Genomic DNA, 525,937 nt, shown 5'->3' on the forward strand with positions numbered 1-525,937 from the left:
GAGGAAGGTTTAATATCAAAAGAGTAGTAAAAAAAAACTTCTATACTTAGTTTACGAATACTGTTACGTACGTGAACTTTAACTGTTATTTTGGGTCACTAGATTTTATAAATCTGCAAAGGAAGCAGAATCTGAACTTCCGTCTTAGTCTCTAACGCACTTTTCTCTCGAAGACATATTTATAAAGCCGAAAAACGAAGAAAAGGTCACAGTATGGGAGAACACATATATATCGATTGTGGTGTAATGAATTAACCTAATAACTCTGATGCCTACAGCCACGCAGGTTCTCGTTTGGGTTTATGGATAACGATTTAATGTGTTTACTTGAATAATTAATTCCGCTTACATTACTTCAAATTCGGCCAGAATTAAATCAGGGTTAGGTCTAATTACCGCGCTTTCGGGCTGTGAGCTGTTTGCGCGTCACACAGACGGATGATTTATTGGAAATGTAAGCAAGCTTGCAAATACAGGATAAATGGCATCTGTATATACGGCGCACAACTTCTCGATGTTCAATTGTTTCATGCATAAAAGCGCTGTATATTCCACAGTTTCGCAACTAAAGGCTCTGTAGACTTTACACTGTGTATTTAGAGATGGCAAACACCTTAAAATGAATCTGAAATCAAATATTACGGCTCCCATTTTTAAAAAAATTAAAAAAAAACCTTTAACCTTCAAATCACCTAGAACATTACGTGCAAGGTCACGACAATTAGCAGCAATGCGTGACCCTCTTTGCCACCTACTACTTTTATCTAAAACATTCTCCTGTATCTCATCTCCGTCCCGCTTTATTCCCCATTACGGATTAAAAAGGCCCATCCTGTATGTAACGAAGAGTGTCCGTTTGTTTGTTTATGATTCACACAAATCTACAGTTTTATTCCACTGTTGATGATATTTTGCACAGTTTACCTTCAGTACAAGAGGAAGATTTCGTAATCTGAGTTGAGGTATATACGTACATAATCTTTGTGAAAGGCAGTTACCAGAAGTCTCTGAAAATTCTTGGCCAATTTACTTCAAATTTCTACACGATTCTCTAACGAATATTTTGGCAGACATAGGCTATATATTTTTAATATACACAGAATATAAATATATAAGTAAAATACATAATGGAGAAAGGTCGTCACCAAATATCTAGAAAAGTACTTGATCGATTTACTTCAAAGTTGGCCAGTTTACTTCAAATTTCTACATTCGGATGAAACAATGAAGAAAATTAATGGAAAATTAAAAGCCTAATAAACGAAATATATCGTGACAAGCTGACTGTAATTCCTATCTCAAGAATAAATTACAACGGCAATATCCGTCTTGGAGATACTACCGTCAGACTTCACTAGATCGTGGGACGAGCGAAAACTCGAGAATTTGACAGTAACATGATTGAAAACTCTCATTTATTGATTAGTTGTCGTTGTTACATATGACATATATCCTAAAAGGTATTTTAGTCAGTGTTTCACAGTTACTTTTATTATTAAAATCCAAAGTGTCATACAAACCTTAAGGCAGGTCGTGGATAATACCAACAGAAGTCACTAAATCGCGGGTCGATCCAGAGTCGAACAGAATCTGAGATTCCTCGATCTGTGAGGTAACTTGTTCGAACAGTTCGAGTCGTGCTCAAACACAGCACTACTTAAAATACTGAAAACTGAGCTGAACAATAGTAGACGAATTCTAAAAAAACAGAATGAGATACTTAATCGCAAAATGTGACAACATAGGACTCATTATTTTTTCATACAGCATATTTTTAAAGTCAAAGTATTTCTTGCAGAAAATAAAGTGTATTGAAGTGAAAAATGTATGTATTTTATATTAGATTTTAGATACATTACGCATTACGGATATACTACTTTAATTTGTAATTTAAAAATAAATCAGAGCATAATCATTATTTAATTTTTATTACTAACCTTTTGGTCTGAAATTTGCGTATATCTGTAAAAGTCAGAACCCGAAGGATAGAACCTGATTTTTATGAATGCTGCAGATGAAGATGTATTCATTCGTCGCATTCTCTTGACACCCAGTGATTCAACATTCAAATATGTCCTTCGACTTAAAGCGATTGCAGTTTCCCATGCAGCTTGCATTCGCTATGAGTAATAACAAGGCACAGGGTCAATCACTTTATGCGGAAGACGTCAAAGGCTGGGCAACGACGGGGACTGCAGCTACTTGTGATCAGACTACCAACGACCTATTGAAATATTCTCTCCTCAACTCCGAAGTAAACACGCTCATTTGTGCATCATATCATATCAGTGTGTATTAACATATTTCTAACTTCGTATGCCACTATAAAGATTTTTTAATAAATGTGTAGTGGACTGCAAACAACTTGTGCAAATATTCTCTTCGCTCCTAAATACTAGCTACGATGGAAACCCACTTGCTTGTAAAAATTAATTCTTGTCAGTGAGTATTAACATGTTGGAAAGAAGCTAATTCATTCTTGAGTTCTGATAAGATGAAATCAGTTTTACTTCGTCTTTCATTAGCTTTCAACTAAGACCTGAGATTAATGTGTTTCAACATTTGCTATATGAACTCTCTACCGGCTTAGCTAACCGGCGGTAATAACGTGCCACGCTATCAATTCCTCTCTGTGTAATCGAATTCTCAGCGAGATTCAGCTAACTTCGCAATCGCGCAGTCCGATCTCTCCACGCTAATTGTGCAATGACTGTAGCAGAGATTGCATGTTCGCTGCTCGCCACATTTGATGCACTCGTGGTAATGTGTGGCGCACCAGTGTAACATGGGAGCGTGACACTCGTAAACCGCAGCTATAAATAATTTTATGCGTCCATGTAACGGAGGGCGTTAACTCTTGCCACTCCAAGGCTTAACGAACTCATATCGCCTCCAGTAACAGCTGCACACAAGCAGTACATGTCAACTGTGTCTCTGAACTACTTTCTCTTCAGCTGTAGCTGTTGTTATTGCGATCTTGAAAAGGTCGTCTTGATGCTGCTTCATAGTAGACTATCCTTTGCCTCCTCATCTCTGTATAATTATTACAACTCATATCCATTCGGAGTAGTCAAGCCTCGACATTCTTCTAGAAGTTTTACCCACCATAGGTTCATCCTAAGACTAAGAACGAAGTGCACGGATTAAAAAAGGCGTAAGATAGGGATGTAAGCTTTCGCTCCTGCTGTTGAATCTATATGTGGAAGAAGCAACGACGGAAATAAAAGAAAAGTTCAAGAGTGAAATTAAAATCGAAGGTGAAAGATTGACTGATGACGTTGCTGTCCTCAGTGATAGCGAAGGATAATTACAGAACCTGTTCAATGGAATGAACAGATAATGAGTGAGGAAAATGCATTAAGAGTAAATCGAAGAAAGACGAAAGTAATTAGAAGTAGTGGAAATAAGAACAACGAGAAACTCAACATTGTAATTGGTGATCACGAAATAGCAGAAGTTAAGAAATTCTGCTATAAAGCCAGCAAAATAACCCATGACGGACGAAGCAAGGAGGACATAAAAAGCAGACTAGCACTGGTAGCGCCGCACGGGATTAGCCGAGCGGTCTAGGGCGCTGCAGTCATGGATTGTGCGGCTGCCCCCGGCGGAGGTTCGAGTCCTCCCTCGGGCATGGGTGTGTGTGTTTGTCCTTAGGATACTTTAAGTTAAGTAGTGTGTAAGCTTAGGGACTGGCGACCTTAGCAGCTAAGTCCCATACGATTTCACACACATTTGAACATTTAGCACTGGTAGGAATGGCATTCCTGGCCAAGAGAAGTCTACTAGTATCAAACATAGGCCTTCATTTAAGAAAGAAATTTGTGAGAATGCACGTTTGGAGCACAGCATTGAATGGTAGCGAAACATGGACTGTGGGAAAACCGGAATAGGAGAGAGTAGAAGATTTAAGATGTGGTGTTACAGAAGAAAGTTGCAAATTAGGTCGAATTAGGTGGTTCTTCACAGAACATACGGAAAAAACTTACGAGAAGGGTCAGGATGATATAATATCTGTTAAGACATTAGGGAATGACTTCCATGATACTAGAGGTAAAGACCTTAGAGGAAGACGGAAGCTGAAATACAGCTAGCAAATAATAATTGAGGACTTAGGTTGCAAGTGCTACTCCGATACGAGAAGATTGGCGCAGGAGGGAAATTCTTGGTGGGCCGTATCAAACCAGTCAGAAGACTGATAACTCAAAGAAACAAAAAGAGGTTCCCTCCATAACCAGACTGACAATTCGTTGACGCCTAAGGATCTGTCCTATTAATTCATACCTTCTTTTAACAAGTTGTGCGATAACTTTCCTTTCTCTCCAGTTCTGCCCATTACTTGCTCATTATTCATTGGATATATCCGTTTAACCTTCAGCATTCTTTTGTAACAGCGAATTTCTAAAGCAACCATTCTCTCCCACCTCTACTACTTGTTGCACATGTTTCACTTCCATACACTTCAGGAAATACCTAACACTTTTATAGATGGTAGGCTGAGTAGATGTCATAGCACATTTCTGGGACTGGAGGAGGGATCCTGAAGTTGCCTTCAGACAGGGTATGGAGGACATGGACATTGACAAAAGAAAATGTAGTAGAGCCCTGGTAGCAGCCCAAAATTTTTACATGCTAGCTGTCGGTGGAGAAGTTGCATTGGTGGCAGAGACAGTGGAAATTTTCGGTATAGCGGATGTGCCACAAGAGCCGGTAACTGTAAGACGTGGTCGGCGGCCACCCAAGTCTGTCACCTGAGAAAGTAAGAAATATAGCCGACCACAGGACTCCGTTCCCATATACGCAGGCGAATTCAGCGTCCGTCCCTGCTGTACTGCAGCGGGACTTGGTTAGTAGTGGTTTGCTAAAGGTGATAGACCAAGACCAACATTCCTTTGTGCGTCTGTGTCACTCCAGCCAATTGCCTCTAATGAAACTTCTTCCCATTGCTGCCTAATGTCACTGATTCAATCCTATGATAAATGTTGAACTTCTGGAACGTGAAGCGTCAGCTCCTTCAGCTTCGTTTATTTTCTTGTGGACAATCGGATATAAGGATCTGGCGTATTAAGTTTTTTTAATGTTTGATAAATGAGCCAGTAAAAACACGGATTTGGGAAGTAGAGCTTGCAGGTTTTTCTGCTTCTACCTTCTACATTACATTATTTAAGGAATAGTTACAGAGGATTCTGTATAGATATTTATCATTTACAATGTCTATATTCCCGTGCCCAATACCTTTAAATAAAAAATGACATCATATCTGTAAGTAACCCAGAACAACTTAACTATTTCCCTTTCAATAGATTTAATAAATCTTATTTAACAATTTCTATTCTTAAAACAACATTTTAAAACGAAACATACATACCGTTAACTCCTGCAAGTGTAAAATAGGTAGTAAAATTTAACAGTCCCTGACTGAAATTTAAAAATAAACAGAAAAAATCCATTAGAAGCGCAACCGCAAAATAAGCACCTGAAGCTGTACGTAGGTTTCTTGATCAACCAGAGGATTTCCTTAAACATTGTACACGTAAATACCATCAATATGGCATTAATACGTTTGATTAAATTAGTTGTAAGACATCATGTAATATTTTAGGAGCCAAATGTGCAAACAAAATTTCAACCCAAACTAGTGACCGTAAATAAATTTTTTAAATAGTTTGGACCACTATTGTTAAGAGAGCGCTTAAAAGGAACGGCTTTAAGACTGCGTATCTAATAATGTCGTTAAGAACAAAAGCTAAGTTCAACATACCAAAAGAACGCCAGTGATGAACCAACGGTGCCCTGCTGTTGTACACTGCCTTCAAACAACTTATGAATAACATTTGTTGGCAACACGATAGCTGAAGCCCACTGATGTGTGCGATGTATTGCGGCTATCTGAGCATTTGAAGAAACAGCCGTTAGTATTGCAACGCAGCGTACAACCCGCCAGTTCTGCTTTTGAGTGCGCTTCGGCGGCGCGTTTCGTCACAGGGTTATTTGGTAACCGTGATAGCGTTACGGAGATGTTTAGCAAACTCAAGTGGCAGACTCTGCATGAGAGGCGCTCTGCATCGCGGTGTAGCTTGCTCGCCAGGTTTCGAAAGGGTGCGTTTCTGGATGAGGTATCGAACGGAGGCTTTCAGACAGTCGTTCTTCCCGTGAACCATACGCGACTAGAACAGAAAAGGGAGGTAATGACAGTGGCACGTAAAGTGCCCTCCGCCACACACCGTTGGGTGGCTTGCGGAGTATAAATGTAGATGTAGATGTAGCTTCCATTGCACCGTACCAGAAACCGAGGTTCTGATGAACATTAAAGACTTGATGCTGCGTGCGTCCACAGTCATCGATTAGTGCTATAGTTGATGCTACGCCACACACCGTTGGGTGGCTTGCGGAGTATAAATGTAGATGTAGATGTAGCTTCCATTGCACCGTACCAGAAACGGAGGTTCTGATGAACATTAAAGACTTGATGCTGCGTGCGTCCACAGTCATTGATTAGTGCTATAGTTGATGCTACGAGCCTGGTGCTAGTCGAGCAGGGAGGTTATTTACACGTCAACAGAACCACTGAAATGAGTCATTCGCATCTCAACAATACTGGAACAACATCTCCTCACAGCGAACCTAAGAGTTGGCTTGGCTCTGAGCACTATGGGACTCAACTTCTGGGTCATCAGTCCCCTAGGACTTAGAACTACTTAAACCTAACTAACCTAGGGACATCACACACATCCATTCCCGAGGCAGGATTCGAACCTGTGACCGTAGCGATCGCGCGGTTCCTGACTGTAGCGGTTTGAACCGCTCGGCCACCCCGGCCGGCCCTAAGAATTACAGCTTACTTGAAGTTCTAACCAAAAGTAACCAGGAGGTTATTTTGAACCTTTCATGTTAGAAAACGTTTCACGTAATGTTATAACGTTCTGTTTCTGTGTGTTTGCCATGATTAACATGATTATGAAATTCAGAAAATGAGCCCTAACATGGAAATAAAGCGTTTTCGAACGCATGTCCGTATAGCACATTTTGTTACCCTATGTTTGTTACACCCTGTAAAGGACTTCTGAGACTTTTGAGGAGTTTAAGGACAGAAGGTAATTTTACCAAGGTAGTGGATACGTGTAGACCACGAAAGACGTACACGGCAGGTGAGTCTAAGTTCATGACACACAAGCAGGGCAGCGCTCTATCAAAACTACTTTTTGGTAGCTTTGGTACGGTACATAAACGTAGTAAATGGTAAGCTTACCGGACAAACTCAGATATGTTAGATTCCCGGTCGAACTCTGGTGGCGAAAGAAACCTAAATGGATGTGTAAGAGAGGAACGGGCACCGACAACTTCTCTTTGTTTTTTGTTTGTTTAGTTGTTTGTTTCGCACAGAATTAGAACCACGAATCGTTCAGAGATAATCCAATGTGTATTTTATATCCTTAAAGAACATAAATTGTATATTATGTTTAAGAAAAAGTAGTTGATCACGTAAACCTCGGCAATTTTATATATCTAAAGCAATTATTCCTGATGCAAGAACAGTTTACATGCACAAATATAAAAAATCTGCATAATTATTGTTATTATTCTGTGCTCAGTAGTACGATCTTTGTTACAACCAAAAGCAAGAGTTTCTTGTTATTCTTGATAAATACGAAAGTTGTTTATGGGTAATAGAAACATGTTTTATATAAGGTCGACGAAATATTGAAGCGATAGTTGATATATTATTGTTTTGCAGTTTCTTTCATATTAGTTCATCTTTTCTTTGAAAAAAAATTGCGTTTTCTAGCGCTGCAGGATAAATCTGTATTTTATATTATTATTTTTACTACAACGTCCCTCTGATTCATGTTGCAAATCAACATTTTTTTGAGTAAAACATGAATCAAACATTCATTTTTGCTGCAAGTACTGTTTATTTTTTAAGTAACATACAGTAGGATAATTACGTACTGTATAACAAAAATGTTCCATAGGTTGCGAGGCCCTTTACACATCCACACTGAGTTTTAAGACGGTTCACCGCTTCCAGTTTCTGTGCGACTCTAGAAAAGACACTAAACTCAAGCCCCCCGATAGGTATGCAACACACACAACGTACAGGTAATGCGGGTGCGAGTTTTATGACCAGTCCTACAAGAAAAGCTCCCTTAAGTCGTCAGCACATGGGACGAGTTAGCTAATACTTACGTGGCGCTCTAAGAGTTTTGTGACGGCACTTTCTGGTATTTCACGTTGAGTATCCATTTCGTCACGTCAAACACATAATAAGTTCTGTGATATTTTGGCAATGCTCTACTTAAAGTAGAATCAATAGCAATCAAGAACTCCCTCTTCGTCACAAGCAGAAAGCGAGATGCCATACTGCATTTGTCTCGGTCAAAGAAGACCATTTGTGTTAAGTTGAGGAAAATCATTTTGTTATTAAATCAATAGAGAACTTTATTGGTACGTTTTCTTGTGGGGTGTTCCGAGCCCAGAACACCCATGTTCGGTGGATTTTCTGCTATATGTTACACTCTATGAGTAGATGCTGTTTATAATCATCAACACATTGAATGTCTCGAGAATGAATCGCTATTGGTACGTTTTATTGTAAAAAAATGGCGTAAAACGTCGTATTGCTGCTTAGAGAATTTTCGTATTCTGTTATTTTCGCGTTATAACTCACGTGTAATGAGGGTAAGTCGTTTTAAGGCAACGACTCATTGAAGATCCACGAAAACGTGTCATTCTTGTAAATGTCAGTTAATATCATTTAGGAGATTAAAGCGTTTAAAACACTGTAGCATAAAATACGAGCCGGCCGGAGTGGCCGAGCGGTTAAAGGCGCTACAGTCTGGAACCGCACGACCGCTACGGTCGCAGGTTCGAATCCTGCCTCGGGCATGGATGTCTGTGATGTCCTTAGTTAGGTTTAAGTAGTTCTAAGTTCTAGGGGACTTATGACCACAGCAGTTGAGTCCCATAGCGCTCAGAGCCATTTGAACCATAAAATACAATGCCGCAATATGCAAAGTTCCGACTTAGCGTAGTTACTTCAGGACGTGTATATATTCAGCTTGACAACAGGTTTAGCTTCATCTTTAGATTACGAATCGATTGCTATGAGTCACCTCCTGATCGGACCAGTAATTTACAAGTAGAATTCATTAACTGACGATTAAAACACATCAAATGAATTTTTCCCAGCAATTAGAAACATCCATAGGCTTGCCTATAACATGACTACCGGCCTATAGTGGATCCCTAGAGGTTGCGCATCCTATTCTATACTAAATTTTTTTCACTTTCTCGTTTTCTAGACGGTTGTGGGACTTTCGTATGAAATTAATAAAATAATTTCTGTAATATTTTATGTTATGTAAACAGAAGTGCGCTCCCTGTTTGGGGGGGGGGGGGGCGGGGAGGATGAGTTTCTTCAACGTGGTGAAATTCTATAAGCTGATATCCTTACTGAGTGGACGTGTATCTTGCATTTCCCTTGCAACATATGTTCACGGATACTGATGTTTTCATTTATGAATGCCACTGGCAGAACAACATCACTAGCGTATAGTCAAGAAAGGAAATGTGCGTTTCAATAGAGGATTCCCGGCCGACTCGGGGATTTTCTACGCCCGGGGACTGGGTGTTTGTGTTGTCTTCATTCTTTGATTATCATTCAAGAATGTGGCAAGGATGGATCGTGAAAAGGTTGGGAATATTTACGGGCGATGATAACATCGCCCTTAAGCGTCCCAGAAACTGAAATCATCATCATAATCACATTTTAATAGAGCCAACGTAGGAATTCTACGCGCATCTATTTTCGTGAACGAACTGCCGCTGCAAAACACTGAGAGCGCAAAATAACATTAACGAACTAGTGCTAAAGGCCGATGGCGCTGTGTCTTGTGACGTTGGACAGCCGTCTGCTTGCTGGTCGACATCTGCGCTTGTTTATGAGAGTCTATAGTAGCCTACGAGTGTTTATAACTATGCGTACAAGCACATTTCTGTATGTGGTCTGAAGTTTTCCCGGCGTATTTCCAATTTGAACAGTTCTCGGATATCCGACCGGGAAGCGTCGTAATTTCTCCACAATATTTCGGAAGACGTACACGCTGCCATCTTCAGGTGGTTCCTGACGAATGCTGTGCTGCTCCTCTCGGCGCCCTATATGTTATTGTTGTGGTCTTCAGTCCTGAGACTGGTTTGATGCAGCTCTCCATGCTACTCTATCCTGTGTAAGCTTCTTCATCTCCCAGTACGTACTGCAGCCTACATCCTTCTGAATCTGCTTAGTGTATTCATCTCTTGGTCTCCCTCTACGATTTTTACCCTCCACGCTGCCCTCCAGTACTAAATTGGTGATCCCTTGATGCCTCAGAACATGTCCTACCAACCGATCCCTTCTTCTAGTCAAGTTGTGCCACAAACTCCTCTTCTCCCCAACTCTATTCAATACCTCCTCATTAGTTATGTGATCCACCCATCCAATCTTCAGCATACTTCTGTAGCACCACATTTCTAAAGCTTCTATTCTCTTCTTGTCTAAACTATCGTCCATGTTTCACTTCCATACATGGCTAAACTCCATACAAATACTTTCAGAAACGACTTTCTGACACTTAAATCAATACTCGATGCTAACAAATTTGTCTTCTTCAGAAACGCTTTACTTGCCATTGCCAGGCTACATTTTATATCCTCTCTACTTCGACCGTCAGCAGTTATTATGCTCCCCAAATAGCAAATCTCATTTACTACTTTAAGTGTCTCATTTCCTAATATAATTCCCTCAGCATCAGCCGACTTAATTTGACTACATTCCATTATCCTCGTTTTGTTTTTGTTGATGTTCATCTTATACCCTCCTTTCTTTCATGGCGCCCTATATACACTAACCATTACCCCCTCCACCGTTCCTCTCCCGGTGTCTTTGGTGCGGCCGGCAAGGAGACTGCAGACCCCAGTTCAGACCCAGGCGCCGCTTCCCCCACCACCTCCAGTAGCCGCCGCGCCGGCCGCACCGAAGACACCAGAAGAGGAACGGTGGAGGGGTAATGGCTAGCGTAAATAGGGCGCCAAGAGGAGCAGCACAGCATTCGTCAGGAACCACCTGAAGATGACAGCGTGTACGTCTGCCGAAATATTGTGGAGAAATTACAACGCTTCCCGGTCGGATACCCGAGAACTGTCCAAACATTTCCCCCATCGCAGCCCCCCCCCCCCCCCCTCAGATTTAGTTACAAGTTGTCACAGTGGATAGGACTTGAAAAACTGAACAGAGATCAATCTAGAAAACAGGAAAAAGTTGTGTGGAACTATGAAAAAAATAAACAAAATATACAAACTGAGTAGTCCATGCGCAAGATAGGCAACATCAAGGAGAGTGTGAGCTCAGGAGCGCCGTGATCCCGCGGGTAGCGTGAGCAGTTGCGGAACGAGAGGTCCTTGATTCAAGTCTTTCCTCGAGTGAAAAGTTTACTTCTTTTTTTCGCAAAGTTATGATCTGTCCGTTCGTTAATTGACGTCTCTGTTCACTGTAATAAGTTTAGTCTCTGTGTTTTGCGGCCGCACCGCAAACCCGTGCGATTAGTAGACGAAAGGACGTGCCTCTCCAATGGGAACCGAAAACATTTGATCGCAAGGTCATATGTCAACCGATTCCTCCACAGGAAAACACGTCTGATATATTCTATACGACACTGGTGACGGCTTGTGCGTCACATGACAGGAATATGTTGTCGACCTACCTAATCTGTACACTTGGCGAATGGGTAAAAAGATTCTCTTACCTTTCCCGATTTAGGTTTTCTTGGGGATGTGTTAATCACTCCCAAAAGACGAACAGATAATAATTGTCTGAAAATAAAAAATTAATCTTTTCACTCGAGCGAACACTTGAACCAAGGACCTCTCGGTCCGCAGCTGCTCACGCTAACCACGGCACCACGGCGCTCCTGACCTCACCTTCTACTTTATGTTGCATATCTTGCGCATGGACTACTCAGTTTGTATTTTTTGCTTATTTTTTCATAGTTCCACACAACTGCTTCCTGTTTTTTTGATTGATCTGTGTTCAGTTTTTCAAGGCCTATCTACTGTGCCAACTTATAACTAAATCTGAGGGGGGGTGCGATGAGGAGGTTCCCTTATCAGCACACTCATTTTGCCTCTGTAATGTGAGATAGGAAGCGAGCAAAGACTGGTGTCGGTTCACCTCGCTTGCGCTGCTGCTCAGCCGAGGGTTAAGAAAACAAGAGGGCCGGTCGGGGCTCGGCGGCTGAGTGGGTCACGGGCAGCGGCAGGTGGCTGCGGCTCCACAGGTCGATCCGCGGCCAAAGGAAAGGCGGCCAGAGTGCAGCCGGGCCGCCCTCAAGTGGCGCCGCCATTCACCTGCTGACGTCACGCCGACTCCTTTGCCAGCCGACATATTGCGCCCCGGGCGGCCGCTGGCGGCTTTGAACTGCAGAACGACTTGCTTGCGGAGGAGCTCCGCACAGCCACTGATCCCGCGACGCAGACGTCTATATGAAGACCCGCCGGCTCAGATCCGCGGACCGAGTTTCTTCCTGCTTCCTGCCGACACTCAAGACGTCAACTCGGCACTCTCAGTCACAACTCCGAGTGTCAGTAACCGTTAGTCCACCACATATCACTTGGCAGAAAGATTAAGGTGATGAAAAAATAAAATCGCCGCACGAAACGATAAGGTAGAGACACGAGTTTGTGGAGCGAACTGTTTGTGGCTGTTCACGAAGCTGAATGAATAATTATTGAATAATTAATTCGGCTGTAAGTTTCCCTCATTGGCCTACGAACCGGCGATATTACACTACTGGCCATTAAAATTGCTACACCAGGATGGTGCTACAAACGTGAAATTTAACCAACAGGAAGAAGATGCTGTGATATACAAATGATTATCTTTTCAGAGCATTCACACAAGGGTTGCGACGGTGGCGACACCTACAACGTGCTGACATGAGGCAAGTTTCCAACCGATTTCTCATATACGAACAGCAGTTGACCGGCGTTGCCTGGTGAAAGGTTGTTGTGATGCCTCGTGTAAGGAGGAGAAATGGGTACCATCACGTTTCCGACTTTGATAAAGGTCGCATTGTAGCCTATCGCAATCGCGGTATATCGTATCGCGACATTGCTGCTCGCGTTGGTCGAGATCGAATAGCAGAATATGGAATCGGTGGGTTCAGGAGGGTAATACGGAACCCTTGCTGAATCCCACCGGGCCCCTTATCACTAGCAGTAGAGATGAGAGGCATCTTATCCGCACGGCTGTAACGGATCGTGCAGCCACGTCTCGATCCCTGAGTCAACAGATGGGGACGTTTGCAAGACAACAACCATCTGCACGAACAGTTCGACGACGTTTGCAGCAGCATGGACTATCAGCTCGGAGACCGTGGCTGCGGTTACCCTTGACGCTGCATCACAGAAAGGAGCGCCTGCGATGGTGTACTCAACGACGAACCTGGGTGCACGAATGGCAAAACGTCATTTTTTCGGATGAATTTAGTTTCTGTTTACAGCATCATGATGGTCGCATCCGTGTTTGGCGACAACGCGGTGAACGCACATTGCAAGCATGTATTCGTCACCCGGCGTGATGGTATGGGGTGCCATTGGTCACACGTCTCGGTCACCTCTTGTTCGCAATGACGGCACTTTGAACAGTGGACGTTACATTTCAGATGTGTTACGACACGTGGCTCTACCCTTCATTCGATCCCTGCGACAGCCTACATTTCAACAGGATAATGCACGACCGCATGTTGCAAGTCCTGTACGGGCCTTTCTGTATACAGAAAATGTTCGACTGCTGCCCTGGCCAGCTCATTCTCCAGATCTCTCACCAATTGAAAACGTTTGGTCAATGGTGGCCGAGCAACTGACTCGTCACAGTACGCCAGTCACTACTCTTGATGAACTGTGGTATCGTGTTGAAGCTGTATGGGCAGCTGTACCTGTACACGCCATCCAAGCTCTGTTTGACTCAATGCCCAGCCGTATCAAGGCACTTATTACGGCCAGGGGTGGTTGTTCTGGGTACTGATTTCTCAGGGTCTATGCACGCAAATTGCGTGAAAAAGTAATCACATGTCAGTTCTAGTATAATATATTTGTCCAATGAATACCCGTTTATGATCTGCATTTCTTCTTGGTGTAGCAATTTTAATGGCCAGTAGTGTAAATCACACCTGAGGTTCTTCTGCTGTTCCGACCGCGACTGGCATCTGGCTTCATGATGTCTTGCTGGGTTTCAGTGATTAACTGATAAAGAAATAGACAGCAGGGATAAACCACAGACCAAGAAAATAGATACATTAGGTATGATGCTGTATGTATTGTATCAACAGAACACGTCAAATGAGAGGTAGCCTGTTACACACGAATGACAGTCATTGCTCACCAACAAAGTTAAGAAAATAGCGAGTACTTGTGTTACTGTAGGTCAAGACAATAATAATCAGACAGTATAAATTACGGATAAAGTATTGAATGTTCCAAATCCTGAATTAAGACAGAGCACGCCGAGAGATAGTTGAAATACTAATAGCTATGAGAATTGATGAGGCCAACCCCGGCAGGGGCGGCTGAGATGGCTTTTGCGGAGACATGATACGATTCCCCCACCCACCGTTATCGCGTCGCGTCGGAATTATTATCGATTAGCACGCAGAAACAAATTACTGGCCATGCTGTACTGTGTCGTGCGATCAGTGGTCGCTACCGATGTAGCCAGCTTGCACATTTGCTCATAACGATGGCAGTTCATTACCGCGCGATGGTCACGAACTTGCACCTACTAAGAAGTCCGCCCCGATAGCTGAGTGGTAGCCGTCACGGTAGCTCAGCGTGCTCAGTTACCCTCTGTAATAAAAAAACTGAGCGAACGGATCAACAAAGAACCTGAACGGGTGTCATCGGACGTCCGCCTTGAACAAATTCAACGAACAATATGGAACAAAATGAGATCTACAAACAAAAAAGTGGTCAGCGTGACGTATTGCCGTCCTACGGGCCCGGGTTCGATTCCCGTCTGGGTCAGGGATTTTCTCCGCTCGGGGACTGGGTGTTGTGCTCTCTTCATCGTCATTTCATCCCCATCCGGAGCGCAGGTCGCCCAATATGGCGTCGAATGTAATAAAACCTGCACCAAGGTGGCCGGACCTGCCCCGCAAGGGGCCTCCCGGCCAATGTCGCCAAACGCTCATTTCCATTTACCTACTAAGAACTGGCGTCGACTGCGGTGCCGAGGGCGCCTCCCGTCATTTTTGTGTCCCAAAGTCGCAGTTTACGTTTGTCCACAGGAAGAGTACCTCCGTGACCAACTCAACAGGTATGCTACTCGTGCATTTGTTCCGATCCGTGAAGGCATATCTGGGACACCTGGTATAGCAGGTCTTCCGCAAAGACGGCGAGCAGAGCGTGTGCCCCTCCTCTCCTCTCGAAGAAAAACTAAGATTCGAACTACCGGCAGCTTTATCCTTCTAGCAACACGTCACACTGTGCTAACTCTGCATTAATTAAACCGGGCGTCAGAAAATTATAATCCCTTCACGGGCCGGTAGTCGTGTTATAGGCAAGCCTATGGATGTTTCTAATTGCTGGGAAAAATTCATTTGATGTGTTTTAATCGTCAGTTAATGAATTCTACTTGTAAATTACTGGTCCGATCAGCAGGTGACTCATAGCAATCGACTCGTAATCTAAAGATGAAGCTAAACCTGTTGTCAAGCTGAATATGTTATTCCTTTGTCAAAAAGTTGGACTGCTTGCTACCTTGCTTTAATGTGTTCCGTGGCTCCGTAGGACAATACCTCAGTGCTGCATAGTGTTATACTAAAATCCAGAAAGAAAACTTAACATTTTATTGACACTCAGCAGCCCAACAAAAAAATAGCATTGGCTGCACAGTCACACCGTGCTCTACTGACGCAATTAATAATCAGAGCTAAAAAAGATAGTTCATAGATATGATTTTAGAGAACTTCTCTAAATTAATTAAGAATCATTGTGTAAGCAGTTTTACTTATAATGTTAATATGGTGTCAGCAGTTGAATTATATATCCAATAATTTGCTTCTTTTTCCATCAAACATTACTTTATGCTCAAGACCTTCGAACTTTTCAACACATACAAAAGTGAAACCATTCCCTATCAATTAAAAGGTATTAATACAAAAAAGTCTTACTTATAATGTCCGTTACCACCTTAGTTGTACTAGCCTTTTAAAATTACAAAAATTTTAAACCTACACATCATGAATAGAGGAAAATTAATCAAATACGATAGGCTTTGTTTAAAACGTACAACCTCTTTGGGCGCAGTTACGCCTTTCTTCCTACATACAAGAGCACCTTGACTATTTCTGTGACTACTGCAAATCTTTCCAAGAATGATCAGTAGATTAATTTCACAAAACTATGCTGTGGTAAGACTTATCCACAGTGAACAGATTTACAGCCACATACACACTTTTTTACATTGTTCTTTTGCATGTCCCACAGCTTTTGTCACATTCCGTCCAAGACCAGCCAATTACATCACATTTAGCTTTGAGTGGTCAGCTTCCCACGTTACTCAAGCCACATCCGTCTCGCCTCAACGTCAACAAGATACTTGGTTTAGCAATACATCGCAAGGTACAAGTTAGTTCGCCGCACCTCAATGTGCCATTAGATTGAAAGTTATGTAAGTGGGCGCACTAGTTCCTTTTTCTGAATGTCTTTCGGTCGACGGTGTTCTCAGTACACCGTCAATCTGCTATACAGAAACACGTTCGTAACACAGTTACACAGTGCTTTTCAACAGGACCACTTCCTTTGGCGGGACGTGAACCCGAAAACCCCGATTTAAACAATCACAAGGCCATCTGCCCATCGTAGTCGCCAGCAAATTCTTGTATTCTTCATCCGTGATGTCGACACTCAATCCATGCGGCTTTCATGGCACACCACGGACCCGCTACCGATGTCGTTTTATGCAGCTCGTAATGTTATATCTGGCCTTCATAAACCACGTGCGAGATTTTCATATTCTCTCTCACCTCCTCCGCCACTCTCCTCCCACTCTAGTCAAGATTTCTATTATGTTGTTCGTGGCATTCCTTCTTACCACTGTAAAAAAGTTCCGATTAAACAAACCATTCCCGTTATTCGACCTTTTTTGGTCTTCATTGATTAGGCTATTACGCCAACAGCATAGTTTGCAATTTTGTTAACGTTATTAATTTAAACGTTCCCGTGAGGGTAATGAAAGAAAAACTACTTTTGTAAACGATACGCCAAAATTAATTACTTTGACTAATCCTTACAAGCACAGTAGTTTCATGGTCAAAAAAGCATGTCGAGTACAATAATGTAATTGTTTATATGCTGTAAAATTCACAAAATAGGTAAAATTTGCGCGAACGCCAATTTTACAATTTACAAGTGCTCGACTAAGCACGTAGCGTAATAGGGCCAGCCAATGCAGACCAAAAAAGGTCGAACGTGGGAAATAATTCGTGCAATCACAAATTTTTGACCGTTGGGGGCTGGGAATGAAGACCACTTTTGCACGCTTTTCTTGAAGAAGTCGAAAACTTTGGCTCTTAGCGAAAAAGTATTGCAGTACAAAAATTAACTCCATAAAATTCCTACAAAAACGTCCTGTTCATTTTTTCCACAGGACTAGTAGTTTGCACCTAGCGAGCGAGAAAATATGAAAATCTTGTGCGTGATTTATGAACACCAGATATAACATTGGACTGGACCTTGTATCACATGGTTCACAAAATGTCAGAGTGTAACAAGAGTACCCTAGTAGCATCTGAGCGTTTAAATCTACATCTACATGACTACTCTGCAATTCACATTTAAGTGCTTGGCAGAGGGTTCGTCGAACCACAATCATACTATCTCTCTACCATTCCACTCCCGAACAGCGCGCGGGAAAAACGAACACCTAAACCTTTCTGTTCGAGCTCTGATTTCTCTTATTCTATTTTGATGATCATTCCTACCTATGTAGGTTGGGCTCAACAAAATATTTTCGCATTCGGAAGAGAAAGTTGGTGACTGAAATTTCGTAAATAGATCTCGCCGCGACGAAAAACGTCTTTGCTGTAATGACTTCCATCCCAATTCGCGTATCATATCTGTAAGTCAAGTATTAAAGTTATGCAACTTATGACAATGTAATTCAGAACGCGCAAAATTACTCGGACTATATTCATCGAGTTTTTGAGAATGAGAGCTCTTAACGACTTCCAACAAATTTTACATTCAATTTCAAGCTTTTTTCGAAACATTTCTCGCTGACGCCCTCACAAAATAATGAAAGGGAAAAAGTTTATCGCTTACTACATCTCTGTTCATGCTATAAAACTTCAGCATTAAGCATAAATCTTTAATTTATTATTTCTTCGTTACTAACTCTATTCACTACCCGTTTTGCGGAAAATATACCACTCAAGATACCTACAAAATATTACTATGATCGGGCCTAAAACAAACTGCTTGACACTGTGGACTATTTGACAATAATGTCCTACATGAACATACAAAGGAGGTACCAGTTTTTGGTTTTGACTTTTTCGGCGGTCTTTGGATAAATAATTATTAACTAATGAAACCAACATACTTAATCTACTGCGTTTTCTACCATAAAGGTATTAAAAGCCATACGTCAAATACAGGGCGTATATAAATGACTATCGGGGTTTTAACGCCCTATGATATTTATTACATTAAACTTACTGTTACAAATGATATTTCAAATGAAAGAGCAACTCAAACAGTGTTACCAAGAACCTTATAAATGTTCAACGTGAGCACCATTTGTCACACGGCATAAACCAAGTCTATAGCCGAATTTTTCCCAAACGTTGATAAGTGTGTCTTCAGTGATTTTAGCAGCAGCTGCTTGAATGCGGTTTCTTAATTCAGGGAAGTCTGCTGGTAGCGGAGACACGTACACACGATCCTTTATGAAGCCTCAAAGGAAAAAAATCGCATGGCGTTAGGTTGGGTGAACGTGGAAGCCATGTAAAGCAAGCCCTGCCATTGGGCCCCTTGCGGCCTATCCAGCGCTCGGCTATAAACTTGATGTGTGCCGTGTGACAAATGGTGCTCACATTGAATATTTATAAGGTTCTTGGTAAAACTGTTTGAGTTGCTCTTTCATTTGACATATCATTTATAACTGTAAGTTTAATATAATAAGTATTATAAAGAGTTAAAACCCCGATATTCATTTATAAACACCCTGTATTTAAGAAAATAACTCAGTTGTCTAGTGATAAGACGTTTGAAGCAGTTTTATTCATGGAAGTACCATCTTTAAACAATCGGGGTGGAGAGGGGGCGGGGGTTGGAAGTTACAAATAGAACCCTAATCAACAACAACACCAGACAGGTGTCACGCCAAGGACAATCGGTGTCGAACCCAAGGAACTTCTGCTGTCAGTGAATTCAGGTCCATGTCAGCCAGTTCCCGAATAAACTTGCGAAGTCTTCATTGAGGCAAACAACGCAAACTGGACAATAGTTGGCAGAATGTGTAAGATAGTCCGACGAGGAGTGATCTTACCTCTTCCAATGTTGCAAGGTTTCGAGTGCATCAACAAGTAGTATAGACTGCCGATATACTCTCGGGATTCCGAAAAATATCATCCACATATCTTCGAAGAAACCAAAACAGAAAGATGCAAGAACCATCGTACAATCAACGCAACAACTCATACAACAAACTTGGTACGAAGACGGAAGAGAAAGTTTAACTTCTGTTAGATTACTATCAGAATGGCTTTCGAAAAGATAAAGACACCAGCAGAAGTTCTTAGTTTGCACTTGACAGTGGATTTACGGAAAATAGAGAAACCTTCATAGGCTACACTGAGGTGAAAAAAGTCATGAGATACCTGCTAATATCGTGTTGGACCTCGTTTTGCCCGTAATAGTACAGCAACTGAATTTGACGTGGACTCAAAAAGTCGATGGAGCTTCCCTGATGAAGTATTGACCCATGCTTCCCCTACAACCGTCCACATCTGCGAAAGTGTATCCCGTGCAGGATTTTGTACTCGAACTGATCTCTCGATTATGTCCCATAAATATTCGATGGGGTACATTATGGGTGATCTGAGTGGCCAAACCATTCCCACGAATTGCCCAGAACTTTCTTCAAACCATTCGCGAACAATTCTGGCCCGGAGACATGGCGCTTAGTCACTCATAAAAACTCCAAAGCTGGCAGCTTTCCCTAAACGTAGATAAATGTAATATAATGCGCATACATAGGGGCAGAAATCCATTCCAGTACGATTATGTCATAGGTGGTAAATCATTGGAAGCGGTAACGACCGTAAAATACTTAGGAGTTACTATCCGGAGCGATCTGAAGTGGAATGATCACATAAAACAAATAGTGGGAAAAGCAGGCGCCAGGTTGAGATTCATAGGAAGAATTCTAAGAAAATGTGACTCATCGACGAAAGAAGTAGCTTACAAAACGCTTGTTCGTCCGATTCTTGAGTATTGCTCATCAGTATGGGACCCTTACCAGGTTGGATTAATAGAAGAGATAGACATGATCCAGCGAAAAGCAGCGCGATTCGTCATGGGGACATTTAGTCAGCGCGAGAGCGTTACGGAGATGCTGAACAAGCTCCAGTGGCGGACACTTCAAGAAAGGCGTTACGCAATACGGAGAGGTTTATTATCGAAATTACGAGAGAGCATATTCCGGGAAGAGATGGGCAACATATTACTACCGCCCACATATATCTCGCGTAATGATCACAACGAAAAGATCCGAGAAATTAGAGCAAATACAGAGACTTACAAGCAGTCGTTCTTCCCACGCACAATTCGTGAATGGAACAGGGAAGGGGGGATCAGATAGTGGTACAATAAGTACCCTCCGCCACACACCGTAAGGTGGCTCGCGGAGTATAGATGTAGATGTAGATGTAGATGGTTTCTAAGTAGCCGAACATTGCCAGTTCCAACTGGGCCAGAGGATCCAGTCCATTCCACGCAAACACAGCCCACAACATTACGAAACCACTACCAGTTTGCAAATTGCCATGTTCAGAATTTGGGCCGATGGGCTTACCATGAGCTCTCACCAACCGAAATCGGGACTCATCAGACCAGCCGATGGTTTTCCAGTCGTCTAGGATCCCAGGAGATGAGCTGCAGGCGATGTGCTGTTTGCAAAGGCACTCGCATCGGTCGCCTGCTGTCATAGCACATTAACGCGAAATACCGCCGTTCTTTGTATATCCCACATTGATTTCGCGTTAATTTGAAGCAATGTTCTTTGGCTGTTAACGCTGACAACTCTACGAAAACGTCCCTGCTCTCGATCGTTAACTGCAGGTCGTCAGTGAGACGAAATGCCTGAAATTTTTCTGTTCTCGAAACACTCTTGACTCTGTGGATCTCGGAATACTGAATTCCCTGACGATTTCCGAAATAGAAAGTCCCATGCGTCTAGTTCCAACTATCACTCCGAGTTCAAAGTCTGTTAATTTCCGCCTTGCGGCTACAATCACGTGGGAAACCTTTTTGCATGAATCACTTGAGTACAATTGACAGTTCCGCCAGTGCACCGCCCTTTTATACTTTGTGTAAGCGATACTACATGCATATGTATGTGTGCATGTCGCTATGTAATGACAGTAGTGGAACAAAGTTTGTACTACCCCACATTGCGTTGTTGCTAAATGTGTTCAAGATGGCGGATTCCATGCCTTTATTTCACATGATATATTGAGAACTATGAACGAAGGGTAACAAGTAGATTCCATGTTTCTAGATTAGAAATATGATTCTCTTCAAAAAATGGTTCAAATGGCTCTGAGCACTATGGGACTTAACATCTATGATCATCAGCCCCCTAGAACTTAGAACTACTTAAACCTAACTAACCTAAGGACATCACACAACACCCAGTCATCACGAGGCAGAGAAAATCCCCGACCCCGCCGGGAATCGAACCCGGGCGTGGGAAGCGAGAACGCTACCGCACGACCACGAGCTGCGGACCATGATTCTCTAGTGACAGTAATCATTAAAGGACTTCTCCATAGTATCCAATGCAGATATGTGGTTGATTGGAAAGACTTGATTCCAGCATATCTACCGGATAGTGTAACACTAGAGATCTGAAAAGCCTGTGTACACTTCTTACGACCTCAATCAGCACACCAACTACGGTTTGTGATCCTTCTCAATCAACCTTCGCCTATAACCCAGTGGATATATCACAGAACTTCTGGCATGACATCGAGACAGATGCTACAGAGAACTACCTAATTCCTTATCTTATCAGACTGCTCAATTTTCCCTATTTTGTAACACAACATCGAAATCGCTTCGATTTTCTTCCTTTGCGCCTTCAGCACAGTTACTTCCTTGCAACGCTGTACTCCTGACGCAAATTCTGAGAGCTTTCTTCCGTAAGTTGTGATTTATGTCTAATACTAGTAGACTTGTTTTAGCGAAAAATGCCCTCTTTGTTGTGCCAGACTAATTCTTATAGTCACTTCACTTTGTCTGTCATCGGTTATTTTGCTTCGAAGAATTCTCTCTAAAACACTAGATGTATGGTGTAAACACCAGATTTATGGACAGGATGATAGGATATATACTAAGACGATATGGAATAACATCAATAGTAACAGAGCGAACTATAAAGGGCAAATATTGTTGGGGAAGACAGGAATTGCAGTATATCCAACAAGTAATTGAGGATGTAAGATGCTAATGCTAGTCTGACACGAAGAGGTTGACACAGAAGAAAAAATCATAGCGGATCGCGCTAACACGATGAAGACATGCTTACCTCACCCCCTCCCTCCGCCCTACCACCCACACACAAAGAAACATAAATGACCCTATATTTGCACAGGAGAAAATAGTTTCTTTGAATGCACCATCTATGATCATCACTGCATCAGTCACAATCATTTAATATCCATGCATATCCATCCATCAGGGAAATAAAGTAGACAATTTATGAAGAAAAACAAAATGGACTCATATTTTTCTTGAGTCTCACGTTGGTATTGAGCTTTCTTAGATAAACAATTTCATAATCTTCCCGAAATTTCCATTACCATGACACTGCAGAAACTGTATCTGCTCCCCTTCAAAACTACTTGATATTAGGCGAATCACTGACGACACATCCAGCCGGGATATTTCGAGATACTCAACGCAACCTACCAAGCGATGTGACTCAGCAATCAGCACACTAGACTCGTATTCGGGGGACGACGATTTAAATCCAACACCACGCCATCCAAATTTAGTGTTCCATAATTTCCCTAAATCAATCCAGGCAGATGCCGGGATGGTTCCTTTGAAACGTCACGGCCGATTTCCTTCTTCATCCTTGAAACATTGCGAGCTTGTGCTCCGTCGCCAATGACCCCGATATCGGCGGTACGTTAAAACATACTGTTCATTCCTTTTCTTTCCATGCTAACTCACGAGAAAATGTCCAAAGAATGCAAATAGGGGGGTCTCAGCTGCCAAGAATATTGTGTTGGATTATGTTGGACGAGAAGTACAAAATCTTCATTAGAGGACGTTATGTGACATCAGATGAGCATTTCATGTAAGCACTCAATGTACGTTACCCACCACAGGAGGAAACTGTCTGATAAACTTCAATATTACCAACAGAGTTAAAGTATAAATCGATATTATTTGCCTTTTAACGCGGAAACTGGCTGTTTCCAAAAGTATGATCCCGCAACACCTATATATGCGTGTAGCACCCTGTATATGTCTAGTGTCGGGTAAATTGTCGAAAACGGGATATGATTATTCTATACGCATTGATCACACCGAGTGAGGTGGCGCAGTGGTTAGCACACTGGACTCGCATTCGGGAGGACGATGGTTCAAAACCGCGTCTGGACATCCTGATTTAGGTTTTCCGTGATTTCCCTAAATCGCTTCAGGCAAATTCCGGGATGGTTCCTTTGAAAGAGGACGGCCGACTTCTCCAAATCAACCAACCAACCGCTTATTGCACCAAGCAGCCAGCACAACATTTCGCCTTCGCGGCCACACTCAGTACATAGATGCAATCACAGGCTCAGCACCCAACAGCGTTATCGAAATCCATGACTCTAGTGCTGTTTAATTATTATAAAGCTTCATTTATATTCGATTTTATTTTTCGCTGTCTTGTTATTACGTCCCCACACGCAATCAGAAACCGTCATCATTTATAACGCTGGATAAACTGTAGAATTAGAAAAACGAATGAAACAGATATGAGAGTCAAGTGTGACCGACCTCACAGTTGCGCAGTGAGAATCTGTTTAAGAGGAATTTGAGTGGAACACGCCGTCTCTTAACGCCAAGCACACCTACAACCCTATGTAGGTGCTCCGAAAGCCGGCTCGGGAGGTGGGTGTTTGCTGCGTGTTTACCTGAGTCAACACGCAGCTCCTGGAACTGCCGTGGCTCACAACAAATGTGGGGTTTCGGATCGGCCGGGGGGTGGGGGGGAAGGGGGGGGGGCGATCGACCCCATGATCCTTGGAGGCTGAGCCCTTTTATCCCGGCTACATTTGTTAACAGTGTGGCGTGTTTGCTAGCCAGACACCCGTCGAGGCAATCCAGCCTCGCGGCACAAAAGCGACAGAGTGGTGTTGTTGGTCCACCCGCAGATGGGTTCCCAGGGAGTCGGTATCATTCCGGGAATGGCCTTCGATTCTGGCTGGCAACGCTTGGCGGCAGGGAAACCTAAGCGGTTCTATGGCTGTAAGGGTCGGAGTTCGACACTCGGCGCATCGTAGTTGATGCTGGATCGTGCAGCAGGACATCCCGTAGGCTGCCGGAAGTTGACTTCTGCATTAGTGTATGGCGGCAGTATGACGATGCTTCCCGGGCTAGAGAGCCCCACAGAGTAGCCAGTACTCATATTTCCCAGGGCCAGGCGTATTGACATACAGGTGTTTAAGCGTCAAATGCATCCTGGATTTCGATAACGCTGTTGGGTGCAGACCGCGCGAGCTCACTTGTGTACTGAGTGAGGCCACGAAGGTGGAATGTTGCGTCAGCTGCTGCTGCATTCTTCGCGGTTATGATGGAGGCAGCTTGTGCCGTCCAGAACCGCTATAGCAATCTGCAGTCTGTGCAAGTTACAGATAACCTTTCTCTCCCTGTATTCTATTCCACTACCTGCAGAATTCCAAAACGTCTATTCTAATCAACACTGCCAAATGCTTTTTTCTATATCTACAAATTCTATAGGCTTATGTTTGTCTTTCTTCGGTCTACCTTCCTTAACGGTGACGCGATGGGTGAGGGGAAGGGGGGGGGGCGGGACGACATCCGATAAAGGTAGCTTCTAATAAGAATTACGAGGGGCGTTCGATAAGTATTTTTAACACATTCTTTTCTGAAAGCAGGTTGGTTTCATTCAGGATTCAAATACAACATGTTATTCCCCACCCTATTTTTCAACATAATGTCCGTTGAATGTTATGACCATACGCCACCTTACTGGGAGGTCGTGTGTGCTCGTATAGTACCACTCTACTGGTCGCCGTGGGAATGGTTCAAATGGCTCTGAGCACTTAACATGTGAGGTCATCAGTCCTCTAGAACTTAGAACTACTTAAACCTAACCAACCTAAGGACATCACACGCATCCATGCCCGAGGCAGGATTCGAACCTGCGACCGTAGCGGTCGCACGGTTCCAGACTGAAGTGCCTAGAACCGCTCGGCCACACCGGCCGGCTCGCCGTTGGAGCCAACGTCTTGATGCATCAGTAACCTCCCTAGCATTCATGTACTGCTTCCCGCAGAGTGCATCCTTCATTGGATCAAACAGTTGGAAGTCGGAAGATGCAAGATCCGGACTGTAGGGTGGATGAGAAAGAACAATCCAATGAAGTTGTGTAAGCTGCTCTCGCCTGCGCAGAATTTTGTGAGGCCATCTCATGGAGAAAGAAAAGTGCGTTTGCATTTTTGTGGCGACGCACAAGTCGTTTCTTCAGTTTCCTTCCGAGTCGATGGAGGACATCAAACAGAATAACATCTTCAGTGTCCAATAAGACCGTTACCATGATTTTATTGGCTGAGGGTGCGGCTTCGAACATTTTCTTCAGAGGACAGGTGGTGTGGCGCCGCTCCACGTGGTTCGAACTGATGAAACCACATTTCATTGCTCGTGACGATGTTCGACAAAAATTGTCACGATCAGAATCGCAATGCAACTCCGCAGTGACGGCCCATAGTTGCTCTTCATAGTCTTCCGTCAGGCAGCGATGAAACCAGTGGGTACACACCTTTGAATACCCCAACTGGTGGACGAATGTGTCAGCACTACCAATAGAGAGGTCCAACAAACCAGCGAGGTATTTAATTGTGATTCGTCGATCACCTCGAATGAGAGTGTCCACACGTTCCAACACTGCAGGAGATCGGACAGGTTCGCCCGCCCTGTTGCGATGATGACAGACGTCTCGCCCAAAGACCTACCGTACTTTTGTTCACTGCCAGGTTTCCGTAGACATTCTACCAGCTTCTATGAATGTACGCGATGCTGTAGTTTACCGCCAAAGGAAACTCAATGACAGCTCTCTGCTTGGAAAACACCTCCGTTACATACGCCGTTTTCAAGACTAAGTATAGCACCGCCACCTACCGGAAATTCATGAAAATATGGGGTCTGAAGCGGGAATATTCCACGATTGGCCGAGAAAAAAATATGCTGCGTTACTTATTTGACGTACCTCGTAATTATTACGTACGTATTATAAACGTACATTTCCGTACCAGGGATACAATGGTCCCGGTTGGGTAAGGTGAACATGCCACCAGCGGCTTTTTTAGGAGCCGTAATGGGTGAACTGCTGTGGAAGGAGGTGGACAGAAGTACGTGCCGTCGGGTAGGCGGTTTGGTAGAGAGAGTGAGCCAAGTCTGGAATCGAGGCTCTGCCAGCAACCTCTGGAACTACACATTACGCTTTTTCCGCATTTCCTGTCGGTTGCTTCCAGGTGTCACGCTGAAAGCGGGCCCTGTCAGCAGTCCCTAGCCGCTATAAACCACTCCTGGCCTGAAACATAGGCCGGTTCCGGTACGCAGTTCGTGGGAACGGCATCATGAAAAGGCGACGGTTTCGAGCTTGAAAGAAAGAAAATTCAATGTTTCAAATACAATGATAAATCACTTCAGAAATATGATGCAAACATGTGACTCCCTGCACACCTCTGAGTTGCAGCATCAGCATTGCCTAGAGTGTTCCTATAGGTCTAGGACAGCCCAGACTGACAGACTTTAGAGGATCCTAAATTTAGTAATTTGAGATATGGAGACATAAGTTAGAATTCAGTGCGCTATCTCCTGTTTAACATTAAAGCTAAATGTATGCGACACGGAACCGGGCGCGCTGACCGAGCGGTTCTAGGCGCTTCAGTCCAGAACCGCGCAACTGCTACGGTCGCAGGTTCGAATCCTGCCTCGGGCATGGATGTGTGTGATGTCCTTAGGTTAGTTAGGTTTAAGTAGTTCTGAGTTCGAGGGGACTGATGACCTCATATGTTGCGTCCCATAGTGCTCAGAGTCATTTGAACCATTTTTTATGCGACGCGCAGTTAATGTTTTTCGCACAGTAATTCAATAAATAGTTGATGTTACAACAGTCACTGCATTACGATGCGTCTCTAAGAGATCAGTTTTACTTTAAAACAGCAGACTTTATGTTGATTTTGACGCCACATCCGTTGCTCTCGAATGCACAGACGTACTATGTCTGGTAAACCTGAAGTGATTCCAGCCGAAAAGTTCCACCGATTTGTAGTTTCTTTCGAGGTACATGGAGTATTGCTACTAAAGCTCTTCTAAATCTACATCTATATACATAAGCTACCGTCCGGTGCATAGCGGAGGGTAAACCGGTACAGCTACTAGTCCTTTTCTTTCGTGTTCCGTTCTTAAATACTGCGAGGGAAAAACAACTATCTATTCGTTTCCGTTACAACTCCAATCTCTCGTATCTTACTTTTGTGGTCCTTAAGCGAAATTTTTGTTGGCAGCAATAGAATCGTTCCGCTGTCAGCTTCAAATGCCGGTTCTCTAAACTTTCTCAGTAGTAGTCCTCTCAAAGAACGTCGCCTTCGCTTCAAGGATTCCCCTTTCAGTTTCTGATGCATCTTCGTCATACTGCGTGTTGCTCAAACCTACCGGTAATAAGTCCAGCAGCCCGCCTCTGAGTTGCTTCGATGTCTTCCTTCAATCGGACCTAGTCCGAATCACAAACACTCGATCAGTACTCAAGAATAGGTCGCATTAGCATCCCACAAGCGGTCTCCTTCACCCTTACCCAAAATTCTCTCAATAAACCGAAGTCGACTATTCGAGTTTCCTACCACAGTCCTTTCATCCTCGTTCCATTTCATATCTCTCTGCTACGTTATGCCCAGATACTTAAAAAACGTGACTGTGTCAAATAGGATACTACTAATGCTGTAGCCGAACGTTATGGGTTTGTTTTCCCTACTCACCCGCATTATCTTACAGTTTTCTACATTAAGAGCTAGCTGCCATTCATCACACTAATTAGAAGTCATCTTGTATGCTCCTACAGTCACTCAACTTCGACACCTTGCCGTACACCACAGCATCTTGGACAAACAAATGCAAATTGCTGCCCACCCCGTCCCCCATATAATTTATGCATACAGAAAATAATGGCGGTCCTATCACAGTTTTCCTGGGGCATTCCAGACGATATCCTTGTCGCTGATGAAAGTTCTCCGTCGAGGACAAAGCACTGGATTCTATTACGTAGGAAACCTTCCGACCAGTCACTTATCTCAGAATCTGTTCCAAATGCTCGACCTTCGTTAACGGACTGCAGTGGGGCACGGTGTTGAATGCTATTTCCAGACCATTTCCTATATAATATCTATATAATATCGGTACTCATTTACATCGCTACATTTTTTCCAAACTGAAACACATAGAGCAATAGCAGTATGAAATAAAGTAAAGCAATAATGTACCATGTGAGGTAGTTCACCACAGACCTAATAAACATACGTTTTAACATGGTTTATAGGATTGTTGTTTATCAAAATTTTTGAGAATGAAAAGATTGACAGAAAATCAGGAGTAAAACATTAATACGATAGTATTATAGTGTTTTAATTGACGTATTGCATTTACGAGTTCTCATGGGTATGTAGATGACGTTATATAATACGCGGGAGCCGCATCTATTCGTGTAACCGAATGTCACAATGCATGGAGAAATCTAAAGAAGGCCATTATCCTGCAGTGCTTGTCAAACGAATGCTGCTGCTGATGATCACGGACGAAATTTGAGGAATGTTTGTGCAATACTTAGATGTCATAAACAAAATGAAGGCAAAAATAATCACGACGACTCGGTTGGCGAAAGATTTTCTTGGAGTCACAGAAAGAATATAGCTGTCTGTAATTCAAAACTGCACAAGATGCGTTCTCAATGGAAGCCGAAGTTCGACAGGAAGACCACAAAAAATGAAGAATTAAGGAAATATGTGGTGAAGTAGAGCAGGCTTGTTGATACGTGTGAAGACTTCAGTTTAAAATGGTAGGAAGGCGCTGATAGAAAATCCTGTAAGCAGTATAAGAGTGTTTAAGATGGAACTATAGCTGGTGATATGAAGGGCTTATTTCAGTAGTGGTACAAGTCCGTTTTTGTTCATTTTGAGGTACAGAGTCTTAAAGTTAAATGAGCGCTGAAAAATCTGCAGTTGAGACACCAGAAATATTCAAGCATATGGCTTCTTGCTAGAGATAAACCTTTCTTTCTGTTTGTTTGGATCATTAATTTCTGAATCATTATAGGCAGAAGAGTGGAGGTTATGGACCTGTACCACTATTGAAATCACATATACAAAAGTTTGTACGTAGAAGACAAAACTATAATGTTACAGATTACTGAGTAGAATAAAATATACAGGATCTCGACATTTATGACACTTAATGGGCTTATAGGCGGAACTACGTTAAAATCCGAGTTAATGTTGCTGGCGGAGCGCTTCGCAGAAATATCATGAAAATGTGATAAACGTGAGGATAAAAGCTGACGGGAGTGCAAGGCCGACAATTCCTCCAATTACTCTTTGCCTAGTAATTATCGAGGTTATATGGAGACGCATTGCCGTAAACAGGATGCAAAAACACGTTCCCATCTGAAAAATAAGGTATATCCTTGGATAATCACAATGCTATTCGGAATAATTGCTACTTCGTTACTGCCTGCCAAACAATGCACGCAGCGCTCCGTGGTATCAGGAGTATTAAAGCCATAATAGCTTCATTAAATTGCAAAGGGGTGCTTTTTCATTTTGCTTTACCTCTCCCTCCACACAATTATTCCTGTTGCAGCTAAACGAAAAAAATCCAGTCGATCCCCTTAAGTGTTAACTGATTGCTTGTAAAGTGAGTTGGCGATTTTCTGCCGTTATTGCAGAATCACTGACGCTATTACTTAACTATTTTAAATTTTTTTAAATAAATCCTTCCATCGGAAATGTCTGCTCAGGTAGGGAGTTTCGTGATATTGACGCCTTTACAAAAGATTGCTAAGAATCATATTTAATAAGCATAGAGCAAAAATTTGTGCTGATAGATGATACAAGGTTAGAAGGAGAGAAAATTATAGTAAATCACGAAGGAAGTTCAGAAGGGTTTCGTTTTAGGCCAACTCCTATTCCTGTGTATACGATCTTCCACTTAACTTTCATAAAGCAGAATTGGCATTTTTGAAGAAGATACTAGTCTTATAATAAGCAGTGTTAGAGGGAAAGAAGCAGAAGGAACTGTTAATGACCTTATGCAAAGAATTATTAAATGGATGTCTGAGAAAACACGCTACAAGTATATTCAGTTCTGTACAACAGGTGGTCATTCCAACAACAGATGTAGTGCGTGTCAGATTCAGTAAGCAAAGTGGAATGCTTCAAATTTTTGTGTGTATATTCTGGTGAAAACTTGAACTGGGAGAAACACATTGTTTATATGTTGGTAGACTTGGACACAAACGAACCAACCGTTTGAAAAATTTCCACTCAGTTACGCCTTATGGAACAACTTTTTGTATTACGTCAGAAACATAGCACTAACTGAACAAAAGTTAACAGTAAGAATATATGGTGTTGACCCGCACGTATCTTGTAGTTACTTCCTCAAGGGGTTAGACATTTTAAATGCACCTTCACAACATACGTGTATTCGCTAATAGAGTTAGTCATAAATCATCCATCGGAATTTGTAAATCGTAGTGATGAGCATACGTACAACAGTAGATAAAATAATGATCATTATTATTGGTTCAAATGGCTCTGAGCACTATGGGACTTAACATCTTTGGTCATCAGTCCCCTAGAACTTAGAACTACTTAAACCTAACTAACCTAAGGACATCACACACATCCATGCCCGAGGCAGGACTCGAATCTGCGACCGCAGCGGTCACGCGGTTCCAGACTGAAGCGCCTAGAACCGCACGGCCACACCGGCCGCGATTATTATTATTACTAGAGCTGTCAGTGGCTCAGAAAGTGCAATTTGCATCAGCAAAATCTTTTTTATCATTTAGCCAAAAACATAAAATGTCTAGAAGTCAGTAAAACAAGTTTTGAATCAAACCTCCAATTATTTCTTCTGGACACCTACTTTTATTCCGTACACTAATTTTTTAAACTAATAGCTTGAAAAAAAAGTAAAGCCAAACTTTACGTGTAGCTGCATGAGTAGGACTGAAAAATATGTGCATTAATAAAAATGTGTAGGCCAATCTGAGATTACGAATCTGCTAATGGATAGCCTGTAGCCGTCCATTAAGACTAATAGTGTATACATATCCTGTAGTCTGATTCAGCCCACAACATTTCGATGTAAAAGCCTAGGGTACATGTGACTAACTAAAACGCAAGTTTTATTCTTTCTCTCTTTACACCAGTTAGTTGTGTAAGTAAAAAGTGCGTACATGTCCCAAAAATTACCCTCAACATGTTTCAGCACGCCAGTAATTAGTCTTATTAAGTAAGAAGCCATTCAGTAATTAGGCTTAGTGAGTAAGAATAATGAGGTTCCTTCAGGATGACTAGTAGCCGCGAGATAAAAGTACAGGATGTTACATACGAATTTAAGCAAGAAAGTCTGATAGTACTATTCTCATCATAATTAGACCACGACGTCTTCGAGCAAAGTTTTCCCGTTCCCCGTAATGATGCTACTAAGTATGTTCAAGAGGTGATCAACAGACTAGGCACTATTCCCTCGGAGGAACTTCAGTTGGTCAACATGAAGAAGACACAGAAAATGCCTCGGCCTATTCTCAATCGCAGAAGTAATTCAGTGAAGAAACGTTCAGACCCAACACATCTTTAAACCATTAGACAAGTAACCCCCGCATAGGTTACAATACTACCAATATGATAGCCGGCCGATCCATCAAATTATTCAGAAGAGCTGTGAAATATCAACGTTATATATATGAAGACTGTCCGGAAGAACAGATACCATCGGTGACCATGCAGCTCATTAGAATGAAATTACAATGAAATGAATACCCTTAGCTGCTTACACGCGTTACGGTTGAAAATGTGTGGCCCAACCTGGACTGGAACCTGGGATCTCCTGCTTACATGTCAGACGCTCTGTCCATCTGAGCCACCGAAGAGCACGCCTCCCGTAAGACCCACATTCGCAACTTATTGTCCCGCACTATATTCATAGTGCCCCTGCCCATTATATTCATTACTCGTATTACTCGCGGCCTTACTGCCCATTCCCGTAAGAGCTCAGGGACTGTTTGTGCATCCGCACAGAAGAAAATGGTCAAATGGTCAAATGTCCGAAAGAACGGATACAGTCTTCATATATATATATATATATATATATATATATATATATATATATATATATATATATATATATACACTCTTGGAAATGGAAAAAAGAACACATTGACACCGGTGTGTCAGACCCACCATACTTGCTCCGAACACTGCGAGAGGGCTGTACAAGCAATGATCACACGCACGGCACAGCGGACACACCAGGAACCGCGGTGTTGGCCGTCGAATGGCGCTAGCTGCGCAGCATTTGTGCACCGCCGCCGTCAGTGTCAGCCAGTTTGCCGTGGCATACGGAGCTCCATCGCAGTCTTTAACACTGGTAGCATGCCGCGACAGCGTGGACGTGAACCGTATGTGCAGTTCACGGACTTTGAGCGAGGGCGTATAGTGGGCATGCGGGAGGCCGGGTGGACGTACCGCCGAATTGCTCAACACGTGGGGCGTGAGGTCTCCACAGTACATCGATGTTGTCGCCAGTGGTCGGCGGAAGGTGCACGTGCCCGTCGACCTGGGACCGGACCGCAGCGACGCACGGATGCACGCCAAGACCGTAGGATCCTACGCAGTGCCGTAGGAGACCGCACCGCCACTTCCCAGCAAATTAGGGACACTGTTGCTCCTGGGGTATCGGCGAGGACCATTCGCAACCGTCTCCATGAAGCTGGGCTACGGTCCCGCACACCGTTAGGCCGTCTTCCGCTCATGCCCCAACATCGTGCAGCCCGCCTCCAGTGGTGTCGCGACAGGCGTGAATGGAGGGACGAGTGGAGACGTGTCGTCTTCAGCGATGAGAGTCGCTTCTGCCTTGGTGCCAATGATGGTCGTATGCGTGTTTGGCCCCGTGCAGGTGAGCGCCACAATCAGGACTGCATACGACCGAGGCACACAGGGCCAACACCCGGCATCATGGTGTGGGGAGCGATCTCCTACACTGGCCGTACACCACTGGTGATCGTCGAGGGGACACTGAATAGTGCACGGTACATCCAAACCGTCACCGAACCCATCGTTCTACCATTCCTAGACCGGCGAGGGAACTTGCTGTTCCAACAGGACAATGCACGTCCGCATGTATCCCGTGCCACCCAACGTGCTCTAGAAGGTGTACGTCAACTACCCTGGCCAGCAAGATCTCCGGATCTGTCCCCCATTGAGCATGTTTGGGACTGGATGAAGCGTCGTCTCACGCGGTCTGCACGTCCAGCACGAACGCTGGTCCAACTGAGGCGCCAGGTGGAAATGGCATGGCAAGCCGTTCCACAGGACTACATCCAGCATCTCTACGATCGTCTCTATGGGAGAATAGCAGCCTGCATTGCTGCGAAAGGTGGATACACACTGTACTAGTGCCGACATTGTGCATGCTCTGTTGCCTGTGTCTATGTGCCTGTGGTTCTGTCAGTGTGATCATGTGATGTATCTGACCCCAGGAATGTGTCAATAAAGTTTCCTCTTCCTGGGACAATGAATTCACGGTGTTCTTATTTCTATTTCCAGGAGTGTATATATATATATATATATATATATATATATATATATATAGGTAAGGCTCACCGGCCATTTGACCATATTCCTCTGTGTGGATGCACAAACGGTGCCCGAACTCTTACGGGAATCGGCAGTAAGGCCGCGAGAAATGAGTATAATGGGCAGGGGCACTACAAATATAGTGCGGGACAATAAGCTGCGAATGTGGGTCTTACGGGAGGCGTGCCAGAGATAAGTCCCTGCAGTCGCTCCATTCCTCTGTGTCCTCGGTGGCTCAGATGGATTGCCGGCACGGTTGCTCAGCGTGTTCGGTCAGAGGGCTACTCGCCCTCTGTAATAAAAAAACTGAGTAAAGGAATCAACGATCAACTTGAACGGATGTTTCGCGACGTCCGCACAGACCAAACGGAAAGAATAATACCGAACAAAATGAAAGAAAAAAGAAAAAGATAGATAGAGCGTCTGCCATGTAAGCAGGAGATCCCAGGTTCCAGTCCCGGTCGGGGCATACATTTTTAATTGTGCCCGTTGACCTATATCAACACCTGTAACCAGCTAGGGGTATCCATTTCACTGTAAAATATCAACACCTCAATGGCCGGTTGTGGTACTAGCTGACAGGTGGGAACTTGGAGATATCACCAGAAATTTGTTATTATTATTTCTGATAACAGGGGAGCTGCATACCTCCTTGTTAAATCTCAAAAGAATCAACACAAAAATTCAGTTTACGACGGAGAAAGAGAACAGTGGGCAACTTTCCTGGTTGTATCAGTAACCAAACGGGTGGTCGGGACTTTGAGCCATAAGCTATGCGGTAAAGCTCTACGCACTGATCGATACCTATATGAGGAATTCAACCATCACCCAAGACAGAAAAGTTTCATTAAAACCTTAATGGACAGAGCTACTAAAATCTGCATGCCTGTTTATTTACAAGGTGACCAGAATCACATACGGTCGTCCTTCAAGAGAAATGGTTACTCCAGTAAGGAAGTAGATCGGGCACTGCGTCCAGGATGTGAGAAAGGGACTTATGAAGAAGAACGGCCGCCAACTGGAAACGTTGTTTCTTTTTATTAGTAAGATTACGGTTAGCAACAGGAAAGTTTCTGCCCGATAAAGCGTTGAAACGATATTTAGACCCATCATTAAAATAAATGCTTTCTTAAGAACGGCAGCTAACAATATTTTGGGTATGTAAAATTCCGTGCAGCAGTAAATATACAGTGGAACCACAAAAAGTAGCGTTGACACTCGTTTAGCCGAACACAAGGAGGAACTATTGCCAGGGCTAACTCACAAATCGGCCGTAGCGGAGAACGCTTTCCGAGGTGAAAATGACCGGTCAGTGTACCATGTTCAAATATTTGGAGGTCAGTACGCCCATGCAACATTATACCTCCCCACACCATACAACTTAGATCACCAAAACAATTATGTTCGACACTGTTACTTGGTGCATTACGTGTTCCCAAGTCTCACCACGCCTCCAGGAACATTGTCGAACATGATCGTTTTCGTGGTGCAGGTGTCACGGTGTGGGAGGCATAATGCACCGGCGTACTGACCTCCAAATCTTTGAACACGATACACTCTTCGGTAAACGTTAGTGTCACACAGTATTCCTTCCCCATGTGCGTCATCTCAGGAATGCTTTCGGCCTTGTCTCCATTTTTGTTCATCTACACTCATCCTCATGAATTAAGAACAATGCCGATACTTGAAGAAACAACGCTCTGGTTGGCGGTTTGCGGGTTTAAATCACCTCGGGGTATGACCATGCGGTGCATTTGACCTGCGGTCGTCGCACGGTGGCGCTGGCAGCAGTCCACATACGCAGAGGTGTGTTGGTGCATGTCGGAGTACGGTGCAGTGAGTAAGTGCGCAGACGTTTTCAGATGTGCTAATGGTGACTGCGTGTTGGCTCAAAGAACAAATATTGATGACGTTACGAATGTCAGAATACTAGGGCGAATGGAGGCTGGTCAAACACAGCAGGTCGTATTTCGGGCCCTCCGTGTGCCACAAAATGTGATCTCAAGATTATGGCAACGAGTCCAGCAGACAGGAAACGTGTCCAGGCGCTACAGTACGGGACGTCCACAGTGTACAACACCACAAGGAGACCGACATCTCACCATCAGTGCCCGCAAACGGCCGCTCAGAACTGCAGGTAGCCCTGGAACAGTTGTATCCAGGCACACAGTCTACATACGACTGAACAGACATGGTTTATTAACCCGGAGACCTGCAGGGTACATTCCACTGACCCCTGCTCACAGGAGAGCCCGTAAAGCCTGGTGTCAAGACCACAGTAGATGGTACCTGGAACAGTGGTCCCAGAATATGTTCAAGGACGAGTCCATGTACAGTCTGAACTGTGATTTTCGCCGGGTTTTCGTCTAGCGTGAACCAGGAACTATATACCAACCCCTTAATGTCCTTGAAAGGCACCTGTATGGAGGTCGTGGTTTGATGGTGGGGTGGGATATGACTGATGCACGTACACTCCTGCATGTCATTGACAGAGGAACTGTAACAGGTCATTTTGCACCAGTATGTGAATAATCAAAACGCCTTCGGTCCCGGGTTCCATCCCCGCCACTGCCTAAATTTTGATAAATAATCAGCATTGGCGGGCGAAGACTTCCGGCATAAGAAGTCAGCCACATTCTGCCAACGGTCTTGTCAAAGAGGGCGGAGGAGCGGATAGAGGTTCAGGGCACTCTCTTGTCCTAGGGGTGGGAAATTGCCCCTAGAGGCGGAAGAATCAGCAATGATCAACGACATGAGGATGCAGAAGGCAATGGAAACCACTGCATTAAAGACACGTAACGTGTATCCACAGGACATGTGGCCTGTAATTGAAGAAGTGTCATGATGATCTCTTCATTGGCAAAAGATTCCGGAATAGTCCCCCATTCGGATCTCCGGGAGGGGACTGCCAAGGGGGAGGTTACCATGAGAAAAAGATTGAATAATCTACGAAAGGATAACGTTCTACGAGTCGGGGCGTGGAATGTCAGAAGCTTGAACGTGGTAGGGAAACTAGAAAATCTGAGAAGGGAAATGCAAAGGCTCAATCTAGATATAGTAGGGGTCAGTGAAGTGAAGTGGAAGGAAGACAAGGATTTCTGGGCAGATGAATATCGGGTGATATCAACAGCAGCAGAAAATGGTATAACAGGTGTAGGATTCGTTATGAATAGGAAGGTAGGGCAGAGGGTGTGTTACTGTGAACAGTTCAGTGACCGGGTTGTTTTAATCAGAATCGACAGCAGACAACACCGACAACGATGGTTCAGATATACATGCCGACGTCGCAAGCTGAAGATGAACAGATAGAGAAAGTGTTTGAGGATATTGAAAGGGTAATGCAGTATGTAAAGGGGGACGAAAATCTAATAGTCATGGGCGACTGGAATGCAGGTGTAGGGGAAGGAGTAGAAGAAAATGTTACAGGAGAATACGGGCTTGGGACAAGGAATGAAAGAGGAGAAAGACTAATTGAGTTCTGTAACAAGTTTCAGCTAGTAATAGCGAATACCCTGTTCAAGACTCACAAGAGGAGGAGGTATACTTGGAAAAGGCCGGGAGATACGGGAAGATTTCAATTAGATTACATCATGGTCAGACTGAGATTCCGAAATCAGATACTGGATTGTAAGGCGTAGCCAGGAGCATATATAGACTCAGATCACAATATAATAATGATGAAGAGTAGGCTGAAGTTCAAGACATTAGTCAGGAAGAATCAATACGCAGAGAAGAGGGATACGGAAGTACTAAGGAATGACGAGATACGTTTCAAGTTCTCTAACGGTATAGATACAGCAATAAGGAATAGCGCAGTAGGCAGTACAGTTGAAGAGGAATGGACATCTCTAAAAAGGGCCTTCAAAGAAGTTGGGAAGGAAAACATAGGTACAAAGAAGGTAGCTGCGAAGAAACCATGGGTAACAGAAGAAATACTTCAGTTGATTGATGAAAGGAGGAAGTACAAACATGTTCCGGAAAAATCAGGAATACAGAAATACAAGTCGCTGAGGAATGAAATAAATAGGAAGTGCAGGGAAGCTAAGACGAAATGGCTGCAGGAAAAATGTGAAGACATCGAAAAAGATATGATTGTCGGAAGGACAGACTCAGCATACAGGAAAGTGAAAACAACCTTTGGTGACATTAAAAGCAACGGTGGTAACATTAAGAGTGCAACGGGAATTCCACTGTTAAATGCAGAGGAGAGAGCAGATAGGTGGAAAGAATACATTGAAAGCCTCTATGAGGGTGAAGATTTGTCTGATGTGATAGAAGAAGAAACAGGAGTCGATTTAGAAGAGATAGGGGATCCAGTATTAGAATCGGAATTTAAAAGAGCTTTGGAGGACTTACGGTCAAATAAAGCAGAAGGGTTAGATAACATTCCATCAGAATTTGTAAAATCATTGGGGGAAGTGGGAACAAAACGACTATTCACGTTGGTGTGTAGAATATATGAGTCTGGCGATATACCATCTGACTTTCGGAAAAGCATCACCCACACAATTCCGAAGACGGCGAGGGCTGACAAGTGAGAGAATTATCGCACAATCAGTTTAGCAGCTCATGCATCGAAGCTGCTTACAAGAATAATATACAGAAGAATGGAAAAGGAAATTGAGAGTGCGCTAGGTGACGATCAGTTTAGCTTTAGGAAAAGTAAAGGGACGAGAGAGGCAATTCTGACGTTACGGCTAATAATGGAAGCAACGCTAAAGAAAAATCAAGACACTTTCATGGGATTTGTCGACCTGGAAAAAGTGTTCGACAATATAAAATGGTGCAAGCTATTCGAGATTCTGAAAAAAATAGAGGTAAGCTATAGGGAGAGACGGGTCATATACAATACGTACAACAACCAAGAGGGAATAATAAGAGTGGACGATCAAGAACGAAGTGCTCGTATTAAGAAGGGTGTAAGACAAGGCGGTAGCCTTTCGCCCCTACTCTTCAATCTGTACATCGAGGAAGCAATGATGGAAATAAGAGAAAGGTTCAGGAGTGGAATTAAAATACAAGGTGAAAGGATATCAATGATACGATTCGCTGATGACATTGCTATCCTGAGTGAAAGTGAAGAAGAATTAAATGATCTGCTGAACGGAATGAACAGTCTAATGAGTACACAGTATGGTTTGAGAGTAAATCGGAGAAAGACGAAGGTAATGAGAAGTAGTAGAAATGAGAACAGCGAGAAACTTAATATCAGGATTGATGGTCACGAAGTCAATGAAGCTAAGGAATTCTGCTTTCTAGGCAGTAAAATAACCAATGACGGACGGAGCAAGGAGGACATCAAAAGCAGACTCGCTATGGCAAAAAAGGCATTTCTGGCCAAGAGAAGTCTACTAATATCAAATAGCGGCCTTAATTTGAGGAAGAAATTTCTGAGGATGTACGTCTGGAGTACAGCATTGTATGGTAGTGAAACATGGACTGTGGGAAAACCGGAACAGAAGAGAATCGAAGCATTTGAGATGTGGTGCTATAGACGAATGTTGAAAATTAGGTGAACTGATACGGTAAGGAATGAGGAGGTTCTACGCAGAATCGAAGAGGAAAGGAATATGTGGAAAACACTGATAAGGAGAGGAGACAGGATGATAGGACATCTGCTAAGACGTGAGGGAATGACTTCCATGGTACTAGAGGGAGCTGTAGAGGGCAAAAACTGTAGAGGAAGACAGAGATTGGAATACGTCAAGCAAATAATTGAGGACGTAGGTTGCAAGTGCTACTCTGAGATGAAGAGGTTAGCACAGGAAAGGAATTCGTGGCGGGCCGCATCAAACCAGTCAGTAGACTGATGACAAAAAAAAAAATGTCCACCCTTTCAGGGGTGCAGTGGGTTCCACCTTCGTCCTGATGGATGATAGCTCATGGCCCCACCGACCTGCCATCGTGGAGGAGTACCTTGAAACAGAAGATATCAGGCACCTGCCTGTTCTCCAGCCCTAAACCCCATCGAGCCCGTCTGGGATGCTCTCGGTAGACGTATCGCTGCACGTCTTCAAACCCCTACGACACTTCAGGAGCTCCGACAGGCACTGGTGCAAGAATGGGAGGCTATACCCCAGCAGCTGCTCGACCACTTGATCCAGAGTATGTCAACCCGTTGTGCGGCCTGTGTATTTCTGCATGGTAATCATATTCCATATTGATGTCGGGGTACATGCGCAGGAAACAGTGGCGTTTTGTAGCACATGTGTTTCGTGACCGTTTTCTCAACTTATCACCAATACCGTAGACTTACAGATCTGTGTCGTGTGTGTTCTTTATGTGCCTATGCTATTAGCGCCAGTTTTGTGTAGTGCCAATTGTGTGGCACAACATTCTGCAATTATCCTTAATTTATGAGCATGAGTGTAGCTATATTACTTGGCACTGATATAGAGCGCGAAAGCTACTTTCAACCTTACGTTTTGCACTCCAGTGTGTGATGTGCAAGCGTTTAAACGTTTCGACACTTCAGCGTCTTGCTGCTGTTCGGACTCTCACTCTTTCACTTTCCACTGCAAACAATACTTCTAATCAAATAATTCTGTGTCGGAAAAATCACCGCGCAATGATGAGACTACGGCAGTGGCGCTTAACGCTTACTCCACATCGGCTAACGACCATTGATGGCCGAGTAAGAGTTCGTCCAGCGATTGCTGCTCGCGAGGAGGCGAGGCGGCTTGTGTTCCGCAGAGGTCGGCCGCGCGCTAACCCGCTAATCTGCATTGCAAATGCGCGGCAATTAAATGAGCGGGAGCCGCACTAACGCTCGATGAGCCTGCTAGTCCGAGTTCAAGTTGCACTACGTGTCCACTAATCCGCTTTGCCAGCATATGGCTACCATTAACTGCTTCATAGCTACCCTCCAGGGCTGACATGTCTCAGAATTTGCACCGAAGCTGTATCCCCGTATACTGCAAAGAACGGACGCGATACCTCAGTTGCCGTATTAATTCTTAGACAAGATTCCCAAAACTGAAAAAAAGAGCCATCATAGCTTCCAGTGTACAGAGTGTTTCAGAACGAAGAGCAGTTCTCAATTGCGCCTAGTATTCTGACCTACACAGGGTCTCTGTAACACGTATGACCGCAGCGCATGCGCCTATATATATATATATATATATATATATATATATATATATATATATATATATATATATATATGTGTGTGTGTGTGTGTGTGTGTGTGTGTGTGTGTGTGTGTGTGTGGTTGTGTCTGTGTGTGTGTGTGTGTGTGTGTGTGTGTGTGTGTGTGTGAGATAGAGAGAGAGAGAGAGAGAGAGAGAGAGAGAGAGAGAGAGAGATAGAGAGAGACAGCTTTAACGATGACCTGGTCTTGTGTAGTATGTGGAGGAATAGATTTATGTCGTCCGCATGAAATAAAGGAAATACTTCGATATTCTATACTATCATATATATAAAGACAAGTCGTAGTTTGACTTTGTTACCGAATACTTCGAAAAGTTCTTGACCGATTTGCTTCAGATTTTTACACGATATTTTAATAAACGTTTGGACAGAGATAGCCTACACGTTTTTTTTCTTATATTTACATATTTGTATGGTATGTAAGTGTAAATACGCTGTATAAATGGGAAAGGCCGTTACCAAAAACCTCAGAAAGTTCGTCAGTGATTTGTTTCATATTTTTAGACGATACTCAAATAAATGTTTGGACAGACAGAGACTAAATATTTTAATGCATATATGATATAGATATATACATAATACGTAAAGGGACACGTCGTTGGCAAAAATTTCGAAAATTTCTGTGCTGGGTTATTTCAAACTTTTACACAATGCTCTACTAAATGTTCTAACAGACATAGGCTGCATATTTCTTTAATATGTATGGATATGAATATATGTAAACTGTAAAAAGGAGAGCTTGGAAATTTCTAAACCTATTTACTTCAAATTTTGCACGAGATTCTAATAAACATTCAGACAGACATAGAGTACATATTTTAAAATATATGTCATACAGGGTGTTACAAAAAGGTACGGCCAAACTTTCAGGAAAGTTAAATATGTTATGTGGACATGTGTCCGGAAACGCTTACTTTCCATGTTACAGCTCATTTTATTATTTTTCCTCAAATCACATTAATCATGGAATGGAAACACACAGCAACAGAACGTACCAGCGTGACTTCAAACACTTTGTTACAGGAAATGTTCAAAATGTCCTCCGTTAGCGAGGATACATGCATCCACCCTCCATCGCATGGAGTCCCTGATGCGCTGCTGCAGCCCTGGAGAATGGCGTATTGTATCACAGCCGTCCACAATACGAGCACGAAGAGTCTCTACATTTGGTACCGGGGTTGCGTAGACAAGAGCTTTCCAATGCCCCCATAAATGAAAGTCAAGAGGGTTGAGGTCAGGAGAGCGTGGAGGCCATGGAATTGGTCCGCCTCTACCAATCCATCGGTCACCGAATCTGTTGTTGAGAAGCGTACGAACACTTCGACTGAAATGTGCAGGAGTCCCATCGTGCATGAACCACATGTTGTGTCGTACTTGTAAAGGCACATGTTCTAGCAGCACAGGTAGAGTATCCTGTATGTAATCATGATAACGTGCTCCATTGAGCGTAAGTGGGCGAAACTAAAATGAGCTCTAACATGGAAATTAAGCGTTTCCGGACACATGTCCACATAACATCTTGTCTTTATTTGTGTGTGAGGAATGTTTCCTGAAAGTTTGGCCGTACCTTTTTGTAACACCCTGCATAAGTATATACATAATACATAGAAAAGGAACATTATTGGCAAAAATCTTGTCATGTATATGTATATGTAAAGAAGCGAAGTATTGCTATCAAAAATTTCAAAAATTGTTGTCACATTTTGATTCAGATTTTTCCACAATACTCTAATAAAAGTTCGTACAGACAATGGATATATATTTTTAACTATATAACGGAGAGTGGGAGGAGGAGAAAGAGAGGAAACGGACAAGGAGGAAGAGGAGGAAGAGATGGAGAGACGGAGAGAGAAAGAGAGAGAGAGAGAGAGAGAGAGAGAGAGAGAGAAGGGAAACGGAGATTAGGACTCACATCTAATATCCATTCGTATTTAGTGAATGTGAAGCACTGCCAGGTTATCTAGTGTTATCTAAAATAATGTGATTATAACTCTTAGAAATAGAGGATAAACAGCAGAGGTAACGGTATGATGGAATTAGTTGAAGAGTGTTGTATGTGGAAGGCTTGCGCTGAAAGAGGTAAATTTTAAGCCTTGCACTTTAGTACCATTGTTGTTCAGTATGTTATGTCTATAAAACAATGGAGATACTAGGACAAGATCTAAAATCCAAGGGTAGCACTGCAACAGTAGGGTTTTGCAGTCGTTATGTTCCTACTATCCTAAATTAAGGAAGACAAAGAAACTGATGAAACGACGGGAAAGAGGACTGAATTTAACCCAACGAAAGTGGCAGGGAGACGAACTGGGGAACAAATTAGCAAATTCCGCAATCTAGAGAGCGAAGATCAGCTTTACACTTGAAATATGCAGGAAAACCCGATATTTTCAACAGATGGGTCTATTGGTATTAAATACTAACAAGAAACTGGGGAAGATATTCGTTAAAATGGAGCACAACCCATCTAGGGTGAAACGTTATTCACAGGAAAAGTGGACATGCTGAAATCGTAAGCATTTGAAGTGTGGAAAAACAAACTGAGAAATAACAGAATTGCGATATCTCCTTTGTCTAACGTAGAGCTTGACATGTTTTGTGAAATACGAACGTCTTATAAATTAGAATCACGGCGTAGCTGAAATTGTACTGAGCTGGATAAAATACTCGAGAAAATAATTGTTTTATTAGATGCACATTCAGTGTGCTATACATCTTAAGCAAATAAGTCTGTACCTCATAACAATGACCATATACCAGCACCGGATCTGAAAAATGCAAGCCATATTACAAGCGTCAAATGTTTACGGAAGCGAAATGCTAGTTCTACAACTCGTGTAGTGAGTATAAATTGTTCCAAGGATCTGCATTTCCACTTCTTGTTGAAATCCTTCAACTTGTCATAAAACCTTAAAAAGTGCCCAATGAGGATGTTCTCGCAATATCTGACAAGAACGCTGTAAAATATCACTGGAACAATGGTCAATTGTAAATGAGATCGATGAACTATGTGCTCAGTTACACGTAGATTTGGTTCAATATTACTGACCGTTCATTGATGACACGTGGTCTACCTGTTGCATCACCCAACCTCATGAAGCAACTACTTGTAGATCAATGCAACAGCTTTGTAAAATTTACGTTCTTTTGCTGATTAGATGAGGTATAATCTGGATTACTGTTTATTTGCGAATCATAGTTGTACAATATTATTCAGATTATTCCTTTTGCTCCGCTCTGTAAAGCTGATGAAAGGTGAGAGTCACAGACCTATCTCTTAAGGTAGCAGGAATATCTTTTATAGGTTCCGTACGTTTCATTTTCCTCTTCTGAAATACGTGTGCTTTGCATTCCGACAGCACTTCAGAACTCACAGAGGTCTGGTTTAGCTACTTCTGACACCAACAGTGGCTGCTTTTCAAGGACGTCTCATTTGTTGTAGGCCTTCAAAATTAGATGGTAGGGACATATTGTTATTGTGGTTCTCAGCCCTAAGGCTATGTTGTGCTGTGTAGGCCAGTTTATATTTCCATAACTGTTGAAACCTGTATCAATTTGAACCTCCTTACTGTACTCAAGACTCCGTCTCACTCTATAATTTTATCACCACCCTCCCCCCTCCCCGCCGAACCACTTCCCTCCGTTACCAATTTAATTGTTCCTCAGAATCGCATCAACCGATTCCTTCTCTTAGCGCAGTTTTGCCATGCATTCATTTTGTCCCCATTTAGAATCAGTGCATCTCGAGTTGTGCGATGTATTAAGACGAGGACGGGCAATGAATCCTTCAATGTAGATGCACACCAAGCTCGAAATCTTATGGGAGTCCGAAAAGTGCCCCGAGTAATGAGGATAATGAGCAAGGAGCACATCAGTTGTGTGTGGGTAGCTTGGGATTTTGAGACTGACAGGAGGCGTGCTATGATAGTCTGCGATCACCACTGTGTCCGGAAGGCGTCACTGCCAAGTGGTCAACGCATATGCTTAACAGACAAGAGACCTGGGTTTGAAGCCCAGTCCAACACAAATTTTCAACTTTCCCCATTGATTTAAATCAATGCCACAAGGCAGCTGAGGTCTTACATTTACCTTTTTCAGGAACCCTATTTTTGTTATTATCAGTCTTAATATTATAAAGCTCTCTCCTTGGTTCATACTCTGTTTTTCTGCTGCCCATGTTGCAAAAGTCGTCTAGTACTTTCCCTGTCATTTCCTATTCTCGCTGCCCCAGCATTTCCTGATTTCATTCGACTACATTCCATCACCCTTCGTTTAATTTTGTTGATATTCATCTTGTTACCCTATTTTCAAGTCGTTATCCATTAGTTTCAACTTCTAATTCTTTGTCATCTCTGTCAAAATAACAAATCGCTCGTAGCACTATGCGACTTAACTTCTGAGGTCATCAGTCGCCTAGAACTTAGAACTAATTAAACCTAACTAACCTAAGGACATCACACACATCCATGCCCGAGGCAGGATACGAACCTGCGACCGTAGCGGTCGCTCGGTTCCAGACTGCAGCGCCTAGAACCGCACGGCCACTCTGGCCGGCCGTCAAAATAACAACGTCATTCATCTTGTTACCCTATTTTCAAGACGTTATCAATTAGTTCCAACTTATCTTCCAATCCTTTGTCATCTCTGTCAAAATAACGTCATCGGTTAAACTTCTGGTCCGATTAAATGAAGCCCGTTCTCTCTATTTCTTGTTAGGTAGTCCTGATAATTATGCTGCTCTGTCTTCGGTATGCGAGTTCAGTATGGATGAGCTCTGAAGCTGGTTTATTGATAGAAATTACAAGGTTTCCCCATATATCCGCTTAACAGAGACCTTGCTTCTAGTAGTGTCACTAAATTCCGTCCATCCCCTTCGTGTTTTATCCCTGATTCATCTTTGTGCTTTCGTTTCGTAGCTTACCTTCCAGTTCTATTCAGTTCGCTTTTACAAAAAAAAAAAAAAGGTTCCTGTGAATTGTGTTTTATAGAGTAGCATTTGATCAGCTTCAGAGTGCTTTGAACATTCCTCTGTGATTTCTGGCCACCAGATTCATTCTTTTATTTTCCTATAGTGTCTGTCGTGTTGTTTTACAACATTCCAAACAGTCGTAGAGGATCACAGGAGAGATTGCCGGCTCTCGGCACAACCACACTACGAATTAAAAAATATGCGTTTCCTCTTTGTACACAAATTCGGTTTCCGCTCGAGCGGGCTTCCTTTTCTGTTCTCTCTCTCTCTTCATTACGAAAGGCATTTTGAGAGGCGGCCACCGTCAGGCAACGCTATTGTGTCGCGGATTCATCTGGCCGAGCTGTTAGCTGCTGTAATGTGAGCCAGACGTGGGCCACGTGGCCACCGGCACAGTAGAAGGATAGGGTGGGGGGGGGGGGGGGGGGGGAGGAGGTAGTAGGAGGGGAGTGGCAGCTCAGCCCCTGAAACCACGGACCGCAGCGCTCCCGCCTGATGAAGAGTGGCGTATCGTGTTAGGCCGGAAAAAGCTGCCACCACTGCGTAATTCCGCGAGAAACAAGAAAAAGGGCCAAAAATAAAAATAAAAACGCGGTACAGCCACTGCTTGTCGCCGTCTGCCAACACTGGCTCCGATCTCGTGCCCATTGACAACGCAGTCTGCAGTACTCCCCTATCGGTTGGTTTCGCCACTGCCCAATTTCCCGTCATTCAGTCCCGCAGTTTTCTTTACCTGTGAACATCTACCGTTCCCATTATGTAAACTGAAGTAGGAGAGGGGAGAAAGGAAAGGAAAGGGAAGGCATTGTTGATGTCAACTGCATCGTAATTTTATGCGGTTTCAGTGACGACGAGTGAAAATGTATGCCAGACCAAGTTTCAAACCCGAGATCTCTTATTTACTAAGGAGTTGCGTTAGCCACTGCGCCACCGAGACACGGTGTTCATTACATTTGCTCAGGATATCTCGACCCACATCCCACCCAGCGCCACCGATCCATAGTCCCTAGTAACGTCCTCTACGCTTGATACTTTGAGATTCCCGGAGGAGGTAAACGTAATTGTGCAGGAGACCCCATGTTCGAATCCCTTTTTGGCACGAATTTTCACTTGTCACCGCTGATTACACGTAATGTGCCGATGCAGCTGACATCAACGGTCTTTCCTTACTCTCCCCTCCAACTTCACTTTACATAATACGAGGGGCGTTTGAAAAGTCCGCGCAAAAATAAAAACTACTTACGTGTGTGGGGTAAACCTTTTCTATTTTTCGACATTGTCTTCTTTTGGACTAATACACTTCGTTCAACTATGTTCTAATTTGTTGATCCTTCCGAATAATAGGAATTGTCCAAGTCTGCAAAACAGCTTCAATCACCACCTTGTTCGAATAAAATCTTTGTCCTGCCAGCCATTTCTTAAAATTGGTAAAGTAGTCCGAGGGAGCCAAGTCTGGAGAAGAGGGGGGATGTGAAACGAGTTGGAATCATATTTCCATTAATTTTGGGACCACAACTGCTGAGGTGTGTGCCGGTGCATTATCGTGATGGAAAAAGACTTTTTTGCGGTCCAATCGCCGGCGTTTACGCGCCTGTAATAGCTTTACCCTTTTCCAGATAGTCGATGAGGATTATCCCTTACGAATCCCAAAAGACAGTCGCCATAATCTTTTCGGCTGAAGAAATGATCTTCGCCTTTTTTGGTGCAGATTCTCCCTTGGTAACCCATTGTTTAGATTGTTGTTTGGTCTCAGGAGTTATAGTAATGTATCCATGTTTCATCCACAGTAACGAAACAACGCTTCAAGTCCTGCGGATTCTTCCTGAACAGCTGCAAACCATCCTTGCAACACTTCACACGATTCCGTTTTTGGTAAAGCGTGAGCAATCGCGGAACCCATCTCGAGGATAGCTTTCTCATGTCCAAATGTTTATGCAAAATATTATGTACCAGTTCATTTTAGATTCCCACAGCACTAGCAATCTCACGCACCTTAACTCTTCTGTCATCCATCACCATATCGTGGATTTATCAATGATTTCTGGAGTCGTAACCTCCACAGGGCGTCCAGAAAGTTCAGCATCACTTGTGCCCATATGGCCACTCCGAAAATTTTGAAACCACTTATAAACTGTTCTAACCGAAGATGCAGAGCCACCGTAATGTTTGCCAAGCTTCTCTTTAGTCTCCTGAGGCGTTTTTCCTTTCATAAAGTAATGTTTAATCAGCACACGAAATTCTTTTTCGTCCAGTTTTTGACAATCACTCGACTTCCTTGATTCATACGAATGCCGAACACAGAGAACTAGACCAATATGACTGAAACTTGGTGTGCGTTCTTTCCAAAGATGCTACTAACTAAACATGACCTCGATACGCGCCGGTGGTGCCATCTCTCGGACTTTGCACGGACTTTTCAAACGCCCCTCGTATGTACCACAGCTGCGTATTCCGCGTGGTGTCAGGCACGTCCAAAAGAACAGACTCCATGCATTCATGTAATTGATTCATCTCGATAAGCAATCAACCCACCACGTTTAGTGCAGACACACAGTGGTAATTTTAAAGCAGCGAGCATTGAGGACAAAGATTGCGGATAGGTGGCGATGTGGGTCGGCCAAAAGGAGTTCAAAATGGCTCTGAGCACTATGGTACTTAACTTCTGAGGTCGTCAGTCAACTACAACTGAGAACTATTTAAACCTAACTAACCTAAGGACATCACACACATCCATGCCCGAGGCAGGATTCGAACCGGCGACCGTAGCGGTCGTGCGGCTCCAGACTGTAGTGCCTAGAACCCGCTCGTCCACCCCGGCCGGCGCCAAAAGGAGTGCTGAGATAGTCTGCGACATTGCAGCGAAACTGTGTCCGGGTGGTGCAGTGGTTAACGTAACTGCCTAGTAAGCGGGAGAGCCAGGATTATAATACCAGTTTAGCAAACATTTTCAATCGTCGCAATTGATACGGCATAAAGTTCCGATGCAGCTGACGTTAGTATTACATTTCCCTTCCTTGCCCCCCCCCCCCCCTCCCCCCCCCCCCCTGTCTCTTCCTCCCGGTCACATAATTTGTTTCTCAGCTGCGTATTCCGCGTTTGTTCACATATCCGAAAGAACAGGTTCCAACTCCCTTTCTGCCTCATTTCATGTCATGCAACTTATCTTCCGTACCAAGGTTGAAAAGGGCTTGTCTATTTCTAAACACGTTTTCTTGCGATTCAAAACTTTGTTCGCACAATAGCAAAGGCACTTACTTCAGAAATGACCTAGTCCTTCCTTGCTTCTCACACGTTCACAGCGACGCACCTACGCTAATGAGCGAGAACGTTGTGACCTCTTGCGTATTACCGCGTTGCTCCACCTTTGGAATGTGAGACAGCAGCGACTCTGCGTGTCGTGGATTCAACAAGTCCTTTATTTAAACGATAATTAATTGAAACCTCAGCTGCCGACAGGTGTTGTTGACATACCTCGATGGGGACAGCTGAAAATGTGTGCCCCGACCGGGACTCGAACCCAGGATCTCCTGCTTACATGGCAGACGCTCTATCCATCTGAGCCACCGAGGACACAGATGAATAGCGCGACTGCAGGAGCTTATCCTTTGCACGCTTCCCGTGAGACCCACATTCCCAACTGTCCACAATCTATACACGTAATGTTCCTAATAGATATATGCCCATCCACTCATTACTAGCGCCAACTAAAGTGGCGATTCCCGGAAGAGTTCGGCCAACCTGCGCGCATTCGCACAGACGAAGGTCAATGGCAGGATAGCCTTTAACTATATATGAAGATAGTAAGTGTTCTGGAAAGAACAGATACCAATGATGACCGTGCAGCTTCTCTCGAATAAATGATAATTAATTGAAACCCTCAGCTGCCGACAGGTGTTGTTGACATACCTCGATGGCTACCCGGCCATTGACCTTCGTCTGTGCGAATTCTCGCACGTTGCCCAAACTCTTACGGGAATCGTCACCTTAGTTGGCGCTAGTAATGAGTGAATGGGCATATATCTATTAGGAACATTACGTATATAGATTGTGGACAGTTGGGAATGCGGGTCCCACGGGAAGCGATAAGTCCCTGCAGTCGCGCTATTCATCTGTGTCCTCGGTGGCTCGGGTGGATAGAGCTTCTGCCATCTAAGCAGGAGATGCCGGGTTCGAGTCCCGGTCGGGGCACACATTTTCAGCTGTCCCCATCGAGGTATGTCAACACCTGTCGGCACCTGAGGGTTTCATTTAATTATAATTTCCTCTAGAGAAGCTGCACGGTTATCATTGGTATCTGTTCTTTCCAGAACAGTTACTATCTTCATATAAAGCCCTTTATTTGTTTCTGGAGGCATGTGGTACCAGACGTCTACGTACAAGTCACAAAATTCCCGGAATTTACGGGCCGTTGCTTAGTGTGAGCGGATCTGAGACTCGAAAGCATCCAGATTTGTTCCGTCAGATTCAGATCAGGAGAATTTAGTGGCCAACACATCAATGTGAGTTCAATAACGTGCTTGCCAAACTACTGTAGCACGATTGTGAGATGGACAGTTATCTTGCGGGAAGAGTCTGTCGCAGTTGGCGAGGACATTAAGCACGAAGAGATGCATTAGGTCCAGAATAACGTTCACGCACAGTCGTCAGGGTGCCTTTGATTACTACCACAGGACCCATGCAAGTCCAAGTGAACGCCCCCTATAGCATATTATGAAAACAGCTCTACTTCCCAGTTCCCGGTAATTCTCGGAGACTGAACGCGCTGGGTAGCAGGTGGCCCGATAGCAAGCTGGAGGTGATGTTTAACTGAAGCCAATAAATACTGTTTGTTTCCGTAGTGTTGTTGCGTGCTTTTTTTCTCTGTCACTGTCATCCCGTTTGACCTTTGTAGATATTATCGGCGGAGACAGTTGGAGGACCCGGCCGAAGTGGCCGCGCGGTTCTGGCGCTGCAGTCTGGAACCGCGAGACCGCTACGGTCGCAGGTTCGAATCCTGCCTCGGGCATGGATGTGTGTGATGTCCTTAGGTTAGTTAGGTTTAACTCGTTCTAAGTTCTAGGGGACTAATGACCTCAGCAGTTGAGTCCCATAGTGCTCAGAGCCATTTGAACCATTTGACAGTTGGAGGTGGTCTATGAACAGTTACTTGTGTGCGTATTCCAGCCCATCATTCTCAATTTCTGAATTTTCTAGAAAGTAGTTAGGTAGCTAGATGGCCTTAGTTACTGACGTTGGTGCAGTGAGAAATTTAACCTGTCTTACTGGTCAAAGCGAGTCTGGTGTCCTATATTTAGAGTGATAGTATATGTATAGTAAAGAAAATTAATCCGGGTTCGCCATAACCGTTTCCGCTCAAATGAATCGAGCAATACGTCGCAACATTGCACATACCTAAGATGTATTCTGGCAACGGCCGCGATTGGGAATTCTGCCGACCCCGTAGCAGTTCTGCGAACAGACAACTCGTGGGAAACGTTAAAATTCAAAATCGGAAATGCCCCGAGGAGAGGGAAACTGTTACAGCTGTCCTTCTGAATCAGATATTGAGGCACTCTGAAATTCACAGTTTCATTTTATTACTAGTCATAAGAGCACTGAAAGTTACTAGTCCCAGTGGCAACTAATTCAAAAACACGTGATCCAGTTCACTATCAGGGACTGGCGTCAGAGAGGCTAATAGTCACAATACGGAGGGATGGCTTGCGGTGACTAATGACGTGGGGTATAACCGATTCAGAAATATTCTTCAGTCTGCACGAAAGAGTTCAGGCGCGTAGCACACAATCACATGCAAACAACAAACACTAGTCTTTCGGTCAGACACATTGCTCTCACGTGTATCTCAAGAAAAATTAAGAAGAACAAAGTAAATCGCGTAACCTCCAAGAAATATGAGTTCATCCAAAAGTAACTCAAGATGTGACTCATGATCACATGGTTTGTGGAAACACGTTACGTTTTTGCCACCATATATATTTACATTTACACAACTGGAAACTAAGTTCCAGCATTTCACCATTTAACGTTGTAGACTACGCTTTAACTTCCCGCTGTGCTCGAAAATGGCAAAATATCGACAGTGCAATCGTTATAATTATTTTAAAAACCATAACGGGGATGATTGCATTCAATATTTACGCATCTGCTTGCTCCAGCGTCCCCGAAAGACCCTCACTAACTGAGAACGTGATCACTCTGCGACGTCGCATCACATGACGACATGGCGAATCGTAGCTTAATGTGCACGTTAGATGCGTCAGTCAGAGGCATATGTATCGATACTGTCAAAGTTTAGTTGACTCACGGAGATCTATTGTTTTTTAACACTTTTTCGTAGCATAACGGGGCCGCGGTTTCAAGGCCGCTATGCATAGCAAATGGCCGAAAATTTGAAGACATATTCCTAATATCCCGCTCTCTAACAGCCTAGAAAATTTTCATGATATCTCTATCCGTTTCCGAGATACAGAGGCCAAATTTACCCTACATCTACAAATAAGATACGCTCGTAAAACCCGCTGTGAGGCGAAATCTAAAGAATCAATAACGGAAGCAGATTTCTCATATTTTAACGGTATATTCTCTAGACCCGTGGTCTAGGGGTAGCGTCTCTGATTCATAATCAAAACGTCTTCGGTCCCGGGTTCGATTCCCGCCACTGCCTAAATTTTGATAAATAATCAGCATTGGCGGCCGAAGCTTTCCGACATAAGAAGTCAGCCTCATTCTGCCAACGGCCTTGTCAAAGAGGGCGGAGGAGCGGATAGAGGCTCAGGACACTCTCTTGTCCTAGGGGTGGGAAATTGCCCCTAAAGGCGGAAGAATCAGCAATGATCAAAGACATGAGGATACAGAAGGGAATGGAAACCACTGCATTAAAGACACGTAACGTGTATCCACAGGACATGTGGCCTGTATTTGAAGAAGTGTCATGATGATCTCTCCATTGGCAAAAGATTCCGGAATAGTCCCCCATTCGGATCTCCGGGAGGGGACTGCCAAGGGGGAGGTTACCATGAGAAAAAGATTGAATAATCAACGAAAGGGTAACGTTCTACGAGTCGGGGCGTGGAATGTCAGAAGCTTGAACGTGGTAGGGAAACTAGAAAATCTGAAAAGGGAAATGCAAAGGCTCAATCTAGATATAGTAGGGGTCAGTGAAGTGAAGTGGGAGGAAGACAAGGATTTCTGGTCAGATGAATATCGGGTAATATCAACAGAAAATGGTATAACTGTTGTGACGTAACAAGACTGTTACGCCACACTGAAGTAGCCGAAAGAAAGGCACGCGTACACTCACGCCGACTGGCGTCAAGTCTGGAACAAGATACGTTATGACTGCTATCAAGAAAATACGTAGCTTTGGAATATACTTAACTTTATTTATTCCTTGTGATACATCTCTCTTGGCTATACAAATGAGACTCGTAAGATACATGCACTGTTACAATTGGCGCCTTGCTAGGTCGTAGCCATGGACTTAGCAGAAGGCTATTCTAACTGTCTCTCGGCAAATGAGAGGAAGGCTTCGTCCATATGGTCGCTAGCAATGTCGTCCGCACAACTGGGGCGAGTGCTCTATCGTATATCGAGACCTGCCTTGTGGTGGCGCTAGGTCTGCGATCACACAGTGGCGACACGCGGGTCCGACATGTACTAAATGGACCGCGGCCGATTTAAGCTACCACCTAGCAAGTGTGGTGCCTGGGGGTGACACCACATTCCTCCCCCGCAAATCGGCGAACGGTCGTGTGATAAGGCTTCCGCCCGCGTGGGGAGGACCCCATGTTGAAGTATGCGATGAGGTGGGGAGCCTAACAACAGGCGAGGCTGTGCCACCCGCACCCGGCCATTCGGTCCGAGGGGATCTAGGAAACGCCTGAAAACCTAGTCCAGGGTGCACGTCAACATGCGGGGTATGCGCCCGTAGTGAGACAGGAGGGGCCGAAGGGTCGACCTCCATTGCGTCGGGGTACCCGACGCGCGATGATGTCATGTGGTCCGGAGCGGGCAAGAGGTCCATGGCGGAGGACGGCTGGTCACGGGAAGCGATCGGCGGCGTGTGACCCAGGGAGGCGCTAGGCGGCTGCAGCGAAGCGTCGAATGCGGGCGGCGCCGGCGGGAGAACAGGCGGCGGCGGCGGCGGCGGCGGCGGCTGCTGCGGCGGCGCGTCGCCATGGGGCAAAATGGAAGGCATCGTCGGTAACACCTGGGGATGAGGCGAGCCAGTAGATGGGTCCCCAGGGCGCTGACCGGACGGCACCGTCGCTGAAAGCAGACGGGGAGCGGCAGAACCCGTGCGACGACAGAGACGCAGCTGATTGAGAGGCCGACGCACCTCACCAGAGGCCCCCAAAACCAAATACATCGCGCGGCCGAGGCAGCGAAGAATGCGCCCTGCGAGCCAACGCCGTGAACCGCGGTAGTTGCGATAGAATACAACGTCGCCTGGAGCAAAAGCAGGAGTCTGCCGCTGCACAGGAACCTGATGCGGCGGATGCAGCAAAGACATCAGGACGACCGTGGAGCAACTCAGCCGGCGAGCGACCATCTCGGGGCTGAGAGCGATATGACGACAAAAAGAGCAACAACGCGTCCTCCCGAGAATGCGACTCTTTCAATTTCAACATCTGTGACTTGAAAGTCCCGACCAATCGTTCAGCGGCACCGTTTGACTGGGGCGAAAACGGCGCGGATGTCAGATGTTGAATACCATTGGCCTGGCAGAATGACTGAAATTCTGCGGACATGAATTGTGGGCCATTGTCGGAAACAATAGTCTGCGGAAGACCTTCAATGCAAAAGATAGCAGACAACGCTTGGATGGTGGCGGAGGACGTCGTGGAATACATCCGGACAACAAAAGGAAAATTACTGAAGGCATCGACCAGAACCAACCATCGAGCATTCCAGAATGGACCAGCAAAATCAATGTGCAAGCGTTGCCAAGGGGAAGTGGCTTTTGGCCATGCAAAGACTTTCCGCGGCGGTTGCGGATTGTTGTTCGGCACACGCCATGCAAGAAGAACACATATTCGTAATCGCAGCATCGATTCCGAACCAAGTACAGTGCTGACGAGCAAGTTGTTTCGTTCGCACTATACCCCAATGTCCTTGGTGAAGAAACCGTAAAACAGAGGACTGTAACGAACGTGGGACCACGACTCTGGACTGATCATTATCAGAACGCAACAACAAAACACCACGTCGAACAAAAAGTCTCTCCCTGTGAGCAAAAAATCTGCGAACCAACGGATCCTCGATCCGAGACTTTGACAAAGGCCATTGCGTAGCAACAAAACGCAAAACAGTAGCAAGGACAGGGTCAGCAGCTGTGGCTGTAGCTACACGACGAAAATCAATCGGAAACGATTCGACCACTTCATCGGTTTCCGAATCAATGAACATGCAAGCAAGTTCGGAAGAATCGAATGCTCCATCCTCAGCAACAGGCAAACGGGACAACGCATCGGCGTTTCCGTGCTTAGCAGTGGACCGATACAAGATATCGTAGCGGTACTGCGAGAGGAAAATAGACCAGCGAATGAATTTCTGCGCTGTACGTGGAGGTACAGGCTTGGTCGGATGAAAAAGCGATGTCAAAGGTTTGTGGTCTGTGATGATGGTAAAGTGACGACCATACAAGAAATCATGGAACTTAGTAACACCAAACACGAGAGCTAAAGCTTCTTTCTCTATCTGTGAATAATTTCTTTGCGCAGACGAGAGCAATTTGGACGCAAAGGCAATAGGGGGATCATGGGAGCCAACTTTGTGCGCAAGCACAGCACCGATCCCGAAATCCGATGCATCTACGATCAACAAAAGGGGTTTCCGGGGATCGAAAGGCGTGAGGCAAGTATTAGAAAGCAACGCCGATTTCAACTGGCGAAAGGCGCGTTCGCATTCCGTCGTCCAGAGAAACGGAACACCTGTACGGCGTAAGCGATGAAGCGGAGCTGAAAGGGAAGAGGCATTGCGCACATCCACTCACACCCTGTGATTCTAGATCGTGTAATGTTCCGGCGACCTCATCACGCAATGCGTGGGGAACATCGCGCGCCCTGAAAAATTTCGGTTGCGCGTTTACTTTCAGTTCCAATTGTGCTTCATAGTTTTTAGCGCAACCTAGGCCCGGTGCAAAAATGTCTGCAAATTCTTCACATAACCGAGCAACACTGTCTGAAGGCACAGTCTGATTCACTGATAGGACCTGATTTACTATAGACATGTTAAACAATTGAAATAAATCTAAACCAAACAAGTTCACTGCAGTAGAAGAACGAAGAACGTAAAATGACACAAGTTTCGTTCGTCCCTTGTATGTTGCAAGAAGGGTGCACTGTCCTAACACAGGAATTTTCTGTCCTGAATAACTTTTTAACTGAACATTTGCGGCACGTAACGGAGGTTGGCCCAGTTGTTTGTACGTGTCGTGATTGAGCAATGAAACTGCAGCTCCGGTATCGAGCTGGAATGGTATGACCTTGCCATTAAAGTCCAAATCTACAAAAAGTTTATTGTCCTGCTGACGACAAGAGCGACTGTTTTGTGCAATTTGAACAGACACTTGTACAGAATCACTTGCTAATTGACGTGATTTCCGGCGACGTCGACGCACAGTTTTTGTGGGACGAACACAGTCACTATTAGATAAAGTGGCACTGGACGAAGCGGAATTAACTACATGAATGTCCATGGGCGAAGGTCCACGATCCTGAGTGTCCTTGGTTCGATTCCGGCGCGAAGCAAAGGGCCTGGAATGATTGTGATAGTCTGATCCGAGCTTTTTCTGGCAAACACTTTGAACATGTCCCTTCCTATTGCAGAAAAAGAAAATAGCTTGGCGTGACGGACAACGTTCACGCGAATGTCTAGTAGCACACCGCGGGCATGATTTCACTGCATTTGTGTGCTGGCGCGGCACACGTGGCTTAGAGCGCGGCGGTAGCTGTGTCGAAGTGCGCGAGGCCCGGTTACCGGGCCGCGCAGCGCGTCCAGCGGGCCGGTTAATGTTACACACGGCTGGCGAAGTTTCAAAAGATTCCTGAGCACAGTCAAGTGTGTCTTGTCTATCTAATATGTCTATCACTTGTTGAAGGGAGGGATTAACTAGTTTCAAAACTTGCTCCCGTATGCGAACATCAGAAACGTTCTGTGCAATTGCATCACGCACCATTGTATCTGAATAAGAAAGACCACAGTCACAGTCAAAAGAACACTCCCTAGTAAGTCCTTGCAATGTTGCTACGTCGCGTCGGGGAAACAATTTCACTATCACACGGTAGGTGGACACACCAACACAAGAAAGCAAAAACGGCTGCCGCTCATTACCTTGAATTCTGTAGGCGGCTAGGTGAAAGCCGAACTGTCGGGACCATTCTGGCCACGACTCGTGCGCCGCGTTAAAACTGCGAAACGGCGGTGCAACGGCATGGTGTGGCTGCGGGAGCGGTGAAGCCACAATAACAGGTGTAGGATTCGTTATGAATAGGAAGGTAGGACAGAGGGTGTGTTACTGTCAAAAGTTCAGTGACCGAGTTGTTCTAATCAGAATCGACAGCAGACCAACACCGACAACGATAGTTCAGTTATACATGCCGACGTGGCAACTGAAAATGAACAGATAGAGAAAGTGTATGAGGATATTGAAAGGGTAATGCAGTATGTAAAGGGGGACGAAAATCTAATAGCCATGGGCGACTGGAATGCAGTTGTAGGGGAAGGAGTAGAAGAAAAGGTTACAGGAGAATATGGGCTTGGGACAAGGAATGAAAGAGGAGAAAGACAAATTGAGTTCTGTAACAAGTTTCAGCTACTAATAGCGAATACCCTATTCAAGAATCACAAGAGGAGGAGGTATACTCGGAAAAAGGCCGGGAGATACGGGAAGATTTCAATTAGATTACATCATGGTCAGACAGAGATTCCGAAATCAGATACTGGATTGTAAGGCGTACCCAGGAGCAGATATAGACTCAAATCATAATATAGTAGTGATGAAGAGTAGGCTTAAGTTCAAGATTTTAGTCAGGAAGAATCAATATGCAAAGAAGTGGGATACGGAAGTACTAAGGAATGACGAGATACGTTTGAAGTTCTCTGTTGTGTCTAGACAAGACAGCCTAGACACAATGAGAGGAAGCCGGAAGGCACGCGCTAAGCTAAAGCAGGATGGCGTGAGGTCTGAAACAGGATACTTAATGAATGCTATAAAGAAAAGTACGTAGCTTCTGGAATACTTAACTTTAATCCATCCTTTTGGTACATCTGGACATTGTGGCGATACAAGTGAGACTCTTTAGATACATGCAATGTTACTAATGGCGCCTTGCTAGGTCGTAGCCATTGACTTAGCTGAAGGCTATTCTAACTATCGGCTCGGCAAAGGAGCGAGGCTTCGTCAGTATAGTCGCTAGCTACGTCGTCCGTACAACTGGGGCGAGTGCTCTATCGTATATCGAGACCTGCCTTGTGGTGGCGCTCGGTCTGCGATCACACAGTGGCGACACGCGGGTCCGACATGTACTAATGTACCGCGGCCGATTTAAAGCTACCACCTAGCAAGTGTGGTGTTGGCGGTGACACCACATTCTCTAAGGCTATAGATACAGCAATAAGGAATAACACAGTAGGTAGTACAGTTGAAGAGGAATGGACCTCTCTAAAAAGGACCATCACATAAGTTGGGAAGGAAAACATAGGTACAGAGAAGGTAGCTGCGAAGAAACCATGGGTAACAGAAGAAATACTTCTGTTTATTGATGAAAGGTGGAAGTACAAACATGTTCCGGGAAAATCAGGAAACAGAAATACAAGTCGCTGAGGAATGAAATAAATAGGAAGTGCAGGGAAGCTAAGACGAAATGGCTGCAGGAAAAATGTGAAGGCATCGAAAAAGATATGATTGTCGGAAGGACTGACTCAGCATACAGGAAAGTCAAAGCAACCTTTGGTGACATTAAAAGCAACGGTGGTAACATTAAGAGTGCAACGGGAATTCCACTGTAAAATGCAGAGGAGAGAGCAGATAGGTGGAAAGAATACATTGAAAGCCTCTATGAGGGTGAAGATTTGTCTGATGTGATAGAAGAAGAAACAGGAGTCGATTTAGAAGAGATAGAGGATCCAGTATTAGAATCGGAATTTAAAAGAGCCTTGGAGGACTTACGGTCAAATAAGGCAGAAGGGATAGAAAACATTCCATCAGAATTTCTAAAATTAATGGGGGATGTGGCAACAAAACGACTATTCACGTTGGTGTGTAGAATATATGAGTCCGGCGATATACCATCTGACTTTCGGAAAAGCATCATCCACACAATTCCGAAGACGGCAAGAGCTGACAAGTGCGAGAATTATCGCTTAACAGCTCATGCATCGAAGCTGCTTATAAGACTAATATACAGAAGAATGGAAAAGGAAATTGAGAGTGCGCTAGGTGACGATCATTTCGGCCTTAGGAAAAGTAAAGGGACGAGAGAGGCAATTCTGACGTTACGGCTAATAATGGAAGCAACGCTAAAGAAAAATCAAGACACTTTCATAGGATTTGTCGACCTGGAAAAAGCGTTCGACAATATAAAATGGTGCAAGCTGTTCGAGATTCTGAAAAAAGTAGAGGTAAGCTATAGGGAGAGACGGGTCATATACAATATGTACAACAACCAAGAGGGAATAATAAGAGTGGACGATCAAGAACGAAGTGCTCGTACTAAGAAGGGTGTAAGACAAGGCTGTAGCCTTTCGCCCCTACTCTTCAATCTGTGCATCGAGGAAACAATGATGGAAATAAAAGAAAGGTTCAGGAGTAGAGTTAAAATACAAGGTGAAAGGATATCAATGATACGATTCGCTGATGACATTGCTATCCTCAGTGAAAGTGAAGAAGAATTAAATGATCTGCTGATCGGAATGAACAGTCTAATGAGTACACAGTATGGTTTGAGAGGAAATCGGAGAAAGACGAAGGTAACGAGAAGTAGTAGAAATGAGAACAGCGAGAAACTTAACATCAGGATTGATGGTCACGAAGTCAATGAAGTTAAGGAATTCTGCTACCTAGGCAGTAAAATAACCAATGACGGACGGAGCAAGGAGGACATCAAAAGCAGACTCGCTATGGCAAAAAAGGCATTTCTGGCCTAGAGAAGTCTACTAATATCAAATACCGGCCTTAATTTGAGGAAGAAATTTCTGAGGATGTACGTCTGGAGTACAGCATTGTATGGTAGTGAAACATGGACTGTGGGAAAACCGGAACAGAAGAGAATCGAAGCATTTGAGATGTGGTGCTATAGACGAATGTTGAAAATTAGGTGGACAGATATGGAATGACGAGGTTCTACGCAGAATTGGAGACGAAAGGAATATGTGGAAAACACTAATAAGGAGAAGGGACAGGATGATAGGACATCTGCTAAGACATGAGGGAATGACTTCCATAGTACTAGAGGGAGCTGTAGAGGGAAAAAACTGTAGAGGAAGACAGAGATTGGAATACGTCAAGCAAATAATTGAGGACGTAGGTTGCAAGTGCTATTCTGAGATGAAGAGGTTAGCACAGGAAAGGATTTCGTGGCGGGCCGCATGACCAAAAAAAAATTCCCCATACATTTATCTAGAAATGTCACCTTACCATTTTCAAAAATATTGTAAAGTTCATGGTTGGATCCTTACGAAAGCCGAAAAACAAACTTTGAACACTTTTTTGCAGCTTGACAGAGCCGTGGATCTCAAGACGGCCACGTACAGAAAATGGCTGAAATTTTTACGATATTGTCCTTAGAGCCCTATCTTGAAATACGTTGAAAAATTTCTTGATGTCTTTAACAGTTTCCGAGATACAGTGATTCAAAGTTATTTTAGATGTGCACATAAAGTACTTCGTACAATCCGATGTGAGGCCAAACCTAAAAAATAAATAACCTCAGCTGCTCAAATTTTTATCTTCTATTAGGCATCTATCTAGACGTTCTATCTTCCTGTCTTAAAAATCATTCGTTATTGAGAACCACCCCACAAACATTGTTTCTGTGTACCGAAACCGATCCGCAGATTTCAAAATGGCTATACACGGCAGTTAGGTGTAATTTTTATGGTATATTCCTGAGATCCCGTTTCGAAAAGCTTTAACAATTTTCTTGATATCCATTTCCGAGATACGCTAATTGTAAAAACGCACCTAAAATCCGGTGTGAGGCGAAAATGTAGTTTATAAAGTAAAATAGCACAAAGAAATATGCTGTAAAGTGCTTCTGTTATCATCAGAAGGGTTCTGGGATCCCTATGAAGTGGTACTGAAGCACATACAAAAGTTTTATGCAAGTGAGGTGTAAAAGTAGTTATGCAGTTTTTCGATTTCACATAAACAGATTATTAACATCTTACTGAATCATAAAGTTCTTTTCATATGAATGACATGGCCTGCTGTGGCAGGTAAAAGAAGGGAACCAGCGGGAAAATAATCGCATCGGAGTACGAAAGGGCGAATATGGGGAACCAGCTGCTTCATTTTACCTCCCCCAGCACCTTTAAATATTCTTCCAAACATTACGTCATGTGAACATATTCGTGCCTTTTTTATGCTGATACAGAAGGAAGAGATGTAAATGTAATAAATACTGTCAGGTGGTAGACAGTGGTTGTGGTATAAAAAAAGAAACAGACAACGGCAATGTGAGGCATACAGGGGTGGACACAGTAGCAGTGAAAAGTAGTTGACAGTGACGGAGCAGTGCCAGGAAAACAGTGAAGGAGGCAGTGCCAGTGGCAACGGAACAGAGAGAAGAAGAACGTGGAAGTGGGTATGAGCGATTGATGAGAGTGATAATGAGACACAGTCTTTGACAATGAAAATGAAGAAGAGAGAGATAGTCACAGAGAGAAGAGACAGCAGCAGTAGGTTGGAAGGAAAGAGATAGTAGCAGTAAGAGAGAGCAAAATGAAGTCAGTGACAGTGAGAGGATATTGAATAGCAGGAGAGAACGAAGAAGGCTGTGGCCGTGAAACTGGAGACAGTAGCAGTTACACACAAAGAGATAATGACAATTTGAGATGAATGAGTGGGTGAGAATGGGCAAGTGGGCGTGGATGGATGTGAGCGAGTTACAGCGATGGGCCAGTTGGTGTGAGCGAGTTAGAGTTAGGGGAGCTTGAGGGAGTGAGAGGTGAGTTGCATGTTAAAAAGATCGAGTATATGTTCACACTCCAAAATGTTTGAGACAGTTTTCAAAGGTGCTGAGGAAGGTAGACTGAGGCAGCTGATACCCCACTTTTCAGCCAGTCTTTTAGACAGAAGCATATTCGTCTTTTTTGTGTTCCGATAGAAACATTTTTCTATTCTACTGGTACTATAACACTCAGAAAAATATCCCTGAACAGTTTCCATAAATGTGTCCACAGATTTCGAGTTTACCTCTCACCGTGTTTTCCTTGCTCCTTCCTTCGAAAGGCAAAAAAATAAAAATAAAAAAAATACCAGAGGAACTACGAGTTATACATATGGAATAGTATACTTTCAACGAAGAACAAATCAGTTAAATCAGTTCACAATAACGAAATTTTTCGTTCTTTGGCAAACCTTAAAAACGAACGGGAAAATTCCTGTGTGGTAACTGTCAGAAACTAATGGCCGTAACTGGGGGCCAGGAGCCCAGAAAAACACTGTGACAAATTGGAGACGTAACGGTCGTGCGTCAACAGCGCCGAGTCAACAGCTCCTGACGCCATCGTAGGATCCTCCAAGAGCCTCGTCGCCTCACGGGCACCTTTACTATGTATAACAAGACTGACACAGTCACGTTAGTGAATTACGTCCAGCCAGAAAGATAAGCTACACTCGGAAGATAGGTAACAATGAAGAGCAAGTAGTGGTTTAGGTTATATACGCTACTCAAGTAGAACGTAAAAATCATTGTGAAATACAAAGTTGTATTTCCTACTGGTTACACTATGTAGGTCTTGTTGCCCGCTATTTGAAGGTGTCCGAGTGAGGGGCAAGGGGTTTTAATCTTTGTGGTGAAAGACATTTGCACTCATTAGCTGGATGATGAATTGAGGCGTGCACTGTCTCATGAGAAGTGAGCGGCAACGTACTAAAGTCTTTCTTCCTCATTTACATAGTCATTCATAATACAAGTTTCATCGTTGTCACCCATATAGCACCGATGCACAGTTAACTATCGAGAGCCTATTAATTCTGCATGACGAATACCTTCAAACGTTGGCAAATACCATTTCGGAGAGGGCATCCTGGACGTAACACTCGTTGTGCACCACAGTTGTATAGTTAAATTCATATGCAATGTAGTCATTTCATACTTTTACTTTCTGGCACCATGTAGCGCTGGTTCCTTGTAACGGTGTAAATGTAAAAAGTGACAAAGCCAGCGAAACACGTTGTGGCATCGAAGATGTGGGGAGAGCTTACACCAACACAAATAGCCTTGTTCCGTTGAGAGCAATGGACACCCCATCCATATACCAGGTAAAATATTTGGAAACTGTTCTACTGGAAACTCCCTTCAGGCTTTTAGTTATAACAGCGAAAGAGCACAAACATGTCTCCATGGATGATCCTCAAATTGATTGTGCCCAAGCTCCTCGTCATCCAGTGTAGCTAACGGCACAGTTCGTCGAGTTGATTTACATTTAATTAATATATCAGTGATATTTTTTATGTTCTTGACGTAAATTCCGTCCATTTTGAATGCAACATTTTTAAAAAGATTTATGTTAACCAACACACTCAGTTATAAGTGCGAAACAAAAACCGAATAACTCATTTGATTGGATACACCAAAAATTTGGAGCAAAAGCAACCAACTTTCCCACACTGCTCGAGCAGCACCACGGCGTTCCATACTTTGATATATTTACAGAAAGGGTAAAACTTTTATGCTCAATTGCACTCTGGAGACGGCCGTGGTGGCACAGTATCCTCTGCCCTGTCATCAGTAGCATGGAGTAGGCTGCAGTCCAACACCTGCAGAAACTGCCTAACTCCCTGGGGATGTTCGTCTCTCTAATGAGACTCACTGACTGCCTTCTGCCAGCAAACAGGAACTCAGATCACATTGAGAGCGCACCTTCATTGCGAGAAAACGCAAGGCTTTTCTCCCAGGCAGTACACCCAATAAAGTAACCACGAAATATTGGGAGAAAATTAGTCAGTATCGCATAGCGATAAGTGACAGTCATGTCACATAATAAAGATTCAGATAGTAGTTCGAAACTCGAGGAAGCTCAGGAAGTCGAACTGTTTATTCCCGTCCACACAACAGCTTCGTGAAGTCATTAAACCGCGGCCTCCGATAGCAGAGTCTAGCCAACGTGTGTTGTGGAGCTTGAAGTCGGGAAGAGTTGGCACTATTTGATTTATATATTACTAAGGTCTTCAGCTTCTCTATTCTTAATCCTTCTTATTTCAGATTAAAGTTGTTTTTGTGTTTCTTAAATTTCTACGGGTCCTCTGTGCATCACAGTATAGTAATGATTCGATCTTGATAACATCATGGTGTCAGAGAAATGAATTTGTTGGTCCCCTGGCCTCAGTGCATTATCGGCTACTCCCAGTTCATCCGTGTTGGACAAAAGATGCTCTTGTATTTCTTAAGTCAAGTTATAACGTTTCTTTCTATACTTCTTAGGTACACTAGATTGCCTATGGAAGGGATTTTACATACTCCTGCTGTGGTAAGCAGTGGGCCAAGGTCGCTTGCAGTGTTCAAATAAGCATGCACCCTTCTTGTTGGTTTCAACACTGTGTCAATATCGTGCCTTCTTATTACTCTGCTGATGCGATGACAGGTTTTGCGAATTGGAGGAAAACTTTCGATTTAGTTGGTTCCTTTTCACTACAAGTTCCAAATTATGATATAGTGCCCTACTTATTTCTTTGTGAGAGAAGCCGTTTCTGGAGAAAGTACTTTTCAAATGCACGAGCTCTTCCTCCAAGTAAAATTGGTCAAAGATTCCCTTAGCTCGGCCCACCAGTGTTTAGATCTCCCCTCTTTTCCGCTCATTCTGAGTCTTTGTAGGCACTGATAGCGGCTCCAGCATTACGAACATTAGTCGCACAAATATGCCACGAACTATAACTATACAATCAAATTCGCCACGGATATATTTCCTTTGTTGTAGCCCACAAAATTCCGTGTCACCTGTTGATACGCACTTGCCACGCTCACTACACAGTAACCCCAGATTTACGTCTGACACGTATTACTGCGGCCAACACTTGTGCAGAAACATGTCGGTTAGCGGAAACGGAAGGCGGGGGAAAGGCGGCAGGCATTACACGGCGCGAGTCGCGGCCTCTGGGATTACAGAGCTGCGAGCGTAGGGAGCCGGGCTAAGCACCACCCGCCGCCTCTTATAAATTTCAATTAGCCACGCAGTCGTGCTAACTAGGCGCCCGCTATATAATTTAATAATCGAGCTCACGACCAGCATTAACTCGCTCTCGCCGCAACAGCTTGTCGCACGCCAGATTCACCACCTCATTTTGCCGTTGCCCATTTCTTCAAGTCTGCGTAAAGCATCACAAGTTAGGTTTGTATGATATTTTTCTAAAATAATTCTATGCAAGCACTGTTTTCGTAAAGCATAAAGCGAATAAATCCATTCAGATCACTTAATATACAAGGGTAAACATTAATCAAACCGACAAGCTGCCGGTGGCGGCCGGTGTGGCCGAGCGCTTCTAGGCGCTTCAGTCTGGAACCGCGCGACCGCTACGGTCGCAGGTTCGAATCCTGCCACGGGCATGGATGTGTGTGATGTCCTTAGGTTAGTTAGGTTTAAGTAGTTCTAAGTTCTAGGGGACTGATGACCTCAGCTGTTAAGTCCCATAGTGGTCAGAGCCATTTTTTGGTTGATGAGGTCAGTACGACGGTGAGCAGATAAATAGAATGCCCGTCCCTGGCCACTGAGGGCACGTTCTAAAACTTCACACTTTTTCGTGGACTCACAATCCAGCATTGCAGTCAATAAAAACTCCAAATCCCCAATGCGGAAAAGATTTCAGGACTTTAGTTGTTTGTACAGTTACACAGATATCAGTAGTGTGATATGTCAGTCGTTAGGAATTAATGCCTCTGCCATAAATAAACATTATCATCATCAATCAGGAATTAATGGTGAAAGGTCTCTGTTGGATTCCTTTCATGTTAATTTCTTAAATCTGTTGTCAATTACGGCATAAATTCCTCTTCTAAATTTACTGTGGTGTTTCTGACTATCTGGGAGGAGACTGAGCAGTGAAACGTGTTACTTTTACACATAAGCAAGAACGATCTGTCACACTACTGCACTTTAAAACACAGTTTACATGTAATTCATGTCACACAGTCTCATACGGAACCTACATCCGCTTTCTTTTATATACTGTATATGATAAGATACTGTCATCCCCCTTCCCTTCTGTGTGAGAGGATGAGTGAGCAAATGTATTTCTAGTTGCATGCTTGATGGTAGCAGACAAGCCTGTCTGCTAGAGAACAGTAGGACCAACGTTGGAACAGGTAGCTACGCTTTCTAAAAGCAGAGAGGTTTCTATTCTTAGTATGGTCCTGTCCGTCCCTTGTCATGTTGGTATAGGAAGCTGCCTCTCTGGTCACTTCCGTTTGTATCTGTTAAGCACACTCGATAGGGGCCCAGGCCAGTCTGTCCTCGGCGAGCATCTGAAGTGGTAAGATCTCCGGCTAAGCGCGTGTCTGCTAAGTCCGTAGGACAATGGATTTCTTAAGTTCAGCCTAACTGAAATTTGAATCACCTTTATTTCAGGTTTAGCTCTAAAATATCTAATGTTATCTTAAATTGCAACGCAGTGTAATTCTAGTGTGAAGTTCAGAATATCTTCCGGTAGTTGCTTTGTCACTACTTTGTGAGTAAAGTGGAACCACATGTTGATCAGTAACTCTAACTAAGATCATCAATCTTAAATGCGAATGTGCATAAGATTATAACGTCTCGTCTTGATAATATTTTTCAATATAGCAACTTTTCTTTATGTTCAGCCCACATGGGGTGTACTTTGTGAGACCAGTACCACGTGCTTATACAATTGTTTGACCCATCAGGTTAATAGTACGACGCTAGTAACCAGTTCGACGTTTTTCTTTTGTAAATTGCGTTTCGATGTAATTTATTTTAATTATCAAAATTATTGTGGAGTTACACTCTTTGTGTAAACCAAGTTGACCACGTGAAGCATGTGGTGTAAGCTTCAAAGTAGCCCTCAGCTGTTCTTTTCAGGAAGATTTCACAGTTAGTATGAATTTAGTATACCAGTGTGTGGTAATTTCATGACGGATAGGATTGCGCTACGAACGTAACGTCTTTGGGTGAAAATTGAATCGGTTGGTTGTGGTTAATTTCCTCTTGGATATGTTTCAACGTTCTTCGGGTGTTATTTTATGAATGCAGTGTTGTATGTAGTCCCCCAATCTTGGCTCCCTATTTGATGTGTTCCGTAAGATTACAAACTCACATTTTCACAATCCTAAATAAGGAATCAGTTTAGTTATGAATCAAGTTTGATATGCTGAAATTTTAACGGAACAATGATCAATGTTAAAATAAATGTCAAAATATAAACTGATTTATTTCTTTTTATTTAAATTGTCTTTATATATATATATCACCGGTTATCGTAAGATGAGTACTAAAAGATTATAATTAATGTTAGTCTGGTTGGGAATTTGGTAAGCTAGACTGGATACCTGGTGAAACAGTTGCGCAGTAGTGCAAGGTTAACTTCCCCAGATAGCTCACAGCTTTCAACCCACTTTTATGGTCTTGAATATCAGCACCGATTTCAGAACAAATTAATGCAACAACATTACAATGGTGTTTGTAGTTTCTGTTTTTAACATCGGTGTAGCACAACATTTCGGCTTAACGGTAACTCACAAGAAAGTAGAAGTTTCTTATCTATGATATTCTGGTTGCGTATAGACACTGTCTTCTGCCAGACTTACGTTATCGGAAAACTGCCTTTCTTTGAGCTCGTGACTATTTTTCGTGTTTGTGCTGTTACATGTATGCACTCGCTACACTGACACACAGTCATTCTGGCAGACTTTCATATCTAGATAAGGTAGCCGAATCGGGCGCCTACCATTTTCAGGGACTATCTAGGAAATGAGCTACCCGAGTGCGGCTCGCGAACAGGTGCGGAGTCTGCTGCTGACACCCGCTCAGTAACACGATCAGTCACATCTCTTGATAGTTTACTAACGATCAGAATGTATAAAATGTAATTACATCTCGTGCTCCGTAGAAAAATTATTGAAGACAAACATTACTTTCACGGTACATATGGTGTTGCGAAACTACCGAATTTCGGGCCGCTTGCGAGGCTAGTTTTTTTTTAATTTTATTCAGAAACCAATGTAATACATTGTTACTACCATTAAGGGCAAATGTAAGAAAAAATAATCAAATAACAAAATCTCGCAACTTCAATAGCTCTCGGAATCGAGCGCAGAAGATCTGTGCAAGATGAGGGCACGGTTGACAATTTAGTAGGTTCTCGATTGTCTGTGGTTCTCCCCATCCCAAGTTACTGGAACTCACAGGCAACTACCACTTCTGGAGGTTACTCCTGCTTCTTCCACAGCAGAATGAAGCAGGCTGAGTTATCCCCACACGATCCAATTCTGTTCATGAACAGGTGGGAGGTTCTCCGAAAGAAGAGTCCTAGTAGAATTATTCTCAAATCGAGAAACCCTCAATTGTTTCCTTTTTGTAGTTGCTGTTCTTCACTAGACTGAAGTGGCCCTGAGGAAAAATCATCTGCACACCGAACTTGGGGCTGTCGGAATGTGCTCATGTGATGAATGGGTCTTCTGATGAACCTGATTTGTTCTCTCTGTGTTGTCAGCCACTTCGACGAATATCTTGTGAGGCTGTGGTTGTAAGATAGTAGTGTTTTACAAGTGGATTTTTACGAGACTGGGCACCATACACTGCATCATTGTAACATCTTGCTATGCCGTCGTTCCCAGGATTTGACGTGGAGATCTCCACATGTTACGAGCGATCATTCGAAGGATATAACTAGTATTTCTGATTCCCACCTTCATTAACGTATTCCTGAAATGCTCCGATCCAGATCGACTCCCAGATGGTTTGGATGGGGCGTATTCGCATTGCAATGTTAAGCTTGCGCCGTGTTGATTGTGTAGGTACTCTCTACCTTATAATTTTTAGAACACAAACGAATCTCAGTTGATGCGTTAGTTCCTCAGTCGTTGTAATTGAAGTCGTGCGTAAAAAGTTCAGTGACGTCAGACGGCGTAGGCTGTGTGAGGCTGTACTGTGCAACAACTGAATTACATTTCCTTAACTCTATATGAGTCGAATACTTCACTCGGTGTTCATTAATACTGTGAATACAATTCACAGAGTGTTATTGTTGGCAGGGGCTCAGGCGACTAGTTGTGGAACATTTTTTACGGTTCTTGGAGATATGCAGAAATCCAGCTTGATTGCCTGTTCTCTTAATAATCGCCTGATTCTCCTGGACTGCGCTCCAGCACCCATCCAGAGACTCGCGATAACGAGTAATCAATAGTCTTTGTGTTTCATGCTCTCTCTACGTCTAGGTCATTAGATATGGAGCAAAAGATCCGTTGGAGAACTATTTCTGTGATCTAATTGGAGTTATAGTCAAATAAATGGTTCAAATGGCTCTGAGCACTATGGGACTTAACATCTGAGGTCATCAGTCCCCTAGAACTTAGAACTACTTAAACCTAACTAACCTAAGGACATCACACACATCCATGCCCCAGGCAGGATTCGAACCTGCGACCGTAGCGGTCGCACGATTCCAGACTGTAGCGCCTAGAACCACTCGGCCACAACGGCATACACCTCGGAAAACCTGAATCGGGATGTACCAACGGAAGTTAAAAGCCTGCTGTTTTCCAGTCGGGGTTTACTGCCTTCATCACTGTGAGAGAGCACTGGCTAGATTTCTCACATATCTACGGTCTTGCTAGCAATCGATCTACAGGTACTGAGGAGCTCTATGATGCTGTTGAATCACCACGCGGTTGCTTCGTATAACAGAATGCCTTTATTCACCTCCCAATGGAAGAAATGCATTGCCCCAGAAGATGAAATTGAGAAGCATTGCAATTCAAGGAAAAAAGTCGCAGCACCAAAAAATTATTAATGTAGAGAAATGAAACTTCGGGAATTCATTTGTCTAGGTAACGTATTTAAGTGAGTAAGACTGCAAGATCACGAGTTAATGCAAGCGAGAGAAAAGCCATGAAAATGTCAAATGCTGGTACATAAATAATAGGTGCAACCGTCAGAGTGTTGAGTGCAAGGATGCAAACGTGCTTGCATTGTGTTGTACAGGTGCCCGATGTCAGTTTGCGGGATGGATGGTTCAAATGGCTCTGAGCACTATGGGACTTAACTTCTGTGGTCATCAGTCCCCTAGAACTTAGAACTACTTAAACCTAACTAACCTAAAGACATCACACACATCCATGCCCGAGGCAGGATTCGAACCTGCGACCGTAGCGGTCACGCGGTTCCAGACTGAAGCGCCTAGAACCGCACAGCGACACCAGCCGGCTGGTCCCCGAGAACTAAGAACTACTTAAACCTAACTAACCTAAGGACATCACACACATCCATGCCCGATGCAGGATTCGAACCTGCGACCGTAGTAGCAGCGCGGTTCCAGACTGAAGCGTGTAAAACCGCTCGGTCACAATGGCCGGCTGTGTGATGTAGTTCCATGTCTGTTGCACTTGGTCGGTCAACATAGGGACGGTAAATGCTGGTTGAGGATAACGTTGGATTTATCGTCGGATGGTGTCCCATATGGGCAGGTTCTCTTAGCCCTATTACACGAACTCGTTCAAATTTAATGAGGTGTTGATAGTGGCCTTTTTGAAATCTTCGTTGACTAACATCAACTAACTACGTCCAATCTCAAATGTAACTGACGCTCATGACCGTTACAGCGTGTATCTAAAACAAATCTGATTTCAGTCTTCATACTTGTAACCGTGACCGGAACGGTCGCAAGGTGGCCGAGAAAGCGCGGCGGGACCAAACGGAGAGCGGCCCGTGAACAAACAAACGAACGGAAAGGACGGACACGAAGCAAGGATGGATGATAGAGAGAAACTTACGACGACAACACGCAAGAAGCAATGGAGCGACAGAGACAACCAAACGAATCCAAGACGTCATTGAAAACAAAGAACGGTAAACACGCTTTCTGTTGTCGAGGCGATATGACAAGACGTACGCAACGATTAGACTCACTTGCTGAGCGAGAGGCAGGCGCTTAAATACACGATCGGGGCGCCGCTATTGGCCACTGAGGCCACGTGTTCCACTGTCGCGCCCTCACGTTAAACGTGGGCCAGGAGGCGCGCGCCGCCACGCCCTACGGCACGATGGTGCAGAGACCTCTATGGGTCTTCGCGGTCCATGCCGTCTGGCGCGTATTCCAAACCCGCGGCGTCTGGTACAAGAACAGTGGGGCTAATAACGTCACTCTTATGTGACTGGAGCGAAATTTGAATCGACATATTCTTTCAGCTGTAGAAACACACTACCAAGTATCGTTCATACCGCACGGCTCCTTCTCGGTGTTGGGATTTTTGTTATAGTGTATTTTCTGTAATTAAATGATATTTTTTTCCAAAATTTTCTTACGCGACTGATTCACAAAAGATACGACTTTCTAACATGAACATTAAATTCCATCAATAAATGTTACAGTAAATGTTTTCTTTTGATAAGAATTTATGCAGATTGTTCAAACCAGCAACAATAAAGCGTAGAAACTAAGAAGAAAGGAGCTATATCTACATCGAAATTTGAGACAACAAAATTATAGGATGGTGTTTTATCACTACACACAGCGCATTCTATTAACCTGTGACATACTGATATTGATACGCCAAAAGCACAACTTCTCTCACCTCAGTAGCAATCAGTGGGTGAAAGAACTGTTGATGGCGTATTAATTGCGAGATACAACGTTACAGAGACTTGAGGTCCTTAAAGCGCTCTCGCAACCAGCCGCAAATGTGTTTGTTGACCTCCTGTACAGTATAATGTAAACGTTACAGAGACTTGAGGTCCTTAAAGCGCTCTCGCAACCAGCCGCAAATGTGTTTGTTGACCTCCTGTACAGTATAATGTAAAGGATACAATTCGGAGCGAAAGGATAATGAGGGGCGTCCAGAAGGCAGAGGACTGTGCAGTATAACCCGTTCTCGTGAAAAAATTACATTTAAGTGCAATCGATCCCAATAAACATCCTAAAAATTGATTGAGTATAAGTAGTACAACTAAATTTCCCGTTATGTTGATTTTCTCGACTTTTGCGGTAGTTCATTGCGGCCAGTTGTTTAACAGATTCTTCAGATATCCTGGATTCTATGACTAATATACAATGCGTGTTATCTTAGTATTTCATATTTACGTAATAAACACAGTTACGCGTTCCGTTTTGGACGTTTAGTTTTGTTCTCCACAATTCCATCTTCCGACTGGCTCCTATGAAATCTGTTTCATAAGTGATACGTATTTTCAAATATGGATGGAAAGATACAGACATACATTACCGAGACATAAAAGGAAAATTTTAATTGTTTCTTTTTAACGCCAGTGATTTACAAAATATGATTTTGAATGCTTGTATAATTATTGCAAGTGCTGCAATTAAATATTTTACATCACAATGTGAAATATTTCTTATATTATCAATTTTGATCCCATGGGGAAGCAGTGGTGGGCAGCGACTGTATTTATTTCAAGAAGAAAAGGGTGCAGCTATCAGCCGCAAATAATGTTTATTGAATATGCTAGTTTCGGTTGTCGTGTGGCGATCTTCAATGCAGTAAATGTAATTAAAACATTACAATCACTTATACAAGCTCATAGTCACTGACATGAATAGTCCAATAGAGACCGTGTACATATATAATTGGTTTGTTTTAACTTAAGTTTACTGCACTGAAGATGACCACAAAGTGATCGCCATCTGGATATTCAGTAACCATTATTTGCGACTGACTACTGTACCCTTCTCCTCTTGAATTCCTGTATTTACAGTGTGAATATTTACTCTGCAGTGGAGTGTGCGCTGATATGAAACTCCATGAGAGATTAAAGCTGTTTGCTGTACCGGGACCCGAAACCAGGGCCTTTGTCTTGCCCAAGTTTCAGTCAACGTCCGACACTAAATTTTTATCTGTCAGAAATTTTAAGTTCTAATTTCACTGAAAATCTACACTGTGAAAAAATATAAAGATTTGTCATTTTTTCCGTCATTCCTTTTCGTTCTGTACTATTACTGGCAAACCTGGCAATATTTTGTAATTGCTAAAGATGTATGGGAATTTAAGATACATCCTAAACTTCTTCCCCACTCTCTCCACCGGTCTTCTCGTCCCCCTCTTTTTGCCTATCTCCTCTTCCTCCAACCCTGTCTGCTCTGTGTATGAGCTACTCCCTCCTCTACCATATCCTCGTGACCCCTATCTATGGCCCTTTCCTCGACCCTTCTCTCCGTCCTCTAACCCCTCTCTCTGACCTTGAGCCTTGTTTATTGTTATTGCAAACGAAACCTTCTTTGGGAAATGAAGTCGCTTAAAATGAATGGGGAAATCTGTTGGACTCACTGGTGAACGAGATATGTCAGAGATCTGTTCAGTTGCTGGATCTGCGACGATTACAGCTTCCATGAAAGTATTTCGTATAATTTTAATCTGTGAATGGGTCGGATTATAAAGTTTCGGACGATTCGGATTTCGAAGGGTATTCTAAACATAAACCCGTTTGACATAATTACATTTTTCTTGACTTCTGTAAACCCAACGGCAAGGAAGAAATCAAAACAGCACGACTGTTGTCTGAAAACAGGGACAAGGAGAAAGAACATGTATATGTGAGAAACAATTTGTCTAATGGTTAACATGCCTTGCTATCGTAGTTGAAACTGACTGCAAGGATGAAAATAAAAACGCATATTTTCACAGCACAGCATAGCATTTTCTTCCTCACAGTCAGTTTAAAAAAATGTATACATAGACCCTGCCTGTCTGAATGTTTATTAGTGGCGTATGTAAAAATGGTTCAAATGGCTCTGAGCACTATGGGACTCAACTTCTGAGGTCATCAGTCCCCTAGAACTTAGAACTACTTAAACCTAACTAACCTAAGGACATCACACACATCCATGCCCGAGGCAGGATTCGAACCTGCGACCGTAGCGGTCGCGCGGTTCCAGACTGTAGTGCCTAGAACCGCTCGGCCACCCCGGCCGGCTCGTATGTAAAAATCTCAAGGAAATCAGTCAAGAACTTTTCGAGATTTCCACTAATAACATCTCTCCTTTCTATATTAAATACACATTTATATATTAAATACGTTAAAAAATATGTCAGCTGTGTCCCCAAAACTCATGTAAAACCTCGAAATAAATAGGTCAAGAACTTTTCGAAACCTTTCGTAACACCCTTTCCCGTTTACATATTACATATATGTTTATATATCACATATATTAAAAGTATACAGCCTATGTCCACCCGAATGTTCATTAGAGTATGGTGTAAAAATCTGATATAAATCGCTCAAAAACTTTTCAAGATTATGGTAACAACTTTTCCCCTATATATATTATATACATCTTTATGAATCGCATATATTAAAAAATTGCTGCCCATGTCCATCCGAATGTTTATTAATCTTGTAAAAGTCTGGAGTAAATCGGTAATGTACTTTTTGGGATTTTTGGTAACAATGTTAAACAACGACTTGTCTTCATATATTAGAATAGATAAGCACACGTTGAGAAGGAATATGGGATCGCTAGCATTAGGACCATTGGCAAACATATTCACCAATAACAAACTAAAGAAAAACTAAAATAAGATGAGGACACAAGCACCACAAAACTCTACAACAAATACAGCCACTACAGCACACAGAAAGAACGGAAACACTTGTGACATTACTAAAAAAAATAAATGATATACATTAACATACAAATACCATCAACTCAGAAGACAGTAAATACACTGAAGAAACAAGGATTACATAAGCGTACAGAATAAGAAAAATACAGTCACGTTTATAAACAAAAATAAAACTATCAGACAAATTTCAAGTGATATATCAGTCAGAATGTCAAGGAAAATCAAATGAATATCAAGGAATGAACTAGTTAGAGTGCCAAGACTCCAAATCAGCGTGTCTGGGGATGACAGACAGAAATTTTTTAAAAAGTTACAAAGAACATTTAATAAGCCGAACGTACGAAAATAGCCGTTCTACCTTCGCTGGGCACCTAATAAAGTGTGTGCATGACCTGTGTAACATGGAACAAGCAATGAAAATTATTTAATGAACAATCACAACGGAAAACTCTTAACATTATCGGAAACTTTTTTCACACAAACAGACGTCGAAATGATCAAGATTGTGAGAAATGAGGAAATGAATGCAAGAGACAACTCACTGATAATGTTAGCCACCAAAACAATAACAAGATGAGGTGTCCATTAGAACAAAATCAGACCAAATAGGAATTTACTTAGTCCCCCCACCACTGTCACTTCTATCTACATTGCATCTACACACACACACACACACACACACACACACACACACACACACACACACGCACGCACACACATACACACATTCACACACACACGCACACACACAGACACTTGCGATTCCTTCTACTCAGATTCCTCTTTCCCCAGAGTATTACTCTCCAAACACAATAACACAGAGACACTCTCACAATACACAAGTATTGTGCTGCATAAATCCACCTCAACACAAATCAGAGACGACCATGACACCCAAAACGACAGTTGGCGATACTATAACTCCAAGGCAACACATATGTGATAGTATCAGTTCAAAAAATCGTAAATCTAACAAATTTGTAATCTGTAAATTGTTTCTTGCGCAACAATAAGATAACAACGAAAAACTGTAATATAGCAACATATCTTGAGAGTTTACATTAAACTTTTTATATACATTTACTGAACAAATATGCAGAACAGGCTACTAAGGGTGGTTTGAAAATAAAAAGAAGCGAATCATGTATGGCAAAAATTTTTATTCCTTAGGACCGCAGTCCAAATGTCTGGTAGTGACGTGATTATTATAATGGTATACCAGTTACACAGCTCTTTATATGTATGTTAATGCGTAAATCACAATGAGCTTATTTTCACATATCACCATGTGACAAACCGGCAAAAACTTCAACATTAGATGCAAACAATACACCAAAGACAATGAAAACAACCAAGCTACATTGTTTCAACATCTGAAAATAGAACAACACGACGTAAAATCCGTAAACCAAGCGCTGGACATCCTCCATATTACGCAAAAGAGAGCAATCATGACTACCCTTGAAGAAATAGACATATCGTTCACGAGTAGACAATAACCCTCCAAGTTTACTGACCAAACAAACCAATCTCAAGCACAAAACTGTATTGCAAAATTTTATTGATATTATATAAGTAGGAAAACGGATAAAATAAACAAACCAAAGATACTAACTAACATTGCTCGTAGTAAGAGCACAAACACCGAACTACAGAGGTAGAACACTAAGAAAAAATTACAAATCATAAACCACAAGAAAATTGTTACGTAAAAATAAAAAATAAAAATAGAACGTTATAATGTCAATGCAAATCAGAAGAAATTTCAGGTAAAAATCATAATCAGAACCAATTCTAAGAAAATGATAATAACGTAACGGAATTTCCACACATCATCTACTTCCAATGATAACTATGTAAACATGTAATCTCACTCATCCACAGTCAGTCAAGCTGTCACGAGGGAAAATAACGCACAAAAACTGAGTAAACTATACCTGAAAATCAGATACAACAGTACGCCTACAACGAAGGTCCAAGTAAGGTCTGAACACAAAGGCCAGCAAAGACAACTTATGGCAGCATCGATATTACATGTAACATATAAACACCAGTCGAATGTATAATACCTTTATGATCATAGTTACAGTTTACAATATCAAGAATATCATCTCTTATTGTATTTACGGAACACCTGACGATGGCAATACGCCGAGGTGAGCTCACTGTAATTTATACAAACCGATCTGAAGCACAAAACTGTATTGCAAAATTTTATTGATATTATAAAGTAGGAAAACGGATAAAATAAACAAACCAAAGATACTAACTAACATAGCTCGTAGTAAGAGCATAAAAACCGAACTACAGAGGTAGAACACTAAGAAAAAATCCAAATCATAAACCACAAGAAAATTGTTACGTAAAAATAAAAAATAAAAATAGAACGTTATAATGTCAATGCAAATCAGAAGAAATTTCAGGTAAAAATCATAATCAGAACCAATTCTAAGAAAATGATAATAACGTAACAGAATTTCCACACATCATCTACTTCCAACGATAACTATGGAAACATGTAATCTCACTCAACCACAGTCAGTCAAGCTGTCACGAGGGAAAATAACGCACAAAAACTGAGTAAACTATACCTGAAAATCAGATATAACAGCCGACCGGGGTGGCCGAGCGGCTCTAGGCGCTACAGTCTGGAACCGCGCGACCACTACGGTCGCAGGTTCGAATCCTGCCTCGGGCATGGATGTGTGTGATGTCCTTAGGTTAACTAGGTTTTAGTAGTTCTAAGTTCTAGGGGATTGATGACCTCAGAAGTTAAGTCCCATAGTGCTCAGCGCCATTTGAACCATTTTTTTTTTTTTTTCAGATATAACAGTACGCATACAACGAAGGTCCAAGTAAGGTCTGAACACAAAGGTCAGCAAAGACAGCTTATGGCAGCATCGATATTACATGTAACATATAAACATCAGTCGAATGTATAATACCTTTATGATCATAGTTACAGTTTACAATATCAAGAATATCATCTCTTAATGTATTTACGGAACACCTGACGATGGCAATACGCCGAGGTGAGCTCACTGTAATTTATACAAACCGATCTGAAGCACAAAACTGAATTGCAAAATTTTATTGATATTATAAAGTAGGAAAATGGATAAAATAAACAAACCAAAGATACTAACTAACATAGCTCGTAGTAAGAGCATAAAAACCGAACTACAGAGGTAGAACACTAAGAAAAAATCCAAATCATAAACCACAAGACAATTGTTACGTAAAAATAAAAAATAAAAATAGAACGTTATAATGTCAATGCAAATCAGAAGAAATTTCAGGTAAAAATCATAATCAGAACCAATTCTAAGAAAATGATAATAACGTAACAGAATTTCCACACATCATCTACTTCCAACGATAACTATGGAAACATGTAATCTCACTCAACCACAGTCAGTCAAGCTGTCACGAGGGAAAATAACGCACAAAAACTGAGTAAACTATACCTGAAAATCAGATATAACAGCCGACCGGGGTGGCCGAGCGGCTCTAGGCGCTACAGTCTGGAACCGCGCGACCACTACGGTCGCAGGTTCGAATCCTGCCTCGGGCATGGATGTGTGTGATGTCCTTAGGTTAACTAGGTTTTAGTAGTTCTAAGTTCTAGGGGATTGATGACCTCAGAAGTTAAGTCCCATAGTGCTCAGAGCCATTTGAACCATTTTTTTTTTTTTTTTCAGATATAACAGTACGCATACAACGAAGGTCCAAGTAAGGTCTGAACACAAAGGTCAGCAAAGACAGCTTATGGCAGCATCGATATTACATGTAACATATAAACACCAGTCGAATGTATAATACCTTTATGATCATAGTTACAGTTTACAATATCAAGAATATCATCTCTTAATGTATTTACGGAACACCTGACGATGGCAATACGCCGAGGTGAGCTCACTGTAATTTATACAAACCGATCTGAAGCACAAAACTGTATTGCAAAATTTTATTGATATTATAAAGTAGGAAAATGGATAAAATAAACAAACCAAAGATACTAACTAACATAGCTCGTAGTAAGAGCATAAAAACCGAACTACAGAGGTAGAACACTAAGAAAAAATCCAAATCATAAACCACAAGAAAATTGTTACGTAAAAATAAAAAATAAAAATAGAACGTTATAATGTCAATGCAAATCAGAAGAAATTTCAGGTAAAAATCATAATCAGAACCAATTCTAAGAAAATGATAATAACGTAACAGAATTTCCACACATCATCTACTTCCAACGATAACTATGGAAACATGTAATCTCACTCAACCACAGTCAGTCAAGCTGTCACGAGTGAAAATAACGCACAAAAACTGAGTAAACTATACCTGAAAATCAGATATAACAGCCGACCGGGGGATGGCCGAGCGGCTCTAGGCGCTACAGTCTGGAACCGCGCGACCACTACGGTCGCAGGTTCGAATCCTGCCTCGGGCATGGATGTGTGTGATGTCCTTAGGTTAACTAGGTTTTAGTAGTTCTAAGTTCTAGGGGATTGATGACCTCAGAAGTTAAGTCCCATAGTGCTCAGAGCCATTTGAACCATTTTTTTTTTCAGATATAACAGTACGCATACAACGAAGGTCCAAGTAAGGTCTGAACACAAAGGTCAGCAAAGACAGCTTATGGCAGCATCGATATTACATGTAACATATAAACACCAGTCGAATGTATAATACCTTTATGATCATAGTTACAGTTTACAATATCAAGAATATCATCTCTTAATGTATTTACGGAACACCTGACGATGGCAATACGCCGAGGTGAGCTCACTGTAATTTATACAAACCGATCTGAAGCACAAAACTGTATTGCAAAATTTTATTGATATTATAAAGTAGGAAAACGGATAAAATAAACAAACCAAAGATACTAACTAACATAGCTCGTAGTAAGAGCATAAAAACCGAACTACAGAGGTAGAACACTAAGAAAAAATCCAAATCATAAACCACAAGAAAATTGTTACGTAAAAATAAAAAATAAAAATAGAACATTATAATGTCAATGCAAATCAGAAGAAATTTCAGGCAAAAATCATAATCAGAACCAATTCTAAGAAAATGATAATAACGTAACGGAATTTCCACACATCATCTACTTCCAATGATAACTATGTAAACATGTAATCTCACTCATCCACAGTCAGTCAAGCTGTCACGAGGGAAAATAACGCACAAAAACTGAGTAAACTATACCTGAAAATCAGATACAACAGTACGCCTACAACGAAGGTCCAAGTAAGGTCTGAACACAAAGGCCAGCAAAGACAACTTATGGCAGCATCGATATTACATGTAACATACAAACACCAGTCGAATGTATAATACCTTTATGATCATAGTTACAGTTTACAATATCAAGAATATCATCTCTTAATGTATTTACGGAACACCTGACGATGGCAATACGCCGAGGTGAGCTCACTGTAATTTATACAAACCGATCTGAAGCACAAAACTGTATTGCAAAATTTTATTGATATTATAAAGTAGGAAAACGGATAAAATAAACAAACCAAAGATACTAACTAACATAGCTCGTAGTAAGAGCATAAAAACCGAACTACAGAGGTAGAACACTAAGAAAAAATCCAAATCATAAACCACAAGAAAATTGTTACGTAAAAATAAAAAATAAAAATAGAACGTTATAATGTCAATGCAAATCAGAAGAAATTTCAGGTAAAAATCATAATCAGAACCAATTCTAAGAAAATGATAATAACGTAACAGAATTTCCACACATCATCTACTTCCAATGATAACTATGGAAACATGTAATCTCACTCAACCACAGTCAGTCAAGCTGTCACGAGGGAAAATAACGCACAAAAACTGAGTAAACTATACCTGAAAATCAGATACAACAGTACGCCTACAACGAAGGTCCAAGTAAGGTCTGAACACAAAGGTCAGCAAAGACAGCTTATGGCAGCATCGATATTACATGTAACATATAAACACCAGTCGAATGTATAATACCTTTATGATCATAGTTACAGTTTACAATATCAAGAATATCATCTCTTAATGTATTTACGGAACACCTGACGATGGCAATACGCCGAGGTGAGCTCACTGTAATTTATACAAACCGATCTGAAGCACAAAACTGTATTGCAAAATTTTACTGATATTATAAAGTAGGAAAACGGATAAAATAAACAAACCAAAGATACTAACTAACATAGCTCGTAGTAAGAGCATAAAAACCGAACTACAGAGGTAGAACACTAAGAAAAAGTCCAAATCATAAACCACAAGAAAATTGTTACGTAAAAATAAAAAATAAAAATAGAACGTTATAATGTCAATGCAAATCAGAAGAAATTTCAGGTAAAAATCATAATCAGAACCAATTCTAAGAAAATGATAATAACGTAACAGAATTTCCACACATCATCTACTTCCAATGATAACTATGGAAACATGTAATCTCACTCAACCACAGTCAGTCAAGCTGTCACGAGGGAAAATAACGCACAAAAACTGAGTAAACTATACCTGAAAATCAGATATAACAGCCGACCGGGGTGGCCGAGCGGCTCTAGGCGCTACAGTCTGGAACCGCGCGACCACTACGGTCGCAGGTTCGAATCCTGCCTCGGGCATGGATGTGTGTGATGTCCTTAGGTTAACTAGGTTTTAGTAGTTCTAAGTTCTAGGGGATTGATGACCTCAGAAGTTAAGTCCCATAGTGCTCAGAGCCATTTGAACCATTTTTTTTTTTTCAGATATAACAGTACGCATACAACGAAGGTCCAAGTAAGGTCTGAACACAAAGGTCAGCAAAGACAGCTTATGGCAGCATCGATATTACATGTAACATATAAACACCAGTCGAATGTATAATACCTTTATGATCATAGTTACAGTTTACAATATCAAGAATATCATCTCTTAATGTATTTACGGAACACCTGACGATGGCAATACGCCGAGGTGAGCTCACTGTAATTTATACAATAAAACTCATGTAAAGAGCAGTGTAACTAGTATAACGTTATCATATAGCACAAAAGCAAACAGCCTTTCTTTTATCTTCATGCCGGCCGCTGGTGGCCGAGCGGTTCTGGCGCTACGGTCTGGAACCGCGCGACCGCTACGGTCGCAGGTTCGAATCCTGCCTCGGGCATGGATGTGTGTGTTGTCCTTAGGTTAGTTAGGTTTAAGTAGTTCTAAGTTCTAGGGGACTTATGACCTCAGCAGTTGAGTCCCATAGTGCTCAGAGCCATTTGAACCATTTTTTTATCTTCATAGACTGACTATCTCTCCAACTAGATAATAGTAATAATAGTGTGTAAATTACCACGTGGCTCATTCGGATGTGAGAGAAACACAGGCATTTGTTGGTCTTATAAAACTTGCGTCTAGAAAATTTAAGAAATCGGATTGGAACTTACATCCTGAAAATAGCAAAATCAACTAAGCAATACTGCATCGCTATAATGAAAGAAAATACCACTACCCAGTGAAATAAAATCGTATGCCCCTCAAAACATTTCAATTGGATTCGACCGTATAGAGAGGCGTGACACACAGTACGAAAAGTACAAAAAATCTTGATAACATTCGTCGTATATTTGACGTGCTTTCTGGAAAAGCTCGATGCAACATAACGAAATTGTAGAAATCTTGCATTTCGTGAACCAGCAGGATAGTGGGTTTGACAGAATTACGTCGGAGGGTCGGTACGGGAAAATCCTGGAAATGAATTAGAGGACAGGCGAGTGTTTCGGCGGTCTGTTTGCCAACAGGGGAAAAGAGCCGGCTGCAGCGGCGCACTCGCAGACAAATTTAATTATAAGAGATGACTTCCGTAGCTTCCGCCGCTGCGTAAAGTTTTACGCGCGGCAGTGGAGTGGTGCGCCCGGATCTGGCCGCTTTCTCCACGTCGCTGCGCAAACTAGCAGGACCCGTCTTCTCGGCACGCAGTGGATTCAGCCACGCTACGGCAATCCGCGACACAGGATTCCCCCCCACCGGAACACGGGGAAAGCTACTCAGAATCAGCCTCAACGGCTCCCTCGGAACACAGTAGCTGTTTAGAGCAGTAATGGTAAACACTCTAGTTCATTTGACGTGATCTCTGATGACTCTGTAGCATGACTGATTAAAGATGTGTTTTACGGCTATACAGTAGTGAGGGAGTAGGTTTTGATATATATTTGAGTCAGCAGTAGAGTTGCGCTCTACCTAAACTATGGTGGGTTCAAATGGCTCTGAGCACTATGGGACAAACTATGGTGGGGTAGCTAGTATTGCTAGCACTGCTAGAAACTAGGAGAGACGACGAGTTCTCTTCGTCTTTGTATTTGTTTGTTGTTCGTCCTGTACATATTAGAACCGCAGGTCATTCACCGTCAGCCCACAGAGTATTATATATCCTTACTGAATAGAAATTGCGTTTTATAAGCAATAAAAATTAGTTAAGCGCATAACTTCTGCACTGTAACCAAAGCAAATTACTTTGGATGCAAATTCATTTTACATGCACAAACTTACGTAATATATATAATTATTATTGCTTTTTTATGCTCAGTAATCAAAGGCAAGGGTTCCCTGTTATTATTTAAAAATTCGAAAGTTGTTTGTTAATAACCGAAACATGCTTTATGTAAGTTCGACGAAGCACTGAAGCGACTGTTTTTTTTTTATTTTTTATTTTTTTTAATTTAATTTTATTTTATTTTACTTTTTTTGACGAAATGCTATGTATTATAAAGCTGTATTTTATCTTTTTTTCCTTTTTCATTACTACATCCCTCTGTTTGACGTTACAAATTCGAATAAAATCTGCATTGAACGTTGAAAATTTCAATTTTGCTATAAATACTGTTAGTTTTAAGTAACAGATAGGAGGATATCTACGTAGAACATAAATGTTCCGCAGCTTACATAACCCTTTCTATATTCTCTGTTTCTAGACTACTCACTGCTTCCGGTGTTTAGGAGAATCCAGAAAGATACTGATCGCATACGTAAACAAAGCTGTCGATATGAAGTAAATGCCGATAGGCAACACACCAAACATACATATAAAACAGGTATGATCTTAACTGAAGGAAGCTACCTGAGAAGCTACCGTAGCCTACGCTTACTTCTGACAGTCAGTGGTAGCCTACAGGTAGCTTCACAACTCTAATCACCAGTCTTCTGACTGGTTCGATGTGGCACGCTACGAATTCTTGTCCTTTGCCAAACTTTTCACCTCATATTAGCAGGTGCAGCCATTTCCTCAATTATTTGTTGGATGTAATCCAGTCTCTATCTTTCCCCATAGTCTTACCCTCTACAGCTCATCCTCAGCCCCATCAACATTTCCCTTCTTCTTGTCAGCATTTTTTGCAACGGTTCTCTGGAGAAGCTCCTCGTCCCTTATCTTAAGTCCTTTTTCAGCATCTTTCTACAGTTCCACAGCTCGAGAACTTCGATTCTCTTCTTTTCCGGTTTTTCCACCGACCATGATTCACTATCGCACGATGCTGTGCTCCAAACGTACTTTCTCAGAATTTTTTCCCTAAGATTTAAGGCGATGCTTGATACTTAAGTTTTTCACATCAGTGTGCAATTGAATGCTGTATGGTTTTAAACACGAAAGTCACCTTATAACTTGCCACATAGAAACATTAAGAATATTTTACACACACAGGTGGTATGCCTTTTGGACTTCTTTTTAGTATGTGCAAAATTCTGCTGAATTCGCTCTACGTCTTAAACAAGTACATAGGAGTTTCGGGGATGTCCTATTAGACAGCAAGTGCCTTGAAGCTGCTGGCTCCTTCGTCGAATGCTTTGTGCTGCAGGAGGTGCCGTACTGTACTTTCGACGAAAATCACGCCCCACAGTTGTAGTTGAATTGTACCTCTTGAAACGGAGAACGAAAGCGCCTTTTGTTATTGTTATGGTCACCCCACCTAGACGCACCTAGGGTAGTGAATGAACAGATTAGCTTTCTGCACCAGGGAAAGCACTACCAGGAATCACACGAGCCACGCAACTTATGGCTGGTGGCAAGCTGAACTTCTAGTTTCGATATTGTCGTGTTAGTTTACATGTTATCATAGATCGATACCATCCTCACTGGCGTCTCACAGCTGGCAACAAGAAAACACATTTCTGACAGACGCCGATAGTGCTCGAGTGGGGACCCAGCGGATCCAATGATGCGTGCGCGCTGCTCCACGCCTTCAGCTGCTCCAACTACGAGCGCTCTCTAATGCTCCTGGTAGCTGCAAGCCACAGTCTCAGTCGCGGTGTTCGGCACTCTTCAGTCTCAGCCTTTGACAGTTTGATCGTGCCTTAGTAACGGGAACCTCACTCTGCACGTCTCCCTGTTGCTTCTTGTACTAACTGGACTTCATTTCTGTTAGTTCTTTTCGTAGATTTTCTTTGAAACTCTTGAAGAAAGTTTAAAGTTAAGTAAAACTTCTTTGTAGTGTGTTAACATGTTCGCCAATCGTTTCTGGTAGTGTCCATCTCCTGCGATGACAGATGCTGCACCACTCTGTAGCTCACCTCTCCTTACAGTTTGTGCACAAAGCAGTACAGCACGTGGAAGATATACACTCCTGGAAATTGAAATAAGAACACCGTGAATTCATTGTCCCAGGAAGGGGAAACTTTATTGACACATTCCTGGGGTCAGATACATCACATGATCACACTGACAGAACCACAGGCACATAGACACAGGCAACTGAGCATGCACAATGTCGGCACTAGTACAGTGTACATCCACCTTTCGCAGCAATGCAGGCTGCTATTCTCCCATGGAGACGATCGTAGAGATGCTGGATGTAGTCCTGTGGAACGGCTTGCCATGCCATTTCCACCTGGCGCCTCAGTCGGACCAGCGTTCGTGCTGGACGTGCAGACCGCGTGAGACGACGCTTCATCCAGTCCCAAACATGCTCAATGGGGGACAGATCCGGAGATCTTGCTGGCCAGGGTAGTTGACTTACACCTTCTAGAGCACGTTGGGTGGCACGGGATACATGCGGACGTGCATTGTCCTGTTGGAACAGCAAGCTCCCTTGCCGGTCTAGGAATGGTAGAACGATGGGTTCGATGACGGTTTGGATGTACCGTGCACTATTCAGCGTCCCCTCGACGATCACCAGTGGTGTACGGCCAGTGTAGGAGATCGCTCCCCACACCATGATGCCGGGTGTTGGCCCTGTGTGCCTCGGTCGTATGCAGTCTTGATTGTGGCGCTCACCTGCACGGCGCCAAACACGCATACGACCATCATTGGCACCAAGGCAGAAGCGACTCTCATCGCTGAAGACGACAGGTCTCCATTCGTCCCTCCATTCACGCCTGTCGCGACACCACTGGAGGCGGGCTGCACGATGTTGGGGCGTGAGCGGAAGACGGCCTAACGGTGTGCGGGACCGTAGCCCAGCTTCATGGAGACGGTTACGAATGGTCCTCGCCGATACCCCAGGAGCAACACTGTCCCTAATTTGCTGGGAAGTGGCGGTGCGGTCCCCTACGGCACTGCGTAGGATCCTACGGTCTTGGCGTGCATCCGTGCGTCGCTGCGGTCCGGTCCCAGGTCGACGGGCACGTGCACCTTCCGCCGACCACTGGCGACAACATCGATGTACTGTGGAGACCTCACGCCCCACGTGTTGAGCAATTCGGCGGTACGTCCACCCGGCCTCCCGCATGCCCACTATACGCCCTCGCTCAAAGTCCGTCAACTGCACATACGGTTCACGTCCACGCTGTCGCGGCATGCTACCAGTGTTAAAGACTGCGATGGAGCTCCGTATGCCACGGCAAACTGGCTGACACTGACGGCGGCGGTGCACAAATGCTGCGGAGCTAGCGCCATTCGACGGCCAACACCGCGGTTCCTGGTGTGTCCGCTGTGCCGTGCGTGTGATCATTGCTTGTACAGCCCTCTCGCAGTGTCCGGAGCAAGTATGGTGGGTCTGACACACCGGTGTCAATGTGTTCTTTTTTCCATTTCCATGAGTGTACTTTTGTGAAACCGGATGCATTTTCTTTAACGTATTGTGCTATGCAGTAGCCTAAATAAAACTGAAACCATCAAAGAGAGTGAAATGGAGAAATCGGCTAGGCCCTATCGCAGACGACAGCAAACGATGTCGAGCTGGTCTCGACGGGTTGAGTCCACGGATGGAGAGGGAGTGTGGTTTCGGAACGGCGACGACGTTTATGGCGGGGGAGGCACCTCGGGGTGGGTCAGGGGGTGAGGCGGGCGTGGCGGACGCGGCTATTCAGCCCCTAACGCGCTGCCATTCAGCCCTCACCTCACAAAGGTGGCGCCGCTCAATGGGGTGCTAATACGTGCCGCGGGGCGGCCGACGCTCAAATATTAACGCCCGCACAAAGCCCGGTCTCGCAGAGGGGAGACTTCTTCTGGGACTCACCTGCGGCTAATGTGTCCTCCATCTGCCTCTCGGCGCTCGAGGAGGGCAGTGGAGTGTAATTAATTTGAGCTCATCAGCTGCCGTTTGCGTGTTGCACCTGGATAAATGTTGTGCTGCACAGTAGCTGGTTGGAGGCTCGGGATGGTCTGATGGAGGTAGAACGAAAACACATGGACAAACAGACAACACTAATTTTAAAAGATGTCATCGAAAATATGCCAGACGGAAGATGTGCCTTGACGAAGATTCCTCGGTTCCAAGCTATGTGTATTATTGATTCAAATATCCTGAAACAGTAGATAGTACTGTATCACTTTCTCTTACTGGATATCCAAAGAAATATCATGCTTGTCAAATACCCGGAAGCTAAATGGAATCGAATTTAGAACAACATAATGTTGTGACCAGACGAAGCTTCAGTCGTCCGGCCACAACTGTAGGTTAAACTACACTCATGCTCATAAATTAAGGATACTTGCTGAATGTTGTGCTACACAATTTGCACTACACAAAACTAGCGCTAATAGCATTGGCACATAGGGATCACACACGACACAGATCTGTAAGTCCACGGCATTGGTGATAAGTTGAGAAAACTGTCCCGAAACACGTTCGCTACAAAACGCCACTCTTTCCTGCTCATGTACCCCGACATCAATATGGGATATGATCACCATGCACACGTATACAGGCCGCACAACGGGTTGGCATACTCTGGATCAGGTGGTCGAGCAGCTGCTGGGGCATAGCCTCCGATTCTTGCACCAGTGCCTGTCGGAGCTCCTGAAGTGTCCTACGGGTTTGAAGACGTGCAGCGATACGTCGACCGAGAGCATCCCACACGTGCTCGATGGGGTTTAGGTCTGGAGAACAGGCAGGCCACTCCATTCGCCTGATATCTTCTGTTTCAAGGTACTCCTCCACAATGGCAACTCGGTGGGGCCGTATGTCATCATCCATCACGAAGAAGGTGGGACCCACTAAACCCCACAAAAGGCCGACAGATTGGTGCAAAAAGACGTCCCGATACAGCTGACCTGTTACAGTTCCTCTGTTAAAGACATGCAGGGGTGTACGTGCACCAATCATAATCCCACCCCACACTATCAAACCACAACCTCCATACAGGTCCCTTTCAAGGACATTAAAGGGTTGGTATCTAGTTCCTGGATCACGCCAGATGAAAACCCGGTGAGAATCGCTGTTCGGACTATACCTTGACTCGTCCGTGAACGTAACCTGGGACCACTATCCAGTGACCATGTACTGTGCTCTTGACGCCATGCTTTACGGACTCTCCTGGGACCAGGGGTCAGTGGAATGCACCTTGCAGGTCTCCAGGTGAATAAACCATGTTCAGTCGTCTGGAGACTGTGTGTCTGGAGACAACTGTACCAGTGGCTGCGGTAAGGTCCCGAGCAAGGCTAGCTGTAGTACTCCGTGGCCGTCTGCGGGCACTGATAGTGATATATCGGTCTTCTTGTGGTGTTTTACACTGTGGACGTCCCGTACTGTAGCGGCTGTACACGTTTCCTGTCTGCTGGAATCGTTGCCATAATCTTGAGATCACACTTTGTGGCACATAGAGGGCCCGTGCTACGACCTACCGTGTTTAACCAGCCTCCAGTCGCCCTAGTTTTCTACCCCTCATAACGTCATCAATATGTGTTCTTTGAGCCATTTTCAACACACAGTCACCATTAGCACGTCTGGAAACGTCTGCACACTTATTCGCTGCACCGTACTCTGACATGCACCAACACACCTCTGCGTATGTGGACTACTGCCAGCGCCACCGCCCGACGACCGCAGATCATATGCACCGCATGGTCATACCCCGAGGTAATTTAAACCCGCAAACCGCCCACCAGATCGTTGTTTCACCATGTATCAGCATTGTCTTTAATTTATGAGCATGAGTGTAGTACACATGAAATATAACTTCACTTTATTACATAAATGAATGAAAAGTTTACTTAACTTTGACACACTTCTTTGTCACAGGAGTAATGGACCATTTACAACTGCCGTGAACCAGAAAAGCATCACGTGATGCACTACGTAACAAATTGTTCTCCTGAGATACAATATTCAACATGAACAAAAGCATATGACCATCTGAAACTTTAACTGTCACTGTCATACACGATGATGTTGACCGCTGTAGCTTACGTCTCTAACTGTGGCGGAGCTGTTGCAAGCTCGACATTCTGTTCACGTCAGCGTGAGGGAGCTGCTAACTTGAGACTGAAACCGTGGTCTTCAATAGCAGCTCCCATACGTCGTCGCGGATTGCAGTGAGCTCTCGTTAATCTCTGTGGTATCGATACGTGCAGCCAACTTTGCTGCAAGACGTCTCAGTTGTTCACAGTAAATGTCAGCAGTTATAGTTACGCATCAGGAAAGCAATCCGTAATACACCACAGTGTTGCTGTTCCATCACATGCTTAACATTAACTTTTGTGGTTACGTGGAGGTCTTTGTACGGTGAGTTGCTGTTGCGTTTGGGCTGAGTCATTCCTTTCTTTTCTTTGTGTTAGCATAAAGAAACCGTTTCTCTTCACCGGTGACGATACAGGATAGAAATGGTGTTTTTCATGAGCCAATTGACGATGAGCAAGTAGAGATGCACATATGGCCACCCTCTAATTTTTGCTATTTTGGCTTAGAGCATACGGTACCAATACACCCGATATTTGAACCTTCCCGATTCCATGCAACTATCACACATGTAGATTGATCACAATTCGTCACCTCTGCCCGCTCTCGAGTCACTAACGTTGATCAATGTGATTTCATGTGTTCAAATGATATTCATCAAACCGTTAATGTCTTCCTGAATGTGAAGAGTCACTAATGTGAAAACGATCCTTCTTAAAATGAGAAAATCATTTTCTTGCCATGCTCCGTCCAGTGGCGTAACCCCCCTACACAGCGCAAATATTTTTGGGTACATCCACTGTTGTCACATCTCTAGTAAATCCAGAAGCATTTCTCGAAAATATTCCTATTTCTCCAACTGGCACTCCGTTTTCTACCGTCCACAACTCCAGCTGCTGGTAAACCATTCGGGATGTGAGGTCCTGGTCCATGAAATTCTTCTGTTCCTGACGTTTCGTCCAGGACTGCGCTGGACGTCCTCAGTCTTGCCGACTCAGTGGAGGAGCGCCTTTGAGGATGTACAGCGCAGTCCAGGACCAAACGTCAGGAACAGAAGAGTTTTTGGGCCACGACTTCACATCCCTAAAGGTTTACCAGCACCTATGTCATCCGGTCGTGAATGCCTTCATTCCTCAAAATGACAAAACGACAATATGTCAGCTCAAGCAGCAACAGTGAACATGGAAGTGCAAACTCAAGCCGCCGGAAGACCAACATGCAAAAGAAAAACGGTACGAACTTATGTACCAAGTGTTGTGACTTGACAAGACAGCCAAGTCACAATGAGAGGAAGCCGAAAGGCACGCGCTTAAGCTCACGCAGGCTGGCGCGAGGTCTGGAACAGTTAAGGGAATTAATAGTAGCAAATAAAGTACGTAGTTGATATAATACTTAACTTTAATCCATAATTGTAGAACATCTCTCTTGACGGTACATGGTGGTGGTGGTTAGTGTTTAACGTCCCGTCGACAACGAGGTCATTAGAGACGGAGCGCAAGCTCGGGTTAGGGAAGGATTGGGAAGGTAATCGGCCGTGCCCTTTCAAAGGAACCATCCCGGCATTTGCCTGAAACGATTTAGGGAAATCACGGAAAACGTAAATCAGGATGGCCGGAGACGGGATTGAACCGTCGTCCTCCCGAATGCGAGTCCAGCGTGCTAACCACTGCGCCACCTCGCTCGGTGGACGGTACATGTTATAACCACAATATAAAATAATATCAAATGCTATGGCGCCTTGCTAGGTCGTAGCAAACAACGTAGCTGAAGGCTATGCTAACTATCGTCTCGGCAAATGAGAGCGTAGTTGTCAGTGATCCATCTCTGGCTAAGTCGGTTGTACAACTGGGGCGAGTGCTAGGAAGTCTTTTTAGACCTGCCGTGTGGCGGCGCTCGGTCTGCAATCACTGACAGTGGCGACACGCGGGTCCGGCGTATACTAATGGACCGCGGCCGATTTAAAGGCTACCACCTAGCAAGTGTGGTGTCTGGCGGTGACACCACACCAAGATAATACATAAGTGGGATCTGTCGACGGTACAGGACGCAAAAATCCATTGACATAAGAGACTTCGACAAAAGGACAGGCTGTTATAGTCAGGCGCTCGGGAACGATCATGTCCGAATCAGCGATGCTTGTTGGCTGTTTGCGTATTATTAATGTGAGCATATATGCTAGAATGACGATGAAACCACGAGCAGGCGACAAGGTGCTGGACGTCCTCGCCTCAGCATGGAACGTAGAGGTCTAAGGCATTCTCACACTGTAAAGCAGGACTGATTATAATTTTTGGCAGATCTGACAACGGAGTTCAGTGCTGTTGCAGGCACATGTGTTTCGGAACACATTGCTTAGCATACATTGTTGGACGTGGCGTTTCTCAGCGGTTGACACCTACGTGTTCCCATCGCCAATAAGGATTGCAATGAGCACCGGATTATCAAGATTTGACTGTACATTTACGGAACGTGTCGCCTAGGCGAATGAACTGTGTTGATGTTGTGTCCGTATACGCTGTTAACAAGGCGAACAGAGGCTCGAAACGTACAATACGCCACATAGGCAGGTCGGTGGGTGTGGCGTTATGCTATGGGGAACATTCACCTGGACGTTTATGAGACATGTGCCCGTAACTGAAGGTACCAGGCCAACTGTGAAGTACGTTGACAGTATTACAGACCAAGTGCCCCTCTTCGTGCTTGATATCTTCCTCGGCGGCATCTTCCAGCAGGGTAACTGTCCGTTTCATAAGGCCAGAAATATGCTACCGTGTTTCAGGAAGCATAATAGTGAATTCACCACGTTGATGTCTTGGCCACCATATTCGCCTTACCTGAACACAATGTAATGCATGTGGACACTATCGGCAGCGAGCTCTGTGACTCAAATGACTGGCCCGTAATTTACGAGGACTTCGTCACCGATGCATGGACAAACGGTGCAGCATGTCTCCGGAAACCTACCTAGGTTTATTTCGGATCAGTGTTCGTTGCTGTATTGCATTCCAATGACGGACCAACGGTAATGAATCAGGTGGTCATAATGAATCGGCTCGCCACCGTATTCTTATGCAAACACCCCATCACTGTTTGGAACTGGGCCACCAAGAAATTTCACCCGGACGCAATTTGTCCATGTACCACCTGCTGCGGGCACTAGGCTGTAAGTGGTTCCGCGGAGACATTGCCCACTTTTTTAGGGGGAAAATTTGTCGTCCGCAGATATAAACTGAAACTACGAACAGCATGACAATTCACTATTGGAAATAATAGCAAGTTGTATGGTGCAGCGCAAGTTTTGAAAAGCTTGGAGAAAGAAGTCATCAAACGTTTACTTTCTTAAACCACCTTATACGACGGCTGGTCAACAAAGACTGGACTGATTTTTTCTTCAAATTGTGTGTTAACTGATCCATTTCAGAAGAATGTTGAAAATTTGGTGGATTGATAAGGAAAGGAATAAGGACGTTCTCTGGAGGATCGGCGAAGTTAGGAATATATTGGAAACATTGACAAGAAGAAGAGACAGGATGATAGGACATCTGTTAAGACGTCATGGAAAAATTTCCATGGAACTAGAGGCAGCTGTAGAGAGGAAATCAGAGATAGGAATATATCCAGCAAATAATTGATGACGTAGGTTGCGAATACTACTCTGAGATGAAGAAGTTGACACAAAAGAGTAATTCGTGGTGGACCGCATCAAACCAGTCATAAGACTGATGACTCAAAAAAATGTTCTTTTTCAAAGTACTTCCTTCCTATTTAAATGCACTTCTTGTCAGTCCAGGCCATTCTTTGTCAGACCCTTGAGAATCGTCTCATTTTTCTTGAGCACTGCTTCAGAATTCTCAAATCGAATGTCCCGAAGTTTTTCTTTGGTGAAAGGGATAAAAAGAATCATAGGGTGCAAGATTATAGCCATGATTCGGATGCGGTGCACAGATAAAACTGAATGACCCGGAAATTGCGTGACTGAATTTGCGATGTAAGGCTGTGCGATGTCATGAAGAAGTCGCCACCATATCAGAGAAAATTCTGGTCGTTTCCATGCAATCTGCTTCCTGAGTTCAGCCTATACCAACGTGTAGTCTGCTTCTGTAACAGTGGTGTGAAGGGGAACTGCATGGTGTTAAATCATTCCATGACAGTCAAAAAATGTGGTCGCCGTTACTTTCCCTACAGATGGAAGAACTTTCGCCCTTTTTTGCTGTTGGAGAACGTAGCGATTTTCGCACTATGCAGGCTCGTTTTCCTTCATGATCATAATGATGTAGCCATGACTCATCACCGGTGATAATCGATCACGGAAAAGCATCTCCCACATCAGCAAAGAGACGTAGCACAGCTATGTGATCGGGAGTCAACAGATGTGGCACCCAACCGGCATAAGCACGGGTCATATGGAGATCGTGAAGATACTGTCATATGAAATTCTCAACACTGAGGTTATGCAATGTTATCCACCAGTACTCACGGACAATCACAGCAGCTGTGTTGATGTTCACTTCAGTCACAGCAGAAGTCGAGACACCAGGTCCACCTTGCTTGACACGCAAAAGTCGGCCTTGTTTTGAGTCCTAAACACTGTTACACGAGGTATAAATTGATACACCAGTTTCATTTACGTATTATAATCCAATCTACCATAATTTAGGTTACTACGGACTTACACGGAAATGTAGTTCAAATTCGAAAAATACAGACACGCAAAAAATTGGATAAGGTTACGTTTGCTCTCTCCCACTCTTTCTTACGTTTCGAAACGGAAAACTGTTAAAAGAGTGAAGGGCTTGCGATTTGGTGCCGAAATACGACTATAAGATCAGAAAATACACACAACAGCGAGGACGGAAATGGTGGTTGGATGCTCACTTCTTCAATAACAGCAGGAGCCAATTATCCGCTACACGCTTTAAAATTTTCTGCCCATAAGTTCTGACAGGTCAGATGTAAGTAACACAATATCTTTTAAAACGTGTCCCATTTATCTTATCGTCATTTATAATTGAGCGCAGATATGCCAATACACTAGTCTCTTGCAGTATAGAAAATGTATTCATATAAAATGAGGCGAAATATAGTCATTACGGGTTGGCTTGCTGACAATATGCTGCTGAAACCCTCGGTAGACAGATGGTGAAACAGTAACTCGTCCACAGCTGGTAGCCTAGAGCATGACAGTGGCACAAAGTTTGGGGCACTGTTACTGAACAGTACGACTACATTTTGGACTGCATTCGAAGAATGGCAATCGAAAAAGCTAGAGCATTTACAGTATCAAAATGTCTTCTTATATGAAATACTGTAAAAGAAAAGAAGAATGGTGCACCGCGAATTAGAGGTCCTTTACGGGGCATTCTAATTTGTACCGTTGTTCGTAAAAACCCTTCGAATTTTTAAGAGAAATTGTGCCTTTGTTCTACGCTCGAATAAATGTTTACTCCCAGAACAATTACTTTCCACAACAAAAGCTTTATGAAGTTTCCGACCGTCCAAGATCCGAGTTTCTTAATTATCTCTCTTCGTTAGTGTTTATTAGGATTTTTTTCCTCCACTTAAGCGACGCCGCGCCCTGAAACCGTTGTTAAGATAAATGGATGTGAACATAAATGATTCCCTTAATATTCGATTTTATTAAGAAATATGTGCTTTGTCTATTACGTTTTTAATTTGGCTGCAAGAGTCAGAGCAAAAATTATAAAACTGACCCTATTACACCCTATTTCCATTCATTAAAACCTTTCAGACTGAAGTAACAAAATATGCCTCAAGAATAATAGAAATACATTACCGCTTATTACATGAATTCAGTTCTTACGTGGTCTATAAAATTATATTATCGAAAGAAATCACAAATTTTTTATCTGTTTCTTGTGTACTTCAACCATACATAATACTCTCGTGTAAGTTTAGTATTTCCTTACTTTTTACTGAAGTACACTATAAGATGTATTCTATAATGTAAGTTATAACGAGCGGAATTTTCTACATGATGGCTCACTTATTTTGAATTTAAGCCGTGGTCACAGGTAGAAAAAAGGGTGTTGTACCTCGGGAGACTATTCGTCTCTACACACATCTGTATTAAAATTTCAATCTATGTTCTTATTCCATTTTTAAATTATGGCATTCGCATTTTATGTGCTGAGGTTTTTTTCTCAAATAAAAAAAATTACTCCGGATAATTAAAGTTTTTTCCTAACACATGTTCCAGGGTACAACATGGTCATGTATCTATGGACTTTCTATTGAAATGTAATAGGGTTTAAATAGAGATAAATTTTCTCAGTACTGTCTTTAGTTGTCTACTTGTTAGAATACTATTGTACCACACACCAATAATCAGTAAGTGAAATCAAACTGAGCTGAAGTATTATCAAAAACCAGCGAAAATTTCAATACATTCTGAAACTAAAGCTATTGGAAACTAACAGAACTTTCCGTTTTCAAGACATAAAACGTTAACGAAAATCAGCTAATTTGCAAATATCCCACGTTCCATGTACAAGACCTTCTTCTGTTTCAACACGTACAAGGAGGTGCACGGCCGATGAAGTATGGCTGTACCATGCATCTTATATATGTACATCTTATATGATTAAGATGTATAATTTTACTTGCCACAAAATTCTGTGACTGAAGAAGTAAGAATACATTTCAAATAACTTTGCGATATTATAGAGGACTTAAATATCTAAAACTTGAATATTTACAAATGCTGCACAAAATACAACCTCACGTCCAGCAGCAAAAAGAACTATAGAAATGGCGGAAACTGCATATGGCGGATTCTGTTGCGCAGTCCTTCAAGTGATTCTAAACTCAGCCACTAGACCGAAGTACCGAGCAAAAAACAACATGAATCCCTAGACACAGTACCCTCTAGGTACAACACTTTCCCCGACCGGATGCCTCGGTTACTGCTGATGAAAATCTGCAAACCCTGCTGATGAGAATATACAAAGACTATCGACCTTTAACTGTTCCATACTTCACACTGATTATGAAACTAGGTTAATCAATTAAAGAAACAGCAAAAAAAAAGGTAAAGCATTCAAATAACAGAGATTTTAGAACTCATTTCGTGTAAGTAGCTTGAAAGATAAGGACTAACAATACACGTGAGTGGTACTGTCATTAATTTATACTATAGCTAGTTGCCATTACTTCGTGCTCTGTCAAAGAAACTAAGTATGCAATTAATTCTTTCAACCTTGAAACTTGATACTATCTCAAATACGATACTAATATCCTCAGTTTCACTTACATGTTAGTCAGATATTAAATATTTTACTGTCATTGGCTTATCTAAAAAATAGGTTAAGGAAAGTCAAACCTACGTTTATAACATTTGTAGACTCAGAGAAAGCATTTGACAATTTTTACTGGAACACTCTCTTTCAAATTCTGAAAGTGAGAGGGACAAAATACAGGGAGCGAAAGACTATTTACATTTTCTACAGAGACCAGATGGTAGTTATGAGAGTCGAGGGGCGCGAAAGGTAAGCAATGGTTGAGAAAGGATTGAGACAGGGTTATAGCCTATACCCGAGGTTATTCCAACTCTATGCTGAGCCACCAGCAAGGGACACAAAAGAAAAAATTGGAGTAGGAATTAAAACCCAGGAAGAAGAAATTAAAAAAATTTGAGGTTAGCTGACGACATTGTAATTCTGTCTGGGACAACAAAGGACTTAGAAGAGCAGTTGGACAGTATCTTGAAAGGAGGATATAAAATGATCGCCAACAAAAGCAAAACGAGGATAATGGAATGTAGTCGAATTAAATCAGGTGATGCTGAGTGAATTGGATTTGGAAATGGGACAGTTAAAGTAGTAGATGAGTCTTGTTATTTAGGAAGCAGACTAACTGATGATGGTCGAAGTAGAGAGGATATAAAATGTAGACTGGGTATGGCAAGGAACACGTTTCTGTAAAAGAGAAGCTTGTTAACATCGAGTATAGATTTAAGTGTAAGGCAATTTTTTCTGAAAGTACCTGTATGGGGTGTAACCGTGTATGGAAGTGAAACATGAACGTAAGTAGTTTAGACAAGAAGAGAATAGAAGCTTTTGAAATTTGGTGCTACAGAAGAATGCTGGAGTGTAGATGGGTAGATCACGTAAGTAATGAGGAGGTACTGAAGAGGTTTGGGGAGAAAAGAAATTTTTTGGCACAACCTGACTAGGAGAAAGGATCGGTTGGTAGTACACTTTCTGAGACATCAAGGGATCACCACATTAATACTGAAGGAAGGGTGGTGTGTAAAAATCGTAGAGGGAAACCAAAGGATGAATACATTAAGCAGATTCAGAACGATGTAGGTTGCAGTAGTTGCTCAGAGATGAAGAAGCTTTCACAGGAAAGAGTAGCGTGGAGAGCTGAATCAAACAAGTCTTCGGACTGAAGACCAAAACAGTAACTGTCTATGGCTATCGGTACCCATCCAGAGGGGCATAACTTGCTATAGCCAGATACCTGTATATGAAAAATAGGTAGGTATTGATAGTTACTGACTAGTTTCATGCTTTCCTCTTTCTCGAAGACACTGGAAAAGATATGTACCCATAGACAATAACTTCTCCCCAAGGTGGATTTCAAAGGATTATTCTGTTTCAAATGCCATTTTTCGGGTCACGAATCAGATTACATAAAATTTAATTAACAAACTTTTACCATTTGGAGTCATTTGTGACTTGTCAAGAGTATTTGGCTAAGCATTTCACAGCATGCTCTTAATGTGCATATCTTGGTGGAAACTGATTTCCATTATGTAGAATTTAAACCTGTTAAAATTAAAACGTTCTCGGGAAGTCTTGGAATTCCCGAGACCGATATTTTGACAGTATCGTGATTGACAATAGTCATAAATTGTCGAGATTCTCGATTCACTTACACCTACACTCTAACAGCTGTACAGCTCTAACCAGTAAATATTGGACGTGTGTGCAATGTTTTAACTCCTCTGTACGATCAGGCTTCGGAAGACCCAAAGGTACCGACCGACCGCCGTGTCATCCTTAGACGAAAGGCGTCACCGGATGCGGATACGGAGGTACATGTTGTCAGTACAGCGCTCTCCCGCCCGTTGTCAGTTTTCGTGACCAAAGCCGCTACTCCTCAATCAAGTAGCTCCTCAACTGGCTTCAGAAGGGCTGACAGCACCCCGCTTGCGAACACCACTCGGCAGTCCCGGACGGTCATCCATCCAGGTGCTACCCAAACCCGACAACGCTTAAAGTCGATGATCTGACAGGAACCAATGTCACCACTGTGACAAGGCCGTTGGCCTAATGTTTCAACGAATATTTTATTCGAATCAATCTACATTACCACCTCCTAAAATATTTACTGTGCCTCCCCAAACACCCAGAATGACAAAGGAATGTTGACCTTGGTCTTGGGGTCTCAATAACTCCTCACGGGATATGGACCAACGATCAGACCGATGACTGAAATCCTCTGGTGCTGCCGGAGTCGATAGCTCTCGAGGCGCGCAGGCGCCACGCAGAAAGTCATGCATTAGCAATGAGCCTTTCTGATGGGTTCCGAAATTAATGGCAGGCCTTTCGGAAACAAGAGGCCTGCTGAAGGGAGAAATCGTGCCGAGCAAGTTGGCGCGCGTGTTTGCAAGGCGGCGGCGGCGGCCGCGCTATCGATTGCACATTTGTCTCGCGGCGTCCGCCTACGGTGCGCGCGGCGCCAGCGCGGCGCCACCAACAGATGTTTGCCTTTCAATAAAGCGGCCGGCGGGCCGCGGCCGCGCGCGCTCCACCCATCACACAGGGGCCCGCGCCCCAGACCGTGCCGGGTGATTCAGCACCTGCTCCGAGCACGCACTGAATAGCTGTGCCAGCTGAAATTCACAAGGAACGGTGCCAGGAATGAAGCAAGAAGGACGTAGTGCGTGTTTAGTGGACATTTGGAGTGTCCCTTTCACCGATCTACCGTACGAGTATATTACTAAACGAGTATCCGGAAACTGGAACGGCGGGCCGTAGTGGCCGAGCGGTTCTCGGCGCTACAGTCAGGAACCGCGCGGCCGCTGCGGTCGCAGGTTCGAATCCTGCCTCGGGCATGGATGTGTGTGATGACCTTAGGTTAGTTAGGTTTGAGTAGTTCTAAACTCTAGGGGACTGATGACCTCAGAGGTTAAGTCGCATAGTGCTCAGAGCCATTTGAACCATTTTTTTGAACATGGAACCCTGTAGTAGTTACAGGTTGCAGATATAACAGCTTACTTTGAATATTTCACCTAATTACGGACCACAGTTAAAAATTTGAAATGCTATAATAATCTACTCATTAAGAGGTACAATCTTATGCTAAAAGTTTTACGTAATAAGACATTTATTACTGTTAGAAACACTGTATTTGTCGTAAGGCAGCGTAATTGACGGTGCGCAAATACCTGTGACTTCTTCATCCAGTATTTGACAATGAAAGTAATTAGCGACTATAAACAAACTGTACGCTTAATGTCAAGCCCTTAAGAAACTTTTTCTCCCTGACGCCCCCAAAAAAATGATGGAAGGAAAAAAGTGTGGTGTCACCACCAGACACCACACTTGCTAGGTGGTAGCCTTCAAATCGGCCGCGGTTCGTTAGTATACGTCAGACCCGCGTGTCGCCACTGTCAGTGATTGCAGACAGAGCGCCGCCACACGGCAGGTCTAGTCTAGAGAGACTCCCTAGCACTCCCCCCAGTTGTACAGCCGACTTTGCTAGCGATGGTTCACTGTATACATACGCTCTCATTTTCAGAGACGACAGTTTAGCTTAGCCTTCAGCTACGTCATTTGCTACGACGTAGCAAGGCGCCCTATTCAGTTACTATAAAAACTATCTTCAAGAATGTATTCTGCACAGATATTATTGTGAATCATGTACCATCAAGAGCGACGTTCGTCATTAATGGATTAAAGTTAAGTATCAAACTAATTACGTCCGCTCTCTGAATTCTCATTTCTTGTCATGTTCCAGACCTCACGTCAGTATAGTTCTTCCCTCCTCATGCGAGCCTGCGTGAGCTAAAACACGTGCATTTCGGCCTCCACTCGTGACACGGTGTTGGCTCTTCAGCTAGCACAAAAAAGTTAAAAAGTTTATCGCTTATTACATTTTCGCTGTTGCAGTACAACTTCAGCATCAGACATCACGTTTTAATTTACTACTTCTGTACCATAAACTTTATTCACGGTATGGTTTGCAGGCAGTATGCAGTATCCACATATACTACTGAATGTACCTCAAAAATTATGTCATTGTGTAACACATAGTTCAGTAGGTACGATGCCATAGATATTTAGATGCCTGTACAACTAGCTTCAGCTTAAAATTTCGAACAGACTACCCAGACCACATTCATCCGCTGTATCAAAATGCTTACATCCAAATACTTGACACATTAACTCATTTGTAAAGTAGTCTCAAGTTTGAAGCTATTTTGTACGTGAAATATCTTTTCTTCAAATTACGGGGTATTACTGGTCTCTGAATTACAACGTGTTTCAATAAAAGTGTCTTCTACGCCAATAAAGGTAGATCTACTAAGTTTTGTTTCTTAAAAGAACCATCCGTCCGGTTACACAAGTATGTATCTTTTACAAACATGCACATACAACCTTGCGGCACTTTTCTCATTTACGTTTAGGATCAAAGTTATTCATTCTCCTTTGACAAGCATCCAATAATGTGCGCTGCAACGGTCGCTCGAGGAACAACTTGGCCGTTTTCATAATCGTCCCATTATTTTTCAGGCATAGCTGTGTGCGTAGCATCTCACCCACAGCTGTAGGAAGGGAACACGCGCATACCAAGCCTAGCGAAAATTTCCTTTGAAAGTAATCACACAACGTGAGAGATGCGTACCTAGCGACTGGAAAAATCTCAGTTCATTTACCTTTCCAAGAATGATCGCAGGACAGATATACGAGGGCGTGTTGAAAAGTAATGGCTCCGAATTTTTAAGCGAAATCCGCTCTAAGCGTTTAAAAAAATAATGTTGTCAACTCTTCGAATGCAGCACTCTAATAACGAATTCACACAGTGTATGGCTAAGGTATACCAATACTGATACTTATGAATGTCTATGAAATGCGTATGGGACCTGAAGTTGGCATACTCAGATGCCTAAAGTGTTAATAATAAAATAATTTGACCTCTCAAATACGTACGGTTCTTTGGCGATGTTCCTTGATAAAAAGCTCCAACGTACCAACGTACTTGGCAATTAATCTGTAGACTGTTCTATACTTGGCTCGGCAAGTCGGTTCGAATGCTGGACGAAGGAAACAGCATACCACCGCGAGTAGGGACATGTCTTTTCTCCTATCACTTCACTTACGACAGTTTTACCGATATCATCCTCCCGGCCAGCTGTAGACACTTGGGTGCGCTGGGTTTTCTGTGCTGGCCTGGGCGGGTGTCACGAGCGCCGCCTAACGGTGCCGCTTACAGATCAAAGACACCGGAAATTCTTGAAAATTACCACCCAGGAGGCCCGAGGCTGGTTGATTTCCGCAAGCAGTGACGGTACCTGACAGCCGTCTCAGGGCGTGGATAGCAAAGGCTCCGCACGCAATAGTCTCTCTGCAAATCACGTAACAGAGGTAATTAGAGTCATACGACAGCAATTAAACTCAAGATTTAGACGAGATAATTATTAGGTTAAGGCAGAGATGTGATAGACATGTAGACCAGAATTTAATACACTACCGGCTATTCGAACTGCTACACCACGAAGACGACGTGCTACAGACGCGGAATTTAACCGACAGGAAGAAGATGCTGTGATATGCAAATGATTAGCTTTTCAGACCATTCACACAAGGCTGGCGCCGGTGGCGACACCTACAACGTGTTGACATAAGGAAAGTTTCCAACCGATTTCTCATATACGAACAGCAGTTGACCGGCGTTACCTAGTGAAACGCTGTTGTGTTGCCTCGTGTAAGGAGGAGAAATGCGTACCACCACGTTTCCGACTTTGATAAAGGTCGAGTTGTAGCCTATCGCGATTGCGGTTTATCGTATCGTGACACTGCTGAACGCGTTGGTCGAGATCCAATGACTGTTAGCAGAATATGGAATCGGTGGGTTCAGGAGGGTAATACGGAACGCCGTGCTGGATCCCAACGGCCTCTTATCACTAGCAGTCGAGATGACAGGCATCTTATCCGTATGGCTGTAACGGATCGTGCAGCCACGTCTCGATCCCTGAGCCAATAGATGGGGACGTTTGCAAGACAACAACCATTTGCACGAACAGTTCGACGACGTTTGCAGCAGCATGGATTATCAGATCGGCGACCGTGGTTGCATTTACCCTTACCGCTGCATCACAGACAGGAGCGCCTGCGATGGTGTATTCAACGACGAACCTGGGTGCACGAATGGCAAAACGTTATTTTTTCGGATGAATCCAGGTTCTGTTGACAGCATCATGATGGTCGCATCCGTGTTTGGCGACATCGCGGTGAACGCACATTGGAAGCGTCTATTCGTCATCGCCATACTGGCATATCACCCGGCGTGATTGTATGGAGTGCCACTGGTTACACGTCTCGGTCACCTCTTGTTCGCACTGACAGCACATTGAACAGTGGACGTTACATTTCAGATGTGTTACGACCCGTGGCTCTACCCTTCATTCGATCCCTGCGAAACCCAATATTTCAGCAGGATAATGCACGACCGTATGTTGCACGTCCTGCACGGCCCTTTCTGGATGCAGAAAATGTTCGTCTGCTGCCCTTACCAGCACATTCTCCAGATCTCTCACCAATTGAAAACGTCTGGTCAATGGTGGCCGACCAGCTGGCTCGTCACAATACGCCAGTCACCACTCTTGATGAACTGTGGTATTGTGTTAAAGCTGCATGGGCAGCTGTACCTGTGCACGCCATCCAAGCTCTGTTTGACTCAATGCCCAGGCATATCAAGGCCGTTATTACGGCAAGAGGTGGTTGTTCTGGGTACTGATTTCTCAGGGACGTTGCACCCAAATGGCGTGAAAATTTAATCGCATGTCAGTTCTAGTTTAATATATTTGTCCAATGACTACCCATTTATCATCTGCATTTCTTCTTGGTGTAGCAATTTTAATGGCCAGTAGTGTATATGCAAATATTAAAGAGTAATAAAACATGTAGAAGAGAGGGATGAGGAGGTTGGAGCGGGGGGATTGCCGCCCTGTCATTGGCTGGCGTTGCTTAAGAGGTGCTGTCGTAGCAGAAAGCAGCGTCTCCCAAGAACCTCAGTCATTTCCCTGCGAGACATGGTAAAGTTCACAGCTAGCGCTGGCTTGCTGGCTTTCATTTTTTATCTAGACTTGGTGGAATGAAGAAGGCGGAGTGATTTGTGGCCTTAGTAGTTGCTATCGGCGCTGAAACTTGTTTTTGTTCGAAAAACTTATTTTCTATTTCACTTGTAAGATTTTTGTGAATATAATTACTGTGAGTCATATGTTAATGTGGTGTCATCTCCAGACACCACACTTGCTAGGTGGTAGCCTTTAAATCGGCCACGGTCAGTATACGTCGGACCCGCGTGTCGCCACTATCAGTGATTGCAGACCGAGCGCCGCCACACGGCAGGTCAAGAGAGACTTCCTAGCACGCGCCCCAGTTGTACAGCCGATTTTGCTAGCGATGGTTCACTGACAAAATACGCTCTCATTTGCCGAGACGAAAGTTAGCATAGCCTTCAGCTACGTCATTTGCTACGACCTAACAAGGCGCCATTATCAGTTGCTATTGATATTGTGAAGAATGTACAGACAAGAGCTATGTTCAACATTGATGGGTTAAAGTTAAGTATTCCATCAAGTACCACCTTTTTTCTGAAGTATGAATTCCTTGTCCTGTTCCAGACCTCACGCCAGCCTGCGTGAGCTTAAACGCGTGCCTTTCGGCTTCCTCCAAACCCCGTGGGTTGGCTCCTGCCAATCCACAACAGTTAAAACCAGCAGCGTGCTACATGCTAAGCTGATGCTTTTCTGTGGTGTCAGTAACGTCCATTTACAAACTTTGATGTAATGTTTTGTTGGTGTGTTTGCACCTTCGTGACGAGGTCATAATAATAATTTTAATACTGTGTGGGAAAAATGAAACACGCAAAATTTTTCACTTATCTTAAGAGAGGCAGCCCAATATTCCCTCGGTGTGGATGATGCAAGCTGAGTTCCCAGCTTAAGCCACATCTAATACTCTGCCTTACAACAACGCTGAAACAATCTCAAGACATGGCTGCATTTTACTGTAACTTCGTACATGTACATATCATCAGTGGCTATGTAGATGATTAAAGCTACGAGGGTGAGTCAAATGAAAACCTTAAATTTGTAATAACCAACCGAAATTTCGCGCCGTTATATTGTAATTTGGTAAGCGTGCTACAATCAGCGTGCAGAATGGCCTGTAGGTGACAGCATAGTGCAGATGCACACATACCGTCGCAGTATCAGTAGAAAGATGGCCGCCCCACTTGCGACTTGCACCAGGGAAGAACAGCGTTCTTCGGTTTTTGCGTAGTGAAGGTATGAATCCTATTGAAATTCATCGAAGAATGAAGATTCAGTACGGTAATGCATGTTTGTCACAGCAGCAAGCCTACGAATGGAGTAGGAAGTTCGCAAATGGTGCGACTTCAGTGGAAGATGCTCCTCGTCCAGGTCTGGCACAACGAGTTGTGACTCCACAGAACATTGCAGCAGTTGAAGCCATAGTGAAGGAAAACCGCCGAGTGACACTTAATGACATTGCAGCATGTTTACAGATTAATCATGGGTCAGCACACCACATTGTGCATGATGTGTTCCAGTTTCACAAAGTGTCTGCAAGATGGGTGCCACGGCAGCTGACTCCTGAAATGAGAGAACGACGTGTTGATGCTTGTGAAGAACTTCTTCGGCGCTTTGAACGAGAAGGTGATGGCTTCCTTGCAAGAATCGCTACTGGGGACGAAACCTGGGTTTACTTCCACCAACGGGAAACGAAGAGAGCGAGCAAGGAATGGCGCCATTCCTCACCAAAAAAGTTTCGAACAGAACCATCAGCAGGGAAGGTTATGCTGACTCTCTTTTGGGACGAAAGAGGCGTCATTTTGGAGCATTACATGCACTGTCACCAGTGCATCATACACAGATCTCCTAAAAAATCATCTGTTGCTTGCAATCAAATCAAAGCGACGTGGATTGCTGCCAAAAGGAGTCCTTTCGCAACATGATAATGCAAGGCCCCACACTGCCCGTACAATAGTTGAAACAATCACAGACCTGCATTTTGAGTGTCTTCCTCATCCACCGTACTCACCAGACCTTGCCCCAAGCGATTTCCATATGTTTGGACCACTCAAAGACGCAATGCGAGGAAAGAAGTTCCGTTCTGATGAAGAGGAACGCCACGTGGTGCGTGAGTGGTTTGGCGGACTACCAAAAGAAATTTTTTCTAAGGGAATTTATGCACTTTGTAGGCGCTGGAGGACTTGCATTGAGCGTGGGGGAGATTATGTTGAAAAGTGATACAGCTTTGTACCACTTCTCCACAGTAAATAATATTTTTAAAAATATTTAAGGTTTTCATTTGACTCACCCTCGTACAAATAACTGTCATAATAGAATGGTCACCCAAGGGCACTAGTGTTGTTGTGTTTAGTGTCGTTACTACGCCTGGTAAGGTACGTAAGGGGATAAACAGCGCACATGTTTATTAATCACTGTGAAGAGAATGTAGATGTTTGAGACAGCTTTATCAGCTTCTGACAGAGTCTGAAAGAGGCGTAATCGTGGGCCTCCATCCGGCCGGCTGATCGAATCATGAAATAACCAAATTTGTGGGGAATTCAGACGTGACAGTGGCCCGATATTGGACTGCATGGAGACGTAGGAGCAGGGAAACTCATCGTAATGGTTCCGGTCCATCAAGTCTGGCCACCACAAGGTAGGATCGGAATATTGTCCACCAGACACACTGTAAGGTCTTCACATCGTCTCCCGCCATCCGAGAACAAGTAATGGACTCCCTTCAATATCCTGTGTCGCCCAGCACCATTGTTTAGCGAAGTACCATCCTGTGCGTAGGTTGCCGTTACCGCCACAATACAAACACCTGGATTTAGAGTGGAGCTGCGACCGAGGAGCAGGTACTGCTGATGAATGGCATCGCATGGTGTTCAGTCATGAATAGCAGTTCTGCACTGCCACGAATGACCCCGTCTTAGAGTATGACGGTGACGCGAGCAGAAGTTGGATAATTCCAATGTTGTTGATAAGCATAGCGGAGCTACTCTGCAAGACTCCTCTACCTTTGTGGTATGATTGGGAAGGCTAAAGGCGACTAAGAGTTTACGTCCTGACAGCAATCATTCTAACTTGTACGCCTTCCACTTGTCTACCTAGCCCAAACCTCTGCTAAATTGATTTTGCCCTTTGATAGTGGTTGTTATTAGCATGCATTGGAGATTTCACTTTTATAATAATCTAAATAAAACTTGAATGCTACAATAATTTAATGAAATGGTGACCCCGTCATAATTGTAGTCACTTATTGGTGGGTGACAGCAAATCAACACAGGATTAATGTTTGATAAAAAATGTAGGCAAGAGTTTATTGATCATAAAATTAGGACAAGCAACACAAGTTAAGCAAGATGACAAATAAGTCATGAACTGTTGGCAACACAAATAGAGGCAACACGTAGTTAACGCTCCACTGTGTGGCAATTGGTTGGCAAAGAATAACGTTTCTCTGATTAATCTACATTGAAGAACCAAAGAAACTGGTACACCTGCCTAATATCATGTAGGGCCCTCGCGAGCACGCAGAAGTGTGCAAACACGACGTGGCATGGACTCAACTAATGTCTGAAGTAGTGCTGGAGGGAACTGAGACCGTGAATCCTGCACAGTTGTCCATAAATCCCTAGCAGTACGAGAGGGTGGAGATCTCTTCTGAACAGCACGTTGCAAGTCATCGTAGAAGCCCTCAATAAAGTTCATTGCTGAGGATTCTGGTGGCCGGCGGAAGTATTTAAACTCAGGAGAGTGTTCCTGGAGCCACTCTGTAGCAATTCTGGACGTATGGGTCGTCTCGTTGTTCTGATGGACTGCACAATGGACATGAAGGGATGCAGGTGATCATACACGATGCTTACGTGCGTTTCACCTGTCAGAGTCGTATCTAGACGTATCAGGGATCCCTTATCGCTGCAGCTGCACACGCCCCACATCATTACAGAGCCTTCACCAGCTTGAACAGTCCCCTGCTGTCATGCAGGGTCCATGGATTCATGGGGTTATCTCCATACCCTTCCCCTTCATCCGATCGATACAATTTCAAGCGAGACTCGTCCGACCAAAGAACTTGTTTCCAGTCATCAACAGCCCAATGTCGGTGTTGAGAGGCCCAGCGGGGTGTAAAGCTTTGTGTCGGGCAGTCATGAAGGGTACACGAGTGGACCTTCGGCTCCGAAAGCCCATATCGATGATGTTTCGTTGAAAGATTCACACGCTGACACTTGTTGATGGCCCCGCATTCAAATCTGCAGCAGTTTGCGGAAGGATTGCATTTCTGTCACGCTGAACGATTCTCTTCAGTCGCTAGTTGGTCCCATTCTTGTACGATCGTTTTTCCGGCAGCAGCGATATCGCACATTTGATGTTTTACCGGGGTCCTGACATTCACGGTACACTCGTGAAATGGTCGTACGGAAAAATCCCCACTTCATCGCTGCCTCGGAGATTTTGTCCTATTGCTCGTGTGCCGACTATAACACCACGTTCAGACTCACTTAAATCTTAATAACCTGCCATTGAAGCAGCAGCATCAGATCTAACAACTGCGCCAGCCACTTGTTGTCTTATATAGGCGTTGCCAACCGCAGCACCGTATTCTGCCTGTTTACATATTTCTGTATTCTTATATGCACGCTGGTACCAGTTTCTTTGGCGCTTCAGTGTATTTACTCCGGCTCAGAACGTGGATAACACAATCTGAAATTATCTAATGCTGAATGGACGTTGATGGATTTGTTCTACATAGAAGTTATACTACGTTGGTGCAACTGAGAACAGTTGGCGAGATTGTGGTTCTGCCGGAGCAACAATACTATACCCCTTTCTTGATGTGTTGTGCTGTGTCAGATAACGGTCGTGACGCATGCGTCTGCAGAGTAACGATGTGCGGCGCGTTTATTTCGCTATCGTGGGCAGGAAATATGCAAAGCTGCAGGCTGGCGATCTTTCAGACGGATCGCAATTACTTTTTAATGCAGCCCTGAGATCTCGGCAGATTCCAGTGTGTGACGCTCCCGTTCGCCGGCCATACCAATCTGATTCATTTATACGGCAGTGCGCGAAAGGAGAACAAGCGTCAAGGCGGCAGACCTGATACCAATTAAGACTGCCCTCGGCCCAGCGAGTTGTTCGAGATGACTGAGGTCTATACTGTCGGTTGACAATTTCCTGCCCTTTCACAAAAATCATGTCTGTGGTATAGTAACAACATTAAACAGTAGCCTTGAATAAGAACAATAGTCAGAGAGTGACTTGTCCTCTCTCAACAGCTGGCGTTATTGTGTGGGGAGCAATCGGGTGTGACCTCAGGTCGCGGGGCTGGTGGTTTTTGAGGGACCTCTGACGTCCCAACGCTACGTCACGGACGTCCTGCACCCTCATGCGTTACTTCACACGTGCCAACGACCCTGCCGTGTTGGACACACCAGTTCTCGTCAGATCACTGAATCAACGCCGGGCGTGGACGGTACATGGGAGGGCGACCGCCCTAATACATCACGCGCTGTTGGCAATCTTCCCTGTGCTGGAAAGGCATAAGGTGGTGGCATAAGGTTCCTGATCGCCAGACTTTGTGCCAGTATCGTGGATTACATTCCAAACCTGTCAACAGAGTCTCGGAGCTTGGACATGTGACACTGTTGATGGTGATATGTCCATCAGATGTGGGCGTTAAGATCAGCGGCCCCATTCGAGGTTGGGGGGTTGTTTGGGAGAGGAGCCCAGACAGCGAGGTCATCGGTCTCATCGGATTAGGGAAGGACGGGGAAGGATGTTGGCCGTGCCCTTTCAAAGAAACCATCCTGGCATTTTTCTGGAGCGATTTAGGGAAATCACGGAAAACCCAAATCAGGATGGCCGGACGCGGGATTGAACCGTCGTCCTCCCGATTGCGTGTCCACTGTGCTAGCCAATGCGCCACCTCGCTCCGTCCATTCGAGGTATTCGAGAGCAGCAGGCTATGTACCTCTCTTCTCTCATGTTCCTGCGATACAAACATGACAAAAAACGAACACACGCAAACACATTACAGTCATCCACATGCATCAGATATCACCCTGGCCTACTCGAAGGAAAGGTGCCAGTGTCACGAAGGATAGGAAAAGCTTTTAAAATTATGCGGCTAAACCTACCCCTCAGGATCTTCCAGCCAATCATGCCAAAGGGCTTCACCTTTACTTCTCATACGACAGGATGCAGTTCATCCACACCGAGCACGTGACTCCATGAACACCCTGCACCATGTTGAGGTACTTTCGTGGCCACCAAGATCTCAGACCTGTCCTGATAGAACGTGTGTGGGACCAGCTCGGACCCCAGCTGCAAAGAGATCAAAGGGCTTCACCTTTACTTCTCATGCGACAGGACGCAGTTCATCCACACCGAGCACGTGATTCCATGAACACCCTGCACGATGTTGAGATACTTTCGTGGCCACCAAGATCTCAGAACTATCCCTGAAAGAACCTGTGTGGGACCAGCTCGGACCCCAGCTGCAAAGAGATCAAGGACTAGTTACAACAGCTGAAAACTAGGTTGCCTCGGGAGAGGATACAATGCCTTTACGAAACCCTTCCCGATCCAAGCAGTGCATCTACCTGGGCCGCAGGCAGTGCAACGTCATATTGCTAAGTAGACCCCAACTACTAAATTCTTGGTAAATTTGACTCTATTTTGAAATCACTTACCTTACCAGTCCGCAAAGTTTCATTTCGTTTCCTCCTCCAGCTCTGGATGCCTCACATTTTTGTCAGGCAGTGTACTTTCAAGGTCAGTTTTAGTTTGGCCACCTTGTTTGTGTCACATTTTTCTGGCAACTTCCTCTTGTTGCGCGTAGGCCCTCACGTCCAGAGGGCAAACCTAGATATAAACATATGTACTACGACCTTTCCCACAAAAGCCACGAGTTGCAGTCAAGTTTTCACAATATCCAGAGACAAATGACCCCAGTATGCCAACATCGATAATCTTTGACAGCTGCGTATGGGGCCTATAGATGGCATACTGAATTGTGTAAACTGGTAGTGAAAATAAAATAAAGTAACTTCTCAAATTGCATTGCTGTTTGGCGAATTACTTTGTTAAATAAAGGCGTTTCGTTTCCCTTTACAGAGCAATATGAGAACTCCGACAGTTCTTATCAGACATAACGTCAGCAAAGGCCAACGCAAAGTAGATCACACTACACTGCGCTATACAACACTGATCACTTAAACAAATAGCTGAGAACATCCATAGTGTCTCATTCTGTGCTGTTTACGTTTTCTGATCAGCATAAGAATTTATCAAGAACTATAAGAGATTGCTTTGATCAACCGGAACGAGTAATTCAATGCTCCTTTCCGCTTCAGTTAATTCTGTAAATATCGTGCCAGGAACGACAGTCACACCACAATCTGGGCTGCCCATCGGCTTGACAAATGTTTGTTACCGTGGAAAATTAATGAACCGCAAAGTGGCGACGTGGGTAGGCCGAGACAAAGCCCGCAATAGTTTGATTTAGCAACGCTTAATTTTATGACTGGCAGACTTAGGTAATTACTTGGAATCCCTCCGCCGACGTTACGGGTGAAATATTGCCAGCGGAGAACAATGGCGGATGGAAGCGGCAGATGAATGTGGCGTTCAGCGCGACGCGGAAAAATTGCCTCGGCCGGAGAAATGGCGAGAGGTACTTTCATTAGGCCAGCCGCGGCCGCAGCTGATGAATGTAGCGCAACAAGTCGCCAAACTCATTCTTCCCGAGCTCATCCTTTACCCTACCCCCTGTGTGCCTCGATAGCTCAATATCTGAACAGGCCTCCGTCTTCCATTCGCGTCATGACACGTGATATAACTCAAAAGTGTTTAGAGTTTTACAGAGATAATCCGACAATAGAAGATGGTTCATATTTTTGCCTCGAGGTAGTTCTCGGGGATAGGTTGAAGCATTAATTATGAACAATAAGTTAAAACGTTCCGGTTCCAGTCAGGTAACAGGTCCTAGAAAGCAGAAGACGAAAAATGTAGGAGGACTGCCTTTTGCAGTTCAACGGGTCTGCTTAATCACAAATACACGGACGCCTAAACATAACGAAAATTCTGCAATTGTGTAATCACATTAACGTGTGGTTGGTAATAAGTAGATCGTTGTAGTCGTCTTCAGCCCGAATACTGGTTTTATGTACTGCTCCTCATACTTACTGGACGTTTATCCGTTTGAACTAGCAAACCGTATTCAGTCCTCATCCTTCCTGTACCATTTTCACCTCTCCATTACTTGACTGACGATCCCTTCATTTCTTAGGTTGTATGTTATCACCTAATCATTTTTTTCAGTTAGGTAATACTATAAATTTCTTTCTTCCCGATTCAGTTCAGCAACTCAATAGTTATTCAAGCTACATGGCTAATTTTAGTATTCTTCTGTATCACTACATCACAGAATCTTCCCTGCTCTTCTTGTCTGAACTGTTCATTGTGCACGCTCCACTTCCGTACAAAGATACACTCCAGATAAATACTATCAGATACGACTACCTAACACATTTATATTCGGTGTTAATAAAATAATCTTTGCCCGTAAAAGTTTTTCTTGGAATTTCGAGGCTGCATTTTCTGTCCTCTCTACTTCGACCATGATCATTTAGTTTGTTGTCCAAATGTAAAATTTCACCTAGTACTCTAGCGTCTCATTTCTTAATCTAATTCTCTCGGCGTGGTACGATTCAGTTCGATTACATTCCATTACCCTTGATTTAGTTTTGTTACTGTCCATTTTGCAAGCCATATTCAAGATTATACCCATTCCTTTCAACTGTTCCACCAAGTCCTTTGCCATCTCTGACGTAAATACAGTTTATTCCTAAACCTGAAGTTTCTTGTTTCTTCTCTCTGAGCTCTGTATCCAATTTTTTCCTTATTTTCTTCCACAGGTTTCCCGAACTTCAGATTGAATAACATCTCAGGTAAAGAAATGATTATTAGAAAGATGCAGCGGAATAGCTGCTTATAGTAACTATTCTTTATTAACGACAGACTGTTTCGGGATTTATCGTCATTATCAAATACCTGCGAATAAAATTTTGGTAAGAAAATATATAAATCTGAATGTCATTTATATTAAAGTGACTATATTGTATCCACGTCTAGACTAATGTGAGGTCCATATTACGTCCTTATGGAACAGCCACTGCCACTGCCACTATTTTGATAAAGTGGTAAATGACGTAAATATATTGAAAATAATACGTGAATTATGGTTTGACAGTTCTACTCTTACGATGTGACATATTTACAAAGATTAAACAGGTGAACAACGGTATTATTTTAGTAACTAAATTTTGTGACGGTTATCTTTGATTGTTACTTGTGTTATTTCCGATTTATCCATTTTCTTTTTCTAAAAGTTAACGAAAGTATTTAAGGTAGTATTTGTGTCTAAATTCCGTATACTGGTTTAATATTTCTTGTGGGTGTTGTGTGTATATAGATCTCCAATTCTTCAAGAATGTCCATTGCAAAAGTTTTTGGCGTTCTGTGCCGAATTCGGAGTGTATTTTCGGTTACATCAGCAGCGTAGCTTTTATTTTTCGAAAGTAGAAAGAAGCTCGACAAATTTTTCTCGCTGTCTCTAATTTTTTCCTTATATCTGTCGTAGTTAACAAATCTACCGCATTCCGTTCTCAACTACGAGTTCCGTTTCATCATATTCGATTCTAAAAAAAGTAGATAACATTTCGCTCCCTGTTTTTTATCCCTGCTACCTTTAGTATCCATGAATGCTATAAACTTCTACAATCTTACTGTCGTACAACTGCAACGCTACAAGTACTGAATATGTGAATAAAATTGGGTTTTGTAGCTGATCTTTTGAGTCTCTTTAGAGCTAAGGTGGCACCAAAACGAAAGACTAACTATAAACACTGCAGAGCGAGTGGAAGCGATTTACGAGACACGAACGTACAGACCCTCATGCATGGCAGAAGAAGTGTCAGTGTTGACAGGAGGGGGTGAAGTGGGAGCGAACCGGCAGCCGCATCCCCAGTCTGTGGTTCCCTCTCTCCCTCAACCAACTCTCCGCGGCGCGGCTGTGGGCAGACACTCCTCCGTCTGTGTCACCGCCAGAGCCGGCACTGTCTCTTGTCGCGGAGCTCATCGCCAGCGTTAATTACTTAATTTAGCGCGCCCTTTGTGTTCCTCGGTAAGCCACGTTCTGCTAATTATAGGTGCAATTCTACCGCTATCACAAATACGGCGCAGTTTTGAATTATCATTTCACGCCGCGCGGAGAAATTACCTTTGACTTGGATGTTTGTCAGCAAATGAATTGACGTTAGCACCAGCCCTCCTCTTATCTGTATCCATATTAAAATTTCACAGAGACCTGGGTATTTCAGTGACACCGCAGTACAAAACCTTTTCCACAAAAGCGCTTGTGATACACGACAACAGACGTTTTTTTCCTCACTCCTTTCCGTTTGGGCCTACGTAGGATCGTTTTGACTTTTCACACGGATCTTCTGTTTCTTTCAGTTTCCGGTTGTGAGCAGGCTTCCCCTCCCCTGTCCACTTCGATCTGCTGGTTCATGTACACTTTTTCTTGTTGAAGGGACACTAAGAATGCCTGACCTAGAGTGGTCTGCCAAAATTTGGACCGGTCCTGTACGGTCTGTAGTGGAATTTTAAGTTGCTCCGGGTATGATTTTCCTGCGCTGATCCATCTGCTCTTGGAGGTTTTTCCTATACCACTTGTGCTAACCATTCTGAGTGCAGGGGTTCATGCTGCTCAAATTTCCTCAGCAGGCCATTCGGCTTTTCCTCATAGACGTGATTATCTCTTCTTGGACTTGGTACAACTCGTTGTTGTGCCTGATGCTGCAGTTGCAATCCTCTTGCTGGTTCAATCGTACTCCTCATGATTTTCCCTTCCATCAGTTATTTATCGCATTAGGAATTAAAATGGTATTACATTCAAAGCTACTGAAGCTGCTCGAAAATAATATTTATTATTATTATCATACCGCAATGCTCACCGTCGTACATTCTTTGGAATTCTGGAGGTTGTAGAGCTAAACTACAGACAGCGAAATGTTATCTACAACATTTACAGCAACCATGCTGCAGTTATAAAGTGTCCGAGGATACGAAAGGGAAACAATAGTTGAGAAGGGAGTAAGACAGGATGGTAACCTATCCCCGACGTTATTCATTCTGTACAATGAGCAAGCAGAAAAAGAAGACAGTGAGAAATTTCTAAAGGGAATTAAAGTTTAGCGGGAAAAAAATCAAAAAAAGTAAAACAAGGGTAATGGAATCAAATCTGGTGACGCTAAGGTAATTAGATTAGGAAATCAGGCACTAAAAGTAGTACAAGTGTTTTGCTATTGTACGGCGCTAACCGACGATTGCTGAAGTAGAGAAGATAAAAAATTCAGGCTATCAATAGAAACAAACAGTTTCTGGAAAATATTCATAACATTTATATAAATTAATATCATAGCTAGGTATTTGTCTGAAGTGCAGCGTTGTAAGAAAGAGAAACGCGCACAAGAAATAGTTCAGATAGGAAGAGAATAAAAGCTTTAGCAATGTGCTGCTACAGAAGAACACAGGGGGTGAGATGAGTAAATGGGATAAGTAATGATGAAGAGGTACTGAAAAGAAATAAAGGGAATTTTATGTCATTACTTTACTAAGAAAGAGGATCGTTTGACAGGACATATCCAGAGCCAACAACGGTGTAGCGTTGAATACAATGAGAAGGTTCAAATACGAATATGTAGGCTGTTGGAGTACTTACGCAAAAATGAAGAGGCTTGTAGAGGATAGACCAGCGCGAAGAACTGCATCAAACGAATGTTTGCACTTACGACCACAACAACAACCACTATAGCTTGTCTTTAAACGTGGACAGCCTGAATACACAATGATTGTCGAACTACGGGTGGAGTTGTTTGAGTTTGGCAGTTTACGACTTTAATTCGTGGAAATGCACGATGGGAAGGTTGCGAAGTGAAGCATCAGCCTCTGTGTCCTCGGCTCCATGCCGCGCCTTAAGTGGCATTTACTGTAGTTTCGTACATCGTTAGATGCATACTGAATTAAATTTCTTCGTTTATACGACAGAACCTTTGTGGATGTTTTAATGTGACTTCCTCACTGGATTAAGAAGTTTCTATTAACATCGATGAAACCCCTAATAACGCATCTTTCAAAACTGCGTTTTACAGGTTCTATAACTTTCCATTTTTTGGTCGAATTATTAACTGGAACTGTTGAACTTTCGAACCAATATAGAGCGTTTAAGAAAAAAATCATCCGATGTCAGAAGACGACATCTTCTACTTAAATGGAGATACAAACATGGCGCCAAATTTAACTTTCACACCAAATTTAGAAGTTTATTTTAATGCCAGTTGCAACACGTCAGTTCATGAGGTTACATGGATTCCACATCCCTCCGAATTTGTGCAAATCGTCCCTGAAAAGCATTTTCATAAACGAACATCGCACACGTTACTACCATTAGAAGCCATGTTTTTGGTAGATACCACAGTTTACATGCACATATCCTTACTAAGGTGCCTTTCGTGAGAATCTGAAAGTAGAGACTGAGCAGTCATTTCTTGGTTTATCTTGGAACCATCAACTATTGCAAATAAAGCGCATCACGTATCTCGCTTTGAATAAAATAGCTCTGCTTCTCATTGACTGTTCTTTAGTGTTGTTTACAGCTACATCTTCAAATCATTTGTGTATATTCGGAACAATAGAGGTGCTGTTACGCGTCCTTAGACACACATCCGATGTTATTTTCGTTCCTGTAGAGCATTCCGAATCCAGTATAACAAACTGGGTTTTAATAAAACATTCATCGAGCCAATCACATGTAGGGTGTAAACGGTATAAACTGCCAAAATTACACAGACGGTACATCTCGGTGTGCTTCACAAAATAGTCTACTGGAATACCATTATATCATGTCTTTATTTTTGTATTCTTAAAATACAGATATTTGTAGCAATTGTAGTAGACACATTTCTATTTACACTATCAACTGACGGTACACGACCTTGCTTATGTATTACCGACAACGACGCGGCGGTCAGAGAAAGGTAACGGACGAACCAGAGCGATGTAAACCTTGGACTTGCTACGTGCTACCGAAATGAGCCATATAAACAGTCATTGGGTTGTCACGAACGCGTAATTCGTTTTACGTAAAAAAGAATAAAGTTGAATCAGACTTTTTTCTTTTACAATATTACCGTTACGAAGGTCGTGGTAGTAAATAACCGTAACAAAAACGAAACTCATATTACTTTGTTTCCTCTTTTACCAATAATATACCGAGCGAGGTGGCGCAGTGGTTAGCACATTGGACTCGCATTCGGGAGGCCGACGGTTCAATCCAGCGTCTGGCCATTCTGATTTAGGTTTTCCGTGATTTCCCTAAGTTGCTCCTGGCAAATGCCGGGATGGTTCCATTGAAAGGGCACGGCCGACTTCCTTCCCGTTCGTTCCCTAATCCAATCAGACCGATGACCTCGCAGTTTGGTCTCTTCCCACAAACAACCCAACCAATACTATAACAAGTGTTCAGATGCACACCGTTCGATTCGACACATGCTTCATTACGGCAAACTCAGTTTTGTCGCACTGGTATTGGCAGCATCGAAAATCGTCAAGTAAGTCCGCCCACTTTATTTTCTTGCTGAGTATAAATAAGTTCCTTTATATGGTCCCAAAACCAAAAGTCCAGTGAATTTAAATGAGGACCACGCGCTGGCCATCGACATGGACCAAAACGTCCTATCCAGCGTCATCAAAATCATCCATTCAAAAATCTTCGTACTTTGTGACCATTGCTAGGTGGAGCACCATCGTGGAGGAACCACATATTATGGCGTATAGCTAACGGAATTTCATCTAATAAAGTTGGTGGCAATGTTTCCTCTAGAAAGGTTCGGTAATTGTTACCAGTTAATCGTGCGAATAAAATGTAAGACCCAATAATGTAGTCATCGATTATACCCGCCCACAGATTTGCGGAAAAGCGGCGCTGAAAATGTGTTACTACTACTTGGCACGGACTGTGTTAAAATGGCTCCGAGCACTATGGGACTTAACTTCTGAGGTCATCAGTCCCCTAGAACTTAGAATTACTTAAACCTTGCTAACCTAAGGACATCACACACATCCATGCCCTAGGCAGGTTTCGAACCTATGACAGTAGCGGTCGCGCGGTTCCAGACTGTAGCGCCTAGAACCACTCGGCCACCCTGACCGGCACGGACTGTGTACACACCACGTGTGCATATCATGGAAATTAGTTAATCGCGAGAGAAACACGCATCACCTGTGACGAATATTTTGTTTACAAAATCATGCTGAGCAATTTGTACAAAAAAAAAGGACTCTGAGAATTCTTATCGCGGAGGAAGACCTTGCTTCGACGCTTCAACGCGTTAAATATGGTTAGGCCGCAGACGCTCCTCTTTCAAAGTCCAATGAACAACAATGTGCAATACACCCAAATGGCGGGCAACGCTGCTGGTAATCTGAACAGGATCTTCGTGGTAGCGGACCAGAAGTTGTTCCTCAGCTTCCAATAAACATGCTTCGCGTTGTGGGCCTCTACCTTCTGCGCGGGCGGAAAGGAGCCAATATCTCTCAATCTATACGAATTTAAATACGTACTCGTAAGTTGTATTCTCTCATGACTTATTTACTAATAAAATGCAAGCATATCAAAATAGACACTAGGTTTCACATTCGGAATTATATGTAAAAAGGTATAGATAACTACTGTACTTCGTTACGAATGAATTGCCAAATAATCGAGTAAAAGTAGAGAATTATAATGGTAAAAGCCTTTGGTGAACAGTAACAGTTGGCCATCGAGCAGGAAGTCTTTGTTGTGGGAATGTTTCCGATAAATTCGTAAAGCTGTCCTCGCAACACCTTTTACCTTGCCATAAATTAAATGAATATCGCATAGTTCAGCCATAGTAAATCTCCCTTACATCCTAACGTTTAACTGAGGCCGCGCAGGATTAGCCGAGGATTCGAAGACGCTGCAGTCATAGACTGTGCGGCTGGTCCCGGCGGCGGTTCGAGTCCTCCCTCGGGCATGAGTGTGTGTGTGCTTGTCCTTAGGATAATTTAGGTTAAGTAGTGTGTAAGGTTAGGGACTGATGACCTTAGTAGTTATGTCCCATAAGATTTCACACACATTTGAACTTTCTTTTTTGTTTAACTGAGATGCAATAACGCCTGCACAGGTAACTCGAGGACTGTCGACGATCGGTGTATTACAATGACTCAACCAAGCAGGCAGTAGTTCCTAAGTGTTTGCCACTCACACTCGCGACGTCAGTACGCACAGCGGTAAACAACACGAACTGATTGCTTACATAAGTGGTGCACCTGTGTTGGGGGAGGAGTAGAGCTGGTACCATGCAGTGTTTTGATACTGTTTAATGAATTCCGCTAGTCTACTGTACATAATGTGTACACAGGTCACATCCAATCCGGGTGCACCGTCCAGTGTTTACTTGTCTGAAAACATGGTCACAAGATAAACTGTTTCTTTCTTAGACAACCGTAGGAAATGGACAAACATATTACCAGAAGTTTTAAAACAATTTCTTGCCTTCTACTAATAGGATCTTTTTGGCAGCTGATACCGTTTACACCCAGTATATTCGAAGATAGTGTGACGTGGTTTCCGTTCATTGGAATGTTTTATTGTTCTAACAAGTCATAACTATATTTGTTCATTCAGGTTTGTATTTCATTCTTTGTGTTATCTTTACAGCGTGAAATAAAACAGCAATTTAATTTTATAATCTTTTTTAGAAGTTGGTACGTTTTCCTAGTAAGCGAGGTGACTCAGGCAGAATTTTGGAAGATCCGCCAGAGGATCTGTTCTTTAGCCGGCTCTTTAGCGACATCGTGTTTACACACGTCCGTCGTTGACGCCCCGGAGAAGCGGTAGACGTCTAAAGCAAACTTCCGGGACTCGATTCCTCGCCGAAGCCTATAACAATCAAATTTACGACGAAAATTGTGTGTTTTTTTACCAAGAATTAATTTCCTTTACAAGCAGAAAGGTTTACCTAGCAGAACTGCCTTAGGAAAGCACCAAAGACGCTGTAAACATGAACACACACGACCTGTATTCCTCTAGTACATTTTTTTTGCATTGAGTTTATTTATTTCGTCACCAAACCTACAAGTGCGAGCCGGAAATAGACTGCCATTGTCTGCTGACGTAGGATCACTTTCGGCTCCTTCTCACAGCGACACCCGTGTTATGCGTTGTGACGTCAGTACAGTTGTATTACGATGTCAGTATGGAAACTATGCTGCAATAGTTGTCCTAATGTATGGCTTCTTTAAAAATACAACATTTTCTGGAAAACACGAACCCATTCCAACGTACTGCAAGCAAGATAAAATTGAATTATTATTATTATTATTAGTCGTAAAGCTCCCAACATGGAAGACGCTAAGTAAAGATGGTTCACTTCTGGGGCTTCTTATTCTTCTTGTTTGCCCACCAGGTCTTCATTCCTTGCGAGAATTCAGCTTTTCTTTCTTCGCTCCATTTTGTTCCAGTTCTCGGCGCTTTTGTCTCTGGTTTGACCTCCCATTTGTCAACTTTAAGTTTGAAATTGTTTCTTTTGTTCATGTCTTCAGTAGTAATGTTGGCTAATTCCAGATCTTTCTTTACATTTTTGATCCATTCTCCTCCATTAACAAGGGATGCTACGTATCTTACTATTTTTTTTGTAAGTCTGTGATCGGGAAGTCTCATTATGTGGCCATAGAATTTTAGACGCCTCTTCCTCATGTCTATCTCTATGTTAGAATATTCTTCAATTTTAGAATTTTTCTGTAATCTATACCCCTCTTTGGTCCATCTTGGTCCCAGAATTTTCCTAATGATTTTCCTTTCCTCTTTCTTCAGGTTTTCCATATCTGTTTTCCTTTTAAGTGTCAAGGTTTCGCTGGCATATAGCATTATTGGTTTAATTACCGACTTATAATGTTTAATTTTTGTATTTATAGATAGACATTTTTTATTGTAAATGTTTTGGACCAGCCCTAGACCCCTACGAGCTTTTAATATTCTTTCTTGTTGAGAGTATTTTTCAGAAATTATCTCTCCTAAATATTTAAAGTATGGTACCCTCTTAATTTCTCCATATTTGGTTTGTAACTTAGAAATTTCTAGATTTGTTGTTGTAAACACCGTTTTCTCAAAAGATATTTGTAGGCCAACTTTTCCTGCACACTCTTTTAAGGTTTCTATCTGTTTGACTGCCATTTCACTAGAATCTGCCATTATTGCAAGATCGTCTGCGTAGGCTAAGTAGGGGATTTGTAGGTCATCTTTTTTGGTTCCCAGTGATATTGGTTTCCAGTACTTTCCTTTTTTGAGTTCTTTTTCCCATTCTGCCATGACTCTATCCAGAACTAAGTTAAATAATTGAATTATTATTTCATTTACTAACATGTACACACAAATCAAAAAAAGTTTTGCATCACCCCGGTTCTCAGAACTCCTGAAGACAGGCGTTGACTGTAGATATTGTATCACAGACACAGTCCTTTTGACTGTTCAGAGATGTCACTAAACACGCCCAAAGATGTAAACAACCATGCATAGGCAGTGCCTATTAGACGGAGGGGGTCCGACAACCGAGCAGCTCCAGCCATTCCACGAGGAAGGAGGTACACAGCTCTTGTTGTCTGTAGTTCAACCACACCTAGACGGTCAATACTTCGGTTTGATCGCATCCCCATTGTTACTTTGTGCCGGTAAAGGCTCTCTACAAAGGAAGTGTCCAGGCTTCTGGGAGTGAACCAAAGCGATGTTGTTCGGACATGGAGGAAATACAGAGGGACAGGAACTGTCGATAACATGCCTCGCTCAGGCCGCCAAAGGGCTACTACTGCAGTGGATGACCGCTACCTACGGATTATGGCTCGGAGGAACACTGACACCAACGCCACCATGTTGAATATGCTTTCCGAGCAGCCACAGGACGTCGAGTTAACGACTCAAACTGTGCACAATAGGCTGCGTGACGCGCAACTTTACTCCCGACGTCCATGGCGAGGTCCATCTCTGCAACCACGACACCATGAAGCGCGGTACAGATGGGCCCAACAACATGTCAAATGGACCGCTCAGGTTTGGCACCGTTCTCTTCACCGATGAGCGTCGCATATGCCTTCAACCAGACTATCGTCGGAGACGTGTTTGGAGGCAACCCAGGTCAGGCTGAACGCCTTAGACACACTGTCCAGCGAGTGCAGCAAGGTGGAGATTCCCTGATCTTTTGGGGTGGCATTATGTGGGGCCGACGTACCTGGCTGGTGGTCATGGAAGGCGCCGTAACGGCTGTACGATACGCGAGTGTCGTCCTCCCACCAACAGTGCAATCATATCGGCAGCATGTTGGTGAGGCATTCGTATTCATGGACAACAATTCACGCCCCCATCGTGCATATCTTGTGAATGACTTCCTTCAGGATAACGACATCGCTCGACTAGAGTGGCCAGCATGTTCTACAGACATGAACCCTATCGAACATGCCTTGGATAGATTGAAAAGGGTTGTTTATGGACGAAGTGACCCACCAGTCGCTCAGAGGGATCCACGCCGTATCGCCATTGAGGAGTGCGACAATCTGGACCAACAGTGCCTTGATGAAATTGTGGATAGTATGCCACGACGAATACAGGCATGCATCAATGCAAGAGGACGTGTTACTGGGTATTAGAGGTACCGTTGCGTACAGCAATCTGGACCACCACCTCTGAAGGTCTCGCTGTATGGTGGTACACCACGCAATGTGTGGTTTTCAAGAGCAGTGAAAAGGGCGGAAATGATATTTGATCTCTATTCCAATTTTCTGTACAGGTTCCAGAACTCTCGGAACCGAGATGATGGAAAACATTTTTTGAAGTGTGTATATATAATAGATTTTTGTTTACTGAACAAATGTATTAGAGTACTTTACCTTAAGAGTATTAAGGTACTGAATATTTAATCGATAATACAAACAGTTATCTATTATATGTATGTGTCAGTATGTGAAATAATGTGCAATAATTACGCAGGTTTCCCTTATTTATAGAGGCTGGTAATGGGATCATCTCTTCCCGAAACATCAAGCGTTTTAAAAAATCCTCACATTTGAACAAATGGTGTGTGTCATTATTTTCGTATTCATATTGTATCTCTCTCTTTCACAGTGACGCTTAACTTTAGTGGAACAAAGCCTTCCGTGTTGACTCCTTGCATTTCAGCCCGATAGGTGCATGGTGACACACTGCGCCGCAAATTGTAAGCCGTCTAGATAATATGCAAATTACTAGGAAAGATCTTGTTCTTCCTCTAATATTTCTCCTTCCTGCTGCTGTGGGCATGTGTTCGTGTATTTGTGTGTATTCCAAAGGTCTGACCAACAGTTTTCCAGATATTTCTTGAATGTACGTGTATGATGTTGAGTGTATTCAAACTAAAACTCTGGTCTGGAAAAAGACACTGGACTCGCATTCGGAAGGAGGACAGTTCAAACCCGTGTCCACCCATCCAGATTTAGGTTTTCCGTGATTTCCCTAAATCGTACCAGGCAAATGCCGCTTTGGTTCCTTTGAAAGGGCACGGCCGATTTTCTTCGCCATCCTTGACAAAGTCCGATCTTGTGCTCCATCTCTAATGACACCGATGTCGAAGGGACGTCAAACCCAATTTTCATTCTTTTCTTCTAGAAGAAAGAGATTTTTAAAGGGGTATCGACAGCTGGATCTGATTCAAACTTATTCTTTTTACAGGAACCACCTATCAAAAGCCAAAATGAGTCGGGAAAGCCTAAAACTGGTCAGCCAAGTGGCGATTTGAGTCCTGTTCCGCCTAATACGAGTTTTGTCAACCACAGCACCGGCTCCAACAGTGGTACTTTTTACCAACAAAGCATTAGCTACGAATGTTTTATTTTCTAAACATTACGTAAGTCAAACAAAATTTTTGCAGCTGCACAAAATCTTAACTTCTTTCCATCCGCACTGGACTTACCTTGATGAGCGCTTCAAGGTAATCCCCTTGTGAACCTTTTGGTTACAACAGTTTCTGTAATGCCGTCTGCGTTTCTAAATGGTATGCCCATATTATTGTCGTTTCCCTTACGCAGATCAGACAACGGAGAGAAAATCGAAATATCTTGATGCAGGACTGTTAATCTGCGCGAGAAACGTCAGTTAAATATCACATAACGTATGTAACTCAGCTCTCTGTTCGCGAACGGCACAACTGCATGCATAGGTGAAGCACTAACCGAAAAATTGTAGAAGGAAGTCTTGTAAATACCATGAGCTGCATTTGTAATGTTTATTTGACAAACTTGTATTAGGGTGTGTAACCTATCGATAGTGGCATCTGATACAGAAGAACAAATGTATGTACCCCAATTTCTACAATATGAACATAGCAATGACGTCCGTGTCAGAAATATTTAGGATTTATAAGATCGTGTTTATATGCATCTATGACGTGCATTCAATTACGTATATAAAAATGAAGATGTAACAAAAGAACAACAAATATAGACTCTTTGACCTGTCAGTTCCGCGTTTACACTATACGACAGTTACGTATGCACTTTGACATAGGACGCATGTCACATCCTATCGTGTTAAAGCAGACATTGTTGTCTGCTTCTGTGATACACACAAAGCTGAACATCCTAGAGCATTTGCCAGCCGCGGTGGTCTCGCGGTTCTAGGCGCTCAGTCCGGAACCGCGCGACTGCTACGGTCGCAGGTTCGAATCCTGCCTCGGGCATGGATGTGTGTGATGTCCTTAGGTTTGTTAGGTTTAAGTAGTTCTAAGTTCTAGGGGATTGATGACCGCAGCTGTTAAGTCCCATAGTGCTCAGAGCCATTTGAACCTAGAGCATTTACAACTGACGCGCTTTTATATAGTATATACAGTTGTTCATGTTGTAGTAATTGATTACATACATTTTTTTTTCTTTGTATCACATGCCACTGAATATCTCTTTGTCGAAATGAACCTTTCAGGTGCTGCTTGTGTGTTCAGAAGTTGTTCTTTAACAAATATCTTAAAACTGTGAAGCACAAGGCATTCAAGATTTTCACAACTGAAAATCTCTGCGTTACTCATGAATGCCTGCAGATGATCGACACATCAAAAGTTTACCAAATGGTAAAATAATGAGCAAAACTAAGCGAAACGATCAAGTACGCAGCGTTTTACTTGGTAATCGCAGGGCATTTCAGTCGAATCAGTTTCAACCGCCAAATATGTTGTTATATCCCTGCGGAGGTGAGCGATTATAATAGTTGTCGGGTGCTAAGGAATAAACTTGGTAAAGTATAATGGGTCAACGAAGATTGACGTTTACAGATTTTCGTCCGACTGATACTTAAAAGTGAGTGTTCCAGTTGGGTCATAAGCAAGGTGAATTAAATAAAGAGGCGGAGGCAATTCCAATGTTAAATGTAATTTAAACCATAGTTTTCCTTAAACTGAATAATAGCTTTGTTACTGACGTTCCAGCGACTCAGTAACCTCATGAAACAATGCCGTGTGACACGGGCCTAATCTAGGTAATGACCACCGTTCTACAGTTACCAAATTGCTGGCATACTGATTACTAACTGCTGTTCCAAGCAGCCCCAGACATTTTCTATGGGATTAAGAAGGGCTGATTTAATGGGCCAGTCGAAGTGCGTTAAGGTGTATGAACCTTCGTAAAATAGGAAACATAAGCGTGCAGCCTTATGAACAAGGCAGTTTACATTTTCGAATCCGAGAGTATCCACATAATATTTGTTATTAAGTTGTAGAAGAAAGCGGAGCTCTGGACCACCCACAACGTTGAAACAACATGCTGGTTAACGGAATCCTGTCGCCTTACGTAGTCGTTGTCACATAAGGTAAAATCTTCTAGGTTTTAGGCAGCGTCATATTTCTTCTACACAATCAACGTTTTGACTCCTCTGCTGGGATCATCTCAGGATCTTGTGGCGTACGCGGTTAGCAGAACATTTAGCTATCCGTGAACACCAGGACTTTCCGAGGAAGATCCCAACAGAGGGGTCGGAACGTAAACCTTGTGGAAAAAATGTGGCGTCCAGGAGATTTTACTTTCAATCCTGGTTAATGTCCACGTGATAAAAACCACGCAGAACCACCCCCACACCGCGTGATAAATGCCTCATTGTAGCATTTATTTCAACATCTATCCTCTCCTACAGTTTTTACCGTCTACAGCACTCCATGAGTACCGTGGAAGTAATTCCTTAATGTCTTAATACATGTCCTACTACCAACTACACTGCTGGCCACCGCAAATGCAACACCAAGAAAGACAAGAGGTAGCACAACAAAATTTATTTTGTAGATAACATGTTGACCAAGTATCAAATGATTACGTTTACAGACGTCTGTGACATGTGGTTCCTGCCAGAATCAGTAGCCAGAGTAGCCGCCATTGTTGGAGATCACCGCTGCCACACGTCTCGGCATTGAGTCAAAGAGACGTTGGATGTGTTCCTGGGGTACAGTAGCCCAAGCAGCTTCCACACGTTGCCAAAGATCATCTGGTGTGGCAGCTGGGGATGTAACCTAGGTCACTGGTTGAGCAACCATGGACCACATGTTTTCTATCGGCGAAAGATCCGGAGAGCGAGCCGGGCAGGGAAGCAAGTCAATCTGGTTATTGACGAAGAACCTTTGTACAATGCGTGCCACGTGTGGTCACGCATTATCCTGTTGAAATATGGCTGTGGCCGAGCCCTGAAGGTAAGGAAGGACAACTGGCTCCAGCACCTCGGATATGTAGCGCCGGCTATTTAAAGTACCGGCAATGCGTACTAGAGGCGTGCGAGAGTAATATCCAATACCACCCCATACCATAATACCCGGTGCAAGACCAGTGTGGCGGTGCATAATGCAGCTGTCCAGCATCCTCCCTCCACGGTGTCTCCACACTCGAATCCGACCAGCGTGGTTCTGCAGACAGAAGCGTGCCTCGTCAGTAAAGACAACGTCATTCCATTCTGCCGTCCACATCCGTCTGTCATCACACCATTGGCGACGGAGACGTCTGTGGTTCTGCGTCAATGGTAGACGAAGCAATGGACGTCTTGCGGACAGACCACTCTGCTGTAAACGGCGTCGAATGGTACGCGCAGACACTGGATGATGCGTTACAGACGCAATGTGCTGTGCTATGGTTCGGGATGTCACTGAGCGATCCGTCACTGCCATGCGCACAATTTGCCTATCAGCACGTGCAGTGGTGCACCGATGTGAATGCGATCGACCACGGCGGTCCGTCGTACCCTCCTGCATCCAATGGTCACATATCCGCATTACAGTTGTTTGGTTTCGTCCAACACGACTAGCGATTTCTCTGTATGATAATCCACAATCTCGGTAAGCCACTATCCTTCCTCTGTCGAACTCGGATACTTGATCAAACGATGTTCGCTGTTGTCTACGAGGCATAACTGATCGTCTTGTGAAACAACCACAAGGTAAACACACGTGCCGAACGTACACTCGTCGAAATCGCCGAGCCTTAAATGGCGCTATGAGGTGGCGCCACAGGCGCGCGTGATGTGCGTCTGCGCTGAAATTCTAATCAGTCGCATATCTCATCGCTGCAAACCCATGGTGTAAATTTCACTTGATTCGGATGCTTCCTTCAGGGTGTTGCATTTACGGTGGCCAGCAGTGTACTTTCCATATGTTCCTCGTCTCATAGATTTTGTGGAGAAGCTCGTCATTCCTTTCCTTATAAGACAACATAATTTTCAACAATTTTCTGTAGCACCACATCTGAGACGCTTCGATCTTCTTCTGTTGCATCCACTCTCAGAAATGTCTTCGGCAAATTCAGGCCTATGGTCGAAAGTAGCGCACTTCTTTTGGTCAGGAATGACCTGTTTGCTTGTCCTATTCTTCTTCACATGTCCTTGCCCCGTCGATCATGTATTATTTTGCTTCCAAGATAGTAAAAGTTCTTCCCTCCGTCATATTTGTGTTCACAAGTTTGATAACTACATCGCTAATCTCATTTCTGCTATTCCTCATTACTTACTGTGATGATTTTATTTAACTGAAAGGCGCATCACTGCCGTGACGTACGTCAGTTCTGAAATGTCACAAAACTGTCTGGTACCAGGTCAACAACACCTTTTTTTTTAATTTTGAGAATGTATGTGTTTTGATTTAAAAATAAAATTTAGAAGTACACTCCTGGAAATGGAAAAAAGAACACATTGACACCGGTGTGTCAGACCCACCATACTTGCTCCGGACACTGCGAGAGGGCTGTACAAGCAATGATCACACGCACGCCACAGCGGACACACCAGGAACCGCGGTGTTGGCCGTCGAATGGCGCTAGCTGCGCAGCATTTGTGCACCGCCGCCGTCAGTGTCAGCCAGTTTGCCGTGGCATACGGAGCTCCATCGCAGTCTTTAACACTGGTAGCATGCCGCGACAGCGTGGACGTGAACCGTATGTGCAGTTGACGGACTTTGAGCGAGGGCGTATAGTGGGCATGCGGGAGGCCGGGTGGACGTACCGCCGAATTGCTCAACACGTGGGGCGTGAGGTCTCCACAGTACATCGATGTTGTCGCCAGTGGTCGGCGGAAGGTGCACGTGCCCGTCGACCTGGGACCGGACCGCAGCGACGCACGGATGCACGCCAAGACCGTAGGATCCTACGCAGTGCCGTAGGGGACCGCACCGCCACTTCCCAGCAAATTAGGGACACTGTTGCTCCTGGGGTATCGGCGAGGACCATTCGCAACCGTCTCCATGAAGCTGGGCTACGGTCCCTCACACCGTTAGGCCGTCTTCCGCTCACGCCCCAACATCGTGCAGCCCGCCTCCAGTGGTGTCGCGACAGGCGTGAATGGAGGGACGAATGGAGACGTGTCGTCTTCAGCGATGAGAGTCGCTTCTGCCTTGGTGCCAATGATGGTCGTATGCGTGTTTGGCGCCGTGCAGGTGAGCGCCACAATCAGGACTGCATACGACCGAGGCACACAGGGCCAACACCCGGCATCATGGTGTGGGGAGCGATCTCCTACACTGGCCGTACACCACTGGTGATCGTCGAGGGGACACTGAATAGTGCACGGTACATCCAAACCGTCATCGAACCCACCGTTCTACCATTCCTAGACCGGCAAGGGAACTTGCTGTTCCAACAGGACAATGCGCGTCCGCATGTATCCCGTGCCACCCAACGTGCTCTAGAAGGTGTAAGTCAACTACCCTGGCCAATAAGATCTCCGGATCTGTCCCCCATTGAGCATGTTTGGGACTGGATGAAGCGTCGTCTCACGCGGTCTGCACGTCCAGCACGAACGCTGGTCCAACTGAGGCGCCAGGTGGAAATGGCATGGCAAGCCGTTCCACAGGACTACATCCAGCATCTCTACGATCGTCTCCATGGGAGAATAGCAGCCTGCATTGCTGCGAAAGGTGGATATACACTGTACTAGTGCCGACATTGTGCATGCTCTGTTGCCTGTGTCTATGTGCCTGTGGTTCTGTCAGTGTGATCATGTGATGTATCTGACCCCAGGAATGTGTCAATAAAGTTTCCCCTTCCTAGGACAATGAATTCACGGTGTTCTTATTTCAATTTCCAGGAGTGTATTTTTAAAGTTAGTTTCAGTACTTTTTGAGACTTTTTTAAAAGAAGCTAGGAGACAGAAGAACATAGTAGGCTATATTTTTTGACTCCTCGGTCTTCTGACCGGTTTGATGCGGTTCGTCACGAGTTCCTCTTCTATGCCACCTTTTCTCGCCTCATAGTAGCGCTCGCAATATATGCACTCAATTATTTGATGGATGTATTCGAATCCCTATCTTCCTCCAGAGTCTTTACCCTCTACAGCTCCCTCTAGTACCAAGGAAGTTATTCCGTGAAGTCTTAAAAGATGTCCTACTATCCTGTCAGTTCTCCCCGTCAATGTTTTCAAACATTTCTTTCCTCGTCATTTCTTACGTATCAGTCCACCTAATTTTTAACTTCTGAAGCACCACATTTCAGATATTTCTATTGTCTTCTCTTCCGGTTTTCCCACAGTCCATGTTTCACTACTATACGATGCTGTGCTGGAAACTTACATGCTCAGAAATATCTTCCTCAACTTACAGCCTACGTTTGACACCAGTAGATTTCTCTTGGTCAGGAATGCCATTTTTGCGAGTTCTAGTCTGCTTTTGATGTCCTCCTTCCTCCGACCGTCTTGAGTTATTTTGCTGCCTCTGCAGTAGAACTCCTTAACATCTACTTCATGATCACCAATTCTGACGTTAAGTTTGTCGCTGTTCTCGTTTTACTGCTTCTCATCACTTTCGGCTTTCTGCGATTTACTCTCAGATTGTATTCTGTACTCATTAGAATGTTCATTCCATTCAACATCTGAGGTCATCAGTCCCCTAGAACTTAGAACTACTTAAACCTAACTAACATAAGGACATCACACACATCCATGCCCGAGGCAGGATTCGAACCTGCGACCGTAGCAGTCGCGCGATTCCAGACTGATACGCCTAGAACCGCTCGGTCACCGCGGTCGGCTTCTTCGCTTTCACTGAGGACAGCAATGCCATCAGCGTATTTTATCGTACATCACCTACTGCTCTCCAAATCGACCTGTGTGCTTTTTTTAGGGATAAATAATATTTTCTTTCCGGAGAGCGTAAGTAATCTTAATAGCCCATCAGAAATTAATAAGATCAGATTTCCGCGAACGGCTACCTCCTATTCTGCTCGACCGTACTCCAATACCATATCAGAAAACAGTGAAGAACTTGGGTGTAACTTTGGATGAGCATCTCAACTGGGCGGAGAATACAGTCGCAGTGTGCCGAAAGACGTCTGCTTGTCTCTATGCTCTCAAAAAGTTTCGGAACATATTTCCACAGGACTTGAAACGCCATCTCGTGCAAGCACTCGTTCTACCGAACCTCCACTATTGTGATGTGATTCAATAAGGCATGAGTAGTGAAAACAAAAGACGGCTAGAGCTAACCATGAATGCCTGTGTGCGTTACACCTGCAACATTCGCCGATATGATCATGTTAGTGCTTCATACTCCGAGCTAGGGTGGCTGCGGCCGGACAAATTGCCTGACTACCACACTCTATGTCTACTCCACCGACTCCTCGTCGCGCAAGCACCCCAGTACCTTGCTTCAGAGATTAAAAACCTGTCATGTCATCATAATCGAAACACGAGGTCACTCTTATTTGGTATCCTAACTGTGCCCACTCACAAAACAAAAACTTTTGCAAACTCCTTCTCAGTTGCCGCTGTCCGCCTCTGGAACAAACTGCCCCTTACCTTGCGCAAAATTCGATCTCCTGCTGCTTTTAAGAAGAAGTTGAAGCATTTCCTACTATCATCCTCACAAAGTTCTCCACAAAATTAATGTACAAGGACAATCCCCTCATCTGTCAAATAGCAAAGCTAGCGTCTCCTATCTTGCTCCTGAGATGCCTTCCTCTTCATCTATCTCTATTAGCCACGCAATCTTCTTTTCCTTTATATTTCCTTAATTATGTTTTATCATGTCTCTATTCTTCTCCTCCCTTCACCATGAGTCTCCCTCATACTCCCTGCTGCCAGCACTCCTATCTAAAATCTGTCTCTTCAATAATGTCTAATTATAACAGTACTTGTGACCTAAGAATATAAACTCTATATGTATGTATTTTTCCAGGTGTACCTTTCAAATTGTTTATTTCAGTTTTTGTACTAGATGTAGTTTAACATGCCTACTAAAACATATGAATGTAAAATAAGTAGAATGCCTGGTTAGATGTAAGAGAGGGCCTGATAGCCCTAATCTTGCCAGGTTAAATAAATCAATAAATAAATAAAAAAATAAGTGAAATGGCAATAACATCCTTAGCCAGACACAACTAAAAGACACTAATAAACTTGTTTCTTCCTTCTAGATGCATCACATGTATTTAACAAGACAAAAAAAAGTCTGTGCCCATGCAGCAATGTGGCGTGAGATGTTACTCGTATAACGCCATTTGAGAATAGCATGGGTGTTGAATTATGAGGCGGAGGGTTGTTACAGGTGGATGTATACATGGTACTCATGTAGCTATAGCCTATATTTAAATATTAGAGAGAAATATTTTAATGATTTATTCCGATGTGATATTCGTACAAATTAATTTTGTGCCAGTCAAAAAGTGTGTTACAAGTCTGTGCGTCTACCGTCCTAGGGAATAAAGACGCGCGCACTTCTGCGCACGCGCGCCTGTGTCGCCGCTATACTTTCAGTATTAGTTCGCCGCGCGGCAATCCCGACATTCTTAATCGACAAAAGCGTTCACGCCTCCACGCTCAGCCGAGTTCAAAGAAGCGGCAGCGTGAATAATCGCGTTTCGAAGCGTGTGACACCGTCAGCAGAACGCAGCCGCCGTTCGCGCCGCTGCGCTGGGCAGGCGCGCGGCTCCCAGCTCGCCGCGCGGGCTCCACTAATGCTAATCCGGCACTGCCCATTCGCCTCACGCGCCATACTCCCAACACGCCGCGTCTAATCGACTTAGAAATCGCGATGTACCGTTGTGTTGCTTTATTCATAGCGCTTGCTGCCAATACCACTGATCCTGGAGGTCAGTGTGCCATCAAAAAGAACAACTTCGGCTTTTTCTGCGATTACTCTCTAGTCTACGCTTTTAAGTTCAAATGAAATATTTTTTAATCTTGCAAAACAACTTTCAGTAACTTTTTATCATCATTCTCTGGCATTGTGGTTGCCCTTTGGTATTGTTAAAAACACAATGTAATAATAAAATGCTGCTTGTGGTGTCACCGCCAGACACCACACTTGCTAGGTGGTAGCCTTTAAATCGGCCGCGGTCCGTTAGTATACGTCGGACCCGCGTGTCGCCACTATCAGTGATTGCAAACCGAGCACCGCCACACGGCAGGTCTAGAGAGACTTCCTAGCACTCGCCCCAGTTGTACAGCCGACCTTGCTAGCGATGGTTCACTGACAAATTACGCTCTCATTTGGCGAGACTATAGTTAGCATAGCCTTCAGCTACGTCATTTGCTACGACCTAGCAAGCCGCCATTACCAGTTACTATTGATACTGTAATAATGTACCGTCAAGACCGACGTTCTTCATTAACGGATTAAAGTATTCCACCATCTACGTCCGTTTTTCTAAATTCTAATTTCCTTGTCCTGTTCCAGACCTTACGCCAGCCGGCGTGAGCTAAAACGCGTGCCTTTCGGTTTCCTCTAGTGAAACGGTGTTGGCTCTCCTGCCAACCACAACACTGCTATTTTAGTATTATCAGGTACTGTGACTATGTATCCCCTACTGTTACATTTTTCAGTAACGAAATGCAGTTAGTAAATGTGTACAAATGAAAATCTGTGCTCTGCACAAAAAATGCAAGAAGGGTGCATTGCATTACTTCTTAGGGTAGTTTGGACAAGAGAATAGAAGCTTTTGAAATGTGATGGTACAGAAGAATCCTGAAGATTAGGTGGGTAGGACATGGAACTAATGAGGAGGTATTGAATAGCATTGGGGGGAAGAGGAGTTTGTGGCACAACTTGACAAGATGAAGGGATTGGTTGTTAGGACACGTTCTGAGGCATCAAGGGATCACCAATTTAGTATTGGAGGGCAGCGTGGAGGGTAAAAATCGAAGAGCGAGACCAAGAGATGAATACACTAAGCAGATTCAGAAGGATGTGGGTTGCAGTAGGTACTGGGAGATGAAGAAGCTTGCACAGGATAGAGTAGCATGGAGAGCTGCATCAAACCAGTCTCTGGAGTGAAGACCACAACAACAACAACAACAACAACAACAGAAACAAGGTGGAGTACATCCGACCTAGTAATTTCTTGTGGCTGTAAAACGCTTATCCGAGGACGTATCTTAACGTTATGTACTTTAAATTATAGGTAATACAAAGGAGCAACTGTTTACAAAATATTTTTGTTATACCATCAATAGTTTTTGAGATATCTGTATTTTATGAAACGTCCACTTTTGCTGTTTGAAAAAATGGTGGGGTACATCCGACCCCCTATTGTTTGGCTGATTTTGCACAGAAATAGTTCTAAATGAACGGTTTCTTGGGAAATAATTATAAGCAATTATGTTTTTTACATAAAGGAACAAAATGTATTAAAAAATAACAATGTTTAGAGTATTAAATGTACTGAAAGTTAAATGAATGTAAATTTTAATTGACAATAGATGATTTCATTGCACGGCGGTGCAACAGCAATGTCGATCTCGGAATGTTAAAATCACGAGCGACAGCTCGTAAAGATATTCCCATTTACATTGCAGCAATTGCTCGGCGAATATCGTTTTGTTTGCTTTTTGTTGTTTTTCGTTTGTAAATTCGTACCATTTTCCTAAATATAAACAAAAATTAGCTTTGTTTACATAAATAAATAATTCCATACACATAAACGATAAAAAATATGCGGTCGGATTTACCCTACCATTTATCGGTCGGATTTACCCCACCATGTCATGTTTCATTTAACACACATAAAAACAGTTTACACGACATTTCCAACAAAAACGATATATACACTGAATAGGTCACTAAATGCACTACAAAAATCACTTACCGTTTGTTTTGTGATCGCTTTCTTTAATAAGGTAAATCTAGTGATGTAATTTGCACAAAAAATGGTTCAAATGGCTCTGAGCACTATGGGACTTAACAGCTATGGTCATCAGTCCCCTAGAACTTAGAACTACTTAAACCTAACGAACCTAAGGACACCACACAACACCCAGTCATCACGAGGCAGAGAAAATCCCTGACCCCGCCGGGAATCGAACCCGGGAACCCGGGCGCAGGATAATTTTCACAAAAATTAAATTGAAACAATCGAAAAAATACTTCTTGTCTTCTGAGTGTCTCAGTGTCAAATTCGGCAAAGCTGTCAAGGTGACATTTTCGTTATTTCGAATGCTCTGTATGGTAACACTAATGCGAAATCGCTCCGCTTTGCCGTTTCTCACAAATAGAAGGCGGTCGGGTTTACCCACCCGGTCGGATTTACCCCACCTTACTCTATATATATTTATTTATTTAACTATAATGAGTGTAACGATATGTGGGGATATGACCTGATCACATAGTATGAACTGCAGATGAAACGGGTGGCAATCTTCGATTGATATGTAGGATACTGAAGGAATTCAGAGTCTGCAGAGAACATTGTTTACAAAGGTTCGTGCGGCCCATTCCACAATACCGTTCAAGCCTGCTGGACCCATACCAAATAAGACTAGCAGAGGCTCCTCAACGTGTGCAAAGAAGGGCAATACGAATGGTCACAGGTTTGTTCGAACCGTGGGAGATCGCCACCAAAATGCTGAAGAACTTGTATGTGTATACATTCATACATGTATAGCGTTATTCATGTTAGCATTTTAAAAAGCCCGAAGCACCTTAGACGGTGCTCAGACAAGTAATTTGTTATAAGAGACATGGGGCCGCAAATGTCGGGAAATATCCCAAAACTGGATGAAAAATGTTGAACGTATGAAATCAGCAGATGACATACCTTGGCACATGAGCAACCTCCGGACTTGTCGACCCTACCCTCGCTGGCAGGAGGCATTGTTGCACTTCGCTCAGCCAGGCTACTCAGTTTTCGAACGCTTTTTGTAAAGTGATCTCATGTAAACGTACAAGCAAGCAAAAATTGTTCTCATTTTGTGTTTCTTTCCTTTTGTACCTTCTTTTGTTTGTGGACTTATTTAGTAAGGAAAACGTAGAACATTTACTGGTAGTGGCGCAATTCAGAAGCTTATACTCATTTACGTGTGACGCAATACGCTAGGTATCTGTTTGACTGGACTTTGCAGTAAACCAGTGGAGGTCACGAAACCGGTGAACAACAAAGTAAATCGTATCTCAATGTCAACACATAGCTGTCCAATGCAATGTAACAATGTACTGCCTGCCACACACAAAACTCAAACCCTTATTCCCAAGCGCTAAATTCGCTCACGTAGGTGCAGAACCACAGTGACGTGAATACTAGACTTGTATTGGGATGATCAGGTGCGACAAACCGATAGGCTCAATCGCTACACGTGTGGTGATGTACGTCATTTGGTGACGTCACATGTTCAGCACTTGTCATCCACTTCCGGGATATTTCCCGACATTTGTGGCCCATGTGTCTTATATTAAATTACTTGTCACATCGACGAGGAAATTGCTTCGGGGTTTTGTAAATATTAACAAGAATCTCCCTATATGCGTATATATGCACGCATATACATTTATATCTATACAGTTTGTAACCGGTACAACTTCAGATATTTACATATTTGGTACCTTAATACGTACAAACATCAATGTGTTGTCTGTTTTTTTCTCTGCGTCGAACAGTCATTCCACAAGTTCGTCACAAACTTTACGACCTGATACGTTCTGCATGGCTTTAATGCACCACTAAGTAGACTATTCCCGTCAGTATAGACTAACCGTTGTGCGTCAGTGCACCCACAGTTCAAGAGCCGACCTGTTGCCTAAGGGGAAATAAGCATTAAAGCACTACTGGCCATTAAAATTGCTACACCAAGAAGAAATGCAGGTGATGAACGGGTATTCGTTGGACAAATATATTATACTAGAACTGACATGTGATTATGTTATCACGCAATTTGGGTGCATAGATCCTGAGAAATCAGTACCCAGAACAACCACCTCTGGCCGTAATAACGGCCTTGATACGCCTGGTCATTGAGTCAAACAGAGCTTGGATGGCGTGTACAGGTACAGCTGCCCATGCAGCTTCAACACGATACCATAGTTCATCAAGAGTAGTGACTGGCGTATTGCGACGTGCCAATTGCGCGGCCACCATTGACCAGAAGTTTTCAATTGGTGAGAGATCTGGAGAATGCGCTGGCCAGGGCAGCAGTCGAACATTTTCTGTATCCAGAAAGGCCCAGACAGGACCTGCAACATGCGATCGTGCATTATCGTGCTGAAATGTAAGGTTTCGCAGGGATCGAATGAAGGGTAGAGCCACTGGTCGATCTGAAATGTAACGTCCACTGTTCAAAGTGCCGTCAATGCGAACAACAGGTGACAGAGACGTGTAACCAATGCCACCCCATACCATGACGCCGGGTGATAGGCCAGTATGGCGATGACGAATACCGCGATGTCGCCAAACACGGATGCGACCATCATGATGCTCTAAGCAGAACCCGGATTCATCCGAAGAAATGACGTTTTGCCATTCGTGCACCCAGGTTCGTCGTTGAGTACACCATCGCAGGCGCTCCTGTCTGTGATGCAGCGTCAAGGGTAACCGCAGCCATGGTCTCCGAGCTGATAGTCCATGCTGCTGCAGACGTCGTTGAGCTGTTCGTGCAGATGGTTATTGTCTTGCAAACGTCCCCATCTGTTGACTCGGGGATCGAGACGTGGCTGCACGATCCGTTACAGCCATGCGGATAAGATGCCTGTCATCTCGACTGCTAGTGATACGAGGCCATTGGGATCCAGAACGGCGTTCCGTATTACCCTGCCGAATCCACCGATTCCATATTCTGCTAACAGTCATCGGATCACGAACAACGCGAGCAGCAATGTCGCGATACGATAAAGCGCAATCGAGATACAGTACAATCCGACCTTTATCAAAGTCGGAAACGTGATGGTACGCATTTTTCCTCCTTGCACGAGATATCACAACAACGTTTCACCAGGCAACGCCGGTCAACTGCTGTTTGCGTGTAAGAAATCGGTTGGAAACTTTCCTCATGTCAGCACGTTGTAGGTGTCGCCACCGGCGCCAACGTTGTGTGAATGCTCTGAAAAGCTAATCATTTGCATATCACAGCATCTTATTCCTGTCGGCTAAATTTGGCGCCTTTAGCACGTCATCTTCGTGGTGTAGCAATTTTAATGTGCGTAGTGTATAATATACGTTGGTGAAACCGAAACAAATGTAAACGATGTGGCCGTACCTTAATAACTGAAATTTTTCTCCCTCTGGAATGGCCTGGCAGGTCATCGCCCCGCGAGAACGGTGGGCTGTCTATGGGATCACAGAAAATATTTATTTGCAAACTCGCAAGCAGCAGCCGATGCGACGGCAGCAGAAGCGCTCCGCGCCCAGGGGACCGTCCGCGGGCGACACGTTTGCTCAGAGCGGCCGCCGGCAGCGGGCTGGCGTCGAGTTGGACAACACAAACAGCCGCGCGACAGAATGGATGCCAGTGTCAATACGGGCCGCGCCGCAAACACGACAGTTCCTACAAACTTAAATTAACGCCGGTCCCGCGCCGCGGCCGACGCGCCCCGCCGCTCCGGCTCACACAGATCGAACGGCCGCAGCACATCCGCCGCCTAGCGCCGATCGCTCACCAGTCATAACACACAAACACTGGATCTAAAATATTTCTGCAACTGAAATAAATTTCTTTACTCTTGCTCACGTCGTGCTTCATCAGTTGATCAATAAGAGTGGTAAGAAAACCGTAAAATCTCTTATTTTAGCTGCATTTATTAGCACTACTGCACGATGTTTCCATCCGACAACAAACCGTAAATTTGCGTATAATGTTAAACAAACCACTTACATATGCATGATGTTGTCGTCTCGCGACACATAGAGTCTGGCTGCATCGAGGTAGACTCTGTGTAGTGTCATTATTTTGGTAGATACACTTACAAATCGATCATTTTAACTGAAGGTCGAATGTACATAAACACATCCGAAAACAGCAGACACAGGGAATTTCTTTCCCCCGTTCTTGCAAATCGTTCCCTAATGCTCTTTCCGAAACTCTCTAAAACCTCTGATTCTTTCAGTTTGTCCAGTTCTCATCTCCTTAAATCCTTACCTTTTTGCAGTTTCTTCAGTTTTAGTCTATAGTTAATGAACAATAAGTTGTGGTCAGATTTCACAACTGCACCTTGTTCCTAAATCTCTGTCTTACCATTATATAATCTATCTGAAATCTTCCAGTGTCTCCGGGCCTCTTCCACGTATACAACCTTCTTTCGTGATTCTTAAACCAAGTGTTAGCTATGATTAAGTTACGCCCTGCGCAAAATTTTACCAGGCGGCTTCCTCTTTCATTCTTTACCCCTAGTCCATATTCACCTACTACTTTTCTTTCTCTTCCTTTTCCTACTATCGAATTCCAGTCCCCGTGACTATTACATTTTCGTCTCCCTTAACCATTTGAATTTTTTTTATCGGCTCATACATTTCCACAATCTCTTTATCATCTGCGGAACTAGTTGACATATAAACTTGTACTACTGTGGTAGGCGTGGGCTTCGTATCTGTCTTGGCTACAATTATTCGTTCACTATGCTGTTGGTAATAGCTTACCCGCACTCAAATTTCTTTATTGATTATTAAACCTACTCCTGAATTATCCCTATATGATTTTGCATTCATAACCCTATATTCACCTGCCCAGAAGTCTTGTTCCTCCTGCCAACGAACTTCAATAATTCCCACTATATATAACTTTAACCTATCCTTTTCCCTTTTTAAATTTTCTAACATACCTGCCCGAATAAGGGACCTGACATTCCACGCTCCGATCCGTAGAACGCCAGTTTTCTTTCTTCTGATAACGACGTCCTCCTGCGTAATCCCCTCCCGGAGATACCAATGGGGGACTATTTTACCTCCGTAGTAGAGGACGCTCTCATCCTTTAACCATACTATAAAGCTCCATGCCCTCGAGAAAAATTACGGCTGCAGTTTCCCGTTGCTTTCAGCCGTTCGCAGAACCAGCACAGAAGGCCGTTTTAGGTAATGTTACAAGGCCAGATCAGTCAGTCCTCCAGACCGTTGCCCCTGTAACTACTGAAAAGGCTGTTGCCCCTCTTCAGGAACCACGAGTTTGCCTGGCCTCTTAACAGATACCCCTACATTGTGTCTGCACCTACGGTAGGGCTATCTGTTTCGCTGAGACACCCAAAACCTCCCCACCAACGGCAAGGCCCAAGGTTCATGGAGGGGGAGTTGCCTGTATAAAGAGGAATAGAACCCCTAACTGGTACGCCTTTTATGGTTCAAAATGGCTCTGAGCACTATGGGACTCAACTGCTGAGGTCATTAGTCCCCTAGAACTTAGAACTAGTTAAACCTAACTAACCTAAGGACATCACACACATCCATGCCCGAGGCAGGATTCGAACCTGCGACCGTAGCGGTCTCGCGGTTCCAGACTGCAGCGCCAGAACCGCGCGGCCACTTCGGCCGGCTACGCCTTTTATGCGGCAATAAAGATGGAACGTCGCTCTCATAGACCTCTAGGAATTTTAAAGTGTATTTTCCTCCTCCTTTTTGGTCTTTTCGCTCCTCCACATCGTTTTTGTTTCTCATTGAGGTATAAATTAACACAATAATGTGTTATTAAACCATAACCTTTGTTAAAATACCTATAAACAAAAATATAAAAATTCATTTCTTTTTACATTATTGCAGTTAAAATGTACTTAAATTGAATGCGCAGACGTAATAAATCAAGAAAATTTAAGGTCTATTTTTCAAAGTGTAAGTTTTGCACACTTTTCGTGAACACTTCTAGACCGCTGACTCTTCACGAGAAATACGCTTACAGGCAGTTTTTCTCTTTTTTTACATGGACAAAATGGATAAGTTTTTCGTTTTTCAAGCTTGTCCGTTGGACATGAAGTGTCATTCATCACCTCGAACTAAAAATTTATTGCGTTGCCTAACGCTTTGTTTTTCCTTTGACGTCTCTTCTCCTCCAGAAAAATTGATATTTTGTAGCTCTTGAGACAGATTAGAGGTTCCCAGTTAGTATTGCACGAAATCGAGGATCAAATGTAGAGAACACTTCTGTGGAAATCGAAACGTAATTTGGTTGTTTTTCTTAAAAATGTCCATAAAGAGTATTTGGATTTGATCTACCTGTTGCCACCATGTGGTAGAAAATAGCCAACGGCCACACTCTTGTTTTACGATTAGCAGAATAAAACTGCACTTCCTACTTAGTGTATCTATTCCACTTTTTGTGGCGCAGCTCAGTGTAACTGGAATGATGCACTGAAGAAACATCTAAGTTTCCCCTTTTTTTTGGGGGGGGGGGGGGAGACGTAAGAAAACAGGGTCATGTCTTTTATAAAGCCATAAAGGCGAGGTACAATTTCACGATCGCTTCTTGCTTGAAATTTCGCTGGTATCTGTTTTCTTTTTTTTTCCTTTTTAATGTCCCAACTGATGTCAAACCGTAAGCTAGTAGCTCCTGGACAAGTTGTAAAGAATAAAATAAACTGTCAACTCGCAACTAATATTTCTGTTTGTATCTTGAGATGACGAATTACAGACTGATTGATGGATGAATAGTTCACCTCTGCACTGTAACACTAATTACTAACCGATGCGCAAATACTTCACCTCCTTGCTATTCTCTGTTGTACGTACCGCACGTTTTTGGTTTTAAGTCTTACAAGTATTTACATAGCTAGTCCGCCTCGGAAGTTGAATGGTCAGCGCGCTAGAAAAGTATGCGCGGGGCCCGGGTTCGTTTTCCGGACGGGTCAGAGATTTTCTCCGCTCAAGGGCTGCATGTTGTGTTGTCTTCATCATTTCATCCTCACCGACATGCACCACATAAAAAGGCTTGCACCGGGCGACTGGTCTACTTGACAGGAGACAATAGCCACACCGACGTTTAACTCTTTTCATAGCTGCTAAAAATTCGTAATCACAAATTATCAAGACTATCCTTATGTAATTGGGCTAGGAGACATTATTTTATGCGTTTTAGTCCGACTTAAAAATGTACAGTCAAAACTCATTTTTATTCAACTAATTCTTTTTTGTCCTTTTTTGGTGAAAATAGAGTTACAGCGTGAAACACGAGTTCGACAGTCGTCAAAAATTGTTGAGACGTTAATCATATGACGGATAGTAATAGATAATATTTAATTTCACTAGCATCTTCTGCTCATCATTTCATTCGTTGGTGCAACGAACTGCGTCCGAATGTCATACTGACGATTTTTTTCGTCATGCCTGAAACAGATGCTGTGTCAGTTCACGAAAAGTGCTGGGTGGAGGTAGGTATGGATGTAGACACCTTCCCATCGCATTCCAGACATACTCTATGGGTAACTAACGAGTCACAGCAGTCAAGGAATTGCAGTCTTGTGCCTTGCGTCATCGTTCTGGAGTACGCCATTTGGTAACCTGGACAGGAGGAAAATGACAAACAGGTTTACCATTCTTGGCCTCTACTGGCGAGCATATAGCCGTCCTTTAAGAATTACTAACACAAGTTTTTGTATGTCCATCCTTGTGACTGGAGGTCTGAGGGACTTCGGCCGCTCACTTGGGTAATAAAGTGGAACACCTACAGCCGTCCTACTGATGTCATTTAATATACGGATATCAGTTTCGTTGCTTCAGGCCTTAGCTGACGCTGATACAAGTGTTGGGTGATGGTGTGGAATCTGCATACTAATTACGGGAGGCGTCGATGAACATATGCAAATTTACCCTCCAAAATTGTGAATGGGGAAACATTACTCTTAAATGAAGCAATGGTTACAATTACTTCGATTTATTTCAATAAAAGGATTATTAAACAAATGACAACCTGTGGCAGCATTAATATGATAAAATTATCGATAAATAAATGACAGCCCATGGAAACATTAAATCCGTAGCATAGAGAAAATAACTGGTAGCGACCGAATGAATAGTGAGGGTTGCAAAGTTTATGGAAAGTGAAAGTACTACGAGAGGGAATACGTCACATCTGTGGGTAAATTTGAAAGCAAACTGTTCATTACTGTAAAAATGCAAGTGTTCAGAATGAAGCTTAAAGTAATCGGAATAAAAAAGTGACTCTAATTTCCTTACACCTCATCTCGCAAATGCGGCATGACCTCATCATAGCCGGCCGGGGTGGCCGAACGGTTCTAGGCGCTACAGTCTGGAACCGCGTGACGGCTACGGTCGCAGGTTCGAATCTTGCCTCGGGAATGAATGTGTATGATGTCCTTAGGGTAGTTACGTTTAAGTAGTTCTACGTTCGGGGAGACTGATGACCACAGCTGTTAAGTCCCATATTGCTCAGAGCCATTTGAAGACGGCCGGAGTGGCCGAGCGGTTCTAGGCGCTACAGCCTGGAACCGCGGGACCGCTACGGTCGCAGGTTCGAATCCTGCCTCGGGCATGGATGTTTGTGATGTCCTTAGGTTAGTTAGGTTTAAGTAGTTCTAAGTTCTAGGGGACTGATGACCTGAGAAGTTAAGTCCCATAGTGCTCAGAGCCAGTTGAACCAGCCATGTGAACCATTTTGAACCTCATAATAACATAGCAGGTGGTGGGTGAAGGGGCTGTAAAACCGATCACTGGTGGGACCGATGATCCATCCCAATGACTGCCCAAATTAGACCGAAATGCTTCTAAGCCCCCAGTGTACCTGTTCAGGCACCTCTTCAGTGAGTCTCAGCTTCGAAGTCTAGAAGCAGACACTCTGGATCATGATCTTGATCCGACTTTTAATGAAATGTGAACACGTTTCACTGCCACATATGTTGTCGCTCACTGAATTCAGATTGGCTCGGCTCCAGATCTTTCGAGTGGCGACTGATCGAACTGCTCGTCTCTTTCCTCTGACAGATTGACCAGTGACTTGCATCCTACGATACTCTTCCGAAAAAAGTCACTTACCTCTCTCCATGTCTCTTTCTCTGGCCAATAAGATGCTCTGTCTGTTCACTGTTCAGTACCTCATTCTAACTTAAAATCTATTTAGGCCAGCCAGTAATGGTAGGTTTTACACCAAGTAAGCATTCAATTTTGCAACGTCGAAGCGTTCGGCAACCCTCGTGTTTACAGTGACCCAGGATCGATCGTCCCCTATACATCAGTTAGATGTTTATCTTTCGTTTTCTGTGCTGTTCTGGAAACAGCTAGCTTTCTATATGTTGAGTACAATGGTTCAAATGGATCTTAGCACTATGGGACTTAACTTCTGAGGTCATCAGGCTCCTAGAACTTAGAACTACTTAAACCTAACCAACCGAAGGACATCACACAGATCCATGCCCTAGGCAGGATTCGAACCTGCGACCGTAGCGGTCGCGCGGCTCAAGACTGTAGCGCCTAGAACCGCCCGGCCACTCGGCCGGCTGAGTACAATGGTTTCTCCCTGGTAAATTGGAGAGTCTCCTCACTCCATTTGTTGGTCATAAAATGTTTTTGCCAGGCGTTTTCTCCATGGGAGATGCATCTGTGATTCTATACAGTAGCCTGAAATCACACTGCGGTTGTCCACAGGAAAAGCTGCAGGCCGGTGGCCAGTTACTCTTGACCTCCAAGAATCTGGCGCTGATGGTGGCTCTCTTTTACACCTTATAGTGGGTTTCTATCCGTTCTAATCATCTGAGGTGTTTGTAACTGCTTTCAATTTGTACATGTCGGCCAAACATGCAGGAATTTCAGAACCAGGTATATAGAACATCTCAGAGCACTGAAAAGCAATAGCTCACACTCAACATTTGTAGACCACCTGGGCACTGGCCGTTGTGGCAGAGCGATTTTAGGCACTTCAGTCTGGAACCGTGCGACCGCAATGGTCGCAGGTTCCAAACCTGCCTCGGGCATGGATGTATGTGATGTCCTTAGGTTAGTTAGGATTAAGTAGTTCTAAGTTATAAGTGACTGATGACCTCAGATGTTAAGTCCCATAGTGCTCAGAGACATTTGAACCATTTTTAGAACACCTGGTAGCACATAATCACCATCCGACAAACACTGAAATTGACTTACGCATGCTGAAAACTAGAAGCAGCTTATACCAAAAATTAACTGTAGAAGAAAACTATCACATCCAACAATCAGTAACCCGAGGAAAGAAAGTACTAAATGAATACACAACACTGTGGAATAAAACCCTCTTTGCCACAATAGAAGAACTATACAAATAACACCCACACCAAAACTACTCATGAAAAAAAAAATTGTCTCTCTCTCTCTTTCTCTCTCTCTCTCCCTCCCTCTCTGTCTCTCTGCCCAGTCCTGAACATACATACACACATACACACACACACACACGCACGCACGCACGCACGCACGCACACTCACACAAACCAAACACCACAGACGTCAAATATACATCAAACTCGCGCACCTCACCAAGCCAAACAGGTCACGAAACAAATGAATTCTACAAAGCCGGAACAACACGTAATGGCGGCGAAAACTCCACCTATGTTTTGAAAAATCGGAGGAAGTTCAGTGTCAAGCGACCATAGGCCACGAAATCAGCCTGTCCACCTCGCCAACAACATATGAGAAAGCACTGCAACATCAAAGCCGTAAGTTACACACAAAAAAGTTAATATATACTCATTTCCGTCTGTAAATGCATAATAAATAGAAAAATTAAAATTATGGTCTGCTGTTTGCGGATGGAAAGTTGTAGATTGTATAGCAGACTAGCTACCAACATAAACTTTCAATAAAGGTATGTAAACTATTGCATACATCCACTCTTTTACCCAATTAAGCTATGTCTCGAACTTTAGACATAATGCTATAAACAACATACAGTGCATCAGGTCGTTAATACATATCTCAACTGTGAAGTATGACCAAATGATGTATAACATTTTACAACAATTATTGCCGCGAGGGATTAGCCGAGCGGTCTTAGGCGCTGCAGTCATGGACTGTGCGGCTGGTCCCGGCGGAGGTTCGAGTCCTCCCTCGGGCGTGGATGTGTGTGTTTGTCCTTAGGATAATTTACGTTAAGTAGTGTGTAAGCTTAGGGACTGATGACCTTAGCAGTTGAGTCCCATAAGATTTCACACACATTTTTTACGACAATTATTCATTCACAAATGTAAATATTATGTACCAAATTTCATTACATATTAATGTGTAACAACAACTTTACAGTAAGAAAATAAAAAATAACCCACTGAAGGTAGCACAAAAAGTGTAGAACCATGTCTGGGTAAAACTAAATTGAGAAAGGTGCCTTGCATAAGGCGGAATTCCTCGTCCTACTGCATTAGTTAATTACTATCAGTCACCAGTGCTGTGGCGTATGATTTTCATCGATGTGAGTATTCCGGCCAAATACACTACTGGCTATTAAAATTGCTACACCACGAAGATGACGTGCTACAGACGCGAAATTTAACCGACAGGAAGAAGATGCTGTGATTTGAAAATGATTAGCTTTTCAGAGCATTCACACAAGGTTGGCGCCGGTGGTGACACCTACAACGTGCTGACATGAGGAAAGTTTCATACACAAACAGCAGTTGGCGACGTTGCCTGGTGAAACGTTGTTGTGATGCCTCGTGTAAGGAGGAGAAATGCGTACCATCACGTTTCCGACTTTGATAAAGGTCGGATTGTAGCTTATCGCGATTGCGGTTTATCGAATCGCAATATTGCTGCTCGCGTTGGTCGAGATCCAATGACTGTTAGCAGAGTATGGAATCCGTGGGTTCAGGAGGGTAATACGGAACGCCGTGCTGGATCCCAACGGCCTCGTATCGCTAGCAGTCGAGATGACAGGCATCTTATCCCCATGGCTGTAACGGATCGTGCAGCCACGTCTCGATCCCTGAGTCAACATATGGGGACGTTTGCAAGACAACAACATCTGCACGAACAGTTCGACGACGTTTGCAGCAGCATGGACTATCAGCTCGGAGACCATGGTTGCGGTTACCCTTGACGCTGCATCACAGACAGAAGCGCCTGCAATGGCGTACTCAACTACAAACCTGGGTACACGAATGGCAAAACGTCATTCTTTCAGATGAATCCCGGTTCTGTTTACAGCATCATGATGGTCGCATCCGTGTTTGGCGACATCGCGGTTAACGCACATTGAAAGCGTGTATTCGTCATCGCCAAACAGACGTATCACCCGGCGTGATGGTATGGGGTGCCATTGGTTACACGTCTTGGTCACCTCTTTTTCGCATTGACGGCACTTTGAACAGTGGACGCTGCATTTCAGATGTGTTACGACCCGTGGCTCTACCCTTCATTCGATCCCTGTGAAACCCTGCATTTCAGCAGGATAATGCACGACCGCATGTTCCAGGTCCTGTACGGGCTGTTCTCTATACAGAAAATGTTCGACTGCTGCCCTGGCCAGCACATTCTCCAGATCTCTCACCAGTTGAAAACGTCTGGTCAATGGTGGCAGCACAACTGGCTCGTCACAATACGCCAGTCACTACTCTTGATGAACTGTGGTATCGTGTTGAAGCTGCATGGGCATCTGTACCTGTACACGCCATCCAAGCTCTGTTTGACTCAATGACCAGGCGTATCAAGGCCGTTATTACGGCCAGAGGTGGTTGTTCTGGGTACTGATTTCTCAGGATCTATGCACCCAAACTCTATGAAAATGTAATCACATGTCAGTTCTAGTATAATATATTTGTCCATTGAATACCCGTTTATCATTTGCAATTCTTCTTCTTGTAGCAATTTTAATGGCCATTGGTGTAGTTGTTTCATTACTGATTTGTATATGTTGCGAGATTGGTTCTGGAAAAACTGACCACTAACGCAAGATATAGGTGGAAGAGCTGCTCCAGTCTTCTCAGACTTGAATGGGAGTCAGTCACTGCGTGTACCGTGTCTCACCTCGTGCTGGCACGCAGCAGGTAGCCGAGCAGCGGCACCTGTGTCGGAAGCGGCAGAGCTTACGGCCGCGCCTGAGGACTGGCGGCCAGGTGGCTGCCTCGTGCTCCCCGCGGCGCCCTAATGAAGCGAACACAGCCGAGTGGCGTTCGTTACCGCTAACAGCCCCCCACTGCCAGCGTTCCGTGGCCGCGCTGCAGCCTCTGCCGCGGCTGCTACTCCACTCCCTACCCCCTGCTCCCAACCGCTACGTCACAATAAACAATAACCTCAAGATAATGAGCATACCCACAACTTCCAGTATCACCAGATATTTCCTTGGAACGCTCCATGCCACTAGATTCAACAGAGGTGTAATGAAACAAACAATTCCTCCAGTATTTTCAATTCTGAGCTCCTTGCTTAGTAAAAAAAATATCGATTATATTAAGGAAGTGAGGATGAGATGGGAGATACGGTACTGAGAGAAGAATTTGACAGAGGGTGGAAAGATCTATATCGAAAGAAGGCGCCTCAGGATTATTGAGATAATTGCGAAAGCAAGCCATGACGAAAATAATTCATCGGTGTGCAAGGTGAAATCTCAGAACAGCATCATAATTTCAAGGCCAGGAATTTGAAAATTTGTGCTAAGTTCTTATGGGACCAAACTGCTGAGGTCATCGGTCCCTAAGCTTACACACTACTTAATCTAACTCAAACTAACTTACGCTAAGGACGACACACACACCCATGCCCGAGGGAGGACTCGAACCTCCGACATGGGACGCTGCGCGGACCGTGACAAGACGCCTTAGAGTGCTCGGCTACCCCTCGAGGCTCAAGGCCAGGGCTGACAGGTGCATATATTATCAAAACTAGTTCAATGTTATGTTTTGTTATGTTAATCGGGAACCTAGAAACGACGGAGAGGCCCCTTCCCCGCCGCAGCCGCAGTGGTCCGCAACCCCACGACGACTACCGCAGTCCACTTCACCCCTCCGCCGCCCCACACCGATCCGAGGGAACGTCTCACACCAGACGAGTGTAACCCCTATGTTTGCGTGGCAGAGTAATGGTGGTGTACGCGTACGTGGAGAACTTGTTTGCGCAGAATTCGCCGACATAGTGTCGCTGAGGCGGAATACGGGGAACCAGCCAGCGTTTGCCGAGGCAGATGGAATACCGCCTAAAAACCATCCACAGGCTGGCCGGCTCACCGTACCTCGACACAAATCCGCCGGGCGGATTCGTGCCGGGGACCGGCGCTCCTTCTCGCCCGGAAAGCCGTGGATACATAGTCTGCCTCTTATACCATTCGAAAGATATAACACGTATCGCACACATTATTAGACAACAAATATTTTGCATCATGTAGTCATTTATACAATCAACGGGGCGCTTTGCTGGTACTCTGTAAATTACAATTAAATCAAATCGATTTTAAGATTAGAATAGTCAAATGCAGTACTGACTAGTGAACTTTAACACCAGGAAGAAGAGCAAATAAATTTTCACTTACTGTGAGTGTACTGTATGGGACTAATAATAAGTATACAAATATTAAGGTGATTTGTAAGTGTACCGGCTCTGAAATTTATTGTAATATACAAAGCTATCGACACCGGCAGCAACATCAGCATTATGCGTGGTGGGTATCGCGTCGAACTGAGCTTCGATAGCATATATCACAACTTCAGTCCATGCTGTACCAACTCTTTACCACAGTACAATCGTCTGTCTGATGACTGAAGCCGAACGAGTCTCTCGCCAAGCCATGATAAGATGATTCCAATAAATGACAGATCTGGAGAATCAGCTGGTTATTGAACAGTCGAAAACGCTCTCTGTCGAAGTAGTTCAGAACAGCATGTGGTCTTGCATTATCTTACTGAAAGATAAAGTCACGGAAACTTCAAAGATAGGGTACAGCGTCAGAAATGTGATGCCTACTGTCCAAATTGCCAGCATTGCGAACAAGAAGCTATCGTGTTTTGTGTCCATTGACAAATAAATGGATTTGGGAACAGATTAGAATCTAAAACATAATTATGATAGTGATGAAAACAGAGTGCATGTCAGTTGGATAGTACCCTCGTGGGCTACAGAAGTTCTTTTCTGGATTTTAAGAAATAAGAAAAAAAACTGAGAAGACAAATTTGCGGCAGCTAGGTAGACGACTGTATAAGATATGCAGGAGAATCAGTGATTCTTATCGCTGTAGATCGCAACACATGGAAGTATCTAAAGGGGGATCTTATCAAATGGCTGATGATGATGTGTTATGTATTAGTCTGCCGAAACTGTGATAACAGAGTTTATTTTTAACAAATTTTAGGTCGGTCATTGCATGTTCATCGAACCCATTCTGTTTTTACCCCACAGAAATATCATTTTACCACTCAGGTGATAATTATCCCTGGGCTGGTAATACCTGGCCTAGAGCTTCATGTCACTCAGGTGGTTCTATCTCAAAAAATGCAGTTAGGTATAGTATTCATTGAGGTAGAAAAATATTTCAATTAACTAATGTCCCAGAATCATAAATGTATCAAGAAGAATTAATTAAGTCATTAGTTAACCCTAACAGTACTAAGCGGGGAGGAGGACTTTATATCCACCTTGTAAAAATATTGTAACCTACTAACTTACTTTATATTTTAAAATATTTAAAAAATACTTATTGTTTTTCTGTTAAACATAACCAAAAAAATTAAGCCCAAATCGTAGATGTCGCTTCATCCATCGAATGTGTTATTGAATAATTCCATATTCAAAGCTTTATTTACATATCAATATCACTTTAAAAAGTATGTTGAGAGTAAAAGTCGACAACAATGAACGAAATTCGCATTTTTAAATTTTTTGTGGTAGTCGTAACGTCGGTAGTGCAAGCTATTGAAAGAGCATTGATATTGCTAGGTGTGTGTCAAAATATATCTTCAGGTTCTGTACCATACATACATATCAGTACCTATTTAAAAAGTATGTTGTTAATATAATTCAACAACATTTAAAGAATTTTTTTAAATTTTGAGAGTGAGCTTTAAGTACAACCCCCCCCCCCCCCCAAAAAAAAACCACCCTTCGTAACGCATGTTATGGAAATTGTATTGGTATTGCTAGGGTTAACACTTGTAAACACACCAGACCTCAAACCAATGTGAAATATTTTAAAAATAGTCTTGACCGCAATAAAATATTTGTTTGCAATGGTTATCGAATTTGGTCAGAATTTGACCATCTTCAGACTATTTACACTAGTTCCACGATGGTAGACGGTGGCGGTGAAGGGAGCAGGTGTTATGACTGCACGAGCGTCGACTTCTTAACAGCTTATGTAGCGGTCATCTCATTAAATAGCCGAAGATTAGGAACAAACAGTCGCACATGGAATTAGGTGGAGTACAAATCTTGTCCAAGAGAATATGCGTCAATGAGCGTAGCTTGAAATGAAGTTGTGATAACTCAGGCTAGTTCTACAAAAGAATGTGTAACACAAATTTAAGCAACAACACTCACGTGGATTGAACTAAACCAGCAGGAAGTAAAATTGAATTTAGACTAATTGTGAATGCAAGATAAATTATACAAAACGTGCACACATAATATTCACAAATTACCAACACATATCAAACACATTGGAGAAGAACTAGAAAAATCCACCAACAATAACTGTGGCATAAACCAATAATTCCTTTAGGTAAACCAGGAGTTAACTCAAATCTAAACACAGTAAAACACGCCGTTTAAAGAACCTACGGCACGGTGGACAGTCTGGAAGTTTGGAATAACTTTTCGAACAGTCTGCGCACTGAGATGCTTATCAAATAAGTCCGAGAACAGCTGATAACCACGGCTTTCCAATCCTACTTCCCCGTTGAACTCTGTAGACGTAAATAGCAGACACAGTTTCAACGTCATGTTCCACAAAATGGTAACGACGTGCTTCTCGGGCATGTAAGCTTGTAGAATAAAGAATCACTCTCCCACTGGGAGTTATATTCATATTTGACAAATGCTTGTAGCATCCACGTGCCACATGACTGACGGTATTTGTCCTTGAATGGCCATCCTGCAGTTACCAGTGGTAACAACGCACAAGTCCATTAAAGATAAGAGCAAACTGTAGCAGAGCGGCGTGGTAGGACGCGCCACTATTAAGTACAGCAGATCTGAACTGCAGTGGCGCCAAAAAACGTAGCAAATTTTGTATTTAAATGGTCCGGCAACCTCCGAGCAAAGTGACGTGGCTTGATAATAATTTCTTTCTTATGTGAGAAAGAAGACTATAAATTTATATACGTAAAGGTTGGTGACAGTGGGAAGAGTAGCGACGCGGAGATCTTTTGACGGTCAGGTTTAGCAACAAAATCGGAAATAATACTTTGCATATACAAGCCCAAAAGAATTACCAAGCACGATAGTTCACCTCACGTATTTGTTGGAGACGAAGCTTTTCCAACAATTGCCTATTTGATGGCACACAATCAGAAAATATACAGTTACAGACATAACACAGCCCGAAGAGTTTCAGACAACATTGCATTTCCTGGTGCAATTCATATAAAGTTGATTTTGAAGGTCATATAACTTTGGATATCCACTTAGACATACGATTAAATTTTCCTCGTCTGATGCCATTTTGGTAAACAAACTTTGGTTTCGCACGTCATTAGACCTACGATATGAATGATGTGCAGTGTTGCGACACTTGATGTACCCCACTAGCGACAACAGAACTACGCGATGCTGCGTGGTGCGTCGTAGTTGGCCAGTGAGTGAACTTTGGCTCATAGTGCTAGGCCGCTCCCTTCAACTGCCACGTACTGCGTTCTGTCTCACACGGTTTCATACAAACAATATTTGCAATATTGTAGTACCTGTATTATTCCGAACTACATGCATGCATAACCGAAGGGACTTTGCATTATAACTCTGAATAATACAGACATAGCAATGTAGTATTTATCCGCCGACACTTGCCAAGAGACTTTCAAGTAAAATGTTTCTCCTGACGGGAATATACATAATGTACGTACGACTCAGGTTGTAGACACATGGTTGACAGCATATGGAAGTTTGGATCTGTCCGTGTGTCGTGTTTGGATAGCCTAATGGTGAGGCGACTGCTCGAGATAAGCAGGACATCCAGGTTATTGTCCAAAGTTCGGATCTGACCATGAGTCGTGTTCGTATAGCCTAATAGTAAGGCGACCGCTCACCATAAGCGGGAAATCCAGGTTATTGTCTGAAGTTTGGATCTGACCGTGAGTCATGTTCAGATAGCCTAATAGTAAGGCGACCGCTCGAGATAAGCGGGAAATCCATGTTATTGTCCCAGTCCTGTGCAAATTCTCACTGTCGTCATTCTGTTACACACATGATGGTAGTCAGTATTCGCAACTACGAATGCACTTCATGGAAATTTGTATAGGGTCGCGTCGTGACGTGCCGCTCTGCTGCAGTGCAGTTGCGTTCAGTGTGGTCTTACGGCGCAGTGAAGAGTGCGTATAACCCCTGGTGGGATGCGAAGGAGACCGTTTCTTAGCTACACCGGTAAAGAGATTATACTACAGTTTCGAATTAATATCGAAGCACCAAACGGATCTGTAGATAGTAGCAGAATTAATATTGAGTATTTAGAGCACAGTTGTCAATCGTGTGATTATTGCCACAATATCTTTTGGGACAACATTACACCATTTTCAAGCGCTTGTAATTTTTTTATGCCTTTAGGCCTCGTCACAAATTAAAAACAAGTAGCACACGTGCACTGTCAACTCAAACCATAAAACAAAAATATATCACAAGAAGCGCATTCACTGTTCCCGAGGTATAATTTCGGTTTGCAATTGTACCTTGAGATGCACCGGCTTGTGATATTTTATGTTTTACAGTTGGAGTTGGAGCACGTGTGGTGCTTGTTTTTACATAGTGACGAGGCCTAACGGCACAAAATCATTTTTTGAGCGCTTGAAAATGGGATAACGTTGTCCCGGGACAAGTTGTGGCAATAATCACAAACAACTGTGCTGAACATCCTTAGTATTGCTTGAATAACAGTTATATGATGCCAGAATGAGATTTTCACTCTGCAGCGGAGTGTGCGCTGATATGAAACTTCCTGGAAGATTAAAACTGTGTGGCGCACCGAGTCGTGCTTGGGTAGCGCAGTTGGCAGAGCACTTTCCCGCGAAAGGCAAAGGTCCCGAGTTCGAGTCTCGGTCCGGCACACAGTTTTAATCTGCCCGGAAGTTTCAGTTGTATGATGGTGTCACATCATTAGCAGAATTAATTACATGATGCCGTCTTTGATAACGGCCAACGGCCTAGGCCCAGAGGTAATACGGGTTACGGTCAGATCACCGAAGTTAAACGCTGTCGGACTGGGTTTTCGCACGGATGGGTGACCATCCGGTCTGCCGAGCGCTGTTGGCAAGTGGGGTGCACTCAGCCCTTGTGAGACAAACTGAGGACCAACTTCACTGAGAAATGACAAAACAGCCGGGATAGCGGTTTGCTGACCATATGCCTCTCCAAATCCGCATCCGGCAATGCCTGTGGGTGGAGGATGACACCGCGGCCGGCCAGTACCATTGGGCCTATATTGCCTGTTCGTGCGGTGTTAAATTTTAGTCTTTGATAACGCGTTTTTATCGGGCGTTTTGTGTCCATAAAAAGTTTAAGGTAAGCCCTATGTTTGTTCATGCGTTGTCTAACAGTATTTAAGGTACACTAATGGCCATTAAAATTGCTACACCAAGAAGAATGCAGACGACAAACGGGTATTCATTGGACAAATATATTATACTAGAACTGACATGTGATTATATTTTCACGGAATTCGGGTGCATAGATCCTGAGAAATCAGTACCCATCTCTGACCGTAATAAGGGCCTTCATACGCCAGGGCATTGAATCAAACAGAGCTTGGATGGTACCCTGCTCATGCAGCTTCAACACGATACCACATTTCATAAAGAGTAGTGACTGGCGTATTGTGACGAGTAAGTTGCTCGGCCACCATTGATCAGACGTTTTCAATTGGTGAGAGATCTGCAGAATGTGCTGGCCAGGGCAGCATTCGGACATTTTCTGTATCCAGAAAGCCCCGTACAGGACCTGCAACATGCGGTCGTGCATTATCCTGCTGAAATGTAGGGTTTCGCAGGGATCGAATGAAGGGTAGAGCCACGGGTCGTAACACATCTGAAATGTAACGTCCACCGTTCAAAGTGCCGTCAATGCAAACAAGAGGTGACCGAGACGAGTAACCAGTGGCACCCCATACCATCACGCCGGGTGATACGCCAATATGACGATGACGAATACATGCTTCCAATGTGCGTTCACCGCGATGGTGCCAAACACGGATGCGACCATCATGATGCTGTAAGAAGAACCTGGATTTATCCGAAAGAATGACGTTTTGCCATTCGTGTACCCAGGTTCGTCGTTGAGTACACCAACGCATGCGCTCCTGACTGTAATGCAGCGTCAAGGGTAACCGCAGCCATGGTCTCCGAGCTGATAGTCCATACTGCTGCAAACGTCGTCGAACTGCTCGTGCAGGTGGTTGTTGTCTTGCAAACATCCCCATCTATTGACTCAGGTATCGAGACGTGGCTGCACGATCCGTTACAGCCATGCCGATAAGATGCTTGTCATCTCGACTGCTAGTAATACGAGGTCGCTGGGATCCAGCACGGCGTTCCGTATTACCCTCCTGAACCCACGGATTCCATATTCTGCTAACAGTCATTGGATATCGACCACCGCGAGCAGAAATGTCGCGATACGATAAACCTCAGTCGCGATAGGCTACAATCCGACCTTTATCAAAGTCGGAAACGCGATGGTACGCATTTCTCCCCCTTACACGAGGCACCACAACAACGTTTCACCAGGCAACGCCAGTCAACTGCTGTTTGTGTATGAGAAATCGATTGGAAACTTTCCTCATGTCAGCACGTTGTAGGTGTCGCCACCGGTGCCAAACTTGTGTGAATGTTCTGAAAAGCTAATCATTAATGTATAACAGCATCTTCTCCTTGTCGGTTAAATTTCTGGTCTGTAGCACGTCATCTTCGTGGTGTAGCAATTTTAATGGTTAGTAGTGTAGATATGAAAGGTTTACAGAGATTGCAATATCTCTATTACCAGTTACTCCCTAGTTCGCTTCAGCCAGGCAGGCGACTAGTACATGAGGGAAAAACCTGCAGCTGAGCGTTGGAGCTCTCGGAAGAGTCGCGCCCGCTTTTACTTCCTTTTTCTGAGCGCGGCAGCTGTGTGCTCCGCCCACGGCCGAGGTGTGTGACGCCGCTGGCCGTGATTCCGGCAGCGACCGGCCGGAAGCCGCTGTTTGGCGACACGGAGGCGGAGGCGTGCGGCAACAGGTGGCTGCGCCCGATACAGCCGCGGCTGCCGCTGTCTCTGCTCCCACGTCTGCTGCCGAGCCGCCGCTGTTTAAATCGCCGTCTGCCAGGTCTAGTCAAACGGCCCAAACATACCCCCATTTGTATGAAGATAGTAACTGTTCTCGAAAGAACAGATACCACTGATGACCGTGCAGCTTCTCTAGAATAAATGATAATTAATTGAACCCTCAGCTGCCGACAGGTGTTGTTGATATACCTCGGTGGGGACAGCTGAAAATGTGTGCCCCTACCAGGACTCGAACCCGGGATCTCCTGCTCACATGGCAGACGCTCTGTCCACCTGAACCACCGAGGACACAGATGAATAGCGCGACTGCAGGGATTTATCACTTGCACACTTCCCGTGAGATCCACACTCCCAACTCTCCACAACCTACATACGTGATGTACCTAGTAGATATTTGCCCATCCACTCAGGATATCCCGTGTTCGAGTCCCGGTCAGGGCACACATTTTCAGTTGTCCCCATCGAGGTATATTGTTGTATACATAGTTCCGCGTAGTCAGCGCGTACACAACATTCCCTCTAGAGCGCGCCCCGCTAAGAACAACAGCGCAGGCGCAGCGCTCGTCCGTCTCCGCACTACGAGATGGCACCGCCATAGAGACAGACCAAATTCTGCTTCCGCCGATCCGCGTATTAATATGTAACCCAGCCAATGAGATTGCTGCTAACGTAGAACCTTTTCTCCTCGCTGATCACACTCGCGCAGTGGTACATGAACGCGCGAGGTATTATAACGAGTGTACAGACCTCCGATTAGTCAGTCTGTATTTGTCTGCACAGTCTGTACGAGTTCTACATTTGTCTGTACCAGTCTATAGTCAAGTTTCAGTCTGCGCCTAATAAGATTACCATATTCCTGTACATAGCCATGAAGACAAATGTATAGACACTTTTGTCAAGTCTCAGAGATATGTGTGAGAATAATATTAACGTACCAATACCAAAGGAACTTCAGATTGTCAATTGTAAATAGCATCCAGAACCAAGTTAAGTAATTTTTATGCTTGTTATCATTTTAATAAATGTGTGTGAAAATTAATCAAGTTCTGTTTAAAGTTAGTCACCGTCAATCTGCTACTCTAAGCGTGCAAGTGACATTTCTATCGTCTGACCTAACGGCAGAAGAAAAACACGCCACGATAAGACCACGAGACATATTGCTGACACTCGCCTACTTCGTTAGAGCGACAAGTAAAATAATCTGATGGTGTGTGTACCGAAGGTCTTACAGTACACACACCACATATATCAACAACACCTGTCGTCAGATGAGGATTCAATCAATTATCATACCTCCACTTGCCTTTTGCAAAGGAAGAGCTTACTGTGCGCTACTGAGAAGAATGCTCTCGACAAAACTCGTCGCCATTAATATACGTCCTAAAAGCAAACGTATCGTTAATATAGCATACCAGATTATGTCTCAAGCTCTTATCTTTGATGTTAGAAGGAACAGTTTCATTCGAAGTGCTTTTCTTTCTTCATATTTACATTGGTCAGATTTACGTTACTGTTTAACGAACTTAATATTATTTCAAAGACTGTCTACTAACAACTATTGAATGTTTTACAGATTTTATTTGCACATCGCTTCGTCAGATTTAGTCTAGCTATTATTTCGTGCCACTCGTTCATGTGTCTTGCCCAAGACACGTTAGAGAAATATGTGTTGACTATATTCAATGGGATCACTACACTGAGGTGACAAAAGTCATGGGAAAACTCCTGACACCGTATCTGATCTTCTTTGGCATGCGCTAAACAAGCCGTTGGAGATTCCCTGCTTAAATATTGCACCGTGATGCGAAAGTCTTGCCGGTGCAGGATTTTGTGCACGAACTGGCATCTTTGTTATAAATGTGCGATGGTATTCATGGCGAAAGACTTCGGTGGCCAAATGAAATCGTTCAAAATGGTTCAAATGGCTCTGAGCACTATCGAACTTAACATCTGTGGTCATCAGTCCCCTAGAACTTAGAACTGCTTAAACCCAACTAGCCTAAGGACATTACACACATCCATGTCCGAAGCAGGATTCGAACCTGCGACCATACCGGTCGCACAGTTCCAGATTGAAGCACCTAGAACCGCTCGGACACACTGGCCGGCTTCTAACTACAATTCCATGTTCAATGTCTGTTAATTCCCGTCGTGTGGCCATAATCAAGAGGGAACCTTTTCATATGAATCATCTGAGTACCAACGAGAGGTCTAGCAATGTACTGCCCGTTTATACGTTGTGTAGCGATACCAACGTCATCTGTATATGTGCACATCGCTGTCCCATGGATTTTATCATTTTAGTGTATATCTATGAATTGTTTGGAGTTTTAAGTCTCTAACTGCTGGAGAGTAGTCGTGTGTCTATACAATTGCGCCAATATACGTCAAGCTATTTCTCGTAACGTTTCTTTCTCTCATCACTGTTTTTTTTTTTTTCAAACACATTCCTCGAGAATAAAATGTTACTACTTATTTTGACGCAGTGGATTGTCTGTTAGCACGAATCTTTTCGACACACATATGCAAGCATCTGAAATGAGTTGTTCACCACTCGAAACTAGCTAAGCATTTGCAAACAAAACAACAATAAAGCACAATGATTGTTTGTGGTAATAATGTTATTATATAAAACGGTTAATGCATATGTTCTCCTCAAGCAATTTCCAAGTTCAAAATAGCTTGCGAAACAAGTTTTCTGGTTTCGTAAGATTTTGAGGAGGAATAGGAAAAATTTAACGCCGATTTTTAACTTTAAACTGTGCTACACCATACCATGGCTGCTAGCGTACCTGACTGCCACAGTATTTCTAAGAATTTTTCCTGGATGGGAATAATGGAAACAAGGTGTACTCAACCTCGTGCGGCCGACTCAAAGGCTACTTGACGGAGATGTAGCGCCTCATGTGTAGAAAAACTAGCTTTAAGCACTGGAAGAGTGGTGTGCTATCCACATTGCTTTCCAAGAAAAAGTATTACTGAGTATAGAATGTCCATCGGAACGCAGAAACACGGCATTATGTGAAGTAGCGCATCGCGGGCTAGCCTACATCGTAGGCGATTCCAAGACTATTGCGTTTGATGCGGCTTTCGTGAATTCTACGCATCGTTTTCTCGGAAACTGTTGTCACCAGTTAAGATTCATGTACAGGTTGCGTATGATTCGTTTTATTTATAGTTATGCCCATTAGAAACTTTGCTCAGTATCATCGTTAAGACAAATTTTATTATATTTGATAGTAAACATCGAGAATTTTTGTGTTTCAGAACAAGCAAATAATGCTCCACAATTACTTAATGAGAGAAAGAAAGATTAATAGATAGACTTTTTTCTCACAGCAGGTCTATTGAAGGTTTATGACACTGTTTCTGTCATTAACATTATCTTTCCTGAAAAACTTCCCTTTATTGCATCAACACGATTGACCACGAGCAACCGAATATGCCACTTGCATCTGCTACAAAGTAAATGAATGAGAAAGAGTGTAAAAATGCTTTCAGAATTTCAGACAACATTGTGAGTATCGGACATGCAAGGAATTTGGATGCATTCAGACAGGGGTACAACGTTGACACACTTTAAAAAATGGTTCTAATGGCTCTGAGCACTATGGGATTTAACATCTGAGGTCATTAGTCCCCTAGAACTTAGAACTACTTAAACCTAACTAACCTAAGGACATCACACACATCCACGCCCGAGGCAGGACTCGAACCTGTGACCGTAGCGGTTGCGTGGTTTCAGACTGAAGCGCCTAGAACCGCTCGGCCACACCGGCAGGCCACATTTTTTTTTTAAAAAAAAGGCTTACTAGGTATGTAATAGAGAGACTAAATGGTGTGGCTGTAGTGCATTCATACAACAATGAGCAGCGTTTACACTAGCAGTAAGCTCAATTAGTAAATCTTCGCGTTTAGCCGCCCAAAATCAAAACTATCCCGGGGATCCAAATGGCGTCTTAGTGTTGACCTGCTTCAGCCCCGTCAAGTTGAACTCTCGTGGCAGTCTCCGCCGTGCAGCCAGAAGATATACCTAAGATCATAGGATAAAATGTATTTCCTCTTGATCCTATTTATACACCAGAGATAGAGGCTCAGATGCTATTCTTGTGAATGGAACTATTTGCCAACTTTAGCGAAACAGAAGACGCTTAGGAATACTATTTCAAATAAGTTGTGCATCCTCGTGTTAACTGAACAGTCTTTGTGGAAACAAATATACAATCGATAGGCTACATACATCGACGGCACGAGAGCCTCGTTTGGCACTGCATAAACAGAAGTAGCCGATTCCGGGTGCTTTGCCTTTCAGTTTTAGTACAAGTTCAACTTATATTTTGCGAGAAGTTTCACCGTTAACGTTAACAAACTTTATATAATCTCCTTGTCTTTTCGAAAGCTTTTGGAAGCTGTTAAAGAGTTTATCGTTCCATTTAAAAGAATAAAACATACTTGTTTCAGTATCTCGGTTGATTCAAGAGTATTAAACAGAACATGCGACAAAATTATGTGCCTCGCTGCCTACCGTTATTTGAGATAAACTTCGTAACGATATATTGAATCAAGGAAAAGGGGAGTCAAATCTTATGTGACTCACTCTGTATCTATGCAAGGGGCAGTCAAATGAAAGAGCTGAAGATGGATAAAAGTAAAAAAACTCTTTACTCTTTCAAAAGTAAAAGTAAAGTAAAAGGAAAAATATTTGCGGTTGTCTATGGAACCATGATTGCACCCAAGCGTTCACCTCTTCGTCCGAAGTAAATCAACAGCCACTCAAATCTTCATGGCTCGAAAAATACGGGAATCACATCAGCGGGCCCACATGTTATGAAGCTTGTTTCCACAACACTACATTGTTTCGCTGGGAAACCTTTAGACGTCCTCCATATAGTCCCGATCTCTCCCCTTGCGATTACTATATTTTGGAGCCCTAAAGAAAGACATTCGTGGCTGTCGATTTGCTTCGGACGAAGAGGCGTACGGCTGGGGACAGTCATGGTTCAGTCGGCAACTGCGAACATTTTTTCGTGAGGGCATTGACCGTCTTGTTTCATAGTGGGATAAATGTGCTAACAGTTATGGTGATTAATTTTGAATTAACAAACAATGTAATTACATTTTTCCATCTCTCTCATTTTCATGCTTTGTGTATTCTCTATAATTATAAGTGAAACTCCCACTATAATTGAGAGTGTGTTAATGTGTATTTCTTTGTTGAAGATTCATGTTTGCATAAGCTTCAGCATTCTCTTGATGTGTGTTTATTTTACTAGTGATTAATGTTGTACACCTGTCAGTTTCTGGATTTTCCTTAACGTTTTCTCACGTGGTTCGAACGCGTCAGCATGCTGGTGATCCTGCTGAACTGCGTCACGCTGGGCATGTACAGGCCGTGCATCGACGACCCCTGTACTACCAACCGCTGCAAGATACTGCAGGTATGTATAATTCCACTTTCATCTAGTACTCATAAAAATCAATTCGTGGCACCTCTGACTTTTTGCTCACAAACTAACAACACTAAAAACGTGAAACTTCTGTCACTTCTCGACGTAATACCCCTTCAGCCATACAAATTTTTCAAAACGTCGACGCCATCATCCCGCAGCCACTGCAAGAGCTTTAGGTGTCTGGGTTGACCAATGGAAAATCGCTAATGCAATAGCGGCTCGGCTAGTGGATGAGTGACCACGGAGAGTGCTTTTCATTGTCGGAAACAGCCAAAAGTGAGTAGCAGGCATCAGAAATCACTTCAGAAATGTTATCGCGAAGAAACTGCGGCATCACGTTAGCACGATGCACTGGAGGACACTTTTCGCATTACCAAGTCTTCATGCAGGATTGTGTGCACAGATCCCACGGAAAAGCCAACTTCGGTGGCGGCGTATTTCATACTCTTTCGGCGATCCTCTAAAACATCTTTCCGCTCTGGCTCGATCATGTCGTCATACCAGCCGCTGCGAAGCTGAGATTGTTGTCGTTTGATGTCACACTGCGTTCTACCTTCTTTGAACAGTCATACCCACGAACGCACATTAGACACATCGGTGAGACCATTCTCACATACCTCACTCAGCTGACGACAAAATTCAGTCAGTGTCACTTCACGCAAATGTAGAAAACGTCGCCATTTTAAGTGTCAAAAACAGCCGTCACTCGCCGCTGTCCCTAGAGTTCTGTGTGCCGTACAGTACTATCACGACTGCTACGCATTTACAATGATTGCACGCGTATTTTAAAACAAACCGCATTTTTCTATCTGCTTCGAGTCCTGAGACAAAAACTTTGGAGGTGTTATAACGTGAATGTACCTCGTATTTCCCGGCAACATAAGGAGATAGGGAGATGCTGAGCTCCGTTCAAAAATCAAGAATTCGGGAAATCAGGACTTGCTAAATACAACCTCACAAATAAACACAGATCAATGTTTAATGAAGCCAATATCTTGTCGTACGTTTCTTCATGCCGGCATTATGTTATTACAGGAACAGTAGAAATTCGAATGAGCAAAAGCAACTTCAACTGGAACAGTGCCTGTAATCTTAGTAGTGTGTGGAAGCGAGCTGTCAACGCCGCAATGGAACAGGGAAATGTACTGAATTGCTTACATTCTTACGAGACCTTTGAGAACACCAGTGCAAACATGGGTGAATATTCTGGCAGTATGACGTAATGGTGATATTCACCGACCTGTCACAAGCCCTCTATAAGCTAAGAATAGTCACCACAGCGGCAGTCAAATCAGACAGTTACTCCTGATGAAGACAATGGAAAGTAAACCGAAATTTTTTTACATAGGATATTGTGAGGTATGGCTGAGCTGTTTAGTATAACCCTAAGATGCTGTATGCCCGATCCCCGGTGACCTACAAGGAATGGGAGTTCCTCATAACAATCATACAAATTTGAGAAAAAACAATGTCACGCAATGGAAACATTTTCTCAATAGAAAACTACTAGGGGTGGCCTAGTTAAGCACGGAAGTACAGGTACCACACCATACATGATCAAAGCAATTCAAAGGCAGGCTGCCAGATTTGTTACCGTCAGGTTTGAACGACATGCATGTATTACGGAGATGATTACGGAACTCATATGGGAACCTTGGAGGGAAGGCGACTTTCTTTCCGAGAAACACTATCGAGAAACTTTATAGAACCGGCATATGAAGCAGAGTGCCTAACGACTCTACTGCTACCAACATTCATTGCGCCTAAGGACCACGAAGATAAGATACGAGAAGTTAGGGCTGATACGGAATCACATAGACAGTAGGTTTTCTCTCGCTCTATTTGCGAACGGAACAGGGAAGGAAATGACAAGTAGTTGAACAGAGTACTCTCCGCCAAGCACCGTACGGTGAGTTGCGGAGTTTCGATGTAGATGTAGACTTATATATTAAGAAGGGACTCATCTAATTGCAAAAGAAGTCAGTAGTCACTGTAACAGTTTGGTTTATTACAATAAGACATCAAATAAATGAATTAAGCATCTAAACATTTCATGAGTGGATAAAAATTTCGTGATCGCGAAATACAGCTTTGGGACAGGCAGGTGGACACATGAAAGCATAAAATGAAACTTTGCAACAGATATGGCTGCGAAAATTATTACTGTTTTAAACAAATAACTCAGAAAAATAAGTGCGAACACCATTAGAACCACCAAAGTGCATAATGGAAGCAAATAAATCGGATGTCGATCAACCAGCTTTCAGTCTCCCTCTGTTTACTGATTGCATTGATGGCTCATTTCTATCTCTCTAATACAATGTGAATGTGGAAGACGGCAGGAATAACGGCTGGATATTTTGAGTCTAACTCGACCTCCATACTCAGTTCTAATATGGGGACGTGCTTCTGTGCGACGCCTCAGCAGCAAGAGTCAACTTGGTTCAAATAGCTCTGAGCACTATGGGACTTAGCTTCTGAGGTCGTCAGTCCACTAGAACTTAGAACTACTTAAACCTAACTAACCTAAGGACGGCACACACATCCATGCCTGAGGCAGGATTCGAACCTGCGACCGTAGCGGTGGCGCGGTTCCAGACTCTAGCGCCTAGAACCGCTCGGCCACCCCGCCCGCCAGAGTCTACTCTTCAGCTCCCCAGCAGCATGTATGTACACACTGATGTCTTGGCAGCAAGCATATTCTCACCTAATTACTTGAAACATGACTGGATCTGCCAATATAGGAATCTCACCGCCAATTACAGCAGACCTTGCGAGTTCTAATCAATAATAATATCATAACTTAGCTTAACAATGTCCTACTCTTTCGGATTTTATCGTGGTTAACCAGTGATAGTCTGATGTGAAGAGGAAGGCAGAAAAGCTCTCCCACTCCATGACAAGTCTCAGCGTCATCCAACCAAAAGACTTACAGGAGGACGCCTGCAGTTACTGTGGACTAATTGTATTTTGTATTACTAGGATTTTAAACGGATGTACTTTCATGTTGTGGTCCACGCTCTCCTGTCCTGAAGACTACACTTGGCTTTTAAATTTTATCTTTCCTAAAAGGATTTCTCCTAGCATTTCAAACAAAATAATTTTACAGTTCACAGGCTGGTCCCCGAAGTGCCTGCTGTGCATAAATGGGAAACAGCGGATTCTTTGACATCTAATAGCTTGGGAGGGATGCTCTCAGCTCCAAACACTTTTGTGACTCTCTGATCAATGTCCAGAGCCAGATAGGAAGAGCTCCCAAGGCTGCAGAAATTGACAAAAAAATGGCTCTGAGCACTATGGGACTTAACATCTGTGGTCATCAGTCCCCTAGAACTTAGAACTACTTAAACCTAACTAACCTAAGGACATCACACACATCCATGCCCGAGGCACGATTCGAACCTGCGACCGTAGCAGTCGCGCGGTTCCAGACTGCGCGCCTAGAACCGCTAGACCACCGCGCCGGCTGCAGAAATTGACAAGTCCCCCTCACCATAATAAATGGAAAAGTGGAAGAACAAATAAGGAGCTGTGCAATCATTGGTAGTAGTGAATATTGTCTGCAGTTATGATGCGGCATTAAGGATCAAATATACTGATTATCTGGATATGCATATTACATTGTAAAATATGTTATGTGACAGTTTGGGAATAAATTGGTACGTAACACTGTCATCATTAGAAACTTCGATCTCATATAAGTTTGTAATAATACTTCTCTCACTTTCAGAAAGAAATCCATTATTAGTATACACATAAATCACAGATTCTTAATCTACTTAGTAGACTCAGTGAAAGAGATTACAACACTTACCGATATAATCAGATAACTGCTGACCTCACCTTTATCATTTTTGAGTAATATGGTATCCAGGATGACTCTCTGAGGACAGTGGGATGATACAAAAAGCCTTAAAACAAATTTGAACGCATTATATATCAGGTGCTGAACAATCATCATTAATCAGCACATTAGATGTTTCCGCCAGTGTGGATTTAACAAATGATGGTACATCCTCGAATGAACAGGTTTCCAACGAATGTTCTATGACTTACTTTACTGCACTAAAACATCACTGTAAATATTTCATATTGCCAGTATGTTAATGATCGTAGCACTGAGGTGTTGATCTAGCGCTGTATCGACCTTAAGACTTCCAATGAAGGGAAATTTCATGTACCATACATCTGTACTGGCTGCTTTAGCGAATGACGCTCGGGCTGTCGACCGCGGTTTACTTTTTATCCGTCATAGCAATACGGCGAAGGACATTTAATCTTTAGTCCAGGACCTCCGTTGGCTCTATGCCGTATTTTATGGACCTTTCCCTAAGTCTCTGTTTTTAGGTATCTTTCCTTCCGTCGATTGGGCCTAACGTGCAATCGCTTTTAATTCGTTTTTCGTGTTCTACGGTTCTGACATGGGCGCATATGGCCTTAGTATTTTTTGTGCCCTAAAATAAAGCAAAATAAAACAATTCCTTATCTTATAGCCGGCAGGTGTGGCCGAGCGGTTCTAGGCCCTTCAGTCTGGAACCGCGTGACCGCTACGGTAGCAGGTTCGAATCCTGCCTCGCGCATGGATGTGTGTAATGTCCTTAGGTTAGTTAGGTTTAAGTAGTTCTAAGGGACTGATGACCTCAGATGTTGAGTCCCATAGTGCTCAGAGCCATTTGGACAATTTTTGAACCTTATCTTATAAATCCACTTGAATTTCTACATCCTTCTGTAACACCACATCTCAAACGCTTTGTTTCTCTTTTATTCCAGTTTTCCTACTGTCCATGATTCACTACCATACAACGCTGTGCTCTAAATGTTCTCAGAAATTTCTTCCTCAAATTAAGGCTCACATTAGATAGCAGCAAATTTGCCTAGGCTAGGGATGCCCTCTTTGCTAGTCTGCTTTATAAATCCTCTTTGCTTGTCCGTCACGGGTTATTTTGCTGCCTATATAGCAGAATTCATTAACTTTATCTAATTCATGATCCCCAACTCCGATGTAAAGTATCTCGCTGTTCTCAGTTCTGCTACTTCTCAGTGGTTTCGTCTTTCTTCGATTTACTCTCAGTCCATATTCTGTACGCATTAGACCATTCCACTCAACAGATCCTGTAACTCCTCTTCGCATTCACCGAGAATAGCAATTTTCTTTCTGTTCTTTCTCTGCGCCTTGTCCCGCGCCTAAGCGGGGTCGGCGTTTTTATTACCGATTTGCCAGTGTTAGTTGCAGAGCATACCCGGATGCCCTACCCCGAACCCCACGTGGTGTACGCCAGCTGTCTGCGTCTAGTGTAAGCCATGAAATAGTTCAAATAGTTCAAATGTCTGTGAGCCGTGTAACCGAGGCGGAACGTGTAGACCAGCCCGGTATTCACCTATGGAGGTGTGGAAAACAGCCTGAAAACCACATCCAGGCTGGCCAGCATACCGGCCCTCGTCGTTAATCCGCTGGGCTGATTCGATTCGGGGTCGGCGCGCCTACCCGAATCCAGGAAGCAGCGCATTAGCGCTCTCCACCGAGAATAGAAATGTCATCAGCGAATCTTGTCATTGATGTCCTTTTCGGTTTGATTTGTAGTCAAACTCTTGAAGCTTTCCTTTATTTCTGTCATTGCCTCTTCGATGTATAGTTTGAGTAGTTGGGGTGAAACACCGCATCAGTTTCTTACACATTTTTAAATCCGAGGTCTTACTTCCTTGTCTTATTATTCCCTCTTGGATCTTGTACAAATTATATATTAATCGTATATCCCTGTAACTTATTCCTATTTTTCTCAGAATGTGGAACATCTCGCACCATTTTACACTGTATAACGCTTTTTCTAGCTCGACAAATGCTATGACCGTGTCTTGATTTATTTATTTCTTTTATTTCAACCTTGCTTCTAAGATTAAACGCAACGTACGAACAGTCTCTCTCGTGCTTTTACTTTTGCTAAAGCCGAGGTGATCGTCATCTAACTATTCCTCAAGTTTCCACTCCATTCTTTCGTATAATATTCTTGTCAACAGCTTAGATGCATGAGCTGTTCAACTGATTGTGCGATAGTTTTCACACTTATCTCCAGTGCCATTTTCGGTATTGCGTGGATCATATTTTCCGAAAGTATGGTGGTATGTCGCCCGTCTCTTGGATTCTGCACACCAACTTGCATAAACGTTTTGTTGCCACTTGCTACGGTCGCAGGTTCGAATCCTGCTTTGGGCATGGATGTTTGTGATGTCCTTAGGTTAGTTAGGTTTAAGTAGTTCTAAGTTCTAGGGGACTGATGACCACAGATGTTAAGTCCCATAGTGCTCAGAGCCATTTTTTTTGTTACCACTTACCCTAGTGATTTTAGAAATTCAGATGGACTGTTACCTACCCCTTATTTTCTCTCAAGTATTTCGGAGTTCTTTTAAATTATGACTCTGATACTGGAATCCCTATGTCATCCCTACAGACACCAATTTCTTCTTATAACACGACACCAGACAAGTCCTACTCCTCATCGAGGCCTTCAATGTACTCTTCCCACCGATGTACTCTATCTTCTTCGTTTAACAGTGGAATTCCCGTTGCATTCTTTATGTGACCACCCTTGCTTTTAATTTCACTGAAAGCTGTTTTGTCTTTCCTAGTAGCTGAATCAATCCTTTCCATTTGTTTTTCGATTTATTCACATCTGCCTTGCATTTGATATTTATTTCTTTCTTAATTTATTTACTCTGATATATTTCTGTCTTTCCGTGAACTTTTTTTTCTTTCTTCTTTCATCGATCAACTGATGTATTTCAGCTGTTACCCAAGCTTTCTTCGCAGTTATCTTCCCTGTACTTATGTTTGTCTGTCCAACATTTGAGATTGCACTTTTTAGAAATGTCCACTATTTTCTACTGAGCTGCCTACTCTGGTATTTCTTATCGCAGTATCCGCATCCTAAGCGAACTGCAAACGCGTCTCATCACTCTTCAGCACTTCAGTATTGCACTTCCTTGCACAATGATACTCTCGGACAATTCTTTTGAATTTCATTCTGCTCTTCGTCATTGCTAAATTGTTATCTGAGTCTATATCCGCACCTAGGTATGCTTTACAATCCAATATCTGATTTTGGAACTTCTGTCTCACCAAAATGTAATCCATGTGAAACTTTTCCGTGTCTCCCCGTCTTCAACAAGTATACCTTCTCCTCTTATGCTTACCATCTTTGTCCTCTCTCATTCATATTGCCAAGCTCATATTCTCCATCAACCCTTTCTTTTATTCTTTCCCATACAACAGCGACGCAATACCCTTGACTATCAGGTTTTCATCTCCCTTTACGTGTTGAATTAGCCGTTCACAATCATCATATATTATATATATTATCTGTATCTCTTGCTTGTGACGTTGGCATCTATACCTTGCTATTCATAACTCCTGTTATGCTATATTTTTTTCTGTTGATGTCACTCTACGTTTTTCTCATCAGAAATCCTCATTTTCTTTCCCTTTTTTACTTCGCTCACCCCCACCACATATAGATTGAGCTATTGCATTTCCCTTTTCAGATTTTTCTAACTTCCCTACCACGTTCGGGTTGTGACATTCCACGCTCCGACTCGTAGAACGTTATCCTTTCGTTGGTTATTCAGTCTTTTTCTCAAGGTCACCTACCCTTTGGCAGTCGCCTCCCGGATACCCGAATAGGGGTTCATCCGGGATCTTTTATCAACGGAGTGATCATCCTGACACTTTTTCAGTTACGTGCCACATGTCTTGTGAATACACATTATGTGCCTTTATGCAGTCGTTTCCGTTGCATTCTGCATTCTCATGCCGTTGATCACTGCTGATTCCTCCGTCTTTCAGGGGCTGGCTATCATCCAAAGGGTAAGAGAGCACCCTGAACCTCTGTCAGCACCTCGTCGTGCTTTTGTTCACTACCAGGTCTCCGTAGACATTCTGCAAGCGCCTATGAATATATGAGATGCTCTGGTTTTCTTCCAAAAGAAAGTCAATGACGGCTCTGTGCTTGGAATGCACTTCCGTTACAGACGCCATTTTGAAGGCTACTTATGTCGCCACCTATTGAAATTTCATAAAACTAAAGCGGGGATATTCCACACTGACCCACAACAAATTCCTCATTTTTTCACCTGGAACTGGACAAGAAAAAATGTGTTGCATTACTTACTGAGCACCCCTCGGACATACTGTGAATGTAGGTACGACGTTTCTCAGTCTATCTTCTGATATCTCACACGGGTAATACTTCCTTGCTTGATTCGAATTTTCTCTGGAAGCGAAACTTATCCTCCCCCACTTCGACTTACCAGTCGTTCGTTTCTTTAGAATTGGTGCTCGAGATTGCATTATAGAAAGGAAGAGCAACATTTTTCCAGGAGGTGTGGTATATTTGATAGTACAAAACTGTATGAGCCGGGGTTTTTCGAAGTTTAAAGCTAGCCTATTTCTTCAAACCAGTTAGTAAATCTCGAAAAAACGTCGCTTACTATTTCTTCTGTTGATGGGTCTTTGCTCGGCTTTGCAACAGTGCTTGTATCAACTGCACACACTTTGCCTCTTGATGCAAACAAATTGGTAGACCTTTGACATGAAAACGATGAACGGTCCAATTAGTTAGTTTTGTATTCCTTCCTACGTCATTGATTAACATTTTCTAACATTCTCGTTTCAAAATTATCTGTGGATGATTCACGCGGATAGTCAGCAGCTAGTACCGCTATTGGATCACAGCTACAATTAATAGGATTCGATGCAGACGCGCACTTAGCGAGGCTATATGCTCGAATATCCAGCCCATTACGTCGCCTCCCGCAGAATGGCGGCAGCTGTTGACACACAGACACCGTCGCTCTGTTGACACTACTTATCGCATTTGGAACGGCTTACTGTTCCCGTTGCTTTATCACATGTGGCTGTAATTAATGAACTTGCTGACTCGAATTCAGAGCTTCGGAGTGGATATGGCGAAATTTGGCCGCCGTTACTGGAAATCTCCAAACATTGTCGTCGATGTGTAACAAGCCCCACGAAAGTAATTCCTAGCCTAAAGATATCTGAGTTTGGAAAACGTAATAAGCTTTAGTCTAAAGACAACAAGTTCCAAATGTAAAGTTTTGTCTTAAAGATAACTACAGTGTTATTTAGACGCAGGACATCCGTAATGAAACTAACTAACCCTTTCTGTATGGAGCCAGCTAGCACAATATTGGCTATATTAAGACAAGTCCTGAACAGATTCATGCATTGCTTCTTCGGTGTATAGTCTGAATAGTACGGGCGAAAGATTGTATCCCTGTCTGACTCCTTTCCCAATGTTCAAATGTTCAAATGTATGCGAGTTCCTAAGGAGCCAAACTGCTGAGGTCATCGGTCCCTAGACTTACACACTACTTAAACTAACTTATGCTAAGAACAACACACACACACACACCCGTGCCCGACGGATGACTCGAACCTCCGGCGGAAGGGGCCGCGCAGTCCATGACTTGGCGCCTCAAACCACACGGCCACTACGCACGGCCTTTGCTAATCCTATCGCCTCGTTCTTGCTCTTCCATTCTTATCAATGCCTCTTGTTTCTTGTACATAACTACCTGTTCACGACAGTGCACGTTACCAGTATGGTCCAAAAAGCCGCGCAAAACTGTGATTTTTCAGGGGGTCATGCCTCAGGTTTTATTAATCAAATAGTTTGGATAGACCTAGGCCTATCGGAAGAACGGACGTACTGTAGCTATCCTACAACACAGGTTTAAAATTTAAACATTACACACTTCTTCCAGGCCAGTCAAACTGAGCAAATTAGTCGTCTAGGGTGGACCTTAGGCGGCCTTAAAAGCACGATTTGTTCATGGGAAGTTCTTAAGAACACCCCGGAAAACTGATTTTTGAGCGAGAAAAGTACTATTTGTGGTGATGGGCACTTCTATAATTGCAGTTTATGGAATACCTTCTAAATTTTTGCAATATCTTTCTAAGATGATGGTCTCGGGGAACCCTGAATTATCTTTCGATATCATTATCCATTACGGAGATATAGAGGTTCAAATTTACAGTACTTACGCTCGTGCAAGATGCATATAACACTCGGTATGAAGCATAGTTCTAACTGACGTAGTGAACGCATGATAAGAGTTCTAGGCTCATCGCAAGGATTTTGAGACCACTAATCTATGTTTTAATCAGCATTTTTTTCACCAATAATACATTATAACGCGCTGTCTCTGCGTAATGGTCGATTCACGCATATAAAAGAACCAGCCCACAATGGTACATCAGCGACAAAAAGTGGGCTAAAAAGTGTCTTAACATATCTGAAAAAGACTTAAAATGACCGCCAAAAATTATGTTAAACTGAAAACACTGCTAAGTAAAATGTTTCTAATGCCACTACTACTCTTTTAAGATACTAATCTTAAGCCGGGTGTTGTCGATGAATTGCGACCGATGAGCAAAGTATCCAGGAAAAATCTAAAGCAAACGATTTTTTGTTAACCTTATACTATGCTTACAGAGTTGTTGTTTATATGTGTCACAGCATAAAAATAGGTGAAGTATACGAATAAACTATCAAAACTTTTCTGACCTACAGAATTCGCTTTGTATAAACAGCACACCCTATTGTGGCACGGAAAAGAAGGGAGCGAGCTGAAAAATGTTCCGAAAGGCGAATACGTTCCTCTTTTAAAAACCTTGACAGAAAAGTGGGATAATACCAGCGTCAATTCTCATTCTGCCTACCTAACAAAAAATTTTGGCATGCGAAAACATTCGTGCTTTTTTGTGCTGACAGTAGCAGAGAGGCAGTGATGGTGGAAGAGAGAGAAAAAATGCCAGTGGGAGAGAAAGAGAGAGGGACAGTGATGATTGGAGAGAAAAAGTGGTAGTGAAAGAGAAAGAGCGACGGATGAAGACAATATCAGTGGGAACCAAAGAGAGAGAAGACATTGAAGGTCAGTGAGAGACAGTGGCAGTAAAAGAGAGAGATGGATGGAGAAACCATTACTTCCTTATGAAGGGGACATGACAACACTCAAGAAGGAGTAATAATTCAAATGTATCCAAATGATGTGATTCAGTTTGGCGGCCCGAGACAAATATAATCTGACTGTAACGATATTACAAGCAAGTTGTATGTTTATAGACATATAGTTTAACATACGAAAAATAGGAACTGTAACAGTATGTTAAAATCTGTTTAACTTTTTTTTTTTTTTTTGATGATTCGTTTTTGATAAAGTAAGAGAAAAAGTTACATTTATTTCCATCGTCTCTCAGAGCAAAGAGGAAAAGTGTAATCCAGTTTTCGATTAAATGTGGATGTTTCCCACAGGAAGTGTCAAAATGGGTGTTAATAGAGATATTCTACTATTAACAACCGATTTATACAAGTGAAACGCAGTTGCGAACCAAGAAATCAACACAGTCTGGCACTTTTTTAAAATTCCTTCTTGGTACGACCTCTACATTTTTGTGACATATTACGAAGCTTAATAACTTTAAACAGTGCTAAATGACTTTCTATACCTACATCTACATACGTACGCCTCAAGTCACCGTACCGTGCGTGGCGGAGGGAACCCTTTATCACGATGATTAGTCGTTTCTTTTCCTCTCTCACTCGCAGATAGAGAGAAGGAAAAACGACTGTCTGTATGCCTCCGTATGAGTCCTAATTTCTCGTATCTTGTCTTCGTGGTCCCTACGTGAAATGTAAGTTGGTGGCAGTAGGATCGTTCTGCAGTTCTTCAATTGCCGGTTCTCTTACTCAGAGGTGTTCTTCGAAATGAATGTCTTCTTCCCTTCAGGGATTTCCACTTGAGAGCCGCGAGTGATTAGCCGAGCGGTCTGAGGCACTGCTGGCATGGACTGTGCGGCTGATCCCGGCGGAGGTTCGAGTCCTCCCTCGGGCATGGGTGTGTGTGTGTGTGTGTGTGTGTGTGTGTGTGTGTGTGTTTGTCCTTAGGATAATTTAGGTTAAGTAGTGTGTAAGCTTAGGGACTGATGACCTTAGTAGTCAAGTCCCATATGATTTCACATTTCACACCCCACTTGAGCTCCCGAAGCATATCCGTAACACTTGCATGCTGATCGAACCTACCGGTAACAAATGTAGCCAGCTCGCCACTGATTTGCTTCGATCTCTTCTTTCAGTCCAACCTGATGCGGATCCCAAAACTCGAACATTATTAAAGTATGGGGTGCACTAGTGATCTATATGCGGTCTCCTTTACAGATGAACCACACTTTCCTGAAATTCTCCCAATAAACTGAAGTCTACCATTCCCCTTCCCGACCACAATCCTCACACGCCCGTTCCATTTCATAGCGCTTCGCATGGTTACGCCCAGATATTTAAATGACATGACTGTGTCAAGCGGGACACTACTAATGCTGTATCCACACATGACGGGTTTGTTTTATCCACATTAACTTACATTTTTCTGCATTAAGAACCAGCTGCCATTCATCACACCAACTAGAAATTTTGTCTACGCCATCTTGTATCAACCTAAAGTCACTTGTCTTCGATACCTTCCTGTAGAGAACAACATTATCAGCAAACAACCATGAACTGCTGCCCACCCAGTCTGCCAGCTCATTTGTGTACATAGGAAATAGCTACGGTCCTGTCACACTTCCCTTGGACACTGCTCCGATGAACAATCGTCGTAGAAGACAACGTACTGTGTTCTATTACTTGAGAAGTCTGGGAGTCTATTACCTATACACGTACCTTCTTTAACATTCTGCAATGGGATACCGTGTCGAATGCTCTTCGGAAATCTAGAAATATGGACTCAGCCGGTTGCCCTTCATCCATAGTTCGCAGTATACCATGTGAGAAAAGAGCAAGCTGGGTTTCACAAGAGCGATGCTTTCTAAAGCCGTGCTGATTCGTGGACATAAGCTTTTCAGTCTCTATTGAACTTATTTTCTTCGAACTCAGAATATGCTCTAGAACTGTGCAGCAAATCGATGTTAAAGATATTTAACTGTAATTTTTCGGGTTCATTGCTTTACCCTTGTATATACAGGAGTCACCTGCGCTTTTTTTCCAGTTGCTTGCCACTTTTCTTTGGTCGAGAGACTCACTATAAATGCAAACTAAGTAAGGGGCCAATGACGTAGAGTACTCCTTGTGAAACCGAACTGGGATTCCATCCGGGTATGGCGACTTACATGTTTTCAACTCTTTCAGTTGTTTCTCTACGACATGAATGCTTATTACTATGTTATTCATACGGGGGACTGTGTGATGCTCAAACGACGTTACGTTTGTTCGATTCTTCTGCGTCAACGACTTCTTAAATATGGAATTTAAAACTTGGGCCTTTCTTTTGCTCTCTTCTGCTGCCGAACCAGACGGCCAACGAGTAGCTGGATGGAAGCCTTAGACCCGCTTAGAGATTTTACATGGGTCCCGAATTTTTCGGGTTCTCCGCCAGATCTTTAGTTAAGGTATCTCTACTAACCTTTGCTTGTAGTCATTTGCGCGTCCTCTTTGGAACCGAGAGTGCAGCAGCCTTTGGTTCCTCAGCATTTTCCGAATTTCCTTATTAAATCATGGAGAGTCCTTTGGGTCTCTAATCCACTTACTACGCACGTATTTGTCCACACCACGATTTACAACCTGTTTAAACTTTGGCCATAATTCCTCTATTCCAATCATTCTGGAACTAAATGATTGCAGTTCACTATCTAAGTGAGTTGCTAACAACTGCTTATCTGCTTTTTCTAGCAGAAACACCTTCCTAGCCCTCTTGAATGATTTATAAACTTTCGTAACCATAATCGATGTGACAGCATGATCACTAATCTCCGACTCTATAATGACGCCATAAGGTCCCGCCTGTTTGTAGCTATAACGTCCAAGGTTACTTGCATTGCATATGGGCTGACAAACTAGCTGCTCACGACAGTTTTCTGAATACATGATCAAAAGTACGAGGGTGGTTTGAAAAGTTCTCAGCACGAAATGAAATAAAGCTACTTCCATCACTGAAACTTTTTTTTATTTTTCAATGTAGTCTCGTTGTAGATTATTGCACTTGGTCCAACGACGTTCCAGTGCCTTGATTCCATCTGCAAAATAGGTGTCAATTCCGGCTATCAATTCTTCGTTTGAAGTGAATCTTCGTCGAACAAGAAAAATTTTCAGTTTTGGGCACGGTGCCATATGAGGCGAATAAGGTGGGCGTGGAAACAATTCATACCTTAGTTCGTAGCCCCGGCACCCATCTTGCAGATAATTTTTTCATTTCTAATTCTTCAGTTAAAATGTGATATAGACTTTCAGATGACATCTGGCAAGTGTGAGCAATTTCATGCACTTTCAATTGGCGATCCTCCATGACCATCTAGTGCATTTTTGCAATGATTTCTGGAGTAGTGACACATCTTGGCCGACCACTGCGCGGATCGTCATCTGAGGTCTCCCAACCAAATTTAAATTGATTTTTCCAGTTGGCAACAGTTGAATATGAAGGAGTAGAGTCCCCCGGTGTATTCTGGAAATCGGCATGAATGTCCTTTGCTTTCATAGCTTTCTTTACGAAGTGCTTAATCACTGCTCGAATCTCGATATTTTTCTTCTTCGCAAATCACTACGTGGGTACAACAACAACAGAGCCACGTCACCGCCACAGATCTCTTCCGAGAGCACTGACGTGGCACATGTTTACAGGCAACAGTCCAATGAATATCACGTTGACAACTCGTTGCGCTAGCGTTGACCTCTCGTGGTGATTCCAAGAACTTTACAAACCATCCTCGTACTTGACAAGATTGTCTGTCTGTACATCCCGCAATGAATCCATACATGTCCCGGTCTATACTCGGTAGGTTAAAGTCACCTCCAACTAGTCTGATCTGGGTATTTATGCCCAACTAACCATAAACTTACTTTGAATGACATTAGAACTGTCACAGCGGAGTCACAGTGGTCGGTAAAAACATCTAACAATTACCTTGGTTTCACCTAGACCTGTAATGCGCGACCAGATAACTTCACTATCACACTTAATTTCAACCTCAATAGAGACAATATTTTTGTCGACTGCAATGAACACACACCCTCCTAAAGCGTCTAATCTGTCTTTTCGTCAAACATTCTAGTACTCGCTAAATATCTCAGAGCTTTTTACTTCGGCTTTTAGCCACCTCTCAGTCCCAAGAACGATTTGAGGTTGAGAACTTTCCAAGAGGACGGTAAATTCCGAAACTTTTTTGCGATTTTTAGAGTCGAATTGTCTTTATCTGAACGTGGTCTGATTTCCCTATATGTGTATCGACCGGCGAGTGTTCATGAGAGTGCCTCAAACTAGAGCCTAGCCTAAAAATCCCCCGAATGCACTCCACAAGTACTCTAGCATACAAGTAGCTGCTTCCTTTGTGCAGTGCATCCCTGATCTATCAAGGGAGGCCCACAAATGCCCACCCGATAACGCAGATCCAGTAATCTGCAGCCAAGACCGTCACAGAGACGTCGAAGCTATTGGCTGAGACCATCCACTCGGGTCCAAACCAGAGGACCCCGATCAACTCTGGAAACGATGCTGCAAATTGTGAGCTCCGCTTGCACCAAGTGTGCAAGGCCAGCAGTCTTCACCACCTGAAATTTTTCTTCCTAAGGGACTCAGCCTAACGCTGGAGCTCCCAATAACTAGCAAACCATAGCATGTATAGAGACACGTGGTAAAGCTGTATTCACAACATGGCAAACAAATTCGTACACTGGGAAGGGAGTTTTCCGAAGACAAAATAATTCACATTTTCAATCTCATAAATTATTATCACGGTATTTGTGTAGAATTTAGTACTCATTCATACATACCTTTCACATACAGCATAATTGTGAATGTCATCCTTGGCTGGTTATGCCTCAGAACATGATGACTCAGATAATTACGTCGTATGAGGAGGGATAGCTTGTGCACAATTACGAATTTGAGATCACAACCTCCTTAAACAGTTGATAACCAGAAGGCATCTGTGCGCGCCTTGTGGATCAGAACAATAATCGGTTAAAAAATCGTATTATTCCTTCTGACAGCAATATTATATCCTCAAATGTCAACAGTATATAACAAAGGAAGAACAACAACATAGTAAGGTTTCAAAATATATGAAACTAAAGGAGCAGACTTTCGTAGAACGATTTTATTGAAAAATCTTGAGATCTAACGTAAACTGACAAGGAAGGGAGAATCATAATGGTCAGTAACAGACCGCTGATCCAAATCACAGGTAGAATATGGCCATGGAAACCAGACACAATAATAAAATTAAAATTATACTAATAGCCCCACTTCATTAGTTCTCTCAACTCAACGGAATAAAATGGTAAGTGCTTAAGACGCAATCACAAAATAATTTACAGGACCATCATATTTAAGACGAATGACGGTTACAGAAGCGGTATAAAGAAATTGTTCTGAAAGTCGAACGAAGGTCATTAGCGAAAAATACATTGTTTCATTCAATTTTTAGTCTGCATTCTAATGAAAACAGAAAGTACACAAATACGAAACCGATCGCTTATTTCGAAAAATTAACATCATTCGTTTTGTTTTCCTTTTACGCCATTTTCAGATCTCAAATAACAACACATGGTTTCCTAAATCTGTTCATTCCTCATTACACATTAATTCTATTGGAGTGCGTTCCTAAACGATTGACGATGATTACAATGTTTCAGTTTTAGTATCGTTGCCCTCGATGCTCTAATCACAACAGCAATTATTTTATATACACCCTGAGGACATAATTCACAAGGGCACAAGCTGGCCACCGTTTTAAAATACGATTAATTTTCGCAGAAGTATGGAGCATCAATTATCGTTCCACATCACAAAAGCTTTCATTAAACCTACAGTTTGTGTTATTTCAGCTCCACTGTTCCGGAAGCCTGCTCACGCTTTCACATCGGGGAATATTTTTCATTCTCTGTGACAGGCGACAGCAAAACCAACATAAGTTAAAATACCAGGCGTGCCGTTAATATAAAAATACGCGGCATTTCTCTTGTACGTTTGGATAACATTTCAGTCCAGCTGTTCGCTGTATGTTCTGAATTCTTCACTCATATTTTTTTCTGTATCATCGAAAACTCCGAGCGATTACATATCAGTCAGGGAAGCAAAGTATAAATAACACTTCAGTCTACAAAGGAGAATTCAGGATGGAACTATATGATGCTGTGCAGGAAAGAATAGGCTAATCGTTAATTGAGCGAAAGAGGCTTTATTAATTAATTCTTTGCGCCAAGCGATTTCATTTGTCCAGACAAATTGGTCATCATTTATGAGTGACAATGTGAGCGGTTCGGAAGTGGCAATTCTGCAGGGATAAAAGATTAATCTTGCCGAGACAATTTTCCTTGAGCCGGAGTTAACTTCTTTTTCTACTATAATGCCGTGTGTTCTAAACGACCGACACTAAAAAACCACTGCCCCGTCTGGATGTTCCAACTGCTGTATCCTCCAAGGCTTAACGCAATCGAATTACATCCTCTCGTAAATCGTGAAGTACTGCAGTTCAAAAAGTTCCCTCAGTATTTTTCTGGTCAGTTTATCGTAATTCTAGGATGCTCACAGCAGAACCCACATTTGGCTGATTAAACGGACTGAGCAGTCTAAGCAAAAATGGTCTGTACATCTAATACTGAAGAAGTTTTATATCCAACGAACTGCCATGACGGAAAAGAAAGGATAAGCAGCGAGTTTAACATTCATGATGAAAGGATATCAGTAATTTCAGACGATATTGCTATCCAGTGAAAGTAAAAGAGAACTACAGGAGCTATTGAACGAAATGATGTGATGAATACATAAAGAAAGTCGAAAGTAATGAGGAGCAGCAGAAATAAAATTATCTACAAACTTAATATCAAATTTGAGGACACATGGTCGAAATAATGAAAGAATTCTACTACTTTGGAAGCAAAATAGCGGAGGACAGACTAAGCAAGGGATATGTAAGAAGCACACTAGTACAGACATGTCTCAACCCCCCTCTCCCCCCCCCCCCCCCTGCCACGCCCTCGCCGTCCTCCGGCAACTTTAATTTACGATATCGGGGTTGCAAAGTCGTACCTCCTGAAGAGGCCACTAACCACCCTGGAGCAATGTTGTCTGCCCATGAACAGTACGCCATGCGGCGCATTAAAGTCAAAAGTCCGGAGTGTTCCACATAAAGAAAGAAGCTGCATCAGCAGGAAGAGGGTCGATATCAGTACCTACAAAAATTTGTTGTAGGGAAATTGATCTATTATTTGCTGAATATTCTTTTCTGTCTTCTCTAAAGCCAATTGTATAGTCATGAAACTGTATTTCCACTCTTACGTCGTTCGAAACCCGATTCTGTTGACGAACTGTTGGTGTCTCGTCAATGTCATGCCGTATTATATATTCCGGAACACCATGTCTCTAGCCTATTGTGGTAGCAGCACCAAACGCCAATGACTCCTGTTATCAATGCCAGTACAACATCTCAATTTCCTAGATTGTGACTAATCCATGTCTCCGAAATATCCTTTCATTCCCACTGTAAAGTGAAAATTCGTTCTGGACTTACTGTTACATGATGTAACTAAGCCACTTCTCTACAATATCATCTCTCCACGGGGTGCTAGACTTGCAAGATGTACATAAGAACGCCTATGAAGTCTGGGTGGTAGAAGAGTTACCGGCGGAAATGGATTTACGAGGGTGGATCGTGGGTCGTGTTTAGATAACTCAGTCGGTAGAGCCCTTGCTTGGGAAATGAAAAGCTCCCAGTTTAGAATCCCGGCCTGGCACACACTTTTAATGTGACGTAAAATTTCACATCTGAGCACACTCCTCTGCAAAGTGAAAAATCGTTCTACGAAGTAATCCCATTGAGTGCAAGAGCCAAGGGCAGGTCAATAGGCAGAATAGTGACGGCTTCCTGTATTTGAATAATCTCAAAAGAGAATGAATGTTTTATTAATAATATAACTCAACGTAGGCAGGACGTCTGTGAGGCAAGCACGACATCTAAAATGAAAATTCAACTCCCATTCGTGTTATAATAATATGAATTACAATGTAAGGGATGTTTCAATAGCGGAGGAGTGACATTTCTGTCAGCCAATAGCAGCTTATGATCAGGCAGTTGCAAACATCCCATTACTGACGAAACAATTGTCTGAAACTTAATGAAATGTATGTGAAATTTCGCACGTGGATAAATGTGGATGCTCGCGCGCCTGTGGCTGATAAGGTTAACCGTGTATTTCTTGCAAACGTTTATTGCTGTATCAGCTGTAACCACTTGCCACCTGCCTGGACCTGCTGAGCTACTGCATTATGAACCCAGGCACTGGAGCGTGCCTCCACCAGAGGCCAGCGGGCATTTTCATCACAGCGGAGACCCTGCACGCGCCAGTAATTGGATCACGCCGTATCTTAATGAAATGTATTCCGGCCGTAGCATCGATCGGGCGGCATCTTATCTCCCAGGTCACCGTCCTTAGCAACGTCACACTACTTTGCGTGCGGCTCAGGTAATGGCCTATATCTGCAGCTATAAACAAAGTAGGCCAGGAATTTTTTAATTTACTAAGTATCCTCTCGCAAAGGAAACTATTATAACATTGTATGAGCAATAGCTACATATTCATATTAACTTTGAAGATTGTCGTGAACGACAATGATTAATTTTCAGGGAAAGATGTTTACAGGCCAATTTGATGTGCTTTACAGAATGGCGATGTGTAATTTCACAGCGGTAATTGCTAAACTACAACGTAAAGAATGGACAATCAAGTGCAGAAGAAAGAGGAGTGAGAAGGCAGGACGTCATCTAAGATCTATACAATGAAGAAGAGCGAGTGCAGGATGGGCTATTAGGAGGAAAAAGTGAAACAAATGAACAATGCAGCAGTGTGGCCAGAGTTTGACAAAGGACTGAATTACTGCAGTATAAACATTTCAGCAGTAGCCACTATATGTCAGAAGCTGCTTAAGTCAGTGACAGATTCGACGGCCAGTAGTTAGTTGGATGTCCTGCCAAAATGCTACGAAACTAACGACTTGCCCCTCACATTATCAGATGAAAGTTACCATAACATTAACTAAGAAGCTATCAATGGATAAACGCGACACTCTCAAAGCTAGGCAGAAAAATATGAAAAAACAACAGAGAAAAAATTGGATAAACGAAGGTTCTAGACTTGAGAGGAGATCAAGGTATCAGAGAAAAAATTTTAACATCGCGCTTAGAAATGAAAGGATGAAAACAAAAAATATGGATTTTTCAATGTCGTTTGGAGACCTAGAGAAAGCCTTCGCCGATGTAAAATATTCAAAATAAAATATAGTGACAGGTGAGTAATTACAGAATCTACAACAAGCGTTACTGTCACATTAACCAAGAGCTAAATGTTGATCTATGTGAAATGCATCGGTCGATCAAACTGACATGTCATCCTATTGACCACAATAATGTACAAGAAACGAGAAGATTATTTCATCCATAATAGTTGAAAGCACCTCCAATGTTTTCGCAAATATCTCTGAAGAAAAAATGCAACCAGTCGCACTTTTCGAATGAATGAATTTTTTCAGCGTGGTTATTTTAGGTCCTTGGCCCATCGTCGTATGCCAGCGAGGACTTCTCGTATAAATTTCATATTTTTGTCCCATAGTATAACAAAATTCATAATTTTCTGGTTTAAAACAGCTTTTACATTACGTGCAAGATGTTTACATTATACAAAATTTTGTGAAATATTTCTGCATACCACTGCTATACTGCAGATCGCCAGTTCAATGCTAAGCACTGGAAATTATTTATTATTTAAAATTTATCCTGTCTGGAAGGTTCTCGAAAGTTCTTATGTTTGTATGTTCCTATGTTCTAGAACATTCAAAATCGTGCAAATGGCTCTGAACATTATGGGACTTAACATCTGAGGTCATCAGTCCCCTAGAACTTAGACCTACTTAAACCTAACTAATCTAAGGACATCACACACATCCATGCCCGAGGCAGGATTCTAACCTGCGACCGTAGCTGTCGCACGGTTCGAGACTGAAGCGCCTAAAGGTTTAAAGAGCTCCCTTCTCCGTAAGGATGTTTAGTTCACTTCTGTTCTGGCTGTACATTGATGTTTGTTGCAAACACGCTTCTAGTTCTAAGTTATATACTTCAATTACGACCCTGATTTCGGATTTGGACTTGGTACCGGTTACGAGGTGACACTGCTTGGTAGAGACGCCGGTTACTCCAAAACACTAACATCTCCGAGATTCCAATCAGGCAAAGTAAAACCCGTCTCCTACACGCACAGGAGCCGGAGTACAAGCACTACATCATTCCCACGGTCCGCATATTCAGAAGACCAATGGATTCTAAAACTTAACAACTGGGATAAATTCCAGGCCTATCTGAACAGAACGTGTGACAACAATGAGTAGTAATTCCACTTAGTGGAATAAACAACGAACAGGATCCAATGTCATGTGGAAAAGATAGTGGGAAACGACATAGTCAGCAAAGTATTGACCCTATGTCACAGTGTGAATTCTAACATTACAGAAGCTGAGAAAACGCTTGATTAAAGGAGTTGTGGAAAACATGTAAAAAGCTCTTCTGGTAAGGATGTCACAAGAACCAAGGAATCCTTAAAGCGGTGCCCAACTCATTGCTGAAATGAATAGAAAAATTTCACCCGAACGAGGTGTGACGTACTCTCAAATGTGGTTCCTATGGCAATTGTGGAAGAGAACCATGATCTCAGCTGTCATACGCCGTCTTTTACGTGAAGAAATACAGCACATCCAGAAATATAGGAGCGAGTAATCAAGAAATAACAGCCATGAAAGTCGACACCAACGTTAGGAGGTAATATAAAATGTTGAAGAAGAGGTGTATCAATCTTTAGCACCAATCCACAGTCGAATGCACCAGGAACAATGGACTCTACCAACTCGGTCTTATGCCGTCAAACGACAAATCAGCACCCGTCTAAAGGTACAGCTAATTTCTGCACCAAGCGTATCGCCCGCAGAAGAAAAGATATTTGGATTGGTTGGTTGATGTGAGGGAGGGGACCAAACAGCGAGGTCATCTGTCCCACCGACATTTGAAGGAAAGAGGACAACACACCAGTACGTTTGCAATGCGGGCACCCTGGACAGTTATATTCTACTGCAGAAAAAGAAAATGGGTTTTGACGATAACTACTCTACCAGGCGTCAACCGTCACAACATTCATATTCACGCCAGGCATCTGCTGACGGTTACACACTGAGGTGACAAGATTCACGCCGTACCTCCTAATATGGCGTCGGACCTCCTTTTGGCCGGCATAGTGCAACTACTCGTCGTGGCATGAACTCAACAAGTCGTTGGAAGTACCCTGCGGAAATAATAATGCGGTATTTTGTGCACGAACCGACCTCTCGATTATGTCCCATAAATGTTCGATGAATTCACCCCTTCGGGCGATCTGGATGACCAAACCGCTCGAATTGTCCAGAATGTTCTTCCCACCAGTCATGAACAATTGTGACCCTGTGACAAGGTAAATAGTCATCCATTAAAATTTCATAGTTGGCTGGCTCTGAGCACTATGAGACTTAACAGCTGTGGTCATCAGTCCCCTAGAACTTAGAACTACTTAAACCTAACTAACCTAAGGAGATCACACACATCCATGCCCGAGGCAGGATTCGAACCTGCGACCGTAGCAGTCGCGCGGTTCCGGACTGCGCGCCTAGAACCGCGAGTCCACCGCGGTCGGATTTCATAGTTCTTTGTGAACAAGATGTCCGCTAACGGCTGCAAATTGTCTCCAAGTAGCCGAACATAACCATTTCCAGTGAGTGATGAACACAGCCCACTCCATTAAGGAGTCACCACCAGATTGCACAGTGGCTTGTTGACAACTTGGTTCCATGGCTTCATGCCACTCTCGCACCCTACCGTCAGGTCTTACCAACTGAAAACGGGACTCATCTGACCAGGCCGCAAATTTCCAGTTGTCTTGGCTCCTAACGATACGTCCAGCAGACGATGTCGTGCTGTCAGCAAAGGTACTCGCGTCGGTCGTCTACTGCCATAGCCCATTAACGACAAATTTCACCGAACCGTCCTAACAGATACATTCATCGCACCTTTCACATTACTTTTTAAGGATATTTCATGCAGCCTTTCTTGTCTGTGCCGCGCGGGGTAGCTGTGCGGTCAGGGGCGCCTTGCCACGGTTCGCGCGGCTCCCCCAGTCGGTGGTTTGAGTCCTCCCTTGGGCATGGGTGTGAGTGTTGTCCTTAGTGTGAGTCAGATTAAATTAGATCAACGCAGATGAAGTTAGATTAAGGTAAGAGACGAGGTACTGGCGGAATTAAAGCTGTGAAGACTAGACGTGAGTCGTGCTTTGGTAGCTCAGTTGGTGGAGCACTTGCCCACGAAAGGCAAAGGTCCCAAGTTCGAGTTGCGGTCAGGCACACAGTTTTAATCTACCAGGAAGTTTTAGATTAAGTAGTGTGTAAGCCTAGGGACCGATGACCTCATGAGTTTGGTCCTATAGAACTTACCACATACACTACTGGCCATTAAAATTGCTACATCACGAAGATGACGTGCTACAGACGTGAAATTTAACCAACAGGAAGAAGATGCTGTGATATGCAAATGATTAGCTTTTTAAAGCATTCACACAAGGTTGGCGCCGGTGGCGACACCTACAACGTGCTGACATGAGGAAAGTTTCCAACCGATTTCTCATACACAAACAGCAGTTGACCGGCGTTGCGTGGTGAAACGTTATTGTGATGCCTCGTGTAAGGAGGAGAAATGCGTACCTTCACGTTTCCGACTTTGATAAAGGTCGCATTGTAGCCTATCGCGATTGCGGTTTATCGTATCGCGACATTGCTGCTCGCGTTGGTCGAGATCCAATGGCTGTTAGCAGAATATGGAATCGGTGGTTTCAGGAGGGTAATACGGAACGCCGTGCTGGATCCCAACGGCCTCGTATCACTAGCAGTCGAGATGACAGGCATCTTATCCGCATGGCTGTAACGGATCGTGCAGCCACGTCTCGATCCCTGAGGCAATAGATGGGGACGTTTGCAAGACAACAACCATCTGCACGAACAGTTCGACGACGTTTGCAGCAGCATGAACTAACAGCTTGGAGACCATGGCTGCGGTTACCCTTGATGCTGCATCACAGACAGGAGCGCCTGCGATGGTGTACTCAACGACGAACCTGGGTGCACGAATGGAAAAACGTCATTTTTTCGGATGAATCCAGTTTCTGTTTACAGCATCATGATGGTCGCATCCGTGTTTGGCGACATCGCGGTGCCCGCACAGTTTAAGCGTGTATTCGTCATCGCCATACCGGCGTATCACCCGGCGTGATGGTATGGGGTGAAATTGGTTACACGTCTCGGTATCCTCTTGTTCGCACTGATGGAACTTTGAACAGTGGACGTTACGTTTCAGATATGTTAAGACCCATGGCTCTACCCTTCATTCGATCCCTGTGAAACCCTACATTCAGCAGGATAATGCACGACCGCATGTTGCAGCTCCTGTATGGGCCTTTCTGGATACAGAACATGTTCGACTGCTGCCCTGGCCAGCACATTCTCCAGATCTCTCACCAATTGAAAACGTCCGGTCAATACTGGCCGAGCAACTGGGTTGTCACAGTACGCCAGTCACTACGCCTGATGAACTGTGGTATCGTGTTGAAGCTGCATGGGCAGCTGTACCTGTACACGCGATCCAACCTCTGTTTGACTCAATGTCCAGGCGTATCAAGGCCGTTATTACGACCAGAGGTGGTTGTTCTGGGTCCTGATTTCTCAGGATCTATGCACCCAGTTTGCGTGAAAATGTAATCACATGTCAGTTCTAGTATAATATATTTGTCCAATGAATACCTCCAATGAATACCCGTTTATCATCTGAATTTCTTCTTGGTGCAGCAATTTTAATGGCCAGTAGTGTACTTCCAATTTTGCTTGTCTGTTAGCACTGACAATTCCGTTGCTCTCGGTCGTTAAGTGAAGGCTGTCACCCACTGCATTATCCGTGGTGAGAGGTAATGTCTGAAATTTTATATTCTTGGCAGAGTCTTGACACTGTGGATCTCGAAATACTGAATTCCTTCCTGCTCCTTGTGTCTAGCTTCAATTACAATCCCGCATTGAGTCTGTTAACTCCCGTCGTGCGGACATAATTACATCAGAAACCATTTTGCATGTATCATCTGAGTACAAATGACAGCTCTGCCAGTGCACTGCCCTTTTATAGCTTGTGTATACGTGCATATCGCTATCCCATGACTTCTACAACTTCGGCGTAGTCGACCTGTGGGACAAAGTTCATCGCCGTATCCTGGACGAGGCCGCTCCCCCAACACCCGTTAGCTGTTCCCCGTCGTCATATAGAGGTATCAGCCGTTCGTCGAACCGTCGAATTCGAGAAAACCAAACGAGTGACTGTTTATGAAAATGAGACCGTCACAGCTAAAAATCCTCCATGAACGACTATCAGCAATATGCATGGAAACCTCATTAGTGTCATCATCGAAGGCTAACCACTCCAGGCGCCAATCGACTCAGGGGGATTCATGTCGAATGCTTACCGTCACCAGTTAAAGAAGTATGTGTTCTGTGATACGAAAGTGATTGTGCCGAAAGTCGCAAATTAATATGTCCAGCCAACGGGAACTTTTATTGCAATCATAACTATCAATGACAGAACACAACCCTTTGCTGTTTTATGAGAATGTAGCCGAATGGAATTTCTTCCACTAACCACAATTATACATAACCTGTGGAATAACAGAGCTCCGGACTGAAAAATCTGTTTCAACAAGCAAGCATAATAAAGATTGCCCAAGTCGGTTGGTCGTCGTCCTGCTGTTATTTGCGAGACGAGTTCCACTCATCAATATAGATCCTCAGTTAAACTGTGAAGCTTTTCTCGATTGCAAAAGTTACTTTGGCTCAGAGAAGAAATGTACGTGCGGTGATTGCCATAAGCATTGTAGCTGGTCAATAACTTAAGATTACTAACTATCACGAGCAACCACAACTCATTCCTAAAGGTACGTGTGTCGAGACAGTTAAACTAGGCCAGGAGGCGCAGCTGAAAGCCATCGGCGAAGAATGACAGCTCGCTAATATTGCAGGCAAGGTAGAGGAGGAAGCTGCTATCGAACTGCCCATAGGATTGGGCCTGAGGAATAGCGTTGGTGAGTGTTATCCGTTCTACGGCAATTGTCGGATGCTTTACCTGGAGTGGACGAAAGACAGATCAAAAGGCTTATGGTAAAACACTGTATCAACAGTGGCAATCATTCACCAATCAGCCAGCGCTCGTATAAAGCGTTGCTGTTTGAACAACAGATAATCCAGAAGGAATCGCTGCAGGATGATATCATTTAACCTTGAGAGAGTCCTCAGTCCGCTCCTGTTATCCTTGTGAATAAGGATGGCACATGGCATCGACTACCAGTGACTGGCGAAGAGCGTGAAAAAACATGTCTACCGATTGTTTTGCATTGACAATACCCTACACTACTTGAGAGGTGCAAAGTATTTCTCAACTACAGACATGCAGACAGACTATTGGGAAATCGAGGTTGACAATTTAGTCTGGGAAAAAAATCTCATCATGACCCTGACAGACTACATAAGTTCTACGTTATGCCGTTTGGACTGTCTAATACTTCAAGTATGTGATAGACAACGTACTTCGACACCTTACGTGGACGATGTGCCTTTACTCTCTGAATGACTGTTATTTTTTCGAAGACATTTTAAGAAAATTTGTTGAAAAAATCATCAATCGTTGCACAAAAGAAATTTTATTTCTTGCCAGTTTCGGGCATCTAGTGCCCCTCTTCAGAAGATTCGAATTATCACAAATACGATAAACGGACACTAAGTAGCAAGTGCAGACACTATCATTGGTTCCAGTTTTTGCCATGTGTCTGCACTTGTCGCTTGGTGGCCTTATACCTTACTTCTACATATACAGTGTTCTGTATACCTGCCTAGTTTTGATACTCGTTAATAATGGGATAATTCTAATCTGCTGAAGAAGGGCACTAGGTACAAAATAAGATGTGCCTTTACTCTCTGAATGACTGTTATTTTTTCGAAGACATTTTAAGAAAATTTGTTGAAAAAATCATCAATCGTTGTACAAAAGAAATTTTATTTCTTGCCAGTTTTGGGCATCCAGTGCCCTTCTTCAGAAGATTCGAATTATCACAAATACGATAAAAGGACACTAAGTAGCAAGTGCAGACACTATCATTGGTTCCAGTTTTGGCCATGTGTCTGCACTTTGTCGCTTGGTGGCCTTATAACATACTTTTACATATACAGTGTTCTGTATACCTGCCTAGTTTTGATACTCGTTAATAATGGGATAATTCTAATCTGCTGAAGCAGGGCACTAGGTACAAAATAAGTAAAGAAATAATACTTCTTTGTAGATCTGTTAGCTGATTTCTTCAAAAACTACACTTTTACAGAAAATGGGTAAAGTAATAAATTTGAAACCTTGTTGAACTGTGTGCAGACTGCAGGCCTCCAGCTAAATCTGACAAAGTGCGTCTTCACTGCCCAAGAAATAAAAGTCTTGAGGCCCTAGCTAATGGTGATGGCGCCCATCCTGAATCAGAGAAAATAAGAGTACTCAGAATTTTTCCAACTCCGTGACACAGAAACGATGTGAGAAGTTACTGGCGATTCATTAACGACTTCTGTTCCATCACAAGTCCCTTGCAAGTACTACTGCAGAAAGACGCCAGATTTTCCTGGAACAAGGTGTGGCTTGTCGTTAGGAATGTACTAACGCCTTCTTCAGTCCTAGCTCTGTATGACGAGAACTCCGAGACAGAATTTCATACAGACGCTAGTAGTTTTGGGATGTATACAGTTATAGTACAAATTCACAAAGTTGCTAAAAAAGTGATATCTTGTGCTTACAGAGTACTTCCCACACCCCAGTGTAACTGATCTACAATCTACAAAGAGCGCCTTACAGTTGTTGCGGCCATCAACAAGTTCCAGTCACATTTATTAGATAAAAGATTCACCACTGTGACAGACAACAAGCCCCTATGCTTGCTGACCAGCCTATAGGAATCACTGGGTCGACTGACGAGATTTTAACTGAGGCGTCGGAAAGACGACGTCACAGAGGTGTCCCAAAATGGACGCAAATACGAAGTCGCTGTCTCTTTTCAAAGAGGTGTCCCGTGGCAGAACACCGTACCTTACACGAAATTTCAGTTATAGGTAGATTAAATTATATTGCTAGTGAATAGACGGAAGATCAAGCATTGCTGAGAACCATAGACGCCTTGAAGAATAAGTATCCGATCAAAGGAGAATTCTAATTAATAAATAGAGTGTTGTATAGTTGTATAAGAGGAAATACGATACGATACGGCACAAATGATTGTTCATCATCACAGCTCATCTATGGTCAGCTATTCTGAAGTTCTTCCGTGATCCTTCAACATGTCGTCAGTTGTAATTCTAGAAGATTCTAAACAGGTTCAGATGCAGGTATCACTGAACAGGTCTGTACCGATCCGTCAGACATTGCGTGAGCCACTGCAAAGAATTCCAGTGAAGCATGTGGCGAAATTACCTCTGTAGCATCAGTTCCTAGTTCCACATACAGCAGAACCATTCCACCGTATCGGAAGCGACCTCTTGCGGATGTTCACGCAATCGACAAACAGGATTTTACGGACAATAATCTGCATTGAGTATTTTACCTACTACGCCATTACCAACGCAGTACCGGCCTGAATCTCTGGAATTTGCGATGTTCGTTGTAGAAGATCGTTCTGATGCACGAAGCACCCCATGTGGTGATCTCTGTTCGTGCTAAAGTTTTTCACACGAGATTGATATCTGAGGTAGTTTCACTTTGCGACGTCACCCAACTGCCTATCGTGCACATTGAATGATCTCACAGAAAGCTTTAGTAAAACATTGTCAGATATGCTCTCCATGTTAGATTATGTCGAACGATACGACACTACCGGTTTTGACATTTGCATGCAACGCATCGAAGGAAGACACTACAGACTTGACACCTCTATTTCTACTCTACAATTGCGAGACCAACACAATAATGGATACAATGTTCCTGTTTCAATCATACAAAACTCACTCATCACCGAAGAAGCTAGACAAGTGGTTTGCATACTGACCCCGGACGTCCAGGAATAGACCGAGGCGCTATATCGACAACCATCAGCCAGTGAGATACATCTCGTGAGACTTCTTATGGATTTTTACACCCGTGCGGCAAGTGCCACTATCAGAAAAGTTATTAAAACGCTACTTTAGTCCTTATTTCCTTCGATATTTGTCATACGTCATATAAGGGAATCGAGGATTATGACGCTTCATCACCGAAGATAATAGCGAGAAGCCCTTGTACAGCATGAGGTGCATATCGATGATGGGAGCTGAAGACCTGTTCGTTGATCTCGAAAGTTCAATGACAGTGGATATATTCGACACTTCATAATAAACAGGATGTAACAACGTGACCAAGATGTGCGTATCTTCTATCGTTGCCACAGGACCATTGACAAGATCTACACTCAGGGTGCTGTAGTAGGCTCCAGTGAGTTCTGAAACAACAAGTGTCTGTTTCTCCAGGAGAGGGAGCAATGTTGTGAGCTGTGTGGCGTACAGTGTGGTGAAGCGGTTACCATCACTGGGTGGTGAGCTACAGGTCGCCATTTCAAACCCGAACGTCAGCAGTTATTGGCTATTTGCTGTTTATCATTTCTGGAAGCCTCTCAAAAGCTCCCCTGGTTGTACTATTAGTATAATCTGGAACGTTCGAGGGTTGTATAAATAGCATAGGAGCTTAATTCTCTCCTGGCTGTACGTCGGTGATCGTAATATAAGTACTTTCAGTGCTATGTGTGACGAGCCTGCTTTCAGATTTGGGTTTGATTCTGGTTAAGGTGTGACTATCTTGTAGGGCAAAAAAGTGAAATTGTGAGAAAGATCCTTGCTGTCCTCTGGCGTTGGGTGGAAGCCTGAAACTAGTTATGGTGTAATAAAGCATTTATTCAAAAAGTGTGGCTGACTGCAATTTTTTATTCAGCGATATTTAAAAATTAAAGCGGTTCTAGACGAAGATGGTTTTTGTCTCAAAGGAAGACAAGGCACCAGCGAAACAATTCTGACATCTCCTGCAGTAATACAAGCACGAACAAAAAAAAAAAGAATTTCTCAGTAATATACCGAGGCGAATAAAATATCAGAGACTGTGACATATTAGTAATTACAATATTTACGAAAAGAAGTGGGAATACGGTTTTAATTATAATGTAAGGCAGAGCTCGAATAATCGTTGTGTGAAAGTCCTCATCGTCGGAAAATGCGATTCCTATAAATCTGTTCCTTGATTGCCCGCATATCGTCGTCTGTGAGCGATACCGATGACCTCCACTCCCAATCAGTATTACCCACATATGTGCGGCCCAGGTCAAATTGTTGGCACCATTTCACTACAGGTGGACGCGACATGGCATGTGGTCCGCATATCGCCGGAGTTTCACGGTAATCTGCGTGAGATTTAGACATTTTTCCCACAAGAATCGTGCTCTCCTGCATACTTCAACTTTGGAGTACGTACCCAGTGCACTGTGATGCACCTGTTATCCGTACTGCAGCGGAACATGTATTCACTTCTGGCGCCAATCTTGTGCAATGGTCTTACTGTGGGACGACATGAGTAACTTAATGTTTGAAGTTCCCTCGATGAAAGAAATCAAGAGGAAAGGCATTGGCAGGGAGAACTAATGGTTGGGAGCTTTGGTTACTGGTGAAAATCATAGGATAGGAGATTAAACTTTTATCTGCATCTACATTCCGCAAGCCAGTTTTCGGTGTGAGGTCCAAGATCCTTCTGGAAGCACTAAGAATTTTCCGCCCCTCCCCCCTCCCTGTTCTAATCATGAATGATGTGCGGGAAGAATGAATTTCTTTGATTCTCCCACCGGCGGCCTGTGCGAGATTGCCAGAGCTGTTTAATATAAGTTGTTTATTGAGATATAAATATCAGCATAAGATGGGAAGAAACACGGTATAGTATCAGAACTGCCGAAAGGCTGATTATTTCTTTGGAAAATATTAATTTTAGCGTAGGCTCTGGATATAAATTCCACTCATTAAATATTTAATTTCAGATCATTTCCAGTATCGAAATACAAATTAACAACCAAAAGCAACCATCAGTTTTTCAATTGACGCTCTATGTGGGTAAAATACGCAACCAGTAGCTTTTTGAATTTGATACCGTTTGTTGTATCATTAGTTTTCATAGTCACTCTAGGCTGATCATTAGATAGAAGTGTTACAGGAAGATTATATTTTGGACCACGTGCAGCTAGACGATGGAGTCGTGATATCCTAAAGCATTACCTTATCGTGTCTTGTTTCGGTAACTTATGCTTAAATTTCCATTATCTCCACCAGCACCAACTGATGGTATAGAAAATAATACTTCTGTAACACCTCCATCTGTTGATAAGACTACAGTTACTCGAGAACTACTTAATGTATTAATTTATTACATTATTATTATAATTATAACTGTTTTAAACTGTGGCGTTGCAGTGTGTATTCTGAATGGTTGTAATATAGTAAATTTAAAGCTGGAAATATGTAGTCAGTTATAAAGGACATCTCTGAAATATTGAAATATTTTTGTATAGTTTGAGCTAGACTTGCTTACATGAAACAATTAAAATCCTTCGTACTATACTGTCCAGACAGAAATACTGTTCTTCACAGGCCATCGGTTTTTGGTGGAGGAGTTTTGAACTTTACGTTTACGTAGAATGATACTGCCCAACGTGGTTGTGGGTGGATAACCACAGCTATTGTACATTGTGGTGATGCTAATCTCATGAACAGCAAAACCTTGGAGTTTGATGATGTTACTCATTTTGTGGGCTTCAACTTTGATGATATGCTGGTCTTCGCACAATCAGTTGCCTTTTATCTTTTTCCATACTCACGTTACCTATCGCGACACAACTTGCTATATCTTATTATTTAGATTAGATTAGGAACCTGAAGCAGAAGGCACCCAACAAATCAGAGTACTCTAGAGACTTCACTGTAGATGATATCACTGTAGCAATCAAAGAAATGAAAAAAGGCAAAGCTCCAGGATTTGATGGGATACACCCAGAGTTCCTCATCAATTGAGGAAACAGGACTCGTAGATGACTTTGCAAGTTTCCTCACTAATATTATGCTATCAGGGTACATGCCATAAGCCTTCAAAAAAACAAAAATCATAGCAATACTGAAGGCAGATAAACCAGCGAACAAAACTGCTAGCTATCGCCCAATCGCTCTCCTGAGCTGCTCCTACAAGCTTTTGGAAAGAGTCATCCTCAACTGGGAATCGGTTCAAGGATCCATGGAGTTACTCCCATCGAACAGGTAGGATTCAGACCAAACAGATCAAGTGCTCAGCTGAACTACACACATAGAAGCTGGATTCCAACGTCGCCTTAAAACGTCAGTGGCTTTTATTGATCTTCCAGCTGCCTATGATACAGTATGGAGACAAGGACTCTTGTACAAACTCACCAGTGTAAATCAGGCTCATAAACAACATGCTATTTGAGAGATACTACCAAGTAGTCCTTGGCAACCAACTAAGCAGACAGAAGAAACTTAATAATGGTCTTCCTCAAGGCTCAGTTTTGGCGCCAATCCTTTTCAACTTGTATACATCTGATCGCCCTGAAACAGAGTCAAGGAAGTTCATGGTCTTGGCCACCCAGCAGAGAACTCCTGAAGCTGGTGAGGAGATCCTATCCGCAGATCTAAGCACAATAGATGAATACTTCAAAAAGTGGAGACTTATGTCAAATCCAATGAAGACTGAAGTCAGCTGCTTTCACCTTAACAACAGAATGGCTAATGCGAAGTTGAATGTCACCTTTGACGGTCAGGTCCTTCACCACCAAGACTCTCCAAAATATCTAGCAGTGAATCTTGATAGAACCCTCTCTTACAGCAAGCACATAGAAAACACCACAGCAAAGCTGAGATCACGCAATAACATCATACAGAAGCTGAGTGGTACTTCATGTGGCGCAAGAGCTACGACACTGCGATGCGCTGCCTAAGGACTGGTCTATTCTGTTGCTGTGCCCTAGTGTGGCTCAATAGCACACATGTGAGAAAACTTGACGTGGAGCTAAATGCAGCAATGAGGACAATAACAGGCTGCATCAAATCTACTTCTGTATACTGATTTCTACCTCTAAGCAACATTGCGCCACCAGGCCTCCGAAGACATCATGCTCTCCTCAAGGAATACCAAAAATTACTTAAAATCCCCTAGCTTCCAATGCATTCTGATGTTCCTGCACTCCGAATGAACCGATTAAAATCGAGGCAGCCATCTGTCCTACTGGCAGAATCGCTACAAGCAACTACTTTCAGTATCAACAAAAAGTGGACAGAAATGTGGAACACTATTGCCCATGCGTAACATCAGACCCCCCAAAGACCTGACACAAGACTAGCCGGTATGGAACTAACGCGACGTGCCTGGAAAACAACTAATCAGATCAGCACAGGCCACGGCATCTGTGCTGAAAACCCCTACCGACGGGGAAGGGCTTCAACGTCTCAGTGTGACTATGGAAATGAACACCAGACGACCCATCACATTGTAACAAGCTGTAGCAGAAGAGCCCACCATGGGAACTTGGAAGATTTCTTTGAAGTCACAGAGGCAGCCCTTGAATGGATCGACAAATTACAGTACCTAGGCCGTAAATATGCATATTATTGTACTTCATAGGTTACTGTGTGACATTTTACTTTAAATGAAGATAGTGCCTCATATATGCTAGGGGTTTCCTCATCTATAAGAGTTTTATAGGATTTTGTACACATATAAAGAAAGGAAAGGAAACAACGACAAGCTTTTGTTTCAACGGAGCTCCTAATTGTATGCTGTCTACTTCTGATCTTTTTAATATTTTCGCATGTTCTCTTTTAAATCTGTGGAATTAAAACGTTTTATGACTAACAGATATGTACGCATGTTTTAGTCTATTGTACTGGATGTACACAGAGATTTCGTTTAACGTCAGTACTTTCATTTTTTATCTTTAAGCGCTGTTATGATTACCTGTCACTTTCTGCAAGCTTGCTTTGTACACCCTGATGTACTGCATGTATACTCTTTAATTATGCAGGGTCCCGAAGATGGCATTGTCAAATGCTGAAACTGGTAGCCTTCAAAATAAAATAACATCTTAAGTTACACGGCTGTTGGTGAATTTAATTGACATTGACAATTACTTAACCAGCTGATGTCCGCTGTTCATGGCGGACCAACAGAGAAATAGACAACTTCTACAGAAAAATAAGCGTAATACATCAATGTTGGGATATCTCCTCCCGGACTTGTACTTTAGTGAAAGTTAGTTTAAATACTGCAATTACTAAGAGCAATAAAAGCAATAAGAAATATTGCAGTAAAGGGCGATGCAATTCAAGCAATAACAAGACACTGTCCAGTGTGAAAGTGACAATTATTACTCTTTCTACTGGCAGAATGTTTAATAATTTACCGTTTGCATTTCAGATATTCGACGATTTTATATTCGCCTTCTTCGCGCTGGAGATGTCCGTGAAGATGATTGCGATGGGGGCCTATGGGAAAGGGACGTACCTCGCCGATCCCTGGAACTGGCTGGACTTTTTCATCGTCATCGCTGGGTGAGTGAATTTGTGATTCAATTCCTTAACAAGACAATACCTCAATTAAAGATGTGTTATGTACTTTACGGTGTTATGTCTTCCACTGTTTTTAATGTATTCTGGTCCACTATGCATCTTGTTGGTGCTGAGAACTTCTAATCAATCTCTCCTCTGTTCTCATAACATATTCCTTCTTCAACTTTCAAGGTAAAATGTGTATGTTTCTTAGGGAACAACGTATGTGGTTCGTTGGCTTTTTTCTAGATAAACAAGTCTTTTATCTTTACAATAGTATAATGGATCATACAAACAAATAATATGTGTCTCTACATCCCTCATCCTTCACTGGGAAGTCATGCTTAACTGTCACATTAATTACTAGGACAACATCAGACACACACTTCACAAAAATGAATAGAAAGCGACAAATCTGTCGGCCTTATAGTTCCACAGCGGCGTCCATGTCTCGTAAGAGGAATATTTCTGGCTCAGGTTCGATCTCTGGCATGCTGAGTGTTTTAATTGTAGCGTTACAGTATGCATTCTGAATGGTTATAATATAGTAAATCTATAGAAGAAAATATGTACTCAGATGTAAAGAATCTTTCCGAAATACTTTTGTATAGTTTGAGCTAGCCTTGCTCGCACAAAAAAATTAAAATCCTTTGAACTATTGTCCATACAGAAGTGCCGTTCTTCACGGGCCATCTGTTTTTGGTGGAGGAGTTTTGAACCTTATGTTTGCTGGATTAATGATACTGCCCAACATGGTTGTGGGTGGATAACCGCAACTATTATACTTTGTGGTGATAGTAAAGATAAGCCTGGTCTTGAAACTTTCAACGCAAGAGACATTACTGCTTATCACGATTTTCAGATATCAGAAGCGTTTAACAAGGGCATCGTTAACATCATATTCAGGTCTAGTTATAAGGAATCGCAATGTTCGTAAGGCCAATGAAACTGGCGATATATTGCTACAGATACGTGTTTATATTTCATATTTGTAAGATTTGAGTTTATTCTGGTAAAAAAAATTCACACGCGGATTGGTGGTGAGCTACATGATAAACGTTTTCTATCCTCATTTCGGGAACAGGCAGGTTTAATTTTATGAGAAGCCATGGCAACGGTTTAAGACGAAAGGCCCTGCAGTTGCACCCGAACGCGGTTAATGACAAAGGTCAGCTGCTGACTTTTGCCGAATATCACAAACTTTTGCCGTATATCACAAACGGCTAATTATGGAAGTTTAAGACTCGCTAGTACGCCTGAGCGGGAAGAATATGTCCCGCTCGCTGCCCAAGAAGATTCTGACATCAGCACATAATTTTTCGCAGAATCAAATGATACATATCATAGCAGCACGTGAGAAGGCGATACTGCAGAGGCATTCATGTACAAATGCTACTCTGAATAGGAGACGGCGCCTAAACGTCATCACCTATTTCGTCGTGGTTAATGGTGTATGCAGGCAGCACTGGCCACAAACAAAGTTGACAAACGTGGGAGATACAGATGACCAAGCGTTTGGAAAAAATATCGTTTTGGCGAGCGCATTTTACAGGCAGCGTTAGGCGCAATGGAAAAAATACAGAACAGTAATCCAAGGATCGTGCGTCGAGACCATAGGTGAAATACTTTTTCTTTCCTTTACCTTCAATTTTTACGTTACTTCACTGCAAATAAACTGAAATATTATTCATTATATTGTATTTATTAATATTTTCGTGAAAGACATGGAAATCAAAGGCAAAGGAAAATTAGGTTTACGAGTACGTGGAAAAACATGGGAACGTCGTCATTACTGCAAAGAAACTTGGGTATTTACAACAACCTCATACAAAATTCGAAAAGTATTGCATGCAGGAAAACAAATTTCTTCTTTCAACTGAATCGTAAGCAGAAAAAGCAAGTCCACGATTATGTAACGAGAATTTTCAAGATGAAGAAGGCTTGCTATTATGTAGTATTGAAGTGATTTCCCCCCCCCCCCCCCCCCCAAATGCATCTGCTTGGGCAACGCTGAGATGTCTATTTTTATTATCACGTGAAGAATTTCATCAAAAAATCTTTAAAGCTGCTCTTATCTCATCGAGAGAAAAATAGAAATCCCATCCCGAGAAGACTGTATCGTAATAAATTCATTGCAATATTTTGTTAAATGATGCGTTACCCGTGGTTTGCTGCGACACTGTGGGACGAGAAAGAATCATTTCTGAAGGCAAGCAAACTTTGTTTCTCTATGGAAACTTTAATGTCACCATATCATTACAAAAATTTGTCGTTTATAATGTGCACAAGATCCCAGTAAAATTTTTACGATGAATATCCCCACAGGAACGTTTAAATATAAACTGTAAAAAAATAAAAGAATCTAATTTTAGATACGAAATTCTCTTTTATGCCTTACAATCGCTTCCTCATAATTTATTTGAAATTCCAAATTTTCATTGACTTTTTCTTTTCCTGCCTTTTATTAAAATAATTATAGACAGAATGTACTGGCTAATATTTTGGTTTACTTGCATTGTAAGTAACGTAAAAATTGAAAATGAAAAAAATGTTTCCACATAGAGGCTCGCTCCCACTACCTTTGGAATACCAGTCTATCCTCTTTCTGCTGGTCCAAACCCTCCCTGCCTGTAATGCTCACGCAAATGGCTCATTCGTCTCCCGTCCGACTCAAAATTGCTATTTTTTCTAAATTTTTGACTATCTGGAGCCCCTATTCAGTTGCTTTCATCTTTGGTCAAGCCCTGCGTATACCATTAATCTGGAAGAAATCGGAGATGATGATTAGGCCCAGTGTCATTGTCAGATGAAGAGATTTCTAAAAGAGAGGGATTTTTGGCGGGCAGCATTAAACCAATAAATAGACTGGTGAACTCACAATATCTTCAACTTGTGCGAGTTCTTTCACCTGTGGATATCCAACCGCAACACTGATTTTGCTGTTGGTTGACTATCGAATTGTTAATCCATCATTCGTATCTTCAGCCACATTTAGAGACCAGCCAACATTAACAGAAGATGAAATAGTAAATAGTCACAGTCAACATTTGTCAGTGGATGAAACTCGTCATGATGACATTGAAATGATACCAGCAGGAGTTTATAATTAATATGGGAGCTAGAATTGTAGATGACTGGTAGGGCCGTATTTTCACGCAGCACAGTAAACGTACTGTCTACTATTCTCCCAGACGTGCTACATGATGTATCGCTATACATAATATATTCCTAATATATTCCGAGCCACAGCACATAAAAACAGGTTTTTTTTCGACACTCATACCTCGGGTTCTATTGGTGACACAAGGTACGGTCAATAATTTTGCATAGTCCTTGTGGTATCCTGCAGCACAGCGTCAAAGTAAGAATATTACACACTTCCTCCAACTTACACAAATAGAGCAAATTGGTTGGTTCTTTTTGTATCTGATGTGGTCTAGGTGGGCCTCAAGGGGCTTATGGAGTCATTTCTAGTTCGTGGACGGTACTTCAGAAAACGCCCAAAAAAGTTTTTCTGCCGTTTTCTGCCGAGCCGCAGACCCCAAGACGGCTATCCACAGTAAGTGGTAAAAATTTTTGCTATATATTCCTACGATCTCGCTCTCTAACAACTTCGAAACTTTTTGCGGTATGTTAACCGTTCCGAGATACAGGGTATACACGAAAAATGCGCACGTAAAAATCCGATGTGGGGCGGAAACGTAGTATATAAAGTGACGGAGCACAGAGAAATATGCTATAAATTGTCTCCGTTTTCACCTGTGAACCCCTTGTTGCAGTACTGAAGCATATACAATTTTTTTGCACGTAAAATCCAGTCTAAGACTACAAATTAGCTATGCGTTATTTCAGTTTCACTTAAGTAAACTTTTAAGTTCCCCAGTATGTGTTTCTCTATGAAATTTAGCCCAAATTTACCTCCCACTGTACGAAAAGTCTACGTATTACCCAAACTATGTACCCACAAACTGTTATTCAACTTAAACTCGTATGCTAACCTTTGACAAAACAGAACCTAATTTGAAATGAACTGTAGTTGGTCTGAATACCACTTGCCTTTATATTAAATGCGCAACTGAAGTAAAACAATTATCTGGTCCTAATCAAAATTTGAAGTGCAAAATGGGTAAGCAGGGATGGCTAGAGGACAAATGTAAGAATGTAGAGGCTTATCTCAGTAGGGGTAAAATAGATACTGCTTACAGGAAAATTAAAGAGACCTTTGGAGAAAAGAGAACCACTTTCATGAATATCAAGAGCTCAGATGGAAACCCAGTTCTAACCAAAGAAGGGAAAGCAGAAAGGTGGAAGGAGTATATAGAGGGTCTATACAAGGGCGATGTACTTGAGGACAATATTATGGAAATTGAAGAGGATGTAGATGAAGATGAAATGGGAGATATGATACTGCGTAAAGAGTTTGACAGAGCACTGAAAGACCTGAGTCGAAACAAGGCCCCTGGATTAGACAACATTCCATTAGAACTACTGACAGCCTTGGGAGAGCCAGTCATGACAAAACTCTACCATCTGGTGAGCAAGATGTATGAGACAGGCGAAATACCCTCAGACTTCAAGAAGAATATAATGATTCCAATCCCAAAGAAAGCAGGTGTTGACAGATGTGAAAATTACCGAACAATCAGTTTAATAAGCCGCAGCTGCAAAATACTAACACGAATTCTTTACAGACGAATGGAAAAACTAGTAGAAGCCGACCTCGGGGAAGATCAGTTTGGATTCCGTAGAAATGTTGGGACACGTGAGGCAATACTGACCCTACGACGTATCTTAGAAGAAAGATTAAGGAAAGGCAAACCTACGTTTCTAGCATTTGTAGACTCAGAGAAAGCTTTTGACAATGTTGATTGGAATACTCTCTTTCAAATTCTGAAGGTGGCAGGGGTAAAATACAGGGAGCGAAAGGCTATTTACAATTTGTACAGAAAGCAGATGGCAGTTATAAGAGTCGAGGGGCATGAAAGGGAAGCAGTGGTTGGGAAGGGAGTGAGACAGGGTTGTAGCCTATCCCCGATGCTATTCAATCTGTATATTGAGCAAGTAATAAAGGAAACAAAAGAAAAGAAGAAATAAAACTTTGAGGTTCGCCGATGACATTGTAATTCTGTCAGAGACAGCAAAGGACTTGGAAGAGCAGTTGAACGGAATGGACAGTGTCTTGAAAGGAGGGTATAAGATGAACATCAACAAAAGCAAAACGAGGATAATGGAATGTAGTCGAATTAGGTCGGGTGATGCTGAGGGAATTAGATTAGGAAATGAGACACTTAAAGTAGTAAAGGAGTTTTGCTACTTGGGGAGCAAAATAACTGACGATGGTAGAAGTAGAGAGGATATAAAATGCAGACTGGCAATGGCAAGGAGAGCGTTTCTGAAGAAGAAAAATTTGTTAACATCGAGTATAGATTTAAATGTCAGGAAGTTGTATGGAGTGTGGCCATGTATGGAAGTGAAACGTGGACGATAAATAGTTTAGACAAGAAAATAGAAGCTTTTGAAATGTGGTGCTACAGAAGAAGGGATCGGTTGGTAGGACATGTTCTGAGACATCGAGGGATCACCAGTTTTGTATTGGAGGGCAACGTGGAGGGTAAAAATCGTAGAGGGAGACCAAGAGATGAATACACTAAGCAGATTCAGAAGGATGTAGCCTGGAGTAGGTACTGGGAGATGAAGAAGCTTGCACAGGACAGAGTAGCATGGAGAGCTGCATCAAACCAGTCTCAGGACTGAAGATCACAACAACAACAATCAAAATTTCCTCTTACCTCCCATTTTGACAATATTGTTGCAGATTTCTCGAAAGCACAACAGCAAGCAGGCAGCATATAAGCTAGATTTCTACTTTTAAGTAAAATTTCCAAACTATATTCAAAATGTTGCATACCACATAGTTCAATGTGGTAATATGGTAACATGTGATGATAAACATTCTTCCAAACGTGGGATGAGGAGAGTAACTATTCGTCTGAAATAATATTTCAAGACAACGATTTTAGAATGAAGTACGTGCTCAAAAAGACAGAGTAAAACTTTGCGTGATCTTCACACATAACATTGGTCTGAACAATACTTTGTTTACCGAAGTGAACAATGATTTTAAAAAGTGTACAATTTTAACAGAGAATTTCTATAAAAACCAAACAACTTAGATGGTTGACATGTAAATGTATGATTCAGGGAAGTGGGGTGGTCTTTGTCTCAGCTCTGAGCAAGTGAAAATTATGAATCAGTTGACATTAGTCATCCCGACAAACTAGCTGCGTAGTCTATCATCTACAACTGTTCACCTAAAAACGTATCAGATTGCGCAGAGGCAAAGACTGTGCCACAACAAGGCCAAGGATTGTTTAGTAGTAACGTGCATATCGATAACTTACAAAAAATTAATATGACATACTTGCCTTACAAACTATCTAAATTTTACTCACCAACACATTTCCTTTCATATAAGTTACATTCCCTGCTGCAGCAGAGAAAAGAGGGGATCCAGTAGAAAAAATCCGAATATGTTCCTGTTTATTTAAAAGACTCTGACTGAAAAATGCGGTCCCAGCTGCCTCATCCTACATTCCTCGGCACCTTTAAAATTTTCCCGAAAAATTTTGGCATGAGAATATATTCTCGCTTTTTTATGCTTAGAGTGGAGACAGTGGCAGTGGCAAATAGACGGAAAAGTAATAAATACTGGAAGGTAGTAGACAGTTGTCGTTTTATAGAAACAGCGAAAGAGACAATGGCAACGTGAGAGAAAGATAGGGACACAGTGATGGTGGATCATCATTGACAGTGACAGAAAAGTGTTCAGAAAAGAGTCAAGGAGACATTACCGGGTGATGGGGGGTTTGGGAAGGAGGGAGAGAGGAAGAAAGGCAAAGAGAAAGTGGAAGTGGGCAAGAGCCACTCATAATGAGACACAGAGTATATGACATTGATAATGGGAAAGAGAGAGATAGTCACAGTGAGAAGAGACAGCAGCAGTAGGAAAGAAGGAATGAGATACTAGCAGTAAGAGAGAGAGAAAGACAGTGACAGTGAAAGGAGATTGAATAGCAGGAGGCAGTAGCAGTTACACACAAAGAGATAATGACAATGAGTTGGGCTGAATGAGCGAGCGGGAAAGGGCGGCTGAGGTTGGATGGGTATGAGCGACTTACAGCGATGGACTAGTGTGTGTGTGATTGAGTTGCAGTTAAGAGAAGTTTGAGGTGAGTTAAGTGTTAAAAAAGTGCGAGTATGTTCGCATGCCAAAACATTAGGGAAAATTTTTGAAGGTGCAGAGGAATGTAGAATGAGGCAGCTGGTAACTCTCTTTCGGTCCGAGTCTTTTAAATAAACAGGAACACACTCGCATTTTTTTTTTTTTTTTTTGGGCTCTGACAGGAGCACTTTTCCGGTGGTTATTGAATGACCAGGAAGTTATTACACTTTTCTCACTATTAATTATGTTACTAGTAGACTGTATAAACCTTTTCCATTCAGGAATTGCTGGATTTGGACAGTGCACTGCACTGATTGGAGCCACTGTCTAAGGCCATACTGAGATTACTGGACGGTAGCTCAGCGTGTTCGGTCAGAGGGATGGCTGCCCTCTGTAATAAAAAAGCTAAGTGAAATAGTCAACGACGAATTTGAAGTGGTGGCATGTAATGTCCGCTCAGACCAAATGATGAGAACAATGACGAACAAAAATAAGATAGGTAGATACACAGGTTCCCGTTAGATCAATACCGTTAAGCACCATCGTGTGTGGCCAGTTCTTGAATGGGAGACTGTCCGGGTGCCGTTAACAAATTTTCCTTTACAGCAGAAAGAGTGGGAGGGGTGGTGGCGTAAAGTCCATGATCGCCAGTCTTCACGCCGGTGTCCTTGATTCAATTCCAAATCTCTCCGCAGAGTCTCACGAAGTGAGGGCATGCAACACTGTTGATTGCCATCCACCTGTCGGATGAGGCGTTATGCTCCGTGGGACCCTCTGTACCAGCAAGGGATTTCATCGTCTCCCTTCTCTCATCATCTCGAACACTACAGTCATCGAAACTTAACAGACACACTCACATACAGCTCTCATACTTCGCGAAGAAGTTGTGCCTGCGGCCGCGTAGGGTAGGAAAAACCTTTCCAGTTAAGACGGGTGAACCTACCCTTCGGGCTCTCCCAGCCATTCTTCATATAAAACTGAAGTGAAACAACTTTTCACACATCCACAGTATATCTTCCAAGGAGGGTTCCAATATGTCTCCTGGAGTAGGACTGATCGTTGTCAGGTCTAGACCAGTAATCTGCTGTAATGCATTGCTTGACTTATGTTGAAATAACTCCATAACTCCTAGATATCGGGAGAGCTGAGGCGGGGATAGCGCACATGATACCCTTCATGCTGTGAAAAGTAATCCAGCAGACAATGAAATCGCCGTTGTCGACAACATATTGACAGCATGTTACACATGGGATAGGCTCTTCAGTATAGTAAACATCTAACAGCTCCAGCTGTTGAATTATTTAACATAATAACTCACTTAAGAGCCAGCCGAAGTGGCCGTGCGGTTAAAGGCGCTGCAGTCTGGAATCGCAAGACCGCTACGGTCGCAGGTTCGAATCCTGCCTCGGGCATGGATGTTTGTGATGTCCTTAGGTTAGTTAGGTTAAACTAGTTCTAAGTTCTAGGGGACTAATGACCTCAGAAGTTGAGTCCCATAGTGCTCAGAGCCATTTTTGAACTCACTTAAGAACCGCAAATAAGTACTCATTTAACAAACTGTAAATAACTCCACCTTATAAACACAAGCTCAGTGAAATATTTTCGCGTCTCACTTATGACAACTGGACGAGAAATGCTGGTGAGGTATAGACTGTCTGTAACCTGAAAATCGAGCAGCGCTCGTTGTTAGACAAGGTGGCTTCTCCCCGAAGAACGCTACAGCTGCAGTACAGGCGGCACTAGCAGTTTAGAACAGTGTGCAGAGATTTATGTGGATTCTGTCCACATGCGTTTCTGGCGTTAGTGACTCATATCTATATTCAACATAGTGTTAATGCACTTTGAGGAAAATAAATTTGTATGCCTGCACGCTGTATCGCCAGTGATTCATAAGGCGCGAAGCGGAGGGTCGATATAGCTTTGTGAAACATCCTGTAGTTGTCCCTTGTGGTAGACAGGTTGGGGAATCACCTTTCGCAGGTCTATGATGGAGGGAGCTGCATGACAACATTCCGGCGACCCGTCTTCCCTCGCGCTTCTACCCTCCACTCCCGGCCTCTGCACCCTGCTACAGCCCCGAAACCCAATTTATCATTACGGCTCTACTGCCCTCACAAGTGGTGCACAAATTTAATATTTGTTCTTAACCAACTTCGTTTAGCAATAAGCATTAATTTTATCCTATGAAGACATTATTTTTAATAATCCGCGAGTTTTATATCCCCTATAACGCAGAAAGTATTAGCCCTAGAGAAAATAGAAATAGGAACTTTTCTGCAGGTAATTTAATTTAGTTCAATTTTGTACTCGGAAACATTTTCACTTGAAACCGCGGATTTCGATTTATTCGAGTGAAACGTAATGAAAGTAACCTTTAAACTCCGACATGCTTGCTCCCCGCCGGTGGGGATTTTTAGTACGTTGTTTACGACACTCCCTACAACTGTACAAAAATCTGCGACTTCACGATTTTTTTTCCTCTAATTTTCCTTTGTTGACTGGACTACTAGTCGAATCAGACAGGTTAGTTTGCTCTAGGTCATTCGTAATCTTCCTTCCTGCCAAAACCGCAGAGACAGGTACTTACGGCACTTTGCTTGTCTTGTTTGTTCCAGGGCACTGGAGTACTGCCTGAACGTGGAGAACATGAACCTGTCCGCCATCCGAACCATCCGCGTGCTGCGGCCTCTGCGCGCTATCAACAGGATACCAAGTGAGTTCTACTCCGTCACGCTACGCCGCACTCGACGACACTATTGTTTATTATAGGAAACTTTATAACCCAAAATCTTTTTATTTTGAAGCATGTATAATACCTAGAGAAAGCTCTAGTGTAAGGTAACGAAAATACAACTTTCGGTTACCCCCACTCCAAAAATGATTTCTTCTCTTAAATGGCGCATCCCAGCATAATGGTAGATTAATCGAAACTTTTAACTTTCTCTAACACTGTTTTCTATAACGCTGACAATTTTATTCCAGTTCTAGGTGCTACGACAATAACCGAATACTGCTTTTGTTATTCACGTTTAGTGCAAGCTTTTAGCCATTATGGAATTCCTTATAGGACGACGATGTAAAAAAATATAGTAAATGAATCCGAGAGCAAACTTCTGCACTCAACGCCCTTGAGACTGTAATATAGGTGTTTCTCACGATTATATACTCTGCTTTCTCAGCATCATCACCTATCTGTCTACCCTTCGTGGTGTTGTAAAAACTGCAATGTGAAAATATAAGTACTAAAGTAAAATGTAGGATAAAAGCAGGTGACGTTTGATATTAGATCATAGCCTGCTCCATCTTCATTTTTCTAACACCGCTTTATGATATGTCGACTGGAATACTCTCTTTCAAATTCCGATGGTGGCAGTGGTAAAATAAAGGGAGCGAAAGGCTATTTACAGTTTGTACAGGAAACAGATGGCACTTATAAAAGTCGAGGGGCATGAAAGGGAAGCAGTGGTTGGGTAGGGAGTGAGACAGGGTTGTAGCCTATCCCCGATGTTATTCAATCTGTATATTGAGCAAGCAGTAAAGGAAACAAAAGAAAAAATCGGAGTAGGTATTAAAATCCATGGAGAAGAAATAAAAACTTTGAGGTTCACTGATGACACTGTAATTCTGTCAGAGACAGCAAAGAACTTGGAAGAGCAGTTGAACGGAATGGACAGTGTCTTGAAAGGAGGATATAAGATGAACATCAACAAAAGCAAAACGAGGATGATGGAAAGTAGTCGAATTAAATCGGGTGATGCTGAGGGGATTAGATTAGGAAATGAGACGCTTAAAGTAGCAAATGAGTTTTGCTATTTGGGGAGCAAAATAACTGATGATGGTCGAAGTAGAGAGGATATAAAATGCAGACTGGCAATGGCAAGGAAAGCGTTACTGAAGAAGAGAAATTTGTTAACATCGAGTATAGATTTAAGTGTGAGGAAGTCATTTCTGAAAGTATTTGTGTGGAGTGTAGTCATGTATGGAAGTGAAACATGGACAATAAATAGTTTAAACAAGAAGAGAATAGAAGCTTTCGAAATGTGGTGCTACAGAAGAATGCTGAAGATTAGATGGGTAGACCACATAACTAATGAGGAGGTATTGAATAGAATTAGAGAGAAGAGAAATTTTTGGCACAACTTGACTAGAAGAAGGGATCGGTTGGTAGGGGATATTCTGAGGCATCAGAGGAATACCAATTTAGTGCTGAAGGGCACCATGGAGGGTAAATATCGTAGAGGGAGACCAAGAGATGAATACACAAAGCAGATTTAGAAGGTTGTAGGTTGCAGTAGGTACTGGGAGATGAAGAAGCTTGCACAGGATAGAGTAGCATGGAAAGCTGCATCAAACAAGTCTCTGGACTGAAGACCACAACAACAACATCGATTATTAAAGCAAAATTGACCGCGACAACCAGCAACAGAGTCTTGGATCCTAACCTAAATTGATATTACATAATTTCTATTTTAATGCATAATATTTGTTGATAACAACAGCACATCATTCCTAACTGCTTCCTGATTTCAAGATACCGGACAATGCTTCCGAAATTATGTGAGGAGTCTGTATTTCGAATATTGTAACCAGCTAAACCTTCGTCACGCGATATTTCGCTACCATGAACTGAAGATCAATAACAACTAAAATCATAATAAGACTATAAGTTTTATTTGGGACCCGTCCATTTGGCTACTTCTAAGTATTGTTTCACGTATCAACGAAAGAGTCATGATGCGATACTGAAATTCAAATACACAACTATTTTTAAAAGTAGCGGTCACTCAACTGATGTTAAGAACAAAAGGACACGTTTAATACATATCATTATAAACCGAGTGCATCAGCTGCACTGATAGTAACGCAATATCAGTAAAAAATATTAATTTCTCCAGAACTTCGGAAATATTACAGACTCGCAAAATCTAATACCAGTTGTGAAATCTGCCCAAAAATTCCTTCAAGATAAGACATTTTATGCGTCATTTCACAATCGCTTCAAATTTCGTAAAAATTATGTTTATTTTACTTTACTAAGAAGTCAGAACGTGCTGTGGAAGGAAAAATACACTTACATTGTTCCTAGCACATTAATATGCATTTTGGTTAATTTATGAGACAAAATACAAACTCATTTAAGTTAAAAATAGTTTAGATTAAAATAGTGCTAGCCATCAGGCAGCTTAATTTTAGTGGGAAGTATATATTTATATTTCGCTTTTGTTGCATCACCTCCCTCAAACGGGCAGGGGGAGGGGCGCTTGTATAAAGATTTTTAAGAGACTCCAAAGGCAGTTCTGAGTTAGATGAAATTGAGGTAGGTAGTTAGACTTCCAGTACACTATTTTTTACGATTGCCTACCAAAGTTAGGTTGACAACACTGGAAACACATGGTTGATGCTTGCAGTTATTGTGAAATCTGCTTGTGATCTGGGTTTACGTAATAAATGTGATGAAGAAATGTTTCGTCTTTGTTTGATTCATCGAACACAGTGACTAGCACAAGTGAACACTGGGACCAGACTCCTGGAATGGATTGCAGTCGGTTTCATTAATCAGCATGTTATGAAATCCTCAAGTTAAGTATGTGGCTCATAATTTAAGTGTTCATTGTCATCGAGTTTAGAAAACGCCATAATGTTTCAAACCAGCTATTATCGAGTTAAGTTCCAGCCTGCTAAGAGGGCTGAAACTGTGGCGTCGATTGAAAAGCTTCACAAACTTTCCTTTACCTCCATCAAAAAACTTGAAAATATTTTTAAGATTTATGAATGGTGGGCTCCATTTTGTTTCCAAGTCGTGCAGCGACCGTAAACCATAAAATTACCAAATATGCAGCATCCAGTCGCAAAACCATGTTTTATTTATTCACTTCTTCAATTTACAAAAGTGAGTAAATAAAACATGATTTTGCGACTGGTTGCTGAATATTAGGTAATTTTATGGTTTACGGTCGCTGCACGACTTGGGAACAAAATGGAGCCCACCATTCATAAATCTTAAAAATATTTTCAAGTTTTTTGATGGAGGTAAAGGAAAGTTTTAAGATTACCGTAATTCACTCAAAAGACTAGAAACAATGCACCACCAAATAGTTATCCGAACGGGACGGAAACTGGTGGGTTTGACGTACATATATATACAAGCAAATGATAACAATCTCAGAAGAATTGGATGACTTATTAAGAGAAAGAGCTTCACGAACGCGTTGGTCCACCTCTATCTCTTACGCGAGCAGTTATCTGGCTTGGCATTGATTGACAGAGTTCTTGTATGTCCTCTTGAGGGGTGTCATGTCCAATTCTGTCCAATTAGAGAGTTAGATAGTCAACCCAGAACTTGTTGGAGGGCTCAGCTCATAATACTCCAAATGTTCTGAATTTGGGAGAGATCAGGTGACCTTGCTGACCAAGGTACGGTTTGGCTAGCACGAAGACAAACAGTAGAAACTTCCGCCGTTTGTGGGTGTACATTATCTTCCTGAAATGCACCCACAGGCAGACGTGGCTTGCCATGGAGGGCAAATAAACGGGGCGTAGAAAATCGTCGAAGTATTGCTGTGCTGTAAGGGTGCCGCAGGTGAAAACCAAAGAGGTCGTGCAATGAAATGGCACCCCAGACCATCAACCCAGGGGGTTCATAAGTCTTCTGTGAGTACGTGGTTGGCTGCCATGGAGTCCCAGCCTTTGCACCATTACTGTCTTTCCGTACTGCATGCTTATATTTCCACTATCCCTTTCTCGTCTGCCTCTCCATCCCATCGGATGGCTTTCTTGGTGCTGACACTGCTTGGACCTAGTTCATGACTGAGACTCGAATTCCCACTTCCGACGTTTTCTACAGCTTTTCATTAAATAGATACATGGTCCCCATCGTTAGGTTTGACCTGGCACCAATTTTCAAAATTCTCCAGAAGTGCGGATCGTGCAGGGAATGTCGCCCAATGCCGTGTGCGCCTTTCCACCTTTGCATCCTTCCCTTTAATAAACCCAGAATGGTAGCCATCCCATTGTGGGCGGGTCATCGAGCACCTGCAAGGTGGTAGCACCATGACGAAGCCAGTATGGCACTGAAGTTAAAATCTTCTGAGTTATTAGGTCGCGTCATATTTCTTCTAAAATGATCGACGTTTCGACCCCTCTGCTGGGATCCTCGACAGGATCAATAGTAGTTCACACCGGAAGACCCTGAGGAAGATCCCAGCAGAGGGGTCGAAACGTAAATAATTTTAGAAGAAATACGAAGCGGCCTAATAACCCACAAGATTTTAACTTCAGTGACAACGGCCCCGAAAGCCTGCAGACTTACATAAGTATCGCACTGTTGGTGCCTGACTCGCCATGTATGCGAAGAGGTGCATGTCCATCGTCACTGGGGCTCGGGGATTCCAAGCAACAGACTACCGGCCAGGTAGCCATTGCTGAGACTGGGTGGCGCCCATGGGGAGAGCCCCCGTTCAGAGTTGGTGGCTCGATGGCGGATGAAGCTATTTCTTGCTGATGCCCATAATGGTCCAGCAGTGTCTTTGGTAGAAAAGTCCTCCATTTAATGCAGAGAGATGTGACTTCCATGGCGGCACCGTGGGGGAACGTAGGGGTAAGCGGCAAACAGACAAATACTCCCCCCAATAGTTAGTTTGCACAAGAACTGATGGGGATTTCTTCTTGGCCACAAAGCCCTCATTCTTTGTGAAGAACTTAGGTGACAAGTTTGGGGAAGTGACTACCATCTCTAAAATGAAAAATAGGTCAATTTTGATCAAAAAAGCATCCTCTGCCCAGTCACGGGCGCTGCTCGCTTGTAACAACCTTAGTGACATACCTGTGACCGTCAGTCCCCATAATCAGTATATATATTGTAAAAGTAAGTGTACAGTGTGCGTGCCACTAAACCTCAGAAACGATTCCCGATACGATAAACGGAACTGTATGTAGCCCTCTATCCTCTTCAATGAAGAAGGTTCCCGTTTTTACCTGAAGGGCATGTTTTTGAAGATATAAGAGCTGGAAAGTTTCCCCTCTAGAAATTCTAGACCATTTCAGAACATGCGAGAGTATCCGAGAACATTCCAGAACATTCGAGAGTATTCGAGACCAATCCACATCACTCCAGAATGTTCCAGAATTTTCCACAATGATCCAGGATGTTCTGGAATATTTGGGAATAGTCTGGAATATTCGGGAAGATTCCACAATGTCCGGGAACGTCTCTGAACTTCCCAGATCATTGTGGACCATTCCAGAACACTCTCGACTGTTGTGAAATGTTCTGGAACGTTGTGGACAATTCGAAGCCTTCTGGTATGTTCTGTAATTCCCATTTGGGCGGGGGGGTCTACATAGGTAGGAGTACATAAAGCAAGACCCATCGTGTGTTTGAAAGTCAGTTTATTATCAGTGACGAAGGGAGGAACCGACAAATAGACGAATGAGTGAATAAAAGCAAACAAGAGTGAGTGGTCAATGTGGTGCAGTGGACTGAATATAAACCGAAAATAAAGTGTGAAAAGCATGTTAAGTGCACTTAGTGTATTTGTTAATAGGAAGTCGATTTGCCTTATATTTTAGACAATGCTCAACCGCAAAAGAGGAGGAGATCTTGCCAGTTCTGAAGCAAAACAGCGAGGAAACGAAACAGACAAAATGCGCGAAGCATGTTTAAATTCCCGACGAACGACAATGAGCACCATGAGAAACAGAGAAACCGAAGAACAACGAAACTATCGGATTGAAGAATCAAGGTCCGCAGCTCGTGGTCGTGCGGTAGCGTTCTCGCTTCCCACGCCCGGGTTCCCGGGTTCGATTCCCGGCGGGGTCAGGGATTTTCTCTGCCTCGTGATGACTGGGTATTGTGTGATGTCCTTGGGTTAGTTAGGTTTAAGTAGTTCTAAGTTCTAGGGGACTGATGACCGTAGATGTTAAGTCCCATAGTGCTCAGAGCCATTTGAACAATTTTTTTTTTTTTTTTTTTTTTTGAAGAATCAAGAATTGCGACACAATCTCGTAATAAACGATTGTGAACTCAAACCAGCCATTAAAATATCACCATACGAGAGGGGCGGACGAGGACAGGTAAACAAAAATGGTTCAAATGGCTCTGAGCACTATGGGACTTAACTGCTGTGGTCATGAGTCCCCTAGAACTTAGAACTACTTAAACCTAACTAACCTAAGGACATCACACACATCCATGCCCGAGGCAGGATTCGAACCTGCGACCGTAGCGGTCGCGCGGTTCCAAACTGTAGCGGCTAGAACCGCCGGCACAGGTAAACAGTACAACCTAACAAATGAAGCATTCCACTATGACCCGATGAAGGAATATAACAGGGACAAACAAGTCATAATCATAAAAATGGAAAACATCTGTCAGTCTTGAAATGCGAAAAACCTGGATTATGTTGCATGAATGGAAAAATTCGATTACCACCACTATAAACACCTGCCCTAAAATTTTGACGTTGCATGACCACAGAAACTCCAAATCAAAACACCTTCAAAATATAAAAGCGTACATCACATGCTTCCAAATGACTTATTTCGATGTCACATCGATCAACACTAACAGAGATGAAATAGATTATGATTTTTTTTTCCATCCAAGGAAAAATCTATCACAACATGGGGTCATTACTACCACTACGCAACGAACACCATAAATTCCTGCAAGCATATTTCGTCCAAAATGAAGAAACAGAAATTGTTCAACGATGCACAAATATCTGTGGAATGAGAGGAGAAGTAGTCCCAGATGCTCAGAGAATCTTACACAAATACGATCAATTGATTCACATATTCAAAACTGCACTAGGCCGAATGATTTCTGATGGTTATAAAGTTATAATTCGAGCCGACAAAAGACCACTTGGAGAATACGAACGTCGCTTTAATGCACCTCAGACAGATGAAGTCGCCATCGTAATTATGGACAATGAAAATAGAAAGGCGTGACATAAATGTACAACGAAGAAGAGAAGGACTACAACCCACTGCAGAGATACACCGTTCATATGTTGCCCTCCGGGATCTGCTAATATTTCTGCACGGAAATGACCGATATCATTTTAATGTGAAACAGATTCAACCTGAACCAGGCGTAGAAACAAACGAAAAAGTCACTTCCACGGAGTTCTAGGTTTACCGCTTGATTATCAAAGACAATAAAACATACAACCACATTCTCAACGCTCGCCGTTTATTCTAACAACTCCTGGAAGATATATATGCAAAAACAGAAGCGGAACGGATGATTTACGTAAGACTGAATCAGAAGAAACTACGCACGGAAGAATACATCCATCTTCGAGACGCAGTCATAAATGACGGAGACACTGATGACATTGGAACAATGGTGATCTTACCCTCATCATACATAGGAAGTCTGAGATACAAGCACGAATACACTGAAGATGGTATGACCTACATAAGAAAATATGGACGACCTGAACTCTTCATAACGTTCACATGCAATTCGTCGTGGCCAGAAATCAAAGAACAACAGACTAAGACACGGACAAGCCCCCATGCATCGACAAGACATAATAGCCCGAGTTTTCCGACAAAAACAAATGATATTTATTGAAGTGTTCACAAAAGTACCATACCTTTCATTCGTTAGATGCTGGATGTACACAATCGAACGGCAAAATCGAGGACTACCTCTCACAATGTCGTATGGCCACACAACAGAATTCATCTCACGAATATCGGCAAAATCATCCAAGCTGAATTTTCCAATCCCTAAGAAGCTCTGGAACTGTGCGACACAGTAGTGAAAAGCATGAGCCACGGACCATGTGGGCCTTTAAACCCGATTCGCCACGAATGATGGAAAATGTACAAGAAAATGGCACAAACCATACTTGGAGACGCACAAACCGGTGTTGATGGCTATCCCAAGTACAGAAGTCGATCACCCAGAAAAGGTGGCTTCACAACAGAAATACGAATACGAGGCAGTGACGAACTGTAAATAGATAATCAATGGAAAATGCTATTGACACACTATCCAAAATGTTCCAAATACACATAAACGTAGACTACAGCAGTTCAAATATATCTGTTTGTATGTGAAGTCAGTGACACGGCAGTATTTCAAATAGCCAAAGGCAGCGAAAAAAAAAGGACAGAGTGTTTACTTCACAAAAGACACCGCCAGAAAGACTACAAGTGAACCGCCTAAGAACACAGCATTAACAGATTTTTACCAACAGTGCCAAATGGAGCATTAGCGAAAACATTACTAATGTCGACGTCCCTACCTACTATACGTGAAAAACAAGAAGAAAAGTATTTCAAAGACGAAAATAAGAAATTCCAGTAGAAGATCACTCAGGAATCATGAAAACTGGCGCACTAGGTCGAGTACACGCCGTACATCCAAACAACGCCGAATGTTGCAATATGAAATACGGGGACTAATAACTTTCATAGATCTCAAGGCTGTTGACGGTTACCTGTGCGAGGCGTACAGAGAAGCATGCCATGCTTAAGACTACTGGAAAACGACAACCAGCTGGTATTAACACCACAAGACGCTTCACTCACAGCCTCAGCTGAACAAATAAGAGGCTTACTCGCCTTAATTCTAACAAAATGTAAGGCATCGAATACAAAACAAATATGGGACGCCTTCGAAGAGAGTTCCATAGCCTGTTTTGGACTCGTTGGCTTACATTTTGTTATAATTCGAAGAGAGTAAGAGTGATGACATGCTGTATCATCCTGAACTGACTAAATAGAATTAAACGGAGACATCTTCAAGGAAACACTCGTTCACCTACAACAGTGGTTCCCAAATTGGGAGTAATTAGCACTGAGGGGTAAAACCAAATTTTCTGAGGAGTAAAAAGTAAAGGACACTATTCCGTTTCAGTCACAAAACTAAATTATTTTCAAGAGATCGTTGCTATTACCACAATTTTCTAGGACTCTAACATTGATTATATAAGTTATCAATAATTACTTTTTCTCGATTAGTGGCATTAATGCGGTGGAGTTTACAGGTTCCTCACACAGCTCACCCACTACTCACATATGTTGTGTTTTGCCCCTTAGATAAAAGTGAGATAAATACGTAAAACATGCTAAATATCTCAAGAAAATGTCTTCTTCAAGTTGTAAATAATACCTGCAGTAGTCCATAAATTGCTTCATCACTTGATTCGAAATAGATAAATGAATTAATTGATAGTACAGCACATCAGTCACTGCATAAGGAATACTATAGTGCTGTACAAGGTATTATTACTAGAGTGCTCAGACACAAAGGATTAACAGCCTGAAGTCTTCCAATTTCTGCAAGTTCATAAGCAAGGTGTGCTGCAATCAAGTGATTTACGGACAGTAATTATAGCGCACACACCTGAACTTGTTTAATTTTAAATGGGGTTGCAGTGTGCAGATCAAGCAAGTGCCAGAATGGAGAGGAGTAATGCATGGGAAGTATGTTTTGTAACAAGTGTCTACTCTCACTGCAAATAGTTTGCTTTCTTATCTCAGAAAGAGTTTTGGGTAGCATTTGCGATGCACCACAAATTCCTTCGTTATTCATTCTGACACCCCTCCCCCCCCCCCCCCCCCCACACACACACACAAACTAAACATCATTCAACATTTTAAAACTTTAAGTGTTCCAAGAAAAGTCTTTTTCGTTCTACAGTTTAATTAGGTGCCAATGTTGGTGATAATGTGTGGGAGGGAGGTTTGGGGGGGGGGGGGGGGAGCGCAACAGACGGCAGGAGGGAGGAGGGGGAGTTGTTAGCAAATGTCAGACTGTGCTCAGGTACAGTGGTCTAAGAAAGGTTGGGAACGACTGGCCTAGAAGGTAAATGTTTGCCAATAAACAACCAGACCTCAGTACAACTTTGGATGCAAGCACCACGAAAACATGCTATCAGTGTTCTAACTTTGAAATTACAAAGGAAAAAAAAATACAACATTAACGAACTACTTCAATACATTGCTCACAAGAAACTACTCTTTAATGACAATCAAAAGGAAATTTGCAATGTTATCATGCACCGGATCGACAACAACACTGGCGGAATTATTTACTTGGAAGCACCAGACGGCAGAGGGAAAATTTTTCTAATAAATCTATTGCTGGCAAAGAACGAATGCACAATGGAACATAAAAAAATTAGTCGAAGCCAAGAACAGAACATTACAAGACTTGCGAGGAAACCCTGAAGGGATGGGAGGAGCTCTACTCATTCCCTCAGCAAATTTTCGACAACACTTCCAGTTATCCCCAAACCAACACCAGTAGACGAGATCAATGCATGCTTAAAAAGTATCACATCTCTGGCCACACATATAAATACTGCGAGTAACAAGAAATATGAGAGTTGCACAATCCAAAGACGAAACAACAGCATATTTGATCAACAACTTTTACAAATAGCCCAAGGCAAATATTCTACTGACCAGCCGACCGGCCTTAGTAAACTCAATAGTGATTTCTACAACGTAGCCACTACTGAAAACGAACTCTTCGACCAAACTTATCCAAACATTGTTCACAACTACACTAGTCCGGACTGGCTGTTTGAAAGGGCAACTTTTGCAACTAAGAATAATATTATTGACAATATCCACTTCACTACTCAAAAGAAAATTCCCGGTGAAGAGAGAATATACAAATTGATCGACACGATGGTAAACGTTGAGGAATGAGTGAACTTCCTTACAGAATCTCTAAAGTATTTGCAGATACCAGGAATGCCACTACACTGCTTTAGACTTAAAAATAGATCTACGATCATATTACTCAGAAATCTCAACTCACCAAACTACGTAATGGAACAAGGATGAACAGCTTGCAAATAACATCGTCGAAGCCGAACTTATGACTGGAAAGTACAAAGGACACACACTATGTATCCCCAGAGTACCACTGATCCCTACTGAACTGCGATTCGAATTTAAAAGATTGCAATTTCCAGTAAAATTAGCGTACAGTTTTACAATCAACAAAATGCAAGGACAAACTTCAAAATATTGCGGCGTCAGCGTCAAAGACTCCTGCTTCTCTCACGGTCAACTATACGTAACTTGCTCTCGAGTAGGAAATTCGAAAAACTTGTACATATATAACCCGAATAACAAAACGAAAAATGTTGTTAATAGACAAGTATTGTCAATAGTTAGAACATGTTTTCAATATTTTTTTCATCTCTTATACTTTAGCAAGAACTGTAAATAGCTATAATATGTTTTCTATAATTTTTTTTACTTCTTATACTTTAAAGCTTATCCTTTTATCCTAACTACCATACAGTCTCATAACAGCTCCTTGAGCTACACGAGATACCCCAGCTACTAGTCTAAATATTGTTCAGTGCATTATTTCCATAGAGAGGTGCTCCTGCTATCCGATGATAAGCTACGTGCAAACTTAGAGCAACGGGAAGTACGCTTTGTTCATCGTGTACATTGGGGGCCAAAGGACAACAGGGGCGCTACCAGTGCCTTTTACGTGGCTGATCGAGATTCATTTCCTGAAATGGTTAAGGTGATGGTATACCGATGCAATGTGGAACCGTATATTCTCCACTCCTTCCCCCCCCCCCCCCCCCCTCCCAAAAGGTGCTTCCAGTGCTTGAAATTCTGGCACATGTCTTTGCGTCGCAACGCTAGCCCCATCTGTGGCAGTTATGGAAAGTATCATTCGCCCTGCTCACCTGTGTGCGCTATTTACCAGAGAGAGGAAAAAATACAAGAATACGCACCTGTCAAACAATGTCACATGCTACGGCTATGACGAAATCGCCTTCTTTGGCAACGATGTTCCCCACCCATTACACATCCTACAGTAGGGCCTCAGGGCTCCTCAACCGTACCTGTCCTCCTGATAGTTGGCAGTTTCGCTCTTGCTGCTTCCCCCACACCTACTTTGGAATCGATGTCTTCCCATCCACCAGGAACATTGGTCCCCACTCCCAGCCAGAGACAAATTACCTCTCGCTTCTCACGTCAGGAAGGGGTCCCTCAGGACACTTTTTTCCAAGGTTTCCGCCAGTCTGCAATCGGACACCAGCCAATGGCTGAAGGAGCCACATTCTGCTAGTCACAAAGCCTCGAGATCATCATCTTTACGTGAAACTGATTCAGAGAAGCCGTCGCATCATCGAAATCGTCTAAGAAGAGCAAAGAGAAAAAAAGTCCTCTAATAAGAAGGACATTCCGATGGCCCCCATGCTACCAGATCCCACCTGTTCCAGTCCTGTGGCCAAGGCGGAGATTCTGGAGACGCCTGAGACCCCAGTCAGCACCACACAACGGAACCCAGAACCTGTGTGTATTGATGCCATAACCCCTCAACAAGTAGCAGCAGGTGACCCCAGGGCATAATCTGCCTCCGTCCCTTCATGACCTGTATATCTTAAGAGCTATGAGCATTTGTTCACTAGAAGAGATGTGGTTCACTGTAGGGAAGGTAAGCCGGCCGCGGTGGTCTAGCGGTTCAGGCGCTCAGTCCGGAACTGCGGGACTGCTACGGTCGCAGGTTCGAATCCTGCCTCGGGCATGAATGTGTGTGATGTCCTTAGGTTAGTTAGGTTTAAGTAGTTCTAAGTTCTAGGGGACTGATGACCACAGATGTTAAGTCCCATAGTGCTCAGAGCCATTTGAACCATTTCGTAGGGAAGGTAAACAAGTGCTCATAGCTGTACTTTACAGCCCATATTTACTGGATACTTTTTCCTTGTTTTGAACCATACTACCACCTATCAAAATTCGGAAAACAAAGAACTTTAAGTATAAGGGCTTTGTTTCACAGTATTGAAGAAGAAGAAGAAGTACTCGCAGCTCTTAGGGTTCCATTCTAGAACCTATGTTTGCTAAACTTTTTTCCCATTCCTGTCGTGTCTCTGAATATTTACCATTCCTCCTGGTACACTTTGTATATTGCGGAACGGAGAATGTCTTCGTAAGTCTTCGATGTCTCCCCCGGAGACGACTCGCAGGTGTCAAAGTTGAAATATCGTGTAATGTATTGAAGGACGACCAGCTGCCGGCCCAACCTTCTTTGAACATTCAAATCTCTGGGAGAACTTAAAACTTTAGGGATGTAAGCATTACTTCCATTTATAAGCGAAACTAGCTGTGGGGCGTTTCCAGAGACCTTCCTGCAGGTAACTGGTAGCATGTGACATTCTTTCTACGGTCTGCCACTACGAATGCTACATTCTGCCATCAATAATGATAATATTCATCCGTGACTGAAATCGAAACACAGCCTATCAGGCCTGTGGACCCACATGTGCATGCCATACGTACTACACTACCCAAAGAAACTTCCTAGCAGATTAAAGCTGAACTGAAGCTGTGAGGACGGGTCGTGAATCGTGCTTGGATAGCTGAGGTGGTAGAGCACTTGCCCGCGGAAGGCAAATGTCCCGAGTTCGAGTCTCGGTCCGGCACATAGTTTTAATCTGCAAGGAATTTTCGTATCCGCGAACACTCTGCTGCAGAATGAAATTCTCATTCTGTACACTAAGCTAATGGATACTTACTGCGTGTAGCGGATGCCTGACCTACAGTGCTCTGCCCTATAGCCGAGGTCGAGAAATCCGCAACCAATATCAACACAGAAACGTCTCAGCCTCTGATTTAAGCCTTCCACTGGGTTCCGAACCAAGGATCACGGTCGGTTCTGGGAACAATGGAACAAAACCATGGCGCGACAGAGGCTAGCTGTCTTTGCCAAATCTGCCAACCGCTGCTGGAACCGAATATCGTCTCTGAACCTAGGCAATTGGCGTCATCTGCGCCGAAATTAGCTGCGATTTGTAGTCGGGCGCACCCAATGAGCTCAATCGCTGCCGGTAGAGTGTCCTCCACATTTCGGACGCAGCCCTCCCAGCAACCAAACAGATTGGTCACTGGCGTTCATTTCCGATCTGAGGCTCCATCACCCGCCTTACATTGGAGCTCCCAATGACAAGTAATTCCACGCTCTGCGCTTGTTCGGGCCTTACCGGAAGAGAGACACTAGTTTCAAGAGGCGAGATCTTCCGTGTTGGCCGATTTCGAGAGGCGAGATCTTCCGTGTTGGCCCAGATGTACTTTTACCGATGGGCAGTACCACAAACCTTATTTTAGGTGTACCGGGATCACTAAATAGATTAAAATATTTTTTATATGTTTCAGGTGCACTACGTCATGAAAATGACAGTGATAGCAAATTAATTAGATTTATTTTAATTGGATGATGGCACATGCCGTACAAAGCTTGCAAAACTTTAACACATAACCTAAACTACCAATGGAACTGTCCAAATCGTCATGTCGAAAGGAAGAATACACGTAAAGAAACACAATGTCAAAATTTTAGCTGGTAAGACTCACTGCAAGCATTTTCCTAAAACTATTGAAAATTGCCAAATATGTCGCTTGCTGAATGGCTGGAAGAGTTCACACACCTGCCGTGGCAGCGGCAAACACTTGATGAGCAACCCGGCGGGTGCCTAGCCTCGGTTGACGTCACAATAACACGGCCGAACACGATCGTAATTTGCAAAGTGAATTGCAGTTTCCGTTGACAGTTTCTTGTTGTTTGCAGTTACAATTCTTTTGAATTTGCAACTCATCTAGTAGTAATAATAACTAGCAGTTGGCCACGATTAGTGGCCGCGCGGTTTGAGGCACCTTGTCACGGACTGCGCGGCCCCTCAGGCCGGAGGTTCGAGTCCACCCTCGGGCATGGGTGTATGTGTTGTTCTTAGCATAAGTTAGTTTAAGTAGTGTGTAAGACTAGGGACCGATGACCTCTGCAGTTTGGTCCCTTAGGATTTCACACATATTTGAACATTTGATTTGAACTAGCAGTTGCCTTTGCACTATCGCTAGTTGTTAACATTGGAGACAAAACTGAATAACTTTCTTCGTGTTTTTTTTTTTTTTTTTTTTTTTTTTTTTTTTTTTTTTTTTTTACGATGTATCCTTTACTTTTCAGCGCCTGCAGACTCCACCGAGGATGTGCTTTCCTTTCGCAGTGTTGACGCATTGTATTTTGTATTCTAGAGGAATATACGTAGACTCTTTGGATTTTCTCCCTGGAGGTTTATAATCGCCCGAAGAATCGTCTATTGTAACCTCTTCGAATTCTACATCTTCACCACCTTCATTCTCGTGAAGTAGCTCTTCATCAACCACGATAGTGTTTTCACTCAAGAAATCTATCACAGTGTTGTACAACTTCTGTGCCATCAGCACAGCTTCGTGTGGAATTGACGGCGAGTCTTCTGACGCTAGTAAATCGTTTTCAACCAGCAGTGCACTGAAATGGGTAACTGCATCTTTAATCAGCAACTTCGATTTCTCGCTGTGTAGAGAATCGTCGGTAATATCCTCTACAAGTCCCTCAGAACTCGCGATGTGTTCACTTCGAAGCATTGTAACCACGAAACGTTAGCAACTGGAAAAACTTTCACACATGTGTACTCGTTCCAAGCGCGCAAAAGCAACTGCTAGGTTCTTCTGCCGGCCATTGTGGCCGAGCGGTTCTAGGCGCTTCAGTCCGGAACCGCGCTGCTGCTACGGTCGCAGGTTCGAATCCTGCCTTGGGCATGGCTGTGTGTGATGTCTTTAGGTTAGTTAGGTTTAAGTAGTTCTAAGTTCTAGGGGACTGATGACCTCAGAAGTTGAGTCCCATAGTGCTCAGAGCCATTTGAACCATTTCTTTAGGTTCTTCTTCCCTGTTTGTAGTGCAGGGAGCACGGATGCGTGGCTATCCCTTCGCTCTGCAAGTTTGTCAAATGCCCCTTTGTGGAGACCCTCATTTATAGCGGTCTCATGACATTGAAGTCGATCGTGTACCTGAACTAGTCAGATAGAAGCCGTACGCTCCTGTTCTACGGATGGTATGTATAATATACATGATAGAAATGAAATATTGTCCGTATACAAAACGAACGAATATTTGAAGGAAATAATTTGGTTGTAAAAGTTGAAAATGTTGAAAGAACAAAAGTTTTCAATTTGAACGTCATTGCATTTTTTTTTCAACAAGGAAAAGCAATAGATACTTTAAAATTACGAATCACGAATTGTTACCAATATTGCATCGGCCACCGCACCATTCGGTTCAGTGAGCGGACGCATGGGTATTATATACTGTAGGACTGAAAGTTTCGGAGCGTTTTTCTCGTGAATGGCTGGCCATCTGGCCGTATGGCTGAGGCATTGTAACACTTTGGGATAGTGCTGCAAACACGCGCCGTCCCACTCCGAACTTCATTTCCCAACCCTGGCACTCCCCTTGTAAGTTCCCTTGTCATGGCTACGTCTGTTAGTTCGCAGAGTCGCGCGCCATCCAGGAAGAGTTATGCAAACCGCTGTTATAAGCCGTTCTTGTTCAAAATGGCTCTGAGCACTATGGGACTTAACTTCTTTGGTCATCAGTTCCCTAGAACTTATAACTACTTAAACCTAACTAACCTAAGAACAACACACAGATCCATGCCTGAGGCAGGATTCGAACCTGCGACCGCAGCGGTCGCGCGGTTCTAGATTGTAGCGCCTAGAACCGCTCGTCCACTCCGGCTGGCGCCGTTCTTGTGCTACAAAAATGAGTCCGATTGTACAATTTCCTAGTACGTGCACAGTCTAAAAAAAAATGTCACTTTCAGCACCCTTATTCAGGCACTTAGTTCAGAGCTATATTCCAGTTTATTAATTTCAGCTTACTTTTTTCACCATTCTTCTGCAAACTTTATAGAATTGTACCAAAATTTAAAAAATAGTCTAGAAGAAAAGCAAATTGCATTCCTTCCTCAACGGGATATGACATGCCTAGATGATTTTCAGAATAACCGTTCCCGGGATTATGAAACAATACTGAAACAAAAATTCTTGCAAAAAGACGGTATTTGTCTACTTTTTTATTACTATTCAAGCACAGGAGAACAGAATTTGAAATTATATGTTGATGTGAATCGATACTGTATCAAGTACTCTGCCGCTGAACTTAGTACTTTAATCTCATACGTCTGTCACAAGGATTTCGAAAACTTTCATATCATTCATTTCCCGCTAGAAGAAACGAATAAGTTTCTTGTTATAGCCAGCTAAGCGAATTTTCCTCACAAGCCCTTCGTGCAGAAGCGTTCGGAAGAAATTCCTAGGTATGGCGTCTTAGACGCTTCAGCAATGGAGTAATTGGTGCGTTTGCAGGACAATCATGTCCTCGAGAGGAAGTCACTCTGTGACGCCTGCGAACGTAAATAAATAAATATAATGAAAGTTCGGTTCTGCAAGAGGTTCTGCACGCAGAAAAGATTAGGAAAAGAACAATCCCTACAGCTCTGTGCAGAAAACATAGCTACTACTGAAAGGAAAATTCTGACTTTTTAAATCCAGCGACCGAAGATGTCGTCCGGCTCACGAATTTTCTCGATATGGTTGGAATCGAGATTTTTGTCATGAAAAGGAAAATAATACATGAACTAGTAAATAATATTCGAGTACTTTAAAAGATAGCCACAAATAAATTAAGATGAAGAATAAAACGATATACGAATATACGCATTCACATATTGAGTAAAAAATGTTCCTTAATAAAAAGTGATATTGATAATTATAAACTCTATATTATTTGGTTGATTTCAACGATGTATAAAGAAACTTCAACCGTTCTCATTACAAGTACAGTTAGTCACAAATCCAGACAGGCTGCGAATATGTAGAATATCTCCCACAGAACTTTACCTATCATTTTTCGCAGCTGCTTTCTTGAACAATACGCGGAACGCCAAACAACATAAATAAATAAAAATTTAACAGAAAACACATTAACAATTAGGGAAGTTCGGTTTTCTAACTTGTTATTTTCTAGTTACCTTTTTTAATGAATCCTCCCTATTGCCACACTATGCGATAGCATTTTTACATAAATGCCTTTGGTCCTGACCTAGCAGAAGATTAAATACGCGTGTAATATTAAGCCGGGAAATGGTAGAGCCCGATAAATCTGAATGTCCCGAAAAACGTGTGAGGAGCGAAATCCAAGCAATGATAAATTAAAAACTGTCTTTTGCACCTCTGAAGATGAAAGATAAGTTCCTGTGCGCAAATAACATTGATTTTCTATAAAATTAATCAGTTTTCGCGTTCTGATGTTACAACTGCTCTTGGATCATAGAATTGATTTGTTAGAACCTCCACGCACACTTACCTTGCCAGTGAGATGAATTATTGAATCATCCGGAACTCGTACCAAAACCTTGTGGAAAACAAAATTCCTTACTTGGACAGTTGTAATAAAGCTAGAGCTGAACAACCGTCCAGCAAAGCCACTTAAGCTCCTTTCAGTTCTCAGAAGGGCTACAACTTCCGTGTGCTGCTGCGCACGGGAAAGAAGTATGTACAGCACTCTACGACATGCGGTAATGGAATAAAACAGTAACGCAGAGCGCGAACTCCACCAACAGCTCAAAGTGGGCCCTCGACGCACTGCACTGCCTTCTCAAGCGTAATGAGGGCATCCAGTGCGGCAATTAGCGGCTTATTAACTAGTCCACCAAGCGGCCCAACTTCACAACACTCCTTGTTCAAGGAAGTCTCTCTGCGTTGCTGTTACTTCTTTGTTTCTCTTCCGCAGTTTGCCTCCATTTCTATGCTGCCGTTCACAGTCCACGCTTTCCACTAAAGATACTAGGAAAGTTTTAGAATTGAGTCCAATTGTTCTCCAGCTTCCGTTGCATCTGGCAGCTGCGCTCATTCTCGCCCCACGCCTTCAGATGCTCTTCTGTTAAATCAGATAATCGTCTCCACGGATAAAAACCGAAATATAGGAAGCAGGTTAAGATTTGTTTGTTTATTGTTTTACTTAGCTTGGTGGATTAGGGCCCTGTGGTCCTCTCTTACATCGGACCAGGAACTGTACATCTAACAAGGTATTACAAAGCATTCTCAGTTTATTTGCAAATTTATGGTTCGAGTGTGTCCTTTTGCAATATTATCACGATGATAATTATAATTACTACCACAAATAATAATAGCGAATAATAGTGACTGACATTAGGATAGCAATAATATTAATTCATTTATTGTGGGATTCATAACGTCGGTCGTAACTTCTGGGCTGCAGCAGCGCATTCTCCAGATACTTACAATAACTTTGCATGATGGAAACAAATACAGAAGAAATTACTCCAGATGCTACACTTAAAGGTGAATCTGTCATTCCAACAAGCAGGTCCCAGACAAATATGCAGTGGTAAGAAAGACACGGAGGTTTATGGAAACTGGAAACTCTAAAATACAATTCAGACGTAAATATTTCTTTGGGACACATTTACGCGGGTAGAATAAATGAAACAGTTCACTAAAATCCTTGATGAAAAGGAAAGAATAATTTTAGCTCTATAGAAAACGAGAGTCATAGATGAACAAGTAATGGATTTAAGGCCAAACCCGGAAAAAGGATAAAATGATAACGTAAGGCATGCCGTTCTTGTGAACAGTTATTGTGACCTTTATGAAGGAATTTACGTATCCCACTGAAAGAAATACTCTTATAACAAGGAAATGTGCAAACAAAACATATATTTCAATTAATACTCATGCACCAGTCAATGGCGTTAACAGTAACGACCGAAAAATAGTTGAAAATTTCTGTAAATTTCTAGAATCGAAACTTTGAAAATACAAGATAATAATATTAAAATTCTACTTGGAGACTTTAACGCCCAAAGTAGGACAATGAAACGTTTTCATAAAAATTCTTGAGGACTCCAGCACATAAACAAACAGATACAAATGACAAAGACTTGTAGAACTGTATCAACCGTTTCACCTGAAATTGATGTCTACAAATTTCAAGAGACTGCCCCAAAAACATCATGAATATGAAGTTAGAGAATGGGCTAAATATCGAAAAGATAGCTATCTAACATTTATTAGGATGAACCTCATCCCTCAAAATTTGTTAAACTTTAAGAAGAAAAGTGTAAATAGATTTAATTTAGAGAACATAATAATAACTTCGAGATACTGGTAAACAAGCATAAGAAACGAAGGGCAAGACGATAAAAATGCTGAGAAAATAGCTTCAACAACTAAGGAACATAACTGGTGGAAGCAAGAGTGTGAAGAAACCCTGACCAAACGGAAACAGGCATGGAAAAAGCGGTACTCGGTTTTTTAAATTTAAAGAATATCACAACAAATAGCTGAAGTTATAAGAAACTTGATGATAAAATGAACTCCGGCCAGCTGAAAAACTCTCAAGGTCCAACAGACACCCCCCCCCCCCAATCAAACCTTTTTTATAGTGTAAAACTAGCATTATCCAATAAAGAAGATATGTGGATTATTAATTAAATATTTTGAGAAACTATTAAACTGCGATTAAAGAAAAGCGACTCGCCACCTTAACTAGTGAAGTGAACTTTCCAGAACCGAAGCCAACAGATAAGAAGGAACTTGCAAAAAATCATTCTCGATACGAAAAACAAAAAGCACCAGATGGAGCTGGAATAGTTGCTGCACTAAGGAAACTAGCTGAAGAAAACCTACTGCAGACCTTAAAACAAATAATGTACGAGGGGCGTTAACTAATACAACAAATTTTTTTCTCGGCCAATTTCGGATGAAAAAATGCAGAATGTGTTGTGGGACATCCTTGAGTGGTCCACTATAGTTTCATGAAGTTTCGAAGCCCCGATAGGTGGCGGCGCTGTACGAAGCCTTCGAAATGGCGTCTGTAACGAGGGACATTTCAGCAGAGAGCTGATCAAATAGTTCTGAGCACTATGGGACTTAACATCTGAGGTCATCAGTCCCCTAGACTTAGAACTACTTAAACCTAACTAACCTAAGGACATGACACACATCCAAACCAAAGGCAGGATTCGAACCTGCGACTGTAGCAGCAGCGCGGTTTCGGACTGAAGTGTCTAGAACAGCTCGGTCACAGCGGCCGGCCAGAGAACTGTCACTGAGTTTATTTTGGTGGAAAATCAGAGCATTGTAGGTATTTAGTAGCTAACAGAATGTCTGTTGAGGCCTGACAGCGAACAAAAGCACTGTGAGTCGTTGTGTGAGGCGTCTGTTGTGGGAACGTGCGGACATTCTCATTCGAGTTGATCGACAGATCACAATAAAACACGTACTCACTAGACGTCTCTGTTGGTAGTGCTGACACAACCGCTTGGTAACCCGCCGCTTAACACTAGTCAATAAAGAGCAACGAAGGGGGACTGCTTGCGCGTTACGAGGCTAACTGTAACAATTTTTCTGTCGAACATCGCTACAGGCGATGAAACATGAGTTCATCACCCTGTAGCCTGGATCTCGCACCTTCCGACTACCATCTGTTTGATCCAATGAAGAATGCACTCCGCAGGAAGCAATACGTGGGTGACGGTGAGGTTACTGTGTATGTGTGTGTGCGTGTGTGTGTGTCTGTGTGTGTGTGTGTGTGTGTGTGTGGTGTGTGTGAATTCCTAAGGGACCAAACTGCTGAGGTCATCGGTCCCTAGACTTACACACTACTTTAATTGACTTAAACTAACTTATGCTAATAACAACACGCACACACATGTCCGAGGGTGGACTCGAACCTCCGGCGGGGTGGGGGCCGCCCAATCCATGGCATGGCGCCTTAAACCGCGCGGTCGCTCCGCGTGGCGTGAGGTTACTGATGCAGCAAATTGTTGGCTCCGACGTCGACCAGTAGAGTGGTACCATTAGGGTATACCTGACTTCCCAGTAAGGTGGCGTAGGGCCGAGGTTATGTTGAGAAAAGGATTTTATAGCCAAAAGAATGGGGAATAATATGGTGTATTGGAATCCTGAATAAAAGCAACATGCTTACAGAAAAAAATGTGTTGCATTACTTGTTGAACGCCACTCGCAGAATATATGGCTAACACAAAAAATTCCAAAGGATTCGAAATGCGCATTAATTCACCCTTTACATTAAAGAGAAGATAAAACTGATGCCAAAAACTACAGAGGAATGTCACTGTTACCAGTTGCATACAAGCGGTACTTCGGAACTGAACGGAGCCTTAAGCTCACTCTCCAACACAAAGTAGCGAGATGCATTTACCACATCGCTGTGTTTGTAGACATCAAAATGGCATACGAGTCTAATGACAGAACATCTTTGTACCCGTTATTGAAAGAGCTTGGTGCGGATGACAAAACAAAAAACATAATTAGGCAAATAAGAATCAAAACAAAGAGATATCTAAGGCTTTTGGGGTGCAAACAAGTGTCAGACAACGAAATGGTCTATCCTTTAAAAGGTGATCGGGGAAAGACAAGAAGAAATCAAAGGGTGGAGTTATAGAACAAGTGCAGTTACGCTATAAAAACAAGAATCTTAGAATTCAGTGTTTATATTTTCCCAACGATATTACAATACTGCCTAGGGACATAGCAACCAAGTATCGTACCTAAAAATAGAATATATGAGAAATACAAAAAATGCTACAAATTTTATGAAAACAGGTTACAGAAAAATAAAAAGAGTTAATAAATTTAAATGTCTTCGTGGGGTAATATAGAAGAACGGTTGCGACGGTGTATCTAATAAATTCAGGGCAAGGAAGGTAGAAACGACCTTTCAGTTAACTAAAGATCTGTAGAATAAGAGAACTATCTCCTCTCAAGCAAAGTTGCAGCTATACGTTCATTTTCCTTTCAAGACACTGTCCATTCCGTTCAACTGCTCTTCCAAGTCCTTTGCTGTCTCTAACAGAAGTACAATGTCATCGGCAAACCTTACAGTTTTTATTTCTTCTCTGAGAATTTTCATTCCCACCCCAAAGTTTTCTTCGGTTTCTTTTACTGCTTGCTCAATGTACACATTGAATAGCCCGCCCGGTTGGCCGTGCGGCCTAAGGCCCGTTGCACACTTACGCGGATGGTCCGCGCTCCGCGTTCCGCGCGCGGTTGGTAGTCACGTATTCGAATAGAGCAACACACAGTTACGCGGACGGTCCGCACGCGGCGGAGCCGTCCGCGCAGCCCTTGCGCGCCGCGGACCGTCCGCGTCAGTTGAATACACAGAGACAAGTTGGTGCGTGCACAGTCCTGCGGATACCGCGCGCACAGTGTAAGCAGAGTACCTCTTTTCAGCCGTAGCATTCGACTAGTGTGGTAAATACGGGTGTGATTTAAGAAGCTTCCAGAATGTCTTGTGAAATCGATACAGACGTGTTAATCGCCGAAGTTGAAGGAAGGCCTCACGTATGGGATCCATCGCATGGGGGCTACAAGAACCGTGAAATGCGATTGAAGGCGTGGCTAGACGTCTGTGCAAATATAATACTCGGCTTTGAAGGTCTGAACGAGGCAGACCAGAAAAAGTGTGTTAAGTAGACGCATATTTTCCTTGTGTTTTTATTGTAGTTCTATACAAAATACAATGATTTACAATTATAGAATTATAGACATCCACAAGTTCAGTTTATGCACAATACAAACACTGATTATGTAGAAAAACTGTACACAAGCGCAAATGTCTGTCATTGAGATAAGTGGCCTGTGTTCAGTGAATTTTTGATTCCTGCAGGGCACAGCTCCTCTACCGACAAAATATTCCGCAAATTTATCTCGTACAGTATTACCCGATTTACTGACAGGTGTAGTTTCTGCCACATCTTCGAAGCCGGTAACATGCAGGGTATCTTCAAAGTTGTATCCGTCTCTTACTCGAAGAAAATTATGCAAAATGCAGAACGTTTTGACAATAGATACTGCTAGATCAAGATTGACATTCAGGGGCCGGTGAAAAACCCTCCACTTGTGGCTTCATATTCCGAAAGTACATTCAATAAACCTTCGGGCTCGGGTAAGTCGGTAATTGAAAATCTTCTTTTTGTGAGTCATGTTTTTTCGCGCATACGGCCTTAACACATGTTGTGTTAATGCGAAGCCTTCGTCTGCCACTAGAACATACGGCACTCCAGAGTCGTGTGTACCTGGCAGTGGCTTTGGTGGGGATAACGCTAATTTTCCTTTTTCCATTTTCCTCCAAAAGACGCTGTTTTTAAAAATATTTGAATCACAGTTCCTTCCGTATCCTCCTACATCAATGAACATGAAACAATAGTTAGTGTCACAGATAGCCATAAAAATAATGGAGAAATAATTCTTGTAATTGAAGAAAAGTGATCCACTTTTGATAGGTTTTACTAGACGAATATGTTTTCCATCCAGGGCTCCGATCCAATGAGGAAAATTAGCGACATATTGGAAACCATGGCTAAATTCGTTCCATTTGTCTGTTGAGGGCACAGGCATGCATTCTTCTCTTAACGTAGTCCAAATAGTGGCGCTCACCTGCCTTGCAATCTGTCGAATTGTTGATGCACCCATTAAATAAGAGTAGTGCAGATCTGTAAATGTGTTTCCGCTTCCAAGATACCTGTAACGTGTAAAGCATATATTTGATACTTACGTACATTCACAGAGGAAAGTAGAATTAATGCTAGGTATTACGTTGGCTACGCTAACATAAAACCTTAGATGTATTCCTTCTTAAAATAATATATGTACGCGTCCTCAGTAATAAAAGACTTATCGACCTTGTTATTTCAGTTGACAAGGTCCAGACGAGATGGAAAACTGCGCGGGATGCCTATTTTAAAAGCCTCACTAGAATAAAGCAAACGAGGTCCGGATCAGCAGCAACTAAGAGACCAAAATACATCTACCATGAGCAGTTACACTTTCTTGACCGTCTCCGAGTTGCACCAACAGAGAGTAACTTTGACTCAGTATCGGTCGTGCAAGATAATCTGTATAACAACAATGCACTCGCAGAAAACAGTCGAGACGAACCCTCTGAAGAACAAACCGATGATGTCCGACTGAATGTCAACACCGAAAAACAATCCTTCAAGAGGAAGAAGCCTATCAAGAACACAACATTTGAAGATACATTATTAAAAGATGGTAAGGAAAAAGAGGAAGACGACGACCGAGCATTCTTTGTTTCGCTGTTGCCATCTGTGAAGACATTAAATGTTGATCAGAAGCTATTATTTCGTACTCAGGTACTTCAACTGCTTATGTCGATTAAGCACACAAATCAGGCTAATTTAAATATACACCCCCCCCCCCCGGCTCCCATCAGCTCTTTCCACTATCCACCGACCTCTTTTACCTACGCCCCATCTTCAATATCCCAGCAGCATCCTAACCAATCAATGCAGCACCGCGAGGATCCGTCCGTACAGACACAACTTGCGACTCCCCATCCCTCTCCAGCCCAATCAACGCCATCATCATCTTGGGAGATATTATAAAAATTATTGGAATTCAATAGTAATACAATACAAATGTAAAATTGTCTATTGCCAAACGAATGTAATACACAGCTGTAGCAAAGCTTTGAATGATTAAATATATTATTAAAGTAATCGTCATATTCATATTCTTACCTTAAGGTTACTGCTACTCGTTCTGTCGGAGTAATAGGTATCCTTCTGAGACTTTCAAGTGTCAGGTTGTCTTGTATTTTGCCGACAAGCTCGTCAAAGCAACGAATAGACATACGAAAATATGTATTAAATTTGTCTTCGTCTTTGCGCAATTCGGAATACAATGTGACGAACGCTCCTTTCGTACATCTTTGTTCCACCATAGGATGCACCCAAAACCGTCTCTCGCGCGTGGAATTTCTCTTTTTGTATATCATATAGGCCGAAATGACTTTTACATGCAGCGAGCTCATCTCTATACATCCGATCAAACAGAACGATACGTTACACCACAGATGAGATCCAGTACAGTGCAGGGAAGACCGCGTTCACTCGGCTGCACAGAACCGCGCGCATCCACCCGACTGTGTGAACCATGACGCGGGTCCGCCATCCGCGTGCGGAACGCGGACCATCCGCGTAAGTGTGCAACGGGCCTAACGCACGGCTTTCCGGGTGGGAAGGAGCGCCTGGTCCCCGGCACGAATCCGCCAGGCGGATTTGTGTCGAGGTCCGGTGAACCGGCCAGTCTGTGGATGGTTTTTAGGCGGTTTTCCGTCTGCCTCGGCGAATGCGGGCTGGTTCCCCTTATTCCACCTCAGTTACACTACGTCGGCGATTGCTGCGCAAACACGTTCTCCACGTACGTGTACACCACCATTACTCTACCACGCAATCATAGGGGTTACACTCGTCTGGTGTGAGACGTTCCCTGGGGGGTCCACGGGGGCCGAACCGCACAATAACCCTGGGTTCGGCGTGGGGTGGCGGAGGAGTGAAGTGGACTGCGATAGTCGTCGCGGGGTTGTGGACCACTGCGGCTCCATCGTTTCTAGGTCCCCGGTTAACATACAATACAATACAATACACATTGAATAACATCGGGGACAGGCTAAAACCCTCTCTCACTCCTTTCTCAACCACTTCTTCCCTTTCATACCCCACGAGTCTTACAACTGTCGTCTGATTACTGTACGAGTTGTAAACGGCCTTTAGCCTCTTCTACATCACCCCTGCGACCTTCAGAATTAGAAAGAATACATTCCAGTCAACACTGTCAAATGCATTCTATAAGTCCTCAGATGCTATTAACGTAGGTTTGTCTTTGCTTAACCCATCTTGTAAGGTAAGTCGCAGGGTCAGTATTGCCTCGCGTATTCTCACACTTCTCCGGATTTCAAACTGATCTTCCCCGAGGTCGGCTTCCACTAATTTTTCCATTCGTCATAGTATTTTGTAACCATGACATATTAAATTGATACTTCGATGATTTTCACACCCGTCAGCAACTACTTTCTTTGAAATTACTACATTCTTCTTGAAGTTTGAGTGTATTTCATCTGTCTCATACGTCTTGCACACCAGGTTTCAATTTTTCAAGGCTTGCTCTCCCAGCGCTGTCACTAGTTTTGACGGAATACCAGCTACATGCGGAGCTTCGTTTCGAACTTAGATCTTTCAGAACTCTATGAGATCTTCTCGCGGTGTCATATCTTCCATCTACTCTTCCTCTACGTCCACTTCCCTTTCTATAATATTGCCTTCAAGTTCATCTCCCTTGTATAGACCCTCTACATACTCCTTCCACCTTTCAGCCTTGCCATTTTTGCTTCGGAGTGATTTTCCATCTGCGCCCTTGATATTCATGCTGCTGCCTCTATTTTCCTCCAAGGCTATTCTAATTTTCCTGTAGGCACGATCTATCTTTCCCCTAGTGAAATATGCTTCTAAACCCTTCTTAGTCATTTCGCATTCCCTGTCAATCTTATTTTTTAAACGTATTCCCTACCATGAGTTTCATTTGCTCCATTTTTAAATTTTCTCCCTTAAATCAGTTAAATTCAATTACTCTTGTGTTATCGAAGGATTTCTACTGGACGTAGCATTCACCTATTTAATCCTCTGCTGCCTTCACTATTTCACTTCGTAAGGCTAACCATTCGTCTTCTACTACATTCTTTTCCCCTCTTCTAGTTGGCTGTTGCCTAATGCTCCTTCTGAAACTCTCAACAACCTTTGGTTCTTTCAACATAACCAGGTCTCATCTCCTTAGTTGCCTACCTTTTCCGATTTCTTCAGTTTTAATCTACAGCTCATAACCAATGAATTGTGTTCAGAATTCACATCTGTCCCTGGAAGTTTACAATTTAAAACCTTGTTTGTAAATCTCTGTCTAACCAGTATATAACCAATCTGAAACCTTCCAGTGTCTCCAGCTCTCTTGCACGTATACAACCTTTTCTATGATTCTTAAACCGACTGTTAGCGATGATTAAATTATCCTCTGTCCAAAATACTACCAGGCGGCTTCCTCTTTCATTCCTTTCTCCCAGTCGATATTCATCTAATATTTTTTCCTTCCATTCCTTTTCCTGCTATCGAATTACAGTCCCCCTTCACTATTAAATTTTCGCCTCCTTTGGCTCTGAGCACTATGGGACTTAACTTCTGAGGTCATTAGTCCCCTAGAACTTAGAACTACTTAAACCTAACTAACCTAAGGACATCACACACATCCATGCCCGAGGAAGGATTCGAACCTGCGACCGTAGCGGTCGCGCGGTTCCAGACTGTAGTGCCTAGAACCACTCGGCCACTTCGGCCGGCTTCGTCTCCTTTAATTTCTTTCATCATACATTTCTTAAATCTCTTCATCATCTGCGGAGCTAGTTGTCATATAAACTTGTACTGCTGTTGTAGGCGTGGGCTACCTTCGCTACGATAATCATTTCATTATGCTCTTCGCAGTACCTTACCCATATTCCCATTTCCTTGTTCATTGCTAAACCTACTCCTGCATTACGCCTATATTACTTTGTAGTTATAACTTTATATTCAACCGACCAGTAGTCCTTTTCCTCCTGCCGTTGAACTTCACTAATTCCCAATATATCTAACTTCAATGTATCCATTTCCCTTTTCAAATTTTCTAACCTACCTGCCCGATTAAGGGATCTAGTATTCCACGCCCCGATACGTAGAGTGCCAGTTTTGTTTCTCCTGATTAAAACATATTCCTCTGCAGTCCCCGCACGGACATCCAAATGGGGGACTATTTTACCTCCGGATCGTTTTACACAAGAGGACGCCGTCATCATTTAACCATGTAGTAGAACCGCATGCCTTCGGACAGTCGTCTGCAGTGCCAGAACAGAAAATCCGTTTTGGTTGACGTTACAAGGCCAGATCAGTCAATCATCCAGACTGTTGCCCCTACTGCTACCGAAAAGGCTCCAGCCCCTGCCCTTCTTCAGGAACCACACGTTTGTTTGGCCTCTCAGTAGATACCCCTCCGTTGTGGTTGCACCACCAGTACGGCTGTCTGCATTGCCACCCTACCGACGGCAAGCTCCACGGTTCATTGGGAGTTTAATATCAGGAACGGAAGGGATGATAGCGAAGTAGCAAATTGAACTGACAGTTACACTTCACTAACTATTCAGAAAGGGTAGACTCTGTCAACAGCGGACTCCGTAGACAAGGGGGGGGGGAATTGGGGAGGGGTAAATTGGTGGGGGATAGGGTAACGTGTGTGAACTACAGTCAAGTATCAGAAAGAGACAGGTATTGTGATAGAAGATGGATAATAAGCTGGAAAGGAGTGAAATCCTCTGCGATTTTGAGGAAGATCGTTCTCGAGTTGGGTTCTTTATCACAGAAATTGATTTTTGACGATGACTGCGCTATGTAGTTGTATAGAGAGGATTTTGCGTCGTTGAGAGCGAGTATTTCTGATATTTTCCCGTTCCTATCCATGTTGTAAGTGGAGTGGCAGATGAGGTGGGAAATTGTCAGTGACCTTTGAGAAGGAACCATCCACACCTTGTTCAGGGTGATTTAGGAATCACGAGAACAGCCGGATGGGGATTCGAACCCCATTCCTCTCGAATCCGATTGCTTCCCCTCACTTATTTAGCCGAGGGTTAACATCCGTAAAACGACAGAAGTTGTAAACCAGTCAGGTGGAACACTATCATGATGAAAGAAGAAACTGTCGGTTATCAATCATCGACGAACCGTGTCAAGATCCTTGTGACAAATACTATTTCCCATATACCACTTGCCTGTCCCTTTTATAGTCAAACGCATCTTTGGTGAACACTTCTCCTAACACTGAGTGACACAGTGAACATTCTTGTGTAACTGGGACTTTCGGTTTCAGTAGTATGCATCAGCACTGAAGATATTATTAAAAATGGGGTCTTCTTTAGGACATGTTCAACATATATATATATATTTATTTATTTATTTATTTATTTATTTCAGTAACCGAATCCGGCTAATGCCTGTGTTTCTGTCAAGTTATAGTCAAACATTTTTTTTCCACGTCATGACACAAAATGATGTAAAGCCTATCGATAAAATGACAGTAACAAATCTGATCTCATCGAGCGAGGTGGAGAGAACAGAAGTAAGCACACTTAACTCGCGTTCGGAAGGACGACGGTTCAAATCCAAGTCCCACCATCTTGATTTAGGTTTCCCTTCATTTTCCTAAAGCGCTCCAGGCAGATACCGGGATGGTTCCTTTGGAAGTGTGCGGACGATTTCCTTCCCCATCCTTGACATATTCCGAGCTTGTGTCCCGCCTGTAATGACCTTCTTGTCGACGGGACGTTAAACCCTAATCTTCATTCCTTAAAACTGATCTCAGTAACTTTGTTAGAATTGAACTGAACGCCCAAATATTATTAGAGCGTAAATTACAACAAATTATGCATACTGTGCTCCATTATCACAGCAATGCACACATGAGACTTATTACAGCAAAGAGTCAGCTTCGACTAAAAACTGTTTCAGAAGATAGTTTCAAATTGTCGTGTTCAGCCAGGTGAGCTGCCGAGCGGCCACAACATGCACCACCTGGATACGAATAAATGAGTCACACAACATCGACCCCATTGATTTGCACATCTGCTGCAGTATCGCAATAAATTACTTGACTGTACGCAAGGAGCAGTTGTTGAACATTCAGTGGTGCGACAGTAGTTGCTCAAACCTCATTTAATTTTCCACCGAACGGTTGATACACCCTTGCCCTCGACAGTGAATCTTTGTCATACCATGCCACGAGTGTAGTATAATTTTTTTCTATTTCACATTCTGCTGCACAAGCAATGTTATTACAGTATGTTATCCTACGTAGCAAATACACTACGCCCGGCATGTTTGTTTATCCAGCCTGCCATGTTTATTTAATCGGCTACGCATGCGCATTTGGAAACATAGCGGGCGCGCATTTATCGCGAAGCTTCAGGATACATTGTCGGTGTGTTCTATTGTTATTTATTCGCAATTTGTTTATATTAAAAATCCAGCCCTGTCGGCAAAGAATCTCTGTACATTCGGCTCTTCAAGAATGGCTTGGATTCCTCCACAGACATTCAGACATCTCGTTGTCCCCAACAGAGTTCAAGCCGTAATAAAGGCGAAGAGTGGGCACACCCTACATTAATTTCAGCTAAGAGGTGTCGGGATGCTTTTGACGAGATAGTGTGTTTCTCTGGGCTGTAGGAAGACTTGAGTTCCTCAATTACCATAACAGTGCAACTGCTGAAAAGAAGTTTTGTATGACCTGCATATCTACAAACATGTGTTGGCTCATTGTCAAGAAGAGAAGGAAATGAATGCAGAAGCTTTTTTCGAACTAGCACTGTAAGTTCACTATTAAATGAAAACTGCCAAGAATCGCCCAAAAACGTTTGGCACCACCTGCACATCTGTGAACGTGTCTGTGAGTAGTGCCTTGGAGAACAGAGAATGAAAGAGTAAATCTTACATAGCGGGCTGCTAAGCTTACGAAACCAGAAAAAACTGTTTCTGCAAAGAGAAAATAAACAACCAAAGTTAGGTCAGCATATTCGAAATTACAAATCTTTACACATGTTCAATGAAAGTTTACTGCTGGGTAACATCACTACCTTGTTTCTCCACTCTGTGGATTGTAACACGCTTATTTTGGTAGGAGTGTAACACGCTTATTTTGGTATTCTTTCCTCTTGCATTCTGCGCCATGTGTGAGAGTCGTCTTTATTTCCGTCGACTCTTATCGTCTATTACAAAAATGTCCAATCCTCTCCGCGCATCGCCATTTTTAAATGCATCCAGTTTCCTGCAGCCTTTCGTAGATCTCAGGAATCTCGTTACTGATCCCTGTACCCCTATTAAGTTGTTTTTCACTGTCAGCCACGTCTCTGAGCGGCAAAGTTGCGCTGGCACAGCCGTCACTCGTTCTAGAAAAGGTACCATTAATTGTTCCATATATGGTCTGGTCCTTTCTCAGTTTGTAATCGACATGACGTTCACTGTCATAATTAGGGTGTGCTGAGAAATAATTGTTAAGAAAAAATTCGATGCGTTGTGTCATTTCCGAGTTGATTGTCATTGAAATTAGGCAATGAGGCCGTTGTGCCGGAAGTTCAAGCGGCCTCTCAGATGCAGTTAGTGTCAGTTGTTATCATATTGTAGATGACAGCGCACGAGGCTCCTCAGTCTTTTGCTCGGCTTCCATCGATATTAACGTCGCCGCGCGAAGTGGCCGCGCGGTTTGAGGCACCATGTCGCGGACTGCGCGGCCCCTCCCGCCGGAGGTTCGAGTCATCCCTCGGACACGGGCGTGTGTGTTGCTCTTAACATAAGTTAGTCTAAGTAGTATGTAAGTCTAGGGACCGATGACCTCAGTAGTTTAGTCCCTTAGGAATTCACACACATTTTTTTGATACTAACATCTTATGTCCAGTGATTGTATCGCTCTCTTCTTCGGTTTTAAGAAACCAAATGAAGAGCATGTTTTACGACACCGCCTTTGGTGGGCCGTAGGAATTTACTCGGGGAAAGGCCTGATGGGCTAACTTCAATGCCAATTAACTTGGAAACGACAAAATGAATCAGATATTTTCTTAACAATTATTTCTCAGCACAATCAACACTGTTTCCGATTGCCCTATTTACGGGGATATATATCCGGAATGAAACAAAATGTAAAAAATTTAATTGGCAAGCGATGCACCTATGTTAGTGGCTCACACAATGGGCAGGAACGTACAATCCACAAATGTAAACAAACATCACTTTCAAGGCAAAGTTAGGTTTCTCTAACTGACGCATGCATGATTTTTCTACAGAAATGAAAACTAGAGGTACAATTAGTAACAATAGATTTGTTTTCATTGTCTTAAACCTCATACTTTCTGAAAGGCGTAGACTTTAAAGAATGACAAAGGCGTCCCACTTTCTGCCCTAATGTGCAGAGCAAGGGTTGCCTGTAGCAGACTTCAGGACAGCGCAGGAACCCTCATTTCGGCATTACAGAATTACGACAGAAACTGTGGCACTGAACTACCATCCTTCCTCCTAATGGCTCTGAGCACATGGGACTTAACATCTGAGGTCATCAGTCCCCTAGACTTAGAACTACTTAAACTTGACTAACTTAAGGACATCACACAGATACATGCCCGAGGCAGGACTCGAACCTGCGACCGTAGCAGTCCCGCGGTTCCGGACTGAAGCGCCCAGAACCGCACGGCCACCGCGGTCGGCCTTCCTCCTAATGAAAACTCATGAAAGGGTAGGCAACCATCCTCTCCCACCCCCATCGTAAAACGAATGTTCGGGTGGATCGATTTCAGATATTCTGAAAAGGCATTCAAATTCTCCCTACCATGAGGCCAAACAACAAACGTATCATCAACGTATCTGAAAAAAAGGCGCGTTTCAAAGGCGCCGACCCCAACGCATGTTTCTCGAAGTCGGCGCATCTGAACTCGATCCACCCGACCATTTATTTTACGATGAAGGTGGAAGAGGATGGTTGCCTTCCCTTTCTCGAAAAAAATGGTTCAAATGGCTCTGAGCACTAAGGGACTTAACATCTGACGTCATCAGTCCCCTAAAACTTAGAACTACTTAAACCTAACCAACCTAAGGACATCACACACTGCCTGTAGCAGACTTCAGGACAGCGCAGGAACCCTCATTTCGGCATTACAGAATTACGACAGAAACTGTGGCACTGAACTACCATCCTTCCTCCTAATGGCTCTGAGCACATGGGACTTAACATCTGAGGTCATCAGTCCCCTAGACTTAGAACTACTTAAACTTGACTAACTTAAGGACATCACACAGATACATGCCCGAGGCAGGACTCGAACCTGCGACCGTAGCAGTCCCGCGGTTCCGGACTGAAGCGCCCAGAACCGCACGGCCACCGCGGTCGGCCTTCCTCCTAATGAAAACTCATGAAAGGGTAGGCAACCATCCTCTCCCACCCCCATCGTAAAACGAATGTTCGGGTGGATCGATTTCAGATATTCTGAAAAGGCATTCAAATTCTCCCTACCATGAGGCCAAACAACAAACGTATCATCAACGTATCTGAAAAAAAGGCGCGTTTCAAAGGCGCCGACCCCAACGCATGTTTCTCGAAGTCGGCGCATCTGAACTCGATCCACCCGACCATTTATTTTACGATGAAGGTGGAAGAGGATGGTTGCCTTCCCTTTCTCGAAAAAAATGGTTCAAATGGCTCTGAGCACTAAGGGACTTAACATCTGACGTCATCAGTCCCCTAAAACTTAGAACTACTTAAACCTAACCAACCTAAGGACATCACACACATCCATGCCCGAGGCAGGATTCGAACCTGCTACCGTAACCCTTTCTTAACCCTTTCTCGACATTTTGGTTAGGAGGAAGGGTGATGGATCATTGGGGCATTCAGTTTACAGGAAAGGTACTCACACTGACTTGTATCTACAGGCTAATAGTTGTCACCATCCAGCTCAGCGTGAAGGGGTACTTCGTAACTTGGTACACAGGGCACATGTCATTTCCGACTCTGAGATTTTGCTAGCTGAGCTGTCCCATCTTGAAGCTACGTTTCGTCAAAATGGTTATAGTGAAAGACAGATTGAACGTGCGTTGCGCTATCGACCAACTGTGCATCGGGTTATTAATGATAATACTGAGTCGCCACCTACGTCTACTGCCTTTTTGCCTTAATAGGAAGCACTTCCAATAAGATCGGTTGTATTTTACGGAAATTCTATGTGAAGTGTGTTTTACGACCTCCATCTAAAATTAGACTGCTTTTGTGTTGTTAAGGATGATCTTGGTTTGCGTAAGGCGGGTGTATATCGCATTCCTTGTAGCTGTGGCATGGCACATAACGGTCAGACTGTCAAAACCGTGGAGGTCCGATGTATTGAGCATAAACGGCACACACGATTACAGCAGCCAAGTAGATCTGCTATTGCCGAGCATTGCTTGGATAATGGTCACCCCATGTTATATAAGAATACCGAGATGCTGGTATGCACGTCCAGCTATTTGGACAGGGTTATTAAGGAGGCAGTTGAGATTAAATTAGCGAGCAACCTTGTAAACAGGGATGGAGGTTTTTGTTTAAACTCTGCCTAGAATCCTACTCTCTCCCTTGTCAAAAATCAGAGGGACAGATCAGTGTTACGCTGCTAGTTCGTAGTCTTTCACAATCGATATCTCTGGTGGCACTATTCAACATATGTGTGTGTGTGTGTGTGTGTGTGTGCGTGTGTGTGTGTGTGTGTTGTATGTTCCACATCTCCTCCTAAACCACTACACCGATTTCAACCAAACTTGGTAAACATATCCCTTACTGTCAGAAAATAATCGCCGTGGGGGTAAGACCAACCTACCTATCTTAGATCAGGAGATATGTAGTCATAAACAGTGACATGCGTGAGAAACTGCTGCATTATGTAAGACGTCTTGCTGCTAACTCAATTCGCAACATATTTTGCAGATGATTTCCACATATGCCACTGAATGTACCTACACAAGTACGTCACTGTACGACACATGGTTCAAGAGATATGCTGTCATAAACGCTGAGATGAGTGGAAAAAATGCCCACATCGTGTATGAAGTTTGAATACATTTATTCTTTCTACTACACTACTGGCCATTAAAATTGCTACACCATGAAGATGACGTGCTACAGACGTGAAATTTAACCGACAGGAAGAAGATGCTGTGATATGCAAATGATTAGCTTTTCAGAGCATTCACACAAGGTTGGCGCCGGTGGCGACACCTACAACGTGCTGACGTGAGGAAAGTTTCCAACCGATTTCTCATACACAAACAGCAGTTCACCGGCGTTGCCTGGTGAAACGTTGTTGTGATGCCTCGTGTAAGGAGAAGAAATGCGTACCATCACGTTTCCGACACTGATAAAGGTCGGATTGTAGCCTATCGCTATTGCGGGTTATCGTATCGCGACATTGCTGCTCGGGTTGGTCGAGATCCAATGACTGTTAGCAGAATATGGAATCGGTGGTTTCAGGAGGGTAATACGGAACGCCGTGCTGGATCCCAACGGCCTCGTATCACTAGCAGTCGAGATGACAGGCATCTTATCCGCATGGCTGTAGCGGATCGTGCAGCCCCGTCTCGATCCCTAAGTCAACAGATGGGGACGTTTGCATGACAACAACCATTTGCACGAACAGTTCGACGACGTTTGCAGCAGCATGGACTACCAGCTCGGAGACCACGGCTGCGGTTACCCTAGACGCTGCGTCACAGACAGGAGCGCCTGCGATGGTGTACTCAACGACAAACCTGGGTGCACGAATGGCAAAACGTCATTTTTTCGGATTAATCCAGGTTCTGTTTACAGCATCACGATGGTCGCAACAGTGTTTGGCGACATCGCGGTGAACGCACATTGGAAGCGTGTATTCGTCATCGCCATACTGACGTATCACCCGGCGTGATGGTATGGGGTGCCATTGGTTACACGTCTCGGTCCCCTCTTGTTCGCATTGACGGCACTTTGAACAGCGAACGTTACATTTCAGATGTGTTACGACTGCATGTTGCAGGTCCTGTAGGCCCTTTCTGGATACAGAAAATGTTCGACTGCTGCCATGGCCAGCACATTCTCCAGATCTCTGACCAATTGAAAACGTCTGGTCAATGGTGGCCGAGCAACTGGCTCGTCACAATACGCCAGTAACTACGCTTGATGAACTGTGGTATTGTGTTGAAGCTGCATGGGCAGCTGTACCTGTACACGCCACCCAAGCTCCGTTTGACTCAATGCCCATTCGTATCAAGGCCGTTATTACGGCCAGAGGTGGTTGTTCTGGGTACCGATTTCTCAAGATCTGTGCACCCAAATTGCGTGAAAATGTAATCACATGTCAGTTCTAGTATAATATATTTGTCCAATGAATACCCGTTTATCATCTGCATTTCTTCTTGGTGTAGCAATTTTAACGGCCAGTAGTGTAAGACACTCCTATAATCGAGGCAACTTACGAAAATTCTTGTCACCTGGCAGCGCTTTTGACTGCTTTCAACCGTGAAGCGCAAACAGCAGTAGGCAAAAACAATAGAACTATGAAGACACGCTACCAAAGAGACGTTTACAAAACAGCGTTGTAGACATCCGAAGTAGCTGCACTCGGCCTGCAGAAACTGCCCAGTATCATCTCACGCCGACTCTACTGCAGCAGTACAATAATTCGCTTATACTAGAAAATTGGCAAAATGAATAACCTGGCAATGTCGGGCTTTTCAGCTAGTTAATAAATAAAAGGAAACAGTTGCACATATAGGTTTTAGGGACCAGTTAAAAGTTTTATATTACTCTTTTTTTGGCCGTAATGCGGTACGATGTCAGAGCGAAACAAATATGTACTGGAGAAAATAGTTTTGCAGCTTCAGGGTGTCTTTTATAGCCATCGTTTGCAGTTCGTCCGCATTTTCCGCGCGCGTTGCCATAACACTGGTGCAGATGCCTTTATTGAAATACGCCGTCCGCGCGCGTTTTAGCCCGCACTCGGACTCCCTGAAGGGCGGGGCCGGAGCTTTATGAGGCATTCAGGGCAGCCCCTCCTCCCTCCCCCTCACCGACCCTCCCAGGGCAGGAGGACTTCCGTAGCGCTCAGCGGAAATCCGTCGTCTCGCGCATTCGCTTCCTCCCAACAGCGGGCACCCGTATTTCGGCCGCGTGCCATCGTATGCGCATATTGTCCTAGGGCGCACTTTCGGTCGTGTCACCCAAAAATATAAATTAACGAACGTGTGCCTCTGTTAATTTAGAGTGCTGTGTGCTGGAGTTCCCTATTCTGCTCTATTTCTCGTCCGCCGAGTATTTTCCTCGGCTTTTCAATTTACTTTCATATGATCTGTTCCAAGTTTGATATGCTCCAGAAATTGTGCTGTCTAGGAAGCCTGCATACTCGGATCGCTGGACACACAATCGAGCCACCGGTATTAATAAGTTTTATTACAATAAGCAAATTACAATACTTAACCTTTGCAATTACACAGATGTGTCGCAAGCAAACGGCGACACAGAAAATACACTACTGGCCATTAAAATTGCTACACCAAGAAGAAACGCAGATAATAAACGGGTATTCATTGGATAAATATATTATACTAGAACTGACATGTTATTACATTTTCACGCAACTTGGGTCCATGGATCCGGAGAAATCACTACCCAGAACAACCACCTCTGGCCGTAATAACGGCCTTGATACGAATGGGCATTGAGTCAAACAGAGCTTGGATGGCGTGTACAGGTACAGCTGCCATGCAGCTTCAACACGATACCATAGTTCATCAAGAGTAGTGACTGGCGTATTTTGACGAGCCAATTGCTCAGCCACCATTGACCAGACATTTTCAATTGGTGAGAGATCGGGAGAATGTACTGGCTAGGGCAGCAGCCTAACATTTTCTGTATCCAGAAAGGCCCGTACAGGACCTGCAACATGCAGTCGTGCATTATCCTGCTGAAATATAGGGTTTCGCAGGGAGCGAATGAAGGGTAGAGCCACGGGTCGTAACACATCTGAAATGTAACGTCCACTGTTCAAAGTGCCGTCAATGCGAACAATAGGTGACCGAGACATTTAACCAGTGGCACCCTATACCATCACGCCGGGTGATACGCCAGTATGGCGATGACGAATACACGCATCCAATGTGCGTTCACCGCGATGTTGCCAAACATGGATGCGACCATAATGATGCTGTAAACACAACCTGGATTCATCCGATAAAATGACGTTTTGCCATTCGTGCATCCATGTTCGTCGTTCAGTACACCATCGCAGGCGCTCCCGTCTGTGATGCAGCGTCAAGAGTAACCGCATCCATGGTCTACGAGCTGATAGTCCATGCTGCTGCAAACTTCGTCGATCTGTTCGTGCAGATGGTTGTTGTCATGCAAACGTCCCCATCTGTTGACTTAGGGATCGAGACGTGGCTGCACGATCCGCTACAGCCATGCGGATAAGATGCCTGTCATCTCGACTGCTAGTGATACGAGGCCGTTGGGATCCAGCACGGCGTTCCGTATTACCTTCCTCAACCCACCGATTCCATATTCTGCTAACAGTCATTGGATCTCGACCAACACGAGCAGCAATTTCGCGATACGATAAACCGCAATCGCGATTGGCTACAATCCGACCTTTATCAAAGTCGGAAACGTGATGGTACGCATTTCTCCTTCTTACCCGAGGCATCGCAACAACGTTTCACCAGGCAACGCTGGTCAACTGCTGTTTGTGTATGAGAAATCGGTGGAATCTTTCCTCACGTCAGCACGTTGTAGGTGTCGCCACCGGCGCCAACCTTGTGTGAATGCTCTGAAAAGCTAATCATTTGCATATCACAGCATCTTCTTCCTGTCGGTTAAATTTCGCGTCTGTAGGACGTCATCTGCATGGTGTAGCAATTTTAATGGCCAGTAGTGTAAGTAATCTTCTCAAATAAACAATTCGAAGTCTGTGCTACGGAGAGAGTACAACCGAAGTGATTAGTCTTGAAGCTATAATTGAACTGGGCCGTCATCCGTCGGTTTCAGCGCTGTGTCGTCTTCACATAGTGACCACTGCTGTCCGGTCAGCGTGCCATTGGCTGACTTCTTCTCACAGCCTTCTCTTCCCTGTCGTTCCCGACTGGCGTGCCGGCGCTTGACTTTATGCCGAAATAAAAATTTCGGTCAGTTGGGCTTTCTCTACTTCTGTAACATTTGCTAATGCTCTGACTTCCACAGTCAAAATACACTAGTTCGTAAAACTAATGAACGAACCAATGAACTAATGAACGAAAGTAACTCTGGCTTGATGTTCCACTGTCAAGAAAGATAGCCACATGAAACTTGGGTTACCCGTAAAGAAATGATACAGTATAGTACAAAAGCAAACTGGAGGATGTACGCAAAGAGACGAACGGAAGCGACACTTTTATACTCAGACAGCAATTAATGGTTCTTTCGTGACCACTACGCACGGCAATGAGTACTCTGCAATGCTCTCACGCTGGCCCCTAGTTTGGTTCAAATGGTTCAAATGGCTCTAAGCTCTACGGGACTTGACATCTGAGGTCATCAGTCCCCTAGATATAGAACTAGTTAAACCTAACTAACCTAAGGATATCACACACATCCATGCCCGAGGCAGGATTCGAACCTGCGACCGTAGGAGCAGCGCGGTTCCGCTCGGACACAGCGGCCGGCACTAGTTTGGTAAGGAATACTTGTTGTTGGGCAGTCCAATCCTCCACCAGCGATGTTGACAACTGCTGGAATACGGTTGGTGCATGTGACGTGCTACGAGACCTCTCCCCAACGCATCCCACATCGTGTGCGATGGCATTTAAGTCAGGGAAACGGACAGGACAGTCCATTTTCCAGATATCCTAAGGTCCCAAGAGATCCTCTGCCTCTGCTGTTCAGTGAGGCTGTGCATTGACATCCAGAAAGTTGAAGTCAGGGCCGAATGCACCCCTGAAAAGATGCACATGTGGAAGATGTAGTGTCACAACAACGTTGACCATTCAGCATACCGTGTTCAAAGATTAGGAAGTCAGTACGTCCATGCAACATTATGACTCCCCACACCGTAGCAAAGTCGACCACCAAATCGGTTATGTTGTCCTACGTTTCTGCCTGAATTACTACCCTCCTCTGGCAAGAGGTGGGAACGTGTAACTGTAATGCATGCGAGAACAACGTCGAAGTGGTCGTTTCGGTGCCCCAGGTGTTACGGTATTGAGAGGCATAATGTTGGATTGGCCTGTAGGGCTCAGAATCTATCAGCCGGGGACAGTCATTGCTCAACGTTATTGTGGCACTGTACTGCTTCCCCAAGTGCGCTTTTTCAGGGGTTCATTCGGTCCTAAGTTCCTTTTATGACAGTGCGTGACAGCAACGAACATAAGAGGTGGAGGATTTCTTGGAAGGAGAAGACATTCGGCAAATGGGCTGGCTTGGCCGATCACACCGTTTAAATCCCAGTGCGCACATGGAGGATGCTTTCGAGAGACGTTTTGCAGCATGTCCGCATTCACTAACGACCATCCATCAGTTGCCAACTACGCTGGTGGAACAATAGAAAGCCGGCCGGTGTGGCCGAGCGGTTCTAGGCGTTTCAGTCCCGAACCGCGCGGCTGCTATGTCGCAGGCTCGAATCCTGCCTCGGGCATGGATGTGTGTGATGTCCTTAAGTTAGTTAGGTTTAAGTAATTCTAAGTCTAGGGGACTGATGACCTCAGATGTTAAGGTCCATAGAGCTCGGAGCCATTTGAACCATTTTTTGAACAATGGAAGGTCCTGACACAGGATCTTCTTACCAATGTAGTGGCCGGCATGGAACCACGCCACAGAGCAGTCATTACGGTATGCGGTGATCACACATCGTATTAAAGAACCATGTCCCGCCGTTTGTAATGTCCAAGGTACCGTCGTGAAACATGGTGACGTCAGTGTAGTGACTGTCGTTGAATAAAGGCGTAATTTCTGTTCGTCTCATTGCGCATTTCCTTCAGTTACCTCCTTGGTCCATCTTTCATCAAGCTATGTTACTTAGCAGCGATACATCATGCGGAAGTTATTCGGCCTTCAGTTTTGCAGACCAGCGTATTAACCACATCTTTCTCACTGGTCGCTGCGGAGCGGTATAGAAAGCAGCTGGTCGTGTGGCTCCGCCGCTGATGAAAATCGCGTATTGTGAAGATATCGTCAGCAGTGTCCAGGGAAGTGTTCAAATGGCTCTGAGCACTATGGGACTCAACTGCTGAGGTCATTAGTCCCCTAGAACTTAGAACTAGTTAAACCTAACTAACCTAAGGGCATCACAAACATCCATGCCCGAGGCAGGATTCGAACCTGCGACCGTAGCGGTCTTGCGGTTCCAGACTGCAGCGCCTTTAACCGCACGGCCACTTCGGCCGGCCAGGGAAGTGTGACAGGACCACTCCTGCTCTCTGTATACATAAAGGACTGATAGGAAACGTGAGCAGCAATCTGCGACTATTAACTGATGTTGTTCCAGCGTACGGAAAAGTGTTGGTAGTCAGTGATGGAGAACTATACGGTATGACTTGAACAGAATATCTGTTTGATGTGATAAATGGAAGTTTTCTCTAAAAGGAGATAAATGTGAGTTATTTGGGATAATTAGGAGAAACATTCCTGTAATGTTTCAATATAGAATTAATGGTGTGCAGCTTGACAGTCACGTCGCTTAAATAACTACGCTTAAACTTGCAAAGCGATATGAAATTGAACAAGCACGTGAAGTTGGTAGTAGGGAAGACGAATGGTCGACTTCGGTTTATTGCAAGAATGCAATTCATCCATAAACGGGACTGTATATAGTCCCCGCGTGCGGCCCGTTCTTGAGTATTGCTCGATTGTTCGGATCCCCAACAGGCCGGAATGAAGACATCGAAGCTATTTAGAAGCGTGGTGCTACATTTGTTTCTGGTAGGTTCAAAAAAACAAAAAAAACAAAAGAAAGAATTACGGAAATCATTCGTGAACTCTGGAGGGTAGAAGATGTTCTTTTCGCAAAACACTAATGTGACAATTAAGAGAACTGGAATGAATGAGATTTTCACTCTGCAGCGGAGTGTGCGCTGATATGAAACTTCCTGGCAGATTAAAACTGTGTGCCCGACCGAGACTCGAACTCGGGACCTTTGCCTTTCGCGGGCAAGTGCTCTACCATCTGAGCTACCGAAGCACGACTCTCGCCCGGTACTCACAGTTTTAATCTGCCAGGAAGTTTCAATTAAGAGAACTGTCATTATTTGTAGGTAACGATTCTACTGCCACCAACATAGCCTACATTTCGCGAAAGGACCACGAAGAGAAGAGAAATTAGGACTTTTTCGTCAATCTTCTGACTGGTTTGATGCAGCCCGCCACGAATTTTTCTATAGTGCCAAGCTTTTCATCTCAAAGTAGCTCTTGCAATCTACATCCTCAATTATTTGCTATGTTTATTCCAATCTCTATCTTCCTCTACAGTTTTTACCCTCCATCCCTCCCTCCAGTAACATGGATGTTATTCCCTGATCTCGTAACATATGCACCGTCATTCTGTCCCTCCTTCTCAGTGTTTCCCATATCAGTCCAGCACATTTTCAACATTCTTCTGTAGCATCACTTCTCAAATGGTTCGGTTCTCTGCTGTCCCGGTTTTACCACAGTCCATGGCTCAGAAATTTCTTCGTCGAATAAATAAATGTTGTGTGACTATGACCTTCCGTCGGGTAGACCGTTCGCCGGGTCAAGTCTTTCGATTTGACGCCACTTTTCTTTGTCATGATGTCTGACAGCTTTTTTGAGATGGATCACGTAGTGGAGGTAGTGGGCTGGCGGAGGCACGGTGGACACGACGTCTCCTCCCTCCCATCCTGGGGGATGTGATGTGGTACAAAGGATGCAGTTGGTGTATTATTGTGATTTTTTTGTTTTATTTATTCATTTATTTATTTTAAATTTTTTTAAATTTTGTTTCGTATTTTTTTTTAACAGTAAGGAGCTAAAAACTAGTAAGTGCACACGTTGCGTCGAGTTTGGGACGCACACAACTAAAACCATGCTAATAGTTGTAGAAAAAGGCATAAAGAAAGAGAGCAAAGTGCGGGGCGAAGGAAACCATGAAACAAAACTGAAGGGTGGAATCCATACCACCATTAACCAGTGCTACATCTTGCACCGGATGGGAAACAAAAACTGCGAAGACCTTTTCGCACCGGGGACGGAAAGAGGAAATGGGGCAAATACTGCTACAGAGTGTGAGGGTTCACAACGAAACTCTCCATCTGCTGTATCATCCAGGTATGACTTCTCGTAATGATGAAAGTAGATTCCACGTTGTACCGTGTAGTGTTCTATCATTGTCTTGTAATTTTAGCTTCCCTTACTCGTGATGTTCCAGCTACGTGGAGGGTCGTGGAACGCACTCCGCAAAAAATTGGAAAAATATTGTCGATACTTTGGGTTACGGAGGATCTTGCAATGTCGTTCCTGCAAATAGTTCCAAAAGTCTAAAGTGTCCTTAGTGCCGTCTTGAAACAAATAATGCACTGCATGTCCACGAAGCCACGTCATTGCATTAGTTTTAGTGCGTGGGTAATACGTCTCATCCGGGATTAAGATAGTCTTGGGGTCGATATGATTCGGCGTTACCCGAAGGAAGTATGCTGACATTTGCCTCACTAAGTGCCACACTGCCGTAGACTCGTCACAGCTAAGACGGTGTTCATCGTTGGCTTGAACGCCACAGCTCGTGCACGTGGGTGAGTCTACCATGTGGATCGCATGTAGCCTTGATCTGGTCACCTGCTTACCGTTGACAGTGGTATACCACATCGCCGTGACGTCAGTGTCCAGTGTTACGTGGTGAATTGTCCTCCACACTACTCGCCAGTTGACGTTCGTGTGCTTCCTCTCCACGACGTTATCGGGTCGTCCACGTTGCAGGACCCTATAAACCGTCTTTGCCGTCGCCAGTTGAGTCGCTGGTAAGGCAAGTCGAACGTAACTGAGTTCGAGGTAAAAGACACCGATGTAGAAGAGCGAGGAGGGCACTTGGTGTATCGGCACGGGTGGCAACAGGGAGGGCGGTGCTAGTTCTTCTATTAACAAACTCGTCAGACTGTCCGGGCGGCGGTGCCACAGTTTGACTAACGTGCTCACAAATAGGGCGACCGCTCTGTCATGAACGTGATAAAGGCCAAGCCCTCCCTGATCCGGGGGAAGGGTGAGAGTCTCATATTTGATCTTGAAAAGCACTCCTGAACTCACGAAGGACCCAAAAGCCGCAAGTATACGGCGAGCTAACATCACCGGTATAGGTAATATCTGGGCGATGTGCGGAATGCGTGACGCTAAATGTGTGTTAACATACTGGGTCCTTTGGACGATGTCCAGGTCTCGTAGGCGGTTATTGGCAATTCCAGTTCGAACATTTCGTAAAAGCCGTCGAAAGTTGTGAGCAGCGGTCCTTCGTATATCGTCTGTAAAATCAATGCTGAGACATTTCAAACTATCTCTGGGCTGTAAGGGGGTGATACTGTTCTCAGACAATCCGACCCCGATGTTCATCGCCACCGATTTTGCGACATTGATACGACTACCAGTGGCCATGCCATATTTCGCTATCCAGTTCAGTGCGCTAGCGGTGTCGTCACCGTTGCGGATGACAATCACCAGGTCGTCAGCGTACACTTTACATCGGAAAGTGTGGCCTCGTAACGTCATACCCGTTAGTCGTTGGCGCAGGCAGCAGAGGAGAGGTTCCATGGCCACAGCGTAAAGTAAAGTGGAGAGAGGGCAGCCTTGGCGTATCGATCGAGAAATGTTGAGTGGCTGCGTAGGTTGGCCGTTGACGATCACCTTGGACGTCGGCCCACGGAGTAGTCGCATGACGACAGTGACGAATGGCTGTGGGTACCGCATATGTTGGAGGACCGCTTCCAAATAGTCGTGGTCCTCTCGCTCGAAAGCTTGACTAAAATCGATTGCCGCCAGTGCACCCTTCAGACGACATGCCCTCGCCAGCGAGATCAAATCACGATATTCACTGACTGCTGTTTGAATATTATTGTCGCCTCCTAATGACGCTTGATCGGGTGAGATAACATTTCGTAAGGTCTGGCGTATCCGCGCCGCCAACAGTCGAGAAAAAATCTTAAAGTCGCAGTTCAATAGCGTCAACTGGCGGTAGTCCTGCAGTCGTGAGTCGGGATAGTAGTTCGCGACAGATGTCCATCCATCGGGAGGCTACTAAATATTGAAAAGTCCGGTAAAATTCCAAGGAGAGGCCATCAGGACCCGGAGACTTGTTGACAGCTCCTTTTCTAATGGCGTCGATCACTTCTTCTTCTGTAATTTCGTCCATCAAGGCCGCTTCCATTGCCGGGGTGACGGTGCCGTAAATCGTCTGAGAGACGTCCTCTAGTGCTGTCGGATCAGGGGTCTGAGCGGAATAGAGTTGGGAATGATGTTGTAGAACGCTGTGTTTATGTCTTGTTGCGTGGTGAGGCGACAACCGTCCTCCGTGTCGATGAAGCGTATCAGCGCTCGTTGGCGTCGTTTACGTTCACGAAGGACGTGGAACATTGACGGGCGTTCGCTCGGTATCCGATCCTGCGTCCTCGAGCGGATGACTACCCCCTCTAGGTGGCGTCGCATATGAGCGAGGATCTGAGTCTTAGCACGGTGGACCGCCGTTTGTCGTTCCGGAGACGGCGCCATAGCATCGCAGTCGCGCAGGACCCGGAAGTAAAAGTCGAGTGTATGTCTTCGCCAAGTAGCGTGGTCGCAACCGTAGGTCATCAACGTTCGCCTCAGTGCTGGTTTGGCGCAGTCCAACCACCAGCGGATCGTTGTGGGATATGCACGGAGGCGATTTTCACACGAATGCCACGTATCCTCAACGGCTTGGCGGCAATCCGGGTACGACAGGTGAGCGATGTTTAATTTCCACGGGCTGCGGCTTCTCCACACTTGTTGCCGCCGCCGGGTGACGGCACAAATGTAAGCTGAGTGGTCCGAGAATGCTGCAGGCCACAGTTCCGCATCCTGTGTTCCAGCGGCGAGAGAGCGTGAGACATAAATCCGATCGATACGACTGGAAGAGTGACTCGTGAAGTGCGTGAATCCCGGTCGGTGGCCGTGAAGATGTTCCCAAGTGTCCACCATCTGCAGGTCTCGAATTAGCGTCTCGAGTTCCGAGCACGGATTATGTCGTAGGAGTTGGTCTCTGGGCGCCAGTACGCAATTGTAGTCATCTCCAAACACCTGATGGTCGTGGCGGCCTTGGAAGAGCGGGGCGACATCTTCCGCAAAGAATCGTGAACGTTCGCGACGTTTGTCCTTCTCGGAGCGTGCGTAGATATTGATAAGGCGGACACCCAGTACTGTGAGCGCCATTCCTCTAGCCCCAGGCAGAAACAGGATATCGTCCGCCACTATCCCTTCCGGAAGAAGTACAACGACACCGCTACCTGTTGGGGAAGCTGGAGAGAGGCAAGCATCGTAACCGTACATGCCTAGGAAGTCGTCGACGTACACTTCCTGGAGAAGGGTTATATCCATGGAAGCAGAGTTCAACATATCCTGAAGGAAGGATAACTTAGCGCGCGTCCGTATAGTGTTGAGGTCTATCCATAGCACCCGTGTTGACCATCAATACCCTTGTAAGGCTGTCTCGTCACTGTATCTAATGGCGGGAAAGGATCAACATTGGTGGGGTAAATTTCCCCCCGTGTCGTCCGACACGATGGGCAAGGAGTTTTCCTCACAGTCGTCCGCCCAGTCGCCATGAAATACCATCGGCTGTTGGTGGCTGTTAGTGGCTGCTGCGGCACTCGGCGCTGACTCCATCGGCTCTGCTGGCTGGAAATCGGCAGCGGCTGTCTGCTTGTGATCCTACTGTTCTGTGCGGTCGGAGGGGCTGAAGCCGTCACCACGGCGATCTGTTGAGTTTGATGTTACAGCGGCCTCTGTACCGCCGGTACCGTCGTCGGAATTTCCACAGTCCATGTCAGACGATCGCTGCAAACACTCGTCCGATGGAATACGCCGGTGTGTCAGTATCTGAATGTGGGTGGATTTCTTCAGCTGCTCCGGTATCTGGAAGAAAAGCCGCTGTCCGCACAACCCGTGGGTCAATGTCCATTCTGGCATCCACGCCTTCTTGCAAGGTCGGTCGGTGATTATCTTCAGGTGGGGGCGCCGCTGTAGAGGCCGGATCCTGTACTGCAGAATCCATCATGGTCTTGCTATCGGGGGAGGCTATGGGACTAATGTGGTCAGCATCGGAAAGGGTTGCTGCCCGTTTAACTTCGGCGTAATTGAGAGGAAGGGTCGTCACCGTAGAAGGAGTCATAGATTCACCTGACGGGATTTGAGTAAGCCGTCATCGGAAACAATCCGACCGGACGTGCCCTTCTTGGCCACAACCAGAGAAAGTGCGTGGCTGACAGTCATACATAATGATCGCCCTACATCCGCCGATGACAAGATATGACGGAACATGTTTGGTCAGTTCAATTTTAATCTGTCGTACCCCGTTAAGAACGGGGTACGTTGTAAAGGTGGTCCATTTTTCGGCCATATGGCTGATCACTCTGTCGTAGGGCTGGAAAGCCGCTTGACTACGTCCGGTGGTACTTCGAAAGCGAGTTCGAAGACGCGAATCGTACGGAGGCCAAGCCCCGCGTGATCGATAGAGACCACCCCAAGATGGCCATCAGAATGTTTGAATTTAAGATCGTTCGCATGTGCGCGCACGATTCTGTTGTACACCTGGTTACTTACTAGCTTGACGTAGACAACACTGCTCGTGATAGAGAGATGGATACCAATTATGTCTCGCGGTTCAATTTTAACGTCGTCACGTAGAAAACGTTCCACTTCAAAAGCTCGCGGTCATGCATGATCGGGCTGAAAACTGATCTTGATGGTGGTTTGTCTGTGTGAATGCGCCATGTTGCGTCGGTAGTGATGGACTCTAAACTAGCGACAAGGCAGTAGTAAACAACTACGGGCACTCGCGACCGCGCGGACGGTGTGATGACCTCAACCCACAGGAAAAATAATTATCAAAATCTGACCTGAGAAGTCATCCAAAATTCTAGTTGGAAAACCACACTCTTTGTTATACTTCTCAATTGGTCACGATCCCACTTTGTTTATGAACTGAAAACTCTAATATTCACGAGAAACTGCTCTGAAATTAACCTGAACCGACAAAATTGTGTATACAGGGTGTTACAAAAAGGTACGGCCAAACTTTCAGGAAACATTCCTCACACACAAATAAAGAAAAGATGTTATGTGGACATGTGTCCGGAAACGCTTAATTTCCATGTTAGAGCTCATTTTAGTTTCGTTCCACCTACGCTCAATGGAGCACGTTATCATGATTTCATACGGGATACTCAACATGTGCTGCTAGAACATGTGCCTTTACAAGTACGACACAACATGTGGTTCATGCACGATGGAGCTCCTGCACATTTCAGTCGAAGTGTTCGTACGCTTCTCAACAACAGATTCGGTGACCGATGGATTGGTAGAGGCGGACCAATTCCGTGGGCTCCACGCTCTCCTCAACCGTCTTGACTTTCATTTATGGGGGCATTTGAAAGCTCTTGTCTACGCAACCCCGGTACCAAATGTAGAGACTCTTCGTTCTCGTATTGTGAACGGCTGTGATACAATACGCCATTCTCCAGGGCTGCATCAGCGCATCAGGGATTCCATGCGACGGAGGGTGGATGCATGTATCCTCGCTAACGGAGGACATTTTGAACGTTTCCTGTAACAAAGTGTTTGAAGTCACGCTGGTACGTTCAGTTGCTGTGTGTTTCCATTCCATGATTAATGTGATTTGAAGAGAAGTAATAAAATGAGCTCTAACATGGAAAGTAAGCGTTTCCGGACACATGTCCACATAACATATTTTCTTTCTTTGTGTGTGAGGAATGTTTCCTGAAAGTTTGGCCGTACATTTTTGTAACACCCTGTATATTCTCTGAAACTTCAAAGACATCTAAGACAATATCTGAAAGGAATTAGAAAAAGTGACAAAATTTCGTGAATCACACACAATACTGTTAACAATCGCATGAACACTGGGGGGTTTCACCATACATCTACCCACTTTTGAGTATATCTCTTAATACTACGACTCGTAGCAATACAGTATCAAAAACTTTTATTACTGGGTAAACAGTCACTACGCGATTTGACAGCTGACATTTATAATTCCCGCTCACGTCAGGAAAAGCACCAATACGGGAATAGCAGCTTTTACGTTATTGGTCAGAACGCAAGCAATTATGGCGGTCGCCGTAATTTTCGCGCGAAGCCATATTTCGCGACAAAATACTCTTATTAGTCACTGTCATACATCTAGTCTCATAACAATACATAAAACTACATAAAATAACTACAATAATTTTGACATGCAAGGAGAATTAGTCCTAATGAGAGGTGGTGGTGGTGGTTAGTGTTTAACGTCCCGTCGACAACGAGGTCATTAGAGACGGAGCGCAAGCTCGGGTTAGAGAAGGATTGGGAAGGAAATCGGCCGTGCCTTTTCAAAGGAACCATCTCGACATTCGCCTGAAACGATTTAGGGAAATCACGGAAAACGTAAATCAGGATGGCCGGAGACAGGATTGAACCGTCGTCCTCCCGAATGCGAGTCCAGTGTGCTAACCACTGCGCCACCTCTCTCGGTCCTAATGAGAAGAAGAAGTTTATATTTACTGGTGTTTCAACGATGACTACCAGGCAACTTTTAATTCACTGATTGTAATTTTATTTTCGTTAGCAGAAAGCAAACAAACTAAACAAAGAATTTAATTAAATAGAGTCTGTAATTCTTATACTTTTAATAGAGAAAGAAAGTTTCTAGGTCAGGGGATAGCGTTCGGCGAAATCCCTTAACTTTTTGTTGCATACGAAGCGTTGCGTTAGGCAGCACGATGTCGGCGGGTTCCGATGATGAGAGCAGGATACAGACAGTTCCGCTGGTTAATCTTCTCCGGCGAAACGCAAATAAAGTTCCGGCACAGCTGTATCTTTAACCCCGTGGTGATTAACAAACCACAAGACGCCAGTACACGAACGTTGTTGACATGTCCTCTCTTTCAAAGTACATTACGTAGACATCGCTCGTTTTTACACTTTATGCACTGTCCGTGACACTATCGTCCATAATTACACGGTTCGTCACATTCATATAGTCTTAGCCACAAATACACAGTTCATAGAATTGTTCATGTATGTGAAGCACACCGTAAACAATGTCCACTCTGTTCTCGCATTTCAAACTTCGAGAACGTCACTGAAAGCCATTTATATTGCACAGTTAATTAGTCTTCACTTTCATGGCTTGATAGAATGTGATATACAACAGTTCCACCACCCAAAACCAATACCAGCAAAGTTCATTCGAATAAAGGCACAGTTCGTGTCGGCCACAACAAAGTAATGTTAGCGGCACTTTCACAGTCCGGTTTATTTGCTCTTAAAGTTCGGTGGCGATGGCATTACATACCGCAATGGTAAAGAGAATTAACAATCTGATAGTTCGGTATCACTGTCCATACAATTACGTATGCTTTTCATGGAACACAGTACTATTTTTCCCGCGTACGCTTCACAGACACGCCATCCACCATTCCCTCTACTACGCAACAACCTTTCAACTCTCGATATCACTATCGCTGTCCCCTGTCTATAGATGTTATATCGTTATCGTAAATTACATAAACCTTTATTGACCGCATTTTTCACAATTAATAATATTCCAAAAGAGAACTTTAGAAACTTTACCACAGGTACAAAGCAAGAAACATATTTATCAATTGGCAAACGAAATAATCACAATTACATCTTTACATTTAAAACCCACAGTAGAATGTTACATAATCACAATTAGAAATGCCCATATGAACAAAAGAAAAAGAATAGAAATCTAAAGAAAATCACGAAATAAAATTTTATATGCGTAATTAGCAATGCCTCCACATATGCCCCCCATTTTATCATGAGATGTTCCCAGGAACCTCTCAAGATAAAATGTCATTGACTCATGTGAGACAACCAACGTCATAAAGCTAGGTCATGTCATGAGTATATATATTGCCCTAAAGTATTCAAACTTCTATTCAGACTATTTGACATGAATAATTGGATACATCATATAACAGTACAAATAAACTTAACAACAATGAAGCAGCATTTTACACAGTTCTTTGAGAATGCTGACATAAAGCAAGCAAATCAAATTAACAAATGAATATTTCATATAGTAAAGACTAAAACTAAGACAGGTGTTAGTTACAGCACAAACAGAATTCTAGGATGAACAAATAATTACAGTAAACCTATACAATGCTGCTACACACAAATCTTGCTAGATTATTTACAGTTGTATATACTACTTATCATCACACACACTGGAGTGTCTTTGGAAGAATTTGTAAGCAAAGCCACAGTCTACTATAACAACTCACATTTCATTGCTTGAATCTGATAACTACTTGACTCTTCACATCATCAAACATGTAAAAAAAACTATCTGGTTTCAAAAAGAAATTTATATAATGGTATACAAGAAATCATTCTTAAACCACTTCTTATTTACAGTTCATAATCAAATCTTTACACTGTTTACACTGAAATTTATTTCCTCTGAAAACGTCAAATGGGCAAATGTATTAGTGTATTGTTCTTGCCTTATATGGTTTTAAATCAACCACACTCTTAAGGGCAAATTTCTTTTTGGACTTGGGATAAATCAGATAGAATGCATTTGGGTGGGGTATACCAGCCTCCTCAAATGGTCCTTTGTATACATCAAAAAATTTAGAAATCTCACTATTTATCTCTTTTGACTTCTCATATGTCTTGACCAAAACCAAATCTCCTATCCTTATATCAATACCCTTCACCTTATCACCATGTCTTTTTTTTCTTTCCAACAGTTTCTTCTCTACCAGTTCTCTTACCCTTTTCTTCTTTTCACCCCAACTCAATTCCTCCTTGGCAGGGAAAGATAAATTTTCCTCCACCAGACTTTTTTGTCTCTCACCTTTCATAATCTCTTGAGGAGTAAACCCCGTTACCTCATGAACAACAGTATTCATTACATCCTCAATGTCTCCCCATGAACTGTGGTTATTGCTGCAATAAGTATGGCAGAATCTGCCAATCTCCCTCATATAACGTTCTACTGGATTCCCTAGCGGATGATACGTTCATGTGTAAATTACTGTAACTCCTTGATTGGTAAGGCCTTCTTTCCACTTCTTACATGCAAACTGTGACCCATTGTCGGATAATATGGCCTTAGGTTTCCCAAACTTCACAAAATAATCACCTTCCAATTTACTCAAAACGGCTTTTCCAGTAGCTCTACATAGCGGATAAAGTTTTATAAATTTAGAAAACACCTCCAAAACTACAAAAATGTATGCAACACTTCCCTTGGTTTTTGGTAACTTACCATAAAGATCCACCGATAACAGTTCCATTACATCATGCGGTTTAATATTTTGCATAGGGAGCCTACATGTTTGGTTAGTAACTTTGGCTCTTTGACATTTGTCACATGTCTTAATACGGTTATTCACTCTCTTTGCCATGTTGTTAAAAGATACACATTCCCTCAATTTCTGTATACACTTCTTAGCACCAACATGTCCAAAACTCAAATGAATATAGTCTATTATCTCATCTATATGTCCACAGGGCTAACATACTTTCCAATCTTCTGAATTTTCATCAGTTTGTCTAAACAACACTCCATCATGAATTTTGTAATACTTTGGCAACTTATTGTTACTATCTTTCCTTTCCAGTTCACGCTTCACCATTTTCCACACTTCATCCTGATTCTGATACCTTCTCATGTTTTTGCAAATACCTTCAATTTTCTTCTCTCCTTGAACACCTTTTATATAAAACAACTTTACATGCTCTTTATCAACATCATACCCTGTATCATTACCTTCACACAATGGTAACCTGGATAAAGCACTGCTACTTTGTTCTGTATACCTTTAATATACTTTATCTCAAAAGGAAACTGTTGTAAGAACAAAGTCCATCTTGTTAACCGTCTATGTACCAGCGGAAACTTTTTGAAAAATATAAGGGCTTTGTGATCAGTATATATGATAGTTTTATTTCCCCATAGGTAATCTCTGAACTTTTGAAATCCCCAAACTATTGCCAATGCTTCACACTCAGTCACAGTGTAATTTCTCTCACACCTGGTCAATGACCTACTTGCAAAGGCTATGGTCCTATGATCTTCATTTTCCTCATCCCCAAAATTTTGAAACAATTCCACTCCAATACCATACCCACTCGAATCAGTCCCCAAACAGAATGGTTTACTAAGATCCGGATGGTGTAAAATCTTTTCCACTTTCAAAGCTTCCTTAAGTTCATTAAAGGCTTCCTGACACTCTTCTGTCCAAACATAGTTCAGTTTAGTACTCAATAATTTGTTCAGACATGGGACATTAAAAGCTTGCCCTGGCACAAAATTCCAGTAAAAATTACACATACCCAAAAATGATTTCAACTCTTTTCTATTTCTTGGGGATGGACACTCTTTGATTGCTTTCATTTTGTCTGGATCCATCTTAATACCAGTATTTGACAAAATCCTACCCAAAAACTTTATCTCTTTGCGAACAGATTCACACTTTTTGAGTCTCAGGGTCATGCCCCCTTTCCTTAAGGCTTGAAACAACTCATTTAATAAACAACAATGTTCTTCCCATAACTCAGTGGCAACTAATAGGTCATCCACATATATTGTCAGTTTTGAACTCAGCTCTGGTCCTAATACTTGATCAAGGGCTCGTATAAAAACAGACACACTAATATTCAGCCCGAATTGGACAACAGTGTATTGATAAGACTTCCCGTTTACCAAAAATGCTGTATACTTCCTATATGCATGAGCAAGTGGCACCTGCCAGTATCCGCAGGTCAGATCGAGACTACTAAGATAGTTTACTTTGTGATACCTCTGTAACACCCCCTCCATATTCTCTGGCCTATCAGTTTCTCTCCTTACCACTTCGTTTAAAATCCTGGCATCAATAACTAGTCTCACACTACCATCTTTCTTGCCTACAATGACCAGAGGTGAATTATATTCACTCTTCCCTCGCTCTATAACACCACAATTCAACATCCTCTCAATTTCTTTATTTACCGCCTCCCTCTGTGCATATGATATGGAATAAGGTTTTTTCGAAAAATGTTCATGTGGTTTGATATCCAGCTTACATTCATAATTCTTTACTCTTCCTGGCCTGTCAGAAAAAACTTCCCTATTCATCCACAAAACTTCTCTCAGTTCTTCTTTCTGGCATTCATTTAACACTTCAACTTTAGACATTTGGTTCTTCAATTCGTCCATAAGTCCACTTATATCCTCCTCACTCTTATACTCCAAGTTCAGCTTATCATCACCAAAATTAGTTACTACAGGCATAATTTTCACTTTTAAATACCCTAACAATCGGTCCTTATCTATCACCAGTCGATCAAACTTCACGCTGATCCTTGACCCATCACCCTCAAAATTAACAAAACTCTCCCCACAATTTATCTCTGACTTGCACTCTGTCAACCAATCCATGCCCAATATAATATTCACTGTTAACCCAGGTACTACAAAAAAATTATGCACTAAACCTATGCCCCCAATCTCAAATTCCAAAATTATTTGGTGTTTAATTACCTTGCTTAATTTCCCTGTAGCACCCACTATCTTCAAACCTACTACTGGTACATTCATCACTTCATTATGGTCCTTTAAGTAATTAAATAAACTTTCAGCAATAGCACTAATTTCACTACCTGTATCCAAAAGAGCTTTTCCTTCCCTGCCATACATTCCAATTCTCACAAAAGGTTGCTTAATCCTATCACCATCATCACTACTTTCTTCACATAACAAATCCTGCTCAATTTCATTATGAGCCCAGTCGTCACAATTCAACTTTGAACTTTCCTTCCCTTTAAACATTTCTGAAGAGCACAAACACCTACTTCCTCCTCACCATCAGCTGCTATTCCTACATCTCTGTGAATAATAAAAACATTGACATCTTCTTCATTACTTACTTTCTCTTTATGGTTCAAGGCATGTGTATTCATCACCCCTCCATTGACCTCAGAAATTGAGCTTTCTCATGGCTTAGCATCTTTCCTTCAATCATCACATTCATGGAAAGCACCCCTTTCACTACTTTCTTTCTCTCCTCCCATACTGCAACCATTACTCATACTCTCCCTTTCATTATTACCACCTGCATTTTGAAATAATTTCTTTTCATTTATCACTCCCTTTGGCTGCCTTTCATATTCTTTGACTCCCTCATACATATGGGAAAATCTCTCCATACATGAGTCCCCTAATTCCTTACCACCTTCACCATTAACCTCAGGTCCAATTTCTTCCATCACCAGACCGTGATGACTACACACCCTATCACCATAACCATTACTAATACTATTAGCCATCACTGTATCCTTTACATTACCATGGTGATTTGAAAATTCAATAGGCCCTAACCTTTGACCCGCCCCAGCACGGGCCTTCACTGTAGCAGGGTCCCATTTCCCTCTCGTGATTCCCCTACTGTCTGATAACCTTGGCTATTTCCTCTAAAAGCTCCTCGGCCTCTCCCCCTACCTCTAACATTTACTTGGTTCATTCTCCCTACTCTATCCTGATTATCATAATGGCCATCCACATGTCTATTTTCATTAAATGAACAGCCCACTTGCCACCTATCCACATCCCTCACTCTGTTCAGAAAGTCTTTGATAGTACTAAAATTTCCTATCAACCCACATCTTCTATTAGGAGGCAACTTCCCTATCAATACTTCTGTAGTATCCTTGTCACTCCATGGGCTGTCCAAATGTTTTAGTTTACTTATCCATTTCTCACAATATTCTCTCATATTCTCCCTACTACTCCTATCATACCATGGGGCCTTCTTAAAAGCTTCTATGACATCACTTTGTTTTTCTTTCAACCAGTATTCTTTCAAAAACGCTGACACAAAATCCTCAAATGTTTCATATTATTCTGGTGCATCAGCTCCCCAATCAAAACCTTCCCCTTTTAAACAAGCACTTGCCCTCCTTATTTTGTCCTTTTCTGTCCAATCTGTAGTAAACTGACTTCTCAAACTATTCACAAAAGACACGGGATGTACATCTCCACTAGGATCAAAAACTATATTATTGAAACTACTACCATCCCTTATCTGCACTATTACTGGTGATGCAGTAAACTGCTTACCCCATACTGTCTTTTCTAAACTCCCTACCCTATTCTCGATCTTAGCAGTGGTCTCTCTAATATCTTCCACTTCTGGCTTAGTCTCTTGTCTATATTCACGGAACATTCCTTTGCAATAATCTTTAATTTCATCCTTCCCCTTCATACATTCAGTAGCTTGGGTTTTAATGTTTTATCCAAGCATTCTACACTTTCCTTTATGATGTTTTCAAACTTCTCTTGCTTCTTATTTAACTCATACTCTGTCTCTTTAAAAGTCTCTTTAACGTCATCTTTAAACTTCTCAAAATCTTTATCAACCTCTGACTTAAAGCACAAGATTTACTTTTCCAACACATCTTCCATTTCCTGTTTAAATCCCCTCAGACGTTTTTCAAACTTTTCGTCTAGCTTTTTTATTTCTTCACCCATTTTTTCCTGTGATTTGCTGACAGCTTCTAGCTTTCCACTCACTTCAGTTTTCATTCTTTCCAGTTTCGTCAAGAGCAATGCTAACATACTTTCCACTCATCCCCTGTCATCTGCTTCTCTTCTGACACCTGGTTCCACTTTAATGTCTAATCCAATATCTACCTTTTCCATAACAAACTCTTCTTCTTTATTTTTTTATTTTTGGTCACTTTCCCATACCTTGAAACTAGCTACACGCTCATCTTCTTTGATTGTCATTTTGTCTACAACAGGTAACCCACACAAAACGAAACAATACAATTTTCACTCTTCCAAATTCAAACATCGATCCTAAGATTGACAGGTTCGAAAAGACAGTATTACTAAAACACGGTCCTGTCACAACACGGCGCCATATGTGATGACCCCAACCCACAGGAAAACTAATTATCAAAATCTGAACTGTGAAGTCATCCAAAATTCTAGTTGGAAAACCACACTCTTTGTTATACTTCTCAATTGGTCACGGTCCCACTTTGTTTATGATCTGAAAACTCTAATATTCACGAGAAACTGCTCTGAAATTAACCTGAACCGACGAAATTGTGTATATATTCTCTGAAACTTCAAAGACATCTAAGACAATATCTGAAAGGAATTAGAAAAAGTGACAAAATTTCGTGAATCACACACAATACTGTTAACAATCGCATGAACACTGGGGGGTTTCACCATACATCTACCCACTTTTGAGTATATCTCTTAATACTACGACTCGTAGCAATACAATATCAAAAACTTTTATTACTGGGTAAACAGTCACTACGCGATTTGACAGCTGACATTTATAATTCCCGCTCACGTCAGGAAAAGCACCAATACGGGAATAGCAGCTTTTACGTTATTGGTCAGAATGAAAGCAATTATGGCGGTCGCCGTAATTTTCGCGCGAAGCCATATTTCGCGACAAAATACTCTTATTAGTCACTGTCATACATCTAGTCTCACAACAATACATAGAACTACATAAAATAACTACAATAATTTTGACATGCAAGGAGAATTAATCCTAATGAGAGGAAGAAGTTTATATTTACTGGTGTTTCAACGATGACTACCAGGCAACTTTTAATTCACTGATTGTAATTTTATTTTCGTTAGCAGAAAGCAAACAAACTAAACAAAGAATTTAATTAAATAGAGTCTGTAATTCTTATACTTTTAATAGAGAAAGAAAGTTTCTAGGTCAGGGGATAGCGTTCGGCGAAATCCCTTAACTTTTTGTTGCATACGAAGCGTTGCGTTAGGCAGCACGATGTCGGCGGGTTCCGATGATGAGAGCAGGATACAGACAGTTCCGCTGGTTAATCTTCTCCGGCGAAACGCAAATAAAGTTCCGGCACAGCTGTATCTTTAACCCCGTGGTGATTAACAAACCACAAGACGCCAGTACACGAACGTTGTTGACATGTCCTCTCTTTCAAAGTACATTACGTAGACATCGCTCGTTTTTACACTTTATGCACTGTCCGTGACGCTATCGTCCATAATTACACGGTTCGTCACATTCATATAGTCTTAGCCACAAATACACAGTTCATAGAATTGTTCATGTATGTGAAGCACACCGTAAACAATGTCCACTCTGTTCTCGCATTTCAAACTTCCACAACGGCACTGAAAGCCATTTATATTGCACAGTTAATTAGTCTTCACTTTCATGGCTTGATAGAATGTGATATACAACAGTTCCACCACCCAAAACCAATACCAGCAAAGTTCATTCGAATAAAGGCACAGTTCGTGTCGGCCACAACAAAGTAATGTTAGCGGCACTTTCACAGTCCGGTTTATTTGCTCTTAAAGTTCGGTGGCGATGGCATTACATACCGCAATGGTAAAGAGAATTAACAATCTGATAGTTCGGTATCACTGTCCATACAATTACGTATGCTTTTCATGGAACACAGTACTATTTTTCCCGCGTACGCTTCACAGACACGCCATCCACCATTCCCTCTACTACGCAACAACCTTTCAACTCTCGATATCACTATCGCTGTCCCCTGTCTATAGATGTTATATCGTTATCGTAAATTACATAAACCTTTATTGACCGCATTTTTCACAATTAATAATATTCCAAAAGATAACTTTAGAAACTTTACCACAGGTACAAAGCAAGAAACATATTTATCAATTGGCAAACGAAATAACCACAATTACATCTTTACATTTAAAACCCACAGTAGAATGTTACATAATCACAATTAGAAATGCCCATATGAACAAAAGAAAAAGAATAGAAATCTAAAGAAAATCACGAAAAAAAAATTTATATGCGTAATTAGCAATGCCTTCACAACGGGGCATAAACAAGACGTCCTCGCCGCAGCGCTGCGGAAAGCAGGCTGAGTTCGCCAGGTCAAGTCTTTCGATTTGACGCCACTTCGGTGAGTTGCGCGTCAATGGGAATGAAATGATGATGATTAGGGCAACACTACATCTAAATCCTTATCAGATAAAATCTCCGACCCAGCCGGGAACCGAACCCGGGCCCTTAGGATTAACATTCTGTCGCGCTGACCACTCAGCTACCGGGAGCGGACTTCGTCAAATTAAAAGCTATGGTTGGCACTAGCAGACTTCTCTTGATCAGCAATGCCCTTTTTGCCAATGTTAGTCTGCTTTTTATGTCCTCCAAGCTCCATCCGTCATGCGTATTTTGCTGCCTAGCTAGCAGAGTTCCTTAACCTCATCTGCTTCGTGATCACCAGTTCCGATGTTACATTTCTCGCTGGTCTCATTGCTGCTAATTCTTATTGTTTTCATCTTTCTTCGATTTCCTCTCAATCCATATTCTTTATACGGAGGCTTTTTCCCCTCACTCCATTTGCGGCTCGCTCAGGGAATGGTAAACGTAACAGGTCCCGTCCACCACGCAGCGTACCGTACGTATATTTAGATGAACTGGCGTGTCAGTTGGTTATATGGAATCAGCCTAATAAGATGGTTTGATAGCGAGACATGACAGAATAAGAGAGCGGAGCCATCATGTTGACGGCGCCCATTTGTTGATGTATCACTGTAGTCCGTCTAAATTAGTAAAAAGATTGGTATACTACCGGCAGCCTTATGACATAGCTTAAGAATAGTGGTCGTAAAGAGTGCAGAGGTCGCTTTAGGGTACTGTAGATGGTGTGCAACTGGTACTAGCTCGTCTACCTCTGCATCTACACCTACATCTACATCGATACTCCACAATCCACCTCGCCACCCGTGGAGTAGAGTACCCCATACCACTACTGATCATTCCCTTTCCTGTTTCACTCGCAAACGGAGCGATGGAAAAACGGCTGTATATATGCGTCCGTATGAGCCGTAATTTCTAGTATCTTGCATTCGTGGTCCTTACGAGCAGTGTATGTTAGAGGCATCAGAATCGTTCTGCATCCAGCTGCGAATGACGTGTCTCTAAATCTTCTCAATAGTGTTCCTTGAAAAGAACCTGCCAGTAACAAATCTAGCAACCCACCTCTCAATTGCTTCGATGTCTTCTTCTGACCCGACCTAGTACAGATCCCAAACACTCGCGCAGTAATCAAGAATATGTCACGCTAGCGTCCTATATGATCTCTCCTTTACAGATGAACCACACTTTCCTGGAATTCTCGCAATAAACCGAAGTCGCCTGTTGGCCTTCACTACTATAATCCTCACATGCTCATTCCATTTCATGTTTCATTGCAACGTTACGCACAGATATTTAAACGACATGACTGTGTCTAGCAGGACACTACTAACGCTGTATCCGAACATTACGGGTTCTACTCATCCTCCTTAACTTATATTTTTCTACATTTAGAGCTGTCGTCCATTCATCACACCAACTAGAAGTGAACTTGTATCTTCGCACAGTCACTCAACTGCGGCACCTCACCACACACCACAGCATCATCAGCAGACAACCTCAGACTGCTGTCCAAACTGTCCGCCAAATCATTTATGTATAGATACAACAACAGCGGTCCTACGACACTTCTCTGGGGGCACTCCTAAAGTTACCCTTGTCTCTGATGTCTCTGTTCGAGATTCTGAAAAAAGTAGGGGTAAGCTATAGGGAGAGACGGGTCATATACAATATGTACAACAACCAAGAGGGAATAATAAGAGTGGACGATCAAGAACGAAGTGCTCGTATTAAGAAGGGTGTAAGACAAGGCTCTAGCCTTTCGCCCCTACTCTTCAATCTGTACATCGAGGAAGCAATGATGGAAATAAAAGAAAGGTTCAGGAGTGGAATTAAAATACAAGGTGAAAGGATATCAATGATACGATTCGCTGATGACATTGCTATCCTGAGTGAAAGTGAAGAAGAATTAAATGATCTGCTGAACGGAATGAACAGTCTAAAGAGTACACAGTATGGTTTGAGAGTAAATCGGAGAAAGACAAAGGTAATGAGAAGTAGTAGAAATGAGAACAGCGAGAAACTTAACATCAGGATTGATGGTCACGAAGTCAATGAAGTTAAGGAATTCTGCTATCTACGCAGTAAAATAACCAATGACGGACGGAGCAAGGAGGACATCAAAAGCAGACTCGCTATGGCAAAAAAGGCATTTCTGGCCAAGAGAAGTGTACTAATATCAAATACCGGCCTTAATTTGAGGAAGAAATTTCTGAGGATGTACGTCTGGAGTACAGCATTGTATGGTAGTGAAACATGGACTGTGGGAAAACCGGAACAGAAGAGAATCGAAGCATTTGAGATTTGGTGCTACAGACGAATGTTGAAAATTAGGTGGACTGATAGGGTAAGGAATGAGGAGGTTCTACGCAGAATCGGAGAGGAAAGGAATATGTGGAAAACACTGGTAAGGAGAAGGGACAGGATGATAGGACATCTGATAAGACATGAGGGAATGACTTCCATGGTACTAGAGGGAGCTGTAGAGGGCAAAAACTGTAGAGGAAGACAGAGATTGGAATACGTCAAGCAAATAATTGAGGACGTAGGTTGCAAGTGCTACTCTGAGATGAAGAGGTTAGCACAGGAAAGGAATTGGTGGCGGGCCGCATCAAACCAGTCAGTAGACTGATGACCAAAAAAAAAAAAAAAAAAAAAAAAAGAGAGACCCCTCCACTCGTCTACAAACCAAAGGACTCCGATCAGTTACGGGAACAATGCTCAAATTGCGAGTTCTACTTGCATCCCACGAGTGAGGATAGCAGTCTTCACTACTTCCGATAGCTGCCTGTACGAACTGAGTATGGCCTCAGAATCCAAGTGTCAGGCATCGTCGGTGCCGGCGTAAGCCACAACTTGCACACGACTGCACCCTGGACGCTCTATTGCCGCAGGTAAGGCCGCCTCCACATCCTGAGTGTACAATGGCTTTCTTTCTAGCCCTGAACGCTATCTACCTAAGGTGCTCCATAACACACCTAACGTTGCAGCTCCCAGTAACTAGTAGACCCCTCCCACCGCGTGCGTGCTTGGACCCTACTGAAGGAGCAGCCACCCGTCCACTCACAGGGTGAATGGGGGAGGCCAAATAGTCAGTCTCCACATTGTCCCTCCGTTTCGAGAGAGGCGAACACGTTACTATCCACCACTCACTCTGCTGTGAAGGTTGATCCACCGTTCGGATACACTAGTAGGTGCCTCAGTAGCAGAGCCCGCGAGTGAAACAAGCGACGCCCGAGATGTCTCATGCCAGATTCTCCACCACTGCTACACCCCCAGGCAGCAGCCTGAAGGCAACTGACCACAACAAAAAGCACATACATCTGTTGGCAAACTGCGGCCAGCTCCTCCTGTGGGATCACACAATATACACACATCCTACCCATTCTAGCAACACTGAAAAAGTAAACTATAAAAGGAAACAAATCCTAGGCATGCAATTTTCTATCCTTATCATTATCCTTGGTAAGGCGGGTACCAGGTTGAGATTCATTGGGAGAGTGCTTAGAAAATGTAGTCCATCAACAAAGGAGGTGGCTTACAAAACACTCGTTCGACCTATACTTGAGTATTGCTCATCAGTGTGGGATCCGTACCAGATCGGGTTGACGGAGGAGATAGAGAAGAGCCAAAGAAGAGCGGCGCGTTCCGTCACAGGGTTATTTGGTAACCGTGATAGTGTTACGGAGATGTTTAATAAACTCAAGTGGCAGACTCTGCAAGAGAGGCGCTCTGCATCGCGGTGTAGCTTGCTCGCCAGGTTTCGAGAGGGTGCGTTTCTGGATGAGGTATCGAATATATTGCTTCCCTGTACTTATACCTCCCGAGGAGATCACGAATGTAAAATTAGAGAGATTGAGCGCGCACGGAGGCTTTCAGACAGTCGTTTTTCCCGCGAACCATACGCGACTGGAACAGGAAAGGGAGGTAATGACAGTGGCACGTAAAGTGCCCTCCGCCACACACCGTTGGGTGGCTTGCGGAGTATAAATGTAGATGTAGATGTAGATGTAGAATAGACGCTGATGCTTCAAAGAGGCTGTTCAGAAGAAATGAAAACTGTGCTACAGGCTGCCCGAATTTACACTTACAAAACGCAAGCTTACACTTCTTAAACAGAAACACGCACAAGGAAAAGACAGAAAAAGATAAATTCTTAACCTGCCGCTGTGTAGGTATTTGTCAGTTGAGAGCTGGATCCTCACTGACTGGCTTCCTCTCCCACCCCTCCGCTTGATGGTCGTGTAGTGATCTGAATTTGCCAAACGGCTGCATGCAGTCAGCGCAGTAAGAGAGAAACACGCTCACGACCACACAGTATACAAATTTGACCGATTTGTTGGTGTATCAGTGTGGACTGTCCACCATATCTACAAGGAATGTTGTACCACCTTTACTGAGAAGAGTGGTCGTAAGAAGACTATAACCTTCGGGCACTGCCGACGAGTATCACGCATTTTCAGGGACAAACAATTTCAAATCCGACATGAATTGATGCTACAAGTGAATGCAGGTCCCTCTCAACCGGTTTTCGAGTGAAGAATGTGGGGGTAACTGCATATGGTGGAGATTTGGAGACGTATACGTCTCGAAAAGGCCATTGCTCATTGCTCACAGCACCACACAAAGCGCTACGCCTTTAGTGAGCCAAACAACGCAAAAACTAGACTGTAGTTGACTGGAGGCGTGCGGCGGAGTCCAACGAGTCAAAAGATTGACTCTTTCCAGTGATGCAACGCATCACCCGTTTAAAACACAGTGTGCGGAGGCGGTAGTTCAAGCTGTAGCTATCTTCTCCACCTTCATTGTACTCCGTGAGTTCCTTTTTCGTAGAACCTTCTGTCTTCATGACATCATATAAATTTAAGGTGTCATTTTATGTTTTCACTTTTACACTCCTGGTCTCTGAAGGAATTAGGCGCCAGACAAAATGAATTACCTACCTACCCATTCAAAGCAAGAGAGACGAATATTTACGTTCTCTTCCTGGAGAATCTTATCTCATGATGTCATAAAGTGCCCCTTCTGCCCACAGCGATTTGCTCTTATCTCATTTCCTCTGAGGCATTAGTTGCCATTCACTTTTGAACCAGATTAGTCACGAAGAGATATTTTTGGTATTACCATATTTTTCATACATAACACAGTATGCCACTTCTCATACTGCTAACTCGAGCATTCCACGTCAAAAGTATAAAACTTTAGTCTGATAAAGAGGCCGATTGCATAAAAAAAACAATTTGGCACCTGTTGAAGTAACTTCAGAAATGTAATCTACCGATATATACTTAGGAAGAATAATTTCACGTTTACTAGAATCAGTAGTGGCTGTCATCTCACCATGTAGTAAGACAGCATTCAACAACAACTGCAACACCAAGATTACGGATGACAGCAGCAGTGCCTGGGTGACACCTAGGAACATACAGCAAATTTTCGTCTTTTATTTCTGAATATTTAAGTCTTTTTGGAAAACTATTTCACTGAAAAATCTGTTACCTTGTATCTTGCCACATTCGTAATTTTGGATGCACAAAACTTCGTTCTGCAGAAATATCCTCTGCTACGCCACAATTTAAATTACAGTAAAGATTTTGTAAAGTTTTTTTTCTGATTTTGGGCTTCTACTGAACTACTTGATTCATCAAAATTACTTGGTGTACGAAGACAATCTAATTCGCAAGGAGTCACGTCTACGGTGTTACCCAATGGCTTCCACATGTAAAACGAACAAAAATGGTGATTCATACCAGCTGCATAATGGTCCATTTAACTTCTGTGGCAGATGATTTGTCATGTAATAAAAAGTACTTCGCTCTTTAGAGGAAATCTCTCTCGACCGTCTCGTAAATCTGAAAGGATGATTCCCAGAGGTCATAACTCGTGCCGACAGCGCACCATTGCGAGACGCCGAGGATTTTCACTTTTCAGAAGCTCGTCATCTGCATAGAAATGGAGTAGAATGTTCAGGATTACACAACTCTCATCATAATTTGGTTATGGCGCTTTCAGAATCATATTTTGTTTACGTTAACTCTATCTCACTTTGCAATGAACCTTGTCCGTTAATTTGTGTTCCTGCAACTTGTATTCCGCTAAATTCTCGCGAGGTTCTTGAGTTCTGATCACTTATAATACCGCATAAGAAACAGAGCATATGTTGGACAAGTTTAATAGTGGGTCTTTCTGCGACAAAGGGGGGTGAGCCGAACATGGACAGGATCAGCGCGCTGGTTTGGTGACCTCTGTTCAGTTACACCGAGCAGTCCATGCATATCACTAAGTCGATTTACAAAAACATTTAAACAGATACCCCACTCAGATAATCAACATAAAGCAGTCATCAGCCAGAACGGCAGTCTGAATCACGATGTGCTTTTTTATACACGGTCCAGTTGGAGATGGTATGCCAACATCTGTCCCAAGAATCACCTCACGTAGCCAGTTACAGGGGTACAACAGTGTAATGCACCATTTGAAACACTGCCACGCTCGAAAGTCTCCATATACATAAAACGCTCTCTAAGTTGAATGTCACACATTTTTCGTAGTGTGAGATGGGGTGGTTGCAGTTGTAGTGTCCATCCCACTGAACTGCAGGATCAAACTCCCCGTGATTGAAAACTGAGTGAAACTCCCTATGTAATCATGCGGATTTACTTTTAAAAGTTAATAAAACAGTCACGCGATGGACAACGACTCTTTAAGTCTGAATTTAACAGGGGTAGGCCCACCTTTCTGAAAGTCAACAGTAATGCATGAAATACACAGGTCAACCACCACACGACAGCTCATTTCAGTTAAGCGAGGCATCTAACTACTAAATGAAAATGCACATTTAGAAAAGATGTCATTTATTTCCATTAACGAGCATTCAAGTGGGAAACCCTTTAACAAGACAGCAATGAACGCAAAGGTGGAGAACAGTTCCGTTTGATTCAGATTTTGGTACCAATTTTAGGATCGTGTTATGAATATTGCCAATGGTCAAGCGAAGAGTAAATCAGAAAGTGATAATGAAAAGTGAACTCGGAAGAACAGACACCCCTCACAGATACTGGTTTATCCTGCATCAAACAACAAAGTGTGGTCATCAGTTACAAAATCAACTAACTCTGCAAAGTTAACAAAAACTGTGGCCCCTAAAATATCCCACGGAAAAGCGTTGTTGGCCGAATCTTACCAAATAAACTTCCAGTATTCGAATGTATGCGCGTCAACTGTGAGCGGCAGGTAACAGTGTACTGACTCCATCTTCCCATGTGAGACCTGCGAGGATCCGACCAAGACCGTCGTGCATGTAAATAGGAGGGAAGAGTCCTAAACTGAAATTCTAACTTCTCTCACAAGTTCTGGGAAAGCTCCAAGTCATCCACCAGTGATGCTAATGATTCCGAGCGACGTCCAAACTCAGCCAAGTTTTGCTTAGGCTGCGACCAACGCCCCAACAAAATTTCAAGATTTCGACAGAGCATCAAAAAGAGTGCGACCTTCTGTTTATTTTGTGAGCGGAGACAGAGGCAGAAGCTAAGATTTCTTCCCAGCCACCTTCCAGAGCAGCCGTTGAGACGCTGTGTTTTGTGATTCCCACTTCCAACCGCCGTTTTCTTTTGGCAAAGGAGCATTCCTCCACGTATGTATCGCGCCTTTGAACAAGCACTTTTTAGCCACCCAGCGCTTTATCTTCCGTCGTGATAACGTTGCCAGCTCCGTGTTGGGGGAACCAACGAGGGTGGTCGCCGCACCGTCTCTGAAGCTCACTTAAAGCTATACATTTATGGCCGTAATAAAGGTCGGGTGCTTGCGTGCTTCTGCCGTCTTTCTTCAGATTCCTGTGCCGAATAAACGGAAAAATACAGCTTCTCACAAACCAGAGAAAACAGCTAGTTAAATTCCTACCTTCACCGTAGGCAATACGTGGAATTACACATGCATTTTGCAAGTAGTAATACGTATTATGAAAGGAACACCTCAGTTACACATGCATTATGTTGATAGGCCTGAGGAGTACTAAAGGGGCCTATAAACATGAAAAAATACACTGATCAACCAAAACTGCCCACTGCAAGGTTGATGTCTCCTGGTGGCGTTGCGGGCAAGTGACGCGGTAACAAAAGCATGTAAGCAGAGCAGACACGGACGAGGGATCACCCTAGCCAATATGTGTGCTGCAAATGGATAAATCCACTGAGATAAACGACTTTGCCAAACGGCTGATTATTATTACGCACAGCCAGTGAACGAGCATCTTGAAAACAGCGAAGCTAGTCGAATGTTCACGTGCTACTGTCGTGAGCATCTACAGAAAGTGTTCGAAGCGCAGTGAAACCACCACTAGGCGCTGCGTGGTTGGACGTCGACGACTCTTCAGAAAACGTGAGGTTTGGAGGCTTGTCTGTTCTGTGAAGTGGGATAGATGGTGACCTGTGGCATCTCTGTCGAAAGAGCGCAACGGTGATGGGCGCACAAGTGTTTCGGAGCACACCGTACATCGTACATTGTTGAACATGCAGCTCCGCAACAGACCACCCTTACGTGTTCACATGTGGGCACAACGACATCTTCGAATACAATTATAGTGGTCCTGGGATCGTTGACATTGGACCGTGTATCACTGGATGAATCATGTTATGCTACACCAGGTCGATGGTCGCCTCCACAAATGCCGTCATCCAGGCAAACGGCTCCTCGAAACTTGCATTGCGCCAGGGACGCAGGCTGGTGGGGGTAGTATTATGCTACGATAGACATTCTCCTGCATTTACATGGGACCTGTGGTAATAATCGAAAACATTATGTCAGCTGCGAACCACCTGTATCACTTCATGTTTGATGTCTTTCCTAAGGACGATGTCATCTTTCAGCAGTATAATTTTCCGTGTCTCGAAACCAGAATCATGCTACAGTAGTTCCAGGAGCATGATAGTGAAATCACAATGTCTTGGCCACCAGATTCGCCTGATGTGAATCCGATGGTTCCCATCAGGGTGGCTATCGAGCGACATCATCATGTAGACAAATCAGCGGCCTGTTATTTAGAGTAATTACCTGATTTGTGCATAGACACCTGGTTCCACATAGCTCCACAAATCTACCAACCAACTGTAGAATCGATTAAATACAGAATCTGTGATTTATTTAATTACAAACATTGTCCAACAAGCCATTAAGTAATCGGTCGTAATCGTTTGGCTCGTCGGTATATGTAGGGTGGCGCAACATGAATAATTAACCCTCCTTATACTAGGACCAACTTCTAGACACGCTTAATCATCATAGTACTTATCAGGTAAAACAATGAAGATGTGGAACAAGGATCACACCATTTTCGAACAAATGTTCTACATCAGTAGTTCACTGGTCTTTGTTTATGGTGACTATAGTGACTGAAATGACGTGCCGCGCGGGATTAGCCGAGCGGTCTCGGGCGCTACGGTCATGGACTGTGCGGCTGGTCCCGGCGGAGGTTCGAGTCCTCCCTCGGGCATGGGTGTGTGTGTTTGTCCTTAGGATAATTTAGGCTAAGTAGTGTGTAAGCTTAGGGACTGATGACCTTAGCAGTTATTTGAACATTTGAACATTTTGAACTGAAATGACGTAATGCACATTGAAAAAAATGGTTCAAATGGCTCTGAGCACTATGGGACTTAACATCTGAGGTCATCAGTCCCCTAGAACTTAGAACTACTTAAACCTAACTAACCTAAGGACATCACACACATCCATGCCCGAGGCAGGATGCGAACCTGCGACCGTAGCGATCGCGCGGTTCCAGACTGTAGTGCCTAGAACCGCTCGGCCACTCCGGCCGGCTAATACACATTGTAGACATAGTACGGTAAGTTTCAAATTCAAGAGGATAAAATGTGCTTCACTTACAACACTTATAAAAGTAAGGGCAAATGTTAAACAAATAGAATAAAAGATACCAAATTACCAACACTTAGCTTTATCTTGTCCAATGTAATTACGAATTATTTCAGTGGTAAAGTGGCTATTTCTGCTCCTTGGAATTTTTGTAACGCACAGGATGCAGTAGCAGTATCAGAAACCAGAGAAGAATCTTAGAGAACTCGAAGCAGCGTCCTTACGAATTGCTCATTTACATGTGAATAGTACTGAACCCAATTTCATGCTGCTCAACTTTCATTTAATTTGACTGTCTGTCATAGAAAGAAATTAGGATTGGTGGAACTTATTAGTAGCTGCAAATCGTTCGGAAATTTAGTACCCGGGATCAGTTGTAGAAGTGTCGGGTCCACAGACACAAATGTCTGGCTAAGTACATCACGGAATATTAGAACTCTGTGTGTGTCAGAATTAAAAGCAAAGCGTATGAAGTACATAATCTGGAATGACAGTGGTAGGCGTTAAGAAAACATACGTGGAAAACTTTATTTTGGTGTTAATACAAATGTAGCGGTGAATTTGGTGTTCACTTTCGTGGATTAAGCCTGTAATGAATTCATGACGAATAGTATTACGTGTCATAGCTTGAGCAGCTCTGATGACTACACCGTAAAGAAAAACCTATCCATCACTCAGGCCGTTTCGCAGCCAATTGTCCAAAGATAGGTCGAACAAGGTGCATACCCAACAAGCAAGTAACACTCGTGATTTAGTTATCTAACTAAATGTAAAGGATATGAAAGAAATGATATTGACCTAGTCTTTGGGATCTTTCTTCTCGTTATCGCGGAAGCGAGAGCTGGTTAACCAAGGAATGGGAGCATTGTGCACCTTGGAGATGATGTGGCGGCCTTTATGACACAAAGGGCTGAGAGAAAGTAGCAATGAAACTCAGGAAACGAAATTTTAATTTCAAAACCCGATAAATACTTTTCATACAAAGTAATGCTTCAAACCTAGAAGAAATATTGAAGTCAAAATAAGATGGTTTTTGACGTGAGTGACATCAATAATACTAAAGTAAATCAAAAAATTCAAACTACCAGATTTTCAGGAAAGAAACAGTTAAGCCCCTGAAACAGAAACAGAGCCAAAGACGTGAGTTTGCTGCTATTGGTTTTCTTTGTATGTACCAATGCTTTACAGTCATTTCAAATATTTTATTATCGCTTCTATCTATATAATAATCTATCTGTCTATATTAAGAGTCTATATAATAATTAAAATCCCAAAGAAATTAGGTGTTGACAGATGTGAAAATTACCGAACTATCAGTTTAATAAGTCACGGCTGCAAAATACTAACGCGAATTCTTTCCCCGACCTCGGGGAAGATCAGTTTGGATTCCGTAGAAATATGGCAACACGTGAGGCAATACTGCCCCTACGACTTATTTTAGAAGCTAGATTAAGAAAAGGCAAACCTACGTTGTAGACTTCGGGAAAGGTTTTGACAATGTTGACTGGAATACTCTCTTTCAAATTCTGAAGGTGGCAAGGGTAAAATACAAGGAGCGAAAGGATATTTACAATTTGTACAGAAAGCAGATGGCAGTTATAAGGGTCGAGGGACATGAGAGGGAAGCAGTGGTTGGTAAGGGAGTGAGATAGGGTTGTAGCCTCTCCCCGATGTTATTCAATCTGTATATTGAGCAAGCAGTGAAGGAAACAAAACAAAAATTTAGAGTAGGAATTAAAACTTTGAGGTTCACCGATGACATTGTAATTCTGTCAGACAGAGCAAAAGACTTGGAAGAGTAGTTGAACGGAATGGACAGTGTCTTGAAAGGAGGATATACGATGAACATCAACAAAAGCAAAACGAGGATAATGGAATGTAGTCGAATTAGGTCGGGTGATGCTGAGGGAATTAGATTAGGAAATGAGACACTTAAAGTAGTAAAGGAGTTTTGCTATTTGGGGATCAAAATAACTGATGATGGTCGAATTAGAGAGGATATAAAATGTAGACTGGCAATGGCAAGGAAAGCGTTTCTGAAGAAGAGAAATTCGTTATCATCGAGTATAGATTTAAGTGTCAGGAAGTCGTTTCTGAAAGTATTTGTATGGAGTGTGGCCATGTATGGAAGTGAAACATGGATGATAAATAGTTTGGACAAGAAGAGAATAGAAGCTTTCGAAATGTGGTGCTACAGAAGAATGCTGAAGATTAGATGGGTAGATCACATAACTAATGAGAAGATACTGAATAGGATTGGGGAGAAGAGGAGTTTGTGGCACAACTTGACAAGAAGAAGGGATCGGTTGGTAGGACATGTTCTAAGGCATCAAAGGATCACCAATTACGTACTGGGAGATGTAGAAGCTTGCACAGGATAGAGTAGCATGGAGAGCTGCATCAAACCAGTTTCAGGACTGAAGACCACAACAACAACAACAACAACACTTCTATCGTCATTATTATGATTTCTAATACTATAATTATCGTTTCTAATATTATTGTGATCAGGTCTAATATTCTTGTTATAACTATTGATACTAACACTTATCTTCCAAGTTATCATTCATGTGACACTCCACGAAAACACTTCTCTGCTTCCTGCCCAAAGAATTTCATGAAGCTCATTAAATCCTGGTGCTTTCGTCTGGAGATGGGCAGGAAACCTGCATTTAATAGAGGCTTTTGGTACATTTTATACACAACCAATTTTAAAGGAAAGTTTGAAGTAGAAGAATAAAATGTCCATTTAAAATTCCCTGTGTAGAACAAAGAAGGAAGCCTGACTTCTCCTGTCTTTACTTTTGATGTAGCTTTGTCAAGCTTCATATGATGCTGGATACCGTGGAATACGTGTCTCTCCAGTTTATGAGATGAGGCTGAATGGAAGAGGCCTCAATTTCCTTCACTGGTTGGTTTGTAAACGGATATGTCATCACATATTTCTGATTTAAAAAGTCTTTCCAGTCAACGGCGCGGTTACGTCAGTTTGTAGTCGGGTACCTAGACCAGGGGATGTGAAGTATTTTTAATATTTTGGAAGACAGTTGACGATCTGTAAGTAGCCAAGAAGAAGAGTTTTGTTTACATGAGTCTAGGATAATATCAACACCAGAGGAAAATTGTGTGAAAGGAGTAGGATTCTTTATGAATAGGAAGGTAGGAGAGAGAGTGCGTCACTGTGAACAGTTCAGTGACAATGTTATTCACGTCAGAATCGACAGCAAACAAACACCAACAACAACAGTTCAAGTACACATGCCGACATCACAAGTGGAAGAGATAGAAAAAGTATATGAGGATACTGAACAGGTAATTCGGTACGTAAGGGAGTTGAAAATCTAAGTCGTTGGGGACTGGAATGTGATTGTAGGGAGGAGTAAAAGAAAGAGTGACTGGAGGATGTGGGCTTAGCACTATTAATGAGAGAGGAGAAAGAATAACTGAGTTCTGTAACAAGTTTCAGCTAGTAATAGTGAATACTCTGTTCAAGAATCACAAGAGGAGGATGTATACTCCGAAAAGGCCGGAGATACGGGTAGATTTCAGTTAGAATACATCATACTCAAGCAGAGGTTCCGAAATCGGATACTGGATTGTAAGGTGTGCCCAGGAGCAAGTATAGACTCAGATCACTGTTAATGAAGAGTAGGCTGAAATTTAAGAGACTAGTCAGGAAGAACCACTGCGTAAAGAAGTGAGATACGGAAGTACTAGTGAATAAGGAGATAAGCTTCATCTTCTCTGAGGCTATAGATACTGCGTTAAGGAATATCGCAGTAAGCAGTTCAGGTGAAGAGGAATTGACATCTCTGAATACGGCAATCATAGAAACTTGAGCGAAAAACGTAGGTACAAGGAAGGTAACTGCGAAGAAACCATGGATAATAGACGAGGTACTTGTCGATCGACGAAAGAAGGGAGCAAAAAATGTTCTCGGACAGTTAGGAATACTGAAACACAAATCACTCAGAATGCAATAAATAGGGAGCGCAGAGAAGCTAAGGTCAAATGGCTACATGAAAAATACGAAGTAATCGAAAAAGATATACACTATGTGATCAGAAGTATCCGGACACCTGGCTGAAAATGACTTACAAGTTCGTGGCGCCCTCCATTGGTAATGATGGAATTCAATATGGTGTTGGCCTACCCTTAGCCTTGATGAAAGCTTCCATTCTCGCAGGCATACGTTCAGTCAGGTGCTGGAAGGTTTCTTGGGGAATGGCAGCAAATTATTCACGGAGGAGAGGTATCGATATCGGTCGGTGAGGCCTGGTACGAAATAGGTGTTCTATAGGATTCAGGTCGGATTTCTGTGCAGGCCAGTCCATTACATGGATGTTATTGTCGTGTAACCACTCCACCATAGGCCGTGCATTATGAACAGGTCCTCGATCGTATTAAAAGATGCAGTGGCCATTCCCGAATTGCTCTTCCAAACAGTGGGAAGTAAGGAAGTGCTTAAAACAACAATGTAGGCCTGTGCTGTTATAGTGCCACACAAAACAACCAGGGGTGTAAGCCCCCCTCCATGAAAAACACGATTACACCATCACACCAAAGCCCCCGAATTGTACTGTTGGCAGATGAAGTTAACCGGGCATTCGCCATACCCACACCCTGCCATCGGATCGCCACATCCTGTACCGTGATTTGTCACTCCACACAACGTTTTTCCACTGTTCAGTCGTCCAATGTTTACGGTATTTACGCCAAGCGACGCGTCGTTTGGCATTTACCGGCGTGAAGTGTGGCTTATGAGCAGCCGCTCGACAGTGAAATCCAAGCTTGGTCACCTCCCGCCTAGCTGTCATATTACTTGCAGTGGATTCTGATGCAGTTTGGAATTCCTGTGTGACGGTTTGGATAGATGTCTTCGTATTAAACATTACGACCCTGTTCAACTGTCGGCGGTCTCTGTCAGTCAACAGACGAGGTTGGCCTGTGCGCTTTTGTGCTATACGTGTCCCTTCAAGTTTGTGGAAATCTCTCGTACATACGTACGACGCAAGTGACACCCAATCACCTACCAAGTTCGAAGTCCGTGATTTCTGCGGAGCGTCCCACTCCGCCCTATCACTATGACTAATGAGGTCGCTGATATGAGTACCTGGCAGCAGGTGGCAGCAAACTGCACCTAATATGAAAAAAGTATGTTTCTGGGGATGTGCGGATACTTTTGATCACATAGTGTATTTGTCGGAAGGACAGAGTCAACATACAGAAAAGGCAAAACACATTCCGGTGAGATTAAAAAGAAAGGTGGAAACATTAAAAATGCGATGGTAATTTCACTGTTATATGCAGAGGAGACAACAGATAGGCGGTAAGAGTACATTGAAGGTCTCTATGAGGAGGAGCACTTGTCTGACTACGTGACAGAAAAAGACGGGAGTCGCTATAGATGAGATAGGGGATCCAGTATTAAAATCAAAATTTAAATGAGCTTTGGAAGATTTAAAATCGAATAAGGGAAAAGGGAAAACCAACATTCCATTAGAATTCTAAAATCGTTGAGAGAAGTGAGAACAGGACGACTATTCACGTTGCTGTAAAGAATGTATGAGACCGGCGACATACCATCAGACTTTCGGTAAAACATAGTTCACACAATTCCGTAGATTGCAGGAGCCGAAAAATGCGATCATTATTGCACAATCAGCTTACCAGTTCATGCATCCGTTTCTGACAAGTTTAATATACAGAACACTGGAAAATAAAATTGAGGATGTGTTTGGTGAGGATCACATTGGCTTCAGGAAAGGTAAAGGCGCCAGAGAGACGATTCTGACGTTGAGGTTGATAATGGAAGCAAGACCAAAGAAAAATCAAGACTCGTTCCCAGGATTTATCGACATGGAAAAAGCGTTGTACAAATTCAAATGGTGCAAGAGGTTCGAAATTCTGAGAAAAGTAGAGGTAATACATATTATGTACAAGAGCCAAGGGGGACCTGTAAGAATGGAAGTCCAAATGAAAAGTGTCCGGATATAGTCTATCGCCCCTACTGTTCAGTCTATACATCTAAGAAGCAGTGACGGAATTAAAAGAAAGTTATAGAATGGAATTACGATTGAAGCTGAAAATTCAAGGTGACAGCAGCAAAAGTCACCGCAGAACTGAATGCTACGCTCGCGAACCCTGCTAGCACGAAAATAACACGAAGGGAACTCCATAAGCAGGGAATTGCAAGGGAAGATGGAATTCCAGAACCACAAATCAGTGATTTAAATGCCCATAATTCGAAGACGTGGTGCCGATGCCATGAAACATAGACTATGGAGTAGTGGGCGAATGTCAGTTTGGTCGGATGCGTCTTCTTTCACACTGTTTCCAACTTTTGGCCCTGTTTAAGTCCCAAGACTGCCCTGTTGTCGTATTCAATGGGCTCCATGGTTACTCTGCGAGGTCGTATTACTGCCAAAGATTACACGACGAGTTTTGCTGATCAGATCCATCCCGTGGTGCAATGTTTGTTCCCCAACGGTGAAACTGTGTTCCAAGAAGAAGAGGCCCTGTTCACACTGGTGGCATCGTCCAGGACTGGTTATTTGATCATGCAGATGAACTGTCGCATTTCCCTGGCCATCACTGTCACCAGATCTCAATATTATTCAGCCTTTGTGGTCTAATTTTGAGAGGATAGTGCGTGATCGCATGCACCAGTAACACCGTTACCTGAACTTGGCTCTATTTTGCAGGAGAACTGAAATAAGATTCTCTTAAAAACCATACGGAACCTTTTTGTTTCCCTTTACAAACAATATAATTTTTAAATCGGAATTTTACGTGCCCATTCGATAGAGCGGTCCAAAATTAATCTACTCCGGTATGGGTCTATCGATGTGTGTGTTATCAGGGATAATACAACACGAAGAATAGCTGTACTGCAGCAGCGACTCAGTAGAACTGCACGCTTGGTGGTAGCATGGACGGTAGCAAGGAAAGCTGCTCGAATAAATATAAAAATATCTCGTATCGCATAATAATTATCGGAATTCAAAAATATAATCATTTCATTAGAAAGAACACAGTATTACAAGAAACAAGTAGTGGTTCCACCACGGCGAGTTAAAGACTTCACTCACACAATATACATGAAACCCAGGAAAATGCAACGAGACGTTAGTTGAACGGAGAATGGATTGTATACAGCTAAGTTACGAACCAAATAAACTCCATACGGAAGCAGATTCTGCCCTAACGCTAACAGAAAACGCATGTATCGCCATTCCTTACGAGCACGTCACAGCACAGTCAAAAGCGGAACAGAACTCCCTAGAACCTTTGTTCCTTATTCAAGACGTTTCTCTCAATGGCCACGAGCATTCCTTATTGGCCGAGTTACCGCTCGATCCAAAGAGCGTCGTTACGTGGTATCGGCGTTATATCTCTTGTCGGTAATTAATATCTTGTTCGTTGTGCTTACAGATCTCTTTTCCTCGTAAATGTTTTAGTTTATACGTAACAGCTCTTGCGGCGGCGCGGTTCCTTCCGTCTCTTTACGACGAACCTGCACCTGCCTGTGAACGTTGGCTCAGCAGATCATCCGTAGAGAAGCCGAGCGAAACCTACTGTACTTGGACGTGAACCAGGCTGCAATAAAAGTCACTAAATCTAAATTTCGGGAGAAAGTTTTCACACGAAATGAAAGGTTGGAAATTTCGTCCTTCATTAATATATTCTGAAACTTAGGTGAACAAGTATCACTGCCAAGCCCGTGCTAGTCCTAACACAGTCACTCGCAATACCTTTCACTCACGTTAGCAAGTTTATGGTGTTGCATTTCCCGAAAACGTAATAGCTACAAAAATACGGATTGTTTTTGATTGAGAATGCTCGCCAAATATTAAGTCTGTCGGTACCTAAAACAGTCACAGTTTTTAGCCACCGACCTGCTCAATACGCCACGCGGAATATATGTCTTTTCTCGTCACAAAATTCACTTAAAAATTCCGAAATTTCTACACACACATCGGAATAATTATGCCGTCACTTTCCAACACTTTTGATGTATGAAACACTACTAGATCCGGCAACTTATTTCTATCTGAACCACTACTACACACGTCCAATCTCTTTCATGACTAGGCTCCGACTCCTCCCTAGAATACTCTAAGTCTTCTCTACCAGCAGAGAAAGGGGCGGAAAGAATATTGCTTTACCACTGGCCAGTTTACTCAACAGCCAATAGCAGAACAACACTCTCCCGCGTCAATCCGCACTTTTCATCAATAACCAATTGCAAAATAGTAAACCTAACGACTGCACTTTTTACCGACGTAATTATCTAATATGCTGAAGTTTTGCTTATGCATAAAGTTATTTACTATTGTTATTTATAGCTGAATTAACTTTCCCTTTACCATAAACTTAATTTACAAATCTATTCTACAAAAATCTCCTTTTTCCATATCCATACTTCTTCGAAATGTTCCCACAGTAAATCCTACTACACAACTCGTTAAACAATTTTCTTCATATTAACCTTAAACCACACTCACGCATCATTCATACTGCTAAAACACACTTTAAGACATAATAACACTTTATAAAAATACTAGAACTGTTTATGAAAAACATTCTATTACTTCAGTGCACTCTAGTGGGCACAATCGAAACTAAAATCACAGTCCCCCTATCCAATATTGTCCTCTATCGGCTGATACATAAACTACGTGCGCGTCCAGTCTCGCGTCACCATCTGTCACTATCCAGCTCTGAGACACATCTCCCACTTAACCGCCTCCAAGGCAGGATCGGTATACGGCGCTACGCCTCACTTTGTCAGTCGAATTAGAGCCTTTGCTCCTCATTTCTCTCACTGGCCGAACCACGGCTCGCCCCAAAGAGCGTCGTTAGAGAAATCACGGCAGCTGAGCTAGAAATGGTTACTGCGCAGATATCGATCTGTGGACACAGATTACCATAACAAAAACTGCTCACGAGTTCGCCGACCCGTAAAACATGGGAAATCGGAAGTTGGCAGTCCTAACAAACAACATTCAAGTTCACTCGTACCTGTTATTCATACAGTACCAGAAGTGTCTCTGCAGGAAACTGCGAACACGTACTCTCTTCTGAATATCCGCAGTGGTCTTGGGTGTGACGACATGTGTAACTTACTTTCGGAAGTCCCTCTGTACGAGTATATTTATCTCATGCAATTTTGTTTTATTAGACACATATTTTCAAACAGCAATCAAGTACAAAATATTTTATACTTCAGCTTTTGTTGCTTTCTCTATAGGTACGAACATCTATTGCACAATCATTGTTCCTTGTTTGGCGGATATGGTATAACTGAAATATCTTAGCAATATCTTACGGACTCACTTCCTAGCCTCATCTACTGCACAATCATTGTTCCTTGCTTGGTGGATATCGTATAACTGAAATATCTTAGTAATATCTTACGGACTCACTTCCTAGCCTGACTATAGTCGGTGTTACACGGTATCAACGTAATATCTCTTGGGGTAATTAATATCTTGTTCGTTGAACTTATAGATCTCTTTCCCTCGTAATTGTGTTAGTTTACACGTAACAGCTCTGGCTGTCGAAATAGAATAATTTAGACTTATGCAGCTACAGAATTAGTACCCGGTGTTTCGCACATTCTTTTGTATTAGATCATGTTTATACTGACACACGTCATGTTCCGAATTCTCTTTCACGTCTTGCAACGTTTATGTATTTTTCGACCCGTAATTATGTTAGTTGCTGTAGCGACACGCGTTCACCGAAGCCGGGGCAGGTAGGGAGAATTTACGACCTTCAGAGCTCGTAACGTCAGCCGGAAGGATCATATATTTCTCCGCGGCGGCATTGGCGGACCGCTGCACCGGCTTTGCCTCTGGAGCGAAGCACGGAGAAGTATGTTCAGCTGCGGATTACGTGGCAACTCTAGACAGGCCGTAAACACCAGCTGCGTCTCCACTCCTAGCCCTCGTCTTCTTTTATAGAGGCAGCTGAATCTAGACTACTCGTTGCTGTGAGTTTTAGTATTTTGTTGCAAGTTTCACAGTTCAGCTCGCAATACTGAACTGCCACGACAGCAGCTTGTGTCACGTATGGAGTCCCACAGGGTTCAATTTTGGGTCTACTGCTATTCCTGCCGGCCGCGGTGGTCTTGCGGTTCTAGGCGCGCAGTCCGGAACCGCGCGGCTGCTACGGTCGCAGGTTCGAATCCTGCCTCGGGCATGGATGTGTGTGATGTCCTTAGGTTAGTTAGGTTTAAGTAGTTCTAAGTTCTAGGGGACTGATGACCACAGTAGTTAAGTCCCATAGTGCTCAGAGCCATTTGAACCATTTTGAACTGCTATTCCTTATATAAGGAATGACCTTCCACTTAACACTCATCAAGAAAACTTGGTACATTTTACAGACGACACTAGTATTATGAAGACTCCAGATGGAGATAAAGCAACTCAAGAAATCGTTAATGATATTTTTCAAAAGATTATTAAGTGGTTCTCTGAAATACGACTCTTCCTTAGTTTTGAGGAAATACGCTATATTCTGTCCTGAATAACAAACAGAGTCATTGCAACAACATATTTAGCATATGAATAACAGTTAGTAAACAAATTAGCATGTTCCAACGTTTTCGGTGTATGTGTTACTGCCAAAACCTGAAATGTGGCCAGTTGCCGAGTTGGCCAGCCATTTCGAACTTTGGCTGAGAGGTGTGGCCAAGGTTCGATTACCCAACAGTAACAGTATATATGCTACTTTGGCCCGCCATTTTGCGCACTGGCTGAAAGTCTCTGGCCAAAGCTCGATGTGATGATGCGAGACTGCGACTTGTTCTTTTCTGACAGATCGGCTTCATTGTGGATACTATAATAATTCCTGGTATTTGTGTTATTTGTGCTTCCTCTGTGACTTGTTCTTACTTAGATACATCGGCTTCATTGTGAATACTGCGGTGATTCACGTTATTTATATTATTTGGTACTATACTATACAGCAGAGCCTCATTTATCCGACCTAAACTGGGCGTAGCCTGGTCGGATGCGTAGGAAGGCCGGGTGAGGCGGAAAGTGGTAAATAAAAACTTTAAAACTGACCAAATACATTAATGTTATGAATATTTTTGACAGTCACCTTTTCTCCCGCAGACCGGTTCGAACTAAATGGAGGATCGGATTAGCGAAATTCGGCTGATTGTGACTCTACTATGTTTTTATTTGTAATATTTATATTCCTGCCCACGTTTTTCTTTAAATATGGTTAATCAGCAAGCGAACATAAATATTTGGTCTGTAGAACTATCCCATGTGAAGGTACATCGATTTGTATTATTCGTATTATTCTTCCGCAGGCTGTCTAAAATTGCTCCTTAACACGGGTATAATCAGCAGGGCATTGTTGGAATACCGGAAAATCCGTAACAACATTTGATATGAAAAGCGGATATTCAGACACTATAAATACCAGCTAGGTCAGTCGTCGAAACATTGTGGTCCACGATGTAATCGTCCTTTTTTATCTTTTTTTTTTTGAGGATTACATTTTACGATAATTTCTGTGTTCTCCCAAAATTATAAGTTCCGCACGCTGTAATCGACCTAAAGTTTCCAGAATGAGTTTTCCCTCTGCAGCGGAGTGTAAGCTGATATGAAACTTCCTTGCAGATAAACACTGTGTGCCGGATCAGGTCTCGAAACTAGGAGCTTTGTCTTTCGCGGGCAGGTTCTCTATCAAATGAGCCACCCGAGCAGGACTCACAACACGCCCTCACAGCTTTAATGCTGCCAACCTTCTAAACTTACTCGCAAACGGGAGGGCCCCGTATTTTGGAGTCCTAGTCCGGCACACAGTTTTAATCTGCCACGAAGTTTCAGCCTAAAATTTGTTTCTGTTCTTCAACATCCGACATATTTGGCAAAATATAGTGGTCCAATTAGATTAGTTAAGATATCATGTTGCACAATGGAAATAATATTGTGATTTAAATGGCGTGCAGACATTCATTATTGCTGTAGGAATAATAATCAGCCTTACAAATATGAGCAATAAATTCAGCCTTTTTTCAAATATTTGAACTCCATTACTCGTCTGTTTGCAGTCATAGATTTCTCTTAAAATCGTTTTACAGGAAGTACATTGTTTCAGCAACATCATATCCTTAGATCGGTGGTATGTTGAGTTAAGGGATAATGGTAATTCTGGTGGTAGTCTTACGATAGCAAAGGAATGTCTATGGGGCAGTGGTACGGAAGATCAGGACGAGGTGCAGCAGTTATAACAGGAAACGAAAGTCATCTCTTGCACATAGCAGTGGTCTAAGTCAAACTATTCCCAAGATGAGTACTGTTTCAAGAAGACGGTAGGAATGTTTCTGAGACATTGAGCAGGGAATATCGCCGATGTGGGCACGCTGAAGCTGATATCACACACAGTGGAGTCGAATCGCAATTTATAATCGAGCTTGATACCAATTTTTTTGTATCAGGGGACATTGTGAAATCTGAAACTACGTGCCAAAAACACCCCGTGGCATAATTATGGGTGCAGGATTCATCACGGGAAAGCATATGACACTGCCTATCATCCCAAACGGTTCTCTAACAGATGCTAAGCACAGGAACTTCTCCGTTGACATTTTCTTCTACAGTATGCCACTCAAAGGCAATTTGTTTCTGTCTCGTGGATGAAGATGGCCGTCCCTAGTCAACTCCGTTAGAGGGCATTGCATCAAACACAATGTGAGGGCCGGCCGGAGTGTCCGAGCGGTTCTAGGCGCTACACTCTGGAACCGCGCTACCGCTACGATCGCAGGTTCGAATCCTGCCTCGGGCGTGGATGTGTGTGATGTCCTTAGGTTAGTTAGGTTTAAGTAGTTCTAAGTTCTAGGGGACTGATGACCTCAGAAGTTAAGTCCCATAGTGCACAGAGCTATTTGAACAATGTGAGGACACCACTCCAAAGGTGCGTTTACACCTGTGCGTCTTGCAGCTCGTCGCCGTACGGCTGTAGCTTGCCCCGTGGCGAAGTAGCGGAGCCCATTGTGAAGACGGTTGTGAATGGAACCACTCGAACGCACAGTTTGAGGATAAGGCATGCACCTACACGCATGATTTTATTTACGTGTGGAGCGAGTTCCAGCGCACGCCGACTAAACTCAAGGCGCACAGGTTTAAACGCACCTTAATGCTGTAATCACAATTCTGCATGAGATTCGCTTGAATGGCGCACTTCAGATGCAGCAACATTTCCTACGACTGCTCCAAAGCCGCACATGGCTCCTCATAAATGCTAGCAAAAGATTCTCCGAGGAACTGAGAAATAATATCAGTGAATCCATGGGACAAAACAACAAATCTACTCAAGAGAAATAAATAGAGTATATGAGTAAGAAGTCAATGAAATATAACCATATGAAATGAAATCAGCGAAATCTGTATAGAACTACTAACTTCCAATGTAACGAACTTGTGACAAATGAAATTTTGTGGGACACAAAAATTCTAAACCGAAGTTCGTGCTTATCTTGGCCATTTGCTTTATTAGGCCACTAGTACACAATACAGGACCACCCCAAAGATTCACTGTCATTTATGCTTTCCCCCTCTTCTTTCCGAAGAAACAACCGGAGGCTCGTCCAGTAAGTAAGCTAACAAGAGGTCTCCCCGAAAAATTAAATTCCACGTCTGGGTAGAATAGACAACGCTTTTAAACAACGTCAGTAGGGGGAGGAAGATGTGCTCTTGTACGTCGAAATACAGTTTCAAGATGGAGGCGTTGATGGATGCATTGTTATTTTCAGATGATCCATCATTAAAGTGGACGCTGGGCTGCGGCTGGTCACATACTTGTACAAATAACGAATACCAGCAGCCGTACTTTCCACACTGAAGAGCCAAAGAAAGTGGTACACCTGCCTATTATCGTGTAGGACCTCACGAGCACGCAGAAGTGCCGAAACACACGTGGTATGGACTCGACTTATGTCTGAAGTAGTGCTGGAGGAAGCTGACACCATGAATCCTGCAGGGCTGTCCATAAATCCGTAGGATTACGAGCGGATGGAGATACCTTCTGAACAGCACGTTGCAAGGCATCCCAAATATGCTCAATAAAGTTCATGTCTGGAAGTTTGGTGGCCAGCGGAAGTGTTTAAGCTCAGAAGAGTGTTCCTGGAGCAACTCTGCAACAATTCCAGAAGTGGGGGTGTCGAATTGTCCTGTTGGAATTGCCCAAGTCCGTCGGAATGCACAATGGACATGAATGGATGCAGGTGAACAGACGGGATGCTTACGTACGTGTCACCTGTCAGAGTCGTATTTAGACACATCAGGGGTCCCATATCACTCCAACTGCACACGCCCCACGCCATTACAGAGCTTCCACCAGCTCGAATAGTCCCCTGATAACATGCACGGTTCATGGATTCATGAGGTTGTCCCCATACCCTTACACGTCAAGCCTATCGATACAGTTTGAATCGAGACTCGTCCGACCACGCAACATTTTTCCAGTCATCTACAGCCTAATGGCCGGCCGAAGTGGCCGTGCGGTTAAAGGCGCTGCAGTCTGGAGCCGCAAGACCGCTACGGTCGCAGGTTCGAATCCTGCCTCGGGCATGGATGTTTGTGATGTCCTTAGGTTAGTTAGGTTTAACTAGTTCTAAGTTCTAGGGGACTAATGACCTCATCAGTTGAGTCCCATAGTGCTCAGAGCCATTTGAACCATTTTGAACAGCCTAATGTCGGTGTTCACGGACCCAGGCGAGCGAGGCGTAAAGCTTTGTGTTGTACAGTCATCAAGAGTACACGAGTAGGCCTTCGGCTCCGAAAGCCAATATCGATGATGTTCCGTTGAATGGTTTGCAAGCTGACTTTTGCTGATGACCCAGCACTGAAATCTGCAGCAATTTGCGCAGGGTTTCACTTCTGTTACGCTGAACAATTCTCTTCAGTCGTCGTTGATCCCCTTTTTCCGGCTGCAACGATGTTGGGGATTTGCTGTTTTACCGGAATCTTGATATTCATGGTACATGGGTGAAATTGTCGAACTGGAAACTCCCCACTTCATTGCTACCTCGGAGATACTGTGTCCCATCGTTCGTGCGCCGACTATAGCAGCACGTTCAAACTCACTTAAATCTTGATAACCTGCCATTGTAGCAGCAGCACCCTATGTAATAACTGCGCCAGACACTTATTGTCTTATATAAGCGTTGCCGACCGCAGCGCCGTATTCTGCCTGTTTACATTACATATTTCTGTATTTGAAAACGCATGCCTATACCAGTTTCACTCACCGAGCGAGGTGGCGCAGTGGTTAGCACACTGGACTCTCATTCGGGAGGACGACGGTTCAATCCCGTCTCCGGCCATCCTGATTTAGGTTTTCCGTGATTTCCCTAAATCGTTTCAGGCAAATGCCGGGATGGTTCCCTTGAAAGGGCACGGCCGATTTCCTTCCCAATCCTTCCCTAACCCGAGCTTGCGCTCCGTCTCTAATGACCTCGTTGTCGACGAGACGTTAAACACTAACCACCAGCACCACCACCACCACCACCACCACCAGTTTCTCTGGCGCTTTAGTGTACAAAATGTATTAATTACGTGACCAGTTTTGACACTACGTTAGTGTCATCTTCAGGCCTCTATGCATGCTGAATGGGACAGGTACCGTGTATATTCATTGGTATCGTGAATTTCTATTTATTGGATGTGTGCACTCCAGCTGGTCTAGTAACAACTATCAACTTTAAAGTCCATGAGATCAGTGTATATATATGGTAGCTGACATAATTCACCGAGGTTTGGATATCACCATTCATTTCGCATAGCGGCCTGAAGGTGACACTTATATGTAGTTTCGAAACTACGATGTAATAATTACTACATTTTATAGAAAAGAACAGGTTTTGGTATTCTTTATTTCTGTAAGGATACATTGTTGGTGATTGAAGCACGAAGTCCAGTAAGATTTTTGCGTTCAAAGAAATGTCCTCAGCCACAGTTTATTGTCAACTGTTGAACGTTTGCGTAGCGACTATAAATGGTTAAGGTTCAAATGGCTCTGAGCACTATGGGACTTAGCTTCTGAGGTTATCAGTCCCCTAGAACTTTGAACTACTTAAAACTGACTAAGCTAAGAACATCACACACATCCATGCCCGAGGCAGGATTCTAACCTGCGATCGTAGCGGTCGCGCGGTTTCCAGACTGTAGCGCCTAGAGCCACTCGACCACACGGCCGGCTAGCGAGTGTAAATTCTCGAAAGCGGGTGTGGATTTGGTGGCAGGAATTTGATGAAGGCAGAACAAATGTGCGAGACGGGCAACGGTTACTTCCACAACGGCCACGTCCATCTCAGATAACTAAGTGTGCCGGCTCGAAGGGTTGATTCCAGCCAAACGTTGCTATCATGTGAGGCTGACTGCAAGCGAGCAAAACGTCTCCATTAGAAACCGTGCGACACACATTGGGTTACCAGTATATGTGCTCTCTTTGGGTACCGCAACAACCCTCAGACGAGATAAACTTGTCGCAACCCGACGTGGGTCGCGACATCCTCACTTTAGAAGCTTACGCTCAAATCAGAAGTGAAGGTGAACTTTTGGTCGTCCGTTCCCTGGTAAGCGAGCGGCTACGTACAATACTGAAACAGTGACGGGGTCAAGCTGAGTTTTATCTGGTCTCTGTGCTCTGTGGTTGGAGTCATAACAGAATAACTCAGATGTTGGGCTAAGGAGGTCGATATGGTAATGATACGGGAAATGAGACACTGGGTTGGTTCACTGGCCTGCTTTTTATAGCCTCTTATCGTGTTTGCAACGAACAAATAGACGAGCGCAAACACTAGTTTTATAAATTCAATGAAAAAAAAAATGGTTCAAATGGCTCTGAGCACTATGGGACTTAACAGCTGTGGTCATCAGTCCCCTAGAACTTAGAACTACTTAAACCTAAATAACCTAAGGACATCACACACAACCATGCCCGAGGCAGGATTCGAACCTGCGACCGTAGCAGTCGCGCGGTTCCGGACTGAGCGCCTAGAACCGCTAGACCACCGCGGCCGGCTAAATTCAATGAATGTAGGACATAGATGAGGCTTGCAACAAATTACCAGAACAAATGGCCACACCGGCCTATAACGTGATGAAGATTCGGGTGTAAACAGTAATGTATGGTACCACAGAGCACGAATCATGGAGGTGCCAGATTGCGTTGTTCTAACTGAACCATAGATTCAAGTACTCGTCGCAATGTGATGCAGACATGGGTACATGTAGATATCTGAACGATGAGCTACATATAGGCCAGCTTTTCAAGTCCTTGTCAGTGCACAAAGTTAACTGATTAAACTGCTCACTCACATGGTAACTGACGTAAGCTATCGATCATCTGAATCTATAACTCTTCGATGTACTCTTGAACGCTCGAACTTGGAACTACTTAAATGTAACTAACCTAAGGACATCACATACATCCATGCCCGAGGCAGGATTCGAACCTGCGACCGTAGCGGCCACGCGGATCCAGACTGAAGCTCCTAGAGCCGCACGGCCACACCGGCCGCCGTGGCGTTCTTCGTCAAATACATCAGCGCAACTCGGCTAGCGTCTGCATTTTTGTTCAAGCACGCATTTTTCGCGATGTTTCCGTATTTTTGTCCAACCGCTGGGTTTCTGAACTGTTACGATGGCTTAGCGGCAGAATATGTACATCACAATGGTTTGCAAAGTGCAGGTGTAGGGGTAAATGCAAATGTCGCGGCGAAATACGAGGAGACGGAATCTAGTTTCGCCGAGAAAAGCTGGAAAAGCGCCGTGACGGGAGGTCCGCTGGCGGCGACGGGCTCTCAGCGCGCTGACTGATGGCGACTTTTATCGCCGCGGCTCGGCCGGCGATCCGTCAGCGTGGCCAGACACACAGCCATTAGGCGCTATAACAGGTGGCAGCGCCGGCAGCCGTGGCCAGCGTGCGGCGCGTCTCTCTGCCGCCCCCTCTGGAGACGCTCGCTTTATGTTTTAAAGCGGAACGTCTCCAGATTCCCTCAGAATAGCGTAAATGACCAGAACTTGCAACTCAGTGCTGTATTACAACAAAACTGAATTGACGTACTGTCCCTACTTGGAACTACTTAAACCTAACTAACCTAAGGAAATCACACACATCCATGTCCGAGGCAGGATTCGAACCTGCGACCGGTAAGGTCGCGCGGCTCCAGACTGAAGCGCCTAGAACCGTTCGGCCACAGAAAATGAGTGAGGATATACAAAGTGTCGTGTAATCTATAGAGCATTTTCGTTCCACATAATTATCCTCCTGTTTTTTCCTCAAAAATAAGTACTATTTATAGTAAAACTGAAATTGTCAGTCGTAAATTCAGGCTTTATTCGGAAATTAGAACCGTGAAACAGAGTGATGTTGTAGTAAAAAATAAAAAAAACTATTCAAAATTGTCATACAGCGCTAGCAAAAGCTATGTCTTCAAAAAAAGGGAAAGTAAAAAGCTCAAAGCCAAAACATATCTAACATTGCTTCAATACTTTTTCGAGCTTATATAAAATATGTTTCCATTACTCATAAATAACTTCCGCATTTATCACTAATAATAATTACAGGAAACTCTTCCCTTTGGTTATGATCAAGAACGTTCTAGTGAGTACAGAAAACAACAATAATAATATAGATTTTTTATGTTTCTGCATTAAACTGTATTTGCATCAAAAGTAATTACATAAAAGTCCAGATGTTACGCGATCAACGAATTTTTATTGCGCATAAAGTGGAGTTTGCATGCAGTGCAGTGCAGTGGGCTAACACTGAACGATGTTTGGATCTAATTATGTGAAACACAAACAAACAAAAAACAAAGAGAAGTCTTCAGCCGCTGTTTCTCTCTGACACATACATTTATGTTTCTTTCCATACCAACGCTGCTAATACTACCAGTAATACTACCACTGACTACTTCATTTATGTCTTGTGCCAGAGCGACCGAACCGTTGTTTTGGCAGAGCGCAACTCTATCTGTCCCCATCACGGTTCGTCCGCAGCTGGTGGAGTCGCGGTCGCGTTCTCGCTCCTTGAGCACGGGGTCATGGGTTCGATTCCCGGCGTGGTCAGGGATTTTCACCTGCCTAGAGATGACTGGGTGTTTGTGCTGTCCTCATCATTTCATCATCTTTCATGAAAGTGGCGAGATTGGACTGAGAACAGGTTGGAAATTTGTACGGCCGTTGATAACCGCGCCCCACAAACCAAACATCATCATCACCATCACGGTTCCAGCTCTCCATCCACACCGAACGACTCCTGTCTCTAACACAGTACAATATTGAAGACTAATCTTGACAGGAAACTAAAACAATTCACATCTCCTTTTCCAACACAAAGCCAGAAACCGCAACGGAGAGCCAAAAATTATCTACATTTTTCGTATTGTAACATATTTACAGAAAAATGGTGGTTGATAAGTACGTTATTTTACAACATATTAACCTTCCTTTCCAATGCACTTGGTCTAGCGGTCTACAGGCTTACGCCTTCCTCCCAAGAAGGAAGCTCCGCATCTGTGGAAAAACCAAAGTCATCACAAAGTATCCCTGAGTGACCCAAACAAATAAAAATCCAAATGATAAATACCTGTGCAGTAGGGTAGAAGTTCGAACAGCACAAAACTCGATTTCTTGGTGGATTCAACGGTGTGGCAAGCCGTCTGCGGGCGGACTATCACACAACAACAGCTCTTCGACAACACACCTCATCTTAAACCGTCTAGATCTCTTAATATACCTGTATCACTACAAGAAACCTAGGCTTCTTTGGGGTGCTTTTCCATATTGACCCTGAGCCTTGTTTCACAACTTCTAAGTTTCAATATGACAGTGGCAGAAGTCTAAACTACGTCGTAAGTGACGAAATATACTAAACAATGTACATAGTTTTATTCACAAAATATGCACTTATACGAGACTGTTTTTTGGCATTTATCTCTGCCTCTGTATAGCTGCCTACGTAAGTAAATCATAACGACATACAATCAGCTGTGGCTACAAAAGCAAACTGATAAAAATAAACATTAACGTTGGTGAGAGAAACCAAAATCGACAGCAACTTGAAATAACGTACTCAAATAACACAAAACTATATTCTAAGACAAAAAAAAAGACGCACCACGAAGGAATTATCCAAATGGGGCGGAAATCTGTAGATGTGATGTACACATGCAGAGAAATACAATTTCATAAAAATTGGATAATTTATTCAAGAGAGATGGCTTCACAACCTGAGCAAGTCAATAATGTCCCAAGCTGTTATTCGGCTTGTCATTAATTGAGAGAGTTGCTGGATGCCCTCCTGACTGAAATCATGCCAAATTCAGACTCCCGAGACGGATGGAGGGCCCGTCCATAATGCTCCAAACATTCCCGATTGAGAAAGGATCTGGAGCCCTTGCTGCCAACATAGGATTTGTCAAGCACGAAGACAAGCAGCAGAAACTTTCACCGAGTGCAAGTGGCCGTTATCGTGCTGAAATACAAGCCTTGATGACAACAAAACGGGGCGTAGAATATCATCGACGTACTTCTGTGCTGTAGGGGCGCCGCGGATGACAACTAAACGGGTCCTGCTGTGAAAACAAACAGCACACCAGACCATCACTCGTGGCTGTTTGGCCATATGGCAGCGATAGTCAGTTTGGCATACCACCGCTGTCCGATAAATCTCCAGACACCCCTTCGGGGCTCAGTTACAAGCGGGACTCATCACTTAATACAATTCTAATCCAGTCAATGAGATTTCAGGCCGAAGACGTGTCTGGAGACTCTCAAGGCAGCGGTGGGATATCAACTTGACTGTCCCCAATTGAGAACGTTTGGAACTTTATGGGCAGGCCCCTCAATCAGCTCGGGATTTTGACGATCTAACGCCCCAATTGGACAGACTTTGGCACCAAATCCCTCAGGAGCACACCCAACAACTCTATCAATTAGCTCCAAGCCGAATAACTGCTTGCATAAAGGCCAGAGGTGGACCAAGGCATTATTAGCTTGGTCAATTTATGAATTTTTATGAAATTGTAATAAATTGTTTTTCTGTACGTGTATATCGCATCTACTAATTTGCAGCCCATTCCGGTAATTCTTTCGTGTGCGTCGATTTTCATTTCTTTTGTTTTTCTTCCTCTCTCTGTCTCTTTCTCTGTCTCTCTCTCTCTCTCTCTCTCTCTCTCTCTCTCTCTCTCTCTCTCTCTCTCTCTCTCTCTCTCTCCTAGAATATATTTAGTCTGCATGAATTAGTTCATACCTCTCTTTTCGGTTCCCTTAGAAAGAAGTAAAGTATTTTATAAACTGCAAAGTCTGTGGTTGACAAAAATGTTCCCACAGAAGTTGGTAACTGGTATTTCTTGCTCACAATTTCTATATGAGGTCCCATCGATGGATGCATCCAATAAGTATGTGATTTGTGACTCCCACTCCACCATAATGACAAAGTGAGACAGTATGATATCCGTGCGGTGTAGGTGCTGTGCATATCGACAGTGATTGAACTTCAGCTACGCTGTGGTATCTGAAAATTTCCGAGAACACACAATTCCATTGGTCCCAAGGCTTGGTTAGTAGCACTGGCGTTGTTTGAACTTAGTATTTCCTTTAGTTTTCAGGGAAGCTTGCCATTATTTGTCACACTCAAGTCGAACTGTCATCTTGTATAGTACTCTACACCTGAGGTCACCGATTTCTTAGCAAAAGTGGCTGCGACCTCGTTACCCACGACGTTGGCGCATTATTTCAATAGATGGAGAACCTGCGACAGGACGTCCCAGTTGTTTTACGTATGCTGTTATCTCGTTGGCTATCGGCTGTCCTTAATGAAAGTATTCAAGAAGAGTGATCGCAGACAGAATCCGAGAAGATCAAAAAGTTTTCCTCTGGCACCTCATAGCAGTTCTTTAAGGGTTTCCAAGACCGCCGAAAGTTCTGCCATCAACACTGCCACTTCCAACTTACACATTAGTATTCCTCCTGCTTCTTTGAGTCGTCTGTGTAAAGCATCATCGTCTGTAGATATTTGGCTCGGAACTCGAGCAAGGCATGATTTGAAGTAGTTGAACTGTTTGACTAAATGGCACATCTGTTCCAGCAACAATGCATAAGTAACTTTGTTCAAACATGAGCACTCTTCGTCCAGAGGGGTCTAATCGAATGTCCAGTGCTATGTCTTTAAATTTCCTTGCTAGTGGTGGCAGATCCTTACTCAACCAATAATTAGACGTGTAACATATTACACAAGGTTTCTGGATGCAAGATAATAAGGTGTCCTCCGAATATTGGGCCCTCTTCATTAGGAAATTAATGCTTAAATATTTGCGCCACAAGTGTAGCGGTGATTCGTTACTTTCCACAACTAATGCATCTGTTTGTGTTGACTTCATGGCACCATGACCTATTCCAAGCCCTTTTTGTTGTATCGTATTAAACTTCTATAGTAAGGTGTCCGCCATCGATCCGTAGAATATACCTACATCTATAGTCAAGACGCGACTGCACTAGACCGCGATACATGCACATGCATGTGCAATAGTCTGCACCCCATATTATTCTGTCCATTGTTCTTAATACCTTAATGTTTGTCTCACACTTTACGATTGCTTGATCTATGTGTTATATCCGTCGCAGTTTACAGTCGAGGTACAGGTCAGGATATCTCCCCACTGGTTCGTAGAGTCGTAGAGGGGATCTTTTGCATCCGATGTCTGGTGCAGATGTTTACAGCATATTTGGTCTCTGAAATGGTCAGTCTGTTTTCCTCAAGCTAATAGAAGAGGACTGTCATCGCAGCGTCATTTTACGCTGTCCTACTAAACGGTCGCTTGTTGTATATATACACAAATTATCGGCATATTGTAGTATGTTGATATTGCTGCCGAAAATGGTGTGGATATCTGCGGTGCAGATATTAAACAATATGGGTGATAGAGCTGATCCTTGCGGTAATCCCTTCCTCGTCCTCCTTGGTCCCATTCTGCTATTACCAATATTCATAAAAAGTTCTCTATCTTTAAGTAGACAAATGAGGCTACAATGAGTTGGGGATATTGTGCCATTCCATCTTCTTGGCTAGTAACCAAAGGTCAGCTACATCATATGCATTCTCAATAGCCATATAAACAGCTATTAGCAACCCGTTGTTGCTGAGACAAAGCAGGATATCCGTAATAAGTTTGGAAAACGTTTCAAAGGTTCCACTGCCTCTGAAAAGCTCATCAGCCCAGTTTGAACAGGCCCTTATGTTGATCCCTCCGTTCTTTTCAATGTTTTATCATTATTTCTAACATCTTCAGTGAATATGATTTTAGCGCAACACGTATATATGACAATTGATCCGGACATTCTCCAGTCGTCAAAACCGGAAACACTGTCTGCAGCAGCTTAAGTCCTACTGGACGAGGAATTGCTTAAACATATTGCTGAAGTGATTTTTTTCCTTGTTCAGTCAAATTATACAGCATGGGGAAAATTGTGTTGTCAGGATCAGGCGCCGTACTTGCGTGAACTGACAACACTCCATCTAGTTCTGCAGAAGGTCGAGGGCAGGCACCTCTGTGTAAAGCCAGGGTAACTGTTGGGAACCTGTGGATCGTGTTCGGCATAGTAAAACATTATTCGTATTCACTCATTTGTTCACAAGTCGTCGTTCTTCCGCACCAGCCCCGACTGATGCTTCATTCAGCAGAATGTACGATTCTAGCTGACATCTTCGAGTGAGCTCAGCTTCTGCATGTCTGGGCAATGGTGTGAACGACATCAGCATTGCAGTGAGTTGATGGCGAGTAGGCACGGCCGTTGCCCAGCGAAGTCGTCTCATGCTGGCTGCTGAAGTGTCCTCAGTTCCACTCCACATTCTATGATGACATTTGATGATTCACCAACGGTACATCTGATGTTGGTAGTGGTGTGATTTGTAGGTCTCCTCCCTGGAGAGTGGTAAGTTTCAGCACCCAAGATGCACCTGGATATTCAACAGGATCATGGACCCTAAGAGACGTTATTGATGGCTATCACATTGAAGTTCAGAGGTAGCAGCACCCTCTAATATGTTGTTATCGGAAGACAGTCAGTTTCTCCATCAGTAGACATAGGCAACGGACAGCAGGGAGATCATCAGGTGAGACGATCATCTGTAGTACGTCTTTGGCTAGTTCATAGACTGTGCTCGAGCATCTAGGACATAGATTCACTGTAGCATCGTAATCATGGAATCGAGAGCTATTACTGCGAATACCATCAACCCCAACGACCAATGCCTGACAAGAGCTGGAACGCCGGAGTGTTTAAATGGAGCTAGGTGAGGTTATGACATGAGACTCAGTTTGTAATGAATCTGTGTGTCCTTATTCTGCTGTATTAACTTAATAGGCTGTTAACTGCTCTTCAGTTCCTCACTACATGTTCTTGTGTAAGAGAGTTTCTTGCACTATATCTTGTGAGGTAACAAGTATGCTTGTCTCGCTTCCTTTCTACTGAAAGTGTGTTCTGACTTGACTGATGGTTTCGCAATGTGTTGAGGGCTTGACCCATTTGTGATATACTGGCTCACTTCCTGATATGGCCTCTGCCTCAGGCATAACTTTGTTTTGCCTGTGACAGTGTTAATGAATTTTAATGAAAATTTCTAACTTCCTACCCTTTACCATTCTGTGATGTTACACATCCATCCTCTTTAAGAAATTCGTCCAGAATTTTACCTTTCTTTCACTTAATACTAATCAGAGTACCTGCCTTCTGTGTTGCTTCTCAATGTAAATCTTGAATCCTAGCTTAATTAATGTGCTTCATCTCCTGTACTAGTTCTATACACTATTTACATTTTCCACTTACATTACTTATTATTAGTTAGTATCCATTCTACAAGTATCTGATGGATGGTTGCTTCTATTCAATGAGATATTTTATGCACTTTATACAAAAGTAAGTTGAACAAATAAACAATCTGTCTGATAACTGATGTCAGTCTCTGAGGTGCCAGGTAATTTCTTGGTAGTAAGATCAACATAAGCTTCACCGCTACATATTCTCTGTCTGCCAAGATAAAGATACCATTATACCACCAACCCATTAGCCAACTTTGTTTCAGTTACATAGACTAGCCAAGCAGCCTAAAGTGAACAAATGACCGTCTTATTAACAAAATTATATTACTGATGTTTCAGCGTTTGGACAGCATGGCTCACCAAACAAGGCTATATACAGTAACAAGCTAAATTGTGATATGCAGTTAGCTAAAAACATGCGTTGTGTTTGAGACTTTACCTCCACATTGTTATACCTAGGTAATTGCTTTAGGCATGGATATGTTAAAAAAGGATGACTCAATACAATCGAAGGGTCGAGCTGTACACGTCTGTTTTCATGCCCTGCAGCTAGACTCGTTGCAGATAATACCATATACCCGTCATACTGCAGCCAAACAGTTTATATGTTGCCCACAATTAAGAATCTGAAATTCATGTAGATGAGACCAAAGTATTATGCTGAATAATGTTTATTCAAGTAAGAAATCTCAAATAAATGGAAAGTAGTTCTATAGTTAACAGTTATAAAACAGCCAGAAGGAGACCCCTATTATCATGCAATTAAGTGGCAGTAAGTGCAGACAATAATGGCAGCAGAAATCCCAAGTAGTCATCCAAGGCACACAAAAACAAGGTCCATTTCATGTTAAGGATAAACGAAATATTAGCCAGCTCAAAATAACTCAGAGTTCATCATGGCGATTTGCACACCAACAGATAAGAGATAAAGAGTAGATCCTCATGCCCGTCTACAATTTCCTAACTAAACGGAAAGGGTCAAAGATCTGAACTTGAGCACATTCAGACTTCATCGAAGTTAGAATCCTTTCGAAAGTTATAGTATTCTAACGGCAATCTACTGCCCAGAATCCATCACCTATACGACTCCCCTCAAAAAAAGATATTTGTCTGCAATTGTCTCCAGTAGTGTTCTGTCGTTGCCCAATTCTCATTGGCCGAATACCATCCCAAATACTCGTTCTTTTGTTGACCAATACAGTTTGACTCAGCTTGACCACTCCTGCACTACACTAATAACTTACAACAACATTTAATAAAAAAATGTTATAAACGTTCAGTCTCACTTAGACCATTCACAATAAGTATAAATAACAGTTTGTTCATAAATAAACTACCCAGCATTGTTGTGCATGTGCACTCACAGTAGATGACTGTTTAATATTGTTAAATATTAGTTTAACTATTACTTAGACCTGATTGACAGAAGCATCTTTTGGCATTCATTCCAATTGTGGTACCAGTTAATACATGTGACTGACCACTTTTAAATTACAGTGTTTTTTAATATGAACTACAAGCAACATTTAAATAACCTTACTGGCAGGAATTGAAAAATACTCATTAAATAACTGCTTAAGTACGGTAAGATGTGAGGCTTTCATGCTGCATCCAGTTGCTGTGTTGCTGTGGAGAATGCTATGTTCTGACAGATATTTGTATAATGAAAAAGATAACAACGTAATAAATCAATAAGTGAAAATCAGGAATGACACCTATAGCCCTAAGCTGCCATCCAATCATTTAAAAGTGGTTAATTTCAAGGTTTATTGGGAAAACGTTCAGTCACTGTATGTATTTAACTTCTGTAGTTTTTAAGATTTTGAAATTATTTTTTTTATGCATACCTCCGGAATTAAACATGTATTTTCGTCAACATATCGAGGGTAAATTAAAGTCACCGCCAACTATTATCGTATGAGTCGGGTAGGTGTTTGAAATCTAACTCAAGTTTTCTTTGAACCTTTCATCAACTGCATCATCTGAACTGGGAGGTCTGTAAAATGATCCAATTATTATTTTAATCCGGTTGCCAACAATGACCTCTGCCCATACTAACTCACAGAAAGTATCTACTTCAATTTCGCGACAAGTTAAATTACTTCTAACAGCAACAAACACGCCACCGCCAACCGTGTTTAGCCTATCTTTTCGGAACACCGTTAGCTTCTTTGCAAAAAATTCAGCTGAGCTTATATACGGCTTTAGCCAGCTTTCAATGCCTATAACGATTTGAGCATCAGTGCTTTCTATTAGCGCTTGGAGCTCTGGTACTTTCCCAACACAGCTACGACAATTTACAACTGTTACACCAATGGTTCCTGTATCTATGTTCTTCCTGTGTTCAGCCTGCATCCTTTGTGATTGAAGCCCATCTTGTGTTTTCCCGAGACCCTCTAACCTAAAAAAACTGCCCAGTCCATGCCACACAGCCCCTGCTACCCGGGTAGCCGCCTCCTGCGTATAGTGGACACCTGACCTGGATGCACCTCAATTTTCTGAGATTGCAGGTGTATTCACATTTGCTTCACTATGGAACTACGATTTGAATTTCTAGCAAGTAGCCATATTTTAGACTGTCTTAAACGCCACCATTACTGATACATCTTTTGCGCTCTGCCCTTGTGAGCAACTGCCATCCTAATTCTCCATGCTTTGAGATTACCCATATTTGGCCACACGCCGATCGCTTTTGTATTTGAGCTCATGTGGAACAGCCAATCAGTCTCCTTGCCTAGCCAAGCAAGCAAATTCACCTCTCCTCAATAACAATCATAGCTGGCTGAATAGCTCTTCTAAGTACGTAGTACATGCTCATTTACTGCATAGACAAGAGCCAATTATCGCATACAGAGAACAGAAGACAAAAACTAAGTGCTAAATCACAATCTTGTATTTCTACGTAGTGCGACTATTAAGTTAATAGATCATCTATTTCACCACAAAAACTTCGTATTTAACCAACCGCACTTTTTTTAAAGACATTGAAATTATCTAACACGATTAGATGAAATATCACTGTTAAAAATAGAAATATATTTCCATTGCGAAAGACAGATACTGGTAATATTTATACTTATCTACATGTTATATATAATTCAAGAAGCAAACAAAAAAGAATGGCTGCAGTGGTGGTATAATACATGTTGTTATGAGAGCATCAAGATGATGATGATGAAGTCCCATACTCCTTGATAGAGCGTAGGGGACGATGCGGGCGACCATCACCGCAGTACTAGGCAAGGTCCTAGCGGAGGTAGTTTTCCATTGTCTTCCTCCGACTGTAATGGGGATGAATGATGATGAGGAAGACGACACAACAACACCCAGTCATCTCGAGGCAGGTGAAAATCCCTGACCCCGCCGGGAATCGAACCCGGTACCCCGTACTCGGGAAGCGAGAACACTACCGCGAGACCAAGAGCTGCGAACAAGCATCAAGAAGCATATGTTAAAAAAATGTTAATTGCCAAGTTAAGCTTGCAGTTATATGAAACGTAAACTGGTAGTATTTACAAATGGTTCAAATGGCTCTGAGCACTATGGGACTTAACTTCTAAGGTCATCAGTCCCCTAGAACTTAGAACTACTTAAACCTAACTAATCTAAGGACATCACACACATCCACGCCCGAGGCAGGATTCGAACCTGCGACCGTAGCGGTCGCGCGGTTCCAGACTGAAGCGCCTAGAACCGCTCGGCCATAGTATTTACATTTCGTTAGGAGCAGGTAAGAAGTAAGAATCATACAGTGTGATCAGAAACAGTCTGAGGAGCTCGTAAGGGTGTTGCAGGGTAGATTGTGCTAGAAAAAAATTAAGAAAAACATTTTCGATACGTTGCGTTGTTTCCGGTTACTTAACACTGAAGTTAGCCAGTTAGGCCAATGCGCTTGCAATTTCAAGTGGTCCACCAGGGACGATGTCGTCAAACGTGTTCTTCGTTTGGTGTCCTAAAACCGAACAAGAGAGCGATACAAAAATTGGGCATGGGACAGTAGTAAACTCGAACCAGATTCAAAGGATGAGCATTCTCGTCCGCTATCGTCTGCACTACTAGAACAGTAGACACTAATTGTATGTGGTGGGCCGCTTGAATTTGCGCGTGCATCAGCCTGATTGGCTAACTTCAATACTAATTAACTCTGAATAGGAGCAACGTATGTTTTTTTTTCTTAATAATTATTTCTGAGTGTAGTCTTCCCTGCAACACCCTTACAAGCATTACAGACTGTTTCTGGCCACCCTGTTTAATGGCCTCTTTGAAAGATGGCATGTGTAAAACAATTTACTGTTATAAATCTCTCAGGTTTCCAACTTTATACATCAGTTCAATCCACCGAGAAAAGTAACGAGATCATAATATACTCAATGTATCTACTAATTCGGAAAGTTATTTTTTTTTCGACACACGATTATGTAACTCATGCAGGAGTTTAACATAAAGGCACTTACCGAATATGGGGTATTACTTTTAGGTGTTCACGCACTTCAACTGCTTCCGAGTAAAATAAACAGATAAGACTTGTTGAGGAAAAAGAGTTCAGCATGAGTACATTCTAGCTCCTGCTCGAACGAACTACTTTGATCAAACTAAATCTCAAAACACAACACATAAGAAAGGTTTCTTCATACTCTTTCCCTTGACCTGTCTCTGCCTGGTGTACATTAAAACCGCCGTATCGAGAATAATGCGAGCTTTCGCAGACCCTGTCTCCACGACGTCACGGCATTACAAAGGAGTTTCTCAGGCGGATTAAGCCGGCGACGTCCGTGCCACAATGGATCACTTTTACCGCTTGGCTTCGCCCTTTCGCAGAGTGCCAAACAATACGAAAGGAATTTGTTAAACGACCGATTGAGCACATTATCCGCCGTCGAAGCCTGTTTCCAATACCGACCCATGATTCATGCAGCTCGCTACATCAATTCAAAATTATCTGCTTGCCGAAATACGCCCCTGCGTGTTCTATAGCAGACGAGGCAGATGAAAGGCCCCGTCTTACATATATCTACACGCTTCCGCCAGCGATACTGGCTCTTAAAATTTCTTTAGAGCAGAAAGATCCTCGTAAATGTCTCTGATGTGCCGTTGGCCTCTACTTCGGTCCTGTGAAGTTTTCGCTGTTAATTTATCCTAGTCACGGTAGCTGTTTCCAGATGCTCTTCCCTAAAGCGTAATATCTGCTATCTTGCATTGAAAACGCAGAATGTATGCATTACTTATACCGTGTGGCTATAATTAAAGTGCAGTTTCTCATGGAGGTCCACTGTGGGCAGTAATTATCGTATGACAGCGAAACTACGTAGATATGCAAATACGTTGATGCGGGATCAGTTTACGCTGGGAAAAAAATAGTTCCAAGTTTACCCACGAGGTACTAATATGGTGCTGTATATTGTTTGTGTAAATGTATGACATACACGCTGCCATTTAAGAAGCCATAACGTGATTGAACAGTCTGGCTATCGAGAAGAGAGACCGCGCACTGTTAGTGAAACTGTTTTAAGTGAACGGCAGAAATACAGTGCTGCGTTGAGAGAGTATCACCGATTGCCAGGTCTGAGGAGAGCCCGATGTCTTTAAATAGTTTAAAGAAGATAATAATGGAATTCGAAAATTGTGTGGCACATGGAAGAGGAAGGCATCCTATCACAGTGGAAGTTATTGATGAGGTTGCTGCCGAATTTGGCTTACTGTGAAACCGCCCTTCGCGCACGAACGACCATTGCTTCGCCGTATGTGATTGTGTGGGGTGGATTTAGTCACCTTTATTCTCAGTCGGTTCTTCTTTGAGCAGAATACACCCAGAGGGCCTGTCAGGTGTACCGTGATGTCTGTACGTTTTCGAAACCTCCTTGTACAGCATATGATTTCTGCTTTGGAAGAGCGAAACTGTGTGGAAACCACTGTTTCCGTGGAAGAAGGGGCCTAGAGAAAGATCTGCCTTACACAACCTTTCAACAACGTGTTATCTCCAGAGGTTTTCCAGATGCATGGTTTGCAATATTACCAGTGTTGTGATGTTTTGGTTTGGGGATATCTAAAAGAACGCCTTTACGGGAGACATGTTCTTCTCTACCTGATCTGAAAACCAGTATACAGGAAACGTTGCTCGGATTCCAACAGAACCGCTGCGAGCAACCGTTGACCGTGTCGTTTTTCTTGTGCAGTTTCTCGCCGAGGTCTCCGCTGCTCATATTGAACAAATTGTGAAAGTATCGGTTAATAATAAAATCAACATTATGCCTTCCTCACTTGCTTGACATTTTCTGCCCACGTCCCATTCATAACCCACTACATTTCTATAAGTCTTTATTGCATTCACAGCGCCAGATTTTCACCCGGTGGCTAAAATTGGAAATAATTTTTTCCATCGTAAATCGGTTCCGCGATAACGCATTCAAGTATCTACCAAGTTTCCCTGCCGTACAATAATGAACGTCCACACTGCACCTTTGTGAGTGGCTGCAATTTAATTATAACCACTTGGTATCTTTGTGCCTACCACTACTACTGCAGTCATTGAGAAGGTGATGTATTCCACAATAGCATCTCACCTTACCATCAATAATATCATCAGCAAATCACAGTTTGGATTTCGGAAGGCTCTGAGCACTATGGGACTTACCATCTGAGGTCATCAGTCCCTTAGAACTTAGAACTACTTAAACCTTACTAACCCAAGGACATCACACACATCCATGCCGATGCAGGATTCGTACCTGCGACTGAAGCGCCTAGAACCGCTCGGCCACACCGACCGGCGGATTTCGGAAGGGTTTGTCTACTGAGAATACCATTTCCACGTTCACTCACTACATATTACAAACATTAAATAATGAAATAGCGCGGGCTGGTATTTTCTGCGACCTCTCTAAGGCATTTGAATCACAGTCTTCTTCTATATAAAGTGAAGTTTTATGAGACTGACGGTAGCCAACCCGTGGATAATGTCATATCTGATGAAAATGCAGACACTTGTACTTAGTTATTCAATCAGTATAGTTTGGGAACATAATTCCTACTGAGAGAATACACTTATGGGGTTCCCCAAGCCTCCGTCTTAGGTCCACTATTGTTCCTCATTTATGCAAACGATCTTCTGTCTAATATACGACAAGCAGTATTAGTTCTCTTTGCAGATGACACTAGTATTGTAATCAATCCAAGCATACATACAGAAAGACAAGAAATGGTAAACAAAGTTCTTCCAACTATCATTAACTGGTTTCTGTGAATGTCTCACCCTCAGTTTTAAAAAAGACACAACGTATCCAGCTCTGCACATCTAAAGGTACTACATCAACGGTAAGTGCAACACATGGTGAGAAAATATTAAATATGATGGAAACTTCAAAATTCTTAGGTGTCCATATTCATGAGAATTTAAATGGGAAAAAACACATTTGGGAACTCGTAAAACAACTGAGTTCAGCCACGTTTGCACTTAGAATCACTGCAAATCTCGAGGAGAGGCAAATCAGTAAGCTGACATATTTTGCACACTTTCATTCGATAGCGTTACATGGAATGATGTTCAGGGGTAACTAATCTTTAAGAAAAGAAGTCTCAATTGCGTAGCAACATGTTGTTGGGATAATATATGGCGCTCCCCCACGATCATCTTGTAGACATCTGTTCAATGAGTTGGGCATTCTGACGACCCGATAAAATTTCGGGCATGCACCCGCGCGAATGCTACTTCTTCTGTTGATATTTCAGCCGTGTATCGTCCGATTATCCTCAGAGTGAGTCGCAAGGCTTACGAAAAGTTGCCAAGCGCTGTCTTATATACCACAAGGCGGCAGTGCTACGCATGCGGGTCACAGCAGCTGGTCGGCAGCATAGAGGTACACTAATACACGGGCCACCTATTGTGAAAGAGTCCATACATTCAATTATCGATGTACATTCGGCGGCGGTAATACCTTGACAACTTCTCTGCAATTTAATTACACCAAGAGTGGGAATCCATGCCCCACCCAGATTAAAACCATTATCTCTGTTTATAAAGTTATTGGTTAATGTAATCTATATGGATTCCTTAAAAATAGACTCCCAAAGTGAATGTAGATATTAAAATCTTAGCGTCACTGTAGTTCATCGAATGACCTGTATCCATACAACGTTCTCCCACAGCTGACTTGTCTGGCTGTAGTAAGCGCGTGTATCTTCGATGTTGCACGCGTGTTGTCGCACCTATATATGTCGTACCACAACATCCGCAAGGGATCTGATGCACACACACCCCCTACCAAGCAATAAATAATCCTTCACAGAAACGAGTAAGGCTGCAATGTTCGTAGGAGGCCGGAGGATCGCCCTAACACGGTTTTTTTCGAGAGTGCGGCTTATATTCGAGAAGAGAGCACCCACATAAGGCAAAAACGCCCCTAATCTGAAGGTATTTTTTTCTTCCAGATCACGTTCTTACATTCTAGGATTCACATTGAATGCTCTGCGAATTTGTTGCTGGGACTATCCATTCGTTTTAAAAATGCTGGTGAGGTATGTGAGCTCTTCTTGTAAATTATAATTATCGGATATACAGGGTGCGCTGTGCACTAAGGTCTTAAAGACACCAAGGTTTTATGAAGGGTCATGGTAGCTAATGGGATATAACCAACAACGTGACAATAAGAAGTGGTACCTTCCTGAACGCTTCATCGGTACCAAAGGAAGTTAAAAGAGGTTGAGAAGTGTGAGGCGCGGTACCACCGAGACTTTACGGGTTTCCTAAGGTTCATAAGATCGATAAAGATGAGCGTCTAGACGATTTGTCTATGCGGCAAATAGCGGGTACTAAGGGTTCACCAACGTATCTTTCTGCCAAATATTTGATTTCATTATTAAAACCATTGGTGACGGCCAGTGTGGCCGAGCGGTTCTAGGCGCTTCAGTCGGGAACCGCGCGACCGCTACGGTCGCAGGTTCGAATCCTGTCTCGCGCATGGATGTGTGTGATGTCCTTAGGTTAGTTAGGTTTAAGTAGTTCTAAGTTCTAGGGGACTGATGATCTCAGATGTTGAGCCCCATAGTGCTCAGAGCCATTTGAACCATTTTGAAAACCATTGGTAGGAAAATGTAGTCATCACATTCGTAATTCTATAGATTTTACTCAGAGACCTAGCAACCTCAGACTCAATAGTACCCTGTGTGCTGTTTACATTTGATGTGGTATCATTATATACCTTCAAAGAATTCTTTGTCTCGTATCAGCCAACATTTTGATAAAAGCCCCACCTTTTTATTTGAGCATGTACTTCTGTCATTTTATTTTCAGTTTAATGGTGAATTTTATGTGCAGATTGGTGGAGTTGCTATTCGAAGCCTCCTCTCCCCTCTGGTAGGTAATTTATTTATGAGTGACTTCGATGAAAAGTTTGATACCAACTGTCTTTTGTAGGTACGTGGACGACGCATTTGTAATTAGGCCTCACAGGAAGGCGAATTACATCGACAACTTGAGCATGTGGATTCTACCCATGCTAGTGTTAAATTTACTATGGAATTAGCAAAAGGTGAATGTCTCTCTTTTTTTAATGTTTTCGTTTATCGTAACGTTGACAGTTTATCGCAAACTAGAAGCGCCGAAGAAACTGGTACAGGCATGCGTACTCAAATACAGAGATATGCAAGCAAGCAGATTTCGGCGCTGAGATCGGCAACGCCTATATAAGACAACAACTGTCTGGCGCAGTTTTTGAATGGTTACTGCTGCAACAATGGAAGGTTATCAAGATTTAAGTGACATTGAATGTGGTGTTATAGTCGGCGCACGAGCGATGGGACACAGCGTCTCCAAGGTAACGATGAAGTGAGGATTTTTCCGTACGACTATTTCATGAGTGTACCGTGAATATCAGGAATACGGTAAAACATCAAATCCCCGATACCACTGCGGCCGAAAAACATCGTGCGAGAACGGGACCAAAGACGACTGCAGAGAATCGTTCAAATTGACAGAAGAGCACCCTTTCCGAAAATTGCTGCAGATTTCAATACTGAGCCGTCAGCAAGTGTCAGCTTGCGAACCATTCAACGAAACATCAGCGATATGGCTTTTCAGAGCCGAAGGCCCACTCGTGTACCCTTGATGACTGCACGAAACAAAGATTTACGCCTCGCCTGAGCCCGTCAACACCGACAGTGGATTGTTGATGACTGGAAACATGTTGCCTGGTCGGACGAGTCTCGTTTCAAATTGTATCGAGTGGATGGACGTGTACGGGTACGGAAAAAACCTCATGAATCGATGGACGCTACATGTCAGCAGGGCACTGTTCAATCTGGTGGACGTTCTGTAACGGTGTGGGGCGTATGCGGTTGGAGTGATATGGGACCCCTGATACGTCTAGATATGACTCTGACAGATGACACGTACATAAGCATCCTGTCTGATCACCTGCATCCATTTATGTCTATCGTGCATTCCGAAGGAATTTCGCAATTCTAGAAGAACAATGCGACACCCCACAAGTCCAGAATTGCTATAGAATGGTTCCAGGAACACTCTTCTGAGTTCAAACACGTCCGCTGGCCACCAAACTCTCCAGACATGAACATTATTGAGAATATCTGGGATGCCTTGCAAAATGCTGTTCTGAAGAGATCTTCACCCTCTCATACTCTTACGGATTTACGGACAGCCCTACAGGATTCATGGTGTCAATTCCCTCCAGCACTACTTCAGACATTAGTTGACTCCATGGCACGTCGTGTGGCACTTCTGAGGGCTCCCGGTGGCCTACACGACATTAGGCAGGTGTACCAGTTTCTTTGGCTCTTCAGAACATATTGACATGCCAGTAGCTGCCATTACCCTTCACAAAACGTAAGCGTCCTTAAGATCTTAGTGAACAGGGCACACAGTATATCTGGTAATGATAATTTGTAAGAAGAGCTCACACTCCTCAAGAGCGTTTTTAGTGCGAATGGATAGTCCCAGAAACAAATTCGCAGAGTATTCAATGCGAACTCTAGAATGCAAGAATGTGATCTGAAAGAACAAAATAATACCTTGAGATCAAGACTTTTTGCCATGTGTGGGTGTTCTTTCCTCGAAGATAAGACGTATTCTCGAGAAACACATACGATACATCATAGGATGACAACTCCAGCGTAATCCACAACCCGCATTAACTGTGCTTTTGTTGACCGACAAAGCGCAATAGGCACGGAACTTCATCCCACAAACTGACATCCGACACCTGTACAACACAACGCTTGCACGTTTATATGCTTGCATTCAACATTCTGGCGGTTACACCGGTTATTTGTGTGCCAGCATTTCAATTTGCAATGACGTATCTTGCGCTTACATTAACTTGTGATGTTGCAGTGTTAATCACGTAACTATGCTACCTCGACAAATGTATCCCCCAAATTTCATTACTCTACATTAATTATTTTTTTTATTTTGTGATGTTTTTTCCGTCAGTGTAGAGTAACGCGTCTGAAGGCCGAACATAGTGATGCTTAATGATTAACATACCTTTCCAAAACGAAAATCCTACAATAATTCTAAAGCGCGTTTCCAAGTGCGGGCGCGGATTTCTGGTTACTTACTTACTGGTACTGTAAGCGAGTGTTTCGATTTAGTAAGCGCACATGAGCTCGGTAGGAAGGGTGGTTATACCAAAGCAAGGAATCATCGGCTAGCTGGGGGTGATGGTTACTAAAAGGCGAGGGTCAACTAAAGTCAATAAGTGACATTGTTTACATGGGATCTTACAGCATGGTGTTTTCACGTGTCTTGTGAGGTGTTGTGTTTGAACTGTAATCCTGTTGTGTCTTTGTGAAGGTTGTCGGAAGTTCATAGGGAACAATGGAGATGGTGTATTGACTCTCACAAGTATCCGTTTTCGAGTCCAGTGACGGGATATCGGAATCTTGCTATATGCAGTTAATTAGCTACAGCACATTACTATTGGTTTTGGACGAGAGACAGTTTTAAGCCTGCCTCGCTTGTTGAAGCGAATCTGGCTACACTTACATGGACTGAGTTTACTAGTGTGGCAACAGTGCATAGAATTAATCCAGCTCCATCAAAAAGCGTGTCCTAATAAATCTGCGCATCAATGGGTCGCGTAATTAGTTTCATGCGTCACGTGGGCGTCAAATTCGGCTCTGGCAGCAAATGATATTTTACACGACGCCACGGAGGCCCAGAGAACTATAGGAATGAACATGTCAGTTTGATATGATGAATTGATAAGCGCAGTCGCGTAACGGCATCGAGGCTCTTAAATGACTTCCACTGCCTTATGTTTCACTATCCGATCATAAAGAATCCGGACATACCCAGTTAACGAGAAATTGACCAGTATATACCATTATAGGTAGAAGGAGGGGAACAGGATTGTATTGTCAGTCACGAGAGCGAAGTGACTTCGAACATGGACTAGTGATTGGATGTCACCTAAAAACAAATCCTTCAGGCACAATTCAGTCTTCCTAAATCAGTCCAGTCCGGCTGTTGGTGATGTGACTGTGAAATGGAAGCGCGAAGGAACAGTCACAACTAAACCAAGGCCAGGCAGACATCATGTACTGACTGGGATCGTCGAGCTTTGAGGAGGGTGTTTGCAGAAAAACACGTGAAACCAGCTGAGGCAATCACTCGTGACTTCCAAAAGTGCATACCTGTGCTTGTGGATTAAAAACAATGGATTTTTAATGGTCGAGTAGCTCCTCATCAGCCACATACACTACTGGCCATTAAAATTGCTACACCACGAAGATGACGTGCTACAGACAAGAAATTTAACCGACAGCAAGAAGATGCTGTGATATGCAAATGATTAGCTTTTCAGAGCATTCACACAAGGTTGTCGGTGGTGGCGACACCTACAACGTGCTGACATGAGGAAAGTTTCCAACCGATTTCTCATACACAAACAGCAGTTGACCGGCGCTGCCTGGTGAAACGTTGTTGTCATGGCTCGTGTAACGAGGAGAAGTGCGTACCATCACGTTTCCGACTTTGATAAAGGTCGGATTGTAGCCTATCGCGATTGCGGTTTATCGTATCGCGACAATGCTGCTCGCGTTGGTCTAGATCCACGGACTGTTAACAGAATATGATGGAATCGATGGGTTCAGGAGGGTAATACGGAACGCCGTGCTGGATCCCAACGGCCTCGTATCACTAGCAGTCGAGATGACAGGCATCTTATCTGCATGGCTTTCACAGCCCTGAGTCAACAGATGGGGACGTTTGCAAGACAACAACCATCTGCACAAACAGTCCAACGACGTTTGCAGCAGCATGGACTATCAGCTCGGAGCCCATGGCTGCGGTTACCCTTGACGCTGCATCACAGACAGAAGTGCCTGCGGTGGTGTACTCTACGACGAACCTGGATGCACGAATGGCAAAACGTCATTTTTTTCGGATGAATCCAGGTTCTGTTTACAGCATCATGATGGTCGCATCCGTGTTTGGCGACATCGCGGTGAACGCACATTGGAAGGGTGTATTCGTCATCGCCATAGTGGCGTATCAACCGGCGTGATGGTATGGGGTGCCACTGGTTACACGTCTCGGTCACCTCTTGTTCGCATTGACGGCACTTTGAACAGTGGGTGTGGGCGTTACATTTCAGATGTGTTACGACCCGTGGCTCTACCCTTCATTCGATCCCTGCGAAACCCTACATTTCAGCAGGATAATGCACCACCGCATGTTGAGCTCGTGTACGGGCCTTTCTGGATACAGTAGATGTTCGACTGCTGCCCTGGCCAGCACACTCTCCAGATCTCTCACCAATTGAAAACGTCTGGTCAATAGTGTCCCAGAAACTGGCTCGTCACAAGACGCCAGTCACTACTCTTGATGAACTGTGATATCGTGTTGAAGCTGCATGAGCAGCTGCACCTGTACACGCCTTCCAAGCTCTGTTTGACTCAATGCTCAACAGTATCAAGGCCGTTATTACGGCCAGAGGTGGTTGTTCTGGGTACTGATTTCTCAAGATCTATGCACCCAAATTGCGTGAAAATGTAATCACATGTCAGTTCTAGTATAATATATTTGTCCAATGAATATCCGTTTATCATCTGCATTTCTTCTTCATTTAGCAATTTTAATGGCCAGTAGTGTATTTCTATCATTGCTAACTGACGCTCTAGAGAGCGACGCAAGAGGCAAGTGGAAGATTGGAAATGAGTGATTTGAACTGATCACACTGTATCTTGCGGCAATTCTGACGAAGGCCTAGAGAACGTTTGCTCCCTATATGATATGTGCCTTTTTTTCCTGAAGTTGTGAAAAAGTTGTCCTGTGAATCTGACATCAATAAATCGTAAGCCTTAAAAAATAGTGAATGAGTAAATCTTGAGCTACAAAATTAAACAATAATGACACTTAATTTAGTTGGCAGCATTCGAATTAAGTCGCATTAAATCATCTGACAAACATAAAGAGTATCAAACTGTTAACTTGGCAAATCTGGGTAGAAAATCCGGGTGTCCGATTCTAATAAATGCCGACCCGGTATAAAACGATAATATTGGTGAATTCGTACCGTGGTTGCTGAAATGTTACTGTTAAAAGATAGAAAGGGCATTCATTTACATCTGTGGGAGGAATTGAAAGGAGACTGATCGTAAAAAATCTGCAAGCAAGTCTCGAGAGTGAAGCTTTAAAATTACTGGAATGATTTGGCTGTCCCTACAATCTCATTGTTTCGGCTAGATCTCACCTTGTTCGTTTGCAGCTGGAGGCTCAGGTGGCTGCTGAATCAGTCATAGATTTCGCGCCAGTAAATTTCACCTGAGGCTAAGTGCGACTCAGCTCAAAATATTTCTAAATCCCCCAGCGCTCATCGAGGTTCTGAAGGCTGTAAATTCAACTAAATAAATACATAGGGATTACAACTACAAATAACCTAAATTGGAGCGATCAGATAGATAATATTGTGGGTAGAGCAAACCAAAGACTGCGATTCGTTGGCAGAACACATAGAAGGTGCAACAGGTCTATTAAAGAGACTGCTTACACCACGCTTGTTCGCTATATTCTGGAGTATTGCTGTACGGTGTGGGATCCGCATCTGGTGGGACTGACGGATGACATCGAAAAAGTACAAAGAAGGGTAGGTCGTTTTGTATTACCGCGAAATAAGGCAGATAGTGTCACAGACATGATACGTGTATTGGAGTGGCAATGATTAAAACAAAGGCGTTTTTCGTTGCGACGGTATCTTCTCACGAAATTTCAATCGCCAGTTTACTCCTCCGATAGCGAAAACAATCTGTTGGCACCCACCTACATAGGGACAAATGATCATCACGATAAAATAAGAGAAATCAGGGCTTGCACATAAAAATATAAGAGTTCATTTTTCCCGCGTGCATTTCGAGAGTGTAACGGTAGAGAGACAGCTTGAAGGTGGTTCATTGAACCCTCTGCCAGGCACTTTATTGTGAATAGCAGAGTAATCACGTAGATGTAGATGTAGATGAGATGTAGACTGCTCATCTGGTGGTGACGGACCTTGGCGATGAAGATGAAGCATTAGGATGAAGTCTAGAGCTGAAGTGGTTTTGTTCCATCCGCTTCCAATCAGGAAGACTCTGTTTTCACTTTTCCATTCTCAGCATCATTTCTAATTGGCTGAGAAAGGGGTACTCAGAGTGTCGACTAGCAAGAAGAAGCCTTAAAAGAAACTGGTCCCTTCTCCATCTCTGGTATCAGGCGTTAACCAATAAACCATAGCCTAACAATTGCTGCTAGAAGACTGTGTTCTGATCTCTCTGTCTTTTCCTCTGGCCAATGAGGCGGGTTCTCGACAGCACAGCCATTTTTCTTTCTTCTGGCGGCTCTTACAGTGCGTTAAAATTTCTGTTTTTGAGGTGCCGGAGGTCGTCATTACCTCGCGCTCACAAAGGTGTCTTCACTGTGGGTTCTTGCTCCACGTTTCGATCTTTATCTCCTGGGGGAAATGCATATCGGAGAAAGCTCTATGTTTTGCTCACAAAAGCGTTTCCCGCTCTTGCCAGAATTGGCATTTCTTCTCCTTCCACGTTCGAGTTGTAAGCCATCCTTACCACAGGGCACCTCCTCAAAGAAAAGCTGGTCAGCCATGTGGTGTTGACCGGTGTAGCTCACAGCTGCTCCCATCTGGGAACTCGACAGGAGGTAACCCTCTCCTGTCGGCTTGCTTGACCTAACCATACCTGACTGCTTGTAGCTCAGCTTACTATATTCCGAAATAGGCCTCTTATTTAAATTGAACCATGCGATGCAGTATAAGAATGTAAAACAAGTACGTATATACACCTCATTATCAGTGGGCTTTAATTGTTGTGATACGCTTAATTTTTTAATTCCGATTGTATATTAGTTATGGGACAGTTTTGGGAAAAATAGTCACGTATCAGCACCCACTCCTGCTTTCTTTTAAATTCGTTCAGATGCAGTTGCACTAGGAACTTGTTAAAGGATAAGCGCATCAAAAGATTTTGTCTATGGGGCACTGAGATTATGAGCTCATTTGAGGCACTGTTTGGGGTTTGGACTTTGCCAAGAGTACACAAAAACATTTTATTCTACTACTAATTAACCCTCAAAACCATCACCCACTCACTTTTTTACTTCCACTCACTCTTTTATTGGCGGTGTCAAGTCAATTTGACAACAGGGTCCTTTAATGTGCCATTTAACAACTCATTGACTCCTCCTTAAAACTGAAGTTACAGCTTAGCTCTTAGCCTGACACACAATGACATTAAATGACTTCATAAACTATATAATATTACTTTACTTGTTCAATCAAGCACTGATTACTTATACACAGTCGAAATTTCCATCCTTTAAAACATCGATTAATCTCTCATTCTCACTTCAGTTCCCGACACTGAATCCACGCATTTTCGAAATTATGCAGGCTAAGATATAGCAACAAAAGAAAAATCTCTCCCCCCCCCCCCCCCCCCCCATGAACCATGGACCTTGCCCCTTGCCGTTGGTGGGGAGGCTTGCGTGCCTCAGCGATACAGATAGCCGTGCCGTAGGTACAACCACAACGAAGGGGTATCTGTTGAGAGGCCAGACAAACGTGTGGTTCCTGAAGAGGGGCAGCAGCCTTTTCAGTAGTTGCAGGGGCAACAGTCTGGATGATTGACTGATCTGGCCTTGTAACAATAACCAAAACGGCCTTGCTGTGCTGGTACTGCGAACGGCTGAAACCAAGGGGAAACTACAGCCGTAATTCTTCCCGAGGGCATGCAGCTTTACTGTATGATTAAATGATGATGGCGTCCTCTTGGGTAAAATATTCCGGATGTAAAATACTCCCCCATTCGGATTTCCGGGCGGGGACTACTAAAGAGGATGTCGTTAGGGAGAAAGAAAACTGGCGTTCTACGGATCGGAGCGTGGAATGTCAGATCCCTTAATCGGGCAGGTAGGTAAGAAAATTTAAAAAGGGAAATGGATAGATTAAAGTTAGATATAGTGGGAATTAGTGAAGTTCGGTGGCAGGAGGAACAAGACTTCTGGTCAGGTGAATACAGGGTTATAAACACAAAGTAAAATAGGGGTAATGCAGGAGTAGCTTTAATAATGAATAGGAAAATAGGAATGCGGGTAAGCTACTACAAACAGCACAGCGAACGCATTGTTGTGGCCAAGATAGATACGAAGCCCACACCTACTACTGTAGTACAAGTTTATATGCCAACTAGCTCTGCAGATGATGAAGAAATTGAAGAAATGTATGATGAGATAAAATAAATTATTCAGATAGTGAAGGGAGACGAAAATTTAATAGTCATGGGTGACTGGAATTCTAGTGTAGGAAAAGGGAGAGAAGGAAACGTAGTAGGTGAATATGGATTGGGGCTAAGAAGAAAAAGAGGAAGCCGCCTGGTAGAATTTTGCACAGAGCACAACATAATCATAGATAACACTTGGTTCAAGAATCATGAAAGAAGGTTGTATACATGGAAGAACCCTGGAGATACTAAAAGGTATCAGATAGATTATATAATGGTAAGACAGAGATTTAGGAACCAGGTTTTAAATTGTAAGACATTTCCAGGGGCAGATGTGGACTCTGACCACAATCTATTGGTTATGACCTGTAGATTAAAACTGAAGAAACTGCAAAAAGGTGGGAATTTAAGGAGATGGGACCTGGATAAACTGAAAGAACCAGAGGTTGTACAGAGTTTCAGGGAGAGCATAAGGGAACAATTGACAAGAATGGGGGAAAGAAGTACAGTAGAAGAAGAATGGGTAGCTTTGAGGGATGAAGTAGCGAAGACAGCAGAGGATCAAGTAGGTAAAATGACAAGGGCTAGTAAATATCCTTGGGTAACAGAAGAAATATTGAATTTAATTGATGAAAGGAGAAAATATAAAAATGCAGTAAATGAAGCAGGCAAAAAGGAATACAAACGTCTCAAAAATGAGATCGACAGGAAGTGCAAAATGGCTAAGCAGGGATGGCTAGAGGACAAATGTAAGGATGTAGAGGCTTATCTCACTAGGGGTAAGATAGCTACTGCCTACAGGAAAATTAAAGAGACGTTTGGAGATAAGACAACCACTTGTATGAACATCAGGAGCTCAGATGGAAACCCAGTTCTAAGCAAAGAAGGGAAAGAAGAAAGGTGGAAGGAGTATATAGAGGGTCTATACAAGGGCGATGTACTTGTGGGCAATATTAAGGAAATGGAAGAGGATGTAGATGAAGATGAAATGGGAGATACGATACTGCGTGAAGAGTTTGACAGAGCACTGACAGACCTGAGTCGGAACAAGGCCCACGGAGTAGACAACATTCCATTGGAACTACTCACGGCCTTGGGAGAGCCATCTGGTGCAAGATGTATGAAACGGGCGAAATACCCTCAGACTTCAAGAAGAATATAATAATTCCAATCCCAAAGAAAGCAGGTGTTGACAGATGTGAAAATTACCGAACTATCAGTTTAATAAGCCACAGCTGCAAAATACTAACACGAATTCTTTACAGACGAATGGAAAAACTAGTAGAAGCCGACCTCGGGGAAGATCAGTTTGGATTCCGTAGAAACACTGGAACACGTGAGGCAATACTGACCTTACGCCTTATCTTAGAAGAAAGATTAAGGAAAGGCAAACCTACGTTTCTAGCATTTGTAGACTTAGAGAAAGCTTTTGACAATGTTGATTGGAATACTCTCTTTCAAATTCTAAAGGTGGCAGGGGTAAAATACAGGGAGCGAAAGGCTATTTACAATTTGTACAGAAACCAGATGGCAGTTATAAGAGTCGAGGGACATGAAAGGGAAGCAGTGGTTGGGAAGGGAGTAAGACAGGGTTGTAGCCTCTCCCCGATGCTATTCAATCTGTATATTGAGCAAGCAGACAAGGAAACAAACGAAAAATTCGGAGCAGGTATTAAAATACATGGAGAAGAAATAAAAACTTTGAGGTTCGCCGATGACATTGTAATTCTGTCAGAGACAGCAAAGGATTTGGAAGGGCAGTTGAATGGAATGGACAGTGTCTTGAAAGGAGGATATAAGATGAACATCAACAAAAGCAAAACGAGGATAATGGAATGTAGTCGAATTAAGTCGGGTGAAGCTGAGGGAATTAGATTAGAAAATGAGACACTTAAAGTAGTAAAGGAGTTTTGCTATTTGGGGAGCAAAATAACTGATGATGGTCGATGTAGAGAGGATATAAAATGTAGACTGGCAATGGCAAGGAAAGCGTTTCTGAAGAAGAAAAATTTGTAAACATCGAGTATGGATTTAAATGTCAGAAAGTCGTTTCCTAAAGTATTTGTATGGAGTGTAACCATGTATGGTTACACTCAAGGGATCACAAATTTAGTATTGGAGGGCAGCATGGAGGGTAAAAACCGTAGAGGGAGTCCAAGAGGTGAATACACTAAGCAGATTCAGAAGGATGTAGGTTGCAGTAGGTACTGGGAGATGAAGCAGCTTGCACAGGATTGAATAGCATGGAGAGCTGCATCAAACCAGTCTCAGGACTGAAGACCACAACAACAACAACAACAAGAAAAATCTTGAAAAATTACATCATTATACAGTGAATTAAGATATATAGCAATATAGTTGTTACAGGACGAAAGAAAATTCAAATCATATATATGCTGAAAGATAAAACGAGAAACATAAATCACAAACTCTGCTCGAGATAGTGTCAACTTAAGCATACAAAACACAAAATTCAGTATTCAATTTACAAATCACACTTGTGTCACAGTGTATGAAACGAAGTACACGTTTATAAATAATATATAAATTGATATGAAGAAGGATACGTACAAGTGGAGTTAGACTCTACAGCATACTAGTTCTCCACAGGTGATCATGGTTACACATTTTAAAACAATAAAAATTTACTAAAATCAACAATAAAGTTCATTTCAAGATCTGTAGGTCAATCTCTGTCTCATAAAAGGTGGTACAACACATGAAGTACAAAATGAAATGTCCCTGAAAAAGAAGCACACAAAACTGGTCTTTATTTGAGGCACAAAACAAGTTTGACACATACGATGTCATAGTCTTGGTTCGAGGGGTACGCGATTATTTTCAGTTCTCAACATTCGTGGAAATAAGTCCAGGTGGATGACGCACATTGTCTTAAATTTGAAAAACGGTTGAATTGATTGTCCACAGCATAGAGCCTTTCCATATTTTCATTGTGGCACACATACACACGAGATTACAAGTTCAGGTGTACACAGCGTTAGTGACTGATCCGATCACAGTTGTGTACACTAATATTTTTAACTACAGATGTAGAGATAGTGTCCAACAATATCTTTTCGTCCAGAAATAACGTCGCAAGCTACATCAACGTTGAGTGGCTAATGTTCTTTCACTTTTCGGATTGTGATTAATGTTAAGTTGAGAAGCGGCCAGCAGCCTCCTCTCATTTCACAACAGAAAGTTTCACTCTTATTTTTGTGTGAAGACACAGTCTCTTTGTTCATTAAGTGTAAACACACAGTCTGAGTGTTCTTTAGGTTGAAAACAACAGTAAGGCTCACTCGGACATCGTGTAGTGATTTGTTGACAGCTGCATGGAATCCTCACATATCATCGTTTGTATGTAAACAGTGCGGCTGGCGCTTGCCGGTTTCTTAACGTGGGTGAGCCCTCAGGATACACAGCCGTCAGTCCCCTTGAGATGGCTGCTTGTGTCGCAGATTCTTTTGTCAGCGACAGGTAATCCGTTGGGCGTCTGGCTTCAGACGGCCGTTTACGCTGAGAAGCGGCAACCCCTGGCACGCTCCCCCAACTGTCTGACGATCTGCTCTGTGAGTGTGCCTGGCAGAGTCTTTAGCAGTTGAACCTCATACTTGTTCCAGCCCTCTCGTTCCGGATGGCATCTGCTCCACTCCCATGTCTCCGTCCAGTATGTGGCTGGTGCGACCTTTAAGAGGCTCCTTGGCTTTTCGCATAGTGATCTGTCACATCTGTTGAACATATAACAAAACAAAAACAATATGCAATCTTCATCAGGGCAACTACAGCCAATGATCCACTTAATGTTACACTGATGTATCTCCCTCGCCATCTTCCTGACTCCTTCTGATGACAACTGAACTTCTTTCATGAGAAAAATCTCGTTTACTATGACTTCAAAACTCTTATATTTTTCATAGAATAACTTCATTTAATTACTACTACTGCATCTTCTTACAACGGACTTGAAACTGTATCACGTCTCTGCTGACTTCTTCAATGTTTCTCATTCTCTGAATAATTTGATATGGGAAATGTGATGCTTTCCAATCGACTTGTGGTTTTGCGGTGTTTCTTATTCTACGACTCTGGGGTGAGCAATGTTTCGTTGACCGTAGCAAAACTTTATTCCCCACGATAAATATTATCTCTCTTTTCGATAACGAATGGCTCATTTTCATTTGCTCTAATTAGCAAATAACAAGAAGAAGGGGTACTCAGGCAAGCAGGAACGATATATAAGCAAATAAATTACTGGTGTGTGCAACTGAAGGTTTCCTACAGCACAACAGTTCACGAGAAAATAAATGAATCAGGAAGCACTGAGTTTGCAGTTGCTTGTTCTGAAATAATAAATTTTGAAAGTTAAATGGAGTTACTGGTTATATAAATGACTGGCTTAACTTAATTTTTGTTATGTAAAAAAAGACTCTCACTAACCTCAGGGTGACGTAATACAAATTTTAGAAAAAGGCAAGCAATTTACATATTGTTATTGAAAGATTCAATTGAATTTACTTTAAGCAAATGAGCAACTGATTTTACTTTTAAAATAACAATAAAATACATACCAATCCATGAGGAGTCACTCGCTAAGCTAAATAGAGAATAAATAAAATTGTGCTGTATCTTCAGTTATCAGTTTTGCCAGTGAAACTTTACGTTACTTTAATTGAATGAAGTTAATACTAAAATGTACAAATTAGTTTAGCCTCTCTTATGGAATACAAGAATGAACAGTTACTGAGGCAGAAAATTTAGACTGAAACTGGTCATTATCAAACACACGAAACTGGCAGTAAGCAGTTAATCAGTTTTCATATGCTTACAACACACGCTGATTGCATGGAAAAGAAAAGAACCCTGCCAGGTAATAATGTCTGAGGACAATAACAACACAGGTGCCCTACAATCTTTAACTACTGCAACTTAATCATGCTTTGTGAAAGAAATGGATCTGGGTAAAGCCTCTACATTCCTATATCTGTCAGTTAACAATCGTACGATGTTGTAGCTGTGCAAACGACGAAGACATTTCTGAGCTGCAGTTGTCGCTGCTGCTACTGTTTGAGAACCCCGAGTCGTCTCCAGAGCCGTGGATAACTACGGGCTTCCTCCGCCTGTCCTCTGCTATCGTGCTCCCAATACTCGCGGATTAACGAATCAGGCGCGTCTGCACTGGCGCAAGCATAGTGCACGCCTCGTCGGCGGGACCCCCCAATGAACACTTCCACACTTTCTTTACTCAAGTTGCTCTGCCTCCTCTCTGCTTGCAACGCGACAAAGATAACAACAGCACAGCTACTGCCATTACGTCGTTGCAGTCGATACATTAAATAAAGTTTCCTTGGGTATTACCAAGAAATTTATAATACACTCCTGGAAATGGAAAAAAGAACACATTGACACTGGTGTGTCAGACCCACCATACTTGCTCCGGACACTGCGAGAGGGCTGTACAAGCAATGATCACACGCACGGCACAGCGGACACACCAGGATCCGCGGTGTTGGCCATCGAATGGCGCTAGCTGCGCAGCATTTGTGCACCGCCGCCGTCAGTGTCAGCCAGTTTGCCGTGGCATATGGAGCTCCATCGCAGTCTTTAACACTGGTAGCATGCCGCGACAGCGTGGACGTGAACCGTATGTGCAGTTGACGGACTTTGAGCGAGGGCGTATAGTGGGCATGCGGGAGGCCGGGTGGACGTACCGCCGAATTGCTCAACACGTGGGGCGTGAGGTCTCCACAGTACATCGATGTTGTCGCCAGTGGTCGGCGGAAGGTGCACGTGCCCGTCGACCTGGGACCGGACCGCAGCGACGCACGGATGCACGCCAAGACCGTAGGATCCTACGCAGTGCCGTAGGGGACCGCACCGCCACTTCCCAGCAAATTAGGGACACTGTTGCTCCTGGGGTATCGGCGAGGACCATTCGCAACCGTCTCCATGAAGCTGGGCTACGGTCCCGCACACCGTTAGGCCGTCTTCCGCTCACGCCCCAACATCGTGCAGCCCGCCTCCAGTGGTGTCGCGACAGGCGTGAATGGAGGGACGAATGGAGACGTGTCGTCTTCAGCGATGAGAGTCGCTTCTGCCTTGGTGCCAATGATGGTCGTATGCGTGTTTGGCGCCGTGCAGGTGAGCGCCACAATCAGGACTGCATACGACCGAGGCACACAGGGCCAACACCCGGCATCATGGTGTGGGGAGCGATCTCCTACACTGGCCGTACACCACTGGTGATCGTCGAGGGGACACTGAATAGTGCACGGTACATCCAAACCGTCATCGAACCCATCGTTCTACCATTCCTAGACTGGCAAGGGAACTTCTGTTCCAACAGGACAATGCACGTCCGCATGTATCCCTTGCCACCCAACGTGCTCTAGAAGGTGTACGTCAACTACCCTGGCCAGCAAGATCTCCGGATCTGTCCCCCATTGAGCATGTTTGGGACTGGATGAAGCGTCGTCTCACGCGGTCTGCACGTCCAGCACGAACGCTGGTCCAACTGAGGCGCCAGGTGGAAATGGCATGGCAAGCCGTTCCACAGGACTACATCCAGCATCTCTACGATCGTCTCCATGGGAGAATAGCAGCCTGCATTGCTGCGAAAGGTGGATATACACTGTACTAGTGCCGACATTGTGCATGCTCTGTTGCCTGTGTCTATGTGCCTGTGGTTCTGTCAGTGTGATCATGTGATGTATCTGACCCCAGGAATGTGTCAATAAAGTTTCCCCTTCCTGGGACAATGAATTCACGGTGTTCTTATTTCAATTTCCAGGAGTGTATAAAGAGTTGAGGTGCGGATTCAGAAGTGGCATCGCTCTGAGCTTCATCGCTCTGAGCTTCATCGCTCTGAGCTCTTGTTTCTGAAGTTCCCCTACGTATTACTCTCGTCATCTCTGCTAAATTCTACTTTGCATACTTCGTCATTAATAAGCACGTGATCCTGCTTGTTCCCCAAGTTACTCTCGGTTTGCGATGCTGTTTCCCACAACTCCCTAGTATCTACATCTTGAATATTTCCTTTTGTCGCTCCATTTCTGAACTAATGTCTTCTATTTCTGAATTCTTTCAAGGCTCATTCTTTGTAAACTTCTAGCTTTCACTTTGGTATGTTTCGACATATCCTAACTGTGGATTCAACATTAGACACCACGCTAGAGGTTGAGGTAGTCGATAGCGGTCCAGCACTTGCAACCTCTCTGGGCACGCTAGCGCTTGCAGCGCCGCCGTATGGCACGGACAGAGACTGGCAGATCGCACTGACCGAGTCAACTACAGGTCGTGAGCGAAGTCAGATTAGAATAGCCTTCAGTGCACTAGGTTCGCAGCCTCTAGGTCGCGCATGTATTACGCACATAATACCAGAATTGTGTTAGCCTATCTTGCTTGTTGTGTAATCCAGTTAATGTTCGTCAATGAGTCATTTGTATTCAAGAAAGATAGTTGTTATTAGTTATGTTCCTGGAGAGCAGGACAAAGTTAATGGTTCAAATGGCTCTGATCACTATGGCACTTAACATCTGACGTCATCAGTCCACTAGAACTTATAACTACGTAAACCTAACTAACCTAAGAACATCAAACGCATCCATAACCGAGACAGGATTCGAACCTGCGACCGTAGCGGTCGTGCGGTTCCAGACTGAAACGCCTAGAACCGCTCGACCAGTGCGGCCGGCGACAAAGTTAAGTATAAGTTATTTACTAAAGTATTCCTGAACTAATTATTATAGAATGTTCCAGATTCCTACAACCACCCCACTCCTGCTAGTCTCCGTCATCCCACTGCAAATCCCAGGGATACCGATTGAAAAGCATCCTGCATTTGTGTAAGGTGATGACATGCTGTCATCGATCTTCACATCACTAACACCATTGTTAAACTTTAACACACCTAACCTTACAATAAATCTAATCACCCTATGGTAACATTTCTCAAATCTCACGTACGCACTGAAATTCAATTCCCTTCTAACACACAAAAATCGGTCTTTTTCTATAGGAAGTGAGGTGGGTCCTCGACGGAGCAGCTGTGTTTCTTTTTCTAGCTCCTAATTTATTTACGTTAGCCAGTCCTGGCAGTTCTTACATTTTGTTAAACATTTGGTTTTTGTAGTGCTAGTGGTCAGCAGCATTTCACGCTCACAAAGGAGACTTGACTGTGGATTCTCATTCCGAATTTCGATCTTTATCTCCTGGAGGAGGTGTATTTCGAAGAAAGTCATATTTTCTACGGTTTGGTCACTAAAGTATCTTTCCGGAACCTGCTGAAAACGGCATTTCTTTTCCTTCCACACGCCGGTGGCCCTGCAGAGGAGGCTACTGTCACTCCAATGATGGATACCATGCGGCAGCCCTCAAAGTAGAGCTGTTCAGGCATGTGTCGTTGACCTTTACAGCTCACGGCTGGGCCCTTCTGGGGGTGCGACTCTCTTGTTGGTCTGCATGATCTAACCACACCTGCTTGGTTAAAATTAAACTTGATGTTTCTAAAGTGGCTTTTATTTTAATGACCCAAACACAGTAAAAGAATGTAAAATACATTGATTAACTACTGGCAGTCACAGGTGATACATCTCATTAGCTGGTTGGGCTTAATTGTTCTGATTAGTCTTTTTAATTCTGATTTAATATTAGTTACAGGAAATTTTTTGTGAAAAAAGTTCGTGTGGCACCATCACGTCTCGTATCAACAGCGAAGTACGGAAGAAGTGGTGAGTTACGGTATGAGTGAGTTTTTCTTGATTAAAGTATGGTTCCCTTATTGGGCTTACAAAAACATTAAAAGCAGAATACATTTTACAGCGCTGTGTACTGCGTGCAGTAGAACAACAGTTCAGCGATGATTACTGTGCCAGTATGACCATGTCATAAAGCACTATAAGTAAAGCAATGATTTTTGGACAACAACAATCCTGAAACGGATTGGCCTAGCCAGAGTCCTAACTGAACCCAATGGAACACTTATGTTTAGTCTTATTGGCCAGGTGTCATCACTTCTAAGAGTGCCTTCATCAGAATTAAAACAATTAAAATGGCCTATAACATAGTTACAAATCTATAGGAAAAGACACATTTTCTTATATAAAAAGTGTAAGTACTGACTAACAATAAAAGACAGAGGCAGTACTTACATGTCACATATAAAATAATTAACAGGCCAGAAAAGCTTTAGTCACAAAATATATAAAAATGAATGCGTGAAAGCGAGCCACTATGGGCTGCTCGTACTTGTACAGCCACAGCTTGCAACGGACTGAGGCATCCGCGTTAACAAGTGCGGGCAGGTGAACATGACATTGCATCGAGAGTGCCATCTGGTAGCCGCAGGTACAACTTGGCTACTTAACATTCAGGTGTAGACAGACGAAAATTATAATGAATATTCTTCAGTACATAATGTAAAAAGTAATATTTTGCTTAACAGCGACAGATAAAGTAACATTTTGTCTGCATCAGAGCTTAGCAATACAGTTTGAAGCATAAAAACATCATTATAGAAAATACGGTAAAGGCTGAATGACACAGCTTGTAGAAATCGATATAACATGAAATACAGCCGATAAATCATTTAATAAACGAAAAATTATGAATTAACTTAGACGGAAAAAAAACGTTTCGGTACACTGCACAAGGAGACCCGAAATTAAATGTGAAATAACAGCTTTCTGACGTTGAAGAAATTTTTATTACGTAACTGCAGCTGTTCATTGAGAATAAGACTATCACTTCGAGAAAGATGTCTAAAAATAATTCTTCCAGAATGTCTAATTTACGTCCTTTCTTCTCGGTGTGCAAAATGTTGACATCGCAAACAGCTTTAGGCGCATGACCTGTAATTAGAAGATGGTCGACAAAAGACGAATTTTGGGGGCTAGTGCCATTTTTTCTTAAAAGGTGTTCTTTATATTTGGTTTTAAAGGCACGTCCTGTTTGTCCTACGTAGCAAGAAGAGCAGATGTCGCAGACAATCTCATAGACGCCAGAAGTTTCTAAAGGGGAACGAATCAATTTTAAATTATGAATGAAGATTTTTTTCAAATTATTATTGATAGAAAATGCAACGTTGCAGTTGTATTTATTACGAAGAAGGCGTTGGATCTGATAGGAGATGTGCCCCACGAAAGGAATAGAGAAATATTTTTTTGTGTTGGATTCAATTATAGAGGTGTCGAGCGTAGTAACTCTTTTAGTAATCTTTTTAAGGATGCTAGCTTTATACTCGTTATTAAGTGCTATCGTTTTGAGTAAATTGATTTCGTCGTTGAACTTTTCTTTCGAAAGTGGAATGGAAGTAGCTCGGTGAATAGCTGAATAAAAGAAGGCGTTTTTATGAGACTGTGGATGAATGGAAGGCGCAGCTACATTCTCATCGGTGTATGTTTCTTTACGAAAATTATTGAATGACATTTTATTATCTTCTATTGTAAGCGTCAAGTCAAGAAAGTTTAATTGGCGGGCCTCGTTTTCAAGTTGGATGGTGAAAGAATCAAGCAGCCATGTCTGAAACTTTCCAATGGAACACTTTCGCAAAGAGTTAGGAAGTCGATTTCATTTCAGATCACAGTGTCCAGCATCACTACCTTCCCTGGTTTCAGATTTTGAAGAGCAGTAGCCCGACATTCCTCCACAGACATTCAGACACCTCTTTGAAATAGTCCCTGGCACAGCTGAAGCCGTCATAAAGACAAAGGGTGGTCGAATTCCATATTAATGCCCATTAATAGGTGTCTGCGTATTTTTCATCAGATAGTGTATCTCACTGGATCCGAACACTTCTGCGCATACCCTTGCAAGGCTTTGAACATATCAACTGCACTTACTGGCCCATTCTCGAGTCACCAGCTGTTACATTCCACCTGGAGGTACTCTAATTTATTCAGTGCTGTATGTGGCGTGTAACTATTTCAACAACACTGTCTCGATTTTCGATTCGGTATTAAGGAACTTTTCAAATGGTTCAAATGGCTCTGAGCACTAAGGGACTTAACATCTATGGTCATCAGTCCCCTGGAACTTAGAACTACTTAAACCTAACTAACCTAAGGACATCACACACATCCATGCCCGAGGCAGGATTCGAACCAGCGAGCGTAGCAGTCGCGCGGCTCCGGACTGTGCGCCTAGAACCGCTAGACCACCGCGGCCGGCGGAACTTTTCAACACGGTGACGTAACTACCTGTCTATATGTTTGAACGCACTCTCTCCTGTGAATACGTGAACAGTGGTTTGTTGCCGGAAGGCATCTGTGTCCCGCGTTGGTCAGCTTCTCGCTCGCACCACGATCACAGCAGGTATTATTCCGGAACGAGAGAGAAAGTGCCGACTCCAGTTTCGGAGTTTCGGCTGTGGGAAGAGCGGTACGAATTCCATTTCCCGGGGCAGCGGGAGCAACAAGGCGCCGGCGGCCTGCCTGCATAATGCAGCCGGGAAATTGAAGCGAACTGGCGCCAGTAGCCGTGGGGAGCCAGTCCTGCCGACGAATTACATTTCACTTCTTGTTCCCGCCCGCGTCGCAAACAAATTCAGAACCGTGACGCTGAACAGGGTGACGACATCATTTCTTGACGTGAATGCTCAAATCCCGGAAATCGCTTGTGTGATTCGACCGTTGGAACATGTCTATATTTTTTTCATCGTTGGTAGTGTGACAGTCAGCACCATTTGCTTGCACACTGTTAAAGATTCCAGTGCTCTGTTCACGGCAGTAGGGAACAGGATTGTGATTGAGAGAACTCTACTTTAAGAGTCCAACAGTGACAGCATTCACTACTTATCGTATAAGTGACTTCAAGTGAATAACATAAGAGGCTGTTACACTTGCTGTTGTGCTAACATATAAACCAACAGTAAGAGAGTCAGTGTATGTTGTTAATGTATTGCGTATCTCTTCTTCTGGCGATGAAGCCACAATGATCAATGTTTAGGTCTTCCAGTTCTTTAGTCTCCAGACTCTCTTCCACGAACACTCATATCTTCAACATCAGCCTGCTTCATATTGCCATGTTGTTCTAGCTACATTACATTCAGGAATGCATAGCAAATTCTATAGTCAGTTATTTCTGTTTTTTGTTATTTGGTTTTTAAATCACAGTTCGTTTACTTCTCATTATAACCGAACAGTGAAAAACTAAGTTAAAGATATGAGACGATTTGATTGGTTTCAGGAACGGTAATGCAATTATTTTATATAATACGAATGAGGATTCCCTCCTTACTTTTGTGATCTAGCATTCACTGCACTGACTTCAGAAAACTTCTATATCTATTACATTCATTGTAGCGCTTCAGCGATTATACAGTTCAAACTGCTTTTGTTCGGAATTAATTTTCTGCTTAAATGGGAGTCGTGTTTGTTTTCTGTGAAGATAAACTCGATAATACGCGAACAGTGCTGTAGTATTACGACGAATGTCCTTGGTCTATCTGCCACCTTTTGTTCGTCTGCCTTGCATAACATCGATGGAGAAGAACCGTCAATGACCTTATTGTATTTTAGTTGTAAGATTATTTTATTCGTTCTTATTCTTAAGACATAGTTACTATACAGTTTTTCTGTTGGATTACTGCGCTGCTTCTCGTGTCGTATATGTGTTCCAAAAGTTGTCTCCTCCACATCTCTGAAAACACCTTCTCAAATTTGACTCATACGTTACCTTTGGTGATCGTGCTGGTGCAATGTGCATACGGTCGCCCCCCCCCCTCCCCCCCCCTTTTTTTTTTTTTTTATAGACCCGTGCTGGGCTTGTTTTGCTGTGCAAATGTTCCCATGAGTGGCACTGACCTTTGTGTTTTACCACTCATTCAACAATAGAAGTTCAGTAATCATTGGCCTCGTAATAGTTTCATTATTTTCTTTGCGTAAGTTACTCTGTAGCCAATACATATTTATAAGATTTAGTTGTCTTCGGACTAAAGCTTCTTGATCATGTTCAGTATTTTCATTGATCCCTGTGCCTTTCTAATTTTCATTGATCCCACTGCCTTTTTAATTTTCATTGATCCCAGTGTCTTTCTATTTCTAGTGTCATTAATCGTTTCAAGCATCCTGTTCACTGCTAGCCAATATTTTTACATGTAACCTAAACATTACCATACTAAAAAGGGTAAATTATTAGATTAATTTTTATATGGTTGACTGTTTCATGCTTGTGTCGAAAGATTTATTACATGTCTCCAGCTATTGCTTAACTACTTCTGTAATCGAATCTACATTTAGCATTCCGTTATTGATATGGTTCCTTCTTGCGACATAGGTAGGCACAGACGAGTAAGCTTACAGTTTGTCTGTCATATACTAGACTGGGCACATTTTGATTTTTATGGTACACCTGTGAAAATTATGTTCGTTTTATTGTATTGCATCTTTTACAACCTTGACAGTGCGTGAAATGACTTCATAACACGATTCTACGAGGTAGTTACAATACTTTACAGGAATCCAAATTAACTGAAAACAAAAGACGTGCGACATATTTCGTAAAACCAACTACCGTTTTGGGGCAGTGGATGGGAGTTTTCTCACGTTGTGTAACAACCGCTGACCTGAACTTGGACGCAAATACTTTTCATTAATGTCATTATCTGCTTCAGTTCAGTTTCACAGTTTAATCTAAAAGTAATTTTTTCTAATCTCAACTTCTGAATCAGAATCCTAAATTCATTTCACTCTAGACCTATTTAGATACCTCCAATTATTTCGACGCGAAAAACTTCTGGAACTTTTTGACACTCCATGTTCTGTATTTGGGCGATCATTTTATTACTGGTTATAACGATTCCAGTTCTCGGCGCTTTGGACTTGGTACAGGTAATTCCCGTTAGTAATTCTATGTTAGTGCACAGTCATACAGGTCTGAATGCTGAATGAATGGTAAATCTCGAGAACGTAGATGTATTGTTCATCACATGTGAAGAAAAACTGTGAAACTAGACCTCAGTTTTTACTTAATTTTAACTATGTATACTCTCTCTATCGATAATGTAAGGTAGTAAATATCACAAGAAAAGCATAATAATAAAATATTGAACAAAGAAATATCAGAAGTAAATAACAATGAAAATAATAATAATAGAAGTACCAGTAATTTTAACATGCAGCAAATGTAACATGTCCATATCTGGAAGTTCTCCAGTGGCTCGTTCAAACGTTAACTTTTTTGTTGATTTTGTGAATAATAAGTACAGTGAAAACTGTTCTTTAGCTGTTGTGCTAAGTAATATTTTTCTGCAGTTGCGATTCGCCTTATTTATAGCTTATGTAACACTTTTCAGTGTAACCAATACTTAGGGAGCAATCGCTACTTACCCGTAGCTCACGAACAGCTAACGGATACGTGAAATTATTATCGTATTACACAGATTTCATGGAGCCGCTTCGTCTAAATGAACGATGGTCACAAACTGAACGAAAAGCTCCAGTAGTGAACGACACTAACTGGCAAATGTCATCGACTGGATGTGGCATACCTTTCCTTGTATGTATCCGCCGTATGTGGTCAGCTCAGACTAGGAAATCGTCCACGTAGCTGCTTGTTCCATAGCTGATTTCCAAGAGTCGTTACTTCACTGAAATAGGTTGCCGGTGCGCTTTAACAAGGGGATTTGCTAGGCCTGTGCGTACTACAACATTTAACACGCGCAAAGGCGGTAATAACTGCTCTACCAAGCCGCCTACGACTGACACAACTACTGAGTTACTGTGTCGAAGTTCACACTATTTATTACGGAATGAATAATATACGAAATTTAACTCCCGCTTGAAAGATATCCTACGTCAGGTACAAAATTTGCCAATTATCACTCTGAATCAAGGTCCCAGTCCGGTTGTAGACACTTCCAAGAAATTATTCTAGATCCAGTCGTGAAGCGGCGAACTAATGCATAAGCGGTGACCATTGAAGAAAGGGTGCAGACAGTTTGCTGGCACTCGCCGTAACTAGAAACCTGAGCGTCGGCTCCAGAAGTAGACCCACCGAATGACTCTCCAGCTGATTTTCTTGTCGGGCTGTGTAGCCCATGTAAATACCAGGCGGGCAGAATGATACCAAGCAACGCTCTATTTCCGCCCAACGACAGGCGATACAAAGTACTGCGCAAACGTGTCGCCCTTTGTAGACCACACCACATTACGATTTCAGCCGCACGTGATCTCGGTGCTTAACGCCTGCTATGCAGGCAACCCAAATGACACCGCTGTACTGCGCGGAGCCTCTGCATGACGTAGTATATAGCAGTCTGATCACCAATAAACTCTGATGTTAATTATTGACTAAGTCTATTGGTAAAGAAAATATTGCAAGAGATGTTTTCATGTGCATAATTAATTCAGCTACATACAAATGACCAACTTTTCAAAACACTTGATGTGCACTGGTGGTCAAACTCGAGTCTGATATGAAATCGCCGGCCGGTGTGGGCGTGCGATTCTAGGCGCTTCAGTCTGGAACCGCGTGGCCGCTACGGTCGCGGGTTCGAATCCTGCCTCGGGCATGGATGTGTGTGATGTCCTTAGGTTAGTTAGGTTTAAGTACTTCTAAGTTCTAGGGGACTGATGACCACAGATGTTAAGTCCCATGCTCAGAGGCATTTGAACCATTTTTTGATATGAAATCATATGATTTTTGACCCGCTCTACGAACTCCTATAATCAACTCCCGTCAAAATTCGTTCTAAAACCTTCAAAAATCGCTGGTAAAAAGTAGTAAATGCAACAAATACCATTTTGTCTTCTTGTATGAATGAATAAATATGAATTAAGTCCGTTAGTTTATTTTACTTTGTTGTATTAAGCTACATTTAAATTACCGAACTATCAGTGTAATAAGTCACAGCTGAAAAATACTAACGCCAATTCTTTACAGACGAATGGAAAATCTGGTAGAAGCCGACCTCGGGGAAGATCAGTTTGGATTCCGTAGAAATGTTGGAACACGTGAGGCAATACTGACCTTACGCCTTACCTTAGAAGAAAGATTAAAGTAAGGCAAACCTACATTTGTAGCATTTGTGGACATAGAGAAAGCTTTTGACAATGTTGACTGGAATACTCTCTTACAAATTCTGAAGGTGGCAGGGGTAAAATACAGGGAGCGAAAGGCTATTTACAATTTGTACAAAAACCAGATGGCAGTTATAAGAGTCGAGGGACATGAAAGGGAAGCAGTGGTTGGGAATGGAGTGATACAGAGTTGTAGCCTCTCCCCGATGTTATTCACTCTATATATTGAGCAATCAGAGAAGGAAACAAAAGAAAAATTCGGAGTAGGTATTAAAATCCATGGAGAAGAAATAAAAACTTTGAGGTTCGCCGATGACATTGTAATTCTGTCAAAGACAGCAAAGGACTTGGAAAAGCAGTTGAATGGAATGGATACTGTCTTGAAAGGAGGATATAAGATGAACATCAACAAAAGCAAAACGAGGATAATGGAATGTAGTCGAATTAAGTCGGGTGATGCTGAGGGAATTAGATTAGGAAATGAGACACTTAAAGTAGTAAAGGAGTTTTGCTATTTGGGGAGAAAAATAACTGATGATGGCCGAAGTAGACAGGATATAAAATGTAGGCTGGCAATGGCAAGGAAAGCGTTTCTGAAGAAGAGAAATTTGTTAACATCCAGTATTGATTTAAGTGTCAGGAAGTCGTTGCTGAAAGTATTTGTATGTAGTGTAGTCATGTATGGAAGTGAAACATGGACGATAAATAGTTTGGACAAGAAGAGAATAGAAGCTTTCGAAATGTGGTGCTACAGAAGAATGCTGAAGATTAGATGGGTAGATCAAGTAACTAATGAGCAGGTATTGAATAGAATTGGGGAGAAGAGGAGTTTGTGGCACAACTTGACAAGAAGAAGGGACCGGTTTTTAGGAGATGTTCTGAGGCATCAAGGGATCACAAATTTAGCATTGGAGGGCAGCGTGGAGGGTAAAAATCGTAGAGGGAGACCAAGAGATGAATACACTAAGCAGATTCAGAAGGATGTAGGTTGCAGTAACTACTGGGTGATGAAGAAGCTTGCACAGGATAGAGTAGCATGGAGAGCTGCATCAAACCAGTCTCAGGACTGAAGACCACAACAACAACAACAACAAGCTACATTTGCTACAATATAAGACTGGTAAACTGAAGACAGCCTTTAAAGTGATCAACAATGACCAGTTGGGACTGGTTTTTATTATTAAAGCATCTTTGTGCAGCCGGCCGGTGTTGTCGAGCCGTTCTAGGCGCTACAGTCTGGAGCCACGCGACCGCTACGGTCTCAGGTTCGAATCCTGCCTCGGGCATGGATGTGTGTGATGTCCTTAGGTTAATTAGGTTTAATTAGCTTTAAGTTCTAGGCGACTGATGACCTCAGAAGTTAAGTCGCATAGTGCTCAGAGCCATTTCAACCATTTTTGAGAAAAACTATTAAACCTCAGATTTGGGAAATATCGGAGAGAAAGTGATGTACTGCTACTTAAGTTTTTCATCTAGATTATCAGCCTTCTACGTAATGACTTTATTGCACAAGATACTGTTTGTGATTCTTAGAAGACGAGCGTGTTTTTGGAAATATAATGTGAAAACTGTCATTGGAAACGAAGCAAACTCATTTTTTGTTTCTACTTTTGGTGTTAAGGTGCTTTATTGAGTATGAAAAAGTGAATTTTCAAAAAAATACAGAGTATTTACCAATTCTGTGTAAATTTGAACTAATCAAAATGCATTATGTCCACATTAGGTTACATCAAAAGGCTTATTGTCCAATAGAACACAAGAAACGACATTTAGTCCATCACAAAAGTCCTCAGATCTTGAAAGTAAAAAAAAATTGTAATAAATACATTTTTATGAACAACTCTGGCTGAGTATTTTGTTTGAAGTCCGAAGAAATAAACAAAATATTTTTTGTGACATGTTTTTCGCCACTTCTGGAAATTTTGCTTTCTGTGACATTATATGTTTTGAAAAGTTACGCCTCATACATGTGGTGAACCAGAACGCCACTGTAAAAACTTTGAGAGGTTATTTTGGTAGAAGGAACCCAAGGTGTCATTCGACTCATTATAGAGTCATTGCGTTTTGTTTCTTGTCCCTATTAGCCTTGTACGTGTACTGCACTGAAAATAGTGCACAAGACTGCAAATAACGACGGTGATCGTCCATTATACCAATATTGTGTTAATCGTTTTCGCAGTTCGTCAACGTTACCCGGAAGCGGAGGAACAGAGATTTTATATTTAATGTAGCCCCATACACAGGAGTCCGTTGGGGTTAAATGAGGTATTCGCGGTGACCAGAATATTGCTCCACCACGCCCAGTCCAAGTCGGCACATTCCTACGGAGATGTGCTACAATTTCACGACAATTAAGTGGTAGCGCACCACCTTACTGGAAAATCAATTCTGTTGTAATTGAGGCATTAGATAATGTTCAGTTTGTCCACGTACGACATGCCAGTTACAGCTGAACCGTAAACTTTGACGTCTTTCGACACAAAATATTTATCTTAGGCGAGTCTCATACATGTTAGATTACTTGACGTATTTTCTGCTCATCCTGTATCCGGACATTATGCCGATTCACTTTACCACGGGTATGGAAGTGGCTTCGTAACTGAACGGAATTTTATTAAGAAAATAATTTACAGTCCGTATTTTGTTATACATTTCTACACAAAATTCAGCTCGTTTTTCTTTGTCACTTTCTCTTAAAGGTTGCAATAGTTCCAACTCATAGGATTTGAATGACAGGTGTTTCGGTAATACCTTCCACTCTGTAACATTAGGCATATTCAGTTCTAGGCTGGCACGCCTCATTGATTTACCCAGACTACGAATGTATGACCACCGAGCTTGTTCAAATGCTACGTCAGTGACTATTGGCCGACCCTGACCCAGCGTCCTGTGTGGTACACATCAGGTTCGGTGAAACGATTATACAAACTAAAACAACTTGCCTCTGTGGTGGTAGCTTGCGATATTTAGTCCTGAGTTGTCTCTGAACTACAGCAGCGGCTTTGGATTCCTGAAACAATAGATAACTCTGTGCACGCTCTGCACCATTATACGACTCCAGATGATTATTGGATGACTCATTCGCGCACGTCACCTAGCGTGAACGTCAGTAACTGACAGTATTAGACAGGAATAAATCTAGAAGATGTATTGCATTCAGTGCTGTATCAAATATTTCTGTAAGTTATTTACCTTTTTCACGATTATAGATTACTTTTGTTTAACTAATTTATAAACACAGGACCGGTGAGTGAGTTTATTGCCTGTTGCCATGTCACGTGGTAACGGCGCCGGTGTGCTGATGTTGGCAGGCATGCGCATCCTGGTGATGCTGCTGCTGGACACGCTGCCGATGTTGGGGAACGTGCTGCTGCTGTGCTTCTTCGTCTTCTTCATCTTCGGCATCGTGGGCGTGCAGCTGTGGCAGGGCATCCTGCGCCAGCGCTGCTTCCCCAAGACTCCGCCGAACGTCACGCTGCCCAAGTGAGTCCGCCGCCGGCGCCGCCCACCGCCTTGCGCTACGACTAGACACTTCCCCTGCACAGTGGTCACGCGTAAGCGATGTTTCTTGTTATCATTCAGAAACACGGAGAAGTAAGAAACTGAGATTTAACTTCCCGTCGACGACGAGGTCATCAGAGACGGAGCACAGGCTCGGACAGGCAAAGGCTGGAGAAGGCCATGCTCTCTCCAAACGATTTAGGGAAACTGTTATATACACTGATCAACACCCACGTGATAATAAAATTTGCTTTATTAGGTGTAGCCAGGACACCACTTAATTTTCCCAGATAACCTTCTTTGGAAAATAAAAAGGCTTTTCTCTTGCCCAAAAATTTACTAACGCGTGTTTATAAGAAGGGTAGAAGGACGGATCCTCAAAATTACAGACCAATATCCTTAAAATCGGTTTGTTGCAGGATTCTTGAACATATTCTCAGTTCGAATAAATGAATTTCCTTGACACAGAGAAGTTGCTGTCCATGCATCAGGATGGGTTTAGAAAGCATCGCTCTTGCGAAACGCAACTCCCCCTTTTTCCACATGATATCTTGCGAACCATAGATGAAGGGTATCAGACGGATGCCATATTCCTTGACTTCCGGAAAGCGTTTGACTCGGTGCCCCACTGCAGACTCTTAACTAAGGTACGAGCAAATGGGATTGGTTCCCAAGTATGTGAGTGGCTCGAAGACTTCTTAAGTAATAGAACCCGGTACGTTGTCCTCGATGGTGAGTGTTCATCGGAGGTGAGGGCATCATCTGGAGTGCCCCAGGGAAGTGTGGTAGGTCCGCTGTTCTTTTCTGTCTACATTAATGATCTTTTGGGTAGGGTGGATAGCAATGTGCGGCTGTTTGCTGATGATGCTCTGGTGTACGGGAAGGTGTCGTCGTTGAGTGACTGTAGGAGGATACAAGATGACTTGGACAGAATTTGTGATTGGTGTAAAGAATGGCAGCTAACTCTAAATATAGATAAATGTAAATTAATGCAGATGAATAGGAAAAAGAATCCCGTAATGTTTGAACACTCCATTGTTATTGTAGCGCTAGACACAGTTACTTCGATTAAATATTTGAGCGTAACATTGCAGAGCGATATAAAGTGGGACAAGCATGTAATGGCAGTTGTGGGAAAGGCGGATAGTCGTCTTCGGCTCATTGGTAGAATTTTGAGAAGATGTGGTTCATCTGTAAAGGAGACCGCATATAAAACACTAATACGACCTATTCTTGAGTACTGTTCGAACATTTGGTATCCCTATCAGGTCGGATTGAGGGAGGACGTAGAAGCAATTCAGCGGCGGGCTGCTAGATTTGTTACTGGTAGGTTTGATCATCACGGAAATGCTTCAGGAACTGGGTGGGAGTCTCTGGAGGAAAAGAGGCGTTCTTTTCGTGAATCGCTACTGAGGAAATTTAGAGAACCAGCATTTGAGGCTGACTGCAGTACAATTTTACTGCCGCCAACTTACATTTCGCGGAAAGACCACAAAGATAAGATAAGAGTGATTAGGGCTCGTACAGAGGCATCTAGGCAGTTATTTTTTCCTAGTTCTGTTTGGGAGTGGAACAGGGAGAGAAGATGCTAGTTGTGGTACGAGGTGCCCTCCGCCACGCACCGTATGGTGGATTGCGGAGTATGTATGTAGATGTAGAACACACAACCTTAATAAAATTGACTTTTATAACTGAACTGATTTTACGTGCCTTGGTAGTGCTGCCTCGATGCTCTCCAACGGATGCCGAGCAGTTAGACGGGCACCGCTTCCGGGTCGAAGACTGGCATATTGAAGACGGGCACATGGTCGATCAGGCTGCGACGATGTTTCCTCCTGGAGGCGGTCCGCGGCGGGTCGAAATCCGCCTGTTTCCTTTCCTGCCGGCTGTTTAACCCGGCCGCTCTAGTCTTCCTCCGTGGATTCTGTCGTGAGGATTGGCGGCCGTTGGCGATACCCGATTGGCGGATGGTTATGTCGTCGTATTACCATCCGCGTCGGAAAAAGGGGTTGCGCGCGTGTGTTTCCGCGGATGCTTTCATGTTTAGGGGGAAACGCCTCTAGTGCCGGCTGGCGGAACGCGTCGGAACTACGTTGCAGTTACGGCTTATTCTGCAGCGGTAGCCGCCCGTTGCATTTGCGTGGCTGTGCGCTCAATGGCAAAAACCACGGAAATCCTAAATCTGGATGCACATACAAAGATTTGAAGCGTCACTGAGCCGCCACCTTGCTCTGCAGTCGATCTCGATGCTTGAAAACACAAGTTGCTTTGGTACAAAGGACTCATTCGTAGTACGCTAGCTGCACCAAATACGATAACACTCCTGAAAAATGGAAAAAAGAACACTGTGAATTCATTGTCCCAGGAAGGGGAAACTTTATTGACACATTCCTGGGGTCAGATACATCACATGATCACACTGACAGAACCACAGGCACATAGACACAGGCAACAGAGCATGCACAATGTCGGCACTAGTACAGTGTATATCCACCTTTCGCAGCAATGCAGGCTGCTATTCTCCCATGGAGACGATCGTAGAGATGCTGGATGTAGTCCTGTGGAACGGCTTGCCATGCCATTTCCACCTGGCGCCTCAGTTGGACCAGCGTTCGTGCTGGACGTGCAGACCGCGTGAGACGACGCTTCATCCAGTCCCAAACATGCTCAATGGGGGACAGATCCGGAGATCTTGCTGGCCAGGGTAGTTGACTTACACCTTCTAGAGCACGTTGGGTGGCACGGGATACATGCGGACGTGCATTGTCCTGTTGGAACAGCAAGTTTCCTTGCCGGTCTAGGAATGGTAGAACGATGGGTTCGATGACGGTTTGGATGTACCGTGCACTATTCAGTGTCCCCTCGACGATCACCAGTGGTGTACGGCCAGTGTAGGAGATCGCTCCCCACACCATGATGCCGGGTGTTGGCCCTGTGTGCTCGGTCGTATGCAGTCCTGATTGTGGCGCCCACCTGCACGGGGCCAAACACGCATACGACCATCATTGGCACCAAGGCAGATGCGACTCTCATCGCTGAAGACGACACGTCTCCATTCGTCCCTCCATTCACGCCTGTCGCGACACCACTGGAGGCGGGCTGCACGATGTTGGGGCGTGAGCGGAAGACGGCCTAACGGTGTGCGGGACCGTAGCCCAGCTTCATGGAGACGGTTGCGAATGGTCCTCGCCGATACCCCAGGAGCAACAGTGTCCCTAATTTGCTGGGAAGTGGCGGTGCGGTCCCCTACGGCACTGCGTAGGATCCTACGGTCTTGGCGTGCATCCGTGCGTCGCTGCGGTCCGGTCCCAGGTCGACGGGCACGTGCACCTTCCGCCGACCACTGGCGACAACATCGATGTACTGTGGAGACCTCACGCCCCACGTGTTGAGCAATTCGGCGGTACGTCCACCCGGACTCCCGCATGCCCACTATACGCCCTCGCTCAAAGTCCGTCAACTGCACATACGGTTCACGTCCACGCTGTCGCGGCATGCTACCAGTGTTAAAGACTGCGATGGAGCTCCGTATGCCACGGCAAACTGGCTGACACTGACGGCGGCGGTGCACAAATGCTGCGCAGCTAGCGCCATTCGACGGCCAACACCGCGGTTCCTGGTGTGTCCGCTGTGCCGTGCGTGTGATCATTGCTTGTACAGCCCTCTCGCAGTGTGCGGAGCAAGTATGGTGGGTCTGACACACCGGTGTCAATGTGTTCTTTTTTCCATTTCCAGGAGTGTAGTTTTATCAGAAATATTCGATAGCACTCATTTTCGTACTTCCCCAGTAATGCCATTCCCGTTGCGAAACGCTTATAAAACCAGAACAAACAGAAAATTAATACAAAGAATTGACTGATAGCAATAAAACAACGAGACTCGAGCTCTTCAGATTGTACTTCCCCTGTGGCTGTAAAACTCATAGCTATCCCACCGAACATTATCTAGTTTTCCCCTTGTTCAAGCTTCACTTGCATCTCTTTTCTATAAATTGTGCAACAAAATGTAGCGATCAAACTTTCGGGACATGTTCCTCGCACTTGTAAGGATAAAATAGAGTATCTTATTAGAGTCTTCAGTTCAGTTCTGGTGCTTACTGACAAATAACAATGAATAAAGAATGGGCCTTTTTCTTGCAAGTACACAATTGTTATTTTTTTATCACCCAAACATGTTTCACCATAGTTGTGGCATTCTCAGTGGGTCTTTTATTTTATTTTCCTGAAACTCATACATACAGACTACGTTTAGGTTATGGAATATGATACTTCAGATTTTGTTGTTATTTAAATTATATATCCATTTTATCATTTATTTTATATTGTACAAGGGCTATTCGGAAAGTGAGGAAGAATCGGTCGCGAAATGGAAACCACTGTGAAAATCCGAAGAGACTTTTCACAGAGGTTTTGATCAGTGTCTCTAGTATGCCCGTCGATCGCATCAAACAGCTCTTTTCAGTTGTGAGCGAGTAAAGCTGCCTAGAACAACAATATCTCCCGCCAAGTAGAAGGGCCCGCTGAAAGGCTTCGCCTTAATGAATGCAGCCTACCTAACACAACTGCCACGCACTTCCTTCTTCACGGCAATTCTCAGCCGCACTCTGCAGGGGTAGTGAAGATGCTCCTGCAGCCTTCTCGATGGGAAGTGTTCGATCACTCACAACACAGCCCTAATTGGCTCGTCCTGAAACATGAAACGCTGGATACGAAGACAACACTTGGGCGCAAGGCTACGCGCTATAGACCAGCGAAGAGAATTATCGGAAAGCCTTCTATGACGATGGTGTTGGAAATTTGGTATAACACTCCGACAAATGTCTAATTCGGAGCTGCCTGGAAGGTGTAGCTAAATGCGGAAAGAAAACAGTTTTGATTTTCACTGTAGTTTCCTTCTCGCGAGCGATCGTTCCTTACTTTCCGAACAACCCTCGTATATATCCTGTGGCTGCCAACCAACGTCAGTCATAGGTCTAAATTAGCACACCATATCATCTAAAAACATGAGGGTTGTTGGAAAAGCTTCTGCACTGAATTTTTGTTTATTATCCAATCTTTAAAATGTATGTTCTGGGAACATTCGTAGCATATGCCCGTTTTTGGCCTTACCAATGTAGTGTTTGGCTAGTTCTGAGCTGTGACAAGTTTGTTTTAATGTAACACATGTGCTCTTGTGTAGCTGAGCTGAACCTGTGAACATCGGTAAAAGTTCTGTGAAGCTTAGTTATGGTGAACTATTTCCTGTCGTTTGTTATTCATACGCTATATTTCGTATTTTAACAGTGTTTACATACGTTTTCTTTGGCCTGTTTGTGAATACTGCGTGTTGTTATGTTCCTGTGGCGTGGACACACGTTTCACTGCACAAATTTACGTATATGATGCTCTTGCTGATGCTATGGCAAATAGTTCGCAGGAGCTAAGCTTCACAATTCTTTTTCCGATGTCCGCAGGTTGAGCTCAACTACCGAATAACACGTTTAGTACATAAAAACGAGCTTGTCACAGCTCAGAACTAGCCAAATACTACAAAAAGTAAGAACGATAAAACACAACACTCAACATAGTACAACGGTAAAGCCAAAAACAGGCATATGCTATGAATTTTACCAGAGCACAGATTTCAAAGCTTGCATAATAAACCAAAATTCAATCCAGACTATTTTCCAACATCCCCCATCTTTGCAGAAGAAATGTTGTGCTAATTTAGACATGTGACTGATTTTGGTTGGCAGCTACAGGACACACACAATGTAAAATAAAAGGTAAAGTGCATATACAATCGAAATAACAATAAAATCTGATGTTTCACATTCCCCAAGCTAACCATAATTTTTATGTATGTATTTCAGGAAAATAAAATTAGAAAAAACCGCTCAGGATGCCACAACTGTGGCGAGATATTTTTGGATGATAAAACAAAACAATAATTTGTGTACTAGCAAAAAAGTGAACCCATCCTTAATTCATTATCATAAAATGAAATATATGCTCATCGGTTCGTAAATGCTTTATTTCCATCCTACACTCTTAATAATACATCAGTCATAATCGTCAGAAAATGAACGTACCAGCATACCACATAACGCTTTCTTACATGAACTGTACAAAATCCCCACTGCTACTGCTACCATAAACGCTTGAATCAACCCACAGTCACACTTAATCTCTGGTGTGCTGACGACTCCCTGGAGTACGTAATCTCTACTGTTTCGCAGTCCGAACCAGAACTTCCAAACGCCTCCACAAATTACTGGCTCAGGCGTGGAGAAAGCGAAGACGAAAAATTCCGGCTACCCTTTCCTAACCACCTGGCGCTGAATCTGCCACTTAGAGACTCATGGTATTTACAATTAACTTAAACCGATATAACAAAGAAGGAACTTGAAACGTTTATGTACTGCGTACGCTCCCTTTCTATGTGCCTCCCATGATTCAAATGGTTCAAATGGCTCTGAGCACTATGGGACTCAACTGCTGTGGTCATCAGTCCCCTAGAACTTAGAACTACTTAAACCTAACTAACCTAAGGACATCACACACACCCATGCCCGAGGCAGGATTCGAACCTGCGACTGTAGCAGCAGCGCGGCTCCGGACTGGAGCGCGTAGAACCGCACGGCCACCGCGGCCGGCCCTCCCATGATTAAAATACTATGAAGGGCTGTAGGAAAAAGTGGAAATTTCCAGATCCACATACATGCAATACATATTTTCTTTAAATGTGTGAATAATAAGCCCTGAAAAGTTGGCCGTTCTCTTCTGTTACGCCTTAGTACAGCATGCACCTTTAACAATGAATTCCTAATATCACTTGCCACATGCCGAATTTTGCTCCAAAAGTCCGATATACAAATTTCAAAATTATAACCTCGTAAATCAACACATCAGCTGCTATTCCGTACAGTGCGTTATTGGTTACATGCTTAGAACATTATCAGGTGATACCTGTCCATATACTGGCTGATAACGTTTAAAGTGACATACTCTGAAAAGGGAGTTCTCTTATGTACAGTTCATTACCAGGTACGTTTCAGTTAGCTTATCCTACCGGGATTACCTATTCACCATTAACAGATACCTTTTAATTAACGGACGTTCTCTTTTGTATAGACCTCCTAAGTAATGCATCTCTTTCAAAGCCTCTTGGAAATATTACCTGTAATTCTGTCTCTCGCTCTCTCTCATTTTTTACGTCTCCGTTATTACCAATAAAGAACTCTACAGAACAGCAGTTGCGGTGTTTATTTACGAATTGGGGTTAGCATGTAGTAAAACAGTTACGCTCAAAGGCCATAAAATTCCTTAATATATAGATCAGCGATGCCCGTCTTTCGTAGCAGAAAACTCGTAGCTTTACTTCCCAGGGGGAGCTGTTGCACAGGAACGTTATATCTCCAGAGTGAACCACAACAGTTACACATCCGGCTTCCATCACTTCTTTCTAAATGAAAGAAATTACTTTTTTTAAGTTCCACCTAGTTACGTAGTCATTTGAAAATAAATTTGGTTTAAAAATTCCTGCTGCTGATTCACGTGTTCTCGAATGTGACACCACAGTTGCCGTGTTTGTAATACGTTACCTGCCTTAAACTTTATGACCCCTCTGCCGCACCAAAAAGAATGAAAACATTATGTTTTAGGGTTGTAAGTAGATGAAAAAGAACTTTTTTTTTCAATCAAGGTTCTCGCTGGCTCCACCAAATTAGTTGGAGAAGGCCATGCCGTTCATTGTGATGCAAAATTAATAATTATGTCTTAACATGCTTTGTTGCATCCAGTAGTTTACGAATAAACATCAAAATCAATTCTAAAGGAGTCTCGAGTAAAAAATGAACTGCATTACACATAGCAAAAACCAATTTCAAATAATTTATGACCCACGTAAATTGAACTCTTACCTCCACCATGTTACTAACGTCCGACTGCAGCATCCTGTAATGTATCACCGGTCGAACACTGTTTCTTCAAGCCTGTTTGTACTCCCAGCAATAACTGAAACAACAATATTATAGACTGCTTCAGTTCGCCTTCAATTGAAACAGAGCTTCTATTCAGGAGATTTTTCATTTAAATTCAATGAACAAAAGACTGATTAAGTACAATATCAGACTTGATTTGTAGATTATAGATGCAAGTGTTAGAAGTACACATTTTGCGTGGTTATGTGCAGTGAAGGTTCCGGTAATCACTTTATTACCATTTACTGTACTACTCTATGTTCCACAGACACAGTGAAACTGTGTGAACTAAAATAAATTACCTAGCCTTTTCCAGTCAGCGAGAGAGAGAGAGAGAGAGAGACAGATAGACAGACAGAGAAATTTTGCGAAAATCCACAAATCGATCGACTAGGAGAGTGCCTGAAATATGCATCGAACTGGATGCCATGCATCGTGCTCATCACTTTTTAACAAGAGACGTCGCTTTAGAATTTGATGAAGCTCGTGGGTACAAAACGCGCTGAATTTGTTCCTTCCTCCAAGTGATTCTGCTCTAACAAACACGCTAACAATGTCCACATTACGAATTATCAATGTTTGTTTGCGTGTAGTACGGTCGAAAAATAAGAGACAGATAACGTGTGGAGCATTGGTGAGAATATTCATGTTGTTTTTGCCGTTCGCATTATTTTTTCAGTTGTTAATATGACAGTCTATGCAAAAATGGACTAGCAAACTGAGTAATGTTATTAACCACTAAAATTCATCTATCAGGTAAATAAATTTTATTAAAATACTGCGTTGTAAGATATTCAGTAGTGGACATATTTTGCATATTGCAGTTATTCCAGACTGTTACCTAAAACAATATTCAGAAACATCGCTTGCGTTGATCACATAATAAGACAAAAAATATTAGTGCACTCAGCTTGATTTATTGTTTCCTGCTATCTGCTTGACTTCAAGCCTTTGTCAGTGTTTTTGCTGAAATGTTGCTTCTGCTTCTATGCTTTAAATGTTCTACCTATTCATTTCACTAAGTTTCAATATCGGATCATCTCTCAAGTATTAATCTGTGCAATATATATGTAATATGTAGTTCTTACATACATAATAATAAATATACACTCATGCCATATCACACGCTTTTAAATAAATCAGTACATTTTGTCTGAAGTATAACATCGGCAGAAAAAGTAATTTTTAATATTGTGCAGATTTACGTTACATTTATAAGCAGCTATTAGTTTCTCATCAAAATGCAACTTCAAACTATGTGTGTTTAAAATTGGCTTTGTTTCCTTAAACTAACATTGATTTCAGGAATGTTGAAAATTGAATTTTCCAATGTTGTTAGTATCTACGAAATCTTCCATTCATTTTGTCAAGTGCAGAGTGTGTTTTATTTGTTAACCTGAAATTAGCTGTCACATGTTTCTTAAATCCACAGAAATAATGAAGGATAATTATAATAGTTAATAAGTAATTCACAAATTTTATAATACTAAATGTTGTTTAAATAATAGAAATGTACTGAATCGATACAAATATAAACCTTTAGCTACTAAAAAATTAACATGATTATAGTAATGGTAAATATAAATATTCTCATCAAATGAGATCAGAAGTTAAAGCCACAGGATCATGTGGTAATTCAGTTAAATACTATAATTTATTAACGATATTAAAACTTAACTGCATAAGTGCTAAATGACAAATTACGTATCGCTAGACAGACATCAATAATCTATCATAGCACACTACATTGTAAATACCATATAAAAATGATTATAGACATAAAGCCATGATAAGGTATGTACCATAAATCATACATTTTGCAGTGATTGCACAAATGCTTTCCCCTAATATTTCATTAACCAGTTCGCATGTAAAATATTTATAATTGAAGTTTCCCTCCTAACCCAACTGTTTCCTGTTAATGAAAATACTCTATTTAGCTACTATCATGACCAAACACGAACTATTTTTAAAGCATGTCCGTGTGACCTCTAAGTGCAAAGTCACCCAGCATGGATGTAATGTGTACAGTGTACAGTAACTAATTTTTGTCGTGAAACGTAACTTTATAAACGCTATTTGATACAGTCCACAGTTACAAATCAGTGGTTGTGGCAATGACCAAAAAATAGTATTATATTTAAACATCATCCTGATCATATCACAAATATAATATATCCTTAACAAGAAAGGCGAACGAGCAGATAAGCTGCCACATTCTTTTGAGTTTATTTGTTGATTTGCAGCTGACCACTGACAGCTCTTCCTCTTTCAGAAATGTTAACGTATTACTTATTATTCCTAGCTTCCGCACCAAGAGCCATGGTACAGGGATCATTATCACTTCATGTCTTTAATAAATTTCTAAAACAACTATCGATGATACGCTTGCAATAGTATAACTATTACTTGCGAAGTAAAAATATGATGAGGCCAAATGCGATAAATTGGATCTCAACGGTCGAGTTATTCCATACATGTACATACTTTTCTGTTCATACCCTAGCAAATTTCTAAGAACCTGAGCAGGACGGAGAGTAGGGATGGTCAACCAGACAAGTGCAAAGAAAGAAGAATACGAATGGAAAGTAAGTGTGATAGACCGAATAAAACGTTTTCACGCATATTTGTGGAAATTTATGACAAGGCATCCAGTCATGTGCCACACAAGTACTCTTCAAATACCTTAAAAAGCTCCTATTGTCTCTCGAGAAAAGCAATTTGTGTTTATTACTGGCGATCGTCGAAGTATTCTGTCTGCCTGAGAAATGTCACAGGCAGTAGAAGACATGGAATCTATCGATTCGACAACATTAGTTTGGATTGCCAAAGTAATTGCTACGTGGAAGCCTGAGTACCTTCACACGCTTTAGAGTCATATGTTACTTATAGCTGATGCAGCAATAAGACGAAACACACAGCAATAATGGACACACTTGCGTAAAACGTTTGACATAAGCCTTGTAAAGCAATCTGAATTTTTTTCCACACGATGCGAAACACTTTCAGAAATGTTAACTTCTGGGCTGAATATGAGTTCTGAAGTACGGAATCAGAAAGGAACTGTGACAAAGCCATCTTATTAGTGTCGTTCAATCAGCGTTTCTCCCCTTTTATTCGAAACTTTAGCGTTACTCAAATAAAATACAGAAATTAATATTTCACTAGAAGGTACGAAAAGTGTAGAAATCCAACAATTTCACAACCTTAAATTTATAATTCTTGATGAAAAGATTTCAATACATTTACAATAACATAAGCGAATTTTTTAAAAAACATGGAACATACTGGATCAAATCCGCGCAAAATAATATGTGGTGTGTCTAGAAAATATCGATGGAATGTTTGACAGCACTTACTCAGGTCATCCTCTATACATCAAGTAGTACAAAAAATCAATTCACATCCTAATCATTTTTCGAATTAACTCCGTAATTGAATTTTCTTAAAATAATCTTAATGATTCGATTTAAAGCAGGTAAATTAAATACACCAATTAATTCATTTTAATTAGTAATATTCTTAAAAGAAAACCTTTCAAATTTTTGTTTCTTTGATAAAATATTATATCATAACAAGGTAAATCATTTCTTTCTGATTAATACAAAGACACTTCCAAAATTATCCTTTAAAATGCGCTTCAAAAATGGTAGAGTGGATTTACATGTGAATATTGCTTATCTGCACTGAAATTTCAAATGTTTCAGATGGCTCTACGCAGAGACACCCAATCATAAGTAAGCTGCAAGTTAAAGCTCTCATTCCTCCACTCCAAATAATATTTGTATATTCAGCCTAGCTAATAGTTTTGCCTTGGAAAGAAGATCACAATATTTTACTGACATAGATTTTTCTTCCTTTTAATTTTGATTTTGATAAACAATAAATGTTAGATTTACGCCTGCCTACTATATTTTTCTCTTTTTTTGGTCCCGACTTGTGATTGGTTGGCATGTCTGGTACACACATTGATTTCAGTGTAGCGTTCTCTGACGAGATGCGCATGCATAATCGATTTTTCAGCTTGTCTGAGGTTGCCGGACCCGAATTTGTGAAAGAGTTCTGCTGCCGCCCCGCACACGAGCCTCTGGGACGTGACGTGTGCACCTCCCCCAACCCCCTAGCACCCTCTTCAAGGAACTCGAGCCGGCAGCCGCCACCCTCTACCCCACAACCTAACATCCCATGCATCCACCCCGCCCCACCCACCTTCACTCTCGTTTCGTCTGTTGCAGGGAGCTCGACGAAGAGTTCACGATCCATACCAGAGCTACTCTGTAAGCAGAAAATTAAATGAAAACACCCCTCCACGGTCATGTTCTGTTTATCTTATAAAATAACGTATGCCGTTGACGGAAAGCAGTCCTACATTTCCTGTGTTTTGTAAAAATGTTTGCCTTTAGGGCTTAGTTTTGTATTGTATGTGTGTGTCTCTCCGTGCATATTCTCTCCCTTGGTGTCGAGTTGCAGAATAATAGTTTTTCCTTCCAGGCCAGGGTAACATCACTGTCTCCTGGGTTGGCCTTTTCTCTGAAACGCAGTAATTCGAAAGATGCTTGAAGAGCAATATCATAAATGTGATGTTGCTATGCAGCGTTCTGGAAACTGCTTGTTTCGTTAAAATATCTTGCGGAACAGTGATTCGTTCCAAATTTCTTACAGTCACAGTTCAGGCCACTGCGTTACCTTAGATAACCCTGAACGATTGTTATTGCAACTCGGATCAAGCTTGAGAGGAACTTTGCTATGTTTGCATTTATGTGTCAACGTGTTGCCTTGTCTGTCAGTGATAGGACAGTACGTTCATGTTTAAAACGTGCGTCGCATTTTCCTGATGTTTGCATTGTGTCATGGACTGTATACCTAATCACAGCGGCCTACAGGTGCTCGAAATGACTCCTTTGGCTTTCATAGCGTATTGAAATATCGCTGCTATTACTTGACAATGTTTGAGACAAGAGAAGTATTCCGCCCCTTTACAAGGGTATCCCATTGACTGATATTGTTTATGCTCATTCAGTGATTATATCTTTTGATATTAACACAGATACACATAACAATGACTTCCAATTTTTGCACAGAAGTTCACGCCCCCGAGTTCTATTTACGCTGTAAAAATATCTATGATCTGTTGTCAAATGATTGCGATACTTACGGACGAGAAATATACTGTAATGGTAAAAGAGAAGAAAAATATTGTTGTTTGACATGTCATAGAAGGATTCTAAAGACAGCATGGGCAGATCGAGTAATGAGGAGGTACTAAATCGAACTGTGAAAAATTCATGGCACAACTTGCCTAAAAGAAGGGCTTGGTTGGCAGGACATATGTTGTGGCATCAGGGAATCGTGGGTTTGCTGACGCATGGAAGTGTGGAGGTTAAAAATTGTAGAGGGAGTCCAGGGAATGAATACAGTAAGCAAGTTCAAACGGATGTACGGTACAATAGTTATTCGGAAATACAGAGGGCACAGGATAGACTATCGCGGAAATCTGTGTCTAAACAGTCTTCGTACTGAAGGCCACACACCAGGAGTGACTTCAGTAAATCATGATGCATCTTAGGTCATAGTGAAATGCCGGGAGCTTATTTGCATTGGAAGATGGAAGAACAAATATATTCAACACATACTTGCTTTAGATGATGAAAAGGACCGGAAAAGACGTCTATAGGTAATGAATAAAGCCAGGATGCTGAGAGAGATATATGCCACAACAATAGTTCAGGAAAAAGATAGCAATGTATGTGTTTATCATCAAATTTATTTCAAAAACCTTCACTTGTTTTATGCTTACAAAGAAATATGTGTGCGCACATATGGAAGCGAGCATCTACAGGGTGTTTCAAGGTGTTGCCGTAAAGTGTCTAAGGGTGATGGATCACGTCATAGGAAACAACGTTCGGCGCTTCCTGGCGACGCCAGACATCTTCTTCTCAATTCGCTGGCAATGGGTCGACGAGATTATACCTTGGTATAGGGGTCTATGACTAGATGAGCTGCATCTGCATGCTGCCTATCCCCATCGAATTGATAGAGTGATTTTCAAAAAGAAAAGCTTAAGAATGATGGTCTAAGAAGAGAAAGGTATTTTGCGATCTTCGCTACCGCCTTTCAAATGGAGCAGATGGCTGGCTTATAGGCAGCACACAGTGCGTTTAAACGCTGCAGAGAGCCTATGCCTTGCTGCCTCTCAGGGGAATAACTAGAGTTGCGTTCTATCAACATTACGATTCGATAGTTTTGGTACACTACGTAAATGACGTAGGAAATGGTAGGATTACCTTTAATATTGGTAGCATTGGTAGGGAAAAAAAAACATAAATGAATATGTTAGAGAGAAACTGGGAGCCAATAATTTCACTTTTTTTCTTTGTTTAGCGCATAATTAGAATCACACATAATTCAGTGTTAGTCCATCCTTACAGAATGTAAACAGCATTTCATAAGTAATACAAATTAGTTGGTCGCATAACTTTTGACCTTTTATGTAATCAAAGCAATTACATTCATACAAGTAGAGGTTACGTGCACAAATATAAAAAAAATCTATATAATAAAAGTTTTATACTCAGTACAACGTTCTTCATCATGATCAAAGGCAAGAGCTTCCTGTTATTATTGATAAATGCGAAACTTGTTTATGAATAACAGAAACGCGTTTTATAATAGTTTAACGAAGTATTGAAATAATGTTTTATGTATAGTTTTATTTTGCATTTTTCTTTATTTTGCCTTTTTATTGAGGAAATCACGATTTCTAACGCCATATGATAAATATGTAGTGTTTCCTTTATTTTTACTGAATACCCCTCAGCTTCACGTTACAAATTACCAGTTTTCGCATAAAACCTGAATTAAATATTGACAAGTTCAATTTTGCTGTAAATACTATTTATCTTTAAAAACAGACAGGAGGCTATCTGTGTGGTACAAAAATGTTCCGTAGGTTACAGCTCTTTGTATATCTTCACTCAGTTTTTAGACAGTTTACCGTTTCGGTTTTTAGCGAAATCTAGTGAGACACTGATTGGATATGTAAATAAAGCTATCATTAAGAGGTAACGCTCGACTGGTATGCGACACACCTAACGCAAATTTAACGTGGGTACGACCTTAACTCACCACAGATATTAAGAAAATTCAGTAGTCGACGACTACTTAGCCTACGGTAGCCTGTAGTAGTTTTACAACTATAGACATAACCAATAATAAATGACGCCTATCGTCACTGGGAACCGCTAGTGCACATTTTGTCTCTAGCAAAAGTTGTTCCGCATAACGTGATCTGTCTCTCTTAGACGTTTGATTTACAGATGTCGAAACGCCCTGTATATAGATGCTTCGACGTATATTTATGCGTATCTCTTCTAAGCAAACACTTGTAACGTTTGTTAAAATGAATTTCAAAAATGTGTGTCTTTCATAACGCTTTGTTTTAGTCAGAAACTAGACACAGGCTATATGGTGGCATGTCTACTGCAGGTGCGATCACTGAACGGGAGCAACAGGATGAAACTCAAGTGCTAAACATGAATGCTTAGGGTTCGAAACTGATATCTGCAAAACTCTCACTTCTTGGTCGATATTGAGGTCATTATATTACCGATTATCAAAAGATCATCATCAAAAGATCAGAGAGCATTACAGAAGGTTTACTCACACCACAGGCGATCAAAATATAAGTAAGGAAATAGTAACGGACTTGCTGAAGCAAGTATTAATGCCATCTTCTGGAAATCCAGAGAAAATCAAGATGGCTGGAGGGGCTGACCAGTTTTGAAGCATAAACCGTGCACCCCGAGGTCTCAAGTATACGTCATCAGCTTGAAAAGTGGGTTGGTGTTCCTCTTTGTGCCTTGCTGGGAGTGTTGATTGTGACTTTACTCTGTGTCGGTGTTGTTGTGGTCTTCAGTCCTGAGACTGGTTTGATGTAGCTCTCCATGCTACTCTATCCTGTGCAAGCTTCTTCATCTCCCAGTACCTACTGCAACCTACATCCTTCTGAATCTGCTTACGTATTCATCTCTTGCTCTCCCTCTACGATTTTTACCCTCCACGCTGCCCTCCAATACTAAACTGGTGATCTCTTGATGCCTCAGAACATGTCCTACCAACCGATCCATTCTTCTAGTCAAGTTGTGCCACAAACTTCTCTTCTCCCCAATCCTATTCAATAATTCCTCATTAGTTATGTGATCTACCCATCTAATCTTCAGCATTCTTCTGTAGCACCACATTTCGAAAGCTTCTATTCTCTTCTTGTCCAAACAATTTATCGTCCATGTTTCACTTCCACACATGGCTACACTTCATACAAATACTTTCAGTAAAGACTTCCTGACACTTATACCTATACTCGATATTAACAAATTTCTCTTCTTCAGAAATGCTTTCCTTGCCATTGCCAGTCTACATTTTATATCCTCTCTACTTCGACCATCATCAGTTATTTTGCTCCCCAAATAGCAAAACTCCTTTATTACTTTAAGTGTCTCATTTCCTAATCTAATTCCCTCAGCATCACCCGATTTAATTCGACTACATTCCATTATCCTCGTTTTGCTTTAGTTGATGTTCATCTTATATCCTCCTTTCAAGACACTATCCATTCCGTTCAACTGCTCTTCCAAGTCCTTTGCTGTCTCTGACAGAATTACAATGTCATCGGCGAACCTCAAAGTTTTTATTTCTTCTCCATGGATTGTAATACCTACTCCAAATTTTTCTTTTGTTTCCTTCACTGCTTGCTCAATATAGAGATTCACCTGACCAGAAGCCTTGTTCCTCCTGCCACCGAACTTCACTAATTCCCACGATATCTAACTTTAACCTATCCATTTCCCTTTTTAAATTTTCTAACCTACCTGCCCGATTAAGGGATCTGACATTCCACGCTCCGATCCGTAGAACGCCAGTTTTCTTTCTCTGTGTCGGTGTATCAGCAACAAAAATGATCACTAATAATGAGAATTACTGGGCAGTACATACCTTTAGGAACCGAGATTGTTAGTACATATAAAAGTACACGAAATAAGTACAGATTTTGGAACTAGGATTGCATTGGGGAAGATCATAAAGTAAGAGTACGATATAAAACATCTTTGTAAGTGGTGCTCCACAACAAGTTTAATGAACGACGTATTTCTGGAGCTACAATATCAGCTGCTATAAAAATTTTACTGAAATGTGCAACTAGTTTCGGTCTGTACGACCTACCTTCTGGCTATGAAAATAAGAACGTTTTAGTATCTCGCTTTCTAATGTATTATACATAGTTACCTCCAATTTTTCTTAAAGAGGCATAGGCAAAAAGCGCAAAAAATTTTCGGTCAAAGAGCAAATAACTAGTCGAGAGCGGGTCTGTGCAAAGCATTTTAACTGATAATTTGCTGTGAGACGAGTGAGTGCCAAATTTGTTACCAGACTTTCATGTGATGAACAGAACGAAAATCGTGAGTCATATTGCGTGGAATTGAAGGATCCATACTTCACGTCGAAAATTGTTACTCGAGATGAAAACAAGTATGACTCCGAGACGAATCGAAAATCAAGGAGTCTCCTCGTCCTAAAAAGGCATGTCAGTCAAAATCGACTGTCAAAGTCATGCTCGTTGTTTTTTCCGCTATTGAGGGCATAGCGCAATCAGAGTTCGTTCCAAGGGGAACAACTGCAAACGCCGAATTGTACATCGGCATACTACAACGTTCGCGAATGGATGATCGGAGAAAGAGGCCGGAAAGATTGGCCAATGGCTTCCTTCTTCATCACGAAAACGCGCCGTGCCACACTGCGCTTTTGTTCGCGAGTTTTTGGCCGGAAAAAGTGTTCCAGGCTGTCCACATCCTTCTTACTCACCAGATTTAGCACCATGCGGCTTCTTGGTCTTCCAAAAAATTGTGCTTCAAAGAAAATGTTTTGGCACCATTTCTGATTGGAGGGCCACGTCAGAGCAGCTGAACGCCGTTCTAGAAGTATGCATCCAGCCATGGATACAACTTGGAATAAGTGCATTGCTGGCCAGGGACAGTACTTTTAAGGAGGTTAAATCAAATTCCATGTAAACGTAAATAAAATTTTCAAAAAAAATCATTTCAGATTTTTGTCTATTAAAACTTTATTTATTGCGATTGCAATTTAGACATGTTACTCATTTTCAAGCATTCTGAAAACGGTTAGTCGTCAAATACAATACACGTAGTTATGAAACTGACAAACACTGAGAGTGAAAATTTTGAAGCTACTTACGTGTGATGTTCTAATACACTCAATAATATACAGCTGATCCGTCTACTGTATACTTTATAGAGCTGGTGAAATAATTACATGAACTTGAACCTTAAATTTCATGTCGTAGGCGTGGATCATAAAAGCGGCAAAGATGTAAACACACAAAGAGTGAAAGCTATGGGGTCCAACGATGTTAATATATGGAGTGGGCACGGTGTGCTTTGGGAAATACATGCGTAGAAAAGTGACGGAAATACATGTGAAATAAAAAGGGAATCTACAAAAGATACTGAGAATATATTTACAAAAATAGGTAAAGATGAAATGACTATTAGGTCAAAATAAACCAATATCCAAAAATACAAATATAGAAAAGGGTCTAAAATCTCAGATATAGATGAAAGCTGTGGTCTACATACGTACAACAGTTGCAATAAACACATGAACGTTGGAGACGTGTGAAGTAGTATTAAGCATAGCGCGGCCTACATTTGCTAGGATTAACTAGATTATAAGGTGTTCTTCGAGCAGACCAGGAATTTGGCGTTTGTAAGGTCAGTCTGTTCATTCAAAATGCATTCTGGCTGTTCACGAAATGACCTACCGATGTCTTCCAAATAACTAAGCTGTCTTCCTTTTCCTGAAAATGACAACCTGTCGCAATTGCAATGACAATAAATAATGTTTTAACAGCCAAAAGCGGAAAAAAATTTCACAAAGGCTGAGGACCCAGGAACCATCAAATGTCTAATAAAATTATTCACCGTATTTTTTGATCACACCTCGTATGCGCCTTTCAGAAGTTAGCACACGTCAGCATTTCTGTCTCACACTTTTACAGTCGTTATCAGGAGAAAAAAAACTGGCGCTCTACGGATCGGAGCGTGGAATGTCAGATCCCTTAATCGGGCAGGCAGGTTAGAAAATTTAAAAAGAGAAATGGATAGGTTAAAGTTAGATATAGTGGGAATTAGTGAAGTTCGGTGGCAGGAGGAACAAGACTTTTGGTCAGGTGAATACAGGGTTACAAATACAAAATCAAATAGGGGTAATGCAGGAGTAGGTTTAATAATGAATAAAAAATAGGAGTTCGGGTAAGCTACTACAAACAGCATAGTGAACGCATTATTGTGGCCAAGATAGACACGAAGCCCACGCCTACTACAGTAGTATAAGTTTATATGCCAACTAGCTCTGCAGATGAAGAAATTGATGAAATGTATGATGAGATAAAAGAAATTATTCAGGTAGTGAAGGGATACGAAAATTTAAGAGTCATGGGTGACTGGAATTCGAGAGTAGGAAAAGGGAGAGAAGGAAACATAGTAGGTGAATATGTATTGGGGGTAAGAAATGAAAGAGGAAGCAGTCTGGTAGAATTTTGCACAGAGCATAAATTAATCATAGCTAACACTTGGTTCAAGAATCATAAAAAAAGTTTGTATACATAGAAGAATCCTGGAGATACTAGAAGGTATCAGATAGATAATATAAAGGTAAGACAGAGATTTAGGAACCAGGTTTTAATTTGTAAGACATTTCCAGGGGCAGATGTAGACTCTGACCACAATCTATAGGTTATGAACTGTAGATTAAAACTGAAGGCCCCAGGACTAGACAACATTCCATTAGAACTACTGACAGCCTTGGGAGAGCCAGTCATGACAAAACTCTACCATCTGGTGAGCAAGATGTATGACACAGGCGAAATACCCTCAGACTTCAAGAAGAATATAATAATTCCAATGACAAAGAAAGCAGGTGTCAACAGATCTGAAAATTACCGAAGTATCAGTTTAATAAGTCACAGCTGCAAAATACTAACACGAATTCTTTACAGACGAATGGAAAAACTGGTAGAAGCCGACCTCAGGGAAGATCAGTTTGGATTCCGTAGAAATTTTGGAACACGTGAGGCAATTCTGACCTTACGACTTATCTTAGAAGAAAGATTAAGGAAAGGCAAACTTACGTTTCTAGCATTTGTAGACTTAGAGAAAGCTTTTCACAATGTTGACTGGAATACTCTCTTTCAAATTCTAAAGGTGGCAGGGGTAAAATACAGGGAGCGAAAGGCTATTTACAATTTGTACAAAAACCAGATGGCAGTTATGAGAGTCGAGGGGCATGAAAGGGAAGCTGTGGTTGGGAAGGGAGTGAGACAGGGTTGTAGCCTCTCCCCGATGTTATTCAATCTGTATACTAACCAAGCAGTAAAGGAAATAAAAGAAAAATTCGGAGTAGGTATTGAAACCTATGGAGAAGAAATAAGAACTTTGAGGTTCGCCGATGACATTGTAATTCTGTCAGAGACAGCAAAGGATCTGGAAGAGCAGCTGAACGGAATGGACAGTGTCTTGAAAGGAGGATGTAAGATGAACATCAACAAAAGCAAAACGATGATAATGGAATGTAGTCGAATTAAGTTCGGTGATCCTCAGGGAATTAGATTAGGAAATGAGGCACTTAAAGTAGTAAAGGAGTTTTGCTATTTGGGGAACAAAATAACTGATATGGTCGAAGTAGAGAAGATATAAAATGTAGACTGGCAATAGTAAGGAAAGCGTTTCTGAAGAAGAGGAATTTGTTAACATCGAGTATAGATTTAAGTGTCAGGAAGTCGTTGCTGAAAGTATTTGTATGGAGTGTAGCTATTTGTATGGAGTGTAGCCATGTATGGAAGTGAAACATGGACGATAAATAGTTTAGGGAAGAAGAGAATAAAAGCTTTCGAAATGTGGTGCTACAGAAGAATGCTGAAGATTAGATGGGTAGATCACATAACTAATGAGGAATTATTGAATAGGATTGGGGAGAAGAGAAGTTTGTGGCACAACTTGACAAGAAGGAGGGACCAGTTGGTAGGACATGTTCTGAGGCATCAAGAGATCACAAATTTAGCATTGGAGGCAGCGTGGAGGGTAAAAATCGTAAAGGGAGACCAAGAGATGAATACACTAAGCAGATTCAGAAGGATGTATGTTGCAGAAAGTACTGGGAGATGAAGAAGCTTGCTCAGGATAGGGTAGCAACTCCACAGAATTTTTCTTTGGTGCACGTGTTTAGTTATGATTAAGTATAGATAGATGCAGAACGAAATTAGAATCAGGTTGCCCTGACTGAATGGAATGGTAAACGAAAGCCAAAATTTAAAGACAACGTCTAAACTGACTTTGTAGAAACCTCATAACCTGCCACGGAGTCTGTTCGGGCGCCTGTGGCGGCTGCATCCGACTGCTGCATGCACCACCCCATCACCGCCTCACGGCACCCCCTCCCCCCTGCTCGTGTGCTGCCTGCTGTGTCGTGTGCACTTGGAGACTGCGGACTGCGGCCTGCTCTTCTCTCTGTCTCTCTTCTCTCTCTCTCTCCTATTCTCCTTCTCTGTCTCATTATATTTGCCATCTCTGTGTCTGATTATCTTGTGTCTGCCGATCATCTCTTGTCACAATTACATGCACATGTGTACTCAGTGTTCGTATTAGTTTTTAAGAATCATCTACAAAAGTACAAACTTGTTAATGCTCTAGAACAGAAAGAAAAACTGAAAAAAAATTCTAATTTCTCATCTCTTGTTGGAATTTGCATCATAGATTAAACGTATGTGTTGTATGAGTAATTTAGTCAAGTATACATAAGTCAAGAAATGTTTCTCATGTTATTTAGTGTTAAAGTTATTTAACGGTATGACTGAAAATGCAACACGAAGGAATGCAATTATAGACTAGAAAATGCATTGTATCGCTGTGATTGTGAAAATATTATTCATTGTACTTTTGTTTCAGAAAAGAATAACATTTCATTTCTATATATAGGGTAATTCCATGATTATGTTACAAACTTTCAGGGATGATGGAGATGGATAAATGTATCAATTCGAGGTAAGGGACCCCGATCTGGAAACGATTTGGTCGAAATTTATAAGCGAAAAACTCTCTGATATCTCCGTGAAATACGTCTATCGTTACCGTTGTTGCTAAGACTGTAGAGTGGGCAAGTTTCAGAAGTGGTAGAATGGACCAAAAGGATAAAAAATTTTTTGGTTAAGATGGGCTCTTAAATGCATACCTTAATAGCTACGAGCTCTTGTTCATCTTCTATATTGTGGAACACCTCTCTTCCATCGAACAAGTGTCCATAGCTATTAACGTATGCCTTTAAGAGCCCAAGTTTACAAGACTTTTTTCCTTGTTTTGGTCGATACTGCCACCTCTGAAAGCTGCCCACCCTAAAATCTTAGTAACAGCAATACCGATACATGTATTTCACTGCCAGAGGTATCAGAACGACGTTCGCCTATAACTTGCTACCTGATCCTTTCCCGTCTTGGGACATGACCTCAAATTGATACATTTACTCTTCTCCATCGTCCCACTAAATTTCTAGGATCATCACGGAATCACCTTGTACACAGTGGACAGAATAATACTGGTCTGTGAAATAGATACGCAATCCCACTTACATCATCTGCATTTTAGCCGGGTGGTGTAAGTTGGGCTGCCTATCTTAAGGTGCACTATTCAACAGACAAATTGTATTTTGCCCACCCTATATTTGCCACACACGGTATTAAACCTGTCTTGAAAATCGCACTAAAATGTTAACATATGTCTGACTTTTATAATGTTTACACATTAATAATAGTACCATTACGTTCTTGTTTTAAAAAATCTAAAATTATACATAATATTCCAAAAGGACCTTATAGTTTTAAGAGCAGAATAAGACCATTACACCAGGAGCTGATCGTTTGGCAGCACACCGACGTTCCACGTGAAGTTCTACCACTGATAATAATAATTTATCGTAGTTACTTTTTGCGAAAAAGGTTTCCAAAAAATGAAAAAAGAAGTCACACGTATCGCGTAAACTGTGACCACAGCCGCCCCATGCTGAAAGCGTACTCTTTCAGTGACCGAAGTTTTTCACAGAATAAGAGCAGCAGATAATTTCAAAAGTAAAACTGTCGTTCTAAAACAAAACTGTCCCAGCATTTTAACTTCCAATATCACAACTGATATTAACAACACAGATAAGATCGTAATCCGACACAAATAATCAGGAATATCAATACACTACCACGAACACAATTCTAAATCTCTAAACCTAACAGCTTCAGCAGTTTAAGACTGTTACACAATTATGTAGTTCACAATTCGCCTACTATGCCGTATCTGGCAAAAACTATTTCCGGTTTTTCTACGTGAAATTTTCGAAGAATGCGCATGCAAATAAAGTACACAACAGGAGGTTCATTCTGTAGAAATACTGTTTTTAATCAAAGATTTGTTTCCATGGAGCAGAATTTCTGCAATTTTTAGTTAAAAATCGGGGCTCTCTTAAATAAAAGCTTTGTACACGATGATGGGCCGTAAGTACGCTGTGTAGCTGTTACGCGGCTCATGAAATATTTATTTCTCATCCAGGAAATCAGTACTGTAGGCGTCTCTGAAATGCGATTTTCATTTTTAAACATGTTATATAATTAATAAGCCCGTTTTACATACACGCTGCTCATTATACGGCGTCATTAGCGAATGTATTTCAGTCGGTGGCAGGTTCGCTAAATTATGACGAATCGGTCGTGGTTAAGTGCATCTTCTCGATCTATGAAAACTTTTCAGTAGCAGCAGAGCTACCGTAAAATCTGATAAATATGAAAAGATACCTAAGAACAGTAATACAAAATCATATACGATTCGAAAGGAGAACTGAGATAAAAACAGAAGTGATATATAATCTTCTGCCAAAAACTGCGTATGGTTTCAAACTTATCTAAGTCTTCCATGACCTGTAACATGATAGTTTCTCATCAGAGTCGTGTTTTTCAATTGTTGATAACATCACTGTTGTTCTCAATGGAGAGACGTCTGCCGACGTTAAATTAACCTCTGGCGTGCCACCGGGGAGTGTGTTGGGATCACTGCTTTCCACAATATATATAAAAGACCTAGTAGATAGTGTCGGAAGTTCCACGCGGTTTTTCGCGGATGATGCTGTAGTATACAGAGAAGTTGCAGCATTAGGAAATTGTAGCGAAATGCAGGAAGATCTGCAGTGGATAGGCACTTGGTGCAGGGAGTGGCAACTGACCCTTAACATAGACAAATGTAACGTATTGCGAATACATAGAAAGAAGGATCCCTTATTGTATGATTATATGGTAGCAGAACAAACACTGGTAGCAGTTACTTCTGTAAAATATCTGAGAGTATGCGTGCGGAACGATTTGAAGTGGAATGATCATATAAAATTAATTGTTGGTAAGGCGGGTGCCAGATTGAGATTCATTGGGAGAGTCCTTAGAAACTGTAGTCCATCAACAAAGGAGGTGGCTTACAAAACACTCGTTCGACCTATACTTGAGTATTGCTCATCAGTGTGGGATCCGTTCCAGGTCGGGTTGACAGAGGAGATAGAGAAGATCCAAACAAGAGTGGCGCGTTTCGTCACAGGGTTATTTGGTAAGCGTGACAGCGTTACGGAGATGTTTAGCAAACTCCAGTGGCAGACTCTGCAAGAGAGGCGCTCTGCATCGCGGTGTAGCTTGCTGTCCAGATTTCGAGAGGGTGTGTTTCTGGATGAGGTATCGAATATATTGCTTCCCCCTACTTATGCCTCCCGAGGAGATCACGAATGTAAAATTAGAGAGATTCGAGCGTGCACGGAGGCTTTCCGGCAGTCGTTCTTCCCGCGAATCATACGCGACTGGAACCGGAAAGGGAGGTAAAGACAGTGGCAGGTAAAGAGCCCTCCGCCACACACCGTCGGGTGTCTTGCGGAGTATAAATGTAGATGTACATGTAGATGTAGAAACCGAAGTTACTGATTGTGAAGAGCATAAATTTCGCAGCAGAGAGTGTTAATCAAATATATTTGCACAAATATTTTTTGAGAATTGCGTATAATACGCGGCTGAGAACTGGTGTTTCATGACTAGTACTCGATCTACACTCAGGTGACAAAAGTCACGGGATACTTCCTAATATCGCGTGGACCTTCTTTTGTCCGGCATAGTGCAGCAACTCAACGTGGCACGAACTCAATATGTCGCTGAAAGTCCCCTGCAGAAATGCTGAGCCATGCTGCCCTTATAACCGTCAATAATTGTGAAATAGTAGCCGGTGCAGCTTGTTGTACATCAACTAGATTATGTTTCATAAATGTTCGATGTGGTTCACGTCGGACGATCTGGGTGGCCAAATCATTCACTCGAATTTTCCAGAATGTTCTTCAAACAAATCGTGAACAACTGTGACCCGGTGAAAACTCCATTGTTGTTTGGGAACATGAAGTCCATGAACGGTTCCAAATGGCCCCCAAGTAGCTGAACATAACCAATTCAGTCAATTATCGGTTCACATGAACGGTTCCAAATGGACCCCAAGTAGCTGAACATAACCAATTCAGTCAATTATCGGTTTAACTCTTCAGGCTTTCCCGGCGATCTAATGACATCTTGGGTTGTCGGGTGTTCTGCCGGATATCAGCGTCGTACTTGCACGATATTTCGGTCACGTAGCTCGTAACCTTCATCAGGTGCGACCTGAGACTGCTCCTCGAGTGGACCTGGTCCAGTATTTATGCCTATGGCCTTCCCCCTCCACCAACGGCTGCAGGCGCTTCCTCTGTGGTCCGCGCCCATTCCCTGCGACCTGCTGGAGCTTTGCTGCTCCGTTTTCCGTCCGCTGCGGTTCTAGGTGTTCCCTCTACGGTCCGCGCCCACCAACCCCGCTCCTGGGGGTTTCATCTACGGTCTGGGATCGGTCGGTTCATTGAACCAGAGGACTCAGTCCATTTTATGTAAACAGTGTCCATACCACTACGGAGCCACCGCCAGTTTGCACAATACGTTGTTGACAACTTGCGACCATGGCTTAGTGGGGTCTGCACCACACTCGACCTCTGCCATGAGCTCTCACGAACTGAAAGCGAGACTCATTTGACCAGGTCACGGTTTTCCAGTGGTCTAGGGTCCAAGCGAAATGGTTAATAATCCCAAGTGAGGTGCTCAGACGATGTCGTGCTGTTAGCAAACGCACGCGTGTCGGTCGTCTGCTACCATAGTGCATTAATACCACATTTCACCGCAATGTCGTAACGGCTACGTTCGTCGTACGTTTCACACTAATTTCAGATTTTCTTTCACACAGTACTGATTGTCTGTTACCACTGACAACTCTACGCAAACGCCTCTGCTTTTCGTCATTAAGGCCGTCGGCCACTGCATTTTCGGTGGTGGAGGTAATGCCTGAGATTTGGTATTCTCGGATCTCAGGATCTCAGAACATTGAATTGTCTAATGATTTCAGAAATGTAATGTCTCATGCGTCTAACTCCAACTACCAGTCCGCGTCGAAAGTTTTATTCCAGTCGTGCAGCCATAATTACATCGGAAACCTTCTGACATGGATCACTTGAGTACAAATGACGAATCTGCCTCCGTCAAAGCACTGCCTTTTATACCTTGTGTACGCTATACTGACGCCAACAGTATATGTGCATATCGCTATCCCGTGATTTTTGCCACCCTACGGACCCCAAACTGTATATGTTTCCGACATTCATTTTGGTTTGTTTCCTTCGCAGACTGTTGTCTGAGCTGTGTGTAACGTCGTGGCCCGATAGGTCCTCCCGTTTGTTAAACGCAAGATACTCCGTACTTTTTTTTAGACACCATAGTTGTATGGAGACAAACAGCGATTAAATTACTTATAATCAATTGCTCAAAATGACAGTCACAATCACATTATTTGTTTTTCCAGCAACTATTATAGTTACCAGCCGTGCACAGGCAGGGTGACGAATCCAGCGAGCGACCAAATGGTGTAAACTGCCCTGAAGATGACCCCATCGCGGGTTGAAACCGGTTGGCGGCAAAATAAATAATGCGGTTGTGACTGTCATTTTGAATAATTGATACTCCGTACTGCCAACTGTCGAGGGGCATGAAAGGGAAGCAGTGTTTGGGAAGGGAGTGAGACAGGGTTGTCGCCCATCCCCGATGTTATTCAATCTGTATATTGAGCAAGCAGTAAAGGAAACAAAAGGAAAAATCGGAGTAGGAATTAAAATCCATGGAGAGAAAATAAGAACTTTGAGGTTCGCCGATGACATTGTAATTCTGTCAGAGACAGCAAAGGACTTGGAAGAGCAGTTGAACGGAATGGACAGTGTCTTGAAAGGAGGATATAAGATGAACATCAACAAAAGCAAAACGAGGATAATGGATTGTAGTCGAATTAAGTCGGCTGATGCTGAGGGAATTAGATTAGGAAATGAGACACTTAAAGTAGTAAAGGAGTTTTGCTATTTGGGGAGCAAAATAACTGATGATGGTCGAAGTAGAGAGGATATAAAATGTAGACTGACAATGGCAAGGAAAGCGTTTCTGAAGAAGAGAAATTTGTTAACATCGAGTATAGATTTAAGAGTCAGGAAGTCGTTTCTGAAAGTATTTGTTTGGAGTGTAGCCATGTATGGAAGTGAAACATGGACGATAAATAGTTTAGGGAAGAAGAGAATAGAAGCTTTCGAAATGTGGTGCTACAGAAGAATGCTGAAGATTAGATGGGTAGATCACATAACTAATGAGGAGATATTGAATAGAATTGGGGAGAAGAGGGGTTTGTGGCACAACTTGACCAGAAGAAGGGATCGGTTGGTAGGACATGTTCTGAGGCATCAAGGGGTCACCAAGTTAGTACTGGAGGGCAGCGTGGAGGGTAAAAATCGTAGAGGGAGACCAAGAGATGAATACACTAAGCAGATTCAGAAGGATGTAGGCTGCAGTAGGTACTGGGAGATGAAGAAGCTTGCACAGGATAGAGTAGCATGGAGAGCTGCATCAAACCAGTCTCAGAACTGAAGACCACAACAACAACAACAACAGATCTCGTAACCTCCAGGAGCATGCAGTATATCCACGTCACCTAACGTGGTCGACAGCAGGTCTCTAATTCCGTCGTTGCTACGATGGAGAGTTTTAATGTTCACAGGGCTAACAAGTTTCCCCACACATGGATAACTTCCTGCGCATCTGTAGAAGAGCAAGACGTTTTTGTCCTCGTCTCTGTTGCTCTTATTATTTTCGGACATGATTTTTGCATACGTTTTTCGTTGTATCCCTTAATTCTGGGAATGGTACGTAGCCTCTGAGTTCCCACACTTACGCGGTCCAGTATTTTACAACACAATGACATACGCAATCTAAACTAATTTTGTGGAGATTGACACTGTCCGAGAAAACATATGAACTAAGAAAAGTCTTTGACATGGCACTAAATTAATTTACCATACACTTGAGGTTTCTGATAGCTCACAGAAAAATGTTTTGGCTCTGCTGAGACTAGTAAGTTTTGGAACGATCGTATTTCAAGCGAACACTGAGTGTATCTCACAATTTCCACATCCATTTCTTTTAAAGATGCTTGACATGAAATGTGAACTAGGTGAAGTATTGGCTTTATTTTAAGAATATGTTCTTTTATTTTTGTATCTTGTGGCAGTTTTACATCTCCGTAGCGGAGCATTTCCACCGAGCGTCCACACGTAATTAAATCAATTCCTGACTTATTCTCAATCTTATTAAGCGTTTATCTCCCTAAGAAAAAGAGATTATGCTTCAGTTTTCGTATGGAGGCAACATCCTAATGCAATTTGTCGTTCCTTTTTATACACATGAAAATTTCCAATGGCAGCTACAGCAGTTTTTAGCGGAAACTAGTGTATAGGAACTTCTAATTTAGTCCGTACCAAGAGTTGGTCGTGCCGAAATTGTTCTGGTGATTTCCTCTACTGTGCAACACTTTTTTAACGTCGCTCTTTAACGTTCCGAAATTATACTGAAGCATTCTGCGCGATACCCGTTCACTGCAACATAAATCCAATAGTTAATGAATAACTTCATGCATTTGTAAATGGAACCAATGCCAGAAGAAAATTGAGAACTACCGAGCGAGGTGGCGCAGTGGTTAGCACACTGGACTCGCATTCGGGAGGACGACGGTTCAATCCCGTCTCCGGCCATCCTGATTTAGGTTTTCCGTGATTTCCCTAAATCGTGTCAGGCAAATGCCGGGATGGTTCCTTTGAAAGGGCACGGCCGATTTCCTTCCCAATCCTTCCCTAACCCGAGCTTGCGCTCCGTCTCTAATGACCTCGTTGTCGACGGGACGTTAAACACTAACTACTACTACTACTACTAAAATTGAGAACTCAGAAAAAGAGAAATTGGATTTTAATATTTAACTGTAGCATACAGGAGATTTCAATTACCAGACAATGAGATTGGCTGATACTGGATTGATGCGGCCGCTGTATTGTCCTCTTTATATTATTGCGCGCACGATTATTAGGCGGAAATAGGTGCAACCGTATGAAATTCGTAAAATAACTCCACCATTACTGTTGTCTAAATTCCATCCTAAAAGGTGCTGTGGTGCACGTAGGGACACTCGCCTGAGGTGTTTGGTCACACATTCTGTGGGATTCACCCGTGTCCCAAGTCCTCTATGGGCTACAAGGAAGGCCGTGGGCAAGCTCTGATACAAGCATCTAAACAAAAGTGTAATCTCGGTCTTCCTCATGGGAAGAGCTGTTGGAGCTAGTAACGAGACAGCGGAGTCTGCTTGCAGTTTTCGGGCCTAAATGGAAAACATTAATAATAAATATTGGACAAAATAGACAACGGGCTCAGATATCGATGAAAGGATAAAGTTCTTATAAATTGCTTGTATCATTTCTGTTTTTAATTGCCATAAAATAAAAGTTTTACAAAACACTTGCCGGTGTGTCATGAGACCGGAAAGCGAAGATGGCAAGAAGGTTAACGACATTCTGGTACTGCAATTTAATCTGTTAAGTAGTTAGTCAGGATCGGATTTGGTGTCTGGCGTATCATGTGTCACTTATGATGAACGTGTGAGAATGATTTTATTTTGTTGTTTTGATCGTACTTGAGAGAGTATGGACCTTGAAATAGTGTCACGTCACAAGTAGTTCTTATACGATATACGACGGTACTTCTGAAAGTATGTTGCATATTATTATGCCAGCCCAAGTAAATTTTAAAAATTGCATCGTATAACACACAGCTATATTACTTTATTTTTGTTAAAGACGATTTCAGGCATGAATCTGACCATCTTCGTGTTGCACAGTAAGTAGTGGAGCGAGGCCTGGTTATTAAATTGCAGATTGACAACTAAAGATATTTACGAATTAATCATATACAAACTGTTACTCAAAAATTTTAAAAAACCTGATTGTAAGCCAAGGAATAGAGAAAAATAGTGTAATAGAATAATAATTCAGTGAGTAAGGTTGGTAGCTACTTAGACGGAGGTGCATCCACAACTACAAGACATCAATATTTAAGTTCCATGTGGCCACTCACTTACAGATTACTTAAGAAAATGACTTCGGCCATCTGAAAAAAAGACCATTTGCCAAGAGCGGTTACAATGCTTGTCGAATAAAATTTCATCTGTGTTTGCTGAACTTCCATCCAGCCCCGGCCGAGAAATGGATATTATAACTCGGTCCGAACTCACAGTTAACTCCTCAAAATACAATAACAAATCCAGAAACCACATACAGGAGAATACACCTAAATACAAAACTCACTCAGATAAAGGCTCAACATTTAACAAGCATATCAATAAAATAACTTCAAATTACATCCTGTTAGGTTATTATCATGAGGAGCCCCACTTACATTCTAAAACCACAGAGGCAACACAGTTCATACAAAATAACTTATAAGGCCGAATTACAAACTGCTACAAGACATCTGTTAATAAGCAACACATAACATTTTTTCGTCAAACATTCTGGCCAACACTGTGGTCCAGAATAATGAATCAATTAAATACTCCGAACACCGTGGTAAAATATACATCAAGATACCACTTCTTACAACTGTTTAGTACAATGTTAACGCCCAACAACCACAGTGGAAATAGACTCATGAGCACAAGCCCTAATGGCTGTCACTACCAAACCCGAGGCAACGCCTGCAATGTCTGAAGAAATTTCCTTTTTTAAAAAGAACCACGTGAATTAGAAAACAAAACCCCAGACAGTCTTTCTACAAACCTGGGACGGAATACGCCCAAACACTTACCAGGTTAAACAAGTCACTTTAGTTACCAGAAGAGACGTACGGCTTATCTTTAATTTTCCTGGAAGGGCCGTGTATCACGAAAGATTTCCGCCCTGGAGATTCAGCTGCACACGCATAATATTCCAAGGTATCGTAGATAGTTCGTTTAGCGCTGGGTGCTAATCCGGATTCCAATACAAATGCCACTCAGCAACGTGCTGCAGAAAACGTGATCAAGAGCCATACCACAACACGCTTTCCGCTGCTCTATCAGCTGACTGCAGTTTGCAAGCATTCCGGCATCAGGAGTGCCCGACGTAAATGTGGTAGAACCACTACTATTTCCTATATACATAAATGATCTGTCGTGCAAGGTGGGCAGCGGCCGCTGTGACCGAGCGGTTCTAGGTGCTCAGTCCGGAACCACGCGACTGCTACGGTCGCAGGTTCGAATCCTGCCTCGGGCATGGATGTGTGTGATGTCCTTAGGTTAGTTAGGTTTAAGTAGTTGTAATCTTCTAGGGGACTGATGACCACAAATGTTAAGTCCCATAGTGCTCAGAGACATTTGAACCATTTTGAGCAAGGTGGGCAGCAATCTGCGGTTGTTTGCTGATGACGCTGTGGTGCACGGGGAGGTGGCGAATTGGAGTGGCCGCGGGGGATTAGCCGAGCGGTCTCAGACGCTGCAGTCATGGACTGTGCGGCTGGTCCCGGTGGAGGTTCGAGTCCTCCCTCGGTCATGGGTGTGTGTGTTTGTCCTTAGGATAAGTTAGGTTAAGTAGTGTGTAAGCTTAGGGACTGATGACCTTAGCAGTTAAGTCCCATAAGATTTCAGACACATTTGAATATTTGAGGAGGAGGAGGAGGAGATTAGCGTTTAACGTCCCGTCGACAACGAGGTCATTAGAGACGGAGCACAAGCTCGGATTAGGGAAGGATGGGGAAGGAAATCGGCCGTGCCCTTTCGAAGGAACCATCCCGGCATTTGCCTGAAGTGATCTAGGGAAATCACGGAAAACCTAAATCAGGATGGCCGGACGCGGGATTGAACCGTCGTCCTCCCGAATGCGAGTCCAGTGTGCTAACCACTGCGCCACCTCGTGAATATTTAAATTTGAGTGACTGTAGGAGGATACAAGAAGACTTGGGAAAAATTTCTATTTGATGTGATGAATGGCAGCTAGTTCTACATGTAGAAAGATGTAAGTTAATGTTGCGTTACGCTCGGATACGGCATTATTAGTATCTTGCTTGACGCAGTCATGTCGTTTAAGGGGAGGTTTACTATCTTTGGGCCGGCCGGAGTGGCCGTGCGGTTCTAGCGCTACAGTCTGGAACCGAGCGACCGCTACGGTCGCAGGTTCGAATTCTGCCTCGTGCATGGCTGTGTGTGATGTCCTTAGGTTAGTTAGGTTTAATTAGTTCTAAGTTCTAGGTGACTGATGACCTTAGAAGTTAAGTCGCATAGTGCTCAGAGCCATTTTTAACTAGCTTTTGCTCGAAAAAAGCATGTTCTTCGAGAATTTTTTTCTCACGATATATTTTAGATACCATGTCAAATTTGGTCAAAATGTTTATTGATATTTCCTCTACAAACTGGAATTTTTTCGACCGGAAATGTCGAAGAGCAAAAACGGAAATTCCGTCGGAACGAAACAAAATTTCGTTGTAGACCTCCACGCGCGGTATGTCACAAGTCAACCGGCTCGTCTGAAATCAAAATTGAGTTGAAGTTAGCGAAGTGTATAACATTCTTTAGGAGTTGTACCTCGCTTAAGTTATTTGGACGATTGGAAACAAAATGGCGACCATTTGAAAATAAATTTTATTTTTCCATCGATTTTTCGACTTCGTCGGCCAAGTAAAAATATTTATAGTTAATGAAACGGAATGAAAGTGGTACAACTCCTAGAAATTTAGTTAGCTTCGTCGGAAACAAAGAATGATGCCAATCGGTTCAGTAGATTTGAAATTACCATACCGCACGATAAAAAAAAGCGTCATTTCGAGAAAAAGGCGTTTGAAGTTTTGACTCCATATAAATGCAATATTATGCAACTCACATTCAATCTACTATTCCGGGTCTATAAACTGGTCCTTCCTCTTCCTCATAGAGGGCGTTCTGCTCGATCTGGGCCATCCTGCGCTGCTCCAGAGCCGCTCGTACGGCCGGTGAAAAGCGGTTTTCGGCCGCTTGAATCCGGTGGTTGTCCGAATGCTTGGCGAACTGCGTCGAACCAGAGCGACGTCCATCGTTGTCACGGTCATCAGAATTGCTGAATACCCTTCGTTGAAGCTGCTCACTGCCAGGAAAGTAGCAATCTTCACAGTTTTCGCACCAGAATGCAAATGCTTGGGGGCTAATTTCCAAACACACGCGTTCAAACTTTCATTTGAATTTTGTGTGTTTCCTCCCAAGCACCGGTACAATAATTCGTCCTCCGAAAGGAAAAAACTGGTGCATGAAAAAGGCCGATTTCAGGCAGGAGCATTTTTTTTGTTCAACCGCGAATAACAAACATTTCCGTTCCGTATTCGGAAAAACCGTTTCAGGGGTGGATTCTAAACACTGTTATGGATCCAAAAATTAAATTTAAAAAAAACGATTTTTTGAACCAGAAGATAATAAACCTCCCCTTAAATATCTGGGCGTAACGTTGCAAAGCGATATGAGATGGAACAAGCATGTGAGGACCGTAGTAAGGAAGACGAATGGTCGACTTCGGTTTATTGGGAGAATGTTAGAGACGCGTGGTTCATCTCTGAAGGAGACAGCATATAGGACTCTATTTAGACCTATCTCGAGTACTGCTCCTGTGTTTGGGATCCGTACCATGTCGGATTGAAAGAAGACATCGAAGCAGTTCAGAGGCGGGCTGCTAGGTGTGTTGCCAGTAGGTTAGAACAACTCGCCAGTATTACGGAGACGCTTCGGAAACTAAAATGGGAATCCCTGGAGGAAAAGCAATGTTCTTTCGGGGAAACGCTAGTGAGAAAATTTAGAGAACTGCCATTTGAAGCTGGCCGAAGAACGATTCTGTTTCCGCAAACATATATTTGGCCAAAGGACCACAAAGGAAAGATACGAGAAATTGGGGCTCATACAGAGGCACGTAAACAGTCTCACTCAGTTTGCGAGTGAAGGGGAGCCGGAAAGATTCATCTCCTCCATGTTAATTTTAGCAAACAGAAGGAACATTTTTTCTAAAACCATTAAACGTATTGCTCTGAAATTGGGACTACATGTTCAGTGAATATTTCTCTACAAAGTTATAACGCCATGTTATGAAATATTAATTGGTTTTTGTTTTACAATTCTTTTAAACAGATGCTTATTTTTTCTCTAAAATTTTGACTTTTTCTTCTATAACTCCAGAATTATATAATATTTTTTTTACAATTTGTTATAAAAATTAAGGAAAAGAAGTAAACAATATTGTGTGTAAATTTCATTGATATGCTGTTAGCAGTTTTTGAGAAAATGTTCCTCGAAGATGAAAATTTTAAAGTTACGGGAAATGGCTTCCTAAGTTTTTTAGTACATTCCTGCCCCATATGATGGATTATCAGCATCCTCTTCTTTTTCTAGAATTAATTTCCTTTTCACTGGTTTTTCTTCCCTTTTGCTGCGTATTGTAGGCTTTTGTCTCTTCTTCCTGCACCTCTTAGTCTTTCTTCATCAATTAGGCGCGTTGTGGAAATGATGTTGTGTCCTGATTGGAAATCTAAACGTTTCAGCACATCACATTTGACAAAGTTTCCTTCATTGTATGTTGCCACTGCATCGTACACTCCAAAATTCAATGTTTTTATCTGTCAAACACTATTTTGGCAATCCTAATCCAAATTAAACTATGGATTTTTTGTTTCCCCATGTAAACACTTTTCCAATAAACTTGGCTGTGAAAAATCTCTGAATATGGGCTTAATTACATCAATTACAGCATTTGGCAAACTGTTTTTATGGGCATATACCTTTCCTGATTGGTACTTACACCATGAGTCATCGCCTGTGGGGCACAGTGCATGTTGTGGATGCTCATTTGTTGATGCAGTATGAAAAATAATGCCCATACTGCTCTCCTCATATGCTCAATGCTTCTTGTATTTTGCCTAATTGCACACCCATAATACATCTGCATTCTATCAATTGCTTCATCTGTCAATCTTCCTCTTCCTCCAACGGTCTTACCATCACTAAGCTACTGGGATCCTAATGTCTGCTTTAGTTTGCGAAAGCGAGCCCCCCATGCTCTTCTGCACATGTCCAATGCACTCCTGGTTTTTAATGTGAATTTCATTCCCATAAGGTTTGAGTTCCTCTACAGCTTTATATCCCTTAGAAGCACCATCTCCTAGATAGTTAGTGTACCGTACATTATACCACTCCTACGATCTGGAAAAAATTGCTTTCACTCCCTCTACTACCATCGCTCCACTCGTGCCGTGAAAATTTGCTTCACAACTTTCACTATGTTGGTCCTTGGTATTGTCCTTACATCTAAAATGTTTTGAGAGAATATAAACATCAATTACTTTGCAACTGTCTCCACTGGTAGCTGTCACAACTCCATTTAAAGATTTATGACCTCTATGTTGCCATGATGCATCTAAAGCAACAGTTAAATCTCTACAATTCCCATTACCTGTCACAGCTACTTCAACTGCTTTCTTCATTGTTGCTTGAGCAATGTCTTCAGCAGAAGATCCCACCAATTCATTATAAAATCCAAACTTGGTTGGTTGTTTTGGCAAGTTCATAATTTCACATAACAATGTCCCTGCAGCACTGCCTTTGTCAATGCAACGCATTCCATACACTAGCCTAACATTTACATCATACACCTTCTTTCCACTATTACCACTACGAGGAATGCTGTTAGAATTAGAGAACGAAACTTCTGCAGCACATTTGTTACACTTCAAAAACATTTTACATGCCAAACCAATGTGTGAAGTTATTTTCAATTCCAGTCCTCTTTCTTTGCAAACGTGGAATAATACGTTACGTTTCAAAATATTAAAGAGCAACGAAATGTTAATTATTTCATTCACATCATTACTGTCACTTTCATAGTTTTCAAAGTTTTCTTTCCTGGCACAAAGTTTCTTGCTGGAGGAAGTTCTATCACATTCATTTGGAGTAGTCGGTGATGCAGTCTGAGCAGCATCTCCCTTCGAAACAACAAAAGATTTCTTCTTCCACTCATTGTGCCTTTCCTTAAACACTCGATTGCTGAAACGTGGCATATTGATATCTACAAACCAGGTACGTAAAACAGGTACGAGCAAAATTTGTCAAATACGCAAAATTGAACAGCTAAACAACACAAAGCAAACTCCACAAGTCAACACACACGGTATAGCGTTTATGTTTACCGATATGAGCAGTCACTTGTCACAGAGATAAATCCATACAACGTTGGAAAACAAAACACAGTTTAATTCCGCAAAGATACCCTGCCTGCAGCCAGCGAGCGGCGCCGTCAGAAGTGACACACCAAGTCGCTACAACCGTTTACGCGGCACGTCAACTTTGCAGAGATAAAAAACACACTTAGAATTCACTTAAAAGGGTGAAACTTGGTCTGTTTTATTCAGAAAACTCAAAATAATTTTATAATGCAAAAAAAAACAAATAACGTTAATTTTGTCATTTTCATCGTTCCGGATCCCCAGAAACAGGAAAGGAAACGACCAGTAGTGGTGCAGGGTGCCCTCCGCCACGCACCATACGGTTGGTTGCAGAGTATGTATGTAGATGAAGATCTCCCTGGTGGTAAGCTCACAACAGACTTCCCACCCCGGCCGCTCCGAGCACTATTTCCATCAACTGCTTTCATGTGTCGCCATCGCAAAAAGCTCAAGGTGCTCATAACAACTCCAATGTGTCGCCAAACGGAGCACTCGGGTCAAAAAAAGTATTCGGCTATGCATCGCACAATTGCAATATCCAATCAAATATTTAAAATGTCTCCTTCTTAGTACAGATGACTGCGTAACAGAAATGTCATATAAATATGAAACACGTTTTACACTGTTTTTCAACATAGTCACCAAATCTCTGTAAACAATGGTTGGAACGTTCTACCAACCTTCTTGAAACATATAACCTCCATTTGACTATACAACAAGTTCTATTCCACAATCTAGATTTCGGCCATGGACCATTTTCAAGTGTTACAACTGCAACAGATTAATGCATAACAAAAATATCAGAAAAATAGCAGGGTAAGTAGTGAAATCAATGTACGAGCTACATAGTTTGTTCTCATATTTATGTATCAAAAATCATTAGACTTTCGCCAAAACATGCATCATCGGTTACATAAACCAATTTTGTCAAAAGTAAATGCGAGAAAATTTGTGTAATAGGCTAATTTACTAGCAAATTAGCATGACTTACTCACTTGATATGGTTCTGGAAAAAAAAAAAAACAGATGACCAAATCATAAGTCTTAAACTTCGCTACACTGTGCCTAACTAGCCACTGACATAAACTTAAGTGAAACGATCGTCAAAGACCGTCATAAAGACATTCCAGTTTACACCATGTTATGTGTGCTATGTCATGGGACAGGTAGTGGAACTCTTTATTATAAAAGCTAGTTACGTAATCATAAAAGACACCATATTTACGCCAATGACTGTAACACTTTATTTATTTCAAGATTGCAATTTCGGGCTTAGGCCATTATCAAGTGAAGATGTTATGACTATTAGGCCATGTCAACCTAAAATGAGCTGACACATTTATATGTCTTTGTCATTACTATTAAATACATTGGTGACGCTGTTACAAAGTGCGAGCACACATAGCCATATGTCATAAAACAACATAGTCTGTAAACACTCATGTTTGTTAGCCCATCACTAGTCACATAGGCACTAAACTGCCATAGTGAATCCCAGGTAGAAAAATGAAACTGGTTACATTATCTCTGAAGAAGGCACAAGATGCCAGTGTTTACATTATATGGTGTGAAGAGACAACTTCCCAATTCCCAGTGTAATGATTTTTGATACATAAGTAAGAGAACAAATCATGCAGCCCAGACATTAATTCAACTGTTTGCCCTGCTGTTTTTCTGATTTTGCGCTGTTATTGTGCTTTGATCTGTTGCAGTTGTAACACTTGAAAATAGTCTAGGGACGAAATCTAGATTGTGGAATGAAACAAGTTGTACAGTCAAACAGTGGTTGAATCTTTCAAAAAGTTTTATATGACTGTGTCTCCACACCAAAGTAAAATAATTACTTCTGTCAGGCTTTCAGTTCCTCGACAGAATCCGCTCCGTGGTCACCAAGCCATTCGAGAACTACTCTGTTAACATCCTCACCGTTGGAAAATATCTGTTCCCCGGAGGTTCCTTCAGCTTCATGAATATTCTGAGGTGAAAGAAATGGAAAGGGAACGGGATGGGAAAGAGATGGGAAGGAAATAATGCCTTCCGGCCGCCCAAGGCATTGAAGCAATGCAGTGGGGAGAGTTGAAAGCTTGTACCAGACCAGGACACGATCCCAGATGCTCCGGTTCCTTAGAACGATTGCCATAACCGCCTCGGCCATCCGGACACGCTTCCCGTCAGATCCAAATTCGCAACGTTCTGGTCAACGAATGGAACGACCCCAGCCAATTACCCTCTACTCGCAGATTTCTGAGTCCCGTAGGAGTTCGGGCGCTGGTTGTGCATCCGCAATGAAACTTTGTCATCAAACGCCCGTCGCGTACGTGTCCACGGCTATTTGATGGAAAATTTTCAGTGTGGATGCACAATCAACGTCCGAAATCCTATAAGGATCGGAAATATGCGACTAGGGGGTTAATGGGGGGAGGTCACTGCGGTGCGGTGCGGCTTGGATTGCTTGCCGGGCCGATTTTTCTCCACTCTGGGAGTTTATGTTTCTGTTGTCCTCGTTATTTCATCTGATCATCGTCGAGGCGCTACTTGCCGAAGTGGCGTCAAATAGAAAGACTTCTGAGCCCGAGCTATCCCAGACGGGACCTGCCGGTCTGACGCAAAGCGTGTTCCGGAAGGCCGAGGCGGTTACGGAAACCATTCTAGAGAAGCGGAGCATCAGGACTCGAGTCCCGATCCTGCACTGAGCTTCAACTCTCGCCGTTCCGTTGCCGCAATGCCTTATGCAGTTGTAAGTCATTATTTCCTTCCCATCTCTTTCCATTCCATGCACCCCCTCAAAAACACAAAAATAAAAATATTCATTTAACTGTCCTAGCCCGCTGCTTCACCATAAGTAATGCGTGTTCTGTTGGAACAGACACCACTCATGTCTGTAATTCTTTCAGCCTGCGAAGAGAAGGATTTCGCTTGGCGAAAGATCTGGAGTATATAGCAGATGCTTCCAAACCTCCCACCGAAAAGTCGAAGCGAAGCTTGTGTTGGCGCGCATTGTGGGGTGTTCCGTTGTCGTGCAGGAGAACAATACCAATTCTTAATTGTCCACAGCTCTTACTCTTTATGGCCATAAACCTCTTTGCCTTTTGTGTGCTTAATTTTCCACGGCACTTGCTCTTTACGGCCGTAAACCTTTTGCCTTTTGTGTGCAGGTGACGATGGCTGCGGGGTCCAGATTGTGCACAATTTCCGATAGTGCAGACGACCTCGCTCACTGATGTGGTCACTTCTTATTGTGATACGCATCTCCGGAGCAACACCCGCGATAGTCAGTCTGCGACGGCCGCAATTAGTGATCCCGTGGTTGACCTCGTTGCCTCTAGATACTGGGGTCTCGGCTTCGAGTGCTGGCCGGGTTGCGATTTTTCTCCACTCTGGGAGTTTATGTTTCTGTTGTCCTCGTTATTTCATCTAATCATCGTCGACGAGCTACTTGCCGAAGTGGCGTCAAATAGAAAGACTTTTGCGGCCGAACTATCCCAGACGGGACCTCCCGGCCAGTAATCCCGTACGATCATTTCGTCTGTGATTGCAGCGAATCACCATTAACTCATACCTGTGCGGCCTTGGTCAGTTGGGTAGCACTGCTTCACTACGGCTTGACACGATATTGCATTTGAATCATATGTCGCCAAAATTTTACGGCCAATCTGAGAGCGATTTAGACGTTTTGCCCACAAGAATTGTACTGTCCCGAGTACTTCAACTTTGGAGAAAGTTTTCAGTTGCTGCGACATTTCACTCACACTCTGTGATGCACCTGTTATTCGTACTGCAACAGAACTGTCTCTGCAGGAAACCAGGAAGGTGCTCTTACATTTGACAGTGTATCACTCTTATTGCGCAGCGGTCTTAGCATGGGACATGCTCGACACTTACTGCTCCACTCGATAGCGTGGGAGCAGTAAATCTCAATAGCAGCTGCAAGGGTTGCTCATGAAGTACTGCACCGCATTTTTTTCCAATAATTCTTTATTGAAGCTAGTGTGAATTACACACACGAAAGAATGGTGTTTTATCTACACACGCCGCGCGGGATTAACCGAGCGGTCTCGGGCGTTGCAGTCATGGACTGTGCCGCTGGTCCAGGCGGAGGTTCGAGTCCTCCCTCTGGCATGGGTGTGTGTGTTTGTCCTTAGGATGATTTAGGTTAAGTAGTGTGTAAGCTTAAGGACTGATGACCTTAGCAGCTAAGTCCCATAAGATTTCACACACATTTGAAATTTTTTTTATCTACACACCCTGTGTTTCCACATACTCTCCATCCCGTTCTATGGCCTTCCTCCAGCGCAAAACAAGGGCGTGTATGAACTGTCGGAACCCATCCTCGTCCAGGTGGCGGAGCATGTGCTTCACTGTGTGACTCACCTGATCATCGTCCTCAAAAGTCTTCCACGAATGGCATCCTTTAATTGCCCAAATGAAATCTGAGGGGGCTAGCTCAGGGCTGTAGGGTGGATGTGGCAACACTGTCCAACCCTGTTATGCGTTGTGTTCAGCTTTCCTCAGACTAGTGTGGGGCCAAGCGTTATCGTGTTGCAGCAAAACATCTCCTGGATTGCTGTGGCGCTGAAATCGCAGGAACCGTGTCTCGAGTTTTGTTAATGTGTTGACACATGCTTCCGAATTAATGGTACCGCCTCTTTGAATCACATCAATGAGAATCACACAGTCCCAGAACACGGTGATCATGACCTTACCGGCGGAAGCAGTTGATTTGAATTTTTCTTGTGTGGGGAATGGGAACGGGGTCATTCCATTGACTGCCATTTTGTTTCGAGCTCAAAATTGTGAACCCAGGCTTCATTACCTGTTACAACCTGGGACAAGAAGGCCTCATCGTCAGCTTCAAAACGTTACAACAAATCAAGACAAATGTTTTTTTCTGTGCGATTTCTGATCCACCGTTAGACGCCGCGGGAGCCATCTTGCGCACACTTATGAGTATCCAAGAGTGCGGATAATTGCATCCACACTTCCTTTGCTGATTGACAGATGCATCACCAACTGCCGAGTCGTAATGCGAATGACAATATCATCTCGCTGCGTCATGTCAGATGTGACAGCCGTGGACGATCTCCCCGACCGCTGCAAATCGTGGAGCTCCGCCGATCACCCTCAGTACCCAGCGACTAACTGTACTTCTGTCAACAGCAGACTTTGCACAAGCGTTTATGAATGTTCCCCACAGCTTCTTTCTCTGCAGTGAAAAATTCAATGACGGCACGTTGCTTGTAACGTACTTAACCTACAAACGCCATTTTGAAATTGTCCTACAGCTACGCTATCTGTCGGAAGTGACGGAAACTTGGCCGTCCGAAGTGGCCGAGCGGTTCTAGGCGCTTCAGTCTGGAACCGCGCGACCGCTACGGTCGCAGGTTCAAATCCTGACTCGGGCATGGATGTGTGTGGTGTCCTTAGGTTAGGTAGGTTTAAGTAGTTCTACGTTCTAGGGGACTGATGACCTCAAAAGTCCGATAGTGCTCAGAGCCATTTTTTGACGAAAACTTGGCGCGTTCACTCAGGAGACTTCAAATAATACATATGTGGCGTTTCGCATTCGTAGCATTGTTTTCAGCTGAGAAAATAGAAATAGTGCATTACTTTCTGGACAACCCTAGTACCTCCCGTTTCGCCAGTGTGAGCCAATCCACTTTCAGTTACAACCCATAAAGAACATGAGCTCCGCTCATTGTCACTCCCGCCTTCCATTGGAAATGATGTCCCATGCTTCTTGACAGAGGGTAGGGTAACGATGCGGGGGACCCGCACCAGCTTACTAGGCAAGGTCCTAAAGGAGGTGGTTCGCTGTTGGCTTCCTCCGAATGTAATGGGGGTGAATGATGATGATGAAGAAGACACAACAACACCCACTCATTTCGGGCAGGTGAAAATCCCTGACCCCACCGGTAATTGAACCCGGGACCCCGTGCGCGGGATGCGAGAACGATACCGCGAGACCACGAGCTGCGGATCCGCCTTCCACTAGTACGACGAAATACACCCATTTGAAGTAACTGTAGGGTTAGGGGAGAAGAGAATATATTGAGGATGCCTTGTTCCAGTAATGTTATATACCGTTAATGAAGGCAGCTGGTTATTTTCGCCGAAATATTGATACATCATTTTTCTGCATGATGCGGTCAACAATAACAAATTTATGGTAACAAATGCTTTCACTTTTTCATAATAATGAGTGCAAAAGTTGCAGACTACCACTGCAACCAATTTCTTGCCATGAAGAGAGATCAACATACCAGCCCTGCTCTTGTAATTCAACTCGTGGTCTTGTGAGACACGGTGGTGGACCACACTCAAATCGAATCCGCTCGGCGGGTTAACGACAACTGGTCGACCAATCCAGCATGGTTCTCGGGCGAATTTCCAAGCTCGGTTAGGTGAATGCTGGGCAGGTCCCCAATCTCCCCTCAGAAAGTTCAATACACACAGAGCAACGTTTCCGTGATTCACAGACGGGTGACTTCCCTCCGGTTAATTGACAGTAAATTGTTGTTTGCAGATCTAGAAATCTGTCCAAGTAAAGTATGACGATATGACTGGTGATTTAGCAACACTGCATACTAAACAACAAAATAATAAAATGTCTATTTTCTCCTGGGCAGCAGGTCAAATATTGATGTGAGGGTGCGTAGATGCGAAACGGCCAGTCTATACCGACAGTATAGTGCATTTCACAGCAGAGTTATGACCGTGCAGAAGACATCAGATAGAAAATTATGAGATGAGTTTGCAGGAAGACTGTTAGATGCAGAGACAGACTTATGTATGTACATATTAAGGTACCACATTTAAAAATATCTACACTTATTCATTTACACACTGTAAAGGGTCTCTCACATATCTTACGCACACCAATAACTTTTTGTCCAAGAGAAAACTAGCGTTCAGACGAAAAATATGCATGCTCCATATACGTCTACGGAGGTCACCTTGTGGTATTCGTTCCTATTCTTCAATGACAGCCCATGAGAATTCTTAAAGAGTCTGTGGTGGAACAGGACATCACAAACACACGTGTTAAGCATGTCGCACTTATCCACGATGGAGTTTAGATCAGGACTCACTGCCGGCCTCTCCATTACTTCAATGTAGAGGCTTCTCAAGACATCCATTCTGACGCCCGCCACATAAGCCCTAGCATTAGAGGGAATTCAGTGCCACCGCAGTATGCAGCTGCCACCACACGATCAATAGGATCTTTTGGATGTTCTGCCTGGCGGTAAGGCGACCGTGGACAGTGACATAATCCATGTGGCTGTCAACCCTCAAGTGTCCTCACAACATCACAGAACCTTGGAAATCTGCCGATTTCCTGGACAACATTTGGGAGGTACTCCTCATCCCGGGTCTCCGCACACGAACACGACTATCCCCTTGCGTCAGATTAAATCGACTTGTCTGCGAATAACACGTTTCACCAGTGAGGAAGTTGCCAGTTAACATGGGAACGGTACAACTGAAGGTTAGCTGCAAGATGGTGTCTTGTCAGGTGGGGTACTCGAACAGGACGTCTGGGTCGTAAGATCCTTTCTCGTAACCTGTTCATTACAATCCTATCGGACACAGCGGTTCCCCTGACCCTCCTGAGATCGTCTTTCTGTGCTCTGGCGGTACTACGCAATGCAGAGACAACCATATATCGCTCTTCACGTGGAGTTGTAATGAGTCGGCGACCTTGTCCAACTCGCCTTGTGTACTGACTTGTTCATTGCAGCGTGTCCACAGACTACAGATGACACACGGATGGCACCTGCAGGAAAACGACCGAAAGTCCTTTCTGGATCAAAAAAATCGCCCTTGCAAGTTGCATTGAATTAAGATGTCGCACTGCATACAGGGTGTTACAAAAAGGTACGGCCAAACTTTCAGGAAACATTCCTCACACACAAATAAAGAAAAGATGTTATGTGGACATGTGTCCGGAAACGCTTAATTTCCATGTTAGAGCTCATTTTAGTTTGTTCTTCCACCTACGCTCAATGGAGCACGTTATCATGATTTCATACAGGATACTCTACCTGTGCTGCTAGAACATGTGCCTTTACATGTACGACACAACATGTGGTTCATGCACGATGGAGCTCCTGCACATTTCAGACGAAGTTTTCGTACGCTTCTCAACAAAAGATTCGGTGACCGATGGATTGGTAGAGGCGGACCAATTCCATGGCCTCCACGCTCTCCTGACCCCAACCCTCTTGACTTTCATTTATGGGGGCATTTGAAAGTTCTTGTCTACGCAACCCCGGTACCAAATGTAGAGACTCTTCGTGCTCGTATTGTGGACGGCTGTGATACGATACGCCATTCTCCAGGGCTGCATCAGGGCATCAGGGATTCCATACAACGGAGGGTGGATGCATGTATCCTCGCTAACGAAGGACATTTTGAACATTTCCCGTAACAAAGTGAAGTCACGCTGGTACGTTCTGTTGCTGTGTGTTTCCATTCCATGATTAATGTGATCTGAAGAGAAGTAATAAAATGAGCTCTAACATGGAAAGTAAGCGTTTCCGGACACATGTCCACATAACAAATTTTCTTTCTTTGTGCGTGAGGAACGTTTCCTGAAACTTTGGCCGTACCTTTTTGTAACACCCTGTATATGTGGTTAAACACAACGTCCACAAATGACAAATGCCATTCGCGTATCTCACTAGAAAACACTGGGACACTGGTACCCACTTCCTTCGGAGGGTCACCTTTCACTGTAAATAATACCACAGCCAATACTAGGCGAATGATTTTAATTGTTGCCGACATTGAAAGCGAAGATTAAGCCATGCAGCAAGACCACAGGTATCAACTGAATCAAAATAGATTTCATATACTGGACGTTGGTACATGTGTTCCCCTAACTCTTTTGAACTGTGTACTCAATAAAGTGCTTCCTGGTGTTATGCCGAGTTGTCTCCATTGTATGTACAATATTTCGACAACCGATCCAGCCGTGTTCTCCAGGTGCTGAGAGTTTTGCTGTAAGTGTACTTGCTACCTGGAGTTTTGTTGCTATGTGTATTCGCTGCCTGGGCTCCAGGTGTATAAAATGGAAACAACTCGGCAGAACACCTGGAACCTTTCTACTTATGTAATCAGTATTATAGTCTAATGAAGTAATGATACTAGTAATTATCTTCATAAATAATTTTGTCTCGTGTCCGAAACACAAATGGACACTTTCGCTTTTACCTTTTGGAAAACTATATTTTCCCCTCAGGGGGAATTACCTCCGATTGGGAATCACTGGTCTAGTACGTAAGTAGCTTCCACCATATTTATTTCGCAATAATGTTACTGCTACATATGTGCATCTCAATAAATAATAAGCAATGATACACGGTTGCGTAAGACCCTGAGCTTTTACAGTAACAACTCACAAAAATCGTTTTCACATCTTGGAATAAGAGCTGTGTTTCACATTAAGAGACTCTACCCCTGATGAAATACTTGTATTTACCAAACAGTCATCATTAAAGTGCACATTGCTTTCCTAACCAATTATCTTTGATGGACACATTAAGTACTGCCACTCTATGTCTCACCGATTCAAGGTTTGCTGAGTGGGCACGGTAAGCCCACGCCACATGCTAATTAAGCTGATGCGCTATTGAATTAGGCATCGCTCATTTGTCATGCTGGAGAGACGGCAGACCTGTCAGCTCACCTCATCGTCCATATGCCACAGCGTTGTCCAGTCGGTCACTCCTGTGTCTGACCGAAACGAAGTCTCTTACGTATCGATCAAGAAATGAGATCTCAGTGCATTTAACGATTTAGTAAATCCAGTACCCGCATTTAATAAAAGAATAAGTGTTTTTCGTTGGAAGTTGGAGTCCCTTCGATCCCGCTCTACAGTGTGGTTGTTTCTCCTGACGAGGTCATCGACATGGTCAAAAACTTAAAAACAGTAAAGCAGCAGGAATGGACAGGATTAGTGCTGAGCGCTGGAAATATGGTGGAAGCTACTTACGTACTAGACCAGTGATTCCCAATCGGAGGTAATTCCCCCTGAGGGGAAAATATAGTTTTCCAAAAGGTAAAAGCGAAAGTGTCCATTTGTGTTTCGGACACGAGACAAAATTATTTATGAAGATAATTACTAGTATCATTACTTCATTAGACTATAATACTGATTACATAAGTTATCAGTAATTACATTTTTTCATATACTAGCATTAACGTGTAGCACAATGTCGTGGAGGTTACAACTTGCGGAACTAACGTATGCACATCACCATCCGTACATAATCCACTCACTACATACATACTTTGTATTATGACAATTATTGAACTATGTGAAAAAAACGTAAATAAGTTACAAACTACGGCGTGCACACACTTTATTCAACGTGTAAACGTCACTACAAATATTCGGATTTAGGTTATGATACACTACTGGCCATTAAAATTGCTACACCACAAAGATGACGTGCTACAGACGCGAAATTTAACCGACAGCAAGAAGATGCTGTGATATGCAAATGGATAGCTTTTCAGAGCATTCACACAAGGTTGGCGCTGGTGGCGACACCTACAACGTGCTGACACGAGGAAAGTTTCCAACTGATTTCTCATACACAAACACCAGTTGACCGGCGTTGCCTGGTGAAACGTTGTGATGCCTAGTGTAAGGAGGAGAAAGGCGTACCATCACATTTCCGACTTTGATAAAGGTCGGATTGTAACCTATCGCGATTGTGGTTTATCGTATCGCGACATTGCTGCTCGTGTTGATCGACATCCAATGACTGTTAGCAGAATATGGAATCGGTGGGTTCAGGAGGGTAATACGGAACGCCGTGCTGCGGTCACCCTTGACGCTGCATCACAGACAGGAGCGCCTGTGATGGTGTACTCATCGACGAACCTGAGTGCACGAATGGCAAAACGTCATTTTTTCGGATGAATCCAGGTTCTATTTACAGCATCATGATGGTCGCATTTGTGTTTGGCGACATCGCGGTAAACGCACATTGGAAGCGTGTATTTGTCATCGCCATACTGGCGTTTCACCCAGCTTGATGGTATGGGGTGCCATTGGTTACACGTCTCGGTCACCTCTTGTTCGCATTGACGGTACTTTGAACAGTGGACCTTACATTTCAGATGTTTTACGACTCGTGGCTTTATCCTTCATTCGATCCCTGCGAAACCCTACATTTCAGCAGGATAATGCACCTCTGCATGTTACAGGTCCTGTACGGGCCTTTCTGGATACAGAAAATGTTCGAGTGCTGCCCTGGCCAGCACATTTTCCAGATCTCTCACCAATTGAAAACGTCTGGTCAATGGTGGCCGAGCAACTGGCTCGTGACAATACGGCAGTCACTACTCTTGATGAACTGTGGTATCGTGTTGAAGCTGCATGGTCAGCTGTACCTGTACCTCTGTTTGACTCAATTCCCAGGCGTATCAAGGCCGTTATTACGGCCAGACGTGGTTGTTCTGGATACTGATTTCTCAGGATCTATGTACCCAAATTGTGTGAAAATGTAATCACATGTCAATTCTAGTATAATATATTTGTCCAATGAATATCTGTTTATCATCTGCATGTCTTCTTGGTGTAGCAATTTTAATGGCCAGTAGTGTATGTTCGATATGTCACCCATCATTGGCGATGGTGTGGCGCAGACAAATGGCGAAATTCTGCATGACCCACTGAAGAGTCTGAAGATCGACCCTGTCGTTGACCTCCTGAGTGGCTGTTTTTAGCTCAGCAGTGGTCTGGGGTTTTCGCTATACACCTTGTCGTTAAACATAGCGCCGGCCGCGGTGGTCTCGCTCTTCTAGGCGCGCAGTCCGGAACCGCGCGACTGCTACGGTCGCAGGTTCGAATCCTGCCTCGGGCATGGATGTGTGTGGTGTCCTTAGTTAAGTTTAAGTAGTTCTAAGTTCTAGGGGACTGATGACCACAGCTGTTAAATCCCATAGTGCTCAGAGCCATTTGAACCATTTTTTTAAACATAGCCCCACAAAAAGGAGTCGCATGTGTCCAGATCCGGAGAATATGGCTGCCAACAGAGGCCAATTTCAGTGGCTCTGGGTACTCCAGAGCCAGAATGCGGTCCCCAGACTGCTCTTCGAGGTCATGAAACACTCTCCTGCTTAGATGGGGTCGAGCTCCGTTTTGTATGAACCACATCTTGTCCAAATCAGGGTCACTTTGGATAATGGGGATGAAACCATCTTCCAAAACCTTAACGTACCGTTCGGTAGTCACAGTGTCATCAAGAAATATCGCAGCGATTATTGTGTGACTGGACACTGCACCCCACACAGTCACCCGTTAAGGGTGAAGAGACTTCTCGATCACGAAATGCGATTTCTCAGTCCACCAAGTGCGCCAATTTTGCTTACTTGACGAACCCATCTAAATGATGGGCATCGTCGCTAAACCAAACCGTACTAAATCCCATCACGGCCCGCAGTTTAAACGTCCTAACGCAAACCGTTCAGAAGTTACTACATTTTATTTCGTATAGTTCAATAATTGTCACCCTGTGTGACCGTAAAACTGAGACATACACATCGCATATGCTTAAATATCTGATGGAAATGCCTTTTCCGGAACGTACTTATCTCCCGCAATGGACCACAAATTGCTTCATTATTTACTTCGAAATAGTAACGGAACTAATTGACAGCACAACACAAAAATAACTATGTAATGGCTACTACGCTGATTATTATTATAATTATTACTATTGGCAGTGGTCAGAAACAGAGCATTTGCCGCTTGTGGCCTTCCAATTTCTGCCAGTTCATAAGTAACAAAGTCCAGAAATCAAGCGATTTACAAACAGTGAGTATAGTGCGCGTATTTTAACTTAGTTGATGCACTGAGAATTGTTTTATCATTCTATAAAAGAAAGGGTTGTCAGAATAAGCAGTATCAATTCTTTCATTAGTCCGTTGTTTAATAAAACGCCTACTACCACTAAATGTTATTTGTCGTTTGTCATTTTAAAAATGAGTGTTCAAATGAAGTTCTTTTTCATGCCAGAGTTTAGTTAGGCACTAAAGACGATGAGAGTGGGAGGGGGATGTGGGGGGGGGGGGGAGGGAGGGAGAACTACCTCAAATATGATTGTGTTCAGGGGCAACGCTCTCAGAAAGATTGGGAGCCACTGTGTTGGACTCATATGCTGGATTGGAAAAATACTTGAGAATTGGCTAAAAGCGAGGACCATTCCTATTAACAATAAAGGTGACATGAGTGTACCTGAAAATTAACTTGCCGGATTTCGCGTAATCAAACTGAGGATTACAATTACAAATACAAATACAATTACAAATAACCTAAATTGGAACAATCACATAGATAATATTGTGGGTAGAGCAAACCAAAGACTGCGATTCATTGGCTGAGCACTTAGAAGATGCAACAGGTCTACTAAAGAGACTGCTTACACCACGCTTGTCCGCCCTGTTCTGGAGTATTGCTGTGCGGTGTGGGATCTGCATCAGGTGGGACTGACGGATGACATCGAAAAAGTACGAAGAAGGGCAGCTCGTTTTGTATTATCACGAAATAGGGGAGACAGTGTCACAGACATGATACGTGAATTGGAGCAGCAATCATTGAAACAAAGGCGTTTTTCGTTGCGACAGGATCATCTCATGAAATTTCAATCACCAGTTTTCTCCTCCGATTGCGAAAACATTCTGTTGGCACCCACCTACATAGGGAGAAATGATCATCACGATAAAATAAATCAGGGCTCGCACAGAAAAATTTAAGTGCTCGTTTTTCCCGCGTGCCGTTCGAGAGTGGAACGGTAGAGACAGCTTGAAGGTGGTTCATTGAACCCTCTTAAGGCATTGCGCCTTCGCATCGCTCCTGGCACTTGTTAGGACGATATCATTAAAGGCATGAGTCATCGACAGATGTCACCAGCTAACATGGACCTGAGTTACAGAGCTGCGCGTAGTTGTACTAGTAAGCGGCAGACGTCAGCAGTTGACGGACAGTGCTAGCATTCGTAGTCAAAACAATGTTGTAAAGTTATGTTTGTTTAATATTTAATGTATTTGCATAATTATAATTGTTTTATAAGTGTAGTAATTAGCAGTGTGAGTGTTGTATGAGTGAAAAAAATGGTTCAAATGGCTCTGAGTACTATGGGACTTAACATCTGAGGTCATCAGTCCCCTAGACTTAGAACTACTTAAACCTAACTAACCTAAGGACATCACATACATCCATGCACCAGGCAGGATTCGAACCTGCGACCGCAGCAGCAGCGCGGTTCCGGACTGAAGCGCCTAGAACCGCTCGGTCACAAAGGTCGGCCTGTATGAGTGATGAAGGAGAACGGAAGTAAATGAAAGTTATTTTGTTTATTCACGAAGTACCAGTTAAACTATGCAAGCGATTTACTATAATTAAATGTGCAGTCAGTTTATGGTACTAATAAATCGTGAGTAGAACACAAATTAATCGGTAATTTCAGAAGGAGTAATTTTATATTTGATACTTTTCTGAATTTATTTATTTAGCAATTGCCATAGAAAGAAGTGTTTTACTATGATTGGTCATTGCGGGATAATACTGCAACCTGGTCTGCTGTTTGTGATATCAGCCAATCAGAAAAATGCAGGCTCGCGCCAATCTATGCTGGGAACAAAGCCTTTGGTGTGATCTAGGGGGTCGGGGCTGAGGGTTCGAACGAGTAACGTCTGATTGAAAGCAGCTCCGACGAAAGTACTGTAAAATCGCGGAAAAATGCTAATTACGAGTTCGCGAAGTAGTACAAAATGTATTTAAGTGAACGGTGTAGTGGAAGTCGTGTGGAATTTCGGAAGGAATTTCAAAATTATTGCTTTTGACTGTTAGTTAAAACCGCGTGGCGTGTTGTGCGATCTGAGACTGGAACAGGTGTTACGTGTAGAGCAGAGTGCACAACATTTGAGAGAGCATTTCCATAACTAAACGATCCGGTGAACTCTATTAACTTCGGTAACGGGTGTAAATACCATAAATTGGCTACGTGTGTGATTTTGGTGTGATTGTGAACTTTACATTGTGTTGCCACTTAATACGGACTTGGCAGTATTAACTGTGATCTTTATCGTAAAAATACATCTGAAAATTTACATTGCCAAGTTAAAACTTTTATTTCAGTAGCTAGCCACATCCCGTTTACCGGACAATTCTATTTAGGTTGCGACCTGCAATAGACAGTAGTGGTCTAGTATTTTCTACTACAGCTTTTAGCTAGACAAATGAACATTGCTGGACACTGGCAGGGCGGTAAAAACTAAGGTGCCGCGCCGCGCTCTGCCAGGCACTTCATTGTGAAAAGCAGAGTAATCACGTAGATGTAGATGTAGATGTAGAGGCATACTAACATACTTTCTTCCTGTGTACCATCACTGAATGGAATGGAAGGTAGGTGCTACTAGCACACTACGTGACATCTTCCACACGCCCCACGGTGGCTTTCGAAGTAGCGCAGTAAATTTCATCGCTAATATCTTGGCAAACAACAAAATAAATGGAATCGTGTGACTTTGTTCTTCAGAAGAGACAGAGAAAGAACAGCTTGTGTTTAAAAATATTTTCGGTTCTAAAGTTGTGCAGAATCGTTACAAATGCATGAATGTTCGGTTAGCTGGTTGATTTGGGGAAGCGGACCAAACAGCGAAGTCATCGGTCCCATCGGATTAGGGAAGGATGGGGAAGGAAGTCGGTCGTGCCTTTTCAAAGGAAGCGACTTAGGGAAATCACGGAAAACCTGAATCAAGATGGCCGGACGCGGGTCTGAACTGTCGTCCTCCCGAATAAGAGTTCAGTGTGCTAACCACTGCGTCACCTCCCTCGGTCGAACTTTCGGCAGGGTCCATCGCGACCATCGTCAAGTGAATAAATGCTGTGCAGTGGCTATAGAAAAGATCGGCTACAGGTTCTGATGGCGCCGATGGCGCGTTATAGCCATTTTTTTCTCAAGAATGTCGTATCAGAACGCTGTATCCTCCCTTCGCACCTATGGTTTCTGATTTTCTTGGCGGCAATCGGATACGGGAAATGGATGGCTAACAGAGATAACACGCTTCGTACGAAACCTAATCATGTGTCTGTTTTCTGTATGATTATTGAATTCATTAGTTCATTAATTTAAGCGAAAAGGCTGATTTTAAAGGAGAATAGTTCAAACTATTTACGTCGTTCATTGAGTTCATAAGTAGCACATTTTTTATCAATGCCTGAACCCAAACAGGCTCTTATTTGCAGTGATATTCACCTCTAGTTTCACACTGGAGTTTACCATTGCTGTACCACTTTCCCGAATTATACAATATGTTAAAATATCTGCGGTCTTCTCAATAATTGCTGAAGTAATAATATAGTCCGTCAATGGATACTCACTTATCCGGAGATTTATCCAGTAATTTTGTGAGTAATTAAAGCACACCCTTGGCCAATAAACGACTCATTGTTGCCCTGCTATGGATAGAAAACGTCCAAACTGATATTTTGTCAACATCTGCAAACCGTACATAATTTCTAGTACGTTACGCCTTCATACGTCCGTTCCACGCGAAAAGTGACGAACTGCCCTCACCTCGCGGAAACAGCAAGAAGGTGTTACCTGCCGAGTAAGGCGCGTTCGGCTCCGAATGCTACAGACAATCAACGATACGACTGACTACGTCATACCACTATTGATATAAATACCGCTTACAGTTTTTCGGGTAAACAGCGGTTTTGACGAATCTTTTTGATAAAACCAAAATCAGACATGCACTGCATAGGAACCGGAGAACTCTGAAGAACACTTTCAGAATATTAGACAGGAAGACGGTACGATATAATATCGTCGAACGAAGGTCTCAGAAGTGAAATACCTAATGATGGAAGTGCATTAATGTTGCAATGCATCGCTCCAGCCGCACAGTGTCAGACCTAAGAAGAGTACGAGATAACATTACCCGTATTTCATTACTTGCTGTTCCTTGCCTCGCGTTAAGAGGACTTCCGGCGGCATGTGCACTCTGAACGTTCCTTGCATCTTTTCTAATTATTTCAGACAATGGCGTTTGTTAATAAAGAACCGTTTTATATTGTTCTCGTTCTAGCAGAATTCTGCAGAATGTACCGGCAACCTCCATGATTTATACAGACGTACGCAAGTTCGTCGACGACTGCCAGAAGCATTACTGAGTAACTGCAATTGTCCCACATTCGTAAAAATCGGGGCAGTACGATGAAGTATTCCAGGAACTGTATGAGATTCAAGGGCGAGCAAAAGTAATAGACTTTGTTGTACGTCGGGACACTTTTCAAAAGCTTTCGCCTCTGCCAGCTCTGTAATAGAAGTTTAATATATTTCCCTATACTATTTGTGAATGATGGAATTCAATTTTTGTGGACACCACTCTTTTCCTGAACTTACAAAAATTACTTGGGGCAACTAAGGATTTACGAAATGTGGAAACGTGTTCCGAGGTACAAGATGGTCATGCACCCAGGAATAAATATTCTATTGAAATTTAACAGTGCTGCAATCATCTGGTCAATATGGTATTTAGTCGGCTACCTGTTACCTTATTTCTGTACTTCACCCCAGTTATGACCAAGTGAAATGAAATTAAGCAGAATTATTATCAAAAGCCAGTTACAAAGAAAATAGAGTTTGAAACTGAGGCTATTCGAAACTAACACAAATTTCCATTTTCATGACAGGTAAAATTGTTAAGACATGAACGAAACTCAGTTAATTTGCAAATATCCCACGTTTCATCGTAGAAGACCTCCTTCGGTTTCATTCTACAAAGAGGTACACAACTGACTAAACATGGTTTTACCGTACAAACTTTATGCTGTACAACTAGTTTCAAAAATATATTAAATTTTACTAGTTATATAATTCTGTAACTGAAAAATTAACTCTATATTCCAAGCAGCTTTATAATATTATCCAGTACTTAAATCTACATCTACATCTACATCCATACACCGCAAGCCACCTGACGGTGAGTGGCGGAGGGTACCCTGAGTACCTCTATCGGTTCTCCCTTCTATTCCAGTCTCGTATTGTTCGTGGAAAGAAGGATTGTCGGTATGCTTCTGTGTGGGCTCTAATCTCTCTGATTTTATGCTCATGGTCTCTTCGCGAGATATACGTAGGAGGGAGCAATGTACTGCTTGACGCTTCGGTGAAGGTATGTTCTCGAAACTTTAACAAAAGCCCGTACCGAGCTACTGAGCGTCTCTCCTGCAAAGTCTTCCACTGGAGTTTATCTATCATCTCCGTAAGGCTTTCGCGATTACTAAATGATCCTCTAACGAAGCGCGCTGCTCTCCGTTGGATCTTCTCTATCTCTTCTATCAACCTTATCTGGTACGGATCCCACACGGCTGAGCAGTATTCAAGCAGCGGGCGAACAAGCGTACTGTAACCTACTTCCTTTGTTTTCGGATTGCATTTCCTTAGGATTCTTCCAATGAATCTCAGTCTGGCATCTGCTTTACCGACGATCAACTTTATATTATCATTCCATTTTAAATCAGTCCTAATGCGTACTCCCAGATAATTTATGGAATTAACTGCTTCCAGTTGCTGACCTGCTATTTTGTAGTTAAATGATAAGGGATCTATCTTTCTATGTATTCGCAGCACATTACACTTGTCTACATTGAGATTCAATTGCCATTCCCAGAACCATGCGTAAATTCGCTGCAGATCCTCCTGCATTTCAATACAATTTTCAATTGTTACAACCTCTCGATACACCACAGCATCATCTTCAAAAGCCTCAGTGAACTTCCGATGTCATGCACAAGGTCATTTATGTATATTGTGAATAGAAACGGTCCTATGACACTCCCCTGCAGCACACCTGAAATTACTCTTACTTCGGAAGACTTCTCTCCATTGAGAATAACATGCTGCGTTCTGTTATCTAGGAACTCTTCAATCCAATCACATAATTGGTCTGATAGTCCATATGCTCTTACTTCGTTCATTAAACGACTGTGGGGAACTGCATCGAACGCCTTGTGGAAGTCAAGAAACACGGCATCTACCTGGGAACCCGTGTCTATAGCACTTTGAGTCTCGTGGACGAATAGCGCGAGCTGGGTTTCACACAACCGTCTTTTTCGAAACCCATGCTGATTCCAACAGAGTAGATTTCTAGTCTCCAGAAAAGTCATTATACTCCAACATAATACGTGTTCCAAAATTCTACAACTGATCGACGTTAGAGATATAGGTCTATAGTTCTGCACATCTGTTCGACGTCCCTTCTTGAAAACGGGGATGACCTGTGCCCTTTTCCAATCCTTTGGAACGCTACGCTCTTCTAGAGACCTACGGTACACCGCTGCAAGAAGGGGGGCACGTTCCTTCGCGTACTCTGTGTAAAATCGAACTGGTATCCCATCAGGTCCCAATGTATAGAACACGAAATGTTTACAAACGCTGCACGAAACACAGCCTCATGTTACCAACAGAAAAACTGTAAAAAATGGCGGAAACTGCTTATGGCGGTCTCTAATGTGTATTCCTTCGCGCGAATCTGAAATCGATCGCTAGATTGAAGTATCGAACAAAAAACATCATGTTTTCCTGGGGATACTATCCTCTATGTACAACGATCTACCCTACCACGAGAAGAATTCTGTACTTAACATTCACACCACATCTACTACTATCAAGAAGATATCCGGAAATTAGTTTCCTTCTGCAACTTGTTTTTAATCAAAATTTGCATTTTTGTATCATTCAGTTAAGAGACGAGACTACTTTCCCATCTAACGCAGTCCCAGATATCCATTATACTCACTATTGAAAGCGCCTGTTGTTAATCGGTAAGACTTCTGATGCTTCGGCAGCTTCTACACTTGATGTAAACTCATTTGTAATCAAGTTATCAAATTTAGCTTTAATGAGCTTTTTACTGATGAGCGGAGCTATGAATGTTTGCAAAGCGCGTTGATGAAATTCTACAGAACATTCAATTAGCAAAAAAGGTTCTTAAGACACAAACAAGAGCACTACTAGTTGGCTTATTTTTCACTGGTGACCAGCATACTCGAAATTCTTTTCTTCCCTGTCTGTACAACGGGTGAGGGGTCCAGTGGCTGGGTCGCAAAAGCCGTCAGAAATCCCCTACCTCTCCTTTTTATTTACTTTTGGACGCATCAGAGACGCTGTATAAACAGTGAAAAGCAAGTCTGGAAGTAAGCCAGTCCCTGTGAGATCCACAAACATTCTGCGTACCCGGAGAGCACGAACATGGCCATTCTTAAACAAGGCAGAAAGGAATTTCAAAATCCGTAATATCATACGCAAAATACGCAATGCGTTCTCCCACAGTAAATTTGAAATAAAAGATCATTTCTAAATTTCAAATCTTGAATTTGTCACTGTTAGCATGACAATAACTTTCATGTAAATAGAATTACTTGGATAAGGAAAAAAGTTTTTCCAGCAAAACATTAGTACTTTCAAGCAGTTCACTACACATCAAAATGTAGAGGTCATTCCTTAAGCACCGTTGGAAGATACCAAAACACATTTCAAAGAAAAAAAGCAAGCCTTCTTCCATGTTGGGTGCTATGTTCAAAAAATTTAATTCTGTACCGGCTTCATATTTTAAATTCTGCAGTTGACTACGATTCGCTCCCGTGTCCAGAACATTTTAGGTGATGTGAGGTGAACTTTTCGTTAGGCCTTTGCAGGCTGGCCTAAAATGCATTACACCCGAGGGAGCTGGAACGCAGCGTTTTCGAGCAAAAGAGCTGAAAGCATTTTTTAGTCGCGAATCCGTTGCAGCAGTTTAGTTTGCTACCACTGGGTCCAATCCGTGGCGTAAATGCGTATCTCCGTCCCAGTTCAGGGAACGTTTCTGATTTCAGTGGCTCCTCTAATAACATTGTGTTAGTAAAAAGACGTTCTGTTTTAAACAGGTAATTTAACCATGCCCATTTTCTACAGCATCTCTGTTCAAAGTATATTTTTGTGTTTAGCTCCTGCTACAACACATTTCATGTTTACTGTTTCGTTGTTTTACAGTTAGACGCTTGAAACAGGGACATTAACATGTAGCTAACAAATGCACAGAAAATGAGTACAGCCGTTACTCGAGAGGCACTCAAATACGGTAATGACTGGCTAGTCTTCGACACAAACAGAATTCGCAGTTCACGTCCACATCAACACTATATAGTGACAATGGCAGAAAACAATTTCTCTGATCCCAATACACAAAGAACACTGTTTTGGGTTGGCAGGAGAGCCAACACCGGGTACTAGAGGAAGCCGAAAGGCACGCGTTTTAGCTCACGCAGGCTGGCGTGAGGTCTGGAACAGGACAAGGAATTTAGACTTTAGAAAAACGGACGTAGCTGGTGGAATACTTAACTTTAATCCATTAATGATGAGCGTCGCTCTTGACTGTACATGACTCAGTATCAATAGTAACTGGTAATGGCGCCTTGCTAGGTCGTAGCAAATGACGTAGCTGAAGGCTATGCTAACTATCGTCTCGGCAAATGAGAGCGTATTTTGTCAGTGAACCATCGCTAGCGAAGTCGGTTGTACAACTGGGCGAGTGCTAGGAAGTCTCTCTAGACCTGCCGTGTGGCGGCGCTCGGTCTGCAATCACTGATAGTGGCGACACGCGGGTCCGACGTATACCACCGGACCGCGACCGATTTAAAGGCTAACACCTAGCAAGTGTGGTGTCTGGCGGTGACACCACAAACACAAATACATAAAATTTAATTTTTAGCTTGGACAATAGTCAACATTGTCCCAAAATAAATTAAAATGATTTCAGTCTACTGCTTCAGCCCAAGGTATTCTGGAGGTTTCCCTTCGTTACCAGGCGAAAACAGGAATTGAAAATCTGCCCCCAGATATTCACAGTTGTTAACCTTTCTGCCCCAATTCCAGCTTACTGGGTGGGATGAACTGCTGAAGTAAACAAAGTTTGGCAACAACTTGCCCAGCTCTCAGCAATAGAGAGCAGATCCCGTTCGTCATGAACGATGTCGCATCACATAACAATTTTCATTCAGCTGAAGTCTAAAATTCTGTTACTTGGGGAAAATTTACGGCTTGTTAGTCAATTAGCTTGTTACTTGTATTTTCGACGTATTCAGTCCTCAGCATATTACAATAACGAAGCAAGTATTAACTGTTTCAGAAAAAAATCTTCTTCAGTAAAATGGCAAGGATAAATGAATACTATTTACTTGAATATTTTGAATTTATATTCACATTATTGATAATCCAGGTTAAACGTTCTGACTAGAAACACATACACACACACCTGAATTCCAGCAACTACACAATGAAGGTGAAGAAGTTGCATGAAACTATAATTTCAATTGTTTTTAAATTTAAATTTTGTGCATCATTACCTTCAATTAGATACAACATTGGGGGACAGTCTTAACATCAGAGTAATTATTAGGGTATGCGTTTGGTTTAAAAGCAAAATACAAGATGTTTAAATATGTATACAACATGTTATTGTCATTCAAAATTATTTTATACGTTGTATTAAAGTTCAGAATTCTTGAAACTATTATTCAGTATGACTTTAAGGAGAGGAAAAAAGGCTAAACTTCTGTGGCATTCATCACCATAGTCATTAGTCCAACACACATGAAAAGTTTCGAATTTCAGCACTCCAAGATATTTGTAATATTTTATTTTCATGGTAGCTCTTTGTCAACAATCACATACAGAAATAATTAACACTTTGATTTAGATGTTGCCTTTACCCCAGGTTCTGCTGTTTTTGCGTAAGCTTTACACAGATTTGTCTGTATTGTGTTTCTTTCAGACTACGGAAAGTCAGTCAAAAATTTCAATACAAATAGTAATTTTATCCATCATTCTTTCTATCGATACGCTTCTAAGGATACCTTAATTACGATACTTGCGTCATCATTAAACAGAGTTTTATTCGCTTCACCAGGAATGTCACTATTTAGGACAGAAACAGGAGTGGTGCCAGTATAAAACAAGAAGAGATGTGGCTCCAGTGTTGAACTGTACGGCAGGCTGGTGGTGATTTGTCCCTAGCTGGGAGATAACTGAGCTTTACTAACTGAGCGGACCTTTAAATCAACGCGTTGTTTCACAGTTACTTATGAAGACAACCAGCTGTTAGTCGTTCCTTTGGATTCAACCAAATTTATAAAAATAGACTTTAATATTTTGACGCTGAAGATACTAAAGACGAAGCTGATGGGAACAAGGACAGCAAAGGGAAACCGGTTGAAGGGATGAATTCTAGCGACCGATTCCAAACGTCTGGTTTGACCAGCGAGGTCATACCTGAGACTAAGACGCTACAGAAGCGATTTTTGAGGGTGACAGTCATTTCAAAAGACGTTCTGCAAAAGTGACGTCATATCACGTCACGTGAAATATCGACAACCGCAGGAACTGCTGTCGGGTTCGAGACAAGAAAGAATAAAAAAGTTATTGTTCCTCGTTTGGTTCGCAGCGATAGGTTGTGCTCTTAGATTCCTGCCTAACAGCACATTCGGAAATCGCCACATATTCGGAAATAAAGGGTCGAATATTTGTGAGATGGAAGAATATGAATTTTATTGCTGCTCGTGTTAGTCGCAGCAATGAAGAACCTCTTAGATTCCTGCATAATCGCACACTCGGAAATCACTACGTATTCGGAAATAAACAGCGAAGTATTTGTGCCAAAGAAGAATATTAATGTTATTGCTTCAGGGTGTTTCACTCGCAACAATTTATCTGTCCTCTTAGGTTTCTGCCTAACCACACACTCGGAAATCGCCTAATATTTATTTCATTCTTCGTTCTCTAATCAGACAGAAACGTAAGTGCCACAGAATACCGCAGAACATACTTGTATCACATTCATGAGGGAGTCCCGTAGTGTGTTAACAACGCTAAGCTGAAACCTTTTTTTTTGTGCGAACCTCCTTCCTTCAATTCTATAAGCCCCCTCATTATCCATTTTCCACTTTGTCATGTGATATTAATCTCCTGACTTGGATATCATAGCATATTTTGAAGGCTTATATCGTTGATGTGTTATTAATTGACATTGCCACGTTTGTAATAAAATTTCAGTGCGCCATTGCTTGAAACGGAATACTGCAAATTGTAGTAGAAGTGTGTTTCCTGTTTTATTTGTAAATTATTGGCGTTAAAAACTGACTACTGAGAGAAATCATACATGAAAGCATAAACTTTCAATGAATCATAATATGACTTTTAATTATAACAAAAATTGCAATAAATCGTAGCAAGAACGACGTGTTTTTATAAATCCCGATACGTTTGCGTAACGTCTTGTGAGAGGCCCGTATCGAATGCTATCGAAAGTTCGTTACGCATGATATCAAAATGAGGTCTCGTTTGCAGAAAGTCTTGTGAAATTTTACCGGATATCTGAAGGCAAAAACGAACAAAACAAACGAATGTATTACAGAAAAAAATGTCACACACACACATACAATAAATTACAATTATACTTCACACGATTAATTACGCAACCACGAACTTCACTGACGGAAAAAAATCGCAACCCAAAACATAATTAATGTAGAGTAATGAAATTTCTGGAATACATTTGCCTACGTGACATATTCAAGTGATTAACATCGCAAGAATACAGGTTAATATAAGCATGAGATAAGCCGATTCATATGTGAAATACTGGTACATTAATAACAGATATAACTGCCAGCATGTTGAATGCAAGCATGAAAGCGTGTAGGCGTTGTGTTGTTCATGTGCCGGTTATCAGTTTGTCAAATGGCGTTCTATGCCTATTGCACTAAGTCAATACCGGGACGCTTAATGCTGTTTGTGGATAACACTGTAGTTGGCATTAGTTAATGTCCCATACGCGCTCGATAGGAGATATATCTGGTGATCGAGGAGGCGAATGAAAGATGTCGACGTTCTGCAGAGCGTATTGGGTTACAATAGCGGTACTTGGCCAAGCGTTATGTTGTTGGAAAACACCCTCCTGGAATTACGTTCATGAATTGTGGCACAATATGCCGAATCACCAGACTTATGTGCATTTGTGCAGTCAGGATACGTCGATTAACCACGAGAGTACTCCTAGCGTCACGCGAAATCGCACCCCAGACCATAACCCCAGGCGTAGTTCCAGTGTGTCTAGGCCGCATACAGAATGGGTACAGGCCCTCAACTGACCTCCTTCTGACCAACTCACAGCCTTCACGAATGACACTGATGTAGAAGCAACTTTCATCAGAGAATACAACTGACCTCCACCCTACCCTCCAATGAGCTCTCACTGGACACCACGGACGTCGCAAATGGAATGGACACTATGGGATGTCTGGTTCGTATCTGTCCATGAAGTAACCGGTTTGTAACAGTTCTTTGTGTCACTGTGGCGCCAGCTGCTGCTTAAACTGCTGCCTGCAAGTGTTGTACGATGCCCAGAGCCATATGCCGAACACGATGGTCGTCCCTCTCGGCAGAGCCGCGTGGCCGTCATTAGATCGGTCTTCTTGAGACCGTACATTCTCGCAACCGCCGCTGCCAGCAGTCATATACAGTGGCTACATTTCTGCCAAGTCTTTCTGCAGTATCGCAGAAGGAACATCCAGCTTCTCGTAGCCCTATTACACGATCTCGTTCAAATTCACTGAGGTACTGATAATGGCGTCTTCGTCGACTTAAAGGCTTTCGTGATTGACATCAGCTCTCCACGTCCAATCTCAAAGGTAACTGACGCTCACGACCGTTACAGCGTGTATTTAAAGCAAACTTGATTTGCATATCCATAGTGACGCTACTAACGCCACTTTTATGCGACTGATACGAAATTTGAATATACTTCATCTTTCAGATACAGAAAAACACCTAACAACTTTCGTTTATATCGCACAGCTCCTTCTCGGTGACGTAATTTCTTTTTTTTCAGACAGGATAAATCGCAAAGAAATTAAGGAAACGAAAAAGAAAATAAAAACCGGAGAAAATGAAATATACACGTGTGAAATAAAGCGCTATCATAGTTTACGCCAGTACGTGAAAGAACCACAGATGACCTTTAAAATCCGCTACAATATCATGCATCGTAAACTCCTAATATAACGGAATAGCGGTAATTCTTAATAAAAATTGAATGTAAGGGGACTATCGCGGGTAAGTGTGTGTTTTGGACGGAGACAAACTAAAATGTAGTATAACAACCGCCAAATGAAATCAACAATAACATAAGAAACGTAAAAAGGGCGTAAACAGGAAGTAAGGAGAAAGTAACGCAGACATCCTAAAAGAAAAGGCATTACACATGTAACGAAAATTCGTGAAAAAACAAAATATCTTGAACTCGGTAACTAGAATTCAGCTACATAGGATAATTCAGGCTACCTATTCCAAGCTTCATTATTTTCAGCTTTTTTGCAGTACGTGTGTGCACTTATTTGAATTCATGGATTTCAGTTTCTGGTACTGCTTTCACTGCTGTTGCGATAAATAAAAATCGTTTACTAGAATTGACGTCTACAACTCAGTTCTCTTTGTCGATTCCATTGTTTGTTATTCATCGAGTTTTTTGAAGCAGTACAGGGAGTGATACCATATGGTTAAATCGCTAACGAATTAGCAAACCACAACGGATGAAAATTTATAGTAAAGGAACGTGGAATCGACAGTTAAGAGCGATACCACATAAAATTCTAAGACAATGAATAGCGCACATCTGTTATTAAAACGTGAAAATAGAAAATCTTCGAATCAGTTACTAGAATTGACCTACATAGGTGAATTCTTATTGTCACTTCCGAAGTTCATTATTTTTAGTGTTTTTCGAGTAGCTGTGTGACATGATTTGATGTAGGATTTCTATTTTTCTGTTTCTCAAAAATGGTTCAAATGGCTCTGAGCACTATGGGACTTAACATCTTAGGTCATCAGTCCTCTAGAACTTAGAACTACTTAAACCTAACTAACCTAAGGACATTACACACATCCATGCCAGAGGCAGGATTCGAACCTGCGACCGTAGCAGTCCCGCGGTTCCGGACTGCAGCGCCTAGAACCGCATGGCCACCACGGCCGGCTTCTGTTTCTCTCTGCATTGCTGCGAAAAATAATGAGCTTTGAAATCAGTAACTAAAACTAACCTATATTGATGAATTACAGTTACTGATTGCATGGTTCATTATTTTTCGCGTTTTCTGATTAGGTTAGTGCAGTGGTTTGTTATAGCATTCCTATTTTTCGTGTTGCTTTTTGTACTACAGTTGTTTCACTAGGTCCGTGTCCACCCCCGGCAGCTGAGTGGTCAGCGCGATATAATGTCAGTCCTAAGGGCCCGGGTTCGATTCCCGACTGTGTCGGAGATTTACTCCGCTCAGGGACTGGGTGTTGTGTTGTCCTAATCATCATCATTTCATCCCCATCGACGCGCAAATCGCCGAATAGGCGTCAAATCGAAAGACTTGCACCCGGTGAACGGTCTACCCGACGAGAGGCCCTAGTCACACGACATTTACTAGGTCCGTACTGTCCATTCTTTGAGAATTTCTGAACTACTGCAGAGACGTGATAAATAACAGATCTTGGAATCGACAACTACAGTTGACCTATTAAAGTCAATTGTAGTTACTAATTCCTAGATTCGTTAATTTTAGTGATAGTGCAAGAAGAATTCACCTGTACAGTTAAGTCTGAAACAGTTTGGAAAGCTTGCAGTGGTGTCGCAGGGGAGGTTGTACTGAGAAACAATTGTTAAGAAAATTCGATACGTTGCACCGTTTCCGAGTTAATTAACAATGAAGTTAGCCAATCAGGCCATTGCTCGCAAATTCAAGCTTCCCGGCAGGCACAATTGGTGTCAACTGCTCTCACAGCGTAGATAACAGACTGCTCAGCCTTTTGCTCTGGTTCGATCCTTACTACCTCCCCAAGTCTAATTTTTGTTTAAATGGCTCTGAGCACTATGGGACTTAACAGCTGAGGTCACCTAGAACTTAGAACTATCTAAACATAACTAACCTAAAGACATCACACACGTCCATGCCCAAGGCAGGATTCGAACCTGCGACTGTAGCGGTTGCGCGGTTTCAGACTGAAGCGCCTAGAACCACTCAGCCCAGTTTTTGTATTGCAGTCTTGTTCGGTTTTAGCAAACCAACTGAAGGAAGCGTTTGGCGACATTATGTCTGTCAGGCACGTTGAATTGTGCGCGCAATGGCCTGATTGTCTAACTTGAATGCTAATTAACTCGGAAAACGGCGCAACGTATCAAATTTTTTTCTTCACCATTATTTTGCAGCACAACCTAACCCGCAACACCCTTGCAAGCTGCCAGCCTGTTTCTGAGCATCCTGTACAGGCCAAATGTTCTTGTCGATTACAAGTTTCTTTATTATTTGAAATAGTACAGAGAACACGTCCAAAAACTGAAATATCTAAAAAATATCATTGCACACACCAACTGGAAGAACACGAAAAGTAACAAACCACGAAATCACAATGTAATTTCACCCTCGGAGAACGTGCCATAATCAAATATTTGTTAGAATCAAGATTATAAATATAACTGTACATCGTTTCACATGCAGCAATGTAAGCTGTGCTCTTACGTTCCCGCCTAACCTAACCCACGGAAATCGTGACACATACGCAAAATAATATTTGTGAGAAGTGAGCTTGTAAATAGGATTGTACATCGTTTCACACGCAGCTATTTAAGCTGTAATTTTAGGTTACTGACTTACCACGTCCTCGGAAATCGTGACATATTTGAAATAAGCAGCATAGTTTATGTCAGTTGCCAAGCGAAACACAGATAAAATTTAATAACAGGTGGCTTACATCCTTCGCATCATAAAATTATGACGTCACTGGTCAAAGCTAACGGCTGCAATTTGACACTAGATTTGACCCCTGGTTTGCATAGAAAAAGGTCCCACGCCTTAGTCTCAAGTGATTTATAAAATATAAATACCCTGTACGTATTGTAAATTGAATCGTCTCTCCACACATACACAAGTAATCAATTCCAAGAGCATTTAGTTGCAATATAAAGAACGTTATGAACATTCGAGATGAGCTGATAGGAAACCAAAAGTCATATGACAGTAATAAAACCGCCGCAGTAAAAGTAAGCAGCACAATCAAAATTCATGTATATATAAAAAAATAATATCGCTGTAGCTAGCCCCCTTACGAATGAAATGAGATTCGTCTATAATTTGTAAACTATAATCAGGATGATTAGTACAGCCGTTAACGTTTGTAGCTGGCATTTTTTACCAAAAATTTCCACCAGGAGCTAATGTTTGGTCCAACTAACATTGCCGACGTCGGGTTCAAGTTTGTGACATCATTACAGCTTTCTTTATTATACCTCCATGGACTGATGCGACAGAACCATGCACATTTCTGATTCCTACGAAATTTGTTACCAGGAAACATGAATGATAAAACTGGAAGAACACGGTTTCAAAGTCACAAACTGAACGTATCGATACCGCATCGGGAAAACAAGCGATGAGAACAAAACCTTGCATAACGAGGCCCTCATACCGCAGAAAATACTACAGCATGGCTGGTCCTGTATTCTACATTAATTCTTCTGGAATGCGATGCAGATATATTTACCGTTGCACTAGCATGAGCACTGTACGAAATTTAAATTTATCCAAAATAACAATTTAACTGTTATTGTTAATCTTCCCAGACATAATAAAGAAAAATTAGTTGATGCTTTAAAATTCAGTTACTTTGTTAGAAGTTGATGGAAAATTCACTCTAACTCATGTCTACCGATACAAATGGCTGTGAGCACTATGAGACTTAACTTCTGAGGTCATCAGTCCCCTAGAACTTAAAACTACTTAAACCTAACCAACCTAATGACATCACACACATCCATGCCCGAGGCAGGATTCGAACCTGCGACCGTTGAAGTCTCGCGGTGATAGACTGTAGCGCCTAGAACCGCTCGGCCACTCCGGGCGGCTCTACTGATACAAATCATATTAATAATAATCATGCAATCTCAGCGCACTTCATCATTTGCAATCACACATAAATGAACAAACTGAAAGGATACGACTTGAAAATCACAGAAAGAACATACCGATGCTGCTTCGTGAAAACTAGTTAAAAGACTGATACCGTGCGAAGCTGCCTCCCATACCCCTGAAAACGGGCCTGCGATAAGTGCGTAGTTAGGTGGTAATACAGGCGGGGCCAGTGTTTACGGAAGTGCCCGGCACCGTCCAGGTTGACTCAACGACCATAATCCTTTAGGGGAACAGATTCACTGCATCGCGAAATAAACACGACGTTGGGGCTCGTTTACTCGCAGATTTTCTTCAAAGGGTTCATTAAATCTGAAAGAGTAAGAGATACGAGATACGTCTTCAGAAGAGTAAATAGGTAGCTGCACAACGATGACACTGCTTTCTTTTGCTCGTAAATTTGTTTTCATTGATTGTCGGACTACGACGAGAATACTAACCAAACTACTCTCACGTTCGAATAAAGCAGTGACACTTTTGACAGGAAGGCAGTAATAAGTACGTTTTTAGCAAATTCAGGCGTAGATGTGCGCAATAATCCTTTACTTCAGCACTTATCAGAGTCTTCAACGCCGTACAGTAATTCATATGACACATTACTAATAGGTTCGGAAAACGCAATGACAAATCACTATCAACAAGTCCTTATCAAGAAAGTTAGGTGGAACCGTTGTGTGGTACATTCCTCCTCCGAATGTGCTACGCAGTTTCTCTCTGCGTGTATTTACAGAAGTTCTACCATTCCAAATTTCCGCCAGAGAGAGTTTAGTTTTATGCAGTTTCTCGGATCATTAGCTTTCGATTTTGTTCGTACTAAAGTGACCGTCAAGTACATAGTTCTCAACCGAAGAATCTACTATGGTCTCGCTCCCTGAGACACTTCACGGAGGTATGGCGTTGAACATAAAATACTGACGAACACTCTTTTGACTACAAACAACGTACTACAACCTAACCTCCCATACTCGACTTCGGGTAATTAAACAGTCTTTCAGCAACAGAGAAGCGGCTACTTACTCGACAGGAGGGATGGGCGATGTTTAACGTAACTAATAAAATAATGCAGTTACTGTGTCGTACCTATTAAGGAGGTAATTAGTTCCATGCTTGACCCTATCAACTTGTTATTAGGGTTGTCTTCAGCAACGGATAAGAGTATTTTCATTATTCATTCTTTTTATGGATAGCAATGAATGCACTATTCAGTTTTTTGTGAGTTATCTTTATTTCTTTTCCGTATTTCAGTAATTTTAAACAAGTCATTGTCAACCTCAGAATTACCATCTCACAACCTACAGAACACAGAGCGGGCGGTCAGGGTGTTACTCACGCACTTCCAACGCAATCATTTCCTCGAAGCATTCCATAGCAGCCCATCCAAGTGGCAGCCATGACACATTTATGTCTCTCGCCGTAAGGATATTACTCGTACCCGGAACTTATTTTTTCCATTGATAACACTGATAGGAGAAGACTGCTGAGTGTTGAGCCGTTCCGCTGCACAAGCTGTACCCGTTTGTACGTAGAAACCGTGACACTATTATATTTGCCGGCCGGAGTGGCCGAGCGGTTCTAGGCGCTACAGTCTGGAGCCGCGCGACCGCTATGGTCGCAGGTTGAAATCCTGCCTCGAGCATGGATGTGTGAGATGTCCTTAGGTTAGTTAGGTTTAAGTACTTCTAATTCTAGGGGACTGATGACCTCAGAAGTTAAGTCTCATAGTGCTCACAGCCATTTGAACCGTTTGAACTATTATATTTCATATTGAGTCATGACTGAGTAAGCTGAGAAAACATACGGAACGAGGTTGTCCAACAATAGATTTGTCAGTTCACAAGCATCCTCTCACTCGCTGAAGCGTGAAACGTATAACCAAGGTTCTCTTATCGAAATTTGGTTTGCTATTTGTTGGAGGAAACATGAATGCGTTGTTTAAAAAAAATTTAAGTATGTAACTTCCACTCAGCATCGGAGTGTGTGCTGATATGAAACTTCCAGCAGATTAAAACTGTGTGCCGGACAGAGACTCGAATTCGGGCACACTTACCAGCGAAAGACGAAAGTCCCGAGTTCGAATCTCGGTCCGGCACATTATTCCACTCTGGTTGGTTGGTTGGTTTGGGGAAGGAGACCAGACAGCGTGGTCATCGGTCTCATCGGATTAGGGAAGGATGGGGAAGGAAGTGGGCCGTGCCCTTTCAGAGGAACCATCCCGGCATTTGCTTGGAGCAATTTAGGGAAATCACGGAAAACCTAAATCAGGATGGCCGGACGCGGGATTGAACCGTCGTCCTGCCGAATGCGAGTCCAGTGTCTAACCACTGCGCCACCCCGCTCGGTCTATTCCACTCTGCCAGGAAGTTTAATATCAACACACATTCCACTGTAGAATGAAAATTTCATTCTGGAAACATCCCCCAGGCTGTGGCTAAGCTATGTCTCCGCAGTATCCTTTCTTCTAGCTGTGGTAGTACCGCAGGATAGCTTCTGTGAAGTTTGTAAAGTAGGAGATGAAGCACCGGCAGAAGTAAAGCCGTGAGGATGTGTCGTGAGTCGTGCTTGGGCACCTCAGTTGGTAGAGCACTTGCCCGCGAATGACACAGGTCCTGAGTTCGACTCTCGCTCCACCACACTGTTTTAATCTGCCAGGAAATTTCAAGTAAACCAAAATTCAAAATGACATCCTTAGTTACATATAAAACTTAGAAAAAGTTGCTACGATAATGTATACAGTTCTACATCTACGTCTACATACACATACACACTCCGCAAGTTACGGTACGTTGCGTGGCGAAGTGTAGTCTGTATCACCACTAGTCATTCCCTTTTCTGCTCCTTTCGCGTATACAGAGAGGGAAAAACGTCTGTTTATTTGCCTCCGTATGAGCTCTAATTTCTTGTATCTTATCTTCATACTCCTTACGTGAAATGTACGTTGCCGGCAGTAGAATCGTTCTGCAGTCAGCTTCAAATGCCGGTTCTCTAAATTTTCTCAATATTGTTCCTCGAAAGCAAAGTCGCTTTTCCAGCAGGGATCCCCATTTGAGTTCCCGAAGCATCTCCGTAACACTAGCGTGTTGTTCGAACCTACCGGTAACAAATCAGGTACCACGTGTCTAAACTGCTTCGATGTCTTCCTTTAATCCAAAGCGGTGGAGATCCCAAACTCTAGAGCAGTACTCAAGAATAGATCGCACTAGCTTCCTACATGCGGTCCCCTTTACAGACGAACCATACTCCGCCGGGACCAGCCGCACAGTCCACGACTGCAGCGCCCTAGACCGCTCGGCTAATCCGGCACGGCCATGCTCGTTCTATTTCATACCGCTTTGCAACGTTATGCCCAGATATTTAAACGACGTTACTGTATCAAGCAGCACACTACTAATTCTGTATCCGAGCATCACGTGTTTGTTCTCCCTACCCGTCCACATTAACTTACATTTGTCTACATATAGAGCTAGCTGCCGTTCATTAAGCCAACTAGATATTTTAATTAAGTCGTCTTGTATCCTACTACAGTCACTCAACTTCGACACCTTCCTGTGCACCACAGCACCATCACCTAAATAATCGCAGTATGTTTCCCACCCCGTCTGTCAGGTCACATATGTATATAGAAGAAATAAGCGGACCTACCACAGTTCCTTGGGGTAGTCCTGACGATACCCTTGTCTTTGACTAACACTCGCCATCGAGAACGGTATGATGGATCCTATTACCTATGAAGTCTTCGAGCCACTCACATGTTTGAGGATTTATTCCATACGGTCGTACCTTCGTTAACAGTCTGTAGTGGCGCACAGTGTCAAATGCTTTCAGAAAATTCAGACATATGGAATTTGCCTGTTGTCCTTCATCCATAGTTCACAATATATCATGTGAGAAAAGGTCGAACTGAGTTTCGCACAAGCGATGCTTTCTAAATCCGTGCTGATTCGTGGACATAAACTTATCAGTCTCGAGGAATTTTATTACGTTCGAACAGAGAATATGTTCATGAATTCGGCAGCAAATCGATGTTAGGGATGTTGATCTGTAGTGTAGCGGGACCTTTCTTTTACCATTCTCATGTACTAGTGTCACCTGAACTTTTTTCCATTCACTTGGGACTTTGCAGTGGGTGAGAGATTCGCATTAATGCAAGCTGGTTTCAGTGTACTTCACGATCAACATAGAACCTGTTTAATAGTTAATAGGTTTCTGGGATCTGTTATATGATCAGAACTGTGGTATTAGACTATTTTAGCCCACACCTACTCGTAAACATTTGTAAATGAGACTTCGGTTCGGATCGACTAATATGCTACTCAGAAAATCAGATGCTTAATGTAATGGACTGCAGCTTTAAGGTCTGTGCGAGCTATAAAGGCGAAGCCAACTTAACTAGGAAGAAAAACTCGAGAACGAATCGCAGGGTCTCAGGGACATCTGAGTGGCAGCCCATCTACTGGGCTAACCCCCACAGCGCCGCAACGCGCTCAGGGGACATTTCCAATTACTGTACTAACCAACGTCACATTGCGAAAGACGGAGACGATGTTTGTGGGACAACAACAAGGGACTAGGTAGTAAGAATACCGTAAAATTAGCTAAGAAGAGACTTCAAATTATGATTTATTCTGGAGTAGACTAGAATGTGACGTAGCACTTCAGGTAAATAAAAAGTTGTAGCGGAAGATAATCAGTTAGTTTATATAAGCGAAAGAATTATGACCAAGAGGTTGAATAAAATCAGAGATCATTATTCGAGACTGGTGCTTCTGTTCCAGTGAAGGACATTAAGTTTTGTTTTAATCAATGGTGATTTCAACATACATGTATACATCGAATTGTTGATGGTTTTGCCGAACTAATAATTAAACCTACACTACATGGAGTTGAGACAATTTGTTACTGAGAAATACAGATTGTTAGGCACAAAGACAGCCATAAGAACGTCTAGAAGCTTAATATCGTTATCAGATTTTGTCACGTAAGAATGCAGAGTTCGCGGTGGTGAAACCGAACAAAAAGTTTTCAGGTTGCCGCCGGCGTCAAGTGATGAAGTTTACACGAGCTTTGGGCCAAGCAGTCCCTGTCCATTGCCGACTGGTATGGCATTCAGTAGGGCGCTGGAACGACCTTATATAGATTAGCTGCCGGTTGTGACGTTACTAGCGCTCGCGGCATCGCCATGTATGGCCATACGTTGGCTCACGTTTCAAATTTGCCGGCACCTATGTCGTGACGCACTAACGGTTTCTGGGATTGTCTAGTTGGCAGCCGCAGTGGCCGAGCGGATCTAGGCTCTTCAGTTCGGAACCGCGTGACTGCTACGGTCGCAGGTTCGAATCCTGCCTCGGGCATGGATGTGTGTGATATCCTTAGGTTAGTTAGGTTTACGTAGTTCTAGGTTCTAGGGGACTCATGACCTCCGATGTTAAGTCCCGTATTGTTCAGAGACAGTTGAACCATTTGATTGTCTAGTTAAAGAAGCCGTTGAAATAAAAGGCAGCAATAACATCCTTAATAGAGACGACAGCCTGCAGCTCATCGCGGCATGGGACCCAGCGATCGCGTGGTTGAAGTGGGTACATCGAACACGGAATCAATGTATATCCATGTATGGAGATGGCACGAGACCAGTGACATCGCAGCCGGCAGCTAGTGCGTATAAGGGCGTATCTGCAGCCCAGTTTCAGTCATACCACTTGACAACGGCCGAGTAGCGCTTACCTGGAAGCTAGTGTAATTTAATCACTTGACGCGCTTGGATCCCAAAAACTCATTATTCAGATTTTGTTTAGGAACAATCCTCATCTCAAATACTGCCACTAAATAGTCTTGTACACATCTGACAATTGATGAGATGGATGAGCGCCGGTCCAGAATTAGAAACACCACGGTAGATGTCTTTAAACTGCACAAAAAGATGCACAAAAAACCTGTATCATCATAATGTATTAAAGGCGACACGACCGTAAACTAACGGAAAAGCGGCCTTTTTCAAGTAGAGGAAAGAATAAGAAAATCAGGAAAAGCCAGACTCTTGCTGTGCGGCGAAGAACTCGGAGTGACAGTAAAGAAGAAACGATGGCCACAGTTGAAGCATTTTCCAAGTCGAAGAGGGCAGAAGTATAGCGAAAATGGAAAAGGAACGTCAGTATTCCTGGGAGATTTTCATCGCAGAAATAAAAGTTCGTGAACGTGTAAGACAAGAGGTAGCCTACAATATAGTGAGACAGTGTAATAAAGTGCATTTTAATGTAACAAACAAAGGAAAATAAGTTTACCATTAGAACTTTCGGTACAACACACACAAAGAAATAGATGAAGTAGTACATCATCGTTGTTATTATTATTATTTACGTATATTCCACCTTGCATATGCATAAACATGCATTATAGCTGGTGAAATTGTGGCACCCGAAAAGATTATACAAATTGAAAATTAAACTCCAAGGAGACAATTAAGTAGTTGCGTTAACGTCGAAAGAGCTGTAGCAGGAAGTCAAGAAAAAGGAAGTTACTAGCAGCAGTAACATAAACACAATGATTCTTCAGTACTAGAACATCGTCCTCCGCTCAAGGCTTATACACTTACAATGGACGTTGGCAACGTTTAGTAGTACCACAGGAAACATCAGCAACTCGACTCACAAACACTCTTCATAAAACAGAACCGTAGAAACGGTATGAACTACCAAGCGTTCATCCTGTTACATTCTGTGTACAAAACTCATTATTAAATTGTTGAAATGAAGCTTCAGATAATATTTATTAAAAGAACGAAGTTGAAAATGGAATAACGCTATAACTAGTTCAATTATAGTAACACAGAATACTGCATTGACAAATTTTGAAAATGCTGTGGACTACAGCTAACGAAAAACGCTTTCCAAAGCACTTGGTAGAATCTCTCATAAGTCTTTTTAAAATTACACTAATGGTACCACACGACCTCGTAAAAACCATTACACACACACACACACACACACACACACACACAAACAAACAATCACACACAAATATGTTTCACCACGACACATTATTGTGTTACAAGACCACCAGTTGACCATCCAGACTCAATTTTTTCACTTCTTTAATATTTTTAAATCTTTATTGCCGATTTATTTACAGGATAATTATAAAGCACATGAACATTTTTGAATAATGGTATAGGTAAATGGGTAAATGTAAAACATGGTGCTGGCAACTTAGTATGGAAAACGGTCGCCAGGGGCGTCATTGTCCACAGTTACAGAAAATAACGACGAGTAAGTAATTTGTGTGTTAGAATTTGTCCGGGTGAGCGTGTAAACAGTTGCTACGGCAAGTTTCACAAGGCATCACGAGTCAGCGTAGTGCAGTGGTACGAGATATTTGAGGAGGATGGTTGTTTGTCTATGGCATATCTCGACAGGCTGTAATAGCGGCTCACATCACAGCGTGAAACTGATAACAGGGAATTCATCTTTCACCAAGATAGCGCCCCTTCACAAGTCCACAATACTGTGTACGAGATTACCTGAATGAGGCGTTGCCACGTCGCTGGATAGGCTGCGCTACAGTCGCTGACCTGTCGCTACTACAGTCGTCGCACTGGACGCCTTGATATTTTTTCTTGTGGTTACATCAAGGATAGTATTTATGTTCCACCTCTGTCATAGAACCTCGAAGATTCGTGACATCACATCACACCTCTGTCGGATATGGGCGTAATTGGTCTATCGATTAGATGCATGCCATGTGACGAAGGGTGGGTACATATGAGGGCAAATCAGAAAGTGTTTGCCCCAATTTTTTAGCCGAATTACTGCTGTAAATGTGAAATAAATATATCCATTCCCAGCGTTGGACCTTTCTTGGTTTTTGCCGGCCTTATCTGCCGGCAGCTTGGCTTAGTGCACTGCTGTCAGTTATTAAAGATGGCGGTTGTGCTTCACACGTCCACGGCGTTAGAGCAACGAAGTGTGATTCGTTTTCGAAGGAGAAAGGGAAGAACGTCCGTCGAGGTATACAGGAAAATTTAGCCCACATATGGGGAAAACTGTCTCGCTTTGAGAACTGTGAGGTGATGGTGCTGAAAGTTCGACAAAGTTTGTGAAGTGTCGTACGACAATGAGCAGACGGGGAGGCCGCGTACGTTGCTGACTGACGACAACATTTCTCGCAAGGATGCAATGGTGAAAGCAAGTCGGCGTGTGCACGTCACGGCCATTTTTCCGGGAGCTTGGCTTACCGTATGGAAGTACAGCGATTCACAATTAGCGATAATGCCAAGACAGCAATCCAGTGGTGGCTCCTTAGTCAGGCACACTAATTGTACTGCAGTGGCATCTCAAATTTAGTGCTGCGATGGGACAAATTTGTGAACCGGTGTGGGGACTATGTGGAAAAATAGTGTGAGGAACGTAGAACAGAATGCATATTTGTTATTACCTGTGTGTACCTTACATTGACTAATAAATTATAGGGGCAAAGACTTTGTGATTTGCCCTTGTAGAACAAATATTGTAAAAAATCTTTGATAATTGTCTTTCGCACAGTGTATCGTTTGTTACGTTTATTTGTACTGATTTTCTAAGATGTATTAAAGACTCTAGAATTACCGTGTATAACGTTTGAGTGAAGCGAAGACAATTGTCACTGGTAATTAATCACTCTTAGCTATTCCGAAATGAAGAAAATAAAGCTCTTTCTGCTTTGTAATTCGTTCTCCATGAGGACGTGCAAACCTTCCCTATCTAAACATTCTCATTCTCAGCGAAGTGCATGTTTTCGCGTTTAAGCGTTGGGGGTACTTAAGCAAACGATTCAGTTTACTTGCCGCTGCCTATTTCGTCGTTTCTCCCTGCCGTCACAAAAGGAAACACGGCTCGCTTACTTAATTTTAATTTCATTTCGCGTTCTGCGACAGGAGCGGAGCGGAGTCTCAAATAACATTAACGAATAAAAGCAAATGGCAGGACGAGGTAAATTGCACCCCGTGAAAGACGTTCCTAGGCGCGGATGGGGAACGAGCGGGCCGAGGCATCCGCTGGGAATCCCACCACGGTGACGGCATTTGCTGCCTAACGAAGCCCACGGCTGAGATGCGCCGTATTTCCAGGGAGATGACGAACGACGTAGCCAGTAACCGCAGCTTGCAAGAGTTATATTCTCGCAATGTCGTCACAGATCTGTCAAATAATTCCAATTGAACTGACTTCACTCAAAACTGTAATCAATTTTATCCAACATTGTTGGATGTTTGTCTATAACAAGACTGTTCACTAAAAATCACTCTGTGACAGTATGTTGCTTATCTTGGTACACATGGTACGGTCTCTCTTTCTCGGCGAAATTATGGTTGGAAACAGGAGAAGTCTGATACTTAAAAGAACAGTCTGAGATATCACTACAGTTCAGATGTTTATTCTTTTGTAATTAAATCAAAATTCAGAGAGAGAGAGAGAGAGCTGACTTTTAGAGTGTTAATTACAGGAGTTGGACAAAAACATGGAAACACCGTGAGAAATACATTCTTGAACATAAATCCTGCGTGCAGCTCTGTTTTATTCGACTACGAACGGCACCTGTGCGAAGTCTCAGCTGTGATCAGGACGGCGTTCTGTGTAGTTGTGAGCGCATTATGTCGGATCTAAGTAACTCCGAACTTCAGCAAATTGTTGGTACTGCTACCGTAACCAAGGTAGCCGAAATATATGGTGTTTCAAGAGGCACCATGTTGAAGATTTATACCGCTTACAGGGAAAACATAAAACATCACCTGCTAAGTCAAAATGCGCTCAAAAGTGTGTGCTAAGTGATGGTGACAGATGGTCATCGAAGAGGATTGGGACGAAAAATAAAGAGGACGACAGCTGCAAAAGTCACTGCGGAATTGAATGTCGCACTCGCGAACCTTGTCAGCACCAAAACAACACGAAGGGAGCTCCGTAAGCAGGGAATTAGAGAGCGAGATGGAATTCCAAAACCACTCATCGGTGATGCTGACGCCCGTAACTGGAAACTATGGTGCCGAAGCCATAAAACCTGGGAAGAGTCGTTTGGTTGGATGAGTCTTGTTTCACGCTGCTCCAACGCCTGGCCAAGTTTACGTCCTAAGAGTGAAACACGATAGTGTCCGGTGATGATTTGGGCGGCCATATCGTGGTATTCAGTGGGCCACATGGATGCTTGCAAGGTAGCATTTTGATTCAACAGGTCCAACCGATGGCACAATGTTTGTTCCCCAATGGTGTTACCGTGTCCCAAAACAACAGGGGCCCCCGCTCACACAGCTCGCATCGCCCGGGACTGGTTCTGTGGGAGCGAGGATGAACTGTCGCAACACCCCTCCGCACGAAAGTCACCAGATCTCAGTTTTATTAAGCCTTTGTGGCCAGCTTATCAAAAAATGGTGTGTGACCATTACCCACTCCCATTATCGTTGCCTGAACTTTCCGCTATTTTCCAGGATGGATGGTATAAGATTCTCTTCAAAGCAGTTTATCCATTCCTAGAAGACTGGAGGCAACAAGGCCAACGGTTTCCCTACGCAATATTAGGCACTGTAGCATACTGTGTTTTTTGTTTTGTCAACCACCTTCAACTGTAGTGCAGTTTAGAACATTATCGACGCTCACAACGTGGTATATGCTGGCACACTAATACACTACTAGACATTAAAATTGCTACACCACGAAGATGACGTGCTACAGACGCGAAATTCAACCGACAGGGAGAAGATGCTGTGATATGCAAATGATTAGCTTTTCAGAGCATTCACACAAGGATGGCGCCGGTACGACTCCTACAACGTGCTGAGATGAGGAAAGTTTCCAACCGATTTCTCTTACGCAAACAGCAGTTGACCGGCGTTGCCTGTTGAAACGTTGTTGTGATGTCTCGTGTAAGGAGGAGAAATGCGTGCCATCACGTTCCGACTTTGATAAAGGTCGGATCGTAGCCTATCGCAATTGCGGTTTATCGTATCGTGACATTGCTGCTCGCTTTGGTCGAGATCCAATGACTGTTAGCAGAATATGGAATCGGGGGGGGGGGGGGGGGGGTTCAGGACCCATGCGCCCCTTCTTCTGCGTTTCGTGAGCTTCAGGAGACAAGGAGTCTCTTCCTCCACTCTGTGGAGCACCTCTTCGTTTGCTATCTTGTCTACCCAGGAAATATTGAGCATTCTGCTGTAGCACCACATCTTGAAGGCTGTTATTTTCTGTTCTTCTGCTTTCCGACTGTCAGTGGTTCACTTTTCTACAGACGCACATTCCAAATAAACGTCTTTATGACGTCTTTCCTGAGAGGTTTGTCTATGCTGCTGGATGTGAGCATGTTTCTACTCTTGTTAATAGGAGCTTTTGACTGGTGGATATGAGATGCAGCATCCTTCCTAGATCTTCCGTCTGATGTAATTTTGTTCCTTAGGCAGGCAAATGGCCCGACGACCTCCGGTCGCTCATTGTTAAAGTGAGCGCTACGCTGTTGTGTTTTGTTAACTCATCACTAAGATTTTTGTTTTGCCTTTGTTAATTTTCATCTTATAGGAAGCTCTCAGTATTTCCCTAGTTTCATTTATTGCCCTGTGAATGAATCCAACGAACATGGGAGGATAGAGTGAACAGCGCTGTATTACGCTCTGCTTAATAGTGGCTTCTTCTTGATGTTCTCGACACCTTATCACAATCCATAAGCCGAGCGTAGTAGGGCAGTTGTTAGCATACTGGACTCGCATTCAGGAGAACGGCTTTGAAATCCACGTCCGCCCATGTTGATTTGGGTTTTCCGTGATTTTCCTAAATCGTTTCATGGGGATGCCGGGATGGTTCCTTCGACAATGCACGGCCGCTTTCCTTCTCCATCCTTCCCTAATCCGAGCTTGGGCTCCGTCTCTAATGACATCGCTGTCGACGTTACCTTAAACGCTGTTATACTCCTTCTCATCTTCTCAATACAGTCTCTGCATTACTCTTCCGTACATATACTTTATGCCAATCTCTCTCAACATCTTCAAAAACTGTCGCCAATTTATCCTGTCAAATGCCTTTTCTAAGTATATGATGGGCCTTATTTAGTCCTTTCTCAAGAAGTAATCGTATGACGTGTATTGATTCTAGTGTGTGTACACCTTTTCTAAAGCCAATTTGGTCGTCTGTGACCATTACATGTTTCTTGTAGTTGACCCTCCTTCGAATCATAGAGATCAATATTTTCCAGGCCAAACTGAGGTTCCCTTATTGTACACATCTGTTTGTAGAATTTATTTGCACGAAGAAATGGAAGCGCATGCAGAACTGTAAAAATAAGCGGAACATTTATGACTGTTTGTAAGTTGTCGTCTACTTGTTTGTGTGTCGTGACATAATTATTATAAATTCACCGCCTTCAACAATCAGACATCGACTGCAAACACTCGAGCGATATATTTGGTACTCTGAACGAAATTGTCAAATATCAAAAGTTGAGCCTGATTTATTACAATGTAAGGTTGCTTCAAACTTCCTGTTTCTTTTCTCAACAGTCTTCTGACTAGTGTTTACCCTTACCCTCTACAGCTCTCTCTAGTACCACGGAAGTTATTCCCAGATGTATTAACACATGCCCATTCTGTACCTTTTTCATGCCAATATTTTCAAACATCTCTTTGCCGATTTTGCGAAAAACCACCTCATTCCTTACCTATACACTTATATGGATGTGGTGTCTGTTCTTTCGGACATGGTCCCGGCGGAGGTTCGAATCCTCCTTCGGGCATGGGTGTGTGTGTTTGTCCTTAGGATAATGTAGGTTAAGTAGTGTGTAAGCTTAGGGACTGATAAGATTTCGCACACATTTTTGAACAGTACGGCCATGATCTTCTTCTGAGCAGATGCACATATATTCCCCGAACTCTTACGGGACTTGATAAGAATGTCTTCCACGAGTAATGAGTGTGTTGGGGTGGGACACTACGAATGTAGTGTGTGGACATACAAGGTGAGAATATGGGTATCGCGGGAGGCGTGCGCGAGATAGTCCCTGCAGTCGCACTATCCTCTGTGTCCTCGGTGGCTCAGATGGATATATCTAACAAAATGAAAAGAAAGTGGATAGAGCGTCTCTCATGTAAGCAGGAGATTCCGGGATCGAGTCCCGGTCGGGGCACATATTTTCACCTGTTCCCGTTGATATATATCAACGCCCGTCAGCAGCTGAAGGTATTAATATAATTCTAATTTCATTCCTTACCAGTCCATCTAATTTTTAGCAGCCTTCTGTAACATCACATCTCAAACGCTTCTATTCTGTTCCGGTTTTCCCACTGTCTTATGACTCACTACCATAAATTGCTGCGCTCTAAACGTACATTCTCATAACCTTCTCCAAATTAAGGCATACCTTTCGTACTAGTAGATGGCTTCTTGGCAGTAATGCCCTCTTTGTCTGTGCCAAAGTGTTTCTTATGTCCTCCTTGCTATGTCTGTCATGTGTTATTTTGTTTCCGAGGCAGCAGAATATTTGAACTTCATCTATTTCCTGGTCACCATGTTTTAAGTTTCTGGCTGATCTCATTTCTGCTACTCCCCATTACTTTCGTCTTTGTTCGGTTTACTTTCAATCCATGTTCTGCACTTATTAGACATTCATTCCATTCAACAGGTCCTGTAACTTTTCTTCACTTTCACTTAGGACACCACTCTGATGACTAGTGCAAAGGCGAACGAAGAAACATACTGTACAAATTTCTTGTGTGTGTGTGTGTGTGTGTGTGTGTGTGTGTGTGTGTGTGTGTGTGTGCGCAAGAGAGAGAGAGAGAGAGAGAGAGAGAGAGAGAGAGAGAGACAGAGAGAAAGAGAGCAAGCATTACTGTGAGATACTCAAGTAATTATGTTTCAGTATGATTTAGCGAAAAAAAATGAGCTGTTTATTTGTCTTCTCCTTGAGTACCACCATTAAATAGACTCAGTACCATTTTCGCCCTATTTTTTGCTTGTTTGAACGAAAAATAGCAATAAATACATTGGATTGGCATTTGTGCACGAATTTTTCAGTAAATATTTTGTACCTGTTTGTGATACCATTTTTTCTACCTCCAAAAAAATAATTTCTGTAGTTAAATATAAAGTAAAAGCTCTGAGCCGAAACTTACCTAATTGTAAACGCTTATTTGTAGTAAGTATATGCTGTAAGTACAATACATAAAACTCGATATTCATAGATATTTTGCCCTTAAAAGTACTTGTTCCAACATACGAATAACACGAGTCTGTTATGAGAGCTTTTATGTTTTTGAACCTGGTGTAACAGAGCACACAGCACTTGCTTAGCCGTAAAAGGTTTCCGCATTTTTGTTCACGTCTTTCTTTAAACGCTGACTGAGGGAACGACTTCAATGCAGTGCCACAGTCACGACGTCACAGTGTGCGCCGTGAGCCTTTGTTTTTTAGGTAGCGTTGGCTAGGGAAGATAGACATTGTCTGCGAATGGCGGTGGTCGATATCGGATGTGTGGTGTTTTGGACCGGACGGCGTTGTGGCGTGGTATCGTGAACTGTCATTGTATTAATCTGATGGATGAAGCTACCTATTTTTGTGCTTTTCATTCTCTAGGTAGTGAGAGCCGATCGGTTGATAACCCATGTAGGTTCAGGGTCTTTTGAGGCAAATACTATGCTAGCTGGTAGGGGGACAGAGGAAGTTCCGATTGGGAATATTTTGGACGGAATTTTCGGTTTCGTCATTTGTCTTACAACGAAGTGAAACCCGTGATCAAAACCTGGGGAAGGGAACTATTCTTACTCTAATTCTGGAAGTACACATATTACGTGAAAGTGTGTCTGACGGAATAAACACGATGGCTTTATCGACATCTGCTGTGTTCCTGACTGGCTGGAAGTGGCCATAACGATAGTTGAATGATACTGCTTCTAGGGAGTTACTTACATTACTGGCCATTAAAATTGCTACACCAAGAAGAAATGCAGATAATAAACGGTATTCGTTGGACAAATATATTATACTAGAACTGGCATGTGATTACATTTTCACGCAATTTGGGTGCATAGATCCTGAGAAATCAGTACCCTGAACAACAACCTCTGGCCATAATAACGGCCTTGATACGCCTGGGCATTGATTCAAACAGAGCTTGGATGGCGTGTACAGGTACAGCTGCCCATGGAGCTTCCACACGATACCACAGTTCATCAAGAGTAGTGACTAGTGTATTGTGACGAGCCAGTTGCTCGGTCACCATTGACCAGACGTTTTCAATTGGTGAGAGATCTGGAAAATGTGCTGGCCAGGTCACCAGTCGAACATTTTCTGTATCCAGAAAGACCCGTACAGGACCTGCAACATGCGGTCGTGCATTACCCTGCTGAAATGTAGGGTTTCGCAGGGATCGAATGAAGCGTAGAGCCACGGGTCGTAACATATCTGAAATGTAACGTCCACACTGTTCAAAGTGCTGTCAATGCGAACAAAAGGTGACCGAGACGTGTAACCATTGGCAACCCAAACCATCACGCCAGGTGATACGCCAGTATGGCGATGACCAATACACTCTTCCAATGTGCGGTCACCGCCATGTCGCCAAACACGGATGCGACCATCATGATACTGTAAACAGAACTTGGATTCATCCGAAAAAAAGACGTTTTGCCATTCGTGCACCCAGGTTCGTCGTTGAGTACACCATCGCAGGCGCTCCTGTCTGTGATGCAACATCAAGGATAACCGCAGCCATGGTCTCCGAGCTGATAGTCCGTGCTGCTGCAAACGTTGTCGAACCGTTCGTGCAAATGGTTGTTGTCTTGCAAACGTCCCCATCTGTTGACTCAGGGATCGAGACGTGGCTGCACAATCCTTTACAGCCATGCGGATAAGATGCTTGTCATCTCGACTGCTAGTGATACGAGGCCGTTAAGATCCAGCACGTGACGGTATCATCAAAAGCATCATTGAAGGGACACTAGCAAGAAAGAATGCTTGAGGTAGACCGAGACTACAATATATCAACTAGATCATGCAGGATACCAGATTCACCACCTACACCATTCTCAAGAGGAAGGCCGAAGACAGAAATGCCTAGAGAGCTGCTGTTAACGAACTTGATGGTTGACTACAAAAGAATAAGAAATTCGCTGATACATCTTATAACACTTACCACTTCTTATTAATGGTAATTTCTATTTGTACAAACTTGTCAAATTTTTTCACTATGCAGATCACTGATTTTTATTTCCAAATTACCGATTCTGGGCAATGTCGTCCATCTTCGGATCATACAATCAAGCACCAAAGAAACTGATATAGGCATGCTTATTCAAATACGGAGATATGTAAACAGGCAGAATACGGCGCTGCAGTCGGCAACGCCTATATAAGACAACAAGCGTCTGGCGCAGTTGCTAGATCGATTACTGCTGCTACAGTGGTGGGTTATCAAGATTTACGAGAGTTTGAAAGTGGTATTATGGTCGGCGCACGACTATTTCACGAGTGTACCGTGAATATCAGGAATCCGGGAAAACATCAAATCTACGACATCGCTTCGGCTGGAAGAAAGATCCCATAGGCCGGCCGGGGTGGCCGAGTGGTTCTAGGCGCTTCAGTCTGGAACCGCGCGACCGCTCCGGTCGCAGGTTCGAATCCCGCCTCGGGCATGGATGTGTGTAGTGTCCTTAGGTTAGTTAGATTTAATTAGTTCTAAGTTCTAGGGGACTGATCACCTCAGAAGTTAAGTCCCATAGTGCTCAGAGCCATTTGAACCAAAGATCCCGTAACAACGGGACCAACGACTGCTGAAGACAATCGTTCAACGTGACAGAAGTGCAACCCTTCCGCAAACTGCTGCAGATTTCAATGCTGGGCCATCAACAAGTGTCAGAGTGCGAACTATTCTACGAAACACCATCGATATGGGCTTTCGGAGCCGAAGGCCCACTCGTGTACCCTTGATGAATGCACAACACAAAGCTTTAGGCCTCTCCTGGGCCCGTCAACACCGACGTTGGACTGCTGATGACTGGAAACATGTTGCCTGGAAAGGAGAGTCTCGTTTCAAATTGTATCGATTGGATCGACGTTTACGGGTATGGAGAGAACCTCACGAATCCATGGACCCTGCATGTCAGCAGGAGACTTCAAGTTGATGGAGGCTCTATAATGGTGTGGAGTTGGAGTGATATGGGACCCCTGATACGACTCTGACAGGTGACATGTACGTAAGCATCCTATCTGATCACCTGAATCCATTCGTGTCCACTGCGCATTCTGACGGAGTTTGGCAATTCCAGAAGGACAATGCGATATCGCACACCTCCAGAATTGCTACGGAGGGACTCCAGGGACACTCTTCTGAGTTTGAACACTTCCGCTTGCCACCACAAGCCGGCCGAAGTGGCCGTGCGGTTAAAGGCGCTGCAGTCTGGAACCGCAAGACCGCTATGGTCGCAGGTTCGAATCCTGCCTCGAGCATGGATGTTTGTGATGTCCTTAGGTTAGTTAGGTTTACCTAGTTCTAAGTTCTAGGGGACTAATGACCTCAGCAGTTGAGTCCCATAGTGCTCAGAGCCATTTGAACCATTTTTTTTTGCCACCACACTCCCCATATATGAACATTATTGACCATGTCTGGGATACATTGCAATGTGCTGTTCAGAAGAGATCTCCACACCCGCGTACTCTTACGGATTTCTGTACAGCCCGGCAGGATTCACGGTGTCAGTTCCCTCCAGCACTACTTAAGACATAAGTCGAGTCCATGCCACGTCGTGTTGTAGTACTTCTGCGTGCACTCGGGTGCCCTACACGATGTTAGGCAGGTGTACCAGCCTCTTTGGCGCTTCAGTGTGTGTTGTCGTTACAAAGTAATTTGTCGTTAAGGAACTATTCGTTCACTGCCATATGATAGTGAATTATCCGTGTCGCTGTCATATGACAGCCAAATGACTGTCATGTGACATATGACACTGACAAATGACAGTGAATTACCAGTTTCTGGCAATGTGACATTACCAGTTTCTGGCAATGTCCTCCACCTTCATATCATATGTTGTCCGCCCCGGTAGCTGAGTGGTCAGCGTGACAGGCTGTCAATCCTAAGGGCCCGGGTTCGATTCCCGGCTGGGTCGGAGTTTTTCTCCGCTCAGGGACTGGGTGTTGTGTTGTCCTAATCATCATTTCATCCCCATCGACGTGCAGGTCGCCGAAGTGGCGTCAAATTGAAAGACCTGCACCAGGCGAACGGTCTACCCGACGGGAGGCCCTAGCCACACGACATTTCCATATCATATGTTGTACTTACAAAGTAGCCCGTCGCTAAGGAAGTGTTATGTCACCGTCATATCACAGGTACCGTACAACTGCAGCATATGGTCTGAAGATGAGCGACATTGCGCGAAACCAGTGTTTTGGAAATAAAAACCAGTGAAGTATTGATTCACAAACTGAAAAAAATTAGACAAATTATGAATATGGATTGCGGATGCCCCATGTGTCCAGTTTTGAGAAACGTTTATTTGGTTTTCGTTTTACAATGTTGGCGACTCTAGCTCAAGTCTGTAACTCTGATTCTCGGAGGCCTGCCACCTTTTTTATGTACGATCTTTTTGTGGTTAAAACTGGTTTTGTCTGGGGATGAGGCTAACGGGATGGAAGAAGTGATGTGGCATGACATATGTACTGAATATTGCAAGCACGGCGAATTATACGAATTTTAGCTATCATATCCTCATGTAATAACTATAGTGCTCAAATGCTCCCTCGAAATGCAGAACAGTACACATGAACACACAAGGTAACACTGCAGCAAACAGACGGGCGAACAAGTTAGCGAGAGAATAAGAAAGGAACATAGACATGGTGAACAGGCGCGGGGAATATAAATGAGATGGCTGGGCGGGGGGGGGGGGGGGGGGAACAGGGTGCGAGCGCTAATGAGCCGCCTGTCGGATGCATAATTCTGACACAGCGCTGGACGAGGGTGGTTGGGAGGAAGAGAGATAGAGAGAGAGAGAGAGAGGGCCAACCACCGTAGTCAACATTGCGCCGTTTGCTGACGTCATGTAGAGCCGATCTCCGGGGAGTCAATGATACGCACTGCTTGTCCGCGCCCATTGGCTCCGACAGCGACACGTATCGTAGTACGGGAGCGAACATCAGCAGCTGGAGAGGTGACGTCTGATACCATGCGTACAGTACATCGCCAGCAGGAGCGCAATCTGGCACAATGCCTGGACCTGTCTGCAAACCCGATGACGGAGAGAACATCGTCAACATTGGACATGCTACGCTTTTACCTTTCGAACGTAATATTGCGGATTTTTAAAAAAAGAAAAGAAGAACTCAAATTTTCGGAGTAGAACATTTCAAAAAAAGCACCTATGGACCAGCGCAGTTTGGAAGCTATTACAGGGAGAGTCAAGTGTAAAACTTAAATATTTTATGTGATTCGTTGAAAAAAATGTAGAACACAATTACGTCATTTTTCAACGCAGTCTCCCTCAAGTTCGGTACACTTCCTCCAGCGTACAGGACGTGTACGGATTTCTATGGAAAAAAATCCCGTGGTCGAGTGCACAGCAACTCCTCCATCTACATATACATCTATATTTATACTCCGCAAGCCACCCGACGGTGTGTGGCAGAGGGAACTTTACGTGCCACTGTCATTACTTCCCTTTTCTGTTCCAGTCGCGTATGGTTCGCAGGAAGAACGACTGCCGGAAAGCCTCCGTGCGCGCTCGAATCTCTCTAATTTAAATTCGTGATCTCCTCGGGAGGTATAAGTAGGGGGAAGCAATATATTCGATACCTCATCCAGAAACGCACCGTCTCTAAACCCGGACAGCAAGCTACACCGCGATGCAGAGCGCCTCTCTTGCAGAGTGTGCCACTTGAGTTTGCTAAACATCTCCGTAACGCCGTAACGCTGTAACGCTTACCAAATAACTCTGTGACGAAACGCGCCACTCTTGTTTGGATCTTCTCTATCTCCTCTGACAACCCGACCCGGAACGGAGCAATACTCAAGTATAGGCCGAACGAGTGTTTTGTAAGTCACCTCCTTTGTTGATGGACTACAGTTTCTAAGGACTCTCCCAATGAATCTCAATCTGGCACCCGCCTTACCAACAATTAATTTTATATGATCATTCCACTTCAAATCGTTCCGCACGCATGCTCCCAGATATTTTACAGAAGTAACTGCTACCAGTGTTTGTTCCGCTATCATATAATCATACAATAAAGGATCCTTCTTTCTATGCATTCGCAATACATTACATTTGTCTATGTTAAGGGTCAGTTGCCACTCCCAGCACCAAGTGCCTATCCGCTGCAGATCTTCCTGCATTTCGCTATAATTTTCTAATGCTGCAACTTCTCTGTATACTACAGCATCATCCGCGAAAAGCCGCATGGAACTTCCGACACTATCTAGCAATGGTCCCATAACACTCCCCTGTGGCACGCCAGACGTTACTTTAACGTCTGTAGACGTCTCTCCATTGATAACATCATGCTGTGTTCTGTTTGCTAAAAACTCTTCAATCCAGCCACACAGCTGGTTCGATGTTCCGTAGGCTCTTACTTTGTTTATCAGGCGACAGTGCGGAACTGTATCGAACGCCTTCCGGAAGTCAAGGAAAATAGGATCTACCTGGGAGCCCGTATCTAATATTTTCTGCGTCTCATGAACAAATAAAGCGAGTTGGGTCTCACACGATCGCTGTTTCCGGAATCCATGTTCATTCCTACTGAGTAGTTTCTGGGTTTACAAAAACGACATGATACGCGTGCAAAAAACATGTTCTAAAACTCTACAACAGATCGACGTCAGAGATATAGGTCTATAGTTTTGCGCATCTACTCGACGACCCTTCTTGAAGACTGGGAATACCTGTGCTCTTTTCCAATCATTTGGAACCTTCCGTTCCTCTAGAGACTTGCGGTACACGGCTGTTAGAAGGGGGGCAAGTTCTTTCGCGTACTCTGTGTTGAATCGAATTGGTATCCCGTCAGGTCCAGTGGACTTTCCTCTGTTGAGTGATTCCAGCTGCTTTTCTATTCCTCAGACATTTATTTCGATGCCAGCCATTTTTTCGTTTGTGCGAGGATTTAGAGAAGGAACTGCAGTGCGGTCTTCCTCTGTGAAACAGCTTTGGAAAAAGGTGTTTAGTATTTCAGCTTTACGCGTGTGATCCTCTGTTTCAATGCCATCATCATCCCGGAGTGTCTGGATATGCTGTTTCGAGCCACTTACTGATTTAACGTAAGACCAGAACTTCCTAGGATTTTCTGTCAATTCAGTACATAGAATTTTACTTTCGAATTCACTGAACGCTTCACGCATAGCCCTCCTTACGCTAACTTTGACATCGTTTAGCTTCTGTTTGTCTGAGAGGTTTTGGCTGCGTTTAAACTTGGAGTGGAGCTCTCTTTGCTTTCGCAGTAGTTTCCTAACATTGTTGTTGTACCACGGTGGGTTTTTCCCGTCCCTCACAGTTTTACTCGGCACGTACCTGTCTAAAACGCATTTTACGATTGCCTTGAACTTTTTCCATAAACACTCAACATTGTCAGTGTCGGAACAGAAATTTTCGTTTTGATCTGTTAGGTAGTCTGAAATCTGCCTTCTATTACTCTTGCTAAACAGATAAACCTTCCTCCCTTTTTTTATATTCCTATTAACTTCCATATTCAGGGATGCTGCAACGGCCTTATGATCACTGATTCCCTGTTCTGTACATACAGATTCGAAAAGTTCGGGTCTGTTTGTTATCAGTAGGTCCAATATGTTATCTCCACGAGTCGGTTCTCTGTTTAATTGCTCGAGGTAATTTTCGGATAGTGCACTCAGTATAATGTCACCCGATGCTCTGTCCCTACCACCCGTCCTAAACATCTGAGTGTCCCAGTCTATATCTGGTAAATTGAAATCTCCACCTAAGACTATAACATGCTGAGAAAATTTATGTGAAATGTATTCCAAATTTTCTCTCAGTTGTTCTGCCACTGATGCTGCTGAGTCGGGAGGTCGGTAAAAGGAGCCAATTATTAACCTAGTTCGGTTGTTTAGTGTAACCTCCACCCATAATAATTCACAGGAACTATCCACTTCTACTTCACTACAGGATAAACTACTACTAACAGCGACAAACACGCCATCACCGGTTGCATGCAGTCTATCCTTTCTAAACACCGTCTGTGGCTTTGTAAAAATTTCGGCAGAATGTATCTCTGGCTTCAGCCAGCTTTCTGTACCTATAACGATTTCAGTTTCGGTGCTTTCTATCAGCGCTGCGCTGCATTGCCTGTGTACAAAATCTTTTCTCCCACCGCCTCTTTGAGTGGTTCAAAAGTCTAGTAATCACTTGGGTACGATCTGGTCGGTACGGTGAATGTGGAAGAGTTTGTAAGTGAAGGTCTTGATGGTTGCAGTTGGTTGCACAGACGTTATCATGTCAAGCATTGAAAAATGTCACCTACGTCAGAAGCCATCGTTAGTTCGTTCTGATTGCACGCTGGAGATGATTTTTTAACGAATTGGAATGTGACTGACTGGGAATGGCGTTTCTCCTAGGTGTGTAGATTCCGAAGATAATGCCTCGTTCATCCCAAAACAGAGTGAAAACAACCTTCCCTGTTGATGGCTGCGTTCGATAATTACTGGGTTTTGGTGATGAAGAAAGGCACTATTCCATGCTTCCTCTCTTAGTTTCCAGTTGGAGGTAGTCCTCAGGTTCATCTCCTGTAATGATTCTCATAAGGAAATCATCACCTTGTGCTTCAAAGCGCCGCGATCGTTATTCACAGACGTCAACGCTTCGCTCTTTCAAATGTGGAGTGAGATGCCGTGTAATCCACTTTTCAGACTGTTAGCGAAATCTGAACGTGTCATAAGTAACGTGATATGCTGAGCTGCAGGTAATGTTCAGATGAGCCTTCATTGATCTACCGTCACACGGCGGTCGACCATCACAACGGTTTCAGCTGCTGGAGTGGACTCCGGTGTCACAACACGACATGCCTGTCCAGGGCTAATAGCATCTGCCACAGAAATCACCTCGTATTTGAACTTCCTACTCAACTAATACATTTTAGCAGTGATAAACATGCCTCACCGTAGTGGACTTCCACCATTTCAATATGTTTCGTACCTTCACTGATCAAGAAACATATGAACTACGTTCTTCATTGGTGCGTGTCGCAAGTGAGGCAGAAATTTTAAATTGGTATTGTGGTAGCGTTTTGTTTTTGTGCAGTATTCTACCGTAAATTGGGTGTTATTTAAAGCATTGTTACTTTTACTACCAATCTGCAGAACAACGAAGAGGCAAATTGAATTTTTGTTACGTTTTGAGGGTCTCCATTTTACTTCCCGTCGTTCATCTCCCATCCTCCCTCTATCCCCTACAGAATATTTTAATGCCATCAAGGCTGTTAAAATTTTCAACGAGGAATAATATTGGAAGATGGTACTCAACACGTAGTTCTCAGTGGGGATGTAAAGGTAACTTCGGCTGCCCAAGAGAGTGTTGTAAGGCCGTTAAAGATCACAGTATACAAGATCATTTAAAAACTTGCTTGCGGTTTCGAAAGACAGTTACAAGGAACTTTTAATACAGGCGTTAGAATGACCACTATTAAAATTTAAGGAAAAATATTTTAGATTCCAAGCATGTTTAACTGCGTCTGTCTTTTAAAGTCAGTAAGATAGCAAAATTTATCAAGATACGAAAAATTTTACACCGATTAAATAACCGCAAAACAAAAAAAAACACTTTAATTGACGGATTCACGGCATAGTTAATAGGGAGCTGACATTTAATGCACTAACCAAGGTAAAGTTACCGACGTGGGCTCAGGCCACGCATCAGTTGCTTGGTTCAGCCCACACTCATATATACAAAGGGTACAAATTAGAGTTGTAAAACAGATACAAATTGCAGGTTGCATCATGCGGGTACTTGGCCTGAGAATAAGACAAAGTGTGCCCGTTTTACCCACAGAAACAAACACAATATTTAACACGCAAATATTTTAAAACAATGTAAACAACCGGTCATTCACAATGAGATGCAAATATGCTTCTCAAGAATCAACATACGAATGCTTTAAATACAAAAAATGAAACAAGGTTTGAACCCCTCAGCATTCAAAATTAGTCATTGGTACAGTATTAAAAAAATCTCTATTCTTAATCAGTAATAGTGGAACTAAAGCCAGCCAAAATGTGACCGCCTTTAAAACACTCTTAAAAATACTTCGATCATGTTCCGGTTACAAAGGATGCTGATCCACTTTTAAAACCTACCTCAAATAAAGGTCACCACACGCGGTATACGTGAACGGAACACAACTCTGAGTTACCAGGGCTCAACAAAGAACACGGGCTTCTGCAAATCGCATTCAATATTTAATCACACGCGAACTAGGTCTCACCATTTATTTCTATGCCAGACCCCGGAAGTACCAGGTATGGTGACACGACCACATCCACCAACCAATGCACCAGAAATGGGAACCGACCGGCTCCAAAGATGCATTCCGCGCCCACAAAGGCAGCAACGATTCTTCAAATGGCCTCGGAACACATGTAAACGTTGTGAACAGCCGCCAACCTCAACACGGCGACTACACCTCGTTCTAGACGAGCGAGGGCTCTTAGCGTGCGGAACAGCCAGTAACTCCACCGCGTGATGTTAAAATCCCTTCAAGCAGCAAGTTTGATCCGTTGCGAGACGCCCTTAGTCACGAAACGTTCAGCCATTGACTAGAATCGATATGACTGCATTCATTTAACTTACACTTGTCCCATTGTAACAACTGGGCAGCAAGAGTGGCGCATTGTTTCAGTCTGACATTCATTGGTAGAATCCAAAACAAATGTAGTTCATGAACTAAGAAGTAACTTACAAAAGCACTTAGCCGACCAATTCTTGATAGCAGTCAGAGATTCTTACCAGAGAGGATTAGCAGAGATGGTAGAGAATAGCATCAGGTTTAGTCAAGGGGCCGTTTGGTAAGGGCATCTGTGATAAAAAGATGCTGAACAATCTCGAGTGGCAGACAAGACAGGCGATCTGCAATACGGAAAGGTTTATTATCAAACGTCTGAGAACACGCGTACTGAGAAGAGTTAAGCTATATATCTTCACGAATATGACTCGCCGGCTGAACGCGAATGGAAAATCCCAAACTAGAGGACCTGCAGAGGCTTAGCAGCATTCGATTTTGCTAGGAACCATTTGCGAGTGGAAAAAAATGTAAGAAAATAACAGTGCATATACATTGTCATCCAAGCGCACGACTGCTCGAAACGTGCCACGGACACAGGACAATTGGTGCAATATTAGGCTTGGGGTGGGTGTACAGTGGGGGAGGAACATTCACTTGGGCTTCCTTGGGACTGTGTTAGTACTCGAACTCACCATGACAGCTATAAACATTATTGCAGACCACCTGGATCCCTTCATGGTTGATCTCTTCCCGACTGCGATGGAATCTTCTAACAGGATAACTGTACTTGTCATGTGCTTGAATCGTGCTACAGTAGTTTGAGAAGCATGTAGCGAATTCATATTGAAGCCTTGGCTACAAAGCCGCTTGATAAAATCCGATGAAACACATCGGGGACGCTATCGAGCTCCAGTTCGGCATCCACAAACAACTTCCCCATACCTTCTGGGAATGGCGTGACCTGTATGTAGACATCTGGTGCCACATGTCTCCGTAAACCTAGCAAGGACTTAACGAATCCGTCCCACGCAGAATCGCGATCGCACTGCATTCCAAATGTGGATCAACACGCTGTCAAGCAGGTGACCACTATGTTTCGGCTCATCAATGTAAAGATGCTGTATCCGCGTAGAATCTAAAAAAAAATATTTTTGGGGCATGGATAGTAAAAATCGAAGTATCTCCATGTCACAGCCATTGGAATAAAATGAGAATGTAGACGAAACTCTCCAAGAGTTTAAACTCGTTTGAGATGCTCATCGGCGTGCAACGAGATTTCAGTCGTGTTGAAGAAAAATGTACGAAAGTTACCTTCTAACGTACCTCGACCCACACACTCATCCCTCATCAGTCATGATTTCTGGTATGATATTCGTGGCACTCCCTCCTGCAGTTGTACATATTTTTTTGACTACACGAACTATTCCCGATATTCGATCTTTTTATGTCTTTTGACCGACTTATTACGCCACCAGCATAATCAACTGTTTCGTTAACATGACTAATTTAAACATGCCCGTGAGGATAATGGAATATAAATGACTTTTGTAAACATTAAGCTGATACTGATTACGATGACGATTCGATCCAAACTTAATCCTTAGAACCACACTAGTTTCGTGGTCAGAAGCCCTGAAGAATACAACAACGTAATTGTTTATTTTATGCTGTTAAAATTTACAAAATTATTAAGTAAAATTTTCACAAACAGTTTCTAAGTGCTCGACTAAGCCGATGGTGCAATAAGGCCAGTCAGTGAATACCAAAAAAGGTAGAAAGTGGGAAATAATTCGTGCAGTCGTAAATTTTTGTACAGCGGTAGGAGAAAGTGCTATGAACAACATACTAGAAATACTGACCGCCAGGAACTGACTGTGGGAGTGGTGGTGCATTTGGAGGTCACTTTTGTCCATTTTTTTTAATAACTTGAGAACTACGGCCTCTAGGGTGAACGTACCGCAGTACAAAATTTGACTACATTAAATCCCCGACAAAAAGGTCTTGGCTCGTTGCTTTTCTGTGGGACTAATAGTTCGCGCTTAGAGAGCGAAAGGCTATGAAAATCTCGCGAGTGGTTTCTGAGGGAGCTATAAAACTGCGGGTTGCATACAACGACATAGATACGGGCAGAGTATCTGCATTACCATACTTTTTTTTTTTTTTTAAGTAAAGGAGAAAGGTTCAGAAGTGGGATTAAAATTCGGGGTTGAATGATACCAATGATAAGACTCACCAGTGACATTGTAAACCACAGTGAAAGTTAGGACACATTACAGACCCACCTTAATATAATGAACAGTCTAATGAGCTCAAAATGTGGATCAAGAGTAACTACGAAGCAGACGAAGTGAGGGATTCTGCTACCTTGAAAGCAAATAAGCGCATGAGCGATTCAAGGAGAATGTACGAACTAGACTAGCACAGTGAAATAGGGCATTCCTCGCTAGAAGAAAGTCTACTAGTATCAGACAAAGGCCTTACTTTGGGGAGGAAATTTATGGCAGTGTACGCTCGGAGCACAGTTTTATATGAAAGTGAATCATCCACTTCAGGGAAACCAGGAAAAGAACATATTCTAAGCGTCTGAGTGTGGTGTCATAAGAGGACGCTGAAAATAAAGTGCACTGATAACAGGAGGGGATTCTACGCAGAATCGGTGCCGAAAGGAACAAGAGGAAATGGCTAACAAGAAGACGGGACAGGAAGCTAAGTCACGTGTTGAGAAACCAGGAAATAACTTCCACGGTACTAGAATAAAGCGTAGAGTGAAAAAATAGTAGGGTAAGGCACTGACTGAAATATTTTCTAAAAATAATTCAGAGTTTTTGACGAAAACTCAAAGGTAAAGAGTTTTGCACGGAAAAGGAAGTCGTGGCAGGAAGCATCAACCAGCGCGCCTGAAGTAAAAAAATGTTCGCATATGGTAACATATCTGTAAGAATTGGAATTGCACTGACAGTGCAAAGAACTTGAAGGTAATCCCTTCTTCGGTTGAACTGACAACATGTTGTCAGAGAGTACCTGAATCACAGGTACTCTCATGGCATGAAGAGGAGGCAAATTTAAGTTTCACAATCACCAGAAGGCTCAAAGTGACGTGCTGAGCAGCAGATGGAAATAGGTAGCTGAGTGTGTATATTTTGTTCTTGTATCACGGTACATTTTTTTTACTTATGGAAAGTCCTTCACATGCAAATAATACTTATAGAAGTAAGTAGCTGTGTATTAGTTTGTCTACTGACAACTCACAATCATATCTCCGCTTAACAGTCTTACCTCATGAAAATTCCACAGTGGACAAAATCAGTTCGATTGATTGGTATCGCAAAGACCTACCGTTTATTTCAAGCCCTTTTTCCTTTTGTTACCCTGTCTGTAGTAATGACTTTTCCGCATCTACATATACAATCAAATGAAATACACAACATTCATAAATGCCTCCAAAAATTGCTCATTGCTGAGAGGATTCTGACAAACACATCTTTACTGCAGCAACATAAGCGCATAAAATGACTGTGTGTTTACTCTTGAATTTACTGTTCGAAAAGGGCCGACCTACTTACGGTAGACGGCGATACCCGGCCAACTATTGCACACTGCTTGAGAGAAGTAAGACATTTACATATCCGATCGAAATGCCACCAGCTGATTAACTTGCTAATTGTTCCTGATAGATGGGTTCCTCTTCCGCAATATTACACGTGTCACGTTTCCGACAAAAACGTTAAGTGCATTTGTGATTCACGGGGCAACGGATTGTCAGTGAATAATGAAAGTGGCCGGTCTTCTTGAAACACATAGTGCTGCTGTCTGTTCTTCTCTAAAACCTTCTGGGCGAAGCGGTCTGTTCAGAATACCTAGCGCCTGAAATTAAAGATTTTGGTAAAAAATCTTCAGTTGTTGTAAAGGAAACACAGTTATAAACGACCTAGCTGCCGTGTTCCAATAAGGATTTAAGTTCATTGTTTCTATCAGACCTGGCACACGAATGTGTAAAAGGAAACATAATGTACTCATTACAGTTTCATTTCCACGACATGTGATTTTCACAGTGTGTCTCGAAACCATCCACCGAGTTAACTACACCACTGTCAAGTTTTTCATTTCACACAATCTACTGTTAGAGATAAGAAAAGCAACATAAATGGCTGATTAATTTACATTGATGTAATGTCAGGTACAGGACGCAACGAAACACCTGAAGTGCCGTAAATAGGACAAGAAAGATGAGATAAGATTTAGAAGTGTATGCTGTATAAGAAATTTAATCAAAGTAAAATGGACACAGTAAATATCTTCCATTTTCGTATTCTGACGTCTATTTTTGGAAACCTGGTGAACTTTCGAAATGTTAACTGCGGTTTGTATAAACAAGGCTTATTTTCTACAATAGAAACCATCTGAAGAAACGTTTAACCAAATGATATGAAATACAACATAATATTTTCATGACTGGATACCTATTCTTTTCTCATTCTGTTTAACAGCCATAACTACACATGTTGACATTTTCTTATCAAATAGTTTTCATCAAAGACTAGATCAATATGCATATGGAAAATATTGTAACTATTCATCCAATGTAAGCGGTGATGATAAAATATAAAATAATTCTGTTACTATGCATGTAATATTGTGTAAAACACATAGCACTTTGAACACCTTTACACTTACTGTAAAAGTTTCACTTTATTTATAATTTATATTATAGAAGAGTTCATGACTCCAGTAAATAAAAGTTTCATAAATAAATACTTAAATCATTAGCTTTAATGAACGTTGGATATGCCATTACTGGTTTAGAGGGACGAAGCTCATCAATAAATTGAGTGTATTCTTGTTCATACACATAAATGTAGATGCTGTTAATCAATATTTAACTGAATATTCTTCAAAATGTGTTACAAATTTCAAAGGAAGACGTATGACATCTTCGGTTTCCATTAAATGTCACACATGCTGATTGGTGTCAATGAAACACTTGACATCAACCGAGTTCACATAATTAATGTGTCCTATGGTTACGATATGTTTTAACTTAGCACTATAAAACATGCAGAAAAATGACCTAAATTACCTCGCGCCAGACACAGAACCCATTTTAACTATTACAAAAATGTATTTTCACCTCCTACATAATTATTTGCTGAAATAATGAACGAAATATTTTATAACTGGCCTATGATAAACGTCCTCGAACATATACAGGGAGCGTTTCAGGAGTAATAATAAATATTTTAGGACGTGGTAGTATAGACTAATTCGAATAAAACATTCCACATAACATATGTCCAATTTTTATTGGTTACAAAAGTACGGCTGGTTACAGAGGTACGCCTGGTTTCAGAGATAAGTTTTAAATTCGTGTGTTGCTATAAAAGTTTCTGTTGTGAAGCCTGACTTTCTCCCGGCGTATGCAGTGTTCAAATAACCTACGGGAATGCAACCGGGTGACATCGTCGACAGCCGACGATATTTCGACGGGAGTGAGCAGGAAGTAAGCGCTGTGTAAGGGAATTTAAAACCTCGGTTTTCAGAGAAACTCCGGAAGTATAAAACACATACACACATACACGCAAACGCACATACTGTGAACACTACCGCCATCATAAAACAAAGATGACAGACGTCAGAAGTTGACGTCAGAAGTTATCGATACAGAAATTAATAATCAACGGGTGAGGTAGCATAAACTCTGTCCCCCTGTCTCTGTTACTTTTTTTTATTCTTGAAAATGGCGAGAGCAGGATTCCACGTAGAATTTAAACAAAATCCACCATCTCTATTTATAATGTTGCTTTCTAATTTAATTTCAACTGCTTCCTTAATAACATTATCCCTATAGCTAGAACTGTATGTCAGAATCTCCGTGTTGTTATATTCCAAGAATACCGGTACCGGGACACTCTTCTGCAATGGCGGATTTGCTCGGCTGTTGTAAGCGAGTGTGACGCTTATGTTCAGTAGACGGATCCTTCACAGTCCTGGTAGTCTGGTCAATATATTATATGCCACAACTGCAAGGAATACCGTGGACACAAACAAAAATCATCCTTCAGGGAGCCTAAAATGACCCTGATCATAGATGGTGATAACGAAACACACTCCACATCATATTTCCGTAAAATACTCCACGCGTAAGGTAAAAAGGCCGTAGACTTCTTCGCTACCATGACTCACCCGATGCACAGTTGACCGGTAGCACAACGCACGTCCGATCTGTCTCTCATTGTAAGCATTCCGACGAAAGGTGACTTCGATATGGGCTAACTCAACCGAAAACTTCTGACATCGGTCACCTTTGGCTTGTGATGGCGCTAGTGTCTACAGTGTGTGTGTGTGTGTGTGTGTGTGTGTGTGTGTGTGTGTGTGTGTGTTATCATTCCTGCGTTTCTCTGAAACCGAGATTTTGAGATTTTAAATTCACTTGCGCAGCGCTTACTTGCCGCAGATAAGCCTAGAAAATTGCAGGTGTGCTCTTCTCCAAATATCGGCGGTTGTCGACGAAGTCACTCGGCTGCATTTTCGTGTGTTATCTGAGCAGACTGCTATCGGTTTGTTTATCAACTGTTATTTTTGGTTTGAATTTCAAGTTGTGAAGTTGTGCTTGAGTTAACATAATCAAATTTTTCAGTTGTGATTGTGACCCGCTGGACAGTTCCACGGTACCTTTTAAGCATGACGCACTTATTTACAAATTATAAATATGCCGATACGCTATTTGTGTACAGGTTTTGTAATGGAAACGCTGCTGCTGCTTGTAGAAACTACGTTGGACTACTTCCTAACCGCACAGTCCCAGATTCGAGAGTCTCTAATCTTTAACTAAAGTGCCTGAGACTGGCGCAGTGCCCAGCAGTCCAATTCATCTGAAAGTCAAATGAACAGAGTGTGGATGAAGTAGAATACACTATTCACGTGGCTGAACGCAGTCCTTCCATAAGCATACGCAGAATTTCTGCACGTATTGATGCGCAACATGCATTAATATGACTACATTACGCATGCACGCTCTCCCCTTATCGTTTACAGCGGATTGAATACCTTCAAGAAGGGCACGAAAGTAGAGGATTCGAGTGTTGTTGACTAATTACAAATCGCCGAATAATCGCATTAATACTCTTTACTGATGAAGCCACTATCACTCGTGGAGGTTTCAGTAAGATACCTGACTCACATCCGTGACCCGACAAAAACCCCCACGTCTTCGTGGAGTCGTATTTTAAAGAGCACTTCCCTGGAATTGTGCTGTGTGGTGTGATAATCAGTTGACTCGGAGTGTTGTTAAAATCGTTGAGCAGCCACAAGTTGCGAGTAACTTTTTCTTTATTTTTACATGTTTCACTCGATCAGCGCGAGCATCTTCTGAACTGTTGAAACACAATGTGTTGCACCACCACACAATAAGTCATAGAATCAACTTAGAATGTAAATACTTGCATTATGTAGCCGTAGCCACGCGTAACAAATATCAGGCTGCGTATAGCGCCGCTGGAGTGCCTGTATGGCGGAAAGAGCAGCGCATCTGTCAAGCAAGCAGGAGACCTGGGTGCGAATCCTGGCATTGGTACAAACTTTAATTCAGCCTTCATCATTATCATACATAAAGATGAGACCCTATATATGTCAGGAACATCAACTGTGTATGATTGAAACGGAGGAAGTTAGTTGTGTACAGTTAAAGTAAACTCTCCGGTCAGGTACATTCTAAGATTAAACAGCAAGACATATCATTTCTCGTTGAGCGAGTCAAAGCCGTAGCAATACGCGCTTTAGTTGAAACTACATCATTAGGCTCAATGTAAAACAATGAAATACAAAAAAAACGCTACCATCACTTAACTAAGGGAAATATCCGCCGCTTTCACGGACGTTCACAGAGGTATGAATGAAAAACATATCTGGTTATTAAAATAATTAACGTGGTACAGTTACAAATTAAAATTATAACTGTCGCTTTTACAGGCGTTGATACACATGTGTCATGTACCGGATGGTTATAATTAAACTTTCCCTACTTAATACGTATTAACACGGAAACTAACAACCGTACGAGGACCAAACTTGGTAACATAAATGTCACGAATATGGGGAAGGGAAATACTGCAGAATCAATTCAATTAAAACACTTTTAATGTGCTTCTACGGTACATCATACCATTCCATGCCGGTTCCGGTACTGCTACGAAAGTGACTCACAATGGCGGCCATCAGTGTCCATAAGAGTTTGTAAGCGCAGTATTGCATTCTGCACAGCAGAACAAAGCATGTACGTAAGTACTCTGGCTACTTCTCTCGATATGCTGCGCTTCAGATCAGATGTGAATGTTCCCCTGGTAAACCATGTCCTTCAGGTAGCCTCACAATCAGAAATAACAGGGTGTGAGATAAGGTGATCGTGCCGGCCAAGCGTTTGGAAACGTTCGGCTAATAATTTGATCTTTTGCAAATGTGTTTCGGAGAAGCAGGTGAACTTCAAAATGGCTCTGAGCACTATAGGACTTAACTTCTGAGGTCATCAGTCCCCTCGAACTTAGAACTACTTAAACCTAACTAACCTAAGGACATCACACACATCCATGCCCGAGGCAGGATTCGAACCTGCGACCGTGGCGGTCATGCGGTTCCAAACTGAAGCGCTTAGAACCGCACGGCCACACCGGCCGGCAGGTGAACTTCACGAGCGATTGCGGTGACCCCATCTTGCATTAAAACTGTTGAGTCCAATGCGTCTCCCTCCTGTGGGGCGGGTATGACATGCTGGCGAAGCACATCGCAGTAACGCTGGCCAGTCACACTGCTCGTCTTTGGTCCTTGAGCGCCAGCCTGTCCAGCGTAGCCCTGAAGCCACCCCATACGGTGACGCTTTCACCATACAGGGGAACTTCATGGATAGTGACTGGAAGTGAAAATCCCCACACCGAGCGAGGTGGCGTAGTGGTAGCACACTGGACTCGCATTCGGGAGGACGACGGTTCAATCCCGCGTCCGGCCATCCTGATTTAGGTTTTCCGTGATTTCCCTAAATCGCTCCAGACAAATGCTGGGATGGTTCCTTTGAAAGGGCACGGCCTACTTCCTTCCCCATCCTTCCCTAATCCGATGAGACCGATGACCTCGCTGTTTGGTCTCTTCCCCCAAACAACCATGAAAACCCCACACTTGGCAATTCTGTGTGTTCATCTCACCCGTTAGAGAAAAATGAGCTTCGTCTGTTCATACGGTGGTCCAGGGCCGGCTCTCGTCAACTTCAGTCCTTGCGAGAAAGTGGAGAGCGAACAACACGTTGTTGTGCATCCTATGCTGGAAACTGCTGTACGATATGGATCTTGTACAGACACCATTTGCGAACGGTTCGAAGCACCTTCCGTACAGTGAACCATGGGATGTTCAACTGTCGTGACACGCCCACTGCCTGACGATCGGGAATTGTCTGCCGTAGCAACTGCGATTTCATTAACCACCTGTGGTGCAACCGGTCATCGGCCTCTTCCCGGAGCGACGCCCAGTTCTGTAGTTGATTCGAACTTCATCATGCTCCGCACGGCAAACGGAGAAAGAGGACCCTCCCGTAATCCTTTCAGCCAGCGTTATTCTCGAGGGGCAGCCGCAGCATTGCTGTTGTTTCGTTAATAGAGCCCCACCTGCCGCTTTTGTCCAAGCTCATGCTGAGACGTCAAGTGCACTGCGATTGGTCAGGTGTATGAAGCTAGGAATCACGATGACTGACCACGGCACCTGGTGGCCATAATTGGAACTGGACGGTGGCGCTGTGACGCATCCCATACTCTGGACATTAATGCTACCAAGTTTGCTACTCGTACAGTAATTAGTTTCCGTGCTGTAAAGTGTTAGATAGGGAAAGTTTAATTAGAACCATCCGGTATATAACAGTTCACAAATCCATTAAAACTGCCGTATTCTAGTGCAAGGGGGGGGGGGGGGGCTCTGAGCACTATGGGACTTAACTACTAAGGTCATCAGTCCCCTAGAACTTAGAACTACTTAAACCTAACTAACCTAAGAACATGACACACATCCATGCCCGAGGCAGGATTCGAACCTGCGACCGTAGCGGTCACGCGGTTCCAAACTGACGCGCTTAGAACCGCACGGCCACACCGGCCGGCTTATACTAGTGCAGATTAGTTATATAATTCAGACATGGTGAAATGATTCTCCTTGTGTCTACAACTATTAAAGTGCAATATATCGAAAGGAAGGTATTAGCAACATATATATTCATTTATAACGTACATATTTGGTACATATACGTATTTTCGTATACTCATGAAGGAAAGGAATTTCAGATTGCATGGAATTTTCGTATTTAAACCAGACGGCAATTACGAAACCTATACGTGTAGGCTCTGCTAACGTCAATAAACGTGGTAAAGAGTCGCCGCCTTTACGGGGATGAGCACATTCCTAAAATTCGTAACTAATTATATATACCTTTTACATAAACACAAAAATGACATTAAAATTTTCCTTTTTTCGGTTGTCGTCTTATGTCTGTCGTATTTGTAAATGCTCAATACAATTATTTACTCGATCATCATGAAACGATATGTCTTGTTGTTTAATCTTAAAATGTACCTGACCAGAAGGTTTGTGTTAACTGTATACGGACAACTTACTCCATTGTGCTGCAACACCAGGTTTTGAAAGCTTCTATTCCCTTGTTGTCTAAACCATTTATCGTCCATGTTTCGCTTCCATATATGTCTACACTCAATACAAATACTTTCGGAAAAGACTTCATGACGCATGAATCTATACTCGATGTTAACAAATTGCTCTTTTTCAGAAACGCTTTCCTTGCCATTGCCAGTCTACATTTTATATCCTCTCTACTTCGACCATCATCAGTTATCTTCTTCCCAAATAGAAAAACTCATCTACTTTGTGTCTCATTTCCTAATCTAATTCCCTCAGCATCACCCGACTTAATTCGACTACATTCTATTATCCTCATTTTGCTTTTGTTGATATTCATCTTATATCCTCCTTTCAAGACACAATCAAAAATGTTTGTGTGAAATCCTATGAGACTTAACTGCTAAGGTCATCAGTCTCTAAGCTTACACACTACTTAACCTAATTTATCCTAAGGACAAACACACACACACACACCCATGCCCGAGGGAGGACTCGAACCTCTGCCGGGACCAGCCGTACAGTCTATGACTGCAGCGCCTTAGACCGCTCGGCTAAATGGTTCAAATGGTTCTGAGCACTGTGGGACTTAACATCTGTGGTCATCAGTCCCCTAGAACTTAGAACTACTTAAACCTAACTAACCTAAGGACATCACACACATCCATGCCCGAGGCAGGATTCGAACCTGCGACCGTAGCGGTCACGCGGTTCCAGACTGAAGCGCCTAGAACCGCACGGCCACACCGGCCGGCCGCTCGGCTAATCCCGCGCAGCAAGACACTATTCATTCCGTTCAGCTGGTGAAGGTCCTTTGTTGTCTCTGACAGAATTACAAAGTCATCGGTAAACCTCAAATTTTTTATGCCTTCTCCACGGATTTTAGTTCCTACTCCAAACTTTACTTTTGTTTCCTTTATTGCTTGTTCAGTATACAGACTAAATGACGTCGGGGATAGGCTACAACCCTGATTCACTCCCTCCCCAATCACTGCTTCCCTTCCATGTCCCTCGACTCTTATAACTGCTATCTGCTTTCTGTACAAAAAGTAGTCTTTCGCTACCCGTATTTGACCCATGCCACCTTCAGAATTTGAAAGAGAGTATTCCATTCAATACTGTCAAAAGCTTTCTCTAAGTCGACATATGCTAGAAACATAGGTTTGGCCTTCCTTAATCTATCTTCTGCAATAAGTCGTAGGGTCGGTATTGCCTCGCGTGTTCCATCATTTCTACGGAATCCAAACTGATCTTCATCCAGGTCGGCTTCTAGCAGTTTTTCCATTCGTCTGTAAAGAATTCATGCTAGTATTTCGTAGTATGTATGTTATCCAGTTCTAATTAAATCTGAGAATTTATCTTACTGTATGTTGGGGTAACACATTGCATTTCCACAGTACTGAAGATGCTCGTGCTGGTCGAGTGAAAAAGGTAAAATTAAGTAAAGATCTACATGCAACTTTTGGCTGCTGTACAACTGTAATAGTGACCTCAAGTCGCGCAGGAAGAATGCAACATATTGCATATCATCAGCAGTACTGCAAAATTGCTGGTTTGGTCACTAAATAACAAGCCACCAGCTGGTAACCCAATGACTTAATTTTCCGTAGAAGTCTACCACGACAGCTTTGTTTGTTATATATTGCCCTTGTATAACTAATCACCAAGATGTTCACGACAGTCTGACGATGGGTTCTACCCGAAACGCGTCAAATATAGTCGGTGATTTATCAGCTGGTGGCTTCACGTTTAGTGATCAAAACAGCCATTGTGTGGTACTCCTATTCTGCTGCTCTTCAGTTTTAATTTACAACGCTCGCTGTTCCCCTGCAGACAAATGCCGGAGTTCGCTGGACGTGTTGTGTTTTTGCACCGCCTTGCGGGGCCCCGTTAGCTCGACTTTCTTGAAAACGGGCTTCCAGCATTATTGGAAGAGATTCCTTTGGCTACAAGGATAGGTATATTCTTTCAGCATGACGGGACCTCTGCACATTCTAGTTGTCAGGTGACACATCACCGAAACCTAATATTCCCTCGAGGATGTGTCGGCAGAAATGTTCACGTTTCTTGACACGTAGGGCCCTGCCTTCACGGTTTGATATTCTTACCCATGGCAAAGATTGAATGGCGTAGTATGAAGAGAAAGAAAAACTAAGACACGAACTGAATAGCGCTGCTCTCATAAGACAACGTCAAGATCTCAGTTTTCAAGAGAAATCGAAAGCTTCTTGACACTGGATGTGGAAGTTATGAAAATCAACTTTGAACTTACATGCTTCTGGTTAAAGCCTTCTGTGAATATTTGTTTGGGTTACTATTTAACGATTGCATAGCAGTAACCAATGAAAATTGTACGTATGTTACATGGAACGTTTTATTCGAAATACACTCCTGGAAATTGAAATAAGAACACCGTGAATTCATTGTCCCAGGAAGGGGAAACTTTATTGACACATTCCTGGGGTCAGATACATCACATGATCACACTGACAGAACCACAGGCACATAGACACAGGCAACAGAGCATGCACAATGTCGGCACTAGTACAGTGTATATCCACCTTTCGCAGCAATGCAGGCTGCTATTCTCCCATGGAGACGATCGTAGAGATGCTGGATGTAGTCCTGTGGAACGGCTTGCCATGCCATTTCCACCTGGCGCCTCAGTTGGACCAGCGTTCGTGCTGGACGTGCAGATCGCGTGAGACGACGCTTCATCCAGTCCCAAACATGCTCAATGGGGGACAGATCCGGAGATCTTGCTGGCCAGGGTAGTTGACTTACACCTTCTAGAGCATGTTGGGTGGCACGGGATACATGCGGACGTGCATTGTCCTGTTGGAACAGCAAGTTCCCTTGCCGGTCTAGGAATGGTAGAACGATGGGTTCGATGACGGTTTGGATGTACCGTGCACTATTCAGTGTCCCTTCGACGATCACCAGTGGTGTACGGCCAGTGTAGGAGATCGCTCCCCACACCATGATGCCGGGTGTTGGCCCTGTGTGCCTCGGTCGTATGCAGTCCTGATTGTGGCGCTCACCTGCACGGCGCCAAACACGCATACGACCATCATTGGCACCAAGGCAGAAGCGACTCTCATCGCTGAAGACGACACGTCTCCATTCGTCCCTCCATTCACGCCTGTCGCGACACCACTGGAGGTGGGCTGCACGATGTTGGGGCGTGAGCGGAAGACGGCCTAACGGTGTGCGGGACCGTAGCCCAGCTTCATGGAGACGGTTGCGAATGGTCCTCGCCGATACCCCAGGAGCAACAGTGTCCCTAATTTGCTGGGAAGTGGCGGTGCGGTCCCCTACGGCACTGCGTAGGATCCTACGGTCTTGGCGTGCATCCGTGCGTCGCTGCGGTCCGGTCCCAGGTCGACGGGCACGTGCACCTTCCGCCGACCACTGGCGACAACATCGATGTACTGTGGAGACCTCACGCCCCACGTGTTGAGCAATTCGGCGGTACGTCCACCCGGCCTCCCGCATGCCCACTATACGCCCTCGCTCAAAGTCCGTCAACTGCACATACGGTTCACGTCCACGCTGTCGCGGCATGCTACCAGTGTTAAAGACTGCGATGGAGCTCCGTATGCCACGGCAAACTGGCTGCCACTGACGGCGGCGGTGCACAAATGCTGCGCAGCTAGCGCCATTCGACGGCCAACACCGCGGTTCCTGGTGTGTCCGCTGTGCCGTGCATGTGATCATTGCTTGTACAGCCCTCTCGCAGTGTCCGGAGCAAGTATGGTGGGTCTGACACACCGGTGTCAATGTGTTCTTTTTTACATTTCCAGGAGTGTAGTTTCTAGTATCACCTCCCAAAATATTTACATTCTACGTAATCATTGTTTCTGATTATGAGCTATGAAACTCAGAACCAGTAACGACATTAATAACAGTTACTTACCATGACTGGTTGCTATATTTACAAGTTAATCCTGTGTTAAAAGTATATTACCAGCTCAGATATAAGTAATACTGGTGTTTCAGAATACAACTGCAGTACTTATTCAATAGACACAGCAAAAAGTCTTGTATCTCCAAGCTTTTACTGGTAATAACTGCCGTGACAAAGTTGAAGATTGCACCACTAGACGGCATTAGTGTCAGAACATGGGACCATATGTGCTAATTTTTAATTCGACGGACTTGAATAAATTTTAGAGATTCAAAGGCTTTGTACCAGTAGCTAAATAGAAAAACGTCATGTAATTATAGAACACATTTATTATTTCCCAAGCTCAATAAATTCTGATCACTATGTCCTCATACAAACCTATAGAGCCCTCTTATTCAGAAAGTGCTATTGGTTTACTGTACCTGGACAGGCTGTAGTCGCGGCTTGAGCCTCAATTACGGAAAAAAATGTGATGTTTTGATTTTGCAACATAACTGTACTGCATCTACATCACTTTCACTTTCATGTACGTGATTGTCCGGACACAGAACTTCAGAAAACCCGAAATGAGTGTGCCTTCCATCACAATTCTCTATTTTTAAAATGATTCGTTGTTGCCTGCAGCTGTCGATTTTTATTTCCTTTTCCTATTTTCGCGTTACGCTATTTTCCCTTAACTGGATATATTTTTACAACATGGATACATCGCTTTCGGCTAAATTGGCAGTATTTGCCATTGCGGATATTTTACAATCAAAGAGTTGACAAATGTATCAGAGTATCTGTAAATGGCCTATGCTGAAACTGTTCAGTAGTACAAAGATAAAAAAGTCAACAGTTTCAGGCAGTCAAAATAATAGTAGCAGCTGTGGACCTCGTGTCAAACAAAATCTCTCTTCATTCCCAGTGGTCTCCAGTAAGAGATGATCTAACTCCACACAATTGTAATTTTCGTGCTTCCAACTAACTTTTATAGGATGTCGAATGACCATAACATAATGGGAAGGCTTTTGACTGTAATGTTTCATTTTTCAATACGCAATAGCAATTTAGACACTTGGGCCATTGTCACACGCTTGAAACAGTGCCTTAGTGATTCAGACACGTCTGTCATTATATAAACGTCGAAATATTCTAGAATGGTTTCAGGAAGACCTGGGTGGGATCACCACTTGAGTTGTCAGTGTTTAAGACGTATTCCACGTTCAGAAGAAGAGAATAATGTGTATTAAATTTGATCCGCACACACTAATCCCCGAACAAAAACAACGATGCGTGGGCCGCCACTTTATTGAAATGCAAAGCGCGGACAGTTTTTTCGGGAACAAATCATCACGGGTAGCCATACGACAAAGTGGAGAAATTCACATGAAAGATCAAGGCGTTGACGACAAATCCGACATTCAAGCCAGTGTTCTGCACGAGCTGTACAACATCCCAAAGGAGGACTTTCCTGACAGTTTCATATCGTAAGAACGTTCTGAGCGTTTTACTAGATGCGAGGGAGACTATGTGGCATTAATACCGGCATTTTAATGTTCCTAAATTTTTATTAGAATAGCAACGTTTTGTACGGACGGGGTACATTTACGATGCTATGTCATACCGATCACAGTACGACAGTACAGGAAGAGACAGCGATGCAGATTAATAAACAATATAAGAAACTGCGTGCAAGTAAACTAAAAATAGAAGAGCCTCATTCTGAGCAAAGAAGTATTGACAGTTAACTCGTGCGGTGGTATACTTGAAAACTGAAGATATTCTCTGTACAGGGTGACTCCGTGGTGATGCTACAATCTTTCAAGGATGATGGAGAGTGGTAAATGTATCAGTTTGAGCTAAGGGACTCTGCTGGTCTGGAAACGAAGTATCGACAATTGTAAGCGAGAATCGTTGTGATACCTCTGACGGCGTAATATGTGCACTGATATTATTGTTCTTAAGCTTGTAGGGTAGGCAACTTCTAAGGGGTGGTAGTATGGACCAACACAAGAAAAAGATGTATAGTAAATATGGGCACCAAAATGCATACCTTACGAGCTATGATCTCTATTTCATTTCGATACTGTGAAAAACATCTCTTCTACTGAAAGCTCTTTTGGTTTCCACATTTTTCGAAGCGGTAATATGGACCAAAACAGGAAAAAAAGTCCAGTCGACATGGGCTCTAAAACGCATACCTTACGAGCTACGAGCGCTGTACTAGTACCTGCGAATATAGCGTACCCTACGGTCTCAGGAACAACAGCAGCTGTAATGTATTGGTTCAAATCGTTCAAATGGTTCAAATGGCTCTGAGCACTATGGGACTTAACACGTGAAGTCATCAGTCCCCTATAGCTTAGAACTACTTAAACCTAACTAACCTAAGGAGATCACATGCATCCATTCCCGAGGCAGGATTCGAACGTGCGACCGTAGCGGTCGCGCGATTCCAGACTGATGCGCCTAGAACCGCTCGGCGACTCCGGCCGGCTGTAGTGTATTCGACTGTCAGATGTGTCAGAATGAGTTTCGCCTATAAGCATCGACTCAGTCGTTTCCGGACCACGGTCCCTTACCTCAGATTGATACTTTTACACTTCTCCATCACCCCCGAACCCGAAAGTCTGCAACATCATCACGGACTTAGACTGTATTTTTTTGCTGTGTCTATTGTAGCTACTGTGAAATCGTATACTGAAACAAAGCAGGCAGTCGGTAGTTAGCATAACTGGCCCCAGAGCTGGCACGTCCCACAGACGTGTAAGGAAGTACGGCCGTGATGTGTAGTAGAGCTGTTAAGGCGAGGCGGGGACGAGTGAGTTGAGCGGCTCGGGCGCGGCTGCCGGCAGGGCTGTGGCGCAGTACTACCACAGCGTGGACCAGGAGCGCGACTACATCTGCTCGACGCCCAAGGACTCGGGCATGCACCTCTGCCGGGACCTGCCGCCGCTCGTGCTCGACAGCGGACTCGTCTGCAACGCGACGGCGCTGCCCAACAGCCCCAACGAGCCCACCAACGCCTCCTGCGTCAACTGGAACCAGTACTACACCGAGTGCCTGCCCTCGCCCTACAACCCCTTCCAGGGCACCATCTCCTTCGACAACATCGGCCTCGCCTGGGTCGCCATCTTCCTCGTAAGTACATAACAACATGGCGGACACTGCCAACCCCGTTTTCTATTGACGCTGTAGATTATTTACTCTGAGGCGCCAAAAGTCACGGGATATCTCATAATATAGTGTCAGGCCTTTTTTGCCCGGCGTAGTGTAGAATCTCAACGTGGCATGGACTCAACTAGCCGCTGGAAGTCCCCTGCAGAAATATTGAGCCACGACGCCTCTCTAGCCGCCCGTAATTGCGAAAGTGTGCAGGATTTTGTGCACGAGCTGACCTCTCGATTACGTCCCATAAATGGTCGATGAGATTCATATCAGACGATCTGGGTGGCATTCTTTCGAATTGTCCGGTATGTTCTTATACCAATCGCGAACAGGTGTGACCCACTGACATGACATCGTCGTTTGCGCACATGAAGACCATGCAAGTCTGCAAATGATCTCCAGGTTGCCAAACATAACCATTTCCAGTCAATGATCAGTTGGATCATGTAAACACAGCCTACATCATTATGGAGCTCTATCGTATTGCAGAGTGTCTTCTTGACAACATGGGTCTGCCTTCGTGGGGTCTCTGCCACACTCGAACCCTACCATTAGCTCTTGCCAACTGAAATCGAGATTCATCTGACCAGGTCATGGTTTTCCAGTTGTCTAGGGTCCAACCGACATGAGAACATAGAGGGTTCAAAATGTTCAAATGTGTGTGACATCTTATGGGACTTAACTGCTAATGTCATCAGTCCCTAAGCATACACACTACTTAACCTAAATTATCCTAAGGACAAACACACACACCCATGCCCGAGGGAGGACTCGAACCTCCGCCGGGACCAGCCGCACAGTCCATGACTGCAGCGCCCCAGACCGCTCGGCTAATCCCGTGCGGCTAGCATGAGAGGGACTGCAGGCGATGTCGTTTTGTTAGCAAAGGCTCTCTTGTCGGTAATCTGCTGACATAGCGCATTAATGCCAAATTTCGCCACACTGTCCTAATGAATACGTTCGCCGTACGTCCTACAATGATTTATGCTGTTATTTCACGCCGTATTGCTTGTCTATTAGCACCGACAACTCTGCGCAAACGTCGTCGGCCATTCCGTTGTCCGTGGTGAGACAATGCCAGAACTTTGGTATTCTCGGCACACCGCGACAGTGTGAATCTAGGAATACTGAATTCCCTAACGATTTCCGAAATGGAATGTCAGATGCTTCTAGTTTCATCTCTCATTCCGCGTTCAAAGTCTGTTTTTCCCGTCGTGCGGTCATAATCACGTCGGAAACATTTTCACTTAAATGACCTGAGTACAAATGGTAGCTCCGCCAATGCACTGTCTTTTTATATGTTGTTTACGCAACACTACCGCCATCTGTACATATGCATATCACTATCCCATGACTTTTGTCACCTCAGGTTAGTTTCTCATGTATGGCATAACAAATCACACATGGTGGGCAAAGTGAAAATTGCCCAGAAAACATTTCATGCACCTCAAGATAGGCAACCCAATATACATCATCGACTCCAGTTTCAGATACTGTAAGTTTGCCTGCCTATCTTAAGGTTCTAACCTAACCTCAACAATGTTAATAACAGCAATGTTTAAACACAAGTAAATGTTTGCCATATCTCACTTGTTCGCTGTGAATGATTTTCAGTACTTTTAAAAACAAAACAGAAGTTCAGCTGATTAATGCCCGTTACAGATTCTTTGTATACTTATCACAACTAGTTGTCGACTATGATGATTCCTGCTTCATGGAACACATTTTTCGATTCACAATGTTTCCGTGTTTAAATCTGAATGAGAAGTCACGGGAATTTAATTTGCTTTGTCATCAATTTTGTCAATATTTCTTACATTCAATCGACACAATATAATATGTTCAAATGGTATGCGCAGTCGAAGAAAAAATTATTCGACTCCCAACTATTCAAACCCCGAAACCGGACAAAGATCAGTTAGAAAAGCTATACAAAGACACTACTAGACAATGCGATAAAATTATCTTTGTGTATTTATCATTTACAAATTGGTGTTTTGATTTCATTACGATTAAATTCAAAATTAATGCTAGTGATGATTATGAGGAGTAATAACAATTAGTGTCATTTTTTTCAAAAATACATAATATATTTGATATTTTTAGGGCTACAGTATTACATTGAAAATAACTCTTCTACATACATTTTTCCATTTGTACATACATGAACTATACTCATACCGCGGAAAAGATTTGGACCCAAAATGCAAACAATATGTGGATGCAGAAAAGTTCAAGATATTTGTATTTCGGGATATAATTATTTAGTCTGATTGTACGAAAAATGACAGAATTTTTGTGGACATGTAGCACAAATGGATGGCGTAAGTTTACTCAAAAACGTCTTCGGGATCGCAAGTATAACTCAAAAATCCAACTGAAATGGCTAGCCGACACCCAGAATCATAGCAGGGAAGTCGCTGTCAAACACTAGCAACCACACGGACCACTAACAGACAGAAGATCGACTCTCATTAAGTTCGCGCCCAAATAACTAACAGCGAGAAGTCTGAAACTCAAAGACGCATGGACACTAGAACGTCAGCAGACGCATGCTGCCAGGATGATGAAGTTTTGACAAGATAAAAACAAGAAGCGTAAAGCTGACTACGGTAGTGGTTGTAAATGTTCTTTAAGGGCTAAATGATTTAATAATAACAGTAGTAACAAGTGTCCTTTGGGAACTGCCCACTGGGATCAAATTGATTTAGAGCTGGAACTGTTAAAGTTGAGCTGTGCTAGTCCTTGCGTTTGTGAGTTGTGGCGCTACAATACTGGATGAAAGTATGTAATTCAAGCTTTAGACAGATAAACATTGGAAATGATAGCGTTGAAGTGTTTCAGCAATGACCGCGTGTGTTGTGTATTAGGTTCTTCGGAATTAGGCTAACCTTGGAAGTGACAAATTTAGTCTTTTGGGCCACAGTCAGTTCAAACCTGCTAATGAAAGCGATTTTTTGTGTAAGTTCTGTTCTGTTGAAGAGTACATTGATTTACTCTAAGCAATTAACTCCAGATGACAGTTATTTCGTAATTTCTTCAGTTACTTAGGTCATATTAGAAATTTGTGAGTTAAGCTTAACTTCTTGGCCGCTAGAGGTCAGCGATCCGATTTGTTCACTGTTATTCAAAATGAAATCAAGTGCAAAGAAGTTTTTCGTTTGCGGTCTTTTGTCATGTATGGCCATTTATTTTTATATGAACACGTTTACCTTGTTTTATTTACTGATATGATCATATATAGGGAGGGAAAATTAAATCTGACTGACAGTTTGTCGGGCGCCTTATAATGGAATTGGACAGTGGAAAACTTTTGTTCTTAGCATACAACTCTATACATAAAATAGATAAACTACCAGATATCGAACACTTTTCACACATCATTATTTTATGATTTTCTATTGCAAGAATAAAGTTTTGTCTTTCCTTTTATTCGGTGGCATTGAAATTCATGGTTAATGATGATCTCTGAATTGGTAAAAGTGCTTCTGGCAGAACGACTGCTTGATAGTGGTGTAGTTTGGGCAATTATTTATTTTGTGCTTCAGATATTTGATTATTGGAACGTTTTAACAAATCCCAAGATTATGAAACAAGCATTAGTTGTCTACCTTTATGTCAGCTCTCGTCGTTACAAAATTTAGCTTACCCTCTATGTACTGCTACAAGACAAAAACATTTCAAAGTTCCTACACAAATCCTTCTTCAAGTAACAGTAGACAGGATCATTTCTTTTGCTAAAGTATTTAAGAAAATGTTACTGGAATTTATGGCTCTCTTTGGTGAATCTGAACTACACATGAACGAGTAAAGTCTTGTTTGCCACTTCAAAATTTCGTCAGTTAAATCATCACAGTGATGTGTGTACATTGTTAAACTTATTGTGATTATAGCTCAGATTAGGAAATTCACGTCTTGTCTAACTACTGCCACATTATAAGATTGTATTGGAGCACATTTATTGTTCTTTTCAAACACAAGAAGCAGAAAGAAAGCTGATGTTCTTTTAAAAATCCAATAGTAACTAAATAAGATCTTGTCTTATTACGCTTTAAAAATGCTACCCAGCTTTCACTTAGCAAGTTGTAGCATGTTTAGATCGTCCATTTCAACACGACTTTTCAGTGTTTTCCAAGTAGTACCAATCCCATACCCTTAAACGTCGTCTTTCATTACCAGACCATGCAACGAACTCCAGTTTGATCTGTCTGCTTTCATATTTCTTCATGCAAGGCAATGTACCATTAGTAGTTGAATTTTCAAGGCTTCGTATTACTGCAAAGGTTTAAAGCGTTGGTGTTCCCCACGTCTCGTGATAGAAAACTGTGGTAGAACACCACGAAGACCCCATTCAAAATGTAATAGTACTTTTTCGCTACACAATTTTCTCATTTCTTATATTACAGTAGACAAATAATAAATAGCACTGTAATTAGTACAATTAGTAATACACGTAATGTTTAGTATACAATGTGACGCTCCGCCGACGTACCCGGGTAATAATAATCTTATTCGCCCTACAGAAGTATCACATAAACTAGATGAGGAAGATTGCAGACGCGTCTCAGCAAGATATCGTTAGGACAAAAGAAAGGTAATTTAAGTAGTGCATCGATTGCCACAATTTGCAATTTCAAATAAATTACTGCCAATGATTACAATAAAAAAGAAAACTATAGATGTGCTGTTATATGCTGATGTGTGATACGGTCTGACCTGCATTCAATATTGTGCGATCTTCTCAAAATTTTCGATCACAGTAACCTAATTTTTGTTCTTTTATAACGATAAAATAATACAGTTCTACTTAACGTAAAACTTCCGCGTTGATAAGACGTGGTCGATGAATAAAAATTTCCCTTAACGTTTCATCTGCGACTGCGGGAGATATCTGCAGAGGTAAGGCGGCGAACTTCAAACATAACTCGAGAGAGCGCCCAATATAGGCAGCGCAAAGGGCACCACAGTCCATCAAATGACGTCGGCTACGAGGTCATCACTGGTAATTCCGACATTCTCGACTGAAAGTAATCGATCATCATTCAATTCAATCGAGAATGTATGCGTTATCAGAGATAATCTCGCATCTGATATCATGTGATGGACTGTCGCCCACTCTACACTGCCTATATATTGGGCGCTCCCTCGAGTTATGATTGCAGTTCGCCGCTTTACTTCTGAATATCTCCCGCAGTCGGAGATGAAGTGTTAGGAATAATTATAGACGGAATTGTCTTTGAGACATTAACTAAATAATTTTCTCTGTCCTTGCGTAAAAGTGCGCGTTCCCTTTCGCATCGCAACTTTCCTTTGTTATATCTCAAATCATGTCTTCAACATTCCAAAGAGATTAAGCCCATTTAAACTACTCGTAGCTAAGCATCTGGTCTTTGCAATATGCATTATTCTTGTTTTCTGTAAAGTATTTCCTTCATAGATATATTGCTTGTTTTTAAATTAAATAATATGAAGTATTATCTGACAGGGTTTCTTGTGGTACAATCGGGACAAATTATGGATCAGAGATTTTCAATATTTTATCGCTCTCAGTTATGTATACACTTCAATTTTGAGTCTTTTCCCTAGAGAAATAGAGTCTATGTTAGTAATAACGCTAGAGACTAATGCTGAAAATCAGATGGGTTGTTGAGATAAAGAATGAGAAGATTTTCCCCTAAATAGGCTGAGAGAGGAACATGAAATAGAATAGAAATAAGAGGATCATGATGATAGAACCTCAGAGAATAACTTCCATGGTACTAGAGTGGGTCGCAGAGGGTAAAAACTGTAGGGCAAACCAATGATTAGAATATATGCAACAAGTAATTGAACACATAGGAGCCAAGTGCTACTCTTGGATGAATGGGCCTGGAGAGGAATACATGACGGGCTGCATCAAACAAATCAGAGGGCTAATGACTTAAAAAAATATGCGAAATCAAATTTTTGAGATTTCGCTGTGAAATAATTAGGTATTTTATTTCATTTTGTTTTCATTTTTTATACATTCACTGAACTTCAGTTCCCCACCGTTCCCTGGCTTACTCAAACTCTTGGCCTTCCCTGATTACAAAAAAAGGAAAAGACAGCTTCTGGATTGACACCGCCTCTAGTCATAAAAGATAAACAGAAAGGATGTCACCTCATTAAACAAAATAATCCCAAAATAAACTTGTTATATCATTTTGTGGAAATCCAAGCCAGCACGTTTGTAAGTGAGGAATAAAGCAGTTATTGTTAACTACAGTTACGAAATCTACAGTACCACAGCGTAGGCAGCTAAAATCGCTGTTAATGTTGGGCTCTCTATGTAACACAAGCTATCAACGTGTCGAATTATCTGAAATCTTTACGATAGTATACATTTCACTAAAATCAGGTTTGTGAGCCTCATTTGCACTCATTCTCAGATTAAAATACCGCCTCAGAACAACAACTACCGTTCTCACTACATACGGCACTGTTCATAGATATTTTTTTAATAACAGATCAATACAATTATCCGAAAAATTATTCTTCTCAAAACAAAGCACTATTCACTTTGTACGAGATGCGCTTTCCTCAAAGACCCACTGACGGTTATCTATTCACCACAACATATTACTCAGAATCCGGATTCTATTTCACTTTTTTGAGCAATATTTTTTTCTAATTCCACTGGAAAAATGTAAGCAGACTTCTGTCATAAATCAGGGCACTCTCTTGTCGTTGGGGTGGGAAATTGTCCCTAAAGGCGGAAGAATTAGCGATGATCAACGGCGGGAGGATGCAGAAGGTAATGGAAACCACTGCATTAAAGACACCTAACGTGTATCCACAGGACACGTAGCCTATGATTGAAAAAGTGTCATGATGATCTCTCCATTGGCAAATGATTCCAGAACAGTTTCCCATTCGGTTCTCCTGGAAGGGACTGGTTCAAATGGTTCTGAGCACTATGGGACTGAGGTCATCAGTCTCCTATAACTTAGAACTACTTAAGCCTAACTAACCTAAGGACATCACACACAACCATGCCCGAGGCAGGATTCGAACCTGCGACCGTAGCGGTCGAGCGGTTCCGGACTGAAGCGCCTAGAACCGCTCGGCCACATCGGCCGGCGGGAATGGACTCCCAAGGGGAAGGTGACCATGAGAAAAAATTTGAATAGTCAACGAAAGGATAACGTTCCACGAGTCAGGGTGTGGAATGTCAGAAGCTTGAACTTGGTAGGGAAACTATAAAATCTGAAAAGGGAAATGCAAAGGCTCAGTCTAGATATAGTGGGGGGTCAGTGAAGTGAAATGGAAAGCAAACAAGAATTTATGGTCAGATGAGTACAGGGTAATATGTACAGTAGCAGAAAATGGTATAATGGGAGTAGGATTCGTTATGAATAGGAAGGTAGGGTGGTGTGTGTGTTACTGTGAACAGTTCACCGACAGGGATGTTCTTATCAAAACTGATAGCAAACCAATACCGACAACGTTAGTTCAGGTATACATCCGGCATCGCAAGCTGAAGATGACGAGATAGAGAAATTTTATAAGGATACTGAGAGGGTAATACAGTACGCTAGGGGAGATGGGAAATCTAATAGTCATGGGGAACTGGAATGCAGTTGTAGAGGAAGGAGTAGAAGAAAAGGTTACATGAGATAGTGGGCCTGGGACAAGGAATGAGAGAGTAGAGAGACTAATTGAGTTCTGTAATAAATTTCAGCTAGTAATAATGAATACTCTATTCAAGAATCACAAGAGGCGGAGGTGGACTTGGGAAAGGCCAGGTGACACGGGAAGACTTCAATGAGGTTACATCATGAACAGACAGAGATCTAAAATAAGATACTTGATTGTAAGGCGTACCCAGGAGTAGATATAAACTCAGATTACAATTTGGTACAGATGAAGAGTAGGCTCAAGTTTAAGAGATCAGTCAGGGAGAATCATTACGCAAAGAAGTACTAAGCAATAACGAGATACCCTTCAAGTTTCCTAAGGCTATAGATACAACAATAAGGAATAGCTCAGTAGGTATTAGAGTTGAAGAGCAATGGACATCTTTAAAAACGGCAATCACAGAAGTTGCAAAGAAAAACATAGATACAAAGAACGTAACTGCGAAGACACAATGAGTAACAGAAGGAATACTTCAGTTGATCGATGAAAGAAGGAAGTACAGAAATGTTCACGGAAATTCAGGAATGCAGAAATACAGTCGCTGAGGAGTGAAATGAATAGGAAGTGCAGGGAAGCTAAGACGAAATTATTGCGTGAAAAACGTGAAGAAATCGAAAAAGAAATGCTCGTCGGATACAGGAATGTCAAAACAATCTTCAGTGAAATTAAAAGCAAGGGTGGTAGCATTAATAGTGCAACAGGAATTCCATTGTTAAATGCAGAGGAAAGAGCGGATAGGTGGAAAGAGTACGTTGAAGGCCTCTATGAGTGAGAAGATTTGTCTGATGTGATAGAAGAAAAAGCAGAAATCTATTTAGAAGAGATAGGGGACCCAGTATTAGAATCAGAATTTTAAAGAGCTTTCGAGGACTTAAGATCAAATAAGGCAGAAGGTATAGATAACATTCCAGTAGAATTTCTATAATCATTGGGGCAAGTAGCAACAAAACGGCTATTCATGTTGGTGTGTAGAATGTATGAGTCTGGCGACATACTATCTGTCTTCTGGTAAAATATCATCCACACAGTTCCGAAGACTACAAGAGCTGACAAGTGCGAGAATTATCGCACAATCAGCTTAACAGCTCATGCATCCAAGTTGCTTACAAGAATAATATACAACAGATGAAAAACAAAATTGTTAGATGAAGATCAGTTGGGCTTTAGGAAAGTTAAAGGCACCAGAGAGGCAATTCTGACGTTGCTGTTGATAATGGAAGCATGATCAAAGGATGAGAGGATATCCGTTAAGACATGAGGGAATAACTTCCATGGTACTAGAGAGAGCTTTAGAGGGTAAAAGCTGAAGAGGAAAATGAAGATTGGAAAATGCCCAGCAAATAATTGAGGACGTAGGCTGCAAGTGTTAGTCTGAGATGAAGGGTTGCCACAGGAGAGGAATTCGTGACGGGCCGCATCAACCCAGTCAGAACACTGACGACAGCAAAAAAAAGGAAAAAAACGCAAAATCATTGTGCTGGCTCACCAAAAAAAAAATGGCTCTGAGCACTATGAGACTTAACATCTGTGGTCATCAGTCCCCTAGAACTTAGAACTACTTAAACCTAACTAACCTAAGGACATCACACACATCCATGCCCGAGGCAGGAGTCGAACCTGCGACCGTAGCGGTCACGCGGTTCCAGACTGAAGCGCCTAGAACCGCACGGCCACACCGGCGGGCTGCTGGCTCACCACTTCACAATCATACCAACACGCGATTTGATCAGCTTTAGAAGACTTGAAATATCGCTGACGGCTTTGTTATTCAGGTGACAAGACTAGTCTGCTTCCGAAGTCAGGGAGCTCTCCTGATCCACCAGTTCTGTTGACACCGCTTCCCCACTGACAACACAACAATGCTCGCCAACTTCAGTACTGGCAGATTTGCCTCTAGCGAGATTGTTGTTGTGGTCTTCAGTACAGAGAATGGTTTGCTGCAGCTCTCCATGCTACTCTATCCTGTGCAAGCTTCTTCATCTCCCAGTACCTACTGCAACCTACATCCTTCTGAATCTGTATTCATCTCTTGGTCTCCCTCTACGATTTTTACCCTCCTCGCTGCCCTGCAATACTAAATTGATGATCTCTTCATGCCTCAGAACATGTCCTACCAACTGATCCCTTCTTCTAGTCAAGTTGTGCCACAAATTTCTCTTCTCCCCAATTCTAGTCAATACCTCCTCATTAGTTATGTGATCTACCTATCTAATCTTCAGCATTCTTCTGTAGTACCACATTTCGAAAGCTTTTGTTCTCTTCTTGTCCAAAATATTTATCATCCATGTTTCACTTCCATACATGGCTACAATCCATACAAATACTTTCAGAAACGACTTCCTGACACTTAAATCTATATTTGATGTTAACAAATTTCTCTTCTTCAGAAACGCTTTCCTTGCCATTGCCAGTCTACATTTTATGTCCTCTCTACTTCGACCATCATCAGTTATCTTGCTCCCAAATAGAAAACCTCATCTACTGCTTTAAGTGTCTCATTTCCTAATCTAATTCCCTCAGCATAACCTGATATGATTCGGCTACATTCCATTATCCTCGTTTTGCTTTTGTTGATATTCATCTCATATCCTCCTTTCAAGACTCTGTCCAGTCCGTTCAGCTGCTCTTCCGGGTCCTTTGCTGTCTCTGACAGAATTACAATGTCATCGGCGAATCTCAGAGTTTTTATAGTGGTCAATTCCGCTTTATTTATGGTTGACCGGATACTTTTGATCACGTAGTGTAGTTAAGAGCAATAGACTCGCAAGTTTTATGGTTTTTAGTTGTGGAACGTCCATTGGTTGTATAAGGTTTTTCCTACTTTTCTGCAGGTCGGAAGATGGTATCATTGATCGAAAGCGGTAGTCTAAGGATAAACAACTTTTTTGATCATAGATGGAAATAAATACAATTTATTCTAAACAACGTCAGATATATACATACGTGCGATGTTGTTACCTTACATGCCGTGATGTTGTACACAGTTTGTCTGTTATCATCATATTGACATCTGCCTTGGGTTGTTCTGATCCTGTTGAGAGTAGTTCTTTTCTTCAAGTGTGAAGATAAAGTCCGGTTTTACTGTGACACAGGGAAGATCTTAGGCACATACTGATCAGACCTGTTCATAAATGTTATTAAAATTGTCGGCCTGTGGTTCTCTGTCTTTACGTACGGAGGAGCTCTGCCTTATGGCAATCTGTAGATTTACGTACCTTCGGACATTTGGTGATTTGGAAACATAAGGCTAGTTGGTAGTATAATGCAATCCGGAAAGTAGCACTTTCCCATTGTGTTTGGGTTGGGCAAGCAGCATCGTACCTCATGGAACGGTTTGACAGGTTGAACACGATGAAGATTGCACAAGCAAGGTAGTGAAACACAAACAAAGGCGTAGTGTGTGGGGGTTTAACATCCTATAGACAACGTAAGCCCATACCACGACACGATATTTGGTTGTCCTGCAGATACAGTTAGGCAGTTTGGTGTACTTAAAGATAGGTTTGACTCAAAAGGCACCATACCTCATTAAACAGAAAATACAAATATAATTCTGTATGAAAAATTAGTGTTGTCCTTCCCCCCTTTCACCTGTTCATACCATAGAACGTTTCATGCCTCTAAATGATATCTTTGTGAGCTCATATGTGTACATTACAGCAAAATGAAAAGTTTCCGACCTGATAAAGAAGGAGATAAGCTCAACATGTAAAAGGAATACAACATAGACATATTTCGCAGATCTCTTTCGATAATTCACTTCATAACGACTTTCTTGACTGATATGATATCTCGGGTGTTCCTGGCGACTTGAAATAGTTTTTCGGATAGTCAACCTGATAGATGATTACATCTCGATGAAACCATTTTTTGAAATAGTAGCTATGAGATACCGTCTATGAAACACTAGCTCTTCATCCCAGCTTTAAACCCGAAAATTTAAATTATATCGTAACTGATATCGTTTCAGCGACTGATGATTTTTTAAAATTATTGTCATATATTTGTACACCCACCAGCTCATTCTGCCTTGTGTCTATAACTTCATATCAGTTTATGAGGTACACTCAATGCCCTGGAGAATTCATTGTCTAGTTTCCAGTCTTTGTCTGCCCCTACAATTATTCTTTCTACATCTTCACCAAGTTAAAAGTTAGTTATTCCTTAATACCTTACCATGTTCCACTAAACTGTACAGTAGTCTGCTAAGAAGACTGCTTTCATCCCCAAGTCCTTGTAGTAGTACATTTTGGGGTGCCATATGATATTCTATTAGCACCACAAAACCAATACATTATGGATAGACGTGTACGTTAATTTACGAATGTCACCCACTGGATGATATGCGGTTATTCTTTATAGTAATGTTTCATTATCTGAAGTTGACGGTGTCGGTTTACGGCTACGGTAGGCAAAAGGGTAATGGTCAGTGGACACTTTTTTTTTCCTGTGACAGGTGTATTAACGTTCTTGAAAAGTTACAAGGAACTGAAGCGGTCAATTGTATAGCAGGAAGGGGCTTAGCAAGGAAGTGTACCTGTGGGCCGGTATTCATGTCCCACTGTGGCTATAATGCGTCTGATTCTGTGTTATCCCTATATCATCGTAAGTAAGCTGAGTAATACCACGGTTTCTTCTACCTCGACTATCGACCAAGAGTTCTCGTTCCCCAGTGTTAACCAACTTGCTCTCCATGGAACGTTTGTACCCTGCATACGTTAAAAAATCAACGAAACTCACGTTCTGTAACAATACGTAAACTTTTCTTTTCTTTTCTTTACATTTTGTGACTGGATGAACAGTTTTTGACTGTACTTTATTTGTGCACGAGATAAGTCTTTCTTTCCTGAAACAATAGCGGTAGATACCCTTTCAGCATCCTAATCAGACCTAGAACATTGCTTTTCTTAATAGTGCAATGCCAAGATTTGTTACTCACTGTTTCACCTCCTTATACTGCAAATTGTGAAGTGCTTGAAGGCTATAATACCTTCAGATTAAATAAGATAGTAAATAATAGTTTTATTAGTAATGGTAGTAAAATGCTGTTAATACTAATGGAATCTGGATCACATGTTGCAGGTCATCAGTCTTGAAGGCTGGACGGATATTATGTATTATGTACAGGATGCCCATTCGTTTTGGGACTGGATATATTTCGTATTGCTCATTGTGGTAAGTATGTTATCAAATTAATTTTCCTTCTGCTTTAACTCTTTCGCTTTTATTGGTATTGGATTTTATGTTGTCTTCATAACATATTAACTTATTATCTCTTGTTAAGTTATTGGAATTTAAATAGATGAAAAATATTGTAGCTGTGTTTAAATTTGTACCCTCGCTCATAATGGTAACATATCCGCTAGACTAGATTATTTTCAAATTACTAAACACAGGTATACAATATTTCAAAATGAGCGTAAGAAAAATAAAGTAAATTACAAATAAGACTGGTAGACTTAGGAAAGGACTTTCGCCAGATTAATCTCAACTGGTTACTGTTCGTATTTTTTCGTTACGAAGCTAAGTGATAAGCTTCCGAGTATTCTCAGTAGAATTGTCCAAAACATTGTCGTCTCTTCTCCAGAAGAAATCTAGAGAATAAGAATGTGAATTCGCGGGGAATGGGCTAAAGACATCCTACTAGAAATATAACACACAGATTGCCTGCGATACCTAATATGTTACTCTTCAAAAATTATTTCAGAGTTCCTCATCCCCTTTGCCTACTTGGGTAGTTAACATTGCATTTTACGGCAGAAGTAAAATAATCATTTTCTGCATTCCCCTGTTACTGTCAACATTATTTCAGTTGACGTGGAGATGGTGGACGTTATGAACTGAATCAATAAAGCGCGTATTAGTGTACTGAGAACAAATGTCATGGCGGGGAAAGAAGTAAGAGAAGCTGAAAGCCCAATTTTTTCTGCTCGGTGTTCCGTCGTTTAAATTAAAATGCCAGCTCTCGACTGCAGGGCAAGGTAATGACACTAGATGCTTAAAAGTGCTGTCGAAAGCCCTGATTTCTCTATTATTAGAAGATATAGCTTCAGAGATAATAAACTTAAAATGTAAAGAATATTTGTTTAGGACATTTTATAGAAAATTTAAATTGCCAGAAATCTACATTAAAAGAGTTGAGGAAAAATGGAAATTAGTTATTATGCGCAGTTATACCTAATAAATAAACGAGGTACTTACGCGAGAATCATCGAGGAAAAATGCTGTGTTCCACAAAATAATGTTACCCGAATGACCTACAAATCAATTATCAATGCATTATATTTCTTAGAGTGTGATCGTAAATTCTGTAAGGCAGTTTATGAATACGAAAAAGCATATTAACATTGTTTTGACTTTGATACCAGCTTTCTTCACCATTGCGTACCCCGACGTAACGTGACCTGTTTGTGGTTTTATAACCTGAAGTTTTTCTGAAAGGTAGAGTGTCTACCATATCTACAGGTGAAATATGTAATGATTTCCTCTGAAAGACTGTTCGTTCACAGCTCTGACACATATGACAGGTCTTATTTCTGATGTAAGCATCTGCCAGCCTCTTTGAAAGGTAGTCGCCTGTAGCGGTGATGGTTATAACGATTTAGTTTCTTTTGTCTCGTACATGCCCTTCATCCTGCAGGAGGAGCATTGCACAGAGTCTAAGGCGTGACTCAAGAAGCAGCAGATGGAAGTTTTTCCAAAGCTGCAAAGACTGTACAGAAACGTTTCCGTAAAGCATAGTTCACAGATTTATTTCCCACTCTTTGTTGCCCTTGAGAACCCACTACTCTACGAATCCTGTCCATTACTGCATTACTAGCTATTATGTGGATGGCAGAAAGCAATGTATATAGACATAAATGATATTTCATTTGCAGTTTCAGAAGATTTGAATCTGTTCTTTTTTGCAGATGATACAAGTACAGGAATAAAAATAGTACCAGTACTCATACTGAATAAGCAGCTAGTTGAATATTTGAAAACATCAACTGATGGTTCAAGACAAATGGATTACCACTGAATTTTGAGACGATTCAGTGCATACAGTTCAATACTTCTCATAGAACTCCACAAGCTATAACAACTGGTTACGCAAACAATGAAATACAAGAAGTAGGAATTTTTAAGTTAACTGTAATCACAGCCGTAATTTGAAAACCCACTGCCTATAATTAATGAAGCCTCTTAGTTTACTTTGCACATGATCACCACTAGGGAGAATTTTAGAATGGAGATGCTGGTTTATTTTACATTTTTCTACTCACTAATGAGCTGTGCAATGATTGTGTCCGAAAACTAAACGTACAGGGAGAATACTTTCAGAATGCCAGAGCATGTTATAAGAAATATATCACTTGTTAGCTCTAGAACACCCTGCGGAGACATATTCAACAGAAGCTGGGTATTTTGACAACTACTTCATAATACGTATATTTATATGTGTCCTTTTCCTTTAGAAATACTTCTTTCTTCTCGGAAAATAGTGAAAAGCATGAATATAACATCAAATAAAATGGAATCTATCAAGACTTCAATGGGAGAATATGGGTACATATGTATTAAACAACGTTTACTGATTAATTTCTCGTTCTCGAGGTACACAGCCATGTAGAACTTTTTAAAGGACATCATACTCTTCGCTGACTATATAAATTATTCTTTGACAATTGTTATTTCGGCCTTTGGGTTGTTTACAAGTGGTACTGCAAATGGATTTGCTTGAGCACATGTCAGACTTTAAAATCCTCTCACATGTGTGCATGTCATCGTCAAACATAAGCTTTTTCAGTGTAGAAATAGATTAACATCAAACGTGCGCGAAGCCGTTTACACCGTGATATGATGTAAATTTCGAGTAATAATATGGTTTTCGACAGATACACAATCTGATCAAAAGTATCCGGACACCCAGTGTAATGCAGAACTGACCACTAGATGTAACGAGAGGCGGACCCGGCAATATAAAAGGTGGCGAGGAGTTCTGTTCTGTCAGAGGACAGGCAGTAACAGCAGAATGAGTCAGCCAGGAGAGAGCACTCACCTCGAATGTGTCACCTGAGTAACAAATCCATCAAGCAAGTACAATACAGCACTAGCTGTTGATAAAACTTTCGGGATGTGAGGTTGTGGTCCAGGAAACTCTTGTGTTCCTGACGTTTCGTCCATGACTGCGCTGGATATGCTCAGAGGCTGTCCACCGCTGAGTCTTACCAACTCGGCAAGATTCAGCGGAGGAGCGCCTCTGAGGATGTCCAGCGCAGTCCTGGACGAAACGTCAGAAACAGAAGAGTTTCTTAGACCACGACCTCACATCCCGAAAGGCTTACCAACAGCATTGTCATCCGGTCGTGTAAGTCTTCATTCTACACTACAGTACTTCTGAAGCTGCCCATGTCGACTGTGGGTGATGTGATCGTGATGTCGATATGAGTAGGACCAACCGCAGCTAAAACAACACCAGGGGGCTCATATAAGGACCTCATATACTGACGGACAGGAGCCATAGAGCATTGCAGAGCGTGGTTGTAAAAAGCTGCGTGAAATCAGTGGAGGGAACCCCTTATGAGTTCCTCATCTCTACCAGTAGTCCAGCTAGCACAATCACTATGCGTAGAGAATTAAAAAGCAGCTCCTCATAAGCCACACGTTTCTGTAGTCAATTCTCATCATGTGTAGTGCCAACAGTCAAGAACAGAGGACGTGGAGTTACGACGTTAGGCTCTGGTCCCCTTATTGCTGCTAAGAAAACGCTAAGTGCGGAAGGATACAGCATTGTACGTAGGTTGCAACTTAAATAGTGGCAACACTGCTGTGGAGACACTATACAATGGAATCTACTATTGTCGCTGATAGCACACGTTGTTGACATTCCTACCTTACCTCCGAGCAAATGAATTCGCCCGTCCCACGTCACTGGCGTGCGCACAATCGAGGGAAACATAGTCACTTGTGAGCGAGCGGTCTAATGTAACGGTGTCACTATGTTATCGAGACAGGAACAACGGAGAGAGGTTGAATGCGCCAGAGGTCGTACAGCACGACAGTGTCATCACGGTCTTCAAGAGGCGTGCGAAAGAAGCGGCGACCCTTTCTGCCCAATCCACCCATCATTTTGCACGACAATGCGCTGGCGCATACAGCGCAAGCTGTGGCTGCTCTGTTCAGTCGATGGGACTGGGAAGTACTGTGCAATCCATCATTCTCCCCGGACTTAAGTCCTTGTGACATTGATTTGTTTCCGAAGATGAAGGAACCACTAGTGGCATTCGCTTCGGAACTGTTCCAGAGATACGACAGGCAGTAGATCACTCCATTCGCACCATCAACAGAACAGGTTCTGCTAACGGTATACTAATCCTTCCACATAGCTAGCAACGGGTTCTACGCAACGCTGGTGACTACTCTGAAGGACAGCAATAGGTGCAAACATGTAACTCTTTTGTATCGGCTGTGAATAAATAGTTGCCACTATTTAAGTTCCAATCCTCATATACTTGCTTTAGTGGACGAGGAGTTTGGGGACGGTAATTGTTTATATAAGAATGGCAATACAACCTGTCACAAAGCACCTTGTGCGAGGCAATAGTTTGAGGACAATGGTTTGAGGACAATAACATTCCTGAAATGGACTGGCCTGTCTAGAGCCCCGACCAGAACCCAATGGAACACCTTTGGGATGAGTTACCACGCCGCTTTCGCTTCAGACCCCAGCATTCGCTGCAGCGTCCAGCATCATCTGTTTTCAGCTCTTGAGGAAGAATGGTCTGCCCTTCTTCCACAGACATTCAGACCCTTCACCTAAAGTGTCCCCAGCTGAGCTGAAGACGTCATGGTGAACACGCACCATTTTTAGGGAAATCACGGAAAACCTAAATCAGGTTGGCCGGAATGCGAGTCCAGTGTGCTAAGCACTGCGTCACCTCGCTCGGTCCACTAATAGGTGTCCGGATACTTCTGATCAGTTAGTCCATCTGTAAGCAGTAGTGCACCCATTGCTGAAGATATTTCGAAAATAAAATAAGTTATTTGGCGTGTGTCGTATATTGGTGGCTGTACCCGGCGATGGCGTGTTGCCGCAGATCGGATCGTTCTTCATGATCAACCTGTGCCTGGTCGTCATCGCGACGCAGTTCTCGGAGACGAAGAAGCGCGAGATGGAGCGCATGCGCCTGGAGCGGGAGCGCTTCCGGTCCAGCAGCACGCTCGCCTCCAGCACCAACAACTCCGAGCCCACATCCTGCTATGCAGAGATCGTCAAGTAAGTTGCAAACTTGAAGCATCTTAATAAAAGTTTTTCTGCACACACTCTATCGAATTGGGCGAACTAGTGTCAAGTGGGTGTAAGATTTTAAAACTGCCATTATTTGTTTAGCTGATTCGATGACCTTAAAGACATGTCGTGCCTGAAGAACTAAATATTATAGGACAAGAACATTCACAAATCTTATTGTATCTTTGTGCTGTGATAGGTGTTTAACTAACATATTTTTACAGAATGAGATTTTCACTCTGCAGCGGAATGTGCGCTGGTATGAAACTTCCTGGAAGATTTCAGTCCCTAAATTTAAGGGCAAACCCAGTCAGAGGCAGGTAACATTAGTTGTCTCCCCCCCCTCCCCCTCACATATGTCCAGAAAAATCATCAGAAACTGAAGTCATATCCTGCCCCACCAAAAAGACATGTGTTAGTTCAGTATGAGTTTGAAGAAAGCCAGAACATGCAGCGGACATTGACTTGTACTAAATGTACATAGCCATAAGTCATGAAATGTCAAAACTATTTCGTCATTCACCGTGAAATTAACAATGGTTGACCACCTTACCTCAGGTGCTGAATATGTCCTTGTCTACAGGGTGTTACAAAAAGGTACGGCCAAACTTTCAGGAAACATTCCTCACACACAAATAAAGAAAAGATGTTATGTGGCATGTGTCCGGAAACGCTTAATTTCCATGTTAAGGCTCATTTTAGTTTCGTCCACCTAAGCTCAATGGAGCACGTTATCATGATTTCATACGGCATACTCTACCTGTGCTGCTAGAACATGTGCCTTTACAAGTACGACACAACATGTGGTTCATGCGCGATGGAGCTCCTGCACATTTCAGTCGAAGTGTTCGTACACTTCTCAACAACAGATTCAGTGACCGATGGATTGATAGAGGCGGATCAATTCTATGGCCTCCACGCTCTCCTGACCTCAACCCCCTTGACTTTCATTTATGGGGGCCTTTGAAAGCTCTTGTCTACGCAACCCCGGTACCAAATGTAGAGACTCTTCGTGCTCGTATTGTGGACGGCTGTGATACAATACGCCATTCTCCAGGGCTGCATCAGCGCATCAGGGATTCAATGCGCAGAGGGTGGATGCATGTATCCTCGCTAACGGAGGACATTTTGAACAATTCCTGTAACAAAGTGAAGTCACGCTGGTACGTTCTGTTGCTGTGTGTTTCCATTCCATGATTAATGTGATTTGAAGAGAAGTAATAAAATGAGCTCTAACATGGAAAGTAAGCGTTCTCAGACACATGCCCACATAACATATTTTCTTACTTTGTGTGTGAGGAACGTTTCCTGAAAGTTTGGACGTACCTTTTTGTAACACCCTGTATATGTGTCTGAATGTTGTGGAAGTCAACATACTAAAAAACAAGTCTGTGACTGTCACCGTGGAGTGTGTTTTGTTGAAGTCAGTCTTAATTCGAGGCTGTGAGAGTGTGGTGTTGTGTCGGCAGGTACGTGGCGCACCTGTGGCGGCGCGGCAAGCGGCGTCTGATGAAGAAGTGGCGGGTTTGGCGCTACCGCCGGCAACAGCGCCGCCAGGCCAAGGCGGGCGCCATCTCCCTGCAGCACTGCGGCAACAACGGCGCCGGTACGACTCCCGCTGCAACCCCGTATGGCATATACTATAGTCGAAAAGGCGTAAGAAGCTTCCTGACAGCACGCAGCCATCAGCACTGTTGCCAGCTTTCAAATGTGATACGTAAACGGCTGCAGGTGAAGACCACAGCCAATATGGAGATGTGATAACACTGAGGCATTGCAATACAGACATTTACAAAATTGCATTACGGTACTGGTCGAGGTTGTCATGCAAAGCTACCGCGACCAGCCCATGGTGACTGTCAGGAATCGGCTTACGCCAACTCAACTATAGTCTGAGTTATAAACTATGTTGCAGCAACTCGTACGATTGTCATTTGGTCGTGTCAGTACAGTCTGAAGTACCAATGTTCACCGTTTACCACACAAATAATGACGATTACTTGACATTGTCAGCCATATTGGTGATAATTTCAGAATCAAAACACGGTTGTTCGTCTATAAGCTCACATAAAAATATACAGTAATTACTAGTTTCAGCAAAATTAAGTCGCCATCTTCAGATCATTTGCATACGAAAAAAATATATGGGGCCAATGCATTTTGTCGACTGTTCACATTAATTAGATGCAAACGTAATGTACATACAGGAACAATTATGGAAAATTCTAACATAAAACCAATATAAAATGCACACAAATTCAAAGTAAATTAGATAAGGTTAGATTAGATTTACTTTCATTCCAATTTATCTGTAGTGAGGAGGTCTTCCAGGATGTGGAACATGTCAGAAAAACAACAATACATGACAAATATTTACAACTAAAACAAATAAGCTAATGTACCATTCCACAGGTCCCAAGTGGAATGATCGTCATTTTTTAATGAACAATATATGAAAGTCATTTTACAAATACCAATGCACTGAATTTAAAATAAAAAAGTTTTTTATTTATTTATAAGGTAATAAACATGTAATACAGCTACTATAATACTTATTTACAATGAACACATTACTGCACTGAAATGGTGCAGAAGTTAGATTGTACTTACACACACACACACACACACATTTACAATGAACACATTACTGCACTGAAATTGCGCAGAAGTTGTATTGTACTTATATATATATCTATACAAATCTGTTGGTTTTACTGAGAAATTCATCAATGGAGTAGAAGGAGCTGTCCACCAATAAATCCTTTAGGCTTCTCTTAAACTGAATTTCATTGGTTGTTAAGCTTTTTATGGCTGATGGCAAGCTATTGAAAGTGTGTGTTCCTGAATAATGCACACCTTTTTGTACAAGACAAAGTGACTTTAAATCCTTGTGAAGATTATTCTTATATCTAGTATCGATTCCATGAATTGAGCTGTTGGTTTGAAAAAGTGATATATTTTTAATGACAATTTCATTAAGGAATAAATATATTGAGAATCAGTAGTTAGTATCCCTAGTTCCCTAAACAGGCTTCTGCAGGATGTTCTTGAGTTCACACCACATATAACTCTTACTGCACGTTTTTGTACCCAGAAAACTTTAGCTTGGCTTGATGAATTACCCCAAAAAATAATCCCATATGACATTATGGAATGAAAGTAAGCATAGTATGCCAGCTTTTTCATTTTTATATCCCCTATGTCTGACAAAATTCGCATTGCAAACAGAGATTTGCTAAGACGCTTCAGCAGTTCTGTGGTGTGCTCCTCCCAGTTGAATTTATTATCAAGCTGTAATCCCAAGAATTTAACACTGTCCACTTCTTCTATCTTCTTGTCATCGTATGTTAGACATATACTCGTGGGACACCCCTTACAAGTTCTGAACTGCATGTAGTGTGTTTTTTCAAAGTTTAGTGACAAACAATTTGCTAGGAACCAGTGATTAATGTCCACAAATATTTTATTAGCTGATCTTTCTAAGACTATGCTTGATTTGCTATTTATTGCAATGTTTGTATCATTGGCAAACAACATGAACTTGGCATCTGGTAATGTTACTGATGAAAGGTCATTGATATACACAAGAAAAAGTAAGGGCCTTAAAATGGAACCTTGTGGGACCCCACATGTAATTAGTTCCCAATTGGATGATGCCTGATAGCTTGATACATGTCTCTTTCCTAATAACACCCTTCGTTTCCTGCCAGAGATATAAGATTTGAACCATTTTGCAGCATTTCCTGTTATACTGTAATACTCTAATTTACTAAAAAGGATATTGTGATTTACACAGTCAAATGCCTTTGACAGATCACAAAATATACCAGTTGCCTGCAATTTTTTGTCTAACGAATTAAGCACATTTTCACTGTAAGTGTAGATAGCCTTCTCAATATCAGAACCTTTCAGAAATCCAAACTGTGACTTTGACAGTATGTTATTTGAGATAAGATGGTTATAAAGCCGACTGTACATTACTTTATCGAAAATTTTTGAGAATGCTGGCAACAGTGAAATTGGACGGAAATTTGATGATATTTCCTTATCTCCCTTCTTAAACAGTGGCTTAACTTCAGCATATTTCAGCCATTCAGGAAATATTCCACTGATAAATGACTGGTTACACAGATAGCTTAATATGTTACTCAGCTCAGAAACACATTCTTTAATTAACTTTGTTGATATTTCATCATACCCACTAGATGTTTTTCATTTTAAAGATTTTATGATGGACATTATTTCTGTTGAGGTAGTGAGGGTCAAATTCATATTATGGAAGTTGCTTGAAATTTCTGGTCTGAGGTATTCCATAGCAGCATCTACTGAACCTGACAACCCCATCTTTTCGGTAACAGTTATAAAATGTTTATTAAAAAGTTCTGCAACACTATACACATCTGTCACCAATGTATCATTTACTCTTAATGGTATTTGTTCCTCTTCATGTCTGGTTCTACTAGTCTCCTCCTTCACTATATCCCATATTGTCTTTATTTTGTTATCTGATATGACTATCTTTTCCTTGTAATATATTTGCTTTGACATCGGTATTACAGTCTTTAATATTTTGCAGTATTTCTTGTAATGTGCTATAGCATCAACATCGGAACTGTTTCGGATTGACAGATACAGTTTTCTTTTTGTTTTACAAGATACCCCTATTCCTCGAGTAATCCATGGCTTTTTTGTAGACTTTGCTCTAACCTTGGTAAGTTTTGGGGGAAAACAGTGTTCGAATAAGTTAAGCACTTTATTAGCAAAAGTGTTATATTTTTCATTCATGCCATGAGCACTGTAAACATCAGTCCAGTGAATGTCTCTAAGGAGTCTCCTAAAATAATCAGTTTTTGGCTTATTGATTACCCTCTTGAGCTCAGATTTAACAGATATTATATCCTGTTCAGTATTAACATTTAACTGAAGGAATTGCATGTCATGGTCTGAGAGGCTATTGACTATTGGTTTTGCAATATAATTTTGTACATTGGACTTTTCTATAAAGATATTATCAATGGCTGTTTGTGAGCAAGTGGCTACCCTAGTGGGGGACTTTACAGTGGAAATTAAGTTGAATGATAGTGTTACTAACTCAAATAAGTTCTTATTGGGAAAGTCTTTAAGGAAATCTACATTGAAATCACCAGCAACCACTATTTCTTTGTTTTTGGTTGTTAAATGGGCCAGTACAGCTTCAAGGCGGTTTACAAACAGATTAAAGTTACCTGCAGGTGCTCGATATACACTTAATATTATGAAGGATTTTTTGTGAAATTCTAATTCTGTTGCACATGCTTCCATATGCTGTTCTAGGCAAAATTTATGAATGTCTATGTTCTTAAATTTATGACAGTTCCTAATGAATGTGGCAACTCCTCCTTTCTCCATTTCTGATCTACAAAATTGAGATGCTAACCTAAACCCTGTAACACTTATAAGTTCTATACCAGTGGTCACATGATGTTCAGAGAGGCAGATTATGTCAGATGGGTTTGAAGACTCTAATTCATCTATGCAGATAGTTAATTCATTAACTTTATTTCTCAGTCCTCGAATATTTTGATGCAATAAAGATAGCTGACATTTCACAATGACTGAGTTAAAATTTGGTAGAGTTATAATATCTGCTGACTGTTGAAAATTCTTAACCAATAGCTGTTTATACTGATGTAATAAGCTGGAATTATGTTTTTTGATTTCTTTCTCAAACTTACGGTTTGTCTCAGTTCTAACCTCTCTTAAAATTTGCTTTCTTTCTGTCCTCCCTACCCTAAAAAAGGGTCTTTTCTGAACCCTATAACCACTGGTATTTTACCACTCATGACAGTGCCTCCCCCCTTTAACTTTCCTGCTATTTCCTCAGCCAGTTTACCCTTCCCCTTCCTGTTGAGGTGAAGGCCATGCCTAGTATAATCCCACCTACTGAGAGAATCAACAAGAACCACACCAATGTGTGACCCTGCACCCGACATAAGCAGCCGTTCCAGCTCCAAATTAACTCTCTTGACAGAAGAGTTCAAATGAGGTCGGTCATGGCGCCCAAGAACAGATACAAACTCAACACTAGTATGCTTCGATGCTGATGCAATCTTCGCCAGGTCACACTTTATACTGTACCCAGGATATCTGTAAATATACCATATAGAGACGATATTCCATAGTACTGTCTCTCATCATACGATAATAGAATAGCTGTGCAAACAGTGCGCAATAGTCACAAATAAAATACGTAATATGTCTATAAAATTCTTTCATGTTGTGTCCTTGTTGACATCTGTTAGGAAACTTATGAGGCAATCGTCGGAATACACTATGTTTCCAGGTAACACCAGACGACAGGAGTCTTTTACAACATACAGTTATATCTTCGAAACAGAATGTAAAGAATTTTGCATTTTTTATAATCTTCATTCATACAAAAATCTATAAAAGTAAAAGGATTGTTACAAGAATACTTTCACTGTATCACGTATCAGTCTTATGGAGATTGTTACCAGATATATAAAGCGTTGCCGGCCGAAGTGGCCGAGCGGTTAAAGGCGCTACAGTCTGGAACCGCACGACCGCTACGGTCGCAGGTTCGAATACTGCCTCGGGCATGGATGTGTGTGATGTCCTTAGGTTAGTTAGGTTTAAGTAATTCTAAGTTCTAGGGGACTTATGACCACAGCAGTTGAGTCCCATAGTGCTCAGAGCCATTTGAACCATATAAAGTGTTAAAGTATTAACGTTATAATAACGAATTCTTAGTATAAAAAGTTTAAAATTATGAAAACAGTGTTGTGTGACTTTATTACATGCGAGTGTAGACTCTCGTATAATAATGTGTCTTTAATTATTTGTATCGAGCAGCTCGAGGTCTAGGTTATGGTCCAACGCATTAAGTCTGTTATCTGAGTCATGGTCTAAGTTACGATATGTGTTTCATATTCACTAATTATACAAAAGTTTCGGACCAAACTTCATCTTCAAACTTAAAAAGCGAGAGAAGAGTTCCAAGACGAAACCATAAAAACAACACAGGTGGCATGTTGTTATTACATATATAATACAAGCTGGTGAGCTCTATTTTAATCTACTGCAGCACCTTCCAGCGCTATATCACATACCGTTATGTAACAGACATGAATATATTAAAAAATCATTAGTGCAGTACACACAAAAACAACAGTACAAACCTTACAATACCAGGTATAAAACACACTGGTGAGCTCTTTTTCAATTTCTTGCAGCGCCTTCCAGCGTAATATGTTGAAAAAAAGGTGTCAATGCAGTCAATAACGAGACCATTACAAAGCTTACAATAGCAGGTATCAGATCTCATTAATATCAATAAAACTACTAACTTCATAGAATATATCAATTAATAATACTCCAAAGATATAATCGTTTGTTGTAAAAGGCAGCTGCCATCTGGTGGCACCTCAAAACACAATATACGATTATTCCATTGAGTGCTTCTCATAAGTTTCCTATCAGATGTCAACAAGGACACAACATGAAAGGATTTTATACACGTCTTGTGTATGTATTTTATTTGCGACTATTGTGTACTGCTCACACAGCTATTCTCTTATTGTATGACGAGAGACAATACTGTGGAATATCGTCTCTATAAGGTATATTTACTACGAATTTGTCTGCATTTTGTGTTGGTTTGATGTTAGAATTTTCCATAATTGTTCCTTTGTGTATATAACAGGTGTGTCCAATTAATATGAACAGTCGACGAAATGGATTGGTCCTTAAAAAACAATTACAGAAATGAAATAAAGACGGCAATTTAATTCCGCTGAAATGTGTAATCATGGTATATTACCTCAATAATAAGAAGATAACCGTGTCTACAAACAATGATCTTTGCCGCTCGCTACTAGTGCTGCGTACGCGCTCAGGGCACTTGCCCCTTACCGCGCCCCTCACATCGGCCACCAGTTGGCATCTGACACCTAGCGGCCTCGAGTCTTCCCAACACTTAACGGGAGCCTGACATTGCTGACTACCTCTGTGTTACCATTTCCGTTGCACAAAGCCTTGTGCCAGGCAGTTCTGAGGGAGCCGTTACATTAGAGATTCGTGTAGTGTTGTAGCAATTAGTTCTGAGATGTGTTCCTTACGACGTGCAATGAAATTACAGCAGCGCATCGATTATCCGAAGGCACTGCGAAATCGGGAGGTTTGGGGAGGGGGGGAAGAGATTTTCGGATAACCGATCGTTTACGAAAACATGTACCAGTGAAAATATGACTGTGAAACAAAGAAACATTGAGTTAAGAACAAAGCTATATGCAGGTGGTGAACCATAATCAGGTAGAGCAGTGGATAAAGTCTGGCACTGAAATAATCTGTGAAGTCAGTTCCGAGTCTAAGTCTAATTTTTTAACATCCTAACTTCAGATTGCGTGATGTGATATGTAGCTTCTTATTCGTTGTACAGTGACTACAGCAGGCGTTATACAAAAGACGTGCAATTGTTTAGCACTAATGAAGAAATTGTATTACAATCGTAAACGTTACTAACTCAGTATTTGGCATTTCCCGGGGTATGTGTTTATTTAACTTCTATTAGTGCATCTCCTCCTTCTCCCTTCTTCCTGTCCATCTTATATTGCCCTCTCTCTGTCCACCTCTTTCTCCACTCTCTCTCTATCCATTTACCCCACCCACCACTGTCTGGCCATTTCCCCCGGGACCTGTCTTTGTCAGCTAATCACCTCTCTCTTTCAATCAACTCCTCCCCTCACCTATGTCCTCCCCTCCCTATGTCCATCTCCTCCTATCTCCTCCGCACCTTTTCAAATTGCATCTCCTTCTCCCCATCTCTCTGTCCACCTACTCCTCCCCCATCTTTCTATCCATCTCCTTCCCCCTTTCTCTCTCCATTTATTCACTTTCTCTGTCCATTTTCCCTCCCCTCTCTCTATCCCTCTCCTCCTTCCCCCTATCTGTGTCCATCTCCTCCTCCCTCCTGTCTGTTTCTATATCTCTGTCTCTCCCACTTCTCTCTCCACATTATCACCCTCATTCCAATCGAAGGTTGCTTTTTACCCACGGCTTTGACCATATACACATATGTCACATATATTTAACGTATATCTACCCCGTTTTACACATATTTGCATACGTAAATCTGGCGAATTTAGGCCTGCTGTGTCGTTTTCACTCAAATGAATGTTATCGACGCCACATCTCCTGAACTGTGTGTCGTCTTGGAGGAACATTCAGTGGTATATGTGAATATTGTCTGCAAACTATATAGAAAATAGTGTTATAAGTAAAGAAGTAATCAATTACAAGGTCATGCCTAATGCGGCAGTTTTATTGCGTGAGCAGCAGAATACAGTGATAAGTTTTTTTCGTTCCATCGTTTCGCGGGAAGGGGGGGGGGGGGGAGGGAGAGGAGAGTGTTGGGGTATGTGAGCGAGAAGAATTATCATAAAGGTTTGAATTATGCGTAAAGTTTGTTGCAAGTCAATAAGCGTTCTCATTCTCAAATAATGGATGAATGTAGTCTGGCTATTCACGCGTTGTGAGAGACGCTACTTTTTCAGGCCCACATCTCCCCTTTTAGAGATAGATGGTTCTTATCCGCACAGTGGTTCTTTTCAGACAGTAAACGATATGTGTACCAAGGCTGCTTCAAATCGGTCAAGCTGTTTAGGAGGAGATGTGGAGCATACATACGTACCCACATACATACATGACATACGCTTTAATGAAATGTATTGATTCTACAGGGCTATTACAAATGATTGAAGCGATTTCATAAATTCACTGTAGCTCCATTCATTGACATATGGTCACGACACACTACAGATACGTAGAAAAACTCATAAAGTTTTGTTCGGCTGAAGCCGCACTTCAGGTTTCTGCCGCCAGAGCGCTCGAGAGCGCAGTGAGACAAAATGGCGACAGAGGCCGAGAAAGCGTATGTCGTGCTTGAAATGCACTCACATCAGTCAGTCATAACAGTGCAACGACACTTCAGGACGAAGTTCAAGAAAGATCCACCAACTGCTAACTCCATTCGGCGATGGTATGCGCAGTTTAAAGCTTCTGGATGCCTCTGTAAGGGGAAATCAACGGGTCGGCCTGCAGTGAGCGAAGAAACGGTTGAACGCGTGCGGGCAAGTTTCACACGTAGCCCGCGGAAGTCGACGAATAAAGCAAGCAGGGAGCTAAACGTACCGCAGCCAACGGTTTGGAAAATCTTACGGAAAAGGTTAAAGCAGAAGCCTTACCGTTTACAACTGCTACAAGCCCTGACATCCGATGACAAAGTCAAACGCTTTGAATTTTCGGCGCGGTTGTAACAGCTCATGGAAGAGGATGCGTTCAGTGCGAAACTTGTTTTCAGTGATAAAGCAACATTTTTTCTTAATGGTGAAGTGGACAGACACAATGTGCGAATCTGGGCGGTAGAGAATCCTCACGCATTCCTGCAGCAAATTCGCAATTCACCAAAAGTTAACGTGTTTTGTGCAATCTCACGGTTTAAAGTTTACGGCCCCTTTTTCTTCTGCGAAAAAAAACGTTACAGGACACGTGTATCTGGACATGCTGGAAAATTGGCTCATGCTACAACTGGAGACCGACAGCGCCGACTTCATCTTTCAACAGGATGGTGCTCCACCGCACTTCCATCATGATGTTCGGCATTTCTTAAACAGGAGATTGGAAAACCGATGGATCGGTCGTGGTGGAGATCATGATCAGCAATTCATGTCATGGCCTCCACGCTCTCCCGACTTAACCCCATGCGATTTCTTTCTGTGGGGTTATGTGAAAGATTCAGTGTTTAAACCTCCTCTACCAAGAAACGTGCCAGAACTGGGAGCTCGCGTCAACGATGCTTTCGAACTCATTGATGGGGACATGCTGCGCCGAGTGTGGGAGGAACTTGATTATCGGCTTGATGTCTGCCGAATCACTAAAGGGGCACATATCGAACATTTGTGAATGCCTAAAAAAACTTTTTGAGTTTTTGTATGTGTGTGCAAAGCATTGTGAAAATATCTCAAATAATAAAGTTATTGTAGAACTGTGAAATCGCTTCAATCATTTGTAATAACCTTGTATTTTTAAGCGAACACTCCAGAACAGCATAATCCAGTGAGTAGCTAAATGCATGGAGATGCAGGTAGATCGATTTAGCAACTACTCAAAAGACAACGACTTTTTTAAAAAAATACACGGTCATTGATAGTGTATTTAAAATATTGCAACTCATCACAGTAACTGAATATAGTCTCCATGTTGATAAGTTTCGTAATTATTTCTGTGCAGTCTTTACTTACGGTATAGGTATCGTCTGGTGCAGATCACGCAAAGCAGAAGAAAACAGAACGTCCGTCAAGATACACTGCCCAACAGAGCTTGAAACTCTGCGCCAAGTAACGTGATTGACTGAGAAGGCTCTATTCTCAAAATACTGCGTGAAGACATGTTTCTCTATACGCAGCTAAAGATAACACTTCTGTAGCAGACGAAAACATGGACTGCGTGATCTTTGAATCATTCGTGTGGTTTGCGAGTTGCGCATTGATGCATAACATGGAAGACGTTTATAACAGATGGCTTTCAACTTCTTCCTTCGATCTAGCTTGTCAATACAGACTAGTAGATACCCGAGAAACATATTTCTACAGTTCTAATATTTTTCTTACTCGGCTGTCTTGTTCAGTATAGCTCCATACGCAGTAGAATTCTTTCATCTACCACAACTGTGTCGTCTTCAACTGTGATGTTTGTCAAGTTGTTAAAAGTCTTCTTCTTCGATCCAACCACATTGCTTTGTAAAGCGAACTCAGTATTACGTAGGCAAAGATATAATGGCTTAAATTTACCGTCAGCATTTGCACGCTTTGTGATTTTATCACTCTCCTCTTTTTATGTTTTATTATTTTCTTGTCACCTCGAAATTAAATAGGAGAGGCGAAAAACTGTAATATAGAAAATTTTTGCTTATCTTTCCTTGTACTCTTCTACAAGCAACATACTAACATTCTTTCCTGTAGGCGCTATAAATTAGTATTATGCCTCCGTAGGAAGATCCCGTCCCCCCCCCCCCCCCCCCCCCCCACCACCACCACCAAACGCTGCTCTACAATTGTCACTTAATATAAGCTATCGGTTATATTCGTAACAGAATCAACATAGCTTCACCAACGAAGGCATTCATTCAGAATGTAGAGTCTCGAGAATGGATTTTGCAAGGGGTTGATCGACAAGAGTTTGTGCTAAATGGAATTCGGTCCATTGACGGAGGTTGTTATCACTGTTCTCTCTACTGACAGAAACCTTCCTACGTATCCCAAGATCAGCAGAGCCCTTCCAGCTATGTAACTTCTTCGCAGCGACTTCACCCTAACACAGTGGCTGCCTCCGTCGACGATCGCTTGTCTTGCCTAAGCCATACCGTCTACTCAGCAACACCTCAGACATCTCCGTATCATTGCTGTTCAGCCGTCCAATTCCGACGGATGACCACATGTTTCTGACTCTATCTCTGCCTGCACAGTTCTCTGACGACGGACTACATGTTTATAACTGCTCTCTGGACCCCAGGACCTCTCGATTTTGTTCATCTTCGCTCCCATCAGTCCCAGACGTGACGCAGGGTCTAAGACCTCACATCGCCATATGCTCTCCTTCTGCTTTATTCTTCAGCCATTTTTCGGAGGATGAGGAGGGAGGATAAGAAGCAGTTCCCTATAAGGTAAAGAAAAGCTTTCTAAGCCTTTCATTCTCTTCCTATGACGCATCGCTTCTCCCACCACAAGCTCTCTCTCTCTCTCTCTCTCTCTCTCTCTCTCTTTCTCTCTCTCTCTCTCTCTCCTAATTCTTGCCCCTTGTCTCTAAGGCCATGGCCTCTGTTACGTTACTTATTTCTCATCGTATAAACACAGCCTTCATTAACTCTGTTCATTTATTTACTCCATTATCCTCTAAGGACACCCTTCATAAATTCTGTCACATAACTTCTTGAGTTATCGCCTAGCCCTTGCCTCGTTAAGTCTGTCTCCTAGCTTATTTTACTGGGGTTCGCGCCTCCTGACCACGACCGCAAGGTCCCTCGGTCAATCTGTGACTGCTTCTCTTGCTATGCGCAGACTCTGGCTTTGCTTAAGTAATTTCAATATTGTTTGCAGGACTTGTGTTATAGCTACTCGCACGACAATAGGTGGATGAGTAAGGTTTTTCGAGCATCCAAAGGGCCACATTCGCCATATTTCTCTGAATTTAAAATATTACAGACTAGGAATGTAAACATTAAACAATAAAAGCTATGGATCAAATATTTTCAATATTTCTTTTAAAAATTGTTTTTATTGTCTACAGAATGAATCTGTACTGATGCAACAAAACTGGGGAGGTTTTTTAGGTATATTTTCTCAGTACTTTGTTACTACGGCTCCATTGTGTTCGGTGACTCGTAACAGAGAAATAGTGTAATTACGATTTCTTCGGTGAACCCAGCTTTCTTTGTTTCCTCCAAATTCCTTTACAGTAACGAATAAGCATGTAATATTCAATTGCCAAACAGTACAACATAAAATACACAGTAATCGAAGAACTTTTACACAGATGTCAAAACTGCTGTGATGTGGCTGCCTTCGCTGCCATTACAGCTTAGCGTAATTTCGATTTTTGCCGTTCTCATACTGCACTAAGTAAACCTTCACACGATACGCATATCGGTAAAGTCTTCTTCAGTAAACGTAACCATATTGCTGCATTCGACTGTTAAGTTACAGTTAACACTGTCGGAAAAATAAACCAGAGACAGACCAGTGCAGAACTGAATACAAGTTTGAGGCCTGGGAGTGAAGTGGTCTTTTCTTTTGTCAACAGAAACTATTGTGAGTACTTGGAACAAGCTCGTTTGCAAACAACATACAGCGCATATCGTCCACATTGACACAGATGTGCATATATTTTTAGTGAAATAGACATACAAAGATAAATGGAACGGAGAGAGGAGAGGTGGTAAGGAGTCAAACGAAATGCAGTTATTCTGTAACAAGTCACAGTAGACCACAGATTGAGTCAAGTTAAATCGTCTTATGAAGTTCTGGGCTGTATTTATGTTTTTAGAACGTCTTACTTCCCCTGCCATAATAATTTCACCTCAGTGAACAGTGGAAGTCATCTTTCTTTCTAATGTCATGTGCTTTATTCCAAACGCTACTTCGAGAAATACTTGTAATGGCCAAACGTGGTAAAATCAATTACACAATTTTTTACTCAAACTATTATTAGCCGAAACAATACTAAAAACGAATCAGAGACAGGTGTTGACATCGTCGCAAAGTTTCGAGTTTCAGGAATAACGTCTCTGTCTTACGCTGACACGTGAACCTTTTCTGTTTATATCTTCACAAGGCACGTGTAGCATTAATTATAACCCTTCTTAATAAGTGCTTCATATTTTGTTATAGCCTTCTATTGCAAACAAATCATTTAAAAAATTTTGCTGTTCCACTCTGTGTTGCACATCAAAAGGCTGCAAGACTCGTCCTCACGAGATGCAGACACGCTATAACACTATTAAAGTACACAGGGGAATGAATGTTCGAAATACCGTCTGCCACAGTATGTAGACGGTGACACACAACGACGCTACGTACAACTTACGTATGAGAGTCCAGTGCATCCGCCCCCCACTTCTCGTAAGTGAATTATAGCCAGTTTGCCTGCCTCGCATCTTGCAGACTTTGCCCGAATTGGTTTCTTCTCCGTCGGTCGCGGCCCAAACTCTTGTGTAGTAAACAGTACATAATAATATGTCAAGTGTAGGTTTCAATGCTTAAGCATAATAAGAATCGTAAAATGTTAGGATGCCAACCAATCTTGGTTTATTTGTCCACTCGCAAAAGTATACAACGATTTTTAGAGCATCTCTATCGTTAGTGTTCTTAACAAAAAAATGTTCAAATATGTGTGAAATCTTATGGGACTTAATTACTAAGGTCATCAGTCCCTAAGCTTACACACTACTGAACCTAAATTATCCTAAGGACAAACACACACACCCATGCCCGAGGGAGGATTCGAACCTCCGCCAGGACCAGCCGCACAGTCCATGACTGCAGCGCCCTAGACCGCTCGGCTAGTCCCGCACGGCTCTTAACAAAACTCCCGATCATTTATCATTAGTTCATGGGCATCGCAAAAGTCACAAAATACTTCACGTGATCTGAGAATCAACATGGGACCGTACAAATATGCTTTCCGAGGCAACTTTAAAATTGGACGTCTTTACGTGGAATCAAACTTTACACACTAGTTCGTGTGTTGCCACCTTGAAAACCGATCGTAGACTGCCTTGGATTAACGCAACATCGCACATCATCCGAGGCAATTTTTCAACAAAGTATTCCGTCTTTACATGAGATCAGATATTATACACGGATTCATGTATTGCCTCCTCAGAGACTGTAGACTATAAGTGATCTACCTCAGCAGTTTGACGCCTCCCCTCTCAGGGTACACTTCTGATTGTCCCATCCCTTCCATCAATGAGCGCAACAGTAACTAAAATTTGCAATTATCATATCCTGATGAACTGAGCAATACCGAAGTTATTGTTAACAAGTTCTCAGTGCAAGTAACGCCATCAGCACGGTTGGAGCTGCATATTTAAGCAGTCAACATAAATAACAAAAAATTCGCTACTTGGCGCCCAGCGTTGTAGGTGAATCCCCACAATCTCTGTCTGTTCCAGTACGATATTGCTCTTATTCATCCGGCCGTTCCCACACTATGTGAGCATCTGGCGCGTCATTCGATGAGTTTGTTTGTGACCCTACTTACTCGCTAGTCTCCCGTAACAAATCTTTCTATACTGTGCATTAAAACATAGCAACAAAAATGTAATAAACATGGGCAGGGATGTAGCATAAACACCACAATGCTCAGAAGTGCAACCTTAAAGCCTGCTCCTTACGCTGCTGTATTTTCTGTCTTGGCGCTACTACTCCGACGTTCAACAACGCACCATTTATCATGTCCTCAAAACTTTACACGGTGCAACACAGTCAGGCATGTTGCTTTTATTTTCGGAAGGGGGCGTTGAGATTAAAACGCGATGACACCTCTGAAGTCCTCCCACTTAAAGCGGAATCAGATGACTGGATGCCGGATTTTTTTTTTTTTTTTTTTTTTTTAACGTGACAATAGCAGACGCTGTCTCGTGGCGACAAAGAAAATCTCGCCGCGCCGTGCCGTTGGGCCCCCGGAGACGGACGGCAGGCTCGCATTGAGCGAGATTAATGCCCGTCGCCGAGGTTCCGGGAAAACGGTCCATCTGTCTCCTCGAGCAGACGCGCCGCCGTTCCCAGAACGAGCTTTACACGGCGATCAACTCGCTCTCGAGTACAAAAGAATAGCACGTTCGCTCCTCAAACCAGCCACACGCTCAAATGCGCTCGGCTGGTGTCAACACTTCATACTTCACTAACCAAAGCCGCCGTTGGCAGGCGGAGTAAAACCTTCAAAATCCCCGTTTCACTAGATTAAGCTCGTACTCGAGGATGTACTACAGTGTATAAAATACAGTTATCGAAAGTGCAACTGTTATCTCACGAAGCACAAGTCCGTTATTTATCAAACTTTGTGCAGATAGTATTAAATACACTATTGGCCATTAAAATTGCTACACCACGAAGATGACGTGATACAGACGCGAAATTTAACCGACAGGGAGAAGATGCTGTGATATGCAAATGATTAGCTTTTCAGAGCATTCACACAAGGTTGGCGCCGGTGGCGACACCTACAACGTGCTGAGATGAGGAAAGTTTCCAACCGATTTCTCTTACACAAATAGCAGCTGACCGGCGTTGCCTGGTGAAACGTTGTTGTGATGCCTCGTGTAAGGAGGAGAAATGCGTGCCATCACGTTCCGACTTTGATAAAGGTCGGATTGTAGCCTATCGCGATTGCGATTAATCGTATCGAAACATTGCTGATTGCGTTGGTCGAGATCCAATGACTGTTAGCTGAATATGGAATCGGTGGGTTCATGAGGGTAATACGGAACGCCGTGCTGGATCCCAACGGCCTCGTATCACTAGCAGTCGAGATGACAGGCATCTTATCCGCATGGCTGTAACGGATCGTACAGCCACGACTCGATCCCTGAGTCAACAGATGGGGACATTTTGCAAGACGACAACCATCTGCACGAAAAGTTCGACGACGTTTGCAGCTGCACGGACTATCAGCTCGGAGACCATGGCTGCGGTTACCCTTGACGCTGCATCACAGAAAGGAGCGCCTGCGATGGTGTACTCAAAGACGAACCTGGGTACACGAATGGCAAAACGTCATTTTTTCGGATGAATCCAGGTTGTGTTTACAGCTTAATGATGGTCGCATCCGTGTTTGGCGACATCGCGGTGAACGCACATTGGAAGCGTGTATTCATCATCGCCATACTGGCGTATCACCCGGCGTCATGGTATGGGGTGCCATTGGTTACACGTCGCGGTCACCTCTTGTTACAGTGACGGCACTTTGAACAGTGGACGTTACATTTCAGATGTGTTACGACCCGTGGCTCTAACCATCATTCGATCCCTGCGAAACCCTACATTTCAGCAGGAGAATGCACTACCGCATGTTGCAGGTCTTGTACGGGCATTTCTGGGTACAGAAAGTGTTCGACTGCTGCCCTGGCCAGTACATTATCCACATCTCTCACCAGCCGAAAACGTCTGGTCAATGGTGGCCGAGCAACTGGCTCGTCACAATACGCCAGTCACTACTCGTGATGAACTGTGGTATCGTGTTGAAGCTGCATGGGCAGCTGTACATGTACACGCCATCCGAGCTCTGTTTGACTCAATGCCCAGGCGCATCAAGGCCGTTATTACGGCCAGAGGTGGTTGTTCTGGGTCTGATTTCTCGGGATCTATGCACCCAAATTGCGTGAAAATGTAATCACAGGTCAGTTCTAGTATAATATATCTGTCCAATGAATACCCGTTTATCATCTGCATTTCTTCTTGGTGTAGCAATTTTAATGGCCAGTAGTGTAAGTAACACTTTCCTAATGTGCTGAGAAATATTATTTACTTGGTCACAAACCGCCTTTCGGTTTGTTAGGTCACCATCAGTTGACAGCTGAATGTCGTAAACACGGATAAATGATGAGCGGTTTTCAAAGATTTTGCTTATACAACAGATATAAAAACGACGACATATACAATGCCTAAAAGGGAAAGTAATACATTTTTATGTCACACAGGAATAGTTACATTTAACTAAAAATGACACATAACGTTTCTAACGTCGATATTGTTACTTTTCACAACTTAAGAAAAATAGATTTTAATTTACGATTGTAGTCTAATATATGTGTACCTGAATCTTAATTTAAGACACGGGAAAAAAAAATACAGTTTAATCATTTTAATACTAAGCTGGCATTCCGTGTCATATGTTTTGATTTCAAGTATTTGCAGTTGGATATTCTTTCTGCGTATCTTAACAGTATGTGACACGTTACATGCCACATCCTATTGATGATTTTTTCTTAAAAGATGTTCTGCAAAGGTTGAACCTATCTTTCGTAGGCTCTAGCTTCTCTCATGTTCTGAATAATGCCTCGGAAATCAAGTTATCAGAATATGAGAGGAGCTGTGGAGTAAATCAGACCGATTTGCAGAACATCTCAAAACAGAAACCACACGTGCGATGTAGATTGTGAAGTTTTTTAAGCTTTTAAGAAAATCAGAACGATGACCCTACTGAAAATACTTCACATCAATAGTTATATGATACAGAATGTCAAACTCAACTTTCTTTTACCCCACGTTTAAATTAACTTTCAATTCTATAAATAGTAGATTACAGTTGTAAATTCAAAAATATCTTTCATCTAGAATGAGATTTTCACTCTGCAGCGGAGTGTGCGCTGATATGAAACTTCCTGGCAGATTAAAACTGTGTGCCCGACCGAGACTCGAACTCGGGACCTTTGCCTTTCGCGGGCAAGTGCTCTACCAACTGAGCTACCGAAGCACGACTCACGCCCCTTACACACAGCTTTACTTCTGCCAGTATCTCGTCTCCTACCTTCCAAACTTTACAGAAGCTCTCCTGCGAACCTGCAAGGTTTCTCAGTTCTCTCACATGTTACATTGATGTAATTATTTTTGTCTCTTCGGCAATTTCTTTTTATTAAACCCGATAACTGGTGGTACTGCGGTATTCTCTGTAATCCTCGTACTGCCGTATTCTCTGTAATCCTCGCATATTTGACAGTTTCATTCTCACTTCTCCAACACTTTATCTGTTCAATCTCTCTGCGTGTAGCAAGCTTCTCTCATAAGATTTCTTGAATATGTCGAACAAGAGAATTTTAATACTTTTTTTTACTATAATTCTGCAATTAATGCAGAATTCCAAGCATTTTGGCCAAACCTTAGCTTGGACTCAGAATTCCAAAATTTAATCTTGAGAAAACGTTTATTGAGTTTATATAAATAAGTGTACAAAATTTTATAATTCCAGCCTTCATAGATACTGAGAAATAGGTACACAAATTAAAAAAAAAAAAAAAGTAAAAGAAGCATCATTTTCCGGAAATGCAATTTAAAATCCAACTTAATATTTTTTCTTATGTCACCTCTTCAGATTCCTTGTTTCTGCCTTTTTCTTACGTCACCTCCTCAGATTTATTGTATTCTGCCTTCTTTTCCTTTACCAGGTCTTCAATTGGCTTTTCAGCTGCAGAGAGGCGCTGTAAATTTATTTTTCTTACGATGCCTTGCGCAAAATTTCCTAACTTAAAGCCAATTCTCTCTCATACCTTCATCCTCCCAACATTCTCATCATCAAATTCAAGAACTGCATTATAAGATGCAATTCTGGACTAAATAGGCCAGTGGCACAAGGAAAAACAGTAACTGTTTCTTCGTGAACGAAGCAGCTGGTTTGTTATTGTTTGTAAGATACGGAACAAGGTCACAGGTGACCTACAAAACCAAAGAGTGAATATCACAGCCGTCTAGAAGTATCTCGTGTAATTATGCTTAAAAGTAATCCACGAAATCGTTGTTCACCGAGCTAGTACTCAAGTGTTGCTTCAAAAAGTGGGCGTGGCAAGAAGGTCGCGTCAAACATTTAATTATTTTTCAGCCTCTTCGGATGGAATTTGATCATTGAAACTTGCTGTCCACTTGTTGTTCTACTAATAACTAAAAGTAAACTGAAAATTGACATTTTCTCTCAGTATCATAAACATTCCCACTTAAGGGCAGTTATGTTGGAGTGTCAGGCCATGGACATTAAACGAAAGGAATATGTGTGTGTTGCAGGCATGCTGCGAGCCCACGCGCACCACCACCACCACCACCACCACCACCACAGGCACGGGCACGGGCACGGCCACCATCACAGCAACCACCACCACGGGCACCGCGGCCACCACTCGCACCACCACCACCACCACCATCACCACCATCACCACCACCACCACCACGCGGCGACGCCGCGGCACGAGCACCAGCCGCCGCCCCCGCCGCAGGCGCTGCCGCCGCCGCAGCCGCCCCCGCAGCAGCAGCCGCCGTCGGCCGGGGACCGCGCCGCCCCCGACTCGGCCGACGTGGACGCGCCGCCCTCGCCGCGCGGCCTGCTGCGCGTCTCCTCCGCCACCAACGGCTGGGACTCCGCCTCCGTCGCCGGCGACGTGAGTAGCCTACTCTAGCCGCGACTCACACAGACACTTGTCGAATCTCTCACCTTATTGCTCTGTAGATTACACGTCGCCTAATCTGTGGCTGGTCTGATGCAGCCCTCTTCTTCTTCGTCAGTTCTTAATCTCATAGTAGCACCTATACCCAGCATCTTTTCCTCGATTATTTGTTGGATATATACCCTACGATTAAAAAAATGATGCACAACAAAAAGTATCCGAATGGAACGTAAATCGGTACCTACATCTACATCTACACCCATACTCCGCAAGCCACCTGACGGTGTGTGGCAGAGGGTACCTTGAGTACCTCTATCCGTTCGCCCTTCTATTCCAGTCTCGTATTGTTCTTGGAAAGAAAGATTGTCGGTATGCCTCTGTGTGGGCTCCGATCTCTCTGATTTTATCCTCATGGTCTCTTCGCGAGATATACGTAGGAGGGATCAATATACTGCTTGACTCCTCGGTGAAGGTATGTACTCGAAACTTCAACAAAAGCCCATACCGAGCTACTGAGCGTCTCTCCTGCAGAGTCTTCCCCTGGTGTTTATTTATCATCTCCGTAACGCTTTCGCGATTACTAACTGATCCTGTAACGAAGCGCGCTGCTCTCCGTTGGATCTTCTCTATCTCTTCTATGAACTCTATCTGGTACGGATCCCACAACGGTGAACAGTATTCAAGCAGTGGGCGTACAAGTGTTCTGTAACCTACTTCCTTTGTTTTCGGATTGCATTTCCTTAGGATTCTTCCAATGAATCTCAGTCTGGCATCTGCTTTACCGACGACTAATTTTATATGGTCATTCCATTTCAAATCACTCCTAATATCTATTCCCAGATAATTTATGGAATTAACTGCTTCCAGTTGCTGACCCGCTATATTGAAGCTAAATGATAAAGGATCTTTATTTCTATGTATTCGCAGTATATTACACTTGTCTACATTGAGATTCAGTTGCCATTCCCTGCACCATGCGTGCAGGTACATGTGATGTACAAGTATAGGCAAACAAGTGATTGAATGTTCAGATAAATTGGATGATTTATTCAACAGAAATAACTTCCCAAATTGAGCGTGTCAATGACGGGTTGGCCCTTATGCAAGTAGTTATTCGGCTTGGCATTGGTCGACAGAGTTGTTGGACGCCCTCGTGAGGGATATCGTGCCAAATTCTGATTGTCGCGTTAGATCATCAAAATCCCGAGGGGGTTGGAGGGCCCTGTCCATAATGCTCCAAACGTTCTCAATTAGGGAAAGATCCGACGAAGTGCTGGACAAGATAGTGTTTGGCATACGCTAAAACTAGCAACAGGAACTCTTGCCGTGTGAGAGCGGGGATTATTTACGTGGCATGGAAGCCCAGGATGTCTTGCCATGAAGGGCAACAAAACGGGGCGTAGAATATTTCCGACATACCGCTGTGCCATAAGGGTGTCGCAGATGACAAACAAAGGGGCCCCTGCTATGAAAAGAAATGTCAATCCAGACCGTCATGCCCAGTTTTCGGTCCGTATGGCGAGCGACAGTCAAGATGGCAGACATGTGTACGCTGGTCATCGGGGCTCAGCTCGAAGCTGGACTCATCAGTGAAGACAATGCTTTTCCACTCAGCAATATTCTACTCTGTGGATGTGTCTGGAGACGTACCAGACAGCTGTGGGTTCAAAATGGTTCAAATGGCTCTGAGCACTATGGGACTCAACTGCTGAGGTCATTAGTCCCCTAGAACTTAGAACTAGTTAAACCTAACTAACCTAAGGACATCACAAACATCCATGCCCGAGGCAGGATTCGAACCTGCGACCGTAGCGGTCCTGCGGTTCCAGACTGCAGCGCCTTTAACCGCACGGCCACTTCGACAGCTGTGGGATACCACATTACTGTTACTCGTCATACGGCCCAACAACCAGGAGTAGCAGTCTATGGTGTAATTTCATTAATTTCGTTTCAAAGCAGGGCCCCTTTAGCTGTCAGCCGTGGCACCTTTACAGTACGGCGGCGCGTCGACGAGTCGACGAGTTTTGTTGCCCTTCATGGCAAGACATCCTGGGCTTACATTTCAGAAAGATAATGCCCGCCCGCACATGGCGAGAGTTTCTACAACATGCCTTCGTGTTTGCCAAACCCTACCTTGGCCAGAAAGATCGTCGGATCTCTCCCTAATCGAGAACATTTTGAGCATTATGGGCAGGCCTCGCCAACCATCTCAGGATTTTGACGACCTAACGCGTCATTTGGACAAAATTTTGCACGATACGATATCCTTGAAGAGAACATGCTTTGATAAAGGCCAGAGGTAGACCAATTCTTTATTGACGTGGTGAACTTGTAAAGCTCTTTCTCTTGAATAAATCATCCGATTTTTCTGAAACTGTAATCATTTGTTTGTCTAAGCATGTACATGACATCTACCAGTTTTCGTCCCAGGTCTTTTCTTCACTCTCTGGCGTGTCCTGCAGTTTTAGCTACCTACCGCTAATACCGTGAAAGCTACTCCCCGATGTCTTATCACATGTATCATTATCGTGTCCTTCTTTCAGTGCCTGTTATACCTTCCTTTCCTTCCCAGAAGATCTCCAACTCATTTTCAGTGTCTTTCTGTAACTCCATGTCCTGGTGCAATTTCCTTCTTTTCTGGTCGTCCAACAGTCCATTACTCATTTCCCTACATTGCTTCAGACGTACGTTCTCAGAAATTTCTTTCTCAAGTTAATACCTCTATTCGACGCTAACAGACTTTTCGTAACGAAGAATGCTCTCTTTGCTTCTGCTAGTTTGCTTCTTATATTCTCCTTGCTTCGGCTGTCATGTAGTATCTTGTTTGCAAGCATAGTATCTCCAGAATACTCAAGCATTTTATAAAAATTATTAATTTTGGTACATCGTGTAGAGACCTCTTCAAAAATCTATTTTGACGGCTATTTCACAGTACAAGCACTCTTCAATATCCTTTGTTATTACTAATATTGCGATTTTCTCAAAAATAGTGAACAACAAGGAATTATCGCTAGCACCAAAAACAACATCGACAAAGACTTCAGGGGTCCACAATGGAGTTAGATAAATCAGTACACATGAATTCAACGACTTACCAGAGCACACGTCTTGTAGGTAACGTTGTTGAGTTTAAAACTGCATTAACGAACTTTCTTTTGGGCTACTCCTACGCCACTGAAGAGTTTCGTCACAGAAACTCTGAAATTTAATGTTTCAAATTAATTTACAATTATAATTAGCACTGTAGTATAGTAATGTAATGTCATTTCCATGTACTGCACTAAACTAAATGTTACCTTTGACTTCTTTCCACATCCCAGAGTCCACTCTCCATAGGATCCATGGATTATGACTGCTTTAATGTAAATGCAGTGCGATGCAGCAAAATTTCTTTACTTCATCTGCTAAGTGTTCCCCAGTTTTCATGTTAAGTTTATAGCTACTATCATTTATCGTACTTTTCATAAATTTCGTCTTTCTTTTGTCTATCCTCTTACACTCTTACTCTCAATCCATATTCTGTGCTCATCAGACTGTTCATTCCATTCAAAGGGACCTGTAATAATTGTTCCTCGCATTCTCCGAGGATAGAATTATCATTAGCGAATCTTATCGTTGATGTCTTTTCACCTGAATTTTAATTCTGATCTTGTTTCTTTTTTTCGTCATTGTTTGTTCAATGTACAGACTGAACAGTAAACGCGAAAGCCTGCTTCCCTGCCTTACACCCTTTTTAATCTGAGAAATTCTCTCTTGGTTGTCCAGTTTTATTTTTCCCTCTTCAAAAATTGGTTCAAATGGCTCTGAGCACTATGGGACTCAACTGCTGTGGGCATAAGTCCCCTAGAACTTAGAACTACTTAAACCTAACTAACCTAAAGTTATCACACACATCCATGCCCGAGGCAGGATTCCAACCCGCGACCGTAGCGGTCGCGCGGTTCCAGACTGGAGCGCCCAGAACCGCTCGGCCACTCCGGCCGGCTTTCCCTCTTCGTTCTTGTACATAATGTATACTATCTTCCTTTCTCTACTGCTTATCTGTACCTTTCCGATAATTTCAAACACACTATCTCCGTAACCTACTCCAATTAAAGTCTTTTTTCACTTATTCAAGTGGATATCCCCTTCCTCCTATTCCTGGACCGCAACTTGCGTAAATGGCTTAAAGCAGACCACATGCCAATGTCGTTCGGATTACCCGGAAGGGTGTCCCGCAAAAGTAGTGATTTTCTTGCTTCCAGATTCTTCTTGTGGTAACAAATAGTCTTGAAATTTGGTCCAGTCTCCTTGCGATTTGACCCAATCCTCACGTAATGACCTACCAAATAGGTAGCAATATTTCTTTCATTAGCAGCGTAGTTGTTACTGAACAACTATCTACTGATATCCGTAAGCAAATCGGGCTTTTCAATAAGTGTCTTAACGACCGAGCCTTCTTGTTCAGGCTACACGAATTAATTGCTTTATCACTAACGAAATTTAGACAAAAGTTTGCTCTTGGTATAGTCTTCCTATAGTTCCTAGTAATGATTTCTACGTCTACATTTGCACCCCGCAATATTTCTTTCAGTGTGGACAGAAGATATTTTGTGTACTACTGTTAATTTCCCCCTCCCCCTTCCCCTCCTTCCTGTTCCTTTAGTGAATAATTATTATGATAAGCTTCCGTGTAAACTCGAATCTTTCTCATTTTGCCTTCATGGTCTTTTCGCAAGGTGTGCGTAGGAGTAAGCAGTATGTCGGTTGACCCTTTCGGTATCGTGCACTCTCTGAATTTTTATAGTAAACCACACTACGATGCTCAACTCCTCGTTCATAGCGTCTGCCACCAGAGATAGATAAGCATCAACGTGACGCTTTCGCGGTTGCTAATCAAACTTGTGACGAAATGCTTGGATCTTTTCTTACGTCCTCTATAAATCCTTTCTATTGTGGGTCTCAGCCATACAATCAGTATTCGAGTAATGGTCAAATAAGGGTTTTGAAAGCTACATTCTGCATGGACGGAAGACATTTTCTGAGGATTCTTCAATCAATCTATATGGCATCTACTTTTCCGATGATTAATTTTATCTGGTCATTCCAAAAAATGGTTCAAATGGCTCTGATCACTATGGGACTTAACTGCTGTGGTCATCAGTCCCCTAGAACTTAGAACTACTTAAACCTAACTAACCTAAGGACATCACACACATCCATGACCAAGGCAGGATTCGAACCTGCGACCGTAGCGGCCGCGCGGTTCCAGATTGTAGCGCCTAGAACCGCTCGGCCACTCCGGCCGGCCTGGTCATTCCACTTTAAATCACGCCGCTCCCATACTTCCATATACGTAATGGATGTGACTATCTCCAGTGATTGATAAGCTGTTGTCTAGTCATACAACAAAGAGTTTTTCTCCCTACAGCTTGCATTTCTTTAGTTTGAGGGTCAGTTGTCAATCTCTGCCCCAACCGACGATCTTTTGCAACTCTTTCTGAATTTTGCTGCAATATTATAGCAGTGCGACTTCTCCCTAACCAAAGGCATCATCAGTGAATAACCTCATAGACATAGACTAGATGCTGGCACATTAACACACACAGGATGATTTTTTAAAATGAGAGCAGACTGCAGGAAACTATCGCTGAGTGAATGAGGAGCAAAAAATAACACAGGGGCGTAAGATTGGATATGTACTCCAAGAGAGGTCAACCAGCTTGAAGGTTAAGGTAAAAGATGTTTGATAGTGACGCCAGTATCTGCAACTGTTAGGTGGCCAGCCAGCGTGGGGTAAGCCAGACAACAGTGTGGAACATCTTCCACGAATACTACCACTACCCGTACCAACGTAAATTGAACTGAACTCCGTCAGAACAGGCCTTGGAAGACCCAACGGTACCGACCGGCCTCCGTGTCATTCTCAGCCTATAGGCGTCACTGGATGCGGATATGGAGGATCATGAGGTCAGCACACCGCTCTCCTTGCCGTATGTCAGTTTACGAGACCAGAGCCGCTACTTCTCAGTCAAGTAGCTCCTCAGTTTGCCTCACAAGAGTTGAGTGCACCCCGCTTGTCAACAGCGCTGGGCAGACCGTATGATCACCCATCCAAATGCTAACCCAGCCCGGTAGCGCTTAACTTCGGTGATCTGACGGTAACCAATGTTACCACTGTGGCAAGGCCGTTGGCTCCCAACGTACATTAAGGTGACGAAAGCCGTGGGATACCTCCTAACATCATGTCGGACCTCCTTTTACCAGCTGGAGAGCATCAATTCGACGTCACATGGACTCAGCAAGTCGTTGAAAGTCCCCTGCATAAATATGCAGCCATGCTGCCGCTACAGCCGTCCATAATTACGAAATTCTTACCGGTGCAGGATGTTGTGCACCAACTGACCTCTCGATTACGTCCTATAAATGTTCGATGGGGGTTCACGTCGGGCGATCTGGGTGCCAAATCATTGGCTCGAATTGTGCAGAATGTTCCTCACACCATTCGTGAACAACTGTGACTCGGTGACAGATGACGTTTGGAAAATGAAGTCCACGAATGGCTGTGGATGGTCTAAGAAGCCGAACATAGCTATTTCCAGTAAGCGTTCCGTTCAGTTGGACCAGAAAATCCGGTCCATTCCACGTAACTACAGATCATACCATTATGGAGCCACCATCAGCTTCCATAGTGCCTTGTTGAAAACTTCGTTCCGTGGGCTCTGCGCCAAACTCGAACCCTACCATCAGCTCTTAACCAGCTGAAATCGGGATTCATCTGACCAGGGCACAGTTTTCCAGTCGCCTAGGGTCCGTCCGATATTATCACGATCGTAGGAGAGGCGTTGCGGGCGATGTCGTGCAGTTAGCAAAGGCAGTCGCGTCGGTCGTCTAGTGCCACAGCCCATTAAGGCCAAATTTCGCCTCATTGTCCTAGTGGATACGTTCTTCATACGTCCCACATTGATTTCTGCGGTTATTTCACGCAGTGTTGCTTGTCTGTTAGCACTGACAACTCTACGCAAACGTCGATGGTTTCGGCCATTAAGTGAAGGCCGTCGGCTATTACCTTATCCGTCGTGAGAGGAAATGTCTGAAAGTTGGTATTCTCGGACCCTCTTGACACTGTGGATCTCGGAATATGAAATTCCTCGCGATTTCCGACGTGGAATCTCCCATGCGTTTAGCTGCAACTATCATTTCGCGCTCAGACTCTGTTAATTGCCGTCGTGCGGCCATAAACACGTCGTAAACCTTTCCACGTCAATCACCTGAGTATAAATGACAGGTGCGCCAATGCACTGCCCGTTTATATCTTGTGTACGCGACACTACCTTCATCTGTACATGTGCATATCGCTATCCCGTGACTGTTCTCACCTCAGTGTACGCAGGCCTGATCACCTACGGACTTGCTCCCGTGGCGATGATTTTATGGCTGGTTCGTTGCACAGACCACCATGGTGCTGGGAACTCTGTCATCTATCCTATTTACACACGAGGCCTCATTTACGAAGGGCTGTATGATCAACAGTCACCTGTGAGTTATGGAGAAACCCCATGATATGGTGGCACCAAACCATCAGCACCAGTTCAGTCCCAGTGTGTGGGAGAGTATTTTTGCTGACCGCCTCGCGGCACCAGTTATCCTTCCACAAAGCCTCACAGGCGAGGCATATCTGCTTTTCCCGTAGATGACCTTGCCTCTCCTTCTGCACGAAATGCCTTTAGTACGATGGTAACGTGGTTACTACATGATGGTGCTCCAGCTCACTGCTCTCTTGAGTGTGCGGCTAAAACACTCGTAACGACATAACATCCTCGTTTGCCTCGTGCGTACTCATTAGAGTTGGCAGTTATCGCTCAAACAACAGGTTCTCGGTTATACCGACGTTTTCCATCTCCAGGTTAACCTGACTGTTAGCCGGCCGGAGTGGCCGAGCGGTTCTAGGCGCTTCAGATGGTTCAAATGGCTCTGAGCACTATGCGATTTAACTTCTGAGGTCATCATTCGCCTAGAACTTAGAACTAATTAAACCTAACTAACATAAGGACATCACACACATCCATGCCCGAGGCAGGATTCTAATCTGCGACCGTAACGATAGCTCGGTTCCAGACTGCAGCACCTAGAACCACAAGGCCACGCCGCCCGGCTAGGCGCTTCAGTCTGGAACCGAGGGACCGCTACGGTCGCTGGTTCGAATCCTGCCTCGGGCATGGATGTGTGTGATGTCCTTAGGTTAGTTAGGTTTTTTTATAAAAGTAATGGGGCGCTGAATACTTCAAAAAAGCACTGGTATTCTCCTACTGATTCTAATTATTTTGAAACTCTGCTCAAAAATTGTCCTGTAATCTAGGATCGTTCAACTATTTGGGCAGTACGTATAATCATTCTTAAAGGATGAAAACTGAAGTTGGAGAACTCTATTTTTCGTGTTTTTGTCCGTTTCCATGGGCTACAAATAGACAAAGGCATACTATGTAAACACAGGCAGCTGGCCAACTACTTCCCATTTTTATTATAAGAAATGAATGAATTGTTGATTTTTAATTTATTACTTTTGTCTTGATTTCCTGTCTTTTTTTATTATTTCATAGAAACAGCAGATAAATAATAAGCTTATGTGCGAAATTTGTAGGTTGTTTGTTTAATAATTTCGAATGAAAAACCGGTTTTTAGTCAAATATCTATATTTGCTTTTTAACAGGAATTTGAATGCAGTTAGTTTTTTGATGACAAAATTAAAAACGCTCTACCAAAAATTTTAAATGAACAGTTTAGACAGTAGGTAAAACAGAACCTATAGTAGGAACCATTGCTCGACAAAAATGTCGGCAACGAATTAATCCACCGGTCAATATTTATTGTCTAGTCTGTTCATAAATACCGGTTCTATAATATGTTGATCTGCTAGTCGACTCATTTCGTCAGAAACAACATCATTCGAAGACGATACCAGTCCATCAGAAGGCACAGAACTTCCTATCAACGAGAAATATTTTTGTATTATAAATGACAAGTATTCTACTCTACTCCCAAACAACGAACGTATCGCAACTTCTGGGTAGTAAAAGACAACAGGTACCTTTTTTCCTCAGCAATGCTGCGCCGATGCTTATGACGTATCTTTGTTGTTCGTTTCGTTTGGCATTCTTATTTAAAATAGCTCCGATCGGTTTTCCATGTTCTATAATAACCCAATATTTCAAAGCAATGGAAACTATACGAATAGACATTATCCATTTTTAAAAACATTTTATTTAAAAATCAAAAATTTTAGCGTCACTTACATGGCAAATTTATATAATGGCTTTTTACCCGGTTATTAATAACAAATAAAAAAGCTGCTATGACTGAAAATAAACAAATACCTAAAAGTGCCGGCTAAGCAGAACTAAAATACCAGTATCTGTTTTAACCGGTCGGTTTTTCCCATCCGTAGATCTCGTGTATGCTTTGAACCTTCGAAATCTGTCAGACAGCCCGAAGTGGGTGTACCACCCTAGGAACGCATCTCCAGCCTTATGTCTCTAAGACCGTATTTGCTCCTTGACCTCTCCGAAATCTTTTCCTGCAGTTTGGTCCGACTTAGTAAAATCACACTCTAATCTGTACATTATAATCCCATAGCACTCTCTTGGGTACTCCCAGGATTATTCTTACTTCTGAAGGTTTCTTTCTGTTAAGAATCGCATGTTCCATTTCGTGTAATTCAATGATATAAGTGTCCAAGATGATGTGGAGTTGATTCCTGACACATACATTCAAACTAATACAAACAATGGAATGGCTCCTTATCCAACACCACAGGCAAACTTATTTCTCTATTATTGTCATCGCGTACAAATATTACGAAAACTATCAGTAGAGACGTGGCGCTATGAATTACCATTGCCTCGTCCTAAGCGTAATACGACACTGGACTCCAGAGCTGAAGCAGCATATCGCTCTCCTGACCATTAAAGTCCGCTTTCGAAGAAGAAAAGAAAGGAAGAAGCTTTGGTTTTAAACTTCCTTCGATTATGGGGTCTTCAGAAAATTTCGCTTGCGAAACAAGAGCAACTGCTTCCAATTCGGGCAGATCACAACAAACTGAATGGATCCCGATCCAGCCCTCCCACAGACGAAACTGCGATCCAAACACGATTCTCCGTGTGATACTCAGACGTACTGATCACTCTCAACACCTTTCAAAATCTTACCTTTAAACGTTCTACAAACCTGACGAGTCCTCACATTCTAGCTGAGATGAACTAAAATAACTCATCACTTATTTTCAATCGGCGAATTTTTCTATCAAATGACACCATGCTTTAGAATTTTAAAGTTGCCTAAGTATCGAGATCAGAAGAAACTGTAGTTACTCAAGTGTATTTACTCAAGTGCTCAAACGTTTTAATCGCTGAACTCTAGTTCCATCCCACATCAGATGATGTCCACGTAGTCTCATCTTTCTGTCCAAGTCAAACTTTGTGGAGGTTAAAAATCAGCCACGCAATTCTGTTGTGAGATCTTGCGATACAGAAACATGGAGCACTTCCGATATCTTCATACGATGTTCCTGACAGAAGCTTTTTGAATTCTGTCCCGTGCTAGTTCTGTTGCATGTACCCGCACATCGACTGCGTGTTATTGAGTTCAAACTGATATGCAAAAAATTCCATGATTTTCTTCTCTGTAGCTAAGCCCACTATAGACGATGGATTCTAGTTCCTTGAGTTATGAAGTGGTATTCATTAGCACTCAACTCTTCCCATAAGACGTAAATTCTCGTATTTCGTCGTTTCGACGACAGTTACCGTTCCGTAATGTACGCAGAAGAAATTCTGTGGAGTTTGGGAAGTAGATAAGAAATAATGGCGGTAGAGCCACTGGTAAGAAATTTTTTCGTGAGATACAAAAGTTCCAGATCGATTCCCGATCTGGCACACAATTTTAATCTGCCAGCAAGTTTCAAATCAACTCAGGCTCCGCTGCAGTGAGAATTCCTGCTGGATGGCAATAGTTGCAGTAAACGGACATGACTACATAAAGAGAATTTCTTATGAAAGGGTGGTACCTCGCAGTATGTTTCTTTCCCTTAAGAAACTAAGCTTGAGACTGGATTAACGTTCAACAGTTAATCAGTTCCGCTACGTATATTACCGACCTCTAAGCCATCGCCAACGGTTCAATTACATAACACTTTAACATCTGTTTGGACGATGGTACCAGCTCCAGGCTCTCAGTTAAACGATGGTGTTGGACAACGAATTCTGAGAGCTCCAAACACAAGTTCGTACATACAATTTCCTTTTTAAAAAAATTCTGTGAGTGAAAAGGACAAATTTTCTTCTTCCTTTTATGGTTACCTGTAATTCCATCATAGAAGGGACTGAATTAGTTCATCCAAGACAAGGACAGGTGGAATGATTTTTCAGTCAAATGGAATGTTTTATGAATTCAAATCATTGTTCATTACAGGAGAAAATCATGTAATGTTCAAATTGATTAAGAAGACAACCTTCACAGCAGGACCAGTGAACTGCCAGTAATTACGTCCTACAGGAGGGCTCAACATAAGGCGGAAACATACTACGTCGGAACAAAATGCACTGGGTTACAGATGAAGGAAATTTGAAAGTGTGATGGGAGTGGTTGTCGGAAGTGCCAGCAAACTTATCCATGTCTTTCTGTCTTGTTCCAGTACCCCGATTCCTCCGGGAAACTTTACAAACAGAAGAATTTGTGAATCCAATTCTCGAATTATTTTAATGAATGAGCGCTCTAGTATTTGCAGTTTTGCTGTTTATCTGAAACTTCATACTGCACTGTGTATTACTTACCAGTGTTCATGGCTTGTAGGTTTGAACTACCGCTAGCTATGTGCACCATCACCTGCACAGTGGAATCTTTTAACGTAACACGCCTAATTCACTTTAAAGCACCTGCTTCAATCCAGGGTCTAGCTCTGTCCTTAATTCCAAAGATACTGAAAAAAAGCAACAGTGAAGATCAGTTACCAAAGTTCTGAATATTGTTTTATGTTATTACTCACACTTTACGTATACATCTACGGCATTTCACTGGCGATGCATTCAATTGCAGTCATGTAATGGAGGAAACTAGAGCCACCATCTGTTGGAAAATAAAATAAAGTTATTATAAGAGGCAGTAAAATCAAAAAGAGACAGACGGGAAAAAGGTAAATAAACTGTTCATTATTTCAAAAGAAATCGCTACAACTGTTAATACATTTATCTCAATGTGAGACAAGACGGTCAATGCCTTCATGGAAAAATTATTGCGGTTGCCTACGGAACCTTGATTGTACCCAGGCAAGCACCCCTTCGTCCGAAACAAATCGACTACCACGAATGTCCTTCGTCAAGGCTCCAAAAATATAGAACTCGCATGGGGAGAGATCTGGACTTAATTAAGTATGCGGAAGGCTTTACACACCCTCCATGCAGCCCAATCTCTTTCCATGTAAATTTTTTTGGAACCCTGACGAAAGAAATTTGTGGCCGTCGATTTGATAATACAGAGGTAGTGGACCCATAATAGAAACATTTTTGAAAAAGATACGTTTGTTAACATCTAATATAAATTTAAATGTTAAAAACTCGTTTCTGAAGGCATTTTTTACGACTGTAAACCTGTACAGATGTGAAATGTGGTCAATAAACAGTTCAGACAAGAAGAGACTAGAGTATGAAAACCTTTCACAAATATCGCTCCCTGTCATAAAACTTGTTGACTACTTAAATTATTTAATTAGCTGAATCGTTCGAGGTTATATCTCATCATCAGGCTACAGTGATAGTACAAAAAACATTTAACACAAGTGCACCTAGATATTAACGTTTCTTTGTATAGTCTTGGTATATGGGGAAATAGAAGGACGAGCTAATAAATGGCGATGCCACTTTGTCTGTTGGTCTGCTGTTCACATGAAAAATGTTTCAAAAATAATTACTGAGTTTGTTCTTGTGAGGTGACAGTCTTCTTATGATGTGTTGAGGTGCCCCACCCTCTTTCTATGAACCTTTTGAACTTGTAAGCCATTGTTAACAAATTTCTAAATGTAACTTGAAACACGATATCATAAACAAATCAACAGTGCAGAATACAAGATGGCGGTCAAAACAAAGTTTATTTCTTTTGTATTTGTAAATAATAGATTTCAGCTATCAGTCGTCCTTTGGAATTTTTATTGGCAGATCTAGATTTCAGCTAGCAACTAGCAATTTTCAATGCTAAAAATGGATAGTGGTATGTAATATACAAACCATATGAGTTAAACCATTAATTCCAACTTTTTTTATGACATCAGCTAACTACGTACCTGTTTTATTTTTAGCATTGAAAATGGCTAGTTGCTAGCTGAAATCTAGATCTGCAATTAAAATTCCAAAGGACGACTAATGGCTGAAATCAATTATTTACAAATCAAAATAACGGTCGCTGCGTGCAACAGTCTCTGAATGGAGGGTAACCTGATGAAGTTTATTTCTATTTGATTATTGATATGTCGATCTTGTTGTTCTAAGTCACTTGCAGTGTCTTCTGCTGTCACATCACTGATTTTGGGTAGCGAAATATGCTAAAAAATGAGCGACTGTGACAGTTTCATAATAACACAATATCAGGAAGGTAACAGAATACATTTTTTGAAGCTAACAATAAACAATACAAACCAGATCCTGAACAGCAATGTGCACAGAAAAACCAACAAACGCAGGCACTGCCTTTAATAAATCCTCCACACACCCCAGCTCGCATAAACAAGTTGCATTAGGATGCTTCTTAGACAGAGCACAGAACTTCCCACTTAATGCTGCCGACTACGAGGCAGAAATAAACGACATCAAATACACTGCACTTAACAAGTGCTATAGTAAACATCACACAGATATAATTTCACAGCACATAACAAAAAACAAAACCAAATAAACTGACACAGCCACTTCGCACGGCATTCAAAGACTGAAGTATATCAAAGCTCTGTAAGTCCATCTTTTGGCAAGATCGTTGCTGGACATCGGCTGTTCGGCAAGTGATGATCGAAGGGATCGCTGTGTTAAGAAGAAATCTACGGATACCAGTCACTGAATGCTGGTCCCTATTTCGGTTGGGGCAGAGGTAGATTCTTCCCATACATCGGTCAAGTGGTATGAAGATGGCGTAATATAACGCTGAACCGATTGTATAAATAAAATAAAACTGGAAATTTGGACGGCTGAAGGTATTTTGATTTGACATTTTTATAAACTACATAACTACAAGTGGAAATACGCTCCTGTCGGAGGTAAAAAAGTGGTATGTTCTTCTAAAAGACTCTGACAGGAAAATGGGGAACCACTTGTCTCAATCCTGGTTTCGCCGTCCTCATAAAAAAAATTGGCATAAGAACATTTTCGTGCTCTTTTAAAATGCAACATTCTAAATCCTTTTACTCAGTCTCTCTTTGCAGTTAAGCCTTCATACTCAGCCTCTACCTCTCACTGCCACTGTCTATTCAAAGTATACCAGGTATAGAAGTATGAAACCGGAATTTCCCTACAGACGGCGCTAGTCGTCAGTATAGGGCCCGTGGGACCGTGTCTACAGCGCCACCTGCTCCTGTAACGGCTGACTACGAATGTCCACACCCAACACCCAGTAACCCAAGTTCCATACATCTGTATCTGCTTCAAACCTGTAAACATGTCGAGTTTTGTGACAAACGAACTACGATTTGTGGAGAGAATTGGTTTTCTCTTATCATTTGAAGAAAACTGCTGCAGAATCGAAGCTTTAGGCGAACATGCTCTTGGGAAAACACAATGTTTCGAGTGGTTCAAATTCAAAAGTGGTTGTCCTGACTTGATAAATGACGTTCGCAGGAAACCACCGAAAAAGTTCGAAGACAACGAATTGCAGGCCTTATTGGATGAAGATGATACTCAAACTCAACAGGAGCTCGCGGAACAGTTGAATGTGACGCAGAAAGCCGTTTCTCTTCGATTGGAAGTTATGGGGACGGTGCAGAAAGTGGTAAAATGAGTTCCGCATTAACTGAATGAAATACAGCAAGTAAATCGAAAGACCACTTGTAAAATTCTGCTCGCCAGATACAAAAGAAAGTCGTTTCTCCATCGAATAGTGACAGGTGATGAAAAATGGATATATTTCTAGAATCTTAAGCGTCGTAAATCATGGGTGAATCCGGGCAAACCATCGACATCCACTAGAAGACCAAATCGCTTTGGAAAGAAGACAATGCTCTGTGTTTGGTGGGATCACAAGGTGTCATCTAATATGAGCTGCTAAAAATGGTTCAAATGGCTCTGAGCACTATGGGACTCAACTGCTGAGGTCATTAGTCCCCTAGAACTTAGAACTAGTTAAACCTAACTAACCTAAGGACATCACAAACATCCATGCCCGAGGCAGGATTCGAACCTGCGACCGTAGCGGTCTTGCGGTTCCAGACTGCAGCGCCTTTAACCGCACGGCCACTTCGGCCGGCTGAGCTGCTAAAACCTGGTGAAAACGTTACCACTGATTGCTACCAACAGCAAATGATCGATTTAAATCGAGCATTACGTGAAAATCGACCGGAATATAGAAAAAGACAACACAAAGTCATATTGCTCCATGATAACGCCCTATCACACACAGTAAAACGGGTCTGGGAAATACTAGGGCATGCGGCTTATTCTCCAGACTTGGCTCCTTCCGATTATCGTCTATTTGCATCACTGGGACACCTCTTGCTAAACAACATTTCAGTTCGTACGTAAATGTACGAAAATGGCTCGCTGACTGGTTCGCTTCAAAAGAAGAACTGTTCTTTTGGTGTGGCATTCATAACCCGCCAGAGCGGTGGGAGAAATGTATGAATAGCAATGGAGATTATTTTGAATGAAATATTGTTTATCAATTTCAAACCACAGACGTGTAATTACTGCAACCAAATTCCGGTTTCATACTTCTACACCTGGTACATCTCTCTCACTGTCTTCTTTTTCTCCCATCGATTTATAGTACATCCCACCGTCACTATCTTCTCTCTCAGTACATTGACCCCTTTTGTCTTTCTTTCTTACTGCCACTGTCTCCACTACACCTCGGCAGCTCAAAAACTTTGGGGGCTCCAACTTATTTTTCCCCTATATCCACGCGTTACAAATTTCATTCAAAAATATGCCCTTCCCTACATCTATGTGTTCAAGTTCGCCGGTCTGAGGTGGGTTCAGACCCCGCTCAAGTTCGCCGGTCTGAGGTGGGTCTAGACCCCGCAAGCACATGCATGGTCTCCAGTCATCTCTCTTTAATCTTTTCCACTCCTTCCTCTCTCTTCTGCTCCCACTACTTCTACCTCCATCCATCTCTCTTTCACTTTTACTGCCACTGTCTCTCACCGAACACCGCAATCTCCTCCCTCTTTCTACTCCGCTGCTATTGTCTTCATCCATCTCTCTTTTCCTTCACTGTCTCTTTCTCTCTCTCATCATCACGGTCTCTTCACTTTTTCTCTCTCAATGGCCTCCCTCCATTCTCTTACTGGTCACGGTAGCTCTCCTACTCTCCTTTAGTACAAAGAAATGCGAATATGTCCCAGGTCCAATTTTTGTGGTGAAGAAGGCAGACTGGGGACTGAGGTAATTGATTCCCCACTTTTCTGTCAGAGACCTTTAGGGGAACATAGTCGCCCTTTTTGTGCTGCGCCAGGAGCATTTTTCCAGTGGGTCCCTTCTTTTCGCAGCTACAGCAAGATGTACTGCTTATAGAAAATAAATACTATGGTTCAAATGACTCCGAGCACTATGGGACTTAACATCTGCAGTCATCAGTCCCCTAGAACTTAGAACTACTTAAACCAAACTAACCTTAGGACATCACATACATCCATGCCCGAGGCAGGATTCGAACCTGCAACCATAGCGGTCGCCCGGTTCCACACTGAAGCGTCTAGAACCGCTCGGCCACAGCGGCCAGCTATAAATTATATAGCTAAATAGAGTTTTGACTGTTTTTTTTTTACATGTATTGACGGAAAAAATCGGGACACCAAGAAGGAGTTGTGTGACATAAAAGAAATTGGAAGGCTACATCTGAAATTTTGTTCCATCCACATCTACATCTACATCCATACTCCGCAAGCCACCTGACGGTGTGTGGCAGAGGGTACCTTGAGTACCTCTATCCGTTCTCCCTTCTATTCCAGTCTCGTATTGTTCGTGGAAAGAAGGATTGTCGGTATGCCTCTGTGTGGGCTCTAATCTCTCTGATTTTATCCTCATGGTCTCTTCGCGAGATATACGTAGGAGGGAGCAATATACTGCTTGACTCCTCGGTAAAGGTATGTTCTCGAAACTTCAACAAAAGCCCGTACCGAGCTACTGAGCGTCTCTCCTGCAGAGTCTTCCACTGGAGTTTATCTATCATCTCCGTAACGCTTTCGTGATTACTAAATGATCCTGTAACGAACTGCGCTGCTCTCCGTTGGATCTTCTCCATCTCTTCTATCAACCTTATCTGGTAGGGATCCCACACTGCTGAGCAGTATTCAAGCAGTGGGCGAACAAGCGTATTGTAACCTACTTCCTTTGTTTCGGATTTCATTTCCTTAGGATTCTTCCAGCGAATCTCAGTCTGGCATCTGCTTTACCGACGATCAACTTTATATGATCATTCCATTTTAAATCACTCCTAATGCGTACTCCCAGATAATTTATGGAAGTAACTGCTTCCAGTTGCTGACCTACTATATTGTAGCTAAAAGATAAGGGATCTTTCTTTCTATGTATTCGCAGCACATTACATTTGTCTACGTTGAGATTCAATTGCCATTCCCTGCACCATGCGTCAATTCGCTGCAGGACCTCCTGCATTTCAATACAATTTTCCATTGTTACAACCTCTCGATATACCACAGCATCATCCGCAAAAAGCCTCAGTGAACTTCCGATGTCATCCACAAGGTCATTTATGTATATTGTGAATAGCATCGGTCCTACGACACTCCCCTGCGGCACACCTGAAATCGCTCTTACTTCGGAAGACTTCTCTCCATTGAAAATGACATGCTGCGTTCTGTTATCTAGGAACTCTTCAATCCAGTCACACAATTGGTCTGATAGTCCATATGCTCTTACTTTGTTCAGTAAATGACTTTGGGGAACTGTATCGAACGCATAGGAGTGGCGCATAGCGCCACCATGAGGGTGAAAATCAGGTTTCCTTTACGCACATGCTGTAACGGTCGTGAACGTTGGTTATCTTTAACATTGGACGTGGTGAATTGATGTTAGCCAAGAATTCGTTTAAGGGGACAAAGACGCTATTATCAACAACTCATTGAGTTTGAATGGGATCGTGTAATAAGGCTACGAGAAGCTGGAAGTTACTGCACAAAGACTTGGCTGGAATGTTGCCATTGTACATGATTGCTGGTAGTGGTGGTCACGAGAATAAGAAGACCGGGTTCCAGAAGGCCACGCTGCACTGCTAAGAGGGAAGACCATCATGTTCGGCATATGGCTCTGGCACATCATACTGCCTCTGGAGCAGCAGTTTGAGCAGCACTTGGCATCACAGAGAGACAACCAACAGTTACTGATCGGTTACTTCAAGGACAGCTCCGAGACAGCCACCCCGTAGCGTGCATTCCTCTGACTCCAATCCATCGTCGTTGGCGACTTCAGTGGTGTCAAGCAAGAGCTCATTGGAGGGCAGAGCGGAGGTCTGTTGTGTTTTCTGATGAGAGCTGGTTCTGCCTAGGCGCCAGTGATCGCCGTGAGTTGGTTAGAAGGAGGCCAGTTGAAAGCCTGCAAACAACCTATCTGCGTGCTAGACGCTCTGGGCCTACACGTGGTGTTATGGCTTGGTGTATGATTTCGGATGACGGTAGCAGCAATCTCCTGGTTATCCAGCTCACCCTGACTGCAAATATGTACGTCAACCTGCTGATTTGACCTGTTGTGTTACCATTCACGAACAGCATTCCAAGTGGTGTTTTCTAACAGGATAACGCTCACCCACGTTCCACTGTTGCAGCCCATCATGTTCTACGGAGTGTGGACATGTTGCCTTGGCCTGCTCAATCACCAGAACTGTAGCCTATCGAGCACGTGTGAGACATCATTGGACGACAACTCCAGCGTCATCCACAAAAAGCATTAACCGTCCCTGTATTGACCGACCAAGAGTAACAAACATACAACTCCATCACGCAAACTGAGATCTAGCACCTGTGCAACACAACGCATGCACTTTTCCATGCTTGCGTTAAACATTCTGGTGGTTACACAAGCTATTAATATGCCAGCATTTACTTGTGATTTTGCAGTACTGATCACTTTCATTGTTACCTAGACAAAAGTATTCCCAAAAGTTTATTGCTCAACATTAATTGTTTTGGTGCTGCGAATTTTTTTCTGGTAGTGCACTTCGGCAGGTTTATGTGCTTTGACATACTTAACAAGACCTTAGGCACAATATAAGGTTAACACGAAATCGCTCACTTTAATTTTTTTCCTGCGTACTTTGCTCCTCGGTTGCAGTTTATTGCGAAAGATCGGCTTATGGTTTGCATTTTAAAAATTTAAAAATTTTACTTTAAATAGTTTACTCGATTTTCAGTCTTTCCAATTTTAGATAATTTTTCGTGTCATTCTAAGCTCTTTTCAGGCATGTTAAGAACCTTTGTCTTCATTTTTTGTCACTGCAGCACCACTTTGGGTATATTTCTATAGACGTGAAGTGCCCATTATACAGAGACAGCGCGTCACAAAGCTTAATTGCTGAAAATATGCTGATGAAAACATAGTTTAGTGACCTCAGAAAAGCTACTCTGACCATAGAACCCTTGCCATGTGATCATTTCGTCAGTTAAAACAACATTTACGACGGCATTCAGTGCTGTATCAAACATTTTTGCAAGTTATTCATCTTTTTTCGCAATTTAAAGTTATTTTTGTGTAATTAATTTATAAAAACCCTATAAGTAAACGACCTGACAGATAGGTTGAGCAGCACGGGAAGTCTTATCTTTGAGTTGAGACTGTAGGAGAAATGAGGATGACTTGGACAGGATTTGTGTTTGATGTGATGAATGGCAGCTTGCTCTGAATGTAGCTAATGCAGATGAGTAGGAAAAACAATCCTGTAATGTTCGAATACTGTCATAGTGATGCACTGTTTGGCACTGTCACGTCGATTAAATATCTAGGGATGATGTTGCAAAGCAGAAATAGAGCAGCAAGTACGTACAGTAGTAGTGAAGGTGAATGGTCGACTCAGAAATGGGAGAATTCTAGAAAGGTGTAAATCTATAAAGGAGACTGTTGAACACTTGTGCGACCCATTCCTGAGTACTATCGAGTGTTTAGGATCTCCACAGGTTGAGTTAAAAATAGTCGTTGAAGAAGACTGGTTACCGGTAGGTTTAGTCAACACGAAAGTAATACGAAAACGCTCCATGACGTCACACTGGAGTCTCTGGAGAGAAGATGTTCTTTTCGCGACACACGGTTGAGGAAGTTTAGGGAACCGGCATTTGCGACACAATACGGAACTATCCTACTATCTTCGACAGGTATCTCGCATGAGGACCGCTAAGACAAAAGAAACCAGAGCTCGTACGGTACCGTAGCAACAGTCGTATTTCTCTTGCTACATTTGCAACAGGTGCATGTATGTATGTATTGAACTGGGGACCTAGAAACGACGGAGAGATTTTTTTTCTTTACTTGTACTGTGAAACCTTACTTCTTGCCAAATTTCATCACTGCAGATCAATGAGAAGTACCCTACACGAGTCGATGAGTGAGATTGCGACTATCAGCGTATGTGACATAAACAGCCGTATATTTTGATTGCATTGACTCAGAAGCTACGATCTTTTACACCACCAAGGGGCTGTACACCTCAATATGTTAAATTTCAACTTCGTACGTCTACCCGTTCCTAAGGAAAAGGGTTTTTACAGCCAAATTTACACACAGACGAACAGCAAAGCGATCCAATAAGGGTTCCGTTTTTACCGATTGAAACACGACACCCCAAAAACTATGTAGACGTAAAGAAAAAAATGTAGAATGTTAATGACGTTTGTTCTATTTAAAATGTTTGATGAGCTTTCACACAAAAAATTCGGAGGCATTACTTTTTAGCAAGCTCTCGTATAAACACGATCTAATATACACACATCAAAAAAAGTTGTGCATCACCCGGTTCCCAGAACTCCTGGAGACAGGCGTTGACTTTGGATGTTGTATCACAGACATAGTCGCTTTCACTGTTCAGAGATGTCACTAAACCCGCCCAAAGACGTAAACAGCCTTGCATGAGCAGCGCCTATTAGACGGAGGGGGTCCGACAGCCGATCAGTTCCAGTCATACCACCAGGAAGGAGGTACACAGCTTGTGTTGTCTGTAGTTCAATCAAACCTAGACGTGCCAGGAAGGACTCTCAACAAGGCGTCTCGGAGTGAACCAAAGCGATGTTGTTCGGGCATGGAGGAGATACAGAGAGACAGAAACTGTCGATGACATACCTCGCTCAGGCCGTCCCAGGGCTATTACTACAGTAGATGACCGCTACCTAAGGATTATGGCTCGGAGGAACCCTGAATGCAACGCCACCATGTTGAATAATGCTTTTCGTGCAGCCACAGCACGACGTGTTACGACTCAAACTGCGCGCAATACGCTGCATGGTGCGCAACTTCACTCCCGACGTCCATGGCGAGATCCATGTTTGCAACCACGACACCATGCAGCGCGGTACAGATGGGCCCAACAACATGCCGAATGGACCGCTCAGGATTGGCATCACGTTCTCTTCACCGATGAGTGTCACATATGCCTTGAACCAGACTATCGTCGGAGACGTGTTTGGAGGCAACCCGGTCAGGCTGAACGCCTTACACACATTGCCCAGCGAGTGCAGCAAGGTGGAGTTTCCCTGCTGTTTTGGGGTGTCATTATGCGGGGCCGACGTACGCCGCTGTTGGTCATGGAAGGCGCCTTAACAGCTGTACGATACGTGAATGCCATCCTCCGACCGACAGTGCAACCATATTGGCAGCATATTGGCGAGGCATTCGTCTTCATGGACGTCAATTCGCGCCCCCATCCTGCACATCTTGTGAATGACTTCCTTCAGGATAACGACATCGCTCGATTAGAGTGGGCAGCATGTTCTCCGGACATGAACCGTATAGAACATGCCTGGGATAGATTGAAAAGGGATGTTTATGAACGACGTGACACGCCAACCACTCTGAGGGATCTGCGCCGAATAACCGTGGAGGAGTGGGACAATCTGGATCAACAGTGCCTTGATGAACTTGTGGATAGTATGCCACGACGTGCAATGCAAGAGAACGTGCTGCTGGGTATTAGAGGTACCGGTGTGTACAGCAATCTGGACCACCAGTTCTGAAGGTCTCGCTGTATGGTGGTACAACATGCAATGTGTAGTTTCCATGAGCAATAAAAAGGGCGGAAACGATGTTTATGTTGATCTCTATTCCAATTTCCTGTAGAGGTTCCGGAACTCCCGGAACCGAGGTGATGAAAAACTTTTTTCGATGTGTGTAGAACGTCGGAAGTTCCATAACGCTTTTAGCGGATAATGCTGTTGTATACAGAGAAGACGCAACGCTACAAAATTTTAGCGAAATGAAGGAAGACCTGCAGAGGATCAACGCTTAGCCCAGGGAGTCGCAATTGACCCTCAACGTAAACAAATGTAACGTATTACTAGTATATAGACAGAAAGATCCTTTATTATACCATTAGACGTTGCAGAATAATCGCTGGAAATCATACAATATATAGGAATATGCGTACGGAACGATATGAAATGAAAAGGCCACGTAAACATCAGATGTCAGAGTATTACTGGAAGAATTCTCAGGAAACGCAATCCATAAAAAAAGGAACTAGCTTACAAAACATTCGTATGGCCAACACCTGAGTATCTGTACCAGATAGTATTGATAAACTAAGAAGATTCAAAGAAGAGCAGCACGTTTCGTTACAGGTTTATTTAGTAAGCGCGAAAGCATCCACGAGATGATCACTCAACTCAGACGCAGACGCTGCAATGGTGGCGTCCTGCATCACAATACGATCTACTGCTAAAATTCCGAGAGAATACATTTCTAGAATAGACAACCAATACAGGATGTTTCAAAAAGGACGTTACAACTTCAAAAATTCATATAAATTCGTTGAAACAAGATATAGAGCTGGGTTTAGTGTTATTATGTAGGGAAACACACAAGTTATTTTACCTTACACTAAAGATGTTGTTTGTGACTTCCGTTGGTTATCCTGCACATATCGGAAGTTTATTTCTTCCCTAACTCGCTGTAGCATTGCAGGTGTAACTTGCTCAGTGGAGGCGCAAGTTCTTGCTCTAAGTTCAGATAGAGAAGCCGGCACAGGAGGTACAAACATGGCGTCCTTTATGAATCCCCATAAAAAAATCGAGTGGTGTCAGGTTTGGGGAACGTGGGGGCCATGCAATTGGCGCATCACGGCCAATCCATTGACCTGGAAAGCGGTCACTGAGAAAATCCCGGAAGTCAGGCAGTAATGGTGTGGTGCACCACCTTCCATGAAGTGAACATTTCGTTCTTAGTCATCCTCATCGATCTGTGGTATCAAAAATTGTTGTAACATATTCAGATACACTATCCCATTGATGGTTCTCTCACAGAACAAAGGGGCGGTACACTTTGTTCTTGCTCAATGCACAAAAAACGTTCAGTTTAGGGCTATCACGAATACGTTGCAATGTTCTATGTGGATGTTCACTGCCCCAGATCCTACAGTTAGGTGTACTTATCTTGCCACGTAAGTAAAAATTCGACTCGTCAGAAAAGATGATGTTGTCCAAGAAATGTTCATCCTCAAGTAATCGATTTAACAAATACGTACAGACGTTATTGCGAGTAATTTTATCAGCGTCTTTTATTGCTTGTACGAACGTCAATATGTACGGTTTCAAATGCAAACGGTTTTCCAACACACGCCAAACAGTCGTATGTGCGATTTGCAGTTAGCTAGATGTAAGCCGGGTCGATTTCGTAGGGCCGTTGACAAAACGTTGTCTCACTCGCTCAAGGATGTCGTCAGATGTGCTTGGACGACCTGAGGATTCCCCATGTCTTACCGAGCACCCTGTTTCCACAAAACATTTGTACCACTCGTAAATTGTAGGCCTACTAGGAGGGTCTTTAGCGTGCTTGGTACGGAAATTACGCTGAACTGTTGTCGCCGACTTCGATTCTTCAAATCAAAACAAACAGCTAGCACGCTCGAGTCCAGTGAAGGTAGCCATCCTTAACACAACTACTACTAGCGCTCCTTACGTTGTAATTTGGCACTAGCGAACTACGCGAGACAAAATTTGATGTATTTCCCTACAAACTGACATTACAATCACCTCTGAAAGTACTATGAATTAATTATATGAATTTTCAAAGTTGTAAAGTCCTTTTTAAACACCCTGTAAATTGCTTCCTCCTATGTATAAATCGACAAAAGACCATGAAGATAACATTAGAGAGATTCGAGTCAACGTGGGGGCTTACCAGCAAATCGTTCTTCCCGTGAACCATACGCGACTGGAGCAGAAAAAGGGGATGTGGCAGTGATACACAAACTCCCTCCGCCACTCATCGTAAGGTAGTTGGCGGAATGCAGATGTAGAAATACTCGCGATGACCAAACGAACGAAACGGCGATGGAATCGATCGACGTTACTGACCTGTATTCAAACTAATGAACAGTTTAACTTTACTACAGCATGGCTGTGAGTATAGAACAATGCGGTCTCAGGCGGTGTAGAATCGGCATCTACTAGTCGCTCCGAGAAGTTCTCACACAATGGGCAGAAGTGACGCTGGCCAGGCCTTTTAAAGACCGATTGCTGCCCCACATTAATATACCTACGCCTTCAAAGGAAGAGCGTATACTTCTAGCCTGATGGGCCACAGAGACTGGCCACTTTCCTTTGGCCACAGAAGTTCCCTGCCCTGGCGCCGTATCAACCGTTAGAGCGGCTGTCTTTTCTGTGTTTTAGTGCGTCTCACGACTAAGAAGACGCTCCTTTCAAACTTGAATCGTTTTAACGATACCGCCATCTCGAACACGCTATTAACTGCTCTCAAAACGACGGCAGCCGAGATTCCAGCTCCTCTGTATGTCTGGTCTATAATTACATCGCTTTCTTCCTTTCTGAAATATCTTCTTCTTCTACTTCGGAGCTTCCCCCAGGAGTTAGCCGTTTTCGACCTCCACAGGCCTCTTTCGTTGCAGTCTGCCGGGGCTAGATTTGTGTCTTCCATTGCTTCCTATATGTTTTTTTCTATCTTAGTGCTGGCCTTCCTCTCCTTCTTCTTGCGGGAGGCTGCTAGTTTAAAATCTTCCTTGGCCATCTATGGCTGGGCACTCTCTGTACATGCTTGTACGTCTGAAGCGTTCCAACCTCCAAAGTTTTTGTTACGGAGCGCGTTATCTCCATCTGCCTCCACACCTACACATTTCATATCCTACGAGTATCTTGCCTCCTTAACTGAGATATCTTCTCATAAAGCTCAATTCCCATGTTCTACTTCCTGCGTAACTTTCATTGTTTCAGGCCACATTTCAGCTCCATATCAAACTATTTTGTCCACCACATTTTAAATATTATTTTCTGTGTCTTCCTCAATATTATTATTCCGTATTACTCAACGCAAAGCTTTATTAGCTCTCTTCCCCACTGTTGTCCTGGAACTAATATCCTTGTCACATGTACCCAAGTTATCTGTTATTGTTCCCGAATATTTTTAGCTTTCTCAGCGTCAGATTTCATCAAATACAGTCCCCTAAACATTCACTGCGTCTCTTCCTGACTTATTGCCGAACTCCGTTTGATGTCCCCCTCTTAAGCTTCCTCAGCATGTATCCATATCCTCTTGATCTTGAGAGAAAATAACTTGATCACCGGCCTGAGCGTTTTTTGTATCAGCCATTCGTAGCCTGTTCCAAATAAATAATAGATGACATTCCACAACATGGTTTAGACATTTGTCTAGTAAAATACTTTGAGTAAGCTTGTTTCCCATGTCATTCATTACTTTTGTGTTCATGTGTAACATTTTAACCAGGTTAATCTACTTTTCTCTCAACAACCCTTCTCATTACTTCCCAAAATTTTATTCTAATGCTGTAATTATCGATTGAATTTTTAGACAAAACGAAGTAAAATTGGTATACAAATTATTAATATACCAGCGGGTTGCTCATCATCAAAGGGTCCCGAATCTGTCACCTTATTTGTTACGTCTGGACTCATCCTTTGTTTCTGCTCTTGTGCAGCCTCCCATCCGCTCGTCACGACACGTGGAATTCTTGGGAGAACTCGTAGCATCTGGTGTTGTGGGTTTCCCACTCGCAATATTTTCCTGGTACTCTGAAACTTGCTTCATCGGAATCCGACTGTATGAAGGACGTTGAATAAGTAATGCAACACATCTTTTTCTCGGCCAATTTCGGTTGAAAAAATTTTTGAAATTTTCTGTGGGTCATCGCGGAAAACTATAGTCTCATGAAGTTCAGAGGGGTGGCAGCGCTGTACATAGCCTTCAAAATAGCATCTGTAACAAAGGTACGTTCCGAGCAGAGCGCTGTTCTTTAGTTTCTTTTGGCGGAAAACTAGAGCATCTCAGATATTCATAGGCACTTGCAGAATGTCTACGGAGACGTGGTAGTGAACGAAAGCACGGTGAATCATTGGGCGATGCGTCTATCATGATCGCAATAATGTTGCTCGAACCTATCGGATGTCTCACGTGCTTGTCGGCCATATACACCTGTGACTCCTGCAATGTAGGAATGTGCGGACACTCTCACTCGAGGTGATCGACGGATCACAATCAAACACCTCGTTGCTCAACTGGATGTCTCTATTGACAGTGCTGACATACTCTTACACCAACTGGAGTACTCAGGTTTGTATGTCCGGAGAGTTCTTGGCCACTTAAGTGAAGACCATAAAGAGCAAGGAAGGACCATCTGCGCGGAATAGATTGCGCGTTATGAGATTGAGTGTCTCAATCTTTTGTCGAACATTATCCGACGTCGAGCAGTAGAGTAGTGTTACGTGGGCACAAAGGTCCTCTCACTAAGGTGGCGTAAGGCCGTCGCATTAAATTGCGATTATGTTCAAGAATAGGATTTTTTGGTTGGTTGGTTGGTTGTGTTGGGGAAGGAGACCAGACAGCGAGGTCATCGGTCTCATCGGATTTGGGAAGGACAGGGAAGGAAGTCGGCCGTGCCCTTTGAAAGGAACCATCCCGGCATTTGCCTGGAGCGATTTAGGGAAATCACGGAAAACCTAAATCAGGATGGCCGGACGCGGGATTGAACCGTCGTCCTCCCGAATGCGAGTCCAGTGTCTAACCACTGCGCCACCTCGCTCGGTAGGATTTTTTTTTTTTTTTACCCTGAAGAGTAGGTAATAATATGTTGTAAAACCAGGCCGATTTCAAGGGAAAAAATTTAAATTTGAAGTGAAGGAGCGGCAGGGGGGGGGGGGAGGAAAGGGAAGGGGAGGGTTTATTGATGTTAGTTGCATGGGAACTTCATGCGGATTCAGCGGCGACAAGTGAAAATGTGCTCGGACCGGAAATCGAACCCAGTATTTCCTGCTTACTAGGCAGTTGCGTTAACCACTGTGCCTTCTGGACACAGTGTTCACCGCAGTTGCTCGGACTGTCTCGGCAAGCCTTTCAGCTGACACACACTCCCGCCTAGCGCTACCTATCGGCAGTCCCCCTCGACGTCCTCCTTGCTCGCTACTTTGAGATTCCCGCAGGAGCTCGCATAGAATTGTGCGCCCGCACTGAAGGTGGTGCATCCATTGCCCATCGAAGCGAGTCAGCTAACAGAAAGAGTGGTGTCTGTTCTTTCAGACTTGTCCGAAAGAGTAGACACTACGCAGACCTATAAAAAAGGTTATGTATTAATATCTTCAGCTGCTGACGGGCGTTGATATATATCAACGGGGACGGGTGAAAATGTGTGCCCCGACCGGGACTCGAACCCGGGAACTCCTGCTTGCATGGGAGAAGCTCTATCCGTCTTTTTTTTCATTTTTGTTCGGTATTGTTCGTTGCGTTTGCTCTGGACGGACGTCACAAGACATCCGTTCAAGTTGATCGTTGATTCCTGTACTCAGTTTTTTTTTTTATTACAGAGGGCGAGCAGCCCTCTGACAGAACACGCTGAGCAACCGTGCCGGCTCTCATCTGAGCCACCGAGGGCACTGAGGATAGTGCGATTGCAGGGACTATCTCGCGCACGCCTCCCGCGAGACCCACATTCTCACCTTATATGTCCACACTCTAAATTCGCAGAGTCCCTACCCAACACACTCATTACACGTGGAAGACATTCTTACCAAGTCTCGTAAGAGTTCGGGTAATATATGTGCATCCGCACAGAAGAGGAAGGTCATGGCCGGTATTGCCAGAACTATATACTTATATGATTATGGTGTCTGTTCTTTCGGACATCGGCAGTCGCACTATCCTCAGTGCCCATGGCGTCTGCCATGCAAGCAGGAGACCTCGGGTTCGAGTCCCGGTCGGGGCACACATTTTCACCTTTCCCCGTTGATATGTATCAACGCCTTTCAGTAGCTGAAGGTTGTTGTTGTTGTTGTTGTTGTTGTTGTGGTCTTCAGTCCTGAGACTGGTTTGATGCAGCTCTCCATGCTACTCTATCCTGTGCAAGCTTCTTCATCTCCCAGTACCAACTGCAGCCTACATCCTTCTGAATCTGCTTAGTGTATTCATCTCTTTTTTACCCTCCATGCTTCCCTCCAATACTAAATTGGTGATCCATCGATGTCGCAGAACATGTCCTACCAACCGATCCCTTCTTCAAGTTGTGCCACAAGCTCCTCTTCTCCCCAATTCTATTCAATACCTCCTCATTAGTTATGTGATCTACGCATCTAATCTTCAGCATTCTTCTGTAGCACCAAATTTCGAAAGCTTCTATTCTCTTCTTGTGTAAACTATTTATTCTCCACGTTTCACTTCCATACATGGCTACACTCCATACAAATACTTTAGGAAACGACTTTCTGACACTTAAATCTATACTCGATGTTAACAAATTTCTCTTCTTCAGAAACGCTTTCCTTGCCATTGCCAGTCTACATTTTATATCCTCTCTACTTCGACTCTCATCTGTTATTTTGCTACCCAAATAGCAAAACTCCTTTACTACTTTAAGTGTCTCATTTCCTAATCTAATTCCCTCAGCATCACCCGACTTAATTAGACTACATTCCATTATCCTCGTTTTGCTTTTGTTGATGTTCATCTTATACCCTCCTTTCAAGACACTGTCCATTACGTTCAACTGCTCTTCCAAGTCCCTTGCTGTCTCTGACAGAATTACAATGTCATCAGCGAACCTCAAGGTTTTTATTTCTTCTCCGTGGATTTTAATACCTACACCGAACTTTTCTTTTGTTTCCTTTATTGCTTGCTCAATATACAGATTGAATAACATCGGGGATAGGCTACAACCCTGTCTCACTCCCTTCCCAACCATTGCTTCCCTTTCATACCCCTCGACTCTTATAACTGCCATCTGCTTTCTGTTCAAATTGTAAATAGCCTTTCGCTCCCTGTATTTTACCCCTGCCACCTTCAGAATTTGATAGAGAGTATTCCAATCAACATTGTCAAAAGCTTTCTCTAAGACTACAAATGCTAGAAAGGTAGGTTTGCCTTTCCTTAATCTTTCTTCTAAGATATGTCGTAGGGTCGGTATTGCCTCATGTGTTCCAACATTTCTACGGAATCCAAACTGATCTTCACCGAGGTCGGCTTCTACCAGTTTTTCCATTCGTCTGTAAAGAATTCGCGTTAGTATTTTGCAGCTGTGACTTATTAAACTGATAGTTCGGTAATTTTCACATCTGTCAACACCTGCTTTCTTTGGGATTGGAATTATTATGTTCTTCTCGAAGTCTGAGGATATTTCGCCTGTCTCATACATTTTGCTCACCAGACGATAGAGTTTTGTCAGGACTGGCTCTCCCAAGGCTGTCAGTAGTTCTAATGGAATGGTGTCTACTCTGGGGGCCTTGTTTCGACTCAGGTCTTTCAGTGCTCTGTCAAACTCTTCAAACGCAGTATCATATCTCCCATTTCATCTTCATCTACATCCTCTTCCATTTCCATAATATTGTCCTCAAGTACATCGCCCTTGTATAGACCCTCTGAAGGTATTAATATATAATTCTAACTTCGTTCTATACGGCTGCAGATCATCGATGGTGTCTGTTCTTTCGGACATGTCCGAAAGAACAGACACCATATCCATATAAGTATTTAAAAGAAGTGCTCCATTGTCTATTAAAATCGTTCTGGTTGTTCATTTGCTTTTCCAACGTGACTTCTGCAGCTGCGTCTAGACGCACTGCCAAGACAACAGACTCGCATTTGGTAGGGCGACTGTTCATGTTTCTGTCTGAACATCCGGTTTTTTTCCCCTAAATCGCCCTAAATCGCTTAAGGCAAATGCCACGGACATTTTCTTTAAAAAGCACACTGCCCATTTTCTTCTCCATGCTTCCCCCACGTGAGCTCGAGTGCTCCTTCTCTACGAGACGTTAAATCCTAACCTGTCCTGCTTCCTTGTCCCACGCTAGCAGATTTGTTGAGGCACAGAGAGACGGTAGTAGTGAGTGCGGAGCGTTCCCCTGAGCCGAGCGCGGCCCGTGCACCGCAGGCGACGCCGGGCCTGCTGTCGCCGCCGGGCGGCCCGCGGCGGCGCTCCAGCGTCATGTTCAGCGAGGTGGTGCTGCTGCACGGCGGCGCCGGCGCCGGCCCCGGGGGCGCAGCGGGCGCGGGCGGCGCCGCGCGCAACGTCTGCTCCAGCGAGAAGATGACGCAGACCGGCGACGGCAACGTCTGGACGCCCGCCGCGCCGCAGGCGCCGCCGCTGCGACAGGTGAGCCGCACGCCCCCCCGTCCACCGCACTCAGTTTATTCACGTTTGTCACAAAGCTCCGCCGCGAATACTCAACGCCTTCTTTCCAGCCCTGTTTGCGAGAACCGGAAACACTACTAAAGTACCCTGAAAAGCTAAAGAAATTGGTACACCTGCCTGATAGTGTATAGGGGTCCCACACACGCAGAAGTGAACAGCACATTGCAACGCATTAGATATTCTCAATAATGTTCGTGTCTGTAGAGATTGGTGGCCAGCGGAAGTGTTTAAACTCAGAAGAGTGTTGCCGGAGCCACTCTCTAGCAATTCTAGACGTGTGGGGTGTCGCATTGTCCTGCTGGAATTGCCCAAGTCCGCGGAATGCTCAGTGGACATGATTGGATGCATGTGAACAGACAGGATCCTTACGTACGTGTCATCTGTCAGAGTCGTATATAGACGTATCACTCCAACTGTACACGCCCCACGCCATTACAGAGCGTGCACCAGATTGAACAGTTCCCTGCTAAAATGCAGGGTCCGTGGATTCATGAGGTTGTCTCCAAACCCGTACACATCCATCTGCTCGATACAATTAGAAATGTTGATGATGACGATGATGATGATGTTTCGTTTGTGGGGCGCTCAAATGAGCGGTCATCAGCGTCCGTACACTGCCCCAATCTAAACACAGTCCAATCTCGCAATAAATGATGATGGAATGATGAGGGAAACACGAACACCCAGTCCCTGGGACCACGTGATCCGGAGGTAGCAACGCTAGCCACTAGACCTCGAGCTGTGGACAATTTGAAACGAGACTCACCCGACCAAGCAACATGTTTCCAGTCATCAACAGTCCAATGTTGGCGTTTACAGGCCCAGGCGAGGCGTAAAGCTTTGTGTCGTCCAGTCATCAAGAGTACACGAGTAGGCCTTCGCTTCTGAAAGACCATGTCGATGATTTTTCGTTGAATGGTACGCACGCTAAACTTGCTGATGGCCCAGCTTTGAAACCTGCAACAATTTGCCGAAGGGCTGCACTTCTGTCATGTTGAACTATTCTCTTCAGTCGTTGGCTTAAAATAGCTCTGAGCGCTATGGGACTTAACATCTGAGGTCATCAGTCCCCTACAACTTAGAACTACTTAAACCTAACTAACTTAAGGACATCACACATATCCATGCCCGAAGCAGGATCCGAACCTGCGACCGTAGCAGTCGCGCGGTTCCAGACTGAAGCGCCTAGAACCGCCCTGCCACACCGGCGGCTTCAATCGTTGTTAATCCTGTTCTTGTAGGATCTTTTCCGGTCGCAGCGCTGTCGGAGATTTGATGCTTTACCACATTCCTGACATTCACGGTATACTCGTGAAATGGTCGTACGGGAAAATCCCCACTTCATCGCTACTTCGGAAATGCTGTGTCCCATCACTCGACTGTAACTCCACATTCAAACACACCTAAATCTTGATAGCCTGCCATTGTAGCAGCAGTAACCGATCTAACAACTGCGCCAGACACTTGTCTTATAGAGGCGTTGCCGACCACTGCGCCGTATTCTCCCTGTTAACATATCTCTGTATTTGAATACGCCAGCCTACACCAGTTTCTTTAGCGCTTCAATGTATTGTCGTTACAAATCCGATGTAATACCAGGATATTATTATTGAAAAGCAGTTACTCACAGATATCCAATGTGCACTCAAATTATCGTATGGCAGCGAAATTTGGTAGATACTCTAATCCGTTACTGCGGCCCCCATCTCTACTGGAAAAAAATTAGTTTTGATTTTGGTCACAGGGTGCAAATATGGCGCTGTGAATGCAGGAAAGACACATAGAATTGTGAGATAAAAATATAGTCTTCGTTGCGGAGGTCTTTATTTTCATATTTCGATGACGCATTTCGCTTGTGGTGGGCATCTTCAGATTACAGAAACTTGTCCTTGAGCAAGCCATCCCTAAGAACGATTACACGATGAGAATACATCGCAAAATGCGACCAGAATAACAAAAACTTGAAAATCACCAATGCCTGTCTACTGGGTTCCTTCGTCATTGCCACCCATTTGACAGGCAATGAGATTTTTAAACTTTTTGATATCCTACACTAGTGGCCATTAAAATTGCTACACCAAGAAGAAATGCAAATGATAAACGAGTATTAATTGGACGGATATATTATACTAGAACTGACATGTGGTTACATTTTCACGCAATTTGGGTGCATAGATCCTGAGAAATCAGTACCCAGAACAACCAAATCTGGCCGTAATAACGGCCTTGATACACCTGGGCATGGAGTCAAACAGAGCTTGGATGGCGTGTACAGGTACAGCTGCCCATGCAGCTTCAACACGATACCACAGTTCATCAAGAGTAGTGACTGGCATATTGTGACCAGTTGCTCTGTCACCATTGACCAGACGTTTCAATTGGTGAGAGATCTGGAGAATGTGCTGGCCAAGGCAGCAGTCGAACATTTTCTGTATCCAGAAAGGCCCGTACAGGACCTGCAACATGCAGTCGTGTATTATCTTGCTGAAATGTAGGGTTTCGCAGGGATCGAATGAAGGATAGAGCCACGGTTAGTAACACATGTGAAATGTAACGTCCACTGTTCAAAGTGCCGTCAATGCGAACAAGAGGTGACCGAAACGGGTAACCAATAGCACCCCATGCCATCACGCCGGGTGATATGCCAGTACGGCGATGACGAATACACGCTTCCAATGTTCGTTCACCGCGATGTCGCCAAACACGGATGCGGCCATCATGATGCTGTAAACAGAACCTGGATTCATCCGAAAAAAAATTCGTGCACCCAGGTTCGTCTTTGAGTACACCATCGCAGGCGCTCCTGTCTGTGATGCAGCGTCAAGGGTAACCGCAACCATGGTCTCCAAGCTGATGGTCCACGCTGCTGCAAACGTCGTCGAACTGTTCGTGCAGATGGTTGTTGTCTTGCAAACGTCCCCATCTGTTGACTCAGGGATCGAGACGTGGCTGCACGATCCGTTACAGCCATGCGGATAAGATGCCTGTCATCTCGTCTGCCAGTGATACGAGGCAGTTGGGATCCAGCACGGCGTTCCGTATTACCCTACTGAACCCACCGATTCCACATTCTGCCTACCGCCATTGGATCTCGACCAACGCGAGCAGCAATGTCGCAATACGATAAACCGCAGTCGCGATAGGCTACAGTCCGACCTTTATCAAAGTCGGAAACGTGATGGTACGCATTTCTCCTCACTACACAAGGCATCACAACAACTTTTCACCAGGCAATGCCGGTCAACTGCTGTTTGTGTATGAGAAATCGGTTGGAAACTTTCCTCATCTCAGCACATTGTAGGTGTCACCAACGGCGCCAACCTTGACTGAATGATCTGAAAAGCTAATAATTTGCATATCGTAGCATCTTCTTCCTGCTGGTTAAATTTCGCGTCTGTAGCACGTCATCTTCGTGGTAGTGTAGCAATTTTAATGACCAGTAGTATAATTGCATTTTGCGATGTGTCTGCATCGTGTAATCACTTTTATGTATTGTGTGTGACGTCACAAGATTCTATAATCTGAAGATACCTACCACAGGCTAAAGTTGTGGTATCAGATGTCGACACCGTTGGTAACAGAATTGTAAGTTTCCGTTAGACGCTGATAGCGCTCAGGCGGGATCAGGCAGATCCAATGGTGTGTGCCCATTGAGCCACAACTCCAGCGGCTCTGGACCACGAGTGCCCTCAGCCGCCATGGTACAGGACGGCCGGCGGCAGCCGCTCAGCCCACTTGCACTGGGAGCCTCATCGCTACGACACCGTTGTTTGTGCTTACTTTAGGGAGTATCTTCCTTGTTGACCTTGAGAGCTGGATTCTATTTCTTGCTGCATTCTTTGTAATGAACTTTCGTCCACATGTAGAAATACAGGTTAAGTAAATCCTCTGCTTGCTGTGTCAGCTTGTTCGTTAATCATTCGTGCTCGTGCCCAGCTTTGCCATGACGAAAGTTACTGGACCACTCTGTAGCCCACCTGTCCTTACCGTTGTGTACAAATTCCTACATAGCAAAACGCGTAATTCAAATTTGAAAATAAAATTCTCTGCAACCAATATTGCATTTTTTGCTAAAATCTTACACTGGTTGCTGAATCAGCCGCAACGTTGTAATGGAAGAAATTGAATAGATGTGTTCCGTATGCAATGAGTTATTAACAGGACGTGGGCAGAAAACAAGTGAGAAACTTTTTTTTAAATAAAAATTCCGCCATTTTACTGCACTTTTGACTAAAATTTTATTTAAACGCTATTATGTGATTGTTGCCCCAAACTATCCAAAGATTATCAACTGACAAAGGCATAATGTTGATTTTATTATGAACTGCCGGCTACACAATTTCCCCAATATGAGCACCTGATACATCAACGAGATGCTGCAACCGTAAAACGCGGTGATCAACAGTTACTCGCAGCAGTTCCGGTGGCATCTGAGCAACGTGTTCCTGTGTACTGCCCACTGCCGTTCAGGTCAGGTAGAGACCGAACGTGCCCCTGATAAAAGCGTTCTTTCAAATAACCCCAGATCCAAAACCTACATGGAAGAGATCAGGTGATCTTGCAGGTCATGCATCTGGAAAACATTTGGAGATAACACGTTCGTGCATTAAACAGATCTTTCACTGGGCAATCGACACGAAGTGTTACCCTTCTTGCATGAAAAGAGTGGTTTCCACACAGACGCTACATCCAGAGTGGGAATCACATGCTGTACAAGGTCTCGATAGTTTGGAGACGTCACGGTACATCTGACAGGCACTCTGGGTGTATTCTCTCCAAAGAACGGAACGAGAATAAATATGTTTCTGAATCCACGCCGGCCGTGGTGACCGAGCGGTTCTAGGCCCTTCATTTCGGAACCGCGCAACTGCTACGGTCCAGGTTCGAATCTTGCCTCGGCCATGGATGTGTGTGATGTCCTTAGGTTAGTTAGGTTTAAGTAGTTCTAAGTTCAAGGGGACTGATGACCTCAGATGTTAAGTCCCATAGTGCTCAGAGCCATCTGAACCATTTTATAAATCCTCGCGACACAGTCACATACGGCGAGTGCGATGGCCCTTTGTGCACAACAGGCCCCAAATTCGGCAGTTATGTGTACACACTGCACTCTTTAGTGAAGAACGTTCCTCGTCACTCCGTACAATATTGCCTGGCGATATGTCATCAGCTTCGATACTTGCGAGAAAATTCAGAACGTTGCTGCGCCCATGAGGCTTCAGTTGCTGCTGCATCTGGATCTTGTACGGGTACCAGTTTAAAGTATACCGCAAAACTTTGCAGACTGCTGACCATAGGATGGACCGTTCTCGTGACACTGCTCGAGCACTGGCACTACAGTAGCACGTGCTGCATGGTCAGTAATAGCCACAGCAATCTCCTCAACAACTTTCACCGGGGTAGAACGCCCTCCTCTTCCAGGTGCTACACCTAGCTCACCCGTTTTCGAATTTCATTATCATCTTCTTTAACCCATGTGATGACATTGGGCCTCTCCTCAAACCATTCAGTGGGCGATATTCTCTCAATGCAGCACTGTAATTTCCGCCGTTCACATAAAATACTTTGACTAACAGCGCACGGTCTCTCTTCTCGACGGCCATACTGTTCATTCACTTTATGGCTTGTCAAATGAGAACTTAGATGTAGCACCGTCATAAAACAGTTTACAGCGCCAGATTTTCATCTAGTGGCAGCAATGGAATTTTTCTCGAGTGCAAATTGGCTTAGCATTAAAGCCTTAGTTTATCTACTACGTTTCGCTGCCATACAATAATTACAACCCACAATGGACCTTCATGTGTAGCTGCCCTTAAATACAACAACCCGATAAATGGAAATGAGCGTACGGCATAGTTGGCAGGGAGGCCCCTGTTCGAGGAAGTTCGGCCGCCAAGTGCAAGTCTTATTTCATTCGACTCGCGACTTGCGCGCCGGCGATGAGTTGAAATGATGATGAGAAAAACACAACACCCAGTTCCCAAGTGTAGAAAGTCTCCAACCCTCCGGGAATCGAACCCGGGCCCACTTGCATGGGAGGTGAGCACGTTACTACGCAGCTACTCAGGTGGACAACAACCTGGTAAATCTGATTACTCGTTTCGGCCATCGAAGCCTATCTTCACATCTACAAAAATTACAAATATACGGGAAGCCCCACACTACTATTGCAATAAATATGTCAGGATGGACCAAATCATACTGGTCCGGAAAATATTTCATGCGTCTCAAAACAGAAAAAACAACTTACACCATCTACCCCAGACGTGCACGATGTAAATTGGTTGCCTATCTTAAGGTGCATGAAACATTTTCCGGGCCAGTTTTAGTTTGCCCATCATTTGCAATCGTTTGAATACTTTCCGGCGAGTAGCTGGAGCTAGCCCAAATAAATGCTCATCATGATATGTTTTAAGCAGAACTCCTACAGCGATAGCACAGCCCTCGCCGCGTTGCCTGCTACTGCCGTGCAGCAGCGCTGCTCGATCGCTCCTGGAGTACTGGTTATTCATCGTATCTTACTGTCACTGTTAACACATATCGATAAAACTACACTAACTGGGGACCACTCTATCGAATGGTCCTGCGAAATTCCGCTTTAAAAATCGTACTGTTTGTGACGAAAAACCGGCCGACGCTTTCCGTCGCATGAAAGACGTGACGAGCAGAATTTCCATGGGTTAACGCTAGCTCCACATTGCGAAAACAAAATTGTAAACATCTCTCACCTGCTAATATTTATGGTCAACGTGAACATTTCGCACCATGGAAACGTCTTCTTTAAATCATTTTTGTATTCTAATAACGTTACTGGACGGTAAACGACAGCACCATCTGTAAACAATCTAAGAGAACTGCTCATACTGTGTCTCAAATCGTTTACGTAGACTGAGAACGCTTCCCTAGGGTACGCCAAGAGTCAGTTCAGTTTCACTAGATGACTTCCTGTCAGTCACTACAACACAATGACGTTTCTGACGGGAAATCACGTATCTAATCGCACAATTGAGACGATATTCCTAAGCATGCAATTTGATTGGAACTCGCTTGTGAGAAACTGTGTCAAAAGCCTTCCAAAAATCCGGAAATACGGAATCACCTTGTGACACCCTGTCGATAACACTCATTACTTCGTCACCGTTCATGTCTGTCTCGATGTTCAAATAATGAGAGGGAACATCCGAGCATCTCGCTGAACTGTACTTCGAAACTGGGGATGCGTTTGGAGAGGGAAGTAGGAGGTGTTAAGTACATAAAGTTACCGTTCACCAGTGAGTTACAGGATAATAAATTTTTGTATAAATTATCACTAATTAAAAACAATTGTTCATGAGAAAACCAAATTACTGATAAAATATAAAGTATTTTACCAATGCTTCTAAAATCAAAACTACAACATAAAAAATTAAAACATAACAAGATAAACAGCAAAAACGTATTTTCAGATTTCATGTGTTTATTCATACTGGATATTACCCTTTAGACTAATTGTATTTTTAATTTTTTAATTTCTAGTTGATTAAAAACCGTCATAAAATTTTTTCAGACATTTCGCCTGTTTTTAAGATAAACACTGACAAATTGTGACATTGGTTCTTCCGCTAGATCTGAATGAAAATCTGGGAGGCTCAGAATTTATTTATTTATTTATTTACTTTTTACTAGAGAAGTCTAATGAGATCGCGGAATTGTGTCATAAGGCAAATAAAACTCAACATATAAACAGAATACGTCGTTAGTATTTATGTTATTGCTTACAAATCTGGTGTAAAACTGTCAGTGAAGACCACTTTGTGTTAAGTCAAGGCACTGATGCTCCACATTTTACAATAATAGCCGAAATGTAATGCAAAGTAGATTGAAATGATCGCAGACAGATCTCGGTCACACATTTCAACGAGAGCTCCACCTGTTTTCCAATTGTGTTGTCTTCTGCTCGTTAGTCACTTTGTACAACACAGTTCCGCAATAGGTGCTCCGTTTTCAAAAATATTTGTAAAATCTGGTGTTGACGATGTCCGTGCTGCGTCAGCAGTTCCTGCTATGTGAGTCTCATTGACAGTTGTCGATTTTGTGCCAGAGCGTGTCTCACTTGTTCAGTGTTACTTGTTGCTGATCTTCTTGATGATTAATCAAAATGTGATGCGTCATCCGCCCCGGACGTGTTTGAACAACTTTTGTCTGTACAGTTGCACCTTCTCGGACATCTTCCACGATTTCAAAAATGTTTCAGATTAATGCGTTGCTCCATTGGTCTATGACGTAAGTATTCAGCCTCGCTACCCTCCACTGATTGTAGATGATAATTCTGCTTCGTGTTAAATGTGTTTCATGTTATGCAATGTTTCTCCAAGCATGCATCTTCATCACACGTTGTCATTTGAGTATTAGACCATTCACCAAGTCTGTTAGACGCACCTAGTATTTAACGCTATTACCCACTATGTGATTGTGATTAATCTGCTGTATCACATGCCTATTTCAAGTACATTGCTGCGTTATAGGGATAGCAGATCTCACTTCGTATCTCTTTTGAGGTTCAATTTAGGTTTGTGTTGCGTGTAGAACGCAGCTTTCCGAGACATAAGAGTGGGCCAAAACCGCCCGCCTTATTAACCATTGTTGATGTGGTCCGACGGTAATCTGGGAATGCTCTACACATCCATCT

At 42.9% G+C, this 525,937-nt stretch overlaps 2 protein-coding genes and 1 non-coding gene across 3 annotated transcripts in view; 2 read left to right on the top strand and 1 right to left on the bottom strand.

Moving 5' to 3' along the window:
* Window positions 1–50,017: 50,017 nt before the first annotated feature.
* Window positions 50,018–50,091, bottom strand: Trnat-ugu. Its single transcript has one exon. It is a non-coding gene; the product is annotated as a tRNA-Thr (tRNA).
* Window positions 50,092–161,852: 111,761 nt separating this feature from the next.
* LOC124593852 (voltage-dependent T-type calcium channel subunit alpha-1G-like) lies at window positions 161,853–486,324 on the top strand. The gene is made up of 10 exons (XM_047132199.1): window positions 161,853–161,959; window positions 196,635–196,768; window positions 206,603–206,700; window positions 338,230–338,401; window positions 447,301–447,586; window positions 460,355–460,447; window positions 465,352–465,530; window positions 467,012–467,148; window positions 485,870–485,921; window positions 486,309–486,324. The coding sequence occupies exons 1-10, from the start codon at window positions 161,867–161,869 to the stop codon at window positions 486,322–486,324; spliced, it is 1,260 nt and encodes a 419-aa protein (XP_046988155.1). The 5' UTR covers window positions 161,853–161,866.
* Window positions 486,325–517,167: 30,843 nt separating this feature from the next.
* LOC124593853 (voltage-dependent T-type calcium channel subunit alpha-1H-like) overlaps window positions 517,168–525,937 on the top strand; it is a 452,274-nt gene continuing 443,504 nt past the window's right edge. Inside the window, exon 1 of the mRNA XM_047132201.1 lies at window positions 517,168–517,215. Coding sequence (XP_046988157.1) covers window positions 517,168–517,215 — 48 coding nt within the window. The remainder of the gene's footprint in view (window positions 517,216–525,937) is intronic.

Source organism: Schistocerca americana, chromosome 2 (assembly GCF_021461395.2).
Source record: "Schistocerca americana isolate TAMUIC-IGC-003095 chromosome 2, iqSchAmer2.1, whole genome shotgun sequence".
Taxonomy (NCBI): Eukaryota; Metazoa; Arthropoda; class Insecta; order Orthoptera; family Acrididae; genus Schistocerca; species Schistocerca americana.

Bases quoted from the DNA above. Each gene is read 5' to 3' on its own strand.
- LOC124593852 (XM_047132199.1), top strand. From the start codon at position 161,867: ATGCTGGTGATCCTGCTGAACTGCGTCACGCTGGGCATGTACAGGCCG. The intron at 338,402-447,300 runs GTGAGTCCGCCG...GGCTGCCGGCAG, and splicing joins CCGAACGTCACGCTGCCCAA to GGCTGTGGCGCAGTACTACC. The intron at 460,448-465,351 runs GTAAGTATGTTA...GTGTTGCCGCAG, and splicing joins ATTTCGTATTGCTCATTGTG to ATCGGATCGTTCTTCATGAT.